Source organism: Lissotriton helveticus, chromosome 5_1 (assembly GCF_964261635.1).
Source record: "Lissotriton helveticus chromosome 5_1, aLisHel1.1, whole genome shotgun sequence".
Taxonomy (NCBI): domain Eukaryota; kingdom Metazoa; phylum Chordata; class Amphibia; order Caudata; family Salamandridae; genus Lissotriton; species Lissotriton helveticus.
The window spans coordinates 390,460,018-391,036,733 of NC_136065.1; the positions used below are offsets into that span (position 1 = coordinate 390,460,018).

General features: G+C 45.4%; 1 protein-coding gene across 2 annotated transcripts; it reads left to right on the top strand.

The window, feature by feature from the left end:
• The first annotated feature begins 86,627 nt into the window (after nucleotides 1-86,627).
• Nucleotides 86,628-367,614, top strand: PLEKHM2 (pleckstrin homology and RUN domain containing M2). 2 transcript variants are annotated; one of them, XM_078642586.1, is made up of 20 exons: nucleotides 86,628-87,981; nucleotides 222,451-222,557; nucleotides 224,495-224,604; nucleotides 225,682-225,781; nucleotides 225,939-226,026; nucleotides 229,738-229,924; nucleotides 231,108-231,167; nucleotides 237,519-237,753; nucleotides 273,115-273,840; nucleotides 304,786-304,855; nucleotides 305,982-306,072; nucleotides 308,901-308,965; nucleotides 309,135-309,223; nucleotides 309,907-310,039; nucleotides 311,226-311,416; nucleotides 311,636-311,701; nucleotides 312,509-312,668; nucleotides 346,272-346,451; nucleotides 349,838-349,954; nucleotides 363,751-367,614. In XM_078642586.1, the coding sequence occupies exons 1-20, from the start codon at nucleotides 87,922-87,924 to the stop codon at nucleotides 363,886-363,888; spliced, it is 2,973 nt and encodes a 990-aa protein (XP_078498712.1). In that variant the 5' UTR covers nucleotides 86,628-87,921; the 3' UTR covers nucleotides 363,889-367,614. The 2 variants fall into 2 exon arrangements, with proteins under 2 accessions (XP_078498712.1, XP_078498713.1); XM_078642587.1 differs by lacking the exon at nucleotides 231,108-231,167 and having other exon boundaries at nucleotides 86,715-87,981.
• The last annotated feature ends 209,102 nt before the right edge of the window (nucleotides 367,615-576,716 follow it).

The window sequence follows — 576,716 nt, forward strand, 5'->3', positions numbered from 1 at the left end:
AAAGGGGTCCCACAGGACCTCTTTTGGCCACATATGGTACTGCACCCTGCAGAAGATAATGTAAATCCACCTTACCCATAATGCATTGCATGCAAGACAGTACCATGAGGAATATTTCCAGAAGAACTAAAAAAGTCACACATACGCCCTTTACTGAAGAAAACAAACCCGCTGAACCCTGCCAACTACAGACCCATTACAAATGGACCTTTCATTGGCAAACTGATTGAAAGAGCAGCAATCGCCCAGATGTCACAATCCATTGAAGAGAATTACATACTTTTAGACTTCCAAACAGGATTTCGTCCGGGAAGAGGCACTGAATCTGCACTGAATCTGCCCATCCTTGCCATCTGGGATGACCTGAAGGATACAGTAGACTGCAACGGGGTTGCTGCACTACTCCTCTTGGACCTCTCGGCTGCCTTTGACACGGTTGACCATGACACTCTGAAACAAAATCTCTATGAAGCAGGCATAGAGGGAACTGCTCTAGACTGGATCGCATCCTACCTTCGAAACAGAACTAATGTCATCCATACCACACCTTTCTCATCCAAACCATACTCCACAAAAGCAGGGGTCCCTCAAGGCTCTATCATCTCGTCCATGTTTTTGAACATCTACATGAAGTCATTACCGGTACTGATCAATCAATTTCACCTCACATGCTATAACTATGCAGATGACATGCTAATACTCCTTCAACTGGAATGCCCCAAAGACACTGGAAGATCCCCAATTTTCAGCTGTCTCAGAGACGTGGATCAGTGGATGACTTGGAGCCATCTCAAATTGAATGCTTCCAATACGGAAATAATTACGTATGGCGATTGGAAACATTATGACCCGCTTGCCGCCTGGCCTAATGAACTGAGATCACCGCCTAAAGTATCGAAGGAAGTAAGAAACCTCGGAAAGACCATGGACTCCAAGCTATCGATGAATGCCCAAGTGGGCAAACTTGCAAGATCAAGCTTTGTCACTATAAAAATTCTGCAATGAATTTTCCCTCATCTGGGATTTCCACACAAGGTCCAAGCTACCCTCTCCCTTGTTCTGTCCAAACTCGATTACCCCAATAGCCTCTACCACAGATCACCTTTAACAACCATGAAAAGACTACAACGGATTCAGAACTCTGCTGCCAGGCTACTCTTGCATATCAAACCCCGAGACCTCATCTCACCTGCCGTGAAAGCTCTGCATTTTTTACCGGTTGCCAGAAGATCCACATTCAAGCTACTTTGTATCACCCACAAAGCAATACATGGAACGGGACCACTCTCATCAGGAATAAAATCACCAAACACATTCAACAAAGGAACCTCCGCTCTAAATGGGCATCTCGCCTCAAAATCCCAAGATACAAGATTGGGTGGCACATCCTTCTCTGTTCAGGCAGCCAAACTAACAAACTCTTTACCCCCAACACAAGATCCACCGATAACCACCTTATCTTCAGAAAACTACTCAAGAATTGGCTCTTCCCCACATAAGCACGATTGGCAAACAGAAATTTACAGCATATCCCTCTGTATAGAAGCATTTATTTTCACTATAGATATGTACCTATCTTTGTGTATTTCTTTGTATAAACATGTAGGATAGTTATGTTGTATACAAAAAAACACTCAAAAAACCAATCATCTTTGCTTCCATTGTGCATCTATGTACCTTCCATGTACTTGGATCTGTGTGTTTGTTACTTTTCTCCTAAAAAAGCAAATCCAATGCACTGCCCTATTTCTCATCCGGTACCTCTATCAATATCTTTAATCTATATATACTTACCTCCTTTATGCATCTATATATACTTTCAATGTACTTATGGATCTATATATTTATCACTTTCTTCTAATTTAGCATTTCCAATGCACTACCCTATTTCTCAGCCTATACTTCTCTCAATATATCTTCTAGTCCAACTTTCTGACTCACCTCAAACTTCTTTCTACGACTTTTGCCAATGCACTACCCTATCTCTCACCCTATACATCTATTAATATATTCTCTACATCCACACTCTCATTTATTCCAAAGCCCATACCACCCACTGGTATGATCCCCAAAATAACCCTTTCTAGACTCTCCCCATCTCTACCCCTCCTTGCATCAGCTGACCCCTAGTTTTACTGTACCAATCCCGCAAAACAAACTCTTCCCTCTGTCTATCCCCCTCCAAAACCCCTTTTTGCTCATCCAACAGCCTCCTCCTACTTCTATGAACTACAAAAAAAGAAAAAATCCAAATCCTTCACTTTTCTATCCCTCCACTATACTTTTCAATCAAAATACCAGGCTAACATGTTCACTTCTCAAATTCCATATTCCGCTATACTAATTCACAACTAATCCTTTATGGGTTCCAGAGTAGCGTGCTACTTGCCAATAAAGTGTTTCAACACCCCATCAGGGTTACAAGTGCTATATAAATGCAAACCCTTTTCCCTTTTCTACCCCTCCCCAACCCTTCTCTATCCAAATAACTGAATAACATATCCACCACTCAAAGTACGTCATATTTACCTTTACTAATTTTCAATAATAATCCTCTATGGGTTACAGAGTAGCTTGCTACTCGCCAGAAAAGCGCTTTGACACCCATCAGTGGTAACAGGTTCTATATGAATGCAAACATTTCTTCCACTTCCATCCCTCCTCTATCCTTCTCACTCCAAATAACTGACTAATATCCACCGCTCAAATTACTTTCATATTTCACCATACTAATTCACCACTAATCGTTTGAGTTTCTGGAGTAGCGTGCTACTCGCCCCCCAAAAAAAGCACTTCAACACCTCATCATGGGTAACAAGCGCTATATAAATACATACCTTTTCCCCTCTTCTATCCTTCCAAATCCAAATAACGGACTAACCTATCCACCACTTAAAATTACTTTCATGTTTCACTATACTAATTTAACACTAATCCTCTATGGGTCCCGGAGTAGCGTGCTACTCACCGAAAAAGCGATTTGATGCCTCGTCCCGGGTAGTACAATATAATACAATGAGTACATTCAAATAGCTATGTACTTATATAAAGTTAGTAGCTTTGATATGTGACAAAAGAATTATTATATTAATTCTGTATTAGGTTCTACTCTGTGTGGACGTGAGGAAGGGACATTTATGAGATGTGCTAGTGAGTAAATTAACTAATGCAAGCTTTTCTGAGGATAAAGCCTGTATTCTGTCTAAAGCCTATTAGGAAAATAGTGTTCTGTGGCTGTTCAGTACTTAAAACTTAGGGAGTGATAACACAATTAACACGATATTCTCATGGGAGGTTATAAGAAGAAACAAGGTGGTACTAAGGAAGGACTACTAAAACTAGTGATCAATGAAAAAAAACACCATTTGCCAAGGACAGCGACAGGAGCCATATAAAAAGATGGGACAGAAAGTTTTGTTTTGTTTTTATTTGTAGTAGAATTATTATATTTGCATTGCACTATTGTCAATAGTATAAAAAAGCAAAAGTAAAAAACACTGTCCTTTTCAATACCAAGAGCTCAAATGCGAGACTCGCATTTGTTGGAGTTATTGGCATTATAAATGCCAATGTTTTTTACCTAGCCACATTACAGGGTGCAGTACCATATATGGCCAAAAGAGGTCCCTGGGAACCTCTTTTGGCCACATATGGTACTGCACCCTGTAGAAGACGTGGTAAATCCACCCTACCCATAATGCATTGAATGCAAGGCAGTACCACAAGTACATTCAACTAGCTATCACCATATATAAAATTAGTAGCTTTGAAATGTGACAAAAAAAATATTATATGAATTCCACATTAGGTTCTACTCTGTGTGGAGCTGATTAAGGGAAATTAATAGAAGGTCTCATATAAATGTGGAGATGTGCTATTCGATTCGATTCATTTGGTGCTCCGATTGGGACTCTTCCCTCGCCCTCCTCTTTCTCCCTGCTCCTCTAAGGTGGTGGACCTGTGTTTCCCTGGCTTGACTGGGGCTTTGTGCTGAGGAGAGGAAGGAGAAGGCGAAGGGCTTGACCCCCTACCTAACTGGCTCCTCTTGGGTGCTGGGCCTGCATCTCCCTGGCTTTACTGGGGCCAGGCTGCGCACCAGGGAAGGGCAAGGCTGAATTTCCTAATGGCTTTCCCCAGATCCACCTAGGTGCTGGGCCTGCTTCTCCCAGGCTTGGCCAGGTCCAGGCTGTGTACCACAGTGGAGAAGGGCTGAGACTCCATACCCTGTGTGGCCTTCATCCTCTAGTATGCCCAGAGAAAGGCTGCGCTGAGGGGGAAGGAATCCAAGGGGAAGGGCCTCCAAACGACGCTACGGTCAGCTATAGGACCAGAACGGGACAGTGACCGTAGCAGCAGCAGCTTCCGAGCTAAAATATCTGTAAAAGCACCTGAGCTAAAATATCTACCCAAGGTGCTCCACTCCCCCCCACCAAGCATCATCAACGATTCAAATGCCATGGCTCATCCCAGCAACGCCGAACACAACGTGGAATGGCACACAACGGCAAAACGAGGACTCGACTCGTTCCCGAATTCACCTGAAAAAAGCCCAAAAGGGTGCCCGCACACCTGCCAGAAGCGCTGCAGTTGTGACCGCAAACAGTTACCAGGTTCTTCAAAGTGCCCAGGACTGTGACACCAACCCTCAGGACCACAAGATGGTTGAACCTGAGACCTCTTCAGGTCACACAAAACAACTGCGGAGCCCTCCGATCATCCTGAAAAACTAAGCCACCAACAAGGACCTCATGGAGCTACTAGATGAATACTGCATCTCCACGTTCACAATCAAGCCCCGGCAGGACCACGCCAAGATCATGCTCACCACACCAGAGGTCTACAGGAGTGTGACCAGCATGCTCACGGAACAGAAAATGGAGTACCACACCTCATTAACCGCTGCAAAAACCCAGCGCTTCATAATAGGGGACTCCCAGTAAATGCATCCCTTGGACACATCGCTGAGGACTTAGCGGAACTTGGACTTCCAGTTAAAAATATAACACAGATTGCCACACCGGTGGACAAAAACAAGAAATTTACCCTGTTCATCGTATCCCCTATCGCCAAGCCAGGATGGAAAGACAGCAGACCCCTCAGCAGTCACACAGCTCTGCAGTTGCACCGTCACCACAGAAGCGCCGAGGGGGAAACGGGGTCCGGTCATGTGCTACAACTGCCAGCTCTTGGGGCACATCTCTGCATTCTGCCACCAGAAGCCTTGGTGTGTACACTGTGAGGGAGAACACACCTACAACCAATGCACCAGGAACCAAGAAACCGAACCAGCGATATGGGCAAATTGCACAGGAAAACACCCAGCAAGCTATCGCGGCTGTCCCTACCTGCAGAAGGCAGAGAAGGATGAACAACGTAAGCAACTCCCCCAACCACAAAAGGCTTCTGGACACCCAACAGCAACAGACCAGGGTCAAAGGAAGACATACAATCACAAACTCGCATTGACACACAGGATCTCAACCCATAATCCAACCAACAGCCATAGCAAAGCACGTGTGGATGGAAGGACATACGCAGAAGACACAGGACCCAAACAAGACAGCCCACCACCTGCGGCAACTGCCCCAGCATCATCCTGAGAAATAGGCACAGCCATCAACTGGCAGTAACTCATCACAAAGATTGCAAAAGCAGTTGCAGACATGAACATCCACCCTGTGTTGACAATGGTGGCGAATCTCATCGCGGGACTTTTCCACGGTGAAGAAAACATCCGCAATGGCATCCAAATATAAAGGAAACTCCCTCTTCTTGATGTGGAATTCCCACAGCATTCAGGAGAAAACTGCAGAACTCCTCCACCTGATGGAAACCATGGATGTGAGTATAGCGCTTAACTCTGAAACCCTTCTCCAAGGTTGCCAGAAGCTTAACTTAGCAAGCCACAGGGTGTACTGCACAGATGGCACCACTGGAGCCAAGGGCGGAGGAACAGCAGTGATCGCCAGTGCAAAGGTGAAGCACCACGTGATTGCACTAACACCAGTGGGGAGTAGTATTGAAGCGACGGGCATACAGATCAAGACAGCTGCAGGCCCTCTATGGTTGATTGCTGCCTACTCACCCCCAGGCAAGCAATGCCCAAAGGACATGTATGCTTTCCTGGACCCCAGCATCCCAACCTTAATGCCTAGCACCAGTGCTGGAACTCCCCCACTGCAAACAGCAAAGGACACGCTCTACTTGCCCACTCAAAGAAGGAGGACTTTGTAGTGGCTGGCCCGACTGAACCAACACACTATCCAGGCTCTGCACTGCATAAACCCAACGTTCTGGACATAGTCGTCATGAAGAACCTCTCCCAGTCTATGGAGGTGGAAACCTTAACATCGCTGACGTCTGACCACAACCCAGTGTGGATCACAGTTGGAGACATTCTTGAAAACCAGCCACATGGCAAGAGGCACAAGTACAAGAAGGCAGACTGGAGCCTATACAAGAGAAGCCTGGAGGAGACACTGGTTCCTGGCCCCTTACCCTGCATTGAAGACTTTGACCAGGCGGTTCACCACTTCACAGCTGCAGTCCACACTGCTATTGAAGGCAGCGTCCCTCTGCAGAAACTCCAACGCTGCTCCATGTACGACCTCTCGAAAGGCATCAAGCAGTCGATAGCTCACAAGAACAAATCCCGGAGAGAGTGTCAAAGGCATCACATCCCTGACCTGCTGAAGAAGTACAACGAGCTGACAAGACAGCTGAAGAGGCACAGATGTGAAAATTGGGAAGCAGCTACAGCTAACCTGAAGGACTCGGACAACTCTCTCTGGAGAATGACCTAACGCTTGACTGGGAAGAAGGAACCAAACCCACTGATACAAGGAAAGACTCACCTGGTATGCCGCAACAGGGACAAGGCTGATGTCTTTGCTGACACGCTGGAGGCATCCTTCAGGCCTAACCAGGCAAGCAAACTGGCAGCAGAAGTAGAGCAAGAGGTCGCTAAGCACCACCTGGAGCACCCACCAGAAACAGCAACCATTGAGGAATGCTCAAACAACAAAGTACTGGCCCTGGCAAAGACACTGAAAAACGGCAAAGCTCCAGGGAAGGACAGAATAGCCAACTAAGCCATCAAGATGCTCCCAGATGCCGCAGTGGCTCATCTTTTTTTTTTTTTTTTTTTTCCCCTCATTTGCCTTCTCGCCACCCATTTCTTCTATCTGGGTTCACCACTGGGCATTCATCTCTTATGCTGGTTAAAGTGTTGAGGGGAGGCTACACCTATTTTGAGTCTGGTCATGCATCGAACTACCTTTCTTGACCAATTGACTCACCAGGCATAGCAACCTTCCACTCTGTTATCGACCTGGAGCACCATGATTTATTGAACCAGCGAGATAGGCGCGGGCTTAATCATTGGAAAATCATAACCAATAGTAAGGGATCAACCAAAAGTTTCAAGAAAAGGTACCCAAAACCCACGATTTCTCTTAGAGTGATCTAAAGTATCAAGCTTAGCCACAACCCTCATGGCTAGAATCCAATCCATTAATTTAGGGGAGGATGAAGAGACCCACAACTTACAAATCTCTCTGCAAGCTAGCAATACAGCATAAAAAATAAGTCTTACATTGTCATCCAAACATTTGTTTTCTAAATTATATCTCCCTGTTATAATAAATTCAGGGCTTACCTCCATTCGCAGGTTCAAGATTCTAGATAGACAATTACTTACGTCCAGCCAGAATTGTCTTATATTTGGGCAATAAACAAACATGTGTAGATCGTCGGCATTTAAAGTGTTAAATTTCGGACATCCCACTGCTCCGCCTGTTTTAAATTTGGATAGTCTTCGAGGGGACCAATATGCCCTATGGATAGTGAAAAGAAGGTTCCTCCTTAAATTTGCAGGTTTAACAATACTATAGAGCATAGACATAGTTACTTGCCATTGACTCTCCGTCGGGATCTTCGGCAAGCTTTCCCGCCACAGGGCCTCCGGAAGCACAAATGGTCCATCTTCCATTTCTAGTATCGTCCAGTACCATGTAGCCACTTCCTTCTTAAAAGCCCCTACACCCAACTTGGTCTCGAAATCGTTCTGAGTCCCAATCACAGTTTCTAGATCAGTTGCCCAACTCTGTATCTGTATATATTTATACCTGGAAAAAACTTGACCCCATTGTTGTTGGCAGAGACTCCAAGAAATTAATTTATCTTCCTGAAACAAATCTTTCCATCTTTGTAGCCCAACCTCTTTCTTTAACTGAGAGGCCAAAACATCCTTTGTCCATAGTGGAGCTCCAGGAGAATCCCATATTGGGGCCATAAAACTGAAATAAGGTAGTTTCAATGTTCTCCTTATTTTGTACCATACTTCAGCCAAGTCTCGCAAAACCTTTAGTCTCACCTTTTTAAAAAATTTAGGGTCTGCAAACTTATATAAAAAACCAAAATCATCGAGGCCGTTACATTTTAACAGTGCGCCAAATAACTCTCCAATCGTAGATTTGATTAGGGTGCCAAACAACATCCTGCAATTCTTTAAACAAAAAGCCCACGCATAAATTTGTAGATCTGGTGCAGCCAAGCCGCCTTTGTTAGTTCTCCTCCTCAATTTTTTCCATGATATTCGTGCACCTTTTGATGCCCATATAAATGAAGCTAACTCGCTCTGGACCTTAGCCAACCATTCTTTTCTGAATCCCAACGGTATAGTCTCAAACAGGGAGGTGATTTTCGGTACTATAACCATCTTCACAAGATTGGTCCGACCATAAAGTGATAGAGGGAGATTCATCCATCCTTTTAAAGTAGCCGTATTTTCTTTCTTAATCTTAAAGAAATTTACTTTAGCAAGATCTTCAATCTTATGAGTTATCCTGATCCCCAAATATCTCATTTCAGCTTTACTAGTTACCCCTTCTGTGCTTAAATTCCAGGCCATTATCTCAGTCCTATCCTGATTTATTTGGTAGCCTGAAACTTTTCCAAACTCTTTCGTTATTCTCAGCAAGTTATCAAACGAGTGATGTAAATTAGAAGAATAAATAATAATATCATCCGCGTATAGGCCCAATTTTTTTGACCAATCTCCAGCTACAAAGGGGGGTATCTCTTCTGAAGCCCTTATCTTACAAGCCAATGGCTCTATATATAAGTTAAAGAGTAAAGGCGACAGAGGGCATCCTTGTCTGGTACCTCGCATTACTTTTATGGGGAGAGTGAGTATTCCATTAACTAAAACACGTGATAACGGGGAACAATATAGAGAAAAAAGAGATTGAGTAAAATTCTTCCCTAGATTAAGATATTGTAGAAGATCTTTCAGATATGCAAAATTTACTCGGTCGAATGCCTTAGCAGCGTCTAATGCAAACACTGCTAAGGGGGACTTTTGACTAGAAGCCATATCAATTATTCCAGCCAAGGTAAAAGTGAGTTCTTTCAAGTATCTCCCCTTGATAAAACCTTTTTGATCTTCGTGAATCAGTTTCTGAATGACCTTAGCTAGCCTATCAGCTAAAATTTTTGCGAAGAACTTATAATCGCAGTTCAAGAGCGATATTGCTCTATAAGAATCTAAATTGCTGGGAGATTTCCCTGGTTTAAGAATCAAAGAGATAGTTGCCTCATTCCATGAGCTAGGTATAGATAGCTCTCCTTTAAACACTTGGTTGAATAATTGACAAAGTGTAGGAGAAATTACGTCAACTAGGGTTCTGTATACTTCCGCCGGAAGACCGTCTGGGCCAGGTGCTTTCCCCCTTTTACTCTCCTTAATGACTTTAGCCACTTCCTCTGGGGTAATTTCTTTATTTAGTATTCCCTTTAAGTCATCGGAAAGAGGCTTCAAAAGTTTTAGCCACTCTTCTATTTCAGACTTTCTTGGATGGAGGTCTTCTGCGTAAACATTTACAAAATAGCTATGAAAGGCATCAGCTATTCCTTTGCTGTCTGTTATACTTTCTCCTGCGTCAGCCTTGATTTCTTTTATGTGATTGCGCATTAGATCTTTCTTAACTTTCCACGCTAGCAGTTTACCACAACCCTCACCATATGAAAAGTGAGCCAGCTGACTAGCTTCCCAGCGCTCTTTGACTCTTTGTGAAAGTATTGATGTAAGCTCTATTTTTAGATTCTGGAGCTTATCTTTAACTTCCTCCTCAGTATACTTACCCCCTAAGCAACTTCCTCTACCCTCCCAAAAACGTATTTCTTTTTCCAAGTCTGAGATTTTGCTATAGTATGACCTTCTCTTTTTAGCACCCTGAGTTCCCAATCTCCCTCTCAGAAACGCCTTACATGCATCCCAGACTATGTCTCTTTTAGCTGATCCTTCATTTACATCTAGGAACTCTTGTAGTTCTATTCTTAGGGTTTGTAAATAATCCTCATGCAATAAAATAGTGCGGTCCAATCTCCAAATGGAGCTCAACCCTTCTATTCCTAACTCTAAGTCTAAACTGACCGCTGAGTGGTCTGAGATGTGTACTCCCAGATGTATCACTTTCGTGACCCTATCCTTCAACCTAGTATCTAATAGAAAAAAATCTATTCTTGAGCTGTGGTTATATTTTTTATTGTGAAAAGTAAACCCTAGCTGCTGTCCTAATTTCAATCTCCAAATATCGCATAAACCTTGCTGTGCCATAGTTTGCCTTAACATATCTGACATTTTACCATTCACTACAGCCCGACTATTACCTGTCCTATCTAGCTTGGCATCTAACACTGTGTTGAAATCCCCGGCCAGAATTAATTTTCCTGAGAAATCCAACAATTCTGTTGTCAAGTTATTTAAGATCGAAGGATCATCAACATTAGGTCCATATTACCCCGCTACTACCAGAGATTCCCCAGCCACTCTTATCTTAACAATCACCCATCTTCCTCTTTTATCTGCTAGCTTCTCTTCCAGAACAATATCAACCCCTTTCCTAAACAAAATTGCCACTTTAGTTACTAAGTCTTGAGGAGTAAAAACAGCATTAGCAATCCATTTCTGTGCAGAGAAAATCTCATTGCTTTCTTTTTCAGTCAGATGGGTTTCCTGCAAAATAATCACCTGGGCATGGGAATCCTCCAAATATTTCAGTATCAACTGCCTTCTAGTTTTTCCTCGTAGACCATTAACGTTCCATATGAGGAACTTTAGTTCCTTTATTTTATCCCCAATCATATGAGCTATCCCATAGTTCTCTTACTTTTACTTTTTGGTGGCGAAAATGCTTCTGAGGGTTTTTTCGTCTTTTCCTACTTCCCCCCCCCCTCCCATCCCCCCCTTACCACCCCGCTACCCCTACCCCCTAACAACCCTACCCCTACCTGATCTCCTCCCTCTCCTTTCCCCCTGGAAAACCCAACCAAAATTCCCAAGGCCTAACCCTAGGCCAGTGGATGCTACAGTGACGGTGCATAAGAAAGAGAAAAACTTGTGACTTATTTTTGTGAGTGTTTTAGCGGCAATCTATGCTATCTAACTATTATATTTCTCGACACTGGTCCAGGAAGGCGTCCACCTCTTCAACTGCACGGAACATATGCATTTTGTTACGCCACATTACTTTTAAGAAAGCAGGGAATTTTAGTTGGACAGTCGCCCCCATTTCTCTCAAGGGCGCCATACGCTTCCCTAATTCCCATTGCCTGCTTGCTGTGGTTGGCGATAAATCTGACCTGATGTCTACTAAAGTTCCATCAACAATTATATTCTTTTTCTTGAGGGCTGCCGTTAAAATCTTCTCTTTTAGATTATATGTAAGGAAATTAATTAATATTTTCCTTGGTTTGGAACGGTTTGGATTCAACCGGAAGGGGTCCCGGTGGACTCTCTGAATGTCTCGTGACAGCATTTCTTCCGATTCCTCTAACTCTAATTCAATGGCTCATCTTGCTGAGATCTTCAATGCGTGTATGCTGCACCAGTACTTCCCTAACGCCTGGAAAGATGCAAGGGTCGTCGTTTTCCCTAAGGCTGGGAAACCACTATGAGATCCTGCAAACTAATGACCCATAAGTCTGCTATCTGGCCTATCGAACCTCTTCGAAAAAGTTATACTCCCCCGTCTCATGGACTTTGTCCATTGCGAAAACCTCCTCGCCAAAGAACAGTTTGGGTTTCGGAAAGACCACTCAACCAATCACCAACTTCTCAGAGTTGTGGACATCATTAGCCATGGCTTCAACATCAACAAGTCTACTGGAGTAGTCTTTCTGGATGTAGCCAAAGCATTCGACTGAGTATGGCACGAGGGACTGCTTTACAAGGTTATCAAGCTCAAGTTTCCAAGCTACCTGGTTAAGCTGCTGTCTAGCTACTTGTCAGAACGGACCTTTCATGTGGCGGTACAAGAAGCATGTTCAACATCCCGCCCTATTCTTGCTGGAGTGCCTCAGGGATCAATTCTTGGACCATTCCTCTTAAATATATTCACAAATAATATCTCCACCTACTTAAAGAAGACAGATCTTGCTCTTTACCCTATGATGTTGCAGTTATCTCCCAATCCTTCAGCGACAAGGAAGTGGTTAAGAACCTTGAGACATCGCTCAGCAGACTCTCCGAATGTTACACCGACTGGCAGATGACCTTAAACACAAGCAAAACCACAGCAAAATTATTCATCAAAAAGCTGAACAGGAAGCATCCCCAGGTCCTCCTCAATGGAGAGGTGATCCGATGGGAAAGCAGCAGCTCCTACCTGGGGGTGATTTTGGACTCCAAACTCAGCTGGAGAAACCACATAGACAAGACTTGCCAGAAAGCAACAACAAAACTGGTCGCATTGTACCCACTCCTGAGGACCAAGTCAATGCCTATGCAGAGCAAGGTGCAGGCAATCACCGCAATAATTCGACCAACAATAACGTATGCTTCACCAGTTTGGAGTGGCGACCTTCCGCAGTATCAGAAGGGACTACCGAGCAATGCCTTACGGCTTGCAGCAGGTGCTCCCATCTTCACAAGAACAGCGGACCTATACAGAGACCTAGGTGTTGAGATGTTGGATGACCATCTCCGCAAACTCAACAAGACTTTCTACAAAGAATTGGATCGAAAAGAAAACCCACTGATCAGGAAACATGCGGACATTTTTGCTAACCCATTTGACCGCTACCCACTGCCCATCACAGCGCTAACCTTGTGAAACTGAAACAACAAATCCGCATTCAAAACTCATCACTGCCAGAAGGCTACCACCTCGGCAGGCACCCAAAACTAATCACTGCCAGAAGGCCACAGCCTCGGCAGGCTCCCAAAACTCATCGTTGTCAGAAGGCTACAGCCTCGGCAGGCATCCAAAGCCAGTCACTGTCAGAAAGCTACAGCCTCGGCAGGCATCCAAAGCTCATCACCGTCAGAAGACATTTGACAGACAAAAACAAGACTCTGCGATAAAACTTGCTGACATTTCTGCAAAACTATATTGACTGCTACCCGCGGCCCATCACAGCGCTGACCTTGTGATCTAACTTCAACTGTGATAAAGTGTCACGCATCAATAAGAAAACCAAAACAGCAACTAAAAAAATCAAAATGAATGTGGAGTAATGAGGCTACTACCTTGGTATCCAAAAACCCATCAGTGTCAGAAGGCATCTGACAGAAGAAGACAAGACTCTGAGTAAAGTAACCTGCCAGCCTTACAGAGCACGTAGCTTGTTTCTGTAAATCCTTCAAGAAAGCAGTGCTGTGAGACTGATTAAAACTTAGGGAGTAACAACACATTTACCAGGAAGTGTCTTCATGGAAGGTTACAAGGAGAGACAAGGGGATACTAAGGAAGTACTACTAAGCCTATTGACCAATGAAAAGCCACCATTTACAAAGGACAGGGACAGGAGCCAATTTACAAAATGGGGCAGAAAGTTTAGTTTTGATTTTATTTGCAGTGGAATTATATTTGCACAGCACTATTGCCAATTGTATAAAAAAGCAAAAGTAAAAAACAGTGTCATTTTTAACACTAACAGCTCTAACTTTAATACATTCGAGACCTATTGCATTGGAAATGCAATTTGTCCTGCATTTGTTGGAGTTGGAGTTAATGGCATTATATCTTTTTTTTATCTACACATGTTGCAGGGTGCAGTCCCATGGGACCTCTTTTGGCCACACTTGGTACTGCACCCCGCAAAGTTGGAGTTATTGGCATTATAAATGGGTAGGGGGCATATTATCAAGCACAGGTGATAAAATTATCGCCGCTTTATCGGCAGGAAACTGCCGCTAATGCGGCGATAATGGGCTTGATAATATGCCCTTGTGAATTCCCACAGCAGCCCAGGTTAACACCAGAACCTGGGCTGCTATGGGAATTCACAAGGACATAATATCAAGCTCGTTATCGCCGCTTTAGCGGCAGTTTCCTGCAGATAAAGCGGCGATAACTTTATCGCCTGTGCTTGATAATATGCCCCTATGTTTTTTACCTAGCCATGATGCAGGGTGCATCACCATATGTGGCCAAAGGAGTTCCCATGGGTCCTCTTTTGGCCACATATGGTACTGCACCCTGCAGATGAGATGGTAAATCCTCACTACCCATAATGCATAGCATCCAAGACAGTACCACAAGTACATTCAAGTAGCTATGTCCAAATATAAAATTAGTAGCTTTGAAATGTGACAAAAAATTATATTAATCCCGGATTAGGTTGTACTCTGTGTGGAGCTGATGAAGAGAAATTTATAGATGGTCTCATATAAATGTGAGATGTTCTTGTGAGTGAAGTAAGCACTGCCAGCCAAGCTTAGGACCAAGTGTGTGTCCTGCCTGAAGCCTTGTAAGAAAATATTGCATTGCAGCTGTAAATAACACCTTTTGGCTATGATCAAGTGTAGTATCTGTTCTTATCAGATTCACAGCGCGTTTTCTGTGCAGTTGAAACTTGACTTTGGACTATACTACAACTTTGACTTGTGGGGCGAATAAATTTGTTTTATGCAAATGTATGCAAATTTTTGAGACGGCCCGACGCGCTTTTAATTAAGGCGGAGGAGGGACACCAGCGTGCTGGTGCCTGTTTGTTCACTAGGAACTCAAAGTAGAACTCCCAAGGGCCTGCGGCCAGCTCCTAGAGCACAGGTCGTTGCACGCTTTTACTCTCGCTCTCCTGGCGTTTGGGTGGACTAATGCTGGAGGCTTAAAACACCTCCTAACATCCTTCACCGGCCTGAACAGCACCCAGATCTCTGGTAAGGGGATTTATGCTTAGGTGGACACACCTATAACCCTGCCTTAGTTCTAGGGAGTGACTGGTCAGAGTTTCTTGCACTGCAGACCTCTAAGGTTTGCTGGGAGACACCCCAGGCACCCAGGCGGACGGTCCAAAGGTGAACCAGGTAATCCGGCGTAACCCATAATTTACCAGGTGATCCCTCCAACCAACCAAATGGAAGACATGGACACTGAGCCCTCAGTGGCCACCACAGAAGGCATCCCCCAGCTGGACGCCCAGAAACCAAACCCCCCACCCCCTGGGGACAGCGGCAAGGCGGCGAGTAAGGAGGCACCCGTTGAAGTGGGCACCAGCGCAGGGAAGGCTGGCCCCCCCAAGCCCGCGGTACCCCAGGCCCCAGGGCCAAAGGCACCAGGAGGGCAAACAGGTGTACCTGGAAACCCCAAGGCAGCCAAACCAGGGAGTGGAGTTAAGGGTGAGGCAGGGACCAGGCAGGGGACAGCCCCCGAACCCTTCAATGGGTACAGCATTACCCACCGGCACACCCAGCTCATGCGGTGGGAGATAAAGGATAAAACTGGACCCCGAATGGAGCGAGCCTCATTCGTGAACAAAATCCTCAAACCAGCAGGGGTCCAAGGGGACGAGGTGCTGAGTTGCCAGGCATCCGCATCGGGTATGATCTTCCTACTCCGCTTTTTCACTCAAGCACTCTTCAAGAAGTACTGGGACTTCTTTCAGGGGAAGAAGGAGGAGACACCCTACAGCAACTTCAGCGTGACGGCAGGAATGGAGCCAGCAACCACGGAGAAGAGGATAACGGTTGAGATGACCAACACCCACATCCCAGACAAAGACATTGTGTCGCTCCTCCAAAGGTACGGCACCATCCTGACAGGACCCACCAAGGTCAGGGACTCCAACGGACTTTGGAACACAACCTGGCAGGCACAGATCGACCTCCACAAGGACCCATCAGGGAGAGATGGCATGAAACACCCACCGGCCAGCTTCTACCTAGGATCAGACATGGGGAGGATCAAGTACCCAGGACAACCCTTCACCTGCAGAAAGTGCAAAGGCACGGGCCACGCCGGCAAGGATTGCCCTGTAAAATTCTGCTGGATCTGCAAGCAGTCCGGACACGACGCAAGCTCATGCAAAGGGACCAGGAAGTGCAACCTCTGTGGAGAGGTGGGCCACACATACTACCAATGCCCCAAGTCAGACTTGCCGAAGACATACGCAGCGGCCGCTGCAGCGAGCCCAGCCTGGAGCCAACCATGGAGACAGACCAGGCCGACGCTCTCGGCAAAAGCCAACGCCAACCTGAACACCCTCCTGAAGGACGCCAGAGACCAAACGGGGAAAACAACAGCGACACCCAGGAAGGTAGACCAGAAGGGCCAGGATCCAAAAACAACAACCCCCACAGGACCAGGCCAGAGCAACGTTGAGGGCCCCAAAGCAGGACCGAACACAGGACCACCACCACCACCTACTGTGACGGCACCAGCCAAGGAAACCCAGACCCCCAAAGGGAACCCCGAGGACGGAGTGTCAGTGAAGGCCCCGCCAAAGGAAACCCTGAGGGAACCCACACCGGCTGAGGGAACACCAGCCAAGGAACAACCGGAACCCCTCAATGACGGAGCACCGCAAGAAACAGCACGGACAGAGGAGGCCACCCGAGAGATGGCACCAACGCCAGACAAAGAGACCAAGGAGGCGAGGAAGGAGAAAAAGGACTCTGCCAAGGCAAAGGTAGCCAAGAAAACAGACAAAAAGGGAAAAAAAGAAAGGAGGAAGGACGGATTGAGAAAGACAGCGAGGACGAGTGGGTGACCACACCAGAGTCGTGGACGCAAGTCCAAGCCCAGTCGCTGCGCCAGAAAGCCTTAAAACTCACGGAAGCCAAAGAACAAAAACGCTCCAGCACAAGGATCCAGATGGCGACAGCACAAAAACCACCACCAACGGAACCCAAGGCGGAGACGCTGGAGGACGGGGAGATGCCAGACGGAAACCCCCAACGGACAGGCTCCCAGAAAAGGGAAGGAGGACTTCCTGAAGAGCAAGAAGGTGTACAACGCGGGCACCGATGAAGAAACAGGAAACGAAACCCCCATCCTCATCGAGAGCGACGAGGAGGATGAGATGGAGGAGGAAGAGGGATACAAGCAGGAAAGGGAGGTATCAACCCTCCAGGACCTCCACTGCCAACTCAACAGCTTGGCGACCATACCCGTACCAGAGCATTGGGACCTGGTAATAGAAAATGAGGAGCTCATCGAATACACAGGGGACACCTCAGTAGAGTGGGGGCCAACAGAAGAACAGGATAACCTACAAGCACAGTAGGGACACCCAGGGCCTTCAACCCCAGTAAGTACCGAAACCAGACACTGACCGATAGCACAGAGACAATGGCTATATCATTGCTCACCCTAAACGTCAGAAGCATGAAGGATCAGGTCAGGCGGGTCAGCACGTTGCGCTTCCTGGCCACCCAGAACCGAGATATCCGCTTTCTGCAGGAATGCGGAATTCCGTACACCCAGTCGTACAGCCAGCTTGAACGGCAGTGGACGCAGGGGCCATCCTTTTGGTCTGGAAGGAACGATTGCAAATCGTCTGGAGTGGCCATTCTGATCAGGGGAAGGCATTTCACCATGGACAAAGTCACCAAGCAGGTTAACGGCAGAGTGCTGGTCGTGGACGGCTCGTGGGCCGGTGAGCCCGTTCGGCTCATCAACGTCTATGCCCCCCTGGAGAAGAATGAGCGACTCGAGATGTTCAGGGTGCTCAGGATGCAACTCGTGACCTCCAGAACCATTCTGATGGGTGGTGATTTCAACTGCATAGTAGAGTTGGATGGACGCAGTGGGCCAGGCTCTGCAGGAATGGATCTGAGGTCCAGGCTGTTGGTGGAGATGATAAAGGAGGCGCCCCTCCAGGATGTCATCGGGAGCATGGGGCCGAACGCCAGGAATTATTCCTGGAGCAAGCCGGACGGATCCGTGCGTTCACGGATCGACCTCCTACTCACCTCCCCAACAGTCAAGCCTGGGCGAAGCTCCATGGTCACCGTCCACTTCTCAGAGCAGTCAGTTTCGAGGGGGAACTTACAGGGAAGTTCCCCGCTGGCCCAGGTTCGTGGAAGCTGAACTGCTCTTTGCTGGACAACAAGGAGTTAGTGGCGAACCTCAGAGACGCGTACATAGAGTTGAAGGACATGAAGGGCCTCTTTCAATCCGCCAGCGAGTGGTGGGAATGGGTGATGGTCAGGTTCAGGAGCTTCTTCCCGGATGCAAGCAGAGCTGCTGCACGGGAAAAGAAGAGGACGTTCAGGAGGCTGCAGAGCAAACTGCGGCAACTGTACGAACTCAAGCTCAGGGGATGGGACGTGGATGACGACCTGGAGGACACCCGAAAAGGGCTCACAGAGCACTTTGGGGAAGAATCCAGGAAAATCATCTTCAGGACCAGAACCGAGAACCTCGAGAAGGGCGAGAAATGCAACTCGTTCTTCTTTAAGAAAATTCACTCAGCCCACACACCGCTGGTGGAACTTCGGGACTCGGAGGGCAACCTCCATAGTGAGAAAGAGGACGTCATGAGAGTTGTAACGGACTTTTACGGCGAACTCTACTCACCGAAGGCGTCAGAGAGAGCCCAGGCGGACCGTTTCCTGGAGGGCATCTCAAAGACACTGGGTCCGGAAGAGAGAGAAGGCCTAGACGTGCCTTTCACCCTGGAAGAGCTGCACTTGGCCGCCACAACCTCCAAGAGAGGCAAGACACCCGGGAATAACGGTCTCCCAGTGGAACTATATGTCGAACTGTGGGACCTGATCGGGCCAGGCTTGCTGACCCTCTACGAGGAAATGGTGGGCAAGGGCAGTATGCCGCAATCCCTGCGAGAGGGCATGATAACACTCTTGTACAAGCAGAAGGGAGAGAGAGAAGACCTCAAGAACTGGAGGCCCATCTCTCTCCTCAATGTGGACTACAAGATTCTCGCAAAGGTAATGGCCAACCGCCTAAAGAAAGTGGTAGCAAAGAAAGTCCACCCAGACCAGTCCTGCGGTATACCGGGACGGCAAATCGCGGACAGCCTGGCCCTGGTCCAGGACACGATCGAGTACGTCAAGGGCCGCAAGGTCCCGACGGCCTTGGTCAGCCTGGACCAGGAGAAGGCGTTCGACCGCGTTTCCCAAGAGTTCATGGACCGGGCACTCAGGGCACTGGGCCTGGGGGACTTCTTCTGTGACGTGGTGAAAACAATGTATAGAGACATCTCCAGCACGGCAACAGTGAATGGCTGGAGTACCGACCCCTTCTTGGTCCTGTCAGGGGTGATGCAGGAATGCCCCCTCTCCCCCCTCCTGTTCATCTGCGTAATAGAATTCCTCACGGAACGCATCCGGCAGAACAGAAAAATCAGAGGAGTAAAGGCACGGGGAAGCGGAGGAAAAGGAGAAGTGAAGTGCTCACTGTACATGGACGACGTCTCAGTATTCTGCGCAGACGGACCATCCATAAGAGAACTGGAAAGGACGTGTATCGAGTTTTGGAAGGCATCATGATCGAAGATCAACAGCGCCAAGTCGGAAACCCTGCTCTTCGGACACTGGACCCCCCCCCCCGAGACCCACTACCATTCCCCATCAAGAGGGACTTCCTGAAGATCCTGGGAGTCTGGTTCGGCGGAGAAGGCGCAGCAGAGAAGACCTGGGAGGAAAGACTGGCGAAGACGAGGCAGAAGCTGGGACTCTGGAGCCTCCGGAAGCTGACGATCGAAGGGAAGTCTTTGGTCTGCGGAACGAGACCCTGCCAGTGCTCCAGTACGTCGCTCAAGTATGGCCAGTGCAGACCAGAATGGCCAAGGCCATCACGAGAATGATCTTCTACTTCATCTGGAGCTCGAAGATGGACAGAGTGAAGAGGACGTTGATGTTCAAGACCCACGACAAGGGAGGCAAAGGAGTGCCGGACATCGCCACCATCCTGAGAGGGATCTTCGTGTGCCACTGCGTGAGGAACACCCTGAGGACCGAAGATGAGAGCCACGTCGGCTTTCTGATGGCATGCTTCTTCCTGCTGCCAACGTGGAGGCGCCTCGGATGGGCAGAGTGGGTGAGTGCCGTCCCGTACAACTGGGAGACCCCGTGGTTCTACAAAGAAGTGGAGAAGTTTGTGAAGGAATTTGGCCTGGAGGCAGCTAGCCCCGCCACATGGACCTCCAAGCTTGTCCAGTGACAGATACGTGCAAGGGACGTCAGCGAGCCAATCGGCGCCCTCCCCTCAGCCACAGCAGACCACGTGTGGGGAAACGTCACATCCAAGCACCTGACAAACCAGCACAAAGACACCGCCTGGATGGCCATCCAAGGAGGACTTCCCGTGAGAGCCTTCATGCACGCAAGGGGACTCAATCGATACAAGTCCTGCCCAAGAGGATGCACCGTGGACGAGACAACACGCCATCTCTTCTGGGAGTGCACGTACGCACAGGACCTGCTGAAGGCCCTAGGCACGGAGCTTAGGGCCTGGATACCTACGACATGCATCACTGCTGACTCGGTGATATATGGACTGTTCCCAGAGGACACACGCGCTAGGCGACCTCCAGGGCTGCTGGAGGCTCCTGTGCTGCTTCAAAGATGTTCTTCTGTTCTCCAGAAACCGCCTGGTAGTAGGGAAAAAGGAGACATCAACCCTGGGAGGCTGTAAGATGATCCATAGCCTCCTGCGCGACTACGCAGCACTGGACGGATCAGATGGAGATAGCGAAGACGAAACCTGAGGACCCAAGGGGTGTCCTGTCACGCAGGGGCCCCAGAAAGACTCAGGGAACGAAAGCAACCCCCAACGGAGGCCTCCTTGTAACTCAAGGGGCACCCGGAGGGACCACTAACCTGTTTTTTTCCTATTTTTCCCTTCAATCCAGGAACCAGGTTGGCGACCGGAGAGAGGAGAGAACGGATGAAGACAGGTGGAGTAAATGTAATAATCTACTGTATGTATTTTATTAACGTGACCTTTTCCCTTCACAGGTAAAAGGTCAATGGGATAGCTTGCGCACTTGTTGCCAAGTTTGTTACCAACGACTTACGAATAAATAGGGTGTTGTGGAAGGTGACGATTGATGTATCTGATCCAGAAACGACGCACTGACACGTAGGAAAAAAAACAACCATTAAGACCTAGGGAGTAGCAACACATGTAACCGGGGCTTGTCCTCATGGGAGGTTACAAGAAGAGACAAAGCGGTACTAAGGAGGGACTACTAAGCCTATTGACCACTGAAAAACCACCATGTACAATGGACAGTGACAGGAGCTAATTAAAAAGATGGATGGAAAGGGGGCAGAGCTTTATGCATATATCCTAAATACAGCATGTCTCGAATAGACTGCGCTGCCTAGGCGAGACCTAAAAAAAAATACCAGGCAGTACATTTTTGGTAAATAATTATCGGCTCAAAACCACAATTGGAGCATAGAGGGAAGAACAGACAGGGTCGCCCTCCACTCAAAAGTTATAGAACAACCAACAAGACCCTGTCCAAGGACGTCAACAGAAATCAGTAGGGAGGAAGAACAGTCATTTCGTACTGATAACTACTCCAGAACCACACAAAAATTGTGGGGGTACTTTCACTGCACTGCGCCCAGATTCATAAAAAACCCGGAATTTCCTTGGCAGAAACACTGAACACCCAATCGTATGACCCACCTAGGTCTATCACCAAAATCCACCCTCAAGGTGTAGGATCAAATTCTCCTCAGAAAAATGTGTGAAAACCAAATGACTCCTCACGGAAGCACCACCATCGGGGTAACTGGTATGTAATTTCCAGACAAGCCCCTGTCTCATCATCGGTAGTCACTTGATTCTCAAAGAAAAGGGAAATAGTGTCCAAACACAAACAACACAAATATGTGACAAAATGTGAAAAGCAGAGACAATCTGCTAGTGACAAACATACAACATAAAAAAGTGCATAAAACACAGCAACTAGTTCCCTTAACCGACTTTATTCATAGGGAAAAAGTTTAGATGCTGTACCAATAAAAAGGCTGGTAGCTAGTCATGCATACCATTACCTAGTGCCAGTGCCAACATGTTTCACTGCCATATACTTTAAGGCAGTTTCATCAGGGCTGCACTGTATGCTGCCACTCCACTTTGGACACTTGTTCTTTGTTTACCAGAGACCACCAGGTTGATCATACCGGTCGCCAAAGGGATGGACGAGATGTATGGAGCTCCAAACGTGAGATCCTACCTTCACTTTAGCCAATAGCTTTCGTAGTCGCTCAGTCGGAGCGCTTTGCCTCATCCAATGGATGAGGCAAAGCGCTCCGACTGAGCACACATTTTTCTGAGGAGAATTTGATCCTACACCTTGAGGGTGGATTTTGGTGATAGACCTAGGTGGGTCATACGATTGGGTGTTCAGTGTTTCTGCCAAGGAAATTCCGGGTTTTTTATGAATCTGGGCGCAGTGCAGTGAAAGTACCCCCACAATTTTTGTGTGGTTCTGGAGTAGTTATCAGTACGAAATGACTGTTCTTCCTCCCTACTGACTTCTGTTGACGTCCTTGGACAGGTTCTTGTTGGTTGTTCTATAAATAATTATCGGCACCAGCCTCAGACCTCAAATTACAAGCATGCTGCTGAAATAATGATAAGGTGCTAACCTTAGACAGGAGTTGGAGTGTCCTCCCTTTTTTTAAAGAGTTTTATCACCCTGTTATCTCTAGATCACTCGCCATGCCCATACACCTCCAATCACCCTCCCAAAAAATACACTTTTGGCAAAATTTATGCATGAATGCTGAAGCTGTTGAGAAATGCTGTGGATGTGTAGAGAACTTAGGGGCAGATTTATGAAGGCCTTGCGCCGCCGGTGCGTCACTTTTTCCCATGTTAAAAATGACGCACCGGCAGCGCAAGGCCTTCATAAATCTGCCCCTTAGTACTGGGAAGTAGGGTGGCCACTTTTTTTTTTTCTCGGAGGTTTACATAGAGCGAACTTGACACAAAGGCATCAGAGCGCTTTACATGAGCACCAGTTGCATTACATAAGGACACGCTAATTTTTGTTAGGCACAGGGAGAGTAAGTGATTTGCCCAGAATCAGAGGACGTTGAGCGTCGTTGCCGAGACTCGACGGCCCTAGCCGTTAGGCTACATCCTCTCCTCTAACGTCACATTGCAGGACACGTGATTTCATAACCTAACACCCTCCACAACGCTCACAACATAGTGACAATTTCCTTGGCCTGCCATCCCAGCTGTGGTCTAGTTGGAAACTGGAATCCTGTGTTTTTCAGTTTTTTTTATGCCAGCGTCCCCATTTGGCTAAATTGTTTACTCACTTTTTGTATTTGTTCATCTGATTCCTTTTTTGGCAATATTGGGAGTATTTAGAATTGATCTAAAGGGTGCTAGTAAGAGTGTGGTTAAAAAAAACTGGACTTAATATTACCTAGAGAGGGCAAGCAGCGCCCAGTTTATTGGTTGTGTTCACCACAATGTAGGAATGGTGGAGAATGTATAACCTTTGGAGCAAGTAGTACTGAATCTTCTACTTTAAGAAAACTATGTTATCTTGAAGAAATCATACTGTTGCTGTGCCTTTGTCCATTAATCCCACAATTTGTGACCTGTAGACAGATGCGGCAGTGAAAAGATGCAGTGTCTGTAGAAAGATGCGGCTGTAAAGAAACGCTAAGATTGTGGATAAAGAACACCGTGAATATATGCTGGATTTTAGAGCAGTGGTCTTCAAACCTGTGAACGATTCTTTATATGTAAGGAAATGGCTGTTCGTTGTAAGAAAGGGAGTTGTGTAGTATCCTGTGTGCCCACATTCCCTGTATATCTGAGCTGGAGTCTAGAAAGATGAGAGTGACTGATGTAATAAAATGTTGGTGTGTGGTGGGGAGTGGCAACTAGGAGATAGGAACAGTCAAAGGGAGGATGCAGCCCTTCCAGGTCATAAATGCTGTTGATGTAGCCTAAAGGCCTAACATGAAATAAAGAACATACCTCCTTTCTGAGTGGCTCCAGAATTGTATAAAGACCCTGCCCTCTGCTCAGGACTCGCTCATCCTTCACGGACTGAGTGGTCGCTCCCTGGGTCCCTGGCTGAAGCCTGGTATCGTAGCGCTGCTGTGCTGAGCATTCGCTTGGAAAGCTACTTTTGCTTATAGCCTGCATATTCTGTGCTTTGCATATTGCTTTGTGGAAATAGCGCTCTATCTCACCATTTTCATAGCGCTGCTCTGTTGAACATTCGCTTTGTAAGCTACTTGCGTTTATAGCCTGCTGTGTGCTCTGTCTAGCGCTTTGTGGTATTAGCGCTCCAGCCCTCATTGTAATACTTTCCTATTTTGTTTGCGCATTCACCTACAGCGCTCCGCTCGCTCTGCTCCTCCCCCCGCCTCCATTTTGGTTGTTTGTTGTCGTCCTCGTGTGCACGACCCGCCTCCCAGCTGAGCCGCCCTCCCACAGACTTTATCAGCACTCCTCGTCCTGCAGAAGCTGTGACTCGCTCATCCTTCACGGACTGAGTGGTCGCTCCCTGGGTCCCTGGCTGAAGCCTGGTATCGTAGCGCTGCTGTGCTGAGCATTCGCTTGGAAAGCTACTTTTGCTTATAGCCTGCATATTCTGTGCTTTGCATATTGCTTTGTGGAAATAGCGCTCTATCTCACCATTTTCATAGCGCTGCTCTGTTGAACATTCGCTTTGTAAGCTACTTGCGTTTATAGCCTGCTGTGTGCTCTGTCTAGCGCTTTGTGGTATTAGCGCTCCAGCCCTCATTGTAATACTTTCCTATTTTGTTTGCGCATTCACCTACAGCGCTCCGCTCGCTCTGCTCCTCCCCCCGCCTCCATTTTGGTTGTTTGTTGTCGTCCTCGTGTGCACGACCCGCCTCCCAGCTGAGACGCCCTCGCCCCTCCCCCTTCCCACCATCCATATATGACAGTAGCCCATGCGCGCAGCGTCCACGCCCAATCCGCGCCGAAGGTGCGCCAAAGGTAAGCCCGTCTACGCCCGTCCGCGCCTGGACCGCGCCCAGCGCCAGACCCCCTGCACCACGCGCTGCCCAGCCCCCCCGCGTTACCTACGATGCCGCCACCCTCCTAGCCCTTAACCCCGGTCGCGCCCCCAACTGCGTCCAAGCCGCTCCCGGTCGCACCCATGGACCGTTCTCCTGCTTCTCCTGCAAATTCATCGGCACCGACAACATCTCCGCTACGACCACACCACAGATTCCCGACCCCAACCACCTAGAATGCATACTTCTCAACACCCGCTCGGTCCACAGGCACGCCATTGACCTTTGGAACCTACTAGACACCATCTCTCCTGACGTCGCCTTCCTAACGGAAACTTGGATGAACGCTTCCTCCGCCCCTGACATCGCCATCGCTATCCCTGATGACTATAAGATCACACGCAAGGACCGCACCGACCATACAGGAGGCGGAATCGCTATCGTCCATAAGAAAACAATCCGCATCTCAACCAGCTCTGATGCCAACCTCGCCAACTCCGAACACCTTCACTTCCAGATCCACATCGACCCCAAGACCACACTCAGAGGCACCCTCCTCTACAGACCACCAGGGCCACGCGCAAAATTCAGTGAAGACATCACGGACTTCATCACCCCACACGCGCTCCCCTCCAAAGACTACATCCTTCTGGGAGACCTCAACTTCCACCTTGAAAAGATCAACGACCGCAACACCGCCACCCTCTTAGACAACCTCGCCAACCTCGGACTTAAACAACTGGTCACTTCCCCCACCCACATCGCAGGTCACACTCTCGACCCCATCCTCACCTCCAGCAACCATGTCTCCTTCAGCCACACTACAGATCTCCTCTGGACTGACCACAGCTGCGTTCACTTCACCTACAACAAGCCGAAACCCATCATCCACCTCCAACCAACTCTACAAAGAAACTGGAACAAAATCACCACAGAGCAGATCTCCACATCACTCCTTCAAACCTCCCCAGCCCCCTCTTCTAACGCCAACGAAGCCGCCTCCAACCTCACCCTTTGGTTATCCAACACCGCCGACACCTTAGCACCACTGAAAAAACGTCAACACAAACTTGGCATCAAAAAGGCTTCATGGTTCAACGACGACCTCAAGAAATCCAAGAAACTGTGCCGCTCCCTTGAAAAGGCCTGGAAAAAAGACCCATCCACCAGCAACAAGGACGCCTTCAAAAGCGCCATCCGTACTCACCACCAACTGATCCGAAAAGCCAAGAAAACAGCATTCAAAGATCGACTTGACAACAACGCCCACAACAGCAAGGAACTTTTCAACATCGTCAAGGAATTTTCCAACCCCTCGGCCAACTCCAACGACATCACCCCCTCTCAAACCCTCTGCGATTCCCTAGCCTCTTTTTTCCACAACAAGATTGCTGACATCCACAACAGCTTTGACAACCAACCCGGAAGCCAACCCACCCTACCATCAGCTGACCTTCGTCCCCCCGTCAACACCCTCAACTCCTGGAACCCAATCTCCACTGAGAACACCATCCGCCTGATGAATTCCATCCACTCTGGATCCCCCACAGACCCATGCCCCCACCACATCTTCAACAAAGCAGACTCTGTCATAGCTCCGCACCTCCGAGACGTCATCAACTGCTCCTTCAACTCCGCTACCTTCCCAGAAGATTGGAAACACGCTGAACTCACCGCCCTTCTGAAAAAACCAACAGCAGACCCCACCGAACTCAAAAACTACCGCCCCATCTCGCTTCTTCCATTCCCGGCCAAAGTCATCGAGAAAGCTGTCAACAACCAGCTCGCCGCCTTCCTCGAAGCCAACAAATCACTCGACCCCTCACAATCTGGCTTCCGAGCCAAACACAGCACTGAGACCGCCCTCATCGCAGCAACAGACGACATTCGAACTCTACTGGACAATGGAGACACAGTCGCCCTCATCCTCCTCGACCTCTCTGCAGCCTTCGACACAGTCTGCCACAGCACCCTCTTACAACGCCTCAGAAACATCGGAATCCAAGGAAAGGCACTGGAATGGATCACCTCGTTCCTCACCGGAAGAACCCAGAGAGTCCGCCTCCCACCATTCAAGTCCGAGGCCTCGGAAATCATCTGCGGCGTACCACAAGGATCCTCACTCAGTCCCACCCTCTTCAACGTATACATGAGCCCCCTCGCGGCCATCGCCCGCCAACACAACCTCAACATCATCTCTTACGCGGATGACACTCAACTGATCCTATCTCTCACCAAGGACCCCAGCACCGCTAAAACTAACCTACACGAAGGAATGAAAGAAGTCGCCGAATGGATGAAACAAAGCCGTCTGAAACTGAATTCAGACAAAACAGAAGTCCTCATCTTAGGTAAATCCCCCTCTGCATGGGACGACTCCTGGTGGCCGGAAGCCCTCGGAAATGCACCCATCCCGACAGACCACGCACGGAACCTTGGCGTCATCCTGGACTCTTCACTCTCTATGAACAGACAAGTCAGCGCCGTATCCTCCTCCTGCTTCAACATTCTTCGCATGCTCAGAAAAACATTTCGCTGGATCCCCTCCGAAACAAGGAAAACAGTCACCCACGCTCTAGTCACGAGCCGACTGGACTACGGAAACACCCTCTACGCAGGTACCACCGCTAAACTCCAGAAGAAACTACAACGAATCCAAAACGCCTCAGCCAGGCTCATATTAGACATCCCACGCAACGAACACATCTCTGGCCACCTTAAAGACCTCCACTGGCTACCCGTCAATAAGAGGATCACTTTCCGACTGCTTACCCACGCACACAAATCACTCTACGACATCGGACCAGATTGCCTCAACTCTCGACTGTCCTTCTACACCCCCTCCCGCCAACTTCGCTCTTCCAGCCAAGCCTTCGCCACTGTACCTCGCATCAACAAGTCCACCATGGGAGGCAGATCCTTCTCATACCTGGCTGCCAAAACATGGAACTCACTCCCCGCTTACCTCCGCCTCACCCAGAATCACCTAGCGTTCAGAAAGCAGCTTAAAACGTGGATATTTGACAAATAATCCACCTCCCCTCCCTAAGCGCCTTGAAACCCTCTGGGTATGTAGTGCGCTATATAAATATTATGACTTGACTTGACTCTGCCCTCAAAACGTGCCAACTAGCTTATAAAAAAATGGGACCGAACATATTTTTTCACAGTTCTATAAAATTGTCAGCTCTGAATGTGTTTGACAAATCAAACTGTGCAGTCATATTCAGTTATCTCTTTTAAAAATGAAATACATGATTTCAATAATTTTAATTGTAGCAAGATATCCCTTAAAGCACGAAAGTATCCACAGTGAGGTCATTCACCCGAAATATATGGGGGGGACTTTAAGATAATTTAAGGCCCTGCCAAGGGAGCTCCACCCCCAGTTTTAATACCGCTGCTGTAAAGAGATGTGACAATGATAAATAAAGGGCTTTGGATAACTGACGGGGTCCTGGATGGAGGCTGGGACTGTGGAGAGATTAGCTGTGAAGAGATACTGGGTCCTGGAGAGATGTGGCAATGTAGAGATGACAAGACACGAAGATTGTAGAGAGATGTGACTGTGAATAGATGCTGGGGCTGTAGAGAAATGAGAATGAGGAGATGCAGAAGTTCTGGAGAGATGCAAGGCTGTGCTTAAATGATGGGTAATTGGAATAATGCTGTGCAGTGGAGAGCAGGGCAGTGGCGGTGTAGAGATGGGACAGTGACGAGTTTTGCAGAGGATAGCAAGAACTGACAGGTGAGTGATATAAGGGCTGTGAAGAGATGGGGCAGGGAAGAGATGCAGAGATTGTAGAGAGATGTGAAAGGTAATAGATGGAGTGGCTGTGAAGAGTGGCTGAGACTAGAGAGATGTGAGCGTTAAGAGATGCATGGGGCTGGGAAGTGATGGTGCAGGGAAGAGTTGCTGAGACTGCCTAGAGATGTGACCGATAAGGGATGGGGTGGCTGTACAGAGGTGGGATAGTGAAGAGTCACGTCATCCCCACCCCAACCAAAAACGTCATCACTTCCTCATAAGATTATCAGAGGAACCCTTGTCACAAAATACGCAATGGTCCAGTCCAATTGTGGTCATTCATTAGAATCCAGAGGAAAATTATCACAATGCCTTGTTAAGGAATAAAAGCACAGGTGTATAGCATTGGTCCTTGGTGGTGTGGAGACATCTAATCCCAACAACAAGGTGTGTGCCCGTATTGCTCAGTTAATTAAATATCATTTACATATTAGGCTAGTACAGACCTATCTTTGACTTGAGGAATGGTATTCTGCAGGTTTTGCTCAGACGTCAAAAAAGATAAACTCATAGCTGACAATAGGCCCCATGAAAGGAGGATCACAAAAGTCCGGGCTGGTATGCTTGTATGCCCCCTTACTGTTATGTGAACGTTGAAATGACATGCCCCAGCGTGCAACGTGTTATTGACATATATATAAATGTTTGTGCGCACAAACTGTTGATGATTTGCCATAGGAGGTGGCCCCACCCGTTTTATCTGTGACTCCTTGTATGCCCACCCGGTTAACAGTCATGTCTAGATATGCTACTAATATGGGAAACCTGGTACATGCAACACCTGCATCTCCAAGAATGAGGTTGGCACACGGTGACTCCTCTCCCTCAGTGTACACTACACTTAGCTTTGCCTCAGGAGTTTACCTGAAGCCACAAATACATTCACATTTCCTTTGCCGACTGTTCATTCAAGTACTACTCATTCCAGCGTTTCACCTCCATCTTCTGTGTTTTTTTCACCTCCCTATGCACAGTGTTTCATTTTTAATATTTACAGCTCCTCGTGCTCCATTTACGTATTTGGCCCTCATTGCTAACAAGCGAATATAGGGAGAGTAGGATGTGGTCTTGGGGCTAGACTGCCGCCTTTGGAGCTGGGAAACCAAGGTTCGAGCCACGGGTCGACTCCACATACTGTGATTTTGGGCAAATAACTTAATCTCCCTGTTGCTACCAAAAAACATGAATGTGTCCTCATCAGGGCTCGAGTCGGGGTACCATGATGCGGGTGGACGGCGTCCCCCCACTTATTTTACCGGGGGACGCTGTCCCACCTGCCAAACAGCTGGACTTTACTCTATGGCCTCTTGGGACGAGGAGCTCGGCATTTTTCGTGACGTCACGCCCTGTCGTGACGTCACGTCCGGTGACAGCGCCCCCCCACTTCTTTTTTTTTTTTTTTTACGACTTGTGCCCTCATGTACTGCAACTGGTGCCCATGTAAAGCGCTCCAGTACCTTTGGGTCAAGTTCACGCTGTATAAATCTGCAAAAAAACAAAAAAATCACTTATTGGCCCACGTTTTATTGTTTGCCAGCCAGGTCTCCCCTGCTCGTTTTTTACAGGACCCTCTGGGTCAGTAAAGACGTGAGAATTTCTGTTAAATATTATCTTTCACCATTCCACAAGTAACATGACGTTCCGTTAAGCTTTCAAAGTCGCAATAACTGCCTCTGCACTGCCAATGTAGATTGCCCGGCCTTTTTCGAAACACTTCTAGGGTCGGTATTTTTTGGATGTAGCGGGTATTTTTACGGTCAATTCTCTTACAAAAACATGAATAATCAGCAAAAAAGCTGTATGTTCTCCATGAAATATAAACCTAAAACTGTAAAAACGATAAATAAAACACAGGACGTATTTTAGAGCCGTCTAAACAATTTTTAAACAATCATTAAAGCACACCGAGTCTGAATTACCTTGTTAAAAATTACAGTGGGTTTTTACAAAGTCTTGCTCAAATACAAGCTGCTGCACCTTCCAGAATCTCAAAATATTAAAAAATGGCAGATTCTTTTTTTTCTGATGAAGGTTGCAAATCAAACTTCTTTGGTTGTCTCAAAACCTCATGGCTGGCTTGCATTCTCATAGGACAATTGGGAAATTCATTGATCTGTTGGCTTTGGCCTTACAAGTTATTACATCAAAGTGGAAGGATACTTCAAAAATTACTTTCATTGCCTAGTGGAATTTATTATGTCACCACCATAGGTTAGATAGAGCTTATGCCACTACAATTCCCCTGTTGATTAAAACAAGATTTGATCTGGCTTCCACTTACAACTTACCTACCTAGAACTGTTACCTCTTCCAAACCTGTTAGCATTCCCAATGTTTCTCCATGAGGTAATTATCATTATATTTGAATGTTTAGATACTAAGACATGTTTGTAATGCTATGTTAGTATATATATTATGATTAATTTCCTCTTTTTTTCTTTGTCTCCTTTCCCTCTTCCTCTTCTCTCCTTCTTCACTCTTAAGAAACAAAAAATTGCTAGATTTCCTTCAAGTGTTTTGATTATTTTGATTCTAAGCATTGCGGCTCCCAATAGTTCTGCTCACTAATCCTTAATAATTTGTTCATGTTTGATGTTTTACTGTTCTATATCTGATCCACTCACAATGCTTTGGCGATGTATATCATTATATTCTTGTATTGTTTAATATTTCCCTTCAATAAAGCATCTTAAACTTTGAAAAAGACGTCATGGCTGTTGTAATTTAATAGTCTAGCAATTATGGGCTATCCCCAGAAATCTGAGTGCGTACACCGTGAGTTAATTCGAAAGTTTCACCTAGAGGAGGGCACCTTTAACAAACTGATTTAGCCCTACCAGCTGCCGTCCATCTTGTGTTAGACTAGTTCCTCATTGTAATAATTTCCACACTACACCACAAGGGCGGAGAATAATGACTGTGGTTTTGTATAGTACTGGTCTATGTACAATGCACAGTCAACACGGCCCACCTACCTGTCATGGGTATGGAGTACCAGTCACAGGAATTCCATGCCCGAGTCTTGTGGCGAGATAGAGTGTAGCTGAACTGCGGAAACCTCAACTGGTGCTGGGTGAGTGGAACGATCATCTTCTAGGCCATCCCCTAGTCACCAGGGCTGTAACTTCCATTGGTGCAGCAAGTGCAGTGGCACCGAGTCCCTGACGTCTTTGGGACACCCAGACCCTAATTAAAAGTAAGACAACAGGATCTCAACCTACGGAGTTGGCCACGTTGTCACTACCCATCTTGTTTTCTGCTAGGCAAATACATAAATAAAAATATAACAATTTCATTTAACAAGTCAAAAGTCTCCAGCACTTCTAGGGCAATACTTCTCTGAATATTTCTATTATGATTGCTACTGCATTTTTTAAAAATCTATCTCCTGATAAAAAATGTCCAGTATGCGTGTTTTCAGATATAAGCAGAGTCTGTCTCATGCGATCTCCACTGATATTCATGTGCACTGATTAATCCTGACCACATGCGGGGATCCCAGAACGCTTTTCCATAGTATATCTTCTTAAGTGTAGATGTTCGACTTTCTCCAGGAAGTCTGTGGAAACACTTAAGAGAAGAACAATATACAGCCTGCAAGAAAGGCTACAGCGGCCAAATTCTTCAGATTTTGCTCGCTACGCCTCCAGATTCAAACTAGCCTGGCTGATGAGGGGTTTTACCCCAAAACCGGCCCCAGGATGCTTGTTTCTGGTCCACGGGGGACTTAGCCCGGCAGTTCGGGCTGGGCTGTTTCCATGGGGAAAAGGGTCAAGACTGATTTGCATATGGCTGGGTCTAAACTGGAATGGCTTGACGTGTAAAAAAGATGGACTTAACCAAGATCTGTGACTGTGATGAATGTTTGATTAATTCAGCATTTCGTCAAACATCTGTTCTTTTTGCATTTGTACTTAGAAAGTACCAATAAACTAATATATATGTTTTTTTAATGCCAATACATTGTAAAACCAGCTTAAATCTGTTTCACAAACCCTTTTTGTAAAAGTAGAAAGATGAAAGATATTAGGACAGTTTAGCCTTATATGCTATTACATGATTTCAAAAACAGCGTCTGTGTCTTTCAGGACCTTGAGACCACCAGTATCCCATCATGCCCAGCAGGTGGCATTTGCTTCAGTTCTTTTTTTTCCCAGCTCCTGGTGATAGAATCTTGGAGCAGTGAGCTCTGCCTTTTTGGCTTTTTCTCTTCAAAAATCACCAGTGTGTTTTTGTGACATCAACTTCATTCACGATTTTCAACTGTCCCTTGCATTTTCTCTCTTTTTCTTACATGCATTTCTGGTATTTTGTCAAATTAATGGAATCTTTATTTGACAAGCATCCTGCCTGTGGGAGAAAAAAGGCAAAGTCAGACCTTCATAATGTCTGCATCATCTACCTTACAGATAGCTGTGTTCCTGATGAATGCTAACTTTGCAGGAAGTTCTCAAGGCGCATACCCTGAGTGAAAGGCAGAGAAGAGCAACGTAGTCCGCAGGCATGGTCTGAATGTGAGACATCAGAACAAGGAGAAGATCAGTCCTCAACCAGGGCCCTTCCTTCTATCTCTGAGGACCCCAGACATGGACGGTCCAAAAAGAGGAGTTAAGCCCAAAAACAGCGTTATACCAGGTCCACGTCAAGAGCGTCTAAATCTAAGTACAGCATCAACTTGTTCTCCATCAAGGGCTGGTTCGACGTCGAGGAAGAGGCAAAGATCGACATCAAAACAGGGTAGGTCGAAGTCAAAGGCAACTACATCGTCAACACGCAAAAGGTGGTCTATGTCGGTGGGGTTTCGATATCAAGGCACAATAAAAAGTTAACATACACATAGCAGAAAGTCATTAAGGCATGTGGAAAGAAGGAAACGGAGATACATTTTATCATCTTCCAATTGAATACGCTAGAGTGTACTCTCCATCTTCTCCAAAAGTGTTGCCAGACTCTCCTGTGCCACCAATACCGCCTCTTCCTCCGACGCCACCACCATCTCAGCCGCCTTTCCTTCAGCACCTCTTCCACTTGTGCCAGTTCCTCCTTTGCTTGGGAGTGGAGAAGTGTGGCTCAATGGTTAGAGCAGGCAGACCTTGATGCAGAGCTCTGGCCAGGGACCAGGGTTTGATTCCCGCCTTGGTGGGTCTCCGGCTCATTAATTCCCCTGACTGGATATTCTCGCCTCAGTACCTGTTCTGATCATGGGTCCCACGCTGCAACTCTGGGCAATAGCTTGCTTAGTCTCCACAACGGCCCCAAAAGCGCTGGGATGCCTGGCTGCACCTGGGGGTGCCCAGGAGTGGACATTTCCCAGGAAAGCCAGGAAGGGTTCCTAAGCGGTATACGGACAGCGCCGGGACACCTCCGGTGGAGGTAGCTGTGCGCTTTACAAATTCCGACATTTACATTTATTTTTCCACCTGTGCAGGGCCCTCTTTCAAGACCTAGAGTTTCTACAAGCCAATCCCGATCGAGAACTTGCCATTAATCGCTCCATTTTAGACATTGCCACAATTCTCGGTGGTTGCGTTTCGTCCATCCTCAAGATGCTCTCGCCAACATTATGCATCTAGATCTGGATCAAGATCATGCACAAGGTCTAGACACCATTCCTACTATTTCACCTCCTCTTCCAGCACAGGAAGATATTCTCCAATGCTGTTAGACTCTCTACCACCACTGGTTTCTCCAGTGGATAATGTCACTACTTTCCAGTTGGTCCTGGTAAGAGAGGCCGTGTAGCTGAATATCCTGATGCCCATTCCAACTCCTTCCACTTCGGTTATATTTGAGACGCTTCACCACCGCATGAAGACCTCTCCTTCCTTTGGTTACGCATCGATTGGAAACAGCAATGGAATTATTCTTGACTCCACCTAAGTCTGCTTCATCGAGGCTTTAAAAAAAAAGGGAAACAACCTTTACAACACAACTTTTACAACGCACTACCATTACAACGAAACTTTTACAACGCAACATCCATTACAACGCAACCATTACAACGCATGACACTATAACGCATACCACTACAACGCATGTCATTACAACGCGGTCATTACAACGCATCCCATCACAACGCATAGCATCACAACGCATACCATCACAAAGCATAGTACCCTTACACTATCCAACACTTACTCTACCGTTGCAACCCCTTGAGTTAGAATAGTAATTTTTACCCCTACACTATCCAACACTTACCCTACTGTTGCACCCCCTTGGAGTTAGAATAGTAATTTTTTACCCCTACACTATCCAATACTTACCATACATGCAATGTAATGGTATGCGTTGTAATGGTATGCGTTGTAAAGGTAGTATGCGTTGTAATGGAATGCGTTGTAAAGGTAGTTTTTAAAGTTTTTAAAAATTCGTTGTAATGGCATGCGTTGTAATGGAATGCGTTGTAATGGATGTTGTAAAAAATGCGTCGTAAAGGTATGCGTTGTAAAAGTATGCGTTGTAACGTCATATATCCCAAAAAAATGACCCCAGAGCAACATACACTTTTTCTCCGCTCCAACCCACTTCCAGACTCTGTGGTTATCCTAGTCACTAAAAAAACATCATGCTACTACTCCTTCATCTATTGTACCACCTAACAAGGAAAGCAAGAAGCTGGACTTAGTGGGCCGCAAGATAATCAGTACAGCTGCAACCACTATGTAGGTGGCAAGTGCATCAGGTGCGACCACTAAAAAGAGGGCAAGTGCATCTGCTCTTCTGGGCAGGTACAATAAGGCCTTACTTTACTTTACAGAAGTTTGCCGATGACCTTCCCAGAAAAAAAAGGGAAGACCGTCTGGAGGTTGTCAATGAGAGAATGAAGGTCTCCAACTAGATCACCAGTGCCACAGTTGTTTCATCCTTGCTAGCAGCATAGGAGTACTGTCACAGGTGGGCATTATGCAGACATTCTTGGCTTTGTCTCAAGGCCCTCAAGCATGAGTTATAACAAAGGATCCTTAATCTGCCATTCTCAGGATCCGCACTCTTCCTCAGTCACACAGACAATGAGATGGCTTGGATGAAATCCGAAATGGAGACCCTCAAGGTGGGTGGCTTAGAAACGAACAAAGAGGGCCCTACAAGCCCTACCAACGGCTTTTATCCCTCAGAGGGTTCAAAACCCTCACTGGTAGCACAGGCCTCTTCCCCAACAAAAGCTGCGACAGAACCTCTCAACAGCCTGCCCAGAAGGGAAAGCCCTCTCTTCAGTTACCCACTCTGGTAGGGGGAAGTATTTCGCATTTTCTGACAGAGTGGCAATTCATTACAAAAGATGTCTGGGCAATAACTTTTGTTCAGAAAACAATCAAATCACCATCTACAGATGCTAAGATCTAAAGTCAACATCCTTCTGTAGAAGCATGCGGTGGAGACCGTTCCTCCCAAACAATGAGGAACTTGCATTTATTTACAATACTTACTGGTAAAGGAAAAAAGGCCTCAGAAACGAGTTCAGACCCATTCTTGGTTTGAAACTAGCCAACAAGTGGATTAGAAAAGTTTCAAATGCTTGCACTGCATCAGTTCTATCCCCAGTTACACCGGGGAGACTGGCTCTGCTTGATAGACTTCCAAGATGCATACTTTCATAACCCAATAGACAAGAAGCTTAGCAAATTCTTGAGGTGCGTCGTGGGTGAAGATCATTATCAATAGCAAGTGCATTGGTTTGTCCTCAAGTCAGACCCCAGAACTTTCTCAATGTACTTGACGGTGGTCCCTGCTCAACTCAGGAAATATCAGGCTTTGTCTACTTCTACTTAGACGATTGGCTCATCAAGGAGTCGACTCCTCAGGAAGCCTGTCTACGTTACCAGTGGACAAGCAATGTCCTTCAAGGATTAGGGCTATTAAAGTCTCGGCCCATTTACACAGTTCTCCCCAGAGGAGACAGTTCTTTCTAGTAGAGTGAGCGGTAAAAGGAATGAAATCACTGATTATCATTTCAACTCAGTGCAATCATTGTGGCCACACATTAATCCACCCAACTCTTGGATTGGAGTTTAGTGGGTTTAAATATAAATTCAAAAACAAATCAATATAGATTAGTCTCAATATAACCATATAATTTTTTTTTCTTTTTTTTTAAATAAGGGGGAGAACGGATGTCGACTATACGGGGGTACCACTCTGCTCAGAGCAGTTAACTTCAGAAGCACCCATGGCTCGTTATGGTGGAAGCAATCTAGTTTTTGAATAGAAAATAATGAATATTGCTTGATGTGTGAACCAGGAATGTATATTACGAAGAATATGTGCATGTATCCTATAATTGAACCGAAATGCCAAGTGTTATAATTAAAAAAATCAAAATGAGTCCAAATCTTCTTAAGAGATGTACCCTATATAGTACAAAGCAAATGATTAACTCTAAAATAATGACACAGGTAATCAGAAACAGGTGAAGATTACATTGCATCAAATGATTCTCTTTAACGAGCATGAGTAATAAACCTTCCCTACACTACCTAAAAGGAAAACCCTAAACTAAAGAAGGTGAACAAGGACGTAATCAAATTAGGGAAGAAAAAGGTGTCAGCCATCAGTCTTCAATAGAAAAACTCCAACAATGGGTCAAGTAGCTTAAAGTCACACAAGCAGTAGCTATCAGACTCCTACTTACGTTTCTGCAGGAACGCTGTGCAAGGATGAGAAGTACCAACTTCCCCCAGTCATGTATTGTACCCAACTGAGTCAAAGCAACAACAGTAAACCAGGGGAAGATGGGAAAACAGAGAAGGAAGACAAAAGTGTCCCACGATGTACCCCACTAAAGAACAGGACCAGACAGTCAGGGGAAATCCCTGCCAAACAAGAGACAGAGTGTGTTACTATGTAATGAAATGCTGAATTTAAATGATAAAATAGGGAAACATGTGGGACACTAAAGTACCTGAATAGTTCCCTTCTTCCTCTAGATAACGACAGGTTGTTCGAGTGGGATTTATGAACCCTTGTCTGCACAAAGTGAAAGGAAGGGCGTCAATAAGGTTATGCAGTAAAGTAATAAAAGGAAAAATAAATGGAGAGCACACTGACACTCACCTATAGACTACTAGTAATGACCCATGATAACAGGAATCCTGAGTAGAAAACTAAGAGGCAGATTTACAAGCCCCTTGCGCCAGTTTTACACCGCCATTGCGTCACTTTAGTGATGCAGCTGCAGCGCAAAGCCAGCGTCATGCTGCGTTGTATTTACAACATGACACATCTGGGGGATGTGTCACATTGTAAAGCCCTGCGCCACATGTAGGCGTTCCGGTACAGGGGGGGGGGGCGTTCCGGTGCAGGAACGCCTCCCAAAAGTGGCTGAGTGAAATCTACAAGATTTCACTCAGTCACTTTTAAGGCCATGCTGTGTCAAAACCCTGCGCCTGCTTGAAGCAGGCGTAAGGATTGACACAACATGTTAGGGATAGGGCACCCCCGAGCCTTGCTGGAGCTGTGTTGCGCTTGCGACGCAACTCCAGCAATGCGCCGCCTTTCCGATGGGGGATGCGACACATTGTAAATGCGCGCATCAGTGGTGGTGCACGAATGGGCAGATGCATCGCAACTCTTTTGGAGCATCCCTGCTGATTAGCAGAGATGTGCCAGAAGTAGTAAATCTGCCCCTAATTCCTTAGCATCTAGGTATTACAATGTAAACATAAACTCGGTATTGGAGCAATACTAAATTCTTCCTTAACATCAGGAAGAATTAACAGGAAATTCCTTTTGACTTTCAGGAATAACCTTGTTTAATCAAAAGAAGGAAAAGAAAGAAACAATCAAATTTCCATTGACAAGGTTTCCCATCACCTTCAAGCTCCTCACCCACACACACAAGGCACTCCACGACACCGGACCAGCCTACCTCAACAGATGACTCACCTTCTACACCCCGAACCGCAAGCCTCGCTCCCCCGACCACGCCCTGGCCACCATCCCTCGCATCCGAAGAGCGACCTCCGGCGCAGATCATTCTCCTACCTCGCCGCCAAGACCTGGAACACTCTCCCCACCCTCCTACGGCAGACCGAAGACCTACCTTCAGGAGGCTACTCAAGGCCTGGCTATTTGAGCAGTAGCAGCTTCCCCCCCGCCCCCAGTGCCTTGAGACCCTCACGGGTGAGTAGCGTGCTTTACAAATGTCTTGATTGATTTAATCAGATACTTTAAGGTAACATTATACTCATGAGCAGCACATACAGTGCTGTTACTGTAATGTGGTGAGTAATGGATTTTTCAGTTTTTTCTCTTGTTGCAGAACTGAGGATGCTGCCGGAATACAGCAAAGCGGGAGCCGACGAACAGGAAAACCAGGAACCCACCGAGAGATCAGAGCGAGACGCCAGGAAGCCACGAGTAGGAATCGCGACGAGGGCAGGAACAGGAACGCTAGAATCCCAATGGCAAACCAGAAGAACAAAAGATAAGTGACCCAGAAGCACACCATTCAGATCCCGAACCTTAGAACGCAAAGCGTTCCAGTACGGGATCAGAGGAGTTTTATACTCCTTTACCGGTACCCGCGTACATGACGTAGCAGGACCGGCAGTCATGACTGTATCATAGGTCTGCTCCCTAAGGAAACCCAAGATGGACTCCCTCCCTAAATAAACACAGCACCTAATATTGCCCACAATCGACATGACACTTTCATGTGGCTCCTCCTTAGGAATTTTCCATAGCTGTGGCACAATTGGAAACCTTCAGTATCTTTCACAGCCAGATAACACATTATCTGTTCTCATCCTTGGCATTCCTCTCCCATGAGAACTCCTCTCCTTGCTCTTTACCGACTCCTCCTTCTCGTGCTTTGCTATGTGTTTGCACAAAACTCCTTCTAAATAATGAGGCTTATCCACACCTGCAATAGAAACAACTCCGCAACATACATTCCATATGAAGGCTAAAAGCGGATTACATTTCAAATGCTGGTGCAAGCAGCAACTTAATTAATTTCTTCTTAAGGCCTAGTTAACATTAGCGCAGGGTTACAGAATACGTGCACCTTTCTATAAACAAATAAATGCAATTGCTTAAAGCACGAATACGAGCAATGAATTATAAATGTTTCAGTGTAAATGCATCTCCACCTGATGAATTCAAATTATGCATATAAACATTAGTTACACACATCCTAATTATGTATCTCACAATACAGTTCATGGTATTTTCTCCTATTGCGTTAACACCTAACCTGTCAAGTAACCATATTATTCACATTCTAAATTCATGTGTTTCAAATAAAACGTCCTTTAGCATAGAATACCCTCCACCTTTTAGTACATTAGTCACAACAGAGTATATTTGAGTGCTGACTATGTGTGAATATGATGCACTTCTACATTATCTTGAGATGGGATCAAGATTACACTTCTTCAGCTACATATCAATCATAGCAAGTCAGTGTATAGTCCTGTTCAGACACTATATTATTTGGTGGCCTCCAGCGACACCAGTCAGGCAAGGAAGAGAGACTGTTGTCAATCCATCTGAAGTGGCATTCTCAGTCCACAGTGAGGACAGTGATTTCTCTCCTTGGCACCAAATGCCCGTCTCCACATGTGCGCTCTTCAGGTATGTCTCGAAGGTCAGTGGGATCAACTCACGGGCAACTGGGAGGTCAAGTTCACTCTCTCTCCCACGCAACACAGTCTCTGAAATGTTGGTGCTCTCCGACGAATCTGCTTCATGGGGTGCCATTTCATCAGGATGTCCCCTCCCAGACTATAGTAATGGATACATTGTCACTAGGATGGGGAGCACACAAGGATCACCTCCAAATCCATGGAACATGGTCGCTGAGAGAGATGACCTATCACATCAATTTCCTCAAGCTCTGTGCAGTTCACTTGGCACTGAAACTTTTCTCCCTTCGTTCAATTTCCAATTCCCGCTTGTTCATATGGACAACACAACAACTATGTTCTACCTCAAAAAGTGGGGGGACAAGTTCAAGAACGTTATCCCATGAGGCCCAGATAATTTGGAAGTGACTAATAGCCAGGGACCTGCGGATCATGGCAACTCCTCTCCAAAGTGTGCAAAATGTTCAAACAGACTCCCTAAGCAGAGACCTGCAGGAAACCCGCAAATGGGTCCTTCACAACGACGTTGTGCAAAACATCTTCAGGCTGTGGGGCGATCCGCACATTGATTAGTTAGCCACTGCAGAAAACAACCAGCATGTAGGGTTAGCAAAATCCAGCCATTGTGTTCTCAAGAACCTTACACCATTTTTCACTCCAATAAGTTAGTCATGAGGACTCGCCTGAAACTCATTCCAAAAGTAATTTTGGATTTTTACGTTAATCAGATGATTTCCTTACCAACCTTCTTTCAGCATACTTCCACTCCGGCTGCAAGAACTCTCGATTCCCTTGGCGTTAGACGAGTCTTAAAGTTTTATCTAGACAAAACATGGGACTTACTCAAATTGGATCAATTGTTTATAAATTATGGCCCGGTCGTATAGGTTTAGCAACTTCCAAACAATCCATCTCCAGATGGATAGTATCTTGCATGCATTTATGCTACCAAAAAGCCAATAAGACTTTATCCGCTAGACCTAAGGCTCATTCTACTAGGGGCAAAGCAACTACTGCCGCTTTGATGAGGAGTGTCCCTATTGCTCAAACATGCAAAGCAGCTACGTGGAGATCTATTTACACGTTTACAAAACATTATTGTTTGGACTTGGATGCTAGAACAGGTGCTCAAGTAGGACAGGCCTCCCTGAGAAATGTATTTGCTTGATTTGGCCATTTGGTGGTTCCTCTGTCCTTTCCACTGCTCTTGGTGGGGATGGGCTTGCTACTCTATTCAGTGGTTATAACTGTCAATGGAGATTCCCTGAGAGCAGGAATGTTTTTTTACCTGCAATTCCAGTTATTTCTCATTGGAATCTCTATTGAAGTCATATACAACTCTTCTGTATCCCCACTGGAGAGGACAGAGGCGATCATTGGACCTATCTATCCCTGCTACATCTCTTCAAAAAGAACTGAAGCATCTGCCACCTGCTGGGCATGATGGGATACTGATGGTCTCTGGGTCCTTAAAGGCATAGATGCTGTTTTTACACTCACATAGAAAGCCTATAGGTCTATACTGTCCTGTTACCCTTCATATTTCTACTTTTACAAAATGGGGTTGTGAAAGATTTAAGCTATTTTTACAACTTATTTGCTTTAAATATACATATATATGAGTTTCTTTACCCTTTTTTAGCACAATCTGAAGAATTAAGCTATTGTAGCCTTTCTTATAAGCAGCATAATGTGTTTCTCTTAAATGTTTCTACAAGCCTTCCTGAAGAAAGTCAAAAATTTACACGTAAGAAGATATACTATGAGTTCTACATCATTATGCTTCCAGTTGCTACAAATATCTCTATTTTCGCAGTTCTGTTTCTTACCTGGAAGATGGTTGTTACCTACCAAGCTTACTCATGTACGTATTTCTCTAATTCCATATTGTATGGTTTCCTGGGTTGTACAGCCTCTGTTTGCATCACAGAGCCTCTGCAATGTAGGTCTGTTTGTATGCGTTTTCTTTTTAAATACTAATACATTTTATAGAACAAAAAAGAAGATATACCACGGAATTGTGCTCTGGGATCCCCGCATGTTGGAGAGACTATTTAGTGCTTATGACTTCAATGGAGATTCCCTGGGAGAGAACTGGGATTGCAGGTAAGAAACCATTCCTTCATCTTCTCTTCAGGATAAAAGCACCAAATCCGAAACACCTCTGTTTTAACATAAGTTACTGTAATTGCTATGAAAAAAATGCCAAATAATGTCTTCGGTCAACTGCAGTTTTCACAAATCAAACATTAATTTTCATTTTTGATTTCCAAGAAAGACAAAAAGACAAACAGTGCGTGCTTGTAGGCGCACAGAGAAGACTACTGAGAACTGCAATAGGCGTGGCTCGAGTGCTTTATTTATAAAAGAATAAGTGCTGTGGCCCAAAGTTTTGCTCAGAAGCCCTAGGCGCAGCACTATGGAAGGTTGAGGTGCTGAATACCAAGGCTGCGCTGCATTGATTACACCTCACGCCTCTTTAATTCACCACCAGACACTCTCTACCTCTTTATTTCACTCTTTCAGTCTGTTTTTCATCCCTGCTTTCTCCTTATCACAGTTTTTTCTGTCTTTTTTATTCTCCTTCCTTACCCCATTTGTGTTTTTTTTGCTCTTGATCATAGTCTATTGTGGTTAAAATAAGTGCCGGTTCCAAAAAAGAAGCGTCAGAGCTTCCACCATCTCAAATTAAGCACTGCCTGGCTATATTTTTTATTGAAACGATTGTGGTAATCATGAATGTTTTATAAGGTTTTGTATGATTAAGTGTGGGACTTATGGCAGAGTTCTTGTCTGACTCGAACTTTGGCGAAGGGGGCTTTTCTAGCACATTTGCTGAGAGTGTGTCACCAGTGGTAGTGAGCTAGCTTGCTTTGACTGTTATATTTAAGTTTCGCATTTATGCAATACTAAGCTTTTGTTCAAGCTTGATGTGCTTCATGGGAGCTGTAGTCTTTGTTTTGACTAAACTCTAATATCTCAAAGCAATCATTTGTAAAAGAAAATATCAGGAATAGAAAAGTGGCATCCTGATTCCCAAATACTTCTGTGCTTCTTACTCAGACATCTAAGATGCTAATTTTCTTCTACTGGTGCTCAGTTCCAGCATGCACTCTTTTACTTTCAACTGTTAGTCTCAGTATTAGAGACACACTTCTTCCTGGGTTTTCCAGTGTACTGATTCGGTTCTCTGCCTCTATCACCTTTTGCACAGTTAATGCGGTTTTGCATCCGGATCAAATTCAGTGACAGATTAAACAATCATGAATAAAAATAAATACAGTGGTACAAAAGGGGGTGGTGATAGACGGAGCATCTGAACCAATCAAACACTCATACCCAGTCAAAAGATTTGGGTTTAATCTACCACCCTTCTTTAGCCCACTATGCCACCCCGGTTCAGACATGGCCATATGCAAATCAGTCTGACCCTGTGGCTCATGGGAGCAGGCCAGCCCGAACTGCCAAGCCATGCCTTCCCTGGACCGGAAACAAGCTTCCTAGGACCGGTTTCTGGCATTTCAGCCGTCTTCAGCCAGGCATGCTTGAATCCACTGGCAAAGTGAGCAAGGGACTCACGTCTGAGCATACCCTGCCAACTTATGGCGAACAAAGCGGTACAAAAGGGGAGGGGGGTGATAGACAGAGCATCTGAACCAATCAAACACTCACACCCAGTCAAAAGATCTGGGTTTAATCCATCACCGTTCTTTAGCCCACTCTGCCACCCCAGTTCAGACATAGCCATATGCAAATCAGTCTGACCCTGTGCCTCATGGGAACAGTCCAGCCCGAACTGCCAAGCCATGCCTTCCCTGGACCGGAAACAAGTTTCCTAGGACCGGTTTCTGGCATACATGCATGGGCTTTGGGTCCACACTCATCATTCATAAATCTGTTCAGCTGTCATTCACATTTTCCTTCCGCCCACTACAGCCTACAGTATGGGGCAGTGGGCCATCCCACTTCAGCCATTGGCTCCCCTGCACTGGGAGTGACAGCATTATTCTTGGTTGCATATGCACATCCACCTAAAAAGAAGTGCACTGAAGTGCCAGGGTAGGTGCGCCAGTACTTTTTCTTTCCCCTCTTTACCCCTTTTTAGGTTGAAGCCTACCAGACAGCAGTCTGGTTGAGATAGACATATTGGAGTCATGAAGAAAGCTGCCCTAGAGAAACCATGCCCATTTCTTACCACTGACAGCAATTTGTCATCCACATTTGCTTATTCGCTGACTTTATTTTCGTTAGCCAATCCAGCTTGAGTTTATCCCTCCTGTGGAACATATCCTCTTTTACCATATCTCTAAATGGCTCCGTGTAATCTTCCATGACTGCTTCCTTTCCAGGAACTCGTTTTTAAAAAAAAAATGTGAATCACTCCATGAGAGTGCATGTGGTTTATCTCTCTCCCTTGTATGCTTCTTGGCCCACCCACCTCTGTACGCACTCTAGCAACATGGCCTCCTCTGTAACCGCCACCTGGTGCTTTCTCTCCCCTCTGGTTCTCTGCTGCAACACCCAAACCTCCCCTCCCCCGTCCGAATTCCTCTGTTTGGACCTTGGTTTTCTTCTTGACTTCCTGTTGTTTCAGTCCTTCCCCCAACCTGTTTTGCAATGAAATATTTTGCTTTAAAAAGGCTCTGATGCCTTACTTTTTTTTGTGTGTCAATTCTTTATTACATTTTTCAAAAAATATATAAACAATGATCATCAATCAAGTAACGTCATATAAACAAACAATGCCAAGGGTACATTATAAGATATGAAGAAAACAGAAAAGAGAAATCAAAAAAACAAAAGAGAATTACAAGGACCTGAGTTCCATACAAAGACAATTGCTATATTAACAATCCCCAGCCCACGTTTTCAAATTCAAATAAGCAATGTCAGCAGCAGTATATTGTCATCCATATTTCAATATACAACAAAGATCACAATTGGTTCTTATATTTTTCTCCTTTTTTATTTTCTTTCTTCGGGTCCCTTTCTGGTCGAAACATAAAGGGACCGGAAGAAAGAAGATAAACAAGCATTTACAATGCAATGGTCTCGGCATCATTAAGAGTAGAGCTATTGGCATTGCTCATGACATTTCTTTTTTTTCCCCTTAAATCATAAATAACAGCACTCACTGCTCTGCGCACTCACTGCTCTGCGCACTCAATGCTCTGCGCACTCACTACTCTGCACTCTGCACTCACTACTCTGCACTCTGCACTCACTACTCTGCACTCTGCACTCACTACTCTGCACTCACTACTCTGCACTCTGCACTCACTACTCTGCACTCTGCACTCACTACTCTGCACTCTGCACTAACTACTCTGCACTCTGCACTCACTACTCTGCACTCTGCACTCACTACTCTGCACTCTGCACTCACTACTCTGCACTCACTACTCTGCACTCACTACTCTGCACTCACTACTCTGCACTCTGCACTCACTACTCTGCACTCTGCACTCACTACTCAGTACTCTGCACTCTGCAATCACTACTCTGCACTCTGCACTCACTACTCTGCACTCACTACTCTGCACTCTGCACTCACTACTCTGCACTCTGCACTCACTACTCTGCACTCACTACTCTGCACTCACTACTCTGCACTCTGCACTCACTACTCTGCACTCTGCACTCTGCACTCACTACTCTGCACTCTGCACTCACTACTCTGCACTCACTACTCTGCACTCACTACTCTGCACTCTGCACTCACTACTCTGCACTCTGCACTCACTACTCTGCACTCTGCACTCACTACTCTGCACTCTGCACTCTGCACTCACTACTCTGCACTCTGCACTCACTACTCTGCACTCTGCACTCACTACTCTGCACTCTGCACTCTGCACTCACTACTCTGCACTCACTACTCTGCACTCTGCACTCACTACTCTGCACTCACTACTCTGCACTCTGCACTCACTACTCTGCACTCTGCACTCACTACTCTGCACTCACTACTCTGCACTCACTACTCTGCACTCACTACTCTGCACTCTGCACTCACTACTCTGCACTCTGCACTCACTACTCTGCACTCTGCACTCACTACTCTGCACTCTGCACTCACTACTCTGCACTCTGCACTCACTACTCTGCACTCTGCACTCACTACTCTGCACTCTGCACTCTGCACTCACTACTCTGCACTCACTACTCTGCACTCTGCACTCACTACTCTGCACTCACTACTCTGCACTCTGCACTCACTACTCTGCACTCTGCACTCACTACTCTGCACTCACTACTCTGCACTCACTACTCTGCACTCTGCACTCACTACTCTGCACTCACTACTCTGCACTCACTACTCTGCACTCTGCACTCACTACTCTGCACTCACTACTCTGCACTCTGCACTCACTACTCTGCACTCTGCACTCACTACTCTGCACTCTGCACTCTCTACTCTGCACTCACTACTCTGCACTCACTACTCTGCACTCTGCACTCACTACTCTGCACTCTGCACTCACTACTTTGCACTCTGCACTCTGCACTCACTACTCTGCACTCACTACTCTGCACTCACTACTCTGCACTCTGCACTCTGCACTCACTACTCTGCACTCACTACTCTGCACTCTGCACTCACTACTCTGCACTCTGCACTCTGCACTCACTACTCTGCACTCTGCATTCACTACTCTGCACTCACTACTCTGCACTCTGCACTCACTACTCTGCACTCTGCACTTACTACTCTGCACTCACTACTCTGCACTCTGCACTCACTACTCTGCACTCTGCACTCACTACTCTGCACTCTGCACTCACTACTCTGCACTCTGCACTCACTACTCTGCACTCTGCACTCTGCACTCTGCACTCACTACTCTGCACGCTGCACTCTGCACTCACTACTCTGCACTCACTACTCTGCACTCTGCACTCACTACTCTGCACTCTGCACTCACTACTCTGCACTCTGCACTCACTACTCTGCACTCACTACTCTGCACTCTGCACTCACTACTCTGCACTCTGCACTCACTACTCTGCACTCTGCACTCACTACTCTGCACTCACTACTCTGCACTCACTACTCTGCACTCACTACTCTGCACTCTGCACTCACTACTCTGCACTCACTACTCTGCACTCACTACTCTGCACTCTGCACTCACTACTCTGCACTCTGCACTCACTACTCTGCACTCTGCACTCACTACTCTGCACTCACTACTCTGCACTCTGCACTCACTACTCTGCACTCTGCACTCACTACTCTGCACTCTGCACTCACTACTCTGCACTCTGCACTCACTACTCTGCACTCACTACTCTGCACTCTGCACTCTGCACTCTCTACTCTGCACTCACTACTCTGCACTCTGCACTCACTACTCTGCACTCTGCACTCACTACTCTGCACTCTGCACTCACTACTCTGCACTCTGCACTCACTACTCTGCACTCACTACTCTGCACTCTGCACTCACTACTCTGCACTCTGCACTCACTACTCTGCACTCACTACTCTGCACTCACTACTCTGCACTCTGCACTCTGCACTCACTACTCTGCACTCACTACTCTGCACTCTGCACTCACTACTCTGCACTCTGCACTCACTACTCTGCACTCTGCATTCACTACTCTGCACTCACTACTCTGCACTCTGCACTCACTACTCTGCACTCTGCACTTACTACTCTGCACTCTGCACTCACTACTCTGCACTCTGCACTCACTACTCTGCACTCTGCACTCACTACTCTGCACTCACTACTCTGCACTCTGCACTCTCTACTCTGCACTCACTACTCTGCACTCTGCACTCACTACTCTGCACTCTGCACTCACTACTCTGCACTCTGCACTCACTACTCTGCACTCTGCACTCACTACTCTGCACTCTGCACTCACTACTCTGCACTCACTACTCTGCACTCACTACTCTGCACTCTGCACTCACTACTCTGCACTCACTACTCTGCACTCTGCACTCACTACTCTGCACTCTGCACTCACTACTCTGCACTCTGCATTCACTACTCTGCACTCACTACTCTGCACTCTGCACTCACTACTCTGCACTCTGCACTTACTACTCTGCACTCTGCACTCACTACTCTGCACTCTGCACTCACTACTCTGCACTCTGCACTCACTACTCTGCACTCTGCACTCACTACTCTGCACTCTGCACTCACTACTCTGCACTCTGCACTCACTACTCTGCACTCACTACTCTGCACTCTGCACTCACTACTCTGCACTCTGCACTCTGCACTCACTACTCTGCACCATTGTATGAGAAGTCGAACATTCCACAAGGGTTTTAAGCCACTTCTGAGGTACCAGCCAAGTATTTCTGCCTCTTCAGAATCACTAGTGGCACTTTTTGTACATGGTGTGAGGTAAGGGTTACTCTTTTGCTGAGATACAGAATCGCAGAGGCCTCCTAAAAGCAAAGTTGTTCCCCTGTGCAAAACAATTATCTTATCAGGCAGCCCGTGAGACAGTAAGCATGTGCGCAATACGAAGAAAGTGGAACGCGAAAGAACGCAAAATTGGATCGTTTCCCCCGATTTCTGTCGTTTCCCTCAATTTCTGCTTAGGGTCGTGTGACCGAGACTCGAACCCGGGTCCTCTCGGTCCGAGGTCGAGCGCCCTAGCCGTTAGGCCACCTCCTCTCCGCTATAAAAGCGGCATGCGGGGAGCATCTTGTGGTTTTCAAAACCCATTTGTGCGGCCTACTCTCCGCCTCCGTATCCCGTGTAATCGGAAATGTGTGGCACCGTCACAAGCCTCTCCGTAATTAGCACCGGGGCTGAGTAACGAGAGAAAGGATTACTCCCTTATAAAGTGCTTGAAACCCGGCTATCGGTATAAAGCGCCACTTAGATAAACAAGGCCACAGTTAATTGAATGCCCTCCATTTTTAGGTCTAAATTCAATCGCTGGCCCGATGCTTTATCCCGTTCTCAAAGAAAGGGAACTTTGTATCCTTTAATGTAAGTTCTTGAACTGAAAAGCTTATTATTCTTTCAACAGTAGCATGTCTCCCTCTTGTTTAACTCCACCGAGAGTTTCATTTGCAAGAGAGTACCCAAAGCGCTACTGAGAAACTAGGGGCTGTTGCATTTAAATATCCGCAAGCCCAACACCAAGGCTGCCTAGTCTTGAATTTGTCTTGTGCTTTTTTACTACGGAGGCCGCTAGCAACCCTTCCGCCTTCCGGCCATGTCGGAGGCTGCCCCAAGTATTACATTATTTATCTTGGCGCTGTGCAATGGAGTTTCTTGTTACCCATCTCAACGAGCGTCATGTTATCGACCTTAGACGAATGATAGGCAGGGCAGCCCTACAGGATCGGTGCCTCCTGGTCCTCGTGGTGTCCAGCTGGAGGGCCTACTCTTCAGGGTGCAATTGAGAGACCTGAACTTGCCATCACAACTGTCAGTCGAAATAGGGGGCGGGTTATGCCTCTCACCGTGGCCTCGGTGGCCTGCGCAGTGCCTACCTCCCGGTGCTGGAAGGTATTTCGTGCGTAATAAATTGGACATAAGCTGGGCAGTCTTTAATAAGAGGACGTGCAAGATTATCCCTTTCACCGGCCAAAGCTTATCTCTCAATGGATGGCTGAGGGCCATTGCTCTACAGTTAATTAGCAGCAGAGGTAAATCAGGCTCTGGAAGGAGACGATCTCCACACATCTATCTTTGGAGGGCTTCTTAGGTCAGACAGAGGTCACAAAGGACCGATGTGTGAGGCGGGAGGAGGCCCGAGAAATGAAAGAGCAAACGGCTGGAAAGGATCCCAGTGCATCTGAGAAAACCCAGCGCTGAACACTGTGTATTTCAATATAAACAAGAAATCACTGAGGTCCGTTTTTTTTTTGCCGAGTTTTATATAGCGCAAACTTGACCCGAATCGGGTATCAGAGCGCTTTACAGAGCACCAGTTACGTTACATGAGGACACAACACTCACCTTTAAAGTTGCTGGGGACGGCCGCCGGTGCAATCTGCAGACTGCAGAGTTCACAGGAGAGGAGGGGCTGGGGCCGGGAGGAGCAGCTCAGGCTCGCAGTCCGTAGTCGCAGGCTCCGCTCAGCTCGAAAGGAATTTGAAAAGGAGGAAGTGGGGGGGGGGGCAAAGATAAAGGGCAAGATTACCGTGTCACTGTTCTGTTGCATGCAATGGTGTACGCGCTCGCACCATCTGGATTGCATTACACGGGCACTCTGACAGCTCGTAATTAAGATTAATCACTCTGCCGTGCTCGTTCTCGCACACAATATGCCACATCGGGCACGCGTAAATTACTTACATCCTATCACGGCAACGCTAATACATACACAGCACAGCGAAGATGAATCACTAGGCAGATGACAAAATACACTAAGGAATGTGTCTGTTCAGACCCCTAGAGATCCTTTCTTTCTTCTTTAGCATTAGGAGCTCGAAGCTCCACCCCCTTCGTGGGCGGAGGCCGAGCCCTAAAAAGGAGAAAAATAAGAACCCATTGTGATTTTTGTTGTATATTGAAATATATATGTACATATACTGCTGATGACATTGCTTATTTGAATTTAAAAACGTGTGCTGGGGATTGGTAAAACGTTTGTTTGTAGCCCAGGCCACAAGATTTGGGGAGGCAGGTGGTTCTTTCAGCACGGTTATAGATAAGATCAGTTCAGGACATTAGGTGTATTCACCCTGTAGAACTCCGATTTCCCTGTGTATTATACCACCGTCTTTTCCTTTACAATTGCTATATATATAACAATATAAAGTAATAAAAAGTAATACTACAAGAGAACAAAAACAGTATGTAAACCCAGTGGCAGCAAATGTGCAATATATACCCAAAGTTGTCATGATCCTACAAAAGAACCCCATATGTCATTAAATTTAAGTGAAGTTTTCATTTAATTTATAAATCAATTTTTCAAAGTTAGCCACATTAAACACGTCTCCAAGCCATAAATCGAGTGTCGGAATTACATTGGTCCTCCAAAAACGTACTTACTTTTTTCAGTTGTTTGTTTTTTGTTGTTTTTAGAGGTTTGTTTACCGCCTTTATTCTCTGCATAAAAAGTATCTCACTCCAGAGAAATATTCAGCGGATCAAGAAGTAGATGAGGTAACCTTTTGTTTTGGTGGAAGGAGGGTAGCCTGTGCGAGTCTTGCTCGAGGTTAATGGAGAGAGAATTAATTGCCTCAATGCTGCCCTTGGAGAAGTACTGCATTAGTCTCAATTAAGCAGCAATCCTTTTAGAAGATTGAGGGTGAAATGCAGATGACTCCCCCATCCCCCACCCCCAACTAGATTCAGCCCCTCCCGTGCTGTAGTTTACGAGGCTGTAACAGTTCTCAGAACAGGCCTGCAGGGAAGAGGAGAACACCCATTCTGTGGTGACGCTAAACAAACATCCATGTTTAGGGTCTCATTTTATGTGAAGAGCCATGGGTACAAATATACAGCCAAGTACACATCGGCATGTATAAATGTGTGTGTATATATATGTATGTGTATATATATATATATGTGTATATATGTGTGTATATATATATATATATATATATATATATATATATATATATATATATATATATATATATTCACTGAAAAAACCATAGGTTATAGACCATATATAGTTAGGAATTAGCATTTAAAAAACCTTATTTTACTCACACAAAACCATTGAAATTCCATATATAGTTAGTTGTACTAACTATATATCGCGCACCCGCTATCCACTGCTGATGATGTCACATATTACATCATTCATGACATGGTCAGTGACATCACTGATGACATCACTGATGACATCTCAAATGACATCACTGATGACATCACTGATGACAACATCCAGTGACTGTATGTTTCTGTAAAGTTAAAATATGTCTTATATATTGAAGAATGAGTGGATGTATAAGTGTCTGGATGATGTATTTAGTAGGTGCATGACTGACTGTATAAGTGAGTGATTAAATGTGTCTCACTGAGTGCATGGGTTAGTGACTAAACTGTTTTAAATTGTGCACCATTGTGTCTGTTGTTTTGTAATCTGATGCATGTGTTGATCATTAGCTATATGACTAACTATATGGGTTATTGATTAGTTGGCCAAGTATTTGTATGGGAGACTGAGTGTGTGTGTGGGTGGCTGGGAGGTGTATGACTCTGTGCATAGATGTGTGAGCAGTTGATTCACTAGATGTATGGGTTCAAAAGTGCATGTGGAAACAGCTGTATGGGCGGTTTACTGTGTGCATGAGTGTATTGGTGAGTGAATGGATATCTCAGTGCTACATGTCAAAGTAAGTACATATGTAAAACACAGTACATGTGGTAGTTGACATATATAAATAACTGTGCATAAGAGCCAGTGAATGTGTGAGTGGCTGTATGGATTATTGTGAACTTGTATCAGGGATTGTATAACAGAGTAAATATGTGTTATTATATGTTTCAATAAGTAAGGTGTGTTTAACGATATAGTTGAGCAAATGGAGGTGTGATTGATTCTTTGCAAGACTGATTAGGTGTGTGAGTAACTCCATGGATGAGTGACAGTCTGTGAGTGTCTGTTTACACTGAGTGTATCTACGGTTATATTAGAGTCTGAAGAGGTTCATCGTATCATCACATGAATGATGTCATGAGTAATGTCAAATGAGATGTCATCAGTGATGTCATCAGTGATGTCATTTGAGATGTCATCAGTGATGTCATCAGTGATGTCACTGACCATGTCATGAATGATGTAATATGTGACATCATCAGCAGTGGATTGCGGGTGCGCGATATATAGTTAGTACAACTAACTATATATGGAATTTCAATGGTTTTGTGTGAGTAAAATAAGGTTTTTTAAATGCTAATTCCTAACTATATATGGTCTATAACCTATGGTTTTTTCAGTGAATTTTCAAGGTTTTGTAAATGCTAATTCCTAACTATATATGGTCTATAACCTATGGTTTTTTCAGTGAATTTCATAGGTTTTTTAATAGCAAATCTTTATAAAAATAATACATTTTAAATCTAATTTTATATTTTATAATTTTTTTATTTTTTTTAAATATTATTTTTAGTGCGCTCCCGGGGCGCGGACAGGTGAACGCACGGGTAAGCGCAATCTTGCGGCGCGCCCCGGGGCGCGTACTAATGCGCGTCCCGGAAGCGCTATTGCCGAGAACGAAAACAACATCGTGACGTATCGCGTAGCCGCCACGCCTTGCGTCATAAGACACGTATCGCGTAGCCGCGAGATGCGTCTTATGACGCACCGCGTAAGCGCACCCGGAAGCGCATACGATCGCGCAACGTAAGCGCCCCGATGCGCTTACGATACACGCCCGGGGCGCGTAGCGTAAGCGCGTCAAACCATGTGACTTTAAAATAACACTTTTCATTGGTTCAGAACTTTTTTTTTTCCAAATTGTGTGAAACCCACCCATTTCTCTCACTATTGCTTTGTACTTGGAGAGAGCAAGAGCTGTTGTGTCTACTCTATCTCCTACTTTTCTGATCTCCAGCAATGGCTGCAAGAGAGTCATCCAGCAGTGATTCAGAGGGATTTTTAGATGAGGACCCTCCTCAGCAAAAGAAAAAAACCCATTTCATCTGGAAATTTTACGAAATCCCAGAAGGACAGAAAAAAGTCAACGCTCCCAAAGTAACATGCAAAATATGTGGGAGTAGTTTATCCAGAGGCAATCCTCTGAAAAAATATAGTTTTGGGAATGCTAATTTGATCCGGCATGTGAAAAGAAGACACCCTAACAACTTTGCCAGGGAGAGTGTCAGAGAGCTGGCACGGAATGTACCCACAGATGGCGGCAGCACCTCCACTGGTGGAGCAACACCTTCGGGACCACCCCGTGGAAGAATGGTCCCTAACATTCAGCCGGTGTTTGCGGCCATCAAATTTTTGTGCACAGAGTGTGACGAACTGCTCTGCTATGGGGAGCAGAGTGTTGAACTGATTGCCCTAAAGAAACAGCAACACTGCTGCTCTTCCAGTCCCTAAATTTTCAAATTTTTTTGCTCCTGTTGAGCAGTTTTGGAATCCTTGTTTTTGTTTTTCCCTTGAAAAAAATCCAAAAAAAATATAAAATTGTTTTAAAAAGTCTAAAAAAATATAAAACAACAAAAACAAAAAAAATATATAAAACAACAAAATCAAAAAAAAAGTTCTTTTCAGAACTACCTCCAATTTTTAAAAAGAAGCTTTATTTTTTTTAAAGTCTGTCATTTTTAATCTCCATGGTACGCTCCCCCGCACGCTCCCCGGTGCGCGTACCGGGCGCTCACCCCCGCGAAAATCGAATTTAAAAAAAAAAAAAAATTTCACCCGCGGGAGCCTTTTATGGCCCCCACATGAAACCTAGGGGGTCAGGGGGTGTGTACCCTGTCCCCTCTTGCTCATTTCCCCCTTTGATTTTTGCCACCTCTTGTGTCTCAATCCTACCGAGACACAAGATGGCGGCCGCTGCGGACTGTTTCGAATGTTTACAGACACCCGAGAACCAATCAGCTTGCCGTGCGCAAGTCGCGTGGCGCGCCTGGAGCGCTCCCCGGTACGCGTACCGGGGAGCGCTCCAGGCGCGGCTCTAGATATATATCTTTTTTTGAACGTTAATTTCTCAAAATCCACTGTAGCACATATATTGAGACCTACAAAAGGCACATCGGGCTACCAGTCCCTACAATTTTGCCAAGTTTCGTGCAAATCCATTCAGCCGTTCGGGCTAAAAGTGAGGCCAACCGCCCTATGGAAAACTCAATGTTAAAAACACGTTTTGGGACCCCCCTTTTTTCTCGGCCCCCCCCTTGACGAAACCCCCCCAAATTTTCAGGGGCTGCTCAGAAACAAAATGTTCCATTTTCCTGAAAATTTCAGCCAATTCCGTCTACAAACGCCAAAGTTATTAGACATAGAATTTTCAAAAATCCTATAGGGAAAAAATCCTAACTATATATACCTACTGGCGACCGCCAGTAGGTAATATATATATATATATATATATATATATATATATATATATTTATACCTTTTGAGTGCAAAAAAAGAGGATTTGAGTGGGCAGCCGACCTCTTGAGTACATGAACATGCAAAGGAGCACTAATATGCAGGACTTTGCTTTAGACATGGTATAAAGCACCGTGATCTGTTTTCTCAGCATGAGATCATTCTCTGCCTTCACAAAAAAAATCATATCTCATTTCTGAGCAGAGGTTTGATTTTATGGCCCGACTTAAAGCCAGCACCAAAAAGGTGATGCAGAGCAGGGAGCACAGTGCAGTTTGTATATTTGTAGCATCTTGACACCTGTTGAGTGACTTTTGGGCGCCTTGTTTTCTGTTGGAGAGGAGGGGGCAAGCAATGCAGAGGGATGGGGGTTGACTGGGCAAGCAACAACAGGAACGGGGCAGACCGGACAAGCACCTACGCAGAAGGAGGGGGAAAAGAAATTACCTCTAAAAGCAGGGAGTAGTGTAAGGTCACTGGACAAGTGAAGCAGTACTTGAGCCATGCTCAGTGTAGGGACAAACACACGAAGAGGAAGTAAAGCCAGCACTTGCTGAACAAAGAGAAGCATGGAAAGGGGTGACAATGAAGCTAAACACAGGGAAGCAATGGGTGGGCTCTTAGCCCCCCTAAGTAAACACAATGGGCTTAATTATAATGTCAGGCGGACTCACGTCTGCCTAACACCGTTGCGGGACTGACTGACCACCGGTTGGCAGGCCCAACCACAATATTACAATGCGACCTCACATGGTGCAGTTGCATACTCCCATTTCTCTATGAGAGCTTGTGCTGTGACCGTAAACTGGTCACAGCACAAGCTCCTATAGAGAGGTGCCTGCCACATGGTGCAGGGATTAACAGGGTGCCACCTCGGCCCCCAACCAGAGGCCGGAGGTAGAAAGGGGCCCTGCTAGGAGCCCCTCAAAGTCGCTTTCTAAAAGGGTTTCCATGTCGGACAGCCCGACATGGAAAGCCTGTCGGAAACTGACATCGTAACTCCAACGGCGGAAATGCTGTTTTTAGGGATTATGGTGAGGCCTCCCACTGCCTACGGGCTCCTGGAGCCCATCTAAATCCAGCCGGAATGACAGTCTGGTTTCTCTTTCGACCGCCTGCATTGTAATGTGGCAGTTGGAAGTGAAACCTATGATGTGACTCGGAAAGCCTAGGACCTGCGGTCATAGGGTTTCCGAGTTACATTGTAATAAGGCCCAATGTCTCATAAGTGACCGTACATGCACTGTCTCACACAAGACCTAAAGTAGAGGGTGTAGGAAGGAGGAGGGATGGAAGGACAGGGCAAACTGCCAAGAAGGCGATGGTGCTGCCAAACATACTCATGGGTATAAAACAACCAACAGTGCCTCACAACATTTGTGTCTTACCTGAGGGGAATCAGCCTTTCTCTTGTAACATTTACCACGAAGGTAAGAACCATACCGGTAAGCATTTGTACTGTTACCATGTAAGCAATTATTTTAATGAAATAAAATTATTTTTATGTTCTGTAAAAAAAAGTGATTTTATGGTTTAGGGATGGCTTGAGTTGAAGGGAGGTAAGGGTGACTTTAGGGCTCAGGGGTGAGTAGGGCTAAAGGGAGATGAGGGTGTTTTGGGTGGGTAGAGACAAAGGGAGGTCAGAATGACTTAAGGGGTGGGTAGAGGTAAAGGGAGATGAGGGTGACTTGAGGGCTTAGGGGTGGATAGAGACAAACGAAGTTGAGGGCGACTTGAGGATTTAGGGTGGGAAGATGTAAAGGGAAAGGAGGATTACTTGAGGGCTCAGGGATGGGTAGAGGTAAAGGAAGGAGAGGCTGATTTAGGGCCCAGGGATGGGTAGGGGTAATGGGGGTGAGGGTGACTTGAGGGCTCAGGTGTGGATAGAGGTAAAGGGAGGTGAGGGTGACTGGATTAGATAGTATGATATGGTATGGTCTATCATTATACAGTATAATAAGGTATGCCATTTTATGGTATGGGATGATATTGTATGGTGTGTTATGGTATAGCCTATTATTGCATAGAATGGAATCCTATGGTATGGACTGTTACAGTATGGTTTGTCATTGAATAATATGGTATGTTATGGTCCCTTATTATGTAGTATTGTACGGTGTGGTAAGTTATGGCCTGCTATTGTATAGTATATTATGGTATGAGTATGGGATGTTGCGTTATTGAGGCATACAACCAATGACTGCTAACAAACAGTACGCATAAACGTACATTTAGGCAAGCACCAATGTCACCAGTTGGTAGAATTTAAAAACATATATTTATGTTGGCTTAATCAAATTGGTAAGGAAGGTGGCATTGCTCTGAATGTGACCAACACGAGAATGAGACATAAACAAATGCACCATTAGTGAATGCGGCAACATGCAACTTTAATCAAATGAAATAAATTGTGTTGTTCTGTGTTTATATGGTTCAGACAAGACTGACAGGAGAAAAGCAGCTTACTGGAAAGTGATGTTTTGAAAACCGTGGAAAGCAAACAAAAAGAGAGGGGGAGGGAGGCTTAAGACGAAAAGGCAAAAAATGAAGGGGCATAAAAGCAGCAAATAAAATTAGATGAAGCGGCAAAGAAGAGTGTAAAAATAACATACAAACAAACAATACACATATACACACTCACAAAAAAAGTACCACAATCTGAGCACAAGCAGTGGGGAAGAACACCAATCAAGAAATCAATCAGTACTTGGTCCATTCTCCAGGGAAGAAAACGAAAACACTGAGACAAAGTGAAGTCAACATGTACAGACGTGCTCCGAAATTAAAAGGAAGAAATTAAAAGTGACATTGCAGCCAACCAAGGGTAATTAATGGGTTGGCGGAAAGTCCTTTTTAGAGCACTGAGAACAATGTAACATAAATACAATGTAAGGTGTGATAGCATTTCATCCAGTAAGGCACTTGGTTATTTGTGCTCAGCAGTGGCATTTGCTTAATGTGCAAAATTAACATCACAGCTTTCTGACAATTTACATAGTGCTTTATTTGTTAAACAAAAAAAAAAAGAATAATAAGTGCAAGGGCCCTTAGTTTATTCTGAGGAGCCCTCTGCTGACACGGCTGGTTGCTGTGATTGCAAAATACCATAGATGCCTAGTCTTAAATCCACCTTACGCCTCTTCCACCACCCTGCACTTCTGTCTCTGTCTTTCTCTTGCAGGCCCTTTTGAGGTCTCGCCTGTTGGAAAAGACCTTATGTGGGCTTATCAAGCATTTACAGCCCGCTCATTGTTTACCATTGGTCCGCTTTATTGTCACTTTCATTTGCTTGCTTCTTATTCAGTGGCTTTTCTTGCCCATCTTGAGGTTGCCCATCACTTGGAGCATTGCCACTTTACCATCTCTCCGTTTGGCAGACTTCTATCTTTCCGCTGCACACTTTCAAGGAACTACTTTTGTCTTTTTGGCTTAGTATTGCCTGAGAGTACATGCGTTTTCCAGCTCTCCCCCTCTTTTGCTACTGTTCCTCTTCCCCACAAATACCCTGCCCAGTCCGCTCTCTTCCCCGTATGTGGAACAAGCTCTATCTTCTGTGCTCCTGCCCTTCACCAAACAGCCTTTGCTCTGTGCTGTTTTCTCCCTTGTGTGCTTTCCCCCCGCCCTCTGTGTTGCTTCTCCCACGTGTTTTTAATTTGTTCTCCTCCCCACCCACAGCCCTTATTCCCCCACAACCGCTTTTTTATTTTTTTTATATTTTGAGGGCCAGGTAGTACATTACTACTGGTTCCTCCTTGCCCTAAGAGAGCTCTTTCCAACTGCTTCCTTTTCCTTTTTTTTGGTATTTACCGATCCATTTTGAATCTGTAAATACAAAAAAGGCGCTTGCGTGGCGATGCATGCGTGTGCCTGCAAAATGACGTGGCAGGCTGCGTCATCGATTCTTTATTATTTGTTTTGCTGATACTGTGCTAGAGAGTACATGTGTTTTCAGCTGCCAAAACCCATTTGCAAAGCCAATAGGTCCCTAAAGCAAGACCTATTGGCTTTGCCAGTGCCTGCTTTTTTTTGTCATGCTTGTGTACTTAAACTGTTTTCAGGTAAGAGGAATTGAAATATAGTGATATTTTTTATTTCCACCAGTAAGAATAATATATTTTCTGCAATTAACATTAAATCTAAAAGGGTTTCCTGCACCTTATCTTCTAAATGCACTTCTAGATAGCATCAGCACTGTTCTACCAAAGTATATGCGATGGTTTTACATTGTTTCCTACTTTCGGACTCGCGGCTGTGCGTCCAGTTTCCCGTTCAGCGGCCGGGCTTGGCTCCGCCCCCCCCCCCTCTGCTGCAAACGACCGGCCGGGCATGGCTCCGCCGGTCGGACGGTAGAGACTGCAATCCCCAGGATCCCACGGGGGAAATTGGTCACGCGACTAGCCAGCGCGCCAGGAGGCGCATATAACAGCGGCAGGGGCTGAGTTCCCCGTTTTACATTGTTTCCTACTTTCGGACTCGCGGCTGTGCCTCCAGTTTCCCGTTCAGCGGCCAGGCTTGGCTTCGCCCCCCCCCCCCCCTCTGCTGCAAACGACCGGCCGGGCTTGGCTCCGCCGGTCGGACGGTAGAGACTGCAATCCCCAGGATCCCACGGGGGAAATTGGTCACGCGACTAGCCAGCGCGCTAGGAGGCGCATAACAGCGGCAGGGGCTGAGTTCCCCGTTTTACATTGTTTCCTACTTTCGGACTCGCGGCTGTGCCTCCAGTTTCCCGTTCAGCAGCCGGGCTTGGCTCCGCCCCCCCCCCTCTGCTGCAAACGACCGGCCGGGCTTGGCTCCGCCGGTCGGACAGTAGAGACTGCAATCCCCAGGATCCCACGGGGGAAATTGGTCACGCGACTAGCCAGCGCGCCAGGAGGCGCATATAACAGCGGCAGGGGCTGAGTTCCCCGTTTTACATTGTTTCCTACTTTCGGACTCGCGGCTGTGCCTCCAGTTTCCCATTCAGCGGCCGGGCTTGGCTCCGCCCCCCCCCCCCTCTGCTGCAAACGACCGGCCGGGCTTGGCTCCGCCGGTCGGACAGTAGAGACTGCAATCCCCAGGATCCCACGGGGGAAATTGGTCACGCGACTAGCCAGCGCGCCAGGAGGCGCATATAACAACGTCAGAGCCTTCGTCCCGCGAGGACGCGCGCGGGACGCGCCGGACTAAGCCCGGACAAAGGGCGGGCCCTCTGTGGCCCTCAGAGGCTGAAGTAGGCTGGGCGGGGCCCATATACTTATATTTTTTATTGGACTTTTTATTTTTTATTTTGTCTAGCTTGTCAGCTTTTTATTTGTCATTTATGCTTACATAGACATTGACTTGTTCACTAACATTGGAACTCTGACTCATGTTATCCAATCGTTTTATTTTATATATTTTAAGCTGTTAAATATTATCCTTCTTACTGGCACTGTGTTCTGACTTCGTCATGGATATAGGACTAAGGATGACTGCTAAAAAGTTACGTTCTGGGAGACTCTTGGGGGGGGAAGATCATGTGTTAAAACACGATCTAACCCCCTTAGAAACAAGGAGTCAAAAAAACTCCAAATAAAGGGTCAATGCCAGCTATTCCAGTTATGGGAAAAGACTTTGGATAAAGATCTGTTGAAGGAGGCTGACCCTGAAGAAATTACAATAAATAAGAACTTAGGGGTAGCTCTTTCTCTTGGCGCAGATCCTGTGGTAATTAATAAGAGTCCTATTTTGATAGAAAAACTGAGTCCCGATTTACAATCTGGTGAGGGGTTCAATTTAAAACCGGGAGAAAGCTCTTGTACTGCTAATGTGATTGTTTCTAGAATAGAGAATGTGCTTCAAAATAATGTCCCCTTAAAGATTGACTCGTATTTGTCTAATGATTTAGTGGGACGTACCCAGCCAAAGGAGGTATATAATGGTGACTCCCTAGGGCTAGATATTGACTTGGAGTTGTGTGGTCGTTACCTAGCGGAAGGTTCACTTAAATTATTTGAACCCACTAAGACCCCGATGGTCACCATTCCTTCTGGCTTACAGCTTTATAGTAGCACCCCCTCCCTTAAATCTCAAGAATCATCTACACAGTCTAACCTTTCAAAAAGCCCTATGTTTAATATTTCAGGTATTGATCCTATTATACCACCAGGCTTGGATAGACATGAAAAACCTATTTCAGAGTCTTTGATTGTTTTGGAGCATCTGTTGTCTTCGATATTACGATTATTGAGTACATTTGTGGGAAGCTCAGACTGTGTTTTGGAATCCGTCACTCAAATATTAAAGGCTTTATTGCTTAGAATTCCAGAGAAGACACTGGAACCAGATCCTAGAGTGGGGGCGCAGGAACCGGTGTCCTCTGGTGCTTCTCCTTCCGGAAATAATCCTTTGTGCATGCCTTATAATTCTGATCAAATTATTTCGGGGGTTCCAGCCAGAAGTGAGCCTCCTCTAGTCCCTACATTTTCAGCTTATAATTGTATAAGGGATTCTGATCTTGAAATTGTAGAAGAAGACGGGGTTTCTGCAGACTATAAACCTGATAAAGCGCTCTTCCCAATTTTTCATGCCAGAATCCAAGGGGACTGAGAATGAAGAAAAAGAAATAATAGGGAAGCACAAAAGGTGTAGAGGAAAAAAGAGAAAACCAATTCGCAGATATAGGAAAAAAAGGGTGAGACAAATAATATTTGAGAATTCCCAAGAACAGTCAACTGTTCTACCTAGTACAGAAGAACCAAGTAAGGGGTTCTCGAAGCAAGATTCTAATATTTGTATCCCCAATATCCAAGTACCCTCTGCAGAATGTTATAAAACTATCCCTACTTGTGCCATTTCTACTATAGGAGGACCGCCCCTAGAGGGGGGGAGAGCTTTGTGTCTCCTCCCAAAAATAGAAGAGACAAAGATAACATCACCTGTCCCAGTTGTCCTTAATCCAGCTGCTCCTATTTTTCATTCCCTGGTGGAAGGTACAATCTGTTCGCAAGAAACACGCGGAAAAATTACGGAAGATTTTGTAGATACATTGATTCTTGATTTTCTTCCATTGTTTGACCACGATGTGGCTTTAAATAGAACATGGTTACTGAAATGTTTTAGAGATATTGAGAGTCTAAAATTAATCCAATCAAATTATATTGATTTAGTTTCTATGTCAAGAATTGATAATACATCTCATACTAGGGTAACGTTCTATTCTAAGCTAATAGTGAACCTCATCTTGAATCATGCTGAAAACTTCCAAAGTCGAGGAATTGATGTGATACCTGTCTTGCCGAATGGTGGAGATAGACTTTGTGAAAATAGACCTTTTCAACGGGGTCTGGGACAAGCAGGTCACCCCCCTCTCTTTGAGGAATTAAAAATATGTGTATTAAAAACCAAACGGCTAGTGTCCCATGTAATTCCTGCCCCACAAAATATTGACACCACTTCAAGAGAGGATAACCAACAATGGAATTGGCTTCCTGGGGCTCTGTTAAGTAAATCAAAACATAACCCAAAGCTATTTCCTAACCTTTAGCAGTAGCTTAAAAATTCTTTCCTGGAATGCTGCGGGGTTCAACAATAGTCCTGAAAAAGTACAATATCTTCTTTTATTGAACCCCGACGTGATCTGTATCCAAGAGACCTGGTGCACAGATAGAATTGATATGGGGAGGGATTATTTTGTGCTTGATGTCGCAGCCTCCCCCTCTAGGAGAGGGCATGCAAAAGGAGGAATTGCGTGCCTTCTCTCGAATAGAATAGATTGGAACTTCTCCCATTATGTGGATCAGAGTAATCTTTTTCAGGCGGTCTCCCTTAGTAGCTTTGGTAGTGGGGAAAATAAAAACCCACTGGTTATAATAAATGCTTATATCCCTCCTGAGGAATGTTATAACAGTGTATTAAAGAAAGTTTTTAATTTTATTGAAAAGATAAAGCAGACAATAATTACTCCTCAGGTGCTGTTAGTGGGGGATTTCAATTGTAGAGTTTCTAATAATAGCTTAGAGCTTCTTAGAAATAAATCCAAAGAGGAAGCCCTCTTGATACCTCAAGCTCTTTTCCCCGATAAAATCAAAACTAATAAAAGAGGGAAAATGCTACTGGACGAATTGTTTCATATGGAGGGGCTAATAGTGAATGGTAGGCTCACATCTGATGTCCCAGCAAAATATACTCAGAAATCCAGCACAAGTGAGTCCATTTTGGACTATGTAATCACAGACTACCACACCTTCTCATTACTTGGAGATTTGATAGTTTCAGAGAATATATTCAGTGATCATAGTTTGATAACTCTAAACATTTTAATTCAACCCCCTAAATCTGACCCGTGGTCACTCAATGGTGATGCGGTTAATTTTCACAAGAAGTCTGGAAGATGTTTTTGGGACTCTAAAGCCATAAAGGGCCTGGGACGTATCCTTGAGAAAACCATATTAGAATTAAATAAGTGGAAAGGGTCTGAATTAATCCTTTTTGAGGACTTTATGCAGAAGATCACTCTGGCTTGTAAAAAATCACATTTGCCACCAAAAAAGATCCTCCCCCCAAGATCGATTACTCTCCTCAATAAGGAAATAAATAAGTTAGTGCGGGAGCAATATCTGTGCAGATCATCTGAAAGGCTCCGCAAAATTGATTATTTAAAAAGAAGGAGAAGTAGGATCAAGAAAAAGATAAAAAAAGAAAAAGAGGATTCTCTATGGATAAGTTTACGGGAGGCTGTGGCTCATGGCAAAGCCAGACAGTTTTGGTCTCTCATTGGGGAGGGATGTGGTGCAAGAGTTGGTCCCCGCCCAATTCCTATTTCTGAATCGTCATGGGTCAATTATATCTCCACTTTATATGCTATGAATGGGCAGTTGGTGGAACTTAGGGGCCTCAATACTGAACTTGATTCCCCAATAGAGTCCCCCTCTGAAAGAACAATTGAACAGGCGATTAGGGACATGCGTATTTCAGGAGCCATGGGACCAGATGAACTCCCGATTTCTGTCTTGAAGCAGGAACCAGTATTATGGAGTAAAATGCTGTTTCCTGTCTTCAGATTCTGTTTTAATAAGAAAATTATCCCCTCTTCTTGGAAAGGGAGTATACTGGTGCCACTGTTCAAAAAAGGCAATAGGGATATTCCAAAGAATTATTGTCAAATAGCACTCCTCGATGCAATTGGAAAAGTTTTTACCAAATGTCTGTTATCCTTAATTAATGATTGGGTTGATGCAAACCATATTCTACCCCTAGAACAGACTGGCTTCCGCAAAGGGCACGGCACCCTAGATAACCTCACTGCACTTCAGATTATTTCTGATAAATATGTTAGGGTTCATGGGGGATATGTGTACACGGCATTCATTGACTTCTCCACAGCATTTGATAAAGTGGATCGTCCCTTGCTGTGGAGAAAGCTGTCGGTTATGGGCATGCCTCCCCATTTGCTTGATCTGGTGCAGATTTTACATACTGATACATGGTGTCGTGTTCTGCAAGGTGGAGAAAGGGGATTATCGCGTGTCATTCCATCAGTTAATGGATTAAAACAAGGTTGCCTTCTTGCCCCACTGCTTTTTTCACTGTATATTGCAGATCTCCCTGCATCTGTCTCCTCAAGTATAGGTATAGCACCGGTAGTAGGGGGAACCCCTATTTCCTGCTTGTTATATGCAGATTACATTATTATACTGGATTTAACTCCTAAAGGGTTGGCCAATCGTCTTCATGCACTACATCATTTTGCCGAAGCCCATTTCTTGAGGATAAATACAACAAAAAGCAAAATTATGTGTATTGCAGGGAGAAAAAAGTTAAAATACAAGAACTTTGAGTGGACAGTTGGTGGCCAAAAATTGGAGGTGGTAAAGACTTATGTTTTTTTAGGGAAAATCATTTCCAATAATTTGAGCGATAAGCCCCATACTGATAATAACACTCGTAAAGCCCTATCCCAGGGAAAAGGCTTGAGTGGGTTATACTCAGCCACGGGGAGAAGACACTTCAATTGCTTACTGGAAGTCTTTAGGGCAAAAATCCCTTCTTCCCTTTTGTATGGTATGGAATTAGTTGACCTAAGGCAATGGAATTTTTTACATTCTGTAGAAGGGAAGTTGTTAAGATCTTTATCTTCTCTTAATACCGCTTGTTCAGTAGCTGCCTGTAGACTTGAATATGGCCTTCGCAGTAGTTGGGTGCAGGGCCTTGCAGCTATAGTACGGTGGGTTGCCAGCTTAGCTAGAGGAGAAATAGGTTCACTAAGAAATCTTATGAAGGTTGAACTGCTGGGCAGCTTAAATGAGTATTCGCAAATTGTTAAAATTTTTAGAAAGGCGGCTGTCCTTCTCCAATTGGAAGAGAGCACACTTTTTACTGTTTCGGCTGCACAGTTAAAAACGATTTTGAAAAAGGCATCCTGGGACCTTAGTTTTAAAATGGATAAGGAGGCTATGTATCTAAAAAAGGGAGCTAACCATCTTACTGACTCGTATGTTAGTAAAGTTATGCAACCCTATGTCGCCTGGAATTTACCACATGGCATTCGGCGATTTTGGTTCCTCCTAAGACAGGACTTGTTGCCATTAAACAATCTATTGGCAAAGTGGTATGGTACTCCTGCAATCTGTAATTTTTGCAACTTATCCATCCAGGACCGCTTGCATGTTCTCTTCATATGCCCTGCACTGCGCCCATTTCGGCGTAAGTGGTTAAGATTTGTATGTTTGCAATTGGGTATTCTAAATGCCAACTCTTTTTTACTTGCACTGTATAATCCCCCAAATGAAATTTTCTGCTTTAACATTTTTAACTTTTTTAAATGTTTTTTAGCTATTTATTGATGGCTTTTGTGATATGTGAATCTGAGTATTTTATGCTTTGTAAACATTGTAGATGTCTGTCTTGCATTGAATGTATTATGTATTGTAAATGGTTTTTATGTGGACCTCCTCGGAGTTCAGAAACATAATAAAGATCAACTTGACTATATGCGATGGTTAATATATATATTTTTTACATGTAAAACTTTTATTATAAGCATTTGGTAATTTCGGAATTGACCTGTTTTCTTTTTCCCCTTCTGTTTATTTTCGTGCTATGCACTTCCAACAACGTCTAAAAAAGTATCCATTGCAGCAGCTAACCATTCCTATTAGTTGTGTCACTGCTTGTTTCTATTGAGTCTACTTTTCCCTTACGTGCCAGGTAGGGCGTCAGACGGTGGACATTTGCTCAAATAGTTGTGAAGGCAAGAATTTTTCTCAAATTGTGTAAATCATGCCCATGGGTATTGCTGTTTATTTTTTCAGAGCCAATTAGAAAATCAGCAACAAGGACAACAAAGGCTTTCAGGAGTGGACTACAACTCCCATGAAGCCAGAAAGCAACACAACACATCATAACCCACAGATCCATCAGATAATGCTACAGGAGAAGCAGCACCTCTCCTTTCTTTGTTGCTCAACAGCCAAATAAGTGCTTTTCTTCTTCTGAGAGATTATGTGTTGCTTTTGCGCCGCTAGAAGGGTAAATTGGTTGTTGTACAAAGGATTCAATCTCGGAGTCTGATTATTTCGGTTTCTTTTTCTTTCAGACTTTTATTGCAGCCTGTCTGTTGCACACCTGCTTTGAAACGTCCCGAGGTGGGATTAGTGTAGTAGATGTGCTACTGTACTTAGCAAAGGCAGGGTGAGGCCATGTGTTGAGGCTGTGGTGGTTCAGAGCAGGGGAGCAACCCAAGCCCCTGCATCCCTTGTGGTGCGGGAGGGCCCCCAACCATTCAGGGACCCTCAACCCTTCAGGGGGCCCCCATTTGATTCTGTGAGATATGGAAATCCAAGGGTCCCCTTTTCACAATCTACCTGGGGCCCCATATTTTTGTGTAGCACCACTTGGTCAGGGCAGGGTGACTATATTGCGTTGTGGGAAGCCCTGTTGCTTAGTGTAGCAGTCAGTTGCTGAGGCCAATGTTGCAGGCAGGGGCAGTTACGACATTTGGACTGGACATGATTTTGGCCTGCTACAATGCTTCCCAGTGCGGTCTGCCACTGGGAGGAGATTCTAGTTTTTCTTCCACAGGCACTCCTTTTTAAAATTCACCTCTGCCACTCGGTGATCAGTATGGTGCAACGAGTGACTGCCCTAGATACATAGAGAGTGCTGTGCCTGTGCTAGGCTGAGTTCCCTATTGGATAAAAGAGCAGGAATTTTTGCTCTAGGGCCATCTCTTTAAGGATGTTCTCCAATGAGGTATTTAGACAGCAGGTTAAGCAGGTAAGCGACAAGAAATTTTGTGACTGATCCTGAGGTGATGGCAAATATCTTACGGGGAAAACAATTATCAACTGGCAGAGGGGAAGAGGCTCTCCTGCCCCTGGAGCCTGACCTCACTAAGGCCCTAGAGAGACTTTGGTGTATGGGCCATTCATGAGCCCCTGAAGCTCCACAGCAATCCATTATTACTCTTGATAAACTACCATCTAGAACCTCTCCCGCAGAGGCAAGGATTGGCAGGCGATGACCCCTTCCTCTGGGTCAACAGGGCCTAGTGGAACCTGCCAAAGGGAAAAGAAAGAGAGGCTCTTCCAGGCATCTCGATACATTTGACTATTTTTGGGAAGCCTCCCTCAAGAGTTCTTGCTCTTAACTCGGGTAGGCTGTTGTTACCGGTGCTCCTGACAACTTTGTAGCCCCTGGATATCTTCTTCCTTAGGGGTGCCCTCCTGTGCTATAGGAGAGGATGGAGATTCTGGGGATGTATCCGATGAGGGAATGGGCCTTGGCACCCGAACACTAGGATTTCCATGCGGAAGAATCAAAGGGAGTTGCCATCTCATATGTTTTTTGTTTATTTTTAGTGCTAAGGGTGATATAATTGAGAGTATTTCAGAAGGTATCTATGGTACACCTCGGCTCACTCACGAAATGGAAGTAAAAATTGATTTTTATCAGTTGAGATAATCAAAAACAAAGGCTCAAAGCTGTATGATAACTTGGGAGAGAAGTCTGTTTTACACCTGAAATCCGTGTGGAAACAAAATACAACCTGAAGTGTGAGATACGTGAATGTACTCCTTATTACTATTAATTATTCTTAGATGATGCAGTTTTCTAGACCCTTTATCTTATATCTTAGAGCTGAAATTTCAATACAGCCTGGACCAAAAGGTGCAGAAATTAATTTACATCAATTGCCCCTTCAACAGCCTTCGTGGAATAAAATTAGGAGTCTTGTCTTGTTTTCTCTAATCTACTGTGTTAATGTACTTTATGAAATGTCCTTTACACATTTTCCAATCACTGCTTCTCCTGTCACAGAGGGCAAGTAGTGGGGAAATCTTATGTATCACCAGGTTTCAAGGTGGGGATTAATTGATTCTCTTGGGTTTTCAATTAGAGTTGAATTGTTCTTATTGTTTATATTACCGTGCGAATTGTCTTATTTAGAGGAAGTGAGTACCAGAGAAACATTTTGTAGGATTGTACCACAGTCATCTAGAAGTGGATTATTTTAGGACCGTGACTTAGGTACTACTTTCCACTTCCAGTTCTTTGCTGAAGTATATCTGGAGGGTTGATTGCAAGAGACAGCTTATTACTCTGAGAAAACCAATATGGGGGTTGAAAAATGTATTTAAGTGTCACAAGCTCCAAAGTTCAGACCCACATAAAGTGCTAAATTCTACATTTGCTTAGAATGTTTTCTAAAAGGCTAAAACGGGGTAGCACCTTCCAATAAAACTGTAGATGTATAGGATGTAATTAGGAGTGCTTATTATTGCATGGCTCTTTCCTATATATTGTCCTCAATTGCCATGATGGTTGAACACGAGTCTTCGCTTTGTGAATTTTTAAATGTCTCCATCCTCATTTTGAAAATTGTGATGCGCCATTGATATCACTAGTTCACATGAAAGAGCTCTATACAGGCTGCCTTAGTTTTGTGGAAATTATGGAGCTTTATCTTCTGGCAACTTCCGTGTCTCGGGTTTTAAAACCCAGTGAAAGAAGCACACAAAATGAGCATTTTTTTGTATCTGTCAACAGGTGTCATTTTATGTTCCCAGCTTCCACCTTCATAGTATATCGCACCTTCCTGTCCATTTTCTAAGTAGTTGGAATCTCATGTGGGTAGAGTTTGAGTCTCTGGGACTATACGCATTATCTTCATCCTCTAGCAGTGCTGCCCTATTGGACATTTTTGGCTAAAAGATGCCAAGATGATCTGAGTCCTACTCCAGTCAATTGAATCTTGTCAAGAGTTTCACTTTGGAGCAACTAGTTCAACCTGCTCTATTGCTTGTCCAATTTTTTTTATATATAGTTTATTTATTGCATTCTTTTCATTCACTTTCAACCAATGAATATAGAAAAAGGAAATAGACAGTGCACTTCATTACAGTAAAGTAAAGTCCACATTTGTAAAGCGCACAATCACCCGTAAGGGTCTCTAGGCGCCGTCGGGAAGATTAAGCGAGCTATTGCCCAGAGTCACATGGTGCTGGGCTAATCTGCCGCCGGAGCCGGGGATCGAACCGTGGTCCCCAGATTCCAGCGTCAGTCGCCCTGGCCGCGGCGCCACACCTCTCCACGTGGCAGACAATAGCATAATTATCCGTACAGCAGAAAAGGCTACCCACAGGTCCCTCCCTCTTCAGTGTGTTATCACTTCCATACATCTTTACTGGACAGCCTTCCTTATTACATCAGTTGTGTCATATCCGGGTATTCTAATAAATACGTTGTTACTGCTGCCCATATGTCCCTGGGTCTAGATGCAACAGGTAACTCTTCTGCATAGGTATCTAATTGGTCTCTGCAATCGACATTGGGCCAGATTTATGTCAGACTTGCGCCACGTTTACGCCGCCGTTGCGTCACGCAACGGCGCGGAAACGTGGCGCATCCCTGCGACCTGTTTACAACGTGACGCATCTAGGCAGATGCGTCACGTTGTAAAGCCCTGCGCTACATGAAACCTGTGTCAGGTTTCATGTGGGCGTTCTGTCGCAGGGTGGGCGTTCCCTCGTAGGAAAGCCACGTAAAACTGACGCAGTGAAATCTACAAGATTTCACTGAGTCAGTTTTACGACGCTGCTGGGTCAAATCCTTACGCCTGCTTGAGGAGTGACGCACCACGTTATGTATGGGTGGCCTCTGTACATTGCAGGAGTTACGTCGCACTTGCGATGCTACTCCAGCAATGCGCCGCCCGTACACCACAAGGTGCATCACGCATCTGCCCTTCCTTGCACCATGGTGCGCCGCATTGTAAATGCGGCGCATCTGTGGTGCCGCAAGGAAGGAATTGCGTGACGCATCAGTTCTGGCGCATCCCTGCTGATTTGCAGAGATGCGCCAGAACTCATAAATCTGCCCCAAGGTCTTTCAGCCAAGGGACTATTTTCCCTCCCCAGTGATTCGCCACTAGTCTTTTAGTTAGCAACATGGTGATTGCCACCAATTTGCGGTTGCATGGTTGTAACAATGTGAACAGCCCCAGAAGACATAACTGCGGAGTGCACTTCACCCTCTCCAATACCATTTTTGACAAAATATGTGTCACTTGTGTCCAGAATTTATAAACAAGGATACAGTTCCAGGCCAGGTGTATGAAGTCGGTGTTTCCCCCCCCTCTGCATCACCCACACTGGGAGCTGTCTCTGAGTCCATACCTGTCCAGTTGGACAGGAGTATAATCTATTTGTTGCAAATACTTGAAGTGGATTATCCAAGGTTACAGTTAGAGGTGAGGCACCCTGTAAGTGTGCAGCATACCTCCTAGTTCTCCTGAGTCAATGGTGTATCCAGTATTGCATTCCATCTATCTAGGGCCGCTGTTCTTTCTGCTGGGTTTTCCCTGAGGTATGTGTTGTACAATCTGGTTATGAAACCCTTACATGAGCTGGATGTTAGGAGCGCCTGCAGCGCTTTCAGTGCATCTCGCTTTTACGGAAACTTGAGGTACTCAGCCCATGCCAGGCCTTCGAGGTACCAGCGTGTAGTATTGATCTCTAGCCATGTGATCTCAGACCGTGTATGAATGGCTGTAAGGGGTATAGGGTGCGCATCGTCAGTTTCTACCGCTAGATGTGGCAAGTAGCAAATTGGGAAGTACCAATAATATGCAAACTGTGCTTGTGCACAAAGGTAATAAAGGTGCATATCCGGGGTGCCAAACCTGCCCCTCTCATATGGTTTCATAAGTACATTTCAACTACATCTAGGTTGCTTGCCAGACCATGCCAGAGTTATCATGCATGTTTTGAGGTCTTACAAATCAAGCTGGTCAATATTAAAGGTATATTCACAAACATATATAAAAACTTGAGTAAGATGGACATTTTCATTATCAGCCAGTAATAGTGGTAGCTGTATCCACCTTGCCATTCGGTCCGTTACTTTAGCAATTGCACACCAGTAATTCATGTGAACCACTATCTCTGGGTCCCTGTATATGCCCAAATATTTGATAGGTTCGGTATCCCACGAAAGGGGGGATTCTATGTCATGTGGAGCAGTACTGTGCCTGAAGAGGAATATGGTGTACTTATCCCAGTTTATGCTGTTACCTGAAAATCTTTCAAAGCGCACATACTCACATATAAGGGGCACCAGATATATCTCAGGGTCACCTATATATAGCAACATATCATCCGCATATAGGCAAATGGCAAGTGGGCGATGTCTGAACCGTAGTGCAGCTGACGCATGTCTCTGCCGAATTACACACGTCCGTGGCTCTTGAGCAAGTTGTTCAACATTGCACAACTTGCGAAAATTGTTTGCAGTATTCCATCAACTAGACCCGGATATGAAGGCTGCAGCGGTGTTGCTAGACGCCGCCAAAGCTTTTGACTATCCAGTGGAGGTATATGTTCACAGTATTGTATTGTATGTGAATACCGCAGGTATTTCTGAGGTGGATACGACTATTTGTACACTGACCAAGTAGCAAGGATAAGAATCAATAAGTTAATTTCTGACCCAGTTCAAATTTGCAGGGTCACTAAGCAAGGCTGCCCATTATCACCTATATTATTATAGGTGCGATGTTATGACTGCGTTGTAAATGTAGTGGGATGTGATGACTGCGTTGTAAAGGTTATTTCTCACTCATCGCGTATGGTGGCCTTGAACAGCTCTCAACGTCCTCTTCCCTCTATGGACCCCTTATTCTCCTCCAAAAAGTGTGTCATTGCATTTCCTATGCTTTCTTTAAATACTGGGTATAATAGTGAAGAAAGCTGGAGACTCCAGTGATACGGAGGGTGAACTAAGTGGGAATAACAAGTTTCAGCAGAACCGGGGCATGGTCAGATAGCGTCTTGGTTATGTGGGTCACTCCTATTGTCCATGTACTCATTTTTCTCAAAATCAGCCAATAATCCAATCTAGACCATGTGTTGTGTACTGATGAAACATACTTTTCCTCACTGGTGTCCGAATACCAGGATGTCCACACATCCACCAACCCAAAGGCTTCCATAGTTTCACTAACTATCCAGGCAGCTTGTTTCCCATGCCATTTTGTTGTGGCTGAACGGTCTAGCAGGGGGTTGAGGTAGATGTTAAGGTCACCACCCCATATCACAGCTGAGTGGGCCAGAGGCTTCTAGGTAGCCCCATAACTTACTGTAAAATTCGGGGTCATCAACAATAGGGTCATAGGTGTTGACAATCGTCACCTTAGTGCCCCCCTAGACATCCCTGTACCAGTAAGAACCTCCCTAGTTCGTCAGTTTCTGAGTGTAGGAGTGTGAATGGAGTCCCTTTCTTTACGAACAGGAGCACACCCCTAGAATAGGAGGGGTACGACAAAGCCACCCTCACCACTGCCCATCTGGTACCTAAGTTAGGTTCTGTTGATTTCGTGAGATGTGTTTCTTGCAGCAGTACCTGTCTGTTTTTTTTAGGATTGTTGAGACCCCTCACATTCCACATTAATAATTTAACTATGTCCACAGGGTGCGCTATTGCAGATGAGTAGTCTTACATGTCCAGGAAAGAAGTGGAAAGATACCGGTGAATAACAATGTACTCATCATAATATGCACTGTTACTGCGACATAGAACAAACATATGTCCCCCCCACTTCAGCACCCCCAACATGGTAAAGCCATTCTAAGTAAACACTGAGAACAAGTTCCATATAACATCATAGTGGTATACCATATATACCCTCTGAGTGTTGCTAGATGCCGGTAACCCCTCACGATGGTTGGGGGTGGCCGAATTACATCATTTAGACTGAATTAGATTAATGTGGGTAACATGGGGCATCACATTACCATATGTATCAGGATCTCAATAACATAGGAGCTATGAATTGTGCTTTCGGCAAATCAGTAAATACCTGACATTTACATAGATGACCTATTAAAACCGGTACGAAACCACCATGCAGGCAAGAGTCCAGCCAGCAGGTTCATTTCAGAACTGGGACAGTCATTACCACATAGAACCTGCCACCTCACAGCAGCCTCCTGCTCTTGTCTATGTACTCAATATTGACACACTGACCTATTGATCATTGGTCGCGTCACCCGCCATCATTTCATGCTGCTCTCTCAGGCTCTTTAACATTGTTTGGACGTAGTCCATGGCCATTGTGGGCGAAGTGAAGATCCTGTTCTTGCCCCCAACCTCTATGTGCAGCCAGACTGGGTACAGCATGGTGTACTGAATGTGTTCAAATTGAAGTTTCTTTTTTACTTGAGGAAATTCTTTATGCGCTGCTTGAACCGATGTAGTGAAATCAGGATAAAATGCAATGTTGTTTCCCCGATAGTTAATGGTCTGCTTCTCCAGCGCTAGACGAAGCATTGCATCCCTCTCCAGGTAATGTCATAGCTTGGCAATAATTGGGCGCAGAGGAACTCCCGGTACAGGCCACGCCACCAGTGATCCATGCGCTCTCTCCACTATCAGGACTTCAGACAGATGTTCAGAGCTAAATAACTCTTGCAGCATGATTTTGGCATACAGCTTCAATCTCCCGGTAATGGTGGACTCAGGTAAACCGGTAATACGAATATTATTGCAACTGGAGCACGCCTCTTAGTCGTAATTTTTAGCATGTATTACAGCTAACACCTTCTCCATACTTATACATTTTGTGGTGACGGTTTGTAGGCCATCTTCTGCAGTTGAGATTCGCCGCTCTGCCTCCCCCAGCCTGGCACCCTGTTTATCTAGTTTAGCTGCCATGTGGTCCATATGCAGGTTGAGCGCATCTATTTTGCCATCTATTGATCGAAGACTTTGCTGAATGGCTAGGAGAGTAGTTTCCAATGCCGTGGCTCCCTGGGATGGAGGTTCCTTCTCCGAGTGTGAGAGTGCATGTTGTTGGGTTTTAGTAGGCTTCAGTGTTTCAAACGTTAGACAGGCTTGCTGTTTATCGGTTTTCCCATAGTAGCTACGTCCCTGGGCTCTCAGTTGGTTAAACTCAACTCTATTTTCTCTAGCAGTCTTTTAGCGGTGCTCAGCAGGTCCGTGTGGTTCTCTTAATTATGTATGCCCACTGCAATTCTGTCCCCTACCAATGCGCCCTTTCCTGGCTCTCTGAGCTCCCTTGTTTTTCAGTGGATGTAGGGGCCTTAAGCAATCAGCCCACAATCCATAGGCAGTGACTGCTAGGCCCAATCCCACTGTCAGGCAGCTACCTGTGTGGTACGCCACTCCCAGGGCCCGATGTCGAAGTGGGGCTGCAACGCCAGAGCTTCTTAATTGTTTTTATTTAAGGGCGGACGCTTGCTGTGCCTCATCGGGTTCTTAGATTAAGCTTCTTCCTCCCGGGGGCCTTTTTCCACTTCAGTCGAGACATGTTTAGTAGGGGGCTATGCCTAAGCTTCCATCAGGGCCGCTGACCCCGGCTCTGTCCCGGATAGCGCGTATGGCCTCCGCCGCTCACCCAACCTTCTCAGCTGCACCGCGGAAGCACTGCGCCTTCTCATCTCACGGCCCGCAGGGCCTTGCACCCCATCGCGGACACACTGTGCCCCACACCTGACCCCAGCTGGCATCTCAAAGGGAGGCTCCCTGTTCTTCGTCCTGGCTGGCGGTTATGTGCCGGGTGTCTTTGCTTGCCGCTGGGCGCAGCTCAAGATTCCCTGAAAGCGCGTCTCCTACCATGCAGCCCCAGCACTGTATTCCACTGCGGGTGCCTCCAACCAGTAAAGATCCAGGGAGTCAGTGTAATTATGGACTCTGCAGTGTCTGAGTGGTCTTCTCTAGTCAGCGCAGTCTAGCACAGGTCGCACTCACCATGGTGGCCCGTTTCTTCTCCAAGTACTCAGGGCAGCCGCCATTTTCCCCTTCACATGGTTCTGCACCAGCCTTTACAGGCCAGGGGATATTTGTCAGACGTTGCCACCCAGGTGATTCAACGGGCAGATGCAGGTTTTGGTGCCTTCAGCAGAAGTTTCCCCCCGTTTTTAGGCATGGATGGCACTCATTACTCAGGATATTAGACAGATTTTTATATTCAGCCAGCAGAGCTGCACTAAGGCGTGGCCATCTTGCCGTGGGTTTTCTAGAGTTGCCCCTGCCATCTCATTTGTTTGAACGTGATTATGTATACCACCCAAGATCATTGAAGTCGATCTCAACAGCCAAGATCATATTCTCTGTGGAGAGATGAGATTAGGAAACCAGTTGCTAAAGAGGTTCACATGCAACTAAGTGCGAAGAACCCCCATCCCTCCCTACAGGGTTAAGTAGCCCTCAGTCCAGACACCGATATATAAATGGCCAATGCCCACCTTTTTGCTTAGTTCATCAAGGAGTCTAGGAAAGGGATCGACAGGTGCTGGTGGTCATGTCAGGATCAGCTTTTGGATACCCTGTGTCCTCTCACCATGATTCTGGAAATGGCAGAAGAGGCATCTCACCAACACAGGGGTCTCAGATTCGCTTTCCTGGCCCCACAATTCTGGGATTCGCTTCCTCTGGAACTGAGGTGTACGCCCCCTATGTCCAGTGCAGAAAACTACGCAAGACCATGTTGTTTTCTCAAGCCTATGCGTAAGCCAATGTCCTGTCGATGCCGCCTCCTGAATTATTCTCAGCGCCATGAAACCGCTTGGTGTACGCATGCTTAATAAGTACTTTTAACATAACAAAACATAACATGATTATCGCCATGTCAGAAGAGGCCAAGGCCTCCAGGAGCCTGATTGGTCTGGACAACTTGTTATAAATAGGCCAAGAGGGCCATTTGCCTTATTGGGAGCACCTATTTTGTGTTTTCCACAGAACACTGCTGCTATTTTCTAATTAAGGGTGACCCTGAGTTCAGAGGGTTAGTGCAGTCAAAGGCTGGACTGGTGGTCAGACTGCCTGTTTGAAGACTGTTTCTTAAAGGAACTGGGAAAGTTGCTGTACAACTTCACTTCCTTGCATAAGGCCCAGGCTTCTATGAAAAAAGTTTCAGGGCCCAATGTTTTTGCAGGAGCTGGTCGAGACAGGTGCTGCTTGACTGGCTCCCTTGCCAACCAAATCTCAAAGAAAGGAGAGGGTGCCAGTAGAGCCAACATTTGGGAGAAACCAAAAAGATTCAGTAGCTTCTTTTGGTGAAGGGGATCTGGCCATGGACAAAGCAGTGAAAAGCTGCTATGGTACTGTCAAGACCCATGGAGAATTTCTTTCTATCAGTTAGCAGGAGGGTGGCCTCATTCACTCACAGGTGCTGACTGGTAACCAAAGATCTGTGGGTACTTCAGACATTGGAGGGTTTCTGCATAGTTTTATGGATCCCCAAGACGGGGAATAAGGCCAATTCCTCTTAATTTTTAAAGGAGGTGGAGACCCTTATAGATCTGGACATAGAAGCAATGAAAGGGCCTATTATAAAGGACAGTTGTACTCTTGAATAGGTTCTGGAGTAAAAGAAATTGGTGGAGAAAAAAGTCAACAGGCATCGGCTGGCAATCAACTTACAGAAATTGAATGAGGGATTGGTCTAGCTACACTTCAAACAGGAGAGCAGTCATCTCCTTAAAGACACCCTAGTAGCACATCATCATGTATATGAGTTTGCAGCCCTTCCATTCAAATTGTGGTTGGTGACATGGTCCTTCACGAAATTGCTGAAGACAGTTTTGGAACTCCCTAAGATCTAAGGGAATATATCTCACAGTTTATCTGGACGATATTTTGATGATGGACAAGTGTAGGTTGAGATGGTTGTAACCCTTTTGCATGACCTGGGGTCTGTGATGAAACTGGAACTCTTACTCAGCTAATCAGTTGTGTTTCTATGGCTTGTAAAATATTCAACCATGACCATGCTGTGACTACTTACCAAGAAAGTGACAGATATTAAAATGGGGCAGAGCCCTCATCGCGGACCAGCTCTCGCTGAGGTATTTGGCCAGACTGGAGGGTCTGATGTCCTCATTTCAAAACATCGTCCCAGGTCTCCTTCAATACAGGGCCCATCAAAGACTTAAAGCATGCCATCTTCGGAAAGGGCTAGCATACTTAGAGCTTGTGATTTTGTCTGAGGAAGTCATAATGGAGATTTGATGGTGGCTAAACAACATGCAAGCTTAGAACAGGAGGACCATTTTTTGGCACTTCCCAGACCTGGTGAAAGAACTGAATGTTTGCCAGTGGACCTCAGGGGTGTGATGTGGAGCTTTGATTGACAAAGGGGCGTGGTAGGAAGATGAGATAAAACTTTATCAATTATATGGAACTCCTGATGGGTTCATTTGCAATAAAGAGTGTGACCAAGGACTGGGTGACATGCTGTGTTCTACTTTAAAATGGATATCTCCAGCTATGAGCCTTGTGGTCCAGGATGTTGACAGAAATGGCCATGGACTTTTGGCACTTCTGCCTGCGCATGAAGATATTAGTGATAGCAGAGTACCTTCTAGGCTGTCAGTACAAGGTAGTGAACTGGAATTCTAGGTACTTTCAGGATATTTGTGATTGGAGACTCGAAAAAGAGGGTCTTACATGAAACAATGCACTAATGGGGGCTATGAAAGTTGGAACTGTTCCCTTCCAACCCATCAGCTGGCCTGCTAATTCAGTTGGAGACCCAATCAGGGAGGTGAGAGCATGGATACCTTCCTTTAGGAATGGTAGAAGGGAACACATGAGTTTCCTCTATGTGGCATTATAGCATGAGTAGCGGGTCAGATAGGGAGGCAGGTAGCGGAATTGAGTGGGTGATACTTGGGTGGTGATTTTAAGTATCATTTCCTTTTATTCTGCTTCAGTCCTTTTTGCACAATATCAGACAATTCTGACAGATGCTCAGGGTATTCCACATCAACTGGGCCAAGATGGGCATTGCAACTCATGGCCTGGAGGATTATGAGGGGTGCTAGTCAGTCCTTAGCCTTTTGAGCCAAGCTGAGTGCTTAGGCAAACAGTATGGTCAAATGGTACCGCTCGGCTGGGTGGTTGTGGCTACTTTGATGTATGGCATAGGGTTTGGATCCTGTATGGGCAGTGGTGGTCCATGTCCTGATGTTTCTTTCAAAGCCTGCTGAGGCTCAGATGGCTTATAGGATTACCACCTTCAGATTGGCGATCTCAGCAGGACATTTGCCACTTAATGAATTACCTTGGGAGAGCTTCTGATGGTGTGCAAGTAGATTCAGGAAATTAGACTTTCCGTTTTACAAAATTAGAGATATTCTAGGATTGAGCTTCTTTTTGTCATGGCAGCAGAATGAATAACTGTCTAGGAAGGAACTTTTCCATTAGTTGACCTGGCTGTTGTGCTACGTGTCTTTCTGAAGGGTCTCTCTTATGCGGGCTCTTGGTATTTCAGGTAGTATGTGTACCCTGGGAGGGGTAAAGTTCACCATTGTCAAATAAAATGCTCACTCCATCTCTTATTCAGCTTTCCAAGACATCCCTAAATTGGGTGTGGTCACATGCAGACAAATGTACGAGAAATTGACTTGGGACGTTTACCAGCCTGTAGTGAATCAACTGTTGATTGCCAATAATATACCACTCAGGGAGGCCTATTCCCTCTCCTTTGCACAATTGGTCTGTTGGATCACACAGGAGGCGGTTATTAATGTCTTGTCTCTTTAGGGAAAACTGGAGGCTATAATTTGAGGGGTGGACTGGTTACTGGAGGGTAGAGCCAGCACAAGGATTTTTCACATCCCTAGTTCAACGTACAATATTCAGTATCATCCATTCTAGCAATAGTGCCACATTTGCTGCTTACACTGGAAACATTAGCCCACTGCTGGTGGCAGCCCAGTCATCACTTAGAATTCTCTTACCCAAAGAGTGCCTCTATTCTCATATGTCTCACACTGTCCTTTATTCTCTCAACTACTTTTGAACTCTTTTTTTAACAATCACCCCCTTCCTTTTCTTAAATGTATGAGCCTCCCACTTTTTCTTCTCCACCTTCCTTTCTGTATCTCACTTACTTTCCTTGGAAGAAATTGGCTGCCCACTTCAAGGAATAATCACAACCCTCAAAGTCGCTAAATTAAACGGAGCTTAAACCCCTACTAGCTATGGCACAGAGCAGATGAGCGAAATTTAGGGCAAGTATTTGTACAGTACCAAAACAGTCATGAAGTTGAGATGGAAAACAATAAAAATCCCAAACTGAATTAGAAAAATAAAGTGAAATATATTAAACAAAATGACACCAAACCAAACAAATCCAAGGATATACATTTTTTACGTTTTATGTAGAAATAGCGCTAAGAAGCACAAAGTGTCAATTATAGTCAATGGTCACAGTAGACCGGGACTAGGCGTAATTTGAGGCTGATACAGTTGGATACACTAACCAGGCTCCTCCTGGTTATGGATTTTGCCTTCTGATGTAGTCCTTTAAATCACATTTCACCAGAGGTGTACACTTCTAAAGCCCCCTCGAACTCAGGAGAGGCACTTTGAGACTTACAGGGTGCAATCAGAAGCCAATGGCAGAGTCCAATCCAGGGCCAGCTGTCACTGGTCAGCTGAGCAGTTGCAAGAAAGGTCTCTTCTAGGTTATTGCATCAATTTAGCTTGAACAGGAAGTCAGCTTAATTACCCATGGAGTCCACTTCTTTGTCCTGAGTACAAGAGGGAGCAGATTCAGTCTGTCAGGGCTCCTCTAAGTTCACAGACAGCAGGTCCAGGCCTCTTCTGTTCTTCCTCAGGACCACCATTGTTCGGAAGTGGGTGCCTGAAAGTGCCACATTTATGCCTGGCACTAGCTAGTGGGCGGGAATGACTCCTGGACACCCCCTAACCAATGGGGTAAAAGTTGCTGGGGCCACGCCTCCCTACTGTGGACATTTTCAAGATGCCAAAAGCCTTCTGCTACAGTAAACTTAGGCTCTGGGGGCTGGTGGGTTGTGTACTTTGCTAATTTTAGTCTTCATCCCACATCTAACACTAAAATCTAGTTTGGGGCAGCCACTGTGTCCACAATAAACCCAGAGACAGAAGTCTTGTAGAATAAAACCTGGGTTCTTAGGCAACGGGACAATGGATACACAAGAATTGCCTTGGCATTATGTTACCTTCCTTTGAAGTGCTAAATGTGCCCAGCAGTTCTGTCATGCTGGATTTGAGATTGTGCTGTCACACTGAGGCCCACAACACCCCCCTACATATTCTGTGAGAATCAGCAGAGTCCCTTCAACCATTTAGGTCAGATTATTGTTTGCTCCTTGAAGGCATTTCACACCTATTCAAAGCTAATAACTGGGAGATGCTATGGAGCAAATGCAAATTAGTCTCCAGGAACTGCAGGCAGTGAAAAGGTAACTTTATAAATGTTACGTTCCTGAATATTTATTAAAACTCCAACTTCACCACTGAGTTTGGATTTTTAATAAGTATTAAAATGAGTTATTTAATTATTTTTCTAGCTATTCTTATTCACAAGATACAGTATTTGGCTTTAATCTGTACTTTGGTTTTCTGCAAATGACAGCAAGGCCTGACATAGTGAAAATAGTTTTTGGGTGGAAGTCACTGTAAGGACGTTAACATTAAATGTCTCTGTGTCCTACACTTAAACACCGTAAACTTTGCATTGTAGGCTTCAAGGCCTACATAGGGGTAACTTATTAATATTTATAAGGGATGTTTTGACCTGTCAAAACAAAGGGTTTATTTTGAGAGGTCAAATTGCAATTTTTACTCCGCTAAAGTCAGGCTAAAATGGTTGGCCTAAAGCCATGTTTTCACTGTCACTGTAGTAGATGGCACGATAGTTACTGCAGTCGAATAGTAGCATTTAACTTTCAGGATACATTTTGAACCTTATACTAGGGACTTAAGGCAAGTTAATCAACACAGCTTATTTCGGATATAAAAATCCATAAAACTCACATAATAAAAACTTATCATTTAAAATGTCACATTTACATTTCCCAAATTTTCCTCAAATGCCGATAATTCTAAAATTGTAAAAATAAGCTTCAAATGTTCTAAAACTTGGAAAGATTCCTATCAAGTTTCACTTTTGGCATCATTTTGTTTATTGTTTAAAATATAGTTTTGCCACAAGGACCTTCATCTTCTGTGGGGTTAATTTACTCCCTCTTCACATAAGGCCACTGGTTTTGCTGAGGCTGACAACCTAGGGACCTCACTACTAGTGTCATAGACGAGGGCAGGCTCCTTATCCTTACTGTTAGGGACCATTGAGCATGTGTTTGAGATTTCTATAAGCGCCAAAAACATGTTCAGAAATTAACTCCTGATCCTTGCAGCTTGCAGAAATTTAGCCATGATGACCCCTATCACTGCCGTCGTATCAGATTTCAAGATACGGAGCACAATTTCACATCTTCTCTCCTCAATAAGATGACACACTGGAATTATCAACTTTTGCGAGAGGCCCTATAGGCTGGGCAAAAAAATAAAAAATGGGCGATAGATAGATTCAGTTGATTGAGAGCATGCAGGGCATGTGTCATTGGAGCTGTTCCCATCGTTCCACCTTGAGGTAAACCCAAGGATCGGAAGCGTGCCTTACCTGAATTTCAAATAAAGTTGCCTTGTTTGGGAGCCTTGTATGACTTCGAAGGATGATTTGTGCAATGGGAAGTTCAAGTGATCTAAAAATTGATCAGTCAGATTATCAGACCTGCAGTTCTTTATCTTTTCTCCCCCCAAAAAGTCTCTACCCTTCTCTTTTATTTGTTGTCTAGATATACTGCTGTCTTTTTTCGGGTTGGCCCTGATAAGACCAAGGCCAAGATGGTGAAGCATGTTCACTATATTAGCTAGCCATGGAATTCTAAGGTGGTCCCTCTGACAAAGACATTCTTTAATCCGTTGTCTGAATGGTTCCAGCTCGGAAGTAGACCAGAGCCTGTGCCAGTAAAGCAGAGGCCTCCGTTTGGCATGCAGGGCAATGAGAAATAGTTCCATGTCTGGTGCTTGGTGCAGCAGGGGAGTACTTGTAGGAAGATTACTTAAGCTCCTTAGGAATTTGTTTTCTACAGATGTCAAGGCAAGTTAAATATACTAATTAGGAGTATGCCAATTTAACCATTTTAAAAGGGGGAGCATGGGCACTTTACTACTGGTTAGCAGGGGAAAAGCGCACTGATTTCTAAAGCCAGCAAAAATATAGGGTGCGCGGTGACCATGTAGGAAAAGGGGAATTTCCTAGTCCTCTCACACTTTTCACGTGCACATTTTTCATTCCATCCTCTGAAACTCTACTATCTCTATCCTTTCCACTTCCCTCATGCTCAACACACCACACCCACTGCTCTTCCTGAAAGTCACATCACTATCGTCTCTCATACACCCCATTTTCACATGCCGATTTGACATAACTTCTAACCTTCCTTTCATGCCCTTCTCACAAAGGCCCTCTTTTTGGACTCACACACTTTTCTTACCATCCCATTTTCAATCACACACTCTCTTATACCCCCACTTCTCAATTAAATGCTCTTCTCACAAACACATGCCAAAACTCTATTTCCTCTTTGCTCCTTTTTTTTCGCAAACCTCATTTGCCCTTCTCACACACTTTACCTCCCATACACTCCCTTCTCTTGCTCATACCATTCTCTTTCTCAGCTCCTGCTTCTCACAAGCACTTTTGTTTATTTTGCTCTCTCCACTTAAGTATGATTGTGTTTTTATGTTCCTTATCGCCAGTTTGAATGTTAAATGATAATTTTCTTAAATTATGCTGGTGAAAGCAAAGCTGTAACAACACTGGCTTAGATGCCCTGGTGATGGGGTCTGAAGAAAAAAATACTATGCAGGATTGTAGACTTAAAGTAGTGATGAACTGAAGATGAAACATGGATATTCATATGGGAAATTGGAACAAAATGAAAGTTTGGGGCCATGCACAAAATACTAGATTAGTGCTTGATTCTTTGTTTTTTCACAGACTGAGAAGGAACCGTTACATAGGTTATTGTTCTTCCAGCTCCGTAGGATCAGGAAGATCAGTCGGATGCTAACCCAGCCAGCCTTGATCCTGGTGGTGATAGCCTTAGTACTATCACACCTGGACTACGCCAATTCCATCTACTTGGGCCTCCCTCTCTCTCTCAGTAAGCGACTCCAGATGGTCCAAAATTAGGCCGCCAGATTGATTTACCGACTGCCGAGTTGGCAGTCAGCAAGGCCCCTGTTAAAACAACTTCACTGGCTCCCCATCTCCCAACGAGTAACATTCTAAACGGCCTGCATCATCTTCAAATCCCTTCACGCTCGTAGCCCCAATTTCATCAACAATCTCTTGCCTAGATACACTCCCTCTCGCAACCTCCAGTCTGCCAATCTACATATTTTGGTCACTCCCCCTTTCAAGCTCTAACGCCAGGTAGGACGCAGGTTTGCGACTCTTGCTTCCAGACTCTGGAACTCCTTTCCCTTGGAAATCCGCTCCTGCACCAATCTCCTAGTGTTCAGGAGAAAGCTTAAAACTTGGTTATTCCCTCAGGCCCATGCATAATCCTCTGATTGCCAGAGCATCTGTTAGTCAGCGCTATGAAACCTCTGGGTGTACGAGCGCTATATAAAATATTAACATAACATAACATATTGTTATTTGGAACAGCCTGATTTTCACTTTCTGTGTTTACTGTTTATGCCTGAGGTTGTACAGTTAAAAATTGTAGTTTTAGCCTGCCTGTAATTGCATATTTTATCACCTGTGTTGTGTTTTAAATTTGTGGTTTTCTCTGCCCATGATTGCCTTCATTTAGTGTGTTTAATTGTGGAATTTGCAGTCCAACCTCTGTAGTTTGTCCCTCTCCTTCCTTGGTGACAAATCTGTTTTCCCTCTAAATTTCTCCTTTGCTCTGTGCTTAGGCCTGTGTGCTCAAACAGTGCACCCCCAGCCACCATGTTATGTTCACAAGCCAGTGAGGCCAGCCCCCCTGCCTCCCCCCCCCCCCCCCCCCCCCCCAGCAACACGGATTTTCTACATCAGAGGGTGCTTCTGTGAGCTGTTTAAACTGTATTTACTGGGGCCTGTGCACTTCGTTTTTTGGCCGGCAGGGGGAGTAAAGCTTTATTCAAACAATATTGTTAGATTTCGAGTTAGTGAAGCCTTTACCTGCAGAAGTCCAACGTTGTGGATTGAGCCTGTCTGTCTCCTAGGAGATTCTGAACAGGAGCAAGCAGCTGCCCAGACCCCACCCCCAGGCCAGCAGACCATTGGCTATTCAGCTACCAGGCAAGTCTGAGCCCTCCTCTCACACCTGCCCAGGCCCCTTAAGGCCTTGCTGGGTGCACCCCAAATAATTCTCCTCCATCTTGAATAGCATGCGTCAACAAGCGTGCGATAAATAAATACAAACCTTTGTCCTACTCTATCCTTCTGCTATCATTCCAAATCCAAATAACTGACTAACCTATCCACCACTTAAAATGTACTTGCATGTTTCACTATACTAATTCAACACTAATCCTCTATGGGTCCCGGAGTAGCGTGCTACCCGCCGAAAACGCGCTTCGATGCCACGTCAGGGGTAGTAAGCGCTATATAAATGCAATTACAATACAATATACAACAGTAGACTCGAATCAGGTGGAGACTCGCGATTTTTAAGCCAAAAAATGCTTTATTTTGGATGTCTCCCACCTGAAATTGCCTCTGTTGACATAGAAAGTCAACGAGAGAAATACATTCTCCCAATTACTTTGTTTAACTCTCCCACTTTCCTCTTCTAAAATGTTGGCATGGGTGCAATCTTATGGACAGGCACGCAGGTACTTACCTTTTCAAAAATTGAGTGTATGTGAACCAGGCGCTGTCAGCCCACAAGTTTCCCAGGTCCATGTGTGATGTGCTGCCCCATGCCAGCTTTTCTTTTAATTCTAGATCTGTAGTCTTGGTTATGTCATTATAAAATAGGATTACAAAAACATGGTTTGGAGCAACGAACAGACCTGGGGATCTTTGCATCTATTTTCAGTACAGTCTCAGCTCAGTGCTGCACCTGCTCGAAATGTTGAGGGCTGACCCTCACTGTTTTAAATACGAAATTGGCAGCTCAGCCAAGTTTTCCAAATCCTTGCGTGATGAACTCCTCCCTGTCGAAATGCTTCTTTGAATTCTGGGACTTGCAGACTTTGTTAATTAAACCAGTTCTACAAGTCCTGCTCGGTAGGAAAAAGAAGAGACAGAGACAGGAGTCCTCTAATATAAAGCACTGTCATTTATTTAAACACACTTAAAAAAAAAATCTGGGTGTTATGCTGCAGAGTAAACGATATGGGAAAAAAATATTTTCCAGATGTTCGCAGAGATTTGCAGCGGACATCAAACCAGATACTGCAGGTTTGTATGCCTTATGTTTTCGGTGATCTTCTTCCTATCATTTAACATCGCCACCAACTGAAGAACGATAAAGAATCCCGTTGCAAAATGGCCGCGGTTGAGACGTCGGACTACTAGCAAGTATAAGCACCCAGTTCCAGGATGGCTGCACAAAAAATTATTGGGAAGAACCTCTGTAGAAATGACCTAGAGTTCCCCATACCAAGATGGCCACGGTCGCATGCGCAGTGGCTCCGTTTAGATTGCAGTTCTAAGCTTATATTTGTCTGCCACTCGGAGTCCCGTCCCCACACGCCGTCTCGTTGTTTGACATCAGTTCCGGCCTGAGGTCAGCTCAGTTCCCATCACGGGTTCAGAGACTGTTTTGTTTTTAGTCTCGGGCTGCCTGTCGTTGCAGCCGGGGACAACCATAACCGGAGCATCGAAAGGATGAAAGGGCAGGGTGAAGCAAGTGGGGCTGCCGGACAGCGTCCAGAGGAGCACCTGGGGACGTGTTGAGGTTGGACGGGTCTTGAAGGAGAGAGAGACTCACATCCGCGAGGGAAGAAGAGCTGTCAAATGCAGGACGCTGGGTTTCACAGATACTGGGGTGAATGAAGGTCGGGTGTTCAGGGGGGCATCCAGGGGTGGCAGACATCGATCTAGCCGGTAACATCCAAAGTAATGCACCCAAAGTGTCGTGGGTTTTGGATGAAACTTATCCGGGGGAGTGGGGTGGCACAGCTACATAATTGTTCAGGCAACCCGTTGGCGAACGTTAATCTTTCAGGAGTTCAGGCTGTGGCACAAGAAGACTTAAATAGTGTAACATTTAGAGTGTCACCACTTTTCGGGTATCTGATCCATTGAGATAAAAATGCTATTGGTGACAGATTAGACATCCAGTAGATTACTGGCATATACACCGGGACATGAAGTATCAGACATGAAGGGTCTCGTAGAATTGGAGATTCGGTGGGGCAGTGGTGTCGTACAGTCAAAGGCTAGAGTGGTAGCTTCTAGGCAGTATAATTGATCCAGACGAGGGGTTGTTGGGGTGGGAGGGGGTAGATTCACTAGCATATATCTAGTTGTCCATGGGCAGGATAGAATATCATGAGTCAAGTAGGTTATTTAGATCCAGGGTTAAAGGGTAGACGGTGTTGGTAGTGTTAGATTAAGAGAGTTGGTGGGGTTACCCCAGGATACAGTGAGTTGAAAGGTGAATCCATCTGTTGTCAATGGGCAGATCAGGATTCATGGGCGGGGATCAGTTTAAAGGGTAGTATTGGCGACACGCTGCTGGTGTACACATCCAGGCACTTAAGAGGCTTGACTCACGTTTCATGGGTTCAATGGGAAGACACATGGGGACTATTGATATAGTGTGTGGCAAGTGCAACGGCTAGGTTGGGGATTCCGAGTAGATGCAGGGTATAGATTCAGGGGTTGAGATAGAGTTTCAGGCAATTGAGTACTGGGAGTCAGACTTCGTGGCTCTGGAGAAGGAGAAAGGGGATGTCTGTCTGGCCAAAGCCCCCTTGTCAGACTCTTCTCATGGAGCAGTGACCATCGTGAAGGCGCTGAGCTTGGAGCAGACATGGAGCCCCGGGAGGTCAAGGACCGCATCCTGGAGAACATCAACTTGTCTGTTAAGAAGGTGAGGGACTCGTGGGATCTCATTGGAGAGGAGGAGGAGGAGGGAGGGGTGTTTGGACTGAGGAATGGCAATGCACGTGGAAGGGAGTACAGGGTTGGGACTCCCAAGATTAGGGAGAGCTGTAATTCGGCTTCTACAGCTTCACTCACTATGAAAGTAGTGTTGAGGTCCTTCTCTTGGCGAAACAGTGCCGATATATCTCAGTGAAACCAAAGGACATGATGGACGGAGCGTTGACAATACAAGCACTCACCCCCAGTCAACTGATCTGGGTTTAATCCATCACCATTCTTTAGCCCACTCTGCCACCCCAGTTCAGACATGGCCATATGCAAATCAGTCTGACCCTGTGCCTCATGGGAACAGTCCAGCCCGAACTGCCAAGCCCTGCCTTCCCTGGACCGGAAACAAGCTTCCCAGGACCGGTTTCTGGCATTGCAGCCGTCTTCAGTGGGCGTGTGAGCTGGAAGCTTTGCCCTGCAAGAGAGGAAGTTATTGATGAGTGCCAGGGGTGCTTTACCTGCGGAGTATGAAAAGGAAACAATTGATGGACGGAATGCAGGAGAATGCAAACATTCACTGCCAGTCACAAGGATCCGGGTTTAATCCATCATCCTTTTGCTCACCACCCCAGTTTGGACCCAGCCATATGCAAATCGGTCTTGACCCTGTTCCTTGTGGGAACAGTCCAGCCCGAACTGCCAAGCCATGTCTTCCCTGGACTGGAAACACGCATCCTGGGACCGGTTTCAGGGCATCACCCTTCATCAGCCAGGTTAGATTGAATCCAGTGGTGTAGTGAGCACAGGACCCATGTCTGGGCATACCCTTCCCACTTGGAGCAACATATGCCCAGACATGGGTCCCGTGCTCTCTCTTCCCACTGGAGTCAGGCAATCCTCGCTGATGAGGGGTGAAACTCCGAAACCGGTCAAAAACTAAGTATGTAGGCCCAGAACTCTGTACTGGGGTAAATGTATGACTTTATTCTGCATTCTGTCCATCAATTGTTGTTTTTGCATTTGTCACCCCGAGTGGGACGGGTATGCCCAGACGTGGGTCCTGTGCTTTCCATGCCACTGGAGTCAAGCTATCCTCGCTGATGAGGGGTGAAACTCCGAAACCGGTCAAAAAACTATGGATGTAGGCCCAGAACTCTGTACTGGGTAAATGTATGACTTTGTTCTGCATTCTGTCCATCAATTGTTGTTTTTGCATTTGTCACCCCGAGTGGGACGGGTAGGCCCAGACGTGGGTCCTGTGCTTTCCATGCCACTGGATTCAAGCTATCCTTGCTGATGAGGGGTGAAAGCCTGAAACCGGTCCTAGGATGCTTGTTTCCAGTCCAGGGAGCACCTGGCCGGGCAGTTCGAGCTGGACTGTTCCCTTTGGGCTCAGGGTCAAGACTGATTTTCATATGTCTGGGTTCAAACTGGAATGGCATGGTGAGCAACAAAAAATATGTATTTAGGCCCAGATCTCTGTACTGGGGTGAATGTATGACATCGTTCTGCATTCTGTCCATCAATTGTTGTTTTTGCATTTACCTGCGGAGAACTGCATGGATGAGGAGCCATGGTGCTGCATCAGTGAAAGGCTAAGTGGAGGGCTCAGTGAGTGTGGGTGACTGGAAGACTGAGAAAGATTCACAAGACCAGTCTTGCAAGGTGTGCAAAAGGTTAAGGTCTCTATAACTGTTCACATTACTAAAATACCGGCGGGCTAACAATATCTTCAGCATGTAAAGTAATTCAATAAATAACAATATCCAATATTAAAACACTGTATAATAAAGTTAAACCAGATAATTGTGTCATGAAATAAAAGGAAATGAGAATAAGCAGGCCTGCTCGAAGCTAGTGATCCTACATTTGATGCTGTTCTTCCTTCGCGCTATATAAAACTTTATAAATAAATAAAGAGAGGTTTAGTGTGTTAGAAGTATTGGCTTGTATGGATGTAGGTGCAGAGTTTCATTTCTGAACGAGGCTGCGCCTTACACTACATTGGACCTCAATACAACTTTAATTTGTTGTGAACAGCGAGTCTAGCCTCTCATCATGCTAACAAGCAGTTAAAATGTGACGAGCTGTAAATGTTGTTGACTGTGACAGTCGGGCTATTTTGCATGAAACAAAGAACTCAACAGTATTGTTAAGAATGTGCATTTCATGGAATCATTGGTGTGCATTGCTCGGTTATTTGATTAACAAACGTTTCGCATCAAAATGAAAGGATCTTGAAGAGCAAAAAAACAGAATGTTTACAACAGTACCTCAAAAAGATCTGCTGAGTCATATGATCCAGTTGGAATGCATCTTTGGAATGAAGTACTCCAGGCTTAGTGTCTCTTGGACCGCCACCAAGCTTTGCGAGTCATGTCTGATTGCTGGGGCTGTTTTTAATAAGAGACGCTTGAGCTTAACTGCATCATAAGTACAGCTGATGATGGTCCTTTTTATCAAGAGACTGTAATGTTATTTTTCTAAGTTGGGAAGATGTAAATACTTTTATTACATCAATGAGTCCTCAACACCACCCTGGTTTAAAGGCGGGGGCTTTTCCAGAGTACATCACATCAAATATGGTGGGTTTTAAAGGGCAGCCTCTCATCAACATAGTTTTTTTCTTTAATCCCTGTGATATATACATGTATTTGACTTAAATTGTGATATCTTTCCTGCAGTCTCATAGCAAGAGTATGTACGCTAGACCACATCAACACCTCGGATGGACCTTCAGTCAATGATTAGGAAGAGCAACTACATCTATCGCATATGGTTCCTAGGCCGTAGTTCCTGCACCTTTATGGATGTATGGAATTCTCCTCAAATAAGAAAATGAGGGCACTCGTGCACTGGCCGAAAATTATGTTTAATTCATGCATGTTACAGAATAGAACATATCAGAGGATAAGGTTTTGATGCTGGGTGTGAGTAGCGAAATTGCCTACTTGTTATTTGAGTTTGGGTCTCCTAATACCTATAGTAGTTCAATTCTTTTTTGATAATAAATAAATTGTGCTCACTTCCACATTTGGGGAGCAGATGTACATATTCTCGTTGGGTTACTTGTAGGTGATTTTTGAACTGTAGTTGAGTTTGCACATTCCCTCTGGTTTAGAGTATTGCAGCCTTGATTACTTTCCTAGCACTGCTTGTTCTATTGTTAAAATGGATTCTGTGGCTCGTCTGCAGCAAGGCCTGGAGCAGCTGGTGTTTGTACACATTTATATTGAAAATATTAACAACTGTCGACAGTGCATAACGCTGACAGTATGCATTAGAATTTGTTAGCCCTTGTGAATTTTACGTGAGGCCAAGAGGACTTGTAGAGGTCTACACTATACATACTGTACTCTTGCAGACAGCTTGTTTTGTAGCGGTTGATGGTGGACTAGATTAGAAAATATTCATCTCTAAGTAGAAGGGAATTTGCTAGCAGAAACACGTTGAACTACGTTAATACACTCTCAAGCTGGTCATACGTCACTACCAGTTTGTTTTCCCTTTACCATATCCTGGGATCCTACAGGACTTGGATAACATTGTGTTTTGCTGATGTACATCAACAAAACCCACTGTTACCAGGGAATAATTTATCATTCCCATATAGTAAATAGGGATGACTTCTAACCACCTCCAGTGTAAACTGGGACCAATCACTTACTCCCTCTAGTGTACAGAAACCCAACTTCTCACTGTGTAATCAAAGGTGACCCCCTAAACACAGTGCAACCAACAACACCTACTTCTACTTCCACAATATTATCACGGATAAACACCTTTTCAGTGACGGTGTACTGACACACCAGCGTTTTAGGTCTAGAAATAGGTGTTTGGAAGTACCCGAATGGTAGAATAAGCATTCTACTCAAAACAACATTGTTTCCTCCATAATCCCTCCTGTACCCCTCATTCGTTTAAAGTAGCCTTAAGAAGACGGTCAAATTAGGCCTCTAGTCAAAGTTGAAGTCACTTACAAATGCCCTGTCCAAACGTCGATGTGTAATGTTACCTCTTTCACAGTGTAACGTCATTCTATTTCTTCTCAAAACATTCACAGGTGTAACCTGTGTGCCGAAGTCCTATCGGGTCACAAACTTCCTAGTGCTCTGATTAGTTAGAAAGTAATTTTTATCACCAAGTAATGTATTACACCCTCCCATAAACTCTACCCATTTGAGATTAAAGTTGCACGTCTTCTCTTCTGACTTCTGCTTTCATTTGAGTGGAATAAAACCTCTTTTTGGGGTGCAGCCTCCAGCGTACATGATGCACCAGCACATCCGACCCCTGTTGTAATTTGTCACTAAGACTATTAGCATACATGAGGGGCCCTTTGATTCTAGCGTTGCAAATTGCAAAGCCACAAGGGAAGTTTTTCCATTGAATCTCTTACAGAACTTATGAGTGCTCAGTAGCTCAGCTAGGTGTGTAGAGGAACGACTGTCCATTGTCTGAGCATCCTATAATAAGAGAGCCTCAAAGCACTTTGAGGTTATCTACACTGAAACGTCAGAACGAACAGGTCCGACCATGGTTGAGTACCTAGAGAAATGGTCCCCTCCAAGACTATTAGCAGAGGAAGTGGTTGGGCGGTTAGTCAAGTCACTCGGGAAGAGTTAGATGGGTTAATTAAGAGTTTGCCTCTGGGAAAGACTGATGGTGATGATCGGTTTCTCGCTGACTGGTACCAGATCTTTGAAGAACAGTTGAAGGTCCCAGTGACACATTCTTCAACTATATTTTATCAGGCGGTAGCATTCCCTATCTTTTGTTTCGAGGGAACACTACTTGTTTATTCATAAAGAAAGGGAAGGATCCTGCCAACTTAAACTCTTTTGGGCCTATAACACTTTTCCGTACCACTACTAAATCCTGGCCAAATTGATTGTTGCAAGGCGGGATTAAAATGGCGTTCTGCTCGGAGAACAGCTGTATACCAATACCTATTTTTAGTTGAAGTCATTGATTGTTTCAGCTAACACATTTTCCAGCAGCTCTTATTTTTGTAGATGTGAAAAAAGCTTCTGACGTAGTACACTAATATATATATATATATATATATATATATATATATATATATATATATATATATATATATATATATATATTTTTTTTTTTTGCAGTACTAAGAAAAGTGGGAATTCCAAGCCAGTGTATAAATACCTTGAGAAATCATACAAAGGTGCAAAAGCCTCACTCATAATCAATGGTGAAAAGCTCAGAGATTTCAGATTTCCAGGGGTACTAGATTAAGGCGCCCTTTGTCACCCTATTATTTGATTTCTACACCGAGAGGTGGTCAATAGCTATTAGAGCCTCCTCCAGATAGAGGCAAAAGCCCCATGTGTGCCAAAACTCAAACACTTTGCTGTCGAACTCTTGATTTATACTCCCTTCAAGGCTCCATCAATTGAGACGATGTTCAAAACAATCAATAACCGTGCTGAAGTAGGGGGGATATAAAATCAACAAATCACAAGCATTTGCAATGCAATAGGTCTCGCATTAGGGAAGTTTGAGCTATGGGGATTGTAAATGACACATTTTTTGTTTATGTGTTGGTTTTGAAAATAGCTAAATTAATAGCTTTGTCATTTACAATGCCAATAGTTATAACTTTCACAAATGTGACACCTATAGCATTTGTAATGCAATAAGTGTTGTATTTACGTGAATTAGATGTATTGATATTACAAATAACAATGGCTTTTATTTTTTTATAATTAATACTTTAATAAAAGTTATTGTAATTTATAATGGCAATAGCTTAAACTTTTGTAAATAACCTTTGTGAAGATTATGTTCAGTGTATTTTATTGTGACAAAAATCCAAGAACAGAAGTGAAAAATTAACATCTTTTTGTGACATTTGTAATAAAGCTTGAAACATTGAGAGAACATATTTGAACCAGTTGTTGTTGAATGGTTGCACAGATTGATGCTGTGGGGGCGCGGAGTGACGTTGTGGTGGCGACGAGTGATGCTGTGGCGTTCAGTGATGCTGTGGTAGCGCATAGTGATGTTGTGGTGCCCCTGAGTGATGCTGTGGTGGCCCTGAGTGATGCTGTGGTGGTGCTGAGTGATAATGTGGTGGTGCTGAGTGATAATGTGGTGGTGCTGAGTGGTGCTGTGGTGGTGCTGAGTGATGCTGTGGTAGTGCTGAGTGATACTTTGGTGATGCTGAGTGGTGCTGTGTTGGTGCTGAGTGATAATGTGGTGGTGCTTAGTGATAATGTGGTGGTGCTGAGTGATGCTGAGTGATGCTGGTGTAGCGGTGAATGATGATGTGGTGATGCTGAGTGGTGCTGTGGTGGCGCTGAGTGATGCTGGGGTGGTGCTGAGTGGTGCTGTGGTGGTGCTGAGTGGTGCTGGGGTGGTGCTGAGTGATGATGTGGTGATGCTGAGTGATGATGTGGTGATGCTGAGTGGTGGTGTTGTGGTGCTGAGTGATGCTGTGGTGGTGCTGAGTGGTGCTAAGTGATGCTGTGGTGATGCTGAGTGGTGCTGTGGTGGTGCTGAATGATAATATGGTGGTGCTGAATGATAATATGGTGGTGCTGAGTGATAATGTGGTGGTGCTGAGTGGTGCTGTGGTGGTACTGAGTGGTGCTGTGGTGGTGCTGAGTGATGCTGTGGTGGTGCTGTGTGGTGATGTGGTGGTGCTGAGTGATACTGTGGTGATGCTGAGTGATAATGTGGTGGTGCGGAGTGATGCTGGGGTAGCGCTGAGTGATGATGTGGTGATGCTGAGTGGTGGTGTTGTGGTGCTGAGTGATGCTGGGGTGACGCTGAGTGATGCTGGGGGGACGCTGAGTGGTGCTGTTGTGGTGCAGAGTGGTGCTGTTGTGGTGCAGAGTGGTGCTCTGGTGGTGCTGAGTGATGCTGGGGTGGCGCTGAGTGATGCTGAGTGATGCTGTGGTGGTGCTGAGTGATGCTGTGGTGGTGCTGAGTGGTGCTGTGGTTGTGCGGAGTCGTGCTGTGGTGGTGCCGAGTGATGCTGTGGTGGTGCTGAGTGATGCTGTGGTGATGCTGAGTGATGCTGTGGTGGTGCTGAGTGATAATGTGGTGGTGCAGAATGATAATATGGTGGTGCTGTGGTGGTGCTGAGTGGTGCTGTGGTGGTGCTGAGTGATGCTGTGGTGCTGCTGAGTGGTGCTGTGGTGGTGCTGAGTGATAATGTGGTGGTGCTGTGGTGGTGCTGAGTGGTGCTGTGGTGGTACTGAGTGGTGCTGTGGTGGTGCTGAGTGATGCTGTGGTGGTGCTGTGTGGTGATGTGGTGGTGCTGAGTGATACTGTGGTGATGCTGAGTGATAATGTGGTGGTGCGGAGTGATGCTGGGGTAGCGCTGAGTGATGATGTGGTGATGCTGAGTGGTGGTGTTGTGACGCTGAGTGATGCTGGGGTGACGCTGAGTGATGCTGTGGTGGTGCTGAGTGGTGCTGTTGTGGTGCAGAGTGGTGCTCTGGTGGTGCTGAGTGATGCTGGGGTGGCGCTGAGTGATGCTGAGTGATGCTGTGGTGGTGCTGAGTGATGCTGTGGTGGTGCTGAGTGGTGCTGTGGTTGTGCTGAGTGGTGCTGTGGTGGTGCCGAGTGATGCTGTGGTGGTGCTGAGTGATGCTGTGGTGGTGCTGAGTGATGCTGTGGTGGTGCAGAATGATAATATGGTGGTGCTGAGTGGTGCTGTGGTGGTGCTGAGTGGTGCTGTGGTGGTGCTGAGTGATGCTGTGGTGCTGCTGAGTGGTGCTGTGGTGGTGCTGAGTGATAATGTGGTGGGTAATTAATAAAACCACTTATGCATAGCTGGGAGCTGCTTTATTGTAAGCAACAGACATGCTACATGCGCTGCACAACGAGTGTTTGCTTATGGTTTGAAAGGCATGTGGGGCCCCGTTTTTTAAAGGTTAAATGACACACTTTAAAGGCAACATTAGATCCCAAGTGGCAGGCACGCTGTATGCGCTGCAGAACGAGTGTTTGCATATGGGTTGACAGGTGTGTGGGGCCCCGTTTTTAAAAGCTACATTTGATGCTTTAAAGACAGCATCGGATCCCAAGTGGCAGTCGCGCTGTATGCACTGAACAACGAGTGTCTGCTTACAGGTTTAAAGGAGTGTGGGGCTCTAGATTTTTTTTAGATAAATTCCACACGTTTAAAAATCCCTCATAACCTCTGCAATATTTTGTTTAAGCTGTAACAGTATTTTTTTTAACTATACAGTTAAACCACAAATAGCTGTATAATACTATATACCAAGCATACACAATTATTAAAAGACATAGGAAAATAAGGCCTACATTTATCGCACAATACATCTTTAACGCAACATTTATAACAAAGTACCAGATGCAGCTAACCTCTGCAACAGGTTTGTAAACAAACGGCGAGAAAAGTGATAAAACCCACGCCCCAGCTCCACTTCTAAAGAGAACACAATTAATTTTATGGTGGACCAAAAGCATAATATAAAACTTATGCTTATCTCCAGGAAGCGCAATAAAGATGTGCGTCTGTGCTCAAGAAAGCATGCCATGCAAGCTACTTTGCATTACGTATCACATGTGCAAAACGCACAGGGCAAAGGAGTACACTATTATATAGCATATACTTGTTTTCTACATTTATATGTTTTCTTTTTTATTAATTATCACGCACACGGACTGCTTATTTTAAACTAAATAGTCCTATTGCAGAGCTCTTCGCTAGCAGTACTACGGATTTTACTTGTAAATATAAAAAGCTCTTATGCGTAAAACATCAGTCTCTGCTGTAAAAATAAACAGATCACCGTGGCGTGTTCGCAATGCACAGCCATAGCTCTACTTAAAATGTATGTTATACCACAGGGTGTAGACATATGTTGTCGGGATGCCAAACATTTTTAAACACAATTGCAGGAGGTGAAAATACTATAGTTTAAATAACCAACCGGTGTGCAGCACCAATAGAGCCCGCGTTTCCCAGAGAGCCGAACCGGTTCCTCAGTTGCATGGCAGCGGTTTAAACTACATTTATGCTAAATCAGAAGGGATGTGGCGGCAACGATACCAAATCCAGTTTTAGCTACCTCTGTGCGCGTAGCTTTGTATCTGTGCACATCATACACAGTACAAAAAAGACATCATTCCGTGCTAACAAAACAAATATGTTTTAGGTAATGTAAATAGTGCTGATAAAAAGCACGGTTACAACTACGGGTGAAATTGGCAATAAGTAAACCTGCATAAAGACGCACACCGTTTAACAGTTAAAAACCTTACATTTTAAAGTGCAAATCTGTAATATACCATAGCTAGGAATGTAATAAACGTAAGTGCTGTTTGTTAGTTAGCTCCGTATATTACCTCACACATAAATGTTTAGCGCTGCTTGAATTGTAAAAATAACTCCTGTGCCTGCCCACTAAAATATGCTTGTTCTTAAAAAAAACATGCGATCCCAAGCAGCAGCTGCGCTGAATACGTGACACGAGTGTCTGCTTACACATTTAAAAGCGAGTAAGGCACTCGTCTTTCTTTTTTTTACCAAAAAGTCTATAAAACATCGGGATTGCTAACAAAATATCACACGGAGTAGCGCTGCACATTAATAATAATTTCGAGCACTTTGCTATTTAGATTGTAACAGCGCAGCCTCCTCGATACTTTTCAATTAGCATCAGCTACAATAGTTATATTCAGGGGGTACAACACGTTTAAAAGCATATTGTCCTCAAAAAAACTCCTGATCCCAAGCAGCAAACATGCGAAATACGTCCGACACAGGTTACAAAGCATATAGAGCCCTCCTCTTTCTATAACTAAATTGCTTGTTTTTTAAAAAAACACATGATCCCAAGCAGCAGCCGCGCTGAATACGTGACACAACGAGTGTCTGCTTACAGATTTAAAGGCGAGTAAGACGTGTAAGGCTATAAAACATCGGGACAGCTAACAAAACCTCACGTGCTTAAACAAACAAGAACATCGCCAAAAGAAACAAGACGGAGGGAAGAGAGGGGAGGGGGGAGGAGAAATGCGACACGGCGGGAAGGGGCAGGCAGGATGACTCAGGGGAGGGGGCGGAGCGGGGCAGAGCGGCATGTGGGTGTGAAGAAGCCGGGCCTTTGAAGTGAAGCTAAGCTTCACTTCAAAGGTGTCGGAGGAATGCGGGCGGCTGTGCACGCGCTTTTAAGCTCAATGCACATGCGCATTGAGCTTAAAAGTCACGGGCACTGCAAGGAATCGCCACGATTCCTTGCAAGTTAGATAAAGAGTCGATGAGCCCCTATAGTCTCGCTTGCTCGATGCGCATGCGCATCGACAGGCGAGACCTAAAAAACCAAGCTCCTATGCTTTAAGTCTTCGCCAGGGACTCTCCCTAAGGACCTGGCAGCTCCCTATAATAACAGAACAAGCGATATCTCGGAATAAGGGTTTCTGAAGAATTCGATGACATGCATAGGTTAAATATATTTCCACTAATCTCTAAAATTCGAATTCATTTAAGAAGCTGGGCTTCGTTTACCTATCTACATAGTAATCAGAGCTGAATTGATCAAAATGAAAATACTGCCACTAGTTGCCTTTCAGCTCTCCACAGTCCCGATCCGGATTTTTAAAAGTAATAGAATGTTTGATTAGTTAATTCCTTTAGAACAACCAGCCCCTCAAATCCATATTGAGAAACTATGTTTGGTAAAGGGTGGCTCGTTGTCCCGAATTTGCAGTACTACTATCTTGGTAATTTTCTAATTCAAATTCCTAGGTTGTTTACATTAGGATACACTGTGTTCAATATTTTTTTTTCTGGTGAGATTTCTGGCCAAATTTAGCTATTTTCCTGTTAACCTGCAACCCCAGATTGGTAAAATATTGAATCTCAGGGATGTATTGTATGTGTCTTACTAAGAGATTTCATTACCTGTCGATACCCAGCGTGCATGCACAAACATCAGTAGATGCCATATTGCCAGGAACGACAAAACAGGTACACCAGCGTGGGAGGCTGTAGGACTGGCCAAAGTAGGCTGCAAATCAGCAACGGTAATTTTGTTACCCGAGAAGCTCTGCATCAGAAAATAGAAGGGCACGGAGAGTGGTACTAATTTGAATGCAGTCAGCTGCTCAGCATCTTAAAGAAAATCAGGAATTGTAAATATATAGTGTAATGGTCGAGTATATGTTTAGAAGACGTGCTTTATTGCTCAAAGTTAGTTATTGGGTCTATTTTCTCCACATTAAAGGAACGCCAGAAATCACAATTTTTGAATCCATATTTAGAAAGTGACAAACGAAACTCCTATACTAGTTCTTATGAATGGGAGGTTAGCCAATTTAGCTCTCCAGTATTGCAAGGGGCTAGTTGTAAGTACATGCTATGATTTGCTCGGTGACTGGTTTAATAAACACCAGTATTTTTAAATGAAAGAAACCCAGATAGCCCACCTACTTGCCCAAGATGTGGGGAGGAGGATTCTTGGCGGAACATGTAAAGGATAACAAACCTATTGGAAAAAGGTGTTAGCAGCTATCTGCAAGATGCCCACCCGAAGTAAACCCACCAGATGCTTTGCTTTGGTAGTTATAATAGGAGGGCCATTTAGGTCTACCCTCAAAGTGGGCAAGGAGGGCCTCGCTTATCGCTATTCTGATTGCAAGGTCAATTATTACAACCTATTGGCAATCAGCCACACCCTAACCTTTAATCAAAGGAAAAATTAACTGGCCGTTTTCTACAAAAAAAGAGAAAGCATGCTAAACAGGCTGGCCTGCTCAACAAACTCAACAAGACATGACGTTTTCTCGTTAAACTGGCTGTAGATGAGGCAGCCATGTGCTCATTATCTGAAGGTTCTCAGTATGGAATTCCCCAAGTGCCATTTTCAATCTACCTATTGAAGAATCTGGATGCTTGTTTCTTTTTAGTTATTTGTCGAGATCATTTAGTTTTCATTCACATCTTTTATGTATTTGTATTCTGAAGATTATAATGTAAGATTAAATAGTCTGTCATGATTGTGAATTTAATTTGTATTTTTAAACCTGCCAATAAAAAAATAAAATAGCCAATATGTTCTTAAACTGAATTTAACATTTAAACAAGAAATACATGATTGCAGCTCCGAAACATCAATATGACATGTCCATAATTATGTAAAAAAAAAAATGCCGAAAAATATCAACTGAACTAACTATTCTTGCTAATGTTCTCAGAGAGTTCCAATTTTGTCTTACTTATCGACTTGACTATATCCTGTGTGACAAATGCAAAAAGAACAATTGATGGACAGAATGCAGAACAATGTCATACATTCACCCCATTACAGAGATCTGGGCCTAAATCCATCATTTTTTTGCTCACCATGCCATTCTAGTTTGTACCCAGCCATATGCAAATCAGTCCTGACGTCAGTGATGGAGGCTGATTAGCCAGAAATTGGTCCCGGGATGATTGTTTCTGGTCCAGGGAAGACATGGCTTGGTAGTTCGGGCTGGACTGTTTCCATGAGGCACAGGGTCAGACTGATTTGCATATGGCCATGTCTGAACTGGGGTGGCGGAGTGAGCTAAAGAATAATGATGGATTAAACCCAGATCAGTTGACTGGGGTGAGTGCTTGCATTGTTCAACACTCCATCCATCATCCCCTTTGGTTTAGCTTTGTTCGCCCTAAGTTGGCAGGGTATGCCCAGACGTGGGTCCCTTGCTCACTTTGCCACTGGATTCATACTAGCCTGGCTGATGACGGCTGATTAGCCGGAAACCAGTCCCAGGATGATTGTTTCCGGTCCAGGGAAGACATGGTTTGGTAGTTCGGGCTGCACTGTTCCCATGAGACACAGGGTCAGACTGATTTGCATATGGCCATGTCTGAACTCGGGAGGCGGAGTGAGCTAAAGGATGATGATGGATTAAACCCAGATCAGTTGACTGGGGGTGAGTGCTTGCATTGTTCAACACTCCTTCCATCATCCCCTTTGGTATATCATGTGTGAGCCTCAGAACCTCCATCACAAATAAAAAGTACGTCTTGTGGATTGGCTTGCCCAGCAACTTCTTGAAATTCATGAGACAGATAAGCCTGCACTGATTTCTTAAAAGCTGTAGACTGAAGCTCAGAATTGTCTGGAATATCCACTTGTTGGGTCAAAGTTCGTAGCTCACTTTTTTGCAAATGTGTCCCCTCGTTTGGTTTTTCCTGGTCTGCCTGGCAGCTCCTGCCTCTAGGGAAGATGGAACTGATTGAGCCAATTGACCTTGGACATCAAGTCGCAAATAACTGACATTGAAGATTTGCTGTGATAGTGTTGGTTATTAAAGCACACCATATTAGTTACTTGTCTGGGGGGAAACGTGAGTGATTAACAAACTGTCTTGATTGAGCTCTGTAATCAGTCCAGTGAAATAAAGATAATCCTATTTTGCAAATTGATTTTGAAACGGCCTCTGATGAAAAAACTGTGCATCCTCTCACCAAAGAAGGATGGTGCTATATAGGTCATTTTTAGGTTCATCTTCAGCGAAATTATGTTGTCGTTTTTAAGAGAATGGAAGTTTTGGCATCCACCAGTCTTCAAACTGTTACTTTTTATTATTATTTTATATTATTAGTTTTAATGTTATTATTACATCATTTTGAGGTACCTTTCAGTGCAGAAAGCACTGGGCAAAATTTGGTAGATTTGGGGTACTCCTCAGAATTTTTTCTAAATCTACTACCAAAGGTTTTATTATGAGGACTTTACATCAGTAACCACTTGGCAAAAGTTTGGGGTGTCCCCTCCAAGTATTCTTTTTAATTCCTCTCATGGATGAAAGCATTGCTACATGCTTATTACTATTTATTTTTCATTTTATAAGAAGGTTCCAGGGTTTCTCCCTCAATGATCTTTCATGATGTTTAGTGGTAAAAAAAGCATTTTCTAAACACCTAATTCCACCAATATTTTTGTTATTTGGCAGGATCTGAAAACCAGATTTTGTGCAGGTATTGTGACACATTGTTAATTTAATAGCACTAGAGGTGACTAGAGTTGTTTAAACTTCGCTTCATGTGAAAGAGCTAGGAAAGGCAGGTGACATTTCAGAGCGTGACAGTCCCATTGGACAGTCCCATTTCTATTGAAGAACCACCACCAAGTTTGGGAAGAGGGCACACTAGCAATTAGCCCACCAATGGCAGTTAATGCTTTGTCAAGGAGAATATTTCTCTCTCCAGATTGACACCTGATTTTCATGGTAATCCACATTTGATCTTGAAGTTTGTACTTTGGGCGTAGTCGCAATATGGGCTAACACCATGTACTGCTAAAAGACGTCTTTAAAAGACTATCCCCTGCCATGTAATGTGAGACGATGGACAAACCTGAACATATTATGTCAACATTTGACATTCTGTACCGGCTGCCTATTGCAGGAAGTGTTCTGGTATTTAATCCATACCTCTGAGATAAATGTACAACTTTTGCACTCTGTCCCTTCAGTAAATCGGGAACGGATTGACTGTTGCTGAATTTTGGAAACTGCACAGAATTGCTTTCCATTCTGGGTCTTGTTTATGTTCATACACCAAATAGCTCCCATAAATATCAGCGACTACTATGAAATTTTTTAGACCCCAAAAACATTTTTGTTTTTAGAAATAAATAAATAAAATATATATATATATATATATATATATATATATATATATATATATATATGTGTATATATATGTGTATATATGTGTATGTATGTTTAGCTGGATAAAGGCATGCCAGCTTCTCCAACACTAAAGTCTTGCAAAAACCACGACAAAACAGACATTGAAAAATCCAAAAGCCAGAGGACCAACACCAAACTTAATAGCTTTGCCAATGCTTGTTGTTACTTTGCTTGAAAAACTGCGGGGAGGATAACCTAATCTTTTGAGAGATCACCTTTCAGGAGAGAGTCGTTTTCCATAATCTCTGTTTACAGATATGGTGTAAACTCTTTTACTTTGAGTTTGAAGTGGCAGATGATATAATGCTGTGCATGCTCTATTCCAATCAGTGCTAAAACAATTAGGCTTATCAGCGCTTTGAGTGTGCAGCAGTTTTGTTACTAAAACAATTAGGCTTATCAGCGCTTTGAGTGTGCAGCAGTTTTGTTACATGTGATGTTTTTCCTAGCTTGTGTATGGAACCACAGACTTCCTTACCCCGATGTACACTCTCTAGTTAAGCATGAATATAATTGCTGCACCCAGTGTCGGTAGAATCACACTTTACTCCGGGTGTACTCCCTTGATCTGGGGACCAGCCAATGCCTTCAGAACTAGGAGCTCACTCTAAATAGAGTGGACACAGAAACCTCGATCTGGTCTCTAGAACTGGACAGATGTGTTTCTCACTACTGGATCTACAGCTCCCAAAAAGGCTCTCCAAATTGCGTCATAATATGCTTGTGGTGGCCTTTAAAAGTTTTAGCAATCTGCCTTTCATAACTTGAAAAAACACATCCGTTGCGGACTACAGGGCTGCACACAAATGCTACATGTGGTTCTTGAAAGTGGTAGCAATGCATTCATGATGATACTGAGAATTAACTACAGTTTTCCACATGCGTCCTTCAGAACTGGACACAATCCTCCCTAGGAGGCCTTACTAGTGATGCGTATGCTGTATAGGTGTAACACAACCTCTCTCTCTGCACCTAATTTTCTTTTTCCTCCTGCCAACTACCTTCTCCTATAGTTTACCAATGTTGATGTCCTCCAATATGAAAACTTCTAGATTTTATTTACTTTACATATTTAGGTTTCCCCGACTTCACTGCCGGACCAGTGAGAACTCTGCAGAAGACTATAATGGAATATATCCTAGCAATTAACGGGGTGCTAGGCAGATCTATGCAGACAGGGCCCCGTAGGGCAGCACTTGAGGAATGAGAGGGAAAAGAGGAAATTAGAACCTGAAAGGTTTATTAAAAGGAGTGCCTTTCAAGGCCTTGTGAAAGGTAATAGGATTTAATGTTTTTGATATGTCTAATAGGAGATGGTTCCACAGTATGAAGCCAAACCAGGAGAATATTTGATAGAGTTTTCTTCTTGGTGAGAGGGTAACCTTAGGCCTAGCCTTGATTATTGTCTTGTGAGACACGACCGGTCTTCAACTGTGAGCTTGCTACAGAGCTAAAACGGTGTTCAAAATGCAGGAATTGGAGGGACGCACCCAGTCTCGAATACTAAGATTTTGGAGGACCTGAGAAGTGTGTACTTTTGCAACATTTGTGTGTGTGTAATGGACGCGTGCACCTCTTCTTGCACTCTCTGCTGGTGCACATGCTGTTCCCGTGCTGCATGCATTGGTGAAGCGTGGTAACATATTCTACTTCTCAAAAGCCAAAACGATGGCATCTGTCAATACTTGTTTTGCTGGCAGGGATATTACAGAAAAGGACCAACCATATGCAAATTAGTCTTGGCCTCGTGATCAAAAAGAGCATGGGCGCCCGAGCTGCTAGTCCACGCCCAGTGTGGACACGTATTCAGTTAATCCCAGCTGCTTTACTGATGGAAAACTATCGTTCTTTGTTTCAGGAGAACTTATAAATCTTGGTGGTGGTGGTGGCCCCCTCTTTCATCTCGTGTCCTAGTATACTTAAGCTTCTGTCCCCTGCTTCTTGGCGTTGACCCTGTTTGTCTGGTTGCTTGGGATAATCATATGTTGCCTCAAGCCTGTCACAGCACGCGCCTTGTTTTTGCCCATTGGTGCGTCTTAGTTGCCCGCGGTAGCCAGCTGACTCGCCAGCGATCTGGGACGTGTGCTCCACTGAAGGACACTCTGACCTTCCTGACCTCTGCAGGCTGTCGTGGCCTCACCTTGCAAGGCTGCGATTGTGGACAGCCTCTGAGACCTACGCACAGGGGTCAGTGGTCAGTGAGATCAGTATATAGCAAGGTTCTCACGGAATGCATCACTAGAGACGCTTCCCATAAAGAGTCTTCCTCCTCTCTCTCTGTCATCACCTGTCTCCTGTTACCTTAGTCCGCTTTGACTCTGTTCTGCAGTCCTTGTATTCTTCCTCGCGCTCTCTTTCTTCCATTTCTTTTGCTTTCCTCAGGGGCAGCCCTGGAAGGCATGGCCATCCCTGGAAACCATAAATGTGTGTGGAGTTTTACTTGTGTACTATGTTTTAAGCAGTTCTCATGATTGTTTGAGTTATAAATTCGGTGCTACGGCCTTGTTAGCACACAGTGTGTTTGTTGCTAGCTGCCGTTTCTTGCTTGTGTGTAGTAGGTCTCGAAGTGTTGAGATGTTACCGTATGTTTAAAAAATGTTTACATTGTTTTTCAACAGTAACGGAATAACATCACTATCTTATTAATTACAGTTCAGTCCACATTACACAGCATATTCAGCATCAGTTGTTAATCCTTCCTCCTTTTTTTTTCTTCTCCCATGACTATTTCCATACAATATTTAATTATGGTTTCAGTCTAGACTTTTTACTTCACCTTTTTTCCTTCCCCTTTTCCCAGTTTTTAGCTTCTTTTACTATACAACTGCTGCTGTACTTCCCTTTTCATATTGTACCTTTCAGTTTGATTTACCATACAGTGACTAGTGTACTTCCCTTCTCATCTGGTACTTGCTTTGAATTTTCTTCCTATCCTGTGCACCGTATGTGTCCTTCTCAAAATGGCTAATTGTTTGTCTATTCATTTTTAAAAAATATCCAACCAGTCTGCTAGATCTTGTGTTAACTTTTCATCTTTACTCATAATCTTTATATTCTGGTCATCTGCTATTGCCCAATCCATTGGATCTCTGATGAAATTGAATTCATTTAAAACGTGTGTTGAGTTACATCTTCTTTTCTTGTTCACATGCTTTCTTCCTGTCAGGAAGTGGCTCAGGATACTCTTGTATCCTTATTTCTTAAGCATGCACCATATCCCCTCTCCTGTTTGTACTAGTATTAAGCAAAGGCTTATATTGGCATAAAATAGTTGTTTTTATTGTGTGCAATAAGGGGCTGGATAAAACATAGTTGGTTACATTAGGTTTAAAAGGCAGTATATGTCTGTATGCACAACAGGGACCTTCTTTTCTTTTCTTTATATGCAGTGGTTGGCTGAGAGCAAAGCCGCTGGACCCCTTTGTTACATACACTTGATGGCTAGGTGCTGAGTGGATGCCTGACCCTGTTTAGGGTTCATAGATGGTGCAGTTCATTGCAGTTAACTTCCCTTGCCTTTGTGAAGTGGATGGTGGGTTTAATGCAGTTGGCAATACTTTGGTTGAATACTGAGTAGTTGATTTACCTACAAGTGCAGTTGGTGATTAGATGGAGTGCAATTGATTCCCTTATTCATGCTGATAATGGCTGAATGCAGGGTATTTGCCTTCATGATTAATAGTCCTCTCATACAGAGTATTTGTACACTGGTTTTCGCGGTTGAACGCAGTTGACTCTTCTTGTGGTCCAGTACAGTGTTGCATGTAGTGAAGTTCATCTGTGCACGGTATTTGGTTGATTGCAGGAGATGTGGTTTGACTTTTTGTGCAGTTGATGACCAGATACATAGTAGGTGTTTCTGGTATATGTGAACCTATTTCCATGTCGAACCGTTTCTTTACCTTCCTTATGTGTGGTTGATTGTTCAATATTGAACTGTTGGCTCCTTGTGTGGATGCAATGCATTCAATTCTTCGTTGGTGTGCAGTAAATAAGTGTAAGTAGAACAGTTGGTTTGCCTAATGTACAGTGGGTGGCTGGACGCAAAGCTGTTGGTTTCAGTGACTGGCGCATCACGCTACAAAAATATCAGCATATTACAATAACTTTGGGCTGTCCCACCCCATGTCTCAACCTAGATGGAGGGTCAGGGGTTCCAGGCACGTGAGAACAACAGATACCTACTGCTGATTAAGGACCAGATTTTTAATGTACCTGTGTAAAATCCGTTTTGTTGCTGTCCCTCCATAACATGCTTTGTTTGTAGTTTGGGTGAGAGGATGGTGGAGCAGAAGATTGAGGTAGAACAGGGAATCTGCTCAGTCCAGTAAGACTGGATGGGGCACTTGAATTCATTGCCTGAAACAGGAAGTTGCGGTTTAGCCTGGTCTCTTGTCCCTTTTTGTCACCGGTTAGGTGGGCTCAACAAAGCAGGCCACATCGCACATTCAAACTGTGAGTAGTGACAGGGTCCGTGATGACTTGACTAGAGAGCTCAGGCTGAGGTAGGGACTGCAGTTGTGGGCTCGCTGGAACGTACACTTACTAACCTGCACTAAAGTGCTCATCTGCTTCGATTATTTATTGTTGGTGTTACTGCTGTCGTGGCATAGTAACTGCTCCTCATTTAGCAAAATCGATTCCCTAGGCCAGGCCAGTCCCGGTTTCAGGGGTTCATCTCACCAATATTTACACCCCCCTGCAGTGTGGTCTATTGGACCATTTGAATTGAGGCTTGCAATTGATCTGGCTTGTGATTGGAAGAATTGGGGGGCAATGGGTAATGAAAGTGGCCCGGCCATTGGGGCATGTGAAGATTCAGGGGGAGTGAGATGGCTATTAAATATTGGCTGCAGCACTGTTGAGTAAAATGCTACTCCTGGATCTGTGGGGTAGGAAGAATAACGAGCAGTTGTACTAATGGTATATGGAGATGTGCAGACACATCATATGTGTATATATATATATTTGATTTGACCATTCCTGGCATCTGGTTGCCAACCTGGTTTCTGGTAATGAAAGACTGGCACTTGGGCATTTGAAGTTATTTCGGGCAATGATGCCGGAACAAGGGCAACCTTTAGCAGTATCTGCCCATGTGTGTTTTATTACGTGAGTATTCTAAGGAAAATGATGTACTGATATGTATATGACCAAAGTTAGTGTCTTAATTAAAAACAAGCATTTACAATGCAACGGTCTCGCCTTTGCAAATGTTAGAGCTATTGGCATTGTGATTGACAACATTTTTATTTATGTGTTGATTTTGAAAATAGATAAATAAATGGCATTGTCATTTACAATGCCAATAACTTAATCTCTCGCAAATGCGAGACCTATTGCATTTGCACCCACACAGAGCAACACACAGAGCCACATGCACCCACACACAGACAGAACCACACACACAGACAGAACCACACACACAGACAGAACCACACACACAGACAGAACCACACACAACCACACACACACAGACAGAACCACACACACACACACAGACAGAACCACACACACACACAGACAGAACCCCCCCCCCCCACACACACAGACAGAACCCCCCCACACACACAGACAGAACCCCCCCCACACACACAGACAGAACCCCCCCCACACACACAGACAGAACCCCCCCCCACACACACAGACAGAACCCCACACACACACAGACAGAACCCCACACACACAGACAGAACCCCACACACACACAAACAGAACCCCACACACACACAAACAGAACCCCCCACACACACAGACAGAACCCCACACACACAGACAGAACCCCACACACAGACAGAACCCCCCACACACACACACACACACAGACAGAACCCCCCTCCACACACACACAGACAGAACCCTACACACACACACACAGACAGAACCCCACACACATTCAACGCACGACATGACCTCACTTTCTCGAGTCAAAAAGGATTTGGGGAACAACTAAATGGGAGGCCGATGGACAAATATAAGCGGTAGAACTGCATTCTTCAGAAAAATGTTTCTGTATGCGCCTTGCAGAATTTGTTAGGCCCCCAAATAAGCCCTTGTCAGCAACCTGGGACGGACTTTAATACCAGCCATTGCCCTATTTAAGCTCCCATCTTTCAACCGACACATTGTCCTGAAATTAATCAGGACAGTTGATAGCATTTTCTCCCAAGACGAAGAATATCTGAAAACTGCACACAAGACTACTGAATCATTCAAAAGCAGATTTTTGTTATGTAGGGTTCAACTAATTGTGTTTCACACAGTTCATCCCAAAAATTAGGATTTTGGACCAAGGATTGCTGCTGCTTAGAAGTTCTTCCAACTAGGACTTTTATCTCCATTCACAAAGACAGATGCTGAAAAGGTCGCACTTTTTGCGGTTGAAACCTTTTTGTTGTCTGGGCTGATACAAGAAGTTAAAAAAAATGGTTAAAAAGAATAGCATCCATGACACATCCTTTTTGAAAAGTCAAAGTGGTTTTAATGGTGAACGAAGCTTTCCTTATTTATTCGGCCTTAGATTTACCATGTTGTCTCATATGGGGAACAAGATGGAATATCCAGTTGGCATTACAATCTGTCAGGGACTTCCATGCATTTCATACTCTTCCACCATCAAGGTCTTCATTGCGAGATGCTCGGTAGTCAGAGGGGAGATACCAGGGCTTGAGTTAACCATACTGGCTGGTGTCTTCCGTCAATCACTGGGCCTCACAAGTCTTCTGTCGGAGTGGGGAATACATCTTGGACCCAGTAATTCTGGACTCGGTTCCAAAAGTTTTGCCAGAGTAGGAAGCCGTTTCTGTACACATTTTACTCGTGGATTCAGTAGGAGGATCAGAGGTGTGCGCCAAACATGTTGCAGCCAACTTGTAGCTTCACTTAAGCATGGTGTGAAGCATAGATGTTAGAAGGGTAGAATCATGTTTGCATGTACCTACATCGCCTACCTTAAAATACGTTTTGTTTTGTTGGCTTTGCGTGTGTCTGGAGTGGAATGAGCTAAAATGGGACCTGAGCCGGGGAGGGCTGACGGCGAGATTGAAGACAGCTTCCTCCCGCCTGGGGGAAGCAGAAACGGCGCAGGCTCACCTCTCTGCAGCGCGGGGCTCTCCCTCACTCCTGGGAGCCCCGTGGAAGGCGCCGGCTGCAGGTCTCTGCTACTGCACCCCGGGGCAGCCCTGGGGAAGGGAGGTCTCTTCCGGGTGTCTTGTCGCCCCGCCCCCGGCCTGCCTGACTTCCGGGGTCGCGGCTGCGGCCAATAGCAGCGCGGCCCTGGGTTGGGGGGGCGGGACAGCGCCTCACAGGATCCCCAGGCTGGCGGCGGTGATCTTCACGGCGGGAAAAAGACACGGCAGGGAACAAGGCATGAGCGGCCAATAGCAGCGCGGCCCTGGGTTGGGGGGGGCGGGACAACGCCTCACAGGATCCCCAGGCTGGCGGCGGTGATCTTCACGGCGGGATAAAGACACGGCAGGGAACAAGATGTGGGAGTGGGGCGGAGCCCAGAAAGGCATGAGGGGCGGGACTTAAAAAAAGACCCAGAAACGCCCCCGAATCGCGTTCTGAGGGGATAGAGTGATTGACAGCCAATCTCTTCCAATGGCTAGCCTCCATTTATGGAGCTAGCCAATGGAAGAGAAGGCGGGACAAGGCCCCACACTGTAGGATCATAAGATTACGCCCTGCGGGAACACTGCTACGGCCAGGGCGAAACCTAATGAACACCTGCTATTTCAGTGTAAATTGTTTATTTCCAGAAAATTATAAGCTGATGTTCGGGAAGTAAAGAAGCGTAGCTCTAAAATATGTTTTAATATTTTATTTGCTCTATCGTTGATGCTGAGACGGACATCCATATTCAAGATGTGTGTACTACTACTTATTGAAGATGCTATGACATAAATTCCATGCAGTGAAAAACTGTAATTAGTCTAGGCTTAGCAGTTTGGGTTGGACTGTTCTAATTGAAGCAGGACTGAGACTGATTTAGGATCTGCAATGAGTACAAGGTTTTTGGACTGGAATGTGTACCCAAAGTAATTTCCAGCGGCTGAGATTAGCTGAAGCATTTCAACTGTCATTTTCTGTTTCTTTTTAGGTCTTGCTGGCGTTGCAGCGCAAAGCGCTGCAGCCAACGAGACTTAGTCGCCGTGTTTCCTCCCAAGGGAGACAGACCTGGGCACGAGCCGATTCAGGTCTGGGCACGAGCCGATTCAGGTCTGTGAACGCGCTTCACAGTGGAACAGCTTATGCGCGTTAATTAATGCGCAGCACGTCAGGCGCCGCAAGTAACAATTATCACAGCATGAGACCCCACTTATCACACCATGTCAACAGGCGCCCCAGGCTGCTGGAGCACTCAACTATAATTAATGCGCAGTTGAGTGCTCCAGCAGCGTGGGGCGCCTGTCGGCATGCTGTGATAATTATTGGGGCTCGCCTGCGTTGCAAGTGATACAGACCGGTGCATGAGCAGACACCGGTCTGTGAATGCGCGAGCTGCAGGGACCAATGTGCGCACGCTCACGGCGTCACGCTCCTGCCCTCCCGCGTCTCTTCCAGGGCGCTGCAGGCAGACTTGTTGAGATTGCAGGTACTCGCTTATAGCCAGAAGAATCGAGAGAAAATTTAAATATGTATTAGAAAAAGGTATTTCATAATGTTGTGTACCTTGTCAGCTACATTTTCTTTGAAGAAGTCAAAGGGATTCCTGTTGTTGAGGTCAAACCTTCAGTGGAAAAACTCCAATCTTGGGAGTTAGCACTGGCGATTATTATTTTGCTAAAAGCAGCATGGCTTGCAATGGTTTGCAGTTTCATGGGTGCGGTTTTCTAGTTGTGTAAATAAACATCAGTTAACTGCCTCAACCGAAGCCTTTATGAAATGTAATCAGACTTTTATGACGCATTATTCTTTGCACTAAGATTAACTGTAAAGCCATGCTGTGCCGGTGGAAATACTCCTATCGCCTTTTCACTCAGCAAAAAAGGTGGAATCTAGCTCAAATAAAATGCGTCCTGGTTTTGTTAGAATCATTTCCGAAAATGTAGCTCTCCAAACTTCATGAGTCAAAAGCATCTAATTGGAGAAACTTCTAGTCCAGTAGTAACACAGCAGTAGAATCTGTTGTTTCCGGGAGATAGTTGGCCACGGCTGGAATCTGTCATAAAAGGCTTTTCTGCCGTTTGTTTAAACACACTGCTCTGCGGCAGATAATCTGTTTCCCGCTTGCTCTTTTTGTCTGCAGGCTTAACCTGGGCATAAAATCCATGAACCGTGCAAGCGATTATGTTACCGTCTCTCTTGATCAGAAGGTTTGAGTCCTAGTAGAATTGTAATAAGAAACATTATCTTGGTTTTCCGTTCTGATTACCGTAAGACATTTTGTCCAGAATTTAAAAGTGGAGGTATGGCTTGGATGTCGGTTTTGATCATGTAATCTCAGTATTGAGGGAATTGCATCCTTTCTTGATATTTGGCGCAGTGAAAATCAGCCCATCATTTATACATAAGGCCTTTGTCGTGGGAACAATGAAGTATCTCTGTATTTGCTTTACCTTGGCAGCGTCTTCATCTTGGGCAAGGACACAAGAAATTCCAAGGTTAGTAATGCTGCCAAAGCGTTTTACAGAACCCTAATATGACACTGAGGGTTAGCTTTCTTGCCCAAAAATATGACCGGATCAAATTAAGCAATAGGGCCCTTTTTTTTTTTTTAACGTTTAGTTTGCTACCTCGTGTATTTTGTTTGCTCTTGGTACATGCACAATTGTCACTATTGCCTTATGTAACGTAACATTTGCTTTTTTAACATGCTCACTTGTAATTTTGTCCTCATGTATCAATAAATGTTCCTATTGTGAAGCGCTCTGACACCTTCGGGTAAAGTCCGCGCTATATAGAAACGCATAAAATAAATAAATAAAAATGCTCGTCCCCTTTCCATGGCGCCCCACTGAGAACAAAGGCTCTTTTCATCCGGTTATAGCAGTTGTGTAAGACTAAATGAGAAGAGTTAATCTAACACCCAGGATAAAGTTTCCTAAAGGCGAGACCGTTGCATTGCAAATGCTTGTTTTTCTTTCCCATGAGAAACCCAAATGCGTCCAGTATGCCCAGATGTAGGCCCCGTATTTCGCTGTTATATAATTGAAGCTGCACCACACTGCTCACGCCTGACTAGTCCTAAACTGGGCTCCAGTTTCTATTGTTTCCATTCAGAGGGTGCGTCCTAACAGTTCAAGCTGTCTTGCTCCTATTGGAGCAGGACCTGGGCTGATTTGCATCTAATTATTCCTTGTAGGTAGTGGCACATTGAGCAAAAAAATGGACTCAAATGTGGGGGCTGAGATCAATTCAGGCTCTCCACCCATCATTAGTTTTTCCTTTTTCATAATTTAAATAGTGTCGGAGAGTGAGTCGTGAGGGTTCACCAGTTCTTAAGGGTGTTTTTTATGGTCTGTCTTGACAGTGCAGCTGTCGCCAGACCATTATGTGAGTATCTCCTGGAGAGGGGCTTTGGCTCCACGAGTACCCATTTAGATTGGGCAAAACTTGTGTTCTTCCACAAAAAAAGTGCTTACCCTTCACAACACTGTGATCATTATTCTATCTGACTTGACAGTGCAGCTAACGCCAGCAAATTATGTGAGCATCACTAGAGAGAGGCTAGACTCTGTCCACATGTTGGGAGTCCGGAGTACATGTTTTTTTTAATTTTTATAAATCTTTTATTGAGTTTGTAAATTTTTATCTGCATTTGACTACATACACGATGCCTCATTCATGACAGATATAGGTGTGATAATGTCGGCAATTTAACAGATCATCTGTGCAAGGCTGGTGCGAATAGTATCAACCTATTCTCTGTGACTGTTCTCTAGGTTGCCATGACAGCAGTTACGATTTTGAAAGCATTGGTTTTGTGTAACTGTTAGTCGCTGTCTCACATCATATAATGTACATAACTAAATGCTTTTAGGCACAAATTACAGCGGACATAAACTTATGGCAGAGTTTGTACAGTCTAAACGAGCATAACATAAGGTATAAGAAACCATAATAAAACATTGACCCCCCCGCAGCCCTCCTCCGCTTCCCTTCATACATTTGTTATTGCCCTGCTAATGTAGGTCCGGAGTACTTGTTTTGATTAGGCAGAAGTTTTGTGCTTCCACAAAAAAATGTATTTCCCTCCACGCAGCTATGAACTTTTCTATTTACCCAGCTGCCTAAGCTTGAACTTTCAGGGGCACACACATAACACTGGAACGCTATTCAAGTGACTTGGATAAATAGATAACTTGTGTTATTTTTCTTTTGCAGCAGCAAAGAAGGGAGGAGGGAAGTCATTAACCTACTTTGATTTTTAGGTCTAACTTGACAGTGCAACCTAACCTTTTCATCTCCACCAATATTCTACAGTTCTTTGTTTCCACACAAATACATATCGATTCTCAATCTATTTACTTGTAATGATTCATGTTACCATATAACATTCATTTAAAGCCAGACCTATTGGTATTGACAAGGCTTGTTTTGTTTATTTATCCAGCTGTCTGAGCTTTAACTTTTAGGAGCACACATGCCATTCCAATACTAATAAAATGTCCTAGATAGCTAGACAGTTAATGTCGTTTCTAACGGGCAGTAGCACAGATGGGAGGAGGGCATTCAACACAAATGGATTGGGGGTTGTATTTAGCGTGAGGCAGGGGTGCTCATGCCATCTAGCCTGGTCGTAACAGCAAAGTTGCGGAGGCGCTTAATATTATTCCCATGTAGATGGATTCGGAAGTGCGATGATGGTTTCTCTCCATCTCTGCAGTAAATGAAGGTGAAGTTAAAGAAATATGGTACTGGACAGGAATTTTTACATCTGCCCAACCACAAAATGGCTCCTGGTTTAGGCAAACACTTGTTAACATACACTCGCTATAATTGATTATTCACTATAAAACACACTATTGTACCATTCCTAGTTACAAGCACTTGTTCTGTATGTGCTGCCATGTGTAACATTCTTGGTGGCATTAATACATACATAGACATGTAAGCTGCCAAATCAATTTGACACCACCCTAATGAACAATGCACTTGGAAGACCAGTTGATTTATAAATACTAGACCATTGCAAAAGCCAAGCCCATGACACAGTGCCCCTTTTACAAAATGTCGCAGTGCTACATTCACATAGCGGTCACTAGCATGTATGTATGCACACGATGCATGACATTGTGCTACTTAAGTATTAGGTAGTGTGCTTGTCTTGGGTGACTGGATTTTACATTTTCAACTTGCTGTTTAAAAATAGGTCATATTTAAAAAAAAAATGCCCAGTGCACGTTCACAGGTCAAACAACTATGAAGGGCATATATATGAGATCCAAATGTGCACTTAGGTACGTTGAAAGTAATGCATCAAGTACAAATAACACCTTATCTCTGATGCTTGCATCCTGCCACCACCATCACTTGGGCAGCAGCTAGGTATTGAGCAGGGCATTCAGTCCTGCCTGATATTTACAGTAGAAGTATTTGCTGGTTGGACAGTGGATTATTGTTTTACCTGAATTCAATGGCAGCCCATCTCTGAGATCACAGTCTGATGGACCAGCAGTCTGCACAGGGCCCGATGAAATGATCTGTATGGTAGATGATGATGTCCTCTCCAGCCCATTTCCTCAACACAACAATGTAGGGCATGGTGGAAAAGGAGAGCAGACCTATTGCCAGCTTAGGCCTAGTAAGTCACAGCTGTGGGAGGGCAGCAAGAGGAGGCTTTTAAGAAGCCCATGCCCAGCAGCAGACTAGGCCTGTCTGGGCATGGGGGTGTTTTCCCCAGGCCAAATAATGGTAGCAGACATGGCTGGGTGGTTCAGGACGAGCTTTCAGCTCAAAGACCCTATTTGGGGAAATCTGTCATGATGCCCAGCATGATGGAGGTAGGTAAGAAGACTTTGGTACAAGATAGGCGGGTGGACGGATAAGAGTGTATTTAGAGTTTAACACATGAGGGACATCTGCAAAAAATGCCTTATCCGTCCTATTTTGAGTGTATGCAAATATGTACATTTATATGAACCTAAATGGATGAATGGGTGTCATGCAGCCATCAAATTTCCTTTTGTTGAGGCCGGGCAGTAAGCTTTCCATGCAGAGTCCCTACTACTCTAGAGCTCATCACCTGTACTTTCGTAGATCATTGTTGTACTTATCCCCTGGACTACTGGATCAGCTCCAACGTTACCACTTTCCTTTACTCAAGCAGTATCTGCAGTCTCCATTGAGCAGTGGCAGGTGCTCCTGGACACTTTACTTGGTGCCTCATGTTAGGGATGCTTCTCTGACATCAGGCACCTCTTCAGCAATCAGACACTTGTAGCCACGCACAAGTTCAAGGACACATGCACTCCTGTGCAAAATAACATGCACTCCTATGTGCACAAGCTCGTTCTCTCATGCCCAGACACTCGTGTGCACACATACTCATGTGCACACTCCGATTAATATATACTCCTATGCACGTTCAGATACACACACTCGTGCACATACCGATGTGTACCCACACCAGGCGTGCATCGCCCATTGGACTGAAAGGGCTCAACCCCATTGCCCCCACCCACCCATTCTCCCCCAAAAGTTTCCGAGGGCTGGGCTGGTTATGGCTCTCCACACGCTAGAACATCCAAGTATTTCTCTTGTTCTTGCAAGTACTTTTGTGCATTTGCCTATCCTCTGTTTCTTTTTTTTATTGTTTTTGGAGACGAGTGTTGTCATTCTCACCTTTTCCGTGACAGTTGCTGCCCGGCACCCTCCGTTTAATTGTTTCGGCGTAACCATAATGACCACTGATGTGGAATGCTTAGAATGGGACAGGTGTGACATCTCAGCAGGGAAGAAAACGGTGTCTCTACCATTCCATTCACAAGTAGTCAACCGGGTGCCCTGCACTACGGTAAAGGACAGCATAATATTCCATCCACAGGCGATTAATAGGCTACGACAGAAGCATTTTGCTTTTGAAAGACGTTTGTATGAAGTTAGAACAAACCTGTTAATAGTACGCTTGATCCCGTCTTCTCATCCAGCAAGCACATCACCTTCAGCCACTCCACCGGACTCCACTGGACCGACCACAGCTGCGTCCGCTTCAGAAGAACCGCGACCCACCACCACCCGCAACAGGTCCCTCACAGGAGCTGGAGCAAGATCACCGCCGACCAGCTCTCCACCTCCCTCAACCAGCACCCACCCGCCAACACAACGGACCCCAACGAAGCAGCCCGCAACTTCATACAGTGGCTGACCGCCTGCGCCGACGACCTCGCGCCACTGAAGAACCCCCCCAGCAGACCCAGAAGCAAGAAGGCCTCCTGGTTCACCGACGAACTCAAGGACTCCAAGAAGACCTGCCGCACCCTCGAGAAAACCTGGCTCCTCGACCAGACCACTGACAACATGACCGCCCTTAAACACGCCACCCGCAAGCACCACCAGCTCATCCGCACCACCAAGAGATGATCACTGAAGGAACAACTGGACAACAACGCCCACGACAGCAAGGAACTCTTCAGCATCGTCAAGGAGTTCTCCAACCCCAGCACTGGCAACAACGACATCACTCCTTCACAAGATCTCTGCGACTCTCTCGCCTCGTTCTTCCACCGCAAGATCGCAGACATCCACAACAGCTTCGGCGCACCATCCACGCGCCCAACCGTCGAGCCAACGCCCCCCACCGCCACCCTCCGCACCTGAACCACGGTGACCACCGAAGACACAGCCCGCACGATGAACCCCATCCACTCCGGATCTCCGACCGACCCCTGCCCCCACCACGTCTTCAACAAGGCCGACTCCACCATCGCACCCCAACTCCGGAACATCATCAACACCTCCTTCAACACCGCCACCTTCCCGGAGAGCTGGAAGCATGCCGAGCTCAGCGCCCTACTGAAGAAACCAACAGCGGACCCCACCGACCTCAAGAACTTCCGCCCCATCTCGCTCCTCCCGTTTCCTGCTAAAGTCATCGAGAAGATCGTCAACCGACAACTGGCTGCCTTCCTCGAGACGAACGGATCCCTCGACCCCTCGCAGTCCGGTTTCAGAGCCAATCACAGCACCGAGACCGCCCTTATCGCAGCCACCGACGACATCCGAGCCCTGCTCGACAACGGGGAAACAGCGGCACTCATCCTCCTGGACCTCTCTGCAGCGTTCGACACTGTCTGCCACCGCACCCTAGTGCAGCGCCTCAGCAACATCGGCATCCAAGAGAAGGCACTGGAGTGGATCATCTCGTTCCTCGCCGGAAGAACACAGAGAGTCCGCCTCCCCCCATTTCGATCCGAGGCCACCGAAGTCATCTGCGGCGTACCGCAAGGATCATCACTCAGCCCCACCCTGTTTAACGTCTACATGAGACCTCTTGCAGCCATCGCACGCCAACACAACCTCAACATCATCTCCTACGCCGACGATACGCAGCTGATCCTCTCCCTCACCAGAGACCCCGACACCGCCAGAACCAGCCTACACGAAGGGATGAAAGATGTCGCCGAATGGATGAAGAACAGCCGCCTGAAACTGAACTCAGACAAGACGGAAGTCCTCATCCTGGGATCATCGCCCTCCGCCTGGGACGACTCCTGGTGGCCCCCCGCCCTAGGCACCACTCCCAAGCCAACAGACCACGCACGCAACCTGGGCTTCATCCTGGACTCCTCCCTCTCGATGACCAGACAAGTCAACGCCGTCTCCTCATCATGTTTTCACACCCTACGCATGCTCCGCAAGATCTTCCGATGGATCCTGACCGAAACCAGGAAGACGGTCACCCAGGCACTCGTCACCAGCCGTCTGGACTACGGAAACATTCCCTACGCCGGAACCACAGCCAAGCTACAGATAAGACTACAACGCATCCAGAACGCCTCCGCTCGACTCATCCTGGACATCCCCCGACACAGCCACATCTCCGGCCACCTGAGGGACCTGCACTGGCTCCCCGTCAACAAGAGGATCACGTTCAGGCTCCTCACCCACGCACACAAGTCTCTCCACGACCTGGGCCCCAAGTACCTCAACGACCGCCTGACCTTCTACACGCCCACCTGACAGCTACGATCCACTAGCCTCGCCCTCGCCGCCGTACCACGCATCCGAAGAGCCACCGCCGGAGGCAGATCCTTCTCCTACCTGGCGGCCAAGACATGGAACTCCCTCCCCACCCACCGTCGGCGGACCCAGGACCATCTCGCCTTCAGGAGACAACTCAAGACCTGGCAGTTCGAGCAGTAGCGGACCCCTTCCCCCAAGCGCCTTGAGACCCTCCCGGGTGAGTGGCGCGCTATACAAGTGTTATGATTGATTGATTGATTGATTGATTGATAGTTTGTTTAATTTTCTTAGTGCTTGGGGTTCTTGCATTATGTGCAGTGGTATTTAAAAATACACTGAACAAAATAAATTTTTGTGTTGAAAAAATGTATATAAATTCTGTTTAATATACATGATATATAACTGCATATCGGTGCTATTATTGTCAGTCAAACACTTTTGTTTGGTCACTAGGACCATAAAAGCGGTATGCGTAAAAGACATATTTACAAATCGTCAACAACTCTAAACTTGCAAGGTTAAAACTGCGAGAATTATTAATAAAAACCACAGCACGACCCTCTCCAAGGCAGTCTACAGCAAGTTACTTACAAGCCTCCCCATACAATGTAAGTGCATACCCATCGAAATGTCCCCAGTCAGCCGTATTATTGAAGTACAAAATGAATAAGTATGGGACCAGGCAGATATGATCACAACAGTTTGCAGCAAGTCGGGAAACGTACATACATAAATACTAAAACCAATTCTCCTGGCTGCATCCAGACTAGGATGATAAAGGGCTGCAGGTTCACTAAATGCTGCGTGTCCTGGGTACAAATCTGCTAAAGCGGAAGGCCTATATGTTTCCGTATCACTTCTACTGCTAACGAAATCTGCTCAAGCAAAACGCATTTGCAATGCAATAGGTCTCGCAGTTACGCGAGTTTAAACTATTGGCATTGTAAGTTACAATGCCTTTTATTTATGTTTTTAAAAAGAAATCAAGAATAAAAGGCATTGTTATTTGCAATGCCAATAGCTCAAACTCGTGTCAATGCGAGACCTATTGCATTGTAAATGCTTGTTATACCTTTGCTGCAGAGAGTGTCCAGACAGTGTGTTATGGCAGCTGGGCATTATCCGTGCTGGCTATGGGAAGGGCACTGGTTTCCAAGTTTGCTGCAGAGCCGAGGGCAGCGACTCGCGTGTTGTGCAGTAGAGCTGAAAACGTGCAGTTTTACAGTAGGGCACAGTTTGTTGAATGCCATAGGTGGGTGCACCCGGCAATTGTACTGCAAGGCACGGTGTATAGACAGAGTGGCAATGTGTTAGAAGGCCACAATGTGCGTGTGTGCGATCTGCCCACGGTGCACTGGTTGTGCACTACAGTACGCTCATGGTGTTCCCTCACAGTAGTACGTGCACAGGTTGTGCGGTGGAATTCGGGCATGGCACAGCTTACCCAGCTTTAGAAGCGAATGTTACTGCAGACACATACTGAGCCACAGAAAAGTGTGTGTGTGTGTGTGTGTGTGTGTGTGTGTGTGTGTGTGTGTGTGTGTGTGTGTGTGTGTGTGTGTGTGTGTGTGTGTGTGTGTGTGTGTGTGTGTGTGTGTGTGTGTGTGTGTGTGTGTGTGTGTTATATATATATATATATATATATATATATATATATATATATATATATATATATATTGATTGACACCAGTTATAGTTAGCTGGAAATTTTACTGACATAAAACCATTGAAATTCCCACGTTATAGTTAGTTGGACTCACTATAACTTGCGCGCCTGCAATGCACTGCTGATGACGTCACATATTACATCACTCATGACATGGTCAGTGACATCACTCATGACACCATATGGGGTTTGTGTGTCTTTCTGAAAAATAAATATGTTTTGTATATGTAAAGGTCGATTGAAGAATAAATGTTTAAATAAGTGTATCTTAGTGAATACATATATTAGCGAGTATTGTTAAATATTTAAATGTTTGTATCAGTGTTTCACTTTGTGTATAAGTGGCTGCATGGGTTGGTGAGTAGCTACATGTGTGTGTATATGGGTGATTAGATGTTTTTTTTTTAGTATCAGTATGAGTGTCTGTATGGTTTGGTGGGGGTGTTACTTAGCACATAGATGCTTCAATGACTGACTCACTGTTTGTATGTGTTTTGAAGACAGCATATGTGCAGGACTGTATGGGTGGATGAGTGTGTATATGTGTGTGTTAGTGAGTGAATGACTGTCTCACTAGTGTCTTTATCAGTAACTACATATGTTTTAATCTAGTATATGTGAGTATTGATGTATATAAGTGAGTATATGTGAGAGTGAGAGATTGAAAGAGTTCTTGTTTAAATAAGTATGTGTTTCTATAAGTGATTGTTTAAGAGAGTAAGTGTGTAAGTTTCCTTAGAAGTAAGGTGGTAGTGTGTGTATAGCTGTATATGCAAATAAATGGATGTTCAATAGTTTATTTGCATGTGTGATTATGTGTGTGAGTAACTTTTGGATAACTGTCGGTGTGTAACAGGATGTATAGGTGTTTCACTACATATGATGAGTGAATATATGTATGAGTGACTATATAGACCTGTCGGTGAATGAGTGGATGTGTATATAGATGGTGGTATTACTGAATTGGTTGTTGTAACTGGTATGGGTATCTCTATTTTTTTGAAAATGTTAGTTTCTATTTTTGAATATGTGTTTCAAGGGTTACATTACACTGAAAGGAGGTCTGTCATTCTGTCACAAGGATGGTGTCATCAGTGATGTCATGAGTGATGTCACTGACCATGTCATGAGTGATGTAATATGTGACGTCATCAGCAGTGCATTGCAGGCGCGCAAGTTATAGTGAGTCCAACTAACTATAACGTGGGAATTTCAATGCTTTTATGTCAGTAAAATTTCCAGCTAACTATAACTGGTGTCAAACCTATGGTTTTTTCAGTGAATTTAATAGGTTTTTTAAATGCTAATTCCTAACTATAACTGGTGTGAAACCTATGGTTTTTTCAGTGAATTTCATAGGTTTTTTAAATGCTAATTCCTAACTATATAAGACCTGAAAGCCCATCAGGAATCTCCAGTATGCGCCAGGGTACTGCATTGCAGAGAGGTGTAATGAAGCCATGCCCCTTTTTACACCTCTCTGCAACGCAGCCCCCGTGCATGTTTGAAGAGGGGGAACTAATTCCCCTTGCATACTGGGGGTCCCTGGGGGGCAACTAGCCCACCAGGAGCCTCCAGTATGCGCCAGGGGGCTGCATTGCAGATAGGTGTAATGAGGCCACACCCTTTTTTACACCTCTCTGCAACGCAGCCCCCGTGCATGTTTGAAGAGGGGGAACTAATTCCCCTTGCATGCTAGGGGTCCCTGGGGGCCAACTAGCCCACCTGGAACCTCCAGTATGCGCCAGGGGGCTGCATTGCACAGAGGTGTAATGAGGCTATGCCCCTTTTTACACCTCTCTGCAACGCAGGCCACTGGCGCGTTTGCAGAGGGGAGACTAATTCCCCTTGCATACTGGGGGCCCCTGGGGGCCAACTAGCCCACCTGGAACCTCCAGTATGCGCCAGGGGGCTGCATTGCAGAGGTGTAATGAGGCTATGCCCCTTGTTACACCTCTCTGCAACGCAGCCCCCTGCCGAGTTTGCAGAGGGGGAACTAATTCCCCTTGCATACTGGGGGTCCCTGGGGGGCAACTAGCCCACCAGGAGCCTCCAGTATGCGCCTGGGGGCTGCATTGCAGAGAGGTGTAATGAGGCCACACCCTTTTTTACACCTCTCTGCAACACAGCCCCGTGCATGTTTGAAGAGGGGGAACTAATTCCCCTTGCATACTAGGGGTCCCTGGGGGCCAACTAGCCCACCTGGAACCTCCAGTATGCGCCAGGGGGCTGCATTGCACAGAGGTGTAATGAGGCTATGCCCCTTTTTACACCTCTCTGCAACGCAGGCCACTGGCGCGTTTGCAGAGGGGCGACTAATTCCCCTTGTATACTGGGGGTCCCTGGGTCATATCTGCCCAAACACCGATATTCCGAACGATTGAAAATGACTTTTCTTGAGAAACATTTGTATTTGGATTATCATGTCCTATACTTTGGAATTTTTGAAAGACTGACTTTGAGGATGCTATAAATTACTCAAGCCTGCCCGAATTGTGTGGGTAAAATTGATACCTAGTCACTTTGAATAAGAATGTACTTACGTCTCGTCTAACATTTGGAAGAAATATCTAGTTATATGACAACAGGATACCGACATAACTTGAAGGAAATAAGAACGCCCTGAAGAAGTTCTGTTGTACAGAACGAAACGTTTCGGCTGGCTGTGGTACATAAACTTAAGGAAAATAAAAGCATTTGAATATACACCAAGATTCAGCGCTTCAATAAGTACTCTAAGTGATATGATTTGATTGGACTTATTGTGCAAGTGGTGCTGTGCCAAACTTTGGAATATTCTCCACTACTCTCTACTACTTACTCTCTCCTACTCCACTAATCTCAAATACTCACTCTCTACTACTCATTCTCTACTACTCTCTACTACTCACTCCCTACTACTCACTATCTACTACTCTCTACTACTTACTCTCTCCTACTCACTCTCTACTACTCACTCTCTACTACTCACTCTCTACTACTCACTCTCTACTACTCACTCTCTACTACTCTCTCTCTACTACTCTCTACTAGTCACTCTACTACTCACTCTCTACTACTCTCTACTATTCTCTCTCACTCTCTACTACTCACTCTCTACTACTCGCTCTCTACTACTCGCTCTCTACTACTCGCTCTCTACTGCTCTCTACTACTCTCTCTACTACTCTCTCTACTACTCTCTACTACTCACTATCTACAACTCACTCTACTATTCACTCTACTATTCACTCTACTAATCTCTACTACTCACTCTCTGCTACTCTCTCTACTGCTCTCTACTACTCACTCTCTACTCTCTACCTCTCTACCTCTCTCTACTTCTCTCTCTACTAGTCTCTACCTCTCTACCGCTACCTCTCTACCTCTACACCTCTACCTCTCTACCTCTCTGCCTCTCTCTACACGCACACATATACACATATATATATATGCATATGCATTTATATATATATGTATGTGTATGTATATACATACATATATAATCTGTATATCTATATAAATACAAATATAAATGCATGCATACATATACATATATGCATACAGATGCATGTTATTTACATGAAAGTTTAAAAAACACTAATAAAAGCAAAGCTAAAAAGCCACCTCATTACAAACAGAATGGCTTTAACTTAAACGAGGGCGAGATCTATTACATTTTCAATGCTTGTTTACTTTGGTTCCATCAAGAAGGCATTCAGATGTCACACATTTGCCATAAATTCTGAATGTTAGCACTCTAGTTGCTTATTAGATCACTGTAGTAAAGCTACTGCTCACCAGGGAAGTCTGCTGCTGGTATTCAAAGTGCATGTTTCAGTCTGCATGTAAGAATTTCTTTAATGAAATTGAAGAGGATTTGAGAAGTCACTCAAAATGTGCCCTAATTTTTCTTTTTGCAGCACTAATAATACTTTCTATGGCATAATATACCCCCTCATTTTGTTCCTTTTTAAATTAAATGTTTTAAGAGTTACCACTTTATTCCCATCAAGATGGCTTCAGGTGTGCTATACCTTTGTAATAAGTAGGACTGTTAGTGCTCTAGTTGTTCTTTAGAACACTCTAGGAGGCTGCAGTAGAACACAAAGGAATCAACTGACAGTCTCTGTCCTTGTTGGATGTACATGTTTTACTGAGAATGTCAGACTTCATTCTCACATGACTGAGAAAGATAATGTGAATTTACAGAAAATATGCTTTCAGTTTAGCTTATAGATCCCCTTCCAAACCACTTTGGGAAAATCATGAGATATTAGTTTTCTTTCAAACATGATTCATGATATCACAGCAGAAGGCTTTTTCACATGGTAAAATCACCTAAGAACACACCACAATTCCTAAAATGATTATGGTACCATCAACAAATGATTTATAATGTAACTAAAGTCCTAAAACCCTCTATTAACTACAATGCTTTTTAATAAGGTGCTATCATGTATATTGGTCCCAAGATGGCTGCCAACACTTCTTGGATGAAGTGCTGACAGCCAATCAGATCAGATGTGTGGTTAGGCTCCGCCCAGATATATATATATTTTTTTAACCTAAATTGCTCAAAATCCACTGGAGCACATATCTTGAGACATAGCAAAGGCACATCGGCCTACCAGTCCCTACAATTTTGCCAAGTTTTGTGGAAATCCATTCAGCCGTTCGGGCTAAAAGTGAGTCCAACCGCCCTATGGAAATTAACATGGGGAAAATACGTTTTGGGACCCCCTTTTATCTCGGCCCCCGCTTGACGAATCCCCCCAAACTTTCAGGGAAGGAGCAGAGCGGAGCGGGCCATCTTCTTTGAGAAATTTGTGAAGATTCGTCCCCCGGCGCCAAAGTTATTCCCAATAGAATGTTGCGGATTTCCTATGGAAATCAATCCTAACTATAACTACCTACTGGCGACCGCCAGTAGGTGATATATATATATATATATATATCATTCCAGATTGCCCCCGAGCTCAGAGACGCCACTCCACAAAGAATCAGGAAACCTCCTTTTATTAATTAAAAACCAGTTCACTTTCCGGCTGAATTTGATGTCCCTTAAGCGTTTGAATGCCCCTGCATCTTATTCATAGGGAGGGGAAAGTTGAAAAACACGAAGCAGACTGCAATCATTTTCACCCTTCTTATAACCACACCCTTCAATTCTGTGGTACGCTGGGTATTGCAGTCCCAATCACAACCCTCCGGTGGGATTCGTGTAGTTGTCCTCATTGTTAAACCCCCCATTATTTTTCATCAATGTTTAAAGCCCTCCAGTGGGCCCCGGGGAAATGTTCCGGTTTTCTATGAACTTTTCTCCGTGCTGAAAGGTGGCTGCCGTTTTTCTTTTTTTTTTTTTTTTTTTTATTTAGAATTTTTTTTATTGGTATACAAAAGAAGGTCGTACAAAAATATATATATATACAGATATAGGTACACAGATGGCGGTCATATCTATTGTTCTCCCTCCACTGGAGAAGAAAAGAGAAAGGAAGAAAGAAGGGGGGGGGGGGGGTACGCACGTAGTTGTCCTTGATTGTCCTTTATTGGGTCGTCCTCAGGAGCTCATCGAGCGGGTCCCACATGTGCAGCTTGGCTTTGTGTTCTTTCGAGAAGGTGCCTGTAATGTTGTCGGCCCCCCTCAGAAAGGTAATCCAGTTGATCCATGTTTTAAAGCTTGCTTTGGCTGTGTTTTTCCAGTTCGTTAGGATCATTTTGAGGGCTGCTGTGAGAAGTAGGTCTAGGAGTTCTCTCTCTTCTTTACTTTTTAGGTTCGCTGTTAGGTGCTCAGTCACAGCAGGTGGCTGCCGTTTTTCTAACAGCCACACAGACCTGTTACTGCTTCATCAGGCGGTGCAATCTCCCACGGCCGAGGCCGCCGTGTCCAACATCATTCCAGATTGCCCCCGAGCTCAGAGACGCCACTCCACAAAGAATCAGGAAACCTCCTTTTATTAATTGAAAACCAGTTCACTTTCCGGCTGAATTCGATGTCCCTTACGCGTTTCAATGCCCCTGCATCTTATTCATAGGGAGGGGAAAGTTGAAAAACACGAAGCAGACTTCAATCAGCACAGAGAAAATTTCATAGAAAACCGGAACATTTCCCCGGGGCCCACTGGAGGGCTTTAAACATTGATGAAAAATAAAGGAGGTTTCCTGATTCTTTGTGGAGTGGCGTCTCTGAGCTCGGGGGCAACCTGGAATGATATATATATATATATATATGTGTGTGTATAGAGATATATACATATACGTACAAAGTCCGGATTCAACCAGCAATGTTTAAATGTGACTTTGTATATATATATGTGTGTGTATATACACGCATACAATGTCAGATCTAAACATTGTAAGCAAGCAACGTTGGTGTGCAGTGTAAGGGAGTTGGGAAATGTCATGTTTGTGGCAAGGTGCAGCATCTGTTTTATTTTTATATTGCCTCCTGACACGTTTGGCAGCTGTGGTGGTGGGGACAGGACAAACCGAATTGGGGCTGCCCCACTCCAGAGACGCAAGCAAGCAATGTACCGCAGTGTCGAGGTTGTGGTACTATAGTAAATGATTGTGCAGTGTTACAGTAGAGCATTTTCACATTTTAGATGGGCGACGCTGTGCTTGGCCACTTCTGCCCGGTTTTCGCGAGCATCTGTGAAGAGGAGAGTGTCTGAGAGGGAACTCCTGCTTCGGAGGATGATCATACAGTGCGTGGAGGACGAGCGTCTGTCTCGAGCTGAGCTCGATGGTCCATCAGAGTGAACTCGTGCGAGCTTCTGTGACCGTGAGGGTGAACGTTTGAGCGGACATTGTGCAGCTCTGAGGATGAACTGGTGTGTTTATGAGTGGGAATATATGAGGGCAAAACCGTATGTCTGGTGGCAAACACGTGGGCAAGAAATGATTATGTACTGTGACGACAGGGATGAATTTATGCACTTTTATTGATTACATACTGTGCTAAGAGGCAAGTGTGTATCTGTGAGGATGCAGTTGCGTCTGTGAGGATGAACGTGAAGAATATAACTTGGTAAAATGTTGGACCCATACCTGCTGTTGAATGTGATGTGCAGTTGTAGTGCGAGCAGTCAGACTGCCATGGGCAGTTATGTGCCCAATGAAGAAACTATCTCTCCTTTTTGAAGTTTCCAACAGGATCTGCCAGTTCTGTTCCTCCCAGGCCTTTTTACTAGCCACAAGCACCTCTTTATAGTGCTGCCTAGCCGCTCAAATCAATAAAGGGTGGCTGTTATCAATTGAGCTTTAGCCTGGCTACAGTCCTCGGTAAACCAGGAGACCAATTCAGTGACAGCTGATTTCAAATTGCTAGAACCCCCCTCTATCGGAAACAAATGGCTTAAGGAGTTGAACAACTGTTCATAAATTTTAGAAATGGGGGTAGCAGGCTTATCAGCGTCCATATATGGTGATAAGGTAGAGGCAAAGAGATCAAAGAGATTGTAGATTAGGGCAAGCCATGCTGGACAATAGCGAACGTTTGACCATTTTAATACCCTCCTAGAATTTCTGACAAAAGCATCGACATAGGCTCTACAGTGAGTAGTGCAATCAAACAACCCTGCCTCAAGTGTTAGATGCTGGGAGTTGCGATCACTCTCTACTGTTTCAGTTATGCAAAAGTCCTCTAGCCATTCCCATAAATTGAGAGACCTCATTGCATAGTCAATCCTACTCTTTGAAGAGCCTCTACAAAATGTAAATACCCTGCCTGTATCAGATACTGTTCTGCTGCTCTATGCCCGCACTCCATGAGCAATAGTTAACAGAGATAATTGTCTGGCCGCAGCAGAACCTGTTTTTAAGGGCGGTGCACTAATTTCTAGGATAGCCAAAGCTTCAGGTTCTGTGACTAACTAACTTAAAAAAATCTAATGGCTCATAGGTGGTATTTAAGTCACCTGCTAGAATGAGCTTAGGCTTATAAGACGTGGACTCCAAGTGGTTAGGACGAATAGTTAATGTTGTAGATGCACTATTGTGGGCCACATTATGGCTGTAAATCTTGCTTATGGACCCATCACAAACCTTAATAGACAACCCCAAAAAATCATGAGACTCTTGGGAAGCTCATCAGAGGTCCAATTCAACGAGATTTTAACGCTTCTCTAAAGGCCCACGGAAGGATGTCCAGCCAAAGAGGGTAGTGCATCCACTGAGTAGGGGAAAAACCACATCCTATGCAACGGCTCTAAGAATCGAGTCTCCTGAAAGAGGCAAATATAAAAATAAAATTGACTTGATTAAAGCTGGGATAACACTCACTGGGACTAAACTGACTGGAGCGCCCCCAATGGTAACCCCACAGGCATTCCAAAATGGTTGGGCATCCCTTACCCACCACAGTGTGTAACGACCCACATGAACCAGGGTCCTTATATCCCCTCGAATGTAAATACTATGAGGATTGGGGATATTGAAATCCCTTCTAAAAACCTGCCCTGGCGGATACCCCCCTTATTCTACCCTAGGACTTAGTAGCTTGGTGAAGAGGATCTGGGTGGACGACTAATGACCCGCAAATGTCTGAAGACTAACCCAGCGTGTTTAACTAAGGGTTGCCAGAAGTTGAAGGATGGAGGGCGGGAGGGGGATAGAACTAACCCTACTCCTCTGTGATCTGATGGTCTGTTAACAACTGGGTGACTTTACCCAATTTGGATTCCAGGAATTTGGCCACCCCTTTTAGACCGGCTACTTCATTACACAAGGCTAAAACAGTCTCATACAGATTAGTTGTTGCATCATGAGACCGTGTAATAATACTATCTTCTTCTTCCATACCAACTAGCGGTATTGGTCTGTCTCTGAAGTTTCCAGCAATGGAGTAAACCTGTTGGAACAAACCACTGCAGGTTCAAGTGGAAGGGGAGGTCATGCCGGGAGAGTATCGGTTAATACTCCATTCGTGGTTGCAAGTTGTACAGACCCACGGCTTGCAGAAGCTTTGCTCATATGAGCTTGAGCTCGGTCAGATCTCTTGCCAAAGATATCAGGTATTATAGGTTTTGTGGGTTTCGAACGGGCCCTGGATCAGGTAGGGTGGAGAAGGATTCCATATCATCTTGACCTCTTCAATCAAATCATTGATTTGGATGAGGGTGCTTGTGTACCTTATATTCCTGGTTCACTTATTGGGTTTCTTAAGGGTGGGGACAGCTTCGGTGGCTTTCCGTGTAATCATGATGGAAAAGTAGAGGAGCCCTATTTTCAGACAAATCTACCAATAATCTAAAAAAAGATAAAACCCTGGTGAACCCAACAACTTCCTATTTCCCGCACTGTCCACTGATCCCCCTAAGGGGAGGGAGAAATAGACGGAAATAAACTCCAAACTAAACATACAACAACAGTATACCTTCAAATATACATCAAAAATATCTTTTTAAGATAACAAAAAGCTAAAAATCAGATTACAGCGATAACGAAAGTTCTTAAACTGTAGCAATCAGATAATTTATCCTGTACTCTAGGGAAGCATCCCGCAATAGTTAAATACCCCCAAAAGGTTGAGTGCAAGGATAGGGTCTTTTTTTATAACTTATTAGGAAACGCAACGCCACTTATATCAACCACACTATTAGTCTAAAGGTCCAGCCTGGCCGACAGCCAACTGCCTTGGACAAGTTAAAAGTAGCAATCCTCAGTTAAACAATAAGAGGTAGCACAGCCAAGTCCTTCTCAAAACAGGGGCAACTGGGATACAAAGCTCCAACCCATGGGACAGAACAAGGACCAACAATACAGCCTACGCAGTAAATGGCAACACGTTACCTTCCAAGTAGGAGCTGCACATGACTTTGAAATCTTGGGCCAAGAGGGGGGAGCCTGGCCCGGCCGACGACTGGCAAAGACGGACCGGTCTTGGCCCAGGTGCCTCCCTTACTGCAGGAGCTGGTGCTGTCTTTCATGCACCTGACTGGCACTGGTATTCTCACCGTGGCTCCTGCAGCTTCTCAAAGTTCCCCTAGGGCTGTGGCTCTAAAATCAGGCTTTCTTGCTCTGCGGGAGCTAGTGTATTCTTTTCAAGCGCCTTCCTGGTGCTGGTATGCTCACCAAGGCTCCTGCCACTTCTCAAAGTTATCCTGGTGCCTCTGCCCTGAAATCAGGCTTTTCTGCGCTGCGGTAGCTGGCACGGTCTTTCAAGCACCTGTCTGGTGCTGGTATACTCATGGGGGGGCTCCTGACTGTTCTCAAAGTTCCCCTGGGGCCTTTTCCCAATCTATTATTGTGCCCCCTGCAGACATCTATGTATAACCTACAGCAATTTTAAATTGCAGCACAGGTAACTTATCCAATGTATCAGACTCTGAGGGATGAGACTATATGGTTGTTGAATTTAGGTTTAAATCTCTTTTATTTAAATTTCAACACACACAAGTATAACCATGCAGGTTTAGCTGTCGTACCACTAATATTGCGTAATAGATGACTTACAAAGTCAGGCCAGAACGCAAGCAAAACAGTGAGCTTGTATCAAAGCAGGGAAAGCTTACATAAAATAAAAATTAAAGGGAGAAGAGAAACGCCGAAACAACCCCCCAACCTCCTCTCCCACCCGTGTTCAATGTCCACTACCTAAGCTGTCGGAAACTGTACGTGATCCTGATCATTTCTCCGTCTGTTGTGTATCAGAGAGGCGCAGTAAGTGGAGATATCGGGGACAGGTGACTTCCCGGAATTCAGAAGCTAAGACGGATAAAAAGGGTTGCTACAATTCAACATACTTGGACCCCTCCCCGGCTGTTGTCAATGTTAGCTTCACCATTCCGAGAACATGCCACAGGCGATGTAGCCAGCCTGGGAAGGTTGGGATGTGGGGTGTACGCCAGTGTGATAGTATATTTTGCATCGCCGAGCCTAGTGCAATTGCAATCTGGCGGCCTCTACGGGATCTTAATGGATAAGTCCGAGGTTTTGGGAGTCCCAAAAGGACATATGATGTGGAAACATGAAATTTCCGTTTTGAAGTGTTTATCCACTTCGTCTTATCACCTGGTTCCAATAAGGCTGGATATGTTCGCACTCCCATAGTAGATGTACCAGAGTGCCTACCTGGTCGCAGCCCCGCCAACATGTCGCCTCCAGAGTGTGGTCCATTGAGTGAAGATTCTCTGGGGTGTAATACCAGTATGTTACTACTTTTGTGAGGGTTCCAGTGAGCCCCATGTGATATGCCGAATGGCGGGCCCAATAGTATATCCCCTCCCACTCTTTGTAACCAAGTGATCTGCCTAACTCCCTCTCCCAACGCGCCTGGCCGAAATTGTAAGTGTGAGCATGTCTGGCCTGCAGCATCTTGTACAAATCGGATATTAGCTTTTTATCTGACGTGCGTGTAATAAGCCACCTTTCATAGGAGGAAAGACGTCTGTCTGCCTCGGAGCGGATCTGGCCGTGGATGGCCAGTGCCGTGCCTGCAAATACCGAAGTCTTTCCGTTTCAGGCAGCCCATATTCCTGTTTGAATTGATGGAACGGTATAAATCCCTCTGCGTCATACATATGGTACAGGAACCGGCATCCAGATGGTCTCCATCTGGCGAAGGCCACCGTGTCCATACCTGGGGCGAAGCCTGGGTTGTCTATCAAAGGGGTGAGCGGGAACAGGAAGGTGGTGAGATCATGCTTGATATTGGTATGGTCCCGTACCTCTAGGGGAACTCGCGTAATATATGAGGCGTACAAATTAGGGAGTCTATGGCGCTTGTGGAGAAAGGGGATTTCTTGCAAGGGTCTGGCTGCCACTGCCTGATCCTGAAATAACCAGTGTTTCTCCGACTCCCAGCGACTCCACTCCACCAAATGCTGCAATTGGGCCCCCTAGAAGTGAAGCTGAAGATCAGGAATCCCGAGTCCACCCCCATCTGCTTCAGTCATGGCTTTGGCCATTCCAAACGAAATGCGCAAGATCTGATTGCGTCTGTTGTATCCAACCTAGAGGCGGTCGGAGAGGAAGAGCACAAAATAGATAAAGGATCTGGGGCATTACGGTCCTTTTGACCGCCGCTATTTTGCCCAGCCACGAGAGAGGGTAATGCTTCCACTGACCAAGTTCGCAGCAAATCTTCTGTCGTAAGTGTGTGTAGTTAGTGGTAACTACTATTGAGAGGGAGGAAGCCAGCTGTATCCTCAAAAAAGGGATCGTGTCTTTTGCCCATTGGATGGGGAGTAGACCCTGAAGATATTCACGGGTAGCTCGCATCAGGGAGAGATCTAGGGCTATTGACTTCTCCATATTCACCTTAAACCCTGCAACCTGTGCAAAGATGTCCAAGTCTGCTAGGCATGCTGATAGCGCGCCCCCTGGTTCGATAATGATATCCAAACGTCATCAACGTAGAGACTGATCATATGGATATAGCCACCAAATTTAATACCCAGTGATCGCTGGGTTGTACCGCATTCTCTGGGCCAGAAGCTCCATATAGAAGGCAAAAAGAAGGGGTGACAGAGGGCACCCCTGTCTTGTGCCCCTCTCAATGGGGAATCGGGAGGACGTGTGTCCATTCACGTGGACCGTAGCTGTCGGAAACTGATAACATTTGAAACTTTTCTCCCATCTCCACCCGCTTCGAACCTGCTCTAAGTAAGGCCAGTGGACTCTATCGAAAGCCTTTTCGGCGTGGATAGCAAGCATCATATATTCTCCCTGTGTATGCGTGGCTTTCTCAATAAGGTGCAGGGCACGCTTCGTGTTGTCAGATGTTTGGCGTTCAGAGATGAAGCCAGCCTGATCCTGCTCAATAAGACCAGGCATATGGGGTGCAAGGTGGGCAGCTAGGATCCCTGTATACAATTTAAGATCTATATTGAGAAGGGAGATGGGGCGATACGCTCCACACCTGGTCCTGTCTTTCCCTGGTTTAGGGATTACCGCTATGGAGGCCTCTAAGAGGTCGCCTGGAATCGCTCCGGGTTCGGCAAAGGGATTAAAAAGCTGAGTGAGGAGCGGGGCGAGCAGGTCACAAAACGTTTTATAAAAAACAGCAGAGAAGCCGTCCAACCCGGTTGCCAGTTTAAGGCGAGCGATGGCGGCAATGACCTCTTCTGTTTGAATGTCTCTGTCGAGATAGTCGGCCTGAGCTTTAGTCAGAGCTGGCAGGGTGACAGAATCAAGAAAGGTGGCCCCATCTGAGCTGTGTAGTTGGGAACTGGCGTAGAGGTCGGCATAAAAATTGCAAAACGCCTCGGTGATGTCTCCATCCTCCGAGAGACGTCTACCATCCCCTCGGTGAATCTCCTGAACCGCCAAAAACAGGGGTGTCTCGCGTAATTTGTTGGCGAGAAGACGCCCGCACCTGTCTCCGCCTGTATAGTAGGCATGCCGTAATCGCAAGGCTTCAAATTCTGCTCTATCCTGGTCGAGAGCCGCGAGTTGTTGGCGCACGGCCTAAAGCTGATGCCACACCGAGGGGCTCCCAATCGTTATTGCATCTGCTCCATCTCTCTGGTTTGTTGGGTGAGTTCTTCCCGCTTACGCCTGCGCTCTACATTGTCTGCTGCTGAAATGGCTATGAACTCCCCCCGAACGACTGCCTTAGTGCTGCCCACTGTGTTGCAAGGGTTGTGTGGGTGTTGGCATTGTGAAAGAGGTAATCGGTGATGGAGCGCTGTACCTGCTTAACCACTTCCTCGCGGTGCAATAGAGTGTCCCTGAGACGCCATGCCCAGGAGGGCTATTGTATTGGTGGGAGGGTGAGAGTGGCAAATACTGGTGCGTGGTAGGCAGGGAGGCAACTCCTATTTCAACCCCTGTCGTTCGCGCGTGTACAGGTGTGGATGCCACGAGGTAGTCTAGCCCAGCGTAGGTTTTATGCGCGCTGGAGTAATAAGAGTATTCCCAGCTTTCGGGGTGGAAGCTACGCCACTAGTCTCTGAGTCCCAGGTCGTGCAGGCTGGCCAGCCCCTCTGTGGAGAGGGCGCCCGTTTGATGTGTGCGTTGACAAAATCTGTCCATAGTGTCATTGAAAACTAGGTTCAAGCCTCACTCCAAAGGATGTTGCGATCTATCGTGGCTGTTGTTTCAGTGAGGGCGGAGTGCAAGAATTATTCTTGGCCATCATTCGTGGCGTATATGGAGCCAATAGTGAAGGTGGAGGTACCCAAGGCAAATCTATAAGCCAATAACCTGCCCCTGATTTCGGCATCCTTATGTAAGACCGCCCCCTTAAACTGCCGAGCCACTAAGATAGCCACCCCAGATGATTTCGTTGGGCCTGAGGAAAAAAATTGGGTTAGAAATTTCCGGGACCGGAGGCGGTGGCAATCCTTGGCCAGGAGGTGCGTTTCTTGCAGTAGACCGAGATCCGCTTGGGCATTTTCCAAACATGACAGACCCGCCCTACGCTTTACTGGATTATTAGGACCTCTTACATTTAAGGTTAGTATTTTAAGGGTGTGGACAGGCATTCACAATGACAAAGAAAATAGAGAGCATAGGTAAAGTGCCGGATCCGGTACCACAGAAGCACGGAGTGGCCGTGTGCTTCAAGGCACCGTAGTCATGTGGGTCTACGTTAACTCTGGACGGAAAGTGGACATGGAACACTGGATCCCCACCGAAAAACCCTCAACAAATAATAACCATTGAAGAAAATGCACAGTAACATATTGTCCATCATCCATCGGTGAATGGAAATAAGGCAGTTTGGGGTAATCTACCAAAGATTGGAAAGCCCCTTCTCGCCAATGGCCCGAGGCACAAAATAAATCAGAAAACCGTCCAACTGTAGCCACGAAGGTCAGCCGGGCTGGGATTTGGCCAACTCCGCAGAGAAGGTCTGAAGAGCTGACTGCTGGCCTTTCGTTATTTCTGCAGCCGGAGGCCTCCTGGTGCGGCGGCGTCGGCCCTGCTGGTGCCATCGGGGCCTAGTGTCATCCGCGTCAACTGTGGGGCCCTTGTCGCTGCTCTCTTCAACAGGGAGTTCCACACCCAGCAGCCGACAAGCCTCTGATAAGGAGCGCATCTCGTACAGTTTGTTGTCCATTCGAAACACTAGGTGAAATGGATGGCCCCAGCTGTAAGGGATATTGCGTTGCTGGAGATGTTTAGTGATGGCTTTAAAGGTTTTACGTTTTTGCAGGGTGAGTACTGACAAGTCCTGGTACAGAACTGGCATTTGGTCACGAAACATCAGGGGGTGCATTTGGCGTGCTTTTTGGAAGATTTCTTCTTTGGTGAGATATCCCTGAACGCAGACCAGGATATCCGACGGCGGAACCGCCTGGGCCCGCGGAGGGCCCACTCTGTGCGCTCGGTCCAGACGCAAGTCTGCCTCTGGGGGATATGATTAAAGAGCTCCCTCCTGTATCGGAAAAGTCTTTTGTGTCATCGTCAATCTTCACTCCACGGATCAGGATATTGTGGCGCCGGGAGCGGTTTTCCAGATCTTCGAGGTGCGTCTGAATTTCAACCTGCTGATCATGAAGTCTGAGGATCTCCTGTTGCAGTGCCGCTAGCTCCGTGTCCCTCCCGTCACTCTTGTCTTCCAGCTGGACTACTCTCTCGCCGATGCCATCCATGTCTCTGCGAACTTCCTTAATCTCAGCAGTGAATTCCTGTTTAAGCGTTTGGATATCTTCCCGCAGTGCAACAAACATAGATTCTAGAAATGCTTTAGTGATTGGTTCCGCGCCATCTTCCCGCTCTGATGCTGGGCGGGCAGCGCCCACCTCCATGTCGGTAGCCTGTTGACAAGCCTGCGCAAACCAGTCCTTCAGGGTCTTGTCTTTGCGTCCCCGGGAGGACATATCGCACCACACCCAGGTCCAGAGGAAGCTCTGAGCTGACCGTGTCCCCGCCGAGGCCCGACTCCACGGTCTCCGGGGACTCCGTCGATATGAAGGCCAACCTCTTCTAAGCTCCTGGCGCTTTTAAGTGTCATAATACAGAGACAGTTGGGCAGGGTGATGCAGTAACTGTGCGGCCAACAGCGGGTAGTCCGGTGCTTTCCCCCGCAGGTCTCTCCAAGGAGGTCAGCCCCTCTAGCTTCGCGTTATTTGGCACCTCGGCCCATGGAAGGCCCACAGCACTCAGTGGATATCTCCTTCGCTGCTCCTCCCCACCACAAGGACGCGCCTGCAAACTGGCACTTGCCTGAAACAGTCCTTTTCTGCCGCTATTCCACTTGTTGATCCGTGAGGACTGCTTACCCTCAGCTGGGGCCTAGCCACTGCCGACTCTGGCGCAGGAGGGCTCCACGAAGCCCCGAGACCCTCTACCAGCCTCGGGCCTGTCCGCTTCTCTCTGGTGTGCTCCCCAGTGGCCGGTTTATGGTGCTCCTCGCACCACCGCCAGAGTCTCCGCCACCAAAGGCTGCGGTGGGCTCACAGAACCAGGCTGCCCCCCGCCTTCACTCAGGGGCTCACCCGGCAGGGATGTTCAGATCAGGCTGAGGAGTTCCCAGTAGGCCACAACCGCACCCTGGGCCCTCTAAAATGGCGGCCGCATCCTAACTCGCAGTGCTGGCGGCAGGAGTCCACCACCTCACCCTCGACAGAGCAGGGCGTTGCTGGTGTCAGATGTATCACAGGCTGGTCCCGGAGGTATATGCTCTGACCGGAGCCTCCCCTATGCCCCTGGGCCTCCCACGTCCCTGCTCCGGTGGTGAATGGCTATCTGGTTTCACGCCCTCTGGCTATGTGCTGTGGATCATGGAGTAGTTAAAGGCCGCCCCCTTGGTGTTGCTGCAGCGGGAGGTCACCGGTTTCGCCACCGGGCCCTCAACCGTTCCGGGAGCTGCTGGGCCATGCAGGGACACTCCCAAGATGGCGAGCGGGTCTGCCGGTCTCCTCTCTCTGCTATGGCGGGGCTCCTGTCTATACTCCACTCAGGCTCGGTCGTCCGGCGTCTCCCCTTCGGCGGCTCAGAACCATCAACGCCGGTCTCCGCTTTGATCGGGCCCCTCGGTGCTCGCCTCTCTGCCTTCCGGGCAGCCTTCCACACTGCCAAAGATCGTAGGGGCCTACCTCGCCGCCTCGGGGAAAGGCGCGTTCGCAGCCGCTCACCTCGCTCCGTGGGAACTACGCTCTCCGGAGCTCTTTCACCTCACCAGGGAGGTGCCTCACTGCCAAAACAGCCCGGTGCTAAAACAGCCCCGGTGCTCAGGTCAGTAATCGTTAAGGCGGCCAAAAGTTAGTGCTTTAGCGGGCCGTCGGCGGGAGCGCCAGAGCAACACATCTGCTCACGCCGCCATCTTGGCCACGCCCCCTGGTTGTTGAATTTAAAAAGAAAAGGGCCTATTCATGAAAATGAATGTACAGATATCATCACAGGTTTCTGCGCCCACCTGAACCTTTTTTAACTTTTACTGATTCTTCACTTAACCAACATTCCCAGTAATAACACTAGAAATGTGCACCAGGTGTAGGTTTACAGGCGGGATGGTCAAGTGACTTTTCCTGCTGCTCTTATCCCAAAAGGCCTTACAGTGGGAATACAGCCCATTGTGCAAGTACATTTTTTTCTCACTGGGGAAATTCATTCATCTACACCCCACCAATCATGGGATGATAAGTACACTCTTGCAAACCTAGCAGAGGTGTTAGTTCAAGAGGGTATGGGAATGCCCACAAATTAACAGGTTTTTAGACATTCCCGAATTTCACAAGTCAACTCAACCCTTGAGTGGAATTTACGAGTGTAGCCTACCGTCAATGATACAGAAGGCCCAACTTGCAAATGGGGAGAAATCGCCAATATGGTAGCTCCAGTGTTTTGACCCAGACTCGGCAGCTACACAGTGATACCTACCAAATACAGACATTTCTGAAAACTAGATGTCTGTGGGAGCGCAGGGTGGGTGTGCCTTGTGTAGATCCCACAGCCTTTTCGTACCCACAATGCTGTGCAAATCTCAGACTGACAAAAATCTTCTTTTCCATGCTTTTCTGAGACGTAAACTTCCGGAAACCTCAGGGAGCCACAAAATTCCTACCACCCACCATTCTACCACTTGTCGCAATACCCATCATGTGCCTATGACGGGCACAAATCAAACAAGGGTCAGTGAGTCACTTCTATGGATGTTCAAAAATGTTTGGGTTTGTAGGTTTCCCTGGGCGGCCATCGATCCCTGACCAAAAAACTGATGCTACCCTATTGCCAAATCAGATCATGTTTTTGACGGGAAATGTTTGTCTCTACATTGTATTTTGGGGCCTTTCCTGTTGTGGACACAAGTGAGGTACCATTTTAAGGTCGACCTGGGCAGCTCATGTGCTGCTCTGCTAGGCATGCTGTATTAGAGTATGGCCTTGAAGCTCCGCCCACATTTTTCATTTGCTTGTCATCGTCCTTTGTAAATGCTGGCTTCTGATTCGTTACTAGGCTTGTTAGTCCCTCCTTAGTACTGCCTTGTCTTCATTTGTAGCTCCCATGAAGGCTGGCCCTTTTTCTTCTGTTCTTACACGGTATGTCTTATTTAGTCTGTAAGAACTATTTTCTTTAATGAGTTTCTCCTACTGGAGGTTTGATAGGCTTTCTTGCAACATTCTTCACGCCATGCACACTTTCACTTTCCAAGCAGCCAGGGACAGTAGCAGCTGCTTCTTTGAAATGAAATGGGTCTTACATTTACAAGAGTTTGAGCTATTGGAATTGTAAATGATAATTCCTTTTTAGGTCGCGCCTGCGATGCAGGGGCGAAAGCCCCTGCTGTCGCAAAGCGATCTATTGTAATCATTTTAGTCCTTTTCCCGTTCAAGGACTAGGCAGAGACAACAGACTGTCACGCGCACGCAGCCGGCCGGAATCGGATCAGGTCACGCGCTCCGATCCCGGCCGGCTGTTCACAACACATGCTCACGCAGGCACACACGCAGGCACAGGCAGGCACACAGGCAGGCACACAGGCAGGCACACACGCAGGCACAGGCAGGCACACACGCAGGCACACACAACACACACACACACAGACAGACGCACGCACACACATTCCCCCCCTCCCCCTGCGCTCCGATCCCGGCCGGCTGTTCACAACACATGCACACGCAGGCACACACGCAGGCACAGGCAGGCACACAGGCAGGCACACAGGCAGGCACACACGCAGGCACAGGCAGGCACACACGCAGGCACACACAACACACACACACACAGACAGACGCACGCACACACATTCCCCCCCTCCCCCAAACTCACCGGGCTCTTTTAGCGTGTTCCGTGTCTGTCTCTCGTCAGCCAGGGGTAAGTCTCGATCAACGATCTCCCTTCGCAGCGCTGGTCTTCACCCGGGCCCCCTCCTGGGACCCGGGACTTAAGATGCCGCACTCTGCTTCGGCGCCGGGGCTCGGGGCTCGGATCTCGCATGCGCGGGCAGCCCCCGCCCTCACTCTCAGCCCGGGCTCTTTCGGTTTCGTAGGTGAGCGATGTCATCGCTTTTTTTCACTCGGTAGCGTTTGAATTTTTTTTTATATTAAAGCCTAGCGCCTTCTTCTCTTTGATGCACTGTGAAATTCAATATACACAGATATTTAAAATCTCTGCAGCGTCAAATAACGTAGGTTAGCGGATAGGCGTCGATGAGGCCAGATGGCTTTTGCTGTTAGTACCAGTTCAGACACTGCACCTAAAATTCGTGACTTTCTGGATAAATAAATCAATTTACCTCCTCATGCCTATAAATATATACATATATATGTTTAATAACAGTGGGAGGGTTAGTGCACTTCGAATTACATTTTCTTTCCTCATCCTGGTCCGTATTAGTTGACTTTAGCCGAATACCACACAAGACACTGCTCCGTGCACGACCGGTCACGTTCATGGGTGCACGTTCATACAATTTCTCTTATTTTTTGTGTACCCTTTAAGAGAATTGATGGGGAGCTTTTCCGGCAGAGTCTTGGTAGCCAATCCCCTGGGGTTTATTTCTCTGGCTCGCTCTAGATTTGCCATGGTAAAGGGCACTCTCCAGAGAGAGGAAAGGACTGAACTATATGGGCACACTGAGGGGGGGTGATCTTTGGTGGGAAGGACCAGAAAGTTGATAGAACAGTCAAAGTGCATTAAAGAAAGAGTATAGAAACTGCGCTAGTGAGTGCAATGAGGGCGTGGTCAGTGAGTGTGGGGGAGGGGTCAAAAACATGGCTGAAAAGAAAAATGATGCTGTAGCTATTTTGTGTTTCCTGTCACCCTCAGGTAACTGCTTATAAAATAACATACTTTAAAATAAAAACAAATGCAGGTTAAACTAATTGGTGGGAAATTAACTTTTACTTATTAAACCTCTACTGGTTAATATAGTCACTGCCAATGTCTGTGTGTGTAATCGGAGAGCCGCTGTCTGGGTGTGTAACCGGAGAGCCACAGAATTAAATCCAGTTTGGTGCTGTGGAGAAGGGTAACGTGTATTTTTAGTGCTATGTGGTCCCAGCCTGTAACAGAAAGCACCATATAGTCATTATTTTAGCCTTGCATTATACACAGTGTGAGGGAGGCTGCTGCAAAATGTGCAAAAGTTTTAGGTCTAAGCTAAGGTGAAACAAGCAGTGGAAAATCCAATAGGTTTCACCTAAGGAAAATCTATTGGCTTTGTCAATGTTTTTAACATGGTTTAAAGTAAAACAAACATTGGCATAGCCAATAGGTCTCGCTTTTGGGACCCTATAAGTATTTATTTATGCAGCACAATATCCTTGGTGCAACAACATCAACTGTTGCATGGCTAAACACTTATAAGGTCCCGAAGGCGAGACCTATTGGCTATGCCAATGCTTGTATTTATGTGTTAATTATCAAAACAGATGATGGTATTGGGATTGTAAATGACAATGCATTTTATTTATGTGTTATTAATCAAAACAGATTAAGCTATTAGCATTGTAAATGACGATGCCTTTTAGTTAACTCTCGCAAATGTGACACCTATTGCATTGCAAATGCTTGTTATCTGGAGACTTGGGGGTAATGGTAGGATGTGGTGTTCTCTGCAGATTCCAGAACTTCCATCACAAAAATGTGAGGAAAATGTGTTTGTTTAGTAACATTTGCATGGTTTGCATGGTGTTAGACCCGGCTTCCTGGGCACCAGGGCACTCAGGGGTAACTGCGCTCCAATCGCATCAACTGGAGTGTTCCCTCACTGATGTCCTGGGGCATCAGTACTAAGGGACCCAAAACTGGATAACCAAGTACTCCTCTCCAGCACTTGACTCTCTCAAGGTAGCGAGACAGAGCAGTCCAAGGCTTACTCAAGGAGGTGAGGTGGGGTTAGACATTCAGAATACAGTGTAAATAGTACCACCAGCTGATAAACTTAATGTCCAGTCAGTGCTTTACTTTTTATAAAAGAAAAGTACTTTAATACACATAAGATAATTATACTACACATAAAACTAGGATAAACAGTGAAAACCAGAAGTCTCTACAACCCTCGGCGACAGAGTTCTGACCCCAAACAGTATTATAGCGCCTAGACGCCAAGCACTATAAAAACACAGTTAACATGAAAACACACAGTAAGCATTGCATATTACAGATCATGTTACACAGGGCTGTTCTCATTCACTAGAGCCTTGATACCAAACTTTGTATTGAAAGGATATAGTTTCAGCATATGATGTGAAGTCAAATGTTCGTGATCAGCCCCATAACTCCCCACCCAAAGCAACAGAAGTGACCTCCCATTGTGAGTGAGGACACCGCTCTAGTGGTGTCAGGGATCTGATCAGAGGTGCCGGATGTCTTGGCACAGTTTACTGGAGTCCCACTAGTCACTGGCTAGCTGTAGGAGGGTAGTGGCTGGGCAGAGTGCCAGTTCACCCTGATACCCTTAGAGTTCACAAAAAGAAAGGTGGTGGCCTGCTTCACTGGCCTCTATTCCCAGTTACTGCTTGTACAGGCTCCCACAGCGCAAGGGAGGAGCCTAGAGGGGATTTGATCTCACCTTCAAAGACTAGAATCAAGCATCCTCCTCTCTGGCTCTCGTCATGTGCTGCAAGCTTCTTTCCACCAGCCTCTGTGATGTGCTGTAAGCTTCCTTTCCACACCTTGGGCAGCTGTCTGTAATTTCCTTGGTCCAAAGCGAATGCTCCTCCAAGCCTCACAAAAACAGCTGGTCCTTAATGTTGCTGATGCCTTCCTTCCAGACCGCAGTGAACAGTCTTATCTCCTGTCTTCACAGTGCGGGGTCCGTGCCTGGCTATCTTCTCTGTCATAGACCAGTCTTTGAACAACAGCTGACCACTCGGGCCAGATTTTTATCACCTCTGATTGATAGGCTCATCCAATCAGAGGGTCTGCTACTTTTGCATTCTGAATACACTTCCAATCACAGACCATTCACCGCGTGTTCAATGCATGGGTAACGCATGTAGCAGGTCCTGTTCTGGTATCAGGCTGTGCAACCCTCTAGAGAGGAATTTTAATTAACTCCAGCCCAGGAGGCCCTGACCAGTGGGGAGGATTCTCTCCACAAAGTTAGTGCAGCTAAACCCAGATAAGAGCAGAGTGTCTACCCCAGCCCACCATGCCTTTCTAAGGAAATAGGGAGGGGCACGGGGGGAGCTGGGATGTCCAGCAGAACAGCTCGCATTCCTCACACTGGCTCAAATCACCATTCTTCCCCTGTACACCCACGGGCTTTCGAACACCCATCAGTCAGGCAACAGGCCCACAGGCATGGCAAACTGCACAGACTTGGTCAGGAGGGTGCCTAGGGACTCGCCCCTCCTGACTATAGATTTATTGCTGCCACCACTGTCAGTCTACCACAGCCTTAATAGAGAGGGCAGTAGCCACTCTCTGAAAAATAGGGGTGCACTAGGCATGCCCCCTCGACCTCAGAGCCAAGCTCTAGGGTCTCAATCCATGTAAACAGGGAGACCCTCAGTGGACATGTATGATTGTCATGCTCACTGAGGTAGGGATCTAGAAACTCTACAGTAGCTTTGGAGCGACTTGCCTGGAGATTAGCATAATTACAAAAAAGGGGGTGGTGATGGACAGAGTATCTGAGTTAATCAGAACACTCCTACCCAGTCAACAGATCAGGGCTTGATCCATCACCGTTTTTTAGCTCACTGCACCATCCCAGTTCAGAACCTGGCTATATGCAAATTAGTCTGTCCCTGGCCCAGTGCATGATGGGAACAGGGCAGACCAAACTACCAAGCCAATTCTTCACTGGAAAGGAAACAAGCTTCCGGGGACCGGTTTCTGGCATTACAGCCGTCTTCGGCCCGGCTTGCTTGAATCCTGATGGTGCAATGAGCAAGGGACTCATGTCTGAGCATACCCTTCCACACTCATGGTGGCAAAAATAATTACAAAAAAGTGGGTGGTGATGGACAGAGTATCTGAGTTAATCAGAACACTCCTACCCAGTCAACAGATCAGGGCTTGATCCATCACCGTTTTTTAGCTCACTGCACCATCCCAGTTCAGAACCTGGCTATATGCAAATTAGTCTGTCCCTGGCCCAGTGCATGATGGGAACAGGGCAGACCAAACTACCAAGCCAATTCTTCACTGGAAAGGAAACAAGCTTCCGGGGACCGGTTTCTGGCATTACAGCCGTCTTCGGCCCGGCTTGCTTGAATCCTGATGGTGCAATGAGCAAGGGACTCATGTCTGAGCATACCCTTCCACAATCATGGTGGCCAAAATAATTACAAAAAAGGGGGTGGTGATGGACAGAGTATCTGAGTTAATCAGAACACTCCTACCCAGTCAACAGATCAGGGCTTGATCCATCACCGTTTTTTAGCTCACTGCACCATCCCAGTTCAGAACCTGGCTATATGCAAATTAGTCTGTCCCTGGCCCAGTGCATGATAGGAACAGGGCAGACCAAACTACCAAGCCAATTCTTCACTGGAAAGGAAACAAGCTTCCGGGGACCGGTTTCTGGCATTACAGCCGTCTTCGGCCCGGCTTGCTTGAATCCTGATGGTGCAATGAGCAAGGGACTCATGTCTGAGCATACCCTTCCACACTCATGGTGGCCAAAATAATTACAAAAAAGGGGGTGGTGATGGACAGAGTATCTGAGTTAATCAGAACATGATGCACTGGGCCAGGGTCAGACTAATTTGCATGTAGCCAGGTTCTGAACTGGGATGGTGCAGTGAGCTAAAAAACGGTGATGGATCAAGCCCTGATCTTTTGACTGGGTAGGAGTGTTCTGCTTAATTCAGATACTCTGTCCATCACCACCCCCCTTTTTGAATTGTTTTGGCCACCACAAGTGTGGAAGGGTATGCTCAGATGTGAGTCCCTTGCTCACTGCACCATCAGGATTCAAGCAAGCCGGGCCGAAGACGGCTGTAATGCCAGAAACCGGTCCCCGGAAGCTTGTTTCCTTTCCAGTAAAGAATTGGCTTGGTAGTTTGGTCTGCCCTGTTCCCATGATGCACTGGGCCAGGGTCAGACTAATTTGCATGTAGCCAGGTTCTGAACTGGGATGGTGCAGTGAGCTAAAAAACGGTGATGGATCAAGCCCTGATCTTTTGACTGGGTAGGAGTGTTCTGCTTAATTCAGATACTCTGTCCATCACCACCCCCCTTTTTGAATGGAGATTAGTATAAGGCAGGGGCATGCAAGGGACTTCCCGTCCCAACACATGGGCTTCTGGGTGAGAAAACCTTTTGAAAATCACGCAAGTCACCCCATGCTGGATTCCCCGGGTGTCTAATTTTCAAAAATGTACAGGTTTGGTAGGTTTCCCTAGGTGCTAGCTGAGCTAGGGTCCAAAACCAGCTGTCTACATTGGGGTAACAAGCATTTGCAATACAATCTGTCTCGCCTTTAGGACCTTATATGTATTTAGCTATGCAGCACATTAGCCTGGGTGCTGAAACATCTACTGTTCTTCTACATGGAGGGAAAGTAAGCACCAAACTGCATGACACGCCTGGTATGGGAACACATGGAGAGAAATATTGCCATTCAGGAGGATATGGTATAGTCCCAAGCTCTGTTTTTAATATAAAGTCAGGGCCATCGGTGGTCATATCACTGAAAATACAAGATTTGAAAAATATATTATTACCTCTGGGTGCTCGTGGAAGACCGTTTCTATGGACTGGAATCTAGAGAATGCTAAAGTGATTCTGGTATTTTACTGAGCTCTGCTGCTCGTTTTCAATCAAGAAAGTTAAATAGAGGCAGTTGCCAGAAAAATGTAAAAAAGAAAGACCTTCAGCAGAAAGCAATTCTGGTATTTCACTGACCTCTCCTGGTTGTTTTCTCTCAAGACAGTTAAATAGAGGCAGTTGAATAGAAAAAAAGCCCCTAAGCGGAAGCAGACAAGTCCTAGGGCTGATCTCCATAGCCCACAAAGTACATACACATATAAATATATACTAAAGTATATACAAGAGGTCTCGAATGCTCGACCTCAAAAGGGTCAGTTTTCAGTGGAAAAGTGTTGTGTCCATTTTGCTTTTTGGGGCCCTAGCCCTACCAACACAAATGTGGTACCATTTTTATCGGATGACTTGGGGGAATGCTGGATGGTAGGACATATGTGACATTTTGGCAGATTACAGACATTTTCCTCTCAGAAATGTGATGAAAATAGGTGACTATCACTGCCTTTGTTTGCCTGCTAGCCGCTCGTGAGGACTTGCCTTCAGCCTTCTGCCCGCGGACCTTCTGCCTGCCTCCCGCTGCCTTGCCGTTTCTCCAACCTAGAGCGGGGCCGCTGTGAGGAGACCGGCGAGGGGCGGACTCCATTGTCCAGCAGCCCTTGAGGTTTGCCGCGTCACCACCAAGCGCCAGGAGGCGCATAAAACAATCACCAGCCCCACTGAGCGGGGGACTATCACTGCCTTTGCTTGCCTGCTAGCCCCTCGTGAGGACTTGCCTTCAGCCTTCTGCCCGCGGACCTTCCGCCTGCCTCCCGCTGCCCTGCCGTTTCTCCAACCTAGAGCGGGGCCGCTGTGAAGAGACCGGCGAGGGGCGGACTCCATTGTCCAGCAGCCCTTGAGGTTTGCCGCGTCACCACCAAGCGCCAGGAGGCGCATAAAACAATCCTCAGCCCCGCCTCGCAGGACGCCCGGACGAAGCCCGGACAAAGGGCGGACAGTCTTAGACAGTCCGAGACTGTCTGCGACTGGACTGGGCCCTATTCCACGCCTCTGAAGTAAGAAAAATACCCACTACTCTTGTACGCTATTGTATATGGGAATGTAAGTTGAGCATTCTACTTCCTCACCCTCAGTACTGTTTGAACTTGTGACTTTATATATATTTTTCTTAGTGTGTTTACTTACTAAGTGTTCAGTATGCCTAAAACAGCAGCCCCAACTACTTCCAACACTCTAGATAACTACTTGGTTCAGGTGGTTACGAAAATAAACAGCGAAAGGAGACAGTCTCTGGGATTAAGCCAGTCACCTGTTCTCCAACCCATGAGCCCAACTCAAGCATCCTCACAGGTAGATATTCCATCGTTGGATGCTCCCATTGACCTGATAGATATTAACATACATGCAGGTGATAACTATGATCAAAATACTCTTCCGGCGGCCGATTCAGAAATCTTCGTCGTGACCGACCCAGAAAATGAAGTTGACCCTGACCCTGAGACACGTGTCCAAACTACAGATGAAGATCCCTCTTCTTCAGAACAGGAAACCCGACCAGCTAGAACATGCAGAAAGACCCAGCCAAAACGAGCTGGTCTACGATCAGGTCTAAGGAGGAAAAGGGCATCACCCCCTGGGAAAACCAAGGCTAAAAGTGTGGAGTATGGGGATGATAGCATAAAACGTATTATGGATGATGAGCTGTTCCATAGGATAGCCGAAATGTTCGAATGTAAAATTAAGTCCATTATTAAGCCTATGGTTGCCAAAATTGATAAACTAAACGCTGAGATAAAAAAAATGGGTGGGGTTCAGAGTAAGGTTGTGGGTGAGGTTGACAAATTAGCAACACTAGTTACAAAATTGGTAGAAGCAACTGGGGAGAATGTTGTGAGTGCAACAGAGGAGGGGGGCGGCCCGACGCCATCTATCGGCCCGGCTCAGGTTCCAATAAGCACTAATAATCACTCTGCGGCCACAGATGGTGGTTTGGCAACACCAAATATTCCGCCGGTATTATGCCAAGAAATAGATTCCCTCCAATTTATAGTGGAAGCCTCTCCAGTGGTACTGGTGTTGGCCAATGTACCGCCTCTGGCGAGTGGGCAACTGGAATCCCCACTATCACTGTCCAGTAAGGCGCTGCATTGGCTAGCAGGAAACATGCAGATGGCGCCAGGAGGGAAACAGCAGCTAGCGGGTGAAATCAAGACAGCGAAAAGGGTTGCCTGGATTGGGAATCGACCAAAAAGGTTCAAAGGAGACTGTGTAGCGGTGACTTTTTCCCATCCGGCTGTCCTACCCAATGTCTTGACTAATATTCTTCCGCCCCAAAGAAGAAGTGGGACTGTTGTCCCCCTCACTCTAAAAAAATTTCTACGGTGAACAGCAAAATGTAACATTCCCCAAGACCCCGGGGCCAGTGTGGGACACTGTGAGAAACAGATGGGGAGCAAAGGCTCTAGCTAGTGAATGGGGGATGGATTTGGGAAATAGATTTGGGATCTTATCGGGGTTCAATGATTGTGACTGACTTGAGAGGGGACGCAAGATTGCATGCTCCACACCACCTGGTAATCACCAAGTGAGAGATCCTATAGCTCAGTCATCTATCCAGGCAAGTGATATTCTAACGCCTCTGATAAAAATAATGAGCAAACAAAATACTCTAGTGGTCTTAAAAGGAACTAATGACCTTAATGATCCACCCGTTTGCAATACTACCAACAGTGCAAATGCAAAAAAAACTTTACATTTGGTGGTAACAGAGAATAGTTTGAGTGAAAGTATCTCATCTCAAGAGTGTAGGGTTAGTCAACCCACTAGCACGGAAATACCCAATTGTAATGTTTCTGCTCAATCTACCTTGGTGTCTTGGAATGTCGCAGGCCTAAAAAGCAAAGCAACATCCTTGGACTGCCTAGCTTTCCTGGATACCAAGGATATAATCCTCCTCCAGGAAACTTGGCAGGTAGCCCCAGAACCAAAGCAAGGATACTTACACTTCTATATCTCAGCTACACCGAGTCTACGGGGAAGGCCAAAGGGGGGCTTGGTGACATGGGTAAAACAGGACAGTGGGTACTCTGTTCTCCAGTTGGCTACAAATAGCTCTGATATCCTGCTAGTCAAATTCCAACGATTACACTGTAAGGAACTCTTTATTTTTAATATTTACTCAAGGGGGCTTCCAGGCGGTAAACCCACTGAGGCAGTTGACCAGCTAGATATACTTCTAAAACAATATTGTTTGAACTGCAATGTTATCGTTGCTGGTGATTTTAATTGTTGTTTTGAACCCCTAGATAACTATGATATAGACCTTACGGTGGAAGAGGACTATATTTGGGAAATCCCTCAGCTGTCCCTATTACCTTTTAAAAGATGGACAGAGGCCGCATTGCAATTCAAAGTCTTGTGTGTGGAGCATGGGCTACGGGCCACTAACGGAAGAACGGGTTCTGACAAACAGGGTGCCCCTACCAACAGGGTGCCCCTACCTTTAACAATGGCACATCACATAGTCGTATTGATTACATCCTCACTAACAAGGAGAATTGGTCCTGTGTTGATGATATGTGGATAGAGCCACGGGCTGAAAGTGACCATGACCCACTAATTTTGTTATTTAGGTTGTTTGATCTACCTAAAAGTGAGGGACCGAGGGACAGTGTGGAAATTGCCCTCTCGAATGACCAGACGAATCCGATGGACCAATTGTGTAACAAATGAAGATAGTGTTGCAGCTATGAGGGATCTAACCACTGAGATTTTTCTTCGTTAAAAAGGTTATTAAAAGACAGAGTATGCCTGTAAGGAAGGAGGATCAATGGTACGATAAATCCTGCAGGGTTGCCTACAGGTCCTTGTCAGATGCAGTAAAGACTAAAGACATAGCCAAGATAAAGGATGCCCGAGTTGTGTATAAAAAAACACAACTCGGGGCAAAAGGTGAATGGGATGATGGATACTGGAGGGATCTCTTGAGAGCCAGCAAAGAAAGATCTATGTCCTCCTTCTGGGATATGGTTAAGTGGGGAAGGGGGGTCAAAAGAGGCGAACCCACGAACCATGTGTCACTAGACGCTTGGGTTTCCCATTATGCGTCCCAGTTCGCTTCTGAGGATGGAGATGAAGATGGGTGCGAGGCACTTCTGAATACAACTGTGAGTGCTAGCTACCTATCCTTTACTAAAGTCGATGTTCTAAAAACTCTGAACAACATCCCAAAAGCGAGGGCTCCAGGCTTGGATTCTGTTCCTGCAGATCTATTTATGCATGACAAGGACCTCTGGGCTTCCTATATCCAGTTGCTAGCCAATGGCATTGCGAAGGGTTCGCCTATTCCAGAGTCCTGGAAGGGAGCAGAGATTATCCCAATCTTTAAAAAAGGGGAGTGCTCGGGTCCAGGCAATTATAGGCCTATTAGCCTTATCGCATGCATACAAAAAGTAGTGGCGAGGCTTCTGCTGCAGCGTATCCATGGCTGGATAGATGAAAATGACATTCTGTCGCCCCTACAGGCAGGGTTTCGCAGCCATACCAGTACCATTGATCAAGTTTTTAGATTTGTTTTATTATACTGGCGTGTAGTGCTAGTTGGGGGGGTATGCTTTTTGCAGCCTTCGTTGATCTTAAATCAGCATTCGACTTGGTCCCTCGTGCCAAGTTGTGGAAAGCCCTACAAGAACAGGGCATCCCAATAGATATCCTGTCGTTATTAATCAGATTGCACGAGGATAATTTTGCTCAAGTCTGATGGAAAGAGCAGGGTAGCGTAACTGACAAATTCCCCATTGCAAGGGGAGTACGCCAAGGATGTGTACTAGCCCCAACCCTCTTTTCGTTATACATCAACAGGGTGATCAGGTACTTTGAGCAACAGCCGACCGACGCACCCAAGTTGGGCGGAAAGCTGATCCCCCTGTTGATGTTTGCGGATGATACCCTACTAATTTCGAAAACACAACCGGGTCTTCAGAAGGCCATTGGAGTTTTTGAAGTGTTCTGTATAGACCATGGTCTTGTTATTAATACAGCCAAAACAAAATTCATGGCCTTGCACAAACAGAAACTTGTTGGAGGGAAGGTGGTTATGGACGGGGTACAACTGGAACAGACCCAGGTTTTTAACTACCTGGGTATTACCCTGTCATCCAAGCTAGATTGGAAACAGCACACCAACCAGCTGGTCACGAGGCATGCACAATTGACAGGAACACTCACCAAGGAATTTTACTCATCACACACTAGGCCAATTACCCCGGTCTTAAAGATTTACAATACCAAGGTTGGAGCAGCGGTCCTTTATGGGGCTGAACTCTGGTAACCTTACAAAGTTGATGGTTGCCCAAAATAAATTTTTGCGCAACATCACTGGTTTACCGGTATCCACTCCCTTGATACCTCTCCACTACGACTTAGGGTCTCACAGCTTTGAGGATATGGCCAAATATAGATCGGTTGCTTACTGGAGGAGATTGTGGGTAACCCCGGAACTCTCCCAGTATGCTCAGGGCTTCCTCGAGGTTAGAGACTCTGACAAAGCTCATAAAATATCATGGATGAGGGAGGTGAAAGCAATTTACATGGCTATGGGTCTATCTCCATTATGGGATGACCCTGTGAGGAATGTTTTCCCACCTAAGAAAACACTACGCGATCTGTACTGGAACATGGTTGGGGCAAAGAGCTTTGGTCGCTGCATCGAACCATCTCTTACAACTGATTTCTTAGAACTCAAGCATGTACCGGCCCTAGAACCTTATTGGGATTGGATTACCATCCCAGGGGACCGGAAGAAGTACCATCAAATGAGGGTGGGGTCATTACCACTAAATGCTTCAACTGCGAAATGGCGTGGGAACCAAAGTTCGGTGTGTCCCTTTTGTCCTGAACAAAGGGAAGACACTGGGCATGTATTGTTCGCCTGCCCAGAATATAACGCACCCAGAAGATCCTGGCTAAAACCGATTTGTGTTCAGTTAGGCCTCAAAACTGCTAGTGAGGCCATTAGGATTTTAAGAACTGATACCTCTCAGCCAGTTGTTATAGCCATGTCTAAATTCTTTCACTGGATGTGGATAATTTGGGCCCGCAAAATGAGTTTGCAATAACCCCTGGGCCCGCTGTTACGCGTTGCCATTCGATTTTGTAAAATGTACCATGAGACTGATGTATTAGGCATTGAATGAATTTCTTTTTAATACTGTTTTATTCCTTTTAATATAATATATTTTAAGATTGAAATCATGGATTTGATGAACTAGTTTTTTTCTTTTTAGATAAAGTTGAAATGATTAATTGTGGATTTTACTACCTATAGTGTGGGGGGGCAAGTATGTAAATGTCTTTTATGATTGAAAAATATCGAAATAAAGACCATTTTGAATTGAATTGAAAATAGGTGTGTGGGTTTTTTTTTTTTTGGGCTAAGTTTTGCAAAGATTTCAGAGTAAGAAAACATTGTGGGAGCCTCACAAGTCACTTCTCCCTGGATTCACCTATGTGTCTAGTTTTAAAAAATAACTTCAATGTTCTCTTCGTGCACGCCTGTTTTAAATATTCATTGATTGATTCAGTTCTAGGTGGCACTATCCTTGTCGCACTGTGTCAAGCAGTGCCTTTATATAAACTGATGCCCGCTGTGGTCTACCAACCACTAAGGACGCGCTCCTTTCAAATGTAACACGAGTTTCTTCACTCACTTGTTGTGTTTAAATGATATTGTGTCATACCATATAATTATCAAACTGTATCCAAGTTATTGTTCACAAAGTACTTTTAATAGTTCATTTCTTTTTTGATAGTTCATAAGTATTATCGAAAATCCATTGCATTCATGAAAATTCCGCAATCTTTTGATATGCCCAATGCATTTCGGGTTAAGAAAAGCTAACCCTTCATCAGGGGCCTGTTAACAGATAACAAGAAAACATACAGGACCTTAGCATTTAGAACAGTACATATATATCAGCATATTGACATAATAATGAGAGCATGCGATTATATTAAAGCGTAATATTGAGTTATGAACAGAACTGTGGGATGGAGCTGGAGAGGGCTATTCGAATATTAAGCACAAAAGTGGAATGTGAGGTTAAGGTGTGACTAGCGGTCCAGCCAGTGGATGAGGAATTGGCGTGCGATATTTGAACGAGTGCTCGGTGTGAAACGAAGGCTAAACAAAGAGTGCATTATTAAGTTAACGGACAAAATGTGTATAAATCGGTTCCAAGTGCACGGATTGAAAATATATAAGCTCGGGAGCAAACTTACAAGCGAACTGCTGAGTCTCTTGGATCAAATTCCGGGTTTTAAAAAATGTACAGGTTTGCTAGGTTTTCCTACTTGCCTGCCGAGCTAGACTCCAAAATCCACAGTCATCTACATTGATAAAGGATCTCTTTTCAGTGGAAAAAATTTGATTTGTCCATGTTGTGTTGAGGGCCCTTTTCTGTCGCAGGCACTAGACCTCCCCACACAAGCGTGTTACCATTTTTATTGGTAGATATGTGGGAATACAGAATAGTTAACATTTGTTATTACCCATTATATTTCTTTGCTCTGGTACTTTCCAAAAGTAAGGCAGTGTGTAAGAAAGAAGACATTTTGATAAATGACCTCTGAATCACATCGTAGTATGGGTACCCACAATTCAGAGATATACAAATAGACACCAGATACAGAGTTTATCGGCAGTGGTTATTTCATAAATACATAGGTTTCGTTGATACCCATTTTTCACTCTTTATATTTTACTATGTGAATTTTTTTTATACCCGGTACACAATGAAAAAACATTGTATGGTGCAGTTCAATTGTGGGCTGTGGTTATCTCCAATTGATGAAGAACCTACAATCCCTATCTCTCCCCGCAACCAGAATGGTCTAGCGGATGTAATGGTTTATTGCTTTTGTAAAGTGGCCATTGTGACAAAAAATTACAAATGAAAACGTTCACAAATGGCTGTTTTTTCCTACTCCTTTTCAGTATTTTTTTCAAGTTAGTTTCTTTCTGAAAACCTTGAGGTATCTACACCCTGGTTTCCATCATAAACTGGAAGTAAGTTGAAAGCACAAAAATTAGGAAAAACTGTCTACCTCCTTTGAAAACTGTCAAACCCAATGTAAAAAAAAATTTTTTGATTTAGCTCTGCATGTTTCTGATAGCTGGGAAAATTGTGACTTTAGCAAAGCAAACCTTTTGTTTATGCCATTTTTAGGGGGAGAAAACTGGAGATATTTTGAGGAGTATTTTTTTTCCTAATTTTTCCCAAAAACCCAAATTTTGGCTATTTTCTCAGTTCCTTATTTGGTAATGCAGGGAATGGGAGAGGAGAAAGATTGCGAATGAAGAAATGGGAAAGGGGCTAGAATGGGAAAAGATAGAAGAGGTAGTGTGGGAAAGGGAGTGGAGTTGAGATTAAAGGGGAGATAGGGAAAGAATAGGAGAGGACAGGAGAGATAGGGAAGGAAGGGCAGGAGAGGAGAGCAAACACAAAAGCTAGGGAAGGAAGTGCACAGGAGGAAAGGGGAGAGTAGCACACAGGAGAGATAGGGAAGGAAGAGCAGGGGAGTGGGGAGGACAGGAAAGATAGGAAGTAAGGGTAGGAGGAGAGGACAGGCGAGATGGGGGAGGAGCGGGGGGAAACGATAGAAGAGCTAGTGTAGGGAGAGAAGTGGGGTGGAGTGGGAGAGTAAAGTAATGGAAGGGGAGAGGTTGAAATGGAAGAGGAGTGGGGATGAAAGGGTGGAAGGTTTGGAATGGTAGAGAAAGGGGAGGGGTTGGAAGAGTAGGAGAGAAAAGGGAGGGAGAGGAAGGAGAGGGATGGTAGAGGTAGGGAAGAAAAGAATTGAGAGAAAGGAAGGGGTCGGAAAGAAGAGGCGAGATAGGGAAGTAAGGAAAAGAAGGGAAGGAAGAGAAGGGACGAACGAGAGGGAGAGAAAATAGGTGAGGAAAGGAGGAGGGGAGGGAAGGGGAATGAAGAGTCTAGGAGAGGGCGTGAGAGATAAAGAACGAAGAGGAGGATAGGGACGAGGAGTGATAGGGAAGGGTAAGATATTGTAAAACGGAGAGGAGAAATATGGAAGGGATGGAAATGAAGGGATAGGAGGGAAAGGGAGAGGACATGAGAGATGGTGATGACTAGGAAATGATATATAAGCGTAGGAAGGGGAAGAGGAGAGATGGAGAAGGAAATGGAACGAAAGGCAAAGAAAATGAAGTTGAGAGGAGAGAAGAGATAGGAAAGAGAATGGTGAGAGATAGGGAAAGGGAGGGGAGTGTTTGAAAGGGACAGGGAGAGATAAGGAAATTAAAAGGGAGGGCCAGAGGGGACAGGGCAGAAGTAGGGAGAGGAAGGAAGAGGAAAACAGGAAAGATAGGGAATTAAGGAAGAGAAATGAATAGAAATGGAGGGAGAGGTTGTAAGGGGAGAGGGATGGGTGAAGAGGCGAGATGGGGCAGGGATGGAAGGGAAGGGAAGAGCAGGCGAGGGGAAGGGGTTGGAAGGACGGCGAGAGAAGAAAATTAAAAGGGACGGACTGAGGGAGAAAGGACAGAAGAAGTATGAAGGGAAAGGAAGCGGAGAAGAGATAGGCAAATGAGGAAGGGAATGAGAGGAGTTGTAAGGGGGAGGTTAGAGAAGAGATAAAGGAAGGAGAGAGGATAGAAGAGGTAGGTAAGAAAATAATAAAAGGAAGGGAAAAGGGAAAGGAAAGATAGGGAAGTATAGAAGAGAAGGGGAAGGGGGGGGAAAGGGTATGGAAAGGAAGGGTGGGAAGGGGACTGAAGCAGGGAGGAAAGAGATGGGCAAGAAGGGAAGGGGAGTGTAGGAATAGAGAAGAAAGGGAAGAAGGGAACGAAATGGAGAGGGAAGGAGAAGAGGTGAAGAAAACAAAGGAAAGGAATAAACTGAAGAAAGGAGGAGAAAAGGATGGGTAAAGTAAAGGGTGGTGAAGGTGGTTCCCAGGAGATTGGAAAGGAGAGGAGACTAAAAACTAACTTGAAACTGAATTGAAATTCCAATTCCCTTCTCTTCCCTTTACCTTTCAAATTGGTTTCAACTTAAAATTTAAGATCACTTTTCGTTTGGTTTATTTGCTTACCTTGTCCCCTTAGACCCACCCCAACCCCTTCCTATTTGGAGCCAGCTATGGACTGCAGCTTCTCACTGTTCCCAGTTCCAGCAGCGGTCCTCTCCATCCTGTTTCCTTGAGTGCAATGCTACAGCTGCCTGGTTTCCAGCCTTTTATACCAAGGGCACGTCATAATGGAGACTTTTCAACGTATCATCATACATCACCTCTTTATGGGTGATGCCACGTGTTTCAGTTTAACAGGGGGAACAAGCAATGTGCGGGATTAACCTAAATTCTTGAGAAAATCCAACTAGTCACCAAATGATCCTGTGATGAACGTGAAAAAAGATCCCTTCTCACCTGGCATTCTCCCCCAGCAGTGGTCTCTCCTTTTACCTTGGATGCAACGGAGGTCTCCCCTCCAGCTACCATGGCCCTCCGTGACATCACATTGTAGGAGCGGTCTTTTATATCACAAGTGTTCCATTTACAGGATTCTGCTTCTGGTGCTGCTGGGACCTTTCACATAAAATGCGGGGCTTTCTCAGTCGTCGTTTAAAATACATGATCTTTTCATCATAAGGCGCGTTGTGACAACTTGCTTGACCAGCGCCAGGTGCGCAGCGCAACGACCGTTGGGCCTAGAGGCATTTAGCGCCTCCGTCAGCAGCCGCGGGCTGGACTTGCAGGGCTCGTGCTGAAGGCCTAGGGGCCTACCTCATCCGAAGTTTCCCGCTCTCTTCTCCAGGCAAAACTGCCGCTTACAAAGCTCAGTTTGTATTTATTCGAAGTGTCTACTGACACAGCAGATGCTGGAGAAACAGGCTCACAAAAAACGCTGCTGGCCCCGTAGTTGATAAATCAGTCCCTAACAGCCGAAGTAAAGCACCTAAAACGTAATGTTGATTGATTTACAGCCCTAGACCCCCGGCGGTTTGCAAGTCTTAAGCATGTGCTGAGGCCGCGCACCTGAAGATTTGCAGTTGTTAGCCCTGGGCTCCAAAGATTGCCTCCTTTCCCCGATGCAGACCGCGGATCTACGGGTATGCTCTTTCATGCCTCTTTATTTCAGCTATGATGACATTTTCTTGTTTCCCTTCCTTACTACTGTAGAACTTTCAGGTGGGTCTTTATTTCCATCATCACAAATTAAATTTCTTGTTTTTGTCTATTGTTTATTTATAGTTCTTAAACAAACAAAACTATTCTCTAGCCAGTTGAAGTCCGTGACAAGGGTTGAGTGAAACCAGAGCTCAGTACAGATGTTTGTTCTGAGTGCTTCATTCAAACTGCATGGTAAAAAATTTAAATTGGTAAATGCCTGTGGGTCTAGGTCAATTTTGTGGAAATTGTACGTTGAGTGGAGGGCGACCTAGGACCTCTTTCCCTCTAAGCTCCTTGTTGGTAGACACAGGAGCAGTGATGGGACAGGAGAGGCCACAGGAAAGGAGAGGTGACGCGGCAGGAGGAGTGATGGGACAGGAGAGGCCACAGGAAAGTAGAGGTCTATGGGGCAGGAGGAGTGATGGGGCAGGAGAGGCCACAGGAAAGTAGAGGTCTATGGGGCAGGAGGAGTGATGGGGCAGGAGAGGCCACAGGAAAGTAGAGGTCTACGGGGCAGGAGGAGTGATGGGGCAGGAGCAGTGATTAGGCATGAGCAGGAGTGATAACTGGGCAGGAGCAGTGAACAGATAGGAGCCGTGAACGGGGCAGGAGCCGTGAACGGGGCAGGAGCCGTGAACGGGGCAGGAGCCGTGAACGGGGCAGGAGCCGTGAACGGGGCAGGAGCCGTGAACGGGGCACGGGCCGTGAACGGGGCAGGGGCCGCAACAGGAAAGGAGTGGTGTCCGGGCGGGAGAAGTGACCGGGCAGGAGCGGAGAAGCGACAGCGCAGCAGCGGTGACGGGGCAGGAGCGGTGACGGGGCAGGAGCGGTGACGGGGCAGGAGTGGTGACGGGGCAGGAAAAGCAACAGGGCAGGTGACGTGACGGGGCAGGAGAGGTGACGTGGCAGGGGAAGTGATGGGGGTAAGAGCGGTGATTAGGCATGAGCAGGAGCAGTGAGCAGGAGCGGCGAACGGGGCAGGAGCGGCGAACGGGCAGGAGTAGTGAACGGGCAGGAGTAATGATGGGGCAGGAGCTGTGAACGGGAAGCAGCAGTGACGGGGCAGGGGAAATGACAGGGAAGGAGCGGGGATGGGGTAGGAGAAGTGACCGGGCAGGAGAAGTGACTTGTAATCATGTTCCTTGCCTATTTATTTATATACTATTGCATGACATCCACTGATGTGTCTGCAAAGCATACCTGTTGCCCTGAATTTTGACCCCTTGTCCTGAACTTTTACACTCCCCATTCTGAATTTGCGCCCATGCCAGTTGGCCACCCATGTCTGCAGTGCCCACGACGTCCTCCCCCATCCCTTCTATCTAGGGGCCTGCAAAGCAACACTGAAAGGGCCATCAGACAACTATGAATTAACTGGTGACACAACAGAGCAGAGCAGACTGTTGACAATGCAATATCGGCCCTTAATTAACAGTGGATTCCAGAACAAGGAGTGTAAAATCCTCTGTGTAGAGGATGCTGGGGTGCAGGGAGGCGCACAAACTAGTTTATTTTAACAAACTGACTACACCGAACGGGGTACCTGTGCACCCTAAACTTGAAACACAGTGATCCATGACATTTATATCCAATAAGCATACATATCTGCAGTACTGCATTGAAAAAGGTAACAATGCAGGACTGGCTGCTCCAGGCATCGGGCGTTTCCCAGGGCGACTGGAAGGGTAGGGGGCCTGTTTAGATTGGGGGGCTGGTTTTGTACAAGTGCAGGAGTTTTAAAAACACTGCGAAGTTCTTTGTATATTCAGCAGGTTTCGGTCAACAATACAATTGCCAAGATAACTTTGGTGATCAATGTACCTGCTGGAGAGAGCTGGGAGCATGTTTTGTCTAGTGGCTGTTTTACTCACCTAAGGTAGCGCAGAAGGGTAATATGCCTGCTGGAAAGAACGTGTACCATGCATATCAAAGAGCAATATTTTATGTGCATAGTTCAGTGGGTACTGCTTTGTGTTCACTTCCCGAATGAAAGGACACTTGAATACATATGGCCTGGCAGTTCGGGCTGGAGTGGTCCCATTGGGTGCAGGATCAAGACTGATTTGCATATGGCTGGGTCCAAACTAGAATGGCATGGTGAGCAAAAAAATGATGGATTTAGGCCCAGATCTCTGTACTGGGGTGAATGTATGACATTGTTCTGCATTCTGTCCATGAGTTGTTCTTTTTGCTATATTATGATTGAACAGCTAGCTGGCTGACATGAATATGAAGGAGCCTTGGCGGGTTTCCGTGAGTCTAGATTCCTCTGACAGTCCCCTTCTCTTCTGAGCCCTGCTTAACACGTGTACAGGAGGAGCCCTGTATTCATGTCCTCAATGTTTGAGACAAAAAATACTCATGGATTTCTGAACAATGAGTAAAAGCATTAAGGGAACATGTTGTTCCTGCTTATATTTCACACGCTTTACATAAACCTGTATTCCCTTTGAGTGTTTGCTTCTTCCTGAATTAAACCTCAAACATGTTTATCCATTGTTTGAATTAAATAACGTTATGAGCTGTAACTGGTCAGTGAAATGATAAACATACTAAAAATGGTATGTTTTGCTATTTCTGGCCCCGCCCACTGATCCAATCTTTGGTTATTCCCGCCCCCTGATTCTCCACCCACAGTTCCCCTACTTTTTTTTCCCCACTTCGACCACTGTCGACACATGACCTGTGACACCACCATGCGGTCCTGCAGCAGGGCACCGGAGAAAGCAGACACCCTACTGACTATTAAACAAAGTTGGCTGCAAGATATATGCTTCGGCCAAAGACTCCTTATACCTGACTCCGAAGAGAGTCTACTCTGCCTGCCTCCCTCCCCTCCCCTCCATCCTGAACCAAAGCTGTTGTATTGAGGGGGAGCTTTGACCTAATTAGTCGCAGAAGTCGTGCGTGTACGACAATTATGCCCATTGCTGTCAAAGACTTATTGTGGGGGGGACACTGACAGAGGCTTCTCCGAGCTAGTGCCCGTTTCAGTTCACACCCTCACCCTGGACCATGTCACAACGTCACATGTGACATGCCGCAGCCAGGGGAACAGTTACAGTGAAAATTCAGGACCTTTTACCTGATGAGTAAACCGATCAGTCGGCCACCTGGGATGTTCCCGACTGACAATAAATATTAGGTTTGTTCCACCCGCTACTTCCCTTTTGCGATGTTCGTATGTGTAGTAGTGTGCTTGCCTTTTTTAGTTTTAGCACATTCTTGCATTGTCTGCAGTTGGTGGATCAGCTTAGTGCACCTTGCTCCCGTTGTTTTTTTGTTGTACATACCAGGTGTGCCGATACTTGTCATAGGTGGCTAAACAGATGGCATTTGACTCTGCTAGTTGGTGCCAAAAGACCTCTTTGGGTGGCTTGTACATTATACTACCCCAAAGGGACTAGAAGTGGAGCAGTTGGCTAAGGCTTTCCTTTTGATACTCGTTTATTATAGAGTAGTTGTCAGTCTGAGTTCTATCCACCACTTGAACTCCTTCACCTGCGATGCTCTATTATTTACCTTGGGTCTAACAAGTGTGGAGTAGTGAATGCGTTCCTGCTTGCATTGTTCAATACACAAACTGCATTGTCTGTTTGGCTTTTTCCTAGATTATAATTGTGTTTTTTAGGTTAATTATTTCATGAATTAGCTGTAGTTTATCCCTTACTGCAGAATGTGCAGCAAAATCGACTGAGTTTTGGCCCCAAGAAGAATTGTTTTTTACTATGGTGCTTCTTACTGCATTTCTGTCGTTTTTAAGCATTGTATTAATAGGCGTTACTACAACCCAATTTGATTAATCTTGATTTATTGACCTTGTAAGGAGATGGGAAGCCGTTTGCTTTGCTGGAATTCCACTCGTGAATTGCAGATAACAGCAGATGTCAGAGGTGGGCGCTTAATTTACCGAATCATCTTACCTGCGACTATAGTCTTATGCAGGCACCAGTCATTCTGCTATAAAGAAGGCCTTAATCTGTTTCATTGAAATCTCACATGGCAGTTTGATTTGCCTCTGCGGTATTGTGGGGGCCTTATGAATGCTCTACTTGATCTGTGTCTATTGGAAGAAGACTGGTCAGTGTGTGTTTGTGTTGATTTGGGGAAGAGGCCAGTTTTCCTGCTTTATGCACTCTAAGTGTTATGAATATCTTTCTTTGAAAGCCATTAAGAGTGTGATTTGATGTTGCTCCAACTTTGAGACATTGAAAAGTTAAGTGACACTCTAGTGGTTGTCGTTTCTAAGTGGCGTGTTTGAAACTGACCCAGGTGGATGTGGGATCTGTGCCGTCTGATAAATAGCTCTGGTTTTATTGTGTTTATTTGAGTTTGAACAATAGCTGGTCAAGGTGAATGAACTGTTGACTCTTGTTAGCATATGCTTGGTTACTAAGGTTACCTTGTCCTTCCTGTTGTCTTCAGAGAGCATAGATCATTTCGGAACACTCGTTCTGTTGTAAAATTTTATCCAAGTTCCAGCGAAGACTTAAAAGAAACGTCAGTTGATAGCACAGGTGGATGCTGGGCTTATCCAGTCCGCCCATTTTCCCGCTGCTCTTGGCTTGCTGATCCTACCTTGTGTTTAGCCTTTTTATTGTTTATGTACTTCGTTTAGAGTCCCTTGACAATGGTTGCAGTGTGTGGTATTCAGGTTACAGAGTTCTTCTACATACTTTTAAATATGCAGAAATCACAAAGGTAGAATACAATGTGTTTCAGTAACCAGAGCAGGCGTAGTACATCAGGCTGTAAATGCTAAGAGGTGGTCTGATGGTGTGTGCTGCAAAATCCTCGTTAAGAGGTGATCTGATTGTGTGTGCTGCAAAATCCTCGCTAAGAGGTGATCTGATGGTGTGCACTGCAAAATCCTCGCTAAGAGGTGCTCTGATGGTGTGCGCAGTGAAATCCTCACTAAGAGATAATCTGATGGTGTGCGCTGTGAAATCCTCGCTAAGAGGTGATCTGATGGTGTGCGCTACGAAATCCTCGCTAAGGGATGGATGACCTGATGGAGTGCACTCTGAAATCCTTGCTAAGAGATGGTCTGGTGGTGTGGGCTGGATGGTGTGCGCTTTGAATCCTTGCTAAGAGATGGTCTGATGGTGTGGGCTGGATGGTGTGCGCTTTGAATCCTTGCTAAGAGATGGTCTGATGGTGTGGGCTGGATGGTGTGCGCTTTGAATCCTTGCTAAGAGACGGTCTGATGGTGTGCTCTGTGAAATCCTCAAAAGTGCTCCCTCTTCTTTCTCAGGCCCACCATTGCCCAGGATAGTTTCTAATATTACAGTGTCTCCAAGACTCTTACTGTGATCACTCGTTCAAGGAATCCGCTTCCCTCTACTGTTATTTGTCCCCTTTTGCAAGATGAATTTAGAAGATGAAATATCCCTCTTGAGCATACAGATTTCCCCAGGAAGTGCACTGACTGCTAGAGAGATCTCGATGCTTTATACCACAGAACGTGATGTTTAGAAAAATATGTATGCCTTAACCCCACATGCTCTTCAAAAATGTTGCCTGTTTGTGACTATTAGTCAACCAGTCAGCGCTCCACCATCAGGCACCCCAGATAAAAATTCCAGCGGTTGTACTGCCAGCATATAAGAAGTTCTGGGCCTGCCTTCTGGTGGTCAGTCAAATACCGAGTGGGTGATGAGCCTAAATTACCTGTGAAATAGCACCCTTTTTACCCTTACTTTTTTCCTCCGCTGAAGTTCCCCGTTTTCTCCCTCTTAGTAGTGTTTTTTTCTCCTACCTCAGTGATCGAGAGCTTGTTCAGTGCTTCCCGTTATGTTCGTTTGAAAGTTCCGGTGGAAGAGTTGAAAATGAGGGTCTTCTGGACATGGACACGTGTTTTCTATTTGAGTAATGTCCCTTTATATTTCTCCAAGTCGTTCACTCACCGTCAAATGACTCCCTTTTAGAAAACAGAATTTACATAATAAAACCGATTTGCTGAAGTTTGCCTTGGTGAATGCTGTCTTTGTGCTCCAGTTTTTACATTAGAACACAGTCTGGTGCTCACAAGATTTCCATATGTTTCCATATTGCAGTGTCAGTAACACAAGCCTCCTTTGAGAGAGCCAATTACTATCACCCACTTCTCCATTGCTGCACACTGACTCCGTGTATTGCTCTTTGTGAAGGAGAAACGACTTACTGTAGGTTATCTAGAACCATGGTTCTTAACCTTCTGACTTCTGGGGACCCAACGTAATCATTATTAGACCCCAGGGACCCCCCTGAATCATTATTTTAGAATCTGGGGACCCCAGAGAGTCATTGCTAGAAGCTGGGCACTCCAGCCCGAGCATTTTTGATGATCCGAACCACAAAACAATATGCAAAAAATACAGTGAAAAGCATTCATCAAACAAAAACACAAATGATTAAATGTTTTATTTAATTCAGAAATACATATTTAAAAAATCTTTATTTTAATGGGAAGGATGGAGCTTTTCAAAATTTAATTAAGGCCACTTATCATACATACTACATTCTGTTTGATGTACTTGCACTGCTCCTACGAATTAAGCTCAAGATACTAACTGAATTTTTAGGCTCCAATTTCAAATTCCTTCTCATTTACAGAACGTTTTAAGATGTATAGTTTTACGTTTTGCTTCTTTTTATACACTTCATTAATCTTTTCATAATTTAATTGTCTAAGCAGTTGCCGACCCTCCGTTTATGCTTTGCAGGGTCTCCGTACCACAGGTTTAGGAACCTCTGATCTAGAATATTCCTTTACCTATTTCAGAAGCAATTTTAATCCATGTTTGGAAAAGGCAAGCCGTATCAGATATGTCTGCCTTACATTGATATCGTTGAACATCTTGAACTGCTTCTTTAGTCAGCTACAATACTCCTTTGTTTAAGGTGTCCTATAGTAAATATTCTGTGTCATAACTAGGACTCCTAGTTTTATGGCACTTATCTTTTTTGACATTTCTGTCTATATTTATTTATTTGCTCAGTTTATTTTCTGCTATCCATGTTTTTTTGTGTTGTGTAAAAATGAAGCTTCAGAGGATATATTTCCACATTTATTTAAGCAATAACTTTGTACATGCGTTTGTACGTCCAACTTGCTTAAGCCGATTACAGTACAATCAGTCATCTGAAAACATTGGTATTGTCCAACCTCTTAAACAGCTGTACATCTGTACTTATTTAAGCTTCTTTAGGAAAACCTTTTTCTTTAATTTTACCTCTTATCTGTCAATCTACACTCCTAATGACCTGGCACTCATGCCTGACTGTAGTGAGAATCATCTAAAATAGCTATTTTCCATTAAAAAAAAATAATATATACACGAAAATGGATTGTTTTTCAATCTGTATTTGTCTGTAAAAATCAGTAACACCACATACCTGGGAGTTTTACTTATCTGACCAACTTGGCCTATGCATTTTTTTCATTACCTTAGTTTGTTTTATTGTTGAATTGATTCCCTATCACAAAGAGCTGTTGTGCAATTCTTTACACCCACTTTCTCTTCTGAATAGGGCATTTCTTGGTAAGCTCATGTTTAGCTGGACAATGGGCCATCAACCCCAAGGCTCTTCAGGCCATCCTTGTAACTGGAAGATTGTTTTTCACTCTTCTTAGGCAACTCTCAAAGGCACATGAACATTGAAAACCAGCATTTTTCTTCACTTTGCACTAATAAGGATGTCTGTGCTTGTCTTGCTGATAAAAAGGCTTCTTTTATGGTTAGATAGGTTTGACATTTCATGTTCTTATAAAGAAAAGTGTAAGCTGCATAAAGAAAATAGTCCTCATCGTGTATACCCTTTCTAGGTATTGTGGATGAGTTAATTTCACCTTGTGTTTAGATTTATAAAGGTGGTTTTGAAGTATATTTGAACTATTGTTGTGAATTACCAGACTTGGGTATAGTTGATATTCGCCTGGTGTTCATTCAGTTTAAGTGTTTATATTCCCGCTCTCTCATTTCATTGTTATTCAAATAATGTAGTGTCTGTTAATTTCAGGAGAGTTGCCCATACTGTATGCAGACTGTGGCCTGTGCCGAATCTGAATGGATGAGAGGTTCTGCAGCTCACGCTTAATGGTTGGTAAATGGGATGCAGCCTGCACAGGATTAAGGGGATCTGGTGTCAAGCCTGGCACAGATTGTGCAGAAATAGAATGTGATTCATCTAATGTAGAGCTTAAAGGGTGGTCTCCATCTTAAAGGGGTGAGGTGCAGGCCTGTACTAGATTGGATGAGGGGTGGGCTACTGTGGCCAACTGTTGGATCCAGGCATCAACCTTGCATGATTCGGTGCGCTAACTTGACTGTATTGGGAAGGATAGCCTGTGCCTGGTTTGATGGGGTGTGTTGTATCTTCTGAAAATAGTGGGGCTCTGTGACCTGGGCTGAGATGGGGGTTGAGGCTGGTGCTTGAGGAGAGCATGAAAGATTGAGTCTGGATGGGCCGATGGTATGTGCTGGCCAGGAGTTGTGGTATTTTGGCTTGCACTAGTTGGTACTGCTGCTAGCACCTGTTTGGACATGGCGCCAGTGGCGGCTGGTGACTTTTAAAGTGGAGGGATGTAAACCTTGACTCGAATTACAGTGTGCAAGCCTGACTTCTTTGCGGACTCCCCCTCAGCCTGGGACGACTCCTGGTGGCTGACCACTCTGGGAGCAGCACCGACACCCACCCACCAGCCACGCATGCAACTTTGGGTTCATCCTCGACTCAACACTCTCCATGACCAAGCAAGTCCACGCCGTCTCATCCTCCTGCTTCAACACCCTCTGCATGCTCCGCAAGATGTACAGGTAGATCCCCACCGGAACAAGAAGAACGGTCACCTAGTCCCTCGTCAGCAGCAGGCTGGACTACGGAAACGCCCTCTACGCAGGAGCCTCGGCCAAACTCCTGAAACCACTTCAACGCATACCGAACGCCTCTGCACGCCTGATCCTCGACATCCCTCGCCACAGCCACATCACACCCCACCTGAGAGACCTGCACTGGCTCCCTGTCAACAAGAGAATCGCATTCAAGCTCCTCATCTACGCTCACAAAGCACTCCCCACCACTGGTCCGGCATACCTCAAGAGATGCCTCACCTTCTACACCCCGAACCGCCAGCTCCGCTTCACCGTCCTCGCTCTCGCAACCGTCTCCTGCATCCAAAGAGCGACGACCGGCGGCAGATCGTTCTCCCACCTCGCCCTCGCCTCCTCCAAGACCTGGAACACCTTCCCCATCCTCCTACGACAGACCCAGGACCTTCTAGCCTTCAGGAGGCTACTCAAGACCTGGCTATTCGAGCAGTAGCAGCACCCCCACTGCGCCTTGAGACCCTCACGGGTGAGTAGTGCGCTTTACAAATGTTCTGGTTAATAGATTGACTCGGGGTTTTCACACTCTTGCTTGCACTCTCTCATGCACTCTTTGTTTCTTTCACTCACTTTCACTTACTTTCCTTTGCACTTTTACTAACTCACTCACTCTGTCTCACTGACTTAGACACTCTCACTCATTTTCACTTGGTCCCACTCATTCCAGTTCACTCATTCTCACTCTTACTCAGTCTCACTCATTCTGAGTCGTCCAATCTCACTCTGAGTCGCTGTCTCACTCACTTTCATTCTGACCCCCTTTCTTCCTGTCTCACTTAATCAATCTCCATCAGTGCCATTCATTCTCACTCAATTACTCTGACTTGCCTAAACAACTGGGAAACATCCTTTACAACGCAACTTTTACCACGCAGTGCTATTACAACGCAGGTTTTACAACGAAAACCATTACAACGCATTGCGCTGGGGGGCGCTCTAGGATAGGGAATAGATTTAATTTACTATCCAACACCTTCCCTAGTGTCCACGGGGACTGGAGTTGGAATAGTAAATTAAACTATTCACTATCCAGCACCCCAAAGCGCTATGCGTTGTAATGGTATGCGTAGTAAAACCTGCGTTGTAACAGCATGCGTGGTAAAAGCATGCGTTGTAACGTCATACATCCAAACAACTTGCAAAAACAACAGTTGATGGACAGAATGCAGAACAATGTCATACATTCACCCCAGTGCAGAGATCTGGGCCTAAATCCATCGTTCCTTTGCTCACCATGCCACCCCAGTTCAGACCCAGCCATATGCAAATCAGTCTTGACCCTGTGCCTCGTGGGAACAGTCCAGACCGAACTGCCTAGCCAAGTCCTCCCTGGACTGGAAACCAGCATCCTGGGACCGGTTCCAGGGTATGTCACCCTTCAGCCTGGCTGAAGAGGGTTGAAACCCCGATACCGGTCCTAGGATGCGTGTTTCCAGTCCAGGGAGGACCTGGCTTGGCAGTTCGGTCTGGACTGTTCCCACGAGACACAGGGTCAAGACTGATTTGCATATGGCTGGGTTCAAACTGGAATGGCATGGTGAGCAAAAAAATGATGGTTTTAGACCCAGATCTCTGTACTGGGGTGAATGTATGACATTGTTCTGCATTCTGTCCATCAATTGTTGTTTTTGCATTTGCCAAAATCCACGTGTCCCTTTTGTGCCATGTAATGTAGCGACAAATTATGACAGCAATCTCATTATATAAGAGCTCTCATATAGTTTCTCTGGTTATGGCAGGGCTCATAACGTAGTAGGATTTGAATGCTAGCAACTCCCTTATTTTGCCCTGTTTCTGCAGATCTACATACTGAGGCCTGAAGTTAGTGGTAAGCAGTAGTTCCTGTGTTGGAATGCCTTTTTGAGTCTGTGCAAACCTTCTAACTTGCATGTTTTAAGGGTTTTCACCAACTCTTCTCTAATCTTTTCCCATACTGAAAAAGGTTGGAAATTTACTCTGGACAGTGGTAGACGTAAAACTTCTTCCAGGACTGGGATAAAAGTGGTTGGAATGAAAGTGAACTTGCAAACACTCAACAGTTTTTTTTTGCATGAGCAAACCTACACATGCATATGTGCCCATGCTATAATTCAGTTCACAGTATTTCTCTTGGCCTACTTCTGAAAATTCTTGTGAATTCACGAAAGCCGTAGATCTGCACTTAATGCAAGGACAGATACCATGGGTGCACTTCTGAGACTTTCTTTAATAATTAGGCCGCTAATTAGGTCTGGCGATAAATATTACCTTTTGTGTTTATTAAAATTCTCTTTCTTTCTCGCACTCTCGTGCTCTCTTTCTCCTTCACTAGGAGTGACAGTATTCTGCTCTTTCACAAGGAGCATATTGGCGCGCAAAGTAATTTTGTTCAGTACCAGGAACTACTGTGGCAATGTGTGCTTTTTGAGGCCAAAAAATATTTTTGCTTTTGGCAATGTTTGTTATAATGGTGAGGGCCCAGCAGCTCCAACACCAACATCTATGCATGGTACATAAGGCTCTTCACCTCCCATATCCAACAAGATTAAAAGCCATGTTTAGTTGGTACACCCCAGGCAGACGCCTCCGTTCATTGCTTCAACTCCTGCTCACAGTGCCAAGACTCAAAAGAAAGAAATGGGGAGACAGAGCATTTTCCATTGCCACGAGCAAACTCTGGAACACTCTTCCACAAAACGTTAGGGCCTTCTCTCAGCTCTTGCTCTTCAGGAAGGCTCTTAAGACCTGGCTTTACTCCCTATAGATATTTTCTGCTTCTGGAGATCTACTGGACTTATTCCAGACGGTGATCTATAGTGCCTTGATGCCTTTGGTTAACTGCTGCGCTCTACAAATTCTAAATCAAATCAAAATCAATAAGGTTTTACAAAAAACATGCCAAAACAAGACATTCATTGGCAAAACCAAAAGACTTACCACCAATTTCAGACCGACTGGTTATGGCAATGCTTGTTTATTCTAATGTGTATCATAACCTTTTGAAACTGGTTACACTGATTTTTCCATTATGAATATTTTTGGGAAATACTAGCATGCATAAACATATTTTAGAAATGATGCTGCAAAGAAATGGTAGCTAGAATTTTACAGTAGTTTAGCAAAAGTTTTTTTATGACCTTGCTTCCAAGCTTTTGCAAATATTATCTAATCAGAGAGCATTCTGGGAGCATTATACATAGGCGTATATTGCTACATTTTGAAAACGGACGTGCACATTTTTATACCGGAACCAACGTCAGTAGTGCAGTTCGAGCTTACAACATTTACTTGGAGTGCTCACCCTAATAATAAAGGCTCTGCATTAATGAGCCATAATTACGAGTTAAACAGCATTAACACATGGAGACAAATATTACATTAACTGCAGACCATGCACTTGACTGATCCATAATGTGGTAATGTAAACTGGCAGCCAAAGGTTTTGTGCTGTAGGGGTTGGGCCTTCTGGTTCCAAGGACAAAATACACAGGAAAGCTGGTTGCCCTTGACACCAAACAATATGTCCTAGGCATTGGGCTACAGGAATTCCACATCCATGCTCCCTTGCAGACACTCACTATCCCACATCAGCCCAGCACATTTAAAAACTTTTTTTACTTACCTTGCTGCCTGCACAGGTCCCGTTAGGACTCATCCTCCTTCCCGCTTCAACCAGCACTGGTTCATGAACCTGAAACCTCGAACCTGTGCAGTCGCAGATACTAGGTTTTAATCTCTGTTCTTTCACCTCACCCTTTGGGAAAGGGTAGAGTGACAGACCGATTTGTGTGTAGCCACAGACACTGGAGGGCATAAGCCTGCCGCGCCCATGGCTACCTTCAACTGTTATACTTAATTATGTCATCGATGGGGAGGCACTAAGGCATGACAGGGCTGGAATTTCAACAGCCTTGTACAATCTCTGACTGGTGCAGGCACCGTGATGCATCTGTGCCAGCCACAAGGCAATTTCACTAGTTCCTTCAGGATGTTGGTGGGCATTTTAGTTTTAATATACCAAGAGTGAAAAATACATTATTATTTAGTCTTGCCATAATAAAAACGAGCTGTAAAAAGGCGTGGGAGGGGCTAGCCCTGGAGCCCATAAGGGAGAGCCGCCATTGTAATGTAGCCTCTACCTGGATATGTGCTTCTCAATCATTCAATCAGGATTTATAAAGCGCAGCTAATCACCCGATGGGGTATCCATGTAGTTTCAGGTCCCGGAGGTTTATTCGAACAGCCAGGTCTTGAGGGCCATTGGGAATTCCTGAAGTGAGATGATGCTCCCGAGGTGCGTGGGGGAGGCTTTTCCAGGTCTTTGTTGAAATGTGGGAAAAGGAGCGTCCTCCACTTCTTCGGTAGATGCAGGGAGTATGGCCAAGTGAAAGGGAAGCGGAGAGTAGTCTTCTCGACGATTGTTGGAAGTTCAGGTGGTGGTTAATGTAGGCGGTTCCTTGGTTGTGTAGAACCTTGTGTGTCATCTCTTCTGTATGCGGAGCCAGTGGAGTTTCCTGAGGTGGGTTCGTCGGGGAAGGCTGAGGATGAGTCTGGCTAAGGCGTTCTGTATGGTCTGAAGTCCCTGTAGGTGGTGCACTGCGTTTCGTACGTAGAGGACATTGCTGTAGTCCAGTCGGCTGGCAATAAGGCCTTGTTTCAGTGCGTCTGGGGTGTAGAGGTAGCCACTTGTAGATCTTGCGTAGCTTGCACAGAGTAAGGAAACAGGCAGAGAAGAAAGTGTTGAACTGTGATTTCATGGTGGGCTTGTTGTCAGTAATAGTTCCGAGGTTTCTGGCATGATTGGAGGGAGTGGCTGCGTGTCTTAGGTCTGATGGCCAGGAGGTGTTCCATGTGTTGCTGCTGTTGCCAAAGATCAGTACTTCCGTCTTGTCTGTGTTCAGCTGCAGGTAGTTGTCTTCATCCAGTCAGCGATGTTTGTCATGCATCTGTGGACGTTGGTTATGGTGGTTGTGGAGGTTTCCGCTTTTTAGAGTATGTTTAAAAATGCATGATGTTGTGTCCTTTTGCTTTTAATGTATGTTCTTTACCGATAAGATTGGATGATATCCTCTCCTGAGTACGCTTATCTTGTAACCAGCTATCAAAAGCCATATTATGTTCGGGTAGTTTAGGGGTTAAGACTTTTTACGATTTTTGAACTCCAAGTGCCTTTCAGATTTTTGTCTGATCTTAAGTCTTTAGTGGGTGTTGTTATTGGGTGCTCTGACCTTCTTTATTCTTTGGAAATGTTCCATTTAATCTGGATTTGCTAGTGGGGCACTAGCATGTTACCCCCAGGGCCATCCATCTCCATCTCCAGGAAAGTATCTGTCGAGGTTTTGTCTATTTTGCAAGGTGTAAATTCTTGGCAAAATGCTTTGCTATATCAGCAATATTTTTGTGGGTGACCCCATTTTCTTTATTTGAGACTAAATCTTGAGCATGCCATAGTCTCTTGCCTCTGCTTTGCAGTTGCTGCTGGAAGCCACAGGACGAGGGTCCTCCGGACGTGGGCTCCTCTCAATAAACTTTACTTGGATAATTCATCGAGTGTGCTGACTCATTCTTTCACCACTCTCTCACTGGGTCTTACATCATTTTTACATTTCTACCTTATAGATAGTGAACAGGACCATCTTATATTGTGACCATCTTATATTGTTTAAAGATGAATTTGTAAACAGCTACTGGGGCCCTTTACTTAAAAAGATAGAAGAAATTGATGCTCATAAATTGCAGTTCATGGGAGATCACAACACTTGAAGTACTTAAATATTTTTTTCGTTTAAAATGTAAAATAATGTAATACGATATATTGGCTCATACAACAATCCAATTTGTATGTTCTAAATGTTTCTCTGGCACTATTAGAAAACGTTTTGCGATAGTCGTTGGAGAGCATGTTTTGTCTCATTTTAATGTCTGGATCGTTCTTAATTTCATGTAGGTTCCACGTTTTCTCTAGGGTTCTCTTAACTTATTTGTATACCCTGGAGCACTGTCCGCAATAGCACATGTGCGTACGTGTCCATGCACACCTGGTGCATTTGTGCGCTACTATTGGGGCTCCAAGTCATTGCTAAGTAAGTTATATCTGCCCTGTACCACGTGGGAGGCTGATTTACCAGGGATGTGTGGGAAAGGAATGAGGCTAAAGTTGGAGACTGCTGAGATCTAGAGCTGCGATGTCTATTGCTTTTGCACAGGTGGAATACAGACTTGTTGTGTTGTGCCTTGAGGGACCCGAGAAAGAATCTCGGTTAGAAAGCCAACATATTTAAAGTGATAATTTGTTGTTTGCTAGTAATATTTTGACCTGTGCCCCGTGCTTGGATGTTCAACACAGCAGGTGATGAGTGTGTCATGTGCCTTGCATGCACTTGGCGCTCATGTGGTTATTACAAGATTGAGGGCAATGAGGTCCTGATAGCACTTGAGGTACAGCTGCCACTTCATGCGAGGGGATGGTCGACTAGATCTCGCCTACAGCTCTGGCCATGAACAGCACGTAAGCAGGGTCAGCTGTGTATGCTGCAGAACTCAGACAACCAGGAAAGGTTTGCAATCCTACACCCAATATACCAAAACTGGGTGAGGGGCACGAAGCAAACATTGACCCACAAGACTTACTTGTATCTATTGATTGATTCCTGGTGCAATCTCTCATATGATGCACTAGCCAGAAGTATTGTTTCTGCCAGAGTTCCTATACGGTTATTTCACTAGCCAAGTATTGGAGCAGAAGTATTCCTGAAATCTCTAGGTTATTGAATTAATTTCTAAACATACACATATAAATAACCTTATTAGAAATAGCATCATAAGATCATTTATCCAAATCCATACTGGATCCTAGGAGCCCCAAATGTTGGGATATTTCAAGGTTCTTATTTCACAGTTCATCAGTCTGACATACTATTCCTAATTAGATTGATTAGGGCTATGTAGTTGTTTACGCTAACAAGGACACTCCTTTTCTGATTGTCACCCCAACTCACACTGTCTCATCTCAGACTGTGGCATTTTCTTCATTGAGACCCCAAGCAGCTAATAGGTGTATTCAGAGGTCAGCAGTCTCACTGTTTAACTTTTATCCATTAATATCTGTTGTCCAAGCAAACCATTTTTGTAAATATTTACGAGGTTGGGAATACCGCACTGTAGGAAATCCAGTGTGTCTGCGTGGTCATCCTTGATTTTTCACCTTTTTGCCTGACCCTATATTTTTGCTAGCTTTATAGCTCTGTGCAATTTACCCTTGCTAGCTATAGTAACATGTCAGTGCTCCTGCTTTTATCATAGTCAAATTGGCATACTCCTAATTGCCTTACTTAACTTGCCTATAAGACCTAGCATTCAGTTAAAAATGTACCCAAGGCCTGAAAGTTAAATGTCACTGGTGGACAGCAGCACCTATTGTGTCATCCATTACAGTGGCAGTGCAAACATGCCTTCAGACTTACCACTGTAGCCTGACGGTAGCAGTGTAAAAATTACAATTTGTCCTCTCAAAATAAACACCTTTGACAGGTAAACACCTCCCTTATAAATATGAATTCATCTGTATGTAGGCCTTGTAGTCGGAAAGGTGCCTGTAATTTAGTAGGACATGTAGAAATGTAATGTTACCATGTTCTTACAATGACAAACACCCAAAAGCTATTTTCTCTGTCCTGTATAGAAAACCAGAGTACAGAGTAAATGACTGATTCTGTATCTCGGAAAAATGACCATCTACATAAAACAACTATTTTGTAATAGTTACAAAGAATGCAATTCAATGATGAAGTCGGAATTTGTAAACGATATTAAGTAAAAGTAACTTTTAGAAAGTTATCTTTTCCCTGCCTGAAGTTCCTGGAAGCTAATCTGCATCTATTCTCCAGCTTCTCCTAGTCTGTACTGAATAAAATGTGGATCAGATGTAAAATGTATTCAAGGACCTACGCAATAGGTCACTGTTATTTAGAGGTCAACTTGAATGGGCAGGTGTGACTCCTTTGAGTTCCGCAGAAGCGTGGGGGCTGTGTCCAACCTGTTGATACACCACTGTCAAATCCTGCATGACATGTCTCTTAAGCCTCTTATATCACTTGGGGCACACTTGAAAGAGGATGCCAAGCCTTTTCTTGTGGAACCACTGTCTGGTTGCTGAAGGGTTCTACTTTTGTCCTACCAAACGTCTGTCACTGGGTTTATATATAGTCTTTGAGGCACACTTGAAAGGGGAGAGAACATGAAACTAAGATAACTCTTGTGGATCCACTTTCTAGTTGCTGAAGGACTCTGCTTTTGTCCCTACCAGACTTCTGTCTCTTGGTTTGTTGTGGTTACAGTTGCTGCCTTAAAATGGTGTTCGTTTTAGATGTGGGATGACACTAGGATTACCATCATCCCAGACAGCCTAGGTTTAGTGTTGCCTATAACATTTGCCATCTTGAAAATGTTCGAGGTTGGTAGGATTGGCCCCATGAACTTTACCCCTTTGGTCTGGAGTACGCCGGAGTCATTCTCACCCACTAGCTAGGGCCAGCCATAAATGTGGCATGTCTAGGCACCCATTCTAGCACACTCTCTGAAGCAGGGAAAGATCAGTAGAGACCTGCTTGCTGTCTGTGATATGAGAGGAACCCTGAAGGACTGGACCTGCTCCCTCTTGTACCTAGGACAAAGAAGTGGACTCCAAGGGTCATAAATCTGAGCTCCTGTTCAAACTACAGGGATACAACTAGAGGCCTTTTCCTGGAAGTTGTCAGCTGACCAGTGACGACTGGACCTGGACTGGACCCTCCTTTGGCCTCTACCCGATACCTTGTGACTCTCTAAGTGCCTCCCTTGTTGTCCTGGGGGGGCTTCAGAAGTTTCCATTTTGGCATGTAACAAACAATTTTAAAATATGACAGTCTCTTCAAAATTTAAAATAGTGCATTTCTTTAATATGCCAAAGCATTTTTCCTTAGTATATCAGATGATTATATCACTGCATAAATAGACATTTATTAAAAGTGATAGTTTTGAAACATAAATTTAGCATTAATAGCCACCCATGACAACCCCATTAGTGAACCAAGAGGTAAGTCAGTAGTCATCTAATCACAAAAAGTAGCCTAGATTAATGCAACAAATAGTCTATTCAACCAAACATAAGAGGTGCAGGTACAGTAAACATCCTTAACCCTAGTATTTATAACTGCTCTCATCTGTGATGAAGAAAAAGCAGTCTCTCTGAAATAAAATGTTTGCCTAGGATCACACAATGCGGACAAGCAGGGAAGCCGGTATTGATTCCATGTTACCTGGTTTCAGATTTTGAAATTCAGCCTTCAGATGTGTCCCTCCCTCTCTTTCTATCTACCTCCTTCTCTTGTTTAACATCAAAGGTCACAGTTTTATCTTTTATGCTTGGAACATGATGAGAACAAGCATTGGCATAGCCAATAGGTCTCGCCGTTGAGACCTTATAACTGTTTAGCCATGCAACAGTTGATGTTGTTTCACCAAGTATATTGTGCTGGATAACTAAACATTTATAAGGTCCCAAAGGCGAGGCCTATTGGCTATGCCAATGCTTTTTTTCTTTATTCTGAAGTAGTAGTATAGTTTGTAGTGAGTGTAGAATGTACGTGCTTTCAATAATAAAATAGCCTTTAATGTTTTGTTGAATAAGTGATTCATGTTGATTGCTAGTAGTTTGTAAATTTAAATGTGTACGTAATTTGAGTATTATAAAAAGCAGTATGTTCTCGTGCAAAGAGAAAGCAGAAGGAGGAAAACCAGAGTATGGAGGAAGCCATCCCCGAGGTGGTAGGAAAAAAAAAAGAATAAGCTCAAGGAAATTAAGTGTAAGTACAAGGAATTTTGCAGTGAGGGAAGCAGGGCAAGTCATAGTTTTCATATTCTTTGTTTGAAAAACGCCAAATGTTTGAGAAACGCTTTAAAGGGGCTCATAAAGGCAGCACTGTGAGGATTTCAGAAGTAATATGATAAAGATGAAAGAAAGTGGAAAAGCAGCAAGTGGGGGCGGGCGGGGTCTTGGGAATGTGGCTGGAGGCGTGGAACTTGTGGTGTTGAGGTCTGACATGAAGGCCAATTTTGCATTTTAGTGGAAAAGCTATTATAAACACTGTTGGCTCAGCACAACATATAAACTCAAAAGAACATGAAACCTCCACCAGATGACCCAATGTTGGTAAGGTAACCCAGAACCATGTAGGGGGTGAAAGAAGAGTGTGGGGGCTGTAATGTTATTGTGTTTTTCGGCCACTCTGTTGCTAAGCTGCTAATGTCGAGGATCGATTCAGCAATAACATAATTAACCTACTAACATCCTTGAGGAACAAGCTTCGTTGTACGTTTGTGCCTGAAGAAGAGCAACTGTCTGCAGAGTGCTGAAGGCTACACGCACGCCACTGAGGTTCCAAGTGCCCTGATGTCCACTGTGGGTTTATTTAGCGCTTTATAAGAAATTTGTGTCAATCAATAACAAGCACTTACCCAAGCTCACGCTATGGGGTAGAACAATAGATCTGTTTTAATGAGAGGCCGAAGAAAAACACTCGAATTTGAGCTTTCTGGCGTTCTGTGATGTGGGAAATAGCCATGCTCAGTTGAAAATGTAAAAGAGCCTTTTTCATGGATGCAGATGAAACCATAAAAGTGTTAACCGATACCAGGAAGAGTGCATTTACTAAGCGATTGGATCCACTCTGCAACTAAGAGGAGACCGGATTCTGGCTCACAAGATGAAGAGTCACCGACTGTTCCGGCAAGGCGCAGTGGGGACAAATGGAAGGCCATCTTGTGCACACAGAGCACGAGGTCCCCCACATCATTGCACATTAAAAAAACAAGCATTGGCATAGCCAATTAGTCTCGCCTTTGGGCCTTATAAGTGTTTAGCCATGCAGCACATTACCCTGGGTGCTGTGACGCCAGGGATTGAAGGGTCTTGCAGTCTAATTCAGGGATACATGCTTGCCTCAGGAAACATTTGTGGACACATTCCAAGGCTTTTTGACACAGACACAAAGACAAGCGCCTCAATCCAAGTGAACAGAACTACAACATTCTGAACCACTATATATATATATATATATATATATATATATATATATATATATATATATATTTTTTTTTTTAAAGACCTTTATTGTTTGGTTATTCACATTACACAGCTTCTGGCCTACAACCCCGGGGCCGGCCGCCATCTTACTGTAGTGCATGCTGTTAGACGTGTTACACAGCCCATTAGCCGCCATCCGGGGGGCGCGGCGGCAGTTCACTGTCACCCCTGTGGGTGTGCCATTATCTCAACGCGAATCATAGAGGTCCAGTTTTTTATTTTATAACCTTCAACAAGAAAATCAACTAGAAGTTACCACTTTCGGTCTATAGTTTCCCTAGCAATGGGTACAGCTCCCCTGCTTCGGCCTTAATTATCGCTTGTATGTCATATGGACGCAGGTCCAGTGTTTCGCAGTCTGCTTTCGTCCCTCCCTCCATGGTCGGTGACCTCCCCGCTTCCTCCCATGCCATGATCACATCTCCTACCTTTCCCCCTCCTTACTTCTCACGGCCCTCTCAAGTTGTGTTTCGTGTTCCCCTTTCCCTACATTCTAACTATTCTTCTTCATCTTCCTCGTCTGATGTCAGTGAGTCTTCCTCTTCCAGGGGTTCACATATGTCCCCCCTGAATGTGTTCCATGGGAGCCACATCTTGTTCCACTTATGCGGGCATGCCCTAACTGTGTAGACTGTTCTTTCTATTAGCATGACCCTGTCCATGTTCGCACACCACTGTGTTAGTGACGGGGTGGTCGCTGCCCCCCATTTCTGCGCTATGTCCCGTTTGGCGACTATCATTCCTAATGTGGACCATTGTTGCCCGTGTCTGTTGAGATCTGTGGGTTCCCATACGTTGAGTAAGCATTTTCGTGGTTCGGGAGTCAGGGACACTCCCAAAGTTTGCGAAATAGTCCGCATAACCTGTCTCCAGAACTCCTGGATGCGGGAGCATTCCCATAAGGTGTGAAACAGTGTCCCTTCCTCCCCGCACCCTCGCAGACAATATGGGTGTTGTATTCTATGTATTGCGTATAGCATCGTTCGCGTGTAATACACCCTATGCAAGATCTTAAGTTGTACAAGGCGGAATTTCGCCGATATGCCTACTTCTTTGGGTGCCGCCAACGCCTCGTTCCATTCGGACTCGTCCAAGTCCCCTACCTCCTCCACCCATTTAGCTTTTAGCGCTATGGTCGGGTCCGCTAGATTATTCACTAGTTTGCGATACGTGAGGGAGGTTGCTCGCTCCTGCATAAAGTCTGTGAGTAGCCTGTCTTCCATGGGCGACGCTTCTGGGATTTTCGTGCCACTGGGAATGGCGGTTAGTAAGGCATGTCTCACTTGTATATACCTATATAGTTCCGTGGGGCCCATCTCATATTGCCGTCGCAGTTGGTCGAAGGGGATCACTGTGTCCTTGTCCCACAAGTCTCCCACCGTGGACAGACCTATGTTGTCCCACAACGTGAATCCTTTACTACTCCTTAGGTTACCCAGGGCCTTCGTGTCCCATAGAGGGGTCATTCTCGTGATTTTCCCTTTCCACCCCAGTTTCGCTTGTGCCTTATGCCACAGTGACACAGTGAGCTTTGTGGGCCCCACGAGTGTACGTACCTTCCTCTGGTCATAGAGTGGGGTCAGGAGGGTGTTGGTACCTAATTGCATTCTGTCCGCCCGATATGCAGGGTCGTCCTGAGGTACGTGCAGCCATTGGTTAATGGATTTCAATTGGGCGGCCCAATAGTAGAGTTGCAGATTCGGTAGCGCGATCCCTCCATCATACCACCCTCTATGCAGTTTAGCCTGAGCTATCCTTGCCGGGCGGTTATTCCACATGAGGCCAGCTATTAGCGCGGATACCCTCCCGAAGTATCGAGTGTCGACCGGGTATGGGGTATTTTCCAGGATGTACAGGAACCGGGGCAGGGACATCATCTTGTAGAGTGCTGCTCTACCCAACAGTATCAGCGGTAGCGCCGCCCAGAATTTGACATCCTGTTTCAGGCGTTCAAGTGGTGGCAACAGGTTCTTTTGGAAGAATTCCGCTGGGTCCTTCGTAACATGGACACCCAGGTATCGGAAGAAGGATCCCGCCATTTTGAGGGCATGTTCCGCCCAGCACGGGGGATGGGCCCTGCAGTACATACAGTTCTGACTTGCTCCAGTTCAAAGTATATCCCGACACCCTACCCTGGTCGTCACAAAGCTTCAGCAGTGCCGGTACACTCCGCTCCGGTTCCGTCAGGTACACCAACATGTCATCTGCGTATAGAGACAGGCGGTCTTCCCATCCCTCTGTCCAGGCAATTCCTTTCAGTAGTGGGGAGGAGCGTATCTGGGCCGCTAAGGGTTCCAACGCGATTGCGAAAAGCAACGGTGAGAGCGGGCAGCCTTGACGGGTGCCTCGCCCTAATTGGAACGTCCGAGAGATATGGCCGTTTGCTACTACTTGTGCTAATGGCTCGGTGTAGAGCAGACGGATCCAGGCCACGAATTTCGGGCCGATACCCATACGCTCTAGGACTTCGAACAGGTAGTCCAACTCCACCATATCAAATGCCATTTTAGCGTCTAGCGCCAGGATTACCGCCTTTTCCGAAAGTGTTTCCGCTCTAGCCAGTGCGTTATGCACCCTACGTAAATTGAGGGCGGTATTCCTATGTGGCATAAAGCCTGACTGGTCTGGGTGTATAAGGTGGGGTAGGAAGGCTATTAACCGGGTGGCGAGGAGTTTAGCTAAGATTTTCATCTCGGCGTTAAGGAGGGAGATGGGACGATATGACGCGCACTCTTCCGGCTCCTTCCCGGGCTTGGGGATTGCAACTATGGTTGCCACCCTCTGTTCCATCAGAAGTATGGCCTTTTCCAGGCTATCTTTATACATAGCCAGCAGGGGACCACTAAGTCTGTCCGCCGCTGACTGGTACCATTCTATTGGAATACCATTTGGCCCGGCCTCCTTTCCCGGCTTGACGTCATGAATCGGCCTTTGGATTTCCTCCACCGTGATATCTGCCTCTAATTCTGCCCCTTCCTCTGGTGAGAGCGTGTGTATGGGGACGTTCTCCAGTGTTGCTCTCGCCTTTTCTGCTGTCACCATAGTTTCTGGCGTATACACCCCCTCAAAATACTCAGCTAGCGTCTCCACTATTTCCTCAGGGCTCGTGCTTATCTTCCCATGTTTGTCGTGGATGCGCTGTATCCCCCTAGTACTACCTCCTCTCCTGTCCAGCCATGCCAACATAACCACTATATATTTAATGAGTTTACTGGTACAAGTGGGCAGCATTAGCTTGTACGAATCTGCATGATTTGCTTTTCTACCCAGTGCAATATACCTAGTTTACCCAAGCAGGTTCGCTTCCACAGAAATCAGTTGAAAAGCAGAGATAAAGTCAATTTTGGAATAGGGTACTTATGGGGGATTTTCCTTCCAGCAGCTGCACAATGAAGTGACCCAGGGCTCGAATATCCCCCAAAATGAACAGATTTAGCAGCCAGTGACCACTGTGCAGAAAATACGCTGGACAAATTGTTTCTTAAATAAGGTTCCTCTGCGCAGGAGATACGAGTGTCAAACGTAAAACAGCAGAGAGCACAAACAATGTTGTCATTTGCAGTCCTACATTGCAAAATATATGTTCTTTGCTGTGGTTATTAAAACACACACAAACCCAGAAAGCTAAAAATGACAAAGCAAATAGGCGTGGCTAGCATGGAGCCTACACTAATATTTTTTAAAAGGCTGCAGCAGGGAGAAAACATTAGGGTACTTCTGAGATGCAAAATAGGCCCTTGGGTATTCACCGAAGAGGGGGGTCTGGTTGAGCTGTTTACAGAGCCACGTTGATTATGTTAGCATATTACAAATGTCTTATGAGAGCATATATCAAATGTGGCTGTTACATGAAATATGTGATTTAAATCCCCAGAATGTACGAAATGTGGACAAGGGCATGTGTGGTGCAGCTGTCCCCGGACTGAAAATGTTTGTTTAATTTTCAAGTTGGTCTTTACTGGCTTACTCTTAGCTGTGCCTAATGAGACGACAGGGTTAAGAAAAAACAGGGTGCAACATTGGAAATAACTACCCCTAGGAATGGTGCGAGCAATGGAAGGAAACTGCACTTCATCTTTTAGAAGAAAAGGAAGGAAGGAGAACAGAAAGGTAGGACAATGCATACAGCACTGGATACATTTATATGCGCCATTAAGAGTGCAATATAAACAAAGAACCCCTGACAATACACCTACAGCCATACCTTCAACAAAATAAATAAGAACAAAAGGGGATCAGCCAGGGTCCTAATAGGGTGACGGGAACATGTGGAACAAGCATGTTTTCATGTTTTTTATGGACAGGGGATTGATCAAAGAGATTGTGCACCATTGATTAACTAGTCTACAGTGGAGATGGTGAGCGTTTCCACCTCGTGTCTCCTGCTGACGTAGTCACATCCATCTGCATCATGGCCAACTGAGTGTTGCAGCTGCCTAAAATAAGGGCACGACTTCAGACTTCCTCTGCTGCCCCAGAGCTTCAGTTTTATGCTGCAAAATGATAGAGGGTATACAAAGAGCGTAAAAGAGTGCTTGGAGTTGGCTTAGTGACCCGGAACACAGAGGAGAGTACAGACGCTTGACGTCATGCTGCCCCCAGAGTTGTGTAAGCTCATTGGAGGATCCAAGGTAGGATAGGGGACAGCACGTGAAACGGGAGTGCGAGACTCTTGAAAAGCATTGGGACCGCTATTAATATGGAGTGGTAATGCAGTTGGTGAGGCGATGTATATGAGCCCGCGACCAAGGGGGTGCTAAATCCAAAGGCGGGCTGGGTACCAAACTTGCTGTGAAACAACGTTGTCACTTATCTCCAACCCGGGGTCTATTCCGGCTGGCAACTAAACGAATCCCGATTCTGGAAAGCCATTGTGGGAGACTATTCGGCGTGCCCAGCGAGAGTACAGGAAAAATGCCGGGTGCATCATCTTCAAGTGCCGCCGATAACCAAAACGCAGCAGAGGAGGATGAGAGAAGGAGGTGAGCTCTGGGAAGTGTAGGCGCCGAGTGTGAGAGGAAGGAAGGACGGACATGAAGGCCAGCAGAGTGACGCGCAGGCGCCTCTGCTCCTAAGCCCGTGCACATGCACACAAGCTGTAGTCCGGCCATGGTAGCATTTTTTTAAGCCCTCACTAAAAGTCTCGCCAGACCAGTGCATGTGCTAGGTCAGGCGAGACCTAAAAACCAAAACAAACCTAGCATACCCGACTCAGGGCCCCTGGACCCAATTAGGCAAGCCAAGATTGCTTTTTTGAGTGGATAGGGGCATACACCAAACATCCCCCGAAGCTACACCCATGATAATGGGGAGAACTATCTAGTACATTCTGTACTTTTGCACCCTTGTTTACCTGCTCAGCCTTTAAAAACTTGAGGCTTGTTGAAACACCGAGAATGATAGAATGTGGGTAGACTGGTGGCTGCTTTTGCGGGATGCGGAGCTACTGCCACTAGTATATAAGGAAGAAGTCTGCTTTTGTAGAGCTGTATTGTGGCTTCTCCTGTGCAGATTCAAGTGTGTGTTTCTTGGGTCCCAAGATTCACTATTACATGCACACTCGCTCAATATCTTCATTCAACTTCAAAATAAAGGTGTTCACATCTTGTTCATGTCTTTTTCAGGCGTCAGTACCAAGGCAGGGAGACTGAGAAGCCGCGGGGCACAACCGAACGTTTTTTTGGGCTCGAGTGAACTTAAGGACCGCCCAGATAGAAAGTCCCCTGAGGAAGAGCTGTGAGCTCGAAATGCATCGGGCAGACAGAATATGAAATGAACTGTATATAAGGAATGATGAAAGTCGTGATGAATTAATAACGACAGATGATGGAAAATAAATGAAAAAGACATGAACAAGATGTGAACACCTTTATTTTGAAGTTGAATGAAGATATTGAGCGAGTGCGCATGTAATAGTGAATCTTGGGACCCAAGAAACACACACTTGAATCAGTATTTTACTCCCAACCAGCTCAGAGGGAGATTTTGCATGAAGCACCAATCACATTGCTGAAAAGCATTCAGAGTGTCAAATCATTGAAAAAGAGTGCGGAGCCACATCCCTTTTGGTTTTCCTGTGCAGAACCAGCCTCTCACCACGTAAACGCAGTGATTTTGTACCTACAAATATGTGCTATAGGAAGGCCCTAACTGTCTTTTCCATCTGATTGCCTCGGGCCAATCTCCAGGAAGAGTGGGCAAGCAGCTACAGAAGAAGCATTTTGGGGGCTACAGAAGCCTGGCTAGAGTAAGGTGATCATGTAGAGGTTGAGGTGAAGCTTGCCTTCTAGGTAGAAGGCTTTCAGATATTTCTAGTTTCTATGAGGAGCATGAAGGGAGCCTCCCCTGCATGCTAGAAAAGATGTTTGGAGACAAGTGTTGGAAGTTATTTCTATATCTTGCGTATTTGAAATGCTTGCCATCAGGGTTAACCATATGGCCACAGAAACTCCTTACATGGCAATAGTGGACAGACATGCTGGACTCTTTGAGAACCTGGCGTGCCATTTTAGTTCACTTGGGTCAAGATAGCATGTCAGAAGCGTTGGTTTTAATGTGTTATGTTAAATGCACTTGTGAAAGCCATTTCTGTTCCGGAGCAAGAGTGAATACCTCCATGTGAGAGGTGGATAGTCCTTTTGGCATGCACGGGGACACTTTGTGAGTTTTGGGGCTCTGAATTCACAAATTAAGTGCTTTTCATTCATATAATTTTCGTGTGTGTGTGTGTGTGTGTGTGTGTACGTACGTACGTACGTACGTACGTACGTACATGTGCCGGACAAGGGATCCCACCGTGAGCTTGTATGTTTAGATATGAATTGTTTTAATAGTAAGTAATGAATTTAGGGTTTCGGTGTCTCTTATGTGCAGTGCTTTGTTTCTGAATGTAGTTTGCTCTTGTTGCTTGTCATTGTCGAGCTTCCTTTTCATTCTGTGCAGGGGCATCACTAAAGGTAGTCTTGACGCTTTGTGGTTGCACCATTTCACCCTCTTGATGTGGACGCTTTTCATCCCGTTCAGTTGTGTGTGCATTCTTGTACTTTTTTGTGGACTTTTTGTGTGTCTACTTTTTAGTTTTATATTTCCTTCTTTGAGTTTTCCCAAGTACCTCTCGTTCCAGTCAGATATTGATAATATGGAAAAAAAAGAAAGCCAAATCAGGAGCAGGAATAAGACCTATTCTCATACATCAACTGAGCTCTATCAGTTTATATTTCCATGGTGTGTTCATTATCCTTTCATATTGGTTCACATCGTTTCATACTGTAAGACCTCTCACCCTACTTGCCTACAGCAATATTTTACCTTTTAATCGCAACGTTTAAACCATGTTTTCAAACCCCAGTAGCTTTTCTTCAGTTTATTAATATTTTCTTGGTCAAGTCTATTTTAGGCTTATTTTCTCTTTTCTATGTCCTGCAGTCTTTTTCGGTTATTTATACGTTATATTTATACACAGTTAGGTTCTTTCAAGCCACTAAAAACACTTAAATATTCTGTGATCTTTTCTATTCATGCTTTTCCATCAGCAGAATTATTTTCTTCTTAATCGTGGTTCATTCAGTCCACTTCTGTGCTCCTTTGTGTTTCACCCTCCTTCATTAAGTATACGTTTTGATGTGGACTATTTGTTGATGCTTAAAAGAGACTTGATGAATGCTTTACGACGGAAGGTATCCAATGTATTTACGTCCGGGTCACATTTATTTCTCGTCTTAGGTAGATGGTGAGTTGCATCATCTTCTCCTGCGTTTCAGCGCCCCATGTTCCACTTTAGAATGCTGCGATGCATGTTGCAATGTGGTAACAGAATGTGGAGACACTGGCCCTGGCTGATCGTGGCTAAGCCAGAAAGGTGTGCTCCAAGTGGTGGGTTCATGTAACTGTAGTCTGCATAGAAATAGAAGAGCCAATCTACTTTTGTGCGAATTATGTCCTGGCTTCTCTTCTCTTTCTTTGACGGACCCTCTATACAATGTAACCAAACCCTGGGACTTGGCAGAATGGTCAGAAAGCAGATGAAACTCTTTAAAAGGGCCATCCGCTGACTAATGTCAGAATAGCTCTCAAAACCCAAGCAGACACCATCAAACAAAGGAACTTTCAGAGTGTCTGCTAGTGATTGTTGGAGATGCAGGACTGCGTAAATAGAACTCTTTTTGTTTCCTCTACATGTGGTAGCCCCTTTAAAAACACTGGCAAAAATGTACTTAGTCTTTGCACGCTCCTTTCCGAAGAGGTCTCTAAACAATACCAAGCGTGCAGTATGGGGAATTAGGTGCATCACTGACTGTTAGGGTTTAGAAATGTGAAAAATTGTATTGATCTAGTCCATGGTAGCGTGTCATAAAATAGTGATGCAATTGAACAAAAGGTGGTCGATGCTGAATTCTCTCACGCTTAGTATTTTGTGAAAAACATAGAAGAAATGCAGAGAGTACAAGCTCTTGTTCTTAGGCTGTTCTGCTTTGGTGACTTAACGGGTGCAATCTCTTGACAATTGTAAAATTCTGTTTATTAGTAAAAACTATGTGCTGCAAATCTTGATGAATTTGTTATCTGCGCCTTCTTTGGTGCCCTCGGAAGGCATTCCTTGTCACTGGTCATGGAGCGGACTACAGCCTGATCAAGGCATCTGCATTGATGTCCTCTCTCGCTGGCTTCTCTAGCAAATGGGAGCAATCGTCAAACTACCCTCTGCTAGGAGCAGGTCTATACATGTTATGCATGTTTGACAAGTAAGCCACGCAAGCGTAAAGCTGATCTGACAGGCATGCATAATCACCGTTGTCTGTCATTGGGAACAGGTTCTTCAGGCCATAGGCGTTACCAGGCACTTCGCTGGTGCAGCTATGTGGGACGGGAATGTCGCTTCTTTTCATTAGGGCGTTTGCTGTTGACGCAGCCGTAAATATTTCTGCAGTATTTACCCACTGATGCTGGTAGCCTCCCAGCCCTGGAACTCAAATCGAGTATCCTACAAGGTTTATTTACTTCAGTAAAACAGTGTGACGTTAATATCACAGGACACTTTGTGGTGCGTTTGGTACTGTACATGTACAAAAAAAGAGAGCGTATGGACACTTACCACTCTTTACCCTGGAATGTATTATTTACTAATGGTCGGATAGGTAAGATATATAAGCAGTTGAGCTGATGGCACACGTGCAGACCCTGATCACTAAAGCCCACGAAAAACAAACCATGTTCCTTACAGCATGTGCAAAACCCTTTCTTTCCACTCTTACACACCCAACCTTATTGGGTATGTTCCCTCTAAGCCACGTGTTTGTGCGCCCGCGCAGATAGAGGTTTATTAGTAAGCAGGAGGTCAAGAAGAGCACACATGATTTTCCTGAGCCATAAAACTTTAAACAAAGGAAGAGATTGTTACAAACTCTGCGATCGATGTTACAAACTCTGATAACGAAATGAAGCTGGAAAATCAACTTCTGCATCGCCACGACCAACGTAGCCAAATGGATTAGAGACAACTTCCTCCAACTCCACTCCGGCAAAATTTAAATATTGATCTTCAGGAAGAACACCTCCGCATGGGACCACAGATGGTGGCCTGCAGAACTTAGTCCGACGCCAAGGACGTTGTTTGGAGTCGAGGACAACAAGTTTTCATGTTCATTTTGTCTTTGGGACAAGTAAGCCCAACCCCCTGCAGCATAACCCCTTTTGCTGCCATTTTACAGTATCGCAATATGCATCAGGGAAGGGCATTGTCTACAGTTAAGGTAATATTTGCGTCCATATATTATTGCTGTTCGAACTTGTATTTATGGTTTACTAATGCAAAGAAAGCCTTTATTATCAGAGTGAGCGCTCTAAGGAAGTGTTGTAAGCTCTGACTGCACTACTGACAGTGGTTTCAGTATAAAAAAGTGTACACGTTTGCAAAGTTTAACAATATGAGGCTTCATATAATGCTTCCAGAATGCTCTTTGATGCAAATACCTGCACAAGCTTGTAAGCAAGATTGATGATTCTTTGTTTTCAAAATAAAATGTTCACAAAACAGTGCAACTAGGAAAATAACATTTTGTTTAACTACTGTGAAATTTTAGGTACCATTTCTTTGAAGCATCATTTAGTCTAATCTGTTAATGCATGCTGGGATTTCCCAAAAATTTCATAATGGAAAATTTGTGTAGCCAGTTTAAACAACATTAACCCCTTCTACGCTCATGACGAGCTCAGCTCGTCATGAGTTACGCCTGTCGTACGCTCATGACGAGCTGAGCTCGTCATGTAACGCGTGTTTCCGCAAAGGTCCGCGCACAGCGGGAAAACCGCTAGCGCGCAAGGTGTTAAGGAAAACATGAAAACAAATAAGCATTGGCAGAGCCAACAGTTCTGCCACTGATGGTCAGCGATTTAGTTTTGATAATGCGTGCTTTGTTTTGACATGGTTTTTGTAAGACTTTGTTTTGGGAGCTGCTGAGCCCTCACCATTATAGCAAACATTGGCAAAAAAACTAATAATATCTTTTGGTCTCATAAATCACACATTGCCATAGTAGTCCCTTGCACTGAAAAACACTACTTTGTGTGCCAATATGCTCCTTTTTGAAAGAACAGAATGCGGTCACTCACAGTGAAGTCAACCGATTATATGGATAGAATTTGAATAAAAACAAAAGGTGTGGGTTAACACCAGACCTAATTAGAGGCCCAATTCGAAAAAAATCATGAAAGTACACCCAATAGTAAATGTTTTAGAATTAGTGCAGACCTTTTGGCTTTCATGAATTTGTAATTTATAGAAGTAAGCTAGGAAATTGTACTCCTAAAAACAATATCGGTGAACGGCATTTTAGCATGAACAAACATGCATGTGTAGATTTGCTCATTCGGAAATCTGCTGAGTGTATATAAGTTCACTTTTCCTCCAACCCCTTTTTTCTCAACCATGGAAAAAGTTTTACTTATGCTCTTGTCAGGAATACAATTCCAACTTTTATCAGTGTGAAAAGAGATTATAGAGCAGCTGGAGAAAAAACCCTAAAACATGCAAATTAGTACATTTGCACAGACTCAAAAGGGCATTTTAACCTTGGAACTATTGCTTACTTCTATTTGGAGCCTCAGTATGTGTATGTGGAAAGATAGCAACATAAGTGAATTGCTAGTCTTCAAACCCCACTATAGTATGAGCTCTAGTAATCATAGAAGCTATTATCCGAGCTCCTATATAATGAGATTGCTCCCATATTTTGTCGCTGCACTACGTGTCACCAAAGGGACAAGTGGATTTGTTTACAGCACAAGTAGATTTATGAAGCAACCTGTCCCATGGAAAAGTGGATATTTAATTGATTTCCACACCGACCTACCCCACACGCAACCTCTGCATCATCCTCGACAGCCAACTGAGCATGAAACGACAAGTTAACGCATTCGCTACCTCCTGATGCCACACTTCTCATGCTCCCCAAAATTTTCAGATGGATCCCCCCCAACACCAGAAAGACTGTCACTCAGGCCCTTGTCACCCGCTGCCTCCACTGTGGCAACGCCCTCTACGCTGGCATTTCCACCAAGCTCCTCAGAAGACTCCAGACCATACAGAACACATCAGCCAGACTCCTCCTGGACCTCCCCAAATGAACCCACATCACCGTCCACTTGGGAGACCTCCACTGACTCCCCATCCATAAAATATCTCAGTTCAAGGTCCTCATGCATGCCTGCAAAAGCCCTCCACGACCTAGGACCTGCCTACTTCAACCCTCGATTGAACTTCCACTAACCCGCGAGCCACCTGCGCTCCTCTTCACTCGTCCTCGCACACACCCCCCGTATCTGTCGCAGCTGCAGCAGTGACTGCTCCTTCTCCTATGTCACTGCCAAGACCTGGAATGACCTTCCCCTCCAACTCCATACAGGCACCTCGCTGGCAGACTTCAGAATGAGACTCAAGACCTGGCTCTTCTAGTGAGATACAGCGCCCAGATACTCCTAGGTGTGACCGTGCTGCGCTCTACAAAATGCAGTATAAATGTTTGATTTGAAAGGCAGAAATGACATTGTTCAAAGCTATTATAATAAAAGAAACTTTTTCTTGCTTTTTTCACTGCTTACATAACTATCTTCCCAGCATTGTTGCAATACTTTTTTTGGTTCTCAGGAATCCCTTTGCAAAGGCAAGCACTTTCCGTCTAACCCACTAGGTAGTCAACCCTTCTGTTCTCCTGAATGTATGTTGGTTGTTCCCCCACTGCCTTAGCACATCGTAATGCAAATACAATTAAAATTACTATGGGGAAAAGATTAGACTGGCTTGCTCTCCTTTATCTCTGCCTTCAGCAAATCGATGCAGCATGCAGTTCTCGCCCAGCTTTTAACCCCTTCCCAATGTGCAATGGTGATTCATTTGGGCTTGCTAACATCTAAACAATTACTAGTGTTGACTTGCTGAGTCGCAGTTCTCGCCCAACTTTTAACCCCTTCCCAATGCGCAATGGTGATTTATTTGGGCTTGCTAACATCTAAACAATTACTAGTGTTGACTTGCTGAGTCACAGTACCATTGGCTTTTCCAAGAGAATTACTTTAATGAATTTAATTTCTCCTATACACCTTTTTTCGCTAAACGGGACTTATAATGGTACCTGCCTTCGCTGCTCTGTTAAAATGGTATTTCCAAATACTTAGCTTGCGTCTGGAGAACATCCTGTGACAAGGGTCATTGAAAAGTGGAGACTTCAAAATGTACTCGGAGTATATCATGCAAAGTTACAGCTAGTGTAATGCCACTTTACTAGGCTTTCTTGCAGTGCCAGCTTCTTTCTTGCTTGCACGATCATTTCTGATAGCTACATAGTGAGTGAGATAAGCAACTACTATGGGTGTGATAGTAAGAAAGAAACTGGGAGTTAGTTAATCACTCTCTCACCTGCCATTCTTACTAACATGTAACTGTGAATGGGTTCAAGAGAGAGCAGGAGTGTGAGAGTTTGAGTAACACGTTCTTAAAAGAAAGTGTAGTTCATTAAATGAGATAGTGGGGGTGTAAGATAGTGAGCATCACATATGTAGAATGATAGTAAGCAACTAGAGGAAATGCTGAGGGAGTTCAAAGAATAACTGATTAACAAAGCGAGTTAGCAAGAGAGTAAGGGTGAATCAGACTGTGGGTGTTAGAAGGACTGGGTTAGATTGCAAGAAATATATATGTAAATGAGAGCATGCATGGCAGAATGAACCCAAGATTAAATGTGAAAGAATGAGTGTAAGGTTGATAAAATAAATTTGAAGACCGAGAAAGCAAATATGTGGAGGGAGATATATGTTAAGGGAGTCATCGTGGCATGTAAAGAACGAGTACAAACAGTGGGATACATAAAGAAGTTGAAAATAAGAAAGAGGGTAGGAGTTTATGGCACAGTAAGTAATAGACTGGTATTTTGCTGCGTAGTAACTTGTTGGTCAGGCATAAATAAGTGAATATGTCACACCTGACGGATCTGACGTCGTAGGAACAGTAATTGAAAGTCATGCGTTCTTTGTTATACTAACTGCTGGATGAGCATTCTGTCACAGTACAAACTCCACATCTGTGTGCATTCCTTGTGGAAACATAACTGGCCACCACAGTATTTACAGAAATCGAGCTCAACATATTCTGTGGCATGGTAATGCTGATGGACATTTTTGTCTTCCATGCACATCCCTGATGGACATTTCTTGGCAAAAATTGTTTTAGAACTATTTTTTTTCTTTCAAAACAAACCCACGGACGGCATCCAAATCAGGATTCCATTTTAGGAATGTTCTGGTCTTCAAATAAAGTATGTATGTAAAACAAAGAGTATCATGGGGCTTGGCCTGTTTCTCAATCATCACATAGGAGTGGTAGCTCGCATGGTTACATCGTAGCTAACCTCCATGCGCTGCTCTGCACACAGCGAAAAAAGTGCACCCACAAACATTTCATTGCTGCACATAGGGGAAAATTGTTAGAGGGAACGTTGCTTGTTGGTAAGATTTATTTATTTGTAGGAACTTTGTTTCTCTTACAATATGCGGTTTATGAATGAATAATTACAAATTAATGAGGTAACCCAATAAATGTCACAAGACCTGGGTACTATGCAGTAATGAAACAAGTGGCCCGTGACTGCTTGAGAAGAATAAATTAAAATTTAACGTGTGTGTAGTTTAAATAAGTCAAGACTGGTAAAAAAAATACCAAAAATACCAAAAATAAATGCAACAACATACCATGCTGTCTAAGATAGCATTGTTCCAAACGTACAGTCAATGTAAAACACAAAAAGCGCCAAAGAATTGTTTAAGTTCAGTATATTTAATTTCACATACTTGAAACAGATCAAAAATAATTTTACAAAAGGAAGGTACAAAGGTTGCTCAAAGGAAGAGAGAAGATGGGTGTGCTCTTGATGGGTAGGGAAAAGTGAATAGTCACAAATATTCAGAGTTTATACATTTTTTACGGCTTTGGCAATGGACTGGTAAAGAGACCAGTACAGAAAGGCCTGTCCCAAACAAATCATTTATAACATTTTTTATATACTTTTTGTAAATGCATAAATGCAACATCAAGCCTAGGGGCTGGGATCTGATACAGGCCGTTAGTGGGTGGAGTGCGTCGACATTTCGACTCGGCTTGTGCATAGAGGGTGAATTAAACCTCTGATGCAAGTCTTCTTCAGGACGAAGGGGGGCGGGGGCAACCTAATCCTGGTACCACACCGGTATCTCAGGTACAACACTGGAGGTTGAGTACTTAATGACTCTGTCAGGGTTTTCCAATAGTAGTTCGCTGAAATCCACTCATGAGGGCCCACCTTGTGAAGTCCTTGCTGGTATTTAAAATCGTGAATTAGTTATGACATGGTCATCAGACATTTTAATTTATCTGTCAAAACCTTGAAAGAAAAAACGGGTGTCGCAAGCCTCATAGAGGAGCACTTGAACTTGGCAGAAGGGATTCTATGAGGCGTGCGACTGTATTTTGGCTGTTAGACAGCGCTTGATGTTTTTTTACTCAGACGAGGGACTAGCAAACCCCACCCCCCAACACCTCTACTATGCCGTTTGTGTGTTGCATGTTTTCATACAAAAACCATTCACCAATAAATTAAGCATTGGTAAAGGCAAAAGCACAGCAGCCAACGCCAGACCTATTGGCTTTGCCGCTCTTTGTTTCTTGTTCAAATTACTACATTGGCCTTTACATTTTTTATGTGCAAGAGGAAGTCTGCAGAAATCCAGCAGTAGTCTTACACATAGAGACGGTGATAGGCATAGACTTTTGATGTTACCTGTAGAGATGTTGTTACATATATTTTCAGACAATATAATTTCATTTGTTTGAGCAGTGTGTGCATGGGGCACAAGGTAGTAATTTGAGCGTTGCATGGCATTACATTGTTCCTTTGTTTGTACCCCCATTTCCTGACTTATGCCGTTCAGGGTCTGTCGGAGCTGGTTGATCCTTCCAAGTCCATTATCAAAATGTTTTGAATTAAAGTGCTCATGCAAATGGTCTACGCAGGTATTGTCATTTGAGTCACCTTTTCGTAGCATGGTTGGGCTAGTGTAGCACTAAGATTTCTCAGCCCCTAATGTTTAGTAAGAGAAATGCTTCCTTCAATTTATGGGGCAGTGCTTTCTTTAAAGAACTTTCTACCTGAACATTTTGAGCAAAACATGTAAACAAACAAGCATGCAGAATTTTAAAGATTCGATCGATAAAGGTTTCTTGAAAAGATAAGACCAGGCATCGCTGCTTGAAAATAAAGGGAAGTAACAAAGTGCATTAGTGGGTAATAGCAGTGGTAATGCTACAAAATACCCAATACTTGCAACACACTTTAAACTTTACTTGGAAAACTAGAGCAGGCTTCAATACTTGAAACAAGCATTTGCAATGCAAAAGGTCTCGCATCTGCGAGAGTTTAAGCTATTGGCATTGTAAATAACAATGCCTTTTATTTATTTGTTTTGATAATTAACACATAAATAAAAGGCATTGTCATTTACAATGCCAATAGCTCTAACTCTTGCAAATGCAAGACCTATTTCATTTCAAACAAGCGGCCACCACTGGCCCGGTCCGCTTGGAAAGTGAAAGCGCGCATGGTGCGATGAATATTGCAGGAAAGCATGTCGTGCCTGCAGTAGGACAAACTCATTAAAGAGACTAGTGCTTACAGACATACAAATAAGACATACCGTGTAACAACAGAAGTAAAAGAACCAGTTCTTATGGGAGGTTACAAAAGAAGACAAGGTGTCACTAAGGAGGGACTAACAAGCCTATCAACGAATTAGAAGCCAGCATTTACAAAGGACAATGACACAAGCCTATAAAAAATATGGGCGGAGCTTCAACTCCATACTCTAATACAGCATGCCTCGCAGAGCAGCGCACGCACTGCCCTTTCTCCACCTGAAAAAGAAGTCCAGTCATTTACAGTGCAGTAGTGGGGAATAGCAGCGGTAATGTTACCCAATATCTAAAATGTATGATACACTTCTCTTAAAAATATAAGAGCTGGTTTCAATATTTGAAAGTAAACTGCATCCACTTAAAGTGCATTATTGGAGAATAGCCGTGGTAATGTGGTGCAATATACAATATCGGCTTGAAGTACTGCACTATTGAAAATATGCAGTCATACTGTCGAGATAAATTGTTGCCTTAGGAAAAAAAATGCTTTAAGTTGGTTTAGTAGCTGGATCATGTGCTATTGAATAGAAATCCATCTAATCAGAGACATTTTCAGCATACATTGAGGTATCCTACGGTTCTGGTTACCACCCTGTCAGCCGTAAGCGACCATATGGTTCTCAACATTACATCATGTATTTAGTCAGAGAGAATGTTGCGATTGCTCTGCCTCTTAATAATTGATCCAAACCATGTCAGACTTGAATCTGTAGTCATTCTGAATTCATTAGTCATTCTTTATAAATAGTATCTGGCAGCATGTGACTTGTGACTCAACAGAAAGTGCCACATTTAATGTTCCGTGGGTCACCCTAAGACAGAAAGGGATTTCTTAGGGTTTTCTGCTGCCCAATTTAAAGTAAATTCTGGCATCAAAGGGAAGCACTTGGATGGAGTCTTGTCATCTGATTTCTTCGAACCCATTACTTGTACCGCTGCGACTTGCAGGACGTCTTTGAGTTAATGCATAGAGCTCTGTGCATTAATACATAGAGGTTCAAAGAATCAATAATACCTTTTCTATCACCCACCACTCCAGTGCTTTTCATAGAACTGTGCATGTCATTTTAGACTCGCAACTGTCCATGTGCCTCTGACCTTTTCATCGCTGTTTTAATTATTTACGCTTTTATATATTATTATAGCGCACGTATGCTTCTTCGTGCGTAAATAAAATGTTCCATATTTTGCATTGACTGGAAAAGACTGGGGTTGGGGTGGGGGAGGCAATATGCTAGTAAAACAACAGAGCCCTAAGTGCTTTACAAAACTGTAAATGTCTGTTAAAGGAGTGCAAACGGTAGAAATGGCACATTTTGGGATTAAGATATTAAGGCTCATAGTGTTCTTATCCCATTTCCATCGATTTTTCTCCCAAAGTTTGAACATTATTTTTTGAAAAAATAATTATCTTATTTGGTGTTGAAATCTGGCAACATAGTTGTACATTGGTATCAAAATAGAAGGTTCTACCAGGCTATCAAATGTAACGTTTCCATGGCCGCCTCTGTTTGTTGTCTCTTGTGCATTCAGTCCGACTGCTGCTTGTTTTGCTCTTGATGAGGTCTTTCGTTAAGTAATATAATGTAGTTCTAGTCTCCTGACTTTTTAATAGACTTTTCAGGCCACAAAAAGTTTGAGATTGGTGAATTCTCACTTGCGTTTCAAGTAAATTATTGTATCATTTAAGTGTAAGCAGGCGGGCTTCATTCACAACAACCTTTTACTTCTTGAGGTTTGCATTGGGTCAGCTTCTGTTGTCTCTTCGAAGGTTGCTTCAGCTACTTGCACTGTATGTTCCCATCTGGCTTTATTCAATTGCTTTTTGTGAGCTCTAGGTATCTGCTGTGTCTGCTAATGAGTAACCATATTGGTACCTTTCTATTTTAATGCGCATAGAGACAAGATGTTTTCTCTGCTGGTACATTTTTGTTTGTAGTTTTTGCCTTGCGTTTCCTCTGTGATTTCCTTTGTTGGACTCTTTTTGCTGACCCTGCCTTGCTATATTTCTTCATTTGCTGACATGATTTGTGGTGACTTGATGGATCCTAACATCTTACCACAAATCTTTCTAGATGAATGTACCCAGATCATTTTAAGGTATCCTCTGACTACACTCTTAATGTCCTGATGATGACCAGCAGGCCATTGCCCATGGTCGAAGCAAAGTTTTGTCTTTTTGTAGGTGTAATGTTAACTGTTTTATTATATATCTAGACGCAATGAGAGAAGCCGCAATATACCATTCGGGCGGCACGCTATACTAAGCACAGATTTTCAATGTACGTATTTTAATCTGCGTCTTAATTACAGAGGCCACGCACTTTTTTTAAAAGTCCCCCCCCCCCGTTTTTTCATCTCACTTAAAGCCGCCCCCAGCTTACTGAATCTGTAAGCTTCAAACTCCTGTTCTCTTTTTTTTTAGAGAAAATGCATGAGTACAAAACGATATTTCACATCAACAGATTGCAAGGCGAGGGAAATTAAAAAGGGCAAAATTCAGCTATACCATACTTTATACAGACTTCTGAACCAGAATGTCTTGGATCTTAAAAAAGAATTAAACAATATACAAATATATCCTCTGATATGCACATTTTATAATAAAAACTTTTTTGAAAAAAAAAATAGATACAAAAAAAAAGTCGGGGATATTCAGCCATCCACTTCCATATAAGAACTAACCAGCCCCCAAATTTGCTTCCCCAATATCCTTTTCCGCCTCCCTTTCAGGGCATATAAACTGTGTTCGATATTAAACATAAAAAGGAACCCCGCCCACCAAGCTTCAAATGAGGGTGCATCTTTTTGCAGCCAACACGAGGCTATGCATAATCTAAGCACAGCTGTGGCTACAAAAACCAGATAAACGATATTACAAGGCGCAGGAACCAAAACAGTACCCGTTTCTACCCCCAATAGAATCTGCACGAGTGAAAGCTGGACAGGGGTTCCCACTATCTCGGATAGGAACTTGCCCACATGCCCGAACAGACTCCTCAATTCCACACAGGTGCCGAAGATATGCATCGCATCAGCCGCCAAAGCGCCACATCTAAAACACTTTCCATCCGGATCGCCACCCCATTTTGAGATTGTATCTGGCGTATGATACAGATAAAATAAAGTTTTGTAGTGTTGAGCGGCCAAATTGGCAGACATAAGTAATCGTATTCATACTCCTGTTCATTGAATAATTTTTTGACATTGTTCCTATATATTTAAAATCAATAATCAGCCTGGCACTCTTTATTTCTATACACTATCTAGCACATTGCACTGTCAGCGCTGGATGATTGATTTTTCTGTGAACCCAAAATAAATATTTATATATATCAGGAGTCCAGGAGTATGAAATAGAAAGATGTTTTAATCACTTTCATAAGTATTTAGAAAAAAATTAGACCAACTTTTTAATAAATATTAAAAAGTTGGTCTCATTTTTTTCTAAATACTTATGAAAGTGATTAAAACATCTTTTTATTTTCTCTCCACACAGGCCTTGTAATTCTTTTTTTTATACGTTTGTTTGGATTTGCTGTTAACCACCTATTGAGCGTGCTATTGCTTTCTGGAAGTCTCGTTCCACACCTGCTGATCCTGTTGGCGTTTCTAGGGGCCTCCTGTATACTACTTGTCCCCCATTTCCCCTTTCAGGAGAGCTGGTGTGTGTGTGTTTCAGAGACTACCAGGGGGGCGCTCCTAATGCTTCTGTCTCTTGCCCCAGCTCCCCGAGGTTAATTAGATCAGGCTCAGGGAGGCTTCATGGGAGAAAAGGAGTGAGGGAGGTAAAGCGGAATCGATCAGAGGGGAGAGAGAATGAATGACCTGATGGAAAAATAGAGCGAGCATTAAGAGACAAAAGGAGAGGGGCTGGTTTGAGCATTTTTGCTCGGGTTGCTTTAGGTTCCCCAGCCCGCCCTGCACACTCCTATGAGTGCTAGTCGCAGTGCTGTATTCCTGGCAGGATAACCCATTGCCTTGCAGCAGGCCGAGGAACTAAAGAGAGTGCTGTTGAAAACGTGTTTGTCTGCTCAGTGACTATGGAAACAGACTGCGCCCTGTGGTACCGGTTTGTGTGGTGCACTTTTCACAGCTCTCCTAACAGTTAGCAGACTCTACTAACCAACAAGTACAATGAAGCAATGAAACTCCCACGACTGTTTTAAAAACCGCCCAGTAGAAGAAAATGCTGCTATAGTAGTGTAAAAGGCGGTTTACGCTACCGCATTAAAGACATTAAATGACTTGCGCTGATGGGTCTGGATTTCTAGACCCTACATCTTCAGGAAGGTGCGGCTGGCTCTTCCGTGTTGAAGTGGCCATGAGAAGGGCAGTAGTAGCGTCTGTTCCCCAAGAGCAGAACAACTATGCCACTGTACTGCCTTCAGTTCCAGCCTTCCTTCAGAGCGTCCGCGAGGCCCGCACAAAGGCACTTTACCGCTAGTCCGCTGAGTGGGGGTTTCGTATCCGGAAACGTTTATTACACGAAAGGGGAAGCGGATTGGATGAGCGGGGTTTGTCCTTGCAGCGCTGTGTCTGTGTTCAGGTTCATGTTCGTTCCTTTGTCCGCGTGACCCTGCCCTTGAAGGGGTGACGCATGCCTTAGCTCCCCGGCCTAGTCACCGCACTCTGCGTCACGTGACGGGCAGCTGCCTGTAGTGGCTGCATCAGTCGACAGGGCGAGAGAGCGGGGCTCCTCGGGCGGCCCTGCTGCGCTGCCTACACGAGTAGTATACAGATAGGTGTTACTAACGGGCTCCTTCAGGCAGTGATCATTCACAGGCCCCGCTGTCAGACACTGAGCATCCATTGGCCGTCAATCTAATGTTAACTTCTCAGACGGGCACTTACTCGTTGGCTTTTCACATGGTTTTTAGACAGTGCCCCTTCACACAGGCAGTGCATGATAAACAAAAGCGCCTACAGTTGTTTTTTTAACAGCTCGCCATTGACCATGCCTAGTGCCTGTGCCAGGGTTGCCTAATGCCAAGGATACCCAGTTGATCTGCCTGGAGCGATTTGATGGGTAAGATTCGACCGTAAGTGCTGGATCAAATTTGGCGTTCCAGTGATTTTTTAGCAGTGTGACCTGGCTGACAGTGTACAATGCCGTGCAAAGGTCGAGGAGGACAAGAAGGCAGGACATTCCAGGGTCCAAGATAGGATGCGTATCTTATATAATGTGAAGCAGAGGTCAATTCTGTGCTGCAGCCCACCCTGGAGCCTCGTTGAATGATGTCGAGGGATGAATTGTTTCACTATGCAACTCCCCCGGATTTTTGCTAGAAAAGAGATTTTGGGAACTGGCCTAAAGTCTGAAGTTATTGAGATCGCCAGGGTGTACTCTCCATATTTATTTATTTTTTAGAAGTGTAAGGTCTGGTCTGTTTTTCAGAGCACTAGTGACCATGCCTCCGGGAGAATGGACCGCTCACCAGTTCTTTAGTTATGTATGTGTTGACTTCTCACACACACTCTTCAGTCAACCACTTTATGCCACTCCATTCCAAGCTTATCACAAAACTTTGAGACAAACAGGTTTTGACATCTACTATGATGTCCCCCAGAACCCATCAGTTCCCAGATTCTGACGTGTCTTAATCATAACGCTTTGCCCCGCAGGCGACGTACCTTAGTCTGCATGTTGCTTTGGCACTACCTTCCGTGCAGCAAATTAGCAAATCAGCGCAGGGTACATATGTACTTGGGGTCACCCATGTACCAGAACTGGTCAACCAGTCCAGAAAATCTTCCATCAGTAAAAGACCAATGCACACACATTAGACTGGTTGCCTTACTGTGGAGACTAATCTCCAGAATGCCCTTCTGCACTAGGGCAAAAACATACCAAAGCACAACCATGGCCCTATGAAAATCCAGACAATATGAACAGTCACTATGGCCACATAATTCAGTCTCTCAAGCCTTGACTGAGAGACAGCCAAACATTTACACAGACACGCACACCCTTTTTTTAACCTTATCTTATCTCCTCCATCTAAAGGTGCCGCTTCTCCAACCCTCAGCATTATCTACCTAGAACGCCCCTGTGCTGTATGCCAACTCAATAAATGTTCAGTTGGCAACAAATCAGTAAAAGCATGGGTGAGATCCGATCCTCCTAAGGACTCTCTCAGTCCACCCAAGTGTCAGGAATCCCAGACAGGAAAGTGCGAGTATAAAGGCAATGGCTGAGCACCAGAGTTTGTGAGCGCCTCCTAACCCCTATTAATGGTAAGAAAGGTTCCACCCAGGCTTCTTGACCCCGTAACTCCATCCATCTGGGTTACGAGGCCTTAGTGGTGACTCCCTGCACTTTTCCCACTTACTGCCTTCACAAAAAATGTGCGGCTCTGGATTTATCAGCCTCACTTAATCATTAATACAAGAACATACTGGTGGCACTGAGAGCCTGCGACAATCTGTGTGCTGGTGTCTCAACAAAGCTGAGACTATCCATCCTTTGGCTCCCAAAAGGATCCAAGAGGGAGCCTGCACCAGCTAGGTTCCACCAGAAGGGATGATAACTGGTCCCTTCCTCCCATGGCCATCTTGGCAGCGCAGTACTGTTCAGTCTCTCTACCTCTCTAACACACAGACCGAACAATCCACCCTCCCTCTCTTTCACAGATATCAACCCTCAAGCATCCTTCTTCCCTTCCACCCTCGTAGGGAAGATGGGCCAAACCATGAATGAAATGATGGGGTTTGAACATACATTTCAGAAGATGTCATGGATGGCAATATATTTAGATCTTTGTCATGACTGGAGTTTTTACTGCTTGCACTGTGATGCTGGTAGCAGTGGACGCTTTCTCTCACACACCGAGCAGTTTTCACTCATCCAGCAGAAGGTCATGGCACCCTGACAGTAGGTAATGTGTGCAGGTGGGCCCCACTGGCACTTATTTCAGTCGACCGGTTGCCTCTCTGAGCAGTGGGAGACACCAGATTAGTAATTCTTTCATTTCTGGCGGACATAGAAATAGGGTAGCGAATAGCGATCCATCACTGTTTCAGTGTATTGGAAGCTCTTCTATTTTAAGAACTATTTGATGAAATAAAAGTAGGACTACTACCCTCCCCTTCCAGAATGTACTGGTTAAACTTGTGCCCATACATCCACAGTGTGTGTAACACCTCTGGAAGTAAGCAGTGCTGGCTCAACGAATGAACACTCTGGGCAGTTGTCCGGGGGCCCACGAACATAAGGGCCCCATGCAGACCTGAATTGAACACCAATTTTGTGTTAAACATTTTTATTCCTGTGAGTGGTTGTGTAGGCAGGGCCCAATACACTGTTTTGCTTGGGGGCTAATAATGCTTTTAAGACGGCCCTGGCAGTAAGCTACATCTGTGTTCATCAAGAACTGGAATAGCATAAGCAACATAAACTCCAATCACACAGAACAGACAAAGCACAGTCAGTAAGGCTGCATATGCCTTGGACAAACAATTGAGTTGAGAAAAACAGTCTCCCTCTCCCTCTTCCTCCTCTCCCTCTCTTCCCCCTCTCCCTCTCTTCCCCCTCTCCCTCTCTTCCCCCTCTCCCTCTCTCCACTTACCTCTGATAAACACGTACAACTACAATTGACTAAACACATTGAACAGTTTGATCTCCTCAATCCTCATCAATCAGGCTTCCGAGCAGGACACAGTACAGAAACTGCTATGACTCACATAATTGACGACGCACTTCAAATGCTAGACCAAAACGTTACCTGCCTCCTCATCCTTCTTGATCTCTCTTCAGCATTCGACACCGTTAAACATGTGAACTTACTCGAACTACTAAGCACAAGAATGGGTTTATCTGGAACCGTTCTCAAGTGGTTCACTTCCTTTCTCCACAACAGGTCGCAGAAATTCAAGAGCAACAACCTGATGTCCTCGCCAATACCTGTAACGCTGGGCGTCCCCCAAGGATCCTCCCTATCCCCAACTCTGTTCAACCTAGTGATGGAACCTCTCACCACCTTGCTACAAGCATCCAATTTACACTTTCACATGTACGCCGATGACACCCAACTTTATCTCAAATTACAATCCCCCAAAGACATTTTGCTCCTGAACTCAACGATCAGAAGCACCCAATCCTGGCTGGCCGATAATCATCTCAAACTCAATGCTCTGAAAACAGAGTTCCTTCTGATCTCACCTCCAGCGAAGATCTCCACCACTCAAATTTGGCTCAAACACCTAACGGCACTCAATGTCCATCCCACCATCGTGGACTCCGCAAAATCTTTAGGTATAACCCTCGACACCAATCTTCACATACAGCAACACATCAGCAAGGCAACTAAGGGAGCGAATTTCCAAATCAATACCCTGAGGAAACTTAAACCTTTCCTCCCAGCCAATGACTTCCAAACCGCAGTACAAGCACTAGTCATCCCTCGAATAGAAATTGGCAGCGTCGCCCTCTGCGGACTCCCTCTAACTACTACCGCACCCCTAAGAGCTTCTCTAAACGCTGCAGCGAGGCTCATCACTGGGTCAAAAAAGCACTCTCATATTTCTCCTGACTTGAAATCCCTGAACTGGCTGCCTTTTGAAGCCAGAATACATCTGAAAATCGCCTGCATGACTCACAAGGCGGTACACCTGAACTCTCCCGGCTACCTCACTCAGAAGTTGACAATCTCTGGCGGCGCTAGAAACACTAGAGGCACAAACAATCTTCTGCTGAAACCTCGTAGATTCCGGAAGGAAAAAAACTATAAACGCTCATTCTCAGGAATGGCACCCAGAATCTGGAACTCACTCCCTCCCGAAACTAGGCTCATCTCTTCCACCACACTCTTTAAGAAAGAAGTAAAAGCTATCCTCATGGCAAAATACACCTGAACTATTAATTCGGTCTCCTTAAAGAATATGCACCGATCTGTACTACTTGTTTGACCCCGTTGCTTATTTGTATCACTTGTATTATTGATTTACATGATTGGCTTTGCCCTCACTTATTTGTACTGTATGCTCCTCTGACTTACTTGTTTGACTATGCTCCCTCATGTACCCCTTCGGTGTAAAGCGCTCTGATATCTGAAAACTTTCTAAATAAATAAAATAAAATAAAAATAAGGGGACTGCTATGGAGGTTGACTGTTTCACATTTTAACACTTCGATAATAAGCCTATAGCATATCAAACGTTTCTGTATTGTGTTTTATTACTATAGGCAATATTCAGAATGTCATTATGGAAATTGGCCTCTTCTACATCTAGAAAATGAGTAGCCCTTTCCAGTTATCTGGATTGTTTGTTTTAGGGTGAGGGGCGGAGCGAATTGTATATGGGCGTGCTTCACCTCGTAGTGCTGCAGACCCTTGATCAGTGATGCTCAAAGTAAGGCCCGGGTGCCGCATGCGGCCCTCCTGACCCTTTACATGCGGCCCCCCTGACCCTTTACATGCGGCCCCCTGGGCAACATCAGTACTGGGCTGCTGTTTACTCAACTCAGCACTAACATTCTAAAGAAGTTTAATAAACAGACAAGCATTTTTTTTTAAAGGTTAATTGAAGTTAAAGAGAAGAAGTAACTAGGCTGTCCTGCACCCCTTAACTTTAGAAACGCCTTAATTTTTAAAGACATCTTGCAGAAAAAGTGTAAACATATGATAAAGGGGACGCGCCTGGACACTCCTAACTCTTGCACACTGTTGCCCAGCCTTACCTGCCGACCGGGAGGATGCTCTGCACTCCGCTGCCCATTCTTGTCAGCACTGCCCCCGTGAGGTGAACGGCCAACGATCTTCTGCGCCAGCAGCCTCCCTGTGCCTACAACTCCCAGGGGGCTGCGAGAGGCGCACACGCAACGCGTCAGCGGAGGGTGCCGGAGGCCTTCAAAGCCGGCCCGGCCCTCCCGCAGCGTGTGCCCCGCCCGTGCCCCTCAGGGGCCGGAAGAGGCCGGATGGGCCACCCCCCTTAACTTTTATTTATTAAAGTACCCGGATCTATAGAACTTTCCCGGACTAGAATATATCTGGAAGAAGACCGGGGGTCGGGCCTGACCGCAACACCTATAGGCCCAGCACTGTACCGCCAAGCCATAGAAGGTGGTCAAAGAGTGGGCGCGCAGGACTGAGACATTCCAGACTCTCTGCCAACTACAAGGTACTGAGCACTGTCACCCTAAAGTGGCCTATTCCTGTCATATATTGATACTGTCACCATTACTTGTGAGATGAGTAAACGTAAAGCTGTAAGCTCAGTGGTGGGGGGGGGGGAGGGTAAAGGGGACCCTGGATGCTTTTTAGGTCGAGCTGGAGTTAGCATCCGAAGGATGCGTCCAGTCTCGACAACTTTAGTGATCCGTCTCGGGGGAATGAGGGACAAGAGGGTGCCACGCGCTTCTCTTGTGCTGGATTTGACTGCGTTGACTGCGTTGACTGCGTGCACGCGCAGCCACACTCACGCATGCGCACATACACAGCCACACGCATACACAGCCACACGCATACACAGGCACACACCCCCCCCCCGTCGCCACCGCATCTACACACACACTAGCGCACCTACACGCACACACAGAGACCCCCACACACACACACACCAGCACACCTACACACACGCACGCACATATACAAAGACCCCCATCCCCCCGCCGCCGCCATCGCACACATACACACACACACACACACACACGCGCACCCCCCTCCCCCCTAGAACTAAGCCCTACTTACCGCCATTCAGGACTTCTGTAGCCGGGGCTCTCCCTCGGGCATGGGAGCCCCGCTCTCAGGCACTCCGTGGGCGCGTGCGCGGGACTTCCGAAGACGGAAGTCCCGCCCAAAGGAACTGGCTCAAACGCGCATGCGCAGTGACCAGACGCTCCAGCCAAAGCAGCTCTGCGCCTCCTCGCACCTGGCCCATACGAAACTTGTCTTTATTGAAGTAAGAGCAAGACAAGAAGATGACTTAAGAAAGCAAAATAGCATTGTGTGTCATAAACGCACCGCATTGTCTCAATTGTTTCAAAAGTTTTTCTTGTCTCAGGGTTCAGCCGCCTTCTTCCTCCATTTTGTCGTGGTCGCTGTGAATCGGGATGGGGTAGAGTAGCTTGTCCTGGACCCGGCTTCCTTGTGCCTCGGTGACACTGATCACTGCACACCATTCAGATCTGGGCCGCTGCGCGCGCTGCTCTGGGCTCTGCTTGTGGGAGGTGTCGGTGGGTGGGGCTGTTCTGCCTTCTAGCGAAGGTGCTTTGCTGTAACCTGAGATTTGGAAGTTGGTAACCATGGTCACAGGTACACACACGAGAGGGAGGCGCACAGGTGGTTCACACGAGAACGCCCCCTGCACAGGTAAAACATACGCCCCCTGCTCGCAGAGACCAGGCAGACAGACCGACAGACGCCATGCATCGGTCCAGGGGCACCGTGGCCTGCCTCTTCCTCCTGCTCCCCTCTCTCGGCTTCGCCCAGACCAGTATCCCCCTCACCCGGCCGGCCACCTGCGACGCCTCGCAGTTCTTTAACACGGCCACCCTGGGGTGCAGCAGCTGTGGGACAAACAGCATAAAGAGCGCTGATGGTGAGTGTGGGAGTGGGGGCGGAGGGGGCTTGGGTCAAGGTTACTGATGTAGGAAGCCCGGAAACAAAGCTTTTTTCCGATAATTTGCATTACCTTTGCTTGGAAAAAGGCCGTATGTTTGGATCTGCTTGCAGAATGACAAGTCTGATGAAACTCCAGATGTAAACACAATCGCCATAAAATGCAGTACTGTTGTATATTCCCAACAGCCAGGAATTGCGCCTGCTTCAGAGTCGCCGCCCTCTTCTGAAAGGAGCAACAGTGCAGAACATTCTCCGTTCAATGCTGATTAAGTGATTTATTCACAGCTTGTTTCTCCAGTGCTCCCTCTCACCAAGATTAGTGGCGGCTGGTGAAATTTGAAAGTGGTGTGGCATAAACGTTTGGGATGACTTTTATGTAGTGAGTGACGTGGACAAACATGAGGTGCAGCGATCCTCTTCATCAGTTACAGCTTCACGATCACTCTGAATCCCCTGAAGGTAGGCATCAGTTACAGCTTCACGATCACTCTGAATCCCCTGAAGGTAGGCATCATTTACAGCTTCACGATCACTCTGAATCCCCTGCAGGCAGAGCAGCAGCTACATCTTCATATTGACCCTGAATCCCCTGCAGATATGCAGCAGTCCCTTCATTGTCACTCTGAATGCCCTGCAGGTAGGGCACCAGTTACAGCTTCAGATCACTCTGAATGCCCTGCAGGTAGGGCACCAGTTACAGCTTCAGATCACTCTGAATGCCCTGCTGGTAGGGCAGCAGTTACATCTGACCTGGAGGACTGGATTGGGTGCTTTACGTCGGCCGTATAAATCATTGTGGAACCTGTCTCTAGTCATCCCCAATTTTTCAAATTTCGCCATAGTATCGTTTTCATGAAACGTCTGTTGAAATTAATATGATGTGAGGTTTTGTAGAACACTTTTCTGGTATAAGAACTGAAGATATAAAGCAAGAGTGCTGGTACGCTAAAGCAAGAGCCACAAACGTGTGAGATAGTGTTTGAAATGGAAAAATAGAGGTGCAAGGACCCTATACCACAGTACCTGCTTACTTTTAAAAGTACCGGTACCGGGTCTGTGAACTTTTTATTACACCGGCAATCGGCCGATAATTACATTTCACGTGTCTGGTGCTTTCCCCAGTCTCTGCCCCAATATATTTGATCTCTTCTCCCACCAGATGTATGTACTAAGATGAAACGCTTTCCACACGTTGAACACACACATTTTTATTTTGAAGAAAATGTTTCATATTTGAACATGATGGTTGTATTATTTACATGGCAACAATTTTTCGGGGCTCGCTCGTTTCATGCCTGGGTTCATAGAGCCGTGTGGCTCTCCCTGTTTGTTGACTCGCCCACATCTACCACGAACGTTTGAGTGTTTGTTGTTTTCAGTAAGGGTTGTTATTTAAAAAAAATATTACATGCACTTCCTGATTGCTGAAAAACCGAAATGGTATTATCATTAAATGTTATGCCGTGTAGTCATTACATGTGTTTCGTTGTTGTTTTTGCCACATTGTCCTTGGAGGTTGGGCTCATAGCAGAACTGAAGTGTCACTGCCTGTCCTACGGCCAAGTTAGGTGCGGAAGACTGAATGGCCATTTTCAGACCTCGAACCGTGATATGGCTTTGAATAAATCGGGTATTTTTCCCGCAGGTGTAAATCTGTACTCGTTCACAGGACTATTTTTCAGCTACAGGAATTGCTGGCTGCCTTTTCATCTCGAATTGAAAATTGTATTGATGCCGTTTACAATAAGACCTAATTAAAGATGTGTTTTTGAATGTGCAGTTAGAGTCTACCTTTACAAAAAATAGACTATACCTTTCGTTTTATAAGACATTTGAGTTTGTCAGACTTTACTAAAACTCCAGTGGGTTATGCCTTCATTCGGCAGTTTAAAGGCACCACATGACTTCAGGAGGTGAACGTACCTGGGCTTACATTTCGTTTTAGAAAAAAAAGGAAAAAACCCAAAACAAACAAACCATTTGTAGTCACCAACTGCAATAAGCACATCTACAAACAGTTTTACATGGCAGGCAGGCAAAATCAGTATGTCCCTGAGGTCAGGGCTTCTCAGGTGATTTTCAGCCTGTTCTTAACTGTGTTTCTGATTTGACAGCCCTTTTGTTTGGAGATTATTTTCCACCTAGGTTGGGTTTTCTTTGCATGGTTTTTTTTAGGTCTCGTGACCTTAAATGCGCGCAAGCGCATTGAGGAACGAGAATTCAAGTGCTCAAAATGCTCATGAAACCACCAGCTTTTTGCTGGCGTTTTCATGCAGTTCATGTGAACCACGTGTTCAAACATGAACGCGCATCAGCCTCCCTCCATTTGCCGCACAGCACATCAAAGGGCTTCCCCCAGCGTGCGCTCTGCGGCTTCTCGGCTTCTCCTCCCCTAACTATCTTGCATTTCTCCTCCCCCTCCCCAGCCAGCTTCCCCCAGGCCGTGTTCCCTCATCCCTTGCACCCCCTCCAATGATCGCACGTCACGACCAGAAGATTTGTTTTTTTAGAACAACCTCGTACAGCTCCTGCCTTGACTTTTCTTGCTCCGTCTCTTCTCCAGTGTCTTCCTTCTCGTCCATGTCTCCCTGGTCTTATCTGCCTTTTTTTTTTTTACCTCTACTTGTAATTGCACATGTCACTTTTTCCTCTTGTTTTTGCTTCCGTTCCTCTTACTCCTTCGTTCCCATATGTACGTCGTCCCTTTCTTCCTTCATCCCTTCCATTGTTTGTTGCTTCGTCTCTTACTTCCGCCCATACTCGCTTCCTCTCCCCCTTTCTTTCATCCCTTCCCTCTAGCTATCGTCCTTCCACCCCTCCTTCCTGGCCTGTCCCCTGCCTCTGTCACAAATGTTTTTTTGTTTTTTTCCTTTCCCTCCTCGTGCCTCTTTTTCGGACTTTGTCTCTTTCCCTCTCTCTGGTGCGGGGCTTCTCGAGCCACAGGGGTGCCAAAGGGTCCCCAGAACACGTCACATAGAGAGATGTACGTCACTTCAATCCCCAGAACGAGAGATACATCCGAATGAGACTCGTCTCAGTAAAAAACATAAAGTGCACTAAATGGCCCAGTAATGACGTTTTGGAAAGAATCGAAAGCCCATAAACAGGTCTATTTGTACCATAATTGAAATGCCCTCCATATAAAGCAGTAAACCGGCACATTTCCACCCATTTAGACGGTGAGAGGAATAAGTAATGCTTCACTGGGGACGCTGGAAAGGGAACTGGGGGACACTTTAGGTGACATGTGGGGGGGGGGGGCGTGGGCAGAAGAATGACCGTGCAGAACTAAATGCCAGAAAACGCAGGGTAATCAGGAAAATGGTGAAATACTGGATCAGTCCTCATGTTCTATCACTTGACTGAGCGTTAAAGGTGCTTGTGGGGGACGTGCTCTAAACAAGCATTTGCAATGCAATAGGTCTCGTTTTAACGCAAATTTAAGCTATAGGCCTTGTAAATGACAAAGCCTTTTATTTATGTTCCAAAAACCAGAACGCAAAAATAAAGGGCATTATCATTTACAATGCTAATAGTTCAGACTCGCGTTATTGCGAGACCTATTGCATTTCCAATGCTTGTCTTTTTTTCGTTTTTTTTGTTCTTCCCTCAGTCTCTCGGGTGCCCCGTTCACCACCACAGAACCGACCTCAGGTTTGCTCCTATCTTTTTTCCATTCCAACATGATGGCGATGTATGTTGTGTCTCTTGTCTGTCAGTGGAGTGCAATGGTGTTATGTTAAGAGTCTATAAAGCACCACGTATTTTTAGGTCTCGACCACCACCACAGCATCACTCAGCACCACCACAGCACCACCACAGCACTACTCAGCACCACCACAGCACCACTCAGGAACACCACAGCACCACTCAGCACCACCAAAACATCAGTTGGCACCACCAAAGCAAATACACAGCACCACTCAGCACCACAAAAACAAAACTATGCACCAACACAGCAACACTCAACAAAATGACTACATTACTCAGCACCAGCCCAGCATAAGTCAACACAACAACAGCACCACTCAGCACCACCACAGCACCACTCAGCACCACCACAGCACCACTCAGCACCACACCAGCATCACTAAGGGACACACCAGCATCACTGTACACCACCACAGCACCACTCAGAAACAGCACAGCAGCAATCAGCCCAACACCAGCATCACTCAGCGCAACACCAAAATAAATAAATAACACCAAAACATCACTCATCGCCACACCAGCACCACTCAGCGCCACACCAGCACCACTCAGCACCACCACATTATCACTCAGCACCACCACATTATCACTCAGCACCACCACATTATCACTCAGCACCACCACATTCACTCGGCACCACCACAGCATCACTCAGCACCACCACAGCATCACTCAGCACCACCACAGCATCACTCAGCACCACCACAGCATCACTCAGCACCACTACAGCACCACTACAGCACCACTTAGCACCACCCCAGCATCACTCAGCACCATCCCAGTATAACTCAGCACCACCACAGCACCACTCAGCATCACCACAGCACCACCCCAGCACCACTCAGCACCACCCCAGCATCAATCTGCGCAACCATTCAACAACTGGTTCAAATATGTTCTCTCAATGTTTCAAACTTTATTACAAATGTCACAAAAAGATGTTAATATTTCACTTCTGTTCTTGGATTTTCGTCACAATAAAATACACTGAACATAATCTTCACAAACGTTTTTTTACAAAAGTTTAAGCTATTGCCATTATAAATTAAAATCACTTTTATTTAAGTATTAATTATTTAAAAAAATTAAAAGCCATTGTAATTTGTAATATCAATACAGCTAAATCACGTAAATACAAAACATGTTGCATTACAAATGCTATAGGTGTCACATTTGCGAAAGTTAAAACTATTGGCATTGTAAATGACAAAGCGATTAATTTAACTATTTTCAAAACCAACACATAAATAAAAAAAATTGTCATTTACAAGACCAATAGCTCAAACTTTCCTAATGCGAGACCTATTGCATTGCAAATGCTTGTTTAACAAGGGCTGAGTCCCTTTTAACCCACGAAATCCAGTTAACAGAAAAAAGACTCTCCCTGGACAAGCTAAATGAATACAAGAGATCTTCCATGGGTTCTATAGCTAGGTGTACATCCCCTCTCGCTGGGATCCCCCCCGGCCAACCTAATACGGCAATCAGTATTACTACCAAGGCTATAATTCACACCACCTTATTACCACAGGGGGTGGATCCATCGCCACAAGCCATCGAGTCCTTTGGCGATGATTTGAGCCAGACACATAATATCATACAAGAGATGGAGGGCACTATAGGCCGCATTTCTATGACACCTGAATTAGTAGGGTCAGGGGAAGAGGAGGACGTGATACCTTCAGATATGTCAGATAAAAGACTCACCCCAAGGGACCGCGGCGAGGTGGTCACCCGATCCAAAAAGGCCTTGCAGGCCAAGGGCATATCAACCATGACCACCTCTTTAGCTGACGCCAAGGCCCCAGGTAATAGCTCAAGGAGAGGGGACATCATATATCGAAAAAATCAAGACAGAGGGGAGGAGCCAAAGCGAAGGGGGTCATTGAAGAAGGGGTGCCCGCAATCTCTACCCAGTGTCAGGACTGTAGGGAGACAGAGACGTTGCAGGGAAGGGATAGTGAATTATTGTCCAAGCTGGATATAATATTAACCTCCCAGTTGGGGCCTCTATATGAGAGACTGAATGTGATCGAGGGGCAACTTTCCCGGCTACTCGCACAAGGTAGTGCCCAGGCCTCATTGAAGAGGGGGCTAGGGTCTAACGGGACGGGGGATGTCGAGATCAGTATACACCCCAAGGAAGCACATATGAAACAAAGCGCCGGGGGTAAATAATGCACATGATCGGCCCATGATTAGGAAGGAGGTGGCAAAGAAGGGCACATTAGAGGGAACCAACAAGGGTAAGGACCCAGGCCCACCAAGCAACAGGGAAGTCAATGGGCAGACCTAACACCCTTATAGTAACTAGACTCCCGGAGGGTAGAGCCACTATACCTTATGAAACAGAGTTATTAATAGCGGACTAGGCACCGAACACCCGGGGTCTACCTGTACTCGACCTCCCACCGGCTTCAAGCCCCTACACTGTGGTTTTTAGAGGGATCCCGGCATGCGGCAAGGAGAGAGAAGAAACTGCGTGCTCCCTGATCAATAAAGCAGTCCCCTGGCTGGTCAATAATGTAGGTTTCAATATTAGAAATCATAGACACATCCTTATGGCAAGAAGAGTGTCCTGGATCGGAAACAATACGAAGGGCTTCCCGGGAGATTGCGTGATTTAAAATTTTAGGTACCCGGAGATGGCAATAGAACTTTTGAATAACCAACGGAAGGGGATCTATCAGGGGTGGGGGTGGCACAAGTATCAGATTGCTTCCACTCAGTTTCTTTTATAGGGACTTGATGCATTCAAATATTTGTGAAGACTTGAGGCGAAATCCACCGAGGTCAACTTGGGAGGGTCACTTAGCCCCGTCATTTAACCGATATACGCCACTCCAAAACGTTTCTGCTTTAAGCGAACCAGACTGACTGGGGGTCACGGGAGGATGTGCCCCCTAATAGGGACAAAGGAGAGATAGTTGTGGCGACGGCCGAGGTATCCACTCCCCTTATCAGTCTGGGAGCCCATAGCAGGTTGTATGTAGAGAGCAAATCCATGCAGTCTCGTTGCACCTTTAGGTGTGCATATCGATCACAGGCCCAAAACCCCACTAGTAGGAGGGCAGGGAAACATTGACATTATCTCTTGGAATGTAGCAGGACTGTCCAGTAAATTAAAAAATCAGGACTGGTTAGTCTACATTAGGAGATTTCATATTATCTGTCTGCAAGAAACGTGGGAGGCAAACTGTAGCGCATTAGCACTGGAAGGCTACAAAATGTATTTTGTCCTAGCGCGTAAATCCCCGTCAGGGCGAGCTAAGGGAGGCCTAATTACTTATGTGGACCTGAGGTTACAGGGGAAATGGGAGGACCTAGCCTGGAACTCAAATTGTACACAGGGAATAAGGTACACGAACAAGGGCCTAAAATTAATTTTTATCAACTTTTACAATGCCATCACAGGCGGACAGACCCTAGTCTGCCTGGCCGAACTGGAACACAGGCTGGCAGTAATTGAAGTGCTTGGTGTTGTAAGCGCTCAATTGGTGTTATTGGGAGATTTTAACTGCCATTTGTGCCCCCACCTGATTAGTAGCGAGGGGGAATGGTCCTCTTGTCCAAGGGAAAAGGGACTGCATATGGAACATACTAGGGAGGGATTCGAGTTAAGCAAGCTCCTGGGCATAAATACCCTCAGACCACACGATGGATCTGATCCGAGTGGGTGCCGACCATCGGATTCATCCAACTTTTAAAGGCAAGGCAAGGAGTTCTGTTATCGATTTTATTTTTGTTCCGAGCTTTTTAAAGTGCCGGATCATACGTTTTAATGTAGAATTTAGTGCTTTTTGTGATCATAACCCCCTGGTGTTGATCATAAGGGACCCTGATTCAGTTAAGCATTTACATCGAAAGCAGATGGGTGGTTCAAGTTCAGCCACCGACCAAGGAAGGAGACTGAGATGGTCTAACACTAACTGTGAAAAATGTTATAGGGCGCTACTCACGGAGAATGATCAACAGGTTTGGAAGTGTTTAGATCCAACAGTAGAGGGGACGGACCTAATTATAGCATTTGAGGGAGTTGCATAATGTATCGAATGCCTGCTTAGGCGTAGAATGCCAAGAGTGGAACAGGACATACCTAGGTGGTTCGATCGGCAATGCTCAAGTGCCTTGAGGGAACTGAAGGTAGCTTTAAAGTCTGTCCCCAAAGACAAGTCTTAAGACAATGGTGTCCATCTTCAGGGGGCGGTATAAACAGGCATTAAAATACCACAAAATCTCACTGCAGCACCAGGCTTGGGAGAATTTGAGGCAAGCGGCCGAATCAAGGGATACAACCGCATTTTGGAAAATAATAAACAAACGGGACATGAATAAATCCAAGCTTGCATGCCATGTCCTGCCAGAGGCCTGGTTGGAGCACTTTCAAGGCCTCTACAATCATGATAGTATGAGCAATTTAGCGCCACCCGTAGAGATAGGAAATAGAAGGGTTGCCCAAACTCCTTTCTCCTTGGGAGAAATAAAGGCGGGAATTGAGGGCCTGACCCGGAACAAGGCCCCGGGCCCAGATGGGATCCCCCCCAGATCTCCTACTGACTCAGGTAGACATGTGGGCGCCCATTTTAACTAGAGTGATAAATACAGCAGTGGAGTCAGGCATGCCTTCATCCTGATCCACTGTGATAATCGTGCCGATTTTTTAAAAATGGCAACAGGGACAACCCACAATGTTACAGGCCTATCTCCCTGATCGATGTAACAGTGAAAGTCATGGGGAGGGCCATTCTTAATCGGCTTATGGACTGGGAGGATGAACATGACATCATTTCGGATACACAGTACGGTTTCAGGCCGGGTCGTTCAACCTCTGAGCAATGTCTCAACCTCTACCTCCTGGTAGCCAAGTACACCGTCGCTAGTGATGAGACGTGTACTTGGCATTTATGGACCTCACAGCAGCTTTCGATCGGGTCAATCGTAAGAAACTGTGGGAGTTACTGGGGGCCTTGGGTGTCGACACAGGCCTGGTCAATATTCTAAGTACTCTGCATCAGTACACCTCAGCCCAGGTCAGATACAACGACGAGGGAGATACCTCCGATTCCTTCCCATGCTCTAGGGGTGTGAGACGGGGCTGCATTCTGGCGCCTTTTTTATTTAGTTTATATATTAATGGCCTAGACAAGGCGCTGGGAGCACTAGGGGTGGACTGTCCGAGGATAAGAAGAAGAGGGATCCCTGTCTTGCTTTACGCGGACGACGCAGTGCTTTTGTCACGCACTGTGCGGGGCCTTCAGCACCTCATAGATGGCTTTGTCAACTTCATGGAGAACCTGGATTTGTCTGCCAATCTCTCCAAATCATAGATCAAGGAGATGGGAAAAAGGTCATGCAGGAAATTTAATTACAGGATCGGTACCCACTGTTTGGAAAAAGTGCAGGCATTTTCTTATCTGGGAATTTTACTTGACAGCCGCATTTGTTTCAAAACACTGTCAGATGAGAAATACAGAATTCTTACTAGCTCTTCTGGGGCAATCATGAACTTTGCACACAGGTTGGGTCGCTGGGCACCTGAACAAATCCTGAATTTGTACAAAGCCATCTGTAATGCCAAAACATTATATAGCAGTGAAGTTAGGGGCTTCATTGACCCATCGAGGATCCAAATTGAAGAAAACAAATTCCCACGGCGACTACTCCGAGTCCCCGAGAGTACACCTTCCCACTCGATTCACGAAGAACTGGGTCTCACTTACATCAGAGATAGGATTCAACTGAAACCTCTTATGTGTTGGATTAAAATATGGACTAACCCTGAAGCTGCTTTAAGCCAGCAGATAATAAAAGATTGCATCACCAGGGAGTATGGGTGAAACATCCCCTGGCTTAAATACTTAAGGGAGACCCTCTCAGGTCTGGGCCATGCTAATTATTTTAATAACCCGAGAAAATTGGTAGCCCGGGATAAGGCTATTGTTAAGTCAGCATTCCTACAGAAAATGGCTTCCACTAAGACACGGAGATGGCAAAATCGTCGGTGAGAGCACATCTCCTGGCTAAATCCAGCATAGGTATGGAACCATACCTGTCCTATTTCTATAATGCACAGGACACCTTTTTAAGGACTCGATTTAGGTTTAACCTACTTCATCATACACTGGGGAATCCTTCTGGGTACATAACATCTATCGAGTTGAGGGTCCCCTGCGGCTGCGACCAAAAGTCTCCGCAGGACACGCTCCACTTTGTCTTGTTGTGCCCCATCTACGCTCACCCCAGGAAGTTATTTTTAAAATGTATTTTAAAGAATGCTAGGTTCAAACAGGCAAAGGTGGCTCTGCTGTTTTTAAAACTGTCAGAAGAGGTTTTTACACTTTTTTGCACTGTTAGGATGGCCGCAAGATTGAGAAACACTAAAGATGTTGGATAATGGCACTTGAAGTTAATGTTTTGCACTAGTACTCATGATGGTTTTTACAGTGAACTACGTTGGAGGGGTCCCCCCCCCCATCATGCTTGTTTTATACTTCCCTTGTTCCATTCCCGGCTCACTTCAAATGTAACCTGTTCAGGAGTTCCAGATCCTCTAATTTTTAGCATAGTTTTTAATTGTATTACTCGAGATGAATTGTATAGATATCTGTTAACATTTTTGCACTGATTGTATAGGTATTTATGTATTAGGCCCCAATCCTTGTGATTTTAATTTGTGTCGTACTTTTATGGTATTGTTGTATACCGAATAAAGTAATCTTGATGATGATGATAAAGTCTGTATAAAATGTAATATTGATTAACATGCAGAAGTGTTTCACCTTAGTAAATGAGATCATATCAGTGCATTGACAACTTTTTTTTAAAGTGATAGTTTTCAAACATGAATTTGGAAATATTCAGCCCCCTAACCCCTGCCCCACCTGACCAAAATACCAATAATGAACAAAGAGGGCAAGTCAGTTATGTGCACTCTTTGGGTTGCCTGGGTTCCTATTATAAATGAACAACATTATAGTTTATTAATCAAACACAGGAGAAGGTTTTGTACAGCGCACATTGTGAAGCCCTGTTTTTCGATGTCCTCTTAGAAGTGATAATGAAGAAAAAGGGAAATAAAACAATTGCCTAGGATCACACAGTTTGGTAAAGTGGAGAAGCCAGGATTAATCTCAGGTTTTCTGACTGCACATTATGCATTTCATCCACTAGTGGTCATATTTATGTCCCTTGTGGTGCAGGGCAACTTAGCAAGTCACCTTGTTGCGCTGACATGCGTCACTTGAAAAGTACAGGGAATTGTCGTATTTATCCAATAAAGCGCATTTCTGTCTCTTCCCCTTGCATTTGTGCGGTTTTGGCAGCCTAGCGCCAATGCAGGCATCCTTACACCGTATGAAAGAGTGCCTCTGTTATTGGCAGGATTGTTTTTGTGCAGGAAGGGGCACCTTCTTGCTCAAAAACAATCCAGAGACTTTTTGTCCTCTTTCTGTCTGTGCTGCAGAATGCATCATACCTAGAAAGAGGAAAAAAACCTTAAGACTCACAGAGGGAGGCATATCTTTCTGGCGCATTCACAGGTTTACCAGGTTTCGTAAATCAAGGAATGCCATGGGAGTTGAGTGGTAGACCCACACAATGCCTCCATTGCGCAGAGTAACGCAACACAGCTATTTGCGCTGCGTTGCATTACTCCATATATTTGAAGCCATTTAAATCAATGGGAAGTGGCTTCGTGTGGCTTAAAAAATATGACTTTGTTTGCGCTGCTCTTGCACCACCTAGCTTGGTTGAAGAGTGACACAAACTGGGTCAGAAATTTGACTCTAGATGTATATGCCTTACTTACCCTACACCTACCTTACTGCCAACGAACCCCCAAAACTCCCCCCCCCCCCCGCCCCCTGACCTCCGCCTTGCTGGCATCAATGCAGCCCTCTGTCATATCACAGACCAAACTCATTCACCCATACACCCACTGAAACACCAATTTATGCACCCATACAGCCTCATTTACCCTCTCACTCTCCCATATATACACTTATGTACCTGATCAGTCACCATATAGATAATCACACAGCCACTCACTCATACACCCACTCGCTCAGCCATACAAAAACTCACCCACTCACTCGTATACAGTCTCTCACCTACCCACTCACTTGTCTATACACCACTTACACACTGACTCACTCACCCACACAGGCACTTCTACAGCCACTTACCTTAGTATAAATGTTTAACACTCACTAACTCTTAGAACATACTCACACTCACTGGATGATGTCATGAGTGATGTCATTTGAGATGTCATCATTGATGTCACTAACAGTCATATGCGCAGCTTTTTTAATAAAATGCTTGCTTTTTTACCAAATGATTCAGAAAAGGGGGTTGTTCAGAAAAGGGGGTGGTGATGAACAGAGTGCCTGAATTAAGCAGACCACTCTTACCCAGTCCAAAGATCAGGGCTTGATCCATCACCATTTTTTAGCTCACTGCACCATCCCAGCTCAGAACTTGGCTATATGCAAATTAGTCTGTTCCTGTCCCAGTGCATGATGGGAACAGGGCAAACCAAACTACCAAGCCAATTCTTATACTGGGAAGGAAACAAGCTTCCGGGGACCGGTTTCTGCCATTTCAGGCGTCGTCGGCCCGGCTTGCTTGAATCCTGATGGTGCAATGAGCAAGGGACTCACATCTGAGTATACCCTTCCACGCTTATGGTGGACAAAATGATTCAGAAAAGGGGGTGGTAATGAACAGAGTGCCTGAATTAAGCAGACCACTCTTACCCAGTCCAAAGATCAGGGCTTGATCCATCACCGTTTTTTAGCTCACTGCACCATCCCAGCTCAGAACTTGGCTATATGCAAATTAGTCTGTTCCTGTCCCAGTGCATGATGGAAACAGGGCAAACCAAACTACCAAGCCAATTCTTATACTGGGAAGGAAACAAGCTACCGGGGACCGGTTTCTGCCATTTCAGGCGTCGTCGGCCCGGCTTGCTTGAATCCTGATGGTGCAATGAGCAAGGGACTCACATCTGAGTATACCCTTCCACGCTTATGGTGGACAAAATGATTCAGAAAAGGGGGTGGTGATGAACAGAGTGCCTGAATTAAGCAGACCACTCTTACCCAGTCCAAAGATCAGGGCTTGATCCATCACCGTTTTTTAGCTCACTGCACCATCCCAGCTCAGAACTTGGCTATATGCAAATTAGTCCGTTCCTGTCCCAGTGCATGATGGGAACAGGGCAAACCAAACTACCAAGCCAATTCTTATACTGGGAAGGAAACAAGCTGTGAGGTCATAAGCAGTGCACTCTGGGGGTGTAAGTTACAGTTAGCTCAGGTAACTATAGCTACTGAATTTCACTGGTTTAGTACGAGTGACATCTGAGCCTAACTATAGTGGAGAACTTTGAGAAAAGCTACATATATGAGAATCCCAAATTTCATGGCAAACTAAAAATGTACGTAAGATACATAGATGATCTTTTTTTCCTATGGGCGAACTCACAAGAAGAACTCAATGTGGCCCTCACGGACCTCAACACCAAGGATCCACGAATTTTCCTATCTTGGGAGACAAGCAGTACAGAAATTCCTTTCCTTGACGTACAGGTCAAAATCCACAATCAGAAAATAATCACTGATTTGCATCGCAAAGTCACCGACCGTAACAATACACTACATCATCAGAGTTTCCACCAAGGGTCTCTCAAAAAACACCTGCCCTACTCACAAATGTTGCGCATTAAACGTATTGTCTCTGAACAAGACACCTACACCCATCGCATCAAGGAAATGCACCAACGGTTCTTAGATAGAGGGTACCCCCAAGCAATCATCAACGAAGCAGAAACACGTGTTGCCAACGTCACTAGACCACAAAGTCTAGTGAAGAACATTAAACCTCCTGCTCAACGCATGGTCCTTGTCTCCAAATTCTCCACAGCCACCAATAAATTAAAAAAAATCATTCTAAATCATTGGCCCATTCTCCAAATTGAACCAGATTTCCGGAACATCTTTGATAACCCTCCGCTGTTCGCTTACACGCGAGGTAAGAACATTAAAGAGATTCTCTCCTCACCACCAATCGTCCAACAAAAATTCAAAGGAACCCAACCATGCCAAAATTGCAACAACTGCAACTGTCTAATCAGAGGAAATCAAATTAAACATCCAATGAAAGGTACCTCTATCAAACTACGAGTAAACGCAACATGTGACTCTATGAACCTCATCTATGCCCTAAAATGCCCATGTGGCAAACTATATGTTGGCAAAACTGAAAGAAAAATCAAGGTTCGTATCAACGAACATAAGTCCAACATACGTACCAAACAAGAGAGATCCAACATTGCTACACACTTCCAGGAATCCCACCACACCATTGCACAACTGCAATTCATTGTTCTTGAATGTGTCCCACGAAGAGAAGGAATTGACAATCGTAAACTGCTACTGCAGAAAGAACTGGAATGGACCTTCCGTCTGCAAACTTTAAAGCCCTATGGACTAAACGATCGTTTAGAATATAGTTGTTACCTGTGATTTATTTGTGTTTACTACTTGCATTGCTCTTTATCCTATCCTCATTGAACCCTCGTTTTTTCATTTTTCATTTTTTCAGCCTTTCTTAGTCCCTCATCAGTTTCCTTCCTTCCCCATTCTAAGATGGCCACCATTTACGAACCTTTTAGTCCGTCTTTTATGTTGCACCTATGTAATTTATCTTTCGATTCACCACACCGCGTTCCCAGACCGTCGCGTTATCTTTCCTGACCGCCACGGCGCGTATCACCTAGTAAGTACCGAACCTCTTACAGTCCGTTCTGGACGTCACAGCGAGCTAATATATCATCCACGTCCTCACCCGACAGTTAATCTTCGCACTTACATGCGCTTGTCGTGCATTTTTAATTAGTGATTCACCCTCCGTTGAGCACTTCTATTTCATTTTTCATCACATTTATTCTAACTCCCACGTCAACTCACCCATTGATCGGCACTTGTTAACCATCTAATCGGCCCACATTGACCCCCCCGCTTTCACCTTCCATTACCTCCCCACCCTGACCTGGGCTCTATTTCCTTTTTTTCAGCCTCTCCTTGACAAAGGGCGGACAGCCCGAAATGCATCGGAGATTCACGGTTTTCATTGTATCGATATGCTGATAATATCTATAAACTGATGAAATGGAGCAATATACTCCACAAATGTGAAATACGTTTGGAATAAACTCATTTCTTTGAAACCAACACAAGAGTCATTTCTATGAACTTCCCGGAGTGCCTCCATGAGGGGATGTAAATGCAAATCCTTTGCTTACACCACTTTATTGATTCCTAACTATAGTGTCCCTGTAACCTTTGTTGTTTTTTTCCTGTAAATTTCTGAGGTTTTTAAAATGTATTTCCGAAGTGTAACCTATAGCCTTTGAGAGTGATTGTGGGAGTGTATGCTTAAGTGTCACAGCGGGTGTGTGAGTGAGTGTCTCAATGGCTTTGTCATTGGGTGTGTGTGTGTGTCTTTGTGGGCTTGGGAGTGGCTACATAAGTGTCTCACAGGGTTTATGAGAGTGTGTGAGTCTGAGTGGCTGTGTAAATAGGAGTGGGTCTCTGTGTGTGGGTCTGTGAGTGGGTAAGTAGGTCTTTGAGTGGGTGTGTGAATGGCCAGGCCATATTTGAATGGGGGAGAGTGGCCACCCCCCTGGGGCCCGGACTTTTAAATAATTTTAATAACTTAAATTAGGGAGTCAGGGCTGTGTAGCCCTCCTCCTAGGGCCGATTTCGGCCCTGGGGACAGCATCCCCCGGGGCCCAGGCTTTTTTTACCTTCTATTTTTATGAGGTGGGAAGGGGGCCATTTGGGTCCCCCCTCCACGGGCCGATTTCGGCCCTGGGGATTCCATTCCCCGGGGCCAGGCCATTATACTTTGGGGAGGATGGGCCACACCTCCACCCCCTCCTTTTGCCAATTCGGCCCAAGAGGGGAGAGGGGCCCTGTGCCCTCGCCCTGGCCTTGGGCAAATTCACCCCGGAGACCCCCATCACTTCGGGCTCAGCCTTTCTATTCTGGGTGCTCCTAGGGCACCCAGTGACCTCCCTTTGGGTCTGCGAGGGGAGTCTGAAGGCCCCCATGGTTCCTGCAGTCTCACAGCCTCCTGCATTGCTCTGACAGACAAGGGGCTGCTGAAAAGCAGCACCCGGTCTGTCGGAGCAATGTTTTCATCGGTTTCCCTGCACGTTTATTCCGCTTTCTGCAAGCTGGAGCTGTTTGATAGCTCCTACTTGCAGAAAGCAGAGTTATTTTTGCTTTTGCTTGGTGAGAGCTGTCTCTTCCCACTACGCAAAAGCAAACAGCTGCCTCTGAAGGTGGGCACCTTGGGAGGTAGCAGGAGCTGGCCTTGAGGGGTGGTAGTCCCCAGGGCCATCCATCCACGAGGGGGGGCGCATAGCCCCCCCTCCAATGTTTATCTAATCCCCGGGGAGTTGACGGTCCCCAGGGCTTTCATAAGCTCTAGGAGAGGGGGGACTCCTTTATATAAATACTCATACCCCCAGGACCTGGCCCACCGGCCACTAGAGAACCACGGGAGCCCTTGCTTCTTTTTCCGGCGGGGGCCACTGATCCAGCGCAGCTTTTTTAATAAAATGCTTGCTTTTTACCAAGGCAGGGTCCCTCTTAACTACCACCACATCCAGAAGGTCAGGGTATTCCTACCCTGCCCCCTTTTCTTTTAAAAAAACAAACAAAAAAAACGTTTTTTGTGGGACTCGGCTGAAAGAGTCCCAAGATGGCTGTTAAAACTTCTGGTTTGAAATGTTGGCAGCCAATCAGATTTGAGCACGGGGACTGTCGGATCCTCAGAGGAACTGCATCCCTATACATACAAATTTGGATTTTCCTTCACATTTTCAAAACCATTTAACGGATTTCTGCCAATGTACAAAAAGGCTGCTTTCTGGACCAACAGCTACCTTTCTGCCAAATTTGGTGTAAATCTGTTCAGCAGTTTGGGCTGTAGTCGTGTCTAAAATCTACATGGGAATTAACATGGGGAAAAACCCTTTTTGAAGACCCTCCTTAATGGATCACCACGAAACTTTCAAGACAGCAGCTGAAGTGAGCGTCCTAGTAGTTTTGAAAAAGTTTGTGAGCATCGGATTCGTCAAAAGACTCCAAGGATATTGTCAAATAAAAAAAAAAAACACTCTTCCTATGGAAAGTAGGTCCTGACTATGACTACCTACTGGCCAGTAGGTAATATTAAACTAAATATATATAATATATATATTTATTGTGTGTGTATTTATTGTGGGCTTTTCTTGAACTGTGATCCTGAAATTAAAATGATGACTGCAGTACTCTACGCTGTGATTTTTCTTCAAATTGATCACGATTTAGATTTGGGGCTACCATATCAGATACACTAGAATAATTGTATCTCGAGGAATTAACTGATAGATCCAGACTTCCACCTAAATAAATCTAATAATGGGGCGTTATTCTCTATATTGAGTAGATTCTGGGATCCCTAATCTTCCATGTATGGGTGTTGACTGGTGTAAAAAGAACATCGCTAAACCATGCTACTCACATAAGACGATCCTTCATCCCGGATTCCAAAATTGAGTGACCAGGCTTTAAAGTTTCAGTTTTTAGACTCATTCCAAAAAGCTTTATGGCCTCTTGAATTCTCATTTGTATTGGGTCAAAGTGAGCATGATATCCTACCAACCATTTGGGTTGGGACTCTTTGCACTCAAAAGCCACAGCCTAGTTGAACAAGCTTAATACCCTCCCACCATGTGGTCGCACATCATGGCTGCGGTCAAATTTGGATTTATCTTGGTGTACTGAGAGTTTGCCCACTCAATTCTGCTGTGTCCCTTTTACCACTTATTTGGCCTACATTACTGGGGCATACCAGCATAGAAAGTGTACAGAATACATCTTAAGAAGTTATACATTAATGCTACTGATGACAGGTACATATCTGTGGCTGATGACGGCGAACGTATGTCCATCTGATAAAGGGTACATAACCCTAGATCAGATGCACCTATGTACTTCAAGAATGAACTTATAGCAAGCTTGCACGTAAAGAATTTGTTGTGAGGTACATAAATGCTTCTCTGGTGGGCATATTATTTTCCATGCATCTGGTGTGGTGTCGTATTTGGCAGAGGATGTGTTCTTTTGTGTCCTCTCTCTTGTTATGTTACTTCCTTTGATGGCAGGCCTTTAAGTGCAGGTGGAATACATTTAGTCGTGCAACCATGCTCTACATATGCCGTATCTAACAAAGGTCTTTATTTGCTCTTTTTTGCAGTTACAGAGTTACTTTGCTGCCTGTGAGGATGAGACCCCCGCCATTCGGAACCATGACAAGGTCTTGCAAAGGCTGTGTGAGCACATCGATCATGCACTGCTTTATGGGTATGTGTTGTTTTAAAGTCATAGACATTTAGCTGCTAGATGACTTAAATCGACGAAAATGTGAACAGCAAGTCTTACACAGCTTTAAAAGTAACATCCACAGGCCAGGTCATCCAGTCCCTATCTGTTGCTTTCGACTATGGGAAATGTTCAAAAGAGTAGAACATCTAGTCCTTTCTGTCAGTAATGGGTCATTACTACATAGATATATAGCTCCTAAATTGCCCCTGTGACTAGATAACCACCTGTCCTGCCTTGGTTACAAGGCGGTCTCTACCCTGCTGCTCAATTACAAGATGAACTTTGCCCGTTTTGTTTACAAGGTCACACCTGCCCTGCTTTAGTTGCAGGGTGACCTCTGCTCTGTGGTTACTAAGTAACATCCGCTCTGTTGGATTGCAGGTTGACCTCTGCCCTGTTTTGTTTCCCAGGTGACTTTTGGCCTGCGTTATTTAACAGATTACGTGTGTTCGTCTTCGGTTAAACCTTTGGATTTCTGCCCTGCCATGGTTAACAGTTGCCATTTGCCAAGTCCAGACACACCTACAAGGTGGTCAATTCCTTTCCCCCATTACATGGTGTCCCCTGCCCTGCCATGTTTAGAAGGAACGCCTCCTCTGTTTCTCTTATGCAGTAACTTCTGCCCCATCTCACCAAGGGACCTTTGCTCTGCCTCAGTGACCAGGGGATCTCTGCCTTTTATTTCAGTAATGAGGGAGTCCTGATTTCGGTCAATGGCACCCCTTTAGCCAGGACTAGGCGAGAGCCCTAGCCTCTGGCCTTAGTTGAAAGTAGCATTGTTACCTTTGCTTGGTTGTGAGAGGACCTTCCTTCTTGTCTCGGTTTGCAAGATGACCGTTTCCCCTTGCTTTGGTGCCATGGGGACCTCATCCCGTCCTATAACTTTGTGCATAAAATAGGACCCTATGACGGACCCTCCTCTTGAAGTGATTATTTCTATGGAGGGGACTGGGTCATGATGTAATGCTGGGGGACCCTAAGGCGCTCCAGTGATAAAAAATACTCTGCAGTGTGTCGCCTGAGTATGAATGAGAACAAGTAGTCGACAGTGGCCATGGCCTTCCTTTCTTCTCCAGGTCGTATGGTCCGAACAGGGCACTATCCCTTTTTAGCCATTGAGGTTAGTGCCTCACTGATTGTGGAATCGAGCGCTGAAGATCTTATGTGGGTAATATTTGTGGAGGCATCGGTGACGTGCATTTGGGTAGAACCAGTGCAACCTGCTACCAAAAAATAGTAGCATTTTGGAAAAAACTCAAATAATAAAACCAAATGCGGATTTGGTGTAGGCATGAACAGTAGTAGCACCGCTTCATACATGCCCTGGTATGTTCTCCTCTTTCCATAATTTGTTGGCATATGCATGCTAAGTATTTGTTACTTTTATTGTGGCATATCTATGGTAACACCTGCATTTTGTTCCATGCAAGCATCTGAGAAATATGCTTGAGGTTGTGGAGGTCCTTAAAGAATTTCCATATAAATAGGTTTGTGAAGATGACTCCGTTTTCTTATATAGGACCTTTCTAGTATTTTATTACATTGTTGTATTTTAGCTATCACTTAGCGCTTTATATCTCTGTGTGAATGGTCATGCTTGTTGCTACAACATCAGGTGCTTTTTAGAATAGATTCATTTTATGGACATCTTGTTGACACTTTGTTTCACTGCTATAATTTCAAGTTCTATCTAGAACATTACTGCAACTTTCATGATATCTCTTAAGGCTTTGTCTTAGCACCTTGATCCTCCATGTGACTGTAGTGCTGTGTATTTAAGTGTATTTTTTCCGTCTAGATTATCTATTGTAAGATTTTCCTCTTATCTCTCTATATATTGTAAAATATTTGAATTGTTCATACAATAAAACATTGACTGATGGACTCCCTGTAACTCCTTTTCTTATTCTCAATAGGTTGCAGGACATCTCTTCTGGCTACTGGGTGTTGGTGATTCACTTCACCCGAAAAGAGGCCGTCAAACAGATTGAGGTTCTTCAGAACATAGCTACAAACCTGGGGCGTAGTAAGTGCATGAGTTGCGGCTTCCTACTTGAATAATGTGATTGACATTTTAGAAGGGGCTGAAGGTGTGTGTGTGCTATGGTTTATTTATGGACGAAACACTGAAATAGAAACGTTATAGGATGGGACAGGTCTAGAGAGAAGGTGGAATATGTCGAGACGGATGTTCAGAAAGGGAAGTGGGGCATATTGAGAGAGGTGTTCTAGATTGGCAGTGAATTGCAGGTGCAATGTGAGACATAACAGATCTAGGATCTTTGGCGTTGGAAGTCAAGCCTTTGATGGGTTCTCCGTGGGAGTACAGGACAGGATGGTAAAGGCTCCTTTCATTGAGAATATTTTCTTTGAGTTACATTTTCTGTGTCAAAATAAAAGCAGAGCTTATTTTAAGATAAGACTTTGCACAGAGTGACAGCTTTCAACTACATCTCATTTTTGTGAGGTTCATTGGATTATTGGGTTTTTGAACTAGAAAGGCGCTCTTGATTTTCTTTTTGGAATTAGGATCGGAAGGTGGAATCATGTTGAAGTCTAGTGGGTTAACCGGGGTGGAGATGTCTCCCAATTGAAAGTTGTTTGCAAATTTGACTGTTCAAATTAGACTAGTGGTTAAAGTGGGAGAGGAGACGTTAGTAAACATTTTCCTTTTACTTAAAACAGTTTAGGAACATGCTTCTCTGCTTACCTGTTACGTATTGCCAATAAACGTTATTTATTATTTCTGTAATATTAAACTGAGTTTTTCAACTCGGCCCAGTTGGTTTTCTAATGTTAGTGTATTTGTAGTAGATTAAATTGACATGAGCTTGATGACACATGGATCCAATACTTGGTTACTGGGAACATGCACTTTTTTCTATGACATCCTTTCGAGTAGACCTTCAGAACAAGCTGCCTTCCGGATGTAATCAGAGAAACCCTAGAGTAGAGAGAATAGTACTGCCTGACATTTTGTCTTGGTGTACTGAGAGTTTGATGTAGAGGAAGTGGCTAGATTGGTTCTCTCTGTGATTTCCATTCCCATCTTGCTGTCACTCATTGTACTAGGACTTATTTAATTACCTGCTGCACATTTCAGGTCGAGCTTGGTTGTACCTGGCCCTCAATGAGAATTCGCTGGAGAGCTATCTGCGTCTTTTTCAGGAGAACCAGAGTCTGCTGCAGAAGTACTACTTCAAGTGAGTACTGCTTATGTTGGTCAAGAAGGTATCCCTGTTGAGCATTTCATAGCATTCTCAGCTTCCTGCCCATGTGAGATTTCTGGGGGTGCTGTGCCAGACCTGGGAGAGAATAACAGGCCTCCAGTCCTTAACATTTTATGTCTCTCACTCACAGGAATGCCTTGGTGTGCAGCGATGATCATCTCACCCTGTTCCTCACCCTTGTCTCTGGACTGGAATTCATCCGCTTTGAGCTGGATCTGGTGAGCATATGTGTTTGAGAGCTCTTCGGTGGTGCTAAATGTTTGATGTGGGCCAGGATAAGTTCTAAACAAGCACTGGCAAAGCCAGTATGTTTGGCAACTTTTGGCTCTGCCAATGTTTTAAAATGTTTTTTGTAAAATTGTACTAGTGGACTGCTTTGTGTGTGCAAGTGCAAAATGTCACTCGCAGACAGGTAAGCCAGTAGCTAAAGTGGGCTGACTCTGTGGCCCGTGCTCTATGCAGAGGTGGGCAGAACAAAAATGTGAATGAGGCACTGATCATTGAACAGAGATAGCTGGCTAAAAGCCCTTATCCATATATATCATTTTATTTAAATCAAATAGTCTTGGCTAACACCAGACCTAAAAACAAGCATCGTGGCAACAATTGCTAAGCTCACCACTGTGTTTCTAATAGGCTTGTCAATGCAGACATGCTGTTATGTGCAGGAAATGCTGTTAAGTCTTATAATTTGCAGGAAATGCTGTTTAGTGTTATAATTTGACCCCTATTGTAGAGGAATACAGAGAATCTGCTGTGGTGACATAATAGAGGTGTAAGATTGTAAGCACATTTTCGAACTCTGTTCTATTTGACTACAGTGACTACAGTGATTCACACAACTCTCTGGGTCATCTGGAGTGGGCCCACTGAACACAGGCTTGGTCTTGGCTTGGTATTTATCTCCTGCTGTATGTTTGTTGCAAAATATGTCTAGTTCTTTTGACATCAGGCCATAAAGCTGCCAGGCAGGGTCATCCACTCAGGAGAACGTATTGGTTATTTACAAGTCTCCAAAGGCGGTTTTGAAAGTGAATTTTTTTACATTCCACTTTTGGAAGTTAGAAGTAAAAATCACTTTTAGACACCAAAATATAGTTATTTCAAAATGTATCTGTAACTTATAATTCAGGTAAAGTAAGATTATATTTTTACCCCAAAAAGTATTTTCATATCACACTGGACAATTAATAGATCGTGGCATGGTGCTGTTGAAGCCACTGCTCTGAAAAGGTAAGGAAGTAGGAAGACTGTCTCTTGTACGAAAATGACTCCTAAAAAAAAAACCTGTTATAACTTCCCTAACCTAGATCACCGATTGCAAATCCTCACCAAAGTAATGAAGCAGTAAATCTCAATGTAAAAATGTTGAAGTTGAAACATAAATGCCACCTGTTTGTGATTTTTGAGGGTGGGCGGTGAATTAGCTCTTTTTTCATTATTGCTCTTTGATTGAATGGGGTGGAGGTGGTCTCTCCTCACCTCATTTCCCCACCCAGGTATTTTTCTCTTATTTCATGGCCTTGTGCCATACCTTTCTCCTAGCTCTGTGCTTTATTTCTAATTTGGACTTCATTTCTCCACACCCTCTACAGACATAATTTTGCAAGAGAATTACTACTTACCCCCTTCCTCAGAAAATGCCAGTGCTTTTTTCAATCCTTATTTTCCACATCTCAAAACACTGATTAATGTCTGGCTTTGGCAAGCATTGTTGGAAGACTTGGTGTCTTTTCTTAATTCCAGTGAATGTTTTGTTTTTTTAAACAGATTTTATTGGGGTGTTACTTAGTTATATTCCAGACATCAAGTGCGCAATACACATTATGTATAAACATTTTACCACATTGTCATCATCCCCTTACAGTTTAAGTTAATGATCCAACTCCCTCATTCCAGTGAATGGTTTTGATGCAGTTTCTTGGTATATCCTTTAAGTTGGAGGGTCCTGTAGGAGCTTTGCGGTTATATTTTTTGAGAGATCGATCAGGGTATCACTTTCAGGGGATGAGGATTGCATTCTGTCCGTAATGTACTGGATTTTGTAGGCAGTCCCTTGAGGGATTCCTGTAGGAAATGTTGTGGGCAGCCCTTCGGGGGATCATGCAGGTTGCCCTTTGGGAGAATCTGCAGGCAACCCTTTGGGGACGTCATGGAAACTGCCACTGGGGGAGATCTAGCTAGTGCTTTGTGAGATCTTTCAGATTACCCTATATAGTATCTTGTATATAATGCATTTGACGATTGAAAGTAGTCCTGTGGGCAATATTGCAAGCAGCTATTGGGGCATCTTTCAAGCCGCCTTTTGGAGGGATCTTGCTTGCAGCTTTTCTGAAGAATCATGTAGTCATCCCTTTGGAGGGATTTTATTGCCAGCATTTGTGGGATTTTGGAACTTTGTGGGTAGCACATAGGTGGAGATCTTGTACATAGTCCATTGAGGAATGGCGGGCACAGGCGTTTGAGGGATTTTGAAGGCAGCAGTTTGAGAGCTCTTTTAGATAGCCCTTTTGAAGACCCATTTAAGCAGAGCTCTTGAGTTTTCCCATTCTAGACATGAGTTGCTTATTCAATCCAGGTTTTTACTCAGAACGTTGATACTTGCAGTTCTGGAGGATTTCTAAAAACATGAAAAGAACTGCAAATACCATAATGTAAAGACACAAATCTGGTGCTGGAATTATGTGGTCCTGCTCTAAATGTTAAGTTTGAGGGGATGGTTTAGGATTTGTTGTTGGTAGACCTCTTAGGAACCTTGTAGGCATTCCTCTGGGAGATCCTCCTGGTAGTCCTAGGGAAGATTGTTAGTGGTCTTTGCGGGGATCCCAAAGGGAATACTGAAGAAAATCTTGTCAGAAATCCAAAGATCATGTCTGGAATCCTTGGGAAGACCAAGTTCAGAGTCCTTGGGTGATGCTATTGGTAGTTGTGTGGGATCTTGAATTATGTTTTATAGTGTGTATTATGTGTATTAATTTAGGAGACCTCTTGGTTACTGTTTATTAGGGGAATCTTCCAAGTAGCAATTTGGGCTATCTGCTGGAAGCAGTTTTGAAACTAAGACCACACAGTTCATTTTATCAAAATATGATGAACACAGAGCCAAAACAATACCCTAAATACATATTGAGATTGGAAAACATTTGATATTGATGAACTATTTAGTGCAGTGAACAAGTGCTGTGCAAAATAGTTATTATAACAGTCAAGAAAAGCACATTTTATGGCCAAGAGATGCATAATTCCTAGGAGGCTATTATGTGGATGATACCAAGCACCTCCTAGACAAATAACGATGAGGGTCCAATAATCATTTAAAAGCCATATTTGGAATGTTGATGTTTAGATCCCAGTGTGCTAATCAAAGGATCATATTCAGGGCCATATGTAATAATACACTTATAGGAGAATAATGTAAAAAATAAATAAATGCAAATTACCATTTGTGCAAAGAAGCTAACTAGATGGTTGATAATGTTCTAGAAAAGTAAAATTATTCACTAGTTTCCGCAACGGTCAAGCAGATCCAGCCAATGTTCATTCAGTGTCGCTACCTGTGCAGGACAGTGATTCCTATTCACCTCTACCCACTGTGACCACACTGGACGGATTGACTCATACTACACTGCCGGTGACTTTTCTTGGAGACTTCATGCAGCCTCTATTCCATCCATCCTCCCCGGCAGAGTGATTTACTCTATAATGCCTGCACTTATTATCCCAACATTTTTTATATTGCGCCATTGCTTGATTTTTACAGCGAGCAGAGACAGCCTTCTTAACAGTGTTTCTTTGTATCAGTCTACTTTGCAAGGATATTACTGCATACACTACCTTGTTTTGAGAATACCAACATTTAATTTGAATGACTTATTACCTTTGTATGACAACCTTTTTTTATCACCGCTTAACTTTTTCTCATTGCTTAGGATGTACCTTACCTGGATGTGGCACCATATATGCCGGAGTACTACAAGCCACAGTACCTGCTGGACTTCGAGGATCGCCTGCCCAGTTCGGTGCATGGGTCGGACAGCTTATCCCTCAACTCCTTCAACTCCATCACTTCCACCAACCTGGAGTGGGACGACAGTGCGATTGCACCATCAAGCGAGGGTGAATATGCATGCTAGTTGTGGCTTTAGTGCTTAGATGCCCAGTAGGAATTCGGTCAACTAGGGGTTCAGGATGGCGCAAGGCTCGTAGATAGCAGAGACAATCAAACTCTGGAATGCACACTTCTCAGCATATCCAGCACATGTGTACAGCAGAAAGTGTAGAAATTATTTTCTGCCTCTTTTCTTCCCTTACCCTGATCTTGCCTAGCTTCAGAAATCCCAGCTAAGCAGGCAGGGATCTCTAAATATGGTGGGTGGCCTTTTACTGGGGAAGTGAAGGTCCTAGTTCCTGCTGTCCTAAATGCTGGTGGGTCATTAGCTCTTATGTGTCTTGCTTCAGTCATCATGCAGACAGGCTGCTGCGTGACAACCAGTGTCCAACATCCGGGTCTCCATATAGACTTGGAGCAGTGTGATAGAACAGTTGGTTTAATAAATCACGGCTCGCCTTGCACACAAGAAGCAGTGTGATAGGCGAGTTAATCTCCTGGGTCCAAGTATCCCCGCAGGTGGTAGTAGCGTGATAGGGTTGCCAGTAGCTTAAATCAGAGACTCACTGCTGGCTGAAAGTAATGTGATAACCCTGTGACTGCCTTAAATCAGGTCTTCTTGACCGGTAGCCTTGGAAAATTATGAAGAACCTGTCTCTTCGTTTTCTGCAATCAGAGCGGTTCATTGGTAATGTTAGTGTCCTTAAACAAGATCACACTGTAAGTTGGAAATGCTAGCACTGTCTGTGCCTTAAACCTGTCCCTTCAGACTTGGAGCAGTACAATACACTGAGACCGATGTGAAAGGCATGTCAGTACCTTTGGACACAGCTCTCACTGCAGACTAGTAAGAGTTTGATATGCCTATCTGGCATGGATCTCGGCTCTGCCAGCAGATAATGTTCCAGGTCTGAACGCATCTTAGACTATTTCTCTTTCTGGAAATTGTGTCAAGATGGGTCCGCACTTTCATTCATGATTCGTCATAGATTGTGCAAAATGTGGTAGTCACTAAGCTTTTTCTGCAGGCCGAGGGCAGTGAAAGAATTGTATTTTCCCCACATGGACTGCATTACAGGAGTTCCTGTAGTGATGCTGAATAGTTCTCTCTCTGTTCCAAAAGCCAATCTCGCATCCCATCCCCCCTTCAACTGTATTTCTAATCCTTCATTTTTATCCCGGTTTTTGTAGATTATGATTTTGGAGAGCCGTATCCCGCAGTGCCGTCCGTGCCCAGCACAGACTGGGAAGGTGGGACTCTGCCCGCTCTTACTCTGTCGCTCTGTTCTGTCACTTCTGTAGCCCTGCTTGCTGCATGTTCTGTTATAAGCTGGTTTATCAGAGTGAACAGACTCAAGGTTGATTATTCAGAAAGTTGCTTGTTTTACACTAGCGAGGGACACCTATCCTGTTGAGCCATACCCTAGTTTAACGCTTCCCTTAACAAGCACCTTTACACTATTCTGGTCCACATCGTTCTAGTTGGAACACCTACACCATTCCTCAAACAACGTTCCAATCATTTCCACCCCACCGACTGCCCCTAGCAAAGCGAATGCTTCAGCATTGCTCTGTTTATCTGTGATCCAGACAACTTCTGTCCTCCCTACACCTCCCTGCAGGCAGTGGTCCCTCATCATTCCTTGCCGTTTTCCTCCAGTAGATACCTTTTCTAACAAGCCAACACAATTCCTTACTCCTTTACTAAAGCCACTGCTCCTACGCATTAACCTTGGATCCCCTGTAACTTCTTCAACATCTGTTAAAGGTTTCCCTCCATATTTTCTCTTGATACCACTTCATTGTTTGCTGCTTATGTGCAGCCGTGGCATACAGTTCCTATGCAGGGGGCGGAGAGTGCCCTAACCCTTCCTTAGAAAACTATACAACATCATAGCCCTGAGCTGATTGCTCTGATGAGTTTTGTTGTGGTAGTGGTGGTGGTTCCAGCTTGGCTTTGGTTTTTTTCTCTGGTGGTGTCTGGGCTGACAGTGGGTTTGTGGGAGCGAGAGGCGTCCTCTAAGTAGTAGGTAGAAAATGGATGGGATTGAGTATCTAGGCATATTACATTCAGAAAAAGCAGAAGTTGTATCCAAAAACTCCTGAAACCCCACCCCCTCCTTGCCATATAACTCCAAACACAATATATAGTTCTGCACCCACGCATGGTGTTCTCTCACATGTCATTGTGTTGTATCTTTCACGTTATTTAACAATTTCCTGTAGCTAACCTGCTTTTTCGGACTTTGCATTAATCACTCCTAAAATGTATTTGTGACTGCTGCTGCTGGAGGCTTTACCCAATAACCATGTCTGTTGCTTTTTTTAACAAACCAGTTGTTGAAGCTTCTTTTAAATGAACCTTAATCTTATATATTTTTGTAAACTTAAAATCATGCAATTCTCTTCCTCCGTTTACCCTGGACCTTTGTTCACAGATGTCTTATGATCTTTTCTGGGTTGCTCCAAATGTGGTGGCTTCACTCGGTCCAACACACACAAGGGGTTGCAACAGTTTGCACTTTGAACAATGATAAATAATGTATAATGTGAGAGTTGGTGTAGGGCCACAGGGCTGTCCTCCAGCTCCCTGAATTGAAGAGATAATAATAATAATCGCTTTATTGCATGATTAATTAAAACCTTTGCATACAAGTAAAACATGTGTTCGTAAACAACTTCATTAAATAATGCTAAAAATTGCAACTATACAGTGATTCCATAAAATTGCAAGGTATATAAAAGCTAGTGGGCGAGACAGCCAGTGCAGGGGATCAGATGGGGAGGAATACAACATTTTTCGGTGTGCTAATCAGTGGGGGCACCTGTGTAGTCCTAATTCCTTTAAAGTTAATTATAAACACTTTGATCTTAAAAGTCCATTTTAAACTCTTGGATCTTGAAGATGTTTTGGAATGTTACTGTGCGGCTGAGAGCCAGTTTTTGACGGTACCGGAGTGTAGTTCGTCATGACGCTTGCTCTCCTGGGTCATTGCGCCCCATGAAAAAATGTATATGAACATGTTATGTCGCTAAGCAGGCTGCCGGCCCGGGGTGGCTTCAGGAGAGCGTAGGGACCATGGCAATAGACAGAGTAGCCAGACGAAGTCCTAATGGTCAATATAGTTGTACTCCACTCATAAACCAGTGCATTGAAGAGGTGCACGGACTATGCCCTCGATGCACCTTTGCTGAGACTTTTGAAGGAGCGGTCAGTGTTGTGCTTCCAACATCGGTTGCATCCCTTCAGGGCACACCTTATGATTCCTTACAAAGGACTCCTTCAGTTAGTTCTTTGAAAGTTATGATTTATTACACTTTTGTGTTTATAACATCATTTTTGGAATTATTTTCATTCCTTTTTACATAAATATCATTGTGTTCAAAACTTTTCACAGTTCCACATGCTCCGAAGCTTTTCGGGCTACATCGCCCTTCTTCCGGGAGCTTATCTGAAAAAATACCAAGGACATAGCATCTATATATATGTTTATAAAATAAAAATCATATAAAACAATGTACACGTTTCATATATTGGTTTTAGTATCACTGTCCGTGCCAAAATCTGTGTTAGTGAACCAAGTGTGAAGTGACAAACGTGTCAATAAAACGTTGTGCTTGAGACGGTAAACTTACATATGGACGTGGAGTTTTGGATTCAGATCTTATAACTGTGGAGAGAAACGGCGTGGTCAGTAAAGAAGTCGGCATTATATTTTGCGTTATGGTGAGTCTAAAAGAACTGCCTCTGAGAACCGTCATGATTCTGAGGTAACTTACTGTTCAGAAACGCAGAGATTACGCGCTGCTCTTTGTACGGGTGAAGTCTGTTTCGCGTCGGTGTCAGACGGCTTGTGTATCAATAAAGCGTTCGAAGCACTGATTGGCTTCATCAGTTACCACGTGTCTAATGCGAGCTAAAAAACGTACTGCAAGCTTCGGGAGAAGTATGGCGGCCATTTTGGAGTGGTCGCGATCATATATATCATGTTACTTGTGAATGATACAAAGTGACAACTCAGAAAAATAAAATATGGGTATGACCTAAGGGTGGGTGTTTCTATGCATATAAAGTGTATTGTCAGTAAATGTGTGCAGTCACTATTGGCACCATTGGAACAGACATCAATTGCCCTCAAGGCCATTCATGTATAACAATTCTTTACATTAGAGATAGCAGATAAATTCCATCCGGTCATTAAGTCCATTCGGTTTCATTGAATTCAGTTTATATATCCAGAAATTCTCTCTGCGCAGGAGATGCTTACTATTGTGTCTGCCTTCCATTTTTGTAATTGTTTCTAAAACCAGAAACTTTAGTTGTGAAACATGATGTTTAAATTTATTGAAGTGGATGGCGACTGATGATTTTTCATTATGTGTTCTGATGTTAGATTTGTGCTTGTTAATGTGGATTTTTATTTTTATTTCGGTTTTTGCAACAGACTTTTCCGCATGGACACTTCAGCAGATATATAACATTAGATGTGTCGCAGGTTGCTGATGTCTTCAATTTGATGTTGAACCCTTTCATGGGGTGTGTTATGGTATTGCCTCTTATCACATTGTTTCAATTGTCCTTTGGTCCTCTGGTTCCTTTGGTAGCGGATTGTGGTGGTGTGCTTCTTTTCAGTAGTTCAACCAAATTATTATCTCTCGAGTATGCAAATATAGGAGGCTGAGCAAATAGGGATTTGAAGTCCGGTTCCATGCTAAGGATCGGCCAATGTTTCATAATGATCCTTTTAAACGCTGGACTTAAGGTTGAGTATTTTGAGACCATTACTAGTCTGGTATTATTTTGTTTTTCGGTGTTTCTCAACAAGTTAACTCTTGGTATTCGTGATATGCGTTGTTTGGCTTGCTCAATAATATTTTTCGGGTACCCTCTATCCTCAAACCTTCGTTCCATTTCCTCAATTCTTTGGTTTGCTTTATCATGGTTAGATGTTATCCTTTTTGCTCTTATCATTTGAGAGAAAGGTAGACAGATTTTGGCACGGACAGTGATACTAAGCCAATATATGAAACGTGTACTTTGTTTTATATGATTTTCTTTTTATAAACATATATATAGATGCTATGTCCTTGGTATTTTTTCAGATAAGCTCCCGGAAGAAGGGCGATGTAGCCCGAAATGCATCGGAGCATGTGGAATTGTGAAAAGTTTTGAACACAATGATATTTATGTAAAAAGGAATGAAAATAATTCCAAAAATGATGTTATAAACAGAAAAGTGTAATAAATCATAACTTTCAAAGAACTAACTGACGGAGTCCTTTGTAAGGAATCATAAGGTGTGCCCTAAAGGGATTCAACCAATGTTGAAAGCACAACACTGACCGATTTTACAAAGACGTGGTTCAAGGATGGACACGTCACCTAAGGAGCACCCAAACTTTAAAGTAAACTCTCCCAAAAATTAGAAACAATCACAAACTTGAAACGTAAACACTTGAGGCTGTGCACCTACCACCAAATATTCTGCATTATCACTTTTGAAGGAGCACCATTTAAAATAAAGCAAATACTGAATCTCCATGCTGTTAAACTCCTATTCAATTCACAGCCACTTTCAGTTTGTTATTTAAGATCAATTCTCTTCAGTGCTGTAGATGTGGATTTTGCAGTGGGAGTACTGTTGCATCAACTGCACTCCTAATGTTTATCTGATAAGAGACAAAACACATGCCATAGCAGAGGTATTGTAGCCAAAGTGCATGTATGGCATGGCCATCCTTGGATCAATCTATTGGCCTCCGGAAAGTAATACTATGTTACTAGTTGGGTTTTACCTATTACCATGCTGAAACATAAAAACACACTACCCTCTTTGGCCCCTCCTTTCAGAATGGAATGTAGGATTTCACTCTACATTGGCAGTAAAGAAGGTCTCTCTTTATGGGAGATCACCAGGAATCATAAATCACCCCAGTTTGGGCAGGAATTACCAAAACTTAAACTTCATCTTTTTCATGCTGCTCACTGAGTTTGATGATTTGTTAGCTAAAATAGCTTATGGCCTTTCTTTAAGTGTGTGCCAAAAGTAATTTGCTGAAGGTGGATCTCGGCTTCAAGGGTTACAGTGGCCAACAGAATGGGTTGTTCGGCACAACTCTGGACCATTCCCTACTGAACAGCTTCCTTCCCAGAGAGTAGTAAGCAAAAAAGGAGCAACGGCAAAAATCATGTCTTCACCTGTGAGCGAGGACTGCCTATGACCCATAGATCCATAGGAGGTCCTTTGTTGCCTCTTCAAATGGCAGGCATATTCGGAATTCCTCTAAATCATAGCCAGAATAGTGAACTGAAGCCCTCAAGGTCATGTCAGCAGTGGTGGCTCACTTGAGGTGGAATCTCATCTAGATCTATTGCTGCTTTAATGACAGGCTGAAGCATATATCTTCTTACATGCGGTGAGCTAGTTATTTGAAGGACGCCAAGGCAAACCTTTATGATCTTGCCTTTGTCAAGTAGTAAGATACATTTTACATAGTGCCAGTTCAGGTGGTCCAGCTCAGTGTAGGCTTTATAATATTTTGGCGCTGTAAACCTTGCTGAGGTGAAAAATATCCAAAGAGGGATTGCTTGACTTATATTACACAGTGGCAGTTGCCACTGTGTAGTTCTAGTTAGAGCCTGGTTACCACTGGAAGTGTGTTTTGGTTTGCTAATACATTTTCACAATACTGTAAAAAAAAAATCCTCTACCTCAGTTCCTTCCTTGAAAGTTTCAGGGGATCAATCAAGAAGGGGCCAAGAAAAAAGGGGACGTCGGTTCCCAAAATACAGTTTCCCTGGGCAATTTCCATAGGGATTTTTGAAAAGTACTACACCCCAGCCCTGAAAAGAATTACAGGAAATTTGGCAGAAAGCTAGATCTTTACACACATGGCCCGCATTATGCACAGTGTTATCCTGAATGATGATATTTCAGATGCTATCCGTGATGTTAATAATGCTGTCAAAGAGCATTTAATGAGTGATGTCAAATGGGAAGTCATAAGCAATGCATGGCGAGGGTGCGAATTATAGTTACTTGAAATGACTGTCTCCGATGAACTGGTGAATGTCGGTGTTTTTTTAGTTTACATGTTTAAACTGACATTCTCCAAACTATAACGTCATTTTAATTTTTTTCCCCCATTCAATTTGTGTGTGTATGTGTGTATATATATATATATATATATATATATATATATATATATATATATATATATATATATATATATATATATATATATATATATATATATATTACACAAGCCAGTGAGCTCATTGCTCGCTTGGCCATAGACGAGAAAATTATTGGTGAGAGAATGTCTGTTATGGTAGTACAGTGGATTAGGAGCCGGGTGGTTAATCACCTGACTAGTCTTAGGGAAATGTTTAGAGCCATTCAGTTAAGAAGCCACGTGAAGCCGTTTAGTCTCTTGCAACAGGAAAGCCTCGAGGCAAGATCACGTGCAGTTTCAAACTTCATTTCCTTTCTTTGTCTGTACCTCTAAAAGTTGATTTAGCCCTTAGCTGATTGCTGAGCTACCGCCCAGACCATCTAATGTAGTTTCTGTTGCCTGTCGACCTCTCCCCTCACATCGCAGAAGGCGAGTTGATGGACACAATCACCTATTCACAAACCGTGGCCTCCGAACCCTGCACGAGGCTCACTGTGGTGAGGAGCCCCAGCCAGCGCTACAACCCTTTCAACGGTGACCGCTCCGATGAACTGACCTCCTCGGAGTCCACGCCAGCACACACCGCCTCCCTGGGCAGAACCGATGACACGGCCGAGGCCACAGACCAGTCCGAGAGCTGCACCGAGCTGGAGGTGATCAGGTCAGTGCTGAGTCCAACTGCTGTGCTTGAGTAGCCGGGAGAGGTGGGGGCGCAGGGCTTTAAGTAAGGGGGATGAAAAACTGGGGGGTCTCCCAAAGGGGCGTGGCCGATGTAATTAAGGGTGTGGCTTAAAAACACATAAGCTAAAAAACTGTGCTTAGGATAGTGTGCTGCTCGATTTGTATTTTATTGTTTTTCATTGCATCCAGATATGATACAAGTAACATCATGCCTACAATAAGTCAGGACGAGTATCTTTGTAAGTGGTTGTTTGCTGCTTATTTATCTTATGCAACTACTATGGCTTGTATATAATATTGAAAAAGCTTCCACTTAAAGCCCCGGTGACACCAGCACAATGTTGCTTCCTGAGTTTTAAAAAGAGAAGGGAAATCCAGAGAGAAAATGGCTCTCTTTAAAGGATTTCCCTTCCCCTAGAATGCTCACCTGGCATGACGTCATACCTTAACTTATCCACTAGTGAGAAGTGACATTGGTGTGCCTGCTGTCACTGCAGTCAGGAAAAAAATGGACTGCCTGTGCCAGGGCACAAAACAGAGCCCGATAGAGACCCGTTTCGAGGCCTCCTTAAAAAAACTACCGGTGCTCTGCACCGGTGAGACCCGGCTTACTTAAAGCCCTGGGGGAGGAGGGCAAAAACCGCTGCCATCGATATCAAACCCGTTGGATTGCGCCGAAGTGTGTGCTTGTTCTCTTATGCATTGAATCACTAATTTGTGACTTCCTCTGCCTAAGGAGGCAGTTATCTCTATCATGGTCTTATTGCTCAGTCCCTTCCAAGATTTCTGTTTTCCCATGTCCTTTTAGACGTTGATTACATGATTTGTCCTTGTGATTCATCTTACAGTGTCTTTACGGCAAGGACCTTTCTTTTCAAGTCTCCTCTTACTCAGTTATTTATACAAATACACCTATTCTCTTGTCTGTCTACCTCTCGTGCCTACTTGAAGCAATGCCCCTTCCTCTGTATTGTCCTGTCATCTTTTCCTAATGAATAATGTAGTGAATGTATTACTACATTGCTGACATACTGCTCAAAGGGACTTTTGGAACAGTTACCGATTGCTGTTAAATGAACTTTGAAATTTTATGAATTTACATTTGAGTTAAAAAAAAAAGTACCTTGATAAATATTCAGAAGACTGAAAAAAATTGAGTAAAAGAAAAAAACTACCCCTGAGTCACGGCAAAGGTGAGTAATTATATGTCTAAAGTACAAGTCTATTGTCGTGGAGAAATGTTTAGTTTCCTGCAGTAGCCCTTTCTGTTCTGAGTCTTGGTACAAGTGAAAAGTTGTTCCAAAGCACGACTGAACTGTGTGGGAATTGAAGGTCACTAAATTTTTTGAGGCAGCATTTAACTTGCACAATAGAATTTTGCTGTTGCTAAATTACTGTGGGCAAATGCCTTTGATAGGCGGAAAAGTTAGGTTGTGCCTTTTTTTGTTTTTAAATCATTCGTTTTGAAGAGTCCTTCAATGGATTTGGTGATGAGTTGGAAGACAGGCATAGCCCTTTCGCTACAGGTTCTGCGAGCAATGCCAGCTCTCATTTTCAGACTTTCAGTGTAGAATTCTCCCACGCTGACCTTCAAATGTCTGCCATCTGCAAGATATCCATGAAGAATCTGCTCATTTAAAACCTTTCTGCTGCGGCAGATTTAGGTATTCTGGTGTATCAAAGCTGTGTAGCGGTACACCCAGTGTGAAGGGATTGGCACTGCTCTATAGCGCTAGGAAGCAAGGCTGCTCTCTAAGGAACAATGTCAAGGTGACAGTCCATTCCTTGGTTGTGTCATAGGTATAATTACTGTTCAACTTCTTCAATTTTGGTAACAATGGTGAACATAAACTTAGCAAACACTAGGAGATGATGGACGGAGCACTGAAACTTTTCAAACACTCACCCCCCAGTCACAGATCTGGGTTGAATCCATCATCATCCTTTAGCTCAATTCGCCACCCCAGTTCAGACCCACCCATATGCAAATCAGTCTCGACCGTGTGCCTCATGGGAATAGTCCAGCCGGAACTGCCAAGCCAGGACTTCCGTGGACCAGAAACAAGCATCCTGGGACCGGTTTCAGGGTAACGACCATCATCAGCAAGGCTAGCTTGAATCCAGTGGCAAAGTGAGCAAGGGACCCACGTTTGGGCATACCCTGCCAACTAAGGGCGAACAAAGCAAACACAAGGAGATGATGGACAGAGCGCTGAAACTTTTCACATTATCATGGAGCATAAGTAAATTACTTTTATATATTGGCTGTTTGTCTTAATAAAACTTCTGAGTGATTCCAAGCCATTAGAAATTGTACCGGACCTAAATGAGGTGTTAAGAATTTCTAGGATTGAATGGAAAATCATTTGGACTCACCTAAGTTGGCTGAAGGATTTGAATATCATACAAACTTTCAGCGAAAGGGAACTTGATAAGGCTATCTTGCATTTGCTGAAATTGCCATGGAATTGTGGCAGGGTAAGTGTTGCTTGAAAACATTGGTTCTGAAAAGATTTATCTGTGGAAATGCCACGCCGGTATATTACAGCAATGTTGTTTTCTACCTTTTGGCAAGGAAGTGTTTTTCTTTTATTGAGATTGCTGTAAATTTGTTAGCTATTCGCTTTGATTATTTGCCACTGTAATTTTATTCTTCGGAACAGCAAGTTTTTTCTCTTGCAGGTAGATGGTTTGAGTCCTTTGTAACTAATTTATTACGTAAATGTATTGGAGAGCAAGTGTCACAGTTCCTTTAATAAGTCTTCATATAATGGGCAAATAGTTATTTGTAGAGTTGCATGGTGGAGGATTTAGATTTCAGTATTACAGGGAGGTTTACAGTAGTATCAAGCATTGTGGTGATCTTGTAGTCCGCTTCTAAAAAACTTAAATAGGCTACATGGGTAATGCAGTGGCTGGGTAGGACATTAAAGCTTGTTGTGAAGGAATTTGGAGTCCTCTCTTTTAAGTTGATCTTTGTGTTGGAAGCTTTTTAGGTATAGATCTGGTATCGTTTTGTTGAGGTTTATGAATACCAGTTCATAGCCAGCTCCAGACCTAGTTTGGGTGCCTGCTCGTAAGTTCAAATAAAAATAAAAAAGTTAAGCCATTGAAAAGGAGAAAAATTGTACTTGCTCTCTTAACTGTTCCAGACCGTGTGGCTTTGGATACCTATGACTTAAAATGACCTGTCTCTTCTAAAAGTCCAGACTCTGCAGCCCAGATTTTGGTATCTTCCCTCTCGGTGCCCATTTCTAACTGAGTTTATTAATGCTTCTCGGTTTCACTTAGCCAGCTTTTTCCCCTCATCTTATTGGAAGGTTGGAACCCTTACCTTTCAGTTTTTCCCAACTGCTCGAGGTGCTCTGGCAATTTGTAGCCAGTTGCAAGAGAAGGAGAACAAGGACTAAGTGTTCAAAGTTATCAAATTAAAGACAATAGCGTTACATTTTTAGGAACAGCACATTGTATTTATCAAGAAGAGAATTGTTAAGTGTTTGAGCAGGGGTTAAAAAAGAGCAGATGAGGCAACTTCTGTGCAATGTGATCTTATCTTATCTTAAGTGGAATTTGTAAAGCGCACTAACACCATAGGTTTCTTGGCGTTTCTTGGTGATGTCGATTTCCTGTAGACCGGAGACAAATTCATCTTTTGAGCAAGTTTAAGTGAACACTAGTATCTGGATTTTCAGCTGCAATTATTTCTTGAATATTTTGAGATTCATTACGGTGTGTTTAATACTGCAAACTTTATATGGATTGAAAAAGGAATTTGTGGGCACTATGCTTTATGGGACTAATCGAGACTCAGATGTTACTCCCTGCCGAGTGTATTTTGCCAGGATTGATATTAATTAACAGGTTAGTTTTCTTCATTGATATAGTTGGAAATGCATGGGATTCTGGTGTGCTAAGTCGATAGATCTTGATGTACCAGTTGTTATATGGAGGCAGGGGTTAGAGGTGTGTTTCTGAGACATAAAAGAACACCAATGTTGCCATAAATGTTTCTGATGAATACCTCTAACCATATGAATATCCCAAGGATCCAAACTGAATCCAGCAACTAATAAAGCACCAATGGGTCGTGGTGTGCGAGTGTTTTTGTTTCAATCTTGAATTGACAAGCAGAGCTGCATTAGAGCACCTCCTCTATGTTCAGATGTCCGTTTCTTTTGATTCCTGCTGATGTGGATTCAAGCTCCACTCTTTTCTTCATACTTTGAAGAGATTTATTCTCAAAATTCTACCACTGTGTATACAAACGAACATGTTGCCTCCTAAGACGACCACATTTTAACCTTGTAGGGCAAAAAGATGTCTGTGACAAATCCCTACGAGGTGTGCCTCTGGTGTTTGGGTTCTGGGTATGATTCAAAGACCTGTGACGATTGCGGCCAGATCTATCCGAAACCCATCCAAGAAAGCACAATGAAGTTATACGTGGGAAAGCACAGCAAGAGTCCATACACGTCCACCCTACGGTCGAAGTTGTGAGTGCGGACCCACTCCCTTTCCTAAAATCATTCCTGTGACGGATCCTCTTTGCGGGTAAAGCCTCTAGGAAAGTCCAAAAAGAAACACAAGAAATACGAGCAGGATTCAAGTCATTTCTGCCACGCTCGATCTCCAGAGAAGGAGGAGGTGTCACCACGCTTCTTGGTCGCGCTTACGTTTCACCAAGGAACTGATAGCAACACTGGTCCTGATGCTTTCCAAATTTCCAGGTCCGCCTATGTTGTTGCAGTAGATTGAAGCCTTTACAGAGGCCATATGGCACATCTTCAGCACACTTCTAGGTTCCCCTGGCCTGCCTTTGGGCCTCCATCATTCGCCGGAGCCTCCAGTCAGGTTACTGCTAGAAAATCTGTCCTCAGCGTTGTCAGTTCCCCTCAAACTGGCTTCAGTTCTGTTGTCAAGATCTTCGCCTGTCCCTTCGGAGGAGGATCCGCAACCTATTGTGGTGTCCAACTCTGATCCAAATTTGTCTCGTCCAAGGCTGTGCCCCAATCCTGATGTGGCGCAAACAGTGCTCAACCCCTCTGATTCAGACACTATACTGTTGCTACCAAGATGTGCACAGACACTGCACCAATGTTTTCACTCAGAGCAGAGTCCGTCATATGGTAACAAGAATGGGGGTGATGAGGTCCAGTTTTCCCCACCCTATGGTGAGTAAAACTGGTATGTGGACCTGTAAAGTTCCAGTGGGCTGGATACTTCGCCCCAAAACTGGGCTGGTATCTCCTGGACTTTGACTGAGGAGAGTACATCCTTTCTCACAGTCATTAGCAGAGCTGCGGAAGTCCTTCCCCTCCCCACTATAAGTAAAAAACTAATGTTCTTACGAAGGTCTTTTAGCCTGGCCAGCCTCCAACTCGTGTGCCCATCAATGAGGCCCTCACTGATATGCTGTTGGGCACTTCGCCAAAACCGTGTTCTTACCCTCTGATGTCAATCACCAAGTTGCACATCGCCATAGACCAGCTCCAGATGACTGATTATTTTAAAAACCAGCATCCAACTCTTGAAAGTTTGGTGGTGCAGGTCTCTACCAGTATAGTTGACTCTAATGCCTTTAGGACTACTCCTCCTAACACAGTCCAAGTGTATGAAATGAAAATGTTTGGCAAGAAAATGTTTCAGCTGGTCAGCCTTCAATTGAGGTCGGTCAGTGTCAGCTGCCTCCTAGAACGCTACACCCATGAACTCTGGAACATGGGTGGTGAGATCTTACCAGCAGTCCCAGAACACTTATAGGCCTCATTGGCACAAACTATTCAGGATCAGGATGGCTGGGATACGGTTAAGTTTGTCATTCTATTACACGTGGACACCACTGATTGCTTACGATGAGCTATTGGATGAAGTCCACAAACTTGTCCAGGGACTTCAAGGCACCTCAGTGCCTTTAGATGGATCCCTCCTGTTAAGTGAAGAAAAAGCAGACTCTGCGCTGGAGCATTTTAATGAGAGGCGAGCCACGGAGCACCCGAACAGTTTTCCCTTTTTCTGGGATATGCCAAGGGCATGGCACACTGGCAGCTTCAGGCCCCACTGCCCACACAGCAGACCTCCCAGCCCTTTTGAGATAAGGATCATGGGACCAACAGATAATTACCAGGCCACCAGGAACAGCATACGTCTCAGTCCCCTACACCCAACCAAAAACTTCAAAACTTCTTTAGTTTTCCCTTAGTGGCACACAACCAAATTCTAGGAGGGAGAACCCACCACTTCTGCCAAGGGTTGTAGATAATCACATGTGAAGGGGGGGGTCCTTTAGATCAACCAATGGGGCTATGCTTTGCAATTTGTTTTGACCACGCCACACCTGCATTAGAGCAGCTTTCAGAGTATCATCTGTCTGTTTTGTGTGAGGAGGTGCAGGCTGTTTTGCCCAAAAGAGCCATGGAGTAGGTACAGGCCTCAGAAGTGGGGACTGGGTGATATTCCCACTACTTCCTTATGCTGAAGAAGTACAGAGGGTGGCATCCTATTTTGGATATTCACCCTCTCAACACCTTCCTGCTAAAGGACAAATTCAAGCTGATGACGCTGGCCCTTGTCATATCTATCCTGGCTCCTAAAGAGAGGATGGTGGCATTGGACCTACAGGATGCCAATTTTCATATCCCCGTCCTGTCAGCCACAGACACCATCTGCGATTCCAGGTGACTCGCAAGCATCTTCAGTTTTCCTTGCTTCTTTTCCAACTCATTAATGTCCCTTGGATGTTCACCAACATGATGGCACTGGTTGTTACCCATCTTCGGAGGTCATGTGTACAAGTCTTCCCTATCTCAACGACTAGCTGTTGAAGGTGGGCTCAACACAGTCAGTCGTAGACTACCTTCCAACGACAGTGAACCTCTTGACATTGCTGGCATTTTCAATCAACCTGCCAAAGTTGCACCATACTCTTTCTCAGATGCTTCTTTTCATCAGAGCCATCTTAGAAATGGTCTGCTTTAGGCTTGGGCTATGATCCTGGTGTTTCAGCCTCTATCTTTGGTCTCAGTGAGGATGGCTCGGAGGCCTCTTGGCCTACTGGCCTACTGCATCCTGCTTGCTGACCATGCCAGATGGCACATGCAAGCCCTGCAGGGGGATCTGAAATGAGCCCTGACAAGGGGAACTTGTGAGATTTCATCCATGTTTTTAGAGGAGACTACAAAACACCTGCTGTGATGGTTGCTCGATTGCAATTGGATCAGTGGCAGAATCCTCTTCCTACTCCACCCAGAGTTTATGGGGTGACAAGTGTGTCACTACTACTTGGTGAGGTCATCTTGTAGAGTTGGAGATCAGAGGTGTCTGATGTGCTTCAGCGTACATCGCAACCCAAAACTTTGCCTTGGAGCACTCAGACTCCTGAAATTCCACGAAAGACACACCAGTGAGTTAAGAGAACATCTTTTGCACCAAACACAAGGTGGTGCCCATTGAGGTCTCCCGCTTATCAGAGGACCCAAGGGATAACTCTCTCATGAAATTGACCTAATATTTATTAATTTTTTTGTCTTCAATAAGAACAGTTTTGTAACTGCGCCCTAAAGAAGTCCATCTGGACGAAATGCGTTTGCTACTGTGGCTATTAATTTTAAAAGAAGAATGTGAACAAGAATAAAGAATTTTGCTCAAAATATATTTATTGAAGAAGATGAATTATTGAAATTGTGCATGATTTAGGGCCACTCTATAGAGTTGAAGGCTTTGGCTGCATCCTGTAATACTGCTGCTGCCGCTAGAACCGGGGTTAATTGGTGTAGTAGTGCAAATATTGTGCATCAGTTATGTGTGGTTGAACGAGTCGGTGTAAAGTCTGATTGATCGGGGAGGACCATATTTGGTAGCAAGGGCTATGTCTATGTATGAGATTTATAAAGCGCGACTGTTACTCCAAAGAGTGTCCTGGCGCTACTGCAGAGGGACCGTCCGCAAGAAGAAAGGACAGAACTAGAGGCAGGAAAAAGCCAGGTTTAAAGTTTTTTCCTGAACACGGGTGTCTCCTTAATGCACCTTAGAGTCAGTGAAAGCTTGTTCCAGAGAGAAGAGCCCAAGAAGGAGAAAGCGAGCTGCCCCCTGCCATTCTAATGCAAGAGACTATAGCTAAACAAAGATTTTCAGAGCGGAGGTTTCTCTGGGGAGTGTAGCGCTTAATTCGGTCTTGCATATAGCTCGTGCCAGGTTCGTGGAGTGCTTTTTGAGTAACTAGCAGTATCTTACCAAGCATTTACAATGCAATGGTCTCGGCAATGTTAAAGTTAGAGCTATTGGTATTGCTCATAACATTATTTTTATTTATGTTTTGTTTTTAAAACATAAATAAATGGCATTGTCATTTACAATGCCAATAGCTTAATCGCTCGCAAATGCGAGACCTATTGCATTTGCACCCACACAGAGCCACCCACACACACACACAGAGCCACCCCACCACACTCACACACAGAGCCACCCCCCCCACACACACACAGAGCCACCCCCCCCCACACACACACAGAGCCACCCCCCCACACACACACAGAGCCACCCCCCCCACGCACACACAGAGCCACCACACACACACACACACAGAGCCACCCCCACACACACAGAGCCACCCCCACACACACAGAGCCACCCCCACACACACAGAGCCACCCCCACACACACAGAGCCACCCCCACACACACAGAGCCACCCCCACACACACAGAGCCACCCCCACACACACAGAGCCACCCCCACACACACAGAGCCACCCCCACACACACAGAGCCAGCCACACACACAGAGTCACACACACACAGAGTCACACACAGCCACACAGAGCCACACACAGAAACACACACAGAGCCACACACCCACACAGAGCCACCCACACACACACACAGAGCCACCCCACCACACTCACACACAGAGCCACCCCCCCACACACACACAGAGCCACCCCCCCACACACACACAGAGCCACCCCCCCACACACACACAGAGCCACCCCCCCACACACACACAGAGCCACCCCCCCCACACACACACAGAGCCACCCCCCCACACACACACAGAGCCACCCCCCACACACACACCGAGCCACCCCCACACACACAGAGCCACCCCCACACACAGAGCCACCCCCACACACAGAGCCACCCCCCACACACACAGAGCCACCCCCACACACACAGAGCCACCCCCACACACACAGAGCCACCCCCACACACACACAGCCACACACACGGAGTCACACACACACAGAGTCACACACAGCCACACAGAGCCACACACAGAAACACACACAGAGCCACACACCCACACAGAGCCACCCACACACACACACAGAGCCACCCCACCACACTCACACACAGAGCCACCCCCCCACACACACACAGAGCCACACAGAGCCACACACACAGCCACACACACACAGAGACACACACACACACACACACACACACACACACACACACACACACACACACACACACACACACACACACACACACACACACACACACACACACCCACACCCACACCCACACCCACACCCACACCCACCCACACACACACCAGAAAAACGCTCACAATGGGGGAACAGAGGGCAGGAGAGCAAGCACAGCCAGGGGGCAGGAGAGCCAGCACAGCCAGGGGGCAGGAGAGCCAGCACAGCCAGGGGGCAGGAGAGCCAGCACAGCCAGGGGACAGGAGAGCAAGCACAGCGAGAAGCATGTAACCCTTTTGTTATAGCAGTGTACAAAGTGCCCACCGGCCAGAGCCCTGCGAGAGTAGCAGAGTTTGGATGAACTGAGCTCCCCACCCCCCGGTCAGCAGCAGACCCCGCATCACACTCGGCAGCATCGGTGGGGGTGGGGTTCTTGCAGAGCTCGGATCCGGGGGCGGCAGAGTTTGGGGGACAGCACCCCTCTGGGTGAGCAGAGCTCGGGTGGAGGCACGGGGCGGCAGGTGACAGCGGAGCCCAGGGGGCAGGGGAGCAAGCACAGCCAGGGGAGCAAGCACAGCCAGAGGACAGGAGAGCAAGCACAGCCAGGGGGCAGGAGAGCAAGCACAGCGAGGGGTCAGGAGAGCAAGCACAGCGAGGGGTCAGGAGAGCAAGCACAGCGTGGGGGCAGGAGAGCAAGCACAGCCAGGGGGCAGGAGAGCAAGCACAGCCAGGGGGCAGGAGAGCAAGCACAGCGAGAAGCCTGTAACCCTTTTTTTTATAGCAGTGTACAAAGCGCCCATGGGCCAGAGCCCTGCGAGAGTTGCAGAGTTTGGATGAACTGAGCTCCCCACCCCCCGGTCAGCAGCAGACCCCGCATCACACGCGGCAGCATCGGTGGGGGTGGGGTTCTTGCAGAGCTCGGATCCGGGGGGGGGCAGAGTTCGGGGGACAGCACCCCTCGGGGTGAGCAGTGCTCGGGCGGAGGCTCGGGGCGGCAGGTGACAGCGAAGCTCGAACCGGGGGCTCGAAAGAGGGAACGGCGGTCGGTGGATGTGGGGGGGGGGCAGAAATCGAAGATCAGGGCGGAAGGTGGCCGAGGAGATGGCAGATCACGGGCGGGGGGTGCACACGGGTGGAGGGGGCGCCAGCGCTCTGACCCGGACGTTGGGAAGGAGGGGGAACTCGGCCGGCTGGGGAAGGGAAGTGCCCGGGCAGAGGGGAGGAGTTTGGGGGCACTTGGGCCGGAAAGCAAGCACAACGAGGGGGCAGACGCACAATGAGGGGGCCGGAAAGCAAACACAACGAGAGGGCAGACGCACATGCCAGAAAAACAATCACAACGAGGCCGAGGGGACGGACGCACAACGAGGGGGCCGGAAAGCAAACACAACGAGGGGGCAGACGCACAAGCCAGAAAAACAATCCCAACGAGGCAACAGAGGCAAGAAGAGTCAAGAAAAGCAAGCACTCAGCGGAGGACTCGGCAGCTTCTCTACTTCTTCCGCCGGCGGTCCAGCAGAAATGGCTTCCGAAAAGCCCAGACATTTTCGGATTCAGGGGCGTGGATTTCGTTCTCTCCTCTTCCCATTGGCTGGAATGTAAAATTCCAGCCAATGGGAAGAGGAGAGAAAGAAAACGGAAAGAATCGAAAAACACGCCCCCGAATCCGGTCTTCAACGGAGTGATGACCCTCTCCTCCAATGGCAGGCCTCCGTTTAGGAAGCCAGCCAATGGAGAAGAGGGGCGGGTTCAAGCCCCCATACTGAAAGACAAAATTTCTCGCGACCGGGAGCCAATGAAGGCTTTGAACAAGGCAGGTGATGTGGGAATTGCATGGGAGCTCAAAGATGGTACGTGCTGCTGCATTCGGGACTAACTGCAGGCTATCGATCAGGTATTTGGACAATCTTATGTACAACCTGTTCCCGTAGTCAAGCCGTGAGATTATCAAGGCTTGCGCCACTTGTCTAGCCTTAAAAGATAAGAGAGAGAAAAAATTCCTGAGTACTCGGAGAGCAAAACCAGTCCCCAACACAGAGTTAACTTGGGAAAGAAAAACCAGTTGCCCACCAAATTTGAAGCTCCGGTTTTTTACCACCTGGCTTTAAAATAGCAGGGGGGCATCCTCAGGCGAGAAAGTCTCCCACGGTGTCTCGGCCTCTGAGACAAAAAAAGAGGACCTCTGTCTTCCTGGCATTACATTTAAGTTGTTTACTAGATAGCCACAGTGAACATTACCCGTGTCGTGCTGGTTCCAGACTACACCGCCTAAGTCTAGAGACGCAGAAGCTCCTTCCAATCAGTGAAGAAACGCCTCCAGGAGCTAAATATGCGCTACTCCCTCCTGTTCCCGGCCCGACTCTGGCTGGTGACAAATTGATCCACGCATTTCTTCAACTCCCCTTCAGAGACTTGGAAATGGCTGGAGGAAATGGGGCTAACCTCGGAGCACCCGGAGCCCGGGGCAAAACAGGGGACGCAACGGAACTGAGGCTTCCAGAAAAGAATAAAGTGCAGTACTGCGACACAGTCAGCCACGCAGATCACGCTTCCCAACCTGAAACAGATCATCACAGAGCGCCAAAAAACCCTGCAGATTGCAGCAGTGATAAGTGACCAGCATCACAGCTCAGACCCAGACACCAGAATCTACCCAATCCACGAATGAGGAGAAGCGGGTTCATTTGTGGCCAGAGGAACCGGACTCGCTTCACCTCCCCGATGTGACATTGCAGACCTTTGATGACATTATCTAGCACATATTGACTTGAAATATGCACGCCCGTTGCCCTGCTTTCCTGGGGGCGACAGAACAGGGAAAGGACCATACGCAATGCTTCCTTTTAGGGAGCTGCGAAGCAGCCATATCATCGCAGCTCCATAAAGAACTCAATAAATCCTGCTGCCTTCTGAAAGGGACTACACTTAGGCTAAACCACAAGGGCACAAGTCAGCCGCCACCGCACACATCATCCCCCCTTTCCGTTAACTTTGTTGAAGCAGAAATGTCTGCAACAAGGTTTGGGAGTGCCCCTGTTGGGGTTCAACTCTTGATGATGTTTCCCAAGTTTTACTGTTTACTACCTCTCACGTCTTCTCATGCATGCCACACCGGAGCACATACCACATGGAGTTGGCACACTCATGCACTTATGTCACTAATGAGCCAGCAAGTCGAAGGCAGGTGGGGCTCCGCGCGCACTCACACCATAACCTCACATGATGCAAGCCAATGTAATTACATGGAATGTGAGAGGTATTCACACCCCTGCTAGACGCTACTCCAAAAACTTGTACTTGCAGCGAAGGGCCACCAACATAGCACTTTTGCAGGAAACGCACAATACACAATTAGAGGCCTCCAGGCTCCGCAGGTGCCTGCGAGGGCAGGTGTTCAACACCAACTACTCCAGTCAGGCCAGGGGGTCACTGATATGGGTCAGGGCTGGCACCCTTCTTTAGCCGAAGAGGTAAAGACCGACCCGGACGGCTGATATGTTCTCGTGCAAGGCAGATTAAACGGGCAGTCTATTGTCATAGGCTCCATATACGCCCGAATACAGACCAGCCGGCCTTCCTATGCCAACTCAATTGCCTGCTTGCACCCTGGGCTGATATCCCGTGGCTCCTGGGAGGGAATTAAGTTCTGTGCTCGACCCTCTTTTAGACCGCTCCTTCCCCCACACTGACACGTACATCAGCCTTCTCAAACACGCTGGCCCTGGCTTACATATTGGTCCCTAGTGGACATTTGGCGTACCCGTAACCTGGTTGCCCACGTGTACTCCTACTACTCCCCTGTGCATGACCTGTATGTGCGACTGGAGCGGATTGTGTGCTCCCCCTCATTATTGCCCCTCATTAAAACCATTGACTACTTAGGTCGCACTCATTCTGACCACAACCCCCAGCAGTTGCAGCTGAGCTGAGACGCTGGCCATCCTGTGGTCCCTACCTGGCGTCTCCAACCGGCAGCGCCGGAGGACCCCGCATTTCACGCCACATTAGAAACCGCGACAGCACAACACTTTGAAAATAACGCTGGCTCCACGCACAGCATATCCACTAAATGGAAGGCATTTAAGGTGGTAATCAGGGTGAGCAGTATGGTGCTGGTCTTGAATAGACCACCAGCTACACAAGAAACAAAGTAAACTCACTAGCCTGTTACAGCGGCGGCAATGTCTCAATTATAAGGCACACTCGGCGCACACGCATGATCCCATGGAATTGGGTTGGTATAGGCTTTTAGCTCTTTTAAATACCGATTACAAAATCTTGGCGAAATTGCTACCAGACAGGCTGGCGCCCCTGGTTCAGTCACTCGTACATGACGACCAAAATGGGTTTGTCGCAACACGAAGCACCGCTCTGAACCTCCGTTGGTTCTTTAGGATCGCTAAATATGCACCGGAGCAGTGTCCCCGGGCGGGATGCCTGATATTAGACCTAGAGAAAGCATTTGACACCCTGGAGTGGGACTTACTCTTCATGGTGCTGCCACTATATGGGCTCGGGGAGACGTTCATCAGGATGATCCGGCTACTATACAAAGACCCGGTGGTGAGAGTACAGACTGACCATGCATGTCCGCCCCAGTCAAGGTACAAAAAGGCACTAGACAGGGATGCCCGCTGTCCACGCTGCTGTTTTCACTCGCTGTAGAACCATTAGCGGCGATGTTCTGGGCGAAGGGCGTAGGATGGGGGATCCCATTGAGTGATAGCACCCACATAATCTCACTATATGCCGATGATCTCCTTCTATACCCAAGAGATGTGCGCTCAATCCCAAGGGAGGTAGAACGCATCCTTGGGGAGTTTGCTGCCATGTCCAGGCTGGTCAGTGCATCTAAATCCTGCCTCTTTCCATTTGGCGAGGCCTCTCCTGACCCGCTCTACGTGCTCCAAGGCATGAACATTAAGCGGCAGACGCAGACCTTTCGATACTTAGGGATCCGAAAATACCATCACCCAGAGGACTTGCTCGAGGGCAACCTAGGCAGGGCAGTGACCTTGTTCCTGGGGCACTGCCCCTAACATCCATGGGCCGCGTGGCCCTAATGAAGATAGTTGCCACAACTCTTATATTATTTCGCTAATCTTCCCATATATCTCCCGCCAACACTTTTTAAAAACCCTAGAAAAGATTGTATGGGAACATGTCTGGGATGCCTCCTGCAACAGAGGAGCTCTCAGGAAGCTTTACCTGCCGACGGAACTAGGGGGGGGCTAGCTCTGCCAAACCTAGAGCATTACTACCTAGCCACCCAACTGCAATGGGTAGCCTGATGGCTCTCAGAGCAGTACTTGGCAAACACCCCGACCAGCCTCTCAACGCTGACCCACCAAGCCATACTTTCCCTATTCCATCCGTGCAACAAGCGAAGGCCAGTGCCATAGCTGCTACCACATGTAACATACAGATGCTTACTCCTGACGTGCAGCGAAAGCCGTATGCCCCTGCACTCCAACTGCTGGGTACACTTAAGAGGCATGGCCCAGTTACAACCCATGAGGTACGAAAACTAACAGAGAATGGATTACAGGATGTAGGAGACCTATACCATACAAGGGACCATAGATTTCTTTGCTTCACTTGTTTGATAACCTTGCGGTGGCACCAGGGCAGTTCCTCATACGTCGAACAATCATAGCTGCACTACATAGGCACTGGAGGGACATGACAATGGAAACCCCAACACACTTAACCATGCAATATCTCCATGTAATGGGCACATGATATGGAACTGCCCGAAATTGGGAGAATACTGGTTGTCAGTGGTGTCCACACTGAGCCGCTGCACAGACCGATTGATACCCCCGAACTGGGAGACCTGCGTTTTGTACCTGTACACAAACACTAAGATCCTGAGAGTCACCTCTTGGTTCTTGGCACTGGGACTAATTGTCTTGAAAAGGCTAATCACAAAATGATGCAGCTCTCCTGACTCCCACGGATGTGTGTGCTTGGGAACCATCTCTACAGGTGTGGGCCATGGCTGATAGTGTAGCACTGCGCAGGGAGTACTTACTGGATCTGCAAAAAATCCCAGTTGCAGAATGCTGGAACACAATACTACATGAACTTCTGGGAGGGCATGGTACCCCAGAGCTCGAAGCATAACCAACAGCAAAAAGGTAGCAACGGAGACTTCCCCGCACACTCTTTGATAGCACTTTCTAATACGGCCATTCTCACGCAAGACGACCCCATGCTACGCGCATGGGGGTATACATTGTAACAATCAAAAACAAGACCACTAGACGAGCCACGGGTACTGCCAACAAGCCATGTAAAGAGTACACACTAACTCCAATAAATATTACAACACAGTGATTAACACCTCGGTTGTCTGGAGATGCGCCACCAACCTAATCCCCGCCCCCGTTGGTATCCGCTCCACCAATTTTTGTCCACACCCCCACTCTCATCACTGAAAAGCTGCACACACGCAGTCTCACTTATTTATTTATTTATTTATTTATTTTTAAAGTTTTATATAGCGCGGACAAGATCTTTGCAGATATCAGAGCGCTTTACACAGAAGGGGTAAATGAGGGAGCATAGTCGAACAGGTAGTTCAGAAGAGTAAACAGTACAGTCATGTACATCAATAATACAATTAATACAGATAAGCAACGGGGTCAAATACAAGATATATATATATATAACTATATAGAAATATGAGGTGGTAATCGGTGCGATACACAAATAGAAGCACACAGTAAGTTACATGGAGGTGACACTAGTGAGCGGTCAAACATCATCAAAATATAGGAGGTAGCAAATGGTGCATTCCAGGGATAAAAGTGAAATGGGTGCAGCTTACAAAAAAGAAAAAAAGGTATATATATATATATAAATATAAAGGATAAAATATGAGGTAGTAATCGGTGCAATACAACAATAGAAAGTGAAATGCAGAGGAAAAGATAATATGTAAATATATAAAACATGAGGTAGTGATCGGTGCAATACAGCAATAGAAGGTGAAATGGGTGCAACTTATAACAATTGTACAGTATACAAGTAGAGGTATAATGCTAATGATAAGCTGGAACCAAGTACAGGTGCAAACAAAGAGCTAAATGAGTCAAAAATGTGACTAAAGAGCAGCCAGAAATAGATGAGCTAATGATCGGTGCATTAAAATCAAGTAGAGGTATAATACTGCAATAAAAGGCAGACATTCGCTAGTTGAAAATAGTCTAAAGAGGCCAGTTCTTAGAGTGTGGTCAAATCGTGAAAAAGACTAGTTCATGATGGCCGACAAAGAGAGAGAGAGAGACCAGTCTAAAATGGCAGCCAAATTGTAGTGATTGTTGAGTTTAGTTTCCCTTTCTACTCTGGGTAGGTCGAGTTAGTCCATCTTCCGTGTTGCTTAAAGGGGAGGGTAGAGTTCCGCTTCTATGCTGCTAGATGGTGAGGAGAGAGAGCGGCTTATCTCCGTCTTGCTGATCCCTGCCCTCGTTGGTATGTAGCCTCATGGTCATCTTGTGGGCAGGGAGGCGATTTATGGCTCCAGTTTATGGCCCCAGCCATATTAGCCAATGGAGAGTGTAACCATCGCAAAGCCCGCTAAAAATACAAAGCACACAGATATCAGCTTGAAATTCCAGGCATAGGGTAGAAAACCGGCAAGTTTGTTTAAAGTAGCATTTTTTTTTTTTTTTTTTATTTTCCGTGCATAATTCCGGGCAGCAAGAGCGAAACCGACATGAGTAATTCAGGTGAAAGATTTGCGTGCAGTTACCTTCCGAGTCGTCCCTGCCGCTGCTCAAGTAGTTTTACGTGCAGTATGCAGTGTGAAAAATCGGCATGATTATTTAGAGTGGTAGCTATACATGCAGTTACCTTCCGAGTCTTCACTGACGCTGCTGCCCAGATCAGGCACCTCTAAAGTTGCGTAATGGTTGCCCAACACACACAAACAGGCAGGGTACACCGGAGCCTCTCCCAATGCCGGTTGCTCCGTTCTCGCCGATCCACTGGGAGAGGGAGAGGGGGGGGGGGGAAGCCTCCCACCTGCACTCTGCCCAAAACACACAGACAGGGCAAAAACCGGGGCCGCTCCAGCTGCCCCATTAACCCGAGCTTGTTGATCCACTGGGAGGGGGGAGGGGGGGAAGCCTCCCGCCGGAGCGCTGCTGCAGACAGGGCACACCGGAGCCGCTTAGATGCCCATTGCTCCCTTCTCGTTGCTCCACAGTCTCCACAGCATCCCGCCGGAAAACGCTGCCCAACGCACACAAACAGGGGGCACAGCCGTTCTGGGTGCCGAATGCACCGATCTCTTTGATCCACTGGGAGGGGGGGGGGAAGCCTCCCGCCGGCGCGTCCTCTATCACCCGCTCCGGATCTGTAAGTACCCACTCCCGTCCGCTTGTTTCCCGCCCCGGCGGCTTCAGTGACACTGATCACTTGCCGGCGGTGATTGCAGGCAAGCAGGGCACCTCCACACTCAAGGGGGCACTTGGATGCAGTCGTCTGTCCGGAGCCTCCTAGGCGTCCTCATCATCGTTCCGGTCTCAGTACCGGTGCAAGCGTGGTGATCTTCAGGCGGGTCGGGTACAGGCGATGGTGATCATCAGGCGGGTCGGGTACAGGCGGTGAACTTCAGGCGAGTCGGATTCTCAACTCGACTCAATTCCAGCCGTCCTGGGTTTCGTCGAGGCTACAGGGGTCCCAGTCGTCACTGCTGCAGGTCCGTGTTTTACGGCGATATTCCAGTTACTTTTAATCCAGTTACTTTTGTTCAATCCAGTTACTTGTTACGGTCCGGTTGCTCGTTTTTCTCGCCGACGGTGGTGCGTGCTATCAGGGATAATTCCAGGAAAGGGATCCCCAGCACTAGGAGCTCCGGACCGGAGCTCCTATCAGGCGGCCATCCAGGCATCATCCCCTCCGGTGACCGACAACAAATTACAGATCCCTCTTCACCTGTTGGAAATCAGCAACCACATTAGCTGCATGTAATAGATGGCACTACAGCCAGGACCCTGGGCACTACACGATACACCGGCAGCAATTATCACCGGAGGTATAATGTGGCATAATGTGGTGTTCTGCATAAGTTGTGTTTGCATTTTCATAATTGTAATGCTGTTAAATACAAATACAATAAAACAGATTCAAACCCAAAAAATATGTTGAAAATCAGGAAGGAGGAATTTTAAAACACTGGAGACATTACAGCGTTTAAAACCCAAAAGACAAGCTAAATGAGTTAGACCCACCAACGTCCTACTACTAGGACTGTACTCATCTAGCTTGGATTTTTGCCAGTATTTTGGCGTCCTTATTAATAAGTGAGAGGGGGCAATAGGGCTGTTTGGCAGGTTTTCAGTGTGCTATGAGTGCCTCGCATAGAGTTGAGGGGAGTGTCTGTTTAGTGTATGCCTCCATATACATGGCCTGCTGGTTTGCAAATTCCTTATAAAATGTGCTAGTTAGCCCATCCTGCTCCGGCGCTTTGCCATTCAGCAGAGAGTGAATAGCATCAAGTACCTCCTCCACCTCTGTGTGTAGAGAGAGAGAGAGAGAGAGATTCCCTCTTTCCCAATGACAGCCACATTAGAGCTATGTCATCCAAGTATGTAGATATCTCCTCTGCCGTGGACGTCCCTCTAGGTGCATCCAAAGTCTTGTAGAATTCTTAAAATTCCATGCCGTTTGGTGCCGTGGGTGTGGTGGACCTAAAGGTGCAGATGGCCGCCACGTTGTGCTTCCGACACGAGGTTGGCACTCTTTTGCACTAGCCCGTGCCGTTTGGTCGCCCTGCCCTTCCGCTGCTAGTGGCTGGGACTATAACTGAGCCACGAGTGAGATGGCCAGTACCTCCCGGCCCGGGCAGCGTTTGGGTAGGTTCACTGATAACCTTGCGGTTGGCGACACGCAAGTACAGGCTCCCTGTTCCACACGGAGCATCCACAATCGATTCCCTGAACTTTCATTTGAGAGGTGAGTTTGCGCCTCGAAGCGAGGCTTTCCTCCTGCTATGAAGTGAGGACATTTCCACCTTATTCCCATTGCCTTTATGGAACTGCATCGCTATTTTGTTTGACTTTATATGGGCATGTATGCTAGACTTAAAAAAAAAAAATGCTTTCTTGTTGTATTATTGTTCGTGTGACCTTTGGCCCAGCAAGGAATTTAATTAGGTTTTGTTAAAAGGTTTGTTGGCACTTGTGGCCTTTTTAGGTTTGCTGGACCAGCTGTCCTTGTTCAAATCACCAGCTGTGATTACATTTCTAAATGGTTTGCAGCACGTTTCTGCTAAAACATTTTTTTCATTCCACAGTGTGACTTCTATTTGGTTCTCCCTTTCCTAATTTGTACAACTTTGAAGCCAATGCTCAGTTGTCTATTACGCCTCTTGACCCTAAAAATGGTCTTTCTGGTTGCGATGTCATCAGCGCGTCGCATAAGGGAGCTTTTTTAAAAATGTATTTATTTATAATTTCAAAGGTAAAACCACATTGACGTTAGGAGCTGGCTGCATTACTATATTTGGTAAAAACATAAATGGAAAAATTCATTGGGTGAGATAGGGAGAAAACTCACATTACAATTCATAATGCATCGTAGAAACTGCAGTTAAACCATTGCCAGTAATTAATTCTGTAGCTCGAAATCGCAATAAGAGATCAAATGATGCCAATGTTAATGGTTTGGTCCCATAAAGTGGCTGTAGGGTTTGTTCAGGCTTCAGTGGGCAGCGTCATAGTCTACGTCAGCATGTGGTCCTGGACTGGTGTCCACATGTCTCTGCACCTGCTGGGGGCGGTAGCGTGGTCATATACTGTTAACTGCTCTTGGCAGTGTGCCGTATCTAGGATCTAGAAATTGTCCCCCAAGGAATTGTTTAGAAATAATTACAATTTAGTAATGTCACAACAGTGATCATTGATCCTAGACGTGCAGGGAGATTTACACAAATACCAAAATGTATCCAAAAGATTATTTAATTCAATTAAACTTTTATACTTTTTTATAATTGCAACATGGCAACAAACATACTACTAAAATTCTGAAATCAATTGGTAGTAGTACATAAAACACCTTTTGCTTAGCATGTAAGCAAAACGATGTTAGGTGATTTTTGTGATTATAAATGTAATGATTTGTCTCGTTGAATTTATGTTATGTATGGTATTTCATTCATCCATATTCTAAGCAAAAGGTGTTTTATGTACTACTACCGATTGATTTCAGAATTTTAGTAGTATGTTCGTTGCCATGTTGCAATTGTAAAAATTTATAAAAGTTTAATTGAATTAAATAATCTTTTGGATACATTTTGGTATTTGTGTAAATCTCCCTGCACGTCTAGGATCAATGATCACTGTTGTGACATTACTAAATTGTAATTATTTCTAAACAATTCCTTGGGGGACAATTTATATTTTGTTATTGATGATACCCAGTCCCCATGGGATTATTGGGTGGCTCTATTGTGTTTAGCCTATCTAGGAACCAGTCATGAATACTGGGCACGCGTCGCCCCACGTTCAAGCATCTGCATGCTTAGCAAGGAGCAGTGCCAGGGCTAGAAAGCCTTTATGTCCATCAGGTATTTCTGCTGGGAGACATCACAGTGCCAGCCCGGGTGAAGAATGTAATGTGAGGTGCAAGATGCGCAATCGGATGAGGAAGACAGCCTGCCAAAACACCATGACTGGGGGGGCAAAACCAGGCTTGATGTATGAAGTCTGCTTCCCCACCCTGTGGCATCCGGCACATTCGTCATGGGCTCTCAACTTATTGCGACGCAATTTAACTGGGTAGTACGTCTGATGTAGGAAGCTAAAGTCTATTAGGCGTAACTTGCCATTGGGGAGAGAGACCACAGGAGGTCAGTCTTTATCTGATATGAATTTATCCAGGGCCGCTTCCCAACAAAGTCTAGCATGCTGGGCATTCAGGGGCTTCTCAGCTTGCACAGAGGTGTAGAGATGAGATGGGAGGTGACGAAGAGAAGAGGCAATGAGCAGGAGGGTAAAGGTCTTGCACTCTACTGGAGCATTTGGGAAGTCGGGAAAAGAGTCTTTGAGTTTTCCTCGCATGTGAAACAAGCATTGGCATTGCCAATAGGTTTCGCTTGTGGGACCTTATAAGTATTTAGTTTTGCAGCACAATATCCTTGTCGCACCAAGGATATTGTGCTGCAAAACTAAATACTTCTAAGGTCCCACAAGCGAGACCTATTGGCTATGCCAATGCTTGTTAACTAAGCTTCGGATGTGTGACGATTTCACAGATGGGGAAAATTTCTGAATTTGACCGACTACACAGGTGTAAGAACAACTATGTATTGTACACCGGTAATAGCATTGTTTGGCACCTCTATTCGTACTAGGCACAACACTTGAGAAATGCTAGTGGCGTTCGCTGGTGGTTTGCAGAGTCAGTTTCCACTTCCATAAAACTGAGTGCAAACCTGTGTTCTAAATTTAGTGACTCATAGCACCTATGCTAAAATACTGCAATTGAACACAAAACAGCTTTAGAAAGCAACGTACCAAATTGGCATTTCTTTAAAATTGTATGTACTTTCTTTAGAAATAGTGTCTAAACACTAATGTCAATAAATGTTCATGCCGTTGTTTGTATTGTACAGTTTTGTGACTAAACATTTAACAAGACTTTTTTTGTCGCACGATTCTGGCAATTAGATATTATTTAATATATAAAGAAAACACTTAAAATAAGTTCATTGAATGTTTGTAATGGGAAAGTTAGTAATTAGCGATGGTAAGTGGACACTTACAATTGTCACTGTTTGATGTAAATAGGCCCTCTTGCAAACCCTGCCATTCGAAAACAATTAATTTCCCTAGACAGGTAAGATAACTGCTGGAGAAAATTACAGGCCTCCAACACTCCAAACATTTCTGTTTGCGCAATTTTGTTCGGATTTTAGGAAGGGCATTTGCTGAAGCCTGTATGAAAAACAATTATCTGACGTGGAAGTGCATTTGGAAAACAGCCAGGCCCCCTTCGAAAAGCCTTTTTTCTACAACGCAATCTGCCAAGCAATGGGGGCCGCATGTTCATTTGAAGTCCATGACGGAGCGAAATAAACAATTGGGAAGGGGGGGGGCGGAGTGGGGGGGGGGAGGGGTGTGCAGCCGATAGCACGGACTGGGGCAGGCAAATTGGGAATCCTAAAGGCGTGTCCGTGACAGCGGCGGGCGAGTGCAGCGACACGCAGCATTAAGTTTACAATTGTTTTTTGATATTTAGAAACTATGGGCCTGCTTTAAAAGTCTATAAATCTTAGTTCTGCAACGCAATCTGCCGAGCAATGGGGGATGCATGTTCATTTGAAATGTTTACAGAGACTGTTGTTTGGAGAGAAGAGGCAAACAGCTGCTATGTGTTGTAAGAGGCACACTTCCGTAAACCAGCATTGGCAATCCAAATTAGCCAGGCGTTAATGTACTAACATACAAGCTTAATTTTTTTTTTATATTTACAAACTACGGGCCTCATTTAAAAACAAGCAAAAGCAAATGGAAGCAAATGGTGGGGGCCTGAAGGAGGAGGGGGTGCGAGGGATGAGGGAACACGGCCTGGGGGAAGCTGGCTGGGGAGGGGAGGAGAAATGCAAGGAAGGCTGTGTGCCGGCCGGCCATCCAAGAATAATTAGGGGAGGAGAAGCAGAGAAGCCGCAGAGCGCACGCAGGGCGAAGCCCTTTGATGTGCTGTGTGGCAAATGCAATTAAAAGGGAGGGAGGCTGATGCGCGTTCACGTTTTTCACGTTAACTTCATGAAAACGCCAGCAAAAAGCTGGTGGTTTCACGAGCAGTTTGCCTACTTGAATTCTCGCACCGCTCGATGCGCTTGCACGCATCGATAGGTCGCGAGACCTAAAAAATGGATGGAATACTTGAATTAATCCCAGCCACTGGTAATTACTCAGGCCACATTCCAATCCATTGTTTCTTGGCACACCATGCCACCTCCATTTGCACCCTACTATGCAAATCAGCCTTGGCACTGCTCCAATGGGAACAGTCCAGTTCAAATTCCCAAGCCAAGTCCTTCTTGAACTAGAACACTAAGATAACGACGATCGGCTTCACCCTAGTTAGGTTGAAACTAGTATAAGCTGGTTTAAGTGGCATAGTGTGCATGGGACCCAAGTCTGGTCATACACAGCCCAATTACGGCGATACACTAAAGTACACAAAAAAGTAATTGATGGAATGCGAATGTTCAAACACCAAAATAGGAGGGCTGGGGTTGTCTGCAGAAACAGAAAAAAATAAACAAAAATAACGGACAGCAAGCAGTGTGGGAACGGGAATCGCGTCCATGGCATATACTTATTATCCAGCCAATCTGGTATTTTAGTCGGTTTTTTCAGGAATACATCACTTAAAAATAATTATACTACTTCAAATATTTTGTGTTATTCTTCAAGTTGTTCTGGAATTATATCTAGACGACGGTCGCAAGGGCAATGTGGTGTAACGTGTAGGGTACTTCTTTTGAGTGTTAGACCTAGCAATCACTACTTCCGCCACGAGAGATTTGCCAAAGATCACATAATTGAGCTAACTTGGCGTGAAACATAAGAGTTAAGGGATCAAGTCTGGATCACACAGAAGACCGTCCTTGGATGAAACAATACGAAACAAAGTACGGATGCGGTTTTACGGCCAGAGCCTAACAACTCTGGAACTGGGGAGCCAGCTTAGGGCCTTAGGATCGACACATAATTCTGTGATTACTTACAAATCACGCAGTCACCCCGCGCTTAGTAATTATCAACGCGACCATATTATATCATGCACTGGTACTCTTGTAACGCGCTCCAGTTTCTTCGGGTCCAGTTTGCGCTGCATAAAAATAAACCAACTAGAACTCCTCTTACCTTGTACTCCTCGGTACTTTCCTCCACGGGCACCACGGTGTGCGCCCGGTGTTCCCAGGACTCGCGGCACACCAGGCAGAGGGCCCGCTGGTCCTGTTGGCAGTAGAGCCGCAGCGGTTCGTGGTGCTTGGAGCAGCGGCCAGTCTGCAACCGCGCCAGCTGCTCCACGAGCTCGGACATGTTAGCTAGGTGTCGGTTCGGCCGCAGTTTCTTCCAGCGGGACACCCTGCGGCACTGCGGGCAGGGGAAGTTACAATGCAGGCCCCGCCAGGTCTGGTTGATGCAGGACCGGCAGAAGCTGTGGCCGCACTCCACCGACACCGGGTCCCGGAAAGGGTCCAGGCAGACTGGGCAGGAAGCCTCCTCCTGCAGGCTGTGCAAGGGGTCCTGGATAGCGGCGGAAGCCATGGCAAACAGAGCTCCTCCACTGTCGGCTCAAGAGAAACTGCGAACCAGGTACTGTTGGCTCAGCTCTACTACCGCCGTCCAAGTATAAACAAGAGCACGAGCGAGAACCTCAGACGCAGCACGCAGTCCGCCCACTAATCCACGACCAACGTGGTGGCCATCTTGGAATTTCTAAAGTTAATGTTTATAGGGAAGGAATCTAAAGAACTCCTCAGCTATGAGCTTGATACATATGTTGTACTTAAAAGTAAGAAAATAATCGACGGCATGTAAATAACAAGCGATTCAGCTAAAATATGCATCGTGAATATTGTTACATACACGTCTGAAGTAATTACTATTTTCAATGAGAAAACACTAGTAGAATTGAGGAGAGGACACGGACGGCGGGAGGGGGCGGGAGAGGACAAGGACGGCGGGAGGGGGCGGGAGTGGACACGGACGGCGGGAGGGGGCGGGAGAGGACACGGACGGCGGGAAACGTGCACAGGACAGCGAGGGGGGGGGCGGAAAGGCACTCGGAGGGGGCGGGAATGGACAGACTTTCAGTGAAAGGGGAGGGAACGGGAAAAAACGTAACTCCGCCCTGGGGAAAAATCTCGGGAACGCCCCCGAATCTGGTCCGGCCTTGACGGACAGATCTCTGTTCCAATGGCTAGCCTCCATTTATGGAGCTAGCCAATGGGACAGGGGGGCGTATTCCAGAGTCCTTACTGAAATCAAGAGATTTCTCTGGAGGCGGAGCTAAGAGCTCCGCCCTCCAGCGAAACCTAAAAAAGTGAATCGGTCTAGCACATCAAATGGGACGTCCGCACTGTTGGTCAATCTATCAGAGAAGCCTCTCTCAGATAAAAGATAACCAATTTCTGTTGTGCCCCATCGCAATACTCATCGTGCGTCTACCTGCTCCTGCAAAACTGAGTGCAGTGGGGAGTGAGTAATCGGCTGTTTGGCAGAGTGCAGCATCCAATGACCTAGGCAAACCCACAGCTGCACTAATGCTTGCTGTGTACATGCAGTTGTGTCTACTTCTCCCGGGGCTGTTGCGGAGCTTGCCCAATCAAGGATGGGAGTGGATTGGGATGCGCCTGATCATGCTCAGGGGCGAGGTGCGTCAGGAAGGGGGGTGGCCTTAGCCAGTATTGTGCAAAGAAAGCTTGATCACAGAGATAATAAAGTTTGAAGCCAGGAGCTGCAAGACCTCTTCGATTATAAGGCAGTTTCAGGGTTTCCCAACTGAGTTGAGGCTGAAGGCAAAGTCATATAAAAGGTCCAAGGGTGTGGAAACATTACGAGGTTGAGGGATAGCAGTGTTCATAAACTGGTAAAGCAGTTTTGGGGGATCAATCATCTTCATTACACCAATGCTCCCCATCAAAAACAAAAGACAGTTTTATCCAGCCTCGAACCTGATCTATTAATGCCATAGTTTTCGATTATGACTGTCCGTTTGTTAGCACTGACACGGGTTCCCAAGTATTTTAGGTAGTCTGTCACCCACAGCAGGGGCACCGATAAAGGGTAGATGGTAGTGACTGGGGTAAGAGGAAAGATAAAGGACTTAGTCCAATTTATCGCTATGCCCGATACCACTCTGAACAAGGAAAACTTGTGGATAACAGGGTCATGGTCTCACCCGGGGTTACTCAAATAGTGCTGTCATCTGCATAAAGCGATTTGATGATTTTGCAAAGTGAGAATGCCAGGGCTCTATACCTATGGAACAGGCGAACAGTCGATGCTAAAGACTCGGTCGCCACCGCATATAATAAGGACGATGGGGGCAACCTTGACTGGTGCCCAGGCCAATGGAGAGCTGGGTCTGGTATTGAGCCATTGACCCGAGTCCGGGATGGAGGGACTACATAGAGCACTTTAATTAACCATAAATAAGGGTTAGGAATTTCAATCCTGCGTAGGACTGTGAAGAGATAGGGCCATTATTGAGAATAGAAAGCTTTAATGGCCTCTAGGAAGACCAACCACCTCCTCATCTGGTCGTAATTGGTGCCAAGGGCACAAAGAGTTCGAAGATTATGAGAGGTAGAGCGATTAGGAATGAATCCCGCCTGGTCTGGCAGGCAAGGGAGGGGAGCAAAAAAAGCAGTCTATTTGCAAGCACTTTCGCAAATGTATTGATAAGAGAGAGTGGGCAATAAGACTCCGGAGACTCTGTCAGGCTTTAGGAGCGTTATTAGGATGCTGTTGGGCAGAGAAGGAGGCAATACACTGGCATGCAAGGCTTCATCGTATACCTGTAAAAGCCAAGGAGGAAGAAGGGCCAAAAAAGCTGTCTAAAACTCCGAGACTAGGCCATCACTTCCCAGGAATTTGCATGTGGGTATCCCTCCGATGACTGCAATAATGTCCATTGGGTGAGCTTCAAGCTATCTCTGTTCAGCTACTTTATATCAACTTTTTTCTGGACAAACTGGTGTTAGGAACTCAAGCTGTGTCAAAGGTAGTAACACCTTTTCATGTCAGACAAGCTATCATTCTTCTTTAATTTTTTACTCTGTCTCGTCCCTCTAAAGAGAATGAGAGAGTGAGACTCCATCAGTTGATCCCCAAAAGAGCGCTGCGCTTTTACGTAGATCATACCAGTGACCATTGGGCGAACTATCATCTCTTTGTGGGGTTCTCTATAGCAAAGAAAGACAAGGCGGTGCAGAAACGGACCATATCTCGATGGATAGCCCTCTGTATTAACATACACTTCTCATTGGCTAAGAAGCAGCCTTCTTAACCGCATCGCCGCTAGCGGTTTTCCCGCTGTGCGCGGCGTTTTAAAAAAAGCCGCGTTACATGACGAGTTCAGCTCGTCATGAGCGTGCGAGCGTCGCAACTCATGACGAGCTGAGCTCGTCATGAGCGGGGAAGGGGTTAAAGTCTGGTGGCTCATTTCTCCAGAGCCAAGGTTGCTACCACTTCATTAGCATGCGTAGTGCCTGTCCTGGATATTTTCTATATTGAGGATAATATGTGTAGATATAGCTCCATTTTAATGAACATGATAATGAACTGGACTGATGGTATCCGTTATGAGAGTTAAGTAAACGTTTTGTACTATTTTCAGAACTTGGAAACCGTTTTATAGTAGTATGTGCCTCAAGGGTGCCTTGCGGCTAGATTAAGGGAGAAGTGTCATTTGTAGGATATGCAAATTTAATATGGGGAAGCACGTACCTTTGCCGCCACCGCCGAGAGTCAGTTGGGGGCTGACACAGCACCAGGGAGCACCAGGGAGCTCCAGCAAACATCGCCGCCACCGCCAAGAGTCCAAAGACACCAGACTCCGCGCCGCCGCTCCGGGAGACCACAAATCCCGGCAGGCCTCGCGGCGGCGCGTGCTGAGTGACGCGGCAAGCGCCCAGAGAGCGCCAACGCTGCCATAAAGACCAGGAACCCCGGCAGAGCGGGGGGAAGCACGTACCTTTGCCGCCACCGCCGAGAGTCAGTTGGGGGCTGACACAGCACCAGGGAGCACCAGCAAACATCGCCGCCACCGCCAAGAGTCCAAAGACACCAGACTCCGCGCCGCCGCTCCGGGAGACCACAAATCCCGGCAGGCCTCGCGGCGGCGCGTGCTGAGTGACGCGGCAAGCGCCCAGAGAGCGCCAACGCTGCCATAAAGACCAGGAACCCCGGCAGAGCGGGGGGAAGCACGTACCTTTGCCGCCACCGCCGAGAGTCAGTTGGGGGCTGACACAGCACCAGGGAGCACCAGGGAGCTCCAGCAAACATCGCCGCCACCGCCAAGAGTCCAAAGACACCAGACTCCGCGCCGCCGCTCCGGGAGACCACAAATCCCGGCAGGCCTCGCGGCGGCGCGTGCTGAGTGACGCGGCAAGCGCCCAGAGAGCGCCAACGCTGCCATAAAGACCAGGAACCCCCGCGTCGCGGGACGCGAGCGGGACGCCCGGGGCTAAGCCCGGGCAAAGGGCGGGCCCTCTACGGCCCTCATCGGCACTAGGAGGCCAGGCTAGGCCATTCCTCTAAACTTTACACTTGTGCTCCAGGGACCATTTCCTTTCTGCAAAGCGGTCAGCAGATAATACATCTCTTCGAACCTGGAAATAAGTCCATTGGAGATTTACACAAGGCATTGACGTAAGAATTTCTTGTTTTAAATATTGGAACCAATACCTTGTTTTTTATCGGGTTGTGGGTGTAGAACTATCACACATTGTGCATAATAATGCCTAAAAGAATTCCTCGTTTGGTACCTGAAACTCCTAAAAACACTATGGAAAACTATCTTGTTCAAGTGGTTACCCAGATAAACAGCAAGCGCAGACAATCATTGGGTCTGTCCCAGTCACCTGTTCTCCATTCTCTAAGCCCACCTACATCCTCACAGTCAAACGAGTCCCTGCTATTGGATTTTAACAGTGATGTACTTGAACCAGCTCCCTCATTAAATGTTGGTATTGATATCAGTACAACGAATGCGTCGGACATTGAACAACATGTGGATAACGAGTCAGATGCACAGGTTGTCATTGAGGTTGTAGATAATGATGAAAAAGAGGAAGTGGTGGATGAAGTTCCTGCGAAGCAGTCTGCAAGGGCAGTTAGAGCCTGTCGCAGATTACAAAACAAACGTGGAGGGCCACGCTCAGGAAAAAGTAAGGCTATACCTCAGCAAAATCCACAAAGTACCCATCAGAACAATGAGGAGAACAATTCGAGGGAAATAATGGACGAGGACCTATTCTCACGAATAGCAGAGCTGTTAGAAATTAAAATTCAGACAATTATCAAACCACTTATTAGCAAGATTGATAAACTTTCTGCAGAGATAAAGAAATTGGGAGGTACTCAAAATGTATTATCAGATGCCATAGGAAATGTTTTAAGTAATGTTAATAACGGCCATGATTGCTCAAAGGAAGATAATGAATCTGGGTCAACATCAGATACTACGCCATCAGGGCCAACTCCTTTAGAATGCCCACAAACCAGCCAAAATGTTCATGATTTGCCACTAGAAGCCCCCCCTGTTCAATTAGTTGAGCCATCACATGATGTATTGCCTCTGGCGATAGAAGATAACTCCACACAATTTGTAGTTGAAGCATCACCACTAGTGTTAGTGCTAGCTAATACACCCATCTTACCACCGGGTCAAATTGAGTCAGCCTCATCGCTAATAAGTAAGGCATTATACTGGCTGTCAAAAAATCTGCGGATAGCACAGGGGGGGGGAACAACGGCTGGCCAACGAAATCAAAATGGCAAGGAGGGTTGGATGGATAGGCAAAAAACAAAAGAAATGGAAGGGCGATTGTGTGATATTAACTTTCACAACTCCATCCGCTCTTCCTGACATTCTATCCAATATACTACCACCACAAAAAAGAAGTAGTTCCATAATTCCCCTCACCTTGGAATTCTTTTATAATGATTTGCAAAAAGTCAACAACTGTAAGCCCTTGAAACCAGCTTGGATAGCGAGAGAAAATGGATGGGATGGGGGACCTATAATGTGCGATACAAACCATGTCTCTAAAGATAGGACTGGCCTATGGCATGTTAACCAACATAACATTCCCCGTCACATTACCCCAGGACAAAATCCGAATTTAATGGGTAGACAAGGACTTGGTATACCACCAAACAATTGTGGGATTTTAGGTACCGTTGGTTACAATGGAGGATGGCCAGGTATGCAACAGCGTCTATTGTATCCTAATACCCCAGCATGTGTAGGTAATGGTAATTATAATGGAGGATGGCTGGGTACTTACCTGAACCCACCGTTCCCTATCACACCTACACCTAGATGGAATGCACCTACAAATGGTTGGGGTTTTGGGGCTCCATCTTACAACTGGGGAGTTAGTACTTCTAATAGGTTCGACGCTCTAGCTGGTTTATCTGATTGCGATTGACTTGATGGTGGGATTTTGATAAAGCCATGTGGTGTAAATCACATACACTCTGGTCTGCCCCCTGTAGTTACACCAAAGCAGATTGCATTTGCTGAAAACCCCCAACAGCCAATGCATTCTGCAGATTCAATGGTGCAAACATTACATTTAGATGCCAATGTACCAACAATTTCGCAATTGGTAACAATGGAACCAGGGGCTTCGGATTTAATTAACATCATCTGTTGGAATATTGCGGGCCTGAAAAAGAATCTTTCAGATCCGGCCTGGCATGATTATTTGGCTAGTGGGGATATAATTATGTTTCAGGAAACCTGGGGGCTTGAGAACTTCTTTAAGGTCAATTATAGATCCTTTTTCATCCCCGCAGTAAATATAAATGGGGGAAGACCTTCTGGCGGCCTAACAATTTGGGTAAAAATTACAAGAGGCCTGTCTTTTAAGCAAATTGATACAAATAACCCTGACCTGTTATTACTTGAGCTAAAAAATACTATGGGTTGCAGCATTTACGTGATCAATATCTATAGTAGACCACATCGATCATGTATAGAATCATCTGTTGTAACCCACTTGAGTAATATTGTGACAGGGTTTGATCAAAATGCAAGAGTAATTATAGGAGGTGACTTCAATAGAGGGTTTGAACCTATTATAGGTTTAGAAGACATCTATAAGGACGAGGACGGTGCCAACAACATTCCTTTAGTTGATACAAATCATAAAGCACCCTGTACAGTGAGTGCTTTACAACTATTGAATTTAACCCTAGAATCAGGCCTACGTGCCTGTAATGGGCGGTTGCCATCAGACTCCCCCAGTAAACCAACATTCACTAGAGGGGTGACCTATAGCCATTTAGATTATTTGTTGGTTTCTTTAAACATATGGCCTATGATTATCGATTTAATGGTGGATGATCGTACAGAGAGTGACCATTATCCCCTGATTTTATCTGTACAGATCCAGATCTTTATAACCCCTGATAAAAGGGTTAGTAACACAGTACCCTTGTCACAGGACCCTCTAGTGGCAAATAATCGTAGATCCCTGAAATGGCCAGTGGTATTAGGCAACACAAAAACTATTAGCCAAATCTACAATGTATTTGTGAGGCACATGTCTGCTCTCTTAGGGAATAGTATTGTCATTCAAAGACCGCTTTTGGTAAAATCCCATGAATGTTTAATTAACCAACTTGGCGAGATCTTGAGTAGGGCGGTAAAGAGATCACAAAACGCCCAAAAAGGTAAACAAGCCGGGATTACTTGGTATAACCAGACATGCCGGAAAGCCAAATCAGATCTAATCAAAGCGGTTAGGGGGGACTCAGCGGATATTGTGAGAACTAAGAGAGCTCAGTATAAAAGAATCCTGCAAATGGCCAAAAAAGAGTGGGATGAAAGGGTTTGGTCAGATTTGTTGGATGCATGCAAGTGCAGAGACCAGACTTCCTTCTGGAGCCTCATTGCTAGAGGTACTAGGGGGGCTACGGAATGTAAAGACACATTTTTAGAAGAGAAAACATGGGTTGAGCATTTTACTTCGCTTTATTCTTGTGAAGGTCAAAGCGTGACTGAAAGCTGGGATGGTTCACAGCCTTCCCTTGTAGCCCATGATACATCTCTTGTCTTCTCTTTGTCAGAAACAATTTCAGCAATCAAGGCAGTTAAGACAGGGAAAGCCCCAGGCCCTGATAAAATACCAGATGATTTATGGAAACACGAAAATTATATTTGGGCTCCTTACATCAATTTACTATCTAATGAAATTGTTTGTGGAGCTCCTGTCCTGGAAGGGGGCGGAGATTGTAACACTGTTCAAAAAGGGGGATAGGTCAAACCCTTCACATTATCGGCCTATCAGCCTAATTGACGTGCTGCAAAAAGTTTTTGCCCGACAAGTTCTGAGTCGGCTTACCTCTTGGATTGAAGAACACTCTATTTTTACAAAATATCAGGCAGGTTTTAGATCAAAGATAAGCACTATAGACCAGGTTTTTAGATTTTTATGTTTAGTCTGGAAATACACGATTATAAGAAGTTCCCATATTTACGTGGCATTTGTAGATTTGAAGGCAGCTTTTGACATGGTTCCAAGGGAAGCCCTATGGAAGACACTAAGTAAGATGGGTGTCCCTGCAAATATCCTTCAAATTTTAATTAGACTTCACGAGAATAATTATGCACGAGTTAGATGGGGACCTAATGGTGAAGTTAGCGAGAAAATAAAAATAGCAAAAGGGGTAAGGCAGGGGTGTGTAATGGCACCTACCTTATTCTCTTTGTACGTTAATGACATCCCCGAAACTCTTTTGGGCTGCGAGCATGACTCTCCCAAATTGAGCGGGCAAGCCGTTCCGGCACTGTTGTTTGCAGACGACACGATTTTAATTTCTCAGACACCCAGGGGACTCCAAAACCTTTTAAATACTTTTAGTTTGTATTGTCATGACAAGGGATTAGAAATTAATTCCTCTAAAACAAAAGTCATGACAATCAACCCTCATAAAGGTTTCAATAAGGTCTTTAAGATAAATAATGAACTTATTGAAGAGGTCCCAAATTTTAAATACCTGGGCATCATTTTAGACAGTCATGTCACATGGAAGACGCAATTGGAGAACTCAAAACTAAGGCTGACCCAAAATCAGTGTCCGATTTTAAAGAGGCATAAGAATAGCCATTTTAAAGCAGTCTCACCAGCTATTGAACTATTCAAATATAAAGTACAATCATCCTCACTTTATGGTGCGGACCTCTGGGCTTATGCCTCAAAGGATACTTTTCGAGTGAGGGAAAACTCGTTTATCAGGCAACTTTTAGGGATTCCAGGGTCAACACCACTGACACCAGTATTATGGGACCTTAATTTTAGGCGTACAGATGACTATGCTGCTCTTCGTCCGCTCCTTTATTGGATCCGTCTATGGTCCGTTGAGGAGCTGACAGATTATAGAGAAGCATTGAAAGAGATATTGGCCATAAGGAATAGCACGTATTTGCCATGGTTAGAGTACGTCAAGAAATGGTTTGAAAAATTAGGGCTAAGTGACTTCTGGTTTGATCCTGATTCCCTCACAAATAGTTCAAAAAAGATTCTGAAGCAAAGGTACTGGGATTATATTAGAGACTCAGTGTTATTAAACCCCAGAATAGGGACTCTAACTTCGAAATTCTTCGAAATTAAAATGACTATGTATTTAGAGCCCCTTATGGATGAAATTTATCCCCCACTTGCCAAAAGCGTATATCTAAAGTTCCGGTATGGTATTCTACAATTAAAAGAAAGAACAACCAGCTGGACTTGTAATAAGGGGTTGGCCGGGGCCGCTGGCTCTGATACATGTGAGCTATGCGAGATGGGGTTGAAAGAGGATGAGTCCCATGTTTTATTTATATGCCCAGCTTATCTAAGAGCCAGGAAAAAATGGCTCAAGCCAATCTGTAAAAGGCTAGGCTTCAGACAAATTAAGGTTGGACTTAGAATTTTTAAGGGTGACACTGCACAAACGATTGTGTTCAGCCTAAGCCGTTTTCTCCTATGTGTAGCTCTGATTAGGAGGATGAAAAACCTAAAAACTTAAAAACCTAATGGAATAGGCTACTTTACCATGTTTCCATGTTATCGGTCAGCTGCTATATGTTGTTGCTTACTGTCCTGATGTGTATTCTCCTTTTTAACAAAACAGTTAAATTATTTTTTATTAAATTCAAATATTTAGTGTTCTGTATACTGGAGGGGCCAACCACGAGCTAGTCAATCAAATGGATGGCTTGGAAAATGAACTGAATTTTAGGTATTTATGCAAAGGAAATGTGTTGATATGAAATGTTTGGATATTCTACCCGCTGCTATTGTTTCATTATGTATTATGATGAGTTTATATTGTTACATGATGTATTATGATTGTATGTTTGTATCTTACAAGGTTTTTTAAACCGAATAAAGAATTGAATTGAATTGAATTGAATATGGACTAAAGTGTTACTAAAGACAATGTGTTGATTTAAACCGCAAACTGTCCTGATTTTAATCTTAGAGGGGAGTGAATGCTGATGGTGAATGCAAATGAACTAGAATTATCGATTGGACTTGATTGTAAACATCTAAGATTGCTACAGTATTGGTATTTATTGGATAATCGACTTTCCAATATGACTGCACCCTTTTTCTTTCTCTTTTTTTCTATATCTGCTACACAATTTCCACCTCCTATTAATTCCTCTTCTTCGTGTGATGTTGGATGTCTGTTAACCTCAACCTCTTATTGTGTTTAATTCCTTTCCTGTGCCTCCTAGGCGAAGCCTCACACTTCTTTCCCTGCAAATGTAGCATGTCTGTTTTCCAGCAAATCCCTCCTGAACTGCCACAATTGCACCTTTACTTTCTCCTCTTTCCTTTACTTCAGTACCACTCTGCGTTCTTTACCTTGTTCTTCCCTACCTACTGCTCTAGTTTTGTCGCTTCACCTTGTGCATTTCTTAATTTATAGTAGAGGTGCGAGACCTACAGCTTCTTTCTCTTCCCCATCCCTCTAACATTTTTCTGAGTCTTCTTCAGCCTGGATTGTTATTACTAAGAAATTTAAGTTTTCTCTCGAGATTAGCTCGGATATAGACCAACGCTCTGCACAAAGTTTTGAGTGTTTCTCTACAGTAGTTTGAGGGGCATGTTAGTAAGCCATTCTTATTATCATGGTAAACTTTAAGTTGCTTTTTTGTTCTACAGATTGGGAAAAAAGAAGAAAGGGATAAAAAAAAGGAAACCCAGACCGGGGGACAGTGTGAGCCGTTCACCTCTAACATCAGTGGAAACTGAGGATTCTACAGCAGCATCTGGTGACGTGGACAGTGGACTAACTTTGGTCATGGGTTCACAGGAAGGATTGGCTCTGAGGAGTGACCCAAGTGAGCTGAGTACCATGAGCCTTCGTATTCCGCAGATGAAGGACACATCTATGGAGAGCGTTGGACAACCGCTGAGTGAAGTCATGGACAGGCTCAATGGGCAGCTAGACCCCCGGAGTTGGGATCCCCACGCAGAGCCCCAGGACCAGTCCTTTCGGACCCGCTCTCCGGGAAACACCCCCGGAGACCATTCAACTTGTAACTTTAGCGAGGGCATTCCAGCCCCCGTGGACTTCTACCGCTTTACACCCGAGAGTCCAAATGCTCGTGCAGCAGGTGGTGGCTACAATGACATTGCAGGCAATGGCCAACCACCGCATGTTTTTAGTAGCACTGAAGCTGCTGGCCAAGAAGAAGGAGGAGAAGCGGCTGGACCCGTAGAGGATAGGTTGGGGGACACCACTGACTCAGTTGAGAACGGCCTTCCACAACATGCCCATCACCCAATGAAAAGAACAGGTAGCCCATGTGTCAGCAGTGCTGATGATTCGGGGGTCGAGGAAGGTCAAGGAAGCCCATTGGAAACGACACACCCCTGTGAATTCAGGTACAAACTGACACTTGGAGCTCTAATATGAATCTGAAGTTAGGTAATGTAGCAATTATGTTAGTGGAGGGATTCTTATGTGCGTGGCTTTATGATTAATATAATCTCTTGGTGTTTAGGCCAGCTTGTTGGCCTCAATTAATTGATGCAATGTCCTAAAATATATATATGCCTGCACCATGTTAATACTGGTTACTCATACTATTCTTGTGATTCTGTGAATATTGACTTAGTCAAACTTTTGTATCTATGTAAACTTTGTTCTTGTATGTGTATATTTTCAGAATACAGTAAGCACAAAGTAAGGGGGCGGACACCCATACTTCCTTTTAGCTTAGTTGTAGAGCGACTTCCCAGAACTATAATCATAACTGATGCCACATCACTTTCTTCAAAGTCTAAAAATAATTTCTAACATTAAAAGGAGGTGTAGAGTGTGACCTTATTTGATGGATTTTTTGGCATTCAGGTTTAACCGCATGCGCGCTAGCGCTTTTCCCGCTGCGCGCTGCGATTTTAAAAAACCCGCGTTACATGACGAGCTCAGCTCGTCATTAGCGTAGGGCACGTTACGCTCATGACGAGCTGAGCTCGTCCTAAGTGCCGAAGGGGTTAATAACTGCAACTCATGTTGATGTGTTGAGTCCTCTTCACACGAGTAGAATACAGTTTCATTCTTTGTAGTCTGATACTATTTATTTCACCACGTTACCTTGAGATTGACGCTTTCCTGTAACTTAAGCTCACCAGAAAAGAATAATCTTTTCACCATGGGTTGAATGTGTCCATCACATTGCTCAGTTCCTTGGTAAATACTGTTGAGAGTATCCGGTATACAGCTCTGTTTTTAATATCAAAAACTACATGTGAAGGGCAGAATAATGTCTTGTAATGGCATCACTTTCAGGCTTGACAATCACATAACCAGTTCCTTGATAAAAAAAAATACCTTTACTTGATCATTCCTAAATTGGCATGCTTGAATCACTCAAAGTCATGAGGCTGGGAGTCCTTAGTAATAGTAAGGCATAAACTGTAAAATAACTAGTGTGCCTCATTTTAAAATATCAGAATTTCTGCCTGTGAGGTTAATATGCTGTACACTCCACCTCTCTTAGAGGCCACCATATCTCATTTTTGTATTCTTGTAGATTATGAGGTTTACCTTTTATTTTTCACCGTCCTACTCTGGGCACCTTACCCCAGGCGCAGTATCCGGCTTATGCTTTAAGTGTGGTTCCTGGGTAAGGAAATATTACCTTTGACCATCTTGACTGAGACTTGTGTGAAATAGAGAAGAAGCTCTGTTCAGGCGCCGTTCCACTTGTGCCCTAACAATTACACCTTATCCGGAGTACTGGAAAATCTTTCAAACCTTCTTAGGTAAGACCCTTTGCAATAGGAATAGGATTTTTTTTGTTGCATTTAGAGATTAACTCCTTGAAGTTTCAACCTCATCAGGAAATAACTTGATACCAGGAACTCACCTTCTACTTCCACCAAAAAGACACAGCAAAGAAATCCTCAAGAAAAGCTAATGAGTACTCTAAAACAAGTGCCCTCAAAAACGGTTTCTCTCGAGGAGACACGTTCTCCTCAGAAACTCTTAGATCTTCTTTTACACTTACAACATATGGACAAGTAACATGTAATCCTCACCACATTTGTACATACAGGGGTGACAGCCCATGTGGTTTAGCTGCTGATTGTACAGTTTACTCGTAGAGCACATAAGCTTGAACCTCATTGCATCTCTACAATCCCACGTTTAACATATATTCATTGGCGCTTTGTGCTAGGGGTAACCGTCAGGCTGGTTGGAATGAAACAAAATTTCTCATCCAGGGGATACTCATCAAAGTCATAAGATATGAATAATCCCCGTCCATGTGCTGGATCCTGAAGCATATAGAAAATACATATATATACACATATATGTTCGAGGCATGTGGGCTGCTGAATTCATATCTTTAGCATAGATCGCCGCCTAGTGTTGGGTCCGGATGATTGCACATTGTTGTCCTGGAAGAGTGTTCGAAGTATCACGAGATAGGTGGCTCCTCCCCTGGACTACAGTGCGCATGGGCATCGACTCCATCCTCAGATTGTTTTTTTCCGCCATTGGGTTTGGTTGTAATTTCGTTATCTCCAGTTCGGAATCAACATAAACTTTTTCGAGGCCAGAAGACCTTTTTTCTACCGTCGGTATTGTTTGCGTTCGGTGCCCGGTTCTTTCCGACTCAGTTCGAGTCGGATATCCAGGGAGTCGAGTGACTCTTCGGTGATCGAGGCCCAGTCGACGCAGCAAGACTTCGACGGCACGACGTGGAACGTAGCCCGTTCAAGAACTGTCCCGTGTGTGGATCGAAGTATCCCCACATTGACGTCCACGCGGTGTGCAACAAGTGCCTGTCGCCGGACCAGGATGAAGCCAGCTGTATGGCTTGTTCCAGATTTCGTTCGAAGAAGACGATTCGGCTTCGGCTTCGGCGCGCGGCGCGCCTGGAGGCCCGGCAGTCGGCCCCGGCACCGGTGGACATCTTCGACGACGAAGAAGCAGACGAACACGAGGTTCGGATGCAGATTTCACCTCCAACGGTGGACATCGAATACGAATATGACGCGGATGTCGAAGGCCAAGATGTAGAAGAAGTCGTCGACTAGGTAGGAGACGACAATGAGGCCTATGGGGCCATGGAAGATAGCTCAGAGGAAGAGCTATGCCCCGTTCGAACAATTACAAAGGCTCAGGTCGAGGGATCGCCACACGGCCTTACCCAAGACCTTATACCAGCATCCACGGCCCCGCCTTCTGGCCCGGCTACGGACACTTCGGCGGAGCCGCCATTGTTGAAAACGAAACCGAAAGTGAAACCCTCGGTGTCGACAAAAACAAAAGTGGTTGAGGCGCCATCGAAACCGAAGACGTCTGCTCCCCCATCGACACCGTCGTCTTCCCAGGTGTCGGGGAAACCAAAGCCGAAGAAAGTCATCGACCCGGTCAAGTCGGGCGAAGGCGTCGTGCCGAAAATGGTCAAGGTCGTCGAACCGAAGTCCAAGAAGGGCGTCGAGTTGAAGTCAAGCAAGGGCGTCGAGCCGAAGACTGGGGTCCCGAAGCCAGTAGTCCAGGCCGTCGACCCGAAACCGCCGGCGTCGACGGCTGCTGCCACGGACAGAGAGCGTAGCGCCCCGAAGACGGATGCTCCTACGCCTCGGACGGAGAAGCCCAAGTCCGCGACGCTCGAGGCTTCACATGCTGGTGGACCGAGGTCGGCTGTCGGGTCGTCGAAACCGTCCGCTTCCTTTACGAAGCAGGTCTCGGACTCCCTCAAACGCATCAGGGACAAGGCTTCAGCGGCGGAACCGAAAACACCTTCCACCCCGAAGCAATCTGCCCGACGCCAATGTCTTCGACGCCAATCCTCTTCACGTTGCCACCGAAGGTGGCGCCGAAGGCCTTCGCACCTCGGCCGGTGCCCAAGGACTCTGCGGTGTCGAAGCCTACTCACTCGGCTGGGAGCTTGAAGCATCGTCCACCCTTGCTGGAGGAGCAGTCGGAGCATTTCATTGATGCCGACACCGGAAAGCTTACGCTTTACAAAAGGAAAATCACGGCGTCGCAGCTTTTGGAGTCATACACCATTCCTCTAAAGCACAAAAGGCCTGCTTCTGATTCACCAGTCTTGGTCGAAACAATAGTTCCTCAGACTCCAAGAATTGCAACACCCTCACCCAATTATTCAGATGGAGAGGATGCTGGGGTACAGGACGAGGAATACAACTTTCCTGCCAACACAGAGCCTGATGAGCAGCAGGACTCCTGGGTAGAGGCAGGTGACCAAAGGGATCAGCGCACCGCCCTTGACCCTCAGGTGTACAACGTCAAGACCTCTCCCACTGAGGATTCTGCGGCATTTAATGCTTAATTGAGAGGGCGGCTAAGAACCACGACGTTGAAATGCATGCTGACCCTGTTGAGGTGGACTTCCTCTTTGACACCTTCTCAACAGCTGAAAAGACTGTAAAGACTTTTCCCATGCTAAAGGGGGTCCTTAAGCATGCTGCGGACATTTTCAAGGAACCCACACGGTCAAGGGTAGTCAACCCTAGAATTGAGAAAAAATACAGACCGGCACCTGGCGATCCTACCTACATCAAGGGCCAGTTGCCATTGGACTCTCTGGTAGTTTCTAATGCCCGCAAGAGGGCGAACTTGCAGACCACTGGTGAAGCTCCTCCCCCAGACAAAGAGTCAAAAGTGCTGGAGGCATCGAGAAAGAGAGTTGCAGCTCAGGTGGCCAATATCTGGCGTATCGCTAACACGCAGGCACTCTTGGCTAGATACGACAGGGCACACTACGACACACTAGAGACCCTGTTGCAGCATCTTCCCGACCAATATAAAGAGGCAGGGGAGATGCTTATCCAGGAAGGGAAGCTCATCTCCAACGCTTCCATTAAGTGTGCACTGGACGTCGCGGACACTGCGGCCAGGGCAATTAATACCAGTGTGATGCTGAGACGTCAGGCATGGCTCAGAATCTCCGGCTTTAAGCCGGAAATACAAACTACCATCCTTAACCAGCCGGTAAACCCTGACAGATTATTTGGTCCTGAGGTGGATACCACCCTGGAAAAAATAAAGAAGGATACCGAGACTGCTAAGTCCATGGGAGCTCTACAGTCCCAACAGTTTCGAGGGAGCACTTTTCGTCGCTCAGGCAATAGGGGTGTTACCAGAGGCCAGATGTCCCAGCAAACACAATTTAATAAAGGTGGGGCGCAATCCTCTTACACCAAGCAGAGTAGAGGAGGTTACCGGGGCAACAGCACCAAGGGCAGAGGCAGGGGCAACAACAACTCCCGTTCCTCCAACAAACAGTGACGCCCTGTCACTGCCCCCGACCATTCTACACCTGTCGGGGGGAGACTCCAGCAGTTCCTGCCAGTCTGGAAATCCATCACCACAGACAGGTGGGTCAGGAAACTTATCCAGTTCGGTTATTGTTTGGAGCTAACATCCACTCCACCCAACATACCACCAAGACACCGTCCTATGTCCACAGAGCATTTGCACTTATTGCAGCAGGAGGTTCTTGTCATGCTGCAAAAGGGCGCAATAGAGCTCGTGCCAGTGGAGGAAGAAGGCACAGGGGTGTATTCCCTGTACTTCTTAATCCCAAAGAAGGACGGGTCCCTCAGACCTATTCTGGACCTCAGGCCCCTAAACCAGTACATTCTCTCAGAACACTTCCACATGCTAACACTGCAGCAGGTTCTTCCGTTGCTCAATCAGGGAGACTTCCTCGCAACCTTGGATCTCAAGGATGCTTACTTTTACATTCCACTCCATCCATCACACAGGAAATACCTCAGATTCACCATTCAGAACCGGCATTATCATTTCAAGGTCCTTCCTTTCGGAGTGACCACAGCCCCCAGAGTGTTCACGAAATGTCTGGCGACAGTGGCTGCGCACCTCAGGAGACAGAACCTCCATGTCTACCCGTATCTGGACGACTGGCTGGTTCAGGCAAAGTCAGCCCAGCAGTGCACCGACGACATGTCCCACACCATTCACCTTCTTCACGGTCTGGGCTTCTCACTGAACTATCCGAAGTCGCACCTTCAGCCAGCCCATGTGCGGCAGTATCTGTGCGCGACGATAGATACTCTGGCGGCCACGGCTCAGCCAAATTCAGTGAGGATCGACAACATCCAGTCGCTAATCCAGAAGTTCAGACCGCAACACTCACTTCCAGCGAGAGTGTTCATGCAGTTAATGGGCATGATGGCCTCCTGCATCTTCATAGTCCCGCGCCCGAGGCTACATATGCGTCCGCTCCAAGAATGCTTGGCACATCAGTGGACTCAGGCTCAAGGACAGTTGAACGACCTAGTGTTGGTGACCGGTCGGGCATACAACTCTCTGCATTGGTGGACTCCACACAACCTTTGCAAGGGCCGACCGTTCCAAGAGCCTGTGCCACAGATTATCCTGACGACGGACGCATCTCTCCAGGGATGGGGAGCTCATGTACTCCACTACACGGTGCAGGGACTATAGACGACGCAGCAAAAGAAGATGCACATCAACTATCTAGAACTGATGGCAATCTTCATGGCACTAAAGTCCTTCAATGTACATCTGTGCAACAAGGTCGTGTTGATCCGGACAGACAACATGGCGGCCATGTACTACATCCAAAAGCAGGGAGGTACACACTCTCCACAGTTGTCTCATCTGGCTCAGAGCATGTGGAAGTGGGCCATTCAGAGGAACATCTTCCTCATGGCGGAACACCTCCCGGGCAAGGACAATCAGATTGCGGATCTGCTCAGCAGGTACAGCCACCAGATGCACGAGTGGGAGTTACATCCATCAGTACTCCGCCCGTACTTCCAGCAGTGGGGTCATCCAGAGATAGACATGTTTGCCACAAGGGAAAACGCAAAATGCCAAAGCTTTGCCGCCAGGTTCCCGCACCCACAGTCGCAGGGCAATGCGATATGGATGAACTGGTCAGGCAGATTTGCATACGCTTTTCCCCCAGCGCCTCTCAAACCGCTGGTGGCAAGAAAGCTAAAGCAACACCGATGACACTCATCCTGGTTGCTCCAACGTGGGCACGCCATCCATGGTACACCACGTTTCTAGAACTCTCCGTGGTACCGCATCAAAGGCTGCGCCTCACACCCAGGCTCTTGACGCAGAACCATGGCGACATTCAGCATCCAGATCCGCAACAGCTCAATCTGGCGATCTGGCTCCTGAGGTCTTAGAGTTTGGCTACCTTGATTTGCCTCCTGAATGCATGGACATCATCCGGGAAGCAAGAAAGCCCACCACTAGGGCCTGCTATGCAGCAAAATGGCACCGTTTTGTCATTTACTGTACAGAACATCACATCAACCCGCTAGATGCATCCATTCCTAACATCATCTGTTATTTGTTACATCTTTACAAATGCAATCTAGCATATGCTTCCATTCGGATACACTTATCCGCCATAGCGGCTTATCTCCAAAACAGGCAGCATCTCTCCGTTTTCAGGGTGCCTGCCATTAAAGCCTTCCTAGAAGGGCTAAAGCAGGTCATCCCTCCCAGGACCCCGCCAGCTCCGGTATGGAACCTCAATGTGGTCCTCACCAGGTTGATGGGCCCTCCTTTTGAGCCTCTACATTCATGTGAGATTCAGTTCTTAACATGGAAAGTGGCTTTTCTCATTGCCATTACGTCTCTACGACGTGTTAGTGAGCTACAGGCGCTCACTGTACAAGAGCCATTCATTCAAATTCACTCCAACAGGGTGGTGCTGCGCACTAACCCTAAATTTCTTCCTAAAGTGGTTTCGCAGTTTCATGTCAATCAAACCATTGAACTGCCCGCGTTCTTTCAAAACCCTGAGACGGTAGCCGAAAGAATGCTCCACACTCTTGATGTCAAACGAGCGTTGATGTACTACATTGATAGGACCAAAGACTTTAGAAAGACACAACAGCTTTTTGTTGCCTTTTCAGCCCAGCACAAAGGCAACCCCATTTCCAAAGCAGGGATAGCCAGGTGGATCGTTAAGTGTATTCAGATTTGCTATCACAAGGCTAAGCGCACTTTAACGGTCCCCCCAGAGCCCACTCCACCCGCAAGCTGGGGGCCTCCATGGCTTTCCTTGGTAATATCCCTTTGGAAGATATTTGTAGAGCAGCCACATGGTCTACACCACATACATTTACTAAGCATTACTGTGTAGATGTGCTCTCCAAGCAGCAGGCAGCTGTAGGGCAGGCTGTTCTTAAAACACTTTTTCAGACTTCTGCAGCTGGCACAGGCGGCCGCCGTTAATGGAGGGACTGCTATGTATTCTATGCTATAGATATGAATTCAGCAGCCCACTTGCCTCGAACTGAATATGCTACTTACCAGTATGCATCTGTTCTTGGCATGTAGGGCTGCTGACATTCATATCGCCCGCCCTCCTCCCCGGCGCCTGTAGCGGCTGCAGACTTTTTACACTTACTCTTAGCATGGCCATCGCTTACACTGTTACACTCCATCTTTGCCACAATGGCTAAAAACAATCTGAGGATGGAGTCGATGCCCATGCGCACTGTAGTCCAGGGGAGGAGCCACCTATCTCGTGATACTTCGAAGACTCTTCCAGGACAACAATGTGCAATCATCCGGACCCAACACTAGGCGGCGATCTATGCTATAGATATGAATGTCAGCAGCCCTACATGCCAAGAACAGATGCATACTGGTAAGTAGCATATTCAATATGCATATGCAGCCTGAAAATTACATGGATTTGCATAAACACAGCTGTACTCTCCCAACCCCTAAGGAAAAAAGAGAGCAGTAAACATTTGCATACAACAATGCTTTATTGCCATAGAGAAACCTGTAATTGCATGCATTTGCCAGTAGGCTGCAGTAGAGTATAAAGAAACAAAGAAAAACTGACACCTTGCCTTTAAGGTATTAGAGTAGGGGTTCCATGCCTTTAAGACCTGAAGGCGACCCCCTGCTCCCATGATGCACCACAGGTGGCAGTTGGGTCAGTTCTTTTTTCTGGCTCCTGAGAGGATCCTGGAGCTTGAGCTCTCCAGTTTTTGACTAAAACTGGTTATTGAAGAGAATTTTTTTCAGAAAATTCGACTTTTTCTGGTTTATTAAGGCTTCTGCTACTGTTTCTGTTGAGATCCACTGAATTTGTTAGTCCGTATGCCAGCTTTATTCAGAAAGTGTCCTTCCTGTAACAAGAAAATGGCACTTGCAGATCCACACTCTGTGTGTATTGTGTGCCTTCCATCTTCACACAGCCCTGACCAGTGCCACTATTGTCAGAAGTTCTCCAAACAGACTTTGCGTGATAGAGAACGAATCAAACTCCTTGCTATGCTGGATAAAGACAAGAGACATCAGGTGGGTGGCCATGGAGGCTCCAGGACATCGTCTTCCAGCAAGCAAGGCCAGAAACTGCGACGCTCCACTTCCCCTGACCCCAGAAAAAGTAAAGGGAGAAGAGATTCACCGTCAACGTCTAAGTCGCTATTGAAGAGACCTAGACGCTCTTCAAGAACACCACCGCTACGTCGAGAGTCTCCCCCACATACAAGTAAGTCGGCGTCGAGACGCCACACTTCGGGCTCGAAGTCTGTGGCTGCTGACAAGACCAAGTCCCCGTTGACGTTCAGGCTTCCGTCAACGTCGAGACATTCTCCGCCACCCTCTCGAGGGTCAGCGTCGAGAGGACCGACGGCTCTCACATCACCGCCGGCTGGCGTGTCGCCATCGGGAGGATCGGCCAGATCCCATCATTCGACGTCGAGGAGATCAACGCCGACCCGGCGCCAAGGAAGGTCGCCGTCGACACGACGTCGTAGACGATCGTCGTCGAGATCACCACCTCGACGCTGAAGATCGCCGTCGAGATCACCACCTCGACGCCGAAGATCGCCGTCGAGGTCCCCAACTCTACGTCAAAGATCGCCGTCGAGGCCCTCACCTCGACGCCAAAGATCGCCATCGAGGTCACCAACTCGACGCCAAAGATCGCCGTCGAGATCACCAACTCGACGCCGAAGATCGCTGTCAAAATCATCACGTCATGAACGTTCGACGTCGAAACCTCGTTCGACGCCAATGGTTACACAGACCTCGTCGAGAGGCGAGGTCACAGGGATTGTGGAGTCACCGAGGCGATCGGATCCTGGGTCCAGAGTATGATCAGGGGACCGGTCATCGTCTCTTGGGCTACAGATTGTGGAGATCTCTCCAGATGTCTCCCACAAATCTGCGGAGGGGAAAACCCGCAGTGTATCGCCTCACCATCCACAGGGTGCTGTATCTAGCGGTCGCAGTAGTCCGGGCTCGGATTACTCCCACACATACTCGCAATCTGGTCCAAGGACAAGTACTCCAGCCAGACCAGCAAAGTCTCCTCCTCGCCAAGATCTCCGGCCAGGTCAAGGACACCTCCCAGACCAAGAACACCCGCAAAACCAAGATCGCCTTCTAGACATCGGTCTAGATGTAGGGACCGGCGCAGCCTTCATCGCGACAGGCCCCATAAGGGGAGGCGCACAAGATCTCTTACATGGTCTTAGTCTACGAGATCTATGGTCTGGGATTATTCTCCGACCTGCTCCTCCATGCCACCTTCACGGGTGTCACCCATAGATGACATCTCTACTTTTACAGATGTTCTGGGTAGTGGAGGAAGAAAACGTAACATTTCCCTGCATACCCCGTGGTTTCCCCATCACTCATCTTCGATACCTTGAACGACCGGTCAGCTCCGAGACCTCTGCTACCTTTAGTGCTCGGATTCCTGGAACCTGCAATGGCCAACTTTCTTACTCCTGCGACGGTGGGTCCGGTACTCTCCAGAATCGCCAAAAAGTATAAGGCTCCAGTGGAGGACCCCTTGTTCCTCAGGACGGATCCACCAGCTGATTCAGTCATCGTGGCGGCTGCCATGAAATCCCATTCTGCTTTCACCTCATCCTCGGTACCCCCGGAAAAGGATATTAAGCAGGTGGATTTGTATGGGAGGAGGATGTGCAGCACTTCTGCGTCATTCATGAAAGTTGCCAGCGCCTCTGCTCTTCTCGGACGATACGATCGATTTCTCTGGGACTCTCTCCCTCGCTTCGCAGAGAAGCTTCCCAAAGAAGACCGGCAGGACTTCACTAAGATTCTCCAGGAGGGAGGACTCGTAGCCAACCAAGTAATCAGTGCGGCAGCGGATGCTTCGGACCTCGAAGTCCACTGTTACTCTCATGGAGTCTGCTCACGACGCTCGGTTTGGCTACGCCTTACAGGCCTTACGGTTAAGGCTGTGGGGTTAGAGAAACGCAAAGAGTTCAAAAAGCGCTTCCGTCAGGGCGACATGGGGTCGTACCAACAGAGGGTTCAAACCCCTCAGTGGTCATCCCAAACACAGCAAAGGTCTCCGCTTCAGCAGAGACGCCCTGGTAGAGGCAGAGGGAATAATAACAAGCAACAGTCCACCTCAAAACAGCCTCCAAAGCCTTGAATCGTTGCTTGCTCCTCAACTGCTCGCCACTCCGGTGGGAGGGAGTGTAGCTTGCTCCCTGGAAGAGTGGAAATCCATAACAAAGGACAAATGGGTGCTGAGTATTGTGCAGCATGGTTACTTGCTGAGGTTCAAGTCACCTCCTCCGCAACTGTTTCCTCAGCTCAAGCACCTCTCTCGACTTCAAAGTCAGCTGTTGAAGGACGAAGTCTCTACCCTTCTCATGAAAAAGGCCATAGAGGAGGTTCCTCCCATGCGAAGAAATCAAGGAGTATACTCCCGCTACTTTCTAGTCCAAAAACGAGGAGTAGCCAAAGAGTATAGACCTATCCTCGACCTACGTCTGCTGAACAGATTCATCAAAAAAGAAAGATTTTGCATGCTAGCCCTGCACCAGATCTTTCCACACCTCCACCAGGGAGACTGGATGTGTGCCATCGACCTGCAGGACGCGTACTTTCATATACCCGTCTCAGTAAAGCCCTGGAAATTCATCAGGTTTCAGATAGACCGTCACCACTACCAGTATCGAGTGCTGCCATTTTGGCCTCAAATCCGCCCCACAGACATTCTCCAAGTGCATGCCTTTCTCCACAGGCGGAAGATCCAATCTAGACAACTGGCTCCTGAAGAGCTCCACGCCTGTTCTGCTTCAAAGACATCTATCGTACTGTCTCAACCTGATGCTTTCCTTGGGGTTGCAGGTCAACTACAAGAAGTCAATACTCAACCCCACCCAGCGAATACACTACCTGGGCGCCTCCTTGGACTCCGCAAGAGCAAGCGTGTGTCCTTCGGAGGAGAGGTTGTCATCCATGCCTCTAAAGTGTCGCATCCTGCTAGACACTCCAAGTCCCACAGCCAGACATGTGTTGTCTCTTCTGGGATCGATGGCCTCATGCATCTACATCGTGCCCAATGCACGCCTTCACATGAGGCCTCTGTAACAGGCCCTAGAGGATCAATGGTCTCAGAAATCAGGACACTGGGAGGATCAGGTCTCTCTCAACCAAAGTGCCAGAGATGGTGGATGAAACGCTCTTATCTTCTGTGGGGAGTTCCGTTCCATCAAACGCCTCCATCACAGACAGTGGTCACGGGTGCCTAGGTGCACGGCTGGGGTGCTCATATGGACAAGCTTCAAGTTCAGGGTCTCTGGTCCGAAGTGGAAAGAGGCTACCACAACTTCCTGGAGCTCCGGGCTGTCTACCTGGCACTCAAGAGGTCGCACAGGAGGTGTTTCATCAATGGGGCGTACCAGATATAGACCTGTTCGCAGATGCGGCAAATGCAAAATGCCCGTCTTCGCGTCCAGGTTCCCCCAACAGGGCTCACGGGGGAACGCACTTTTGATCAGCTGGTCGCAGACATTGCTGTACTCCTTTCCTCCTTTCCTCCCCTGCCTCTGATCCCGGTGGTGATTCAGAGGTTCTACAGGACCAACACCAGGATGATCCTGATAGCGCCGGAGTGGCCCCGCCAGTGCTGGTACCCGGATCTCCTCCAGCTGTCAGAGGTCCCTCACAGGAGACTGCCTTGCCATCCAGGCTTGTTGACCAAGGACAAGGGTAGGGTGTCTCACCCCAATCTTCCTTCCCTTCGATTGACGGCATGGCTCCTGAAGTCATCCAATATGGCCACCTAGACCTTTCAGCATACTGCATGAACATTCTTAAGGAGGCCAAGAAACCCTCCACTAGAAAGTCTTATGCTTTCAGGTGGAAGAGATTTTTCATTTGGTGCCTTGACAAGTCTCTTGATCCTATCCACGGTCAGGAGCAGGTGATTTACCCTACCTATTACATTTGGCAAGGTCAGGCCTAAAGTACCCCTCCATCAGGGTTCACTTAGCAGCAATCACAGCCTATAGGAAGTCGCCTTCTCAGACCTCATTCTTCCTTATGCCTGTGGTCAAAGATTTCTTGGAGGGGCTTAAAGTTTTTCTACCAGTGAGGTCCCCCTCTCCTCCCAGGGAGTTTAACATCGTACTCACTAAATTGATTGGTGCTCCCTTCGAGCCTATCCATAAGGCTTCTTTGCAGCACTTGACCTGGAAAGCTGCCTTTTTTGGTGGCTATCACCTCTGCCCGTAGGGTTAGCGAAATCCAGGCCCTGTGTTGTAGGGAACCTTACACAGGATTTCATGCCAATAGGGTGGTACTGAGGACACATCCAGGCTTCCTGCCCAAGGTAGTCTCAGACTTTCATATTAATCAGTCTATCACCCTGCCTACTTTTTTCCCTCAACCTACCACTCCCCCCGGAGAGGTCTTTACACTCTCTAGATCGCCGGAGGGTTCTGAAATTTTACCTGCCAAAAACCCTTCCACTTAGGAAGTCTGACCGGCTCTTTGTGAATTATGGGTCAACTAATACTGGTCTGTCAGCCTCAAAAAGATTGATTTCTCGATGGATATTCTCCTGTATAGCTCTGTCTTACCAATTAGCTAATAAGGCTTTACAGGGTAGACCTCATGCACACTCTACTAGAGGGAAAGCTTCCACTACGGCTCTCCTTCGTAATATTCCAATCTCTGACATTTGTAAAGCGGCTACATGGCGTTCGGTACATACCTTTACCCGCCATTATTGCCTAGATTCAGATGCACAGGCCGATGCCCAATTTGTGACAGGCCTCTTTGAGGAATTTATTTGCATAACTGCATTTTAAATGTGATGTTGATTCATGTTTTACTGTATACTTATTTGCTCGTCGGAGAGACTTTGGGTATGGGCTTGCTAATCTATTCATAGATTATGACTATTGATGAGTATCCCCTGGATGAGAAGGATTAGTTATTTACCTGTAATCCTAGTTCTCATCCAGGGGTATACTCATCAAAGTCATAAGCTCCTACCCACCTCCCTGGACGAGCATTATCGTAAAGTTATGAGATGTTACTATGGATCTACTCAGGAGTTATCCACCTCCAAAAAGTACTGACCCAACTGCCACCTGGGGTGCATCATGGGAGCAGGGGGTCGCCTTCAGGTCTTAAAGACACAGTACCCCTACTCTAATGCCTTAAAGGCAAGGTGTCAGTTTTTCTTTGTTTCTTTATACTCTACTGCAGCCTACTGACAAATGCCTCCAATTACAGGTTTCTCTATGGCAATAAAGCATTGTTGTATGCAAATGTTTACTGCTCTCTTTCTTCCTTAGGGGTTGGGAGAGTACAGCTGTGTTTATGCAAATCCATGTAATTTTCAGCATCTTTGCCAGTTTGAAAATATTTTAGGCTGCATGTATATGTTTTTACATATGCATATATATATATATATATATATATATGTATTTTCTATATGCTCCGGGATCCCGCACATGGGCGGGGATTATTCATAGTTTATGACTTTGAGTATACCCCTGGATGAGAACTAGGATTACAGGTGGGTAACTAATCCATATGCATGACCTGCCCCCTGTCCAGCTGTCTACTCTGAAAGAAAAAGAAAGAGGGGGGAATGGATTAAGATCCCAAGCAGTCTACCTCCATTATTCTGACTTAAAGATAGTTGATATTTCTGTCAATTGTCATCTTATGCCTATTTTCTGCAAATAATAATAAAAAATTAATAGCATATTTTACAGAGTGGTAGTAGCCACTCTGTACTTATAGTTAGGGTTCCCAGAGATGAGAATTTCTCAGATTTTTGTTTGGGAATAATTTGCAATGGTTTGACAAATCTCCACAAAACATTTCAGAGCTATTCCTTTTTCTAAATTGGCAGATGATGCAAAGTTTTGTGGTGATTGTTTAGAGGGTGCAAAGAAGAAAGGGGGTTGCCAAACATGTTTTTCCACAAATGCATTTTCCATAGACTTTACACAGACGTAGCGCCAAAATAGGCAGTCGGATTTGCATAAAAATTGGTAGAAATATAGATTATAGGGTGGAAAGGATTCTTTTTGGTAGTAGATGTAAGTTAGTTAATTAGATATAAAGTTCTAAGGCATAAGCCTTAGTGTTCTATTGGGCTACAGTATACTGCGGTAATTTCGTGGTATACCACGGTACATGCTGAAGACTAGGAGGTATATGATGGCCCCAAATGAAAAGGCAGCCATGCTATTTAGCTTACACTTTGTTTTTCTTTGGTTAGAAGATAAAATATAGTGTACTAGTGGTTTATATGTGCATAGTAAGGATTGCTGCACTTTAGGTAAGCATGTAAAGGTATGGAAAAATAGTTTTTTTGCTTTATATATTTTTAACAGTTCATCCAAGTGAGCCGGAAGGAGACCACGGGGACCTCGAGAGACGCAATTACATAATCTGCGTATAAATGTAGGGTATGCCTGTCCCCCCAAAGCCTATTCCTGTAATATGTGGATTGTCTTTTACCCTCTGAGCCATAGGCTCCATATAGAGAGCGAACAAGAGGGGGAGAGAGGATTACCCCTGTCTGGTCCCCCTCCTGATCGGGAAGGGAGTAGCGCACAGCCGTTCATTGTGACAGAGGCCACTGGTTTGGTGTAGCAACTGAACACCCATTTTATATATCTCTTCAGGGAGTTCAAAATGAGCCAGGGTTTCCTTTAAATGGTGCCAGTGGACTCCGTCAAACGCTTTCTCGGCATCCACAGAGAGCAACTTGTGTTCTGTATCAAATCTCTTCGCCTTGTCTATAATGTGTAGTAGCCGCTTTGTGTTGTCCGCACATTTGCGACCAGGGATGAATCCGGCTTGGTCGGGATCAATCCGGCCTCGGAGGTGAGACAGATGCGTTGCTAGAATTCCAGTAAATAGTTTGAGGTCTGTGTGGAGTAAAGAGATCGGCCTGTAAGAGGCACAAGATCTCATGTCCTTCCCGGGCTTGGTGATCACCACCACCAAGGCCTCTAACATAGATTGAGGTATCTGCGTGGAGGTCCCAATAGTGTTAAATACAATGGTGAGGACCAGTGACAAGACCTGGCAGAACGTCCTATAAAAAAGAGCTGTGAACCCATCGGGTCCAGAGGATTTTAATAGCTACTGTCTGGCGATAGCCGTAATGACCTCCACGGCCTGAGTGGGTGATTCTAAATTATTGACTTGATCAGAAGTTAGCCTGGCTGTAGCCACACTCTTCAAGTATCTGGATTGCGCCTCATCTGGTAATGTCTGCTCCTTGTAGAGGTCTGCATAATATTGTGTGAAGGCATTTGCAATCTGTTGGTCCAACTCACAAAGCTCCCCGTTTGATGTGTACACTGCAGCAATTCCGCCTGCAGGTGCGGGGCAGTGTTTTAGCGACTGGCAGTGTGAATTCAACAGTCACCGCTGAGTAGCCGGACAGGGTCCGGGAAAGTAGGTCCATCTGTGTGACAAGCGATCTGAAATCATGAGTGCCAAGTAGTAGACTATTCTGGCATATGTTTTGTGAGTGTGGGAGTAAAAGGTGTATTCCCTGGCGGTGGGATGCACATCTCCCCCGATGTCCAGCAGGCCAGCACCCTGTAGTTTCTGTCGACCCTGTCTTAAGGCTGATCTGTCCAGGGCGTTGTCAAATGTCAGATTTTGGTCCCCACCTATTACTAACAGCCCATCAGAAGAAAGGATACCTTCAGCTACCGCTCATTGTATACATTTCTCTTGCTTGTCGTTTTGGGCATAGATGGATCCAATAGTGAGAGAGTACGGGCCCACCTGGAAGGAGTACGCTAAGAATCTACCTTTGAGTTCGGATTGCTTTGGGCCTAATTTCCCAGGAAATTAGGCTGATGGAAGTATAGCTACTCCTGCTGATTTAGTGGTAAGAGAGGAGAATAGTTGTTGGGGAAAATGCTTTAGAGCGGAGCCGACGTGTGTCTCCCGGAAGTAAGTGGGTCTCCTGGAGGAGGCAAATGTGTGTGCCTGTGTTCACTAGGTAAGATAGTATGGCTTGGCATTTTTACTGGGTTATTAAGCCCTTTAACATTCTGTTTTAGTATCTTAAGTGGCTTGGGTATCTGTACCGGTGTGGAGCACGGCCATTCGGGTGCCTTGTATTAAGGGGGGGCGATATCATTGTCTGGGCAGGGCAAATAAGTTTCCTACGGAAGGTGATGAATGTGCCCGTGAATATACCTAATGGGTGTGTGTGGGAAGCTCAGGAGAGGAAAACACCCCACAAAACAAAACTTGAACAACATAGAAACAACATAGTAAATACGGTTGGAATGGCCTGGGTGGTCAAGCCCACAGGAGGAGGGTGGTAGCGGCTCGGTACAACCTACCTCCCCGTCCCGCCCGGGCCCGAAGGTTCAGTGTAGAGTCTGTCTCGGGCCGCGAAAGCTCCAGTGTCTCAGGATGCTTCAGTTTACTTGGAGTTGAAATCTGTTCAGGCCGGGCCAGCCAAGGCTTCTCCCAGTGAGGCCAGGACTGCCCGTCTCTCCTTCGCCATAGTCTCTGGGTCCGGGCGGAGCGCTGCACGGCAGGTGCCCGTCGTCCTCCATCTATTTCTGTCCCTGCCCTTGGATGTCTTATCAGAATGGGTTGGGCTTACAGCGGTGTCCTCCTTTATGTTCAGTAGTTGACATGCCTCCTTGAGAGAGCGAATATGGTGGACTTTACCCTCGTGGTGAAAGATGAGGCGGAATGGGTGTCCCCAGGAGTATGGGATATTATTGGCATGTAGGTGCGATGTAACTTGTCTGGAAGATCTTCGCTTTTGTAGCGTAGAAGCTGCCAGATCCTGGCAGAGGTAGAGCTGGAGACCTTGATAGCAAACAGGATGAGAGTCTCTGACTTTCTGCAGGATGCGCTCCTTCAGTTGAAAGTCATGGACACAGGCGAGGAAATTAGCTGGGGGAGCTGGCGAGGGTCTCTTCCGGCACACGCGATGTACGCAGTCCAGCTTGATCTCCATGTCCTCAGGGCCTTCCAGTACTGTTCTAAAGAGACCCTAGACGAAGAGAGCAATATTTGGCCTTCTGCTCCATGTGTGGCTCCCCGGACGCGGATTTTATGGCGCTGAGAGCGATTCTCCAGGTCCTCTGCGTGTGCCTGGAGATCAAGATGTTGATCTGGAGGCGGATGACCCCTTGTTGAAGCAGCTCAAGCTTTTCAACCCTGTTTGCCCCCTGAGGCTCAAGCGGGTCAACCCTGTCACCCAAAGCGTCCACGTCCTTTCTCACTTCGCCCAGCTTGTGGGATATTTCTGTTTTCATGGATTTAAAATCTTCTCGGAGCATGGTGAACAGAGATTCTTAGAAAGCATATGTGAGAGGGGCCTCTGTTCCCTCTGACTCCGTCACGCTTTGCGCCTCTGCAGTTCCGGCATTGGCCGATTTAAGGAGCAAGTCTTTTACTGAGTGCTCCTTTTTCCCCTTGAGCGTTGCCATGTTGAAGGGGGAACCTCTTGAGCCCTCTGTGGGGAACTGTTCTCTCCTAGGCAACAGCAGGACCCGACTCAGTGCCAGATACGTGTCTCAGGGCTCGGACTGCTCCGTGAGAGCCCAACTGTGATGTGTGGGGGCAAACTCAGCCCCTAACTGCTCCGTTTCAGAGGCTATCCCGGGTGCTGCGAGTTTTTGATTGTGGGAGCGAACCAGCTGTCTGCCCCTTGCCTCGGCAGTCTCCAGGCCCAGTTGACTTCAAGGGGGCTATAGATGCAGGCCCGCCGTCGCTTGGTCAGAGTGTTGTTAATGTGGGCTTTGTGTGCACAGTTCTTAGATTCTGCTCTTCCCCCTCCGCGACTCAGTCCTGTGTTCAATGTAGTGGGCCAGATTGTCCCCCCGCCGCTCTCTCGGTCAGCTGTTGGTCGGCAGCAAGTCTGATTGCGCTTTGGACCTACTGAGAGCCACATGTCAAGGATGGAGACTTTCTTTTGGGGTGCGCTCTTCAGTCCCTGGGTGCTCCTAGCTACGGTGTCCTTGCCCGGCAACTTCCCCACAGAACGGCGGTCTGACCCCTCCGCAGCCGGGCCAGTGCCACAGGAAGTGTGGGGCCAAATCACTGCATGCCTCGTCGTGGATGGTCCACGCTGCGGCCTGACTCACATCCGCTGTGGCCCCCCTGAAAGTAGTATGCACCTACCTCAAGCTGGATCCGTGTGGCTTGTTCCTTGCTACATAGGCCTCCCGCCAGACACTGCTTGCCGGAGTTACTGCTCCTCTCAGATCCCGCACTCCGGCCGTCGTCCGGTACTTCCTCGAGCCTCTCTGATCTTCGCAGTCAAGGGAAGTAACCTATCTCCTCCACACCTCTGCTGGGCTCAGTGATCTCAGGCCGCATTCTCTCTCCGGCCCGCACCTGATGTTCTCGAGGGGTCGTATGATCAAACAACCCCCAGTCCGGAGCGCCGTGGCCCGGCTACGCTGTGCCGTGTCACTCCCTGGCGTCTCGGCAAGCGCTGGTCTTGTCTTCTCCTTACTCCACTCCCAGTTGCATGGCCATCAACTCAGGCCACCGTTCAAGGGTTAAAACCGGCTCCACAGCCCGCTTCTCAAAGCCTTATCCGCTGGCCCGATCGGCAAGATGAAGCGACGAGCTGGCACGTCCCACTCCGTCGCCATCTTGGCCACCCCCCCTTTCAGCCCTACTTTATGTGTCAAATACTGAGTCCTCTGACCACTTGTATGTGGAACACAAAAACAATCCTCTTGTAGCAACCTGAAATGTACCAATCAAGATTACGATTTTTAGGTCTCGCGCCTAGCGTTTCAACGCTTTTGCAACGCCCATTCCTGTTGGTGGCCAGCACACTCAGCAGCGCGTGTTCGCCTCGCTGCCGCGCTCCCTCCCCTCACTCCTCTGTGGTGCGCGCACACCACTACCTTTTTTGGTTACAGCCCTAGCAACGTTTTGCACCCGTCTTCACTTTCCCTCCCCTCCCTCCTCCGCCCCCACCCCACTCTCTCTGCTGTTCCTCCCCCTCCCTCCAATGCTGTGTGAATGGCGACAGCTTGTTATTCAGGTCGGGGACAATGCCGTTTGTGTAGGCAGTTCATTTCCTTTATCGTTGCCAGTTTCTTTATTTATGTACTGTTATTTTGACTTTCTGACGCTTTGCACGGTGCGATGGACAATTGCTAGATAGCGCTGCTGTAACCGTGCTCACATGGTCAGAGATGCTGGCAGCATGGACTGATTAAGTAGCCCGCAGGTAGGAATGTGTCATGCCGCTGCATTCCCCTGGGCCTCTCTGCACCTTATGCTTGTTTCTTACTGCTGCTTTCGACGTTGAGCTGGCATTAGCAGTCAGGCGGGTTCTTCTCTCGCGGCGCTGCTGCTTCACTCCTCCTAGTGGGGCGTAGCGATCAGCTGCTTATGCCCGCATTGGCCCCTTATTCACCTGGGTACTATATTGTGAGTGTCAGCTAGCTCAGAGGTCACTAGAAACTTTCTTGAATACACAAGAAGGGATTAGTTTCTGACAACCGCATAAACATGAAAACTTTTTTTCCCCAAGATAAAACGTATCTTCAGAGTCGTGGAAACAATAGATAGATATATTACTCAGTCAATCGTGCATGCTTCTTTTCATCAGAGGTGCAGAGAAATAGAGAGACGGGCGTTTTCAATAAAAGTATTTATTGAACATGCAAAAGAAATCAACTTCTACAATCGTAATACTAGCTGTAAAGTACAATGCGTACAGCAAGAAGAGTATTATAAAATAATACTGTAAAAGCATGTTATGGTTTCTAATCCAAAAAATACATACATAAATAACAAAGACTAAAAGTACTCGACTGGTGCTTCTAAAATACGCCTACCCCAATGTACCTAACCTAAGTCTAGTACGAGGGAAGAAGTAAGTATGGTGTAGCAAAGGTTTTAATTTCTTTGTCAAGAATCTATCCAAGATTTCTCTTAGGGTCTAATCAGCTCCGTACCTTGGTTTAGAATGAAGGAGGTCTGGTATCTCTGTCTCGGACTCGATTTCCTAACACCCCGCAAGGGGAGCTTGGAAACACTGGAGCTGGATTCTCAGCAAGAGAAAGGCAGCCTCTTTGTCAGTGCGTCTGCTGGAGGATCTGCTTCCTTCGGCACTTGCTGTAGCGAGCTGCGTCGAGCAAGTAGATAGTCGAACTGCTCCAAACCACTGTGTGTTTGCTAGGGCAAGTGAAGGCGTATTTACACCTTGAAGGTGCCTGGTTTGACGTAAAGTCGGATATAATAACGAGGAATGGTAGTTCTTTGAAAACTCCATGATTTCTAGGACAAATCAATATTCAAGCAAGGGGATGTCCCTGACTGTTGAAGCAGAGTTTTCCAAGAAATCGTTGTGGCTTTTTGGAACTGGTGGAAGTATCCATGCCTGTATTTGGACTGCATGGGCTATGTCTAAATATGGTTATGATTTCTATGCCTATATAAGGGTAATGTGAATTATACCTATATAAGGGCATGAATCGGGAAAATTTCACTTGGGTCCTAAAACGTTATACAACAAGGGTTGCACTAGTCTTCTGCAGTGCCACTGGCACTTTTCTGGTTCCTTTAGAGTCTGAAGGAAGCTTTCTTCCTTATGTCCAATTTCTGACATTCCCTCCTTTCCTTCTTGGCCTCATTCACTTTCTCTCCTCTGCCTTTTGCTTCTTCTTCCGGTCTGACCTCCACCCTTCTTCCTACCTTACTGTCCACTGCTTCGCCCCTTCTTCCCCACTCGCCCCTTCTTTCCTTCCCCTGACCCCTAGTCTATCCTGCCGCCCACAAGGCCGCCTTCCCTCTTCAGTTTCAAGCTCCATCTTCTTACCTCACCCTACACCGGGGCCAGTCACCCCATTTCTTGACTTCTCGACAATGCAATAACCAGACACGAGCATGGATACACACGAATGTAGAAACTTGTGTGTGATGTGTGTATATATATATATATACACACACACACACATATACGCACCTATATATATATATGCGCTATGTAAATGGCTTTTCTATTCTCTCTCTATATATACATATATATATATATATATATATATATATATATATATAAATATATAGATAGATAGATAGATACATATAGATAAGCCATTTACATAGCGCTTATTACCCCTGAAGAGGCTGAGAAGACCTTTGCGTACGGAAACCACTTTATTTCGTCATAAGTTTATGACATCAGATATTGCGTCATATGCAGGCAATTAGCGGCCCTGCAATCCCTGGCAAACAGAGGGACAGCCATGGAGTTTATTACGCCACTATTGGGTGTGCAATGACAGTGGACACGTGTCTGTGACAGTCCTGTGTGTGTCTGTGCGCGTGCGTGTCTTTGCACGTGGACGCACGTGTCGGCGGCACCCCACAGTGACAGCAGCGCTTCGAGGAGGGGCGTGCAGCAAGCAGTGCTGCCCAAGCCTCTTCTGATTGGGCGCCCGAGAGCGTTGATTGCAGCCGCGGCAGTGCGCTGTGATTTATGAGCCCGAATGCTAATTCAATTTAAGGACAGGCGCGGAGGGGGCGCGGAGCAAACACTGGGACGTGCTATCGGTGTTTTAGGCAGTAATTATCACGGGAGAATGTTCTACTCCTGAACTTATTCATAAATTAGAGGGCAGATGGAGTTGAGGTGGAATAGGATTTATTTGTGCACAGCTGCCGCCAGCGCCTTCGCTGCAGTGTATAATTCTAAAAGGGGACAGAATTACCACCCAGCACCTACAACCTGTGGGTTCAGTGGCAGAGCCGACCTGGCACCAGTGGGCAGGGCGATGTGTACACTGAGTGACCGCTCGGCAGAGGGAGGGCTTGCTGGGTGCACGGGGTTCTATTATGCGGTAACATGCGGCATACCTCAGTGGTGGGAGGAGAATCATCAGCGGGTAACGTCTGCTCGCTCACCCGATAAGTAATTCCATATCTCGCCATCCTCTTTGCTCACCACATAATAAATATTTACATAGGACGTGTGCATGTTGAGAGCGTAACCGCATTGTGAGTGCACCTCAGAATTTGCCGAGCTCTGGTACTCAGGACACACCATGACACTGTCAGGGCAGTGTTGTTTATCTGGGGATAGAGGGGCGCTGTCGACAAATGTGAAACTCAATCTGGGTGTAATCTGCACTCTGCCCACTATGCCACATTTAAAGCTGAAATATTAATTCATAACATCCTAGAAAAGAATTGCGACCCCAGCCTTCCTAAAGGCGACCTGCTGACACTGACTTTCAGAAGGGAAAGCTTCTCTGAATGTGCTCACGTCTCAAAGCTGCAGGAAGAGCATCCCTCAATAGTGCAAGCAATATGAGCATCCAACAAAAGCATGTTCTATCTACTCACTAGTGCAAGGGCTGTGAGCGTCCAACAAAGCAAGGTCTCTTCTCTTCACTACTGCAGGAGCTGCATGAATATAACATAAGCAAGGTCTCTCTATTCACTAGTGCAAGGCCTGTGAGAATCCAACAAAGCAAGGTCTCTCTCTTCACTACTGCAGGAGCTGTATGAATATAACATAAGCACGATCTCTCAATTCACCAGTGCAAGGCCTTTGAGAATCCAACAAAGCAAGGCCTCTCTCTTCACTACTGCAGGAGCAGTACAAATATAACAGAAGCAAGGTGTCTCTATTCACTAGTGCAAGCACTAAGAGAATCCAAGAAAGCAAGGTCTCTTTACTCACTACTAGAGGAGATGTACGAATATCAGACGCAATGCCTCTCTAGTCACTAGTGCAAGGGCTGTGAGCGTCCAGAAAAGCAGTCTCGCCCCTCACTACCGGATGAACTGTACAAATATAACAGACGCAAGGTTTCTCTACTCACTAGTGCAAGCGCTATGAGAATTCAACAAAACATGGTCTCTCTGTTCACTACTGGAGGAGCTGTATGAATATCAGACGCAAGGTTCTCTACTCACTAGCAAAAGACACACAATTGATGGACGGAATACAAAACAAATCAAAACATTCACCCCCACTCAAGAGATCTGGGTTAAATCCATCATTCTTTTGCTCACCATGCCACCCCAGTTTAGACCTGGCCATATGCAATAGGTCTCCCATTTGTGAGAGGTTAAGCTATTGGTATTGTAAATAACAATGCTTTTTATTTGTTTGTTTTAAAAAATCAACAAGTAAATAAAAGGCATTGTCATTTACAATGCCAATAGCTCAAACTCTAGTAAATGCGAGACCTATTGCATTGCAAATGCTTGTTGCCTTTGATGTAGCACTCAATATATTTTTCTGCAACAGCAGCTCTTAATACCATTTTGAAAGTAATTCTTTAATTTGGGGTTCAAATCCCAAGACTCGCGATTCAAGTGGTTTTCAATGAAAGGTGCATTCTTTGATGTTGTTAAATGTGTCAACCAGGCAACATATCTCAAGATTATTGTACAGGTACTTAAAGTGCCTTGTTTATCGTTAATTATAGTATGGTATTAAAAAGGTGTGTCTAGCTCTTGAATAAATGGGAAGATGTTACCACTTTCTAGAACAGAATGAATAATTATAGTTATAATCCTACACAAATGATATCTGTTTAGATCTCATTCTACAAATTACTCTTCCTCATTTGGGTTTGCATTACTCAAAACTCTATCATCTTATAACAAGTTTGAAAGAGCTCTCTGGTTTCTAAAGTACCCTGCCCAGAGCAGGCTGGGCACTACCCTCCATATGGTTCTATCACTGGACGCCAGCTCTTGGTAGACTCTTTCTGATATTATCTAGCAATCAATGACAGAGTTGCCATTTTGGCTGTATATACTACTCTGGTACATTTGATGACTTTTGCTTCACCAGAAAAAGTTCTGATTCAGATTGTCCTAGCATTCTATACTGTCAAAGAAAAACGTAGTTCTCGATTTTTAATGATGGCCTTGTTGCCTGTGCTATCTTTTATTTTCAGATACCGCTAGTTATACCCATTGTATGGTAGGATGTTCCTCAATCAATCAGTGAATTTGTAGAGTGCACTACATACCCGTGAGGGTCTCAAGGCGCTGGGGGAAGGGGGGGTGCTGCTACTGCTCGAAGAGCCAGGTCTTGAGGAGCCTCCTGAAGGTGATCAGGTCCTGGGTCTGCCGCAGGTGGGTGGGGAGGGTGTTCCAAGTCTTAGCAGCGAGGAAGGAGAAGGATCTGCCGCCGGAGGTTGTTTGTTGGATGCGCGGGACAGCGGCGAGGGCGAGGGTGGTGGAGCGAAGCTGGCGGGCGGGGGTGTAGAAGTTGAGTCTGTTGTTCGGGTAGGCTGGTCCGGTGTTATGGAGTGCTTTGTGGGCGTGGGTGAGGAGCTTGAAGGTGATCCTCTTGTTGACGGGTAGCCAGTGCAGGTCTCTCAGGTGGGGGGTGATGTGGCTGCGACAAGGGATGTTGAAGATCAGGCGGGCGGAGGCGTTTTGGATGCGTTGCAGTCTACGTAGGTGTTTGGCAGGGATTCCTGCGTAGAGTGCATTGCGGTAGTCCAGCCTGCTGCTGACGAGGGCTTGGATCACAGTTCTTCTGGTCGGGATCCTGCGAAGCATGCAGAGGGTGTTGTAGCAGGAGGAGGAGACGGCGTTGACCTGCTTCGACATGGAGAGGGAGGAGTCAAGGAAGAATCCTAGGTTGCGTGCGTGGTCTGAGGGTGTCGGCGCTGTTCCTAGTGTGGTCGGCCACCAGGTGTCGTCCCAGGCAGAGAGGGTCAGGCCGAGGATGAGGACTTCTGTCTTGTCCGAGTTCAGTTTCAGGCAGCTGCTTCTCATCCACTCGGCGACGGCCTTCATTCCCTCGTGGAGGTTGGTTTTGGCGGTGTGAGGGTCCTTGGTGAGGGAGAGGATGATCTGTCGGTCATCGGCGTAGGAGATGATGTTCAGGTCTTGCTGGCGGGCCACTTGTGCGAGGGGGCCATGTAGGCGTTGAACAGGGTCGGGCTGAGGGATGAGCCCCTGGGGTACGCCGCAGATGAGGTCTGTGGCTTTGGATCGGAAGGGTGGGAGGCGGACTCTCTGGGTTCTGCCGGAGAGGAAGGACGTGGTCCAGTCCAGGGCTTTCTTTTGGATTCCGGCTTCTTCGAGGTGTGTTCTTAGAGTGCGGTGGCAGACCGTGTCGAATGCGGCTGACAGGTCCAGGAAGATGAGGGCTGAAGTTTCGCCGTTGTCTGGCTGGCGCCTGATGTCGTCTGTGGCGGCGATGAGGGCTGTCGCGGTGCTGTGGTTTCGTCTGCATCCGGATTGGGATGGGTCCAGGATGTTGTTGTCCTCGAGGTGGCGGGTCAGCTGTATGTTGACGATTTTCTCGACCTTCACCGGGAAGGGGATCAGTGAGATGGGCCGGAAGTTCTTCAGGTCCTTGGGGTCCGCCTTTGGCTTCTTGAGGAGGGTGTTGATTTCTGCGTGCTTCCAGCTTTCCCGGAACGTCGCTGTGTTGAAGGAGGTGTTGATGATCTTCCTTAGCTGGGGTGCAATGGTTGCGTCTGCTTTGTTGAAGACATGGTGAGGGCAGGGGTCTGATGGAGATCCTGAATGGATGGAGTGCATGACCTTGCGTGTCTCGTCGTCATTGGTGTGGAACCAGGAGGTCAGCTGGTTGGTGCAGGTGGTGTTCGGGGTGGGGTCTGTCGTGGTTGGGGCGGACGGGGTGTTGAAACTGTTGTGGATGTCAGTGATCTTGCGATGAAAGAAGGTGGCCAGTACGTAGCACAGATCTTGCGAGGGCGGGATGTCGTTGGTGTTGGCGATGGGGTTAGAGAGTTCCTTCACTATGTTAAAAAGCTCTTCGCTGTTGTGAGCTTTGTTATCCAGGCGGGTTTTGAAGGAGGATCTCTTGGCTGTTCTGATGAGCTGGTGAGGTCTGCGAATGGCGTCTTTGTGTGCTGCGTGGCTCTCTGGTGTGCGGTCGTGGGTCCATTTCTTCTCCAGCTTCCGGCATGTGCGTTTGGAGGTCTGAAGTTCCTCGGTTAACCAGGCGGCTTTCTTGCTGGGGTGGTTGATGGAAGGTTTCTTGAGCGGGGCGAGAGTGTTGGCGCAGTCTTCCTGGAATCTTCTCTGCAGTCTGCTTACCAGTTTTCTGATAACTGGTTTTTTAAACCATTTGACCATTTATCTAAACAAGATCAAATTCCTTGTGCACAGTTCTTCGAATATCTTCAGATTGAATATTTCTTTCGAACAGATCGGTGAGCCGATTGGGCCTTAAATCCTATCTTGCAACTTGGTAGCTTAAATAGAGCTGTAGATAGCTTAATATGTTTATTGAAGTGGAGCATTTGGTTACGTCTGTGGTTAAGCTCTCTGTAATCTTCCTGGTTATTAAATTGAAAGCCTAGCATATAGCACAATGTATCATTTTTATGTCAAGCCAACCAAACTAGTCAAATGAGCAAAGGCTTAAGATCTCTATTTCAGATGGAATAGATGTGGGGATGGAATGGCAGATAGTGTATGCATAACTGAACATTGTCCATTCCTCATTAGAAGATATTGCCTTGGTATACATGTGTTGTCGTTCACATGCTGTGCACTCTCATACCACCTTATTTTGTCTCACATTTTTATTGGGCCATTGTTTTGAGGTATCCCTGCCCTTTCTAGGAAAGTGGACCAAATGTAGTCCAAAGCCCTGCTATCCGAGTGATTGAGATGCAAACCCTTGTGTTTGCTTTTTTACTATTTTTCAGCAAATATGTTTGCTATTACAGTAAAATCGCCTTTTCTTTTGATTGTGATTAAAGAGTTTGTGTCCCAAGTGATTTCTCTGCCTTCCATTTTTCCTTCTCAACCTTTGGAACATGAATAGAGATTGCAGATGCTGGATGGCAAGAGAATTGCCATTACTTCTACATAATTGAATCTTATAGTGTGATGGACTATCTTTTCATAAGTTTTGAAGGGAGCAAGCGGATTAAGACCATCAAAAAGAAGAACATTTCCAGATTAATTTCTTTCACAGCAGAACATTGCTGTGAATTTGCAGTAGGACAGTTGTTAAACACAGCTTCCTATGCTGTTCCTCAACAAGGGAAAGCATATTGGCTCTCCTATAAGGTATCCAGATGGAGATGCTTTGCATTTGGTTACTTGATCTACTAATATCCCTCTACTGTCTTCACGCAAATGTTTGAGCACAAAGATCAGAGCAATCCTTCAGTCTTTTCTGATGTAATTCAAAGCAAGCCATCTCCAACCCTCCTCCTCGAAGGATGATTTGAGTGGTGCATGTAAGGAATCTTAGGGAGTGGGTTCCATTAGAAGGCCAAGGTACCTACTTCCTGCAATGTTGTTTCAGAAAATATTGCTAGTTCCTGCAAATTAACTGTCTTTTGTTGAGACTGAATTAAATGTTGTATTGGTTTATTTTATTATTTGTCACGGTCTCCTATGTTCTTAGCCTCTGTGGGACGCAGGTAATTGTGGGTGTGTTTGCACCTTTTATGGAGCCTCTTTGCCATTTCATATCTGAAGCCTGAGAAGGTATTCATGTGCGGAATCTGTGGGTTCCATTTTAAATAATAGAAAGAACGTAACCAAAGACAAGCAACTTGCTCTTTTCATGGTCAATAGCAAAACATTAGCATCCTTTTATATCCGTTAACCTGTACCCGTCGAGCGACAACTATCATTTAACCGAATATTCTTCAAGTATTTCAAAACCTTGAAATTTAGTTGTCAAACAATGCTTTCCACATATATTTTATGCTATCAGAAATGATCGCATAAACTGAAATACCTGATGAAACAATTCATAAAAATATTTTATGTTGCATGCTCTTTGCAGTCTCTTTAATTACCAAACTGGTGGAACTTTATTCTCAGTGTATTTACACATCTTACAGTGGCTGCTGTGGGGGGAAAAACATTCATGAAATAGAGATAAACTTGTCCACATGGTTTTATTTTTGCTAGAAATTACCCTTCAAAAGTATGAGGTTTAATAGGTGTGATTGATATATGTACAGGGAGTTTGGTATGAATATTTGAAGTCCGGTCTGATAAGATATCTTAGTAACTTTCTTTTCAAATGAACAGTATAACAGACTGATCCTAATTAGACTGAAGGAAGGCCATAGAAACCAAACATTTCACTTTCCATCAATCCATCTTCAGGGAATATGCTTTCCAACATTTTATCACCAAAGTATATGTCAAGAATGCATTATTTGTCCTGTTTTCCTGATCCACTGTACTGCTGATTGCTTAAGAAGGTAAGGAAGTCCTCCTTTTATATGGGAGTAATAAGCCATAGGTTTTACCTTTCGACAGTTTTGGCAAGCATTGTCATGGCAGTTTTTTTTACCTGTCTCTTCTATTCAAGACCAGACTCTCTTGCAATTATTTTAGTGTGGCTGCTGCATGAAATGATCGCGAACGATAAAGCCACTCATAGCACCAGTGTACGTAGACCAATTAACCGACTTGACCACAACAGATAGTTCCGATGCCACTAGCGGGTTACACTGCATCACATTTGTCATGCTCACTGATGTGACTTATACTGCATATCTGGCAGCTTTTTAGACCTTTTTTGGAGAGAGGGCAATGACATAGACTGCGTCTGTATTATGTAATAAGTTCTCAGGTAAAGTGCTACAAGCGTGTGTGCCCTACTTCATAGTGATACACGGAAAAAGTGACATAGTACAATCTAAAATACACATATCTATTCATCTTGGAGGCAGCATCTTCCCACGTGCTGCTTTGGCATTGAACTGAAACCAGCACTTCTGGAGGTTCCTCTTAATTGCTATTATATTTTGCCTATTTGCTAAGCTTTGTTCTGGACCTAGGGGTCAGAAGAGCCTCACAAAAAGCAAGGGAAATGCATAGAAATGGGATAAGCAAGAGTACATTTGAAAAGGTTGTCATAGCTCCCATATTTATATTATAGTTATTTGATTTACAAAGCAATTTGTCTTTAGAGTGCATGTGTAGAAGTTCAGAAAGATTGTCCAGTTTTCCCATGATTACTGGATTTACATTTCAGTTATTGGTTTATCAGAATTCATGGGTCCATCAATATGAGGCCTCAATGATGAGGAACCCTTAGTAGATGGTGGTAGTCGCTGAACTTTCTGGAACATCAACGTTTTTATATCCTTCCTGAACTTGAAGAAGGATAGGGTCACTCTTAAGAATATGGGCAGGGATTTTCTACATCTTTCCTTATTGGCTGTCTGGGTTTCCAGGCAGGCAGTGTTGAGACTGTAGATGCTTTTTGGTTGGTGAGCTTGTTGGCGGGGTAGTGTAGTTTGCTGATGTTGAAAGATTTATCGGCGGTATGGAAGGTTTTTAATTTGTTGCTGGTGACCTGAGGAGCCAGTGCAGTTCTATGAGGGTGGGTGAGGTTTTCAAATGTTCTGTTGCTGATGGACAGGAATCATTGAGTTGATATCTTCATTTGAAAGGATCAGATAGAGTTTTTATTGAGGCACTAGAAAGAAAGTAGGTGCACGCCAAATCATTATCGTATATGGCCCTCTTTTGATCACCTTAGATTCGTTTTATTTTCAGAGGGCTTTGGGTGAATTTTTCACACCTTCTTTTTCCATTTTCAATATCAGACATTATGCACTAGCAGCCAAATTACTCTTCTAAATATAATTCTGCTGAGGTTAGAAGTAATTGTTTGCATGAGTGTCTCAGTTTCCACTTCCTAGTGTGTGAAGTGTCCTTCTAAGGAAAGTCTTAAATGCTGCAAAATGGGCATCTGTGCACCCCTACACTGAGTAATTTGTTGCCACTCTTCAATCCAATGTTGATCGCAGGTTCCTAATAACAGTCCTGCATACTTTGTTTTGCTTTAAATCACTTATTTGTTTTATTTACTCTTGCTGCTTCAGCAGAACTATTGCGTTGCTATTGGATTGTTTAACTAGGACTTTTTCATTCCAAATTAAGTACATTGCAGTAGGAAGAAGACACTAGAGTTTTTAAAATACTTCCTGTAGCTTCCTATTGCTTGTTCCTAGAGTCAGAATTAAATATACCTATTTTCTGTGACACTTGCAGTTGATTGGACACGCCTGAAACCTCGTACATTGGGCCTCATCTTTGCTTTTCCCTCTCTCTATCTTTAGAGTTGACAACAACCACTTGCTACTGCTGATGATTCATGTTTTCCAGGAGAATGAGGAGCAACTATACAAGGTGAGTAAATAAATCCAAACACTTGATGTTTTATCAAAACGCTCTGATAGTGTTTTAGGCATTACTGGAACAGGGTCTAAATCACAAGGGCTGTGGAGACTGTAGCAGTGGATGTTGGCATGGGTTTATGGGGGTGATCTAAAAGCTAAGCAGCTGTTATGTAGCGATAGTGCTTTGTAGGCTGGGATCAACTATTAGGAATGATCCTCTATTGCATGCCCGATGACTCGATGCCAGCATTGCAACAACATGAAGAAGTCTGATTTATAAAGGCTAACCCATTGGTGTAATGACTTAAAGATCAGAAAGTGAGAATGGACTCAGAATTTTGTGTTCCTCGTGATGATGATTGCACCTTAACATTGGCAGCTCATAGTTAAACTTCTGAACTTGCCAAAGGGTCTTTTGATGGTTTCCTTTCTAACCCTCATGCGAGTTTATTTCAGAGTTGTATTATGCATGTAATAAAATGTCATTATTTGAATGTATTTGAATGTATTAAACACTACCATAAGGTGTTGTTTCTGGCCTATTTTGTTAAGATTTTGAAACACTATCTTAAAGTGAAGGCTTTAAACAATATGACTGAGAAGCTTGTTTATAAAAGACTTAAATTAACATTTAGTTTATTTTTTCATTTGGATTTTCTGTGTCCACTTCTCAGTACATAAAATACTTTACAACCTTTAACTAAAATCTGTGAGCGGAAAATGGTGGTAATTGTAAAAATAATTCTCTTACGGTGGTGGGGATTTTTACAGGCATACATTGGTGATAAGAACGGTTTAATTGGGGGCTTCAGTGAAGGGGTGACATTTTTATATGCCCCTGCCCCCCCTTACACATGGCAAAGAAGGGGGTGAAATTGAAATGCAGTATAAGTGAGCTACAAGACCAGCTTATCTTCTGGGTGCCTCATTTTGAAGGAGGGCGGTTTTAAAGGTGGTGGTGAACCTCTGTTGGGCGAGAAGGTCTTCCCTAATTATTGAACAAGAGCTATCTTTTTCTGGTTCTCTCTTCCTGCCCCTTCTTCCTCTTCTCTCTCACATCTTTTTCTGTTTCTCTTCTTTTTCTCTCTTTCCCTACCCCTCCATTCTTCCTTTTCTTTCTACTCCTCTTTCTCCAGATGTTCCGGATGAGTTCAGGTCACATGGAGGGAAATCTTCAGTTGGTGTATGTGCTGCTGACTGACTGCTACATTTACTTGCTGAGAAAAGGTACTTTTGCTGCATTTTCCTACGAAGAACGTTTTGAAAACACCTATATTGTTCTGTTGCTTCACTATACACTGCCAAGAGGGGATACAGAGTGGGAATTATGCTAGCTTCTGTGGACATGTTTGAGTAACTTGATTTACAAGAACAGTGACTATGATTCTCTGGTACAACAACTAGTTTAACCTGGAACACCCAGTGTCTAGTTATGCTTGTATATTTAATCTTGGAGAAGCTACAACTCTAAAGCATCCTTGTGGCCAGTTTCACAGACCTCACTGTGTACTTCTACTGCTCGCCCAAGAAGCTCTACAGTAGATTTTGCAAATTAAATTTCCTTTCTATGTTTTATATGTGTGCTGCACCCTTCCCTGGATTCCTAGGTGTGCCTCTCTTAGTAAAGTCTCAGAAGAATGCTGCCTACTAGTAATGTACTTCACCTTTCTGAGAGACGCATTCAGTAGTTCTCTGAGACCTATATCTGAAATTACCTAGAGGATCCACCAATAAGACTTTATGGAAATGCGTTTAGTAGAGCTGAAGGAAAAATTGACAAAACACTTAATGTATCTCAGCTAAGTATTCTGAATTCTTCATGCAAGTAACTGTCACTTGAAATGTGGATTTCACTGTTGTGATCAAGCTCCGTCTCTTACCGTAGAGTTCAAGCTTCCGCAGGGCCTTCAAAGCAGGTTCTAAAATGGTGTTATGATGGAACAGAGTCCCATTTCTTTCATGAAAATCAAGTAGTAGCCCAGTCTTTGATTTATTGTCCTGTTTTATTTTATCGTGATTGTTCCACTCAAGGGCCACTCAAGTAACAGAAGAGGGAGGGATGAAGTGCGTGGAAACTAGTGAGGGGGTGTTAAGAATTCCAAATATAGATTCCGACTTCCCAAGAAACATGATAATGGCAACGTAATCTCAAAAGAGCATTGAGGGATATGAAGTGAATGACTGTGGGCAAAACAATGACATTGTCATTATGGAAGTGCCCTCCAAGTGCAGCATCCAAGAGAGCAGTGTTTTTTGTGCTTGTGCCTAGCAGTGCTTTTCAACAATGCACAAATGATTAAGAGAAGTGTTCTCTTGCCAGAAGCAATACACCTGTGCAAAGTCACTGCGGAAATAATTCAGAACCACACTTTTAACTGATTGCTTCACAACTGTTTTTCTTGCTGTGGGTTAAGACGCTTTTCAACGCGTCCCATCGCTCCAGATTTTTCTTCTACTTCAACCTTTGCCCTTTTTTCAAGTCCTTGATCCTCTCCTCTGGTTCCCTCCAGCCTTCCTTTGGTTCCTGTTATTTTTCAGTTTGCCCAAACTTTGTACTTTTCCATTTGATGGTTTCTCTTCACCCTCATCTTCTGCACTTTAAATTTCAAGTTCCCATGGAAGACTTAGTTGACTATTTTGGGGCAGGTCTACTGAAATTCTGTCTTCATTACATTTTTGATAATATTCACTGACATCAAGGCAGTTATCTTTCTAAGATATCTTCGAGATATCCATCAATACTGAGGCTGTCATTTCAGTTGCCTTTTGGCAATATTCATCAATAAATGCCTACCATCTCTCCAAAATGTCTTTGATAGTACTTCCCTTTAGTCTTCGTGGTCTCTTGCTCACTGAGAGAGGTGGTCTTAGTCCTTTGGTGAAGATTGCTGCATTACATCTACAGTCATTGACAGGGGAAGAGGTTAGAATGGGAGAATAGTTGCAAAGGGTGAAGAGTGGGAAACTGAATGCAATAATGAACATCTGGGAAGAAGGCAGAGGGAGCATGATTTGACATCATCCGAGGGATTTGAAGTGCTAATTGGGTGCTGTCTTGCCTGTGTAATGCTCATTTATATGATACATGCCACTACCTGATTAATTTCCAAATGTATTGGAACAAGCTTTCCTTATTTGGGACCATAATTTCCAAGGCGTCAAGCCACATACTTTTTCCTTCATGCAATTACATTTTTAGGTATGAGTTGGTTCAGTGTAGACCCCAAATGTTTCTTAGAACTGTCTCAAGCCTATTTCATCAGAAAGTTCCCTTGGGAGCTACAGTTGGGAAAACTACAAAGCAGTCCTCAAAAACTGATTGTTCAATTAACTTTCCAACCAAATCTCCCAAACCTGACAACTAATGGGGCTACTGCAGCCATATTTTCAAGGGACATTTTTTAAAACTTTTTATTGTATTATGTTATTGCTCTCGGTGTCACACAGTCATATATTCACATATTGTTTTATGTACATTTACAGTTGTATTATGGAAAAAACATCACAGAGGTCTTATCCAATATTTTGCCTGGAGTCTCACCATTCAAAGCGGATCTCAACTGGGGTGTACTTGCTACAGAGTAATGGCAGCATAACATAATGTAGAGCTTGATCAACCCATGTTACCATTAACCAGTGAAAGCGGCACCTCGCCAGGCCAATGGAGATCCAATGCTCTATATTTTTATAGGTAATCTGTTAGTGGTTGCCAGATGTCTTTTAGGCCTAGACGACGGGGGCTGCAGCGTAGCAAAACTTTGCTATTAATATTGCAGTACATTAGGCTATTAATCCATTGTCCTACTGTTGGAGAGCGTTTGCGTCCCCAGTGTATGGCGAGTTCCCTCTTTGCCAGGAGTACTGCTATTGCAACAAACCTACACAACGCTTTAGGTATATTGGCTACATTCCCTAGCAATGCCAAGAGGGGGGGTGGCTCCATCTGCAGTTGTCATTTGTTCAAGTTCCACAAATATGCTTCTCCAGTAATCTGCTGTCCTACTACAGGGAACTATGCCCCCCAGCAATTTCTGTTTTTGTTTTTGTTGCTTTAGGTGCAGCAGATAAGCCATACATGGTGGAGGAGGCCATTTCGTATAATGAACTGGACTATGTTTCTGTGAGTATGTATGGAGAATGGTACGTCACTATTTGAATCACATTAAGTCAGTGGAGGACAGAGCCCTCTCCTTTTTAAATCCCTCCATCCACACGCTTTTTTAGATTGTCTTGTTGTCCACCACCATAGACGTACATTATCTAATCTACTTTTCATGTGTTTCTATCAGGTTGGATTGGACCAGCAGACAGTGACGCTAGTATGCACTAACCGCAGGAGGCAGTTCTTGGTAGACACTTCAGATGTAACCTTGACAGAGTGAGTGAGACCCCGACTGTCCAAATTAAATATATCAGCTCTATCCTTTGCTTTTATTTCTGATGGTACTCACTGTTGAAGAGAGTTATGTTAAACCACTGGCTAGGTTGAAATGAAGTGGGGGAGCGACTAGTGGAAGGTTTGGTACTATAAAATAGAGGCAGAAATAAATACTATATTTAGAGGGGAGAAGGTTTTCGCTCTGGGGATGTCTGAATTTGATAGAGCTCTTTGGTTGAAATAAGAGGGCATGGTGGATGACAAAGTTCTACATGGATTGCGCCAGGAATTGGAAAGGGATGTGGGTACCCTTGATGGGCAGTGTTACGGTAATAGAGGAGGGTGCAGCATGTCCGTGATTAAGTTCTGTGACTGTCCTAGGTAGGTCAGCAGTGGTATGCGCCTGTGATGGGAGGGAAACATTACAGGGTTGCTGGGATGAGATTGTGTTTGGGTGGAAGTCCCCCAGGAGTGCTGGGGTCCTATAGTATTTAAGGGAGACGAATTAAAAGTATTTGGATGGAGAGGTTTTAGCATGGCGTTCTGGTTGAATTGGCAAAGTGGTGTGGGGATGATCTGTAGTGCGGGTGGTGATAATTGACGTCTTAAAGTGGGTAGCAGCAATTGTCTCACAAAGATTTGTTTTTCAATGCATCATGTCACTTTCCTTCAATGTTCTGCAGGTGTTTCATCACTGCCCTCCGGGCAGCTATGGTAAAGGGGTGTCGGGAGCCGCCTTATCCTGGCATCCTCACTGATGCCACCATGGAGAAGCTGGCACTAGCAAAGTTTATAGCTCAGGAGTCAAGGTGTGAGGTGAGATTTAGGCACATGGGGAGGAAGGGATAAAGATGTATGGAGTCATGCATCTCCTACCTATTTTGTTCTGTTCTCCTGCCCTTTATGCCTGTATAACTTCAATTGTGTTTGCTGAGCTAAGGATTATTTTTCATCTACTTGGAAATTCATACTCTTGCCAGACAATTGAATGCCAGGAGGGCTGTGTATTGCTATGCAATACCTGACTTTGTGTTAGCCTCTTGGCCGAACTGAGTCCCATTGAAGACCTGATGAGTATGAGTCTGCCTTTTGATCAAAGTGCAGCTCCTCACAACAGCCCCCCAAATTACAGCATGGAGGTGTAAATTGTCATTGGTGCCACTTTATCCCACCTAGTACCTTGTTCCAGAGTAAGCACTGTTCAAACGCAAACATTGGAGTAGGAGGGATGGAGGGCCACAACGTGCAAGCATGACATTCATTCGTCTGGTGTAGACCCCAGTATCTTTGTGTGCATTCTCTTTTTCCTTTGGGAATGTGTTGGTAAGTAGGGTCTTTTGAGCAGAACCAAGGGGTCTTGCATTCTTTGATGAATATACTGGCAATAATTTCCTCCTGTTGACTAGCCAATTTTAATGATGGGTTGTTGACTTCTGATTGCTTGAGTCATGTTCCTTTGCTCTCAGTGTCTGCTCACAGTGATGCAATATTAGTTCCAGATTGCTATGTACATGTGTCCTTCTAATGAGATGTGGGCCCATGCTCCCTCAATACATGCCCCTTTTGTGACTGATTCTTTCTTCATTCTGTCTATTTTATTATTTCATTTGTTCATAACAATACATTTAACATCTCGGGACACCATGATGCATTTCTGTTTTTTAGTCAACTTTTTAGTACAGCGATGCATCAATATCTGGTAGTAATTTCCATCCAGACTTTTTCACTCCTGCATTGCCGCCTCCTCGTCTCGCCCCATCTCGGGGGTGTAAGTATTCACAGCAGCATGCCACATTACAGTGCAATTGGCCTCCATAAATGTAGAGTTCAGTTACCAACCCATTTGTTCCCCACCCCAGGTATAAGCATGATGGTCATTTTCTTGGGGTGTCTACTATTGCATTAATCACATGTGCCCATGTATGTGGTCTCCCACATTCTCATCCCTTACGGCGTGCTTCATGCGTATCTCCTCTCTTGTCATTCTTTCTTACTGCTTCAGGCATCTGATGTCACTGTGCACTTCTATGGCCTGGTTCATTGGGAGGACCCCATGGATGAAATGTTGGGACCTGCTGGCAGCCACTATACTTCCTCTGACCATCCTGTGACCAAGGAAGGGATCCTGCACTACAAGGCGAGCACCTCCTATTTGGGCAAGGAACACTGGAAGACCTGCTTTGTAGTACTAAGGTGTGACAGTGTGAAGTCTGCACTGGCTTTTGGGAGGGACAGTTACATATAGAGGAGGTGACAAGGGCATCCTTTGTATTCCCAACTCTAATACACCATTCATCACACACGACATAACACCATGGAATGTTGATGATATGTTATTTGTTGGGCATGATGCTACTGTTATATCTCCTATGTAGCCCTTAATCTGCACCTTTTGTTCCATTTTATTGCCAGCAACGGGGTGCTATACCAGTACCCAGACCGCACAGACGTCATACCACTGTTGTCGGTGCACGTGGGGTAAGAATACTTATCCTTTTTAATAATGGGGGCTAAGTCAGTCCATTGCAGTATGACTTCTGTTAATGAATCTGTACCATTCTGACCAGCTTCTGTAAAGTCATTGAGGTACACAAGGTAGCAAGGAACACTGTAATTTGATCTTTGTAATTCTGAAATAGTGGTAGAATTTGAGCTTTGACAATTCTTTAAATGTAAGGAAGAATTTGAGGTCACGGATTAAGAGATGTTCCCAACATTGACAAAGAATTCAGAGCTTGGCAATAGATTTGCTTTTGAGGCTCACGCAATAGGTTTTACAAGGTGACACTTTTCAAGGATATAGTTTACGAAGGTGTGTCACTAAAAATGCACAACCTATAAAGAATGACCACTCTCCAAAGCATGTGATCCACTCTATATTTAAAAACGAGATAGCTATGGGGAGATATGCTCTGTAATGTATTAGGATGGCACTGATTAATCGTAATAGGGATGAGTACATTGAAAAGGGACGCGTTGTCAATATGAGGATGGGAAAAGTACATTGCAATGGAAAGTGAGCACACTCTTGGGGAATCACCAAAGAGATTAAGGGCCATCATATGGATGTTCACTTGCCACGGGTAGGTTTCTTTCTAATTGGGAATGCAAACCTCATTCCACAGTTTCCTATCCGGGACAACCAAACAAATTATCTTTATTGAAAGAGTCAATTCAGTGTGACTCCTGGGGACCTTTGGAGCTGTTGATGTTATATATTTTTGCATACCCTTTCTGTAAGCGCCAACAATTGTCTGAATCTCTGAGTCTTCTCTTTTCTGACAGTGGAGAACAGTGTGGTGGGTGCCGGAGGTCAAACAGTGCAGAGCGGAATCACTGCTTCCAGGTTATACTGACAGACCGCCCATCACTGGAGCTGAGTGCAGCAAATGAGGACGAGATGGCCGACTGGATGCTGTACCTTTGTCAAGCTGTCTCCAAAGGCGTGAGTTAAAAAACAGACCCACCTTTGTTTTCCAAGGCAAGAGTAACCGAGCGCGCTTCATAGCCAGCAGTCCTCGAGTAATAGAACGGATCTTGCCTGGCTTCAAAAAGATAAGCAATAAGCAGATCTATACCCACCTCAAATTCTTGAGTAAACCCCCCTTCCCCCCCCCTCAAAAGGCATGGGTAATGGGGCAGATCGTTCCTTGATGCGAACCGTGTCACATCTGCGTTCTTGAGCAATGCTCAGTAATGCTGTTCGACCAGTAATTTCAGTGTAAAAATAGAAGTAGCTTTGATAACTTGTTGAATTACTTTCCAGGCACAGTGCTGATGCTTCTCTGGTGGCCATGTATGCTTCAGTTGTGGTTAACAATTTATCCAGTCTTCCAGCACCAGCACACGCATGCAGCTATACTGTAAGGTTATTTTATAGATTCAGCCGTATGTCCATTGCTGTGCCATCTTGTGAACCAGAAAACTACACAAGAAGTTAGAAAACCTCCCCATGAGGACATTCATGAGCGACTACTTGACATTGACCCTCCGTTTGGCATTGATAAATTCTGACAGTTCCTCTCTAGTGGAACCATTGTGAGTTTTGTTTGTCATCGCGGTTGTTCCAGAAAGGACCGGTATGATTTACTTTTTAACAAGCATTGCGATTTTAATAGGTGTAATTCAGTAGCTAGGGAATATGGAAAAGTAATCCCAATCAATGGAGATTCCAATAGGTATTTTCTTTTTATTTCTGTCAAAGTCAGATTGTATGGAACACTTGGAACAGTTTTTCTTTCTAAAGTTATAAAATTGCAACTACTGCTCCGCAATAAAGGCAACAGTGTTTTTTCTCCCCAGAACAGGATTTGGTACTGTGAAGTTCGCTAAGACTTAATTACCAAAATATCCTCAATGAAAGGATGGACCTTGTTTGACAAAAATGCACTCTGGGAGATGAGAATTTATAGGTCTTTCCTGAGACAGTGTATGCACTGTTGCCTGCGAAACAGTGTGTTAGCTTACAATGGACATAGAGCCACCCCATTGCTTACCATTGGTTGACCTCATTATCACTCTTATTTGCTTGCTTCGGATTTGTCAACTTTTGCGGGGTTTAGGTCCTCTTCCTCTTTTTTTTTTAATTTTAATTATTTTCTTTACTATGTCAACATCCAACAAATTAATAAATAGTGCATGGAATGTCACGACATGGCACTACCAGGTGCTACTGAACATCAGTAATCTCATCTATGCTAAATCTAGAAGGACTCAATGTTGCACAGAAGGATGACAGATCATTTTAGAAGGGTTAGAGAGGCGAGGACATCTCGGTTATAAAGTGTCTATCGGGCAACTCATCTGCTCTCCCTCAGGCCTGCAAAATGGCTTCTCCCGCCACTATAGCTTCCCAGGCAGTCTATAGGGGCTCTCCCTTGGGTGGGGGCTGTAAGAGCTCATATCAATTACTACACAGTGCCTGCCTGTGGGGCCTAGGTGGTATCCAGCTCAGTCCACCGGTATGTTGTAGTTTAATAAGGAGATCAGCGGGCTTCATATATCTTTGGATGTAGTAGCAGACGGCTGCATGGAATAATACGTTTCCAGTTGTTCATGGCAGTGTTCCATATCCGACAGCCATTGCTTAGTCATAGAAGTTCTGTACCTACCCCAGGTGCATGCCACTCACCTCTTAGCAAGCAGCACAGCTATAGTGTGACAAAGTGCCTGGCTGCACTCAATGCGTGTCTTGTGGCCGCGCAGCGCCAGCTCTGGGGAGCGAACGTTACAAGGGCGGGGCACCTCCGCCATCCTGGAAATTATTTCAGATACTTGTGCCCTGTATTCATGGCTAGTCTAGCAGCACCAGTCCAGGTGGATGAAGTCCATATCTCATAACCGCAAGGGAGCAAAGGAGGCCAGCTATGGCACATCCTCCTGAACAAATACGGCTAACACAAATAATTACGGCAGCTGTGTGTAGACTACCTGATGCTGTATTGCCACCTCGGAACAGGATAGAATAAATTCCAACTGGGATGACCAAAGAATTCCTGTGCAAGACAAAGGGAAGGTCATCCTCACACACAGAATTGTGTCATGCTTCATCATCGGCAACCTCTCCCCACCCTGGTAGAACAGTGCCACCAATAAAAACTTACTGGATAAAGACAGGATCTGGATCTGGATTGGTGATTTAAAAATACTTTACAGCTCTCCGGTGGATAGCCTTTATTAATTGGGGACCGCAGATAAGGTTAAAAACTAGTGGGATGGTTAGGGAGAAGCAATTACTCACACTCGCACAATATTAATAGCTAGGCCAACATGTTTCTGCCCTCACTGGATAGCCCTAACGGGTCTGGGGCATTCCTCAGGGCCAAGGATCCCAACTATCTCCTAACGGACACTGTCCCCAAGTGTTATGAAGTGAGAAAAAGAAAATATTAAATGAACTCAGTTGAGTCCCTACCTGAGAGAGAGAGAACAATGGCCAATTAGCCTCTTAAGACAAAAAGAATATTTTTATATTTTTAGATCACCTTCCCTAGGCAAAAACATTCAAAATTATAGTGACGTGCGTGGACATCCAGGTGACACTGCACGCCACTGCACAAGTGATATGTGATAAATATGCATGCAAAGACAATGCACATGCAGTGTGCACAAGATTGTGTACATAACAGCCATAATCGGGAATCTGATATGCTATAATCACTTCCTGTCTCGTGGAAACCAACACATCTTACCTCGACTTTAGGGGATACCGGCTTCCTGGTCAAAGAGGGAGGGGACAATGTTTTTTGTGGTCACACACTGGTCAAATCAAAGTAGAAGGTTAAATGCATAGTAAACATGTTGAACAGACCACCAGTAATGTTTCCCCAAGTACCAGGGATGTCTACACACAGGGGCAGCCCGTGGGCATCATTTTTTTGCATGATGCGTGTTAACATAACATTGTATGGGGAGCTGCTTTCAGCCCCCATCGCACCAAACTTCTAGTTTACTGCTGGGGCAATGCCACTGGGAGGAGGGCCCCGTTGGTAACATAGGTTGAATAATTTTCAAATTCGTGGTTCATCTGGTACTACTAACTAGGTCACATTAGTGCACATGCCCATGTGCTCATCGTTCTTGCACACCTTGGTCTTAATGATTTCCATAGCAGTAAAATCAGGACCTTGGAATTTGCTGTGGAATCTGGGTGCAGTTGAAGTCTGGCCTGCTGACGAGGCACACTGTAGAGTCTATGTAGAAATGTATAATGTACTTGGCGCAGCCTACCATAGGGTGGCATCCTCCCCATGAACTCACAGCAATACTTCCACTCTTTCGGTGATGCTTCCCTCCCACGTCCGCCTCCCACTCTCATTGAGCACCTGAAGGCTCCATAGAGGATTCGTTGTGTGTGATAGTGTAGTGTCCTCACTAAATGTAGTGGAGACTGGCTCATAATAAGTGTCTCCAGGGCCCCACATGCTGGAGGCACGCAGGAATGTGTGAATATGTAAATTACACAGTGCTTTCACGCTGAGGAAAGTGCTTTACGTCTTCTTCTGTTTGACCCTCCCCCGAAGCATGGTCAAAGTACTTCTGTCATTCCACTGCTTGCGTTTGAGAGCTTCTTTTTGTCGAAGCACTTTGTTACAGCGCATGTGTCTTCATGTTCCTTGACCCCATCTGTCCACTCTGTGGTGCCTCCTTCCCATTGCTTTCCCCCCTCTTGCTATCCATGTTCTTGCTTGCTCCCCTGCCCTCCTCCAACTGTCCATGATGTTGTTTGCCCCTCTTGCTGTCCGTGTTGTTGCTTGCCCTCTCCTGCCCTCCCCTCTCTTTCCATGTTTTTACTTGCCACCATTCTTGGGGTTGTTGTTTTTGCTTGCCCCGCCCACTGGCTGTGTTCTTGTTGCTTGCTCCCTCCCTCCTCCCACTATCTGTGTTGTTGCTTGCCTTCTCCCACCCCCTGTGTTGTTCCTGGCCTCCTGCTGCCCCCATGTTGTTGCTTTCCCCCGTGTTGTTGCTTGCCCAATCCCGCTGTCCATGTTGCCACCAAATCCACCCTTTATATCAAAAAGAAAGCATTGTAAGGCTGCCTGCACTGGCCGCGTCATAGGGATTAAAAAAAAACCAACACTTTTTAACTTTCACCCATGCAATCCCATTGTCATTCCTTTCTCCTCAACCCCTCTTGTCATTTCTTGCCTTCGTCTATCTGTCACGACAAAAAAAAGTGGTATGATGCGGACACCACTGCCGAGATCATATCGCTTTTTTCCCCACACCCTCCATGTTGTACACCCTCTTTCCCTCTGTGATGCCTCCTGCCTTATTTTTTTTACTTTGCTGTGCTGTATAGCAGTAGTGCTGCAGTACAATAGGACTAAAACCCTTTTTCAAGCCAGAAGCTCTGTTATGGGCCAGAACTTTGGCTTTGCCAGTGCTTCTTGCGATGACATCCTCCAATAAAGGGGACTGGAACGCTAGGCATACAGCCTACAAGCAGATTCAGTCGAAATGACTTTTCACAAAACAGATGAAGGGAGGTATGTTAAAGCAAGCAAAGGACACACTCCAGTGAGAGAACGCATCCATTTAAGGATGAGGCGATGGCCACAAGTAGGGACATGACAACCAGATAGAAAGGTTGAGAGTTAAGTGTTCAATCTTGTAATAGGGTAGAGGCAGTTCATCCATGCATCCCCTAGCATGTGACATTGCAGCTCACAAGAAAATCATGCATTGATGCACAAGTTTACAATGTGTCTTTAGTGAAAGCTACATAAAAATATAGTTGTGGGTAAATGTAAAAATTTTGATTTCTGAAAATGAAGAGACAAATATTGTGTTCTTGAAAAGTTTGATATTTTATGGATGTCAAAGTGTTTTGTTAAAATGTCGGACAATATTAAACATGGGTGATTATAAACGTAGTCTACTTGCTTGCCCAAAAATCTTCCTACCACCACTCTGTAGTTTCATTTTTACAGATCTGTGGAAGGATTTGAGTTGGAGTAACATCCCGTTTCCTCTTTGTATTGTTTTTAAATGTCACTTTTCTGTGTGGTTGGGGTTGCGGCGGAACCATGTGGATTTGAATCCCCGAAATACATACTGCTGTTTTAATTTAACCTCCTGGGTAAAGGTTGGTGAATTTCCTTCATTCTATGGTTTGCCCAAAACATGTCCTTCCAAGTCCCCTGTCTCCACCATTGTGCATGGCATCTTTACCAGAGACTGCAACAATCTACTGACTTTGCTGCCGTAAACATGCAAGTGACTTCCAGTCACCATGCCCTTACCTGTCTGCGTCTCCTGTTCCACTTCACAGCTGACCTTGTGAATGAAATGTGTGAAGTGGTCAATGTGTATTAACAATGCAAAATGCAGGAATAGAAACCGAGAGCAATTATTTAAAGTTCAGTGTTGTGGTATTATGTCTGGCATATATACATGTTATTCCTGTTGCCAAAACTTCTGAAATTGAACCAACTGAAAAAAGACGTATTTAATAGACATTCATTTGTTTTTAGGGTCAAGCATGCGCTAGCGCTTGTATTCTGCTAGCAAGACACTATTGTATACAAAAAAGGGCTTGGAGCCCGTCCGTTGCTTACCATTTGTTGGCTTCATGTCACTCTTCTTTTCGGGCTCCTTAATTGGCCACTGCAGGCAAAACGTCATTTCCAATCATTTCTGTGGAGCAGAGACCAACTACAGATTGATTGAAATTAATCTGTGCCCATCCACTGCTCCAGACGTGATTGGGTTACTATTTCTTCCCCGTCTCCCTGCATGCTGCTCCCTCCATAGTGCTTGCGCTTTTTAGGTCAAGCCTGGCCAGCGCATGCGGTGCTGCGAGGCAAGCAGTAGTGGGGTATGGCTTTGAAGGCCCGGCCACTCTCTGCTCATATTTTTAATTGGCTTGTGTCATTGTCCTTCGTAAATGCTGGCTTCTGATTCGTCAATAGGCTTGTTAGTTCCTCCTTGGCACCGTCTTGTCTGAATTTGTTACCTCCCATGAGGACTGGACCTTTTACTTGTGTTGGGTACTCCACAGCTTTTATTACCAGTTGGTGAGGACTATTTACTTAACCCCTTGCATGCTTCTGTCGGCCAACGGCCATCGCGGGCACTACCTTCGAAGTGCTGTGCACGTCCGTTAGCCGACGCAGCCCGCCTACTCCGCTGAACCACCGCACCGCGGCGGAATTACCGCCGCGGTTAATTAATAGGTTATTTGTTGAGCTGCAGAAGCAAGCACTTCGTGCTGTTTGTGTTAACATTGTATGTTTTTTTTTCTTACAACGCAGCACATCGGTAATGGTGCCAGTGCGGCTTGTTTTTAAAATGCGGGTAATGCTGGTTAATTTAAATATATATATATATATATATATATATATATATATATATATATATATATATATATATATATACTTCCAATCCTGGATTCATTCATTCGAAATCAGGCGCTGACACCATGGGATCCGTTTATCAAGAAAAAGGCTCTTTATTCCATTAGGATAGCTTGACGCGTTTCGGCGGCAAAATATGCACGACGTGCTGTTTGTGTTAACATTGTATCGTTTTTTTTTTCTTACATCGCAGCACATCAGTAATGGCGCCAGTGCAAAAAAAAAATATATATATATATATGTGTGTATATTTGTTTGCAGCGTGAGACGCTTTAAGAATAGCGTCCCGCACCTTGCCTTTGTTATGTTTTTATAAATCTTTTTAGTATTTTAAAAACAAGGAAAAAGAATAGACATATCCGGTGCCATACATTCAAACATAATAATAAGGTGGACAGGTACAATGACAGGATAGATGTGGAGCAATAAACGAACAGCTGAGACGCCTACGCTAGTGATTACGAAGCACGATTTGCAATACTACAATCAATGACACAACTTAAGCGCAAGTCCTCAGAGCCCGCCCACACATAGAATCAATATAGTAAAAGAAGCATGGTCACCAGATACTGGAATATAGTCAAAATCAGGATATTTCACCAACATTACTTATAAGAAAGAAACTAAAAGAAAGATTAGAGAAAAAGAAAACCATAAAAACGAAAACAATAAACCCATCCCCCCACCCTGCACCCCTGCATATGGCTATCGCCTAACCCCAACTAGCAGTGTGCCTGTCGCCCCAACTAACTAATTTCTAAAAGTAGAAAAGTGAAAAATGGGGGGGGGGGGGCATTTCCGTATGGGCTCCCGGTCCACTTCCCCCCCCCCCGCCAGAAACAAGCTACCCCTGCGATGAAAGCACAATTCTATCCGAAAATACAGTAGAAGCAAATCAGGGGGAGCTGTAATACACCGCCTGGCCTCCCGTGAGTCCAACAGTTACAAATCCCACTTTTATTAAGGCCCTAGTACCAAACCTGGTCAATCGATCTCAGCCCTGGCCCTTCCGAACCATCATGCGAACCCCTCCCGGTGGGATCACTGCATCTATAGGAGAATCAAAGTGCAAAAAGAGTCCAGAAAAATTCAGTCCGAGACAAATCAAAAACATTAGAGCCTTAAGAACCCCATCCGCACAGAAACGCTCCCTCAGTGACGGATAGACCCAATGCTGTTTCCTCCACAATCGTACGGTAGCCAAAGAGGGAAAAGATGATGTTGAAGTCAAAAAACAGTTACTAACAGGAGTCTCCGGGAAGGGAACGCAAATCGATCCTCCAACAGTTAACAGTGATGGTAAGCGTAGCAATACGTTCGAAGCACCAGGTTCATAATCCTCCAATGTACTGACCAAGGGCTTAGACACCTCTTGTCGCACGGGGTCCTCGTCCAGGATCAAAATGGTCATCGTGTGAATCTTAGCCGGTTGCAGTTCCTGTAGTGGAGCAGGGTCGGGTCCCACAAACCCCGTCTCAAATAAGCCCATAATCATTTTGTGAACCAGGGCGTCCACATGTGAATGAAGTGCCCCGATGGCTGCCAATACTGTTTTCAGCGACGGCTCACGCTCCGTCCGGTCCATCTCTCCTCGCTCAGTCCCGACCATATTCACTTCCCCCAGAGAGTCCGAGTTCTCCGGGGGAACGGACAAAAGCGGAACGGACGGCGTCGGAGGGTGACTAATCGTTCTCCGCGGCAGCAATCTGTACTCCGCGGGCGAAGACCCCGACACACCGAACCCCGGCGGCGGCAAACCGGGTCCACGGTACAGGGACCTCCACCCACAGCCACAGTCGTGCCACGTCACTCCTCCCTCAATGTTAGTCAATCAGAATGATCGCCGTCAAAATCGGGCAAAAACGACCTTCACTGCGATAGACCGGACCCTGTTCGATTCTCACGGCCGATGTTGTTCAACTGCAACCCGGCTGGGCCAGAACTCGAGTCCCCGGCTCTCCAGCTGGACACGGCCGCAGACTTTAACTCGACGCAACTCCGTCTACCAAGCCGATTAAGTTTTCGGGATTGCACCATCGGAACATACACCGGTTCATCAACACCGAGGTCGGGCGTAAAATCAGGATTATCCACAGGATCATCTGGCAGGAGACGGAGGTCGGCGGAGCCGGGAGCCTAAGCAGCCATCTTGTTTGCTAGCGTAGCTCCTCCCCTCCACCTTGCCTTTGTTAGGCTTTTATTTCACGCACACAAGGATCCTGGTCTTTTCAGGGCAGCTTACGCTGTCTCACAACCCCCCTCTTTGCCGATTCCACAATAGGGCACAGGATGGAGCGTGCGTGCGTGCACGCATGTGTGTCTGTGTGGCTCTGAGCAAGCCCTCTCCCGCAAATGCTATTCACCGGATAGAGGCATCTGGTCCTGGGACAATTTCAGCTCTCGGCTATGGGTAGGTGGGGGCTCTCAGCCTACCGGTATTACTCAGTTAAGGCAGAGGCTGCCTTCCATCGCCGCGCAGCTCTTTCCACAGACACCTTACGTAATTGGCTCTATTACAGTGGACATCCGGTATAGAAAATGTAGCTGTGTGTAGCTTTCAGCCTTGCAATATTGAACAAGCATTTGCAACGCAATAGGTCTCGCATTTACTCGAGTTTGAGATATTGGCATTGTAAATGATAATGCCTTTTATTTATGGTTTGGTTTTAAAAACATAAATAAAAGGCTTTGTCCCCCTGCCTGCTGCTCCCTCCGTAGCGCTTGCAGTTTTAAAAATTATTATTATGGCTAGTAATTTCAAACTTACAGTACTCGACATATCGCTATCAGGAGTAGAAAGCCCACGACCCGGAACTTCCGATCAGATCAAGCGTCAAACGGCGAATCAAGCCGTTGCTTTCGAATCCAATCAAACATTCCAGAACGAAGAACAAACAATGTGTACATATTTGCATAGACAGCAAATCTTATAACCACCATAATACCGAATACCCAATATAACATTGAGGCTCCTCCGTGCAATATAGTGGAAAGTAATGAGCGAATACCACAGACTGGTAATAGACCTAGAGTGCAGTGGAGTGGCACAAAAAACACCAAACACCCAGACAAGTGAAAAACGTGTACTTTCAAATCTCACAAGAACATGAGATGTTATTTTTCCCAAATCTAAAGCAATGGTATAATTTTTCTTGTCTGTTCGGATACTTTTTACAAATTCAGTTGTCAAGCGTTCTTGGCAGCATTCCTAATGCCATGATCATGTTCTGTGAAGAAGCGAAGGCTGCCCTCTGGCGGCCACAGCGTTGCTTATCTAAGGGCACTATACAAAGAGAGCATTTCGCAAACTGCGTTCTCTTCACACTTAATGAAAGGCATTCCTCCACTCATCATAATCCTCTTTTTATGGACTTGGGAAGGATGATAGGCCTCGTCTGTGCCGCTGGGCGCCGAAACTGTCGTATCTGAAAGACTTACATTATTTTGAGTTGAGAAGGTACAGCCTCATTTATATTATTTCAGTGCTCTTAAAGAGTGTAATTCCCAGCTCATTTGAAGTATTTTAGTGTTCACAATGCTAGTGCTGTCCTGTGTACAGTATCCTGGTGCTGCCCAGAATTCCTTTGTACAGTTGACTTCACTGAAATACCAGCCCCCATGAAGCCCCTTTCATTACAAGGAGGGCGCCGCGCATTACAGTGTCATGATTAGGCTTCACGACACCACTTAACAGGTTTACTACCCGCGAGTACGTTTCTTATAACACTAGGCACTGCCCTCCACTTTACTAGTGTATGCGTCGGCGATTGGTGCGCACGTCTGGCTAGTAGTTCCATTTCCGGACACGTGGAGAACAGAGCATGCTGGGAATAAGAACTGGTTCAGCCTCCAGTGGGTAAACGCGAGGAGTCACCCAGTCAAAGTTGATCCAATATGAGTCCCTTGCCACGGGTTTCCACTGAAGAGCCAGAGATTCGAAGTGGATTTTTTACTTTCTTGGTACCCAGTGCAGGGCCTTCAACGCTGGAGTGATGTGTTCTGTGTGATGTATGTTGAGGAAGATGTCAATCGAATGGCTGCTGTGTACGTGTATGACACATATGGTTCACTTTGTATTACTTTCTATTATTTTCTGTGTGTTTGTTAATTTGTCTCTTCACAGCATAACACCTTTTAAGCAAATTTTTATTTTTTCTTCTGATGCCTAATTTTTTTTTTACAAAAAACATCTTACCTAATTAATGTAGCATGATTAGGTAGGAAACCATGCCACTCTTTACTGATCAAATTCTGTGTATCATTTCTAACCGAGACCAGCTGTTGTAAAGGTTTTTGCCCAAACAGTATATAATGGGGATGTTTTCACTGATTGGTTCCGAGTCATATCAAGTAGACAATGAGCACTTTACTAAGGGGCTCTACGTGACACAAATAGACAACAACAGGTCAAAAACATCCCAGTTATTCAAATTTGTTTAGGTCAAAGCCTACCAAACAGCGCAGCTAACTGGTTGCTAAAGACTTCTTGGGAACATTCAGAAAGCTGACCTTGGAATGTACTCCGTCCCTTGCTTACCATTGGCTTTGTGGTTTGTAACTCACATTTGCTTGATTTCTATTTGCTTGCTTCATTTGTTTCAGGCTGTCCAGTATGTCTGTCCCTTACAATCGCTCCTTGTATTTTCCACAAATGCTCACATTCTGTAAACATGCCTTTACGTGTTGTTCTTATTTTGTCACATTTACTGTACATTCAAAGACGGAGGTCAAATGTCAGCTTGTCCGAGGTGTGAAAGGAAAGGCTTTTTTTCTGAATAAATCAGAATTAGGAAAGCACATATTTTGTAACTTTGAAGCACGCTGGAAACAAGTATGTTCGAGGCATATGAGCTGCAGATCACACACTGTGCATAGATCGCCATCTGGTGTTGGACCGGATGTTTGCACTTTGTTGTTCTGGAAAGTCTTTGGAAGTCACGAGATAGGTGACTCCTCCTTTGGACCACAGTGCGCATGGGCATCAGCTCCATCTTCTGATTGTTTTTTTCCGCCATCAGGCTCAGGATGTCTTTATTGCGCTCCAGTTCGGTGCCGTTACCGATTCAACTTTCGACGCAATCCTTCACCCTTTTCTCCGGTATTGTTTTTGATCGCGAACACTAGTCGATGCCCATCTCTACAACCTGAAGACTTCCATTCCGATAGTCGACGAAGGCCTTCGGGCCTACCTTGGCCAAGATATCTGGCTCATGGAAAGGACTCCATTTAAAAGGTGTCCTCAATGTGGATCCAAGTTTCCACACACAGATCTTCATGAGGTGTGTAACCTCTGCCTTTCCCCGGAGCACTAGGCCAGAGACTGTCCAGCTTGCGCCTCCTTCCGCTCCAAGAAGACTGTTCGGGATCGTCGAGCTCGAAGAAGCATGGCTCGATCGTTGACATCCGTTCCAGATGACATCTTCCAAGAGGGCGTCTATGTACCAGAGAAGGAGCAAGTCGAACAAGGCCTTCTCAGCGCCTCCGAAGCTCAGGACTCCGACGTCGAGGACATCACTCCAGGGCAGCGAGTCGTAAGTACTGACGTCGACCCCGACCCACTCCCCCAACCCCAAAAAATGCTTCAGTAACACCTTCACCTTCGGGCCCAGGTGCACACCGGCAAAAGACTTCTGATGCAATGCGTCCGGGTTCGGCTAAAAAGTCCATAAATAATCCTACAGGCCACTCTGGCCCGAGTCAGCCTGCCACCGGTGCCGAAACACTAACCTCGATACCGAAAGGGAAAATATAGTCCTCTTCCGTGCCGACCACTGCCTCCACGTCGACACACTTGTCACCAAAAGCTGTCGGCACCAACCCCTCTGCTCCGAAAACATCGGAACAAAGTAAAAAGCCATCGGAACCGACCAAAAAGCCATCGGAACCGACCAAAAAGCCATCGGAACCGGGAAAAAAGCCACCTATGAAAACAGCTATCTCTCAAACTTTGCAGCCGAAAACCTCGTCGGAACCAAAAAAGACTTCCAAGCCAATGAAGCTTAAAGCCGCTCCGGAACTACTTCCACGTAAGCTTTCAGAACCGAAAAAATCGGTGCCTAAAGACCAACCTCAATCAGAAGAGCTTTTTCAACCTGATCCTAAACAAAAAACTCTTCTAAAAGACCCAAAGACAGGTCAACTTACTGTTAGTTCCAAAAAGAGACCAATGGACATGCCATCTCCATCTCCACCAAAGAAGAGACACATTGCAACATCTCCTCTCAGAATACCTTCTCCACCTCCTCCTCCCCCTCCACACCACTCCCCTACTCCATCTCCACCCCCATCTTCTCCACCACCAGATGATGATGATGACACCTCTAATGAAGAGGGGGACGGTGCAGGCAATGAACAACTAGGGGATTCCACTCCACCTTACACTCCTGACCCATGGGAGGATTATAGCACACCAGATGTCCCTAACGTACCACAGGAGGACGTATATCCCTCTAGGCCTTCCCATACGGAGGACACCATGGGTTTCAACCAACTCGTTCACAGAGCTGCACAATACCACTGGGTTGATTTACATACTGACCCTGTAGAAGAGGATTTCTTAACGGACACTTTTGATACATCATAAAGGTCAACTTCTGTTCTCCCCATGGTAAAAGGAGTGACTAAACACGCACCGGAGGTGTTCAAAGATCCTGTTAGGGCTAGGGTTATTAACCCCAGGATAGAGAAAAAATACAAGTCTGCCCCTAAAGACCCTGTGTACATCAAGGGATAAATACCATTAGATTCATTAGTGGTCTCCAACACCAGAAAAAGGACCAATTCACAAATGTCAGGGGATGCTCCGCCTTCAGACAAAGAATCAAAACTCTTGGATGCTTCTGGTAAACGCACAGCGTCACAATTGGCGACTATATGGCGAATCGCCAATACACAGGCTTTGCTGGCTAGATATGACAGGGCACATTATGATGAGCTAGAGACACTGTTGCAACATATCCTTGATAAATACAAGACCAAGGCCAATGATCTTATACAGAAGGGTAAACTCATAACAAACACCTCCATTCGCTGTGCTTTACATCTGTCGCCCCACTCTGTCGCCCCACTCTGTCGCCCCACTCTGTCGCCCCACTCTGTCGCCCCACTCTGTCGCCCCACTCTGTCGCCCCACTCTGTCGCCCCACTCTGTCGCCCCACTCTGTCGCCCCACTCTGTCGCCCCACTCTGTCGCCCCACTCTGTCGCCCCACTCTGTCGCCCCACTCCATTCTACGCTTCTCTACACCCCTAACTTTTACCCATGCTGAACAGCACCCACTCTGGTGTAGAGCAGTGCTTTAAATGGGCTGGTACTCACCGGTACTGAGTACCGGCACTTTTCCTTGAATAGGAAGAGTACCGGTACTCACGAGAGCCCGGCTTTGTTGCAGGCGCTCCGGTCATCGATCACCTCGTATCTCAGCAGCACCATCCACTCTTACTCACAGTGGAAGCCTGGGCTGGGGTACTACAATAGAACAGCTGCTCTTGTCACAGTTAAACAGTGATCTGCATGTGCTGCTTTGGAAGCCATCAGAGTAGAGGTGTGGCAGCGGGGAGGTTCATGCATCCTTTGCTTTTACACAGCGGGGGGCAGAGTGGTGGCTATTAAACCTAATGGGCGAGGGTGTGAGAGGCATTGTTCAAGGTAACACAGTGCTACAATGACGCTTCTGTAGCAGAAACCGCTCTATGTAAACTACTGCCATTAGACTTTTTAACCAAATTCGCTAGTACATCTATGACAAGATGTTGCACACTATGTGAATGTCAAATACCTGATATTGTGCGTCCTCAAAACACATACAAGCCTTTTTTCCAGTTATTGTTGCCTACGGTGGGTATTTTCAAGAAGCCTGGACAGAACAAAAAGTTTGCGCTTACTTTCACTATCTCAACCATTGTTTCACGACTAAATTGCCTATTTGCATGTGTAAATGTAATAGGATCTTGGTACCAAACTCACTGATCCCTGTGAAAAATATTGTAGGAGAGTAGGGTCTGCTTCCTATGGTCACCCCCACTTTTTGCTTTTGTTTTACTGGTTTTCAACTTAGATGTGGCTGTGGGCCTGCTAATCAGACCCACAGCCCAGATGCACTCTCTCTAAATTCACACCTTGTACTCTAGGTACATCCACAATTGGCAATTGGTTCACCTTATCAGCCCCTGTAGAAGTGTACCCTAGGTACTCAGGGCATAGGTGTAACCAAGGTCTACCAGGGGCTGCAGCATGTATTATGCCACCCCTGGCTGGCCACTCAAACAGACTGATCACTCAGCTGGGGCATGGTCGTGTAATCACCCCTTGCTTAGGTATAGTATTCCTATATCTACCCTTAAATATAGACACCCAGTAACCTATAAGCCACTCCTATGGCAGGCCTTACCAATCCTGGAGGCAGAGTGCTTGGTTATGTGTGAGATGGTGCTCTAGCATGAGCTGAGCCTGTCTGCAGCTTTCAGAACCATGTCCTTATAGCTGTTCTATGATATTGCCATACCATATACTATTAAGTGCATTATAATCCTCGCGGTTGAATGCTAACTTGGCTTTATCTAAACATGTCGTGTAAGGTGTCATACGCTTTGGAATACTACCCCCTCGCCAATTCTGGCAACGGGGGTAGCATTCCACCCTTCTAGAGGGAGAAGACATGTTGTTGCTGACTATCCCGGTTAAAGTTAACCAGAGCCCCAGCGTCACAAAATGGACGCTGCTGCCACAGACACAAGTCTGACCTGCTGCTGGGAGTTCTTCCAGTCACAGAGGTTTGGACAATAGGTTTCCTGCCTGGAGAGGTGCGAGCACCACCCCAGACAGGACTTTGTGTATTGGGACAGGGAGGGCTGAATAGATTGAGACACTGCCTTGGGCACACTAGGTGTTCCATGCATAGTCCAGTTCAAATCGGTGCTGGGGCACTCCAGCCCCAGCTCTGGTGCAAATCTGGACAAAGGAGAGAGGTTGTAACCACCCCCCTTCCTGGTCCCACCCATAGGAGGGACCTAGAAAGTAAACCAGCCCCTTTTAGTTGTATAAAGGTAGGAGCTGAACCCCAGGACTTTAGATTAATCCTGGAATCGACTTGAAACGAAACTCTGGAGCCTTCGATATTCACCTGAGCTGAAGACTGAAGAATCTCCCTTGTGGCCAAGGAGTGACCACCCTGGGCAACCAGGCACCATCCACCAACTCGGCGGCTTGCTTTGTCCCCGTTCCCGCCGGAACCCGAGCACAGAGCCTGACAAGACCTCGACTCCCGGACCTCTCCGACCCCACCCTACGACTCCAGCACAGCTGAGCCCCGTAGAATGCGTCTGAACCCGTGGGACCAGGCAACCTAGACAGTCTTCAACCTGCTAACAGCGCAGCTCCTGAGGCATTCTCGAAGCTGTGCCCTGGGGACTGAGACACTCCGACACTGAGCTCCACCTGCACCGAAGACCAGCCCTCCACACTCCACGGGATCTGTGTGGGGCCCTTCTGCTTGTGTTCGACGTGTTGTCCCGGTTGCTGGCCAATTGGCTAGTAGCCCTGTGACGACGATCCTTTTAAAAATCCATCGCTGGTCTGGTTGCTCCAGACTGGCCCTTGCTTCCCTGAAAGGGTGAAGTACCTCAGACCCTCCTGGTCTGCACCAGAAGCCTTGTGTGTATCTTGCGTGGGTTGCCTTTGCTTAGGCTTGTTGGCTCCGATCTTGAAGTCGACCCCTCCATCTGCGAGAACATTCGTGGGACAGCTCCTCTCCAGCACCTGGTCGTCCTCGATGCCTCCTGGTCTGCGTGGCTGCAACGACAAGCTTCACGACAGCACCTGATTGCTCCTCGACGACATCTGGTTCCACTCGGTCACTGGCTAGTGACTTAGACTCTGTCCCCTCTGCTTTCAGGTCTTCTTCAACTCCGATCGACCCTTGGATCCACCTGGACATCTTCCTCCGGGTCGCCTGCAGCATCTTCTTCCAAGGCTCCATAGGAATCAACGCGAAAACCCGACACCTATGCACCTGCAGCCCGTGGGTGAGGTAACGCGAGTACCTCGGTGCTCCTGTAGGGATTGACTATCCTAGTGTCTAGTTTTATTAGTTGTATCTTCCTATTTAGACCGGAAGTGTCCTAAATCTTCGTTACTTTCCTTTTTAAGTTACCATTGACTTTCTATTGACTCTCGCGTGAGTGTACTGACACTGCACGCGCCGCCTGTGGGCCTCCCACTCCTAACCTAAGGTTCAGACAGTGTAGCTCCAGCGATTCTCTAGGCCCTAGGCCTTTCCTTTTCCCGAGAAGTGGTTCTTATACCACTTACTTAGTATATGGTTTTACGCGCCCCTAGGGCCTAACTGTAAATTGTGCTATTTAAAGTATTCTGATTAAGTAACTTATGTGCTTTTGCCTCTGACCTCATAAAGAGTTCAGAGGAGTGTGTTAGTAAATAAATACGTATATATTTTATATATATCCTGTGTGGTGTCCTTTCATTTGATATTCAAGGGGTTACATATGGTAAAACATCTGGCTTTACACGCCCTCAAGAGTCTTTTAGCCTAAGACTCTTCTGTCCACGCTACCACTAGGATAGCTGGTCTATAAGGTTGACTTACAACCATCACCATAAGGGTTGTTTGGACTGGTGCAACGTGCTCACTAGAATAGTGAACATCATATACCAGGCCAACTTCTCACAAATATGATATGCTCTTTGAACTGAGATGTTTGCAGCCAGCGCTAAACCATCTGCTCTTATATGCCACAAGGAAGTATACAGCTCTATTTTAATCAAAAGCCAATATATGTAATGTATGACTAGGTAAGAGCATTTAACTCGCACACATGGTTGCAATTTATTGCACACTGTGATCGGACGGCAAAAGCAGGAAAACTGAAACGCTTCATCTATTTTTCACCCCCAGGTGGTCAATGGTACAAGTTATTTGAGTACAAGCACAGGAAACCAATTTTATTTGTAATAAGTCTCATCCCCAGACTGGGGATGAGATTTTGATTCAGACAGACCTTCTTGCCATTTGTAATGTGATGTGAATGTCTTGCTCTTTTAAATATTTATTTCATCGACAGTTAAATATGCAAGAATACATTTGACATTTACTATAATAAGTATATGAGGCATATAATATGTTATTATCCAAATTAACATACGTTGGATTGCAATAATTACTGTAAAGTAATGTAAAAAGATTTTACAGCAATTCAAATTATCCAACAGACGTTTTTTCAATATGTGTGCTGTGTTACATATATGGGTGTATATTTTAGTTACACAGAGTGTATTCTGATAACCCAGTAAGATACCTTTATTCATCTAAAATTACACATGCAACCTGTTTATTCTGTCCACCACTCCTTTTCTATCACATAAAATGGAATGTTGAAAGGTTGAGCCACCAGCAGCAACTTCACCACTGTCTCTGCGTCAACATTTCTTTTCCAGTGGCAGCGAGAGAGAGAATATGCTGCTTACTGAAGTTACACAAAGTATGTCCCTTGGAAAGCAACTCTGGTTTCCATTTTAGACAGAAACACCCACTAGTGCATTGCATGTGACATGTAGAACAGAGATTTTTTTTAAATGTAAATAGCTTAGTTGGATGCTGTTTTTGTTGCATAGATCCTTCTCTTCCCTGGAGGTCACAAGTTAACATCATTGGCATATATCTTGGTGAATTATGTCCCTGCAGCAAGGACCTGCATGCAACAACAAGGCATATATATAGAACCATACTCCTTTTTTTTCTCATTCTTTTCATTTTTTAAGGTTGCTAAAAAAGGGTTTATTTGGGTAGTAATAAGCACTTATTAGTAAGTTCTATATAAATGGTTATTAGTGTAAAAAGCTAATGGACAGAACCATCCGATATTCTAACAATGCATGCAGAGTTCTTGTATAAAAACCTTGGAAAGGTCAAAAACTTAGCCCCGCTCCTTGTTCCGCCTTTAGCACCGCCCTTATGCCCGCCCCAAGCTCCACCCACAGTATATCCCTCCTTTTGATGAGTACCTGCACTTATTTTTGTCCATTTAAAGCACTGGTGTAGAGCATGGCTAAAACACATGGCAAAGCCAGTAGCGCTTGTAAAGGCATGCCCTATTGGCTTTGCCAATGCTTGTTTATAACACTTTAATTTTAAACATTTTGGACAACTTTCTACAGGCCACTGCATTTCAAGTTCTTCATTTTTAGGTCGAGCCTGAGTCAGCACGCATGTGCTACTCTGCGAAACTTGCTGTAGTAGAGTATGGTAGAGAAGCCCCGCCCATGTTTTTTTATTCGATAAAGATAAACAGTGGTCCAGAACCTATTTCTTTATGATCCAATTCAATCAGTACATATTTATACAATTATATGTTCATGAGCGTTCCTACTGAATACGCTCCAACGCATATATGAACTAAGTCACTTCAAAAAGTAAAGAATATCACCACAACAACAGTACATCAAGGAAGAGTACAATATTTAATTCATTGTCTCTAATCAAATAATTAATGATCTACAAAATTTCTCATTGATCCAGAAGTAAAAGGTTGCCCAAACGGAGCGTGCACAAAAGAAGTGATCGAAAGTGTGTACAGTGAATAAAGAAAGAAAGGATATTCAAGACAATAAATAGACAAACTGTTCACATTAGTATTCTGTAATTACGGTCTCACAATTTTCCGTATCAAAAACAACCTGGCCCACAAAGTAATAGTTAACACCTGATATCAGAATAAACTAGATACAGACAACCATGTCTATTGTGTGCACTTTTTTGTTGCAAATGTGGGTCCACGGTGGGAATAGTATCGTCGACGTTTTGACTCGACTTATGGTCATCTGGTAAATTAGACCTGGACCGTGCGAGTCTTCATCAGGACAAACATTAGTAGGGCAACCAAGGGTTAAAGATGACCCTATAAAGGATAAAAAGGGGAACTACCCTGTTGTAGTGATGTACTGCAAAACCAATTAAAATCACAGGGTCAGTATCCTTACCCAAAGGTGAATGGCTAAGCAAGGAGCCCTCCTTGGTCAGCCGAGTGGGATTCAATTCTGCAAAACATAATAATGCAGAATATGGACATTTAGTTCCATTGAACCGTGTGTACATAGCTATCACATGGGTCTGTCCAAAGTATTACCTTTCCCAAGATGAATAAATCATCCATCGGATTTTCTTCAAGGGTCCAATGCTGGGGATACTTCCTGTCAGCCGTTTCTTGGACTCGACTTTACTCCCTGTGCCACCCGATCAGGAAGCTGTATATAAGACAGGGTTTCCATAAGGGATTGGCCAACACAAGCTTATAGTCACTCGAGGAGTTCAACACTTAAAAGGTCACTATATTAAGAGAATTTACCTTAAATCGGTGGCTTGATTCCAAAAAACGCTCCTGTCTCACACAGATCAGGAAGCTATATCAAAGGGGAAAAAACGTCATTAAAAGCGGGTTCTCGTAGTCTCATGCCTCCAGACTAACGCGGTAGACTAAACCTACGAAGACACATTTAGGAAGATCTTACCGAGCTGCCGTTATTGCAAACTTCTAGACATCTTAGTTCCACTCAGTTCCAAGAGTTGGCGAGTTTCAAAACGTGTCACCTGACTCCTGTGTGTAGTCCCTCTATCACTCGATCCGGAAATAGGACATAGACAAAGGACAATTCATCGAACTGAATGTTATATGAAGGTCTATAGTCCCATTTTATTAAAAAATCTCAAGGGTAGATGAGGCTGATATCCGAGTCAAAAATACCTACAATACTAAACCTTTCCGATATAGAATTCCGATCGTTGTTATTAGATTGCGGGCGCCATCTTGGATTGGGAACAAATACCCAAAAATAAACAGAGTGTTCAATTTGCCTCGAGCAATCGTCAGTTTACCTAAGGTATTTAAATTAGGTTTACATATATTCCGGATCATATACATCAGAAAAAATACATTATATACATCAGAAAGAGCATTTTTACAAAACTCCAGTGTTGGTGCAAAGGGTAATTTGCAGCAATATAATTATCAGCTTGGTTATGCTGTGCATTGTTACATGTAAGAAGGGTAATATACATCAAACAAACATTTAGAACGCTGCACTTTTGGTCGAATCTTGTCAAGTACATATGTTCATATTAGTTGGGATAATTATTACCATACAATTATTACCATATAACAGTGTCATAATCAATGGTTACCTAATGGCTGACTGAACAACACAGTTGGGCAATAATCCATACATGATTATCAACCAAGTTGAAATGGTAATCGCTTAGATCGATATCATACACCCCAAAAGAATGTACTATACCCCCAATAGTGACACTTGTCTGTTGATTTCCTCCAATTCGTTCAATCCAGTCTTAACTGTATCCAAGGAATATATCCATTTACACTCCCTTCTGTTAAGGATATTATGCAAATCTCCCCCTCGTGGGTTGGCTGATACTTCATGTTTTTTTATTGGCTTGTCTGTCCTTCGTAAATGCTGGCTTCTGATTCAGTCATTGGCTTGTTAGTCCCTCCTTAGTACTGCCTTGTCTTAATTTGTAACCTCCCCAGGCTACTGGCCCTTTTACTTTGGTTGTTACACGGTACGTCTTTTTAAGTCTGTAAGCAACTACTTTCTATATTGAGCTTTTACTACTGTAGGCACAGCGTGGTTTGCTTGCAGCCGGGACAATGGCAATCAGTTCTTTCCAGTGCCATAGGACTCATATTACATTGCAATTTAGAAAAAAATCTTTATTTACTGTGGATGAAATCGCCGCAATCGCGCTTTAACTGAAAACATCTTAAGCCAAATCGCTGGTGCTGTGATTGCTTTAAAAGTAAAGCAATAGAACATTTTGTTCGATTTCTTTACTTTTGAAGCAATCGAGGCACCGCACTTTAGCTTAAGATGTTTACAGTTAAAGTGGCAATTGTAACCAAAGTAACTAAAGAGAGAAAAAAAGCATGCAGCTGCTATTTGTTTCTCTTGATTTACTTTGGTAACAATTGCAGCACTCGTGTTTTGGCTGTAAATGACAATGCCTTTTATTTAAGTTTTAAAAACCAAAACACAAAATAAAAGGCATTGTTATTTACAATGCCAATAGCTCAAACTTGCGTAATTGCGAGACCTATTGCATTGCAAATTCTTGTTACTGCATACCCTTAAAGCCAGCTTCCGATTCAGCACATTGGAACTAGTAGAGGGAATTGTCACCCCTCATAACAGAGCACGACTAATTCATCGGACTGGTCGATTTTGTATTTCTCCAACTGGGTGCAAATATTCTGACCGTACAAAAACCAGAACCCAAGAATAAAGGCAATAAGGGCACCCCAGTGGCTGGCTCCTTCATAATAGGCACCACCCACAGCAGGTACAGAGACCTCAATTGTGGTGAAGGCAAAAATGTCTGCACCACTATTTCCCTACAATCAAGGGTCACCATGTAGCAAACCCAGCATCCTGATGTGATAGGAGCCAATGGGTTAAGACGGTAAACTTGATGAATTTCTCCTTGCGGTAAGACGAGAAGAAGGCAGTGACCTGTTGCAGAAGGGAATTAATAGAGAAACAGCCATGAAGGGTAGGACACATACTCGGGTAGACAAGCACTTTTTTCAGAGTTTTGAGCGACTGGACATAAAATCAACTCTACTCACAATCAGCGATCAACACAAACTACGCTAAAGTGGCCATCAATAAGTTGAGGGGAAGCCCACAACAAACAAACGTGTTATAGCAAACCTTTGAACTCTTAACACAGCACACAAGTTGGTCCAGATTGCACGTCTATCACCAGTGGCAAACGAAAACCACAGACAAACGGATTCTGCATACAGTAAAGAAAGACAAATGCATCCGATTTGCAAATACCTCCAAAGAAATAGAATGAACTAAAAAATAAAGTTTGCCTCATAGAAAAAGTTACAGCAATGAATTCAAAGGGAGCCACCAAGCAACAGCATTACAAAGCTTTTAGGGCTTTATGCTCTCTATTTCTTTCTGCCAAATAAATGTCACAATAACATGGATAGGGTGGTGCGACCCTATCCATCGTTTCCCGGCTCGGGGCGACTAGAGCCCAGATGGAGGCCTATGCGGCGGCCTTGCAGGCCTCGTTGGCTCCTCCTTCTCCTGGGACGTCTGCGGATCCCTTGCCGCACACTGGGACTTCTGCGGCTTCGATGGTGGCTCCGACCCCGTTGCTGACAGGTTCGGCTCCAGGTTCGGAGGATGTGGTGCCGTCGGGGTGCGACCCTTCGGGGTTCCCTCCTTTGGACCACGGCGCCTCTGCCTCGCCGCAAACCCTCACAGGGGTCCCTGTGGTGTCGCAGGAGGTTGCCAGGGCTCAGGCGTGTCCCAGAGTCCCCCTCGGTCCTGTGGGCAGGCGGCGGCCTTGTCCGAGACCGAGGTGATGCCGCTAAGGCGCCGGCGGTTTCTGGCTCTGGCAGCGCTGCAGGGGCCAGCCTCATTCGTCCCTCCTTGCAGGCGCTGCCTCATTGGGGGCTGAGTCGATGCCTTTTCCGCGCCGTTCCTTAGCCTCCCGTCTCCGGCCTAGCCGCAGTCTCCTGCGCTGCGCGTTGTGCCTTAGATCGTTTCGGCGTCCCCGTCGGCACCGGTTGACGTTGACCTGCCCCTGGTCGCAGACTCTGCGTCGCAGGCCGGCGCTGTGTTGTTGATTCGTCTTCGGACACTCCCTCCTCACCGGAGGTTCGGCGGTTGATGGTTTTGTCTTCTCCAGAATCGGGTTGCCGCGTCGTGGCTTTTCCCCCGGCTTCGTCTAAGGAAGGCTCCTCGCCATCACCGCGACCACAGTCTTCGCCGGAGGCGCCTCAGGTCCCCCATTCCCCGGTCCCTTTTCCCCCTTTCCGAACTTGGCCTTTCCTTCGTCCGGTGGGACTGGAGGATGGTCGCCTTAGCTTGCAGCCGTCGCCCACAGAGGAGCTGCTTTCCCCACTGCTTGGCCCTAGGTAGGCGGGTGCTGCCTTCGCTCAGGCTGTTTCCACGGCTGCTGGTATCTTGCGCATGGGTGATCCAGCTGCCCATTTCCCCACGGATCATCTTCTGGAGGTCCTCGATCAGGGTTCTGGTGGTCGGGAGGCACTTCTTCCCTTTGAGACTTTGCTTCACACTCCACTTTTGGGGGCTTGGTGGCGGCCCGCCACGGGGGACCCAGTGCCCCAACAACTTCTGCACTGACACTGCCCTGCGCTGCATGACCATGTCTTTCCCTTCACCCTTCTCTTTTACAGACTGCCTTTCCCTCCCTGCCATCGGTGTTGTCTCCCCGTCATGGGGGGCCCGCTGGTTAAATTCCTGGGGGCGCAATATCTTCGCCTCCACCAGCGTGGCCTTGCGGGCCCTTAACACTCTGTGTGTCTTGGCTAGGGCCACTTCTTGCTTGTGGGACTCGGCTGAGTCCCTTCTGCCTGCTGTTTCTTGGGAGGGTGCCTGTGTTGATATGCGGCACCATGCGTTGGATGGCCAGGAGCTGGCGTCATTCATTCTTCTCTCCGCTCTGGACATTTCGGAGGTGCTTGGTCGTACCATGGCTTCTTCTGTGGCCCTTCGCCCACATGCCTACGGGATAGTGTGTTCCGAGAGAACGTTGGGGAACGGCTGGTAAACCTTCCTTTTGATGGCAGTCTTTTGTACCACGCCCCTGCGGACTCTGCCATTCAGAGGTTTCTGTCGGGGCTTCATCCTCCTCCTTCTCCTCCTTCTCCTCCTTCTACTCATTCCTCCTTCTCCCCCTCAGTGACTGGTGAGTCAGTCTGGGTTTTGGGTGGTGTTCTTCTGATGTGTTCTGGGGCCTTGTTCCGAGTAGGCCTGGTTGTGTGTGTTCTGTGCGATTGTTGTGCCTTCCAGTCCTTTTGTTGGACGTGATGCTGTTGGCTGCTGGTCCGGCCCATTTTTGATTGTGGTTTTGGCTGTTGGTCTGCTGTGTTGGCCCTGAGATTAGGCCTTCTTCGTATTCTTTTTGGCTGATTAGCAAGCCAACTGCGGTTCCACCGCAAGTCTTTTTTGTTTACCTCGGCTGCGAATACTTTTTCCTAAGAGGGTTCCCATGTCTTGGGACTTAACATTCCCTATGTGGGGTATTGGTAGCTATTATATAGCTTTGTCATGTGCTGGGAGGTGTGGTCGTCCTTCGGGCCCCTGCTCTCCGTGGCGTCGCAGTATGTCGCAGGTGCGATCTTCTTACTAATGGTCGCTTTGTCGCAAGCCTGGGCAGTCCTGCCTGGCCTCTAAGTTCGGCTGGCGTCTGGCTTGTCCCTCTGGGTACCTTGTCTTCTGTAGGTATCCTCTTCGTTTTCTTCCGGTCAGGCTCCCTCCAGCTGGTTTCTGTTCAGCGTGGGGGCCTACCTTGCTCTTTCCCACTGTTGGAGTTTCTGATCCCCACATGGTCTTCGTCGTGGGGGATTCTTTTACCTGTCCTTGACCTCCTGTTCCCTTCAAATGGCACTGTGGCCCGCGGATGGGTTCCCTGTCCTTTACTCCTCCTACTTTCAGGAGGTATGCCTTCTTTGGCAGGGTGATCTGGGGTTGGGTTACTTTCACTCCCCTGTCCCAGGGGTTGTGACCCTTCCCCTTGTGGTTGTAGTTGGGGACTTTCTTCCTCTTTTTCTCCCTTTCTCTCTCTCCCTTTCTGTCGAAGCGCTTTCTCGTGCTTGTGCCTTCAGGATGACTCTAGCCTTGACTCGCAGGGTGGTTCCACTGAGTGGTGCTTTGCGCTTTCTTGCTATGGCCTTGCTGTTACCCGGTGTTTTCGCCTTGGCTTGCACGAGTTGTTCCTTAATGTGGAGCTCTGCTCCTTTTTTGCTCTGGCCCGCTGTTGTCGCCTTCTGGTGACTTGGGACCGTCAATTGGTGTGCCTCGCCTTTTCTTTCTCTCTATTTGCTCTCTGGCTTTCGCACACTTTTCCCATGCTCTCCTCCGTTTTGATGTGATGGCTGGAAAAGTTCTCCGAAGCAAACTGGCGTCAGCGCGCCGGGATGGAGCTTATGTGACCTCGCTGACGTCACGCCCGCGGAGGACGTCTGGCAGAGTCGCGTGGCACCGCAACCCCCCCCGGCGCGCAGAGATACTGGGCAATAAAGTTTTCCGGGTCCAGTCTCACGTCTGGGGGATATTCTATGTTCAGGAATCTGCGGCTAGAATCGTCTCTACCAGATACATCGTTACCGCTAATGTATTCTGTAGCTCTTAAAGTTTGTTTTTTTTTTGTTTTTTTTTATTGATTCAGTTAGCTCTTAAAGTTTATTAAGCATTTTATTGATAAGTGTATATTGCTTTCATAAAATCAGTATTTGACACAATGATACTAAGGACAAATAAAATTCAGTTTTGGAAATTCATACAGTATCCATCTTTTCAGAAAGTTTCTCAGCAGAAAATTGCACAACTGAACCAGTTGATTTTAATTGTTTGTCAAAGACAGGTTCTGATCGAACATGATGCATTATTAGTCACCTTTTTCGACATCAAAGATTTCAGCTCCATTGAAATTCTCACTGTTGAGTCAGGACCATTCCCCTGACTGCATAGCATAAATGTCACCAGCAAATAAGAAGGAAGTGAAGGTTTGGATAAAACTCCCCCGTCTCTTGCAAAACAAAATGCCACCATCTACATCCCCTCCCCATAGATGCGTCTCGATGTCAACTTTTTTCATTGTATGTCCTCTTGCGCCTCCAGAGCACCACATCGTTCTACAACCCCCACACAGGTCTATTACTTAATTCTGCTGAAAAACCCTACATGACAAAGCTGTTTAGGAAGTCCATAGTGTCCATGGTAATCTGAATCCACCTGTCCATCTATAACCGTTCCACAATCAAGGACGTCAAACAATTCTAGATATTTTTAAACGTCATTTCACTCCCATACAGTATGAGGTGCAGAGAGTTACCACTCCAGAATCTCAATTGATACTTATTCTCCAACTTTACCATCCATACTGCCCTCAGAATTCTCCCATTGGCAAGTGGGAATGTGTAGTAGATTTTATTAGGGGGTGGGCCAAAGTCAACCAAATTAATATTATGCTCTTCACTCCTCAGGCCAAAATTCCTATCATTTTTGCCTTAGAGTCCAGGCCGGCACCTCAGACCCCAGAGGACATAGGAGAGCACAGGCAGGGGAGTGCTCCCGCGATCGGAAGGCTTCGTCTCTAATAAGCACGGCCGCCGCAATGCAGCCTCAAGATGGTGGCGGTATGGGGGAGAGGCGGGAGTCTGTCTCTGTGCGCCCCGTAGTGTCTTGCCCACCGCCGCTGCCCCAGACTCCAGGCCGGCTCTTCAGGACCCCAGAGAACACAGGAGGTCAGGACCAAGGAGCACTCCCGCGATCTGGATGCTCCTCCTCGAGCAAGCAGAGGCCGGCCAGTGCAATAGAGTCGCCGCTCTCACCCCCTCCAAGTGCGGACGATGCCGGGCAGTGGAGATCCGCTGCATGGTCCCCAGCCATACACGCAATCTCTTCAGATGCGGAGCCCTGGATGGCAGCGGGCTCTGCCGGCCCGGAGCAGGCACCTCAGTCCCTCGGGAACGCCTCACAGCTGAGCCGCCCTCGCAGCGTCGCTCCGACACAGGCCTCAGTCCCCGGCTTCACGTAGGCGGTGGCCCAGCCCTCCAGGCACCGGGGCCGTCTCCAGGGAAAAAACGGGGAAGACAGCCAGCGGACTTCCAGCCAGAGGGCCCCCCAGCCATCAAGGAGCTTCCGGGCCTCGAATCCGGCAAAACGCAGCCCAGGTAGGATTTATTTCAAGGATATATGGGTCCACGGGACGGGAGCTGGAGGAGCTCACGTCCTGTCGGCCATGCTGCTTGGCCACGCCCCCCGTATTCTTCTTTCTTAGTACACCTCTAAGGAAATTAGCAACTCCGAACGAAATCAAGGGCGAGGACAGCATTTGTAAATAGGTCAGGGCGGGCTTCACTTTTCCAAAATTACAATTCCTTAAAAGCGGTAAAAAATACTTTTTATGTAAATTGCTGTAATACGCACAAAAAAAATCAAATGTAGAACATCTTGTTCTGAGAAATGATGGCAGGGACAAGGCTTTAGAGCACCTAGCTTTGAGAAGCCTCTGGGTACAGCTAAACTGCCTTGAACACGGACTAAGTTACTGCATAAAGGAAAGCCCCCGGAAATATGGAGTTATTCAATTAGAAAAAATAAAATGCCACCACACACCTTTTTTTTTTTTTTTTTTTTAAGGTGACATCAGAACTGATGTGAAAACAGACCTACAATCGGCATTGTTTTAAAACCTTAGCACAATGGCAAAACAAAACCAATAAGTTAAAAATCCTGGCTGCCATTTTTAATCCTTTTTAAAGTATTTAAAAAGCCTGCAGCAGTGAAAACAAGCATTTGCAATGCAATAGGTCTCGCATTATTAAAGTTTGAGCTATTGGTGTTGCAAATAATCATGCAGCACCAATACCTTTAACTTTTAGTAATGCGAGACCTATTGCATTGCAAATGCTTGTTCATGTTGCCTTCATGTTGTAATATACATAAACGGGGACTAGGACTAGTGTTTAGCCAGAGCTATTGCCAATGTTTTTAAGGTATGTTGTAGAGCAATGCATCTGTTGTGTTCAATACTGTAAAGTTTGTGCACTTTACAAGAGCACTAGTTACTTTACACAAGGACACTTTAATGAGCCAGTGCACAACGTTAGGAATCAAACCCTGCAACACTCCTTGAAAGTAAACAATCATGGCTTTCAAGCAACTTCTGCAGTAGCGATGAAATATGGTCCCTCAAGCATTGCAATGCTAACACTGCATAGGAGGCACATTGGTCCAGAAACAGCCTACAGCATGAAGTGAGATTAAAATACTCCGGCGAGCAGAGCCAAAGACAACTCTATGTTTAAAAGAATGTCTTTCATAAATCTCCCCAGTCAAGTCCGATCTAAAAGCTACATGATCAAGAGCAGAGGTGTCCAGCATTCCAGATATTGTGTTTAACCACCGACTTGCTATACGATTTCGGTTGATAGTACATTTACATTTTGTGGAAATCTAAAATATGTGGCCCTAGTTTGGACAAGTGTGGCTGCCATCCTGACTTAGGAGTATATCAGCTAGAGGTGCACAAAGCCTTTATGGAGAAGATCTAAAGCAGGCCTCGCCATTGAAGCGCGTCAATCAACCATATTTTTTGTACATAAAAATGTGAAATATTTTCCGCAGCATGCAGTCATCTTAAATATCACATGTACAATACGGCACCCGTTTACCTTCCATAACACCTACAACTTTAATTCCCCCTGTATGTAACCAATGACACTTTTTTATCATATGGTTTTATGTACAACACTTATATTAGAAATGCTTCTTCAACAAATAAATCCAGAAAGCAAATTGCAACTCTCTGGAAAGTGGTTAACAATTCTGAGGTCATACTTTACCAATGGTAAAGTATTTACGGCTCTTTCATCGGTCAGAGTTAAAAAAAAAATCTTGCAGAACCAGCACATGAAACTATATAATGCTTTCATGCATCTTTAGTGTCTGGGATTGCGGGCTCTGATGATTCTCTTCAAAAAACACCTCAAGACATGGCTATTTTAGATTAGCATTTCGTACATTAGGCGGATCGCCTTCTGGGTACCGAGAGATCCCCATGGGGATGATTCGTGCACCATATAAATAATGATTAATAATATTAGTCTCTAAACAACAACAGGGCCTGTGCAACAGAAAGGAAACTATGTAACTACCGGCCAAAACAAAAACTGACACCTGTGGAGTCCCCACAGTTCCAGCCTTTAGCTAGCAAGCTTCAACCTCCCTTTAGAGTTATTAGGAATCCTGCTTGCAGGAAAACATAACCCACCAATGTGCAAATGGCACATAGATCACATGTTGGTTTTGAATTATGTAAAAAGAATAGCAACATAAATGTTATTTATATTTTTCCTACTATATTTTGGCATGCATCAATGATCCAGAACTTATCAAATCCCCAGATTCAGACCTCCGTAGAGCACGGGAATCAGCTGAGTGGGAGGAAAGTGTGGCTGGGGTAGATGCTGGAGTGATCCAGATGGATAGGGAGGGGGAACATGGTGGCATGTATTTGTGGGTTTATCTGGAGGAAGGATGGGGCCACCGCTGGCAGGAATGGCATAGGATCGGACCTGAAAGCAGTGGGTATGTGTCACCGCTGTTATACTCTTAAGTACTTCGTGGTAAACTAGCTTGATTAAGCAAGGTTCAACATATGACTCGTTTTGGGGAAAAGTTGCTACATTTTTTGCTGTCCTCGTATCTTAAGCCTAATCCGTGTAAGCATTACTCTAAATGTTGTAGTTTGCATTATACGTAGTTCATTAGAAAATGATCAAGCATTAAACATGTGTTTGAAGTCGAATGTTAACTGGAAAACATATTTTGTGATCTGTTAGTTTCAGGTCCCACAACAGCAAGTTAGAGGAGAAAGGACTGTGATCTTGGTTGAGCAGCACTTTTTGGGGGGAAGGAGGCTGTTAGTTCACACAAAATAAGTTAACATCTTTTCTTAAGTGTTTGATTTGCCTAAAGAGAAGCCAGACAATCTGTTGCGTATACCTTCCACTTCGATCTGTTAGGGCTTTCACAGCTCTGCCAAACTCCGGTATTTTCAAAAGTCCACTAGCAGTTGACCCCCCTCTCTGGAAGCATGCAACTCTACCCAGAATGCAGCGATTTGAAAGGTCCTGGGGACCAGGATGCTACTGTAGCATTATTTGTCCCATGAAGATTGGTCCTTCTCTGCTGGTAGCTTATTGCTGGTCTCCTGACTGCCCTGCAAAGGAGTTAGCTGATGATAGTTATGACTCTGAAAAGTGATCCTTTCTCCTGCTTTTTTCTTCCAGAACCATGTATCATTTAAAAGAAAAGTGGCTTGGCACTATATAGGTCTGAGCTGCTAATGAAATGAAATGAAAAGAAAATGGGTTTTGTTGAGCGCGACAGCTGCCCTGAGGCGTCCAGGCGCTAAGAACTAGGATGATACCTTCCAGTGTAGTCGGTCCGGGGATTAGCCTAGCTTAATTAAAAAGAAAGGTTTTAAGCTGTTTACGGAAACTCATCAAATTAGGATTGGATCTTAGATGGAGAGGAAGTGAGTTCCATAGCTTAGGCGCATTGTAGGAGAAAGACCGACCTCCAACTCTAGATCTCCGGATCTGAGGGACTTTCGCTAAAAAGGCGTGGGATGAGCGAAGCAGTTTATTAGGTTGGTAGGGATTAATCAGTGAGTGACTGATTGCTGGGGCAGACTTCCAATATGCTTGGTGAGTAATGCACATAGATTTTAACTTAATTCTTTCCCTGACAGGGAGCCAGTGTAGGGCTCTCAACCCAGGCTCTATCGGGATTCTACGTGAGGTTCCAAGCAGTGTGCGTGCTGCACAGTTCTGTATCCGCTGAAGTTTTTGCAGACAATATTCAGGCGCCCCTAAATACAGGGCGTTACTGAAGTCAAGGCGGGACTGGATTAGGCCCTGCATGACTAACGGTAGAAGCGGAAGGATTTTTTTCATCATCCTGATGAGGCCAAAGCAGGTCGCTGACAGTTTAGTTGCTTGTGTATTAAAGGTCAAGGATTTGTCCAGCCACACTCCAAGGCTTTTTATACTGTCTCTGGGTGTGGGAGGTGCACCCAAGCTAATGGGCCATAACAGCTCCAAGGTGGAGGGGGCTGATGGGCCAAGAAGCATAAGCTCAGTTTTATCCCCATTGGGCTTCAGGCATGACTTCGTCATCCAGCTCTTAACCTGTTCAAAGCAGGTTGTCAGACTGGTCTGTGGTTGGTGACAGTTCTTTTGCGCAAGAGAGACCACTAGCTGAGTGTCGTCCGCATATGTAATGATCTTAATACCATGCGGACGGTCAATCCCAGCCAGCTGTCTCATATATGCATTTAATAGCGTGGGGCTCGGTGATGAGCCCTGCGACACCCCACAGCCCAGAAGCTTGCTTGCGGAGACAAAGGCTCCTTCAAAGACTTGAAAGGTCCGGTCATTTAGAAAGGATTTGAACCAAGCCAGGGCTTCTCCTGATATTCGTAAGCTAAGGAGGCGGCGCAAGAGGATTTTGTGGTTCACCGTGTCAAAGGCGGCGGTCAGATCAAGGAGGATCACTGCCACTGAACCCCCCTGATCTAAGATCCGCCTAGCTTCCTCTGTTACCGCCATCAAAGCAGTTTCCGTCCCATGTTTGGGGCGGAAACCCGTCTGGGTAGCATCAAGCAGATGGTTACACTCGAGAAACCTAGTTAAAGAGATGTTAATATGTTTTTCGAGGACTTTGCTTACCCAGGGGAGCAGTGAGATCGGGCGGTAGTTGTTGAGGTTGCCATGGTCGATGGTGTGTTTCTTCAGGAGTGCTCGTACCATGGCATGTTTCCAGGTAGGCGGTACCGTCCCTGTCACTATGGAAGAGTTCAATAACTCCATGAGTGTGGGGAGAATAACCTTGTTGGCCAAGTCCAGCGTGCTTGGAGGGGCAGGATCACATGGAGAGCCAGACTTTATTTGGTGCATCAGAGGCTCAAGTGTTTCTGGGTCTAGCTGGGGAAAATGGTCTACGGTATTTTGATAAGAATCCTCCACTTCTGCAGCTAGATGAGGTCCTTGGGTGGGAGACTCTAAATCTGTATCCGGAAAAGATAAGTAAATTGTATTTACTTTGTTAAGAAAGAACTCAGCCAAGTCATTACATCGGGAAAGTAGGTTGTAATTGGCTGCCGGAGGTGGTGGAAGCCTAGTCAAACTTTTTACTGTTTGGTATATCTCTATAGGCTTGGATCTAGCCGACATTATTTTCTCGCTGTAGTAGGCCGATTGTGTTGATTTTATTTCGGATTTATAGGTTCTAATAGCCTCCCTGTAGGTGGCTTTATCCGCGGTAGCATAGCTCAGGCGCCACTTTCTTTCCAGCCTCTTGCATAGACGCTTTTTGCCTCTAAGCTCTTCTGAGTACCAGGGTGCTGTTTTGCGCTGTCTTTTTGAGCCGATGGTACGAAGGGGGAGTATGGAGTCCAATGATTTCGTAATCCAATTGTCATAGTCGTTATTATCTAGAAAAGGGTCGCAGGAGAGTGGGGGTCTAGTGGTAGTAAGAATATTGGTCCAGTGGTCCAAGCGTAGTTTAGGCCAGTTTCTTGATCTGCGCGGGGTGGGGGTGGGGGGTAAGAATTTGTGTGTGGTCCAGGTGAGGGGAATCAAAAAGTGATCAGTCAAGGGAAGGCTACTAATAGTGCCAACTTTAAGGTGTGCGCAGTTGCTGAATACAGGATCTAAAAGGTGGCCTTTAACATGTGTGGGGGATGGAACAAGTTGCTCTAGTTGGATTGCAGCCAGACTCGCCGTCATCTCTATGGCGACGTTGTCCAGGGTATTGTCAAAATGGACATTGAAGTCGCCAAGTAGCGTAAAATCTGACGGGGAAGTAACCAGTTCGGCCACAGCTGAAGGTAAAGCTGTTTGGAACTGTTTAATTGACCCCGGAGGACGATAAATAAGAATGCCAGTAAAGCTGTCATTGGGGGAGAATTCAATGACAAAAGACATGCTTTCACAGTCAGCGATGGTCTCCGAAGGTCAGCGACACGTATATATGTCCTTATAAATGATAGCGAGCCCCCGCCTTTTCCCCTGAGCGCGATCAGTGCGAGCTATCTGGTAACCTGGAGCAAGGGCTTGCACCAGGACAGGCTCGGAGTCTTGGGTCAGCCAGGTTTCAGTCAAAAAGACTGCATCAGGCATATGTTCGTCCAACAGGAGGGAGATTTCCAGGCTATGTTTAGGCAGGGACCTACAATTTAAGAGAAGCATATGATAGTCCCGCAATTCATTCTTGCTTGGTGGGCTAATGAGCTCTATGTTACAGTGAGGACAAAGGTGGGGAATCTCCAGAGGGTGGAACTGTGTGACTAATCAAGGTGAAAAGCATAAGCTCTCTCTTTAGAAGTCGCTCATCAGACAGACAATCCAAGTGGTACTTCTAGAATGGTAGGTTTACCACATCCACAAATTTGGCTCGGTCAGTGGTCCTGATTTTTGACCTCCATGCTCCCCCAGCTGTAATCGTAGTAGACATACACAAGGCGCTTTGGTGTTTATCTGGTTTATCTTTGTGCATAATAGGGCAGTTTCCTCCTGTAATGCTGGCATCTACCCTCTGCTTACATGCAGGTCATTCCGCCGGGCGTGGTGCCTATCCCGTGCATCCCCTGCTGCCTTGTTGTGACCGATGACAAAGTCTTCACGTGCCACGAGGATTGCCAAACATTCTTTTTCCGCTCGTTGGGCAAAGTTGAGCTGCCAGACGTCGAATCTGTGTCCACTGAGCCGGGGAAGGAATATTGCATTGTGGTGAGTGGTCGCTGTGATGTGGAGTTTGCTTCCTGGGGACATGAACTTTCTGTTCTCTTACCATGTAATTCTTTGTCCGTGAATTCCGCTTGATTCCAAGAGCCTAAGTGCTCCTCACGTTGGGTAATATCTCTCTGAGCCTGGTATAAAAAAAGGCTACATGTGTCCCACCTAGCCTGATAGATCGAGACTCCATGTGAGATTCTCCTCCCCAATGATTGCCTTTTTACATGCACTCTGTCGGTGCTTATGACAGTCCAATATGCGCTCATGGCCCCCAGCAGAAACTACTACATATGCCAGCCACCGTTTCTTGAGTCCCACGTCCATACCTTCCCTCCGTAGGTGCCCTACATAATTCCCTCCCCTTTTCAAGCACACATACTTCCACCTTCCAAGAATCTCATACACATTTTGGAACCTTTTGTTAGTCTCTCAAATACCATTTTCCTTGCCAGCCTCATTTAAGAGAAACTGTTGGACATACTGGTGGGCCAGTATGAAAATCTCCTACACATACAACCCCCTCACAAGTGTCCGCTACCCTGTCTACCCACGGTGCATTTGTAAACCCCCTAAAGAAACATGGCCCCTTTAAGAAGGTACAAATGGGGGTGGGGTCGCACACTACTCACACACCGGCGGTGTCGCCCCTAAGGACTCTGGTCAATGTAGTAAAGTGTTCGCGATGCATCATCTTTCGATCTTCTGCTATCTTCGCTGTCTTCGCCATCCCTGGACACGTGTTTCGGGGTATCACCCCTCGTCAGCAGGGATAGGCCGTGTACTGGGGTTGCCGATGGCTGCCAAAATCTGCCAGGTATAGTACCACTCAGGCGCGTAGGTGCGGGATCCCAGGCTCGTCAGCCCACTGCTCACGGGAGCTTTAAAGTTATAAATGGGGGTGGGGTCGCACACTACTCACACACCGGCGGTGTCGCCCCTAAGGACTTTGGTCAATGTAGTAAAGTGTTCGCGATGCATCATCTTTCGATCTTCTGCTATCTTCTCTGTCTTCGCCATCCCTGGACACGTGTTTTGGGGTATCACCCCTCGTCAGCAGGGATAGGCCGTGTACTGGGGTTGCCGATGGCTGCCAATATCTGCCAGGTATAGTACCACTCAGGCGCGTAGGTGCGGGATCCCAGGCTCGTCAGCCCACTGCTCACGGGGACTTTAAAGTTACAAATGGGGGTGGGGTCGCACACTACACACACACCGGCGGTGTCGCCCCTGATGCATCGCGAACACTTTACTACATTGACCAGAGTCCTTAGGGGCGACACCGCCGGTGTGTGAGTAGTGTGCGACCCCACCCCCATTTGTAACTTTAAAGCTCCCGTGAGCAGTGGGCTGACGAGCCTGGGATCCCGCACCTACGTGCCTGAGTGGTACTATACCTGGCAGATATTGGCAGCCATCGGCAACCCCAGTACACGGCCTATCCCTGTTGACGAGGGGTGATACCCCGAAACACGTGTCCAGGGATGGCAAAGACAGCGAAGATAGCAGAAGATCGAAAGATGATGCATCGCGAACACTTTACTACATTGACCAGAGTCCTTAGGGGCGACACCGCCGGTGTGTGAGTAGTGTGCGACCCCACCCCCATTTGTAACTTTAAAGCTCCCGTGAGCAGTGGGCTGACGAGCCTGGGATCCCGCACCTACGCGCCTGAGTGGTGCTATACCTGGCAGATATTGGCAGCCATCGGCAACCCCAGTACACGGCCTATCCCTGCTGACGAGGGGTGATACCCCGAAACACGTGTCCAGGGATGGCGAAGACAGCGAAGATAGCAGAAGATCGAAAGATGATGCATCGCGAACACTTTACTACATTGACCAGAGTCCTTAGGGGCGACACCGCCGGTGTGTGAGTAGTGTGCGACCCCACCCCCATTTGTAACTTTAAAGCTCCCGTGAGCAGTGGGCTGACGAGCCTGGGATCCCGCACCTACGCTCCTGAGTGGTACTATACCTGGCAGATATTGGCAGCCATCGGCAACCCCAGTACACGGCCTATCCCTGCTGACGAGGGGTGATACCCCGAAACACGTGTCCAGGGATGGCGAAGACAGCGAAGATAGCAGAAGATCGAAAGATGATGCATCGCGAACACTTTACTACATTGACCAGAGTCCTTAGGGGCGACACCGCCGGTGTGTGAGTAGTGTGCGACCCCACCCCCATTTGCCCTTTAAGAAGGTGTCTTATGTAGAGTCTTTTACTCATACTAACCTTCCAACACATCGCTTATGAGTGTTTCCAACACATAGCCAATCTTTAGAAGAATAGCTTACATCACCTGCCCCCTTGCATACTGTAACTGGCCCTATTTTTCAACTCTATACACTTCTTGCCCCAATTACAAGAATCCTGTAACACACAAATGTTCAAATATAGTCTGTTTGGTTAAGAGCCATCTGATTTTTAGGAAAAACATTTAGAGCAACTATATGTACATTTATCTTGTACAGACATCCTGAAAATGTGGCGTGGCTCTGGCTATTATGTGCTTATGTTAGAAACCCTTGACTTATACGTACTCCTACGCTTTTTGATAGTTCTTTACACCAACTGCCCCAACCTTACTAGCCCACCCTGCTCAGCCATAGCCTCCTTAGCAGATCCCAAAACAAATATCGCATGTATTTTAGTATCTTCAAATACCCACCATGTACTGCCTCTGTTACACATACCTCAAACCCCATGAGAAACCCCTATACTTCATCGCAAGAGTCTCTTCCACATGCCTTACCCCTTGGGACAAGAAGCCATGACTCTTACACTACTCTGCAGGAGTGTTAAACATATACACTACCCCAGAAGAGTACATCCCATATACATCACCAGTTCCTTTCAGATAGCTCATCCGCATTTGCTCCCTTCAAATACCTCAACCTACCCAGACTCCTTAACACCAAGTCTGGCAATTTCCAGAAAAAACACTGCACTTCCTTTGTGAGTCTTCTACAAATGCAAGGTTCTGGAATCCCTCTTACTCCCTGACATATGCTGCATTTATAGTGCCAATTACATACAGTTAAAGCTGCGAGATTCGCTTCTACATAACTCACTCATATGGAATCCCTTAGCATACCTAACTCCCTATAAGTCCTTTACCCTATCTAACCCCTGTACATAATTTGATACACAAGCAAGACCTCAGCAAGCCTCCCCTAAAATTGTGTTTTCTTGATGACAATTTTATAAGGATAAAGGAACCTTCATATACATGGCTGATCATGAGGGTCTCTTGATGATATCAGTACATCCTAAAACCTCATTATCATTGTCATACCACAGTGGTGGCTGTTCCAAAGAAAGGAGCATTGCTTTTTGTTTTTGATCCCAACTGTATGTCTTTCTTACTTTTGTATGCAGGACTTTTCCCAGGAACAGAAGCACTTCTTGCCACCTTGGATCTTGTATTTTAGTTGTGTTGCAGAACTGGAACGATTCCTCTCAGCACTAGGGACAGTGTGGAAATCTATCTACCAGGTATGTCACATCTCATAATCACGTATTATGCACTGGCCTGAAGAGTGACATCACCACCAAGCTACATGAAAAGAATACTAGAACACCTGGCATTCTCTCGCCTATCTCATTTGATCACTACCTGGAAAAAGAAGCTTCCCAGATATGGATGTCCTTTGTTACTAGCTGGAATAAATAAGGCCATGGGCATTTATATGCATTCTCCCTCACTCTGTCACTTGACTGAATAAAGAACATTTGTATACTTTTTACCTCCTATCACCGCCTTTAATGAAGGACGTCGTGGTGCGTTTCATTTTGCCCTCTCAGAGACGTGTTGTACCAGAAGGAATGTTTTTTTTATTCCAAGCATATAGGAATTCTCTGCCACAAGGAAGTCGAAACTTCCTGCATGTGAGCCAGCAAGAAAAAGATAATCATCAACACTTCATAGAGAATGGTTGCCATATACCCTCCAAGGGATCAGACAACTCAAAATACCCTAAGACGATAACATGATTCAATATTTAACTAATGGATGACCTCATCAGTTTTCAAAAGTCACTGGAAGTGGGGAATGCAAAACCGAGCATCTCATTTGATGCCCCTCAAAACATCGTCCCTGTAATTAATGAGATTTTACAACACTTAGTACCACCTAGACCATTTTGCTCTGGATATGATGTTGCTGCTCCACACCATCTAAAATGTATAAACCACCACAGTAGGAATATTTGCTTTTCAGAACAGATCATGAAAAGGACCCAGCTATAGTGTCTGCTGTAAAGGAGCAACTGTCATCAACATACTCTCTTAACAAAGAGTATTTTAAGATAGATGATGTGAAGAGGAATATTTGTAGACCATATTCAAGGACACTGTGGGCTGCAGTTCCCACTGCACTACTAGGGAAAGTAATGTTGATCCTGTTGAAAACGTGCAGAGATTCTTGATTGACTTCCTAGGGATGAAATTCAAGACTTCATGGATTTGGTAATGGAGGCATAGGGCTCTTGGACCAGGTTATCAGTTCTGTGGCAGACATTGCAGATTTATAAGTATAAGGAAACTGCCATGGAATTTCTGAGTGTTAAGTTGGCAGGCCTTAGCTTGAAAATGTTTGACTCCTTGAAATTAGTGTGCCTGGAGAAACAAACTGCTTAAGACCTATCGGTATAGGTCATCGAAAATATCTACCCCTGCAAGCACATTTATTAGCCCTTCTGCCAAAAAGAAACAGTATTGCATTGTTTCCTGTATTTGGCATAATCTGGTTTAAGGCGATCCTATGTTTCCGTTCCATTTGGTGCTATCTCTACATATAGGAAAAATCCATTCCATGCCTCCTCCTCTACTATTGTCATGAGGGGAAGAGACTATAAAACATTATCCATGTGTCGAAAATCCTGTTCACTTTGGCAGCAGTTGATTATAGTACTGTCCTAGTTTATGGATCCAACCACTGATCCCGTACATAAATCAATTTTACAGCAACTATCTTGGAAAGAAGAATTTCTAGTTATTATCAATTTAGCTTGTAGAGTTGGTGACTTACAAACAATATGTTTCTTTTGGCCCACTACAATATTTCACAGTAGGAAGGTTGTTTTCTGGACCCACCCATGATTCCTCCATAAAGAGACAACTAATTGCCTTTGATCTCCTTTGTTAATCACATCTCTTCAGCAGAAACAGCTGTTCATGCCCTAAATATGAAAAAGGGGTATTTTGATATTACCTAGACAATAGATTAGAAAGGCCAAACATTATTTTATGAAATGTAACCTAATTTGTACTGGGTCGTATGTATAGTCACTTGTTACCAAAAGGCTGATAAACTCTTGGTTGGCCCTTAAGATCCAACTGCATATTTTAAGTCTTAAGTGAATTGCATCTCATCTGCCAAAGCCAAATGGCCACTCTGACTGCCTTAAAATGACTGTAAATATCACAAAAGTGAAAATAGAAGCAGAAGGTATAAGAAACCCACTCTGCTTTCAAACATATTACCCAAAAATCTAAGAGCAGTGGGATCATGTACCTTGCGGGGGGCTTCCCTTTTAGAAAAATCTGTGGGACCCACATTAGTTATTTTCGGTTGGTGGTATATCCGGTGCCACTGACATACTGGTAGCTGATAGTTTCATCATCAGGTCTTTTTCCTCCACCAGGGGGTCGTCTCTCAACGCAGAGATTATCTGGGATCCGCATCAGAATAAAGATCTAAAATTATCTCTAATCTAGGAATAGTTAACTTATTAGGAACCTAGATAGGGATAAGGTTAAAAACAAGTGTGGATGTGTGTTGGGATATGTAATGTGTCCCCCACATCACTCCTAAAGACAGGTCTACATGTTTCAGCCTGCTTGCACCCTAACGGGTCGGTGGCTTTCATCCGGACCAATCAGAATATTCGTATCCCTTTTTTTTGCAACCAGTTTCAACAATGTCCCACTGTTCCTCGCAGACCTGCTTGAAGTCTGTGCACACTCTTCTCTCTTTAGATTTGCTTTGGCACCGCTATTATGTAGAACGTTGAATGTCTGTGGCTTAAATGATGGGTGTAAGACACTAGTTGTCATGGCATACCTATAGCAACAGAGCACAGATATCTGCCTATTAGGAGAGCTGCACCTTACTGATTTTCACTAATGCACCTGCATGCAAAATGGATAGGGGAGCAGCATGTTGCTCGAATTTTGTGTGGTTGGTGGCTATACTTATTTGGAAGGGCCTGCCCTGGCACACACGCCAAGTCCTCTGTGACAGGCAGGGTCGCTATGTGATGTTCTCCGGCAACCTGCAGGGTCATCCGCTCAGACTTCTATTCATTTACGGCCCAAATGTAGATGACCTTTACGCTGTGCGCCAATTTCCTCCATTAGGCCTGCGACTGCCCGGGAGTGGGTTGATTCTGGCACACTGTTTTTAATACTATCTATGAGATTACGGGCTTACAGCTGGTGCGTAGTCCTCAGATTGCATTGGTAGGCTATGGTAAAGAAGTTCCCCTGGAACTGAGGAAGTTGACCACCCTCCTGCCTCTGCTTGCTAAACGGAAGGTGGTGACACACCGGGCCACCACCCAGTTCCGCAGCAGGCTGATTGGCTCAAAGATGTGGTGCACTGTCAGGACCAACTAACCGTCTACTGGGAATTAATTGCAGTGACCTCACTGTCTAAAGATATTTGGTCCCCACTAGAACTGTACCAAAGTGCACAAACCGAGGAGAGAGTGGAGGACACTGCTCCTGCCCTGCAAGTCACAGATTAGTGGTTGTTTTTGCCTTTTACTTTGAATGTTATCTGAAAGAAACAGGTTAGTATTAGATTCCTTACCTTAGAATATCCCCAGGCGTCAGACTGGATCCGGAAACGTTTGTGTAGCAGTACCCTTGCGTGTCGGTAGGCGTCGTCTGCGGCTCCTCGCCCGTCGTCTGCGCCGGGATGACGTCGCCAAAGTACTTAGACTGATGTCGGTTACCGATCGCCGGTGTCTTCATTGCCTGGGGCCCGACCACGATGACAAGTCATGCCCCGACTGCCGGGCCTTGACGTCGAAGGCTAGGCGGGAGCGGTCCCGCAAGCGCCTCGAGCTCCGGCAATCGGCCCCGCGCTGTTCGAGGTCCTGGTCCGGAAGGAGGTCGAGGGACCGGTCGCGGCGCCGGAGTCTTCACGGCTCGGAGGATCGACACCACTCCTTGAGCTCCAAGTCCTCAGGTAAGAGGCACAAGAAGTCGAAGAGGCGACATCGCTTTTCCGACTCCCCCCGACACTCGCGCGCCGCGGCCGGGGGTTCGGGTGACACCGCCCACGCGGCTCCGTCGGAGCCGCAGGCGTCGCGGCCTGCTCCATACCCGCCGGTCCCTGGGCAGAACGCGACGCCGGAGGAGATCGATGCCTTCCTCACGGCCATGAGGTCGCTCACTCCTCCATCGGGTTCCGCGGCGCCCGGGTGCTTCGGCCCCGGCGCCGTCGGCGACTTCGGTCTCGACGCCGCAGGGCTACGCCGGATCCGGACCTGGATCCGGGTCGTTGCCGGTCGACCTTACGACCTCGCCGGCGCCGGCTCCTAGGGTGTCGCCCCCGGCGCCGACCACGGTCGACGGCGTCCCCAGTCACTCCCTCGGTCCGGTTCCGATGTCGGAGCGGCGTCGCTCGACGCCGCATTGGATGCCGATGGGAGATTTTTACTTCTATGATCAGGCCCCATCATTTGACCCTGAATACCAGGAGATGGGTGGCCAGGAGGATTGGGAGGGGTCTGAGGACCCTCTGGCACGTGAGTGCCAGCCTTATCAGGACTGGGCAGGTGAGCTAGGGGACGCCAGTGGTCTGGACACTTCCCCCAGACACTGGCTTTGTCTCCCCTCCTACCGTGGCTACGGAGGAGGGGGCAGCCTATAGTGTGGTGTTGACGCGAGCGAATGATATATATCAATCTAGGCAACAAACGAAATAAGGGGTCGAAATTGACTGAGCTACAACATTGGTTTTTTGTGAAAAAGAGAGTACAATTTTATTCACAAATTATTAAGACACAATAAAAATAATAATAATAATACATATTCACAATTTGCAATTAACACATATGACTCAATGAATTGAGAATACACAACAACATTGTTAAAAAAATTGAAATAGTCCAATGAAATAAATGGGGGTACATAAAATAAACACAATTTTAAGAGAGAGTGTGGCTAATTTAATCTCTACGCGCGTTTCGGCGAACCAGCGCCTTCTTCTGGAGCAGCCACGATAGTATTTAAAAAACACGGGGTATATTATGGTAACTTGATGACGCAATCTGGTTTATATGTACAAGGAATGTCCTTTCTTTATTTTTGTGACGAAGATACTCTATTTTAATTGGAGTTCACAGATGGATATTCCGCAAACATCAGGAGGATTGTATCTTTGCGGCATCACATAAATACATATTATTGTGGCCACCACGTTTTATTTCCGGTCGGCGGGTCTAAACGAACTTCTCCTTTCAAATTCAGGAAATAGAAAAATTAAATATCAACACCTGAGACCAACCAACAACACCATTGTTTGCGGAATATCCATCTGTGAACTCCAATTAAAATAGAGTATCTTCGTCACAAAAATAAAGAAAGGACATTCCTTGTACATATAAACCAGATTGCGTCATCAAGTTACCATAATATACTCCGTGTTTTTTAAATACTATCGTGGCTGCTCCAGAAGAAGGCGCTGGTTCGCCGAAACGCGCGTAGAGATTAAATTAGCCACACTCTCTCTTAAAATTGTGTTTATTTTATGTACCCCCATTTATTTCATTGGACTATTTCAATTTTTTTAACAATGTTGTTGTGTATTCTCAATTCATTGAGTCATATGTGTTAATTGCAAATTGTGAATATGTATTATTATTTTTATTGTGTCTTAATAATTTGTGAATAAAATTGTACTCTCTTTTTCACAAAAAACCAATGTTGTAGCTCAGTCAATTTCGACCCCTTATTTCGTTTGTTGCCTAGATTGATATATATCATTCACTTGCTTTTCCCTGGTCTAGGAACTTTATTTCCATGTACTCAGGGGGTCCTTGATAAATATTTACGCATACACGTGTTGACGCGAGCGGCCAAGGCCTTATCCCTTGAGCTCCCCGTCGGGGCCGTGAGGACTAACCTCCTCACTGAGGTCCTTAACCCGCATGCAAGCTCTTCGGAGCCTCTGTTGCCGTTTAATGAGGCCTTGTCTGACGTTCTTCTGGGCACCTGGTCCAGGCCCGCTACAGGTCCTCCTGTAGATAGGAACGTGGCCAGACGCCGCCGCCCTTGCTTCCTGTCCACCCACCCCACCCCGAGAGCCTGGTCATACAGGCCTCTAACTCCCAGACCGCATTCCTGAAGCCCCCCCCCCCCCCCATCTTAGCTGCCCTGGACCCAGGAGACTGGATGGTAGCGTTGGACTTGCAGGACGCTTATTTCCACATCCCCGTCCTGCCGGCCCACCGGCGCTACCTGCGGTTCATGGTAGGCCACGAGCACTTTCAGATTACCGTGCTCCTCTTCGGCCTTACCAGTGCCCCACGGGTGTTCACGAAAGTGATGGCGGTGGTCGCAGCTCATCTGCGCAGGTTAGGGGTTTCAGTCTTCCCCTACCTCGACGACTTGTTTTTGAAGGCGGGCTCGCCCCAGACAGTCGTCAGCCACCTCCAGAATTCGGCCGACCTCCTGCACCTGCTGGGGTTCTCCATCAATGTGCCGAAGTCGCACCTGTGTCCCTCTCAGAATCTCCTCTTCATCGAGCGGTTCTAGATTCGGCGCAGTTTCCTCCCGAATAGCGGGTTCGGGATATTCAGGCTCTGATTCTGATCTTTCAGCCTTTAAACCCGAGTCTCGGTCAGGTTGACGCTGCGGCTTCTGGGGTTGATGGCCTCCTGCATCCTTCTGGTGCATCACGCCAGGTGGCGAATGCAGGCTCTGCAGTGGGACCTGAAGTTTCAGTGGACCCAGCATCAGGGCAACTTGTCCGACCATGTCTTGATCTCGGAGGGCACTGCAAGACAGTTGAAGTGGTGGCTCACGGACCGCGATTGGGTCAGCGGCAGATCTCTCTCCCTACCCCAACCGGAGCACGTAGTTGTGACGGACGCATCCTCCAGGGCTGGGGAGGCTACATGGGAGAGGCGGAGATCAGAGTCCTCTGGTCTCCGGCGGAGTCCCAGCTCCATATCAACCTTCTGGAGCTGCTGGCGATCCGACTTGCACTGAAGGCATTCCTCCCCTCTGTCCGGGGTAGTGTAGTGCAGGTGTTCACGGACAACACCACCGCCATGTGGTACTGCAACAAACAGGGCGGGGTGGGGTCGTGGACCCTATGCCAGGAGGCTCTGCGTCTCTGGCAGTGGCTGGAACATCAGGGCGTGACCCTCTCGGTTCAACACCTGGCAGGTTCCCTGAACGCCATTGCGGACGAACTCAGCCGTCAGTGCATGATGGATCACGAATGGCGTCTGAACTCGGACGTGGCGCAAGGCCTCTTTCAGCAGTGGGGAGAGCCTTGGTTAGATCTATTCCCCACAGAAGAGAACACACAATGTCATCAGTTCTGCGCGTTGGAATTTCCAAGGCGGCACTCGCTCTGAGACGCTTTTCGTCGCGAGTGGAGTTGCGGTCTATTGTAAGCCTTTCCGCCTATACCGCTTCTGCCCAGAGTGCTGAAGAAGATCAGGCGCGACCGGGCCCAAGTCATCCTTGTGGCTCCGGACTGGGCACGGAGGTTCTGGTATCCCGAGCTACTCAGCATGTCTGTCGATTCCCCCCCGATTCGTCTGCCCATTCAGGAGGACCTTCTGTCGCAGCAGCAGGGGACGGTCCTCCACCCGAACCTGTCCAGTCGCCACTTACATGCGTGGAGATTGAGCGGCGGCAGTTGAGGCCATTTGACTTGCCTCCTGAAGTCTGTAATGTCATTCTGGCAGCCAGGCGTCCCTCCACAAAATCGGTATACGCCTGCAGGTGGAACAAGTTTGTGGCATGGTGCACAGCAAAGGCTGTGGATCCCCTTTCTGCCCCTCTTTCAGAGGTTCTCCTCTTTCTTCTTTCTCTTGCCCAGCAGGGCTCTGCTCTGGGCACTTTGAAGGGCTACCTCTCGACCATTTCCGCCTTCTAAAGGCTACCTGATCAGTCCTCTTTGTTCAAGTCCCCAGTTGTAAATAGGTTTTTGAAGGGCATCACCCATATGTTTCCTCCAGTTCCTTTCGTGATGCCTCAGTGGGACTTGAACCTTGTTCTAACTTTTTTGATGTGCGCTCCCTTTGAGCCACTTCATAACTGTCCTCTACATCTCCTTACTCTTAAGACTGCATTCCTGGTTGCCATCATCTCTGCCAGGAGAGTGAGTGAGCTCCAGACCCTTTCTTCTCAGCCTCCTTTCCTTTCAGTCCATCTGGACAAAGTTGTGTTGCGGACGCGGCCCTCTTTCCTGCCCAAGGTAGTCACGGCCTTCCACATCGGGCAGTCCATCACTTTGCCCACCTTCTTTCCGCCTCCGCATCCCTCGGAGGAAGAGAGGCTCCACCGTATGGACCCAAAACGTGAGCCCTCATTCTATTTGGATCGCACACGCCAGTTCCGGGTGGATGACCAACTCTTCGTTGGTTACGTGGGCGCTAAGAAGGGACGGGCGGTGCACAAACGAACCATTTCTCGATGGGTCATCTGGTGCATCAAGGCTTGTTACTCTTTGGCTCGAACTGAGCCTCCTGTGTGGCTTCGTGCCCATTCCACACGGGCTACGGCGGCTACTACTGCCCTGGGCCGGGGAGTCCCCTTGCAAGACATCTGTCAGGCAGCTACGTGGGCCTCGCTGCAAACATTCACACGACACTACTGCCTGGACAGCCAAGTCCGGAGAGATGGCTTTTTCGGCTGTTCCGTTTTCCAGGACTTTCTGGTGTGATCATTGGTTCGCAGACCCACCACCGGGGTTGGTATTGCTGGGGTATCTATTCTAAGGTAAGGAATCTAATACTAACTTGTTTCTTTCAGATGCACAAGTTACTTACCTTCGGTAACGATATATCTGTAAAAAACAGTAGTTAGTATTAGATTCCTTACCGCCCCACCCATCCTCCCCGTTCTGCGAACCGATATCTAGGGTTAAGATCATCCCCTTTCAGGGCCCTAGTTTTTATGGCACCAGTGTTGGTTTTTATCATGGCTCTGCGTTTTCTGGCGCGGAAAAGCTGTGTGTAAGAACTGATGTCAGCGCGCGAGGGCGGCGCCCAAGTACTCCAGCGACGTCATCCCGCCCCAACTACGCCGGACGCGGAGCCGCAGACGACGCCTACCGACGCGCAAGGGTACTGCTCCGCAAACGTTTCCGGATCCAGTCTGACGCCTGGGGATATTCTAAGGTAAGGAACCTAATACGAACTACTGTTTCTTACAGATATATCTTTACCGAAGGTAAGTAACTTGTGCTTCAGGTAATGAGTTTCAGACTGCTGCAAGCTGCGCTCTGGTGATACTGCATCTTTTCACCCTCCTGAATTCCCGCTGCTTTTAGGAGTGTTTTCTGCAGTGTACACTACTGTCTCAAAGCATGATTTGAACATATCAGATGCATACTGTATGCTATTTCCTGACATGCTATGCATTGCCATCTGTTTCTTCTGTGTGTTGGCATTTGAAACTTCAGTAAAAGAAGTTATTAAAAAAAAGACACCTAGGCAGGTAAAATCGAACTGCTAGTGGTTCTTGGCCCCCAAGCACCTGAAGTTCTACACGGCACCTTCAACAACCGTTCTAAATATATGTATGCAGCGTATATTTCTCCCATATGATACCGTTACTGCGTTAGAGGCTCATACCTCAGAAACCCTTATTTTAGCATTTTACTGTAAAATCTATATCCCCAAATCTACTTGCCTGATACCGATGATCTTGGGGTCTAAATTATATAAAAATCTGTTTGTTGTTTTCTAAATTGGTCTCAAATTTCTTCTCCGGTGTCCGTCTCATTTATTGACTCTGTGTGCGCAACAAATGCTTAACACTCCCCTTTGATAAGCCTTAGCTGCTTGACCACACTGCCACAAATAGAGCACTTTGGATCATTTAAAGTAAGCCCCTGGAAACCAATAAGGGTTGTCTATACTTTTTGCATTGTGTACACCTACATTGGTACACTACATAAAAAGCCAGCTTCCTATACACACTGTCGCCAGCAGCTGTACCATCAGCAGTTCTGTCAACAACTCCGTTCATATCCAACCTATTCACATTCACCTTTGAGGGTTTCTGCTCAATTGTGCATATCTTGGTCTTGAGGTAGAGAGTGACACCAACGACCAAGAGCAACCTTCAGATACGGCTTACAGTCCTGCATAGCTGGATATGTGCTGTGTTTCAGAGTAGAAAGAGGAAACTTATGAAGATGAAGAAGATGCAAACTTTCAACAGGATGATGAAGTTTATAAAGAGGAACGAAAAATCACAAACTTTCAACAGAAGTGTGATGTGTAGGAGCCCTAAAATGTATCATCTGAAGGTCATCCAAGAGTTTATGGGCTTCCGTAGGAGCTCAGTGCACCAGTACAGTAAGTCTCCTGCAGTGAAGGTACCAGTTGCTTAATACAGCAAATCATTCAAACATTCCAAAGGCTGATTCCTCAATGACAGTATTGATACTCTTCGCTGTATCCTCCATCAGGACAAGTACCACCTCTGTCACCTCCACCACAATCTGAACCACAGATTCCTACTCCTCCACCTGTGCATGTCCCCTCAGCGCTGTCCCCGTCTCTATGTCCCATAACCCCAGCATGGTGGTATGATGACTCTCCTGATGACAATCAGGAATCAGCCCTAGGTGAGGGGAAGGTAAAGTCATGGTAGAAGAGGAGAAGGAGGATGGTGATTGCCAAGATGAGGAAGAATGAAGGGGCTATATTCTACTCAAGGAAGTTGAAGACACTTCTCTGATCGTCATAGCCTGGTTTGATGCCATGCCACAGCGGGCATCGCGGAATTTTGACCTTCCAGTGTCCTCAACAGAGCAGTAGCGCTTCTGGAATGATTTTAAGAAACCATTCTGGAAAATTGTGAAGCAAGGGGCTAACACACCAGCTCCCAACTTATATGCGGCAAAGGATTCCTCGAATGCTTGTTTTTGTCAGCTTGCAGAAGTGGCAATACTGAGAAGACGAGGGTGTCTGAAGAACATATTATTTAATCGCAAGTGAAAATTAAAATCCTTTGTATGAATTTTGACAGTCCGACACTCTGTGACAACCTATGGACGACGTGTTGCAAAGTATAAAACGTTACCAATACGTCACACTCACTAGGGGTCCTGCAATCCAGGCACACCCCTTCAGCATCTCTTCCTGGGCCCAGACACTCCTAGGCCTGCATAGGAGACTACAGCCAGTATGGAGGTCAAGGAGTGAAATATTACTCCAAGACAAGCCAAATATGACCAAGGCTACTCCTGAACAGAGGCCAACACCAAGGCTCTCACAAATAGACAAGAAAGAAGAGCTCAGCCCAGTAATGCTCCCAAGAGAATCGAAAGTGAGTCAGACTTACCATCGCTAAGAATGTTTTGATTTGCTCCCACATGGAAACAGATCACCACAGATACTGGCTGCTCCAAATTGTGCAATCCATACACACCTTGTAGTTTCTTAGAAATCTTACCAATTATCCATCTAAGTAGCACCAGCCACACCAGCCACACTTGTGACAACTGCAACAAGAAATTATTCTTTCTTGTTGCAGTCTAGAAGGAGTGATCAACGAGGTTCCAAAATCCCAAAGGATTCTGTGCTTCTTTTCCAATTCTGCCTGGTCAGTAATAAACGAAAAAGTGGATACCAAGCCTAGGTCTCTGAGAAATGAAGACGCCTCAGAAGAAGCAGTCCTTTTAGAAAGTATTGTTAGAGGAAGGCCTTCTGGTGTTTCAAGAGTGTCAGTTCATTACTTCCCTGCACTGTCAGAAATCTTATGTCCCTGTCCCAATACACCCAGATCTTGTGGAAATATCTCAAAGTCTCCGGGACAGGGCAGCACTACGATTTCAAGCACTTGCTTTCCTGCTGATGTCATCCCCCATTGGTCACAATTCTCTTGGTCCTAGAGACACCATGTTTATCCACACTTGAATGACTGGTTTGTTAAGGCTTCCTCGGAGGAGTCTGCTCCTTCACAACCACTTGTATCAAAATGTTCCATCAATTGGGCCTTACACTGAATGTACATATGTTGAGCATCCACCATGCTACAAAGTTTCAATTTCTAGGAGGGAAAAGTGTTACCTCAGCAGAGAGAATGGCAAAACCGCAGTCTTTGTTGTATGCTTCCTGACCCATGGAGGTAGTCCCAGTCAGGACCTACAAATCATTGATAGGCATCAAGCATGGGATTAGTGCCCTCCTGTAGATTGCAGGTGGAGCCAATACAGTAAGCGCTGGATTAGCGATAGATACAAGCAACTGGATAGTCTAATAATACAGTACTGGTATCTTGAAGGCTCAAACAGGTTTTGGTGTAGACGAGAATCCCAAGCAATCTCATTGCAGACCTTAAGTTCCAACCCACAGAGAGCAGAATCACTAGGACAACCGATGTATAGGTGGAAGTACGGGAACCTCTCGTTCAGGAACTATCTACAAGAGTCCTTTGGTTAGGAGAGGAAAAGTCAATCCATGTAAACATTTGTTCCTGGAAAAGAAGGCATATTTTCACCAAGTACTTATGGCTGTACGTGAATGCAGTATAATAGACAATGGTTCAAGCGGACTTGTTCCGCTTACACCTTACACATCAATAAGGGACTGAATGTGCTTCTTAACACTAGGACCCCATTCATATCTCTCACACACAATCATATACACACACACTCACAGGAAACATAAGTACAAAATATAGGAAGGCTTGGCTTATAATTGAATCACGCAGAATAATGGGATCAGTCCATGTATTTATACGTAGTTACACCATATTTTGGTTACAATTCATGCCTATGATCTTTCATGTTTTAACCCCATCAGGAAATTTAACTAGGGTTTTCACTCGGACAGACTTTGGATGTACCCTGTGAATCAGTGGAATGATTGATGCTACTGGAGGAAAGAATTAACTTCAATTCTGTCCGTGTAAAAAAATGGCATCCACCAGTCCCCAATACAAGACTAAGGGTCAAAGGATCCCTTGCTGTTCAATCATTCGCTCCAGACAGATTGAATGTAGTACAATGTGCACATTCATGTGGATGTGAATGCATCACCTGATGCTGCTGTGGCTCTAGGTAAACTGTTTCAGAAAATGGCAGCCTGCTCCCTGCTTTATTTATATCCATTGTGCTGCATGCTCTTCTGATTCAAGAATGTGAATCTAGGAATATTCCTAATCTGGAGAAGAAATGAGTTACATACCCGTAATTCCAGTTTCACAGTGTTGGTAAATTTCATAGATTCACATGCTACCTTCCCTCTTTCTCAGTCAGAGGCTCACTTTCTATTCCGTCAGTTTGAAATCTGATGATGGGGAGTAGAGCACCCAGGACTAGTACACGCTGCATCTAAGAACAGTCTTCATATTTGACGTTTACCTCAGCTGCACTGCCTCTAAATGGTACCACTTACTTCTTGGTGACCAGTAGGGAATCTACAACATATGTCTGCAGTGAGAGAATAGCCTACTTTATTGAAACCCTGTTTTGAAGCTTGGCTTCTGTTTAAGATTTACCTGGTCCACTCTTTCCCCGTGAGGCTGCAGGTAGCTGAGACCATGGCCTGCTTATAAAGCTTTAAGCTTGCCAGGACTGTCTCCCAACGAGAGGGTCCTGTGGTTACTGTCAATTCACCGTAATCTAATAACACATTCCCTTTGATATCCATGTTATTAAAACATTTTAAAGAATATTCCTAATAGGACCCTTGGATGGTCAAAGTATGCCAAGCCAAGAAATCTATAACATACTAGTTTACAGATTACAAGTTGCATTATTTTGAAGTGAAAGAAAGAGGAACCAAATGAATCTTGTTCTACACCACTCCATGTATAGGTTTGTTTTTTGCTGCTGGCTCTGCTTTACAAGTCTTTCTGTTCCAGAGAGGTTTACAATACCTTTTCATTAATGTTAAGGCAAGGCCTGTTTTTTCCAGCATTGGAAAGGAGGGTGAAGGGGAATGTTAGAATAGACTTGTGTATTACTTTGACTCTACCATCCCAGCAAAGTAGCCAACAAGTGACATGCCTCATTTTGTTGTGTTGACTGTAGTCCTAGACTTTTATTTATTTGAACCTAATCCTCTATGTTGTTTCCTCAGGTGTCCCTTCCTCGCAAGCTGATTCAGGAGCCCTCTATCAAGAAGAAATGCGAAGATGCCCTCAGTCTGATCAACAGTACCTGGCAGCGCAGCGACAGCCTGCACCGTGGCCGCTCCTCGAGGGATCCATGGTGCTAGCCCAGTTGTACCGGAGGAAGGACTGTACTCCGAGCTAGTCAGTGTATACAGAGAGCTGAGCTGAGCCGAGCCGAGTAGGCCGAGCACAGAACCTGCATCCAGCTGAAGTTATCATTTGAGATGACAAATCCTCCACTGATGCCGGGCCTCCCTAATCCTGGATCCTGTTTCTACAGGCAGGCGTCATTGTCCTGTTCCTCTCGCATGGAATTCTGAACCATAAAATCCACTGCTGAGTGCGGGACTTGAACGCTATGACTAATAAATCCAGATTACTGAAGCAGAGCAGTTTTGTCTCCTCCTGCAACCTTGCAAATCACAGAAGCACCCCACTGCCTAATGGATAGTGGGTCTTCCAAAGCACAGACCATCTTGTTAACTCATTGAAGTGGGGGGGATTCAGTCAAGTTAAAGACACTGGTGCATTTATCCCAAGGTGCCTTCACATGTAATGGGCATACTAACACCTACCACACCCTGGAATTCTTCAGACCAAACTGAGGGGCATCATCCCCAGGGTCATTAATGCTGTAGCAGACCTCCTCTTAGATGGACACAGGACAGCTCCTGGGCGCATTGCTAGCTTCTCGCAGTTTTAAACTTCATCAGATGGTGGATAGGAATTATACTTTGTACATTGGAATGTTTGGATGTTATGTTGGACCTACATAATGTATATTGGTGTGTGGATTGGAAAGGTTTTATATGTGTATATTTAATAGACGTGGTCAGGTGACTGATGATATGTTTCCATTGCCTCAGCCTTGGGGTCAGTGGTTATGGTACGCTGAGTTCTGCGACCAAAAAAATGCCTTCTCTTTCACCCTGGTAGACTTCATCACCTCTCTCCTGAGTTGGTGGACATTTTTCGGGTTCACGATGGATGATGCCTGAGAGTGCATGTGGCATCAAAGCACAGGCAGCTCCTGGCAAAAGGTGCCACTAACCTAAACAAAACAAAAAAACGGTGGTGTTTACATCGCTTCCTGAGCCTCACTGTACTTGGAGAAATAAGACCATTGCAAGGGTATTAAGTATGAGACACATAAAGTCGGAGTCCTGTTAGGCTTCTTCAGCTGTGATACAAGGCGGTTTGAATACGCCTGCAAGCCTATGAAACTGGCGAGTAAGGTATACTGTTTAAATAATACATCAAATAACATATTCCTTATCATGTAGAGAATTGTACATAACGTCTATATGCTACATAAGTCACTTTATAAAAGGAAGCCTCTCAGGGTACCTGCATGTTGAGACTGCCTTGTTCAATCTCATGTTTGTTTCCTATGTTGAGGAAACTACTGACCATCCCTGCCTCTTTCATGCTTTCCATACTCTGCTACAGCCAAACCGAGATAGATGTTAGACCTTCTGATGTGTGTTGAGATAGTTGTACACTGGCCATCCTCCGTTTATGGACCTTGGAAGAAATTGTATAGTTTTGCTTTATTACAGATACTGTTGCAATTGGAAGGGCGTTGGAATACCCTCGAAGAGTGCAGCAAGATTGGTGCCCAAGTACGCCCCTCACTAACCTAGCTTGCAAATAAGACTCTAGGATCCTATATAAACGTTGTCCTCTTGAGTGTTTCTCAAAACCTTTATTAACGCAGACTCTCCTTTCGGAGCAGCCCTGAAGCTCTTTTCTGCAGTGATGTCACCGTGGTGTGTGCTCTGAAGCCCACAAGAGCTTTTCACAGGAAGTGCATACAAGGAACTTCATTTTTATTTTGCAGAGGGCTGAAGGGTACTCTGCAGGGACAGATGCTGCAACCACCACCAAATTCTTGATGGCAAAAGCTTGCGCAGACTATAGAGGTCTAACCAAGGTGGCATCTCAGGTTACCAACAGTGCAGTAGGGTTGTCTCAACTATTGGCCTTTTTGAATCCTGGCTTGAAGAAGACAGAAAGAGGTGGGTTCGAAAAATAAATATAGAGGTTAAGGCGCATATCGCGTTTCCCTCCAGAGATCGGTTTGTGGGAATGATAAGTATCTGCAATTTCAACTGACTTGAAAAAGTAAATACTGCTAACGTCTATGCCATTAATTAAGACTAACAGTGAGTAAATCATTTGACAATCCTATGTTCACCCAAGCACTTTCTTGCAGCACAAGTCATTTGTTTGAAATGTAGAAGGTGGCCTTAAGCCACTAACCATTTTCTGTTGACAAGAAAGCATAGGCAAAAAGGTTAAGTTGTGAAATGTAATGCCTTATTAGCGTTATTTGAAAAACATGTTGCTCGTCATCCGAAATTTATTTTGCAGTGGTGTTGATATCTAATTGCGAAGGTATGGTGTCGATTTATGAATGCAGATGTACCCACCGGCCTTTAAAAGCTTTAAAAGTTGTAGTGCATCTAGTCGCAGTGCTTGCGGCCAAACACTTGGTAAGGTATTCAGGTGGCTTCTCAACGAGAGTGGTCTGGATATACCAGTGTCTAATTTTTGGGGATGAATTCGGAACTTTGCTGTGAAAAAAAATTTCATATGGGTGGTGTTATGATATCAAGGGACATAGTCATCCATCTGAAAAGTCAATGGCCACCTTGCTGTCGTGCATGCCATTGGCATAGTTTGTACAATGACGCGCTCAGCATTGATGCACCAGGATATTCAGGTGAGATCTTTGTGGGACATCACTATTTCACTGCAAGGTTGATTTGTGACAACATAATGGGATAAGCTGCCTATTGGCACAGTCTGAAATTTCTCAAAAGCTAATAGGTGTAGGGTGAACTTGACCACGTACCTAGCATGTTACTTATATTCCCCCCAGGACAGATGTCTGTTAACTTGTTGGGAAATATAGGTGACTAACTTCACCCCGGGTCGATGTTTGTTATCTTATTAGGAAATATTCCCCCAATCGATCGCTGGATGACCAAAACTCCAATCTGAAATTAGAAGACTTTAGAAGGGGACTTTTCTTCCTTTTGTTTAGGACTTGGATCATCACCTTCGCCATCTTTAATTTCAATGCGGCTTTTAGTTCAACTGTTAAACTGTATCACAGGACCTGCCCTCAGTGGCACGATAATTACTTTTCCTTCTTATAACGCATTTGAAACAGAGAATGAGACCTAGCCTCAGGGTGTTGGTCTATATAGGAGCCGGGATTCTTGAGGGAATTATATGACCATTCTCAAGGTAAAAAAAACCCACTACATACGAACGGTTTGGGCTGTTGAACTCTTAATTTTTTCCACATAATATGTCCCTCGTAAAAACAAAGTTTAAAAATAATTTTTAGAAGCCGAATATAGGAATAGGTTGGTCCTGTCCGTGCCTTATATCGTTGAAGGCAGCTGCTATTGCGTGGACACCTTCCAGCTCTTGACAGGTTGGTGGTGCCTAACAGAAAGTGACACGAATTCCCTCCCAAAGGTTCCATGAAATGGCTTCTACCATGAAGATATGGTAGCTTTCGTTGGGCCCAACTATCTACTCTTTTGCACACACATTTGGAGGCAGGATTCTCTATCCTTGGCTGTATTTGAGAAGAGGGCCATGGTCCATGCTAGAAGATGCTCATGTTGATGCGAAGGTGGGCTGCATGATGAAGACTCTGTATTTAAGTGTTCAGTACCGCCATATGTTAACAAAGCCTGTAACCAAATACTAAAACGGAACTCTCTCACCATAATTCTGTTTAGATGAGAGGTGAACATAAAAGAAAATCCACGGACATTGGAATTTAGGCCATTTAAAACGAGTTTATATAACTGATGTTTTGGGTTTTTGTTTATTGCTTGGATGCATGGGAATATGAAAGTGATAAGTCTGATTGAGAACATCCAATCTGACCTTTCAGTGCTTGAGTTTATATGCATTCGATGGCGCATTTATACACAATAAGTGCATTGAAAAGGCTACCATGTTTTTAGTGATGTACAGTTTCACTTGAAAGCACTAACATGGAATATTGATTGTCAATGTGAGTCCATTTGTAATAGAATATTGGATGACTCAAAATCACCCCCGTTAAATCCAGACTGCTTTGTGTCCACTCGCCTCTCATGCCGCCTTCACTAGGTCCATGCCTCGCCTTTAAACACGTTCTGCAACTTAGACATTTTGAAGGACCACACGCTTGACCAACATATGAACTTTGTCAAAACTACCTACTTCCTACTCTGAACAGTCTTTTCCTTAACTTTTCATGAATTGTAATTATTTAAGCCAACAATCTGCTTATCACTACCTGGTCTACTTTACAAACAAGTAAAATGAAAAAACATGCTGCTATAATGTTACATGCTAACCTTTGAGACCAAATCATCCATTCACTACAACCTCAATTTTAGCTTTCCTTACACACACGATTAAATTCAGTGCATTATACAAAACACACAAAGCTTACAAGGAAATCCTACCAGAACTTGCATCTAAGTGACTTCACCGATCAACAACCGCTTTCCTGCTTGCAATCCTTCTAGTGCAAATTCAGTCTCCAGTGAACTCTGGTACACCATTTGTAAGTATTTCCTGGCATCTGAATGGACCCAGAAAGTTTTCAGTATTTACGCATCCCAGGGTTAATAGGAGGCAAAGTGATGTCCGCACAGACTTTGCAGATCCACAATAACACCACACACTGGTGATGTCAATTCCTTTTATTTGACCCTCCACAAATACAGGCTCCACAGTCTGATATTTTTCTCATATTTAGGTCAGCCTGGGCAGCGCAAGCTCTGCTCTGTGAGGCATGCTGTAGTAAGGTATGGCATAGAAGCTCCGCCCATCTTTTCAATTAGCTCCTGTTCCTGTCCTCCATCTTTTCAATTAGCTCCTGTTCCTGTCCTTTCTAAATCGTTGCTTTTTATTTCTGAATAGGCTTAGTAGTCCCTCCTTGGTACCACCTTGTCTGCATTTGTAACCTCCCATAACGACTGGACTTTTTACTTGTGCTGTTACATCGTCTGCTTCATCTAGTTGGTGAGCACTATTTTCTTTAACGATCTTCCCTATTCCACCCACAACATCGCAGCACACCACCACCTTTTGTATTGTTATTAGTCATGTATTTTATTAAATTCTAGTGTGGTTCGCTTTAACTATAGCGGCTGCGCTTATTTATTTATTTACCGTACGACCACTTTCACTTTAGCGGCCATGCTACAAAAGCTTTATTTATTCATTTATTTTCACACTTTGTGTAAAAGCGCTCCATACGCGCTTTTACTTTCATGTTGGCTGCGCCCCTTTCTTTAGATGCTGCTCACTGTATCCTGATTACGGCGAGCAGTGTCTAAAGAAAGGGGTGCGACCACCATTAATTGCATTTGCAAGGGTTTGAGCTATTAGCATTAGAAAGGACAATGCTGTTTATACATGTGTTGCTTTGAAAAACACATAATTAAAAGCATTATCATTTACGTTGCCAATAGCTTAAAATCTCACAATTGCGAGACCTATTGCATTGAAAATGCTTGTTTGCACTTTGGTTTTACCTCTTGTCTCACTTTTACTTTTTACTGATCTCCCTCATTTTACCAGTTAATTGCTTTGGTTTTGAGCTGAGGCTGTCTTACTTTTATGCTCTTTGAATCTTTTGCTTGGATCTCGACCATGGTCCAAGATAATTAGTTATTGCACCAAGTTAAACACTTTATGTTCATAGAAAGGAAGCCAAACCAATGTATAGCATTTCATCGACAGACAAAAGGCTCTGAGAAACGATTTCCCTACTGAGTCGGCTGAGTTCTTTTCAAAGTTTGCATCTCAAGGACACATCCATACTGTACAAATCTAAGAAGTAGAAAAACGAAAGGCACGTGCAGTAGTTATTCCTTTCATCTTGTTCCTGCCTGAGTGGCATTGTCACCATTGCTGCTTACCTAAATATCTTTAGATGTCAAATAAGTTCTCATAGCTGAGGCTTGCAATATGGAAGCTGCACACCAAGCAAAACCTCAACTTCCTTTCAGTCTTCTTGGGCTGCGTGTCTCAGAGGACTTTTGTTCGGTCATGCTAAAGTATTTCATGACATTTCTATTGAACCCTTGACCGCAGCTTATCTTGGGTTGCTACCTTTGTATGATCGACTCCCAGAATGGCTCCATTCTACTCCGAGACACTGCAAGTAGTTCTTACCCAAGTTCAGGTACTCAAGATTCTTAAGCCATTAGTGCAACTTGCACTTTACCGTATACCATCTTCATTTGCGGTGCAGTGTATGCCACAGCTAATTGCATCGTCATCTGGCAAGTGCTGCACTGGTCCATATCATTCTTGTGAAGCCTTCTACTGGCAAAAGTTTGAAAATTGCTTAGACGGCTGCTCAGTTTTCCCCAACTAATCCTTCAACTAAGCCAGTAACTGAAAGAGGACATGTACCACTCGGAAGTACTCCCAAAAAACATAAGTAAATGAAGTTCCTCTTACTCGGAGGCCTGCTCTCTTTGAAGACCTTTTGGCTCATCTTTGGATCCAATAGGCTCCTCATCCCTCCATGGACATGAATGAAGGCAGGATGATTCTGACTTCCAAGTGCTCGTCTGGAAATGTCACAGAAAGGTTGTGGCTGGTAGCTGGGGAAGATCCATGGCTGTGCGGTTTGACCTTAAAATGGCTAAGTGAATGTCCAACAAAGTGATATTAGTAGTGCCCACCTATTTTTGTGGGTAGATGATACTTTTATTGTTGGCAGACATTGAGTCACAGCAGCTGCGGAGCATGCGCGACTTCCGTAGACCTGGTTTACCCTCAAATTAAAGGAAATATTCTTTAAAACCCACGCGAAGCCATCAGTTCAAAAGAGCAGTCCGTGTACACAACATTCAATAAGGCTTTCCTTCGAAGGAAAAATGTAAGTCTATCTGCAATTGGTTCAGGTCATTACAGTATCCACTGTTTACTAGAACTCTTCCTCCCAGATCCCTTTTTTGTTGTCCAGTATGTACAGGGCCTGATGACAGCCTGCATTTCTGTCATTCCTTGGACAAGGCTGTGTACAGCAGCGCTGTGGAAAAACTTAGACTCTTCAAAATTTATTGTGACGTTTGATATTTTTATCCTGAAATTATAAGTGAATCTGGATTTAATGTGGAACTCAGAATCACGTCAGTCTGGGGCTTCCATGGAATTTCTCTTGCAGCATCCACATCCTTGAAGTGATAAAGGCAAATCTTAGTGGAAACCTTAATTTAACTTCGACCACCATCACTTGTGAGCAATGAGGTCTGCTTACTAGATTGGTACTAAATTCATTGTGAGAAGGTGGGTGCTTGTTCTGCCTGACTTGAGCTTGCTTTTCTCCACACCCTTGGATAAGGAGTGGAGTGGTGTGGCTCACTGGTTAGAGGCGGCAGACCCAGAAGCAGAGGACGGCCCGGGACCAGGGTTCAATTCCCGACGCGGCAGGGTCGTAGACCAGGGTCAGCGGACTCGATAATTCTCGCCTCGGTGCCTACTCTAACCAGGGATCACACTCGGCAACTCTGGGCATTAGCTTGCCTCATCTCCACAAGGGCCCCCCACATACGCCGGGGATGCCTGGTTTCACCTTGGAGATAGCCAGTAGGGACCATCTCACAGGGAAAGCCAGGACGGGTTCCCCAGCGGTCTATAGCGCAGAGATACTCCTTCGGGAGTCGATTCTAGCGCGTTAGAAACCCACAATTAATAAGATCTCCATTTGTGAAATGCGACTTTACTCAGCAGCTGTACTCCATTCACACCTTTGGTCTATACAAATTAAAAATATCCAACATGCTGTGATTTTACATCTTCCCAACATTAACGCTGTTCTTAATTGTGACAGTCTGTGCTTAGCAGTTAATGGAGGTAGCTTTAGCAACGAAAGTGTTCTGTCTGAATTTGGTGAGAATGTTTGATTTGAGTGATGTGGATAAAAGTTCGAATCATTGCAAGTTACGGTTATATATTGAGTTATATATATTCTTTTTGTATTATTCCAAGAATTCAATCAATCGATCTATCAGGACACTTGTAAAGCGCACTACATACCCGTGAGGGTCTCAAGGCGCTGGGGGATGGGGCGGTGCTACTGATCAAAGAGCCAGGTCTTGCGTAGTCTTCTGAAGGCCAGTAGGTCTTGGGTCTGCCGTAGGTTGGTGGGTAGGGTGTTCCAGGTCTTGGCGGCGAGGAGAAGAATCTGCCTCCAGCTGTTGTTCTTCGGATGCAGGGGACAGCGGCGAGGGCGAGGTCGTCAGAGCGGAGCTTGTGGGTGGGGGTGAAGAAGCTGAGTCGTCTGTTGAGGTACGCTGGGCCGGTGTCGTGGAGGGCTTTGTGTGCGTGGATGAGGAGCTTGAAGGTTATTCTCTTGTTGACGGGGCGCCAGTGTAGGTCTCTCAGGTGGGGGGGTGATGTGGCTGCGGCAGGGGATGTCGAGGATCAGGCATGCCGAGGCGTTTTGGATGCGCTGCAGCCGTCTTAGGAGTTTGGCCGATGCTCCTGCGTAGAGGGCGTTACCGTAGTCCAGCCTGCTGGTGACGAGGGCCTGGGTGACTGTTCTTCTTGTTTCAGTGGGGATCCATTTGAAGATCCTGCGTAGCATTCGGAGGGTGTTGAAGCAGGAGGAGGAGATGGCGTTGACCTGCTTAGTCATGGTGAGGGTGGAGTCGAGGACGACCCCCTGGTTGCGTGCGTAGTCTGTGGGTGTCGGCGCGGTTCCCAGTGCGGTCGGCCACCAGGAGTCGTCCCAGGCCGAGGGGGTGGACCCAAGGATGAGGACCTCCTTCTGATAGATACATCTGCTGTGTGGATTCCTCACCTTGTGAATATCCCCTTGCGTCAGCAACATTCGGAAATTCTTTTTGTAGCTTCGCGCCGACGTGGACTTGGAACGTCATAGAGACACGGCATCGCACGCGACTCCGCTGACGTCACCGACGCCTACAATAGGCCCACGCCGGCGTGATGACATCAGTTCCCTTTTTTCCGCGTAGTCGACGCTAACGGTTTCGGGATACTCGGTAGCTTTTGGTAACTCTGTTACTTTTTTCTTTGTTTTCTTTGTTCTCTTGCCTCTTTGTCTCCCTAAAATGTCGACAAAGAAGACTGGATTTAAGCCCTGGAGGGAATGCGGGAAAATGATGTCCGTTACGGACCCACACCAGGACTGTATTTGGTGTTTAAGCTCCGACCACGACGTGGATGGATGTTCGTCGTGTCAAAAAATGAACCCAAAGGCTCTGCGAGAGAGGGAGCCCAAACTTCTTGTGGCGAAGCTAAAAGCCGATAAAAGAAGGAAGACTTCAAGATCCCGCTCGAGGAAGTCGAGATCGAGGTCAAAATCAAGATCAAGATCTCGAGAGGCATCGGCTTCGAAGTCCTCGTCGGATCATGCTTCGAGGTCGCATAAGAAGCACAAGAAAAGGAGGCATGAGTCTTGACGTCATTCGGGTGAGAAGTCGGGCTCGAAGTCGAGGTCGCCCAAGAAGGTTAGATCGAAGGTGATCCCACCGCAAGGGGCTTCGGATCGGGAAGATGAAGCCTCACCTTCGGAGTCACAAGTTCAATCTCCGACTCTGGTTTCCAATCCGACCCCGACCCCGACGCCGTCTCCGGCTCAAGAAGAGGTGGAGGAAGTTCCTAATGAGGAAGAAGAATCGGTGCCTGTTGAAGAGCCGAATTCGAATCTGCCTCGAGATCAGCCTGAAGGTGATCATCCACCTTTTCCTGCTCCAGGTCAGGATCCATCAGCGTTCCTGAACGCTATGTATGGGGTATTCTCGAGATCATGGTACCCCTCTGGTGCACCTTCGGGTCCCATGGGTCCAATGGCATTTAATTTGGGTGTTCCACAATCTTATGCCCCGGCACCTTTCATGCCATATATGCCAGCCCCGACTCCGCTGTGGCAGTACCCGGCTCCGCCGACATCGACGCCGAGGCCGACGCCGGCTCGACCGAAGTCGACGACTCCGGTACCGGCGTCGCCCGCTCCAAGCAGATCTTTGGAGCATCCATCTAAGCCTTCGGATTCTGTACCGACGTCGGCTCCGGCGCCGTCCGAGTCGGTGGTGGATCCGACTGTGATCCGCGTAAAGGAGAGGTCCAGGAGGGAAGCTCAACGCCTCCTGGAGGAACGGAGGTATTACGAGTCTCACCCAGACTTGGAGGAAGGTGAACTGGATGAGGATTGTTTCGAAGAGCTGGCTGATGCTAGTGGCCTTGATTTTTCCCCGGAGTGGGGTTGCCATCAGGTCCGGATACACCTTCAAAGGATGTCCAGCCATATCACGTGGTAATGGGGAAGGCAGCAGGACTTTTAGGTTTGACATTACCAACTGTTGAGTTTAAGTCAAATCTGCTTACAGAAGTACTCCATTCACCATGCTCAGCTGTGGAACCGTTACTCCCATTTAATGAGGCATTAACTGAACCTATTATGGAGGTGTGGAAAAAGCCTCTTTCTGCTCCTGCTGTCTCAAAAAGTGTGGCGAGGAGATATAGGGTGGCTCCCGAAGACCCTGCCTTTTTATCATCTCACCCTTCTCCTGAAAGCCTAGTGATTCAGGCTGCGTGCTCTAAGAAGTCGGTTGGTGCTTTTCCCCAAGTGCCTGGTGACAAGGAGACCAAGAAACAAGATCAAGTGGCCAAGAAAACTTTCTCCTCCGCAAGTATGGCGTTAAAGTCAACGAATGCCACTTGTCTCATGGGGAGATATGTGCACGCACTTATGGACTCAATGCGTTTGTTGATTCCTAAGGTTCCAGAGGACTGCAGGGGTGACTTTGAGGAGGTGTTATCTGATACTCAAGTGGCAGCTCGTCAAGTTATCCGGACCGCGGTCTTGATACTGCAGATTCTGTGGCACGGATCACGGGCACTGCGGTTGCCACAAGAAGATCAGCTTGGCTGAAATCCTCTGATTTTTCTGCGGACGTGCAGTCTGCACTATTAGATCTACCATTTGATGGAGTTGGACTCTTTGGCAAGAAGGCAGATACAGCCTTAGAGAGGTTTAAAGACAGCAGAGCAACTGCTAGATCTCTTGGTCTTCAAGTAAGAGGTTCAATGACCAGAAAGTTCAGAGGTTTTGGACTCTCTTCTTTTCGTACCTATAGACCAGGTCAGCAGCAGCAACAGCAGCAGCAGCAAAATACCTTGTATAGGTCATACAGGGGAAAGCAAAGGACACGTCCTCGAGGGCGTCAAGCCTCTTCCTCCTCCACCTCCTCCAACCCCCCCGCCACAGAAAAGCAGCCCTAGATCCGCCATTCAGGATCATGCGGGTCTGGTGGGGGGGGTCGGCTTACTCACTTTCTACGGGATTGGGAATCGGTTACGTCAGATCTTTGGGTTCTCAATCTCGTAGAAAATGGGTATGCCCTTCCCTTTTGGGAATTCCCTCCCAATTACCCTCCTTGCCAGGGGAATTGCTCAGAGGAACATCTGTTGCTCCTTCAGGAGGAAGTTCAGACTCTATTAAGAAAGGGTGCGATAGAGGTGGTCCCAGAGCAGGAAAGGGGTCAGGGATGCTACTCCCGGTATTTCCTGATTCCCAAGAAGGATGGCAGGCTTCGTCCAATCCTGTATCTCAGGATCTTGAATCTCTATCTGAAACAAGAGAAATTCAAGATGTTCACCCTTGCTCAGGTTCTTCAGGCGCTGCTGGAAGAAGACTGGATGGTGTCGCTCGACTTACAGGATGCGTACTTTCACATCCCCATCCTGAAGTCGCACAGGAAGTATCTCCGTTTTACGGTTGGATCTCAGCATTATCAGTTTGTGGTCCTTCCGTTTGGGCTTACTACTGCGCCTCGAGTCTTCACCAAGGTGATGGCAGTGGTGGCGGCGCATCTCAGAAGGTCAGGGATTCCTGTATTCCCTTATTTGGACGACTGGCCGATCAAAGCAGAGTTGTCAGAGTGCTCCATCATCTGCGAGAGACAACCCAGTTGTTGTACAGGTTGGGTTTTTCGATAAATGTACCCAAGTCTCACCTGGTGCCCTCCCAGCGCAACCTGTTCATAGGTGCCCTACTGGACACAACTGTATGTCGTGCATTCCCTCCTCCTCAAAGAATTCGCGACATACAGGAAATGATTCCTTTATTTTACAATGGAGCGGTCGTTCCAGTCCTGAAGGTCCTTCGCCTGCTCGGTCTGATGGCTTCATGCATTCTGTTGGTCAACCATGCACGCTGGCACATGAGGGCACTCCAGTGGTGCCTCCGCAGGCAGTGGTATCAGCACAACGGAGATCTCAGGGAGTCAGTGAGGATCTCCAGAGAAGCTGCGGCAGATCTGTCTTGGTGGGCCGTGGAAGGCAACCTGTCTCAGGGGAAGCTTTTCAGGTGCCTCCTCCGGTGGCCACAGTGATAACGGATGCATCCACTCTAGGGTGGGGTGCTCATCTGGGGGATCTGGAGCTCAAGGGTCTTTGGTCTCCAGAGGAAAGGTTGCTTCATATCAACCTTCTAGAATTGCGGACGATACGTTTGGCGCTCAAGGCCTTCCTCCCTTCCCTTCACGGTCGTTCGGTCCAGGTCCTGACGGACAACACGACCGCGATGTGGTACATCAACAAACAGGGAGGAGTGGGGTCACAGTGTCTCTGCAGCGAGGCTCTGCGTCTCTGGTCCTGGGTTCAGGACCATCAGATTTGTCTGATGGCAAATCATCTGGCCGGAGTTCTAAACGTGCGTGCAGACAGTCTCAGTCGGCAGTTCTCCGCCGACCACGAGTGGAGGCTTCACCCGGAGGTGGTTCGTCACGTCTTTCGGACGTGGGGGACTCCTCGGGTGGACCTGTTCGCCACTCGCGAGAATGCTCACTGCCCGTCATTCTGCAGTTTCCGATGCAAGGAGCTTTTGGGACGCGTTTCAGTTGAGTTGGGGAAATCAACTCCTTTACGCCTTTCCTCCCATACCTTTGATTCCTCGGGTTCTGAGGAAGATTTGCCAAGACCGGGCCCAAGTCATATTGGTCGCTCCGGACTGGCCAAGAAGTGTGTGGTATACAGATCTTCTCCACCTCTCCTCTCACCCGCCGCTCCGTCTCCCTCTCAGGGCAGACCTCCTCTCTCAGATGGAGGGGCAGGTTCTACACCCCCACCTCCAGACATTACACCTTCATGCCTGGAGATTGAACGGGGCAAGCTGAATTCCTTTTCTCCCCGCCTGACGTGGTGGATGTCATCTTGTCGGCCAGGCGTGACTCCACTAAGTCCAACTATTCTTATAGATGGTCAAAATGTGTCACTTGGTGTGGAGGGAAATCTATTGACCCTTTGAGAGCCCATTTGTCTGATGTTCTCCAGTTTGCCTTTTCTCTGGCGCAGCAAGGGCTTGCTGTTGCCACAGTTAAGGGCTATCTTTCTGCGCTGTCGGCTTTTCTCTGTTTTTCTGATCAGCCATCTCTTTTCAAATCTCCTGTGGTTTTAAGGTTTTTGAAGGGTCTCCCAAATAAGTTCCCTCCTGTTCCTTTTATTGTGCCTCAGTGGGACTTGAATTTTGTCTTGACATTTTTGATGGGTGCTCCTTTTGAGCCTCTTCACAAATGTCCTTTGAGGCTTTTGACTCTTAAGACAGTCTTCCTCGTTGCAATGACCTCGGCAAGGAGGGTAAGTGAGCTTCAAGCTCTTAGTTCCAAGCCCCCTTTCTTGACCATTCATGCTGATCGAATGGTTCTTAGGACCAGGGCTGCTTTTCTTCCAAAGGTGGTTACTCCTTTCCACCTTGGTCAATCCATTACCCTCCCTACCTTTTATCCTCCCCCACACCCTTCCAAGGAGGAGGAGAGGTTGCATCGTCTGGACCCCAAAAGGGCGGTGTCCTTTTACTTGGACAGATCTAAAGACTATCGTTTGGATGACCAGCTCTTCATTGGGTTTGCTGGCTGCAAAAGAGGAAGAGCGGTCCTTAAAAGAACTTTGTCAAGATGGATCGTCCTCTGTATAAAGATCTGCTACTCTTTGGCCGGTAAGGAACCGCCAGAGGGTATAAGGGCTCATTCTACAAGAGCTAAGTCTTCATCCTCTGCATTGGCTAGAGGTGTTCCTGTAGAGGATATTTGTAGGCCGGCAACTTGGTCTTCCCTCCACACTTTCGCGAAGCATTACTGCTTGGATACCGAAGTGAGGAGGGATGGCCACTTTGCGCGGTCTGTCCTCCAGGATTTCCTGGTTTAGAAGAGTGGACGCCCTCCTCCGGGAGTGGGGACTGCTGTGGGACTCTATTCACAAGGGGAGGAATCCACTCGGCAGATGTATCTATCAGAAGAACAAGTTACTTACCTTCAGTAACGCTTTTTCTGGTAGATACAATATCTGCCTGTGGATTCCTCACTGACCCACCCGCCTCCCCGTTGTCCACTCTTCTATACCAGAGTTTCTGTAATGTATTTATTTTATTGTCAAGGAGTTGTTTATTTCAAATGTTTTATTGCATTTGCTTCACACTGTGTGTTACCTTGATATTTGTACTGCGTATACTGTGTATATTTCTACTGTCATTGGTCCGTCCGTCTGCCTCGAAGGCACGGAAAAAAGGGCGGAACTGATGTCATCACGCCGGCGTGGGCCTATTGTAGGCGTTGGTGACGTCAGCGGAGTCGCGTGTGATGCCGTGTCTCTATGACGTCCAAGTCCACGTCGGCGCGAAGCTACAAAAAGAATTTCCGAATGTTGCTGACGCAAGGGGATATTCACAAGGTGAGGAATCCACAGGCAGATATTGTATCTACCAGAAAAAGCGTTACCGAAGGTAAGTAACTTGTTCGTCTTGTCCGAGTTCAGCTTCAGTCGACTGATCCTCATCCAGTTGGCGACGGCCTTCATTCCTTCGTGGAGGTTGGTTTTGGCCGTGTGAGGGTCTTTGGTGAGGGAGATGATCAGCTGGGTGTCGTCGGCGTAGGAGATGATGTTAAGGTTGTGTCGATGGGCGACGTGGGCGAGGGGTGCCATGCAGAGATAAGCCCTGGGGAACGCCACAGATGATCACGGTGCCATTGGAGTGGAAGGGGGGGGAGACGGACACTCTGGGTTCTGCCGGTGAGAAAGGATGTGGCCAGTCCAGGGCCTTCCCTTGGATTCTGGCGTTGTGTATGCGTATGCGTAGGGTACGGTGGCAGACTGTGTTGAAGGCGGCTGATAGGTCCAGGAGGATGAGGGCTGCTGTTTCTCCGTTGACTAGCAGGGTCCTGATGTTATCCGTGGCGGCGATGAGGGTGGTTTCGGTGCTGTGGTTGCTGCGGAACCCGTACTGGAATGGGTCCAGAATGTTGTTGTCTTCGAAGTAGTGGGTCAGCTGTTTGTTGACCATTTTCTCTGTGACCTAGGCCGGAAATGGGAGCAGGGAGTTGGGCTGGACGTTCTTGAGGTCCTTGGGATCTCCTTTTGGTTTCTTGAGTAAGGCGTTGATCTCGTCGTGTTTCCATCTGTCCGGGAAGGTAGCTGTCTCGAAGGAGATGTTGATGGCCTTGCTGAGATGGGGTGCGATGGATGTGCTGGCTTTGTTGAAGATGTGGTGGGGGTATGGGTCTAGCGGTGAGCCAGAGTGGATGGTCTTCTTGATATCGATGTTGTCCTTGTCGTTGACGCTTGTCCAGGAGAGTAGATGGTTGGTGCGTGTGGTAGTGGTGGGGGGGGGGCGGTGGTCGTCGGGGCGGTCGTGGTTTTGAAGCTGTCGTGGATGTTGGTGATCTTGCGGTGGAAGAAGGTAGCCAGAGAGTCTCATAGGTCTTGTGACAGCGGGATGTCGTCGGAGTTGGAGCTGGGGTTGGAGAGTTCCTTCACGATGTTGAAGAGCTCCTTGCTATTCTGTGCGTTGTTGTCAAGGCGGTCCTTGAATGAGGCCCTCTTGGCGGCTCTAATGAGTTGGTGATGTTTCCGGGTGGCGTTCTTGTGGGCGGTGTAGCTGTCTGGTGATCGTTGGCAGAGCCAGTTCTTCTCCAGTTTTCGGCATGTTCTTTTGGAGGCCTGGAGGTCTTTGGTGAACCAGGTGGCTTTCTTGATGGTGTGGCCGTTGGATGGTGTCTTTAGCGGGGCGAGGGTGTTGGCACAGTCGTTGATCCATTGTCTGAGGTTGCGGGAGGCGGCGTCGGGGTCGGTGGTGTCGGCGGGTGGGTTCTGGGCGAGGGCGGGTAGCTGGTCATCGGTGACTTTGCTCCAGCATAGTCGAGGCAGTAGTTGGGTGCGGTGGTGCATGGTGGGCTTCCTGAAGGTGAAGTGGATGCAGTAGAGGTCAGTCCAGTGGGGTTCGGTTGTGCGGTTGGAGACGTGGGGGCTTTGCGGTGAAGATGTGGTTGAGCGTGTGGTCGGCGATGTGGGTGGGTGTTGTCACGAGCTTTCTGAGTCCGAGGTTGTCGAGCAGGGTGGTGGAGTTGGTGTCATTGTTGTTCTCGAGATGAAAGTTTAGGTCTCCTAGGAGGATGTTGTCCGTGGAGGCGAGGGCGTGCTTGCTGATGAAGTCTGTGATGGAGTCGCTTCCTGTTCCGTTGGTGCGGTCCCTGCGCGTGATCTCGCATCCTTCTGGGATGGTGGGTGTGGAAGCAGGGTTCAGCCAGGTCTCTCCAGGAAGGCGACGTCAGGGGAGGTCCCAGAGCTCGGCGGCGTGTTTGCGGGCGGAGCGGGTGTTGAAGAGGATGCATCTGAGGTAATTGGGTTCTTTGGTGGACGATGTGGCTGGCCGGATGCTAGAGAAGTTGCAGTTCTGGCAGGTGAAGGGTCCTTGGGTGCGCTTCGGGGTTGCCCGGTAGCAGGTGTGTTCTCGACCGGCGTTGAGTGCGTGGAGGGTGTTGGTGTCGTAGTGCAGACGGGCGTCATGGTGTTTCCGGGGGCCAGGGGTTCTGGCGCTGGGCACGGTCCAGGCGCGAATGGGTGCAGACGGGCTTGCCTTTGGCGCGCCTTCTGCGCGCGTCCACTGCACGACCGCGTAGCGGCCGACATATGTAGGGAGGGGGGAGGGACTATCGGCTGAGAGGTGGGGCGGGTTGCGGGATGGGAGGGGGAAGATACGGCGGAAAAGTGGGCAGGGAGTGCGGGCAGAATCAAAATAAGAAACAAATTAGAAATAGAGCAGACTGAGAGGAGATATGAGAAGGAGAAATAAATTAAAGTGCAACTGACGCGGCGGGAGCGAGATGAGGGGAGGATCATACCCTGAGGCAGAGGGTTGTCTGGCAGAAGGCAAGCAGCTCGCCGCAGTGCTGTGGGGAGAGTGACGACCGTGGACCAAGGTCTGTAGTCTCACAAGTAAGGGAAGAAAGGTCACAAAAAAACAGGGGGAAACGAGTGGCACAGAGGCAGAAAGGTCACAAGAAAGGGAAAAAAAGGTCACAAAAAACGGGGGAAATAAGTGGCACAGAGGCAGAAAGGGCAGAAAGGTCACAAAAAATGGGGGGAAGCGAGTGGCACAGAGGGCACAAAGGTCACAAGAAAGGGTAGAAAGGTCACAGAAATGCAGGTGGCCCCGAGGGGAGCAGAAGGAAAAACCAGGCAGTGAGACACAGGGGACAGCGAGGGAGAGAACGGGCATAGGCGGTGCTGTGCGGAGGGGGAGCGACCTACCTGGAAGGGTCAAGGGTCACTCTCCTCACAGCGCAGCAGCCGGCCTATATGGGGAGGTGGGAGGGAGGAGCAGCTGGGAGGCGGGAGGTGGGGGCAGCGAATGGGTATTCAGGGGGGCCGGTCGCAGGGGACACGGGGGACGAAGGAAAAAGAAGGCAAAAGGACACAACAATTGAGGGGGAAACGAGTGGCACAGAAGGCAGAAAGGTCACAAAAAGGGCAAAAGGTCACAAATATACAGGGTGAAACGAGTGGCACAGAAGGCAGAAAGGTCACAAAAAGGGCAAAAGGTCACATATACAGGGGGAAACGAGTGGCACAGAGGGCCGAATGGTCCCAAGAAAGGGCAGAAAGATCACAAAAAACGGGGGGAAACGAGTGGCACAGAGGGCAGAAAGGTCACAAAAAACGGCGGAAACAAGTGGTACAGAGGCTGAAAGGTCACAAGAAAGGCAGAAAGGTCACACAAAACGGGGGGAAACGAGTGGCACAGAGGGCACAAAGGTCATAAGAAAGGGTAGAAAGGTCACAAAGGGCAGAAAGGTCACAGAAAACGGGGGGAAACGAGTGGCACACAGGGCAGAAAGGTCACAAAAAACGGGGGGAGACGAGTGGCACACAGGGCAGAAAGGTCACAAAAATGGGGAGAAATAAGTGGCTTAGAAGACAAAGGTCACAAAAAACGGGGGGAAACGAGTGGCACAGAGGCAGAAAGGTCGCAAGAAAGGCAGAAAGGTCACAAAAACGGGGGAAACGAGTGGCACAGAGGGCACAAAGGTCACAAGAAAGGGTAGAAAGGTCACAAAAATCGGAGGGAAGCGAGTGGCACATAGGGCACAAAGGTCACAAGAAAGGGTAGAAGGGTCACAGAAATGCAGGGGCAGCTAAGCAACAGAAGGCAAAAACGGGCAGAGAGACACGTGTGCCGCGAGGGTAGCAGAAGGAAAAAATGGGCAGTGAGACACGGGGGCAGCGAGGGGAGCAGAAGGGAAACCGGGCAGAGAGACACGGGAGCAGCGAGGGAGAGAACGGGCATATGTGGTGCTGTGCGGAGGGAGAGCGACCTACCTGGATATTTAATTCAATTCAATTCATTGATCTTTATTCGGATATGCAGTATCCATAAAAGCACAAACATTTCTCACATAATTAATCATAAAAACATTTACATTGAACCATCATCTGAGTTTAAAAGACTTTAAAAGCAAAACATAACTATAAGACAATTCAGTGAAATATCGCAAAATTATCACACATATGTTCGGCAGCAGCTTCATGTGTTAAAGTGCCAAAGTGCAAGTTGCAAATGTTTCTGGGAAAATAGCAGCAGGAATGGACAGGTTGTTAGGTCGCATTAAAAAAAACCTCAACTGCAGTTAAAAAACATACATAAAAGGTTAAACCGCATAAAACGGTTTGATAAATCATCACAAGGTTATTACTAGTATTACAGATAGCAGCATCGTGTGAAAAAGTGCCAATGTGCAAAGTGCAAATTGAACTGAGAAAATAGCAGCAAGAGAGAACAGACTTAAGTTCCATGCATAATGCTCTGTTCATCCGGATATCACTCATAAAACATATTTCCCTATTTAAGTATAAAATCAAAAAGTGCACATAGTACATCCTGGCCCGCCATTCAAGGATTCATAGAAGTGCGTGAGCGGATAGCCATTTTCAAAAAAGTGCAGACTCGAAATGTTAAATCCTCACTATTGAGCTGAAGAATAGTTTCATATGCAACCTTGAAGTCCGTTATTCCGTTGGCCCTAAAAAACGGAATCAATAGTTGCATACTGTACTTTTGATAAAAAGTGCAGAAAAACAGAAAATGCAACATAGACTGCTTTCCTAGGTAGCCACAAGGGCAATCCAGTTCCTCAATGTTAGGTTGATAGCTTGAGGGAAAGCAAACAAGTATTTTAATGAGCCAGATCTAAGACGAAAAAGCAGGCTTCGCACCCAACGGGTACTATCTCTTAAAAGATAACTAGCTGGTGAATGAGAGGAGGGACCACCATTTAATATCGGTTGACATTTTAACTTTAAAACTAAACAACCTCCTCCTGTTTTCATTTTTCTACATAAATACAATTGAGTGTTCAAGTATACAGACTATAACTTCATCTTAGTTTGTTTTATTTTGAGTCGTCATTTATTTGGGACTCTGCGGCTCTGTTTTTTCCCCATGGGAACATCTGCTAAATATTATATGTATTATGATATTTTCCAATTTCCATGTAGTGGGATCACCTAGAAATGCAGTGGTGTTCAGCTAGAACAGTTCTGGTCACATTAATAAGGAATGTCTTCATTCTGCAGGGAAACATGAGCAAAATCCACAAAATGGCATTTCCCATCTTGGGTAGTGGTGTTCCTGCATTTATGGACCTTGTGCGACCATCTTTGGATGATATTGTTTCTGCATATTACTGGACTTCATGTTACACCACATCGTACTACATCCTCTGGTGAGGAGGATGGTGAAAAAGCTGCAGAACAACTTAAGGATCCAGTGTAGGCAATTACATGGAAATTGTTTGATTCAGTAAATTTATTCCTAAAGTACCATTGATCTTTTATGATTTGTTCAGAATCCAAGTCGTTTGAGGGTTAATCTTTCCATCTGCAGTGATCATTGCGACAGATACCTTCATCCTAGGCTGAGGAAACTCATTCAGAAAAATATTTTCTCAAAGGCCTTCAAGGTAGAAAGTATTGACATATCAATATATTTTGAATTGTGAGCAGTGCACTTATATTTGAAAGCATTTTACTTCCTCCAGCCTTCTATTCGTGCAGGACAACGAGTTTCTAACTTTGACAGACACCATGCTAAAGAGGCATTATTTTAACAAAATGGAAGGCATGACTTTCAGTTTTTTGTCTTTAGAGGGCACGGCATATTGGCTCTGAGGAAAGGGTGGTTAGCATCTGTCAGCCACGAGTGGGAATTTAATCAGGAGCCTGTATTTTTGCACTTGACAACACCAGAAGTCCAATCTTTTTGACTTCCTGGAGTTTAGACAGAGCATTTTGTTGGGAGATGCTTTCACTCTAGATTGTATTTTTTCGCTGCTTTAGGCCTTCCCAGAGGTCTCCGTCATAGAGAAAGCACTCAAAAAGATCAGTAGTCACGAGACAGGACTTGATTATCACAGACTGAGACAGATGAATTTAAATTTCAGAGCTTCTGCAGTCCAGTCTATTCCCGCCTTGCACTCTACCTCAGACAAAAGGCATCTTGCCTCAGCATTTTTTATTAGAGCTTCGGAAACCTGTGAGCTCGGGATTGGAAATTAAGAGGCAGGTGCTAGCAGCTTATGTTTTCCTTGGAAATATTGTTGCGGTAGAGCTGGCGGCAGACATTCAGCAGCAAGGCCTGTTTACGTAGGAAGGTAGAAGAAATCTTCAACGTGGTCTCCTTACAAACTCTATACTCCATGGTCCTACCTTTTGTCCTCTTTTAAAGTAAAGAAGAAGTAACAATAGCCTAAAATGAGTCCAACTCAGGAACTTTTTTCCCCGAGCACTTCTAGCATACACTTAATGGCGTGAGCAATATACAAAGTGGACTTAAAGAGAAACAAAAAAAATCTTTCAATTGCCCGGTTAATATTTTAATATATGTAACATTATTTAGAGATTACTTCTCATCGGTTATATTGGAATACTATATAAGAATAAATATCCTTTTTACTGCTAATTGCACTAAAGTGTACATCAAGGTGGGTTCATTATCGTAAGCCCAGTTTAATAGTAACAGAGCTGTATAAATGAACACATATAATTGTCATACAATACGTCTGTAAATCTGTTTTCTCATGATGCAATTGTCAGTGTCTCTAACCACCTTTCCAACTATTACAACTATACCAGCCTTAAAAGAATACATAATCTCACGCTGCCATCTGCTTGCCACTACCCTGCCACACGTCCTGGTTACAAATGAGGGGGCCATCCAGTATGGTTTGTAACCTGTTCTGCTACAATAACTAAGAAGTATGTAAGAGCTTCATCCACAGCGGGCACGATGCCCCACTAAAGCAAAAGAAAACAGGCAAGTGGTGGATTATCACAAGGCTATCGTTTTCCACGAGGACAGTTAAAAAATAGTGGCAGTGTTTTTTTCATAGTCTACTAAATAATTCACATTATAATTGACCAACTAACTGCAAAGCACAAAGCTTTCAAATCCATTAAGCACTCAATGTGTACTACTCACATCGTAAAAATTACTTGTATGTTTATTGCTCTTCATATTTATGCTTGTAGAGTAAAAATAAAACCAAACCACACTTAGTGAAAGGCGGAGGATTGAGCATTGTGCGGTGAGATCTGTATCGGACTGGCCTGTACCTCGCCTCCTTGGCCAGGCATGCTCAGTCTCTGGGTTGTGTTCCTGGAGTGTGTACCTCCCCTCCTTGGCCATGCATGCTCAGTCACTGGGTTGTGTTCCTGGAGTGTGTACCTCCCCTCCTTGGCCTTGCATGCTCAGTCACTGGGTTGTGTTCCTGGAGTGTGTACCTCCCCTCCTTGGCCATGCATGCTCAGTCACTAGGTTGTGTTCCTGGAGTGTGTACCTCCCCTCCTTGGCCATGCATGCTCAGTCTCTGGGTTGTGTTCCTGGAGTGTGTACCTCCCCTCCTTGGCCATGCATGCTCAGTCTCTGGGTTGTGTTCCTGGAGTGTGTACCTCCCCTCCTTGGCCATGCATGCTCAGTCACTGGGTTGTGTTCCTGGAGAGTGTACATCCCCTCCTGGGTCATGCATGCTCAGTCACTGGGTTGTGTTCCTGGAGTGTGGATCTCCCCTCCTGGGCCATGCATGCTCAGTCTCTGGGTTGTGTTCCTGGACAGTGTACCTCCCCTCCTGGGCCATGCATGCTCAGTCACTGGGTTGTGTTCCTGGAGAGTGTACCTCCCTCCTTGGCCATGCATGCCCAGTCACTGGGTTGTGTTCCTGGAGTGTGTACCTCCCTCCTTGGCCATGCATGCTGAGTCACTGGGTTGTGTTCCTGGAGAGTGTACCTCCCTCCTTGGCCATGCATGCCCAGTCACTGGGTTGTGTTCCTGGAGAGTGTACCTCCCTCCTTGGCCATGCATGCTGAGTCACTGGGTTGTGATCCTGGAGTGTGTAACTCCCCTCCTTGGCCATGCATGGTCAGTCACTGGGTTGTATTCCTGGAGAGTGTACCTCCCCTCCTTGGCCATGCATGCTCAGTCACTGGGTTGTGTTCCTGGAGTGTGTACCTCCCTCCTTGGCCATGCATGCTGAGTCACTGGGTTGTGTTCCTGGAGTGTGTACCTCCCTCCTTGGCCATGCATGCTGAGTCACTGGGTTGTGTTCCTGGAGAGTGTACCTCCCTCCTTGGCCATGCACGCTCAGTCACTGGGTTGTGTTCCTGGAGTGTGTACCTCCCTCCTTGGCCATGCATGCTGGGTCACTGGGTTGTGTTCCTGGAGTGTGTACCTCCCTCCTTGGCCATGCATACTGAGTTACTGGGTTGTGTTCCTGGAGAGTGTACCTCCCTCCTTGGCCATGCATGCTCAGTCACTGGGTTGTGTTCCTGGAGAGTGTACCTCCCCTCCTTGGCCATGCATGCTCAGTCACTGGGTTGTGTTCCTGGAGAGTGTACCTCCCTCCTTGGCCATGCATGCTCAGTCACTGGGTTGTGTTCCTGGAGAGTGTACCTCCCCTCCTTGGCCATGCATGCTGAGTCACTGGGTTGTGATCCTGGAGTGTGTAACTCCCCTCCTTGGCCATGCATGGTCAGTCACTGGGTTGTGTTCCTGGAGAGTGTACCTCCCCTCCTTGGCCATGCAAGCTCAGTCACTGGGTTGTGTTCCTGGAGTGTGTACCTCCCTCCTTGGCCATGCATGCTGAGTCACTGGGTTGTGTTCCTGGAGTGTGTACCTCCCTCCTTGGCCATGTATGCTGAGTCACTGGGTTGTGTTCCTGGAGAGTGTACCTCCCTCCTTGGCCATGCATGCTCAGTCACTGGGTTGTGTTCCCTGGAGTGTGTACCTCCCTCCTTGGGCTTGCATGCTCAGTCTCTGGGTTGTGTTCTTAGGGCATTGTGTGTAAAGGTCGCAGTCTAGTGTTTTCTCTGCCAGCAGGTTTTCCAAGTACATCATGCACAGGCATCACAGCTTCAGAATGCATCGTACGTCATTTATGTCCTTTCTGTCTCCTTGAAGTGTGCAATCACTCAACGCTGCCTGTCACTGTTGAGAAGCAAACACATTGTTAGGAAAGGCTCATGACGGAACTTTCCACCTTCGTCACACAGATCAGTTTAAAATTTTCAAAATGTAACCCCATCTTGTCCTATTACGGTCCTGGTTTCCACCTGACCCCCGCGTCACTCAGGGCCAGCCTTGAGCATGGGCGAAGGACGCAGCAGGGCTTAATGTCATGCAAACAGCAGCCCGTCCAAAGGGCCGTTAAAGACTTTGTAATCAGCCCTTAATGTACCTCAGCGTATTTGCACCTCACCAGCCCCCTGCCTTCCTTCCATCTTCCTTGCACCTCCTGCCGTCTCACAGGGTCGGACTGGGAACCAAAACCAGCCCTAGAGAAGTGCTCGGACGGCCCCCTGGGGTGTTGGGGATGCCGCTGAGCTGTTTGCCAGGGTTGGTTTCGGCCGATTTCGTTACTGGGGCCGATATTGCAGACATGCTGCAAAAACGTTCCTGTAACAAAAACGGCTCACATACTGGGGGCCCACTGGGGAAATGTCCGGTGCCCGCTACTGCCAGTCCGGCCCGGTCATCATACAACAAACAACCAATTTTCTTTCTGCTCAGTTCGCTGTCCCGGTCAATCCGATTTAGGGCGGGACCTAAATCACTTCCGACCAGCAGTGAAGCACTATTTACCCTGTGGATGAGAGAAAAGGAGGGGGGCAGAATCGAGATGATCATGCAGAGGAAAGATGTGCCGCTCGACTGTTTTGGGCTAAAGGTTCTCTTCCTCCGGCAAGCTGCGTCTCTTTGACCCACGCCATACTCTCATGGCCTCTGTTAGTATACCTCTGACAAGCTGAATACATTTCGCAGATATCAATTTTAGCGGGCTCCCCCTGAGATGCCGAGTGAGCGTATTCTATAATCCACTGGTGCCAAAGCGTTTTGAGGTTCTTGTTTGCGGCTTTGCCTTGAAGTCAGTGGTACTGGAACAAGTTTCAGTGTAGTGGTGCTGCCATCAATGTTTCATGCATGCCAATAGACTTGATTCAGGCAGGAGATTTCCTGATTTTTGGAGGAAACAATGCCTATATTTTGTCTGTCTTCCGCCTGAAAATACTTCTGCTTAATTGGAAGTCAGTGGGGGAAATACATTCGTCCAATCATATTTTTTTTTTTTATCTCCCACTTACCTCTTCTATAATGTTGCCAAGTATGACGTTACATCACTGAAGTCATAGGGACTGTGAAAAATCCAAGCGTCACACAAAGAACAAATGTATCAAATTAGCCAAGGCCATTCAGCAGGAGAGAAATAAGGGTGTGCTTTGTAGCCAGTGGTGAATTCTAGAGGACACAGTCGGAAATATATTTCTAAGGAATGGTAGGGTTGCACACTGTATACAGACAGCACATTTTTCCAATGAAAGGGTCCCAAAGTTCGAACTAACATGCAATTTTACTAACAGAAATATGTAGCCCAAATAATGTGTGGACATTTTATTCCCGCAAATGTAATTTGTATATCACCTAGAAAAGTGTCTCGATTTGATTTCATCATATTAAAATCGTTTCAATCACACTTCAGAATTATAAAAAAATGTGCTTTATTTGTGCTTCCCGAACTGCTGATATTTTTAACTATCTGTACCGTTCCTTCACAAGTATTTAAATGTGGGTTAGAAATCAAATGACATCCTGCAACCTTTCCTCTCACATTCTCTGTACACCAGCAAGATTTTCAGATAGTCTACAAAATCCACAAATTTTGCAGTCAAAGAGAGAAATCTAAACACCAATCTCAATGTTAAAAGAATACGTAGCAGTTTGTCAGAAAACTTCGCATAGCATTTGATTTCTGTCTTTGATTGATAAATGTGACAAATAAAACCAACATGTAAGAGATATATCTTTATTGCTCATTCCCCTCCTGAAATTCAGCATAGCTATTTTGGGAGTGCTACAGCACCCCTCATATCCCTTCTTACAGGGCTTATTCTGCAAATGCCTTCACTGCCTCATCACACTCCATATCCTGACTGACTAGCTGATTCCGATTGTCCCTCCGCCATTCAACATGGTTGATTCAACAACCCAGACCCCTGGTGGTGCAGGTGAAAACTTTCAATGGTGTCTTGGCTCTGAGAACGAGAGGTGCCTCATCTACAGACTTCATGTACTACATTGACTGACACTTAAGGCATCCTCCTCCAGTTTCATGACACTGAAGATCTTCATGACAGTCCAAAGCATAGCATAATGAGGTACTTTTTCTAAAAAAAAAACCAAATTGTTGAATGTGATTTATATACATTCTACTCTACTGATCAAAATCAGGAGAGACCAATTGCTTTTGTTTCAAAGCTAGAAGAGCTCATTCAGCGCTGAGATTCATCTCTCAGATCATTGCAGGATGCTGCATTTTGTCAACAGTTGTTACAAAACCATGAAAATTAGAGGTCATCCTGGTCATAGCCAGACTATAACGCACTGCTAAATATCTGCCTGAAATAGTGGGTTGTCACAAAATCATCCATTGCCTTAGTAATGGCTGAAGAAGTTGAAATTCAAAAGATGCTCACAGAACTGTTACACGGCAAGCTCAAGGACAGAATAATGAACTTTCCAATATTAAACCTGTTGCCCCACACTCCTGTGAAGTATACAGAAAGTTATGGATGTAATACTTGAATTGGTCTCAGTCACTGTTAATCACTCAAGGCCGCATTCCAGCCCATTGTTACTTTGCACACCATGCCACCTCAGTTTTGACCCATCCATATCCAAATCAGTCTTGACACGGCTCCAATAGGAACAGTCCCGCTCAAACTGCCAGGCCACGTCCTCCCTGAACCATGATGCTAGCAACCTAGGACCAGGTTTGCCCTAATTAGGGCTCATCAGCCAGGTATAGCTTGGTTCTAGTGACACTGTTTGCATGGGCCCTCGTCTGTGCATACCTGTCCCACTTAGGGCAACTCAAGTATACAAAAAGTGATGGATGGGATGCTTGAATTAATCTCAGCCACTGGTTAACACTTGGGGAGCATTCCAGTCCATCGTTATTTTGCAGACTATTCCACCTCAGTTTGGACACAGCCATACCCCAATAGGAACAGCCTAGCCTGAGATGCCAGGTCCTCCCTGAACTGGAACACGAGCAACCTAGGACCGGTTTTGAACCATTAGTCAAGTATAGGTTGGTTCCACTTGACACAGTTTGCATACCATTTAGAATATAAAAACAAGTCAATGAGGAAATCGAGAACCTCATCAAACAGGACATTATAGAAACTGTAAAAAATGCCACTTCCCTGGGTATAGACAATAGTTCGAAAATGGCATGGTTGAGGGCAAAATCTGCACATGCATATAAATAAATGCACTAACTGGATCCTTGACCAGATCCACCAGCTAAACTGAGACCAGTTTCAAATTTGGATCTCCATAATGGAGACCATCAATTCTAATTAGGAAGCATTTGCAATGCAAGAGGTCTTGCAGCTGTGAGAGTCTGAGCTATTGGCATTGTAAATGGCAATGCCTTTTATTTAAGTATTGGTTTTCAAAACATAAATAAAAGGCATTGTCATTTACAATGCCAATAGCTTAAACTCTTGCAAATGCGAGACCTATTGAATTACAAATGCTTGTTTCTTCTATTCCCGAGGGGAGACCGCCGTGCCCCACATCCCTTTCCTAACCCTACATTTCCGCATACCTCTCATCTGGCGTTATTCCTACGGGGCAACCTATCGCGAATTGTGTCTCTTAGCCTTGCCATCTGCCCCGTCCCCCAACCCTCCAAACCGTACTTCGAAACCCACTTTTCATTTTTTCTACACCCTCACACCTCAGTAGAATGGATAATGCTATCACCTTAAGCAGAGAGATGGTGGCTCTTACTGAAAGCCCAGAGGTCGCGGTGTCTCACCCTGTTACCTGGTGTCATCCTTCTTCCTACGATCTTACCCTCCACTCCCACCCGCCCCAGTGTTTGGGGTACCAGAATCCACCCTAGTGACTGACATCTTAGTCTTATTTACTCCTTCCACTAGTAATAGTCTCACCCTAGCTCTAGCGTGTGGGGCTCCTCTCTAGCTGTTACAGTGTCGCCATCCTCCCCAGTGATTGGAGTCTCACCCTCATTGCCCGTAGTTAACGTGTCGTCCTCCTCCCCAATCCTATCCTCGTTTCCAGTAGTTAGGGTCTCGCTCTCCTGCCCGCGGCCATGATTTTACCAATATCCCCAGAGATTGGGGTATCACCCTACTCCTCTCACCCTGCTTCTAAGTGTTGGGCTACCACACATTTCCAGCGGTGGAAGTCTCCCCCCTCCCCCAACGTTACGTCTTCTCTCTCCTCCCAGGACTTGTGGTCTCAATACATCGGGCGACAGCTCAGTGGGTTATAGCTCCTTCCGCTCACTCCTCAGAGTATCTCGAGGGAGATGGGATAAAAATCCCGACAGGGCTGTTTGACGTGGAAAGAAATAAAATATACATCTGTTGCCACCAAGGGCAATTCCTGGTATTCCTTAGCAACACCATCAAACAGCGCTTGGATGTCCAGGACTATAGCGCCAACTAAGAAGACGAGGCTTTCATCATTTCCACGTTCGTAACATTTATGTAATTGTAGTGAGTGAGAAGACCATGTAGTACCAGCATTTCAAGGCTTCAGCCCTGAGGCAGGATTGGATGGTGTGGAGCAAAGGAATTCTGATATTAAAGCCACAAACTGTCGGTGTTGTTCAGCAGAGTTTAATACAGTTACTTATTTCATATATTTTTTCCAAGAGCTGTGTGCTTCGAGAATCCTCGTGCTTAGAGAGTGTGCTTCGTTGTGTGCACCATATATATATTTTTTATTTCTTTAATGAGCGCAGTGCATGTTAGGCACACCGCGCTGGTTTTGTACTCTGTGTTTCTCGAGAGAGCCTTAGGTCATCACCCTTTCAGAAGCGATGCTAGCAGAGGCCTTATTTACACACACGGAGCCCCAGACGGCGCAGGCTGAACCCCTGGCGGTGCAGACGGGCAGGATTCCATCTGTGTGGTGCCGTCCACAGTTTCGACTCCTCTCTAAGCGCTCTCGGAGGAATAGAGAAGCCAGTAATCGTGTGACGGACAATTGTAACTGTCTACAATCCAGTGCTTTACGTTTAGACGGTTTTATACAGCGCTGTGCATTGCAGCTTCAGGGCGCTCGACTGGGTACCAGAGTACGAGCTGAACAATAAGGATTGATATGGGGACTGACCCACGAGGCAACCGTGCCTATATCACTCTCTCATTGTGTGACGTGATTAGGCGAAACCAGTGTGCACGGCCAGTATTCACCAGTCCTTCGAGCCTAAGATAGCCGAGTGGGTTCAGCCGGAGATGTAGTTATCGTGTTCCACTTCTAGAGGCTCCAGACCCCATCCAGAACCATCTCGAGAACCCTCTCAAATCTGCATACGATTCCTGAACCGCCGCGCGTACCCGCACTGCTGCAGGCGCCTGGAAGACATATATTTGAAAAGAAGCGCTTCTTCCGACTGAAGGCTCGATCCTCCTCGGACCTATGAATCGATGTATTTTTCCGTTGTGATGTGTACATGTGCCCTATATTGAGGCGTTCAAAGTTCATCAGAGCCATTTACTCACCCAGCTAGAGAGAAAACAAGCATTGATCTCTTGCCTATATGGGGCCATGTGTTTCAAATTAGAAACACATGGCCCCATAAAGATAAGAAAGTGCTTTGCGACGGACGCAAAGCAGACTATGAGTACGGCTCGTAGGCCAAAGAGCATCTACAGAAAACCCTCCTTTCCAATGGCAGGCTGCCGTTTAGCATAAACGGTGACGCCAGGCAATGGAAATGAGGGGCGGGGCTTAAAGCCCTCTTCTGAAAGTCCTTGTCAACAATAAATCTCATGAGGCGAACAGCGCATGTGCTGCCATGCCACGCGAGACCTAAAAAGGATCATGTTCTATTACCACCTTCACCACCCATCAGGCTTTTTCATGTACAAATGTCTCTGTTTTGGCATTTCCTTGGCTGCCAACGGTTTTCACAAGGGGAAATGCAACGTTTTATTTAATCATGGAGTACCAAAGTGCCTAAATTGCAATGTGATTTTGGTCTTCGGCAAGTCAAAATAGGAACATGACGAGTCACTGTTTAAAGTTTGCTTATTCATTAAGGAAGTCAGTGTTATGCTCAACAAGGCAAAATGTGATTTTTTGAAAGGCCTTGCTAAAGTTTTACTGCCTTCCTGCATAGGAAGCCATGAGCCCGATCTGACCATACTGGCATATGCATGTGAAAATGTCTTGGCTAACTGCTCATTCTTAGGGCTAGCCAGCTACCGCTCCAAATACTAGACCAGATTTTGGCCAAGGAATTGAACCTCTGTGCAATGTCACAAATAGGACATCCTTTCAAGAGTCCTGGGAATATTCAGAATGCATCTGAGGCCGTTCCCCCAAATCACCGAGGTTAAAAATCTACCATGTTTTGGCTACTCTGGACACCAAATTTTGGTCGACATAAGTCCTGTCAGGTTAGGGACCATCGTGGCTTAAAGAAACATTGATCCAGAAGCTCCACTTTGAGTGGTCGTAAATGCCAGCCACAGTCTCAAGTAGTGAAAAGCCTGTTATGAAGCTAAACATAAAGAGAGCCATAGTGTGGGCTTGTAAACATTATCCTGACTTTAATCTGTGGGAAGCCATTCACTGAAACGACAGATCATCAGGAATTGCTAAGTATTATGAGTCTGAAGGCCAAGTTTCCCCAAGGATAAATGAGAGGACTACAAGTTCAGGATACTCCCTTCACGTGGATAAGGATGAGAACCCTGCTTATTTTGTGTGATGCCCATTAGATGTAATGGGGTGACCATGTAACCCTCAGAACCTGGGTGGGTAGTAATGCAATGAATAATGGTTATGTCGGAATGAAATACACAGTTATATAGTATTCCCCAATAGGGTACACAGATACTAGTGGTTTTGTCACTCTAAAAAAATAAATAAAATAAAAAATTCGTTTAGAGTGACAAAACCACTAGTATCTGTGTACCCTATTGGGGAACAGAGGACAGTAATAGTACGAGAGGGAATACTATATAACTGTGTATTTCATTCCGACAGAACTATTATTCATTGCATTATTTTGTGTGATGGGCTTCAGCGGCAGATAAATATCTTCATTATGTTAACAAGCAATAAATTGTACATGTGTATGGTAAGAAAAAATAACTTTTTATTCAAACATCACTTGATGACCCCACTCTGACTTGACAATGACACCTGCTCAGTAGGTTTTTTGAGTACATGGCCAAAACCACTCATAGACCCAATCTACAACAAGCACTGGCGTTGCCAATAGGTCTCGCAGTAGGAAAGTTGGAGCTATTGGTTTTGTAAATGACAACGCCCTTTATGTTTTTAAAATGAAAACAAAAATAAAAGGCATTGTTATTTGCAATTGTAATAGCTCCAACTTTCCTACTGCGAGACCTATTGGCAACGCCAGTGCTTGTTGTTGTTTTAACTTCTTAGTTTGAAAGCCATGGTTCATTCTCTGTATTGTCACCTGTTGACTGACCAAATTCTTTCACAGTAATCTGAAAAATAGTTAATCACTTAATGGCCATATAATTCCAATCCTGATTTTTAAGAATACATTTTCAATTCATTGTTCCTTGATGGCAAAACGAGAGTAACTTTCTGGCCTGGTTTGAGCATGGTTTTATTGGCAGTATGCCTATTGGGTGGTTTTGGGCCAAGTATCTTTGTTTGTGTTAATGAAGATTTAATAGTTGGAGTCACTTGAGGTTTGCATGTGAGTGAACCCAAGGAGCCCAATTGTAGTGTATATTTTTTTGCGAATAAAGTCTAATTTGTTTTCTATATTGGAAAGCTGCATGCACATATTCGGCTTGTTTACATTTTGGCAGTTAAATGCATGTCACCTGATTTCATATTTGTTACGCTTGTGAGGGGCAAATGGATTTATATTTTACTTCAAGCATGTCAAATGCGGACATAGATCGAGAGTACTGAATTTGCAGGTTTTGGCAGTAGGCCCTGACAGTGTACATGAAATCTAGTGTTAAGGGATAGTCAGTGATTCAGAGAGGCCTGGAAACATGCACTGCATTCTAACCACCACACAAGGGACAAACCATTTGACGACGAACCTGTCTTTAATTAGAAAGATGCATTGTACCAGAAAGGTGTGTGGTAAACTATCTGTTGCTGGGAGTAAGTCTTACTCCGGTGTAAATTATTTCACCGTCAGCCATAGTTTGTGCAGTAAAATGCGCCTGTTTTCCACAAGTCCCCCTATTCCCTGAAGTCCGAGGCTATCCATGTGTTAGCATGCCAGCTGTTACTAAGCATGCACCGTGTTACACGTTGAAATCTCTATTGTTGCATTCAGAGTAATTATAGTCCAGGAATGTGATTCTCAAAAGCAGCTCCTCTTTCTGACCAATAGTACCAACAAGTAAATTGTTTTCTGTTTGGCTAATAAACAGGTCTTCCTATTCCTACCCAGCATTTTAGGTTTGATTTGCGTGGTTTATTTTCTTTTGTTCCCCTTTTCTCTAGCCCTTCCTCTTGATAAGCACGATACTTGTATTCAGGAGGCAGCTCTCTAAATAGGACTCCTCGGCTCCGTGTCAGTAGCGAGTTTTTTTTCCTGCGATGTTACTTGTATTCAGGAGGCAGCTCTCTAAATAGGACTCCTCGGCTCCGTGTCAGTAGCGAGTTTTTTTTCCTGCGATGTTTGTCTATAGTAGGCAATTGATTATTCATCTATTTTGTGTACATGAGTGTTTAATACTTATCAGTGACTCTAAATTCTTCAGATAAAGCCACTGTTTTACTTTTTACGTTGGTGTGCACTGCTCGGTTTTATATTGTTGGTCCTCTAAAGCGCGAGACATGCATGCAGCCCGGCCTGTTAGGCAAGATGCACCCTTTGAAGTCACGGCCTGCGGCCGTGAATAAGTGAGGGGGCGGGGCAGCGGAAGCCTTTGATGAGGCAAATACTGCTGGCAAAGCTGGCTGGGGAGGGGGAAAGTTTATGGCCCAAAAGCGCGTGCCTGTGGCCACGTGAACTCGATGAAAACCGCACGAAAAAAGCGGTGGTTTCAGAAGAATTTCGAGCACTTGAATTCTCGCCATTTCCCATTCCTTCGGAATGGAAAAGGCGAGACCTAAAAAGGGTGACAGCTCCTCACTGGTCTGTTATCGTCCAAAATCATTGCTCGATTCCCCAGTGAAAGTGGCATGTCGTATCATTTTGGGAAGATCAGGGGAGTGGGCTGTTAGTAATGACAGATTATCCCTCATCAAACGTACCAATGTGTTTTTAGTTTTGTTGACTTATCCTGCGCATTTGATTGCATAATACATGATTAACTGTGGTCCATTATGCCTAAACTTGGGGTGGATCCTCCCCTTAAACAGTTTTTGAGGGAGCTTTACTCGGGCAGCAGGGCCCGGATTTGTTACAGATTTGCAGTTGATTTCTTTGGACCCATTGCCATGGAACAAGCATCTCCCCATAGCAGTTGAGTAGTCTCATTTTCCTGAGGTTATGGCCATCTCTAATCTGTGACTGTTGGCCGTCATGACAGCAGTCAACAAAATCTCCACATCTGGTATCTCATCCGTGGGTGAAGTCAGACCACAACTCTCCTTTCTATACAGAAGAGTTCAAGCATTTTGCTGCAAAGCCAACTTTCAAGCACTGGCAGTCACAATTGGGCTGGATTACGGCAACACACTCTATGCAGGACTCACCACCCAATGCCTAAAGAGACTCCAGGGGATACAGAACTCAGCGGCCAGGCTCATCCTCTACCTCCCCAAGTGGACCTACATCACCCCTCACCTCAGGAACCTTCAGTGGCTACACATCCAAAAAAGATGGCAATTGAAAATGCTGTCACATGTCTACAAGATCCTCCACGACGAAGGGCCAGCATACATCAGTCACCTTCTAAACTTCCACTAACCTGCCAGACAGCTACGCTCCTACGCCCTCGCACACCCCCTGCGTCCGCCAAAGCAACAGTAGATGACGCTCCTTCACCTTCCTCACTGCTAAGTTCTGGAACTACCTCCCCTTGCACCTCCGAACATCACCCTACCTCTCGGAATTCAGAAAGGGACTCAAGCTCTGGCTTTCGGACTGGCCCCAGCAAGAACACAATGCCTGGATACCCTCACGGGTGATTGGCCACACTGTACAAACCCGACTTGATTGACTGACTGATTGAAGAGAACCCTACTCTAGCTTCATGACAATTGCATAGTAAAGCCTAAAGAAGCCTCTTCCAGCTGTATATTTCCAAATCTGCAGTTCCCTGTCCAACACTGCATGTCTACTGAGAGACGAACCCTAAATGACAGGTGTTTCCCTCGTTGAACATATGCTCGAAAGAAAGATCCGCTTGGAGCCCCAGTGCTAAATTGGAACCAAATTCACAAATACAAGAAGTGTGCCTTGTGATGTAGAAAAAAAGAGAATGTAGATGGATGCTAACAAGCGACACGGACCTTGACCTTCCCATCTGAAACACAAGGATTGAATTCCCCCCCTCGCCCCCCCTCAAAAAAAAAACACAAGGAGCCTGGTGCTGGTCAAATCTCATAACATTTGTGATTGACCACGAGTATGAACTACAGTCTTATGTAGCTACTGATATCAAGAGCTCCATATTCACGGCTTGGCTAGTCTGCACAACTCACAGTTCTGCACGCTACAGGGGACCCCTTTGAAGGGATGGAGGAGCCATGTGGTTCAATTGAAGCCCAAGACGCTTCAGAAGAGCAAAGCGCAGTCGAGCTGCAGATGTCCGAGGAGGCAGAAGCCTACTATCAATTAGCTGCAGAACTGTGGGGCAGATTGACAAGATCTGGCGCATCTCTGCAAATCAGCAGGAAATGTGCCAGAAAACTTGCGAAATGCAAAACTACCAGAGCGCCACTACTGATGCGCCGCATTTACAATGCGGCACGCTGAGGCGCACGGATAGGCAGGTGCATGTCGTAGCTGCCGGCCTAAGGTTGGTGCAGTGCTAGAGTCGTGCTGCGGGCACTACGCAACTCTAGCACTGTTTCAACTCGGCCTATCTCCATTATACTGCGTCTCGCCTTACGCCCTCTTCAAGCAGGCGCAACGATTTACTCAGCGGCGTCAGAAAAGTGACTAAGTGAATCTTGTATATTTCACTCAGGCACTTTTCTGAGGCCTTCCTGCGGCGGACCGCCCGCACTGTGATGGTACGCCCACATTATACCTGACGCAGGTATAATGTGGCGTATGGGTATATAACGTGACGCATCTCCCTAGATGCGTCATGTTGTAAATCCGTCGCAGCATGGCGCTTGCTTTACGCTGCCGCTGCGTTACAGAAATGACTCAGCGGCGGCACAAATGCATCGCAAGTGGCTCGTAAATCTGCCCCTTAGTGTCTCTGTCTCCTGTCCTCCTCAACCGAGTCTCCCTCCTGGGCCTTATAGCCATTTTCTTCTGTCACTTTGTCTTTCTTTTCTGCTGTCTCCTCTTATTTTCTTCAGCTCTTCCTTTATGAGTGAGTGAGATCTTTATATAAGCGGTGGGGGAGAAGCGGTGCAGTATCCTGGTTTCCGCTTGACCTCCACGTCACTTGTGACACGCAGTGAAGCACTTCCCTCCGTGCCAAGCAGAAGCTCGACAACTGTGCAGAGGGAAAGTGCTCTGCCCTACCACTCACGGATACCGGGCCTGTTCCGGTCAATCAAGGGCTTATCATTTGGCTATCAATAAATGTTTTAAAAAAAGATAATCAATCTGCTGTCTAGGTCATCAACTGTGGAGGTTAACTGTCTCTGCTCCTTAACAAGTTGTTGATATTGTGTTTTTTACCTGAGTAATTCTGTTTTCGCTCCGATTCGTCTTTGCCCTCCTGTTTTAAATTGTCTGAAGTTTTACATTTTTGGTAGTGCAGCTTCTCAACTCTCCATTTTTGTGCTGGTCTTTGCGTAGCTGACCAATAATTTGGAACTGTTGTCAGCAGTCACTGTGGAGCCGTTCTGGACCCACAATAGCCGTTCTGGACCCACAATAGGCCTCCTTTTTTTTTGGAGCACTGTTGGAGCAGTGTGCCTGCCCATATTTACAAGGCCACAAAAAGTCACCCTGCATGACTTTTTATGGCCTTGTAAATATGGGCCCCTTTCACGCATTACTCTGTGTGAAAGGGGCACTCTATCAGTGGCGGCTCGCAGTGAGGTAGTGGAGTTGGGCATACGATGTCCACGAGTTAAGTAAGTAAATAAAAAATACAACTATTTACCTTGCGCTCACTTCATCGCCAACTTGGCGATGCAGCGAGCGCAATAGCCCATAATTTCATTCGATTGACTATCAAGTTCTTGCCACAGGTAAATGAAGGCCATATATATATATATATATATATATATATATATATATATATATATATATATATATATATACATATACATATACATATATATATATATATACATATACATATACATATATATATACATATATATATATACATATATATATATATACATATATATATATATATATACATATATATATATATATATATATATATATATATATACATATATATATTCACTGAAAAAACCATAGGTTATAGACCATATATAGTTAGGAATTAGCATTTACAAAACCTTGAAAATTCACTGAAAAAACCATAGGTTATAGACCATATATAGTTAGGAATTAGCATTTAAAAAACCTTTTTTTACTCACACAAAACCATTGAAATTCCATATATAGTTAGTTAGTTGCACTAACTATATATCGCGCACCCGCAATCCACTGCTGATCATGTCACATATTACATCATTCATGACATGGTCAGTGACATCACTGATGACATCACTGATGACATCTCAAATGACAGTGGAAGTATACGTGTCTGGACGAAGGATTTAGTAGGTGCATGACTGAATGTATGAGTGAGTGATTAAATGTGTCTCAGTGAGTGCATGGGTTAGTGACTAAACTGTCTTAATTTGTGCATCATTATGTCTGTTGTTCTGTAAACTGCTGCATGTGTTGATCAGTAGCTATATGATTAACTATATGGGTTATTGATTGATTGTCCAAGTATTTGTATGGGAGACTGAGTGTGTGTGTGGCTGGCTGGGAGGTGTGTGACTCTGTGCAGATCAATGTGTACTTGTATCAATGATTGTATAAGAGAGTAAGTATGTGTTAGTATATGTTTGAAAATGTAAGGTGCTCTATGTTTAACTGTATAGACAAGAAAATGGAAGTGTGATTGATTCTTTACAGGACTGACTAGGTGTGTGAGTAACTCCATGGATGAGTGGCAGAGTGTGAGTGTCTGTATAGGTGTATGAGTGCATATGATAGTGTTGTAAAGATGAGTGATGGTATGTATGAATGATTGTATGGGTGAATGAGTGAATGTGTGTGTAGACGTAGGAATCAGTGAGTGCGTATGTAGTAACTAGTATTGGTGTGTCAATGGTTTCAAAAATTATACTCTGTATTTAACACTGGGTGTAACAGAGGTTATATTAAAATGTGAGGAGATGCATTGTATTGTCACATGAATGATATCATCAGTAATGTGGTCATTGATGTCAAATGAGATGTCATCAGTGATGTCATCAGTGATGTCATTTGAGATGTCATCAGTGATGTCATCAGTGATGTCACTGACCATGTCATGAATGATGTAATATGTGACATGATCAGCAGTGGATTGCGGGTGCGCGATATATAGTTAGTGCAACTAACTAACTATATATGGAATTTCAATGGTTTTGTGTGAGTAAAAAAGGTTTTTTAAATGCTAATTCCTAACTATATATGGTCTATAACCTATGTTTTTTTCAGTGAATTTCATTGGTTTTTTAAAAGCTAATATCTATATCTGTAAAATATATTCTTTATTACGTGACGTATCATGTAGCCACGTGAGACGCCTCATGACACGTCGCATAACCGTGACGTATCGGCTCTGCAGCGCAAACAAAACCCGTAACGTAAGCGCGCCGGAGCACGCTTACAGATATATATATCTTTTTTAACCTTAATTAGCCAAAATCCACACGTGCACATATCTTGAGGCCTTGCAAAGGCACATCAAACAAACAGTCCCTACAATTTTTCAAAGTTTTCTTGATAATCTATTCCATAATTTTTTTTTTTTACTGTTTCTCTTGTTACGCTTACCGGGACGCTACCCGGTACGCGAACCGGACGCTCCAAAAACACAAGATGGCGGACTCCCGTTACGCTGCCGGTTAGCTGCCCGGTTCGCGTACCGGGCAGCGCCTCTACCGCGAAAAATCGAATTTTTTTTTTTTTTTTTTGCCCCGCAGGGGACTTTAATATCCCCCTCATCAATCCTAGGGGGTCAGGAGGGGTTTACCTTGCCCCCTTTCCTTCATTTCCCCGTTCGTTTTTCACCACATCTTGTCTCTCGAACCTACCAAGAAACAAGATGGCGGCCGCTCCGGACTGTTTACAATGTTGACAGCTACGCTGCCGGTTAGCTGCCCGGTTAGCTGCCCGGTGAGCTGCCCGGTTCGCGTACCGGTTCGCGCCTCTACTGCGAAAATTTTTATTTTTTTATTTTTTCCCCCGCGGGGCACTTTAATATCCCCCTCATCAATCCTAGGGGGTCAGGAGGGGTCTACCTTGCCCCCTTTCCTTCATTCTCCCCTTTGTTTTTCACCACATCTTGTCTCTCAATCCTACCGAGAGACAAGATGGCGGCCGCTCCGGACTGTTTAGAATGTTGACAGACACCGGAGAACCAATCAGCTTCGCTTCGCGAAGTTCCGTTACGCGTCAGGCACGCGAACCGGGGCGCTGCCCGGAGCGCGCTTACAGATATATATCTTTTTTTGAACGTTAATTTCTCAAAATCCACTGGAGCACATATCTTGAGACCTAGCAAAGGCACATCAGGCTAACAGTCCCTACAATTTTGCCAAGTTTCGTGCAAATCCATTCAGCCGTTCGGGCTAAAAGTGAGGCCAACCGCCCTATGGAAATTAACATGGGAAAAACACGTTTTGGGACCCCCCTTTTTTCTCAGCCCCCCCTTGACGAACCCCCCCCAAATTTTCAGTGGCTGCTCAGAAACAAAATGTTCCATTTTCCTGAACATTTCAGCCAATTCCGTCCACAAACGCCAAAGTTATTAGACATAGAATTTTCAAAAATCCCATAGGGAAAAAATCCTAACTATATATACCTACTGGCGACCGCCAGTAGGTAATATATATACATATATATATATACATATATATACATATATATATATATATATATATATATATATATATATATATAGTGCTTGATTTAGCGGTTGTGTACTTGTAAATCAAAAGTAGCAAGTTCAGGCATTTTGTTGATTACACTCAGTCCGGACGTAAAGTCATACTGCAAATCTGATAGTATGTGATTCTGATCCGCACTACTAAGTAGTCTGATAAGAACTACCCTCCCAGGAACCTTAGCAGCACAGTCAATTAAAGAGATGGGCCGGTAAAATTTAAAGTTTTCCTTGTTACCCTTTTTAAAAACAGGAACTATAATTGATTTAGACCATGAAGGCGCAGAACCCACCTTAACAGCTGCCTTCATTGTCTGAGTGAGAACAGTCGCTCAAATCTCTGGTTCACTCATATGCAACTCAGCCGGGATCCCATCTGGGCCAGGTGCCTTGTTTTTTATATAGGCCTAGTATTCCAACCTTTACTTCCTCTACTGTAAAAATCAAGCATAAGGTACCCAGAGAATCAATAGCAGTTGAACCGTTCTCCATGGGGGGAGAGGGGCTCTATTGGGAAGGTCAACCAGTGGCTGGTTGACAATGTCCCAGGATAAACTACTGTTGGCTAGTCTCCTCCTTCAAGTATGATTTGCGCCTTTGATCTTATACTTTTAATTAAAGTAACAAGTCGCAATCAACAGGTCTTTAAAGCCATAATTAACCTTCTATGGACTCTTGAACATAAAACATCAAACCACCTTTGACGGGGTTTACTGGAAGGGTTAAAAGCCAGGGAGATCAAAAACTTTTGCATGCAACCCGCCATGGTATTAACTGCTCTCAAAATGTCTGTCCCTTCGGCATCCGCCGTTAAACAAATGGTGAGCTCGGGGCCACACATATTAAACAGTTTAGCCTGTATGTTCATCAGGACTATTTTTCCAATTTAAGTCTACTACCCTGGACCACTGAAACCACCTCTCTAGTGTCCTGTCTTTAGCATCTGCCACCTGCCCAAGTGCGGAGTCTCCGGCCCAGTGGATATTCAGGGGATTATGATCACTAAATATTGAATAATGCCCTCTAAAGTCGTAGTCTAGCCTGAGCAAAGAGGGAGAAACAAAAATAGAATCAATAATGGACAGCCTCGCCCAATGAATGTTGGCGGTATAGACAAGGCCCCTTTATTAAAAGCAAATCTAGTGTAAAATCTGGACGAAACTGATGAATAAGGGAGTTTAAAAATTCTCCTTGGAGCAGGTGTTACATGTGCAAAGAATTCATACAAAGAGCTGATGGCAATAGAATTTGACACAGGCCAACTTGCTTCACATAAATGAATGTTAAAATTCCATAACAAAATAAATGCAAAAGGGTTATAAAACTGATCTGAAAATAATTTTGAGAAAAGCAGATGAGAACTGAAGGTTACATAATAGCTCACTACCATTATAGAAATGAATCAACAACATATTTACAGTTTTGGAAAGCCTAATAAGCAGCACCGCTTAAATGAGAGGAGACCCTGTATCAAATTATGTTTGCACAGCCGCATGAAAACTGGGCAACTTTGTTTGTGGAACGGCACCAATCTCAATTAGCTAGGGAGCTAATAGGATTCAACCTATAACTCACTGGAAATAAATCAGGTAAACTAGGGCTCAGTGTATGGCCTTGTGAGCATGGAAAGGGAGCATGGTTGGCCAAGGCATCATAATTCATTAAGAGGGAAGCCTTCACTGATGGCTGGGTAACAATAACAAGACCATGGCGGGTTTTATAGAAAAATCCTAGCGACATCATCTTAATGACTGAGTTTGACCTCTTTAGAGCTTTTGACTGCACCAACACGTGAGCTGCAGCTCTAGGACTGTTGATGTTGACCAGTACGCTGTTGCCCTAAAAATACTTTTTTTCAGGCCCAATCCAACCCACCCTCCTGGCCATGATGATGATGTATTGGGCTAATTGCTCCCCCATATCCACATGTCTACCCAACCAATGCATCACCTTATTTTTAAGCTGAGTAAATTTCTCCCTTAACCTAGCGTGGGAACATTCAACATCATAATACATTTATGGGGTGGCGTCAAGTGGCAGATTGATATTGTATTTAGCTGGGATGCAGGCGCGAGCTTGATAGGCCTAGGTGTAAACGTGCATCCCCTGCTCCAGTCGTATAGAAGAATTATCACGCTACCACAAATGAGGCGACAAAGGGTTGCGCTGACTCCCTTTATTTGCCTGGTCTAAATGAGCAGAAACTAACCCCTGTCACCTGCTAATCCCCTTAAACCACAGGGTTAGGCGCCTCACCGCCACTGCTCAGAGTTATTGGCGGGCTTAGGTACGACTAGCAAATGCTGATAGTTGAAGTATTGGCTACTGTTATCATCTAGTTCTTCAACTGTGATATCAGATCACAGAAAGCCACTATCCAATTCTAACTAAACATTCACTAAATGACCTAGTAACCAAAGCTTCTATACAACAGTACAATCCTGACAGCTGTTGCTCATAAGGGGTCTCAGTAGATTTCTTTTGTTTCACTTTGAGCCTAGAAGTGCCCAACAGGCGCGCAAATTCCAGTTTCGGGGGATGGGCAGGTCCTTTTCTTGTTTTCTTAGAGGCTGGCGGGGGGGGGGGAGCTTAGTTGAAATATTCTGGAGATCCTGAGTACTTTCAATGGCAGTAGAATGGACCTCTGCCTCAATAGTCAAGGTTTTTGCGCCAGTACGACTACTGGTGTTAGTCATATTATCCCAAAGCTGGTATTGCAATGTGGTGTATTAGAATCACCAATGACCATGCTGATCTTCTGTTCTAGCCCAGGGGGAATATTTTGTTTTATGAGGTAATATTGACAACACCAGAATCTATACAAGTGTAACAGTGGCCCCTTTTTCTTTATTTCTTGTTTCTTGGGAATGTCTTTTATCAACGTACCTCTAGATCATAAACCACCACTTATGTGTGACCAAGGCCTCTAAGTTCATATCCCACCTGGACAAATGTGCTCTAGGCACTTAAAAAATCAGAGTCAATAAAAAAAGTTAAGTGGTATAAAAATGAACCCAAGCTCAAGTCCAGTGAAAAGAAAATATGTAGAAAGATACATATACCCTCAATGAATTCTACTAAAGATTTCCCAAAATTGCCAAATTGTCATTCATGAAAAACATATTCATCAAATCGAATAAGAAATAGTAGATGGTTAGTAAAACATAAAGTAAGCAAAAATGTAAGCAGTTCTCTCTCCCCATTGCTGTCCAATTCACTAGAAATGCCACGAATGCTTGTACGGATTTTTGATTTTATATGTGTAGCACAAAATAAAATGTTATTGGAGTGATTCATGAACCTGGGTCTTCCCAAATCGATCTTTTCGATGTTGATAATCTGAGGACTGATTTTGATAAGGAAATATACATATCTATAGACAATAAATCAAACAAAGCATTTTTGATAAAAGATATTTTTTCATATGTAGATAGGAAACGGATCCCAAATGGCTCTGGATGACTTTTAGATTTTGCTGACTCGAATTGATTTGCCTTGCTGAACAGCACAAGACATTCGCACGAATGTATGACGTTACAACGCATACTTTCACAACGCATACCATTACTACGGATTTTTTACAACGCAAATTCCATTACAACGAATGCAATTACAACGCATACCATTACAACGCAAAATAAGTAAAATACTATAAAAGTGCCATCACAACGCATGACAATACTCCGCATACCTTTACAACGCATATATATAAATATATTTTTTTAATTTGTAACCTACAACCTGGCACGGGATGCAGGGAAAATAGGGGTTTTGGGTGGGGAAGTGTATTAAAACGGGAAACCCAACTGAGCACATATTTATAATAAAGTGAGAATTAAAAAAAAAATTAATACTCGCGTATTACAATTAATACTCTGGTATTAAAATTAATACTCTGGTATGGATATTAATACTCACGTAAAAAAATCATATCAAATAGAAAACAAAATATTTTGAAATCAGAAACAGAGCAAATAAACTTACAATAAAATACAGTATATAAAAGAACACCATGAAATACTCCATCGTTCATAATAAACAAACGAAAATAAAACGAGCCACCATTTTCTAACCTTGCAGATGCCGCAGTCCTACAACAGTTTTCATGACACTAAATCGAACCCACAGCAAACAAAATAGAGGACTAATGTCAAATGAACACATAATAAACAAACTTTTATAATCAATAAATTAACACCATGGCTGCTGGAGTCAACCTTCTGCTGTGCTGGGCCATAATGTTAATGGGTGTGGTCATGTTGAGCTCAGCTCATCATGAACACAGGAGCACTGTGCCTCATGAAGAGCTGAGCTCGTCATGAGCACCGAAGGGGTTAAATTATACCTTCTCACATCAAATAAATCACCTAAAAAAAACAATTAAAAAGAGTATTTTTCTGAAAGTAATAGTTATACACACACCAAAAACTATAAATACAGCTGATCCACCATTTTGAAGTCAGTGGTCGGATTACTACGAGCGAGAGCAGACGCATTTCAAGCCACTGCTAACGTTACTCAAAGAGAGCAATTTTCATTCAACTTTAACGAATAAACAAGTAAGTAAGATATACTTTAGTTATGTTATTATTGCCAAAAAACAAGCTATTTGTAACAAAAGTACTAATATACAGAAATTATTTGTGCAGTTTCAGACAAAGTTGTGAGAGGAAATAATTTAAGACCCGAACATAGTACAGTCCAGGAAAACATTTAAAGTAAGTAAATAAATATGTTTAATATAATTTACGCATAATTGTTTTGTAAAAAAAACTCACATTAAAGGTACGATTGTTTTTTTAAAAATATTTCTGAAACAGCTTTTATCGGAAAACAAATAAAAATCCACATTTCCATTAATGAACAGTAAGAAATAAACCTTTTCTTAAAAATATGATACTGAAAACCAATAAACGAAATGTACTGAACCAATGAAGGCTGAGTATTTAAAACATTTATCAATGAAATAAAGCATTTAAAAAATGTTTTTAACAAAACTTACAAATAAAGTAATAATGTACAGAAAACTAACCAACTATATATCGTATATTGTGTAACAGAAATTCGACAGACAGATCAACAATAAAACGAATGTGAATAGAAAGCAGGAGAAGATTTCTTAGTGCCCCAAAGAAGCAAATGCCATACTTTCAAAGAGCAAACCTTAAGGTAAATATATATCTGAAAGTGTTTTAAATTTAATGTAACCCATAATCACCAGAAAGTGTAACAGCTGCAAATAAAATATGAACTGCATTTTCGAGTTTAAAAATATGAACCAAACATTTTGAAGAAAAAAATCAAGTAATAACAAAACTGTCAAGCATTATATGCATGAAAAGCACCCTTTTTACTCCAAAGAAATAGGGAATTAAAATTTTGAAAATCAACAGTCTATTTTCATTTCTTAGACAGAAATCATCCTTAAACATCAAAGCAAAACCTGAAGAACAGCTTCCTAAATAAAAGGCCCAGCACGACGACATCGAAAAAGCAAAAGTAAAGGTAAATATATTTTGTATAAATAAATGTCAGAAAATAAACTGTTTTTCACCAGATAGAATTAATCCTTTAATAGATCTTCGAAATGCCTTTAGTGTTTAAAAAAAAATAATTTGATGTTCTAGTCAAAAATGTTTTCTTCACAAAACAGTCATGCATACTAACCATAAAATGAAGCACTTTTTAAATTCCAAAAAAATAGGGAATTAATAATGTTTCAATCAAATAGCCTATATATTTTATAATCTTCTACAGACCTCTTCAAAACCAACTGTACAATAGCCAGTCCAAGAAAAGAACCTACACACAACAAAGAATCCAAATACAACCTCCATTTTAAAGACAATTGAAAATAAACGACCATGGTAAATATATTGTAGCCATGTTTTTCAAACAAATCAAACCCCATGTAATTTAGATAGAGTAAATTTGAACAAATAAATGAAATAAAATTGTACACTAATGATAAAAATCAAACAGTAATTATTTTCAACATCTTTTCCTTTACTTTTTATCACTTCAGAAAATGTCAACTAATAAAGCAGCCAAATACCTATCGAGCAGCAAAGGAAACCGTCTCCTACAGCATGCAGGGTATATTTATTGCAAGGAGAGAGTTTCAGAACCAAGGAGACATAGGAGGTGCGTGCAATATTACTCATCCCATTGCAAATGCAGAGCGGTTACTCTGGGTGACACAGTTGTAAAAACATCTGAGCATAACCACTCTGCCTCTGCAATGGAGATTGAAGTTAGAGAAATTATTAACAAAATTAAGGATATTGCAAGCACCTCCAATGACTCCTCTGGTTCTGTTTTGAGGGAGGTTGCTCAACATGTCCCTGAGCACATTGCTAGCAGTATGCCCATTATACCTAATCTGAGACTAATTATTCAACGTAAAAAACAGGCAAGTAACCCACAAAGAGTTACACCACAAACATTCTCTGACATTCTAATTCCTCCTGAACTCTCTCTTTCTATTTCTAACTAACCTTTATCCTGCATGACAACCAAAACCCTCAAAAACGAATAATTATCTTTAGCACACCCCGTAATCTTGCCAAGTTAGAGAATAGTGATATTTGGATGATGGATGGGACGTTTAAAAGTATGTCCCATCCTTTCACTCAAATATACACTATTCATGCTAAAATTAACCATACAGTAGTGCCCCTAGTTTACAGTTTACCACCTGATAAACAATCCACAACCTACACTGAACTTTTAACAGTCGTTAAATCTAAAACATCCAACAAAAGTCCTAGGAAAATAATTATTGATTTTGAATTCGCAATGATAAATGTTACCAAAACGTACACGGATACCCAAATTCAGGGATGTTTTTTCAATTTTTCCCAGGCATTTTGGCGTAAGATACAAAAAACATCCCTAGTTGTGGATTAAGTATCAGTTAGCAAACTGAAATTCGAATAAAAAAGACTAACAGCTCTTTGCTTTGCTCCTCCTGATAGTGTAGACAAGTACTACACTGCAATTACTGAATCTGACTTTTTTACTACAAATGAAGAAAAATTGGCACCCCATCTAAATTATTTCGAAGACACATGGATTGGACATCTAAGCAGGTCGGGTCGCAGGAGGAAGCCACGTTTCCATGTGGAGTGGTGGAACTGCTACACGAGCTGCTTAGAAGGAGCAAAGACAAACAATGCCATAGAGGAATGGCACAACTCCTTCAACCACACAATTGGAAAACCTCACCCTAACTTTTATCATTTTTTGTAAACTTTGAGGAAGGAGCAAAGTTTTCAAGAAATGAGAATGTCACAAGCATTACCAGGCAGTCTGAACCCACGCATCTCTAAAAGATCAAAAGAAATGTCAGAACGACTATTGGATGCTTTACAACAGTTTTAGTTGTGTGTGGCTTCAGACTACCTAGATAATGTTGCACACATACTCCATTACTAATTCACCCTACAGTATTACTTTCCTGTTTTGCCCTAAATTGCATTTCCACACATTAAAATTGGCATTTTTCTAAACAATTTTTTAAAATTTAAAGTCGGGTCACCTTACCTTAGAAGTCTTCTTTTTTCTTTCTTTATCTTCTTTAATCCAAAGCAAAGCCATGCTTGTTTTGTATTCCATTTTTTTAATCCAGTCCAAAAAAACAATGAAATCTATTTTTTCAAAATCATTTTTTGTAAAATCCCATTCCAAAAAAAGGTACTCCTTTTATAAAGATCGATTTACAACAACAATTCCCAAAAGAAAATTCTTCTCCAAATCGAACCAATCTTCTACTCCCAATAAATCAAAGATACCATACATCTTCTTGGTGAACTTGAAATCAGCACTCCTTCAAAAACCATGTCCTATTATGAAAATCCATCGTAAAAATTAACCACAAAAACTATCCAAAGATGTGTTCCATGATTCCAAAATTACTCCACGAAAAATGATCCATTTTCTCTTCTCCAAAACCAATGTTCGTAAATCGATGTACTTCTGTGTCCGATGTATTCCAAAGTAAACAATGTGCCAATAATACTTCCAAAAAGCATTGTTTAACTAATTTTTAAGTCAATAAATACAAACATTTATTTTTTTGCAAACGAATGTGAAACAAACACGTGGCCCGACGTGGACATACACTAACAATGTGAATGGGGACATGCTGAAACATAAATCAAACCTTTTATTTAACTAATCTAAACCTCCCTTTTCTCTCCTTGCAATAAATATCACTCTAAACATGTATTAAGTAAAATAACAAGTTTTAAAACTTTCCTACCTGAGCGCAGGTCTCCTTGCTTCTGCTCTGTCCAGCGACGCTCCTCAATATGGCTGCCCACGCTTTTGACGTTCACGCGTATACGTCATCACAAGCTGTAAACAAAGAAAAAGGACAATTATTTTTTTAACTTTAAATATTAATACAGTAAATTAAAAATATTTATTTCAATGTGAAATAGTATGTAGAAACAGGTTCAAAATGTTATACAAAATAAAAGAAAAAATTCATTTATTAAATAAATATTTTTTTAATTAAACATTCAAAAACTGTATCGTATTCCATTTTTTAATAAATCAATATTAAATGTACAATGTTTAAATTTCATTTTACAAATGTATAACTTTATAAAATGTTATTCTTACCTTCAGCATACTCCCTTTTCCTTGTGTTCCAAGCTCTGTTACTCTCCAACAAGCTTCCTATTACATAGACGCGACATTCAAATTGCAAGCTATGGAAATAAATGAAGGACATTACTTTACATTGAAAGCAATGTAAAATCGTGGGAACTGATACTAAATACATTTTTACTATTTTTTACAGACACTAATTGAAGTTAAAATTAATCACTTAGTAAAATAAGGTATTCTAAAAAAATATTTATCTTTCCCCAAAAATGTTTATAAAGTGTGAGTGTTGGATATTGTAGGAGTATAAATTACTATTCCAACTCCAAGGGGGGTGTAATCGTAGGGTACGTGATGCATAGTGTAGGGGCATAAATTACTATTCTAACTCCAGGGTGGTGTAATAGTAGGGTGAGGTGTGGGATAGTGTAGGGGTATAAATTACTATTCTAACTCCAGGGTGGTGTAATAGTAGGGTAAGTGTTGGATAGTGTAGGGGTATAAATTACTATTCTAACTCCAAGGGGGTGTAATAGTAGGGTAAGTGTTGGATAGTGTAGGGGTATAAATTACTATTCTCACCCCAGGAAGGTGTAATAGTTGGGTAAGTGTGGGATAGTGTAGGGGTATAAATTACTATTCTAACTCCAAGGGGGTGTAATAGTAGGGTAAGTGTTGGATAGTGTAGGAGTATAAAGAGTATAAATTACTATTCTAACTCCAGGGGGATGTAATAGTAGGGTAAGTGTTGGATAGTGTAGGGGTATACATTACTATTCTAGCTCCAAGGGGGTGTAATAGTAGGGTAAGTGATGGATAGTGTAGGAGTATAAATTACTATTCTAACTCCAGGGTGGTGTAATAGTAGGGTAAGTGTTGGATAGTGTAGGGGTATACATTACTAATCTAACACCAAGGGGGTGTAATAGTAGGGTAAGAGATGGATAGTCAAGGGGTATAAATTACTATTTTAACTCCAAGGGGGTGAAATAGTAGGATAAGTGTTGGATAGTGTAGGAGTATAAATTACTATTCTAACTCCAGGGGGATGTAATAGTAGGATAAGTGTTGGATAGTGTAGGGGTAAAAATTACTATGCTAACTCCAAGGGGGTGTAATAGTAGGGTAAGTGATGGATAGTGTAGGGGTATAAATTACTATTCTAACTCCAGGGTGGTGTAATAGTAGGGTAAGTGTTGGATAGTGTAGGAGTATAAACTACTATTCTAACTCCAGGGGGGTGTAATAGTGGGGTAAGTGTGGGACAGTGTAGGGGGAATAAATTACTATTATAACTTCAGGGGGGTGTAATAGTGGGGTAAGTGTTGGATAGTTTAGGTGTATAAATTACTATTCTAACTCCATGGGGGTGTAATAGTGGGGTAAGTGTGGGATAGTGTAGGGGTTTAAATTACTATTCTAACTCCGGGGGGGGTAATAGTGGGGTAAGTTTTGGATAGTGTAAGGGTATAAATTACTATTCTTACTCCAGGGGGGTGTAATAGTAGGGTAAGTGATGGTTAGTGTAGGGGTATAAATTACTATTCTAACTCCAGGGTGGTTTAATAGTAGGGTAAGTGTTGGATAGTGTAGGGGTATACATTACTAATCGAACTCCAAGGGGGTGTAATAGTAGGGTAAATGCTGGATAGTGAAGGGGTATAAATTACTATTCTAACTCCAAGGGGGTGTAATAGTAGGGTAAGTGTTGGATAGTGTAGGAGTATAAATTACTATTCTAACTCCAGGGGGATGTAATAGTACGGTAAGTGTTGGATAGTGTAGGGTGTGGTTCTGAAAATTCTGGACTCGTGTAATAAACTTTGTCGTAGTATGACGATTTTGGTATCAAAAGACCGAAAATGGCTAGTACACTATGCACAAGCATTTTCGTCATATTCGAGTGACGATTTCACCTCGAAATCGTCATTTTCGTTCTGAACCTTAGGTTCCATTTTGTGTACGGTAGCCATTTTGTGAGTTGCCCTGACATAGGCAGATGATTAAAGCCAAATTCGATTCCCAAGGACACGTACACCTTAATTGACTTCTCTGTGACCTGGGCAAGCTGGAACCATTGCCCCAGGCCGAACCTGCCCGGCTAGTTCCTTTCCCAGTGAGCGAGCGAGATAGCATCAAGGCACAGCCTACCATAAACCTTTTCATCGCACACACACCCTGCCTAATCTTGCTCCCACCTGTCCCTGTTCCTTTCTCTACGACTTGCTTTACGAGGAGGAGGTGCCCGTTTTTATTGGGGGGTCCACCGATATCTGATGAAAATGTTGGGCCTTGCCGGGTAATTTGTTGTGGGATGGACGAACTGAAATGTGGGTTTGTCATCATGACTCTGCTTTTCCTTTGTAGTGAAAACATGTGAATGATCCACCGAAATGTGAAGAATGTTTGCCTAAAGCTTAATATTTTGTATAAGAAGAGAAGCCTGGCTTTGTAAGATTGAGCAGTCTCCTGAGAATATACACACCGTGTTGTTGTACTTCTAGGACGCCTGTTACTTGGTTGCAGCCAATAAATTCGATCTTTGACTTCACCTAGAAGACTCTGAGTTTCTGTGTCTGAATCAGGAAAGTACTCGAGGCCTTAGGGTGTACCCTGACATCGCTGGGTTACCAGTTCGGTACCGGTTCTGAAAAACCCAGTACCTCAGTTGGCCCCAACGTGGGGCGATACCAACGGTACCGGTCCAAGCCAGAGGTTCGTGAGGAGCTTCGTGTGAAAATTCTGGAGGAAGGCCGCCACTTCATCGACCCCTGCATGTCGACGTGGTCCGAAAGTCTTTGCTGCAAGGTTCCCCGCTTCCCGACGGCTACGAAGGACTGCTGCCCTGGCTATCGCCCTGATTTGGACCCTTGATGTTTGGTAGAGAGAAACGATAGACGAGTCTTCTGGTGAGGTCATCGATATCTCAGTTAAGTATAAGTGGAGCGTCTCCCAGTCCTTAGTTGGTCTTAGTTTGGGTATCCCTTTGGGATCTTTGATTTGGAACTTGCAAGTACCAAACCTGAAGGACTCGTGTATTCACGAGAATATCGTAATCGATAATCCTTTGAAGTTTGAAGCTAGACTAGTGAGCGAAGATGCCTGGTCTTAGCAGACTTGGAAATTTGTTTTGTCTTGGTTGTAATAGGGATTCCCGGTTGGAGGACTCGTGTCCAGTTCCTCCGATTGGAACTCCAACTTATGAATTGTATGTGAAACATGGAGTAGGCCCCATCACATATAATGAAGTGTGGATCCGCTACACCAGAAAAGATGGTGTTCTAAAATGGCCCCAATATGGTAGCTTTGACACGGAAATCCTAGATAATCTAGAAGTTAAACTCTTTAAGAAGAAAGCCCGGCCGGCGATGTTTGACTCTTTCCGCCTATGGCGTAAGGAAGCCAAGCAGAAAGAAATTAAATTAGAGAAGAAAAATAAGAGAGAAAGGGGTATTTCGATAATGCAAGCTGCTATGCAGTTTAAAGATAACGAAGAGGAACAGATGAGTGAGCAGTTGCACAGGCAACGTAAAATGGTAATAGATAAATGCTATCCAGTTTTGCTGCCTCTTCAGCAAGATGCAGCAAAAGACCTTAAACAAGACCCCCTAATGTCGCATTTGTTGAGTTCGCCACCCCCTTATGCACAGAATGCTACGGCACCTCCGCAACCTTTAGTTGCGCAACCTTTGGTTGTAATGCCTCCTGCTCCTCCACAACCACCAGCTGTTCTTCAGTTGGCTCCTATTCCTCCGGTGCAGCCTCCTCAAGGGCCACCGGCTTTGACATCTGCTCTGCCTTTACTTCCTACAACTTTAACCACTATATCGACTACCTCTCCTGGTATTCCTTCTGATACTGCCTCTGCGTCTGCCTTGCCTCACCCTGCTTTTCCGCTTGTCTTTTCATCGACTTCTCCCTCTGTTCGCCAGAGAATGACTAGCACTGTTGCTAGCCTTCTATATCCTCTCTTTGGAGCAACAAGTGCTACCCCTGTCACAGAGCGTAAGCAGTTGCGTAGCCAACTGCCTGATTCTAGGGAGAAGGAAACGTTGAATTATTTGGCACATAAATGGGTTACCGATCCGGTAACATATGAGCTAGAATCTGTTATGGATCTCTTCCATCAGTGGGAAGCATCAAAGCAGAGGTACGTTTTTGACAAAATGTGTACTTTCCTTTGTGAGGATAGAGAGGAAAATTATTTGGAGCCCAATCTGCCTGAGTTGTGTCGTGTACGGTTCGAATTTGGAAAAGGCGCAATTGTGGGTTCAGATGTTAAGAAAGCAGTTGCGACATTGTTGTCATTAAGGACTAAGGGTGTTTCTCGGTCATTGTTTGAGTCTGATTCCTCTGCCAAAAAGAAAGTGAGACAGTATCCCATGAGAGAAGTTCCCCCACAATGGAGGGAAGGGGACGCGAATGCTAATCCGAACATTCTGCCTCATTTTCAGCGTGTTTGGGTACATGTTCCGTGGAAGCGCGCTGAAGTTTTGGCCCTTAAACAGACATTGCCTGATCCCCGTAAGAATCCTGCAGGGTATTACAAGGAATTGTCACAGACTGCAGGTTCATGCATCATGAATTTAGCTGACCTAGACATGTTGTTTGGGAATGTTGTTCCACAACCATTATGGGGAAAGATTCGTCATGCAGATCATGATCAAGAGTTGGGTGACTCTTGGGCTAATATTGCTGCTGCAGATGCCCGACAAGTTGGTAGTGCTAAACCAGAGCCTTTAGTAGCAGAACTCCCTGATAAGATCATTAATTATATGAAAACTTTAATGCCCGCGATGCGTGTGAATTGGGATAAATTGTCTGCGTGTAAGCAGAAGAAAGATGAAACGGTGTCTGATTTCTTCACCAGGTTTGAAGAAACGTTTGTCGACCACAGTGGTCAAGATATGAGCACAGAAGGTGGCCAACGGTTGTTCGACGATAAATTTGTGCATAATTTGCTTCCCGAGTTGTGTAAAAAGTTGAAAGATTCAGAGAGTTCTTGGGCCGTTTCCTCTTCAGCCCAGATATTGGCTACTGCACAGTATTACGAAAATAGGGATAAAGACGAGAAAGATAGAGCAGAAAAGAAAACGAAAGAGTTGAAAACGAAGGTTCTGTTACAGCAAGCATATCCACCACGAGGTGGTCAAAATAGTGGTGGTCAGAGTAACTATCAGAATAATTATCAGCAGCCTCAACAGTATCAGAGGAACTCACAAAGAGTCGAGTATACTCAACCACGTGTCCCTATAGGTCCCAATCAGTGTTCATATTGTAAGGAAGAGGGTCATTTGAAGTATAGTTGCCCTGTTTTGTTACAGCGCGCGAATGGTGTCTCAGGTGCACGAGGTCGAGGTGTTCAGCAAGCTCCCAGAGGTAGAGGACGTGGAAATTTCCCCCAGAACGCACGTTCTCCTCCGCCTCAGAATTCAATGAATAGTTTTGATCAGCAGAATAACGCGTCTGGTAGGACGGCTCAGTACTATGCTGATGATTACTATGCAGAAGATGAGCACATGGGAGGTAATGATTGCTAGGACAGCCATAGACAAAGAGAGGGAGTTGTTTCAGTTCCAGTAGATCAGAGTGGACCTTATGTTGAGGTGATTACATCAGGCGTGTCAGAGCCTTTTCTGTTGGATACTGGTGCTACAAAGAGTTCTATTATGCACTCAAAACTCCCTGGCGCACCTTTGTCTGGCGAAACGAATGTATCAGTAGGTTTTTCTGGCGCCCCAGTTAGAAACCCGATTTCTGACCCTTTGTCCCTTTCTGTTGGACCTTGTGAATTCGAAGCACTCCTTATTTTAACAACAGGTTGTGGTGAAAACTTGCTAGGATTGGATCTTTTGAAAAGATTGTATGCGACTTTGTATTGTTCTCCTTCGGGAGTACAACTTACACTGGGTAAGAAAGTGGTTTCTCCAATGTATTTATCAAGGGATAAACTTCCGACAGAATTGTCGTCTCTCCCTAATATTCTTTGGGCTACTGGTCCTAATGATGTGGGTCTTTTGGAAATACCGCCATATGTTGTGACATTGAAAACAAATGTTAAAATGCCACACATTCCCCAATACAAAATTTCTAGTGAAGGTGAGAAAGCTTTGCTAGCGATCATTTATGATCTGATTGAAAAAGATGTGGTTGAAGAGACAAGAGGCAACGTTTGCAATAGTCCTGTTCTGCCTGTTTTGAAACGAACTGATCCTTCTCAACCACCTGTGTACAGATTTGTAATTGATCTGAGAGAGGTCAATAAAATAGTTGTGCCACAGTTTCCAGTTGTTCCTGACATTACTGCCCTATTGACTATGATTCCAGCTTCCACGACATGGTTTTCGGTGATTGACTTGAAGAATGCTTTCTTCAGCATCCCGATTTCTGAGGAGAGTAGGGATATTTTTGGCTTCAGTTTAGGAGGTCGAAGCTTCCGCTTTAAACGCGCTCCCCAGGGCTACTGTGAAAGTCCATCAATATACAGTCAAGCTTTAAAAACACAGCTTGATACAATTGTTTTACCTGATGGCGCTACCCTCATTCAGTATGTTGATGATTTGCTTGTTGCTGCAGATACTGAGGAAATCTGTAAAGAAGCCACGTTGTCTTTTTGAGTCATTTGTGTGATTTGCATCACAAAGTGTCTCTCTCAAAATTGCAATATTGTCGCCAAGAAGTGACCTACTTAGGTCATCTCTTATCGAAGGAGGGAAGGAAACTGACCCCAGAAAGAATTCAGGCAATAGCGAAATTGAGTGTGCCAAGAACACAGAGAGAAGTGCGTGCTTTCATGGGCATTACATGATATTGCAGGCAATTGATACCAAATTTTTCGTTATTAGCCAAACCTTTGGTGGCATTAACCTGTAAAGATACACCGAATCCCGTTCCATGGTCTGAAGATTGTCAAAAAAGTTTTTCCGAAGTGCGCACAGCATTATGTTCGGCTCCTGTGTTGGGTACCCCCAACTACAGTAAGCCCTTTACATTGTATGTCCATGAGAAAGAAGGTTGTGCATTATCAGTATTGACACAGTTGTTTGGAGACAAGCAGCGTCCATGCGCGTATTTTTCGTCGACTTTGGACCCGGTAGCTAAAGCATTGCCGAGTTGTTTAAGAGCCACAGCAGCAGCAGCTGTTTCTATTCGACAGTCTGCTGGGTTAGTGATGAATAACACATTGATTGTGATGGTTCCACATGCAGTGGGCATGTTGTTAAACAGAACCAAGACACAGCAATTAACTAGTGCTCGATTGTCAGGTTACGAGTTGACATTGTTAGCGAGCCATGTGCATATAAAAAGATGCAACACACTTAACCCAGCTACGTTGTTGCCAATTGTAACAGAGTTAGATACTTCTGAACAGCATGATTGTTTTCTTAGATCAGAAGAAGAAACGAAAGGGAGAATAGACCTCCAGGATACTCCTCTTCCAAAGTGTGATGGTACCTTATGGGTGGATGGTTCATGCTTCAAGCTTCCGAATGGTGATACGACTGCAGCATATGCTGTCACGACTTTGCATACAATTATTGAAGCTGAACGTATCCCACATAATTCAGCTCAAGCAGCAGAATTGATTGCACTTACAAGAGCATGTGTGTTGTCAAAAGGAAGGAAAGTGACTATCTATACCGACAGCCAGTATGCTTTTGGTGTGGCTCACAGTTTTGGACGATTGTGGAAAGAACGTGGGTTCCTGACTTCGCATGGAGCTAAGATACAGCATGGTCAGTTGGTGAATGAGCTTCTCGAGTCACTTACTTTGCCGTTGCAAGTTGCGATTGTGAAATGCAGTGCACATAAGAAGGTGACCGAAGATGTTGGTCTTGGAAATGCATTTGCTGACGAAATCGCAAAAGAAACAGCAAGGAATGTGATGAGTCGAATGTATGTTGCAGGCCCTGCAAGATGGGTTGGTGAAGTTGGAATGTGTGAAGACACGATAGAGAGTGTGAAATCTATTCAAGCTGAAGCTACAGAGAAAGAATTGAGTGTGTGGAGAGAAAGTACGGGCAAAATGGATGCCAATGGTTGTTGGATTGAATTGTCAGAGCATCAGAGATGGTTACTACCCGATGCGTATGTGCTTGCAGTGGTTACAATGGCTCATGGAATGGCTCACATCAGTGTGAAAGGGATTTGCAAGTCGTTGGCTCCAGTATGGCAAAATGCTGGAATTCCTAAGTGTGCAGAGAATGTGGTCAAGAATTGCATGGTGTGTCTGAAATACAATCCTGGTAGGGGAACCCCAACTCTAGCTGGTCATTTTGCACCTCCTACGTATCCGTTCGAGGTTTTGCAGCTAGATTTCATCCACATGGAAAGGTGCAACAATTTAAAATACATACTCGTTGTTGTTTGTGCCTTTTCAAGATGGGTGGAAGCCTACCCCCTAAAAGACAACACTGCCTTATCCACAGCTAAAGCCCTTGTGAAAGAGTTCTTCCCCAGATTCGGAATGCCTAGAATGGTCTGGAGTGACAATGGAAGTGAATTAGTGGGTCGAGTGATGAAGAAAGTATGCGAAGGGCTAGGCATTCCTCAGAAATTCCACGCTGCAAATCACCCCCAATCAGCTGGACTAGTAGAATGCTACAATGGCACGCTGAAACTTAAATTGGCCAAAATTCAAGCGAGCTCTGGTCTTAAATGGCCTGACGCTCTACCCCTAGCACTCCTATCCACCAGAATGACTGTGCATTCGCGAGTGGGACTTAGTCCTTACGAGATAGTTTTTGGCCGCCGGCCAACATATGGGGAGTGCCAAGGCCCACAAAATTTAGTGAAATCGAACACCCTGTTTTGCTTGACTATTTGTACGAATTGACGGCTAAATTGCGTGTTTTACACCAACAGGTCCACAACACTCTGCCTCAAGCCTCTGAAGCTCCAGGTCACCAAATCGATCCTGGATCCTGGGTGCTGGTAAAGAACTTTCAGCGAACAAAGAACGACCAGCCCAGGTGGACCGGCCCACACCTCGTCCTTCTTTCAACGAGATCAGCCGTTTGAGTGGAAGGGAAGAAGCACTGGATCCACGGCGTACATTGCAAGAGGGTGCCTTTACCTCTGCCGTACGACCGGTGGGTCCAGGAGGGTGTCGCCGACTCAGAGACTGAAACCGTGCCTCGTTTTCTGCCTTTCAGCGATGCACGTATAAAAGGAACACTTACTGAGAAAGAAAGTGACAATATTTTGCAACCAGCTGTATCACCGTCAATTCGATTGGACACTACAGAGCCTGAACTGCTTTTCCAAGACCAAACAGTACCTGGGAGAAAACGTTATAATTTTAGGCCGAGACCTATGGACAAATAAATAAAATTTTCCTTTTATTTGCTATTTTTGAAAGTGCAGCTCTCCCATCTGAGAAACTTTTATATTTTTGTTTTTCGAACCGCCATCCGGGTTCCGCTGCTGGGGTCGCGATTGCCCAAAGTCTTTGGGGTGCAGCTGACGAAGTTAGGTCGATAGTTCTGGTTGGTCTAAGGGAGTTGCCCTAGACTGACAGAAGCATTCCTTAGCAGAAACAACCTACCATCGCGAGCAGCATTTTAGAGAGGATGGAGTTTTTCGAGATGGAGAGATCTGCCAAAACTGTGAACTTTAAAGCTAGAATATGTGAAATGATGACCAAAAAACGTTTTCTGATAGTATGCATTTTTGTTCTATTAAGTGTAATGACGTTTTTTATTGGATAGGTTTTATTCTCTTATCAAGTGACATTTGCACCCACTACATCGCCCGTACCTCCTCCTACTGTTTCCTCACATTCTTTTCAACCCCTTCCTGAACATGAATCCGCTAGGAGATTAGAGTTTATTAATAACTCCTTTGTTCAGCTTTTGCACCAACACCAACTAGTAATGAACACGACTAACTGTTGGGTGTGTGCTCTTATGCCTCACACAACGGATAAAGGTATCCCTTATCTGGTCCTGCCTTTCAGCCACAATGGTTCTGTGTGGGCATACAGAACAATGTTCATCTATGCACATGAAGTCTACCCCCTACGTTCTGTGGAAGACAATCCTAAGAATAGTGCTCTAGTTAAGGGTATAGTAGACATGATTAAGGAAGATATTTCCTACGAGACTATCCCTAGAGATGAGACACTAGTATACATAGGATGGAACGTAACCGGATATGGAGCTACTCTGAGTGAGAAACAGCAAGCTAAGAGATCTTCCCCGATTTGGATTGTACCCCATCAGGGTCACCTGTGTCTGCAAGGTAATGGCAAGAATCCCAGAGCTCAGTTAGGAAGAGTATCTGTACTAAAACGTATGTTTTTGCAGCCCTGACTTCCCCTCCGTTCTTAGCAGCTAAGGGTACCTATTTCATCTGCCATGATAGAGCCTATACATGGTTGCCCCCTGACTTTTCGGGCACATGTTTTGTTTCGTTCCTGCTGCCTCCCACCTACACAGCTGCGGCAGATTACCACAAGACAAGGTTAGTTAGAGGTGTCTTCAGCAAAGAAGACACTGCGGGACAAGAATTTGGAGACTTTGTGAAAGGTTTTCTGCCGTTCTGGGGACCCATGGTTAACAGCAGGAACATAAGGCAATTGACAAGGGTGGTTGAATCCACCGTGGTTGAAACTGCCGGTGCCCTTAGTAACTTGACTGCTGAGCTCCAGTCGGATCGTCTCATGACCCTTCAGAACAGGGTCGCATTAGATGTCATACTTGGAGACCGAGGTGGGGTATGTAAATTGATCCAATCGAGTTGCTGTGTTTTCATTCCAGATAACGCTCCAACAGTGTACCAGGCCATCTCCAAACTACATAAGATTTCCGAATCTATTCATGTGGATAAAGGAGATTGGTTGTTTATGGGATGGTTCCGGGAACTGATATCCGCCTGGGGATGGAAAATTCTGATGGTCATTGGGAGGGTCTTAGCCATTCTTTTCCTGTTCTGTCTGTGAGTGCAGTGTGCTCCTGCAATATGTGGCCTCTGTGCTACATCATGTGTAAGGAAACCTGTATCAAGAGACGAGCTAAGTACTAGGATGATGTTACAGCAACATCTCAATGACTTTAGGAATATAGACCTGGACTCAGATTAGCATGAGGATAGGTTAATTGCCTATGTAAGGGCAAAAGGAGGGTTTGTGGTTCTGAAAATTCTGGACTCGTGTAATAAACTTTGTCGTAGTATGACGATTTTGGTATCAAAAGACCGAAAATGGCTAGTACACTATGCACAAGCATTTTCGTCATATTCGAGTGACGATTTCACCTCGAAATCGTCATTTTCGTTCTGAACCTTAGGTTCCATTTTGTGTACGGCAGCCATTTTGTGAGTTGCCCTCACATAGGCAGATGATTAAAGCCAAATTCGATTCCCAAGGACACGTACACCTTAATTGACTTCTCTGTGACCTGGGCAAGCTGGAACCATTGCCCAGGCCGAACCTGCCCGGCCAGTTCCTTTCCCAGTGGCCGAGCGAGATAGCATCAAGGCACAGCCTACCATAAACCTTTTCATCGCACACACACCCTGCCTAATCTTGCTCCCACCTGTCCCTGTTCCTTCCTCTACGACTTGCTTTACGAGGAGGAGGTGCCCGTTTTTATTGGGGTTCCACCGATATCTGATGAAAATGTTGGGCCTTGCCGGGTAATTTGTTGTGGGATGGACGAACTGAAATGTGGGTTTGTCATCATGACTCTGCTTTTCCTTTGTAGTGAAAACATGTGAATGATCCACCGAAATGTGAAGAATGTTTGCCTAAAGCTTAATATTTTGTATAAGAAGAGAAGCCTGGCTTTGTAAGATTGAGCAGTCTCCTGAGAATATACACACCGTGTTGTTGTACTTCTAGGACGCCTGTTACTTGGTTGCAGCCAATAAATTCGATCTTTGACTTCACCTAGAAGACTCTGAGTTTCTGTGTCTGAATCAGGAAAGTACTCGAGGCCTTAGGGTGTACCCTGACACCGCTGGGTTACCGGTTCGGTACCGGTTCTGAAAAACCCAGTACCTCAAGGGGTATAAATTACTATTCTAACTCCAAAGGGGTGTAATAGTAGGGTAAGTGATGGATAGTGTAGGGGTATACATTACTATTCTAACTCCAGGGTGGTGTAATAGTAGGGTAGGTGTTGGATAGTGTGGGAGTATAAATTAATATTCTAACTCCAGGGGGGTGTAATAGTGGGGTAAGTGTGGGACAGTGTAGGGGTATAAATTACTATTCTAACTTCAGGTGGGTGTAATATTGGGGTAAGTGTTGTATAGTGTAGGTGTATAAATTACTATTCTAACTCCAGGGGGGTGTAATAGTGGGATACTTTTGGGATAGTGTAGGGGTATAAATTACTATTCTAACTCCATGGGGGTGTAATAGTGGGGTAAGTGTGGGTTAGTGTAGGGGTTTAAATTACTATTCTAACTCCAGGGGGGGTGTAATAGTGTGGTAAGTTTTGGATAGTGTAGGGGTATAAATTACTATTCAAACTCCAGAGGGGTGTAATAGTAGGGTAAGTGTGGGATAATGTAGGGGTATAAATTACTATTCAAACGCCAGGGGGGTGTAATAGTGGGGTAAGTGTGGGATAGTGTAGGGGTATAAATTACTATTCTAACTCCAGTGGGGTGTAATAGTGGGGTAAGTGTGGGACAGTGTAGGGGTATACATTACTATTCTAACTCCAGGGTGGTGTAATAGTGGGGTAAGTGTTGGATAGTGTAGGTGTATAAATTACTATTCTAACTCCAGGGGGGTGTAATAGTGGGGTAATTTTGGGATAGTGTAGGGGTATAAATTACTATTCTAACTCCAGGGGGGTGTAATAGTAGGGTAAGTGTTGGATAGTGTAGGGGTATAAATTACTATTCTAACTCCAGGGGGGGTAATAGTGGGGTAAGTTTTGGATAGTGTAGGGGTATAAATTACTATTCTTACTCCAGGGGGGTGTTATAGTAGGGTAAGTGTTGGATAGTGTAAGGGTAATAAGTACTGGAGTATTAAAATTAATACTACAGTATCAATCAAGTCATCAAAATTAGAATTAATTAACGGTCTTGTTGTTAACTTTTATAAAACTTTTCCTAAACTTTTTTATAAAAAAATTTATAGAGTCATTTTAATACAATTAATATATTCAAAACAATATTTCTATTTTTTTATCTTAAGAAAATTTTTTTTTACTAAAATGATTTACTTTTAATAATTTACTAAATACTCTAGTATTAAAATTAATACTCATAAAAAATCAAAAACTTTTTTTAATTAATATTTTTTTTTTAAACCTATATATAATTAATATAATAAAAACATTAAAAAAAATTAAAAACGTACCCATAAATGCGATGTAATGGCATGCGTTGTAATAACATCTGAGTTGTAATGGCATGCTCTGTGATGGATCTTGCATTGTAAAAGTTGCGTTGTGATGGTTGTTCCCCCATTCGCACACATAGGTTAGATGTAAGAATTTTCTGGTATGTTATTTGAGTCCTACACCAAGTAGTACATTTGACATTTGCCTGGCAACCAACTAATTTTTCTTCTGAATACTGTATGTAATCCTCTGGTATGAGGCACACAGCCAGTATCACACCATGTTATGCAATGATAAAACCTGGGTGTGGGGCTGGCTACAAAGTACGTTCTCACTCTGGCAGTAAATTCTAGACAATGACATGAGAATTTGCTGAGGTTCTTGGAACATTAATTCAAATAACTATACATTCAACAGCTTTCCATAGCATTATTTTGGATTAAAACTTACAAAGCCCCTTCTCATTTGTGGCAAAGATTTTGAGTTATTGTAATCTACATATGCAATGTCCTCTACAACAGTGATTTACATACAGTGTTATCATGCAGCAGCTATACAATTTCTCAAAGATTACCAATGTCTCACCACCATTTCTGTAGCTGGTTACAGAAGCGACTTTCTTTTTCGGCTCCAATCTTTTCCCCTTGCCTCACTTTATCCAACTCAGTCATATCTTTCTTGCACCTTTAATGCTAAATGCAATTTCTACTGATCATTTCACTAAGTTAATGATTCTATAGAAACACCTCTTACCTGGAATTCACTGTTCCCAAAATAATTCCTCAACATAATTGTTGTTGGAAGCAAATTATACATCTGTTACATATATACATTGCTGTTTATTAGTTTTGTTTTGTGTGGAACAACTTGGAAAAGCTACTTTCAGAAACTTGAACTTGAACAAGAGTTAGTTATGCCTTGTAATTCTATTAGTATTTTTAAAGAACTCCTTTTTCCGTAGATAGGGCCACGGGAATTATGTGATTCTGTGGCCGTGGACTTTTCTGCATAATTATGGATTTGTCACATAATCCACCTTTGTGGTGTACTTTGCAGAATTACAAAAAATGTATAAACAAAAAAGTGTAAGAAATAGTTCCATGCAGTGAAAGACCCTTTGTAAAGGCTCGCTGGTCACCTTTCATTTGCCAAGTGCTGTATTGAGGTGTTAATCTGTTACTAATTAGATGCAGCTTTGTCCAGACACTATGAATATTGCTAAATTGGAAAAAATAACACAATAATATTGCTATTGATTCTGCTGTATTATGTGATATCATTTGTTTTTTCTTGTTCATAATTTTGTCAATCCTGATACATAATTTGGCCCTGCACTGCCAAATAATTCCAGTGGCGCTGACCATAGTATTCTTTTTTTATTTTTTTTTATTTTGTCCTCATACGCCAGTAAAGATATTTTCGGTATTGATTATACAGAGAATCTTTATGGAAGCTCTTTTTGCAGACACCCAGTATAAGTCTCACGGTACCACCATGTCAACAATCAACTCAGTCTCCCATTTTACCAGACCCTTGGACTGATCTTAGGGTGATTCATTCCGCAAAAAGGCATAATCATTGGACAAAGTTGATTCATAGTTCATCAAGCCAGTTAATACAAGGAGTACAAAAATGCTTCCTTCTCTTCCATACCACTTTATCCAAACTAAGAGTATGCCTGATTGCCCTAATCCAGTCTAAATATAATGGTACAGTGGTGCTCACCCACAATTTACATATTTCCCTACGAGCTAAGATAATTAAATACAAAAATTACTTATTACTATCTTGAGGTACTTCCTCATAATTGGAGGGAATTCCAAAAAAAAACTTGTTGTGTACTAACCTGTATTTCATACCCAAATAGGGCTTTCATACCTTCATGTACTTCAAACCAAAATTGTGTAAGTGCAGGACAGGTCATAAACATATGAAGGTCGTCTGCTTTTTCCAAATTGCACTTTGGACAACAGGGTGTAGGCCCCTTTGAGAATTTAGCGAGCCTAGCGGGGGACCAATATACCCTGTGGAGAGAAAACAAGTGATTCCCCTTTAAATTGGCAGGTGAGACCCTAAGATGTAGTAAATCAAAGGATACTTGCCATAGATTCTGCAAGTCGACATCCAAAACGTGGTCCCTCCAAAGTTGTTCCGGGAGGCTAAACTCTCCATCTTCTCCCTCAAGTATTGTCCAATAAAGCACTGATGTTTTTAGGGTTCTTGTTTTCTTCATTAAAAGTTCATCCAAAATAGATTTAACACCTTTATCCTCTGTAACAGCCTGGTCCCAGCTTTTAATTTGAAAGTACTTGAATTTGGATACATTTGTATCTGTCAAAACAGAAATGTCTTCCCAACTCAAAAAGTTTCCTGCAGGCAATAGCTGACCCCATAATCTGATATTTGCACTCTGCAGAGCTATAGCGAGTAGGTCTTTAGTCCATTCAGGAAGGCCGGGGGAGTCCCAAATTGGGGCTATAGCAGCATAATATGGGATGTTCAGCATTTTTCTTACTCTAGCCCACACATATGCCATATCTCTGAGAACCTTTAAGCGCACTTTTTTGAAAAAACGCATATCTCCAAACTTAAACATAAATGCATGAGACCCTCCCTGAATCTCAGATAGCATATTTTGAAACATGAAGTCTGTTTCTGTCCCCCCTAAAGTATCAAATAGGCTTATTCCAGCTTTCAATAATAGGGTCCAGGCATAAACTCTCAAATCTGGTGCGCACAGCCCACCCTTTTTTTCTACGAAGCTTTTTCCAAGAAATTCTTATGCCTTTTGAGGCCCAGATGAAAGAATTCCATTTGGCTTGGATCTTAGTAAGTCTGGTTTCTTTAAACGCGAGCGGGATATTCTGGAATATATATATTATTTTAGGTAACAGCATCATTTTTACTATATTGATCCTACCAATTAGAGTCAAAGGCAGAAATGACCAATTTTTTAAGGATTCCGCCATTTCTTTTTTGACTTTTGCAAGGTTTTTTTCTCCGAGCTGATTTATGTCCTGTGTGATTTGAATTCCCAGATATCTAATTTGGTTTTTTAAGATTGGAATGTGATTAACCTGGGTTATATTCCAACACATACATTCTGATTTGGTTTGATTAATCAGATATCCAGAAACTTGGCCGAACTGCTGCAGCGTTATATAAAAGAGGAATTGATTTGATCGGGTCAATGGTGTATAACATCAAATCGTCCGCGTATAAAGCGACTTTTTTCACCCAATTTTTATATTTAAAAGGAGGAATATCTTGATCTTGTCTGATCTTTTCTGCAAATGATTCCATATATAGGTCAAATAGCAGGGGTGATAACGGGCACCCTTGTCCCTCTTTGGATTTTTATGGGAGAAGATAAGCTGCCATTTATTAATAATCTAGCTGAGGGAGCTTGGTAGAATGCTGCTATTACCCTACAAAAGCTTTTTCCTAAATTAACCTTTTCTAATACTTTGGACAGGAATTCCCAGTTAACGCGGTCAAAAGCCTTTGCGGCATCTAATGTAATGACCGCTAGTGGAACTTTATATTGAGAAGCAACATCTATTGCACCCACCAAAGCTTGTGTAAGGTCTTGTATAGAGCGACCTCTGATAAAGCCCTTTTGATCTAGGTGTAGAAGTTTACCTGCTGTGCTGTTTAATCTCTCCGCTAATATATTTGCCATAAGCTTGTAATCAGTGTTAAGGAGGGAGATTGGCCTGTATGAATCACACTGAAATGCTCTCTTCATTGGTTTTAAAATAAGGACCACTATGGCCTCATTCCAAGAAACAGGAATTTTGCCTCCTTCCTCGAATATAGAGGTAAATAGCAGTTTCAATATTGGTATAATTACAGGTGCTAATAGTTTATAGATCTCTGAAGGTAGCCCATCAGGGCCTGGGGCCTTACTTCTCTTGGCGGAATCTATCGCCGATGCTATTTCAGTGGAGCTAATCACTCTATTAAGATTATGCGAGTACTGTTCATCTAAAGCTTGGACCTGATATTGGTCAAGCCATGACTGTATTGATTGGTGTTGTGGGAGTAAATCTTCTCTATAGACTTCATCAAAGTAATGGTAGAAAGCCTACTCAATATATATTCTATTATCTGAAATCACATCCGAATTTATGATCTGTACTTCCTTTATAGAGTTCTTCTTGATATCCTTTTTTGTTTTCCAGGCTAAGAGCTTTCCGCTGACCTCTCCGTATTCAAAGTGAGCTAATGAGCTAGCCTGCCAACGCTTCCTCAGCCTTCCATCTAATACCTGCTCTAACTGTAATTTACAAGTTAGCAGATCTTTTTTATTGTTGTTCTCTTCATCTGGTAGACTGGGAGCTAGTACAACTTGTTCCAAGGCTTTAATTCTTGCTTCAATCTGTGAAATTTGCGCCCTATATGCTCGATGTTTTGCAACTTGAAGTGCTAATAATCGCCCTCTCAAAAACGCTTTATACGTGTCCCAGACAACTGGGAGTGTAGCAGTGCCTAGGTTGAGAGTGAAAAACTCATTTGATTCATCTATCAGTTTATCTACTACGTCTTCCTCCAACAGAATACTTCTATCGATCGTCCATCTCCTAACCAGCTGAGAGCCTGACAATTTTAACGTTAAAGTAACCGCTGAGTGATCCGAAATATGGGTACCCAGATGTTTTATCTCCTCCACTTGCATAGCTAGGTGTTCTGCAATTAAAAAAAAGTCCAGGCTAGATTTATGTCGTAATTTCTTATTGTGGAATGTGAATTCTCTTTTTGTGACATTTTTTTGTCTCCAGATATCTTTCCAACCAAACTGAATAATCGCATTGGATAATACAGCCCTAGTTTTAGGATTATGTGAGAATCTAGCGGAGGATGACTTGTCCAACTTTGAATCCAGTACTAGATTAAAATCCCCTGCAAGAATGACAGGATCCTCAAAGTCTAGGAGTTCAACCAAAAGGTCTTTTAAAGGGAGGGTGTCATCTGAATTAGGACCATAGTATCCTACGATCGTAAATTTATACGAATGTTGTTTAATATTTGCTATAACCCATCTCCCCTTTTTATCGGACTTAGATTGTAGCAAATTTATCTCTGAATTGGATTTAATCAATATGGCAACCCCTTTAGTGGACATTTGTTGCGAAGAAGTTATCACCTGCTGGATCCATTTTTTTTTCTCATAAAGATATCTCTTAATTCTTGTTCAGTAGAATGAGTCTCTTGTAGAATAAATATATTTTCAGGTGCGTCCTTTAAATACTGAAGAATTCTCTCTCTTCTATGTTTAACTCGTAATCCATTCACATTCCACGACAAAATCTTGATGTATGACGCAAGAGCTACCCTACCTTGTGCTATATCTCCTAGCAAAGGTATAAGCAAATAAAGTAAATAAAATTTGAATATGGCGATTTAGACATTCTTTTACTTTTTTTCCCAATGCTCCCCACCAAGTGCCCTGACCTCCCCCCCCCCCCCCAGTCCTAACCCTCCCGTGCTCCCCTGGAGAACCCCCCTCCTTTTCTTGACCAGACTTGGCCATTGAGACTCCTCCACCCGGGTGTATCATCTATATAAGTTAAGAATGGTGAAAGAAAAAAAAAAAGTGAGCTAGGCATGTTAATAATAGAGAATGCATAATCTAGGTCTACAGTAGTTTTCAATGTTTATTAGCTGGCTCTCTTTGATTATCGTCTGTAAGTAGTTGTAAATATTCTTCTGCCTCATCCAATCTTTTTAGGACTTTCATTTTATTTTTGTACATCACTTTCAGTGATGCAGGAAATTTAAGCTGAGCAGTGGTGCCTAGTTGTTTAAAGGGTTCTAACAGCTTACCAAGCTCCCATTGCCTAGACACAGTAATAGAGGAGACATCCGATCTAATCTGATAAGAAAACCCATCTGACGAACGTTCGCTGGTTCTTAAGGCTCTGTTGAGGATCTCTTCTTTTAGAGTGTAAGACAGAAAATGCACTCAAATCTTTCTAGGTCTGCTTTTATTCGGATTCAGCCTGAATGGATCTCTGTGGACTCGTTGAATATCTTTTAGTATTTCTTCTTCCGAAATCTCCAGCTCGATGGTTTGCTTAATCAGTCTAGCCACAAACTCTTTAATATTGTCCGCCTCTGCCCCTTCTGGGACTTTCAGTAGGCGCAGATTATTTCGTCTTTGTGCGTTTTCTAAGGACTCCATTTTTTCTTGGAGTCTATGCTCGCTTAGTCTAAGATCCTCAAGCTTTTTACTATGCTGAGTGGCAAGCTTTTTTAAATCTGTCACTGAGGATTCCAGTTCAGTAGTTCTGGCAGCTAATGCATCAAATTTGTCTATTAACTCCTGCTGGTTAGTTAGTGTCACTTCAAAACCACTTTTTACCTCATAGCTCAGAGCTTTTAACATCGCTATGACCGACTGGTCCATATTTTCTACATTTGAGGGAGTCGTAAGTACATGATCCTTACTATTCGTGTTCCTTGTTTGCGCTGATGCTTCCCCTTCAAAATCAGGTTCAGGTTCCTTGCCCTCAAAACTATGCATGGTATTTTGTTTCAAGGTTTCTGCTGATTTCAACATTTGCTCAAGGTCCGAAACCATCCCTAAACCTTCCAGGGGTTGATATTTGTTAGCAGTTAACACCCCCTTTATTGGTACCGCTGCTGAGGTCTCGTCGGACAATTTAAGTTCCAAAACTGAAGGTACAGTTTTAAAGTATGCCTTCAGAGACGGCGTTGGCTTTGCCCTTTCAACTGTCTTGTGTGCTTCAATATTCTTTTTTCCAATTTTCTTTAAAGATTTAACCTTAGTTTTAGCTAAAGAAGGGATGTCTGTCGGAACATTTAGTATAGGTTGCTTCCCCCTTTTGCTTCTGAGGGTATATCCCAAAGCCTGGGAGCCTGAGGTCTCTTTTTCTGACATATACAAATCAGGGTCTGAAAAAGCTGTTTCCGTGAGAGAGCTACTTAGCCCATTGCATTGTGTACTTAGTAGTTTTAATTTAATACTTTCAATGTTGCCCCCTGAACAGGAAGACCTATATCTATAGCCAGCTCTTCTCCCCTTCTTCAGCTCATGTGCTGCATTTACCCATCGTATCAGGCCCTTTTTATATAATCCTACCTTTGGGATACAGGGAGCAGTTCGTGAAAGCAGAGGAGTTACGGCTCCCGCCGTAAGAGTGTGGATATCCCTCTCCAGGCTGCCTCAACTGACGACTCCCAGCAAGAAGAATGTCGAATTGCTGTTGCAAGCTGAAAAGCTGGTCGGTTTCCTCACAATGTACTGTTATATGATCCGTAATATGGTCCGTCTACGCTGCTACAGCTGCTTTCCCTCCGTAGCTGACTCGTGCTTCAGGGCTCTACGTGCTTTTTACAGCCTCAGACCGTTATCCATCTGTTTTACCAGTTTGTAGCAAAGGCGGCAGTGGCCACACTCCACGATGAAGCGCCACGTTTCAAACTACTTCACCGCTCACGACCTAACCCGCGCCGCGGCCGCAGCCCCGCCTGCCTCGGTCAGCCTGCTCCGTCCGCTCAGAGCCGTCCGTTAGTTGTTCCGTAGCCGCGTCGGCGGAGATGGCCACACCACCACGAAGCCCACAGCCCACGCCACGCCGAAGTGCACCAACTGCACCAGAAGTAAATGAACGCTCCCTCTGTAGATTCTTTGTTCAAACGCCGATCAAAACGAGCAAAATTTCCGCCGTGATAGACTGCTTTCACCGTTACTGCCTACATTTCGCAAAGCGGAACACCCGGACCTCCGGAGTCTCACGACTAGCCACACCTGCTAGCCGCCATGTTCTCCAACCATCTCTCCTGCCCATAGTATTCTTGGCTCTACAGAGGATAATAAGGCAGCATGGAACGGCCAAACACAAGAAACACACTTTTGGTTAAAACTGTACGCGTTTATTTTTCTTCGTTTTTCGCTCGTAACTCTAGATGGAGTTTATTCCATTCACTATTGGTAAAAAAGAGAAATTACAAAAAGCTTCTAGGTTTTTGAGCCTTCTACAGAGTTCATAAGAAAGTAAAAAACATAAAATAGTTTGACCGGAGTTATTCAAAGAAGTTATTACAGTTCAGGCAGTGAGGTACATTGAATATCTATTGGCAAAATCATACTTTTTGTACAAAAAGAAATTGAGATACATAAGTAAAGAGGGAATTGTGGAGGCAACAAACCCTGACAACTTGGAGAAATACCATAGGGAAAAAATTGGGCAATTTGATGGAAAAAGAACCTGGGGATCAGGGCTACATGTCACTATTATTATTACACAATAAAATGGGGATATGCAATATGCGATATACATAGTCCGCATAAGCTCGGTTGACTATATGGGGACTTGTGAAAATTGCATTTAGGAGGGATAAAGCTAGAGTTCATTTGTTGAAATTGAAGAAGTGAGGTACATTACATTGTGTTTAGGTATATGATGTTTTAGATATAATTTGAACTTTTGTGATTCAAACACAGAGGGGTGGAATGTTGGAGGGTAATAGGCTAGTGGCAAAGAGAGGCAGAGGGCAACCAAGGGCCCAATGTAAGAAAACATCTGTTTATGTAGAAGAATGTGGGTGGTTCTTAATCCACACATTCTTCCAGAATGTGTTTGTTCTACTTTTTTTTCTATTGAATATTAGCACCTGACCGGTCCCGCCCAACACTAATCCCGCGAACCAGTCATGATTAGTACAGCAGGTACTCCGGTGCTGGTCTGGATGTGTGAGGGTCCCTTTGATCTCCAGTTATGGCGTTGTTTGGGCCTACTTGATGGACAGTTACGGTCTTTGTTTGAATAAGGATCCCCAGGTTAGTGAGGGAGACATTATTAAAAGAGTGATTGATTGATTGATTTTAGAACTTCTATAGCGCATACTGTCACCCTACGGGTATCCTGGCGCTTCAGACCGATAATGGGATTCTATCAATGTGAGTGGTGACTAATTTTATGTGATATTCTCTAAACTTGTGAAAAACTACAAAGTGAAAATTAGGCCTCTCTGCGGGTAGCAGAATGAGGGCACTGTGTGTTTTTAAAATACCCCTCACACACTATGAATCCCATAGTGTCATTCTCCCATCATTGGGGTCTTCCCGTCCCTCTACGGGGCGGGGCGTGCTACAACCTACGAGTGACACGGGAGCACTTCAATTTTATGACAATAGGCTATGTGATGTGATAAGGATAGTGATATGTGTTGGGGAGTGTAGGGACCTGTTTACGTGAATAGTGGTGTAAAAAAGGGGTAAAAATTCCCTGGCTAGTCGAAAAAATTTATTTTAATGGCTTCGCAAGCTGGGAACATTAAAAAGGGGTTAATAAGTAGAATCACAAGTGTAGTCTACTTTGTCGACATGACATGTTTCATAGGCAGACCCCTCCTTCCTACTCATCAGGACCTCTGTTGATCCCTACAAAAATTCTCAATTCTAAATTAAATGTAAAATGCCTATGGTCCTAAAACTTAACAGCAAAAATCGGCTGCTAGGTTTTGCCTCTGGGCTTGAGTTGGCCCTTGGTGAGGCGTTATCATGAAAAATTGTCATGAAAAATGACCTAATATGGTCTCTGTGGAAAGACAAAAGGGAGAAAAAGGGGTACATGGTTGTAGAATTGCAATTTGTCAAGCATAATTCATACATGGCTCATTTTTGCATTAGTCACAATATGACTTTGTATCCCAAAGTATTCTCAACATTAATTCTGTATATGACCTGATGAACTGTCTTTCGCCATCGTGGCCAAAGGGTATGAACCCTTGGAAAACTTCAACACAAAGCGTGATACACACTTCAAACACATATTCACAATCCAACACGACCCATCTGGTGGTGGGTTTCTAGACAAGCAAGAGTGTGGGCCTTGCAGTTCCAGGACAAGTGTCTAATCAAGAAAAGCGTCCCACTAGCGGCATGACATAAAAAATCATACTAATAAATGGGTCATTTATCACACATGCCGGTTGATGTATTATTCGTAAATAAAAGATGGCTTAGTGCCTCCCAGGCATCAGCCTAATAAGCTTCCAAATGCGCCGTAGTCAAACATGCTGGTTGAAATAATGATCGTAAAGACGAACAAAAACAGATGATGGCAAATGCCTCCAAGGGTGCAAGCATGCTACAATTGATACATACATTTGAAGCGTGGTGATAGGACCTCATGAGCCTGCGTCTCAGGGTGATTAGTTGACTGGTTAATAAGGAGGAAAGTTTTAACATAGTCACTCACGCTGTTTTTGGGCGGCAGAATCTCACCATCAGAGACGCACCCCTCCGCTATCACAAGACCAAGTTTTTAAAGACCCATGGTCAGGGTCTCACTTACGTGACCGCATGCCTAATCTGGCTTCATTCCATACCCTTCAGCAGCTCCGTGGATGTGACCGGAGTCCTGCCTCGGCTTGTGTACTTATGCCGGAAAAAAGCCTAGTCATGATTGCCTCTGAAAAAAGACTAGAGAGCTGACCCAAAATGGCGGCGTCCATCGGGACACTCCTGGTCTATAGTCTGTCATCTATTTTTTCTTCTCTTGAGTGTGTTTTTAGGAAAATTTGTGCAGTACTTTCTAAATATATCTCATTTCCTCCTTAGTAACCAGTCAACTAATCACCCTGAGACGCAGGCTCATGAGGTCCTATCACCACGCTTCAAATGTATGTATCAATTGTAGCATGCTTGCACCCTTGGAGGCATTTGCCATCATCTGTTTTTGTTCGTCTTTACGATCATTATTTCAACCAGCATGTTTGACTACGGCGCATTTGGAAGCTTATTAGGCTGATGCCTGGGAGGCACTAAGCCATCTTTTATTTACGAATAATACAGTTCAGGAGGGTGATTCTATCATCTCCTCTACACTTCCCCAATTGATTTTTTTGGAGCTTCAGACCGATAACCTATGACCAGAATGGAACAGATCGCGACAGAGAGAGATAAAGGGGCAGAAGCTTAAGCCGAGGGATAGAGCCAGGTTTTCAGGTGTGTCTTCAAATAATCTCCAATCTGAAGCCAAAATGTGTGAATATTAGGACACTCCCACAGTTTATGAAGAATTTCACAATCTGAAGTTCCACAGCGCCAACAGAGGGAGTCGGGACTTTGTTTAGCTGAGTGCAACTTAGCTGGAGTCTAATGCCAACAGTACAATATTTAGAAGTAGTTGACTTTAAGGCGAGAATCCCTAAGACCTTTATTATAGTTTTGTAATATAGCATACCACTCTTTGTCCGTAAATTCCATATTTAAACATGTGGACCACCACAATCGTAAATTATCGCAAGTTTCAAAAGAGAACGAGGAGTCAATGAGAATGACATAAAGACCAGAAACTGTACCCTTGAAATGTTTCCAAGTATGAATATAAGGTGCAGTTGGGGAGTGAGATGTTACGTCAAGAGTTTTTACCATACTTAAAGCAAGGGCAGACGAGAGTTGAGTGTATCTATTTAGTTGTGATGAAGGCAAATCAAATTGTTGTTGTGAACTCTCTCTTTTGCGCCTATGTCCACTCATGCCTTTAAATGGCTTCCTACTGCTCTCAGCTTAGCAAAAATGTATATTTTTATGTGTTTGTAGGTCCAAAGCCATCCCGACGCTTCACTCATGGCTTGAAGATATGTTTGATGTGGCTAACTTTGAGAAGATGAGTTATAATTATACTGACAATTTGGTTTACTTTAACCATATATAGGTTCCTTTACAAAATTCATTATGTCTTTGATTATATTTTGTATATTTGCTGTTAATGGGTTTACTCTTTTTTTACATTTTTAATGCACATAATTCTTTCTTTTCTGTAATAATACACCTTTATTTTGTTATATTACTCATTTGCCTATGTATGAACTGTGGTACTAGTGTTAATTTGATTTTTTTCTTCTTCATTTTCTTTTGTTTTAATTTACTCACATTTTCTAATGTACCCGTGACGCTTTATTGTTTATATGAATATATATGAAAGTTAATCATTGTTTATGTACTTTTGAAAAAACTTAATAAATAATTAAGATACAAACAAACAATCCCCAAGTTTTCCCATGTGAAAAGCTTGCACTGGCTCCTCATCTGACTCCTAATTGTGTCATCACCTTCCCCACAGGCCTTGACCCAAACCTCGTGTCTCCTGCTACCCGGAAGCAGCTGTGTGAGAGGGTTCCTGTAAGGACAGGCTGACTTCACCTTGTGTAACAGTAAGTAATACACTTACTGTTGATGTAACGGGTCTTGGCAATGCGTTCCAGGTCTAAACATAGCGACTAAAATATTTGGTGAGCAGTCTGTCTCATCTGCTGCTCTTATTTTATTTTAGTAACCTCGTCGCAATGTAATTGTGTTGTTGCTACTGTACTCCTGGGGGAAACGTGTTGGAAGAGACGGGAGCATAAAGGATAACAGAACTCAAGAGTCCAAGTAGGGCCAGGTAGGTGAAAGTAAGTGAGCTTGAGTATGGCATACTTTCATAATAAAGCAGAAACATGTTTTCAGTGAGTATTTTCGTTTGTACATGAGATTATTGAAAAGGGGGATACACTTTCAGAGCATACTGGGTTATAAATGTGTTGTGGAAACAGTATAATTAGTCATATGAAATAATAACTTGTACTTATACTGTGTTGCATAATACTCTTATGCCATGTGTAAGCGCTGAGAATTGCTGGTGTGCTGGGATGGGAATGTCTCCTGCATGGGATACAATTGTGCCCCCTGCCCTGAGTGCCCCACTGCGTGTATCGGGTATCCTAGTTTTTGGATTTTTGGACCCAGCCTCATGCAAATCTAGGGTGTGCGCAAAGGCCTAGCCCTGTCCCTTGATGTGAGTCCAGTCCTGGATCTGTCCTGGGTCTTTAGGGTTGCACTAAGTGCACCCTCCATTGTGACAGACAACTACTGTTCCTGTTACGGGTTCCAGTGTGTATAGCTGTGGTGGCAGCATACTGTGTTTTTAGTGATCCTAGTATGACCACAGCTTTTTATCTGTGCCACAAGAGGCCTACTGGTCCACTCATGTAAAGGTCACTTCTACGGGTGAACTTGGTTTCCTGAGCTGATATACCGGGCACATGTGTGCATATATGTATGTGTGTGTGTGTGGCCTGTGTGTTACACACATTGCGTGTCTTTGTGAACAAGAGTGAAGGAGGCCTATGGGTTCCATTTTACATTTTCATGTGCACAAGATGGAGTCGAGGTTACTTTCCCAGACAGTGGAAGTGTATTGCTGACATTTTCTAGACTGGAATCAGGAGGCCTAGATACTGAAGTGTGGAGGTGAGATAGGAAATTAATATTAAGGCAAATTGAAAGGATAGGTGAAGAGGTGTGGTGGACAGAGATGCAAGAGATGTCAAGTACAATAGAAACGAAGTACAAAGTGAGGGGGCTGAGAGAGGAAGAGAGAGGTGAGGTATAGATAGATGGACGGTGATAGAGAGGTGAGGTTAAAGAGATTGGTGCGTCTGAGAGCGGTAAAGTAGATGGAGGGGTGATATAGACATGCAAGATGGAAACAGAGCAGTGAGTAAAGTGAGAGGCTTAAGGATGAGAGAAAATAGAGGTATACAGGGAGAGATATGGAGGTAGGTACAAAGAGATAGCGAGAGGTGAGATAGAAAAAGTGTAAAAGGGAGAGAAGTCATGTAGAAATGGTGAGTACAAGTAAGGCGAGAGAAATATTTATTTTTATTTAATTATCACAAAGTTTATGATTTTAAAAGAACTTTTTGTAACGCACACAGTACACACTTTAACAGGGGGCCCATGATAAGTGGGGGAACTGGGCCATTGTCCACTTTGCCCCTGCCTTATAATGTCTCTGGTACTCCATTACCTAGTGTAAACTCCACCTGATCATGCTTCAGAAAGATAATATAAAACCCAAAGTTATTTATTTTATTTATGCTCAGTTATTAAAAACCATGGCATGCAACCACGTAGAGTTAACTCATTCATGTAAAACCAGTTCGCACTGTACGGAAATACACTGTTCATAAAACCTTCAGCCATTAAAAAAAGTTTGATTATAACATGCAAGGATTTTACAGTATTTCGTATGAGCAAGTGATTATGATTCGAGCAGGAGAGGGATCTGACATTTACACCCATCATGTTTGTATCATACAATATCTGCAATGTAGTTGTCAAGTAACAGGCTGAACAGGCTATGGAACTGGGTTGGACAAGTTCAACCTGTTGAATGGTAACCTTCGTTGTGCAGTCCAGAAATGTTACAAAAGGTGCAGTTAATCTATAGTCAGTTGCTTGCAGGGACTTGTTCACAGCCCTTCTGCATGTGGGTATCCCTCTTGAAATGAAGATGGAGTTTAGCCAGTACATGTGCTTGATTTACAGGGCTGAACAAGTGCATGTTATATATTCAATTGACTCTTGTTGGCAGTTGAATAACCAGCACCGCTTTCTGCCATCCAGGTTACGTCAGCACGGGGTATGTCTAGGGTCGTCAGTTAACCAAGCCGGTACCTGATAAGCTGCCATTTAACCGTGGTTGGCAGATCGGTTGTCAAGTAAGGTTGTGGATACAAGATCCTATAGCTACTGATGATAAGGCGGGCGTGGGGCCGCTTTGCTAGAGTGTCTTTGTTTTTTTTGTTTTTTTAAAACCTTTATTTTGCATGAATATCAGAACAAATACGGGCCCACAATCATCAGGCTGGCCACAATACTGTCGAAGCACAATTGCAAACAATGTAGTTCCTCAGCGGCATCAGGGAACATAGCAACAATCAATGGACGTTACACTGTATAGGATCACGTCGCCGAGGAAAAGGAGCATATAAGGTTAATTTTTAAAGTTTTTTCGTTCGAAATAGAAATCAATAAAGCATAAGAATTAAGGAGAACTGAGTCCGTATAATAACTTCTCGACATGGGCATGCTGCATCATCACTGGAAACCACAATAAAAGGTAACACCTCGGGCAAAAAGGCGGTACAAAGTAAAACAACAGGATAATCCGCCAGCATCTACGCACCACCTACAGCGCCATCCCCTACCTACTAACCCCTATCGTGGACCCAGAACAGAAACAGGGTAAGAAAGCGCAGAAGGATAGAAAAATTAAGGCCCATAGAAACTAAATAAAGAAAACTAAATCCCACCCCCCACCCTACACCAATGCGGAGGCTACGGCCTACCCCCCCCCAGCAAAGTGTCTGTCGCCCATTAAAGAACCCGAAATATAGACCAAGAAAAGAAAGAAGGAAAAAGAAAAATGGAAAGAAAAAGGAGAGAGAAACCCTCACACTTGAGATATAGGGAGTAGGAAAAGAATAAACTAATCCACTACTCCCGGAAAAAGGAAGGTGGGGAGGAGCCCACTCAAAATCAGATCTCCCGGACTCCCCAGCTGTATAAAACTACTACGCCGTGTACATAAATTCGAATGACATAGAACAAAAAGAGGGTCAGAATCAGTTATACCCAGATCCCGGGCCAACACAAGACCCGCCGCCCCATAAAGAACAGGACGTAGCAATGAAAAATTAAGTGGGGAAAATCAGCACAATCAACGCAATTAACATAGCAAAATGCAGTTCAATCCTGGTCTCCGCCAGCCGATCAAGCAAAGCCAACGAGGAAAACACCTTCAGCCCTGGCCAGAACGACAAAATCCCTTCAGACATGGCCCTCGCCGCAAGCACTCCTCAGGCAGAACAAAGGAGCAAGATGGCCGTTCTCGACAAAGAAGAAGCAGAGGAGGAGTCAATGAGCGTCCCCAGTCCACCACAATGTCAGCGTCCAAACCGATAAACTCCACTTCCATCGCAGGATGACACACACACCACCATTGTAGGAAAGAGGCTCCAGAGGCAGAAACAACGAGGGGGGTTATCAACTGGACGGTCGATAAGCGGAGCCTCGGTAGCAAGTGCGCAGGCAAAGTCACAGATCTCGAAGTGGAAGGAAACACTGTAACCATAGCCTCACCGATAAGTAAACACCCGAAATTACTGCCAGGGACACAACGCTCCTCCGCCCTCTCATGCTGCAACCTTGTATCCGTTCCAGAAGTAGTTAGAGGCAGCAGGGGGTCAGCCAGCTCCGGTCGCGTAATGCCAGACGAAACTCTCTCAATCTTCCATATCAGCTCTCGGATGGTTCGCCACCATGTTGCCCCCAGGTCTGTAAGGGCAACCAGGATATCCCCATAAGTCAGGTCGCTCTGCGACGTTAGCCGGTCCGCACCGCGCGGCGATGCACTCAGAGCAGCCTCCGTCTCGGGGACAGGCAGGACACCACATATTAGGGATAGGGAAGCAGCCATCTCTCCGTCGGGAAAGGCAGGCGCCATTATCACCCCGTCAGTGAGTCCACATTTGAGGAAGGGGGGCAATTTCGTTACAAAGAAAAACAAGCGTCAGAACCACCGATGGAAACGCGACCCCCAGTCAGTGGGGCCGCGCAAAAAGAGAGTCTTCTCGCCGTTGATGAATGCAGGGCGGACCACGGCCGAGGAGGCGCCCCAAGATGGAGTCCGTCCAGCGCTCGAGCAGCATAGTGGATGGAAGCGCCGTGTGAAGGGCTCCCGTCTCGCAAACACACACTCCGTAGGCAGAGAGAGTCCCACTACACTGGAAAGGGTCTACTCCGTCCACTGCCGCGACCGGTCACGCTCCCTCAGCCAACAGCATCTCCCCAGCTCGTCCTACCAGCTCTGTCTCGTAGCGTCCAGCGGCGGCGATCAGCACCGGTCACACGAGCAGCATCGGAGGTCGGCAAACGCTGCGAATACCGCACCAAAACAGCCGGCGGAGACTTCAAAAGAACGCAATCGGCAACAGCGCGTTCATGTCACCGTTTCAGCACGGTGTAGGCGAGGATAAATGTCAGGATATCGATGCGAAAGCAGATGGCTTGCGGAGCCGGGAGCTTACATGTCCGTCCCGTCCGCCATCTTGGCTCCTCCCTCTAGAGTGTCTTTGTTGATGGTACTGGAGAGCCGCCGCAAGGCTCTGTTGGATATTGCTTTAAAGGTAGTGATGGGGGCTGGCGAAGACCAGTGATCGCGGAGTTGTAGAGTTGTGAGCACCTGATTGAGGAAAGCCCAGGCCGGGGATGGTGAGCCTGTTTTCAAGATTTCTATCCATAGATGGTGGTTTAAAGTGTCAAGCTTGAAACTACGGAGCTTATGAGAGAATTACGTGTATGAGCCCTGACACATTATCTTTTGTCTGATAAGCCCGAATTCCAGCCTAATGTGGGCCAAGGATGCACTTTATGGTAGTCTGAAGGCCTTCCCATATTTGTTTTTTTAGTTTTTGCCCATAAGAGTGGTCTGGGGATTGAGTCAAATGCAGCCTTGAAGTCTATAAAACAAAGGTAGAGACAGGTGCGGTTGAATTTGATGTTTATCCATCATGAGGGAAGCAACCATTAAATTGGAGGTGGCACCCATTCCTTTTCTTAAGCTTGTCTGTTAAATGGGCACAATAATGTTGCGTATTAGCCCTGACGTATTATGTTTTGTCTGATAAGCCCGAATTACAGCCTTATTTGTGCCAGGGTCGCACTTTGGGTTAGTCTGGAGGCCTTCTTATAAATACTTGAAACCAAGTGGTCGAGAAAGATCAATTCCCTGCCACTGAGGGCTTCAGAGCCATAGGAGACGGTCGGTATAATTTTGCCTCAGTACATCTATGACTGTGAGTGAGCTTTCTGAAGGCGGTATGCAGGGCTCCTGCCCAATTTCTGATGTATTGTTTTTGGGTCTAGCATGAGCCATGGTTATCAACCAAAACGCCTAAGTACTTGTAGGTGTTATCTTTGGGGATTTTGCTCACATTCCAGAACCATTCGTCCTCCTTTTTGTTTTCGTTCCCTATAATCATTGTTTTTGTCTTTTGTAAATTTACCACCTGTTGGTTCTTATCAGTATATGCTTGTATAGTGTTTAGCAGATGCTGGAAGTCTATTTTTGTCTGACTTAAGAGGAGGGCATGCTCTGCACAGAGCAAGCACCTCAAGGGCAGTCCAACTATTATTGGAGGATGGGCTGTGATATCATTTTGTGGAGTTGCCAGGTCTGCAAGAGAGAGATTGAATCGAAGTGGGGCTAAAACACACCCCTGCTTCAGGCCAGTTTTGATAGGGATTTTTCCAGAGACTACACTTCCGTCCCGCATCTTTATACGCACCTATGTGTTCGTATTCAGCTCCATAATTGCTCTGCGAGGGTGTTGTGGGATCCCAAGTTCTGCTAATCTTGCATATAAACATAGTCTGGGGAACGCGTTGAAAGCAGCCTTGAAGTTTATAAAACAAAGGTAGAGAGGGGTGCGTTTGAATTAGATTTGATCGATCATGAGGGAAACGGCCATTAACTTGGAGGTGATACCCATTCCTTTTCTGAAGCTTGTCTGATTTATAGGCACAATGCTGTCATCGGATGCCCACAACTCGAATTCCTCTAGAAGGAGACCACTGTAGTACTTCGCGTCGTTATCCTCCAACAATTAAATTTGCCGGATTTGAAGGGTCTCCGCCTTTACAAATTAGGTGTATTATGGCACCTCGCCATGAGTCCGGGATTGGACTTGTCAAGGAAGCATGATTGTATAGCGGTGCTAACATTTTATGCCCATGTGGAAGGATATGCTTTAAATAATGCTTGGCGGAGGCCATTGGGGCCAGGTCCTCGATCAGCCCTGCTTTAATTGATGATCTCCTCTGTTTTGGCCTCAGGGCAAAAGGTGGATTATGAGTTGAAACTCGTGAAGTAACTCCCGCATCTGGAGTGGGGAACCCTTTAGCGTTTGCTGCCACTTTACCAATAAACTGATTATTTCCTAGAATTTTTGGGAGTTATTGCCATTGCAAACGTAGAGCAATTTGTCTCAAAACATGCTGGCATAGTTGTTCTAGTGCTCCCAAAGTTTGCTGCTCTTGTATTGTTGGCACCGCAGCTTGACCTTACTGGTATTATTGAGTTTCTAAAGTTTACGAGCCGACAAGAGCAGGTCCATATTTAAGGCCCTTTTATGAAGTTTTAATGCCAGGGGGTGACAGCATGTACTTGACTGGTTGAGAGACAGTGGATGAGCGTACGCTTCACTGGTTTTTCGTGCAGAAGTAAGGTTGTTTCTAGATCCTCCCATGATGTAACTTGATTATTGGAGTTGTTTGTTGAATTGGCTAGAGAAGCATCTAGCTCTTGCCTGATATAGTCCACCAGGGTGTCCATTCAGCACAGCCTTTTCAGATTCATTGGTTATGAAGATGCTCCCAGGAACTGTGCGGCCTTCTAGGATGAAGTTTCAAGGTTGAGTTCAATATGTCGGTGGAAATGATTGTTTTATGTTCAAGCTAAATGTGAAAAGATTCAATGTGATGGAATAGCGGCCCGTCCCCTAGTGTGTAGTCAATTATTGATTTGGAGCTTGTAGTAATGTGCTTTGAATCCCAGCGGTTGAGCTTCTTTCAGGTCCCCATCAAGGACGCTAAGGCCAAGAAATGTGCAGTGGTTAATGAGTGACTCGCCCATGTGACCTCTTTTTGGTAGTACCTGGCTTAACTTGACACAGTATCTTCCAGTAACTGTCAAACAAGGTTATTTCGTCGGTCATGCGCATTTGGAATAGGTTCAAGTTAAACTCACCTATAAGTAGATAAATGTTCGATTGTTTCGTTATGGTGGCTTTGATGATGGATTGTAATTTACAGACAAATTCCCTTTTTTGCGTTCTGAGTGGGTTTTGTAGATGTTCATTATTAATAATTTAAGGTCCGGCCGTAGCGGCAGATTTTCAGGCAGTACAAATGTCAACTAGGACTCCTCCGGCTATGATCTGGGGATTCTTAGGGTGAGTTTTGAGGAAACTTGATTTGAGATGCCTTCCTTTGGTCTATCTGATTGCAAACGCTTTCCCGCTGGGCTAAAAATCTCTATAAATCAGATCAGTGAAGTTTACTCAAGTGCTAAATTCTCCTGGAGGTTGAGGATGTCATACTTCTGTAAGTAATAGGGCGTCATCATAATTTAAAGTTGATTTCAGGACTCTAACATTCCATGAGCATATATTGAACAGAATAGTTTGATTTCTTTTTAAATCTGGGAAATATATACACTAGGCAGAAAAAATAAACATGTCTGACAATTTCGTAGCCTGCATTGCATACAGGACATGTGTCATGGCCTATCTCTAAATTTGATCAGCGTTTGTAGGAGAGTAGGGTCTGCAATCCTATGATCACCCAGATTTTTTCTTTTTGCTGCACTGGTTTACGACTTTCCCTGGCTGTGGGCCTGCTAATCAGACCCACAGCCTAGCTGTTCTCTCTATCCGAATTGTACTCAGGTACTGAATTGGCCCTGGGCCCTCTCCAAGTCCCTGTACCCAGGGCTGAGGTGCACCCAGAAGTCTCCCAGGGGCTGAAGCATGTATTGTGCCACCCCTGGATTGACTAACTAAAACTGACACAACTGGCTGCACGACAGCTGGGGCAAGGTGGTGTACTCACCCTTTGCTTTAGATATAGTATACCTATATCTAACCCTAAAATGGACACACAGATCTCCTATCAGTCACTCCTATGGCAGGCCTTAACAATCCTGAAGGCAGAGTGCTTGGAATCGTGTGAGATGGTGCTCTGGCATGAGCTGAGCCTGTCTGCGGCTTTCGGGATCTATCCCTTGGCCGTTTCCATGATATCGCATACCATATACTCTTAAGTGCATTATAATCCTCGCGGTTATGTGCCAACTCTGGTATCGCTTTATCAAAACATGTCGAGTAAGGTGTCATATGAATTGGAATACTAACCCCTCACCAATTCTGGCGACGGGGTTAGCATTCCACCCTTCTAGAGGGACACGACATGTATGTAACCCCTAACCCCGGTTAAAGTCAGACAGAGCCTTAGCATCCACAAAATGGATGCTGCCACCGAGACACAAGTCTGCCCTCCTGCTGCTGGGAGTCCTCCCAGAGCAGGAGATAAGGACAAAGGGTTTCCTGCCAGGGGCGGTGCCAGCACCGTCCCAGACAGGGTTTTGTGTATTGTAGGTAGGCAGGGCTTTAGAGGAAGGTGACTGCACGTGGCACCCCGGTGCTCACTGTGCATAGGCTGGCTGGAACCAGTTCCAGGGTCACTCCAGACCCTGTGCTGGGGAAAAGCCCGCCAAGGAAGTGGGTGTAACCACCCCCCTCCTAGTCCCACCCATAGGGCAGGACTTAGTCGCGTGCCAGCCCCTTTTTACAGGATAAAGGTAGGAACTGGCCCCCTTCCAAATCAGATCATCTTTGAATCCTGAAACTACTTTCTGCGAAAGGAACTCAAGACTTCTTCCTAAGATTTCTCCCTTGTGACTAAGGAGTAGTCACCCTGCATCCGCAGGCACCATCTAAGAACACTGCGGTCTGCTGCAAGTCCTTCCTCCGGAATCCGACTGCCCAGCTCGACGAGAACCGGCTTCCCTGGCACCTCTGACCTCTACCTGCATCATCAGTCACGCTGAGATTCGTGGGTGTGACGAGACCTCGAGGGACCGGCCATCTTCAAGACTGCACGACTTCTTTCCAGCAAGCCCGCCGAGTGAATTCCTGGTGAGTGCTTTGGGGTCCGAGAAGCCCCCACCCTGAGCAGCTCCAGCACCGAAGAGCAGCCCCCCAGCATCTCCACGATCTGCGTGGGGCCCTTCTGCTTTTTGCTGCTCACCGCGTTGTTTGGCTACTAGCCCGCTGGCTTGTGGCCTTCCTGACGACGCCCGACGACATTTCTGCTGCTGGTCTGGTTGCTCCAGACTGGCCCTTGCTTCCCTCCATCGGAGAAGTACCCTGGACCCTCCTGGTCCACTCAAGACGCCATTTTAGGTCCACCGCGTGGGCCTTGCATTTGCCAAGACTTGTTGCCCAATCCTGGGTCCAGCGACGTCGACAGCAAGAACCTTCGTGGGACAGCTCGCACCTCCATCCTGGTCGCCGACAACGCCTCCTGGTCCGAGAGACTGCAGAGCCCAGCAGCGCCCACTCACCTGACTGCGGTGACTTCGCCCGGTGCCATCCTGGTGCCCACTTAATCACTGGCTAGTGATTCAAGAACTTGGTCCCCTCTGCTTTCAGGTTTCCTTCTTCCTTGATCCAGGCTTGGATCCATCGAACTTTTCTTCACTGGTCGCCTGCCAGCAACTTCTTCCTTCCAGGCTCCTGGTCCGGCAACGAGATCCCCGACGTCTTTTCAGACCTATGCAGCTGCAGCCCCTGGGCTAGGTAACTTCGGCACTTCGGTGTCCCAGCATAGCCTCACTATCCTAGGGTCAGGATCCACTGTCGTTTTCTTCCTACCAGGTCGGGTTCGCCCGTGAACACTAACTTTGCCTTTACTAGCCTCCATAGACTTTGTCCCGCATCCCGCGTGAGAGTGCACACTCTGCACCCGAGTCCCCTAGGTCTCCTAGTAGTAATCTAACGATTCCCTAGTCAAGTCCTAGCGATTCCAAAGCCTATTAGAACTGTTACTTACCTGCTAGTAATTCGCATTCCACTTTTAAAGTATATGGTTTTTCGTGCCCCTCGGGCATTTGTGTATAACGTGCTAACTTAAGTATTTTCGTAAGAGTTTTGTTGTGTGCCTAGCACCCTGTCCTCATAAAGAGTACAGGGTTGTTGTGATTCTAATAAATACACTGTTTATTTTCATAACACTTGTGTGGTGTCCTTTCACTGGGTGTTCAAGGGGTAATGTGATGGTAAAACAGCTGGCTTAACACGCCCTCTAGAGTCTTAGCCTTAGACTGCTCGTATCCATGCTACTAGGATAGCTGGTCTATAAGGTTGACTTACAACCAATCATCAATAAGGGTTGTTTGGACTGATATATAGTGATCACTAGAATAGTGAGCACTGCACATCAGGCCAACTTCTCACATTGGTGAGCAGCGGTTGGGATTTGAGCTTGCTGTTGTTTTACCACACATGCCCTAAGAATATCTTGTGAAAGATCACATAAGTACTAAAGGTACATATAACTTAGCTTAGAATACTCTGAGTTCTACTGAACCAGCTGTTGTAGCTCCTAGGGCCTAGCACACCCTAAACTACAACTCTAGCAAGGGATCAGTAGGCAAACATATAGTGTAGGTAAGTGCACCACTTACACCTCACTAGAAAAGCATGTCTACCCAGGGAGAATCTACTGAGACTCCCCTGGTCAGTGTTGACCCTCCACAGGTCACTTCAAGATATGCAGCTCTCAGTTTCCAGGAGATGAGACAAATCTGTGTCTCCAGAAAACTGAAGCAGGGGTCTAACCCCACCACTCCCTTTCTGATAGGTCTCTTAGAGACATATGATGCCAGAAAGCTTTCTCAGTTACATGAGAACATGCCAGCCTTAGAGGGAACCTCTGGGGATCCAGATCTCCCCAACACTGATTCAGCAGTTGAGGAGGAGGATCAGGAGGTACTCTCTGGGGATGAGGTAGACAAAGGTCTTGAGGTAGTCAGAAGGCTAACTAGGACCAACTTAGACTTACTTGGGCTAGGATCTGGGGGACCCCCAGTACTAACCCGAAGTGGGCCTAACCTTGGAGTTAGGAGAGATAGATCTCTTTCTAGGGACTCCAATAGATCTCGGCACTCTAATGCCTCTTCTCAGGGGAGAAGGAATCCTCCACAGAGGAGATTTACTTCCCCTCAGAGAAGGGAGCATGAAGCTAGGATGAGACAAGCTGAACTGAGGATTGAAAGGGAAGAAATTGCCCTGGCCAAAGAGAAGCTTGCCCTGGCAAGAGAGCAGCAGATGAGTGGGCTAGCTCCCACTGGTGGTAGCAATCTCCCAAGAGATAGAGAGAAGGGTTTAGATACTAAACACCTGACTAAAATAGTGCCCCCCTTTAAGCAAGGGGATGATATCCAGAAATGGATGGCTGCTCTGGAGAGGGCCTGCACTGTGCAGGGCATTCCCCAGAGTCAGTGGGCAGCTATACTGTGGCTCTCCTTTGATGGTAAAGGTAGAGATAAGCTCCTCACTACAAGAGTGGAGGATGCTAACAATTACCAGGTCCTGAAGAATACACTGGTTGATGGGTTTGGTTTAACCACTGAGCAGTACAGGTTGCTGTTCAGAGACACCCAGAAAACTCAGTCTCAGGACTGGTCTGATTTTGTGGATTGTGCCACTAAGGCTTTGGAGGGCTGGTTGCTGGGTAGCAAGGTTACAGATTACACAGGATTGTATAATCTAATGATGAGAGAACAAATTTTGAACAATTGTCAGAACCAGTTGCTGCACCAGCACCTTGTTGATTCAGATCTGACCTCTCCCCAAGAATTGGGAAAGAAGGCAGACAAATGGGTCAGGACAAGGATCAAGCAGAACCAGAACCAGGGTGGTCAGAAGAAAGCAGACCAGAAGGGTAATGTTAAGAATGAGCAAAATGACCAGAAGTCTTCACCAGGTCCCCAACAAACCAAAGAGGGTGGGGGTCAGGCTTCCCAGAAGAAGAAGACTCAAGAAGGCCAGTCAAAAAGGTGGTGCCAGTACTGCAAAAGTAAATCTCACTGGTTTAGTGAGTGCACCAAAAGAGGAGGACAAACTCCTGCCACTACAGCTCCTAAAGCAACTGCACCCCCTAGTACAGTCAGTAGTGGTAGTGTCACTCCCAAGGCATTAGTGGGGTTAACCTTGGGTACTGAGGGGTCTGACAACTTAGTTGGCACACTCACTCAGGCTGTCCTTGTCTGTACAGGGGATATGGATATGTCCCCTGAGATAAGTCCCAATACTTTGGGCAAATACAGGCAGACACCTTTGATTAATGGCAAAATGGCTCAGGCCTATAGGGACACTTGTGCCAGTGTCACCATGGTGACACCAAACTTTGTGGACCCTGGACAGATCATGCCAGGTACTGATTTCCTGGTGACCAATGCCAGCAATGTCACTACTAGTCATAGTGTGGCAATTGTAGCTTTCTCCTGGGGTGGAGTGAAGGGACAAAAGAAAGTTGTAGTCAGTTCAGACCTCCCAGTTGATTGTTTGTTGGGCAATGATTTGGAGTCATCACAATGGTCAGAAGTGGAGCAGAGGACTCACATGGAGATGTTAGGCTTGCCAGCACATGTGCTTGCTGTGACTAGGTCACAGGCCAGAAGATGCCCCACTGAACAGGTGCTGGATCCTGAAATTAGGGACCAGACACCTTCCAAGAAGAAGAGCAGTAAGGGTAAGGCTTTGCCTTCCCCCTTGCCCCAGGTTGAGGATCAAGTCTCTGAGGAGGCTGATCTAGAAGAGCTGAGGGAAACTGAGCCTAAAGAGCTTGAACTTGATCAAGTTGAGTTTCTGGGCTCAGGGGGACCCTCCAGAGCAGACCTGGGGAAGGAACAGTTGAGCTGCCCTTCCCTTGAACCCCTCAGACAGCAGGCTGCTGCTGAGGCTGCAGGGAATGCCACAGGTGCCCACAGGGTATACTGGGAAGATGGACTCCTGTACTCTGAGTCAAGAGACCCCAAGCCTGGTGCAACCAGGAGGCTGGTCATCCCCTTGTCTCTGAGAGGTTTCCTTCTCACCTTGGCCCATGAGATTCCCCTTGCAGGTCATTTAGGTCAGACAAAGACTTGGGACAGGCTTGTCTCACACTTTCACTGGCCCCATATGAATGAGAATACCAAGGAGTTTTGTCGCTCATGTGTCACTTGCCAAGCCAGTGGTAAGTCAGGTGGCACAACAAAGGCCCCCCTCATACCACTACCTGTGGTGGGGGTTCCCTTTGAAAGAGTGGGGATTGACATTGTTGGTCCAATGGAACCCCAGACAGCATCAGGACACAAGTTTATACTGGTGGTGGTGGACCATGCCACCAGGTATCCTGAGGCTATTCCCCTTAGGACCACTACAGCCCCTGTAGTGGCAAGAGCCCTAGTTGGAGTGTTCTCCAGAGTGGGTTTCCCTAAGGAGGTCGTTTCTGACAGAGGTACAAACTTCATGTCAGGATATCTGACTGCCATGTGGAAAGAGTGTAGTGTGAACTACAAGTTCACCACACCCTATCATCCACAATGCAATGGGCTTGTTGAGAGATTCAACAGGACCCTGAAAGGGATGATTCATGGACTACCTGAACCTCTTAGGAGAAGATGGGATGTCCTGATCCCCTGCCTCTTGTTTGCTTACAGAGAGGTCCCACAGAAGGGGGTTGGCTACAGCCCTTTTGAGCTTCTGTATGGGCATCCTGTAAGAGGACCCCTGTGTTTGGTGAAGGAAGGATGGGAGAGACCTCTCAAAAAGCCTGCGACCAACATAGTGGACTATGTACTTGGTCTCCGCTCCAGGATGGCTGAGTATATGGAGAAGGCATCCAAAAACCTTGAGGCCAGCCAGGAACTTCAAAAAGCTTGGCATGACCAAAGGGCTGTACTGACTGTATACCAGCCAGGACAGAAGGTGTGGGTGCTGGAGCCAGTGGCCCCAGCAGCTCTGAAAGACAAATGGTCTGGGCCCCACACCATCATTGAGCAAAAGGGAGAGGTTACCTACTTGGTGGACCTTGGAACTCCCAGGAGCCCTCTCAGAGTGCTCCATGTTAACAGGCTCAAGGCATATGTTGACAGGAAGGACATGAGCTTGCTCATGGCCACAGATGAGGGACAGGAGGAAGAGAGTGACCCTCTCCCAGACCTGCTCACTCAGAATCCTGATGATGGGTCAGTTGATGGTGTTGTCTTTTGTGGCAGCCTCACTGAACATCAGCAACAGGATTGCAGGCAAGTTCTGCAATCCTTCAGACATATGTTCTCTCTGACACCCAGCCAAACTGATTGGTGTACCCATGATGTTGACACTGGAGACAGTCTGCCTGTCAAGAGTAAAATCTACAGACAGCCTGATCATGTTAGAGACTGCATCAAAACTGAAGTGCAGAAAATGTTGGAGCTGGGAGTCATTGAGCCCTCAGATAGCCCTTGGGCTAGCCCAGTAGTTCTAGTGCCAAAGCCTCACACCCAGGGTGGTAAGAGAGAGATGAGGTTTTGCGTAGACTACAGAGGCCTCAATGCAGTCACTAAGACTGATGCCCACCCAATACCAAGAGCAGATGAGCTTATAGATAGATTGGCTTCTGCCAACTTCTTAAGCACATTTGATTTGACAGCTGGGTATTGGCAAATCAGGTTAGCTGAGGAAGCCAAACCTAAAACAGCATTTTCTACCCCTGGAGGGCATTATCAATTTGTGGTAATGCCCTTTGGACTGAAAAATGCACCTGCCACCTTCCAAAGGTTGGTGAATCAAGTCCTCACTGGGCTGGATGACTTCTGTGCAGCTTATCTTGACGATATTGCTGTCTTTAGCTCCACCTGGGAGGATCACCTGGTCCACCTGAGGAAAGTGTTAGAGGCCCTGCAAAAGGCAGGCCTCACTATCAAGGCCACAAAGTGCCAGATAGGGCAGTCACAGGTTGTATACCTGGGCCACCTTGTAGGTGGAGGCCAGGTTCAGCCACTGGAGAGTAAGATACAGGCCATCAAGGACTGGACTCCTCCAATCACCCAGACTCAGGTTCGAGCTTTCTTGGGCCTGACTGGGTACTATAGGAAGTTTGTCAGAAATTATGGGTCCATAGTGACCCCCCTTAATGACCTGACAAGCAAGAAGATGCCAAAGAAAGTTCAGTGGACAGCAAGCTGTCAGAAAGCATTCAATGACCTAAAGCAGGCCATGTGCACAGCACCTATCCTCAAGAGTCCAGATTACTCCAAGCCATTCATTGTCCAAACAGATGCTTCTGAGTTGGGTGTGGGAGCTGTTCTGTCTCAACTGAATTTTGATGGTAATGATCAGCCTATTGCTTTCATTGGTAGAAGGTTGACACCCAGAGAGAAAAATTGGTCAGCTATTGAGAGGGAGGCCTTTGCTGTGGTCTGGGCCCTGAAGAAGCTGAGGGCCTACTTGTTTGGCACTCACTTCACCATTCAGACAGACCATAAGCCCCTCTTGTGGCTAAATCAGATGAAGGGTGAAAACCCCAAACTGCTTAGGTGGTCCATTTCCCTACAGGGGATGGCTTTTACAGTGGAGCATAGACCTGGGACTGATCACAGCAATGCTGATGGGCTCTCCAGGTATTTCCACTTAGAGCAAGAAGACTCACCTGGTCAAGGTTAGTTTATTGTCCCAAAGTTTGGGGGGGGGTCATGTAGGAGAGTAGGGTCTGCAATCCTATGATCACCCAGATTTTTTCTTTTTGCTGCACTGGTTTACGACTTTCCCTGGCTGTGGGCCTGCTAATCAGACCCACAGCCTAGCTGTTCTCTCTATCCGAATTGTACTCAGGTACTGAATTGGCCCTGGGCCCTCTCCAAGTCCCTGTACCCAGGGCTGAGGTGCACCCAGAAGTCTCCCAGGGGCTGAAGCATGTATTGTGCCACCCCTGGATTGACTAACTAAAACTGACACAACTGGCTGCACGACAGCTGGGGCAAGGTGGTGTACTCACCCTTTGCTTTAGATATAGTATACCTATATCTAACCCTAAAATGGACACACAGATCTCCTATCAGTCACTCCTATGGCAGGCCTTAACAATCCTGAAGGCAGAGTGCTTGGAATCGTGTGAGATGGTGCTCTGGCATGAGCTGAGCCTGTCTGCGGCTTTCGGGATCTATCCCTTGGCCGTTTCCATGATATCGCATACCATATACTCTTAAGTGCATTATAATCCTCGCGGTTATGTGCCAACTCTGGTATCGCTTTATCAAAACATGTCGAGTAAGGTGTCATACGAATTGGAATACTAACCCCTCACCAATTCTGGCGACGGGGTTAGCATTCCACCCTTCTAGAGGGACACGACATGTATGTAACCCCTAACCCCGGTTAAAGTCAGACAGAGCCTTAGCATCCACAAAATGGATGCTGCCACCGAGACACAAGTCTGCCCTCCTGCTGCTGGGAGTGCTCCCAGAGCAGGAGATAAGGACAAAGGGTTTCCTGCCAGGGGCGGTGCCAGCACCGTCCCAGACAGGGTTTTGTGTATTGTAGGTAGGCAGGGCTTTAGAGGAAGGTGACTGCACGTGGCACCCCGGTGCTCACTGTGCATAGGCTGGCTGGAACCAGTTCCAGGGTCACTCCAGACCCTGTGCTGGGGAAAAGCCCGCCAAGGAAGTGGGTGTAACCACCCCCCTCCTAGTCCCACCCATAGGGCAGGACTTAGTCGCGTGCCAGCCCCTTTTTACAGGATAAAGGTAGGAACTGGCCCCCTTCCAAATCAGATCATCTTTGAATCCTGAAACTACTTTCTGCGAAAGGAACTCAAGACTTCTTCCTAAGATTTCTCCCTTGTGACTAAGGAGTAGTCACCCTGCATCCGCAGGCACCATCTAAGAACACTGCGGTCTGCTGCAAGTCCTTCCTCCGGAATCCGACTGCCCAGCTCGACGAGAACCGGCTTCCCTGGCACCTCTGACCTCTACCTGCATCATCAGTCACGCTGAGATTCGTGGGTGTGACGAGACCTCGAGGGACCGGCCATCTTCAAGACTGCACGACTTCTTTCCAGCAAGCCCGCCGAGTGAATTCCTGGTGAGTGCTTTGGGGTCCGAGAAGCCCCCACCCTGAGCAGCTCCAGCACCGAAGAGCAGCCCCCCAGCATCTCCACGATCTGCGTGGGGCCCTTCTGCTTTTTGCTGCTCACCGCGTTGTTTGGCTACTAGCCCGCTGGCTTGTGGCCTTCCTGACGACGCCCGACGACATTTCTGCTGCTGGTCTGGTTGCTCCAGACTGGCCCTTGCTTCCCTCCATCGGAGAAGTACCCTGGACCCTCCTGGTCCACTCAAGACGCCATTTTAGGTCCACCGCGTGGGCCTTGCATTTGCCAAGACTTGTTGCCCAATCCTGGGTCCAGCGACGTCGACAGCAAGAACCTTCGTGGGACAGCTCGCACCTCCATCCTGGTCGCCGACAACGCCTCCTGGTCCGAGAGACTGCAGAGCCCAGCAGCGCCCACTCACCTGACTGCGGTGACTTCGCCCGGTGCCATCCTGGTGCCCACTTAATCACTGGCTAGTGATTCAAGAACTTGGTCCCCTCTGCTTTCAGGTTTCCTTCTTCCTTGATCCAGGCTTGGATCCATCGAACTTTTCTTCACTGGTCGCCTGCCAGCAACTTCTTCCTTCCAGGCTCCTGGTCCGGCAACGAGATCCCCGACGTCTTTTCAGACCTATGCAGCTGCAGCCCCTGGGCTAGGTAACTTCGGCACTTCGGTGTCCCAGCATAGCCTCACTATCCTAGGGTCAGGATCCACTGTCGTTTTCTTCCTACCAGGTCGGGTTCGCCCGTGAACACTAACTTTGCCTTTACTAGCCTCCATAGACTTTGTCCCGCATCCCGCGTGAGAGTGCACACTCTGCACCCGAGTCCCCTAGGTCTCCTAGTAGTAATCTAACGATTCCCTAGTCAAGTCCTAGCGATTCCAAAGCCTATTAGAACTGTTACTTACCTGCTAGTAATTCGCATTCCACTTTTAAAGTATATGGTTTTTCGTGCCCCTCGGGCATTTGTGTATAACGTGCTAACTTAAGTATTTTCGTAAGAGTTTTGTTGTGTGCCTAGCACCCTGTCCTCATAAAGAGTACAGGGTTGTTGTGATTCTAATAAATACACTGTTTATTTTCATAACACTTGTGTGGTGTCCTTTCACTGGGTGTTCAAGGGGTAATGTGATGGTAAAACAGCTGGCTTAACACGCCCTCTAGAGTCTTAGCCTTAGACTGCTCGTATCCATGCTACTAGGATAGCTGGTCTATAAGGTTGACTTACAACCAATCATCAATAAGGGTTGTTTGGACTGATATATAGTGATCACTAGAATAGTGAGCACTGCACATCAGGCCAACTTCTCACAGCGTTGCATGAAGGTTGCCAGTGGAAGAGTGCCCAGACTCAGATGGATATACAATTTCCTGGTGGACGGAGTTTGGAGTGAGTCTAAGAACTCTTTGAAGTGAGGAGCATCCTTTATGTTTAGGAAAGAATCAGTCAAGCTCCCTAAATAGGATGAAATCCCTTTTTTCTCTGGACATACTGCCAGAAACTCTTTTCACTATCAGAGTTGTGCTAGTAGTAATATAAGTAGGATTATACCAGAGATCACCCAGGCCCAGGTTGGTTAGCGACTCTTTGATGAACCTTATCCAAGGGATCTTTGTTTGTCTAGGGTCTACTGATTACATCCCTTAATCCTGCTCTATAATGGGCAAGTTCTTCAGTGGACCATATTCTAACCCAATATAAAATTGGTTTCAACCTGGCACACTTGCTTATCTCTTCCAGGCGCAAGTCTAAGTGCAGGGGTAGAGGTGGAGGGGTTGCTCGGTGGAAGCTTCATCAAGGATCTTATGAAGGAGTTATCTAATGAGACAAGTTCTTCAACTCCACAGTGCCCCGCAATTTAGCTCCAGAAGTTGTCACACTAACCACTGGAGCCCCAAAAACCCCCAGTGCAAGGGATTAAGGGAAGTTCTTGAAACCCCTGGAAAACCTGACCCTGACGCTTACCCTTTGCTTTAACAGAAGTTTGCTCTTTACAATTTGCTTGCTCCATCTGTCGCTTTCAGATAATTTAACACCAAGAAAATCAAAATCTTTTACTCTCTCCAAAACCTTAGAATCTACCCTTATTACACAACTATGGGGCCTCTTGGCATTAAATGTCATTACTCTAGTTTTCAGGGCATTTATTTCCAGACCACTGTTTCTACAAAACTGGACACATTTCTCAATCAAGGTCTGGAGACCTTTCTCAGTTTTAGAAATAAGTAAAGTGTCGTCAGCAAAGAGTAGAGCTGGGATTTTCTGGCATGCCAGAGTGGGTAACTCATTCTCAAATGTAGACATTAATTCTATGCAACCACTTATGGACATTAGGAATAATGTGGGTGCCAGCACACTTCCTTGCCAGACTCCTTTTTTGATTTCTATTTTTTCTGTAGTTTCTCCTTCAGGACCGCTGCAAACCTGTGCATAATTACCTGAGTATACACGTCTAATGATGGTTAGAATGTCATGGAAGATACCCATGCCTGAGAGGACTTGTCCAAGTTTGGCCCTCGGAATGGTGTCAAATGCTGCCTGTAAGCCTACAAAGGCTACATACAAGCTGCCTTTACCAATTCTCACGGTCTTCCAGCTGATCAGTTCAAATAGGAGGGCCTGATCTATTGTACTTATTTTGGATCTGAAGCCAGCCTGTAAAAGTTAAGGACACGAATGTAGGGTCCGGAAGGGACCTGTTTCAAAGTCAGTGTTTAATTAATACCAGGTCTGAGACCAAGCAGTCCCTACCCCCTTAAAGCTCTGCTTAGCCCTCAAATGTTTTGGCTTCAGAAACCTAATGCGCAACTGTGGCCACCAGGCAGGTTTAATATCAGACACACAATGCCTGGATTAAAAGTGATTTATTTGGCTGTTGGTCTGGACATTTGAGGCAAGTAGGTGGAATTTTTTGTTGCATTGGTTTGATTTCACCTTTAGGGGTCTGGTGGTACTCATCTGATTCTTTAGTTGAAAATAAAATCACTAGTACTCACTTATTACAATAATTTAACCATTGACGACAGTTATTTTTTCAAACTGTCCACACTCTGTTCTTAACTTTGACATCATGATATCATCCTAATAAAACTTACCTTTGGTATTATGGTAGCCAATTTTATATTGCACTTCTGATTTCTCTCACTTCTTATCACTGCAAACACTTGTCCCACATCACAGAATACACATTTCATGGTATGACCCATCACTGGTGGTTTTCGGACTAGGGCAACACATGATTTCACAAGGTGGGTTGCGCTAACACGGACCATTCCTCTTACAAATCCCAGACGATGAAGCTCTGCCATTGGGTGGGCTGATGGGATTCATTTCTTTTCTGAACACAGTTTGGGTTACCCCAGAGCTCTCTGTTGTTTTGCCATATGTTAATTGACAGGCCAATGGCATTTGTTTTGGTTTTACTAACTTACATATAGCTTCACCATGGACATCACCAGCCCCAACCTCAGCAGACCTGAACCAAGGGAGTAGCCAGAAAAGGAAAATACCTCCACCCCCAACTTTAACTATGCCTTTAAGGCATAAGTGAGCAAAGCGAGTCTGACAGTCCTTACACGTTTTCAAGAGTGGTGTGTTGATGTTGTAGGAGTGCTAATCACCTAGGAACTTTTGTTTAAAATGAAAGTGCCAAATAGGGCATTTTGAAACCATTTATAAAGAATTTGCCCAAAATGGAAACAGTCTTCCAGGCATTTCGGAAGAGGGTCTCATGAAGTAATTATCAAAGGTACAACGTGTATCCTCAGGATCGGGATGATGCTCAGATTGTTCCACCTCTTGACAGCCTCAAGTCTGATCTGCTGAACTAGCACAGACTTTTGAAGAGGTCAAGCGGGGCAAGGAAGGGGAGGGAATAGCAGAGAAGGAGACCTGAAATAGAATAAACAACAAGGATAACTGTATTCATCACGAGGGGTCAGCTAGATATGACAATGAAGGTACTTGGGAAACAGGCCTATTCAGGGTATCTGTAAAATAAAAGAATCCACCTTTTGTGTCAAGAATCACTAAAGGCTCCTAAGCGGGTATCCAGAGAATAAACTAAGTGTAAAAAGGAAAGAACAAATGAATACGGCATGTATTCAACGTACTCCTATTGGCACCTATCCACTGCTTTTCATAGAAGAGCTACAATTTCTACCTACCTATATAAGGTCACCTGTATGCTTCACAAGGACATGAGAACCATCTATCCTCGAACTCCATCACTGCTCCCCCCCTGTTAATGCAAAAAATAAAACAAAAGCAACCACTTGCATTATTATCTTAGTGAATGCGTATTCTTAATATCATAGACCTCGGACCAATGCAGGAAGTCAAAAAGCAAATCAAATGAAAGTAGGTGATACTGCAGTATGTCCACTGTACTTCCAATAACAAACAGGAAAAATCCAGACATCACCAACAGTAAAAGAAGTGAGGCATTGTATGATCATACATCCTTAGCAAAGTTCATGAGGGAAATGTCAGTGTGACTCCTTCACACGATCCATGCGGAAAATCGAGCCAAGGGAATAATAAAGGAAATACACAACCGTCCTCTGATCCCTCCACATGAATATCTGAGAGAAAACGTGCTAACTGGGGAGAAGAGGTCAAGACAAAGATTGCTGGATTACCCCTCCGCATGAGCCTTGTAGGAGAGAGATCGCCAACGGGGGAATCGGAAACGAGAACCCAAAGATGAATAATGAGTCTATTAACCCCTCCCGTGCTAAGGCTCAGGTGCGCTGTGCTGATGACGAGCTCAGCTCGTCATGACTCGCGCGGGGATAATCCACGAAAACGGGTGTGGTCATGACAAGCTCAGCTCGTCATGAGCACAGCGCCACAGTGCAGCGTGACAAGCTGAGCTCGTCACAAGCACAGTGGCGCTGCGCGCGCCCCCTCCTCCCCCAAGCACCGCAGGGGAATTAGCCCCGCGGCGAAGGGGTTAAAGTGCTTAATACAAAAATGAGAGTTGATGCTAAACTCTCAATGTCTGGGATGGAGAGCAGGGCTTTAAGTGGGATGAAAAATCTGGGGGTCTCTCGAAGGGGCGTGGCCAATGTAATTAAGGGCATGGCTTAAAACACATACGCTAAAAATCTGTGCTTAGCATAGTGTGCCGCCCGACTTAAATTTTGCTGTTTCTGTCATGGCATCCAGATATATGATACAAGTAACATACGCACAATAAGTCTGGACTATTGGCTTTGTCAATGGTTGTTAGTTGCATAAGAAAAATAAGCAGCAACTATGGCTTGCATATAATATTGAAAAAGCTTCCACTGGAAGCCCTGGTGACACGACGACAATGTTGCTGCTCCTGAGTTTCAAAAAGAGAAGGGAAATCCAGAGAGAAAATGTCTCTCTTTCAAAGTTTTCCCTTCCCCTACAACAATCACCTGGCATGACGTCATGCTGTAACTTCTCCACTAGTGAGAAGTGAGCAGTGTGAGCACACGCACAATATGTGCCTTCTGTCACTGCAGTCCGTAAAAAAAGGACCACCTGTGCCAGAGCCCGAAAGAGACCCGTTTTGAGGCCCCCTTTAAACAAGCATTAACAATGCAATGGTCTCGTCTTTGTTAAAGTTAGAGCTATTGTCATTGCTCCTGACATTATTTTTGTTTTTAAAACATATAAATAAATGGCATTGTCATTTACAATGCCAATAGCTTAATCTCTCGCAAATGCGAGACCTATTGCATTTGCACCCAAACACACACAGAGCGCCGAGCGCCACACACACACAGAGCGCCACACACACACACACACAGAGCACCACACACACACACAGAGCGCCACACACACAGAGCATCACACACACAGAGCATCACACACACAGAGCGCCACACACACAGAGCGCCACACACACATACACTGAGCCACACACACATACACAGAACCACACACACATACAGAGCCACACACACATACACAGAGCCACACACACATACACAGAGCCACACACACATACACAGAGCCACGCACACATACACAGAGCCACGCACACATACACAGAGCCACACACACATACACAGAGCCATGCACACAGAGCCAAGCACACATACACAGAGCCACACACACATACACAGAGCCACACACATACACAGAGCCCCAGAGCATAATTCCAAGAGCCAGCAAAGGCTCGAAGCATAGGAACTAGGGAAGTCATCACCCCAGGCAAGCCACGTCCGAGAGGGTGAGTGAGGGTGGGTGAGGGTGGGTGAGGGTGGGTGAGGGTGTGTGAGGGTGTGTGAGGGCGAGAGGGGGTGAGAGGGGCTGAGTGAGGGTGTGTGAGGGTGAGAGGGTGTGTGAGGGTGAGAGGGGGTGTGTGAGGGTGAGAGTGGGTGTGTGAGGGTGAGTGAGGGTGAGAGGGGGTGTGAGGGTGAGAGGGGGTGTGAGGGTGCGAGGGGGTGTGAGGGTGAGGGTGTGTGAGGGTGAGAGGGTGGGTGAGGGTGAGAGGGTGAGGTAGAGAGAGTGTGAGAGGGTTCGCCATCCGCTCTCGGACCACATTAACACCTCAACAGCCTCCAGCTACCCCCCACCCGTGCTGCCTACCTAGCTGAGGCACAACCGCATGGCCCTCGAGCTTGCCACACACCCCCTGGCCAGACCGGGCGAACATCAATTGCGGGGGGGTGCTCTGCTGCAGCCTGCAGCTCACTCCCCCCTTGCAACCAGAGACGGGGAGGGGGTACGAGAGACTCCTCAGTGGGAATTCGCCCAGGCCCATAAATTTGAGTGCCTCCTGCCCCCAACCGTCTGGCCGGGCATGGCCCTGGAGGTATAATCCACGTTGCCCGGGTTTATCTCCGGTCCCGGCACAAATGTACATAATATCTCCTAACTTGGCGGTGACTGGAGAAAATAAATTAGGCAAGAACAAGAGGGAGTGAAGAAGTCGCGAGGAGCCAGATGCGGCCTTCAAAGCATCGAGTCCACCTATGAAAGGGGCGCCGCTGCCGCGCCGCGCACCTCCACGCCACCGCCCCGGGCTCGGAAGAGGTCTCGTCGGCGGTGCCACCGCAGCCGAGAAGAGCGTGTCGGCACATCTGCGCCTCTCAGCTCCAAGGCGCTGCCCGGGGTTGTGAGGGGCCCGGAAGCCAGCACGGCGGCAATTGATGCGCATACGGAAATACTGTAACACCTGGGACCGGATGAGAAATGTCACAAAACCAGGCACTGTCACCAGGAAAGACATGCCTCATCATTCAGCTGCGCTCAGCTATGTAAAGAACCAATGGGAATCAGACAAAGCAGCAACGATCAATAATGAATGCCACCGATCGCAGATGCCACTCCAGCCTGGCACAAACAAGAGGTGAGGAAAGGAATCAAAGGTCGCAACAAAGCCAAGTAGACACAAAAGGACACTCGCACTAAAAAGTAACAAGTGTTACAGAACTGACTGACTGTATTCACCAACGGATGGGCTATTTCTGTCCCAAATGTTCTCAACAAATTCACCTTATTTGAATCACAGAGGCCTTATTGCAGTATAATTCTGATCTTTGATCGAGTTGAAACCATAGTACACGGGGGAAGTCGGCTGTTGGAGTAAAAAGCCACGACCATAATATACCCCGGGCCTAAGAATCAGAATTATACTGCAATAAGGCCACTGTGATTCAAATAAGGTGAATTTGCTGAGAACATTTGGGACAGAAATAGCCCATCCGGTGGTGAATACACAATCACCGCTCACCTAATAATAAGGGTTGGCTTCCAGGTGGCCCTTTTGACTGCTCAAGTGAATTGATTTAAAGAATAAATATTTTGCTTAGAAAAGATTTTTAACTGTGACATCGTAATACCCCCCTTTTTTACAAAACAAAGGAGGAGTTTCACACATGTGCGTCTGCACGGGTGGCACCAGTTATAAGGAGATATATAATAAATTTGTCCTGAAGAAGGTGGTTTTATTGACTACACACCACTGAAATGCGTCAACGCCCTATTTTCTGTTAAATTTGGAAGGGTCAACATTGTTATGGCGACAGGGAATTAAAACTCATGCCCTCTGTTGTACCAAGTCAATCTGAATTAACATCACCAAGACAAAGCCCATTGTCTGAATTTCTCCTGTCAATTTATGATAACATTTCTTGAATATGTTGTGTTTTTTAACAAAAATTATTTTATGTATACAATTTTAATGAACTTGTGTATTAGGGGTAATTGTTTTTTTTTATGACAAATAAATATTGTGATATATTTGAATACAACTGTCATTTTTCTTTGTAAGTGCTTTAGTATTATTTTTGATCTGAGAAGTGTGCTTTTTGTGAGTGGATAAGTGCGGCGTGACTGGCCTTCATACTAAATGACACCAAAGGGAAACCTTTCTTTTTTACTACATAGTATTTGGGTGCTCTATTCCCTTTGGTTTAAAGAGCCCCTCTCCTTGTTTTAGGATAATAAATCTGCACAGTCAACTTTCACGAGGGACTCCTTCACATATTTTAGCCAGGGAATTTTGAGGCCATGGTCCAGGGAGAGGCAATCTTATATCACCTGCCTACCTAGTACAGCATCCTCATTTGACCAAATCTTCACCCAACATACTAGGGGGTTGACTGCCCACCTATACATGATATAACGGACACCCAGTTCTTCATGTACAATGTGGACTTCAGTGTTCTGAGGAACTTTTAACAGGCGCCTCAGATACTTGTTCTCCTCTATTTGTAATTGGTTGGCCTCAATAAATCCCCACACCTCATTGCCATCCAGCACTTTAGCACAACACTTACAGCCACATGCATCAAGCTGTTCTGCATTCGCAAACGGTGCGAATCGCAAATTTCGGCCGTTTGCGAATGCAAAAAGCTTATTTGGGATGCATCATTTTTTGAAACTTTTTTCGCTATTTAAGAAGTCGCAATTTTAGCGATTTCATAAATTGCAATAGCATTTAAGAAATCGCAAAATTTGTGATTTCTTAAATGCTATGCATGATTTTTTTAAATTAGCGAATTTGCAATTTATAAGGAAAAAATTACCATGAAGTAAACCTTCATGGTAATTTGCGAAAAGTTTCAAAAGTGCAAATAACTGCATTTTTTAAACTGATATTTTACACACACACCTGCCCTTGGGACATGTGTGTGAGTAAAATGTACTTACATGACATTTCAGGGGTGCAGGGGGGGGTCCTTTGGACCCCCCCTGCACCCTTGAAATTGCATTCTCATTTTGCGATTCCTTAATTGCGAATTCGCAAAATGAGGAGGCCTTCCCATTGATTCCTATGGGCCTCTAGGCCCATAGGAATCAATGTAATGCAATTCCTTAATTGCGAATCGCAATTAAGGAATCGCAAATAAAGAATATTTAGAAATCGCAAAAATCTTTGCTATTTCTTGATGCATAGGATTTTGCAATTCCTAAATTGCGATTCCTTAATTTTCGCAATTTAGGAATCGCAAAATCCTACAATGATGCATGTACCTGTTTGAGCTGTACAGTTTCAAAATCTGCTCTGGGGACCACCGTCCTAACCTTTGGGCAAAATTCATTATTGATCCATTGCATTTGGCCATGGTGCAGCACCTCTCCTCTAGTAAATGTTTACAATTTAGACACCCATCAAATAAAATCCCCAGATATGAGAAGGACTGCACCTTGCCTAGCCAATGAGATCCAATTGTATATTTGTGTGATTTACCTGCCTTTTTGCCCACTTCCATGACATACGATTTTGCCAAATTGGGAGACAGGTCCAGATTCTCTATAAAGGAAACAAACCCATCTATTAGGATCTGCAGACCTTTGGGAGTGCGTGCGAGAAGTACTGCGTCGTCTGCTTAAAGCAGAACTGAAATTTCACGGGTACCTATCCCTGGAGTATCGGCGCGGAGAGTACTTAGTGTGCAATCAAGACCGTTTATATATAGCGTAAACAGAAAGGGGGCTAATATGCAACCCTGTCTAACACCACTGGAGCACGTAAAGGGTTCTGTTTTATTTCCAGCCTGGCAATATCTAACCGTAGCAGTGGTGTTCAAGTGCAGAGTTTTTAAGATATTAATGAGTCCAGGGTCCACACCAAGCCCACCCATTAATGCCCACAGTTTCCCTCTATTGACTCTGTCGAAGGCTGCGGTTAAATCCATAAATGCTAAGTACATGGTCCCTTGACTTACCACTGTGTATTTGGCTGAAATAAGGTACAGATTGAGACATTGGTCAGTAGTAGATTTTCCTGGCCTGAAGCCAAATTGAACATCAGTTATGACCTAGCGCTCATCAGCCCAGTCCATTAGCCTACTTAGAACCACTCGCCCTAGTACCTTTGCTGATACATCGATGAGGGAAATCAGGCGGTAGCATTGTGGGTCGTCCTTGTTGCCCTTTTTAAAGATAGGGACGATTGTGGCTGTAGACCAGGATGCTGGCATTACTGTGACCCCTGCTGCATTAATCACCCTATTCAGGATTGGGGCCCAGAGATCCACATTATTTATAAAAATATCAGGTGGAATACTGTCAGGGCCAGGAGCCTTATTCCTAGTTAGACCTTCAATTCCCTTTTTAACCTCACTCAGTGAGAATCTCCCTGGAGGTGTACCCAGTTCCCCATTACATTCCTGGGGTAAATCAGTACTTGGATTGTAATTGTACAGCCTGTGAAAATGCTCAAACCATTGCTCCAGCAGGATATTATTGCTCAGCCCGGCTTTGTTCGATTCTTGAAAACAGGGATTATTTATGACTCTCCAGAAAGCGGTGGAATCTTTTAGTGGTATTGCCTCTGTCAGTTCATCCCAAGCTTGTTTTTGCAATTGGCATTTACGCCCCTTGACAGCTAACTTATAATGTTTACGGCAAGTGGCCACCCAAACCCTATCTCTTGGGGTGGTCTTTAGGGCGTCTTTCAGCTCTCTGAGAGCTTCTGAACAATGTGGGTCAAACCATCCCGGGCTATTTCTTTTGACACCGGGCATAGGGGCTCTCAGCAAGGAGTCAACTATTTGGGCCACCTGTTTAAAAGCCTCCACTAGATCTGTCCCTTCCACATCAAGATCTATACATCTTAAGATAACATGTTCACCTTCTTTTAGCAAGGATTTATAAAAGGCTTCTCCGTTGACCTGTGTTCACCGCAGCCTCCTACCCTGATCCGTAGACCTGACCACGCCAGGTGACTACTGATAGTGGCAAACATCCGCCAAGGATAAGGCTAGGGGGTTATGATCGCTAAACGCACTGTGACTGATGCTAAACCTGGACACACAGTTTCTAAGTGAAATGGAAACAAAAATGTAATCAATAAAAGAAGAACACCCTCTACCTTTAAATGTAGGGTGAACCGATTTATCCTGTTCGACATTAATCATATCCATAGTGTGCATTAGCGCATGCATGTGTAATAAACTACCTAACTCCCTGCCCTTCTTAGTGTGTTCCAAGTGAGGGCCATCCTAAAGCATGCAAGTTGACCAATCACCACCAGATGCTCCTAAATTTGGGCACAAATGGCAATTGAAATCACCTACTAACACCAAATGAAGCCCCTTTTGCCCTAGCTCCTGCGTTAGTCTAGCATCCAGCTCATGCACGTTTACAAGACCCTGCCCATGTGACGTTGAGTTGTAAAAATTTATAAAAAATAGCCTGTAACCTTTAGTAAGAAAAAAGAGCCCAGCACGACCCCAGAGTCCCAGGCCAAATCTATCCATCTAACCTGTATTGTGAGGTCATCATGAAGAATCAACCCTCCCATGGCTCTCCTTGATGTGGCCTTTCGCGCCGGGCAAAAGAATGTTTTATATCCCTCTAGGTGAAAACTATTATTGAAGGGTTCCCACGTTTCTGGCAGGCTAATAATCTGGAAGTCCCGTATATAAGGCAGCCATTCTACATCCTCAAATTTGTTAGAGAGCCCTGCTATGTTCCATTTTCTTGTCAAATCTTTTTATTATGATTTATAAAGATGAACATTACATTAGGCATTCCATCTCACACATTGCATCTTAGCGGCTGTTCTTGGATAGAAGTGTACCGACAACAGGTCACGACTAGAGGCGCCGTAGCAATACATGCAATTAGTCCGCAGGAAAATCATGAGCGCCCAGGTGTGTCCTTAAATGGTGATTAAGATTCAATACACCCCACCCCCCTGCACGAGGGAACAGGCCTTACATGTGCATCCCAATGCTGATAATGATCATATGCAACAAAACAGTAACAGGAACAACTAACTGCAACTCTGTCACCGAAGTACATTACAAAACTCCCCCAATTCTCGACCCCCCCAGTCCACCCGAATCCCCCGCCCCCCTTCCCCACTCATACGCTCAGGACACGCACATCACCTTGGCTAATGCTTCCTCACCTATTTACCGCGCCATGTACTAAATCGTGTGTCAGGCGTGGCCACCGCTGCGCACACCCTCCCTCTCACCTGGTATGTCAGCCTAATGTCCCGCCGCCCCCCCACGTCCACTGCACTCCCTGCCGCCTGCAGACAGTTTAGCATGTGTTCCCATCTCTCCTCCACAGGCTCCCTCCGAAGCCCCACTGTTTCCTCCCGCCGGATGGCTGTCAATTCTGCGCGAGCCCATGACGAGAGAGACAGAACCCATGCTCTTACACTGGGCGAGTCCCTCGCTTTCCATCTCCTAGTGAGGAGTCGCACTGCTGTGACCATCCCCAGATCAAGGAAACGAGACGGCGCTTTGTCTTTGGACGACCTCTTGAAGTGATGTAAGAGATATTCAGGCCAGTTACAAGGGATGGTGCGACCGGTGCATTGTGCAAGTAGTGCATGAACATCTCTCCAGTATGTGCCAAGGTCTGGACAGCTGTTTAAATTCTGTATTAGGGAGCACTCCGGTTCTCCAATTATCTTTACACTTTCCTAAATGGTGCTGCGGTTCAGAGGGGTTGTCAGTCCCTAGAGTATAGAACACTTGTTATGTTGGGTGCGATGGCCCAACGAACCGTGCACTGTCCACTTGGTGCTATGCACCTAAACAGTTTATGTTTTCTTGAAAACAATCAATTCTCTATTTTGTTTAATTCCCACTATTTATTTTTAGATATTTTTATTTTCTTTTCATCAATATGTTTCCACATTATAACTTTGTGTTTCCATGAATTACATTTCATTCATAAATCCAAAACATTAGTGTTACATTTCTTATTACATTCAACAATATTATATGCTGTACAATTTCTGAAACATGCCCGGTGCCCAATGCATTTCGGCACTACCATAGTGCCTTCATCAGGGGCGAATCTGAAAAAATAAAATAAAAATAACCATGTAATTTCACTATTACGATGCCCATGGGTGTTGATATGTATGTGCCCTGTGTGTTGTCATACCTGCTTTTGTGTTGCTGATTTCTTAAATCCTGTATGAAAAAGATTTATAGATTTATTTAATCTCTCACTCGAACCCAATATAACAATGCGTCGTGAAAGTAAACCAAGTCTGGATTGCAAACATGAGCTTACCACAGATCTCGAGTCTTCTGAATTACCCTAAACGACAAACAAGGAATGTATTCAATTTCCTCCTCACTGCTTCTAACATTACCGTATAGTTAAGAAGCCACTCGAGTACATTGACAGGCATACCTGTTGTTCCAGCACTGTTATGTTTCTGTAAAACATAAATAAATCGCGTTTGCTCTATCAGTACTTCAAAAATCCAGAACCGTAAATTATATTCTCTCTCAATTCCACTAGCGCATACCTGTTGAATGCGTCCTTGTAATGTCCACTACAAAATATAAACAAACAAAGTCGCCGTGAATACTCAAACCTATCGCGAATTCTCATCTGCTTAACTCTCAAAACTACCAAAGTTCCCTTACCTTATATCCAAACAATCCTCTCCGTATCAAAGCAACCTGCTCTCCGGTCTGAAAATGCTACAACCATTACTGGTCGTTCCTCGTCTCATAACAAACTCCCGCGCGTCCTGAACAGCAAAACAGACAACGGACTGATGCGCTATCGTCGATCGTAACTGAGACGCCATGTTTCAATGGGTTATGTTAGGCATAAATACTATTCGTGTTGCCTACGCTCATAACTCAAACCACGTCATGTTAATATCTAAAGTTAGATATGTGAATTATAAATGTCACATTACTGTGACCCAACAATTATCCTGTTGTAGTTAACATAAGTTCCAGCTAAAACGTTACCATCATACTAGAAATGCCGAGGTTATAACCGCGATTATGCCATAAGCTAACCCACCTAGTCTCACGAAAACTCGTCTTAGCTGATATGCTGTGTGTTTTGTTAATATATTCACTAAATGATGGATATCTTATGGTACCTTCAAGCTTATATAAAAAGCAATGTATTCTGGACATTGGTAGTGTGTGTTGTGTATTGTTCAATATTACCCCATATATACACATGTACAATAAATTGTTAATGGTTATTCTTGTATCTTAATTGCATTTCTTGATATACTCTGTGATTCTACCTCATCAGCTCAGTGCTACTTATATTAGTATTGTATTGTGATAAAGTTAGTTGAACTTATACAATGGTTCAAGATGTTGGAATTCGTAGTTTTTACGTTTATATGCGTTAACCCTTAGGAGCTGTGGTTCTACTATTTGCTATAAGATGCTTTATCTGCTCATAGGAAGCAAGATAAATCATATTTATCGTTAAGACCGATAGGAATCATTGCGTGTAAATTTTTAATCCAAAATAGTTCTCTTTGTAACAATCTTTGGTGGTTGTTGATTCCTGCCTTCAAGGGTACTTGTTCAATGATGAAGAACCGCAATTGAGAGATTGTATGACCTGTGTCTCTCCAGTGAACTGCTAAAGGTGACGTTAGGTTTGAATTGCGTATTCTGCTCTTATGCTCCGTGATGCGAGTCTTTATCTTGCGTTCCGTTTTGCCCACGTAGAGCTTGCCACATGGGCACTTGATTCCATACACTACGTTTGCTGTGTTACAGTCACTAGTGTGTCTCATTTCTATAACTTTTCCTGTAGTAGGATGACTGATGGTGTGCCCCATTATCACATTATTGCAATTTGTGCAGTTTAGACATTTGCTCATTCCTTTGTAAGATACTGTAGGCGATGTGGGCGGTTTCAGCTTCAGTCTTTCACGCAAATTTTGCCCCCTTGTGTATGCGTGTACTGGTAAATCTTTGAATAATCCTTTGAAATCCGGTTCATTCATTAATAGTTCCCATCTAGTGTTAATGATTTTTTTAATTTCTTTTGATTGAGTCGTATATTTCGTTACAAAAAACATTTTTTCTTGGGTGCTTCTCTGCTTGGGCTTCAATAAATCCATTCTGTCTAGTGCCAGTACATTCGATATACTCTCATCAAGTTCCTTCCGTGGATATCCTCTTGCTTCATATTTAATAGCCTGTTGGTGAATTGTTTGTATTGCCTCATGGTTATTGGAACATATTCTCTTAATCCTTATGAATTGGGACTTTGGAAGGTTTTTAATTAGACTCCTAGGATGAAAGCTAGTATATCCTAGTGCATTGTTCTTGTCCGTTGGTTTAGTATATAGTTGTGTAGAAAAACCTGTCGGATCTTTAGTAATTCTCACATCCAGAAAGTCTATTGTTCGTGAATCGATCTTGTGCGTGAATTTAATCCTAGGATTAATTGTATTCATCATAAGGATTAACCTTTCTAAGTGCTCTTACAGAACTAGAATTAAGACTGGAGGCAGATACATGGAAAATCAACCTAGAAGGTATCAACCAGAAACTCGACAAGTATGAAAAGGAACTACAAGAGGGCAAATTGCGCAAGTCCAAACGGGACACCATAGATTACAAGCTTAATGAAGTTTACACCTGGGCTGATATCTATGCCCGATGTCAATTTATCCCTAAAAAACCAACATTAACAACACATTCTCATTTCTCATTTCAAATCTTTATTTCGGCTTCACGCCATAAAAGAACAATACATACATTACAGTTCAATGAATAAAATAAACATTCAATTAATATATTAAACTCATTCTTTGAAACTGTGCAATTCATGTTGGAAGACAGTCGGAGCACGACAATAAAATCATATAAGCACTGGATGGACACCGCAATGCTTACAAGAAACATATTGAACACCACAGTACTTTCAAGAAACAAATTCAAGCCCATAAATGAATAAAAACTCAATTACAGCTGATGCCCCATTTTTTTCCTCTGGTAGAAAATTGAAAGTAAAAATCTACTAACACTAAATGTTATCTGTTGCGATGTATTTGTAGTTAGGATTCTCAGAGCCTGTGAACAAGACCTCAAGCCTAACAATAGGCATATTGGTTTAATCCATCTCTTTCTAGCCTGACCATACAAGGGGCAGAAGAGGAGGATATGTTGCTCATTCTCTATCTGATTATTTTCGCACAATGAGCAAACTTCATCCAATACTAAGGAAGATGGATCACAGTTCCTAGCCCAACGAGCCAAAGTTGATTTGATTAAAAGATTACCATATCTAAATTTTAAAAATAATGTTTTGGCAAGTGGGGGCTCTATTTCATCCATGAAAATCTCATAGAGTGGTTCATCTTTAAAGTTTAAAAATTTTGAAACTAATGTCCCACTAGTTATGGTGCTTACAGTCATATTTGCTATGAAGGTCCAGAAGGCCCTTTTTAAAATTAGTTTGGAGTTAGGTGGTAACAGCTCGGGGTTCTCCCAGAATTGTTTCAGACCTATGTTACTGAACCAAGTCCTAACATGCCTAAGCCATGGAATAGCTTTCTGGCTGTCCAGCGCCATGATCTCTTTCAGCCCATCTCTGTAATCTTGAAGTTCAGGAACCTGCCATAGTCTAACCCATAGCATTAACAGTCTGATGAGAACTTGATGATCAGTTCTTTTAAAGTTAATGTCCAGTTGCAAGGGTACTAATGGGGTGCCTCTCGGGACCCTTACCAAACTTCGCATAAAGTTGTTATCTAAGACACTAAAGGTCTCCTTGGACCCAGGCCCCCATAATTCTGCACCATAAAGGACTGATGATTGAACTTTAAATTTGAATAGTTCCATCACTGGAGACACCGCTTTACTAGTGCTCAGGCTTTGCTCCCTGAGTATTGGTTTAACATTCTGGGCAAATATCAATTTGCTTTTTTCCATTTGGGCTTTCCAGGTAAACTTGGAATCCAGTGTCACCCCTAGATACGAAAAGTGTGGCACTGATTTCAGCTTTATTCCTTTCAAAGTTAGGCAGCCCTTGTCTGGTTTGGTTGGATTTAGGGCCATGTATTTTGTTTTTTTCCAGTTTATCTCCAGCCCCTTTTGGCTGCAATAATCATTAAAAGTGTTCAATAATGTCTGGAGGCCATTTTTTGTTTGAGAAATCAAGATGGTATCGTCAGCAAATAATAGGGATGATACCCTTTCGCCGTTCAGTTTAGGAGAGTCATTCTTGCATCTCTCTAAGTATGAGGGAATGTCATTCACGAAGATGGAAAAGAGCGTAGGGGCCAGGACGCATCCTTGGCGAACTCCACATTCATCAGAAGAGAGCGTAGTTACGGAAAAGGAAACATCTATACGACGGGGACCAGTGCGTGTCTCCACCGAGGGCACACCAGTCACTCTAGAAATAGCGGAACAATCTACAAGTAGTGCAAGTGCACCTTTTTTGTCACTGGTCCAAGATCAAGACCGACACCTACGCAACAGTTAACAACAGCAACAGAAAGAGCAAAACAAGGAGAGGAAGAGGCAGGAAAGGCCTTACCGAGCAGACGGATAGTGATTTGATTATCAATATATCCTCCACTAAACTAACAAATCAACAACTCACGGTATTGAACAAAGGTTTAACATATGTACCAACCACACAAACTAATGAACTGGAAACAGAGGGAGCTTTCTTCCGTTTTATGAGGACACTCAGGCTACAACATTATTTCACCACCATAGTGGAACCAACAGAGCTGACAACAGCCACCACAGGTCAGCTTGAGAAGTTCAAACCAAAAAGTGTGTTTCAACCTCCCATTTCACACAAAATGTTAGATACTTTTGAAGTAATGGTTAGGAAGGATTTACAGAAATTGAACTACCATAAACCCAAGCACAATAATTTGACGAAAAAAGAAAGAAACACTTTGCAAAACTTGTCTAACAACACGGAGATTATGATTCAACCAGCGGATAAAGGGGGAGCCCTAGTGGTAATGGATGCACACTTCTATGAACTAAAAGTTGATCAACATGTATCTGACCAGGAAACATATTTAAGGCTACCATCCGATCCTATCACAAAACTACAAAAAATGCTGGACAACTTACTACAAAGTGCAGAAGACAACAACTGGATTGACCAAAGAGTAAGAGCATATTTGACGACTAAATATCCTAGAACACCTAAGCTTTATATGATTCCGAAGGTGCATAAACACCTAACAAAAACCCACCTTTCAGACCGATCGTGTCGGGGTGCGGGTCATTATTTGATCCCCTCGGCCGATTTCTTGACCACTTTTTACAGCAATTCGTCCAGAATTGGGGATCATATATACGTGATACTACGGACTTTTTGAACAAATTGACATGGACAGAACAAGGTTTCCAACCTGAGTGGATTTTATGCACTATAGACGTAGTGGCACTTTATACGTCGATTCCTCACGAAGCAGGCCTTGAATCAACTGAATGGGCACTTTTGAAAATGGGAGAACTACCAACAAACAAGGTGTTCTTGTTACAATTACTCAAGTTCTGTTTACACAATAGTTACTTCATCTGGCGGGAACATCATTATGCTCAGTTAACTGGAACATCTATGGGCTTTGAGGGAGCACCAGCCTATGCAAATATATTTATGGCCCAATTTGAAGCAGAGAATATCATGAACACGGAAGATTGGAAACATGTGAAAATGTACTGTCGTTTTATTGACGCTTGATGAGAGTATATCGAATGTACTGGCACTAGACAGAATGGATTTATTGAAGCCCAAGCAGAGAAGCACCCAAGAAAAAATGTTTTTTGTAACGAAATATACGACTCAATCAAAAGAAATTAAAAAAATCATTAACACTAGATGGGAACTATTAATGAATGAACCGGATTTCAAAGGATTATTCAAAGATTTACCAGTACACGCATACACAAGGGGGCAAAAGTTGCGTGAAAGACTGAAGCTGAAACCGCCCACATCGCCTACAGTATCTTACAAAGGAATGAGCAAATGTCTAAACTGCACAAATTGCAATAATGTGATAATGGGGCACACCATCAGTCATCCTACTACAGGAAAAGTTATAGAAATGAGACACACTAGTGACTGTAACACAGCAAACGTAGTGTATGGAATCAAGTGCCCATGTGGCAAGCTCTACGTGGGCAAAACGGAACGCAAGATAAAGACTCGCATCACGGAGCATAAGAGCAGAATACGCAATTCAAACCTAACGTCACCTTTAGCAGTTCACTGGAGAGACACAGGTCATACAATCTCTCAATTGCGGTTCTTCATCATTGAACAAGTACCCTTGAAGGCAGGAATCAACAACCACCAAAGATTGTTACAAAGAGAACTATTTTGGATTAAAAATTTACACGCAATGATTCCTATCGGTCTTAACGATAAATATGATTTATCTTGCTTCCTATGAGCAGATAAAGCATCTTATAGCAAATAGTAGAACCACAGCTCCTAAGGGTTAACCGCATGCGTGCGGTTGGAATTCTGCTGCTGCGCTGACTTTTTCAAAAGCGCACTTTACGTGACGAGCTGGGCTCGTCATGAGCGTGCGAGGAGGCTACCTCATGACGAGCCCAGCTCGTCATGAGCGTCGAAGGGGTTAACGCATATAAACGTAAAAACTACGAATTCCAACATCTTGAACCATGGTATAGGTTCAACTAACTTTATCACAATACAATACTAATAAAAGTACCACTGAGCTGATGAGGTAGAATCACAGAGTATATCAAGAAATGCAATTAAGATACAAGAATAACCATTAACAATTTATTGTACATGTGTATATATGGGTTTATATTAAACAATACACAACACACACTACCAATGTCCATAATACATTGCTTTTTATATAAGCTTGAAGGTACCATAAGATATCCATCATTTAGTGAATATATTAACAAAACACACAGCATATCAGCTAAGACGAGTTTTCGTGAGACTAGGTGTGTTAGCTTATGGCATAATCGCGGTTATAACCTCGGCATTTCTAGTATGATGGTAACGTTTTAGCTGGAACTTATGTTAACTACAACAGGATAATTGTTGGGTCACAGTAATGTGACATTTATAATTCACATATCTAACTTTAGATATTAACATGACGTGGTTTGAGTTATGAGCGTAGGCAACACGAATAGTATTTATGCCTAACATAACCCATTGAAACATGGCGTCTCAGTTACGATCGACGATAGCGCATCAGTCCGTTGTCTGTTTTGCTGTTCAGGACGCACGGGAGTTTGTTATGAGACGAGGAACGACCAGTAATGGTTGTAGCATTTTCAGACCGGAGAGCAGGTTGCTTTGATACGGAGAGGATTGTTTGGATATAAGGTAAGGGAACTTTGGTAGTTTTGAGAGTTAAGCAGATGAGAATTCGCGATAGGTTTGAGTATTCACGGCGACTTTGTTTGTTTATATTTTGTAGTGGACATTACAAGGACGCATTCAACAGGTATGCGCTAGTGGAATTGAGAGAGAATATAATTTACGGTTCTGGATTTTTGAAGTACTGACAGAGCAAACGCGATTTATTTATGTTTTACAGAAACATAACAGTGCTGGAACAACAGGTATGCCTGTCAATGTACTCGAGTGGCTTCTTAACTATACGGTAATGTTTAGAAGCAGTGAGGAGGAAATTGAATACATTCCTTGTTTGTCGTTTAGGGTAATTCAGAAGACTCGAGATCTGTGTTAAGCTCATGTTTGCAATCCAGACTTGGTTTACTTTCACGACGCATTGTTATATTGGGTTCGAGTGAGAGATTAAATAAATCTATAAATCTTTTTCATACAGGATTTAAGAAATCAGCAACACAAAAACAGGTATGACAACACACAGGGCACATACATATCAACACCCATGGGCATCGTAATAGTGAAATTACATGGTTATTTTTTTTTTTTCTTTTCAGATTCGCCCCTGATGAAGGCACTATGGTAGTGCCGAAATGCATTGGGCACCGGGCATGTTTCAGAAATTGTACAGCATATAATATTGTTGAATGTAATAAGAAATGTAACACTAATGTTTTGGATTTATGAATGAAATGTAATTCATGGAAACACAAAGTTATAATGTGGAAACATATTGATGAAAAGAAGATAAAAATATCTAAAAATAAATAGTGGGAATTAAACAAAATAGAGAATTGATTGTTTTCAAGAAAACATAAACTGTTTAGGTGCATAGCACCAAGTGGACAGTGCACGGTTCGTTGGGCCATCGCACCCAACATAACTAAGGTCTGGACAGCGCCACAAAAGATGGAGCAGATCCGCGTTGACCTCCTCACATCTGGGGCAAGTCGCATCCACCCTATGAAAGTATCTGTTGATGAGGTCGGGGGTGAGGTAAGCCCTATGCACTACGTAGACTTGGATTTGGCGAAATCACATATTTCTAGGAATGCGCACCGGGCTTTTAAGGATCTTTTCCCATTCTTTGTCTGCCAGCTCTCGCCCCATATCCCGCTCCCATTTCCCCCTAAGTGGGGTGAGGTCCAGTTCCATGTGCGTCCGTAGGGACGCCGCAAACCACTTAATTAGGTGTCTGCCCCTGCCCATGACATGCAAGTATTGCACCGTCAGGTGCTGCGCTGCCTCTTCCACAACATCTCCCCACCGAGCCGCCATGTGGGCCGTGAGAGATCGGTTAAGGAGGAAACCCCCGTGTGGGAGTCCAACGTCCTCAACTAGTGTCTCATAGGGTATCAGCGCACCGTCCTGGTACAGGTCGCCCAGCGTCCGGACGTCCACTTCATGCCACTGCTCCAGCACAGAGTGCGTGAGCACCCCTCCACCTCCGGGCGAGCTTTCCAGCGGCACCGCAGGTGCAAAAGGGTACACCGAGCGCATGAGATACAATGCCCGACGGAAGCATTTATATGCCACTGCCAGCAGCAGCGGGGTAGGGCGACCGGCGCCGCCAACGGGTGAAAGAGCACAGTGACCCGCTCTAGCATGTAAGGCGGCTTGTTCGTGGATGTGTCTTCTCTCCCCCTGTCTGTAAACCATCGGGCAACCCACTGGAGTTCCGCCGCTAGGTAGTAGTGCTCAAAACAGGGGGCAGCTAGCCCGCTCTTATCAGTGGGCAGGAACAACTTCCCAAGGGCCAGACGATGCCTTGACGCACCCCAAACAAAGTCTCGGAGCAACTTATTAAGATTAGAGAAGAACGGCGCAGGTACGAACAGTGGCAAGTTCGCAAAATAATATAGAAGGCAAGGGAGCATTACCATCTTGGCGAGAGCCACTCTGCCGGTAGGCGTCAGAGGAAGTGTGGACCAGAAGCCAATTTGGGCTCTGAGCGCCGTCACTGCTCTGCCTAGGTTCCCATCCAGCAGGTCCGTCGGTTGGCGGTAGATCTGGACCCCCAGATACTTAAACGTGTCCGCCCGCCACTGGACTCGCATGCCATGGAGACTATACTCCGGGTCGGGTACCGCACTGTCAAATGCATAGAGGCATGACTTGCCTGCATTTACTCGGAGCCCCGAGAGATCCGCAAAACGGCTTAGCAGTGAGGCCAGCAGCTCCGGTATGTGGCCCACGTCACGGACAAAGACCAACAGGTCATCGGCGTACAAGGACACCTGATGAACTCCGTCCCCTAGCGGGATGCCATCTGTTAGAAGCTGCCGCAGCCAAGGGCTCCATGGCGAGAGCGAAGAGCAGCGGCGACTGAGGGCAGCCCTGGCGAGTACCCCTGCCTACCGTCACCGCATCCGAGACACACGGTCCCATCATGACACGAACCACCGGTTTATTATACAGGAGTCTCACCATCTGTAGAAAGGTCGCCTCCAGTCCATACGCCTCCAACACCGTCGTCAGGTATCCCCACTCCAGGCAATCGAAAGCCTTGTCCAAGTCAAGCACCAGGCACCCCGCCCTGGGCCAAGCCGCCACTGCTTCCGCCGCAACCCTAAAGTACCTCCGAAGATTCAGGGAGGTGGACATCGCTGGTACGAAACCATTATGATCAGGGTGTACTAAATGCGGAACCACTGGCGCCAAGCGCTCTACAAGGAGTTTAGCGAATACCTTATAATCAGTGTTAAGCATCGCCAGCGGGCGATAGGAGCTCAAGGACAGGGGGTCTCTGTCGGGCTTAGGCAGGGACACTAAGAACGCTTCCCTCAGAGATGGCGGGAGTTGGCTGGCATCAATCGACGCCCTGTACATACGAAGGAGCTTAGGCGCCAGAATGTCTCTGTTGGCTTTATAATACTCAGCCGGCAGGCTGTCCGGGCCCGGTGTTTTCCCGGCCGCCAGCGCTTGGATCGCGTCTCCCACTTCCTCCAGTGTGAGCGGAGCGCCAAGCTCCTCATTCTGACTCTCCATGGCGGACGGCAGTGCGTTCGACTCCAGAAATGCGGTCAGCGAGTGCGTGTGGCTGGTGCTACGCGGCCTATAGAGTTCCCGATAGTGATCGGTCAGCGCCCGGTGGATCTCGCGCTGCGTGTAGACCACTACCCCGTCCTCCGCCTGTATGGTGCCAATCGGAGTTCTGCGCTCTGTCCGTCGCACCAACCAGGCTAGCAGGCGGCCAGCCCTATCGGCTTTGGCATGCATCTTGGCAGTGTGCGCCGCGTAATTATGGCACCTCAGGCGTTCAAGCAGGACTGCATGCTCGGCACGTAGGTCCCTCAGCTTGCGCGCATGCCTGCCAGCCCCTTCGCCGTCCCTCTCATAGCGCAGGAGCTCGGACTCTATGCGAGCTAGAGGTGCAGACACCTGCTCGCGGATATTCCACGTGGCACCCATGCAGTGGCCACGGATGGTCACCTTGTGGGCATCCCACTCTATCCCAGGGTCGTTCACTGTATCTTCATTGTCTTCAAAATAGGAGAGAACGGCTCTGCTCAGGGAGGACCTAAACTCAGCATTTTCCAATGCTGCAGGCTGTAACCGCCATGTGGGCACTGGGGGTCTATCCGCCGCCCAACTGAGCTGGAACCACAGGGGATTGTGGTCCGAGTGTGTCCGACCTAGGTATTCTGACCGGGACAGGAGGGGGAGCAGAGACTGGGAACCCATTATTCGGTCCAGGCGGACATGTAGGTCATGCACTGCCGAGTAGTAAGAGTATATTTTATCTACAGGATGCTGTGCGCGCCAAAGGTCGTAGATGTCCCAGTGTACTAACCAATCCCTAAGGGCCTGTGCTGTCGATGTCGCTGCCACTGCGCGAAGGGGCGGAAAGGAGCGGTCCAGATGGGTGTCCATGACCATGTTAAAGTCACCACCGATCAGCCAGGGAAGACCCGCGTACCGCTGAAGGATGGGGTTTAAGGTCGCCAGGAAAATGGGCTGGTCCGCGTTCGGGGCATAGATGGAACCCAGCAGTATCTCCTGCCCATTAATCTTCCCCCAAACAAAGGTGTACTTCCCCTCATTGTCCACTTGCGCGTCAGTGCCTGCAAAGTGGACGCCAGCTCTTACCCACACCAGGGTGCCCCGTGCCTGTGTTGAGTAGGTGGTGCCATGGATCTGCCCTCTCCAGCGGCTGCGGAGTCGTCCCAGCTCTACCTGGGACATATGTGTCTCTGGAGAAGTGCGATCCCCACCCGGTGTCGCTGCATGTAGGCAAAGACCGCATATCTGCGCGACGGAGTGTGCATACCGCGGATGTTCCAGGTCATGATGATGGTGCACGCCATGGTGTGTGTTGCAATGTAGTTACTCGGGGGTTGGGGGGGTCGCCTCACCAGGCCGTGGGCTGGGTCTATGGGGTGTATACACTGAGTGTCGCGTCTGAAACATATAAACCAGTACTAACATTGTAAGTTTAAGGGCGGTTTCCCAACGGGGTTAGCGTCCAAACTAATTAGAGTGGTTACTCTTCAAAGTGACATGTCCGCAACCCAAGGGTGTGCGGCGAAGCGCACTGCCGGTGGTGTAGTATCGTTCCCTCATCCAGGGCCCGTAGAGATTCTGAGGTGCTCATGTAGAATCTGATCAGGAAGGCGCACCGGGTCTAACCAACAGCGTCCCCCGGGAGCAACGCGAGAGGGAAACACCGGACTCCTCCCTACGCAGGGCGTGGCTGTGTACCTACGGCGCGCCTCCGGGACCCAAGCTTGCGCGGGGCACATGCGCTCACAGTCAACTAAAAGAGCATGGTGCAACAATCAAATAAAGGATAGAATGAGCATTGTATTTAACACAGGTAGCATATCAGACTGTCTCAAGTCCGCCTCTGGTCACATGATGAAGTCCGCTGTCTGAGGAGTGACTAGAGGCAACGCAGCATCCTCCGACGTTACAGTAGATGGTGAAGATGAACCACTGGCGTGTGCTTCGCTCAGCTGCCCGTAGCTCAGGTCATTGCTTGCGCTCACTGCTCCCATTGTCGCAACCGCCTCGAGGGCCTCCTGCCGTTCCTGCCACATTTTCTCTGGACTGGGGGCAGCCCGTCCCGGACCCGCACCCCACCTGGACCCTCTCCTCTTCCTCCGCCTCCGGTATCGCTGTTCCTGCCATCCGCCTTTATCCGGACCAGACTGCTTTGTCCCCGACCAGCGCCCTGTCTCCTCCAGCCAGTCCCAAACCTCCGACGGGGCCTCTAAGAAGCGCGTGCCCTCCGTGGTGACCACTCTTAAACGGGAGGGGAACAGTAGCGAGTATGGCAGCTCCAACTCCCGTAGCTGTCGCTTCACTGCCAGATAGGAGCCATGTCGTCGCTGCACTGTCGCCGTGTAGTCAGGAAAGAACAGCACCTGACTGTTGCCCACTTTGATGTCTCCCATCTTCCGCGTTTCGCGAAGCACCGCATCACGGTCTCGGTAGTTGAGGAGTTTAAAAAGGAAGGGACGGGGCCGAGTTACGGGCCTCTGGGCTTGCGCCGGAACCCTATGTGCCCTTTCCACCACGAAATGCGGAGACAGCACTCCAGTCGGCAGAAGCGTCCGCAACCAGTCCTCCATATACCGTTCAGGGTTCTTCCCTTCTTCTCCCTCCGGCAGGCCCACCACGTGGACATTGTTGCGCTCTATCCCTGCAGTAGTCACTTCCCCCTCCTGCCTTGATCTAGGCTAATTACAGGAGTGCCAGAGATTCTATCGCCTTCCCTCAATGGACCTAGTCAATCAATATCATTTAGGTCATTGAGGCCTCTAAGTGGTGCAAAAGCATTATTTAACAAGAGTGAGTTATCCCACCCAAATATGCCCTCTTGTCGGCAAGCCTTACTGGGATGTTGATTCGTGAAGGGTAAGGGTCTATAGAAAAAGCCAACAGGAGCTGCTTAACACATGAATCCATTTCAACACGATTAGGCCTTGTACTTTGAGAAAGGATCTGGCACACGAGATCAGGATGCCTAAGTGTCACTAGCACACAGTCCCCTAGGAAGGCTTTCCTGGATCTACCGATCCATGACACCCTCCTTGCCATCAAGATATGTCTGTAGTCTCTAATGTTGAACCCCGCATTCCGACACAACCAATGCGCCACTTTATTAATCAGTTTTTTAGTCATATATTCGGTGCATGCTGTTGGGTTTGTAGTAATATAGGGTAAGACGTTAATTAAGTATTACTGAATTAACAATTATTTATTAATGAATTATACATTACTTAATTGGTTATTAATTGTGTAAATTGTGTAAATATATTTTTAAGTTATATATTAGGTGTGAGCTTCTGTGTTTGTAGGGGTATAGGGTGCGAAGTTACATAATAATGAACAATTAACAATTATTTATTGATAATTATTTCATTGATTATTAATTATGCTAGTTGTGTTATACTTATTTATTTTAAGTATATTTTAACTGTGGGCTGCTAGGTTTGTGGGGTATAGTGTGTGAAGTTAATGAAGTAATAAATAAATAATAATTATAATTGACAATTATTAAATTGTTTAATAATAATGTAAATAGTTTTGTATATATCTATACAATTTTTTATTTCGTTAATTAATAATGTTCATAATAATAGTTTTATATTTGCTGTAAATTAATAGGGTTATTCAAATATGTTATATGCTTGAAGTGAAGTTCTTTCCCTACTATTGCTCGGAATAGTGACTGTAATCCCTCTAAAGTCCCTCCTGTTGCACAGACTTAAGTGGCAATAGTAAATTTAACACTCCGAAGTCCAACACTTTCTCTACTGTTGCACAGACTGGAGTGCAAATAGTACATTTTTTACACCTCTGAAGTCCAGCGCTTTCTCTAGTGTTGCACACACTGGAGTGGGAATAGTCAATTTAATTCCTCCATAGTCCAACGCTTTCTCTACTGTTGCACAGACTGGAGTGGGAATAGTAGATTTTACTCCTCCGAAGTCCAACACTTTCTCTATTATTGCACAGGCTGGAGTGGGAATAGTAAATGTTACCCCCTTCGAAGTCCACCCCTTTCCTTACTGTTGCACAGACTGGAGATGGAATAGTAAATCTTACCCCTCCTAAATCCAATGCTTTCCCTACTGTTGCACAGACTGGAGTGGAAATAGTATATCTATTATTCCCAGACTTGAGTACTTGTTTAAATCTTATTTTTTCATATATATATTTGTTTAAAAAAGTTGCAATATATATTTTAAAATATTTTTAGTAATTTTTGTTATATTTTGTATTTTATTTAATGTTTCTCAGTTGTTTTGTCAACTTTTTTAATGTTTCATATATATGATAATGAAGCACCACAAGTGTCCTCATCTTCCCGAGCCCTTTCAGCAATTGGGCGCATCTGGGTGAGGAGCCCATAATCAATCAAATATTACTTCTCCCCAGCATGTCAGAGGGAGACGTGCACTCTGTGGAAGCTGGAAAAATGCAAATTTGTTTTGCAGTGACAATGACATTAACACCGTGCATCGCACCAAAAACACCAAACGCGTTTCAGCGTCTCAAAAGCCATGTTCACAGGTGGCATGCGATTACAAAATAACAGTGCAGTTGCATGAACAAAAAAGATGGGCACAACAAGAGAGGGATTTCCTGGAACTTCTGTGACGGCCATATTGGTATATATAAGAACTCCTTGACATGAGTCTGCTGGTCCCATATCTGTTCTAACTTTTCTTTAAAAAAAGTAATGTTATATTGGATCGTTGACATTAAGGGCCTGAATACAATGAGACTCTGAAGGCCTCTAACCACAGGTCTTAGGCTTTCTGACTCACATCGTAGGTTTCACTTTTGAGCGTCGCATTACAATGCCGGTGGTCAAAAGTGAAACAGGACAGTCATTCTGGCTGGATTCCGATGGGGTTTAGAAGCCCCTCGGCCAGTCGAAGGCCCCACCTTAATCCCTGAGGACAGCATTTATGCCATTGGGATTACGATGTTGGTTTCCGACAGGCTTTCCATGTTGAGCTTTCTTTTTTAATTTTTTTATTGAAAATTAACAACAACAATAACATGTTACACAAGGCAAAAATGGATCGGAAATACAGTCATGGGTCCATGTACTCGGCGCTTCAGCAATGTGGCATACATAACATAGCATAGTGTTTCGTGGGGAGGGGGCAGCGAGGAAACCAGCAGCAATAGAACGTAATTAATATTTGGAATGTCAATCAGGGGGACAAGGTGGCATCGGGAAACAAATCTTGGGGAGGGGTGCATATATTGCCACGGTATGCGTTCCATTGCGACCAGATTCTGCCCCACTTCTTGGGCCTTCCACGCGACAGATAAACAGTCTTCGAACGAAACATGCACCAGTCCATATTATCTGCCCACAGCGCTACAGTCGGAGACCTATGGGAACCCCAGAGCTGTGCAATATCTCTTTTGGCGATCATATTACCAAGGGTCACCCAGGTAATCTGTGTCGCAGTGTAGTCATTGGGCTCCCAGACATTCAGGAGGCAGCGCCTGGCCTCTGGCAGCAGTGCCACCCCAGTGACCCTCTCCATCACGACATGCACACGGGACCAAAACTCGACCACCGCCGGGCATTCCCACAGAATATGGAGAAATGTACCAGTCATACCGCAACCACGCTTACATAAGTCATCAGAGTACCCCATGCGTACCAGACTCGGGTCAGTGACATACACACGGTGGAGGATCTTAAGTTGAACAAATCTAAGGCGTGCGGGTATGGCGACTTCTTTTGGCGAGGACAGAGCGGACTGCCAGTCTTCATCATCTAATTCTATACCGTCGACAATCCACGAGGCCCTCAGGCGCACAAGCAGGTCAGCCCTGTTATAGATAAGCTTCTTGTAGATTAATGAAATAGTGCTGTCGGGCACGTGTCCATCAAGAATACGATCCTCAAGAGGCGAGGATTCAGGGATAGCTGTATCCACAGCAAAGATCGACAGTAGAGCATGCCGGACCTGAGCGTACCTGAAGAATTCCCTGTCCCCGAGCTCATACTCCACCTTAAGCACCTCAAAGGTCTTAACATCACCTTTGGACCAAAGATCCCCCACCTTAGTGATTCCGATCATGTCCCATTTATCAAATCCTTTCGTCCGCGATAAATTACCCAGACATTCAGAGTCACACAAGGGGGTCGCGCAAGTGAGTCTATCCTTCCATCCCAAGGCCGCATTCGCATCATGCCACACACGTACCGCGACTTTTGTTGGGCCAGTCAGCGATGTACAGAGCCTCCTGGAATACAGTGCCCTATTGAAGTTCCCCCCTGGCAGAAGGTGTTTGTCCATTGCAAAGGCAGGGGCGGGACCGGGAACATACGTGGCGTGGTTGACCGCACTCAATTGGGAGGCCCAATAGTAGCGCCTGATGTCAGGAAGGGCGATGCCTCCGTCATACCACGGAAGCGTGAGTTTAGACAGAGCAACGCGTGCACGGCCATCCCAGATCAGTTGCCGTTGTAGACTCTCCACCTCCCGAAAGTAACAAGAGGGAACAGGGTCAAACGAGTTCTGGAGCGCATACAAAAATCTAGGCAGCGACATCATCTTAAAGAGAGCCGCACGACCTAGCGGTGACAGTGGCAAATGACGCCAACGTGTAACATCTAACTTCAGCCGTTGAAGAGGAGGCAGCAAGTTGCGCTCATACCGCACGGTGGGGTCCAAGGAAACATATATGCCCAGGTACTTAAAACCGGACTCAGTGATTTGAATCGGAAATCTACGAGGCAATGGGGGGAGATCACCAGCTAAAACGTAGACACAGGACTTAGTCCAATTAATAACGAGTCCCGAGTTCTTCCCGAAGGAGGTAAGAACATTGAAGAGCTCGTTTAAGGATTTCTGAGGGGAAGTTAGATATAGGAGAATGATATCTGCGTATAGCGAGACACGATCCTCGAAATCGGGAGACCAACGAATGCCTTTTATGGAAGGCTCCCAACGGAGCCACTCGGCCAACGGTTCCAATACAAGGGCGAAGAGCAGAGGAGACAGCGGGCAGCCCTGCCGAGTGCCGCGTCCGAGTGTGAAAACACCGGACGCCTTCCCGTTAACCACCACCTGGGCAAGGGGCATCTCATAAAGAAGTTTCACCCAAGCGATGAACACGGGGCCGAATCCAAATTTTGAGAGGGCCGCCCAAAGATAAGGCCATTCGATAGTGTCGAAAGCCATGGTAGCATCAAGGGAAGCTAAAATGGCCGACTCAGTGAGAGTCCCAGCTCTCGCGAGAATTCCATGGAGTCTCCGAAGATTAAGGGCGGTGTTCCGATGAGGAATGAAACCGGACTGATCCGGATGGATCAGGTCCCCGATCACCTTAATCAAACGATTAGCTAACAATTTAGCCAAAATTTTGGGTTCGACATTAAGCAAAGATATAGGCCTATACGAGGCACAACGATCCCGTGGCTTTCCCTCCTTGTGAATGACCACAATTGTGGCAAGTCGCTGATCAGCGGGAAGGGAGCCCGAGTCCAGAGCCTCAAGGAACATATCCTTCAAGTGGGGCGCCATTGTATCGGGCCGCAGTTTGTAAAGTTCAATGGGTAGTCCATTGGGGCCCATTGCTTTGCCTGAGCGGAGGGAACGTATAGCCTCCGCTATTTCATCCACCGTGAGGGGCGCATCCATGAGGTCTCTGTCATCGTCGCAAAGGCAGGGCAACACAATGTCACGAAGCAACAACCGGGAGTCCTCCTCGTCCCTGTCGCAGACAGAGGCATACACCGTTTGAAAGTGGTCAACAAAACACTCAACAATCCCAGCAGGGTCAGTGACACACTCACCATCCAGCCTCTCAATCACGGGGACAACACGATTCGCTCTTTCCTTTTTGTCAAGCCAAGCTATCAATTTACCGGCCTTGTCACCCACATCATACATTCTGCCCTGTTGCTCCCTGTATATCACCCTAGCCGCGTCAGTAACGACGGACCTGTAATCGGCCTGCTTCAGACTGAGGGAATGCATTTTTAAACGTGTTACTCCTGTATCAAGGTCACTCTCTAGTGCAGTTATCTCAGTTTCCAGGCGCACAAGCTCCTCATTTTTAGCCTTTTTAGCAGCGGCAATCAGTGAAAGTGAATGCCCACGAATGACAGTCTTGAAAGCTTCCCACAAAGTTACAGAAGAAGAAACAGACCCCACATTGTCATTAAAGTAGTGATCCACGGCTTTAACAAGTTCAGAACGGGGTTTTGGGTCACGAAAGTACCAGGGGTTAATAGGAGCCACTCTGCCCGCATTGCCCGCACCCATCGCAAGCCGAAGCCACAAGGGGGAATGATCAGAAATACCCCTGGGAAAATGACGAACCTCATGATGGAAGAGGATTGAGCCGATGGCATTGTACCGGCCTACTGGTCTTGATTGTCTGTGGGGGCAAATTGGCCCCACGCGCATCACTGGATTCAGAGGCAGCAAGGAGTGATCTTCAGGGCACCGGTGTGCTGTTGGTGGCCCTCTCAGCAACGCTTTCCCTCCCCCGACAGAGAGCTTAAAGGCAGCCTCTGGTGGAGCACTGCATCGCCTGCAGTCAGACGAGGCCTTTGGAATCCAGTGAGGGTGAAACCACCGGGTGCACTTGGGGCACCCCGTGCATTGGGGAGGACATTCCCAATTTGCGGGGTTAGGACAATGCTGTTGGGCCTGTGAAGTGGACAACCCCCTCTCCCCTGCGGCAATAAATAAAATCTAACTGGACTAAGGGATGGCCTACCGCCACTTGGTCTGTATTCTATCCATGCATAGAACACCCACACCTACAGTAAGGTGAAATAGCACTGGCAACAGAACTTGCTCACTTGAACTGTATGAGTTGCTGTTGAACCGAGGGTGTTTGCTGGACATAGGCCTTTTCCACTGCGTCATTGAATGCGCCGCAAATAGGTCTTCCCCAGGAGTAGTGCCACTGTGTCTTGAGAGGAGTGATGATGACCTGAACAGAAAGTGGCAGTGAGGGGAGGAACCTCTGGCAGCTGAGCCCTACGGTGGGACCCACTAAGGGCCGCTGACGATGACGGAGCTTGCCGTAGGCTTCCAAATACTCTCTTCTGACAGGGGGCAAAACCGGATGCATCTACCTCAAAAGACGGCTTGGATAAGCTAAAGCCCTAACCTGTTAATCGGCCTCTGTGCGAGCCCTCGAATTTAACAGTGTCTTAGTCCTTGACTTGACTGGCCCACCGCAGACCATGTGACACGAGAAAGCTACGTCTGGTGCGCTGTCAGCGAGGGCTAGGTCCCATTCTCCACCCTCTGAAACCTCCTCCATGCCTTCTGTATTGGGTGAAGATGATATTTCCCACCCCCCAGCAGACAATCTGGACATGATACTGCAAGTAATACGGGAGTCTAGATCAGCCATTGCACAGCAACTGGGGACAATTTCCACTGAGCTCAATTTGTTCATGTAAAGTCCACTGAGGTGAGGCTGGACTTCACGACATCCAAGGTGAAGGAACACGACGCTTAGATCCCACAAATGTGCAAACAATTGAAACCCTTCAGGTCTGGGCAGAGGATGCTGAAGGGAGGTCCTGACAGAACAATCTGCATACAGTGTGCCTCCCTGAGTATTTAGAAGGCCAGCAACCAACATTATTCATTGAGGAATGGCTACAAACAAAGGTAGCTCCCAAGGGACTATCAGACTTATTTACAGTAGAACATGCATATCCAGTGCCTGCCAAAAAACCTATACCCGGCGGAAACCCACAGCCAATCATAGCCAAAATCCTGAACTTTAGAGACTGTGCTAAAATCTCAATTTTCCCGGATTATACAGTTGAGGTCCAGCAGAAACGCTTTTCATTCCTGGAGGTCAAGTCATGACTACACGACACCGACTAAACGTTTGCTCTCTTATTTCCAGCCAAGTTGAAAATCCTCCACAACCAGCGCTCCTATTTCTTTGAAATACCAGAGTGAGCCTGGGAGTGGTTAGACCGGAACATCCCTGATAAAGGTGGAGGTAGTTGCCAAGAGAGATCCCATCCGAAATCGCAAAGATCCCAGCATCGGCATATTAGGGGACTTTCTACACAAGAGGGCCTACCGGGTGCCCAGTCCCCAAAAGTGGTCTTGGAGGGTAGAAATAAAGCGCTCCGCACTGCAAATACTTTACGAACCACCCACCTTCCTATCCGCTCCAGCCCTTAAAGAGAGACAACATCAGGCTTCGACTCGGTAGGGGGGTTGCATTGTTTCCATCCGTGTCCATGCAGTTAAGCAACAACCCGCCGGGCTAAGCCTTATGGAAATGTGGCTCTCTGGGGACAGGGGATGTGCTTTTGTTCTCTTTCCTATGTATCTCATTAGTTGCACCCCTCCCGTGGACCTCAAAGCAGTTATTGGGTTCTGCCGGTAATAATAGCGGACCATTTACTAAAAGTGCATAAAGTCAATGGGAAATATTTGCAGGGATACTATAACATGTAATAATGTGCTAAACCATGGCTCAGCATGTACCAAGTGGAGCTGTCCATCACTAGAACGCCACACATATACTACATCAGTCACCTACCCCATTAGCGAAGGCATTTGTTATGTGACAGTTAATCAGGGGTTACCTTTTGGTTTAAGGTTAAATTTTGGTCAAACGATGTTGACTTGATTGACCGAGAATTGGGGAGTTGTTCATTTGATACTCTTGTTGTTGGTTTTGGGGTCCACACATGGAAGGGGCCACTTGGGGCCAGGTGGGCGGGAGTTTCTCTACTGCATATTGATTCCTAATGGCATCAGTGGTTAAACCATACAATCTCATTACTTGGAATAGACAGGGTATGGGCTCAATCCAAAAGCGGCATAGAATACTAGCCCAATTGCATAGACTCAAATAGTAATCCTTCAGGAAACTCACTTAGTGCCTACTAAAAACCTCAAATTGCAAAAAAGGTGGAGTGGGCAGTTGTATGCTACTACTTATTCAGCATTCTCACATAGGGCAGCAGTGCGGATACATGCAGGTGTACCATTTTCCCTAATAGGTTGCAAAATTGATGAACAAGACAGATATGTACTGCTACACGGCACATTAGACGGGAAGCAGATAGTACTAGGGTCAATATATGCACCTAACACTGACCAGGAAGCGTTTTTATCCCTTTTATCCATCGTCTTAACAGAATGGTCATAATATCCCTGGCTGTTGGGGGGAGATTTTAATGCGGTCCTCGATGTGGGTCTGGACCTTTCGCATCCCCCCCACTACCGAGAGCCATAACGATCCAACAAACTAAGATCCTACGACAATGGATGATAGGGTGGGGTTTGGAAGACATCTGGCATTTAAATAACAGATAAATGTGTGAATATTCCTTTTCTTGCATCCCTACTGCTTGCACTCCCGTCTAGATAGATTTCTTTGTACGCCAGCTCTTCTCCCGATTGTACCACATATTACCTACTTAGGCTAGAGCATTTCAGACCACAACCCCCTTGAATTGACCCTTAACTGGGGCCGTGTACCATCCCCAATCCCAACATGGCGACTACAGTCTTTACTCTTAGAAGACCCGATATTTAGAAATACTATAGCCACATCAATCAGTTCTTACTTTACCTCTAACGAAGGCACGACCACAATGAGATCAATGGAATGGGAGGCCTTTAAATTAACGATCCATGGGGTTTCAATGGGGGCAGTTGTGGGAGTTGTGGGAGCCAGGCGTGAGATTTCCCGGGACATCACAGAATTGGAGTCGACTTTGCAAAAACTAGAGGTTGCGGCCTAGACAGACACACTAGGAAAGAAGAGACTCCAAGATGCCAGGGTAAAATATGCAGAACTACTAGAGCGTCTGTGACTGCTTGACTTGCATGCATACACTGCCCGCACGCAGGGCTGGACTGGGCGTATCGGGCACCGGGCAATCCCCCGTTGTTACAGGGCTGTTTTTGCACAAAATCGTCCGAAAACCGGCCCTGGCAAAGAGCTCGGTGGCACCCACAACCCCCCCCAGGGAAGGGGCTGGCCGAGCACTTTGCCAAGGCCGGTTTTGGTTCCCAGTCCGGCCCTGCCCGCAGGCAGGTAGAAGTGGACAGATCTGGCACATTGCTCGCCCGAATTATATGGCCCCAACTTTCCCCTACACCAATACTGGCTGTACATACTATCTACCATGAACTAGTGAGCATGTAGATCGGGGTAAATAAGGCGTTCCATGATTATTATACACACCTCTACGCGGCCCCCCTCTGCCCCCTGCAGAAGATATAGATGAATTCTTAGTGGATATGTCTCTCCCGGTCATTACACATGCAAACAGTGAGACTTTAGCAGCTTCAATTACCCAAGCAGACATTTGTGGGGCCCTCTAGGACAATGCCCGCAATAAAACGCCAGGTTCCGATGGGCTCTCAATTGGCTCCCAATTGAATTTTACTCCACATTCGCACCAGTTAGTCCCCAAGTTGCTACAATTATATAACACATCCCTAGAAGAGGGAACTTTGCACCCCACAACCAAGGAGGTAATAGTAACTTCCTTATTAAAGCCTGATAAACCACCTATGTACCTCTCCTCATATTGACCCCTATCGATTCTCAATACCTAATATAAGATACTTAGCAAGATATTGGCATTCCGTCTCCTTACACTCCTCGCTGGCCTGATACACATCGACTAAAGCGGCTTTATTCCCTGCTGAAGTACCTCCCTGAATATACGTCATCTCTTCAGCTTGCTCCATTTGGCCCAAGCCCATCATGCAGGATGTCTGTCGTTGGATATTCGGCAAGCCTTTGATTCTCTGAGCTGGCAATATATGCTGGAGGACTTGATAAAATATTGGATCCCCCCCACCTATTGTCACTGGGTACAGTTGCTATATACTGCGCCGCCAGCACATGCAAAAACAGGCCACAACATTTCCCCCGCATACCACATATTCCGGGGAACACGTCAGGGTTGCCCCTATCACCACTTCTATTTGTAATGGCGTTAGAACCCCTTGCTCAACACTTGCACCAGGCAATGAGAACATATGGTATACCGATCGGCACGAGTGGAACAAGGAAACTTGTGGATATATATATATATATATATATATATATATATATATATATATATATATATATATATATATATATATATATATATATATATATATTCACACATGCACGCATACATACATATATACTGGAGGGCTGACTAAATTGGTCCTGAAAACATCGTGAGCAATTTAACCCACTGGAGGGTAAAGAATAGATGCAATGTACTGCAAGTCCCAGCGTGCAATGGGAATGCTGATGGCAGCAAGGAAAATGCTGATGCAGCGAAACGGCACACCGGAGGCCAATAAAAGGCATGCAGGGGACACAGCAGTCATCTGAAAACGTAAACTGCTCACGCCAGATAGATAAATAGATAGATATGTGGTTTATAGTGTTAAACAAATATTGCAGTCTGGAGTAGTGTGGTGCCCTTTGTTTGCTATTGGGGTGCATTTCACACCTTGCTCACACCTATTCAAGGCTGATCATGGACTGAAAGCTGCCCACCTTTTCAGTAGCTCCTATTTGCCTTACTACAGTCAGGCCCAAAATGCCATGTGTCATGACATTTTCAAGATGGCAAAAGTATTCAGCCACACTAAACCTTGGAACTTAGGGCCATACCTGCGCGTAGTTCGCGTAGTTTCACCACGTGGAACTCCGCAAAGTGACAAATAACTTTGCGGTGTCCCACAAGTGGCAGAGTGCAGGGCGAACTGCTGTTCGCGTTGGTCTTCCTGCCGCTCGGGTAGAAATTCTACCCGAGTGGCAGCTCATGCTCGCAAACTTACCATTCGCGAGCACGAGCAGGAAAAAACTTTGCTGCATTACGCAGAACGGAGTTTTCTGCACCCCGCAAGCTCCGCGGAGTCCGAAGTGCAGAAAACTCCGCAAACGGAGCGGAGTTCACCGGCCAGGCCTACTGAGGGTTGGAGGTGTGTGTGTAGGGGTGTCATTGGGAAATCACCAGAGCTGTTCCGTATCTAATAATAAAATCCAGTTTGAAGCAGGCACTGTACACCCCCCCAACAAACCCAGAGACAGAAGCCTATTAGGGCAAAACCAATTTCATTCAGAAAACAGACAAGTGATCCACAAGAATTGTCTTGGCATCCTGTTCTCTTCTATTAACGTTTACTACAAGTGTTACATGTGGCTTAACAGATCTGTCAAGCAGGAGTTGACAGTGTGATGTCACAGGATGCTCACAGCCCACACTCTGAATATTCTTTGGCGTTCAGAGGGGTCATCTCTGCCCATTCAGGTCAGCTTATTGGTTGCTCCTGGAAAGCATTTTACACCTTGTTGACACATATTCAATGCTGAGAAGAGACTGAAAGCTGGCAGAGGCTTATGCTAATTAGCTTTCTGACAGTTCAGGTAGGCGAAGGGTAACTTTCTCAAAGTTGCCCCAGCCATACCAGCCAAATCCAAAGGACCTACCAGAAGAGCCAGCTGGTTTACCGCGGAGTGTAAATCCACCGAATGCAATTGCAGGCAACTAAAGAGAAAGTGGCACACCAGTAAAGAGACAGGAGACCACACCGTCTTCAAGAATGCACTAAACCAGTACCACGCCTCCTGAAAAAAACAAAGAAGAACACCCTAGCAAACCTCATAGAAGCCAGCACAAACCGCAGCAAGGAGCTCTCCACTATTATGAAGGAGCTCTCCAGCCCCACAACCACTTTGAATGAAATCACCCCCTCCCAAGTTCTGTGTGACAAGCTAGCAGACTTTTTCCACAACAAGATCTCAACCATCTACGAAATTGGCCGCCTCTCACGACTCAAGTCACTATCTCCATCATGAACTCCGTCCACTTAGGAGCACACATGGATCCCTGTCCCCACCAAATCTTAAACCTTGGAAGTAAAACAATTGGCGACGATCTCACAAAAGTCTGGAACACCTCCATCACCTCAGCCTCCCTCTCTAGCACTGGAAACTCACTGAAGTGAGGCCCCTCCTGAAGAAACCACCTGCTGACCCAGCAGAGCCAAATAACTACTGGCCCATCCCCCTCCTTCTCTTGCCAGCAAAGGTTCTCAAGAATGGCAATCAACTAGCAACTCACCAAAAACCTGGAACACAACAACCTCCTGGATCTCTCTCAATCAGGCTTCAGAGCCAACCACCGCTCCCTGATTACAGCCACTGATGACATCAGATACCTCCTGTACTGAAGCAAAACAGCAGCCCTCATCCTCCTAGACCTGTCAGTCGCCTTCGACACAGTCTCCTATCACATCTTGATCTACAGACTCCACCATATCGGAATCCAGGGTGATGCCCTCAAATGGATCACCTCATACCTCACCGGAAGAACCCAGAGAATTTGTCTCCCACAGTTCACCTTGGCATCCAAGAAGATCATCTTTGGCATCCCTCAAGGATCGTCCCTTAGCCCCACCCTCTTCAACACGTACAGGACCCCCTTGGCCACCACTGTCAGATCGCACAGACTGATTATCATCTCCTATGCCAATGACACCCAGCTCATCCTCTTAGTCAGAAAACCCTCTACCACCAGAGCCAACTTAAACAAATGCATGATAAATGTCACTGAGTGAATGAAGGACAACTATCTCGAACTCAACATGGAGAAGGCAGAAGTACTCATCTTTAGGAACTACACCTTGCCATGGAATGATGCATGGTGGACTGCTGAACTCAGCCCATCCCCTGCCCAACAGACCACACCTGCAACCTCCGCATCATCCCGGACAGCAAGCTATCCATGAAGAAACAGGTAAATGCAGTCTCATCTGCCTGCTTCCACACCCAACACATTATCCAAAGATTTTCAGGTTGCTCCCAGTCAACACCAGAAGGACCGTCATGCAGGCCCTTGACACCAGCAGGCTGGACTATGGGAACATACTTTATGTAGGAATCACCGCTACAAAAACTCAGCTGCAAGACTCATCATCGACTTCCCCAGATAGACCCACATCACACTCCTCCTCAAGAAGCTACACTGTCTCCCGATCCAGAAGAGATACCAGTTCAAGATGCTGAACCACACATACAAAGCCCAGCACAACGAGATAACCAGCGTACCAGTGTACATCAACAAATACATGACCTTCCACCGACCACTCAAAACATCAATGAAGAGGGAAAGAGAAGCTGTGATCCATTCGGCTTCCAATGGTTAGTACAAAAATCAAGATGGGGGAGAATGGACCACTTGTCTTGTATAACCAGAGTCTTAGTTAACGTGGGAGACCATTGTTGTAAAAAAAAAACATATACGTACACAGGCGATGGGCGGTATATGTTGATTCTCTGCCTCAGTGTACCGTAACAGCATGGTGAGTACACCCCCCTCCTACACTGAGAGCCAGAATGTGCTCTTAGAGATCTTCCGGTCCTGACTAAAGCCTCTAGAGTTCCCATGAGGCTGAACACATCACAATCTCAGGAATAAAGCCCATGGGGAATGCGGTCCCTCTCCTCGTTCGATTTAGGCCCCATGGACCCCATATTTGGGTCCCGGCAGCATTTTCAAGAGGGGCACACAAACCAACCTCCCCAGATCGATTTCAGCCTTGGAGACCCCATCCCCTGGGGTCCGGCAAGCATGTTCAAGTGGGAGGAGGGCACATTGCTCCCCTTCCCGGTCAGATTTAGGGCCCAGGGACCCCAAACCCAGGGACCGGCACAGCAAAAATGGGTGCCTTGATGCCCACCGAGGGCACCTGTCATACTGTCATTAGGAGTCACAGCGGGTGCCACAAGCCCCTTGTGGTCCCAGCCAGCTCTCCACTACAGCAGGAGCTGGCATTGCTCCTGCCCGCATTGAGCAGCTGATAATGCGGCTTCCTGAAGGCGATAACAATCTTTTGATCTGTTTCCATACCTGTATCACTGCAGGCAAGGAAACAGATCACAAGTCTGCTCTCAGAGGGCAGGAGCATTTTTGAAGCTGGGAGCGAACTTGCTGTATGCTCCTGCTTGGTGGGAGATTTGCACATGCTCCAGCCGAGTGAGAGCAAACACAGGTTTCCCTGCCCGCGCCGCTGTGGGCAGGGAAACCACTATGTCCTGTGGGTGGGCTCCCTGGAACATAGCATGTGAGCCAGCCCCGGGGCCTTTTGTGGCGCGGGGAGGGTGGCAAGCAGAATTTCAGCACCGAGGTTGGGATTGCCAGGGCCTTTGGAGGCATAAGAAGGAGGGCCATACCGCCGCCCTCTCCATATAAAACAGCCCAGTGGCTCCCTGGGGCATAATTGAATGAATTCGGCCCAGCCGCAATTGGTTTTTTAATTATTCAATCCTGCAAGAGTCTCGCAGAATTGCAACATTTTTTGCTGGATTTATTTTATTTTTTACCCCAGGAGGGGTCCCTCTTGGCCCCGCTATGGGCCCTAGGGGCTCAGGGTATCCTTACCCTGCCCCCTTATATTATTATGTATTTTAAATTCAGGACAGGGGATTAAGTCCTTGAGTCCTGTAAGGGCTGCCCTGTAAGGGCTCCCAACAACATTTTTCTCATGTTGCTACTACACTGGTCAGAGTGCTTGCTCTGGCAGGAAGGAGTCTGACTCCCGCAGGAGCCATATGGCCCAATGGAAAAAAAGCTTCCTGGGCCAAACAGAATGCTCTAGTTTTACCCTAAGTATTGCAAAAGCTACTGAACGGATTTACACTAAATCACAAAATGCACAATATGCCAACTTTGCTGTAATTTCGTTCAGCAGTTTTTGCTGTAGCCTTCTCTAAAGAAGCCTATAAAAAATGTTTGGCGATTTTGCGTTTTGAGACCTCCCCTATTTTCTCGGCCCTCGCTTGACGGATCACCCCACAACTTTCAAGGAAGGAGCTCAGGTGGATAAACGCTTTTTTGGAAAGTTTTAGGAAGATTTGCCAAAAGGGGCCAAAGTTATTAGCAAACCAAAAAATACTCTTTCTGTAGAAAAGCAGATATAACTAATATGTTCTAAACACTTAAGTTAGGCAAATGTTCACAGGCCACTTTCTTCCAGTCCTTGATGGCATGTGCTTTGAAAGAAAGTAGTGATTCTTTTTTAAGATACATTTTTAAATGAAGATTTGGACTTGAAACTCTGGACAGATTTATCAACACTTTGCACCAGAGCAAAGTCACAGAAAGTGAACAAACTGGTACAATTGTATTTACTATCTTGTGCAAAAAGGTATTTGCGCTGAAAGGTAGCCCATAAAGTAATGGAAATAGCACTTTGTAATCCTTTGCATTGCTGTGCATCAAGGTGGTGTCCCCCTGCTGGTACCTGGTTGTTCTCACACTACCACCCATAGTTGTACTAAAATTGTTAGACAGGACTACCAGCCCACAGTGTATGCTTCACATCACACGAGCAGCTTTGTACTATGATTCAAAGGTATGTGCGTGGTGCCAGGCAGCATGTTTATGTGTTAGCACAAGGGAAGAGAGCTGCTGCACCATCTCTTAGTGCATTTAAAGTGTTTAATTACTTGACTTGATACTTTTTTTTAATAGGTTGAATGAACTGTAATCACTTTAAAGTGTTTCGCTTTAAAAGGGGAGGAAATCACATTCTAAACTAGGAAACTGGAATTTGAAAAAATGGAGAAGCCTACATTATTTAACAATGTTGGCCCTTGCGACAGAAAAGAACTTCACTCGCTCACTTGTTTTCCCACTGAACACACTGGCCAGGCTGATAAAAGCGGCGTGGTTGCAAAACCCAGACTGTGAGACCTTTGTTCCTGCTCAGCCTTTGTATTCTGAGGCTGTTTTCTCCTGCCTCTTGCATTAACTCCTTCAGTCCCAAGCAGATGTTACCGAATATGCTCCTCAGAGTGTTTGCTGCTGCTCTCTGTTATGCCCCGAATCCGAATTCAGGTTCCAAGTCACAAAAGTGAAGTTAATAAAATTAGAAATTTACGCAGGTACCATTTGTCATTTTCAGGAATGCGCAAAGAATTCCAGAAGTACTCCTTGGAGTAATGGACTGTAACAAACATGCATACTTGTAGCAGGTCTACGTTTCTACACGTGCAAATGTGACACAAAACTGCCATTTATATATGAAAACTTAGGTTTCTTTTCTCTGTCATAGAACTAACTCTACCTAGTAGAGAAATCTCTTCTCCTACACGTATATCATTTTTGTAGGCTACACACCTTCCCATTCCCACCTTAAAAAAACCATCAATTCCTGCACTTGAAAGGAATACATTTATTTGCAATAGCTTCCAGATTGTGAAACTAGCTACAAATTGTTGGGGAAAATGCACAAATGTTGTGTGCCTTTTCCAACATTTTTACTTCTGGGTCCTCCCAGAAACACCCACAGTCCCATAAAGAGAAATTCACCATACCAACAAATTACTATCTGCGCACATTCCCAATTTCTAAGGTAAGATAAAGCTATTCTTGATTCTGTGATTCAGGAATGGGATTTTGCCTTGCCAGGGGATGTTGCAACAATATTTTTGAACCTGGCTGACAATTCCAAAGGCCATCCCTCAACAAAAGTTTTCCTATATTGCACAACATGAGGCAGATTTATTAAGAAATAGGTCAATGCAGTGTACACACCACAGCAGTTGAGTTGCTAGGAGGAATGGGCTTGGCAGCACTATCAGCCTGATTCATCAAGGGGCCGTTTTGCGAGCCCCTAATAGCGAATCATAGCGATTCGCTATTGAGGACTCGCAAAACAGTATTCATGTAGGAATTGCTAAATAAATAGCGATTCCTACACATTCCTTATTTGCGAGTAGCAAATTGCTACTCGCAAATAAGGAATAACTCCCCATTCATTCCTATGGGCCAAAAGGCCCATAGGAATGAATGGGAGTATCCCTTATTTGCGAGTAGCAATTTGCTACTCGCAAATAAGATAGCGATTTTAAGGGTGCCAGGGGTGTCCAAAGGACACCCTGTAGCACCCCTTAAATGCACATTTGAACAGGTGTTGCGCACACACATGTCCAAAGGACATGTGTGTGTGTAACATGCAAAAGAAAAAACTGCACTAAAGTGCTTTTTACACTATTTTCGCAATTTACCACCAAGTCAGACTTGGTGGTAAATTGAGACCAAATATTGCGATTTCGCAAATTCTAATTGGTTGATGAATTGCATTTAAGGAATCTCTATTAGAGATTCCTTAAATCCAATTCCTCGCAAATATGCGAATTCTTAAATAGCGATTTTTGCATTTGGGATGATGAATCCCAAATGCAAAAATTGCACTCGCAAAAGGCAAGATTCTGAGAATCTTGCCCTTTGCGAGTGCAATTTAGCTTGATGAATCAGGCTGTTTAGGCCCATAGGAATGAATGGGGAGATATTCCTTAATTGCGAGTCGCAATTTGCGAGTCGCAATTAAGGAATTAGTAGAAATCGCTATTTTTTTAGTGGTTTCTTGAGGAATAGCATTTTGCTATTCCTTAATAGCGAATCGGTAATTTTCGCTATTAAGGAATCGCAAATTTGTTTGTTGATGAATCTGGGGGTTAGGCCCACATTAGGAGTGCCGAGGTAATCTTGCTTGGGCTAGTAACGGGAGAGTCCGATCTGAGTATCCTCTCAAGGGACACCTCATAATCCCAAAACAGAAACTGCAGAAAAATGCACAAAGAGGTCAAAAGTAAACAAAGCCTTACCATAAATAAGGGAAGATACATATAATACCCGTTTAGTGGATGATTTGTACAAAGTGAAACCAACAAACCTGGCTAAATCGCAGCTTCCCCACTTAGGCGAAGATTTTATTTTACCGAAACTCCTTTTTCTTTATTACTGCATATGAAAGAATCTTCAAATATGTGAGTTCAGGAGACGGGTTGGCCAAAAACCTATTGTGTTTGATTTAATAGCCTTTAATGTTGCTTTATAATAATTTAGGGCATATGTAGGGTTTACATGACAACAGTCTTGCCTCTTACTGCTAGATGCATCAACGTTCCATTTTGCGAGTCCTTAATTGCGAAGTTTAAGGATTCGCATTTAGGGACTCGCAAAATCACATGCATGTAGGATTTGCTAAAATATTAGCAATTCCTAAATATTCCTTATCTGCGACTCGCAGAGTACGATTCGCAAATAAGGAATGACATCTCATTGATGCCTATGGGAATGGGGAGGAATTCTCAATTTGCGATTAGCAATTAGCTAATCACAATTTGAGAATGCGATTTTAAGGGTGACGGGTGTCCAAAGGACACCCTGTTGCACCCCTTAAATTGACCTGGACACTGGTATTGCGCACACACATGTTCCAAGGACATGTGTGTGTGTAACATACAACTTTGAAAGATGCACATTTTTCAATGTTTTCGCTATTTACCATGAAGTTTGATTTCACGGTAAATAGCGACCCCTATCAGCGAAATCGCTAGCTATTTTACATTCATGCATTGGATTTAGGGGATCTCAATTTGAGATTCCTTAAATGCAATCGCAAATAGCGATTTATGCATTTGGGATGATGCATCCCAAATGCATAAATACCGGTCGCAGAGGGGCAGATTCTGAGAATCTGCCCCTTTGCAAACGGTATTTCGCTTGATGCATCTAGCTGTTCGTTCACTAATGGTTCATCTTTAAAAACACTTTAAAGAAGTACTATGCAGACCATCTCTATAATGTCACGTTTTCGTGTCAAAGCTTGCATGTGTTAAAGAAATACACTTTGTTGAATTCTCAAGAGACTTTATGATATTGTATGTGATGTTTGCTGTATGATTCACATTGCAAATATTTTCAGGGCTCAGCTCCTGCACGAACTCTGAGAGCCACGCACATTTCTGGGATTGGCTCTGACTCAGCTCTCCTTGTTAATTTGTAGGCTTGCAAACCTCTACTTCTGCTTGCCAACGAAGAGTACGGATATGGTATGTATTGCACAGCAAAAGATGCAGAGAGGCTTAGAACTGTTGTGTACCAATTCATGAACAGCAGCACTCCAGATAGGTGCATGTCCACGTAAACCTTCCTAGGGTGTTTGTCCAAATCCCCTGCTATCCTTCCTCCATCCTAAGGGGTGGCTTCCGCAGTCCCTGTAGAAAATAACAGAAGGCACAAACACATTATTATCTTGCTGACGGCTGCGTGTCGACTTATGCAATCTAAAAACTGCATATGGGTATATCGACATCCATTGCCTCTTGACTGGATCACATCCTAGCTTCAAAACAGAATAAATGTCATCCATACTACCCCCCTTCTCATCCAAAGCATACTTCACAAAAGCAGGGTACCTCAAGGCTCTCTCATCTCACCCATGCTTTTCAACATCTATATGAAGTCATTACCAGCACTGATCCCTGAATTTCACCTCCCATGTTATAACTATGCAGATGACACACACATACCCCTTAACCTGGAAAGTCCTAAAGACATTGGACAATCTCAAATTTGCAATTGCCTCAGAGCTGTTGATCAGTGGATTACATGGAGCCATCTCAAATTGAATGCTTTCAAAACGAAAATACTCACATGTGGCGAATGGAAAAATAATGGCCCACTCGCTGCTTCTCCTGACGGTCTGAGAACACTGCCTAAAATATCTGAGGAAGTGACATATCTCGTAATTACCATGGACTCCAAGCTATCAATGAATGCCTAAGTGGACAAACTAGCAATATCCAGCTTCATTACTATAAAAACGCTGTGATGCATCTCCCCCTACCTTGCTATCTCTCTTGTACTCTCTAAACTCGATTATGCCAATAGCTTCTCACATGGATCAACTTCAATATCTATGAAAAGACTACAATGGATTCAGAACTCCGCTGCTAGCCTACTCTTACATATAAAGCAACAAGCCCACATTTCCCTTGCCTTGAAGGCCCCTCATTGGTTACCGGTTGCCAGAAGATCCACATTCAAGCTGCTTTGTAACACCCACAAAGAGATACATGGCCGCTCTTCATCAGGAATAAAATCACCAAATAATTCAACAAAGGAACCTCTGCTCTAGATTGGCATCTCACCTCAAATTCCCACCATACAAGAAAAAAAACATAGGTGGCACATCCTTCTCTGTTCAAGCAACCAAACTCTTTACCCGAAACATATAACTACCTTATCTTCAGAAATCTACTCAAGTTGGCTCTTCCTCACATAATCACCATACTCAAACATAAATATACAGCATATTCTTGTGTATATAAGCAGTTATATCTATTATATATATGCATACCTAGATATGTGCGTCCTTTTGTATAAATGTATATAATAATCATGTTTATAAATAAATAGATATTCGTTCGTTCTGCTTAACAAATGTACATATTACTTGTGGTTATATTCCATGTTTAACATTTATATAGGTCACTGCATAAATAAGTAAATTGTTATCATAACTATTTATCAACAATTGCTGCACTATTAAATAAAAAACAAATGATAAGATATAAAAACAAATAAATTAGCTTAAAGTCCAGCAACACATAAAAGTCTGAGTTTATTATATACAAAACTTTGGAGGGTGTTTCAGGAGGAACTTTTTCAGCCTTTACATTCCATCTGCTGCCAGTCATTTGAAACAGGGACCGTACCGGGCTGCTGGAAAAAGGCAGTGGTTTCCCCGCTCCTAAAAAAACCTACGCTCGACCCCGCTTGCCTCTCCAACTACCGACCAATCTCCCTGCTTCCTTTTCCAGTCAAAATCATGGAAAAACTGGTCACCCGCACTCTGTCCGGCTTCTTAGAAGGGAACACCTGGTTGGATGAGACGCAATTCGGCTTTCGCCCAGCTCATGGGACGGAATCCGCGTTAGTGACCGTGTTAGACAACCTGCGGGCGCGAGTCGACAGCGGCCGGGCAGCCTTTTTGGTGCTGCTCGACATGTCGGCCGCGTTCGACACAGTCAGCCACCCCACCTTGATAATGAGGCTGGAAGAGTGCGGGGTCAGGGGTAAGGCCAGGGACTGGCTAATATCCTATTTGGACAACCGCCAGCAACGGATCTCGCTCCCTCCCTTCAGCTCAGAGGAGCGGAGAGTAGGACAAGGAGTACCTCAGGGCTCAGCCATCAGCCCGATACTCTTTAATATTTACCTCCGCCCTCTAGTCCAGCTCATTAAATCATTTGGGATCTCCGCATTTAATTATGCGGACAATACCCAGCTGGTCTTCTCACTGGAGGGACAGGGTGCAGTCCCATTAGAGACCTTCCATCGGTGCATGCAGGCTACAGCAGGATGGCTCCGACTGAACTCGTTGCAGTTCAATGGAACTAAGACAGAGGTCCTGTATTGTTCCAACGATCGAGTCCCCCGTGATCTTCCAGACGATTTCTGGCCCCCGTCTTTCCCAGAGACGGTGTCAGCTGCACAATCGGCGCGTAACCTGGGTGTCATCTTTGGGCCTAATCTGCAGCTGACTCGACTATTGTAACGCACTACTTCTGGAGGCACCGGTAACACTTCTGGGCAAGCTCCAAAGAGTGCAAAATATGGCTGCAAAACTTGCCCTTTCCCGCCCCTACCTTAGCTCTTCTACGGCAGCATTACAAGAACTTCATTGGCTGCCGATCCACTTACGCGTTCGCTACAAAGCAGCGTGCATTGTGTTCAGGGCCATTCATGGCCTAGGCCCGGTCCCTCTGCAGAGAATGTTCGCCTGGTACGTCCCTTCTCGAGCTCTACGCTCCTCCTCATCCAGGCTACTGGTAGTACCGCGTTTCCAGAGAGTGCGAATGGGCGGCCGATCGTTTAGAACAGCGGCGGCTAAACTCTGGAACTCCCTGCCACTATCCTTGAGGAGTCTTGAGGATCTCGTTGCCTTCAGAAAGGCGTTAAAAACCTATCTTTTCCCCAGAACAGGCTAAGCGCTAAATCTGCTGGTTCATTGTTCAAAGCGCCAGGATGCCCTTGGTGGTGACAGGTTTTGCGCTATATAAGAATACCACAATATCAATACCAATACAACTTAAGTCTAGGGATATTACCTTACTTATAAATATATACCTTCCATGTACTTATGTATCTTTATATTTATTACTTTACTCCTAATTCAGCATGTCCAATGCAAAACCTAATATCTCACCATATACCTCTGTCAATATATCCTCTTTCTACACTCTTGGGAGGATATTTACAAGGAAATGGTGCAGTGTGGTGCTGCACGCAATTTAGCAGTGCCGAGCTGCATCATTTCAAATCGTAGGTATGCCCCGTATATACAAGAATACGGCACACATATGTGTTTCCTTACGCTGGCACTAAAAAAGAGTTGCCTAGCGCCAACACAGAGGCCCTTAGCACCATAGCGCAAGGGTGCCTGCTTTGCAGAGATGATTCCCTGCAATGCAGGCACCCTTGCACCATGGCTTGCACCATGGTGCAAGGGTGCCCGTGTTGCAAGGAATGATTGTTTATGTGCAGAAAGGAACAAATTCCTGCACATAAACAATCTTTAAAGGCAATTTGCTCTTTCTATGTGTGCTGCAGTATGCAGCACACATAGAAAGAGTAAAAACTAGGAGAAATAGAAGTATTTCTCGTTGTTGCACCAATCTAACCCCTGCTATTCAGAGACATTCGTTTTTGGTGCTGCCTCAGATTTACAGATCCTTGTAAATCTGTGGCAGCGTCAAAAAGCAATGGGTGCTGTAGTGTAAAACACCCACAGCAACACACATTGCGTGCCCCTTTCATGCAGATACCTGCACAAAAGGGGACAATATTTACAAAGCGGCATTAAGCCACTTTGTAAATATGGAGCAGGGCATTGGTGCCACCGGAACGTCGGAAAAAATGACGTTCCGGTGGCGCAATCTCCTTCTAAATATGTCCCTGTGACTCATCCTAAACCTCTCTCTACTATTCTCTCCAATGCATTGCCCTATTTCTCACCCTATAGCTCTCTCAAAATATCCTCTTCCTCCACTCTCCGACTCATCTCAAACCCCATTCTGCTATTATGATCCCCAAAATAACCCTTTCTAGACTCTTTCCTCCTCTACCCCTCCTTTTATCATCTCAAACTTCTTTTTCTATTAAGATCTCACAAACAATCCTTTCTAAACCCTTCTCTCTGACTCTTTCCCCTCCCTTCCACTCATCCCAAACCACCTCTCCCTGCAATGATCTCCAAATAAACACTTTCTATACCCCTCCCTCTTCTATCCCTCCACAATCCTTTTCAATCCAACTAACAGACTCCCATGTCCATCGCTCAAATTAATTTCATATTTTTTCTATAGTGATTCACCACTAATCCTGTTTGGATTTCGGAGTAGCGTTCTACTCGCCAAAAAGTGCTTAGACGCCTCATCAGTTGTATCAAGTGCTATATAAATGCAAACCCTTCCCTCTTCTATCTCTCCACTATCCTTTTTCAAACTGGGTAGTAAACGCTATATAAATGCAATTACGTTTACAATATTAACAGGATGGTGAGTACACTAGAAGAAAGTAAGGTATTTTCCACCATAGACTTATCTAACGCATATCTTTAAAAAGTACATCATCCAGCAGACATTTAACATGGCTGGAATAGAACGAGTAACACTATTCCAGGAAAATATTTTGGTGTGCGGCAAAGACAAGGCAAACTGTGAGAAATTGTTAAGTGAAGTTTTAAAGAGATTAAGAGGCATATTATCAAGGAACAGCGTTTAAATTATCGCCGTTTTGGCGGCAGGAAACTGCTGCTAAAACGGCCATAATGGACTTGGTAATATGCTGTAGAGAATACCAATAGTAGCCCATGTTAACACCAGAACATGGGCTTCTATTGGAATTCTCAAGGGCATATTATCAAGCCCATTATCGCCGCTTTAGCGGCAGTTTCTGCCACCAAACGGCGATAATTTTAATGCCGTTCCTTGATAATATGCCCCAGAGAGAGTCTGGTATTACCATTTGTTGATTTGGACTAACTGAGGTGGAATATTTGGGTCATTGCATTAATGGTGAGGGTATAAAGCCTAAGTTGCAATTACTCATAGCCATCAATATTTTTCTGAAAAGACTAATGCTATGAAAGTATTGTTGAAGAAAGGCAAGAAGCCTACATAAACTGAGGGATTTCAAGAATCATTTATGGAAGTTAAGAAAAGCATAATTGATGCACTAATATTGAAATCAGTGACACAGTGAGCATAGGCCCATGTTTGTGCATACCGATGCCACTTACTGAGGCATATCAAACAAGGTGATTGCAATAAGTCTAAACAATGACAATCACTTGGTAGTATTCCAACCCATCAACATTTTTACCCACCATGCCACCTCAGTTTGGACCAAGTCTTATGTAAATTAGACTACACCCTGCTCCAATAGGAACATTTCAGGGAGGACCTGGCCTGGCAGTTTGGGCTGAACTGTTCCTATTGGAGTACGGTTAAGATAAATTTGCACATGGCTGGGCCTAAAGTGAGGTGGCATGGTGGGTACAAGAACAATGGGATGGAGTGCTGTCCTGAGCAGTTACCAATGATTAGACTTATAGCAAAAGTTCCTCTCATCACCTTTTGTGATCCCCAATCAGAGTGAAACCGATCTTGGGTTTGTTGTTTTTTGGTCCAGGGAGGACCTAGCCTGTCAGTTCAGGATGGACTGTTCCTATTGGGGCAGAACCAAGACTGATGTGCATATGGCTAGGCCCAAACTGAGGTAGCATGGTGGGCACAAGAATGATGGGTTGTAATGCTACTCCGAGCGATTGCCAGTCTCTTTGTGCATTTGATGCTGCTGGAGTCATTGATAGCTTGCATGCTATCAAGGGGCCTGGAGTCAAGTCCATATGGCTGTCCTCCATTGGTTTGCATCCGTTGTGGAAGGTTATTGCTTAAATCCCTGCACCCTCACTACCATCTTCTGTCTGATTTGTTTTATATTAATCTTGAAGATGTGGGGTGTAAGGGGGCTTTCAGCTCTTTCCACATGGAACCACCCTACTTGGACTAACTATAGGACCGTTGTAGGTCTGGCATATTTGTACCTCTGTAGACCCGCTCTCTGGATGTGTAGTGGAATATCTTGCCTTCATTGCCTGATGTGTCTGGATACCAGGTTACTAGTAGTTCACTGGCTAATGATTTGCACTGGGGCTCTGTGATTTCATTGAAAATGAGGATTACCCGGTGGAGAGCTGTGGTACAAGGACAATGAAGTTGGTGTGTCTTCACCTTTGGCCGCTATCTTGCTCCACTCACTGTTCTTTAAAGCAATTTATGAGACAGTGAGCTTATTGTTCAAAGCTTTCCATTGATCTGACTTTTATTTGATAGCTTGTTTCCTTCATATCACCTTAATTATGTTTCTGGTCTATTTTCTTTCATTCTATGTGTTTTTAAGCTCCACGCATTCATTCATTCTATTACATATATTGTGCACCGCTTCAGTGTAAACAGCATAAATACTGACAAATTTGTTTAGGAAAATGTACCAGTCCATAGCACATGACATACTACAAACGTTATTGCACTATATCTACCATAAAACTCTACAGCTATTTTCATTCAATATGACCTCACACCACACCTCATAGAAAGCAGAATCCATGAGTTATCGTGCTTCATAAAATGTTTTTTTTCTCTTGACTTGACAAAAAGATACATCATCAGACCACTCAGCATTAGTATTAATATACAACACATTATACAACACCATACAACCCCATTCTCATAAAACATCACACCCAACACAGTTTTCCCTTAAAAATATTCCACCAAACATACCACATCACACCACGCCACATTATTAACCTCCACCTTCCGTGATCCCATACCACACTATGCTCATTATATCACACATACAGCCCCAAACTGGCAACACAGCATTCTATTTCAGAAGACCCCATCAGGATATATGATGCAGGTATGAAACAGCAAACACCTCCCTGCACATAACACATTATAGCGCTGCACATAAAAAAACATTCACCAAACACACCATACCACTTCACCTATTAATACACCTCAACACACTGCAAATTACAACACCATATTGTTCCACCAAATCCACACCTAAATGCAATCTACAACACACTGATACTAAACTCTCATTCCATAACGCAACACCCACCTCCACATGGGGCCACACCTCATCATCTCACACCCCACACCACCAGCCCATACCACCACCAGCATCCAACTCACCAACCACCAACTTAAACACTCTTGCAAAGTGTTACACTCATTCTCAGCATCCAAAACCATGCCACACATACCTCATTACACTTACCATCTCATACAATATAAATCGTGACACCATTCCGACTCTTTTTTCAACAGTTTCAACTGACAATAAAACAACACAGCAGGCTTCACCACAATGAATCAGACCACTTCTTGATACTAGGCATCACGTCGCCATCCAGTTATAATCCCAGAACCATAAAATATAATAAGTTTGCACAACACAACTGGCTGGTCTCCCAACTCCCACCTCATACTATACTGACCCAACGATTATATAACCTGTTGGACACCACTTCGAGTCTTGAAAAAAGGGCTAAATATATTATTATTTCTTGTACTGCAGTGAAACAAATCCAGAGATATCAAGTACCTAGAAAGATATTAGCACGGCAGGTGAAAAGGTCGGATTCACTTTCTCATGATATTTTCAATTCTTTATTTAAGTCCTTGCAACATGACTGGCAGGGGTGCAGGCTTACAGCAACTGCTTGCTCCTTCAAACTAACATTCCACTACCTCTTGGCATCTAACATCATTTATCACTCCTGAAGGGCTTTCCGAATTAAGAGGATGCCGTTTGGGTAACCCTGGGCGTTGGCTGTTTTTCAGCAATTGATGGACACAATGTTTAAAGGAGTGGGTGGAGTAACTTGTTTCCAAGAAGATTCACTAGTGTTTGCGGAGGACAAAGCTAGTCATGACAGAAAGTTGGCCCAGGCATTAACCATTCTGGAGAAGAAGGGTGTTACTTTAAAATTTGAGTAATGCAAGTGGAGAGTGTGGATTACCTTAGGCACAAATTGTCTGAAAAGGGTGTAGAGGCAAAGGAGAACTTGATGCAAGCCATTATTGAAGCTCCTGTACTGGAAGGCAAGGATCAGTTGTGCTCCTTCATGGGGCTCCTGGAATTTTATGCATGTTTCATTCCAAGGTGTGCTGAGAGAACACATGTGTTGCATACTCTGCTGAGAAGGTGAGAAGTTTGTTTGGGATGACGATTGTAAGAAGGAGTTTGATGATATTAAGGAGAATGCGGCCATTTCACTTAAACCTTTTGACATCAAGGACCCTCGCATTGTGAACACCAATGGCAGCCAGCATGGTTTAGGAGCAGTGTTGTTAGAAAGAAGAAATGGGAAGGATGAAGTTGAGGCATTTGCCAGTTGAAGTCTTAGCGGAGTAGAGGCATCCTATTTGGTGGTAGAATGAGAAGCAATGACATGTTGTTTGAGGCGTAGACCATTTTTGATATATATATATTTGTGGGCCCTGAATTTGAGGTGCGGTTGGACCATAAGCATTTGTTTGATCTATTTACTACAAAGGAGGTAGGAAGGTCCTCACAGAGAATTGCTAAGTGGCAGTACAGATTGTAGGATTATTGCTATAAGATGGTCTATATCCCTGGAGTTAAGACTGTATTGGCTGACTGACTATTGAGATTGTCATTGGAATGTAATGAACAGAAGGATTACACATCATTCAAGGAGGATGATGAAGTTGTGGTTAATAAGTTGTCAAGCATAACTTAGGAAGATGTTTCGGAGTCTGATCGTTAATGGCACCAAATGATTTGCACTACCACACCTATGACACAAGAGGTTCTTTGATTTAGCTCTGGGGTTCTTACTAAATGTAGTACCTAGTTCAGCAACAACCTTCTTGGTTGACTGTGAGGAAGACATTTAAGCCATGTGTAAGACACAGCAAATTCAATAGCTTTTTGCAAGGTCAAATTTGGAGTAGTATGTAAAACTTCTTGCACTTTCCTATTGTTAGCATTCATGACTATTTGATCTCAAATGAGCTCATCCTCACAGTCTCTATACTCACACGTGCCCGCTAAAACTTTCCACCGGTTATCCCGGTAACTGAATACGTCTGTAAAATGTATGTCTCTCCAATATTTCATTCTCATGAGGTTTAAACCTTACATATAACATTTTATAAATTTATAAAAATTTATAAAAAAAACAAAAAAAACAGATGCATAATCATCTTCAACATCCCCTTCACACATCACAGACAGTCGAGGTAGATTTTTTTATGTTTCCTTCCTGCTGGACCCAAATAATGTTCCAATAAGGCAAACCTCTTTTTTTGAGTAAAGTAATTTCCATTAATAGCATCAAGATATGCTTCAAAACCGTCCTTCCACTGTTCCCAATCCATGGACTTGGAAGGAAAGAGGGATGAGCAACTATGTTCTGCTACATTGTACACACTCTGCTGTTAATCTGCTCGACGGTAATATTATATGCAATAGTTTTCCCTTAGTAGTTGAAAATGTGCACATGTAATAATTCATTTCCGCTGTGTTTTCATGTATCTGCCATATGCTTTGTCTGAACACAGGAGTCCATATCACTGAAATGACATGCACTACAATTCCAGGGTCCACATCACTGTTGTCCGGGTGCAACAGGCTTCCCCGCCCCCCGCCCGCCCCGACATTGTGCAGCAGCCCGGGCCCCCGCCCGGCCCGTCCCCCGCCTGCTCCGACCCCCGCCTGCCCCGAACCCCGCCTGCCCCGACATGGGTTCCCTTACCTGAGCCGCCGCTCCTCCCGCCTGTCCGCTGCTCGCACCGCCGCTGGCCTGTCCGCTGCTCCTCACGTCACAGCTCCTCCCCCGCGCCATGTCCGCCGCTCCCCTACCTCAGCCGCCACTCCTCCAGCCTGTCCGCTGCTCACCCTGCCGCTGGCCTGTCCGCTGCTCCTCACGTCACCGCTCCTCCCCCGCGCCATGTCCGCCGCTCCTCGTCACGCTCCTGGATGCCGCTCCTCCCCGCGCTCCTGACGTGAGCATGCACGTCGCGGCCGGCGCTACTTCGGAGGGACTACTTTTTTTTTTACTGTAAATTTTTTAAATCACGTTTTTTATTTTTTTATTTATATAGCCTATAACCATCTACACACCCTGACAATTCCAACGGTGTATCGGGTGTGTGGATTGGCACTGTGGTTCCCGAGTTTACCCGCCTCAAAGGCTGAAAGTTCTTTATTATAGTAGTATAGATATAATAATCATGTTTATAAATATATAGATATTAGTTAGTTCTGCTTAACAAATGTACATATTACTTGTGGTTAAATTCCATGTTTAACATTTATATAGGTCTGTGCATAAATAAGTAATTTGTTATCATGACTATTAATCAATAATTGCTGCACTATTAAATAAAAAACAAATAATAAGATATAAAAACAAATACATTCACTTAAAGTACAGCAACACATGAAAGTCTGAGTTTATTATATACAACTTAAATCTAGGGATACTACCTTACTTATAAATATATACCTTCCATGTACTTATGTATCTTTATATTTATTACTTTACTCCTAATTCAGCATCTCCAATGCAAAACCTAATATCCCACCATATACCTCTCTCAATATATCCTCTTCCTCCACTCTTGGGAGAATATTTACAAGGAAATGGTGCAAGGGTGCCCGTGTTGTAAGGAATGATTGTTTATGTGCAGAAAGGAACAAATTCCTGCACATAAACAATCTTTAACCGCATGCGTGCGGGCGGAATTCCGCCCGCACGCTGAGAATCTGTAAAGTGCACTTTACATGACGAGCTGGGCTCGTCATGAGCGTGCGAGGAGGCTACCTCATGACGAGCCCAGCTCGTCATGAGCGTCGAAGGGGTTAAAGGCAATTTGCTCTTTCTATGTGTGCTGCAGTATGCAGCACACATAGAAAGAGTAAAAACTAGGAGAAATAAAAGTATTTCTCCTTGTTACACCAATCTAACCCCTGCTATTCAGAGGCATTAGTTTTTGGTGCTGCCTCAGATTTACAGATCCTTGTAAATCTGTGGCAGCGTCAAAAAGCAATGGGTGCTGTGGTGTAAAACACCCACAGCAACACACATTGCATGCCCCTTTCATGCAGATACCTGCACAAAAGGGGACGATATTTACAAAGCGGAATTAAGCCACTTTGTAAATATGGAGCAGGGCATTGGTGCCACCGGAACGTCGGAAAAAATGACGTTCCGGTGGCGCAATCTCGTTCTAAATAGGTCCCTCTGACTCATCCCAAACCTCACTCTACTATTCTCTCCAATGCATTGCCTTATTTCTCACCCTATAGCTCTCTCAAAATATCCTCTTCCTCCACTCTCCGACTCATCTCAAACCCCATTCTGCTATTATGATCCCCAAAATAACCCTTTCTAGACTCTTTCCTCCTCTACCCCTCCTTTTATCATCTCAAACTTCTTTTTCTATTAAGATCTCACAAACAATCCTTTCTAAACCCTTCTCTCTGACTCTTTCCCCTCCCTTCCACTCATCCCAAACCACCTCTCCCTGCAATGATCTCCAAATAAACACTTTCTATACCCCTCCCTCTTCTATCCCTCCACAATCCTTTTCAATCCAACTAACAGACTCCCATGTCCATCGCTCAAATTAATTTCATATTTTTTCTATAGTGATTCACCACTAATCCTGTTTGGATTTCGGAGTAGCGTTCTACTCGCCAAAAAGTGCTTAGACGCCTCATTAGTGGTATCAAGTGCTATATAAATGCAAACCCTTCCCTCTTCTATCTCTCCACTATCCTTTTTCAAACTGGGTAGTAAACGCTATATAAATGCAATTACGTTTACAATATTAACAGGATGGTGAGTACACTAGAAGAAAGTAAGGTATTTTCCACCATAGACTTATCTAACGCATATCTTTAAAAAGTACATCATCCAGCAGACATTTAACATGGCTGGAATAGAACGAGTAACACTATTCCAGGAACATATTTTGGTGTGCGGCAAAGACAAGGCAAACTGTGAGAAATTGTTAAGTGAAGTTTTAAAGAGATTAAGAGGCATATTATCAAGGAACAGCGTTTAAATTATCGCCGTTTTGGCGGCAGGAAACTGCTGCTAAAACGGCCATAATGGACTTGGTAATATGCTGTAGAGAATACCAATAGTAGCCCATGTTAACATCAGAACATGGGCTTCTATTGGAATTCTCAAGGGCATATTATCAAGCCCATTATCGCCGCTTTAGCGGCAGTTTCTGCCACCAAACGGCGATAATTTTAATGCCGTTCCTTGATAATATGCCCCAGAGAGAGTCTGGTATTACCATTTGTTGATTTGGACTAACTGAGGTGGAATATTTGGGTCATTGCATTAATGGTGAGGGTATAAAGCCTAAGTTGCAATTACTCATAGCCATCAATATTTTTCTGAAAAGACTAATGCTATGAAAGCATTGTTGAAGAAAGGCGAGAAGCCTACATAAACTGAGGGATTTCAAGAATCATTTATGGAAGTTAAGAAAAGCATAATTGATGCACTAATATTGAAATCAGTGACACAGTGAGCATAGGCCCATGTTTGTGCATACCGATGCCACTTACTGAGGCATATCAAACAAGGTGATTGCAATAAGTCTAAACAATGACAATCACTTGGTAGTATTCCAACCCATCAGCATTTTTACCCACCATGCCACCTCAGTTTGGACCAAGTCTTATGTAAATCAGACTACACCCTGCTCCAATAGGAACATTTCAGGGAGGACCTGGCCTGGCAGTTTGGGCTGAACTGTTCCTATTGGAGTACGGTTAAGATAAATTTGCACATGGCTGGGCCTAAAGTGAGGTGGCATGGTGGGTACAAGAACAATGGGATGGAGTGCTGTCCTGAGCAGTTACCAATGATTAGACTTAGAGCAAAAGTTCCTCTCATCACCTTTTGTGATCCCCAATCAGAGTGAAACCGATCTTGGGTTTGTTGTTTTTTGGTCCAGGGAGGACCTAGCCTGTCAGTTCAGGATGCACTGTTCCTATTGGGGCAGAACCAAGACTGATTTGCATATGGCTAGGCCCAAACTGAGGTAGCATGGTGGGCACAAGAATGATGGGTTGTAATGCTACTCCGAGCGATTGCCAGTCTCTTTGTGCATTTGATGCAGCTGGAGTCATTGATAGCTTGCATGCTATCAAGGGGCCTGGAGTCAAGTCCATATGGCTGTCCTCCATTGGTTTGCATCCGTTGTGGAAGGTTATTGCTTAAATCCCTGCACCCTCACTACCATCTTCTGTCTGATTTGTTTTATATTAATCTTGAAGATGTGGTGTGTAAGGGGGCTTTCAGCTCTTTCCACATGGAACCACCCTACTTGGACTAACTATGGGACCGTTGTAGGTCTGGCATATTTGTACCTCTGTAGACCCGCTCTCTGGATGTGTAGTGGAATATATTGCCTTCATTGCCTGATGTGTCTGGATACCAGGTTACTAGTAGTTCACTGGCTAATGATTTGCACTGGGGCTCTGTGATTTCATTGAAAATGAGGATTACCCGGTGGAGAGCTGTGGTACAAGGACAATGAAGTTGGTGTGTCTTCACCTTTGGCCGCTATCTTGCTCCACTCACTGTTCTTTAAAGCAATTTATGAGACAGTGAGCTTATTGTTCAAAGCTTTCCATTGATCTGACTTTTATTTGATAGCTTGTTTCCTTCATATCACCTTAATTATGTTTCTGGTCTATTTTCTTTCATTCTATGTGTTTTTAAGCTCCACGCATTCATTCATTCTATTACATATATTGTGCACCGCTTCAGTGTAAACAGCATAAATACTGACAAATTTGTTTAGGAAAATGTACCAGTCCATAGCACATGACATACTACAAACGTTATTGCACTATATCTACCATAAAACACTACAGCTATGTTCATTCAATATGACCTCACACCACACCTCATAGAAAGCAGAATCCATGAGTTATCGTGCTTCATAAAATGTTTTTTTTCTCTTGACTTGACAAAAAGATACATCATCAGACCACTCAGCATTAGTATTAATATACAACACATTATACAACACCATACAACCCCATTCTCATAAAACATCACACCCAACACAGTTTTCCCTTAAAAATATTCCACCAAACATACCACATCACACCACACCACATTATTAACCTCCACCTTCCGTGATCCCATACCACACTATGCTCATTATATCACACATACAGCCCCAAACTGGCAACACAGCATTCTATTTCAGAAGACCCCATCAGGATATATGATGCAGGTATGAAACAGCAAACACCTCCCTGCACATAACACATTATAGCGCTGCACATAAAAAAACATTCACCAAACACACCATACCACTTCACCTATTAATACACCTCAACACACTGCAAATTACAACACCATATTGTTCCACCAAATCCACACCTAAATGCAATCTACAACACACTGATACTAAACTCTCATTCCATAACGCAACACCCACCTCCACATGGGGCCACACCTCATCATCTCACACCCCACACCACCAGCCCATACCACCACCAGCATCCAACTCACCAACCACCAACTTAAACACTCTTGCAAAGTGTTACACTCATTCTCAGCATCCAAAACCATGCCACACATACCTCATTACACTTACCATCTCATACAATATAAATCGTGACACCATTCCGACTCTTTTTTCAACAGTTTCAACTGACAATAAAACAACACAGCAGGCTTCACCACAATGCATCAGACCACTTCTTGATACTAGGCATCACGTCGCCATCCAGTTATAATCCCAGAACCATAAAATATAATAAGTTTGCACAACACAACTGGCTGGTCTCCCAACTCCCACCTCATACTATACTGACCCAACGATTATATAACCTGTTGGACACCACTTCGAGTCTTGAAAAAAGGGCTAAATATATTATTATTTCTTGTACTGCAGTGAAACAAATCCAGAGATATCAAGTACCTAGAAAGATATTAGCACGGCAGGTGAAAAGGTCGGATTCACTTTCTCATGATATTTTCAATTCTTTATTTAAGTCCTTGCAACATGACTGGCAGGGGTGCAGGCTTACAGCAACTGCTTGCTCCTTCAAACTAACATTCCACTACCTCTTGGCATCTAACATCATTTATCATTCCTGAAGGGCTTTCCGAATTAAGAGGATGCCGTTTGGGTAAGCCTGGGCGTTGGCTGTTTTTCAGCGATTGATGGACACAATGTTTAAAGGAGTGGGTGGAGTAACTTGTTTCCAAGAAGATTCACTAGTGTTTGCGGAGGACAAAGCTAGTCATGACAGAAAGTTGGCCCAGGCATTAACCATTCTGGAGAAGAAGGGTGTTACTTTAAAATTTGAGTAATGCAAGTGGAGAGTGTGGATTACCTTAGGCACAAATTGTCTGAAAAGGGTGTAGAGGCAAAGGAGAACTTGATGCAAGCCATTATTGAAGCTCCTGTACTGGAAGGCAAGGATCAGTTGTGCTCCTTCATGGGGCTCCTGGAATTTTATGCATGTTTCATTCCAAGGTGTGCTGAGAGAACACATGTGTTGCATACTCTGCTGAGAAGGTGAGAAGTTTGTTTGGGATGACGATTGTAAGAAGAGTTTGATGATATTAAGGAGAATGCGGCCATTTCACTTAAACCTTTTGACATCAAGGACCCTAGCATTGTGAACACCAATGGCAGCCAGCATGGTTTAGGAGCAGTGTTGTTAGAAAGAAGAAATGGGAAGGATGAAGTTGAGGCATTTGCCAGTTGAAGTCTTAGCGGAGTAGAGGCATCCTATTTGGTGGTAGAATGAGAAGCAATGACATGTTGTTTGAGGCGTAGACCATTTTTGATATATATATATTTGTCGGGCCCTAAATTTGAGGTGCGGTTGGACCATAAGCATTTGTTTGATCTATTTACTACAAAGGAGGTAGGAAGGTCCTCACAGAGAATTGCTAAGTGGCAGTACAGATTGTAGGATTATTGCTATTAGATGGTATATATCCCTGGAGTTAAGACTGTATTGGCTGACTGACTATTGAGATTGTCATTGGAATGTAATGAACAGAAGGATTACACATCATTCAAGGAGGATGATGAAGTTGTGGTTTATAATTTGTCAAGCATAACTTAGGAAGATGTTTCGGAGTCTGATCGTTAATGGCACCAAATGATTTGCACTACCACACCTATGACACAAGAGGTTCTTTGATTTAGCTCTGGGGTTCTTACTAAATGTAGTACCTAGTTCAGCAACAACCTTCTTGGTTGACTGTGAGGAAGACATTTAAGCCATGTGTAAGACACTGCAAATTCAATAGCTTTTTGCAAGGTCAAATTTGGAGTAGTATGTAAAACTTCTTGCACTTTCCTATTGTTAGCATTCATGACTATTTGATCTCAAATGAGCTCATCCTCACAGTCTCTATACTCACACGTGCCCGCTAAAACTTTCCACCGGTTCTCCCGGTAACTGAATACGTCTGTAAAATGTATGTCTCTCCAATATTTCATTCTCATGAGGTTTAAACCTTACATATAACATTTTATAAATTTATAAAAATTTATAAAAAAAACAAAAAAAACAGATGCATAATCATCTTCAACATCCCCTTCACACATCACAGACAGTCGAGGTAGATTTTTTTATGTTTTCCTTCCTGCTGGACCCAAATAATGTTCCAATAAGGCAAACCTCTTTTTGTGAGTAAAGTAATTTCCATTAATAGCATCAAGATATGCTTCAAAACCGTCCTTCCACTGTTCCCAATCCATGGACTTGGAAGGAAAGAGGGATGAGCAACTATGTTCTGCTACATTGTACACACTCTGCTGTTAATCTGCTCGACGGTAATATTATATGCAATAGTTTTCCCTTAGTAGTTGAAAATGTGCACATGTAATAATTCATTTCCGCTGTGTTTTCATGTATCTGCCATATGCTTTGTCTGAACACAGGAGTCCATATCACTGAAATGACATGCACTACAATTCCAGGGTCCACATCACTGTTGTAGAAGACAAATATGCAGCATTATCTCAATGCTTTACGCCCAATATTCATGTGTCAATGTACCTATTCCACAGTTTACTATTAAGGTCGCGCTTGTTATTTCCTTGCTCACCTGATTATTGGAAGAGGCTCTGACATCGCCGTAATCGCGCCGTGAGGGGAACGGCATTCAGCATTCTTGACGAACGCCGTGAGGGGAACGGCCATCACTCTCACTAACTCTGGGCAAGAACTACATTACCCAGAGGACCTATCCCAGGCGCATGGCAGCAGCGTCATCAGGCGGCGCCTGGGCTACTAAAGAGCAGCCGGTGCCCCGCAGCGCGGGACGCGCGCGGGTGGGCGCCGGACTAAGCCCGGGCAAAGGGCGGGCCCTCAGCGGCCCTCAGAGGCCAGAAGAGGCTGGGCTGGGTTTACACTCTAACACGTTTCCAAGGACCTTTTGTTTGTATTTTTTTCCTAGCCTACCATGGCTCTGAACCTTGAAAAACTTGTACCCGTGAAGGCAGGGGGAATTAGTAAAGCTATATTAGATAGCTACTTTACAAAGGTTGCTCCAGATATAGAAAGGGAGAGTACATTGGCTGAGCGCCGGGCTGAGCGACGTCGCTCTGTTGAATGTATGAAAAATAGACCTCCCTTGGACCTTTTGAAACAAACCACTCCACTTGATGTAAGCTCCCATATTGAAAATGAGGATCCTCTATCTATAGATAGCGTTCCTATGCTCTTGCGAGATATATCCCCTCTACTTGATATGTCCAACGACCTGTATACGAACGTTATATCTCTTCCTAGTAATTCTACCATAGGATCAGATGTGGCAGTTGAGCCACCTTTACTAGTAGTTGAGACTATCAAAAAGAAGGCCAAGAAACAAGTGATGCCCAAAGTTCATGGTCCACCACCAAGTAAAAGAAGAAAGAGGTTTGGTTATCCGCAAAGAAGCAAGATTAGTCATTCCGACTTTGGTAAAACCACAAAGGCTATTGTAACAACTGTTTAAATTGGTGGTAAGTGATCAAGATGTCACGACCCTGCTGATCGCACTGCTTAGTTTTAAAGTATTTCCTCCTATGCTGTTTAATGCAATGATTTTGTATATCACAATTATAATTGGTTGTTACTTAAATTTCACATTTATTTAAATCATTGTTTTTAGTTAACAGTAACCAGTTGGTTTTCACTTTCACTGTTACATGAATTACAATATTATATTTCAATAAAACCTCAGTTACACTCATAAAGTTTAGAGTACATATTCATAATACAACAACAATCGTCACTTGTTGAATAGGTTGGCCCGATGCATTTCGGGACCCATGTCCCTTCTGCAGGGGCCTCTGTAAAAAATGATATACAAAAAACAATTGTAACTTTCTATATTTTGTCATTCACGTATTTTACATTAAGCCATTACTCAGTCCTGAGTACACCACCATTATAATCTTATTAACAAAGCACAACATTCTGATTCATTAATAATTACATGTCAAATGATATTTCAGATATTCATATTACATTAATGCCATGTATCACACGCAGGAGTCTAACTCCTAATCCTGTTGCATTTAAATGATACTTTTACATGAACCATGCTGATGAAAAAAGCTGTAAACGTTCTAGCAGCTAAAACTGTTTCTTATCATTAGCGTAAATCTGTGTCACATGTGGGGATGAATTGTACTGGACATGCTCTGAATTGCATTTTTACCAATGAAATAAACAACCATAACCACTCAAAATGTTGTTGTTCCTTGAGTTTTGTGTACGTGTAACTTGTTCACGAGGTACCGCTAATGGAAAATGAGGAATTGAGTGTTAAAAACCACTTTTGTATAAGGGTGTTTTTAAACAATGCGCTAGAAAACGAAAAACGAAAAAAAGTGCTGTTACCTGCTGTTTCTGATCTATTGCAGCATCTCTAAAAGAAACAGCAAACATTGCTCGTATTAGCGATCAAGGTGATACCGAACTGGAATCTAGAAATTAACGTATTCTGATCGCCTCACGCCCTTATCAGAGCGCTTACCTTAAAAGTTCTCGACGGTGTTGGATAGTAGCGTGGTGGTTTTCCGCGTTATTACCGGATTTCTGCCTAATGTCGACCCGCGCTTACTGACGTTTTATGTGTTGGCGTTTAGGGTGCGCCAAACTTCCGCATTAGAAATAAAAAGGGGCTCAAAAACTGTTTCGGCCATATTGAAGTGCCACGGTAAACGAGGAATGAATGAGTTTGAAAAAGTTTGAATTCATATTTATGGAAGGGATATACGTGGCAGCTTGAGGTTATAGTGTGGATTGAAAAATATGACAACCTAAAAAACGAGTGAAACATAATGTAAAAAATTGACAGATTGGAATGTAAAGCAGCTGAAAATTCAATGGTATGGGTGCTGTAACCCGAAAAACTATTCCCTGGTACATTGTGAAGTATGTGCATGATTGTTGGTGTTTAACTTAAGGCTTTTCCCTAAGACCTTTACAGGGTGTCACTAATATTTCATCAATGTGGGCATGACCCATCGCTCACAGATGTTCGAAATTGACAATGTTGACATAAATAAAACTTAGAGATATCCATACATAAATCAATCATAAATCATTACGCGTCATTTATGGTACATTGTTGACAATTGCACGATTTTATAAAAAGCATCCTAAATCCAACTTATCATTGAGACCCAAAGGTTCCATGGTTTGAAATGTTGTGATTAACATTACTTCCCTTTGGGATAAGACCTTCCGACTGTCTGACCCTTCTCTGTTTTCTATTTTTTCCACTGCCATAAAACGTACTTGGGTGATGTTATGTTTCTGGGTTAACCAATGTGCTGCCAAATTTGACTTGGTGTTTTGATTGCGTATCATGCTTTTATGTTCGCCTATTCTAATTTTAAGCTTTCTTTCGGTTTTCCCTATGTACATCAAGCCACAAGGGTATTTTATACAGTAAATTACAAAACTAGAGTTGCAGTCAGCTGTAAATTTCAAGTTTATTTTCTCACCGGTTCTGGGGTGAGTTACAAAGTCTTGTTGCATGACGTTGTTGCAGTGTACACAGTTGTTGCATTTACGCATTCCTTTGTGGTTGATTTGTTCTGATTTTGTCGTGATTTTGAGTTGTTCTTGTAAATTTCTGCTTCTTGTATAGGCAAATATGGGTTTTAACTGGAAGATGTTATTAAAGTCTTCATCATTCTGGAGTAGTTCCCATCTTTTTATAATGATTTTTCTGATGTTGATAGCTCTGGTTGAAAACTTAGATACAAATACGTTTCGGGTGGTGGTGGTGAGTTGCTTCTTATTTTTTAATAGTGTCTCCCGGTTAATGACTTTGACTCTTGTTTCTGCCTTTTCTATACATTTCGAGGGATATCCTCTTTCTTTAAACTTCTTTTTCAGTCGGTGTAGATCCTCTTCATGGGCTTCAAGTGTAGAACAAATTCTTTTGCTTCGTAACATCTTAGAAAATGGTAAGTTTTCAATGAGTTTTGGAGAGTGGAAACTTTGGTACAATAAAGTATTATTGCGGTCAGTTGGTTTTACAAATGTTTGAGTTGCTAACTCTGATGCCCTTCTTGTAATCTTTACATCCAAAAATGAGATTTCTTGCTCACTTATCAGGTGTGTGAATTTGATTCTTGGGTTTCTTTCGTTCAATTCTTGTATGTGGTGTTCCAACTCTTGTTGTGAACCGTTCCAGATAAGGAAAATATCATCTATGAATCTTTTATATAGTACAAGATTTGCTTGCCATTTAGTGTCTGATAGAATGTATTGTTCCTCAAATTGAGCCATGAAAATATTCGCATAGGTTGGGGCTCCCCCAAATCCCATGCTTGTTCCACTGATTTGAAGAAAAAACTCTTCATTGAATTTAAAGTAACTATGTTGAAGACAAAATGTTAGTAATTCGAGTAACAGGATCTTGTTAGCTCCCAGATCTTCTAGTTTTAATAGTGTCCATTCTGTTGCTTCAATGCCTTCCTTTAAGGGAATTGACGTGTACAAGGCAGTGACGTCTATGGTGCACATCATCCATTGTTGACTTCGTGTTAAATCCAAATTGTTCAAATGATTCAAGAAGTCTGTTGTGTCTTTAATATTGGTTTTCCAATGGAGCACACATTTTTGCAGAAAAAAATCAATGTATTTACCCAAAGGTTCAAAAAGTGATCCTACTCCTGAGACGATCGGTCTGAAGGGTGGATCATTTAAATTTTTATGTACTTTAGGTAACATGTACATGTGCGGCCTCTTCGGGTTTTGTTTAGTTAGAAATTGTTCTGTTTTATTGGATATCCAATCCATGTCACGAGCGTGTTGTAAGATTTTTTCTAGAGTGTTGGCAATTTTCTGTGTTGGATCCTTATCCAAATGTAAACACGTGGTTTCATCAGCCAGATGTTCTTTGACTTTAATATTCTAATATTCTGTGTCCATTATAACGAGTGCTCCCCCTTTGTCAGCTCGTTGAAACGTAAGTTCTTTTTGGTTAGCCAGTTGTCGTAGTATTCTCTTTTCTTGTTTTGAAAAATTAGGTGTCCTCCTTGTTGAAAAATCCAGTTTCTGAATGTCTAGGGATACTAATTTCTCAAATAGGTCAATGGTTTTATGGGATACAGGAGCAACAAATGTGCTCTTTGGTTTAAATTCAATGTATTCTTTCGGTGCTGGTTGTTCACCATCTGTCATGACGTTTGAGAAAAAATGTCTTAATCTGATGTTCCTTAGAAATTTGTACAAGGCGATTTCGGTCTCAGCTAGGTTGGATTGATATGTTGGAACAAAGGATGTGCCTTTGTTCAAAACTTTCATTTGTTGATTGGTGAGCTGGGTTGAAGAAATATTTATTACTATGTTCTCCCGCTCCTTGTGCTGGGTTTGGTTTTTTCTTTTTCTTTTTCCTCTCCTGATTTTTGTAGGTGTCCGCTTTGTTTGGTTGTTGGATCTGGTGGTTTTGTGGGTTGTTGACCCTGTTCTAAAAAAGCCCCAGTTGATGTTGTGGCTTGTTGCGTAGTAGATGTATTAGGTAAGTCGCTCGGTGAAACGGTTGTTTCTTTTCTTTGAACTGGTACCCTTGATGAAGAGATGTCTCCGTCTGAGACTACGCTTTCGTCTGATGAGGCGAATTGTTTTTTTGATGTAGGTCGACGTTGTGCATACATTTCTGCCCATGTATATACTTCATTTAGGCGATAATCAATCGTATCACGTTTAAATTTTCTAAGTTTTCTTTCTTGTAGATCTTTTTCATTATTTTCCAATTTATTGTTGATTGTTTCCAATTCATTTGCCCACTCTTCTGTTTCCATTCGTTTGGACAAATCTCTCTGCAGATTGAAGATTTCTTCTTCTAATTCCTTAATTGTTTTTGACAGTTCTTCCACAATCAATAAAATGAGATCTAAAGAGCATTTATTTAATACCGCGTACCATTTGTCCATAAAAGTTTTGTTATGTTGTAGTCGGAAAAGAAGGGGTTTAATCGCAAGTCTTAGGCCTCTGGGAATGCGTTGATGTTTATGGTATTGAATCAGAGTAGTCGCGTGTAGTCTTTGATTAAGTTCGCGACGCATGGTGAATTCCAAGTGTTTTAGTTGTTGAATGGTGGAGCCTTGGTGGGACTCAAAAGTTTTCGTGGCTTTAATTAAAGCATAGATCTCTGTGGCTTGTTCTGATGTATACGTTTTCGTATCAGCGCGATTTTCAGTGGTACCTGCTATACTGTCGAATGACGCCATTATTTAAGTGGTTGGGTGCTCTGGCCAGTGTGGGCAGTGACTGAAGTTAATATTAACTGAAAGTTGAGATTGGACCTAGGCACTCCGATGAATCAATGTTCTCGTGATTGATAAATGTTAGTAAAGATTTGATCCTCCTTTAGCGTGCTGATCAGTAACTGTGGGCTGCCTGTCCCTCAGGTTGTAAAATTATTTAAATTGGTGGTACGTGATCAAGATGTCACGACCCTGCTGATCGCACTGCTTAGTTTTAAAGTATTTCCTCCTATGCTGTTTAATGCAATGATTTTGTATATCACACTTATAATTGGTTACTTAAATTTCACATTTATTTAAATCATTGTTTTTAGTTCACAGTAACCAGTTGGTTTTCACTTTCACTGTTACATGAATTACAATATTATATTTCAATAAAACCTCAGTTACACTCATAAAGTTTAGAGTACATATTCATAATACAACAACAATCGTCACTTGTTGAATAGGTTGGCCCGATGCATTTCGGGACCCATGTCCCTTCTTCAGGGGCCTCTGTAAAAAATCATATACAAAAAACAATTGTAACTTTCTATATTTTGTCATTCACGTATTTTACATTAAGCCATTACTCAGTCCTGAGTACACCACCATTATAATCTTATTAACAAAGCACAACATTCTGATTCATTAATAATTACATGTCAAATGATATTTCAGATATTCATATTACATTAATGCCATGTATCACACGCAGGAGTCTAACTCCTAATCCTGTTGCATTTAAATGATACTTTTACATGAACCATGCTGATGAAAAGAAAGAGGATATCCCTCGAAATGTATAGAAAAGGCAGAAACAAGAGTCAAAGTCATTAACCGGGAGACACTATTAAAAAATAAGAAGCAACTCACCACCACCACCCGAAACGTATTTGTATCTAAGTTTTCAACCAGAGCTATCAACATCAGAAAAATCATTATAAAAAGATGGGAACTACTCCAGAATGATGAAGACTTTAATAACATATTCCAGTTAAAACCCATATTTGCCTATACAAGAAGCAGAAATTTACAAGAACAACTCAAAATCACGACAAAATCAGAACAAATCAACCACAAAGGAATGCGTAAATGCAACAACTGTGTACACTGCAACAACGTCATGCAACAAGACTTTGTAACTCACCCCAGAACCGGTGAGAAAATAAACTTGAAATTTACAGCTGACTGCAACTCTAGTTTTGTAATTTACTGTATAAAATACCCTTGTGGCTTGATGTACATAGGGAAAACCGAAAGAAAGCTTAAAATTAGAATAGGCGAACATAAAAGCATGATACGCAATCAAAACACCAAGTCAAATTTGGCAGCACATTGGTTAACCCAGAAACATAACATCACCCAAGTACCTTTTATGGCAGTGGAAAAAATAGTAAACAGAGAAGGGTCAGACAGTCGGAAGGTCTTATCCCAAAGGGAAGTAATGTTAATCAAAAAATTTCAAACCATGGAACCTTTGGGTCTCAATGATAAGTTGGATTTAGGATGCTTTTTATAAAATTGTGCAATTGTCAACAATGTACCATAAATGACGCGTAATGATTTATGATTGATTTATGTATGGATATCTCTAAGTTTTATTTATGTCAACATTGTCAATTTCGAACATCTGTGAGCGATGGGTCATGCCCACATTGATGTACAGTATTCAAATATTAGTGACACCCTGTAAAGGTCTTAGGGAAAAGCCTTAAGTTAAACACCAACAATCATGCATATACTTCACAATGTACCAGGGAATAGTTTTTCGGGTTACAGCACCCATACCATTGAATTTTCAGCTGCTTTACATTCCAATCTGTCAATTTTTTACATTATGTTTCACTCGTTTTTTAGGTTGTCATATTTTTCAATCCACACTATAACCTCAAGCTGCCACGTATATCCCTTCCATAAATATGAATTCAAACTTTTTCAAACTCATTCATTCCTTGTTTACCGTGGCACCTCAATATGGCCGAAACAGTTTTTGAGCCCCTTTTTATTTCTAATGCGGAAGTTTGGCGCACCCTAAACGCCAACACATAAAACGTCAGTAAGCGCGGGTCGACATTAGGCGGAAATCCGGTAATAACGCGGAAAACCACCACGCTACTATCCAACACCGTCGAGAACTTTTAAGGTAAGCGCTCTGATAAGGGCGTGAGGTGATCAGAATACGTTAATTTCTAGATTCCAGTTCGGTATCACCTTGATCGCTAATACGAGCAATGTTTGCTGTTTCTTTTAGAGATGCTGCAATAGATCAGAAACAGCAGGTAACAGCACGTTTTTTTCGTTTTTCGTTTTTTAGCGCATTGTTTAAAAACACCCTTATACAAAAGTGGTTTTTAACACTCAATTCTTCATTTTCCATTAGCGGTACCTCGTGAACAAGTTACACGTACACAAAACTCAAGGAACAACAACATTGTGAGTGGTTATGGTTGTTTATTTCATTGTTAAAAATGCAATTCAGAGCGTGTCCAGCACAATTCATCCCCACAGTTAATGTGACAAAGATTTACGCTAATGATAAGAAACAGTTTTAGCTGCTAGAACGTTTACAGCTTTTTTCATCAGCATGGTTCATGTAAAAGTATCATTTAAATGCAACAGGATTAGGAGTTAGACTCCTGCGTGTGATACATGGCATTAATGTAATATGAATATCTGAAATATCATTTGACATGTAATTATTAATGAATCAGAATGTTGTGCTTTGTTAATAAGATTATAATGGTGGTGTACTCAGGACTGAGTAATGGCTTAATGTAAAATACGTGAATGACAAAATATAGAAAGTTACAATTGTTTTTTGTATATGATTTTTTACAGAGGCCCCTGAAGAAGGGACATGGGTCCCGAAATGCATCGGGCCAACCTATTCAACAAGTGACGATTGTTGTTGTATTATGAATATGTACTCTAAACTTTATGAGTGTAACTGAGGTTTTATTGAAATATAATATTGTAATTCATGTAACAGTGAAAGTGAAAACCAACTGGTTACTGTGAACTAAAAACAATGATTTAAATAAATGTGAAATTTAAGTAACAACCAATTATAAGTGTGATATACAAAATCATTGCATTAAACAGCATAGGAGGAAATACTTTAAAACTAAGCAGTGCGATCAGCAGGGTCGTGACATCTTGATCACGTACCACCAATTTAAATAATTTTACAACCTGAGGGACAGGCAGCCCACAGTTACTGATCAGCACGCTAAAGGAGGATCAAATCTTTACTAACATTTATCAATCACGAGAACATTGATTCATCGGAGTGCCTAGGGCCAATCTCAACTTTCAGTTATTGTAACAACTGTGCCAACTTCAAAGGCCTTTATAACAACTGTGCCAATTTTAACGGCCCCTATAGCAACTGTACCAACTCCAGAAGCCCCTATAATAACTGTATTAACTTCACCAGGTTTAGTCACTCCTTTACATTGCCCGCCAAAGGAAGCACTGTCTGCTGCTCCTTTGGAAAGTATGGAGCATTTAATTAGGTCATTCATACTACCTATAATAGAGAGGCTGAAGACGGTCGAGCAACGGCTAGGGAACTTAGAGCTGGCTATTAGTAATAATGCTGGGTTAATTAAGGACCTTGCGAAGCCGGCGCTGCCCCCCGCAGCCACAGTGCATCTTCCACTCCTGTTGCCCATAAGGGTGCAAACCAAACTAATAAGCCTATAAACTCTAAACAACACAGGGCAATACCCCCCAAATTAGTTCAACAATCGGCACCGCTTGTTGCTAGTGAAGCTCAGAAGGGAGAAAAAAAATCTTGCATAGGACATATGCGAGATGACAGGGGAAGTACTAGCCCCGTTAGGGCAGTGAACCATAGGGGGCGTCAAGTCGAATTACATCCAGAAGCGGTTCCTCTTGTGGTTGTCCTTACGGGAGTCCCTACATTAGCGGATGGTAAGAGGGAAGGGTTCTCTCAGTTAAAAAACAAAACCATTCACTGACTTAGTCAAAACCGACCACTTCCTTATAATATTAATGGCGATATCCTGCATGTCCGGCGACTCCCCTGGTTGGGAAGCAGAGCAAAAGACATAAAGGGGGACCTCATTGTTATCAATTTCAGAGATCCTAGAGCTGTTAGATACATTCTAGATTGGTCTCCAGGGAATGTCGGCAACTCTATCGTTCCCTGTGAATTGATTTATTTTTATCCGAGATCTCTAGTGACCCCTATAATGTACCCTGGAGCTTTACTTTGCCCCCAGACTAACCCTTCTATACCTTTAATAATCGGTATATGACGCATGCATCTAACCCTATGACCTTTGAAAATGTACCTGGGTGGGACACTGTACCATTTAGGAGTTATAGAAACAGAAACAGGAGGATGGACCACTTGTTACCGTTTACCCCGCTGGAAGTTGCAAATAGATTCGATGCCTTCTCGGGCTTCGATGATTGCGATTGACAGACGGGGCCCCCTATCAATATGCTACCCACTACTGACAACCTAGTTGCAAATGCAAAACAAAGCCCCTTAGTAAAAATCTTGGTAACTGAACTAACCACTCAGTCTGCAACTGTCTCATCTCCCGATGATCGACACCCATTGAATTGTGAGCTTGAGCAAGGTGTAGAAGCCAGTTCTTCTGCTACTACTGATCTTCCCGGTTCCTTGGAATGTGAACCAATCAAGCAAGATCTGGTCGTTCCCCAAGTTCAAATCTTATCCTGGAACGTGGCGGGACTTAAGAGTAAATTGCCTATTCCAGAGTGGGGCTCTTTTATGGCTTCGCATGATATTTGTATGTTGCAAGAAACCTGGGCGTTAAAAGAAAGTATAGCCCAGGGTTTTGCAATATACGATATCCTGGCGAGCATGGGTGATAGGGGCAGGCCCTCGGGCGGGTTGTCTCTATGGGTTGGCACGCACCTGGGAGTAAAGGCATCACCAATCTTAACTAACTCATTGGATGTCCAGTGTGTTTTGTTGACCCTGCCTAATGGGCCAAATATTGCTTTGATTAATGAATACTCAAAGCCAGTTAGGCGGGGCCTTGAGTCAGAGGCTGTTGAAACTCTGTTAACCCTCATACAGTCAATTGACCCCTCCACCGTGTTAATTTTGGGTGGAGACTTCAATTGTCATTTTGAGCCCCTCGTGGACCCGAACTTTGGTGACCCGGATGATGTTGATTTGCTTTGGGCCATCCCAGAGCCATTGACTCCTCAGGTCAAGGTATGGACCCCTCTTGTTTTGCAATTGCAGTCATTTGTGTTAGCTACATCATTACGAGCATGCAATGGGAGGGTGGAGCCTGATAGACCAGGGAGAGCCACGTTTAATCGATTAAATCAGACCTCAGTAATCGATTATATCTTCATTGAGGCTAGGCACTGGGACAGGCTGTATGAATTTAGGGTCATTGAAAGGTTTGATAGTGACCATAATGCCCTAGTTCTGTCCCTTACACCGGGGAGCTTTGGATTGAAAGGCTCAACCCCGGCTGAACACTGCGCTACTGTGCCATTAATAATAACAAACTGTAGGCGAAGGGTTAAATGGCCAGACTTACAAGCGTCCACTAGTAAACTTGCTGAATTATATGAGACCATTATTCCTCTCATTGAAGAGATGGGGAAATCTGGCCATTTGGGCAGGGCAACTGAAATACATATTCAATTGGTTGCCATATTAAAAGATATTCTGTACCCTGTGAGAAGGGCAAATCAGCACCGGACCACGATCCTTCGATGGTTTAATACCTCCTGTCGGAAGGCCAAAAAGGCCTTGCTTACAGTAATAAAAACCAATGATAGGGAGGCCATCACGGTGCATCGCACTATATATAAAAAGGCAATCTGTGATGCTAAGAAGGAATGGGACGCCACAATGTGGGAGGAGTTGAGATCTGCACTTAGGTGTAAGGATTCCAAATTATTTTGGTCTATTGTTGCAACTGGACTTAGTGGGCATACCCAGGCGCTTGCCCCCAATATTGCCCCTTCAATCTGGGAAAGCCACTTTGGTGCTCTATATGGCACCTCTGAGCTTGATGGCTCGCCTGTTAGTACTCTTGAACCTCAGCAATCCCAAAGCGTCAACGGGGCTGAAGAGCGTGGATGGTTGACTGTGGTCCCTACATGCCTCGTCCCAGTTGAACTCTTTACCTTGATTGAAGTTGAGACAGCCATAGGTAAATTGCTCCCCAACAAGGCTCCAGGATTGGATAAATTGCCGGGGGACTTGTTTAGGGCACAACCTAAAATCTGGGCCCCTTACTTGGTCGTTCTATTTAATGGCATTTTGCAGGGAGACGACCTGCCCCCTACTTGGCTAAGAGCAGAAATTGTCCCTATTTTAATAAAGGGCTGCCCACTTACCCCCTCTAATTATAGACCCATCAGCTTAATTGATACATCACAAAAGCTGATGGGGAGGGTTATCCTTGACAGGATTCTTGGGTGGATTGTTGAGAATGGGATCTTGTCTATACTCCAGGCAGGGTTTAGGTCAGGCACATCTACCCTAGATCAGATATTTTGCCTGCAGGTCCTGTATTGGAAAACAGCAAAGGTAGAGGGTGGCAGCCTCTACCTTGTGTTTGTGGACCTGCGGGCGGTATTTGATCTGGTTCCACGTGAAAAATTGTGGAAGGTGCTAGCAGACCTGGGACTCCCGCCATATTTATTAGCCGTTCTATCTAGGCTTCACGTAAATAACTTTGCCCAGGTCAGGTGTGGTAGGCATGGCGAACTCACAGATCAATTCCCTGTCCAAAAAGGAGTTCGCCAAGGGTGCGTGTTGGCACCCACACTATTCAGCCTCTACATTAATGGCCTTGTGGAACATTTGAATGGTGTGGTAAACAATGATGCCCCTAAATTGGTTACAGGCAGAGTGCCCGCTCTGATGTTCACAGACGACACTCTGCTGTTGTCTTGAACATCATCGGGCATTCAAAAAACACTTGATGGATTCGTGGAGTTCTGTGAGCTTCGGGGATTAGAAATCAATCTGGGAAAAACAAAGTTTATGATTTTTAACCCCCCTAAGCGGGTACGCCCAAACCCGGTTTTACATGGTACCCCCCTTGAAAGGGTTAAAACATTTGTATATCTGGGTGTCACTCTGACTGAGAACTTTGACTGGAACACGCAGATTGCTAAATCCACACTTAAGTTATCTCAGCTTGCTGGGGGTATTAGCAAAGTTTTTAGGGAGTCAACTTTTAGGCCGGTGTCCCCAGCTCTGGAGATATATTGTCGCCAGGCTAGAACAGCAGCAATTTACGGGGCTGAACTTTGGGGCCACAAGCAGATAATGAATCTCAAAAAGGTAGAGCAGTCTTTTGTGAGAAATTTAGTTGGGTTACCGCCTAGTACGCCTTTGATCCCTCTCAGACTTGATCTTGGCATGGTCCCAATAGAGGAGATCATAAGTGCAAGACCAATTATGTACTGGAAGAGGCTGTGGTCAGTCCCCGAACTGTCCGCGTATAGAGCGGAATTTTCTGATATTTGGTCTCTTCTTATATACAAAAAGATCCCTTGGCTTCAGTATATTCGTACTGCTAGTACCCAGTTAGGTCTTTTGGAACTGTGGGAAACTCCTGAGACTTATTGCCTAGGGATATCAAAGAATGAACTTCTTTCTCATATACGTATACAGAACGTTCAAACGCTATCGAGCTCTGCAACACTGGGTAGGTTGACATCTGAGTTCCTCCTAGTTAAATTAGAATCCAAAACTGAGGAATTCTTGGATTTAATTGAACCCCCGCTTGATCGAAAGCTATATCTCCAGTTAAGGCATGGCACTCTACCTATTAGGTCTTTTACATCTAAATGGCTAAAACCTAATAACGAAGTCTGCCCTGCATGTAGTTATAAAAAGGAGAATGTAACTCATGTATTGTATTTTGCCCTGCCTACTCTGCAATTAGAAAATGTTGGCTGATTCCTATTTGTAAGAATTTGGGATTCTTGCATTTTACACAGGCCTGCAGGATACTGACCTACGATACCCATCCTCCCATTGTGTTTGCTGTTTCTCGTTATTTATTCAGTATGTGGCGTAGGAGGCAAACCTTTGTAACCTAATTGTTGCACTTATTGCTTTTATTTCTCGTACCCAGATAACTTGTAGTTTAATTCTCTTTTAACCTTTTATGACTATTTATTGTTTTATTGTGCTGATGTATTTTATGTGCACATTTATGGTCATTTGACCGAAATAAAGTTATCAATGAATGACTGTTCAGGTGTGCACGTCACTGACGCACAAAAGTAAAATAAGAATTACAGGAGAATTAATAAAATGCCACAGTTTAGTATTAAGGTGTGCGCATCACCGACGCGCAGTGGGAACAATACCTGTTGCACCAGAACCGGATTAAATGTTTGGTAAATTTCAGTGTATACTTGTACTCAAAAAGACATTCGCCCGAGGCACATAGGGGTATGTTTACAATAAAGTGGCGAAGTGTGTAGTTAAGCCAAGAAGGCTAACAACACGCTTCGTCCATTTAGAAACGCAGGGCTGCACCATATTTACTAGAATATGGTGCAGCTCTGTGTTTACCCCTTTGCTGGCGCTAACTTTAGCTGCCTAGCGCCAACACAGGCACCCTTGCATCATAATGCAAGGGGCCTGTGTTGAGGGGAAGATTGTTTATGTGCATGAAGGTCCCTTTCCTACACATAAACAATCTTTAAATGCTTAATGTAGCACACATCGAAGTTGCAAAACAGCAAATGATTGTTTATGTGCAGGAAGGGGGACCTTCTTGCACATAAACAATCATAGGCAATTTGCTGTTTCTATGTGTGCTGCACAAGGAGGCACACATGGAAACAGCAAAAACGGGGAGAAGTAAAGCATTTCTCTTGGTCGTTTAAAACCAGGTTTTCCCTGGTCTTAATTTTGGTACTGCCTCCTATTTACGCTGCCCTTGTAAATAGGTGGCAGCGTCAAAATCAATGGGTGTTGCGGTAGTGAAACACCCACCGCAGCACCCATTGCCCTCCCCTTTCACGATAAATACAGAGTGAAAGGGTCCCTTATTTACAAGGCAGCGTTAAGCGGCTCAACGCTGCCTTGTAAGTAAGGCAAGGTCCTTATTGCCATCACAACGTCACTAAGTTTAATTGTGGTGGTAATAGGGGCTTGTAAATATGCCCCATATTGTTGAATGCTTCAAAATGGCTGCTTCATGCAGTATGACGTTGCGTGGATGGGGAAAAAGCTGGCATGCAGTACATTTATCATGGATTCAATCAAGTTGGCCTCTTCTGTGACGTAGGAGCACTTATTTGCACAGAGAGCCTTCAGCTACAATGTAGATCTGCAAATACACCCAAGAAGCCTCTTGCAGTTATGCCGCGAATAGACTAGGCTGTCTACCGCTCAGTACGTATCCTCAAGATGGCCGCAAAGAAGTGACGCAACTATAATCACTTGCTGGCAGGCAAGCAGCCTACCTCGAAGATCCTCAGCTGCTCCTCTCAAAACAAATGTCCGATGAGGGGGATGTAGCGGGAAGAGCGCCTGTTGCAGAAGGAGCACCACCGACACCCTCAACGCCGGATTGTTGAGAGCACAGGAGCAGCCTGGGCAGGAAAGAAATCCACGAAATAGACAATGCCTTCCTTGAAGTGACTGCTGCACAGTGGGGCCCTCGCCTGTGAACTCATCGCCAGTGAAAAGTGCACACTTGCTCATGGTATTTTCAATTCTCTATTTGAGTCCTTGAAACATGACGGCAGGGGAGCAGGTTTACAGCAACTGCTTGCTTCTTTAAATAAACACTCCACTACCTCAATCAATCAATCAATCAGGGTTTTATAAAGCACGCTACTCACCCGTGAGGGTCTCAAGGCGCTGGGTGCGGGGAGCAGCTCCGGATCAGTCGAAGAGCCAGGTCTTCAGGTCCTTCCTCAACGTATGCAGGGTGGGGAGCGTCTTCTGTTCACAGGGAGCTCGTTCCAGGTCTTGGCTGCGACGTAGAAGAAGGCTCTCCCGCCTGTTCTGTTTCTGTGGATGCGGGGGACGTCTGCCAGGGCGAGGTCGGCGGAGCGTAGGTTCCTCTTAGGTACGTGGAAGGATACTGTGATGCATTCACATTCCATGTCATGCACACACTACTCCAGCCAACAGTAGTCCCTATGGCCCTTCTGGAGCATTAGCTAAAAACGTGACTACCATAATCATGCCACTGTAATGAATGAGCAATCACTTACAGCTAACCACCAGAGTAAAGTAGAAGAAGGAACAAATATGATAAGACAGGCCAGTGCCCATGATGGAACAGATTCCATCTGGAGTCAGGCATTGTTTTATTTTTGTGCTTCAGACAGACTGCATTTAAGTTGCCATGCACATTTTGGTGCAAGTTAAAAACATGGCACATGAAAAAACATAGGGCCTTATTTATGAAGGCCTTGCGCTGCCGGTGCGTCACTTTTTCCCATGTTAAAAATGACGCACCGGCGGCGCAAGGCCTTCATAAATCTGCCCCATAGTGAGGCCTATTCAGGCTGAAATGCTTGTGCTGAATTAACATGTGTTTTTTTGTAGTGTAGAGATAAGTGGCCTTTTTAGCTTTGAAGATTAATAGAAAGTGTCTCTCTCTTCCCAGCTCATCCCTTGTAATCTAAATTCACTATTTCTGTATTAAGAGACTTTGGCTTGTTGCATATTTTGATAAACATGTTCAGTTAAAAACACCACTTTTTATAATGTGTGTGAATTAACAAATGCACCAAACACTACACATGGGGCTAAATGCTTTTTTTGCATGAAAAGCTATTTATAACACTAAAGCATGTTGCTGTGTGCGCTGTATTAACTGTGTGCACTGTATTAACTGTGTGTGCTTTTTAAATGTACACTAAGTGCATAATAATGCTATGTTACACATTGCACATTTATTTTGCATGTTGTCATAAATAATAAAAAAGCTGCTTTACACTAATAGCTTGGCTAGGTAAACATTTATAAGGGGTATTAGTATAAGGGAGGGAAACATAATGGCTGATTTACATGACATTATTATTCTCTTTTGTGCCTGTTTTATTTTTGGGGCCTACTCAAAACATGGCTGCCTGTGAATCCAGCAAGGCTATGACTTACATTTTCAGAGAAGAGTGCATGCGCAGATCTGTTTGACTCAAACCACGAAGAAGTTAAGGCCTCTTTGTACTTTGAAACATTCTTGTGATTGTGCCAATGTACCAGTTAGATAAAGTATCCTACTAGACTGCGCTGTGGAAGGAAGGAAGAGGAATTAGAGTATAAATAATGACCACTTTGGAGGCGTGGTTGGCTACTAGGCTCATTAGGCTTCAGGGGGGCGTGTGAGCTCATGAGAGAAGGAACAGATTAGACCAGACATTCTATGGGTTAGGTACGAGATCGTCACGGGTGCAGCCTTGGGCGTCCGAGGAGAGTCAGGTGGGGGGTTTCCTGGTGATTTTTTTCCAAAGTCCTTGCACGTCATATTTTGGCACTGCAGGCCACATTCCTTTGAGGTCTTGTGAAGGGCGGGCTGTTTTGCTCTTTAGACACAGACAGAGATGCAGAGAGCAGCAACAGATAGAACGTTTTTTTTTTTAGAATTAGATGCTAAACTTTAAGTTTTTTGCTTTGACTAATTAATTAGGTCTGCAAAGATTTATTTGACTCATGCATTTATTTCTCTTAATGGGAGATTTTTGCCAACTATTTAATTATTGATCAGCTTTGCAAGACTATTTTTCTTAGAAACTCTTTAAGAGTTTTTGACTGATATTCTGCGCCACATTTTCTTTCCTACATGTAATGCTTATATGCAGAATGTAATGTGTTCTGTTTTTAATGCTAGTTTTCCTGTTTTCCAAATTCTGTAACCTGATTGATATTTTACTAATAAATAAAGGGTCAGAGAAAAACTTTTGACTAGAAAATAAAACCCTTTAAAATACTCAACAACTCTCTTTATTGGCTTGAATAATAATTGCATTTTTGACTGTTCATGATTATTTAAAATCTCCTGAAGGTAATACATGGTGTGAAGGGCCCAACACCTTTTCAGCGGTAAAATAGAGGTAGCATGAGGGTTTTGCATTGAGAAATTACCAGAAGAAATTACCGCTCCATCAGTTTTTGGTAAGCAGAGGATGGTCATTATTGATTAGTTTGGTGATTAATGATTATTGATTTCACATCAACAATTCAACTAATGGATCGGTGATTTTAAGAGGGGAGTAAAATAATTGCCCGAGTTAGATAAATGTCCATGTCCTGATTCCTGACTCCAATGCTCAGAACCTGAAGACTGGTAAAGCAGTACTGGAAGGTGATGCAAGAAGGTGATTGCAAGAAGTGATGTGAGTATCAATAGGGCTGTGAAATGTTGTAAATGTGCTAAAATGTATTTTTTGATGTGTTGAAAATATTAAGGTTGTTTTTACTGTTGTTGACATTTTGCTAATTTTGACTTGATAGTGTAATTAATCATATTGGTAATTTCATGGGACATAATTATTTGGGTTATTGATGACATGTTTTAACTCTTCATTTTAAGTTAGTGTCTTGTTCTATGTTGTCTGGAAACACAGGTATGCACACCTGTGGGAGAATCCCGGGAAGGAATAGCGGGTGGTAAATGGAAGCCACACTGCACTGAGGTTACTCGTCTGTTGGAATAACACTGAGAAGCTAGGTAGGGCTGGCAAATTAGGGACTATTTTCTGTGTACAAGTGTGAGTGATTGATAGAAAAGAGTTCACTGCTAGAATTTGGTGTGATATCACCTAGAAAGGGTCACACTGAAGGAGTAGCAGGTTCTTCTGAGCTTGAGTGACAGCAAAGAGTTCGCTGGTGAAACTTTGGTCTGATATCACCTAGCAAGGGTCACACCGAAGGAGTAGCAGGTTCTTCTGAACTTGACTGACAGCAAAAGGGTGCGCTGGTGAAACTTTGGCCTAAATATATCCCAGAAGGGATTAGTCCAAAGGAGTAGCAGGTTCTTCTGAGCTTGAGTGAAAGGTAAGCGGAAGGGATTTACCTGTAGTGTTTGAAGAGTAAATGGAAGGTCTTACTTTGTGAAGGGTAAGCGGAATGTGTTACTCGCAGTGAATATAAATCTATCCTTTATTTAGTGGAACAGACAGAGTAGCGAATGTATTTATGTTGTTACTAACAGAGTTATTGATTAAGAGAAATATTGCAGTAAGATTTTGTGGAGGGCCAGTAGTAGGAGTAAAACTGACTGAAATTGAGACTGACAGCTTTGAAACAGAGAAATTGCATTAAACTATTGCAAAAGTGAAATTGTTTGAAAGTTTAAAGAAGCTGTTAGGAGGAAAAGTGAAAAATTCGTTTTTTATTGGTGATGCTCCTGAAGGAACACCTGTGCATTTTATGTCTACCGATTTGGGACAAAACACATGTATGTGGGTTCACCAATGGTGCAAGATTACTGAAAAAGAAGGTGCTTTGAGGTTTCCAAAAGATGGTACTTTTGAATTGCAAATTATTGACAAATTAAGGGAAGTGTTATGTGAAATAAAGACACCATTTAAAGCTGCACAATTTGAGGCCTTAAGCATGTGGGAAAAGACAGCAAGAGAGAAAGCAAGTGAGGATAAAAAGGTAAAGCACCAAATGCAGGAGAAGAGAATTAGTGATGATAAAGAGCTTCAAATAAATAATAATTTAGGGGATGAAATAATGGATGCATTGTTAACTGAGTATCCACCACTTTACGTGGTTCCCATGAAAAGTACTGAAAATAGTGTTCCAGTAAATACTACAGTGGCTACTGCTTCTGTTGAACAGAGAAAAACACAGATTGAGAAAACTGTGCAAACATTTCAGATTGACCCATTACCTGTTGATTCAGCACTGACAGTGATACCTCCAGGTGTTACTGCTTCAAATGTGCCTGATTCAGTTCAAGAATTGCAAACTGCCGATGCACTGATAATGCCTGGAAAAATTATGACTGTCCCAATTAATATGGTCCCTACTGAAAAGGCTCACAGAGCTACAGGAGTGATTATGGCAGGGTTTATTTCAGAAACTCAGAATTTACAGATTATTGAACAAAAACTACCCCAGACAGATCAAGCACTAAAAGTTGAGGAAAATATGGTATTTACAACATCTGCAACCCAGAATAAAATAAATATATTTGATATGGGATTTTTCAAACCTGCTTTGAGGAAGCAGCAGTGATTAAAAAGATAGAACGCATGGGAGAACATATTAACACAGACCCTGAAAAAGAGAGACAGCTTAGTGTTTTAAATTCAACACTTGAACATGAAGAAACTAATAGTCCCTTCTGTTTAAATAATGAAAATGTGAACCAGTGTCAGGAAAAATAATTAATTTCCTTGAGTATGGAAACAGCTGCATGTGCATTAACTACACATAATGGACTGACAGATTTGGCTCAAAAATATGAAACTGATGGTTCAGGAAGTTTTCCATTTCAGAAAAGTTTCAGGGTACACATGTATGATGAAGCAAATGAGAAAATGTGTTCTTCAGGAATGCAATTGCACATTGCAGAATTAAAATATATTTTTTAATGCAATGGATTTGAGCAATTAGGAGACAATTGGGCAAGAAAACATGTGAAGACAAAGAAACCACCAGACCTTGCAAGGAAACTGAATAAGGAAAAGAAGCCACCAGATTTAGTTGAGAAAAATAATAAGCAGAATGAGAGAGAAGCTTTTGCTTACTCACTGAGAGAAAAGGTGGGAGGAATGTATGTTCATATGCTACAGAATAAAAGTGAACTTGCAGCATTTCTGAACACATTCCCACAATTGAGAGACAGCCATATGCTGTGGTACCCACAGGTGGATGGATTTGTTGAAAATCTAAAAGAGTTGTGCATTAATTTGTAAATGTTCTTTTACATTACCATGCAGACTGAATTGTGGTTTGAATTTACAGTTGTGAAAAGGCCAGGTGAAGAGACCATGAAAAGGGTTTGCATGAATGCACCATCATTTTCTGTTGTTATGGAGAAAAACATAGCAGAGATTGCTTTCCTGAAGGGCAGAGTGCCAGCAAAGGATGTTGATTGGGTACAGATTAAATTAACACAGGATGGAAGTAAAGGTGTTTTGGTTGGTGCAAATTCAGGTATGGATGTTGTACTGCTGGAAAATGTGTCCTTTTGCCATCTTTAAAACAGATTTGAGCATTGGAAGAAGAAAAATAAATGTAAACATGATGCACAAAAACATGGAGAAATGCAGATGCAAAATATGCCAGTTAAGCAAATGCAAATGTCAGTTCAGAAACAGGTACCAAGGGCAGGATTTTTTCAAGCACAGATGGTCCCACAAAATATGTAAAATGCAAAAATTAATTTAAATAGCTTGCCCAGAGCAAATGGGAATTATTTCCAGAGGCAAAATCAGAACCCAGTCCAACAGGTTGCTGTGTTTGAAAATGAGATTTTTAACCCTTACAATTCTGAATTTACCAAGTCCATTGTAAAGGCAGTGGAAAGTCCAGATTTAATTGCAGGAGTTTAAAACAAAGAAATTACAAACCCAGTGTTAGAAGAATTTGAAGCAAAAATAGGCCCATTTGAGGAAAATTGCAAAACTGTTGTCTGTGACTCAGGCCTAGTAGCAAAACAATTATTTTACAAATTAAACAGCACAAATTACTGTACACCAGATAATGTTAATTTTCAGATTCCTGATGAGGAGATACATTTTAAAATGGCCCAGGAGACAGCTGTAGCATTATTTTCAGAAAAGACAGTTGAAAAAGTACCTTCTGCTTTGGAAAAAATAATAAACACAGAAATAAGAGAGTTCACAGAGAAGGATGTCAGATTAATAAAATGTGCAGAGCATGTCTTATTAAAATTAGAACCAGATGACATGTATTCAGGAATACATTCAGTTGCAGGAATTTTACCAATAAAAGGATTTTTGATGGAATTGATTGGAAGTTTGTGTAACTTTCTGATCACAGGTTCACAGAAAATAAATGAAAAGAACAGAATAGTGCAGGAGATTAAAGGCATAATTTTTCCATGTTGTCCTGTGGTACCGAATCCAGCCAATACATTTTGTCACAATTTAGTGCTGAAGAATAGCTTGCTTTTATTGATTTTTGCAAAGTTCATGTCACAGTGCCATTGCATGAGAAAAGCCAGGAGTACTGTCAAAAAGAAGAGGAATACCTGGGACACAAAATTGGAAAGGGAGGTAGAAAGGTGTCACCAGAAAGGGTGGAAATAATTTCCAGATGAATCCACCTCAAATTCAGAAAGAAGTCAGGAAATGTTTGGGAATGGTTGGCTGCTGTAGAGTGGCTAGTGGCTAAGCCTTTACTGAGGCTGACACACAAGGGTGTGTCTGATCTGCTTCCATTGGACAACTGCACAAAAGCATTCCTAGAGTTGAAAGAGAAAGAATGTTGCGCCCCAGCACTAGGAATGAAAGTTTATTTGAAAGAAAATACACCAATTTGCAGTGAGAGGGAGGGCTGTGTTGAAAGGTCTGTGATATATTGCCCAATGACCTTTGACCCTAACTTCACAGAAATGTCAGCAAATGAATTGGTTTGTGATGAAAATGAATATGAGTGTCTAAATATCATGAAAATATGCATAAAGCCAAATTCAGACTTTAAGGATGAACGTCTGAGTCAGCCCAACAATGTCCACTTTGTAGATGGCCCATGTTTGAAAGGTGACACATTAAAAGCAGCACATGCGGTGCTCCTTATACATTATATGGTCAAAGCTTCATGGCTCTCAGTAGTTACCTCAGCCCAAAATTCGAAATGTATTGCCCTTCCATAACATGCAGCATATCTGCTCAATTGGGAATCACTGTTGTCATGGGAGACAGAAATGCTAATTCAGTTGCACACATTTGTGTTCTGTTAGCATATACATTCAATGGAATCTTCACAGTTGAATTACAAGAGACTCAAGAAAATGTTTTTGAAGCGGCACAACAGGGTTGTATCAGGACTGTTTTTGAGAAAAGCGACAACTGCAAAGTGGCAAATGTGTTATTGCAAAAACTGATGCCCAGGTATAGATTGCCAGTTTCTCTGAAATCAGATCATAATGTGGTCTAAAAGATAATGAGTGCAGAACAACAGATTGGACAAGGAGTGGATTGTAGCTATCTGCCTGAAGAGTCAAGCATAATAAAGCAACACAATGGCAGCACAGAGTTACCTTTTGCAAAATACTGTTTTTCAGCATCACCAAAGTGGCTTGAAAATACATATGCAAATGCACTTGTGGAAAACACTGATGAGAATACTAGCCATTGCTGTGTAGGTCTGGTTGATGTACAGTGTGCAGTTTTTCACCAGATTGCAGCTGCTGCACAAGATCTGCATAATGGATGGTGCAACGACTTTGATCTGAGAGATGCTGTGGTGAAACATCTGAATCTGATCGAAGTGAAAATAAGACTGAAAGGCCTAGGTTGAAAAAGTGCAAAGGATTGATGGTGCTCTGTCAGAGTTTCTCAGCACCTAAGTAGTCTAATTTACATGGAAAAAGGTACAGGATGCCACTATCTATGAGCCATTCTGATGGCAAGCTGATGACAAAGAGCAAAGAAATGCTAAAACTGTCCTGCTGAATTCTCCTTTTATTATTTTAGTTACTTATTTTAAAGAAGACTAACTATTCCAAGAAACTACTTACAGATCTCTGCACTAAAATATTTTAGCTTGGCTATATATGATCTGATTACAGATCAGACTTGTGTTTGCCTTGGAAATAGAAGTAAAATTGTTATATGCTCAGCTTTTACAATAAAAAAAAAGTCACTTTTGAAATTAAATATGTGTTATGAATTATAAATCATTTGATTGTGATTTGATATCATCAGAAGGGTGGATTGATGGAGCAGATTCCATCTGGAGTCAGGCATTGTTTTATTTTTGTGCTTCAGACAGACTGCATTTAAATTGCCACGCACATTTTGGTGCAAGTTAAAAACATGGCACATGAAAAACATGAAAGTGAGGCCTATTCAGTCTGAAATGCTTTTGCTGAATTAACATATGTTTTTGTAGTGTAGAGAAAAGTGGCCTTTTTAGCTTTGAAGATTAATAGAATGTGTCTCTCTTTTCCCAGCTCATCCCTTGTAATCTAAATTCATTTTTTCTGTTTTAAGAAACTTTGACTTGTTGCATATTTTGATAAACATTTTCAGTTAAAAACACCTCTTTTTATAATGTGTGGGAATTAACAAATGCACCAAACACTACACATGGGGCTAAATGCTTTTTTGCATGAAAAGCTATCTAAAACACTAAAGCATGCTGCTGTGTGCGCTGTATTAACTGTGTGCGCTGTATTAACTGTGTGTGCTTTTAAAATTTACACTAAATGCATAATAATGCTATGTTATACATTGCGCATTTATTTTGCATGTTGTCATAAATAATAAAAAAGCTGCTTTACACTAATAGCTTGGCTAGGTAAACATTTATAAGGGGTATTAGTATAAGGGGGGGAAACATAATGGCTGATTTATATGACATTAATATTCTCTTTTGTGTCTGTTCTATTTTTGGGGCCTACACAAAACAAGGCTGCCTGTGAATCCAGCAAGGCTATGACTTGCATTTTCAGAGAAGAGTACATGCGCAGATCTGTTTCACTCAAACCACAAAGAAGTTAAGGCCTCTTTGTACTTTGAAACATTCTTGTGATTGTGCTCCTGAATTCTTCCATAAAAACAGGGATAGTGCCCCCGGCCTGGAAACATGCCATGGTTCGGGCACTATTGAAGAAAACCACCTTAGATCCGGCCAATCTGAATAACTACCGCCCGATCTCACTGCTTCCCTGGACCACCAAAATCCTAGAGAAACACATCAACATTCTGCTGACTGAGTTTCTCGAGCGTAACCATCTGCTTGACATCTCACAGACGGGCTTCCGCCCCAAACACGGGACGGAGACCGCCTTGTTAGCAGTGACAGAGGAGACAAGGCGGATCTTGGATCGGGGAGGATCAGTGGCAGTGATCCTCCTCGATCTGAGCGCTGCCTTTGATACGGTAAACCATAAAATCCTCATAAACCGTCTCTCCGATCTGGGAATTTCAGGAAAAGCCTTGGGCTGGTTCAAGTCCTTCTTGAGCGACCGCACCTTCCAGGTGTTTGAAAGCTCGACCACTTCATCAAGCAGACCTCTGGGCTGTGGGGTGCCGCAGGGCTCCTCGCTAAGCCCCACGCTTTTCAATGCATATATGAGACCTCTGGCTGGGATTGTCCGTCCGCATGGCATTAACATCATTACCTACGCGGACGATACCCAGCTAGTGATCTCCATTGTGCAGGGGAATGACGGTCAGCCACAGACCAACCTAATAACATGCTTAGAGGAGGTCAAGAGCTGGATGACGGGGTCTTGTCTGAAGCTCAACAATGACAAAACGGAGCTCATGCTGCTTGGCCCTGCAGCACCCACCACCTTGGAGCTGCTGTGGCCTTTGAGCATGGGTGCCCCTCCCACTCCCAGGGATAACATAAAAAGCCTGGGGGTGTGGTTGGACAAATCGCTGAACTTTAACACACAGGCAACCAAGGTATCGGCTGTCTGTGTTGGCCTCCTTAGAATGATTAAAAAAATCCTCCCTCTTCTTCCCTTTGAGGCCAAGCAGATAGTGATACAAGGTTTAATTCAATCACGCCTCGATTTCAGCAACTCCCTGTACCTCGGGGCTCCGGAGTACAGTCTGCAAAAACTACAGCGTACACAAAACTGTGCAGCCCGCATCTTGTTGGGAGTCACTCGTAGAGTCTCGATAAAACCAGGCCTAAGAACTCTGCATTGGCTCCCCATCAAGGAAAGAATTAAATTTAAATCACTGTGTATAGCCCATCAAGCATTTTGGAAAACTGGCCCCGAAATTAATCAATCCCTGATTTTACCCTACCAACCTAACAAATCGCTCCGATCATCTAATGCCTTTCTGGCTAAAGTTCCTAGGATCCAGAGAGCTAGAGCAGGAGGCCGATCTTTTGTCTACAATGTCTCCAATCTATGGAATGCCCTTCCCTACCTCCTAAGAAGCAATTCCAATCTGTTGAGCTTTCGCAAGCAGCTCAAAACTCTTCTGTTTCAGTAATTTCTGACCTTTCCCTGGCTTTTCTACTTAGAAGACTCTATTCCAGTTATAGCGCCTGGACGCCTCAGGGCAGCTGTTGCGCTCAATAAAAACGCTTTTCATTTCATTCATTTCATTCATTCATTTCATTCATTTCATTTCATTCATTTCATTTCATTCAATGTACCAGTTAGATAAAGTATCCTACTAGACTGCGCTGTGGAAGGAAGGAAGAGGAATTAGAATGAAACATTTTTACTAGTAAATGTTGCAAAAACAATATAAATGTATTTATTCATGTATGTTTCTTTTGTTAAAACTGGTATAGTCAGGATTTTAGAATGAGTCAGGATACTGAGACCTCATGCCATCATGGCTGACCAATCATGTACAAGTTTTTCTGAAGATGCAACATTTTTGTGTAGTCTGCCAAGAATTAGAGTATAAATAATGACCTCTTTGGAGGCGTGGTTGGCTACTAGGCTCATTAGGCTTCAGGGGGACGTGTGAGCTCTTGAGAGAAGGAACAGATTAGACCAGACATTCTATGGGTTAGATACGAGATCGTCATGGGTGCAGCCTTGGGCGTCCGAGGAGAGTCAGGTGGGGGGTTCCCTGGTGATTTTTTTTCCAAAGTCCTTGCATGTCATATTTTGGCACTTCAGGCCACATTCCTTTGTGGTCTTGTGAAGGGCGGGCTGTTTAGCTCTTTAGACACAGACAGAGATGCAGAGAGCAGCAATAGATAGAAAGTTTTTTTTGAATTAGATGCTAAACTTTAAGTTTATGCTTTGACTAATTAATTAGGTCTGAAAAGATTTATTTGACATATGCATTTATTTCTCTTAATGGGAGATTTTTGCCAACTATTTAATTATTGATTAGCTTTGCAAGGCTATTTTTCTTAGAAACTCTTTAAGAGTTTTTGACTGATATTTTGCACCACGTTTTCTTTCCTACATGTAATGCTTATATGCAGACTGTAATGTGTTCTGTATTAATGCTATTTTTCCTGTTTTCCAAATTCTGTAACCTGATTGATATTTTACTAATGAATAAAGGTTCAGAGAAAAACTTAACTTTTGACTAGAAAATAAAACCCTTTAAAATACTCAACAACTCTCTTTATTGGCTTGAATAATAATTGCATTTTTGAGTGTTCATGATTATTTAAAATCTCCTGAAGGTAATACATGGTGTGAATTTAATACATGCTGAATTTAAGCACAGTAACAGCTAAAAGACTCAGAAAAGGAGACAAGTGGCCTAGGTTTGTCAAAAAGACTGAAACTACGTTTAAAGACAATAAATGAAGCACCTGAACAAGTGAATGAAATATCAAGTCAAGCTGACCAACCTGTGATACAACCAAAAAGAAGAAGTTCACGGTTAAAAAGACTGACTAATAAATACAAAGGCCCTGAATGGACCTAAATCGTGTTGGAAGATTTGGAAATAAGTGATGAAAGTGATGAAGAATTGATTACTGATCAAACTGACGAAGAAGTGAGACCAACCTGAAATTCTCACAGGGTAAAAGGCTGTGTAAAAGTTACAAAGAGGGGTTGAATCTCCTTAGTCAGAAATGGCTGATTGTACTGTTAATGGAAGACCGAAAGAAATTGCTTAAAAACATGCTGTAGAGTATGTGTATGTAGTATAGCAATAGTATTCATAGTTTGGATAGGACTGACAATAGCTATCCCTTACATAATGAGTAGAGATATGAAGAATGATACTAATAAGCAACCACTAGTAGATACAGATGAGCTACAAACAAAAGATACACTTGCAAGAATAGATACACAAGAGGAAGCACTTAGCATTAGGCAACAAAAGGTAGACTTGGAAGCATCAGATGAGGAAAGATTGCATTATACTAGATTTAAAAACAGAACTCACTTACACGTATTTGCAAACCTGTTAGTACACTATGTAGAAGCTATAAAATAGAAGATTGCTATGTTTGTATGAAACTGCTTACTTCAGAAGCTGAAGGTGGGCCCTACCACCATTTGCCACTAACATATGGAATTTCATGTAGTGTTTTAGCTAGCTTATTTTATGAGAAAGGACCTTTACAGTATTACTATTCTAATTCAGATGTGATATTTTCTGAACTTCCTATACGTAGTAACCTGAATCCTGTACATACTACTAGTGATGTAACACGTTACAGGGGTGAATGTTTTCTAACAATAGGTACAATAGATATAGCTGAAGCACACAAGAATAATTTAACATGCTCATTACAAGAAAAAGAGAAAATATTTTTGAATATGGTAGAGAAAAGAAGAGAGAGTTTCCAAAGAAAGGCAAATGATAAGAATCATAAAATTCCTAAATGGGCTGAGAATATAGGGAGCACCTCAAATGGCAAGGGCAATGCTGGTATGTTGCTGGATTTTGAAAAGAAAGGGAAACTCTGTCTCCATATATATATATTCATTGGTTCCAGTGAATGTGAACACAATTATAAGGTAATTGGGGGTTGGGGTTTCAAAGATGGAACTGAACCTGTGTTTCCTGGAATTTATTATATATGTGGAAACAAGGCTTATTACAAATTGCCAGATCACTGGTATGGGAGTTGTTATTTCGGAATAGTCTTCCCTAAGATATATCATGTGGATAAAATCACTGGAAACAATGAAGAAACTAATGGGTTAGTACATAGTAAAAGAGCTAGTTTTGGTGAAATAGTAGGTGATATATTTAGTGCATTGATACCTACAGTGAGAGTGGCTCTAAATACACACAGAATCTGCAAATTGTCAACAGTAGTGGATCGGTTATCAACTGACACTGCTGGAGGTTTCTTAATGGTCAATACCGAATTGGTTGCGATCAGATCAATGGTTTTACAAAATCGACTTGCTCTTGATACATTATTGGCAAAAGAGGGCGGAGTCTGTAGAATGTGAAAGCGCAACATTGTTGCACTTACATACCTGACAAAAGTGTTGAAATTAAGTATGTGAGAAATATTACTAATTTGGAAAAAGAGCTTAAACCGCTGGAGGTTGATAGTGCATGGAAGAGACTTACTGATGGTCTCTCCTCTATAGGTAGGTGGCTTTCTAACGTAGGAAAAAGTTTTGTAGGTAGAATACTGATGCCAATGGTGGGAATAGGCTTATTAGTTTTAGGAATAATAATCTGTTGCAAATGTCAGAAGCATAAAAAGAAATACTCCGTAAATAGGCAAGGAGTAAAGAGAAATATTGATGAACTTGAATTAGAAGAAATAAATGGGAAAATATACAAGAAAATGAAAAAAAGTCATAATAATAATGAAAAGAAGCAAAATAGAAAGTTGGAAGAGATTGAGTTGGGTGAATTTTGAAAAGTTGGCATCTGTTTCATTAATTGGTGATGATATAAAATATCGTCAAAGAGGGGATTGATGGAGCAAGGATTCGCACATGAAGTAACTTGCTTGTATTCATCAACCTCGAATAACGTTAAAAGCACTAATCAACATGTTTGTTTTACTAAAGTCGCATTTTACATAAACATTGGGTGTCCGAGAGAAGCTTGCTTATGTGTTTTACTAACCGTAATATGCTTGCGTCTAAGATGGCTGCGGCTACGCGAGGGTTTCTACTGCGCATGGGTCTGTCATACTCACGTGACATGACGTATTCTTTGCTTTGTCGCTTCTGTGCACTAGTAATAATATGGCTGCTCTATGTCTTCACATGCAAGAAGCTTGCACTGCTGCTTTTGCCAAGCTGTTCGGTCTGCTTAATCCTAATGCTATAGTTAAATATAAAATAATGGGTATGGAGTAGAGATACATGGTATACAGTGTATTAATTTATTCTGTGTTCTAAAACTGTTTCTTTTTCATTTCATGTTACACACGGAAAACTGGCCTAATTTGTAACGCTGTACTCCATCTTTGTTGAAACTGCGACTGCGCAAAAGTCTCAAGTCTCTGGAACAGTGACCTTTGGACTGCAGCCAAGGAGCTGACTGACTAGAAGATGCTCCTGAGAACATGAACTATTGAACTCAAAATTTTACAATGTTATAACAATGTATTTGCCAATAGAACATCCATTGTTGGGTGGAATAAAGATGTCATGTGAAAATAAATTGATGGGTGGGAACATAAAATTAATATTCAATGCTGAGGTATAAAAATTTTGTGTGGTGTGATGACCTCTCCTCATTCCTTGTCCAATCAAATTGGGGATCCTTACACCTGCAACATTGAGGGTTGGAACACTGACCTGGAAAATAGTATAACTAGCGTAGGTTTAGCTAGAGAAATTGTCCGACTTGTCCGAATAGCTGACCTGTCACTGACCCAACGCCCTCAAAAGGTGATCGGGAGCAGAGGTGCAGCAAAGCACTCTGTCAGAAGATTCGCTGACCCAATCGAGGTCACGGGAAGCTGAGGTGCTGGCGAAGCACTTTGTCGGTGAAATCGATAACCCAATCGGGGTTCTGACTATTAGCTGCATAGAGGGAGTAGCGCAGGCGTTGCAACTGAACTGTGGGTGCTGGTCTTAACCTTTGGTGGTCCTGTCCTGATCCAAATCTGGTTTTACCTGTCCTGATTCTGATCTGCAACTGCTAGCCTACTGGCAACTGCAACTTTCGAGTTTCTGTCCTTTAAACTGACCTGTGGCCAGGGTTAGTTATTCACACCATTCCTAGGTAAATATAAATTTATGTGGGTTTGTCATTAATTTGTTTCCTTCTCTTCCCCTCCCTAAATGTTACATATTTGATAATTGTGCTTGCATATTATGTTCCTTCTCATGACCCTTCCTATTGATAAAGTTTGACATGTTCCTTTTTTTCCCCTCCCTTTTGTTAAATGCCTAAACATTTTGATCGTATTTTATGTTTCTTTTCTTACCCTCCCTATTGCTAAATGATCGAAATCAGTTTAATACGTCTTTTGCATAGTTATATTTTGATTCTGATCTTCATTATTGAGAGTCTATTCATGTTTAATCTTTGGATCATGACCATTTAAGAAATATAGATAAAGAGTTTAAAACTTTCCCGAGTCTGTGGTTATTATATGAGTGCACATGTTATTTTTCCTATTTTGCTAACACCCTGATCCAATAGGTTTACAGGTACCAGAGACAAGGCTTGGTAAGTCAATGGTATAGGACCTATAGGTAAAAATAACTGGTAGTAGAGCGAAGGTTACCTGATTAAATTATGAGTTATTGATTATGGGCCCAGGTGAGTATGGTAAATTCATAGTCGGGTGGCCTGCGTGCTCTGTCACCCACATTGGGGACGAATAGACCACTGAAAGCCATTGATTCAAATCTCAAAGAAAACATACCCCCCCTTTTGTACCGCTTTTGGCCGCCATAAGTGTGGCAGGGTATGCTCAGACGTGAGTCCCTTGCGGGTAACATCCTTTACAACGCAACTTTTACCACGCAGTGCCTTTACGATGCAACTTTTACAACGCAAACCATTACAACGCATTGCGCTGGGGGGCGCTCTAGGATAGGGAATAGGTTTAATATACTATCCAACACCTTCCCTACTATCCACGGGGACTGGAGTTGGAATAGGAAATTAAACTATTCACTATCCAGTACCCAAAAGCACAATGCGTTGTAAAGGCATGCGTTGTAAAAACCGCGTTGTAAAGGCATGCGTGGTAAAAGCATGCGTTGTAATGTCATACATCCGTCCCTTGCTCACTTTGCCACTGGATTCAAGCAAGCCGGGCTGAAGACGGCTGGAATGCCAGAAACCGGTCCTCTGAAGCTTGTTTCCGGTCCAGGGAAGACATGGCTTGGCAGTTCGGGCTGGACTGTTCCCATGAGGAACAGGGTCAGACTGATTTGCATATGGCCATGTCAGAACTGGGGTGGCAGAGTGGGCTAAAGATCGGTGATGGATTAAACCCAGATCTTTTGACTGGGTGTGAGTGTTTGATTGATTCAAATGCTCCGTCCATCACCACCCCCTTTTGTACCGCTTTTGGCCGCCATAAGTGTGGCAGGGTATGCTCAGACGTGAGTCCCTTGCTCACTTTGCCACTGGATTCAAGCAAGCCGGGCTGAAGACGGCTGGAATGCCAGAAACCGGTCCTCGGAAGCTTGTTTCCGGTCCAGGGAAGACATGGCTTGGCAGTTCGGGCTGGACTGTTCCCATGAGGCACAGGGTCAGACTGATTTGCATATGGCCATGTCAGAACTGGGGTGGCAGAGTGGGATAAAGAACGGTGATGGATTAAACCCAGATCTTTTGACTGGGTGTGAGTGTTTGATTGATTCAGATGCTCCGTCCATCACCACCCCCTTTTGTACCGCTTTTGGCCGCCATAAGTGTGGCAGGGTATGCTCAGACATGAGTCCCTTGCTCACTTTGCCACTGGATTCAAGCAAGCCGGGCTGAAGACGGCTGGAATGCCAGAAACCGGTCCTCGGAAACTTGTTTACGGTCCAGGGAAGACATGGCTTGGCAGTTCGGGCTGGACTGTTCCCATGAGGCACAGGGTCAGACTGATTTGCATTTGGCCATGTCAGAACTGGGGTGGCAGAGTGGGCTAAAGAACGGTGATGGATTAAACCCAGATCTTTTGACTGGGTGTGAGTGTTTGATTGATTCAGATGCTCCGTCCATCACCACCCCCTTTTGTACCAGAAAAATACTAGACAACATCACCAAGAGTACTATCAAGAACCATTAGGAGGACACTGACATACAACCCACACCCAGCAACAAAGCCGTTGACACCATATGGCCCCCTCATCTCAACACACCCACACAGATAGTCTTGAAGTTCCTACATGGCGATCACCTACAGCTGACCTGGCAGATATGGGGACAGAGAACAGACAGAGAATAAGTGCGAGAAAACATGACTGCTAATAAAACCTTAACAACTGGTAGAGAATGCGCACTAGAGCAACACATACCTTCACCCTGTGTATAAGATACAATATAACTAAAGCCTATGAACACCCAAAGACAAGTTGAGGCTAAGGGTCAAATGCCCTTATCTATCATAGAAACACCTTTCCTTATGAGCCAACTCATCACCAGGACATTTTCAGCAAAGTGTGCCAACATGTCGCCCAGTGACTGTTACTGTAAACAGGATTACTTCGATAGAAAGGGGCAGAAACATAGGGCCTGATTCACAAAGGTAAACATACACTTTTTGTAACTTTATGTTTGTTTTGGCATTCCCAAAACTCCATTTTAAAAGTAAGTTTACAAGTGTGGAGAATCCGCAGTCGGGGTGGAGAACTCTGCACATAAAAAGGTAGGTATGTTGGGGCTTATTTACAAGCCCCTCGCACTGCCTGTCTGTCATGTTTCGTGACTTTAAGTGTGCTTGTAAATATCGCCTCTTTTCATGAAACACTTTGCGTGTTAGGGGCTTGACATGGGTGTTGCTGTGGGTGTTCCCACGCAACTACTATGTCCACTCATGCATTTCCGGATTTAATAGCAATCAATCGTAAATCTGGAAATGCATCAGAATGCGACGTAGCGGGGCTTAACAAGGAGAAATGTTTTCATTTCTCCTCGTTTTATTCCTCTTTCAATACCTGTGGCATTCTACAGCATGGATTGGAAGCGGAAATTACCTCAATTTTTTTTTGTGCAGGAAGGTGCCCCTTCCAACACAAAAACAATGTCCTTATGATGCAGCCATCCTTGCACCATGGTGACTGCACCGGCGCATCGCAGCAGTTTGGGCATCAGCGCAGGGGAAAGCACAGAGATGCGACATATTGTTGTAAATATGTCGTATTCCTGTGCTTCAAAACTAACACAGCACAGCAAAATGACTGGCAGCACTGCACTGCGTTAGTTTCTCGTACATAGGGTCCATCATATCTTTTTACATGCGGAGTTCTCTGCCCCGACGGCGGAGTCTCCGCATTTGTGAACTTACTATTAAAATACAGATATTTGATTTCCAAAACAAACATAAACTTAGCTAAAAGTGTAAGTTTACTTATGTGAATCGGGCCCATAGTGTGTAGAGTTGATCTAAGAATACTCCCCTGATAAGAATGTCTCTCCACCCTAAGGATGTGCCCCACTCTCTGAAAGAAAGCCCTGCTAACCTAATGTCCGGGTCTACTTTCTTAGGATCTGGTGGCTCAGGAGACTAACGCATTCATTCTTGGAATCTGTGTTTGACCTCGAGGTCATACATTAGGATTTTGGCAGGGTACACTCAGCCTTGCATCATTTGGAGCTCGCTAAAATGAAAACCTTTCAGTTGGGTAATGATAAACAACAATTACTCAGCGCTGAGACGTCCCGGGGGTGGAAGTGTGCTTCACAAATACTCCATGTTTAAGGGGGGAATACACTGAGGCCCTTCAGTGAACAGTGCCTTCTTTCTTAAAGGAACACGATGGAGCTATGAATAGATGTACTTGGGCCTGAAACCTCTTATCATCCATTATTCTGTGGGGGAAGCTTAGGTGTGCTGCTGAAAAGAAACGGTTATCGATGGAAGGACCAACGGCGTACCTTAGACAGTGAGTTCCTGGGGCTGTGAATCTCAAATTTCCAAACTGAAAAAGCAGGGTAGGTATTGATTTGCATTAGGTGGGCCTCTGGGGCTGATTTCGAGTTTGGAGAACAGGTACTCTGTGGCAAGGGCACCGAAGTACCCTCTCCTGCAAACTCAAGGTCCACCCACACACTTTTGAGTCAGGTAGACTGCAATGTTTACACCCACGGAGTAACATTTACTCTCTCTGTGTTAACCTTCCTTTTCTTTTTTATAAAACATTTTATTAGATTTCTTATTTGTACAACGTTAAGAACAGCAAAAAAAGAGGCCAGCGACAAGAGTAGTTTGAGAAAATACAGTGCAGTGAGTCATATCCAAAACGAGTCTTCGACAGTGTCCTTTCAACAAAAGACAGAATAACCATAGTGAATGTTGATTACAGCTTCCCCTACCGCTCTCCAAATCATCGATCATCATCATACACCTGACTTTCTTTGTCTAGGGCAAGGCACAGCTTTTCACTTCTTTGAAGAGTGATACCCTTGTATTGACACCATGAGATCAATGTTTATGTGGTGCTTTTGTGGGCATCCCCTGGCCTTGTAGACTAGGATTTCAAGTGACATGCCCCAATCTAGTCCTGACTTCCATTTCTCCAATGGCAGGGGCTCCACGCTATTCAGGCCCCAGTATTTCTCTTTTTGCCAGCCCTAGCCATAACAGTGCAGACTTGTATCTGACCCAGTCTATGTAGGTTGTGATCTGGAATAAGGCCAATCTTGGGTCCCGGGGTAGGGGCCAGCCTAGTATATGCCCCATACACATCAACCTCCCATCCCAGATTGGTTGCAGCCATCCGCACTTCCAAATTGAATTGTGTGGAGAAGGTTTCCTCTCTCTGTGCTGCATTATAAACCGTGTGGCCACTACTCTCCAAAGCTTATCTCGTGTCTAGTACACCCTGTGGAGGTATGTCCATTTTATGATTCTGTCCTGTTGGGTAATAGAAGATTCCCTGGGGGATGGGGGGACTCCAGTGCTCTACTCCCGTCCTCTTCAGAAGCATGGCCCACATCTCCCTCTCAGGACTCCCATCACCGATTGAAGGAGTCATTATCACTAGGGAGCAGGGTCAGATTGCCAATGCGGACAATCGGGCATGGGCCGATGGGCCGGTGCTTAAAAGCCAGCAAGGGGCTGGGTTTTTTTGGCCTCTGGCAACTTCCCACAATGTGAGAAGAGGCCAGGTGTTGTTGTGGCCTTTGGGCCATTCTCACTTAGTTGTCAGTTCTCAGTACGGCCCCCATGCGGCCAGCCCGTCCCAGAAGTGAAGCTATGTCATTCACCTTTCACCTGCCCCCTCCTCCACTAGGACTTCACATTTAGGTCATAGTGGGAGGGGGTGGGGGAGTGCACAAAGTCTGAAAGTCCTCGTTGGAAGACCAGTTGGATTATAATTCCAGTGCCCCTAGTTATAATCCTTCCACTGCAGCACAATGGGCTATAAACCAGCATCAGGGGCAGCCCTTGGCAACATAACCTGACCTCTCCCTGTACATGCACCAATCTAGGTCCTCCATCCATTTCCCGATCTGGGGCGCATGGCTGGCGCCCCACAACTGAGCATTGATACGTTTAGCAATCATACAAGCCAGGGTCACTCACTGTTTCCCATGTGAGTTCAGGTCCGTAGGTTCCCAAACATTTAGGACACATCGTCGGGTCTCCAGCGCTATCTCCACCCCCAACACCTCTTGGATCCTGTCATGGACTTTAACCCAATAGTCCTGTATTACGGCGCAGTGCCACAAAATATGCATTAATGCTCCGGTCTCCCTGCACCCCTCCCCCGACACTCCCCACTCTTCGGACAAGGGGAAATCGGCCGTTCCTGGCATATACAGCTCTTGTGAAGCCTCCCCCCGGCATCTGGCCATGGTCCATCGCATATCCGGTGTCCAATGGAGACCCATATACAGCGTGGTTTACGGCCGCTAACTGGGAGGCCCAGTAGTATTTCCGCAGGTCCAGCAAGCCGACCCCTCCGTCACACCAGGGAAGAGTAAGCTTGGAGAAGGTGATACAAGGTCTGCCCTTCCAAAGAAGCTGTCGTTGGAGAGACTCGATTTCCTTAAAATAGGAGGAGGGCACCGGGTCCATTGCGTTTTGAAGCGCCTATAAAAAGCGAGGGAGGGCCCTCATCTTAAATAGCACCGCCCGACCCAGAAGGGAGAGAGGCAACGTCCCCCACCTCTCCACATCTTTCCGAAGTCTGGCCAGCGGGGGGCCCAGATTGTTATCATATCTCAGCTTCGGGTCCATTGTCACATAGATTCCCAGATAGCGGAATCCCACTGGCTCAATATGTAGTGGGCAGGAACTCGGAATGACCGGGGGATCTCCGCTAAGGACGAAAAGCACTGACTTCGACCTCTTAATGGAGAAGCCAGAGTACCTCCCAAATATGGCCAGGACATCAAGAAAACTGACCAGAGAGTCCCTAGGAGTGGTGAGATAAAGCAGAATATCATCTGCGTACAGCGAGATCTTGTCTTCCCATTCTGGCGTCCAACGCAGCCCTCTAATCGATCGGTCCTGACGGACCCATGCCGCCAATGGCTCAAGTGCCTGGGCGAAAAGTAGTGGGGACAAAGGACACCCCTGGCGCGTGCCTCTACTCAGAGCGAAGTCAGCGGATTTGTGGTTATTCACCACAACTCTGGCAAGGGGACCCGTATACAGGAGACGGACCCAGCTTATAAACTCTTGGCCGATGCCCATCATCCCAAGGACTGCAAATAAGTAGGGCCACTCGACCCTATCAAAGGCCATGGTTGCATCTAATGACACCAGGACCGCCGGTTGGTGTATCTTCGAGGCACCGCCTAGAATCCCATGCAGCCTTCGTAAGTTAAGGGCCGTATTTCGGCGCGGCATAAAGCCCGACTGATCCGGGTGGACCAGGATGGTAATGACCATGGCTAGCCTGGTCGCCAGTAGCTTCGCTAGCACCTTAGGCTCGGCGTTGAGTAGCGATATAGGCTGGTAAGAGGAGCACAGTGTCTTGGGCTTTCCATCTTTGTGAATAACAACAATATTTGCTACTCGTTGATCGTATGGGAGCTGACCCTTCTCCTTGCTCTCAACAAACATGGCATGAAGAAACGGGGCTAACCTATTCGCATTTAGTTTATATTACTCTATGGGGATTCCATTCGGGCCCGAAGCCCTGCCGGAGTGGACTCCCCTGATAGCCTGCGCCACTTTGTCATTCGTGAGAGGGGAATCCAGGTATTTCCTGTCCTCTTCCGACAGTGAAGGCATTCGGATGTCATGTATCATAGTCGCACTATCTGCCTCTGTATAAATACCTGCAGATGTATACACTGAGCTGTAGTAAACCGAGAACTCTTCTACGATCATTTGTGGATCCGTCACCCTACCCGAGTCACCCTTCTGCAACTCTGGCACCAACCTTGACACCCACTCCCCCTTCTGCAGCCACGCAATCAGTTTCCCTGCTTTGTCGCTGTGTTCATAGATCCTGCTCTGTGTGTCAGCATGCTGTGTTTTGGCCCTGTCTCTAGCAAGGCTCTTGTATTCGTCCTGGAGGAGTTTCAATGGGTGTAGTCCCTCGGGGGTCGCATCGATGGACACCACCCTTTCCACATTAGTCAATTCTGCCTCCACCCTGTCCACCCCGGCTCGGCATTTCCTCCTTTTCCCTGAGACTAATGATAAGACTTCCCCTCTAATAACTGTCTTATGCACCTCCCACAGGGATCGTGCCGAATCAACCGTTCCCACATTGTCATGAAAATACCTTTCCGTGCTTTGTATCACGTCCTTCTTGGTGTCGGGGTCTCTTAAGTGCCATGCATTTATTTATTATTATTTTTTTTTTACAACAATTTTTATTGCAGATTTATAAGTGTACAATCATAGAGACGATTCCGCCTGTATCAGCTTATCACCGGTCCCCATGCATGAGCAAATTAACACACAGCCAATCAGCCCTCATCCCGGAGGCAGGGCGGCGACAACTAGGAGTCCGTACAGAGACCAGGCGAGAAGACAACAACATCAATATTCACTTGACAACAGTACATTCAGGCTTGTGGAAAAGATCTGCTTTTCTTTTTCCCCACCTAACCCCTAACCCCAACCAGTAACATGTCCTCCCCTGCCATAATAAAGAGTAAGGAACTAGCTCAATATCCTGTGCCTCATCTAATGGGACTTACCCAACGAGCCCAGCATCCTGCCATCATCTCTCCCTCCACTCTCAGCAATCATCCTCATTCTTTAGGCAGAGGTCCCCTACCCTCCCACCCATCACCCACCCCTAGTCTCTCACCGGTGTGAGCTGAAATCAGAATGAAATCTCGTTACTCAGGAGCTGGGGGAGCAACACTCATACACTTGTGCGCCACCTGGAACCCTCTAGTAAGTTCAGTCTTCCTGGTCTCTTTCCCGTGATTGATACTCATGCAGGGCAAGTACTAGACCTTCCCATGCCCTTGCCGCCTCCAAACCCTTCTCATCAGCCATGCGGGTCGCCCGTCTAAGCCTTTCACTTCTTACCCACTTTTCCCATTCCGTTGCCCAGCGCTTACTGGACGGGCCCTCCGACGACTTCCAGTGCCAGGTGATTTCTCCCTGGGCCAAAATAAGTCCTAGGTCCATGAATTTACTGGTAATCTTCGTTTTCTTTGTATGTGGGAACCAAAGTAGCAGACAGGCTGCCTTATCATAAATCACCTGCCTATCTGTCACTCCCTTCAATAGCTCTCCCACTTCCGTCCAATACAAGCCCAGCTTCGGGCAATCCCACATCATGTGGTCCAGCTCCGCCCCTGGGAAGAAGCATCTTGGGCATGCCGCCCCCTGGGCATGGAAATGCCTTTGTATCTTGCCCGGTGTTAAGTAGGCCCTATGTATTACAAAAAAGTGTACTTGTTGGAAACGGGCATTCCTACAACCTTTCCATGCCCTCCTCAGGATTTGACCCCAAGTGGCATCCGGTATAGGTTTCCCCACACTTTCCTCCCATTTCAGTTTCAACGTCGTAAGGGGTGGCAGGTTTTCATGAAGCATTCTGGAATGCAAACACGTAATCGCCTTAAACGTCCCCGCTGACATCACCACATATTGGCACGCCATCGTGGTCGTAGGCTCTGATTGCCCCATCTTCCAATGTTTCTTTAAGGCCGCAGTCACGGCCAGATATAACAGGAAACTCCCAGCCGGGATTCCAAATAGGTCCTGCACCGCATGGAAGGGAACTAACTCGCCGTCGGCGTATAGGTCACCCACCATGTGGAGCCCCAGCTCTTCCCATTCCTGAAGGGGGGACCAGTCCCCTCCATGTGGTAAGGCCGTCAGCATAGGCAGAGGTATTTCTGGGGCATACGGATGCACCACTCCCGCTCGCTTTTGGCTCCTAATCCAGCACAGCCGCAACGTCTTTTCCTCTAGCGTCAGGACTCCTACATCAAGGTGTTGTTGCAGGATAATATAGGACAGCACATGTCTCTGTATCCCCGTCCCTCTGCGCAGGTCAGGGCCCCTAAATTCCCTAGCTACGTGTTGCGTAAGGATCTGCAGCTGTGCCGCCAAATAATATAATTCGAAATCCGGCACTGCCATTCCCCCTTCTGATTTTGGCTGACGCAGTGTGTCCAACGCAACTCTTCTCCTTCCGCTTCCCCATAGGAACCCGATAGTAAGGGTCCGTAGGTCCTTAAAGAACCGAGGCGGGATCCACAGCGGAAACGTCCTGAAATAATACAGGAGGCGCGGCAAGGCCACCATCTTGAGTAACGCCACTCTGCCAACTACCGACAACGGGAGTGTGGCCCAAAATGCCACCGAGCCCCTCAAGGCTCTGATGCAGCGTCCAAAGTTGCCCTCCAATAAGTCTTCAGCCCTATGATAGATCCTCACTCCCAGGTAAGTAAAGCAAGAACCTGCCCAAATCACGTCCACAAACAAAGTGGTCCCAGTTTTTTGAAACAAATAAACACAATTGATAAACAACAAAATAAAAATAGATACACGAGTGATTATAACAACATTGTTTTTAATCACAATGTGTTTTGTATAGAAATTATTCATACAATAGAATATACAATAAATCACATTTTTAGTGTGCCCCTATAAGAGTAAGAATAAGGAAGGGTAGTGATGGGATGGTGAAAGGATAAGATCTTTAGAGAAGGTCAGCAAGACCAAAATACAACCAAATTATTACACAAAGAAATTAAATCATCTCATACTTAAAAACATCATGCCTCAATGAAAAACAATAATAATAAATGATAATAGAGGCTGAACACAGAAGGAAGTGTCGACGTTTCGACCCAGTTGGAATGCAGGCGTGGATAAACCTTGCTAGAGGGTCTTCATCAGGACAAGGGTTGTGAAAGATGGGGCAATAGATCTGCCAATGGCAGAAAACGAGGGAAAAGAAATCTTCCAAAAGTATTAAAAAGATGTAGGAACCGTCCCCTTTGCTTCAATTCTGGCAACAATCTACTTATAGCAAAACCGTAACCAGCTCTCGCTGAGTTGTCTTTCAAAAGGCGGTTGTCGTCACGCCCGCGGAGCAGAGTTTAACAGAAAGGCGGTATAGTGGCCGCCCCTGAGGTAGCACTTCTGAGCGAAGAGCGACTTTCAAAGCGCTGGTTGGATTCTAGCGAGGCTCTGCTCGCGGCAAAACCGTGACTAGCTCTGGCTGAGTTGTATTCCCAAAAAGGCGTTCGTCGTCACGCCCACGGGGCAGAGTCTAACAGAAAAGGGTTGCTATTGCCGACGGCTGCCTGACAGAACTCTGCGCGTTTACTTTCACAATTACGGATCAGGAAGCTAGGACACGTAATCAACGGGCGTTTTGGAAAGTTGCTCCCCGCTCATAACGACTACCTCAGGGTCGGCAATAGCAACCCTTTTCTGTTAGACTCTGCCCCGTGGGCGTGACGACGAACGCCTTTTTGGGAATACAACTCAGCCAGAGCTAGTCACGGTTTTGCCGCGAGCAGAGCCTCGCTAGAATCCAACCAGCGCTTTGAAAGTCGCTCTTCGCTCAGAAGTGCTACCTCAGGGGCGGCCACTATACCGCCTTTCTGTTAAACTCTGCCCCGCGGGCGTGCCGACAACCGCCTTTTGAAAGACAACTCAGCGAGAGCTGGTTACGGTTTTGCTATAAGTACCAAGTATAACCACTTTGTTTGTACTAATACGTCGCCCAGGTCCCAGTGACTTCTTGGGTTAACCCGTGTTTGTGTAACAAATCACGTCCACAGGCAGCGGCGGCTGGGGGGCATCTGCCCTCAGTGGGAAGACACTAGTTTTACGCCAGTTCACTCCGAGACCCGACAGAGCCCCAAAAGTATCGAGCATTGCTACCGCCTTTCTCAACGCCCCGGCCGTGTCTTCTAGGAACAGCAAGAGATCATCCGCATACAGCGAGATACAGTGGCGCTCGCCTCGACAGATGATCCCCCCATACGCCGCCCCCGTCCTAGCGCGAATCGCCAAGGGTTCGATCGCCAGGGCGAACAACAGAGGCGACAATGAGCACCCCTGTCGTGTACCCCGCTGTACCGGGTACGCGGTCGATATCACTGAGCCCAGCCGCACCCTGGCGGTGGCCGAGGAGTACAGCACTCTTGTCCAGCGTCGGAACCCGGTTCCCATGCCAAACTTCTCTAGTACTTTGTCCAGATAGGCCCATTCCAAGCTATCGAATGCTTTTTCTATATCAATAGACAACACTGCCGGCCATTCATCCGGTTCCAGTTCGCTCCCCAAGACACGTACCAAGCGGCGGATATTTACTGAAGTGTTCCGAGTGGGGATAAAACCAGCCTGGTCCTCGTGAATCAATGACGTCATATACGGTAGCAATCTGGTGGCCAAGATACGGCTCAAGATGTTATAATCCACCGTCAACATAGATAGTGGCCTGTAGGAAGTCACATCTGTGCTGTCTCTCCCTGGCTTCAGCAGGGGCACCACCAGAGCCTCCCGCATAGAACTGGGAAGGCAGCCCCGTTGTAGTGCTTCATTATGAACTACCAACAACCGGGGTGCCAAGGCATCAATGTATTCAGCATAAAATTCTACCGGGAAACCATCCACCCCAGGAGTCTTTTTCCTCGCCATCTGTTTAACCGCTCCCCTGACCTCAGCCAGCGTGATCGCAGCGCCCAGGGCTTTAGCGTCCTCGTCCCCTAACTGCGGAAACTGAATCTCCGCCAGGTAATCCTCCATGTCCGCACCTCCAGTTGCTAACCGACTCCGGTACAGGGTCTCATAATACTCCGTGAAGCATGAAAGGATCGCCATCTGGGAATAAACTGTGTCCCCTGATTCCGTCCTCAGGCTCAGGATCGAGCACCCCCTAGGATCCGGGTTCGCCAGCCTCGCCAGTAGCGTACCCACCTTGTCACCCTCATCATGGACCCTCGCCGTATACTGCTTATAATCATAGCAGCGTAGCCTTTCAGTCTCCGCTGCCACTAACTCCTTAGCCTCCATAAGCTGTGCCTGCAATGCCCCCTGCTCAGGTCTTCGTTGCTCTATCTTCCTCAGCTCCTCCTCCGCCTTCATGACCTCCTCTAATATCACTTTCCTGACCCCGCAGTGTTTACCAATACACAGGCCTCTCGCTACCACCTTAAATGCGTCCCATTCAAGCCCTCTTGATGAAGCCGACCCCTCGTTAACCTCAAAGTACGTCTCCACTCCCTCCTGGACCTCAGCCCTAAACACCTGATCTTCTAGCGTGTCTGGGTTCAATCGCCAATTGGGAATTGTTGTTCTCGCCCGCTGCCATTGGAGAGAGAGTAGCTGGGGATTATGATCAGAGATGGTCCTAGCTAGGTATTCAGTATGCGACGCCATGTTAGCCGTGGTAGGGTCACAGAGAATCGTGTCAATCCGGACATGCAGTTCATGGAGCGCGGAAAAGAAGGAGTAGTCCCTATCATCAGGGTGCTGCCCATGCCACACATCCATCAGCCCCCATTCAGTCTGCCATTCCATTCTCCGCCGTGCCACCCTACGTACCAGGGACTCAGCCAGTGGTGGGTGGGACCTGTCTAAGGTAGTATCAGTAATGGAATTAAAATCGCCACCTAGTATTAACGGTCCCGCTAAATAATGTGCTAGTACACCTGAGACGGCGTCAAAGAATCGGGGTTGGTCCACATTCGGTGCGTAAATGCTGCAAAGTGCCACCTCTCTGCCATACAGTCTTCCCATTACTCCCACATATCTACCCTCCGGATCAATTATTTGACTTGTGACTTGAAATGGAGTTCCAGCCCTCACCCAAACCAGCACCCCCCTCGCTTGTGCTGAATATGCTGTACCAAATACCTGCCCCCTCCAGCGTCTTTGCAGCGCCGCACATTCCAATTTGGTAAGATGGGTCTCCTGGAGCAACGCAATCTGGATCCCACGTCTCACCAAATACGCATGTACTTTATAGCGTCGGGACATAGTATGCAGTCCACGTACATTCCAAGTGATGCACTTCAGTTCAGGTAATGTCCCCATTGTTATCCTCCCCCAACAGCGCCTCCTTCAGATTTCTCCAGCCCACACCATCATCAGACAGACCCCCCCCCCACCCCTTAACATACCCAACGCCCACGCCCCCAGAACAGGAACCAATAGTCGTGCATCAGTCCCCATCCAAACCTCAGTAACCATAGAAACAAATCTACCCCGCAGTAGTCACTACAGGTTGCCTTAAGGGCAATAGGAACGTGGTGACGCACCGATAGGCGGCAGCTCCCGCCACCGCCCCCCGCTCCATGATCCCGCTTAGTCAAAAGGTTACCACACACTCCTGTTCCTCCAGTGATCGGCCCCAGGTTACACTTCACCTCCGGAGTCATGTAGATCACAAATCGTCCGCTGTTCGAGGAGTTACTTCCGGCCCTACGGTACTATCCACATCCGATAATTCAGTCCCTGATTGTCCTTTGTCGTCCTCTGACGCCGATCTTCCAGTTTGGTCGTCCGTTTGCGATCCAGTTATGGCCGCCGTCGCTGCTAGCGCTCCCTGTTTTTCCGCCGCCATTTGAGCCAGCAATAGGGCCTGTTGAGTTCTATTTCTCTTGCGGATGCGTTGTGATTGGCGCACCCTCACTGGCTTGGGCCGATCATCAGCCGTTTTGCCCCTGCGATCAGTGCCCGCACTGTAGGACTCAAGCCAAGACCAAGCATCCTCCGGTGACAAGAAGAACTGTGTCGTGCCATCCAAGATGATTCGCAGCCTTTTTCACCACTAGGTATGAGGCCCTACAACGTTGAATATCCTGTGTATAGTCCGGGAATATAGTGACCGTGCTGTTCTTCACCTGAAAAGGCCCCACGGAGCGTGCATTTTGAATTAATAGGTCTCTGTCTTTATAGTGAAGGACACGAGCCACCACAGGTCTAGGCGGGCGCCCCAGCAGTGGTGGTGCGGCCGGGACTCTATGTGCCCTCTCAAGAGTAAAGAAGGAGGATAGCCCTTCCGGGGCCACCTGAGACCTGAACCAGTTCTCCAGGTAAGAGATCATATCCGTCCCCTCAATTTTCTCTGGCAGGCCAACCACCCTTACATTGTTGCGCCGATTCCTACTTTCGGCGTCCTCCGCCCTCTTCTCCAACGTCGTTAGCCGGTGCAGCGCATCCTCTACTTTCCGCTCAATAGTCACCACCGCTGGTTTCAAATCCTGTACTACCAATTCAGTGTCTTTCACCCTGTCCACCAGCTTTGAGTGATCAGCTTTCAGGAGGCCCAGCCCTGTCGCGACCTGCGCAATGTCGTTATGCAGGGAGTCTTTGGTTGTCGTGATGGCCTCTAGTATCTGATCCAGGCGTTTGTTCAGCCTCTTTTCAGTTTCCGTGCCCTCCATCAGCCCTCCGAAACAGCACTCTGCGCCGCACCGTCGCTATCCGCGACTCTCGGCTTCATCTCGATAGACACTCTTCTCACAGAGCCGCCCGTAAACACCGTCCACTGCGGTTCCTTTATTTTCAGGCAGCGCGAAGCTCTGCGACCGATGCCAGGAAAGGGTTGTCAGGCCAAGCCACGTGCTGCGCAGGTCGCAGTCCCTCCGCTTGTATGGAGCCGCCGCCGTCGCGACCCTGGGTGTAGGGCCACCTAATCCAACCCAGGGCCACTATGGTAGTCAAGGGCCCCGTCAGTAGTGGGTACCGCAGTAATGTTTAGCCCCGGTTCGAGCGACCCACCTTCATTATAACCGGGTCAGCACTATGCTCAAGAAGGTGCTGAGGTCCACCCAGTGACCCACAATAGAGCTCCAGTGATCAGCGCCGTTCCGCCATCGGTCCCACTCTCGGTCCCTCCGATTCCAGGCAGCAGAGCTAGGCACGCTGTGGCCCGTGTCCTACCTCCAGGTGGTTGCCAGAGTGAATCCCTTTGCAGGTCTCGGATGCAGCAGGGCCTCGGCGCTCTCCTCCGTGCCCTTCCCTGGATGCGCCGGGTCAGGGGTTCAAGTATCCCAGTTACTCCCCAGCTGCCAGCTGGTCGCGCGGCGCATCAACAGGGGGACAGTCCCTGCATCGCCTCAGCGCCGCCTTCGTTGTCGTGCCCCGGGCAGTGCCTCCGAAGCGGTCCCTGTCCGACCTCCTACCGCTGCGGCGGTGTCCAGCCCTCCTGCAAAGGATCTGCAATTTCCAGGGTCCTGGTTGCCACTGAGCGTCACCCACTGGAAGCCCCGGGGCCCACCTCGTTGGCCATTTCAGGGCACTAAGCACCTGCGCTGTTCCGTGAGCGCACCGGTTCCTCACCCCTCCGTGCCTCAGCTACAGAGCAAAGGACACCTCCTCCTCTCGTCGTCTCGTTAGGCAGCCGCCATTTTGGGTCCTCCGATGGATTTTCGGCACCCGTCTGAGAGTCACTCTCTGGTGTCCCTTCCTGTGCCGCCCGAACTCAGGCGCACGGCTATCGCAGCCCCTCTCTCGCTGTGCTCCAGCCGGTCAGGCCAGCGTCGCGGCAGGCAGGCCGGCTCCCCAAATCGCCGTCACTTCGCGATCGCCGCCATTTTGCGGGTTCCGTCTCTCTACGCCCGGACCAAGTCCGCGAGGGTAAACTCGCTCACCGGGCCCCTTCACGAGGCAGTTTCGGGCACAGAATGTACACCAGAGGTTCCGACCCAAATATCGCCGTCATGAGTCACTATCGACCCCCGTATGCAGGATTAGTGAGGGATCGAGCCCGGAGCTATCGGCTCACGCCACCTGCTCCATCGGCGCTCAAGCCACGCCCCGTGTCATGCATTTATGATGGCAATCCTGCCTGCATCTCTTTGACCCACCTCCACCCTGAGCCAGATCGGAGAATGATAAGAAACACCCCTACCCAGATGGCGCACCTCTAGGATCAATGCCGCCTGCGACGCCGGTACTAAAACGTAGTCTATTCTGGATAAGGAGTGATGTGCAGCAGATGCGTGCATGTAATGCACCCCACCTGGGTTCCTCAATCTCCACCCATCCGTAAGCCCAGTTGTTTCTAAGAAGTCGGGTAACCACCTCTGGGACGGCGCCCAGAATTCGGGCTGGGTGTCTATCCACCTCACCATCTATCAGAGCATTGAAATCCCCTCCCACAATCAGTAACCCCACAGGCAAAGTTTAAAAAATCACACACAGGTCTCGGAAGGTGTCCATCTGCAGGCCCGGCCGAACATACACAGACATAAAGGTGACAATCCTCCCCTCCCACAGCCCCGAGATGCCAATGTAGCTGCCTCGATTATCAGCCCATGTGGCCTGGATCGTCAGTGGAAAGGAGTTCCTCACCAGGATACCCGCCCCCCTGGACCCTGTAGTGAATCCAGCATGCGCCACCAGCTTGTATCCCCCTTGTGCAGGGCCATGCAACGATTACCAACCAGATGCGTCTCCTGTAGCAACACCACATCCGGGGAATGCCTCCTGACTAATTGACTAACCATCCCCCTCTTAATTTTGTCCCCTAGTCCATTCACATTCCTACTGAGCGCGGATATCCCCAATCTCTGTCTACCAGAAGACATTGTAGTGGTAAATCATAGCTAGGTCACCTGATGCAATAAAAAAATTAAAACAAATTGCCGATAATACTGCACACATTACAACCTCAATCGCAAAAAAAAAAAAACTCTCAACCCCCACCCCCCACCCTGCACCCCTGCATATAGCTTACGCTTATCCCTAACTAGCAGTGTGCCTGTCGCTCCAATACTAATCTACAACTAACTAAAGGTAGAAAATGGAAGGAGGGCCCGAAGAAACCCGCCCACCTCCCCCTCCCCCTCCCCCGCCCCGCTACCGCATCTCCAGTCCAGGCCGGCCCACAGTAATTTCGAATCTGACACGGCAAATCAGGGGAACTGTTATAGACCCGCCCCACCCCACCCCCCCGCTCATACCATACAACAATTTAAGTCCTGCGGTCTTTATTTTGCGTTCTTCTATTGTTCATCCGTTGCACCTCGATCACGACTCTCCGCCTCGGTCGAGTGTACACTCTCCAACCAGTCCGACGCCACCTCAGGGTTATCAAAGAACCAGGCCTTCCCGTTAAGTTCCACCCGGAGGTGGGCCGGAAACATCATGGCGTATTTTAGTCCCTTGTCTCTCAGTTTCTTCTTCGCCAACAAGAAGCCCTGGCGCTGCTTCTGTACCATTTGAGTGAAGTCTGGGAAAAAGAAGAGGGTTGCGTTTTCATATCTCAGAGGGGTCCCCGCTGGTGCCGCCTGTAGGATCGCATCTCTGTCGCGGAAATTCAGGACCCTCCCAATCATAGGGCGGGGGGGTGCCCCGGGTCTGGGCCTTCCCCCCAATACCCTGTGCGCACGCTCGACCGTGAAAAAATTACTTAGTCCTTTAGGCTTAAGGTGGTTGAGGACAATGTCTTCGACGAACCGATTCGGTGGTTGGCCTTCTGATTTCTCGGGCACCCCAAGAATGTGGACGTTGTTATGCCTGGCCCTGCCCTCATAGTCATCCAGCTTGCGTTCTGTAAGAACTCTTGAGGTCCTAAGGTCTCGCACCTCTTCTTGCAGTGAAGCCACATCGTCGATCAGGCTGGCCGTCTTGATTTCCAGCGTCTTTACCTTCTCGCTTGCCTTTGTGAGATCCGCCCGTATCATCCCCACCTCGATTGTAACCGTATCGAGTTTGTTGTCCAGGACCACCATCTTCTGGCCCAGGGATGCCTGAACTCTGTTGATGGCTGTCATGAGATCCGTCAAAGTTGGCTCTGTGGGAGTGAGCGTGGCATCCCCCCCCCCGACGGGGTCTTTTTCAATTCCACTGGGGACCCCTTGGGCAAAGTATATCGATCCAACTTGTTGGATTGGATGTTTCTGGACCCCTTGGAGGACCTGGCCTGGGATCTATCAGTGTCGGTCTTAGTCGCCATCTTGCCTCCTTAGATTTCAATGCCGGATACAAGCTGGGTCTCACACTCGGGGCAAAGGTCACAGATAGTCTGCACACCCCTGACACACACCGACGTCGGCCGCCACAATCATGCTTCCCCCCGGCCTCCACTAGCACGTCTCAGGTCACCTGGTCGATAACAGGTCGGAAGAACTCCACAGCCCCCAATCTCTCACTCGCCCTGAAAAAGATCAATAATCATGAGTCTCCACACCACTGCCAGAGCCCCTCCTCTAGACACAAGGCTCAGCCGACCCCGATGAGAGCGGTCCGCACCGCGGCGCAGTTCCGCTGCCCCCATCGCCGGACAGGCCACTCACTCCCCAGGATCAGTGCCAAGCATGTCCTTCAAGAGCTTCACCTGTGCTGTGGCTCCGTATTGCAGGTATTCTCCTCGGTGCCTCCTTAAAGGTCGAGAGAGCGCCCCACAGCAAGGTAATGTGCGCCAAGTCCGTATGACTCCCCCGCTACCTCCGACACTGCGTAGATAGTGGGCACTTTGCACACTCCGCCCGCACTCAGTTTCAGCAGCCGGCGGTGCAAGACGGCCAAAGGGGGCTCTCCCCAGTCGGCCCTGCCACTCCACCTATCTCTAATGCCACCAGATGCACAGTCCTTTGCTTTCCGCGTCCTCCAAGTGGCACAGTGCCCCACAGCTCCCCGGGCAGCACCACTGCATGATTTCAAGCGCCCGTGCCCCTCCTGCTCCGCCCCGCCTCTCCACCACTCACCGCGAGGCTTGCCAATTGTCCCGGGGAGCGCTGGGCCGAATATCGGGCCGGACCGGTAACATCCGGTCTACGGCCCCCGTTGTTGTGGCACTCGGGCGGCCTCCAATCTATGCGAGGCCCCGGCTCCCGCAGGGAACAAGGCCCCAATCTTCCGGGCGACGTAGCTCCGCCACAGGGCCACGGAGACGGCCCAGAACAACACCGGCGGGCGTCGCTTCTGCTCCCGAGTCTGGAAGTGGGGCTCAGGCCCAGGATACGCTGCAGGATATTGTAGCGGGAAAGGGAGGTCGGCGGAGCCAAACCCCTACATGGCCATCTTGGTCGCCCGCTAGGCTCCTCCCCTCATCTAATGCAATTTAATACTGACCCTGCTTTTTCAGTTTGGAAATTTGAGATTCACAGCCCCAGAATCTCACTGTCTAAGCTACGCTGCTGGTCCTTCCATCGATAACCGCTTCTTTCCAGTAACGCACCTAAGCTTCCCCTGATAGTACTAATGGATGTTAAGAGGTTTCAGGCCCAAGTACATCTATTCATAGCTCCATTGTGTATCTTTAAGAAAGAAGGCACTGTTCACTGAAGGGCCTTGGTGTATTCTACCCTTTAACATGGAGTATTTGTGAAGCACACTTCCACCCCCGGGACGTCTTAGCGCTCAGTAAATGTTGTTTATCATTACCCAACTGAAAGGTATTCATTTTAGCGAGCTCAAAATGATGAAAGGCTGAGTGTACCCTGCCAAGATTCGAACTTATGAACTTGAGGTCAAACACAGATCCCAGGAATTATCGTGTTAGTCTCCTGAGCCACCAGGTCCTCAGAAAGTAGTACCAGACATTAGATTAGCAGGGCTTACTTTCAGAGAGCGGGAAACATCCTTATGGTGGAGAAACATTCGTATCAGGGGAGTGTTCTTAGAAGAACATTTTTCCACACTATGGGCCCCATTCACATCGGTAAGCTTACACTTGTGTGTAAGTTTATGCTTATTTTGGAATTTACAAAACTGCATTTTAATAGTAAACTCACGAATGCTGAGACTCCGCCGTCGGGGCAGAGAACTGCGCATGTAAAACAATATGACAGACCTATCTTTTTATGTGCGGAGTCCACCCTCCCCACCCCCCCATGTGGAGGATCCTTACTCGTAAACTTACTATGAGAATACTGTTTGGTGAATGCCAAAGCACATATAAAGTTACACAAAAGTGTATGCTTACCTTTCTGAATCAGGCCCTATGTTTGTGTGGCTTCCTGTTCCTGTCAATAGAAGTAATCCTGGTTACAATAACAGTCACTGGGTGTCATGTTGGCACAGTTTGGTGAAACTGTCCTGTTGATGGATTGGCTCATAAGGGAGGGTGTTTCTATGATAGATAAGGCCATTTGACCCATAGCCTCAACCCGTCTTTGTGTGCTCATAAGCTTTTGTTAAATTGTCTCTGGTACACAGGGTGTAGGTCTGTGTTGCTCTAGTGCGCATTCTGTACCTATTGTTAAGATTTCGTTAGCTGTCCTGTTTTCCCAAACCTGTTCTCTGTCTATTCTCTGCCCTCTTCTCTGCCAGCTCGGCTGTAGGTTATCACCATGGATGAACTTCAAGACTATCTGTATGGGTGGGAAGAGATGTGAGGGCTATATGGTGTCAATGGCTTTGTCGCTGGGTGTGGGCTGTATGTTAGTATCCTACTAATGTTTATTGATCGTACTCTTTGCGATGTTGTCTAGTGTTGTGGTGTTGTGTGTTTTCATTGTGGTAGGAATCAGAGGCTTTCAGTGGTCTATTCGTAGCCAATGTGGGCACCGGTCTGTCTTATCATATTTATTTCTTCTTCTGCTTCACTCGGTGATTGGTTGTAAGTGACTGGCCATTGTTTACAGTGGATTGATTATGGTAGCCACGTTTTCAGCTAATGCTCCAGAAAGGACATAGGGGTTGTTGTTGGGTTCTTGGTTAGAGTTGTGTGTGCAGGACATGGAAAGTGTATGCATCACAGGTAGTGGAGTTTTAATTTAAAGGAGCAAGTAGTTGCTGTAAACCTGCTCCCCTGCCAGTCATGTTTCAAGGACTCAAAGAATTGAAATTGTGGGGGTGAGCCTTATCAGGGGGTCACCTGGTGCAGGGGTTCGCCCTTTTGTGTACTGGTCCTTTAGATTGACAAAGTAGAGATTGGCACGAAAGCTGTAATATCAAGAAAATAGTTTATTAGTACTCATGAGTGGAACTACATCGATACAGAACCCTCAGGCAATGTATGAGGCAACACAGGGAGTACAGAAACCATGGGCTTTATATACTGTAGCAAGTGCAGTGTAAGCATGGAGGTTCAAAAACGAGCAGTACAAGTGTACACACAAATGGTCAGTTACATACAAGGATACATCAGAATTGCTTAGTCAACAGAATGGGAGGAGTTACAGTACTGCGGACATCAGTAAAAATAGCCTGATAGTTACATCTGTAACAGTCGCATTCCAGCAACTAAGGTCTCTCTGAGCATGCGCAGTGCTCAGGCTCAGTGCTGCAGGAGCTAAATATAGATGATGACTCAGGCGTTATAGAGAAGCAGGCAACAGCGAAGACGGGGAAGCACATGGCTAACTAAAACGGATGCCAAAAACAAAATGGCTTCAGCTCATGCTAACAGTGATCTCTGCCAAGTTTCCACAGACGACCCTTTTAGCATTAGCTTGTCAGGACCCTAGGTTCACGAGTGGCTGTAATCTCCTACAAAGGGGTTAAGAGACCAAGACAGATCTCAAGAAGAAAAACGTGGTCACAGAGAGTACGATCATGGAGCTCCAAAAAGGCCGCGAGGCTGGAGCAGGTGTTAGCAGTCTAGTGTTTCTGGCTGACGTCGTCAGCTGAGTTCCGGTGGAGCGCGCGCTGAGGAAAAACTGCGCACTTCACCAGAGTAAGCACCGAGTGAAGAACGTTATTCAAAGCCCAGAGTAAAGAAAGTCTGAGGAGATTCATAGTTTGTTAAATTCGTTCACGTTTTAAGTCAGGGAGTGTGAACGAGTCTGAGCGAGTCTAGGAAACGAGTCTTAGGGTTGAATTACTCGTTATTATGATTCCGTGTTCATTACGGCTGCATAACGAAGAACGCGGTCGTCTCTATAGTTATCTATCTCACTAGCTAGGTCTAAAACAAGTAATTACAAACTATATTAGTTACTTACCTGAGTCATTCCTTCACGCCCTGAACCTCGCACGTCGTGAAGAAGGAGTCGACGAGCAGCAGGAGGTCATCCAGTCAGAATCCTGAAAGCGAAGAAATACGATAAGTGAAAAAACTGAGAATATATGTCAATTAAAATAGAGTTTGAAATGTTCCACTTATATTGATACTGACCTTGACAAGTGGCAAGGAACGTGAAAATCACATAACTAGTAAAAGGAGTGAATTCGACAATAAGTGCATCTAAGAGAGAAAAAAGACAGTCAAGAATTAAGGAAAAACAATACACAAGAGCAGAAGGAAGGTCAAAGCTATACACAGTAAGTCAGGGGAAAAACTAGACAGTAATTAGGAAGTCTTTAGGAATCCTGAATATTAATACTCAGTTGTTGCCTTTTTTCAGATAAAACTAGTCGGCAATAAGATAAGGAAATTAAGGAATAAGGAGGAGCAGTGCAGAGTTAAAAGTGAGTAAAGAGAATAGAGAAGGTAGAAGTAAGAAGTCCGGAGTCAAGAGTAGAACACATTAATAGGAACGCACACATTTATATTTCAGGAAGGAAGAAATAGATATTCTGCCAAAGTCCGCCTAGTTAAGAAGCTAAGAAGAGAGGACAAGATTCTTGGCATTAAATGGTAGGTGAGAGTAATAGAGGGAGTTAGCTAAGGAAGAGGAAAAAACCAGAGTAAGGTATAATTGTGCATTTCCTTTCCAGGGTCCAGGTGATAGATGGTCTGCAGGTCGGACTGACGAGAAGGACCCACCAAGAAGATCTCTTCTCTTGTTGTTTATTATTTTATCCACTTTTCCCCTTCCCTTTCGGGTAATGACTTTGGAGACTAGTGGATACTAGCTCTGGGTGATTGCTCGAGGGGGATTCGGAAGCCAGCATCTCTGTTCCTGTGCAGCTACAAGAAGTATCCTTTTATTTACGAGTCTGACATAGCTGAAGAAATCTATGATTTAGAAGGAACAAAGAAAACATCTTGTACGTCTATTTGCATCATCTCATTAACTTCCTGGTCTAATACATATTGGGCGTTTTCATTCTTAATGTTGCATTTGGTAGGTATACAAGCAGTGATACAGAGGGAACAAAGCATTGGACCACATTGTAGACATACGCAACATAACAGTAGGATCGCAAAGAAGATACATAGAATCGTTAACTGTTTCCAGCCCCTGATAACAAATAGTGTCCATAGCCAACCGGTTAAAGTCCATGTTCCGGCATCAGGTTGAATCTCAGCAGCGATTTTATGTAGTTTAGAGATTGCATCAAAAACTGAAGGGGCGAGGGGCGTGGCTAGCAGCCAACGATGGCGGCAGCAACCTAGAGAGGCTCCCGATGTAAGGAGGCATCCCGCATAAATCCGCAGGTTCCATCCGACAATTTTATCACCCAGACGAGGCACGCTGGGTCCGGCGACCGAGCGGCAGCAGGAGGAGAGGTATAGAGACAGCGGCGTCCCGGCAATCAGCGAGACTGTGGTGCAAGGGGAGGGGCCTAGTATCCCCCTTCGCGCAGCGACGTAGAGTGAAGACTGAGCCCAGGCGGAAGTGGGGCTTCAGCGGGCGCCGATCGCCGGAAGCGGGGGACCATCGGCAGATAACATAAAAAAGCCCGAGGGGCCTCGAGATCCACCCACCGGAGAGGCCTGCGGGTGGCCGCTCTGCTGAAAAGTGCCACGGGAGACAGCGAAGGGACGAAGTGGCAGATGTGGCGACACAGGGGCAGGAACTGCTATCTTGTGAGGTCGTGACGCTTCCGAGAGGATCGACCCGAGAGTGCAAGTATTGGACCCCGGTGCTGGAGACCCCGGGGAGACATCGTTGCGCGAAATCACTGGGAACGGGGTTGCAAAGCACGATCTGCCCCCCCCCCCCGCTGAGCACCAGCTCACATCGACAGCTGAACATAGCCTGGCACCTGGAAAGCACTGAGCTGCCCGAACGCGGGCACCCCCTCTCCTACTGAAAGAAACGCAGTGGCGCGCGGCCACAGGGCAGCGGGTCAGGGGATCTGGTGCAGTACGCTCTGGGCAAACGGAGGAGCGGCCCGCAGGGTGTAAACAGGCACAGGCAACGTGCACGAGCTTCAGCATCTGTGTCGGCTTACGGGGGTACTATGATGGGCAAGAGGAGGACGGGATGTCTCCCACCCTTCCCCTTCTAAGCAGTAGGTCACCGGCCCCCGGACCACACTGAGTAGCAGCGGACAAGGTGTACCACGCTGGAAGCGCTGTAGGGGAGGAAAGCCACCCCGACGACGGACACCTCGTGAGGGGCCCTGCTCGAACAGACACTGACCACGGCGGCTTTGCCAGCTGCCTAGCACACGCGAGGGGAGGCTGGAGACACCCAACCCATAGTAGTGGACTTGAGAGGACTGCAGAGCACTGCAGGAATCAAGTAGACATCGACCAGGAGAAGCGAAGGGTCTCCCATCCCCTGTTGGGCAACGCGCCTCTTAAGGACGAGAGACTTCCTAGGCCATAAACATGGCAGGCAGAGGCCCCAAACACAACTCCACGCAGGCCTAGCTTGATAAGTTCGCCTACGACAAACAGACACCCCCCTGATGGAGCAACGTAAGTCCACGGGGAGAACAGCAGAAGGCGAAGGGGCAAAAAAAGCCACGCTGGAGGACGTCCTGGCAGTGTTGGCTCAGGTGCAAACGACGGTGGGGGCGACGGCGACCGAAGTAACCCTTATACGCGCAGACCTCCAGAAGATGAACGAAAGAGTGAAACAAGTAGAAGTTGTGACCAAGTCCTTAGTCGAAGATGTGTCAGAGTTACAAATAGAAATGGGAAAATTGCAAGCGGACAACAAAACGCTCAGGGAGAAGCTGGACGATCAGGAAGGGCGCTCCTGGAGGAACAACGTCCGAATTTTGGGAGTGCCGGAGTCTGAAACCACGGGAGCTATGGACCTCTACGTGGAAGATATGATCAAAAACCAACTCCAACCCAAAGGTCTCTCACATTTCTTCTCAGTGGAAAGGGCCCACAGAGTGCCAGGAGGGAAGCCGAAAACGGGTGGCCCGCCGAGACCGATATTGGCGAGACTCTTCAACTTCCGGGACCGTGACGCCATTTTACAGGCGGCTAGAGTGGCGCCTGCCATCCAAGTTCAGAACTCTAAGGTATCCTTTTTCCCAGACTACACGGCGGAGGTATCGCGAAGAAGGAGGACTTTTCTTGAGGTTAAAAAGACGTTACGGGACAAAGAACTGCCCTACTCAATGCTCTTTCCGGCCCGCCTACGGGTAGTAGCTGACAAAAAGGTTTGGTTCTTCGACCCCCCCGATGCGGCCAGGGACTGGCTTGAGGGATGGCATACTGTGGGACCTCCACGCGGAACTCGCAGAACGAACCATGGACACCGAGACGACAGCCGGCCCGGGTCACAGATATTGGGCAGAGGTGGCGCGGGAAGATCCCCGACACAAGAACTCACAGAGGCCGACGGAGGAGAATGACCCGGAATGGAAGGGGCGCAAATGGAAGCTGTCTTTTGATAATTGAACTAAGTATTTCACGGTCGCGACTGGACGCTGGCCTGGGTAGCCCGGATGTGAGCAGGGATGCCGCCTGCCCGGGGAAACGCTCTCCCCCAACACGCAAGTACTCTGGTTTTGGGATGGGTTAAGCACTCTGCTCAGTTGGGGAGGCGGGCAGTTGAAAGTCCGTTAAGCAGGGGGGCAGGAAGGGGGGGGAGAGGGGGGGGTTGTTTTAGTTTAGTTATGTTAGGAACACATGTGTAAGGTCTAGGTATATTGTCTTTACTTTGAGATGCTTAGCAAGAGTTCGGAATTCACAAGCAAGGTCTAGATATGATGTTCTACAACTGAGCCACTTAGCCGAGGGGAATGGACGTAGCTTTCAGGTCATGAATCGTGCTGGACAAGCAAATGGCTACATAACTGCATATGGCAGACGGCCCGACACGTAGAACGGAGGGGGTAGAGCCACGCTCCCAGGGTTCCCCCCTGCGAATCTTAAAATGGAATGTAAGAGGCCTGGGAGACAAGGTGAAACGTGGACTGGTGCTGACAGCACTAAAAAGGCAGAGGCCTGTCCTAGCACTCCTGCAGGAGACACACTTAACGGGTGGGGCATCCAAAGCCATGGACAGGAGAGGGTACAAAATGTTAGTTCATTCAGAATTTACGTCAGGGTCGCGGGGAACCAGCATTTTAATTCAGAAATCCTCCCACTTCATTCCACTGAGCACCAAGTCGGATGGACAGGGGTGTTTCGCAGCCCTGCATGGACAGTGGGAGGGGAGGCTCCTGAACCTAGTTTCGGTATACATCCCCCCGGCGCTCCAATCAGTGCAGCTCCCGGCCCTAGCAGACTTTTTACTGACCCTTCCCGAGGGGGATGTCATTCTTGGGGGAGACTTTAATGCCACTATAGATACACAGATGGATAGATTCCCGACGACAGCGCCCACTGGAGGCCCTTCCCGCTTCCAACGTTTTCTGACAGCTGTGGGTCTAATCGATATATGGCGGCATGCCCACCCTCAGGCTAGGCAGTACACCTACCACTCCGCCGTCCATGGTAGAATCGACTACTTTTTAGCACTGGGGGGTGATATACAGCACGTGGACACCATAGATATTCATCCAAGGGGAATATCAGATCACTCCCCAATCACCCTAACAGTTTCCACTCAAGAGAAGTCCCGCAAACGCATATACCCCATCCATGCTGCATACTTCAAGGTCCCTCAGGTTAGGAGAGCCCTCAAAACGACGACAACACACTATTTCACGGAAAATACTGCCTCGGTACGCTCCTCAGAGGTCCTATGGGAAGCATACAAGACGGTACTAAGGGGACAAGCCATAAATTCGATCACGGGCTACAAAAGGGAGAAAGCTGACGAGCTCACTAGACTGGAATTGACACTGCGAGATGTGACAACAGAGCATGAAATGCACCCCACTCCAGACACGTTGCATGCACTACACCTCCAACAACAAATGTACTCGGACCATGTTCGGAACCAAGTTAAGGGACACATAACTGACACACAGAACAGGATTTATGAGGTAGGGGACAAGGCGGGTAAGATGTTGGCATGGCTGGACAGGAGGGGGGGAGTTCCAGAGGTATACAGCGCGTGAGAGACAAACTAGGAGAGGTACACACTAGCCCGGAACGGATAGTGGAGGCACTCGCGGTGCACTTCGAAGAGGTTTACACCCCGGAGCGGGAGGTAACAGCAGAAATGGCGAGGGCGGCATTGGAGCCGATCGGGGTCCAGACACTACCTCCGGGGGCTGCTGCTGACTTAGATGCAGACATAACTACGGAAGAGATCCACTCGGCCATACGTGCATTGCAGCCCGGCAAGGCGCCCGGGCCAAATGGCATCCCTGTAGAATGGTATCAGACAGCGTCGGAGGGGTTGGGTAAGCACCTACTGGCGATGTACAAGGAGTGTTTAGAGAAGGGTATGCTTCCACCGGATCAGCGACTGGCAACCATAGTGGCGGTCCCCAAACCGGGGAAACCGCCAGAGGAATGTTCCTCATACCGCCCTATCTCCTTACTGAATGCTGATGTTAAGATCCTGGCCAAACTCCTCGCTGCCCGACTGGTGCCGCATCTGCCCGGTCTCATACACCCAGACCAATCTGGATTTATGCCTCATAGAAACACGGCGCTGAATTTGTGCCGATTGCACGGGGTGCTGGCGAAGGCGGAATCAATCCCAGACCAAGCGGTTATACTGGCTCTTGATGCAAAGATGGCCTTCGATCTAGTAGAATGGAACTATCTGTTTGAGGTCCTGACCCGTCTGGGATTTGGATCCAAGTTTATTGCGTGGGTTAGGCTACTCTATGCTGACCCAGTTGCACAGGTGGTGGCAAACGGGCACATCTCGCGACCATTCCCTCTGGGGAGGGGCACCCGTCAGGGGTGCCCCCTCTCACCATTGCTCTTTGCAATCGCATTGGAACCGCTGGCTACCTTGATAAGAACAACACCACTACTGAAAGGAATACGCTGGGCGGAGGGCTGGGAGGACCGGCTCTCCCTCTACGCGGACGACATGCTGGTGTACCTAACGGACCCGGAGCATGGGGTGCCGGCGCTCCTGACTCTCTGTGATAGCCATGGAAAGGTGTCGGGTTACAAGTTAAATTGGAACAAATCGGAGATGTATGTTCTGAAGGGCCCTGCCCCGGCATTGAGCATGGAATGCCCGCTAAGGGCAGCTGGCTCCTCCTTTAAGTACTTGGGTATCCATGTTACAAGGGATCCAACAGAATTTATGTGTAAAAATCTGACACCTCCCATGGAGCGACTTCAGCAGGACGTTAAGTTCTGGGCGGGGTTGCCTCTGACGCTGTTGGGAAAGGCTGCACTCTACAAAATGATGTCTTTGCCCCGCTTTTTATATGTACTTGAGAACACGCCATACCCGGTGGCACCGAGATACTTTAGGAAGATAGCGGCATCGGTGTCAGGTCTTTTGTGGGGAAACCTCCCGGCACGCATCGCGCAGGCCAAACTACATAGGGACTGGTTTGATGGCGGAATTGCGTTGCCTAATTTGAAACTGTACTATTGGGCGGCACAATTGAAACCCATTAACCAATGGATCCACGCTCCACAAAATGACCCAGCATTCAAGGCTGATAGGGCGCAAATCGGCGCTAATAGCCTGCTGGCCCCACTGTATGATCAAAGAAGAGTCCGTCGACTGGAGGGACCCACTAGATTTACTGCAGCGATATGGCATACAGCGACAGCGGCACTAGGCTGGAAGGGGAGAATAACCAAGCTTACACCACTATGGGACTCTGGAGCCCTGGGAAGCCTGAGAAACAGCAGAGGCTTCTCGCAATGGGATGCTATAGGGATATCAATGGTAGGCGACCTGTGGGAGAGGGGAGAGGTGGTTCCATTCGACAGACTGAGGGAGTTGTACGATATGAGAGTGAGGGAGTCTTACAGATATGTCCAGATAAGGCACGCACTACTCGCTGCCAACCCCCCCGATACGGAAGTGCCGGAATCATCCCCGCTTGAGGATCGCCTCCTCACGGACTTCATGATTGAGCGTGCGACATCACTTACATATCGTAAATTACTCAACAACTTGCCGGACCCAATGACTCCATTGAA

What these genes read in the sequence shown, in the direction of transcription:
- PLEKHM2 (XM_078642586.1), top strand. Translation starts at nt 87,922, where the DNA reads ATGGAGCCCCGGGAGGTCAAGGACCGCATCCTGGAGAACATCAACTTG. An exon ending in ATGAACTGGACTATGTTTCT is followed by an intron (nt 308,966 to 309,134) that starts GTGAGTATGTAT and finishes TGTTTCTATCAG; the next exon opens with GTTGGATTGGACCAGCAGAC. An exon ending in TGTGGAAATCTATCTACCAG is followed by an intron (nt 349,955 to 363,750) that starts GTATGTCACATC and finishes TTGTTTCCTCAG; the next exon opens with GTGTCCCTTCCTCGCAAGCT.